The 434,658-nt window shown below is 47.8% G+C and overlaps 9 protein-coding genes, 3 long non-coding RNA genes, 3 other non-coding genes and 2 pseudogenes across 43 annotated transcripts; 10 read left to right on the top strand and 7 right to left on the bottom strand.

Moving 5' to 3' along the window:
* Nucleotides 1–24,182: 24,182 nt before the first annotated feature.
* On the bottom strand, nucleotides 24,183–96,342 carry RTN4RL1 (reticulon 4 receptor like 1). Its single transcript, XM_042967239.1, has 6 exons — nucleotides 96,330–96,342; nucleotides 95,286–95,412; nucleotides 93,464–93,612; nucleotides 93,263–93,366; nucleotides 87,486–87,570; nucleotides 24,183–27,243 (listed from the first exon to the last, which is right to left on the bottom strand). Exons 1-6 carry the CDS (start codon nucleotides 96,340–96,342, stop codon nucleotides 25,919–25,921), a joined length of 1,803 nt encoding a protein of 600 aa, XP_042823173.1. The 3' UTR covers nucleotides 24,183–25,918.
* On the top strand, nucleotides 55,758–57,937 carry LOC122233572. Its single transcript, XR_006211192.1, has 3 exons — nucleotides 55,758–55,907; nucleotides 57,303–57,470; nucleotides 57,583–57,937. It is a non-coding gene; the product is annotated as an uncharacterized LOC122233572 (long non-coding RNA).
* LOC122233573 lies at nucleotides 65,114–70,505 on the top strand. The gene is made up of 3 exons (XR_006211193.1): nucleotides 65,114–65,189; nucleotides 65,331–65,513; nucleotides 70,110–70,505. It is a non-coding gene; the product is annotated as an uncharacterized LOC122233573 (long non-coding RNA).
* DPH1 (diphthamide biosynthesis 1) lies at nucleotides 95,283–112,520 on the top strand. 2 transcript variants are annotated; one of them, XM_042966535.1, is made up of 16 exons: nucleotides 95,283–96,182; nucleotides 100,782–100,849; nucleotides 102,946–103,098; nucleotides 103,222–103,285; nucleotides 104,938–105,059; nucleotides 105,478–105,635; nucleotides 105,764–105,885; nucleotides 107,530–107,598; nucleotides 108,002–108,158; nucleotides 108,291–108,391; nucleotides 108,896–108,974; nucleotides 109,253–109,393; nucleotides 109,565–109,677; nucleotides 110,394–110,489; nucleotides 111,252–111,358; nucleotides 111,583–112,520. In XM_042966535.1, the coding sequence occupies exons 2-13, from the start codon at nucleotides 100,789–100,791 to the stop codon at nucleotides 109,658–109,660; spliced, it is 1,323 nt and encodes a 440-aa protein (XP_042822469.1). In that variant the 5' UTR covers nucleotides 95,283–96,182; nucleotides 100,782–100,788; the 3' UTR covers nucleotides 109,661–109,677; nucleotides 110,394–110,489; nucleotides 111,252–111,358; nucleotides 111,583–112,520. The 2 variants fall into 2 exon arrangements, with proteins under 2 accessions (XP_042822469.1, XP_042822468.1); XM_042966534.1 differs by having other exon boundaries at nucleotides 111,252–112,520.
* On the top strand, nucleotides 109,804–111,225 carry OVCA2 (OVCA2 serine hydrolase domain containing). Its single transcript, XM_042966536.1, has 2 exons — nucleotides 109,804–110,049; nucleotides 110,394–111,225. Exons 1-2 carry the CDS (start codon nucleotides 109,848–109,850, stop codon nucleotides 110,891–110,893), a joined length of 702 nt encoding a protein of 233 aa, XP_042822470.1. The 5' UTR covers nucleotides 109,804–109,847; the 3' UTR covers nucleotides 110,894–111,225.
* LOC122233563 lies at nucleotides 111,571–115,037 on the bottom strand. 2 transcript variants are annotated; one of them, XR_006211174.1, is made up of 3 exons: nucleotides 114,894–115,037; nucleotides 114,446–114,604; nucleotides 111,571–111,654 (listed from the first exon to the last, which is right to left on the bottom strand). It is a non-coding gene; the product is annotated as an uncharacterized LOC122233563 (long non-coding RNA). The 2 variants fall into 2 exon arrangements; XR_006211175.1 differs by having other exon boundaries at nucleotides 111,589–111,654; nucleotides 114,438–114,604.
* Nucleotides 115,038–119,768: 4,731 nt separating this feature from the next.
* HIC1 (HIC ZBTB transcriptional repressor 1) lies at nucleotides 119,769–124,528 on the top strand. 2 transcript variants are annotated; one of them, XM_042965436.1, is made up of 2 exons: nucleotides 119,769–119,890; nucleotides 121,374–124,528. In XM_042965436.1, the coding sequence occupies exon 2, from the start codon at nucleotides 121,394–121,396 to the stop codon at nucleotides 123,641–123,643; it is 2,250 nt and encodes a 749-aa protein (XP_042821370.1). In that variant the 5' UTR covers nucleotides 119,769–119,890; nucleotides 121,374–121,393; the 3' UTR covers nucleotides 123,644–124,528. The 2 variants fall into 2 exon arrangements, with proteins under 2 accessions (XP_042821370.1, XP_042821369.1); XM_042965435.1 differs by lacking the exon at nucleotides 119,769–119,890 and adding an exon at nucleotides 120,937–121,003.
* On the bottom strand, nucleotides 124,528–350,824 carry SMG6 (SMG6 nonsense mediated mRNA decay factor). Of its 10 annotated transcripts, none has more exons than XM_042965412.1 (19): nucleotides 350,644–350,824; nucleotides 346,771–348,511; nucleotides 346,072–346,264; nucleotides 345,413–345,523; nucleotides 342,386–342,492; nucleotides 342,053–342,131; nucleotides 334,513–334,623; nucleotides 333,929–334,141; nucleotides 301,922–301,983; nucleotides 295,114–295,259; nucleotides 249,050–249,166; nucleotides 247,282–247,450; nucleotides 235,484–235,685; nucleotides 147,002–147,178; nucleotides 143,070–143,216; nucleotides 133,126–133,279; nucleotides 129,965–130,176; nucleotides 129,574–129,655; nucleotides 124,528–126,366 (listed from the first exon to the last, which is right to left on the bottom strand). In XM_042965412.1, exons 1-19 carry the CDS (start codon nucleotides 350,729–350,731, stop codon nucleotides 126,236–126,238), a joined length of 4,242 nt encoding a protein of 1,413 aa, XP_042821346.1. In that variant the 5' UTR covers nucleotides 350,732–350,824; the 3' UTR covers nucleotides 124,528–126,235. The 10 variants fall into 10 exon arrangements, with proteins under 10 accessions (XP_042821346.1, XP_007076185.1, XP_007076186.1 ...); XM_007076123.3 differs by lacking the exon at nucleotides 350,644–350,824 and adding an exon at nucleotides 350,397–350,509; XM_007076124.3 differs by lacking the exon at nucleotides 350,644–350,824 and adding an exon at nucleotides 349,797–350,332.
* Nucleotides 210,112–210,263, top strand: LOC102951335 (annotated as a pseudogene).
* Nucleotides 220,571–220,676, top strand: LOC122233810. The gene has a single exon (XR_006211542.1). It is a non-coding gene; the product is annotated as a U6 spliceosomal RNA (small nuclear RNA).
* LOC122233412 lies at nucleotides 307,614–307,993 on the top strand (annotated as a pseudogene).
* SRR (serine racemase) lies at nucleotides 349,305–367,101 on the top strand. Of its 2 annotated transcripts, none has more exons than XM_042965438.1 (8): nucleotides 349,305–349,448; nucleotides 361,205–361,376; nucleotides 363,413–363,539; nucleotides 363,734–363,837; nucleotides 365,229–365,348; nucleotides 365,472–365,546; nucleotides 366,300–366,509; nucleotides 366,853–367,101. In XM_042965438.1, exons 1-8 carry the CDS (start codon nucleotides 349,438–349,440, stop codon nucleotides 367,066–367,068), a joined length of 1,035 nt encoding a protein of 344 aa, XP_042821372.1. In that variant the 5' UTR covers nucleotides 349,305–349,437; the 3' UTR covers nucleotides 367,069–367,101. The 2 variants fall into 2 exon arrangements, with proteins under 2 accessions (XP_042821372.1, XP_042821373.1); XM_042965439.1 differs by lacking the exon at nucleotides 349,305–349,448 and adding an exon at nucleotides 350,937–351,007.
* On the bottom strand, nucleotides 356,346–376,673 carry TSR1 (TSR1 ribosome maturation factor). Of its 4 annotated transcripts, none has more exons than XM_042965432.1 (16): nucleotides 376,550–376,672; nucleotides 376,274–376,377; nucleotides 375,731–375,950; nucleotides 375,480–375,614; nucleotides 374,652–375,073; nucleotides 373,439–373,598; nucleotides 372,605–372,759; nucleotides 372,150–372,346; nucleotides 371,200–371,362; nucleotides 370,747–370,857; nucleotides 369,903–370,035; nucleotides 368,453–368,569; nucleotides 367,895–368,035; nucleotides 367,716–367,790; nucleotides 367,423–367,586; nucleotides 356,346–356,398 (listed from the first exon to the last, which is right to left on the bottom strand). In XM_042965432.1, exons 1-16 carry the CDS (start codon nucleotides 376,644–376,646, stop codon nucleotides 356,372–356,374), a joined length of 2,421 nt encoding a protein of 806 aa, XP_042821366.1. In that variant the 5' UTR covers nucleotides 376,647–376,672; the 3' UTR covers nucleotides 356,346–356,371. The 4 variants fall into 4 exon arrangements, with proteins under 4 accessions (XP_042821366.1, XP_042821367.1, XP_007076191.1 ...); XM_042965433.1 differs by lacking the exon at nucleotides 356,346–356,398 and adding an exon at nucleotides 363,089–363,113; XM_007076129.3 differs by lacking the exon at nucleotides 356,346–356,398 and having other exon boundaries at nucleotides 365,839–367,586.
* Nucleotides 369,671–369,765, bottom strand: LOC122233869. The gene has a single exon (XR_006211594.1). It is a non-coding gene; the product is annotated as a small nucleolar RNA SNORD91 family (small nucleolar RNA).
* On the bottom strand, nucleotides 370,515–370,604 carry LOC122233870. The gene has a single exon (XR_006211595.1). It is a non-coding gene; the product is annotated as a small nucleolar RNA SNORD91 family (small nucleolar RNA).
* A 1,037-nt stretch (nucleotides 376,674–377,710) lies between the features above and the next one.
* SGSM2 (small G protein signaling modulator 2) lies at nucleotides 377,711–417,049 on the top strand. Of its 13 annotated transcripts, none has more exons than XM_042965422.1 (26): nucleotides 377,711–378,020; nucleotides 381,488–381,563; nucleotides 397,032–397,194; nucleotides 397,466–397,627; nucleotides 397,941–398,008; nucleotides 398,107–398,252; nucleotides 398,584–398,718; nucleotides 399,260–399,384; nucleotides 399,786–399,853; nucleotides 400,061–400,221; nucleotides 400,392–400,518; nucleotides 402,112–402,246; nucleotides 405,845–405,998; nucleotides 406,801–406,865; nucleotides 406,953–407,098; nucleotides 407,585–407,713; nucleotides 407,916–407,938; nucleotides 408,044–408,098; nucleotides 409,851–410,240; nucleotides 410,494–410,618; nucleotides 411,068–411,150; nucleotides 411,362–411,471; nucleotides 411,884–411,980; nucleotides 412,502–412,669; nucleotides 412,875–412,951; nucleotides 413,989–414,483. In XM_042965422.1, the coding sequence occupies exons 1-26, from the start codon at nucleotides 377,964–377,966 to the stop codon at nucleotides 414,298–414,300; spliced, it is 3,357 nt and encodes a 1,118-aa protein (XP_042821356.1). In that variant the 5' UTR covers nucleotides 377,711–377,963; the 3' UTR covers nucleotides 414,301–414,483. The 13 variants fall into 13 exon arrangements, with proteins under 13 accessions (XP_042821356.1, XP_042821362.1, XP_042821354.1 ...); XM_042965427.1 differs by lacking the exon at nucleotides 377,711–378,020 and adding exons at nucleotides 395,090–395,293; nucleotides 395,569–395,647 and having other exon boundaries at nucleotides 381,486–381,563; nucleotides 407,916–408,098; XM_042965428.1 differs by lacking the exons at nucleotides 412,875–412,951; nucleotides 413,989–414,483 and adding exons at nucleotides 415,850–415,948; nucleotides 416,449–416,531 and having other exon boundaries at nucleotides 377,712–378,020; nucleotides 407,916–408,098.
* MNT (MAX network transcriptional repressor) lies at nucleotides 417,046–433,496 on the bottom strand. Its single transcript, XM_042965437.1, has 6 exons — nucleotides 433,010–433,496; nucleotides 427,133–427,712; nucleotides 426,485–426,526; nucleotides 426,228–426,339; nucleotides 420,738–420,930; nucleotides 417,046–420,600 (listed from the first exon to the last, which is right to left on the bottom strand). The coding sequence occupies exons 1-6, from the start codon at nucleotides 433,080–433,082 to the stop codon at nucleotides 419,843–419,845; spliced, it is 1,758 nt and encodes a 585-aa protein (XP_042821371.1). The 5' UTR covers nucleotides 433,083–433,496; the 3' UTR covers nucleotides 417,046–419,842.
* Nucleotides 433,497–434,658: the final 1,162 nt, after the last annotated feature.

Genomic DNA, 434,658 nt, shown 5'->3' with positions numbered 1-434,658 from the left:
ATCTGTGTTTGTTAGAGAAAAATAACTTCTAGATAAGAAAAAACAAAATTACCCATAATCCCACAAATCAGCAGTAGCCACTTGTAGAACTGATTTTTCTATGCATATGTGCATAGAAATGTGGTTTTAATTGAAATAGGATTACACTATGCATACTATTCTGTAACGCTTTTCCCCTAGCATGATAGGATGGACATCTTTGCTATTTCAATAAAAATAAAAATAGATCTGCATAATTTTAACTGGTATTTGGCTATGTGGAAGTATAAATTTATTGAGCCAATTCACTTGCTGGATGCTTATACTTTCCAATTATTTTTAAACTTTATTTTTGTTAAGATATGATTGGCATAGGAACGCCTGGGTGGCTCAGTCGGTTAAGCAGCCAACTTCGGCTCAGATCATGATCTCGCAGTTTATGGATTTGAGCCCCGCATCCCCATGTCGGGCTCTGTGCTGACAGCCCGGAGCCTGGAGCCCGCTTTGGATTCTGCGTCTCCCTCTCTCTCTGCCCCTCCCCTGCGTGTGCTCTGTCTCTCTCTAAAATAAATAAATATTTAAAAAAAAAATTTTTTTTAAAGATACGATTGGCATATAACGTGTTCATCTTAGAGTTACATATACTTCCTAATTGCTATCATAAACTTAGCTTTTGATGGGCAGGAACATTTATCCTTTGTGGCACTATGAAAATGTATGCCTTCTTGTTGTGTTAGCTTTCCTGATGGCTTTCTCCGTGTCTTATTCCAATGATAACTCCTCTAACCCTGTGTACCATCAAAGACTGGCAGGTAATTTGAGCAAGCCCTAGAATCCTCTGGAGCAAAGGCAGGTAGATTAATGTAGGGACAGGAGGGGAAAGGAAGGCTCCGAAACCATAGGCGGCTCTACCCTCCCTCCACGGATGGCGGCTGTGAAGAGGCCCCAGATCCTCCAGTGTTCTGCCAGTGTGGCAGAAATGGCCGCTTGAGAACACATTTGACTTGCTTCGTAAATCAGTGTATATCAATGATTCTTCACCCACAGCTATTAGTTAATGATTTTTAAATCTTTTAATTATATTTGTGACGACGGCTTTGTTGTTAAGGAGAGTATGTGGCACTTGTCTTCATTGATTGCCTTATAAATGATTTGAAATCAAGACACCTTGTCCCCAGGAACCCTGGTCTGTCTGGAGCAAGGCTTGGGGCTAAGTAGTAATATCACAAGTCAAATTAAAATTCAGTAAGTGGAGGGGTGTCCGGCTGGCTCAGTCGGTAGAGCGTGTGACTCTTGATTTCCGGGCGGTGAGTTCAAGCCCCACATCGGGCATAGAGATTACTTAAGGGGATAAAAAATTTTTTTTCAGTAAATGGAGAGATCACTGGAGACTGGAGTCTTCAGGAAGGACTTCACAAAGAATTGGGTGATTTCAGACTCACAGATCGTAGCCTTCTTCTAGATCAGGGGCTGTCCAATCTACGTGGAGGAGCACGTGTCGCACCTGGCAGTGGTGGTTCTGTGTGACGGCAGATGAAGCACGTACATGCCACGAAAGGTAGCTGGCATCTGAGTTCCTTCTGTGAATAATGTTTGACCGTGGCGGTGGAAGGGACTAACGTTTTCTATTGCCGGCTCCCTAACTCTTGCATCTGACCTGTCAGAGTTTGTGATTTGCCAGTGAACTCGTGGGTGTACTTGAGACTTTGAACCAACCAACGGGCCATTTTCACAGCCTTTCAGCTTTGCGAGGCTCTTGATGACTATCCCCTTGCACCCCCCTGCTTCTTAGCTGTTGATAAACCTCAAAAGGTATAATCTTCAAGAAAACAGTTTTCTTTTTTTCCAGCCTTGACTGTAGACCGCATGAGAAACTTAATCCCACCTGCCTTGTGAGAAGTATTTATATCCTATTCAAAAGTTATCATGTAAACTTTTAATAATTGTGAGCCATTCTTATAAAACCATACCTGCTCCCTAGTGTATTACCCAGTTGGTAATTGGAAGTTTGTGCTGTCATTAAAAATGACAGCTTCCTCAGATAACATTCTTGGTGCTTGTAAAATGCAGATAACTCAGCCTATATTTATCTTGTGTGGGGGGCAGCTTCCTTTCCATGGTTAGGTAACCTGGGGCTGGTGCCTGGGAGAGCAGGGGAGCTCACCGCAGGGAGCGAGCTCGTGAATGCCCTGCCCCGAGACGAGTCAGAACAACCAGGACTTTTCAAAAATAAGCCCCAATTGGACTCTCCTCTTTCCTCTCACAGTTGACACTGCTGTTCATGTTGAAGTTTATTTATATCTTCAGTCAGCCATGGAGCAGAGGTCATCTCTATTGGCCTAAAATTTTAGAGGCTTATATGTTTGCCTGGGAAAGCTGATCTCCCCAGCACTTAGGCTTGAAATGCAAAGCCCGTCTTCTGCAGGAGGCTTGCCGTCTCCATAGCACCCCTTCTCCCACCACCACTATTTCCTTCTCCACTATTTATTTAAAATTTGAATAGCTTTAGAAGGTGCATCCCTGTAAATGAGCTCTCCTCCTGTAATGGGTCCTCTCCAGGCAGCAGACCTTCCGTAAAGGAGCCACTAATTAAGCAGAAAACGGTTTGTCTTGCTTAGCCACGTTCCATGAATCTAGCAGTCAGTTTAGAAGATGGCAACATCCTTCTTTATAGCTATGATTTTTAAGAATACTCTTCTGTCTCTCCGCCAGTGGTTAGGGTCTGTGTGTGCGTGTGTGTCCCTGTTCCTGTCTTGCTCTCCATTTTTGAGAGGAAGATCCGTTTCTGTGGACCCTCATTTTTATGAAAATCCTTATTAAAGTTACTCTTTCAGGATCAAACCCACGCCGAGCCTTCCTGGTTGGAGAGTGGTGCTGTGGGGATGTGCGTCGATTTGCAGTGGAGGCACGCGCAGGCTTTCAGGGAAGATGCCTGTCAGTCAGATGGGTCTCGGGTGGTGAGAGGCCTGCACGGCTCTCCCCTCGGTCCGAGGGGGAGTTGAAGGTGTTAGCAGGCTCACCCGGCCGCACCGCTCACGGCCTGGTGTGCATGCCGCACATGCCTCCTAATAGAACCTTCGGCTTCTGGAGCCAAGTCTCATTTTGTGTGTGTGATTAAATTGCGGGTGGCTAGGAAAAGCAGAGCCCTCTTAATTAGAGAGCGACATTCTCGCATAGTAGTTGTGCTCCGTTCGTGGCATAATTGTCACAGCAAATTACCAGTTAGGTTAAATATTGAGCTGGTAGTTCTCAGAGCTTCAATTATTTCCTCCACCCCGCCCTCCCCGCCCCCTCCTACCCTCACCATCACCTGCTATCCTGCACTTCTAACTTGATCTTCTGCCAAGTGGTAGCTTTTAAGTGAGGCTTAGAGAAGATACACTTTACAGCGGGAGCAATAAATCTGGCTTTGGGCAAGTTGTAGGATGCCGAGAACATCTGAATGAGGGGTGCAATTTTTGCTTGGTGTGCGGGGGGTATGCTGGGTCATCTTACAGGTCTTCTGACTCCAGCTATAAAACCACTAGGTGAGTCCGTATGTCTAGCATGGGTGTCTCTAATGTGAAAACCCTACATTTGAGATGCCACAAGAAATGCAAAGCAAATGGAAGAGCTGGTCCCTTCTCTCTAAATTTTAATCCATGATGGGAAACCCCACAAAATGGAAGCACGCTTTTTATAAACAAGCAAAATCACACAGAGCAGGCTGAGTACACGGTGTTGGAGAGGAGGAAACGGAATCTGGTAGAGGCAGTCACAAAACTTCTGAGTTGTCATTGCAAAGGTGCCAAGAATGGCCCGGCAGGGAGAAAGCAGAGGGACTCTTCAGGGTGGAGGAAGGGCACACGGCACAGGCACGGGAGTAGGAGAACGTGAACCTGGCGTGGGTGATCCCCAGGAAATTAGTTTGGTTCCAGTGGTAGACTTTGGTCGAGAAATAAAAAAGGAGATGGCCGGAACATCAGGAGCGCAGCCTGGACCTCGATTTTCTTGGAGCTTAATGCTTAAGCCCTTTGGAATGCAGGTCTCAGCGAGTGTCCTTTGTCTTTAATTGCCCTTTGAGTTGCTCCTAGAGCCCGTGTTCTGGCAAGCCAGGTACAAGGGAAGATTGCTCTGGTGCAGCCTGTCTGCTTAGCCAACTAAAGAGCTGAAGAAATCCTGCAGGGGCTGTTATTGGAGTGTTGTGCACTCCATTCCTCACAGGCTTCATGCTGGGCTGCTCATTTTCTCTGGACAAAGATAGACTGGCTCCCTCTCTTGTTGATGGAATGAAAATTCTCTCTTGCGTTATGGCTCATGTGATAACTTTGGTGGCGGTGCTGTGGGGATAATGAAGAGTCTCTTAATGGCTCTAGTTAAACCTGGTAATATCGCTCTATCAACCTTCAGCCGGCTGTGGGAATCTAACCCAGATTCGTATTCCTAAACGTCTAAAACCTGCCACTGGCATCTTCAGAGTGCTAATAAGGAGCTGGCCGGCTCTCGGCTGTTTCCTGGAGCATATGTGGAAGGCAGTGCTCATTTCCTGACTCTAGAATGGTGCGTCTTCCAGTTCCAGCTCCCCAGCCCAAGGTCAGTCTCCTCGGATAAACTTGGGAAGTCCAAGTCATTTCGGCTACAGGCTCCCCCTTGGCCGTCTCTTGCTGCTGGCATGCTGGTTTAACGCCCCCAGTGGAAGAGATACTCCTTTTATTCTGGAAAATGGGGAAATGAATTTGCTTCAGGACCTGCCTAGGTCTAACGAGTCCAGTCTGTAAGCAGGCCTTGCTCCGTGTCTGAGGCGTGTGTGCACATGTATGGTGTGCGTGTGCACGTGCGTGTGGCACGTGAGCGTGGGTGCCCTTGGCGACAAGAAGATGTGCGTAGCAATGGCTGCTGTTCCTTCACGCTGGCCCACTTCAGCCCTGCTCTCAAGAGAGCTGGTGGATGTGGCCCCCTTAAAACCCTTTTCCTAACTGAAAATGTCTCCTAGTCACCCCCAAATGGAGAAGTAGGCAGGTCACTGTCAAGGCAACTTTTTGGTGCACATTAGGCAAGTGGAAGCCACATGCTGAGGCAGAGGCAGGGGAAAAGGGGAGGGACTAGGAGAAAAAAGGCACAGGTGGGAAAGAGGTTATTGTTAACCCAAATTAAATAATGGGAATGAGAATTACGAACAGCAACGAGGGCAATGATTGGGCAGCCGGCACTACACAAGACCATGACTAATGGCTCTCCTGGGAAACGGGGCTCAACCTCCTCTCCTGGAAGTCCGGGAAGGGGTCTCTCCACCAACCAGGGGCGGAAGGCAGGGCCTGCCACTGCCTGATTTAGCCTGGAAGTTGAAATCGCTGGAGCGGTTTATAGAAACACCGGAGTGAGCTGTGGCGCACAATCAGGACGCAGGATCCAGAGATGATAGCATAAATGTTTCAAATGTGCTCAGGGTAATTAGTTTTGAATTACCATGTGCATATTTTAAACATTTAAATGATCATCCAGGTTTTCGAAAACAGTTTCACGCGAATTCGCGTCCCTCCCCCTCCCCCCACCCCGGGAAGGCAGCCGGGCGGCCGCGCTCGAGATGGAGCCTGGCGGAGCATAGCTCTGCGGCTTGGGCGCCCAGAGAGGGCGGCGGGGGCGCGCTAAAGCCTTGGATAAAGGGGGATTAGGCTGCAGCCCCGGGTCCTGGCTCAGCCAGCTTGCCCAGGACTTTCCTTCATCCGCGCCAATGTTGTCTGTGCCAGTTTTTCAAAAACGATTTGTTCAGCCTCTAAGTTTTCCATTGTGCATGAAAAGGCAATTCCATTTGGGGTGTGTGTGTGTGTGTGTGTGTGTTTCTTTGGTTTGGGTTTTTTTTTTTTTTCTTTCTTTCTTTTATGAAGCTGGACAGTGGGGAGACTTGAAAGATGACTAGCCAGGTAAGAACCACGTGTGGTATTTTAAACGGGTGAACGTGTTCCCCAGTCATTCAGGGCAAACTCCCTTCCCGCAACTTCAGTCTCCCTGATGTTTGGCCCGGAATGTAAACAGCAATTTCTAAAATCCCCAAGTCAGTAGAGGGTGGAAAAGGCAAAGGTTTTCATGCCACAGCCCTGGAGCCTCCCTCCTCCTACAAGTCATTGTTAAAGGGGGCGCCCTCCGGCATCTTACAGAGGCTCCTTCGAGGCTCTTCGGGCTCTGGGAGTTTAAAGCGAACTCTTTGTGAACTTTATGAACCTGAATGTAGAGTAATGGCTTGGAAAAGCTGCCCCGCATCCTTTCTTTCCTGTCAAATGTTGTTTCTCCAGCAGGGGGAGCTGGGAGAATAGAAACTCTGAGCCAGTGCCTAGGACCTTTGAGTGGGAGCTATCTCTGCTGAGATCCTGATTGAATGAAAATTGTTCATTATGCAAACTGTCTGGTTCAACACACAGAGGCAGCCCCCAGGCACAAACCCCAAGTAGTTGCTTTTTCTCTCCCCAGATTAAAACATATGAATTGCTTTGATGTAATCTTATAACAAAGCCTAATAGAAATTTTATTTCTTCTGAAGTTGCCTGTCATTTCTTATTGCCCCCCTTCTTCTGTCCTATTAATACCCTTACAGTCAGGAATCTGCAGCTGAGTTTAGATTGTGTTTGAGGATGAGAGCAGTGTGCTTTTCTCAGTATGGCCCAGGTTATTTAAATACAGTTACACCGCTTGCAATATGTTTAATCTCTTGGTCCCCCCACCCACCCCACACACTGCTATTTATCATTTTAATGGAACGCTACAGAATATCACATTATGCAATGTGCTTAAATTGATAAATTGTATTAGAAAAATATTGGATAGGATGTTTTAATGGTAAGTGGGTTTTTGTAGAAATATTTTCTCATTATTAGATCGGCTGCTTGCAGGGTAGAAATTGTAAAGATTTGGGAATAAGCTATATTTATGACCTATTCGGCTAATTAAAATTAAAGCATAATTTTAGCATGAAGTTCCTGCAAGACTTTGCAGAGAGGGTGGAGGAAGAAACTTGCCCAAATCCAGTTACTTTTAAATGTCAGTTGCCATAACAACTTCACATGAGCCATATTTTTACTTGAAAATTCCTTTTAGGATTCGGTTGCTATAATAATTTGCCTCAGCTCTTTTTAGGAGGCATATTTCCCTCTTTTCCTTTTGTGATCATTTCAAGGCTTTCATTACTATAACAAAAATGACCATGTAAACCTCAACTCTTCCTTTTTGCACGCACCAGGGCAGAGTGGCCCCCCCAAAATAGAAGTGTGGGCTATGGGGAATTCTTCTGCAGGGAAGGCTCTCTCGGGTCACCAGGGGAAGGGGCCGAGTTCTAGGGGTCCATTGCTGCGGGAGCCAATGCCCTTCTTGGTGGAAATTATTAAGCCAACAGAATTTTTTAAGTGTGGCTGTTCACCTTTTCTGTGTCTTTAGGTTTTGCATAAGGCAAAGACCAGTCTGACCCTCTCAAGGAAGGATGGTTCCTCTCACATATTCTGAAGGCCTATCGGCTGCCATCAACTTGTTCAGTGGAAATACTGGCATTTGATGACTAAGTGAGGCAATCCCTGAAGTATTTTCTTAGAAGCAAAGTGGTAGCAGAGTCAAGTTCAGTGCCCTTTCTTTCGCTGTTCGGCTGTTAACCTTAATTCATTAGTATGACCTCAGAGAAGCACCTGCATCTAAGATCTCTTCTGGCCACAGACACACCAGGGGGGACTAATTGCTGCCAGCCTTGGAGCTCTGTCTGGAGCCTTCCAGATACGTCTGGAGCAGGCGTTGTCATTGTTGAGGGCAAGCTCACGGTCCCTCGTGAGAAAAGTCCCTTATGAGAAAAGGTCTCATAAGTGGGCAGAACATTTAATTTCCAGAGACTCCTGGTTCCACCTCCTTGAAGGAGCACAGCCGTTGTGTTCACCTCCCTTGGCCCTGGCAGAAGCTGTAGTCAGGTCTCTGACCTGACCTGCCACAGCTTTAGCGGCCACGGCCCCTCTTCCTGGGTCTTGCCTCGGACCTTCTGTTTCCTCTCCCATCTCTTCACACCCACTCATTGGTGGGATCTCCACCTGTCACATCTTTCCTAGGACTCTGAAGCTTGCAAAGGGACGGTGGAATTCCTGCAAAGAGGGGCGCAGAGAAAGAGGCGCCTTGGTTACAAGCCTGCCTTGCCCCGAGATTCCCTGTTGGGCAGACTCCTGGTGTCCCTACCTTGGCAGTGAGGGCAACATCTGCCCCCGCTCCCGCCTCATAGGGCAGAAGTGATGATCAAATGCGATGGTTTGTGGGAAAGAGAAAGCATAAAACATTCCATAAAGGTACAACAATAATTGGTTAAGTGGCCGACTCTTGATTTCGGTTCAGGTCAGGTCTCTCTCTCTCTCTCTGTCTCAAAATAAACATTAAAGAATTTTTAAAAGGCACAACAATAGTTATTATTATATTTTCTCCTCTGGGTGATCCAGACTTTGGAGGTAGGGAGCGCCTACTCTAGAAAAATCCGCTGGGCTGGCAACATGACTGCTCTTTTCAAACCTCGGTGATGTGCCTCTGCAAGACAACTTTGGTGAAGGTTTGCACCTGTTTGGGGATGTTCAACATTTTGATTGTTCTGTACACGTCCGCTGAAATGTAATACTTGACATTTCTCCGGCACTGGTTGTGCCTTTTTTTTTTTTTTTTTAAACCAAGGGTAACTGAACTGTATGTTCAGGGAAATTGAAATAAAACATTATTGTTTGGTTTAGATGTGAAACTGAAGTCTCTGCTTCATTTTAACCCTCCTCTGAGGTCTTTAGTCCTTTTCCCACTCTCCAGCCCCCAGGCATAGGACTGTCCCTTCACGTGTGAGGACAGGTGACATGGCAGGTGCTGGGGACACAACATGTGGTCAGACAGACCTGGGTTCAAATCCCACATCTTCTACCTACCGGACCTCAGAATTCATTCCCTTGCCTGCAAAACAAGGTTGAGAACAATGCGTGCCTTTCAGGCCTGTTGTGACAAGTAGAAATAATATACATAAAGCCCCTAGCATATAGGGGGCTAAATTCAAAGACTGCAATGCTGGTTGCTCCCCAGGCTTGTGGAAGCACTGCAATTCCTCCGGTCGGTCTGGCCCCGCTGCCGGCGCCCTGTGACCTCTGGGGGGATATTTTCATCCCCTCAGCCGATGAGAATGAGGCAGCTTCTAAGAGCCCAGTGGTGACCTTCATGTCTAGAGTTCCTGAAGGCAAATCTGGGACCCTGGGTGTGGATGGCATCACAGGTAGGTCAGTCTTGACTCAACCGAAGGAAAGTGTTTTCTCGGGGCATCTGGGTGGCTCAGTCGGTTGAGCGTCCGACTTCGGCTCAGGTCATGATCTCACAGTCTGTGGGTTCGGGCCCCGCATCAGGCTCTGTGCTGACAGCTCAGAGCCTGGAGCCTGTTTCCAATCCTGTGTCTCCCTCTCTCTCTGTCCCTCCCCCAGTCTCACTTTGTCTCGCTCTGTCTCTCAAAAATAAATAAATATTAAAAAAAAATTAAAAAAAAAAGGAAGTGTTTTCTCATTATTAGAGCCGACCAATGACATAATAGGTCACTCTAGAATATAATGAACTTCCATTCCTTTTCCACTAAGAGACGGCTGTTAAACATTTGCAGAGCCCCTGTAGGAGAGGAGCCCAGTGCTTGGCCCTTGCAACTCAAGGCTTCGGGCCATGGACCGACAGCGAGCAGGGACACCCTGGCTACAGCGTTTGACCCAGCACTCCCCTTCTGGTCCCCTGGGATACCTTGTGGGCACAAAGCTCTGCCGTGGCCTGCCATCATAGAAACTGCCTCACAAGGTTTTCGGGGCCAAGTGGCACTCTGAGACAGGAAAATGGTTTTGAGAAGAGAGGCCTGGCTTTGAGGAGAGGCTCGGTATCCCTGTGGCTTTGTTACAGAGCCCAAATTGCAGGCATCTCAAGGGTAGGCAGAGGGTCCAGGGGGAGTTGGCCTAGTCCTCGAGAGATGGCTTTGTCCTGGGAGCAGTTCTCCAGGTGGCGTTGGCTGTCATGGTGGGTTGAATGACAGCTCCCCAAAAGATATGTCTAAAGGAAACTGCGAATGTGACCTCATTGGAAAAAGGGTCTTGGGGCACCTGGGTGGCTCAGTCGGTTAAACATCAGACTCTTGATTTTGGCTCACGTCATGATCTCGAAGTTTGTGAGTTCGAGCCCTGCATCGGGCTCTGCACTGACAGTGCGGAGCCTCCTTGGGATTCTGTCTCCCTCTCTCTCTCTCTGCTCCTCCCCTGCTTGGGCACACACTCTCTCAAAATAAAATAAAAAATAAAGAAAAAAAAGGTCTTTTCCGACGTAATGTGTTAGGGGTCTCTAGGTGACATCTTCCTGTGTATATGGGTGGACCTGAAATCTAATGACATTTGTCCTTAGAAGAGGAGAGAAGGCCGACAGAGAAGGGGATGTGAAGACAGAGCAGAGACTGTAGCTACAATCTGTATGTGTCTACAAGCCAAGGAGCACCGAGGACAGCTGGCCGCCACCAGAAACAGAGAGAGGCACGGAACAGATCTCCCTCAGAGCCTCAGGAAGGAAACAACCTTACTGACACCTGGATTTCAGACTTCTGGCCTCCAGACCGGACAGAATAAATTGCTGTTGTCTGTAGCCAGCCAGTTTGTGTCGTTTGCCCCACAGCCCTAGGAAAATAATACAGCTGTTGTTCTGCCATCTTGAATTCTCTCACACCCTTTCAGCTGGGTCAGTGAGTGGCTCAGTGGGGCCCCTCATTTCCATTGTATTCTGGGACCAACTGTGATCCCTCGTTCCTGGGGCTGTTCAGTTAGTCTCCTCAGCTCAGTGCTCCCTCTTCTCTGTCCCCAAATACTTCCTGGTATCCGCTTTCTTCCACACCAGGTACAATGCTGTTGTATTGTTAATGGCTGGGGTTTTATTGCTTAATGATGTCTGAGCCACAGCATGAGGGAACACGGGGCCATTAGCACAAGGCCTGTGCCCCATGCAAAAAAAGGCACATCCCCAACCAGAAGAACATTTTTGAAAATCACCTAAAAAAATAAAAAAGTGGCACCGAGCACGCAATAAACAGCTTTCAGCCACAGTCTGCCAGCCACAAATTTAATCTGTTTTGACCTGGACACAGCTGTTTCCCTCTCTTTTCTTCGGCGTCTTCTTGTGAACTGGCAGCGGCCAAGTGCCCATTGTCATTGGCAGTGAGTTTCCATGTGGAAAGACACTTTAATGAGAGAGTTGGCACCACGTCGTCCTATGCCTTGGTGGGCATTGTTCTCTCAGCAAAGTTTTTAGCTAACGAGTTTGGGGTTTTTGATCTCGAAAACGCTAGGGAGATAAGCTGGAAGGCCCGGCAGTGACATTCCTTTGGAGACTAACAGAGCCAACACTGTTTTCCCAGGAGCTGCAGATCCCGCCCGCCAGGGGTCTGGAGGCAGCCCCCGCAGCAGGGGTGGGGACGCTGGGCTCTCCCCTCCCACCCACCGCAGCCCCCACCCTCGCTCCTGCTTTCTCCTGGAGAGAGCACCAGAACCCCTGGGTGTGCTTCTCTGAGCTATGGTGGACCATCCTGCTTCGACAGAAGACGCGTTTCTTCTATGTGCAGCCCGGGATTAGCATGGAAATAGAGACATCATTCTTTAGGGGACCTCTGTTGACATCTCCTTCACACATCAGTATTGGGGAATCAGTCCCTGGGCTGTGCTCTGAGGAGAGAGGATACATTCATCCTGTCTCCTGGCAGGTGGTACCCAAGGAGCTCCTGCATTGGACCCTGTCGCTACAGAATGTCAAACATTCTGGTCGTTGCGGATTCTCCCAGCCAGGCTCCGATGTCTGAGGAGTAGCGGCCTTTCTCATTCTCGGGACTAATATGAACCTTTCAAACCTTTTGCTCTTTTTTTTTTTTTCTTCCCTTTTAATATTCTTTTCTGTCTGTGTGAAAGCACCAAGCACTGAATGCTGCTAAAAATGAAGGGAGCTGTCAAAAAGTCAGAAAGGAAGGGAAAAATCAAAGTCACCCCCAGCCGCAACGGCTGAAAGGTGCGTCGTGACCTGTCCCCACCGCTCTGCGAGACGGAGTGCCTGTGCCAGCCCAAATGCCACCGATCCACGGCCTTGTGTGGTGGTGAGGAGTGTGGGCACCAGGGTACTCCCCAAATAATGCAACGTTTAAACTGCTTCCATGTCCCTTTCACACACCTCTGCTTCACTTCTTAATTATTGGCAGCGTTTGACTTCCAAGGAGGCCTCTTTGGCCCATGGAACCCATTACCCCCACCCCCCCACCCCCGACCCCGTGCACGTGCTGTGGCCTCACACAGAGGGATGACACATTTTGTGGCAACAGATTGTGATTTGGGGGCGAGGGTTGTGATCCCCAGGGCGGGAGAGATGCTGGGAGAGAGGCAGTCTCCTGCCCTGGACAGCGGCATCTTTAATGGAGTCCTCAGCCGTGGCAGAGGGAGGGGCGCTGGAGGGAGAGGCAGGAAACTGCGCCACAAAGTGTAAATATGATGATTGTTGTCTCTTTCACGGGAAGTAAATAAATCAGCCCGATGTAGATTCGAGAGGTGGCTGGTGATGCTGTGTACTTACACAGCGTCTCGAGCCTGGCCTCTTCAGGGCCCTTCAGACGTTGATTCATTACGCCGTCCAGCGCCCATGGAGGGCGGAGGTGGGAGAGTTATTATCCTTTCTCTAAAGCGAGGGGCCGAGAGAGGCTAAGAGGCGGTGAGTGGGGAGTGGAAGACGGCAGTCCCAGCCGCACATCGCGTGTCTCCGCCACTAGATCATGCTCCACTTAGAAGCAAGTAATTGTCAGGTAACCTATTTTTCGGGGGCTAATTTCAGCATATGAGGACTTTGTCTCCTCCGTATATTTCTTTGCCTGAAAAATGTATGAGTTTATGGAGAGGGAAAGGACGATGCTAACCATGTGCCAAGCTTGTCTGGGAAAGGAGGGTTCAAGCGAGAGAGAGCAGGAGGATCTGACCCCCCACCCCCACCCCGCCAACCCTCAGCCCCCAGCCCCACGTGGATGAACACTTCAAAGGGGAAATGCATTGTATAGGCGGAATCCTGAGGCTTATGGCCTGGGGTTTCGTGAAAATACGAATTCGAAATTGTTTTCTCATTAGGAATATGTTGACCAAGTGTCTTGAGGAAGGGCTGAGCTGGGGAGAGGTAGCCAGATGCTTCGGCCTGGCCCGTGGGTTCTGCTCAGCAGCCCTGCTGAGGCAGTGGGACAGCAGCAGCTGGGGTTTGCAAATGGGTGGGAAGTGCCTGAGTCTTTGTCATCCCAGGCCTGGAGTTCAACCGACCGTAGCATGGGAGAGCCAGGAAGTGAGGAGAGGAGGAGATTCGGACACAGGAGGGGCGGCGCGTGGGAATAATTCTCTGCAGCTCTGTTGCCTGTACTGGACCGTCCAGGACTCTCGGCAGCCGCCTAGCTCTCCTGGGTGCCCGGGAACAGGAGGTGAGAGCAGACGGGTTGCGGGTGGGGCTCCGTCATGTGCGTTACCAAGGAGCAGTTGAACAGAGGAAACTGCCTGCCACGTCCCCGAAGGCCAATGTCCTCCAGCGCCAGCAAGTGTGCAGCCAGCACCAAGTGCCACGCGTCAGGGTGGCTGTGGCTCGGCGCCTCACCGATGGCATGGCAGATGGGTGCAAACCAGCACCCCCAGGCGCCCGAAGGAAGACACACCTGGGCACGCCCGCCGGGGCATCACTTCCACCCCTTGTGTGTCCATGAAGGGGAGAGGAAGCTGTTGCAAGCCTCGCCCCTGCTTACTTAGCCCAAAGCAGCGGGGCCCAGACTGATCCCGGCTATATCGGGCAGGCCCTGTGGGGACGTAATGGTACGCGTTTAGCGCCGTGGCGGGTACTCGCCACCATTATAGCTATCTGACGTGCACCGCTCCCGCTCCCCTCTTCCACTCCTTCCCATCTTCGCCCTCTTGTTTTTTCCTCGCTCGCCTCTCTGCTGAATTCTGCATTGACATCAGCACTTCCAAAAACAACAACAAAGGAAAGTAGGTCACTGGCAGTTCCAGGTCGGAGCTGCGCCCTGGTGTCAGCTGAGTCAGGGGTGTGCCCGTCTCATGGACCGAAGAGGGACGCCCCAAACTTTGTGCCGGCTGCCTTGCAGGTGGAGGTGGTCCCCACCCTGTGTTCTTAGGTGGAAGGGTAGGTATGTGCACGTGTAGCGTGTGTTTGCACACCTGCTCCACGAATGGAGCAAGGCTGGGGTTCCTGTACTCAGGGCAACACTCTGTCCTGGTCCCAGTGTTGGGATTTAAGGGACCCGGGGTACGCACACCTGGTCTTGTGAGCGGGAGGCCAGCCTGCAGATAGCCAGGTTTATTTCCATGCATGTATGTGCACAGGCCCGGCAGCTCTGCCTTCTCTGACCTGTTCCTCGGGGGCTTCACATGTAATATTTCCTCTGCTCTCTATGGTCACGGAGCTCCCAGTTCTACTTGAAAGATTACCCAACACGCTAATTGGGACCCCTGCTGTGATTAAAAGGAAATTTCAGATTAGAGCCACCATGCCATAGAGCTCAGGAAGAAAACAGCTCTTTATAAACCCAGCAGGAGCAGACTTTAAGGTTGTTTTTTTTTTCTGACTTGGAAGGAAACTGCATTTTGCTATTGTTTTGCCCTCAAGAATGAGTCAAGTACAAATAGCCACCAGGTATGGTCTGAACCATAAAGAAAGGGGCACTTGTGAGGAGACAAAATTGCAGCTCTCTCCCCTTTCTAATACAACAACCATAAAGGAGTTATCTCTGCAAGCCTAGATCCTGCCTCGGCCAGCACCTCTGGTCTCCTGACTCGGGAGACGCCTCCATTCATTCTGGGTCAGGCTTTGCCGGGGATAAAGCTTTTATGAGCAGCCGAGGCTGAGGAGCACATTTCAATCAAGCTCCCTGAAGCGATTAGCTCTGGAGGTCCCCAGAGGTGGCTGGGGGCTTGAGGGGGTTAAGCTGTGGTCAGTGAGAGGCAGGCACAGAAAGAGGATCGCACTTCTGAATGATTTCACTTGCGGGGCTGAGCTCTTCGCACGGATACTTTTAGATCTCGTTACCGTGGGCAGCAGCAGGAGCACGCTGTACTAGGCCCCCTGGGCGCCTTGCCTTTTAGAGCAGCACCTCTTGTTTCAAAAGGGAAAAAGTCCTCCCGACTCCATTTCTGACCATCAGCCTCAGCCCCCAGCCCCAGTCAAGATTTGTAAACTTTTGTTTTTAATGTTTATTTATTTTTGAGAGAGAGAGAGAGAGAGCACAAGCTGGGGAAGGGGAAGAGAGAGAGGGAGACACAGAATCCGAAGCAGGCTCCAGGCTCTGAGTTGTCGGCACAGAGTCGGATGTGGGGCTCGAACCCACGAACCGTGACATCACGACCTGAGCTGAAGCTGGACGCCTAACCGACTGAGCCACCCAGGCGCCCCAAGATTTGCCAGCTTTAATGTTGAACCCAAACCCTCCTCAAAGGGAACCATTTGGCTTTATGTAAATAAGCGTCTCCTCAATATTGCCTTCATCAAAAGACCCGAGAAAAGAACATCAGTGTTTGCTGATGGAAAAATAAAACTGTCTTTACGGGTAACTGGTTATTTTTGGCAGATAAGTGTCTGCAGATAATGGAGAGGCAGGTAAGAAAGAGGAAGGGGGCTATTCAAAGAGGCTCACACTGGTAAGCAGGCTCTATGCCCTGAGTGGGGCGAGGTTGGGGCGGAGAGTTTAAGGCTCCTGCAAAGCCACCATTCCCAGAGTTTCCCAAAGCAGTGAGCCTGCAGAAAGCATCTGGAGGGCCTACCTGGGGTGGACAACGTTTATTTGGCCAACTGGAGACACTGAGAAGCGGCAGACTGTTAGGCACCAAACATTAGTTTATGAAAGAAATCTCTTTTTAGGACACCCCCTCCCTCTCTCACCCAAAAACAGGGACACAGTTTCAGAATAAAGGATTATCTTTAGATTGAATAAATTTGGCTTAATGAAAAGCTCACTACATTAATATTTCATTGCAGATCGGTAGAATCGGGATCCCAGGCCCCTCTGGTCTTCCAACTGGCGTCTGGAAACCACCCGCTGCCGCTTCTGCCCTGTGGCCGCAGCTCTTCGGAATAAAGAGGAAGCAGAGGGCCTGGGTTTAAAATGCTGTTGCCGTCTTCTTCCAGGTTTCACCCCCTTTCCCTTGTGTATGTGAGAGAGAGTGGGGAAGTAGACAATTTGGTCAGAGCCAAATGGGTTGAAAGGACAAATTAGTCAAGAATGACTATTTCCAGGGCCCCTGGGTGGCTCAGTCTGTCAAGCGGCTGACTTCGGCTCAGGCCATGATCTCACCGCTCTTGAGTTCGAGCCCCGCACGGAGCTCTGTGCTGACAGCTCGGAGCCTGGAGCCTGCTTCGGATTCTAGGTCTCTCTCTCTCTCTCTCTCTCTCTCAAATAAGTAAACATTAAAAAAAGATGGGGCGCCTGGGTGGCTCAGTCGGTTAAGCATCTAACTTCAACTCAGGTCATGATCTCACGGTTCGTGAGTTCGAGCCCCGGGTCAGGCTCTGTGCTGACAGCTCAGAGCCTGGAGCCTGCTTCGGATTTTGTGTCTCCCTCTCTCTCTGCCTCTCCCCCGCTCATGCTGTCTCTCTCTCAAAAATAAATAAACATTAAAAAAAAAAGGAAAGTCCACCTAAATAGGTAAAGTAAATATCATTAGCTAAATAAATTTAGAATAGAAAAGACAAAATAACATGATGTTATACACGAAGTTACCATTGGGGAAAACAAGGTGAAGATATATGGAACTTCCCTGTATCTTTTTTTGGCGGGCGGACAACTTCCTATGCATCTAAAATTATTTCCAAATAAAAAATTTTTTTAAATGGAAAAGAGTTGGGACGCCTGGCTGGCCCAGTCTGTATAGCATGCGGCTCTTGATCTCAGGCTGGTGAGTTCAAGCCCCACACTGGGTGTGCAGCCTACTTAAAAAAAATAAACAAAAAAGGAAAAGAGTTTTCCTAAAATAAATTGTAAAAAGTTATAATATCACCTAGGATAAATTAATATATGAACCAGTGGTTGCCTGTTCATTTCTTCAGCCAATTTCCTATTAGTTTAGAATTGGATACAAAATTTTAAAATTCATGAAAATATTCCAAACAAGCAAAGCAGACATATTTGACGGAAAATTATTATGACGATTTTAAATTAATTTTCCAAATGAATGAGAACAATGGAAAGAAAACACGGATTCCCAGAACAGACTTAAGGCTCACGACAAACTATGAATCGAGGCTGGAAATCAATGATCAAAAATGCTTGAAGCGCAAAGAGTTGTAAAAAATGCAGCCACTTGGGGCGCCTGGGTGGCGCAGTCGGTTAAGCGTCCGACTTCAGCCAGGTCACGATCTCGCGGTCTGTGAGTTCGAGCCCCGCGTCAGGCTCTGGGCTGATGGCTCGGAGCCTGGAGCCTGTTTCCGATTCTGTGTCTCCCTCTCTCTCTGCCCCTCCCCTGTTCATGCTCTGTCTCTCTCTGTCCCAAAAATAAAATAAAAAACGTTGAAAAAAAAAATTAAAAAAAAAAAAATGCAGCCACTTGAGGGGGCCCACCAGGTAGCTACCTGCTTTCTGTTTATACACAGGAACCCCCAGGGGGAAGATTGTCAGCTTCCAGTATCCCTTTGCCCACTGTCTTCCTTTTGCCCCCCAGCATGGCGCCTGCAGGGGGAAGGACCATGGGGCCAGGTCTTCGGTCTCTGCTCTCACTATTGGAGTCCACTGCACTTTATGGGTCCTTTCAGAAACAGGGACCCAGCTACAGCTGTCAAGAAACTGTTGAGGGCGTCTGGCTGGCTCAGTTGGTGGGGAAAGCCACTCTTGATCTCAGGGCTGTGAGCTCAAGCCCCATATCGGACGTAGAGATTATTTAAAAATAAAATCTTTAGGGGCACCTGGGTGGCTCAGTCAGTTGAGGGTCCAACTCTTGATCTCGGCTCAGGTCATGATCTCGCGGTTCGTGGAATTGAGCCCCACATGGGGCTCAGCTCTGATAGCGCAGAACCTGCTTGGGATTGTCTGTCTCCCTTTCTCTCTGCCTCTCTCTCTCTCTCTCTCTCTCTCAAAAAAAAAAAAAAAATCATAAAGAAAGAGAGAAGGAAAGGAAGAAAGAAGGGAACGATTGAAACCACTCAGGCCATCGTGGGAGTTTCTGCCACTGCACCCCTGTTGTTGGTGGAAAGGAAGGCAGAGAGCACGGGTTCTGCCAGCTTCTTCAGTCACCAGGTTGGTGACCCCAGTGACCTAGTTTGGGAAAGTTTAAGGGCTCAGGAGAGCAGAGAACTGCTAAGAAGAACTTCTGACTTCTTCTCCAGGACTTTTGCAAATCAATTCTTCTGAGCTTGAAGTTCCTGGGGGTGGGAAGGACGTGATGCCCCCCCCAGAGTGATCCCACTCTTAGCCATGGGTCACATGGGATGGGATCTTCCACTGGTGGGAGAAGGCAGCACAGGACCGTGCTGGGGAAGAGCCCCTGCCTTGGACTTAGAAGCACAGGTTTGAATAACCAGGAGGGCCACTTCTCCATCTGGAAAATGGGGGTTCCAATCAAACCTCCTCAGAGGTGACACTTCCCAGTTAGTAATGAGGTTGTGTCTCCCAGGGGGCTTTAAAAAAATCAGAAATACTACCCAGTTCCTGAGGAGGAAAGATCTGCAGGAAGACAGGGCTGTGGCCTGGCGGGAGCCATGTCAGCAGCTGAAGTGGGTCAGAGACTGAGGGATGAAGCATCTGTGAGTGAGAAGGCCAGTGTGTGGGGGGGGGGGGGGGGGCGGAGCAGAGGAGGCAGCTCCTGACCGGGCCCTGGGGAGGCCGCTGCCAGTGCTGAGCCCAGCGTGAGGCTGGGATCCAGAGGAGCTGGATCCCAATGTCCCGCATGCACCGCCTGTGAGGCCAGGAGGGTCGTTCCGTGGGGCGGTGGAGCAGAGACCGAAGGACAGGGGGACAGATCTGGGATTGGGGGCAGCTCGGAGGCGTGGTGGTCACGGCAGCTGCACCTGTGGCAACTTCCGGCAGAAGCCAGTCCCCACCCGTCCCCCTTCTGTGGGCGTGGAGCTGGGAGCAAAGTGGGGCCCACCCAGGGTGGGTGTGAGCCTCTTTCCCGTGAACTCAGGTCACGGCTGGCAGGGACACAGGTGAGGAGGCGAGCCTGCGGGGGCTTCTGGAAAGGGGGCTGGTGTCGAAATTTAGAAAAGCCTGTGTCTTAGGCTTGCAAAGTGCCAGACGCTTGGTGGCACTTTAAATGCTACAGATAAAAAGTGCGAGACTCTCCGGGTGGCAGGCGAGACGAGGGGTCAGGGAACTGGGGCCTCTGAGGCTCAGACGCCAGGATGAAGAATAAAAACACCTTGGAGACCCCTGTGACCCGAGTGTGGGGGGAGAATGTCAATGCAGCCCAGCTGGCCGGGAGCTCAGAGCTCAGAGGCACGTGCTGGACAGGCACAGGGTCGGAGATTAAGGGCTCTCGGCCTCTCCAGAACCTCCGTGGTACTGGGAGCTGGACAAAACCCTTCAGGGTCAAGGCCCAGTGGGAAATGTGGAGGCCCCATGGCTCAGACCAGAATCTGCTCCCTCATCCCTGATGGATGGTCACCAGTGGGTGGGGAGAGGCGGCCCTCTGCCCCTCTCCTGATCATCCCCTGTGTAATCAAATAAAAGGGGCTATCAGCCAGAAGGCAAGCCCCTCGTGGATGGGCATTCTCGTTCCTGGCATTTCAGGGCCTGTCTGGGCCTTGCATGTGGTTGGAGATCAGACCCGTGGACGGGGTGAAGGTCCCACGCTCAGCTACACAAGGGACAGGGACAGGACGTGGTGGCCACGCGATGCGCGCGTGCCTGTGTGTGCAAAATGTCTCTGCACCGTCCTGTCTGCCTCTTTCTCTGCCTCTGACCCACTGGTGACATGACTGCCCCCTAGCGCTGTGCTTCTTCATGTCTCCTAGTGACACTATGTGTGCATCCTTTGGGGTCTCGCTCAGATTCCACCTTCCCTTGCCCACCCGGTCCACGCCCGACCCCTTCCCCTGTCCCCACGGGTCCCTCTCTGGACTTGTCCTGCTGGCCCCTCCTCAGCACGAAGGTCTTACTTGGTGACTAACCCTGTCCTCTCTCTCTGGCTGGAAGGTTAGTGGCCACTTGGGGGCTTCACATCTCAATGTCCAGTCAGCTGCCACTCAGAGGGCATCGCTGTCTTGCCGGTGACCGTGCCCGAACCTGGGTGGGGGAGGTCTCATGATGTGGAGCCGGGGGCCTCGGAGGCCTCCCACCTGTTTAGACCCGGGGCACCTGCGTGTCCTTCTTCCTTACAGCCCGCCTCCTGGGATATGGTACTTACAGAGCTTGAAGAGGTTCCTACATCTCTCGCTTCCTCTCTCTTTTCTGAGGCCCTGAGAGGAAGCAGCAGAAGCTGTGGCTGGCAGGGTCCCCCTGGGATGCCTGGGTGAAGGAGGAGGGGGTGGCGTGGAGTCTCAGCCAATTTGGAAAGCGCTGTGACCCAAGCACATTTTGCAGCACTAATGTCAAATTCTGCCATTCGGGCATGCCATTAGTGTGCACACTGCCACACAGTAATCCGCGACACAAAAGGCACAGCCTTCCCCACCCTGCCGGAGCTTAGAAACTAACAGCTCTAATGAGCAATGAGAGCTGAAATGAGAGAGATAGGGGGCAGGCCGCATCAGAGCAGGCTGCTGCCGGCTCTTGGAGGAGGCTGACCCACTTCTTTTGGAGGTAAGGGGCCTTGTGGACCAGCCCACCGAAATGCCACTTGAATTAGCCACTGCTGCCTGCACAGGGGTCTCTTTGTTCTCACCTCTCCCTCTCTGCTCTGGGAGGGAGCCCTGTCAACAGAGCACATGGCTACTGACTTCGCTTTCCCCTGGGGCATCCTCGGTCCCTTCGCCCAGGGAACGTTTTAGGGCCATAAGCCTCCCTGGGTCCAGCGGTCCCTTTGAATGAGACAGGTGAGGACAGTCTGAGGGAGAAGGTACAGGTGGCCGTGCCTTATGCTGAGCCTCCCTTTTGTTCCTGACTTTTTGATGGTGTGGGGAGTTCTTCAGCCAACAATAGATGTTTATGTATGTTTTCTTAGAGCCTATGTTTATTCACAGCCTGCAAAGGGGAGACCATGAGACTTATTCCAAAAGTGCAGTGAGTTAAAAGGGACAATTAGGGGAGCAGAAAGAGATATCGAGCATGGGGATGTAAAGGATATTTTAATGCACAATCAAAGAGTTCTTGAGATATTTTCCAAGTCAACAGAAGGTATAAGAAAATTGGCCGATTACAAGCTGATAGTGGGGGATTGGTGACATGGGGGTGGAGGAACGGGCTAAAGTCCTACGTAGAGGAAGGTGAGCCCAGAGAGCAGACTGGGAGGCCATGAGCCAGAATGTAGGTACAGCCAGGTCAAGAGGTTCAACAATAGATGTTGGCCTGGACGCCACCAAAATGGGCACTCACCTCAGTCAATCAAAGAATATGGACAGAGAAAGGCTGGCATCCCCTGGGTCAGTGTGGAGTAGGGCCCTGCGGAGCTGGGTCCCAGAAGGGACAAGTAGGGACAACCTTGGAGGGGGGGTGGTGAAAATATGACAAAAGATTTGCTGCTGCCTCCAGGGAGCCCTCCCAGCAAACGTGTCCTCTCCAACCCCCAGCCCTACATCTCATCCTCTGAGAAGCTTTCCTGGCCACCCCCGCCGGCCCTCTCGAACTCGCCCGCAGGCCTTCTGGAACTGCATTTGCCATGGTGGCAGAGTGCTGGCTGATTAGTTAGGTGACAAGTTAACATTTGCTTAATGGGATTCTTGGCTCCCTGGTAATGAACAGCACCTACCAGGAGAGAAAAGGGAAGATGCAGTCCAGGGGGAGGTTGGGGGGCTGGTTCTAGAGACTGCTGACGGTCAGCCAAAGCAGGCACAGGTAGACGTGGCCACGGGGGTGTTGGGTGGCCACGCCTGGAAGCAAGGGAGGGGCTGAGGGCTGAGCCCCTCACGGATGGGAAAGGGGGGGCACGGGAGATGAAGCGGCTGCGGGATACTTTCTGAGCTTGGAAGCAGCAGGTGTCTGGGAATGGGACTCCGGCCCAGGCAGATTTCCAGGGAGCACTCCAGCTTGCTGGCATGAGGGAAGGATCTGGCTGAGCAGAAGAGGCAAGTTGGGATGATGAAACCTACTGTTGAGGAACATTGGCAAGCATGCCACGAGTGGGGACCGCGTGCCTGGAGAAACGCTGGGGGGCAGGGCAGGTAGGGAAGAGGACTGCAGAGGGGGCCACACCTCCACTGCAGAGCAAATCCAAGTCCCTGAATAGGATTCCCCCCAGCCTTCCCATTGCCAGTCTTGCCTCCCATGCCCCCCCACCCAGGGTTTCCAGCCCTTGACTCACAGCTCTTTGCTGATACCCCAAACCAGCATGGGGCTGCTGTGGGCCTCCAGCCCTCTGCCTGAAATACTCCCCACACTCTTCTTTGGCCACCTCCTCATCCTCTGAGAGCCACGGGGTGTCACCTCCTCCTTGAAGTCCTCCTAGACTGTCCTCAGTTGACTTTCTCATGATTTGGGGCACTAACAGAGGCACCAGTCTCATGCCTGTTTCCACATCCAGACCCTGCGCTCCTAATAGGAGAGTCACATCTTCCCACTTTTATGTCCCCAGAGCCTAGGCCAATGGCTGGCACATGTAGGCCCTTGATCAGCACTTGTTGAATGAAAGGTAAGGAGCCAACTGAGCTCTGGGGTCAAGGGAAGAGCTTCTAAGCAGAGCCACTGAGACCACCAGTGGCCACCCAGCCCCTCTCCCAGGCCACCCCCTAAAGTGGAGGACTGTGTGGCAGGAGGGGAGAGAGGGAGGAGGGGAGATGGCTCTCTCCCAGGGCGCAGGGAATGTGCTGAGCGAAGATGGCGGAGGGGCTGGCCCCATGGGGAACGAAGGAGGGGTGGCCTCAGCCCCTCGGAGGAGGACAGGATTCCCAGGGGCAAGAACGCACGTCGCCCTTCCCTGAACCACCCAGGAGGGACGCTGCATCTAGCCCTTGGCTTGTCAACTTTCTCTGGCGCTCTGGGCAATGGTGTCATCGTAACTGCGTAACGTGTGAGCCTCTGAGTGACAAGTGATGTCATCCACGATAGAGCTGCTTTGATTCCCTCTACCTCTTAGAGGAGAAAGCTGCTAAAAATGTACCTGGCGTCCTGGGCCCCTCTGCCTTGCTTCTAACAACAGTCGGCAACCAGAGACCGTGCTGCACTTGACAGAAGTGGATCATTTAAAAAACATTAGCATTTCTCGTACTGACATTTCGCTTTCATATTACAGGACTAAGTCTTGAAAAAAAAAATTAATAAAGTGCTCGGACTCGATTTTCCCACTGAGGGCCTTGCTGTCTAAAGTTGGAAATGAAGTCAACGAAATAACAACATCCTCGGGTTCCAAGGGACAGCTGGGCCCTGACACCGGCCTGGGTAAGAGCAGGCAGGCCACCAGAGAGCGGACGATTTGTTCTGCCGTCACCGAACTCCCTTTAGTGCATGTTTCCAGCTTTGGACTGAGGAAGATTTGTTCAGCCAGGCCTGAAAACACAGCCCTCCCCTCTTTATCTGGAGAACTGCCTCCTTTCTCTGAAGCAAGAGAGGCAGGGACAGCCTCCAGACCCTGTCTGCTGCCGTCTGGGTTGGTCCCTAGCCTCCTGGAAACCCCAGTGGGCCCCGGGAACTGGCAGCTCCCTTCCAGGCACTCCTGAGCCCCCGAACAGTCAACAGCTCAGGTGCCGCAGGTGAGGCTCTTGGGCACAGGCCAGGAAGGATCCAGGACCTGCCTGCTCCAGGGAGAGCCACAGAGATTGGGCTGACCCAGCGCAGCCAGAGTGTAGGAAGTGAGTCATGTCTGTGAGGGCGAGGGAAGGACCATGGAACAGAGAACAAGCGTGTGTGTGTGTGTGTGTGTGTGTGTGCGCTCGCACGCGTGTGCACGTGTGCATCCCAGTGAGTCAGTGTGCCCCTGCCCCACACGGCTCCTCCCACCAACAAACGTGCTGTGCCCGGCCAGCCTCGCCCACCCCACCAAAATCTGGGATCTGCCACCATTTCAGGAATGCAGGGTTAGGAAATGAGAAACAGGGTTCTTGTCCAAGAGAAATTTTATTATTATTATTTTTCTCTCTTAATTGGATTCAGTGTTTCTTGTTCCTCACACACATCCTTTCTGGTGGGGAATTCAGGTTTGTGGAAAGCTCAAAGGAGATTGTGTCTCCAGGGGCCCTGGCCGGCAGCGTGGCCAGACTTGACCAGAGCCACTGTCCCCTATTTGGGCTTGCCTGCTCCACTCCCTGCACGTCCCCATTCCTGACCCCTGAGTCTGGCCCCCCCCCAACCTCTGCCCGTCTCTGGGCATCTTCAGAAGGGCCAGGAGGGATGGGGCCTCCGTTATGCAGAAGTGCCTGAGATGGTTCTTGAAATGCCCTCTTGTCCCCCTTCTGCTAAGGCCACCTGATGCTTTCCCTCCTGCCACCTATACAGGACCCTTGCTGGGATGGCCATCAAAGAGCCTCAAGGAAAAATTCAGCAGCTGAGCCATGTTGGAGGCCTGGGCTCATGCCCAGAGTATCCCTGGCCTGTCCAGACCGTTGCTGGCAAAACGCTAGGCTGACGACACTGTCCAGCCTGTTGGGCTAACACTGTGGATGCTTCCTGCCCGTCAGCAAAAGAGACCCAAAGTCCCTTCCTTCCCCTTCTCCGTCAAGCCCGGCCCCCGGGCCTGGCTCCCTGATGTCCAATGAGCTGCTTCTCACTTCTCGCCCTGACGACAACAGCTAGCTAGTACGGTGGGGGTTATGGGATGCTCTGGGGCGGCAGCCGGACTTGTGTTGCATATAAAAACAAGGTGATGCTCTGAACATCTAAGAAGATTGGTCCCCTGAAGTGATTCTTGCTGCCTCCCCTTCTCCCTGACCCCTCCCACTGACCCTTTGCCCTAGGCCCTGGCAAGCCCAGGTTACACGGTGACTGTTGTTGCCAGGTTGGGATTCTAGACAAAAAATCCTGTGACTCTTTTCTTGCTAGAAATCGCCAATACAATCCTTAGTTCAACAGATAATAGTTTTCCGTATAGTTTATAAACATGAGAAGACATACAGTCTGGTAGGGGAGTGGGGCGGGGGGCGGGGCTGTGCATTTGTGTGTATATATATGTAGAGAGTGTGTATATATAAGTGGACGTAGTTATAAAACTGCACCTCCTGTGAGAGCCTCACTGCACTTGACGCAGTTCTAAATTTCAGCCTCTGATGATCTTTCCTTTGGTAATTGGTTCTTGGAGCCCAGCAGCTAGGCCTGGGTCTGCCAGGGTAGCCTGAGACGTCAGGAATGAGGCCTTACCCCCGAGGGAGGGACTGAGGGTTGGATTTAGGGCAGGCTGACTACGCGGCCTCAGGCAAGAGCCAAAATGCCACCTGCTCCTGTGCTCCCAGGTGGCTGGTGGACCCAGCCTCTTGGGTGAGCCTCGTCTGTTCTCCTGAGTCCTGCTTCCTCCAGGAGTGGCGGGGGGCCCTTCAGACCTCTCCAATGACCGGGATTCCACAGAGCCCAGCTCCTGTGGGGCACCGTCCCATGGTTGCTAATGAAGGATTCGCTTTGCGTGCTTTAACCGCCTTGCTGGATGGGTGCTGTCCATGGGTGCTCGGCAGGGCCTGGCCGGGACAGCAGGGTGTGATGCGCCAATCCCTTCCCACTTGGGGCTGTACACTTTGGGTTTATAATCCACCGGGCAGGGCCCAGACAGCAGCCAAAGGCTTTACCAGCCTTTGCCTGAAACCCAGCAGATCCTCCACTTGTTAAAAAAAAGAAAAGAAATTCTGTTCCTTGGTGGACATTGGCAGTGCTGGGTGCTGGGGCCTCAGGTCCTCAGCGGAGAGTGACCACCAGCCCCAGTATCCAGGCCAGGAGCGAGGCTCCCAGGGCACGGCCCGAGGAGGCCTGCTGCACCCCGCTGGGGGCACGGATGGGGGTCCTGCGGGCACACTTGCCCTTCCGCTTGGGCCGCGCCGTGGGCATGATGTCAAAGCTGAACTTGTGCTGGTAGTCGGGGGCGTAGTCCTGCAGCTCGGGGGTCTGCTTCCCGGCGCCTGCCTTGGACACCTGGTTGCGATTCCTGTGGCTGGTGCAGTTCTTGCCGGGCTTCCTGTAGCCCGGCCGGGAGCCCGGCAGATGGCCGTGCGGGTGGCCCTTGTCCCTGGCGGGGCCGTGGGGCGGGTAGTGTTCCTTGCGGGCGGCCCTGTCGGTGGTGGTGAGCGTGTGTGACTTGATCTGGTGAGGGGACGCCGGCCCCGTGCAGTTCCGGAAGTCCTCGGCCCTCAGCAGCTTCAGGTCCTGGCCTTGCCGTGACTCGGGGGACACACAGGGGACAGCAGAGCTGGAGCCGCGGAACCTCCGCAGCCATTCCCACAGGGAGTGTGCCCGGCAGCCGCAGTCCCAAGCATTCCCGTTGAGGCGGAGGAACTCCAGGGCGGCCAGGGGCGCCAAGCAGTCGCCCTGCAGCTCGGAGAGACTGTTGTTGAAGAGAAAGAGGGTGGTCAGCCTGCGGAGGTCGTGGAAAGCCTTGTGGTGGACCCACCGCAGCTGGTTCTCGTGCAGCAGGAGCCGGTCCAGGTTCACCAGCCCCCGGAAGGTGTCCTGGCCCAGGCTCCACAGCTTGTTGCCGTGGAGAAACAGGTGGCTGAGGTTGACCAGGTCCACGAAGATGTCGTCCTGGAGGTACTCGATGTGATTGTCCTGCAGGTAGAGGTACTGCAGGCTGTGCAGGCCGCTGAATATGCCTGCCGGCAGGGCACTGAGCCCGCACTTATAGAGGTAGAGGGCGTGGAGCTTCACCAGGCCCTGGAAGGTCTCCGGGGCCAGCGTCCGCAGCTGCCGGTTGTCGCCAAGGTCCAGCTCCTCCAGGTGCACGAAGCCCTCGAAGGTGTTGGGGTCAATGTAGGTGATGTTGTTGGAGTAGATCCACAGGGTGACCATAGCGGGGCTGAAGTGGCCCTGCTGGAGGAGGGTGATGCGATTGTTCTGCAGGAAGATGCGTTCGCTATCCTCCGGGATGCCCTCGGGGATGGCGGCAAAGTTGTGCGCCTGGCAGCTGACCGTCATGGGTGCCGGGTAGCACACGCAGTCCCGCGGGCAGCCGCCGCCCAGGGGCAGCTCCCCGGCTAGCAGCAGCAGCAACAGTTCCACACAGCACCCTGGCGGGGAGACAGAGCACAGCCAGGTCAGGGTCGGCCGGGGGACGCGGGGGACAGACGGGGTGCGGGGCTGGTGGGTGTGCCACCCTCCCAGGCCAGGCTCTGGCCTGGCCTGCGCCGAACTCGGCAGTCTGGGACGGCAGTCCACTGGGGGAGGCTCCAGATGGGAGGAAGGCAGGGCTCAAGCCCAAGCCAGGCCCGCACCTGGCGTGAGATAACACTTGGGCCCTGCACCTGTACTGGGGGTTCTATTCCCCAGCCTGGGCTGCCCGCCATCCTTAGTCCTGCCCCCTCAGGCTCTGTCAGCCCTGCGGGGGGTGGGGGGCGGGGGTCACAACCCCAGGCCACAGAAGCCAGCCTCTGGTTCCTGTTCCAGCTCTGTCACTCACTCGCTGTTATCCACATGAACAGATAGTGGGGCAGACTCCGGGTCTAGCAAAGTGAACATACGGAGGCCTGAGGAGTCTCTGTATTTATTCTCAATAACAAGGCAAGCATGCATGCACGATACCAAAGTTCATCTCAAAAGAGGTCTCATTTACCATGCCTCCCGCATCCTCAAATATGTGACAAACTCTCTGGGCCTCAGTTTCTAAATAATACTAGTTGTCCCCTCCAGCGCCATGAGGATGTACTAAGAGGACCCATGTGTGTGGACTGGGGGAGGCATCATGGTGGCCAGGCTCTGCACCCCCCCCACCCCCCGCCAGGAGCTATCTGCTGCCCCCCATCAGGTCCACCTTCTGGCCTCTCCCCTCTCCCCACCTAAACTCCCAGGCTGTGGCTGCAAACCAGGCCTCGCCTCTCGACTGTCCCGAGCATTTCCTCTGTAGCTTCCCTCTAATTGGGCATTAATTAGGCATTCGTTAATGGATCCTTAAAATAATTTATTTTCGGATGTGTCCAGCCTGTGGTCGGATAATAGCCCCGTGCTCATTATCGGAGCAGCCTCATTATGGACGATCATCATTACCTGCCTTTTTCCAGGGTCGCAGCTGCCCCAGGCTGCCCGGCAGGCGCGCCGGCGTGGGAAAGACAGGCTCCAGGCTGGTAGAGCCCCACCCTGCAGGGCCCGGCAGCCACCTCATCCCCGCCTGGGTTGGCCTCTTGCCCGTCCCTTCCAGCTTGGCCAGCCGGGCCTCTGGGGAGAGGTCAGGGCTGCCGGCAGCTCAGCCGAGTCTCGCTGCCATCAGCGATGCCCAGAGCATGTAGAAAGAACCTGCCCTCCCAGCCGATCTCAGACCCGCCCCACTCCCAGCCTCACAGGGGCCACTGGGCCAGGCTCTGAGGCCCTGCTGCTGCCCTAGTCTGATGGTCAGGCTCAGGCAGGCCTAGCCACCACCCCCTCGTTCCTGGCAGAAATGGCATCGTAAATAAGTGACAGTTCCCAGCTGTTGGGAGTTATGGGCTCCCAGAGAGTGGCAGCTGCTTCCCGTCCCCCTGTAATCACCCGGCTTCCACCAAACGTTTCCAACATAAAAATCATCGCATATAATTTTGTTTTTGCATAATTGGGTTCGGTTGCGATTTCAGAGCAATTATGACCTCGGTGGCAGTGGTGGCGGTGGCAGTGCAGCTGTGAGGAACCTTCCTGGGCTGGGCTCCTGCGCTCCATGTGGCTCCTGCAGTGTCTTCAGTCACCACGACCATTGCACAGCCTGCAGGCTAAGCCTGAGGCTGGTGCCTCCGCAGCCTCAGTTTCCCTCTCTGTAACGTGGGTAGGAGATGATCGCTATGCTAGCCTGCCCCACGTGGAGGCTCGGGTCTGACCTCCAGGCCCCCCCACTCCCCACCTCGGTCTAACAGGGGGGGTCCCAGCCCCGCAGGGGGAAGCAAGAGTGTGAGGGGACAGGAGCCTGGACCCCAAGCTTCAGCTGACTCTCGGGGAGCCTGCCCGATGCCTCGAGCCACCGAAAGCCAGGGCTGGGATGAAGGCCCAACTCACACTGTCTGCACCTTCCACAGAGACTGACACTCCCTTTCCCTACTCTCAGCTCGCACTCCTTACCCCTGGCCAGGCTGCTGTCTCCCAGGGACCCTGCCCCAGGGAAGTGGCCCCTGCCTTGCCGCTCGGTGGGGCGATCACAGTGCTCACTGTGCTGAAAGGGACCAGGCCACGGCCATGCACCTGTGGTTGTGGGACACACACTGCCACACCAGACCCTGGGGGCGGGGGGTGGGACTGCAAAGAAAGAGGCTTTTCCTGAAGTCTGGCAGCAGAGGGACACTCACTGTGGGGGCAGGGATAAGCTGTGGCAGGCTCAGCACTAATACCACTCAACATTTGTGCAGCTTATGAAGTTTACAAAGTGCTTCTGCTCGCGATGCTCTGATCCTCAGAATTACTGTGTGGTCGTAGGGGGTTCTCCTGCCCCCTGACCTGATGGGGGCAGACGACCCTTCTCCCTGCTGTTGTGGCTATGTCTCTGTGAGGCCCTGGGCTGGGGTTCTCTCAAATGTCCCCAGAAAAGCTGGGGAACCCCATGTAGAGCCACACCCTTTCCTTAGACAGGTGCCCCAGGGAATGTTGGGGTACAGGGAAACCAGGCGGAGATCCCCATTTCGGGGAAAAGCCAAATGCCCAAAAATCCAGGCCGGGGCAGAACGGCCAGCTTGTGAACACACTTTGGTAGGTGTGTTGGGTAAATGCAGGACCCAGGGCAGGAGCCACCCATTCCCTTCCTCCCAGAGGGTCCCAGAAGGAGGCAGGGGCCCCGGCCAACGCTTGGAGCTGCTCTCCGTCCTTCAATACTGCCCAGATGCCAGGGACCCAGGCCAGGGAAGCTGCCCTTGCACTACCCCTGCCCCCTTCCACTGGGTGCTGGGGTGGGTCTCAGCTGAGTCTGCTTCTCCCCCGGAAGCTGGTCACATCTCCAAGGCCCCAGACTAGCCCTCCCAGACAAGCTCACCCACTTCTGGCACCCTTGCCTGAGGCGGCAGGTGCCCCGGGTCTGGATCATCACCCTGCTGGGTTTCTTTCCAGGCAGGAGCTACAGCTTCTCCTGTGCCCCCTCCATGTGCTGGTGGGAGCCCCAACCCACTGATTGCCTGATTAATGTACTAACACCGAGGCCGGTGCCTTTGCCGTGCATTTTAAGACTGCAAATTAGCAGCCATGTAAGTGTCTGAGGAGGAGCCTTGCGCCCCCTCCCATCTGCTTCCTCAGCCCCCTCCTGGGTGCGGCAGGGGTTGCTCTGCCTGAGGGGGCTGAAGAAAGCCAGGCTGGGCTCCCCCTTCCTCAGGCTCTCCTCCTTCAGCTCTCCTCCAGGGGCATGCACCCGGACTCCCAAAGCTCCTGCCCGCCCCCCCCTCCCCCCCCCCACATCTGAGCTCACCTGAGGCTCCTCTGCCTCATTCACTCCTTCCTCCATTCAATATTTGCCTCAAGTCCTGGAATGTCCAATGTGATAGGGCAAGGAGGAGCCCAGGGATGAGCCGGGGTGAGTCCTCCTGGGTTCATTAGCAGATAGGAGGTCTCACAATACCTGGCAGTCTGACCAGGTGCCGGGGCCCAGAGCAGGTGCTAACGGGTGTGTGTGTGTGTGTGTGTGTGTGTGTGTAAGAAGCTCAGGGAACGTCCCTGCCGCCCCTACACCACCTCCTCCACTAAGCCCTCTGCTCCCCTGCCAGTATAGAGGATACACAGTAGAGATTCTATTGTTTACAAGTTCTCCTTCCTGCAAACCCCAAAACCCTTCACCCGCTGGGCAGCGGGTGAGTGGCCTGAGCATGGTCAGCACCTCACCCAGTCTATTCGGCAGCCCCAGATGTGCTTATGCATGTCCCTGTGGGGCTGGACCTAGCGGGGTGGGTGGGAAGGGCATAACAGGAAGAAGGCACAGTGTGTACAAAGGCACTGAGGTATGGAAACAGGCAGTGTGCCCACATCTTACCCCAGTCACCCTCAATCAGCCCCCAAGTAGCCAGAGATCCCAAAGAAGCTGTAACACCAGCCTAGGCTGGGGAAACCCAGGCCTGGGGAGGCCAGAGAGGTCCCCACTGGAACCAGCACTGACAGGACCCCTGCTCCCGTCCCACGCCAGATGTCTAGAAATGTCTAGAATGGCAGGGGTCCTCAGCTTCCCCCCAGGAAGGGAGCTAACCAATGAGGACCCACTCCTAAACATGCACCAGGTTCTTTACATGGAAGCCCCATACTACCACACCACTGCAGAGGAAATGAGGCACCCGCAGAGAAGTGGCCCGCTGGCCAAGGCCACACAGCTGGCGAAGAGGTGGTAGAGCAGGACTCACGCCCCTGACCTCAAATCCAGGAGCTCCAAGTTGCATGGGGCAGGCAGGGCAGCCTCATCTGACTTGAGTCAGACCTCATCAGACCTCCCCCTGACCTGAGTCTGCAACCTGCTGGCACCAAAGCGGCCACCTCTGTCGACACCCCCGCAGGGACAGCCCCATGGACTGGAATCCCCCCAAGGCCCCCAGGCAGGTCCCTAGGGGCTCTCTGAGCCTCAGAGACTTGTCAGCCATGTGGCCCATCCTTCCGGCTCCGCAGCCCGCCCTCCCTCTGCACAGGGCCAGGCATCCCCTCCCTCCTGCCCGGGCCTTGCCAGCTGCTCCTCTCTAAGCCAATCGATGCTAACCAAATGGCTCTGCCGGTCAGATAACAGCCTAGGGCCAGGCTGGCTGTGCTCACAGAGCGACTGGCGCCCCAGGCCACTTGGCACTGTCCCTGCATGCCGCACCCAAGTGCAGGCCACTTCCTATAGCGCCCCCGCCCGGCCCGGCCCGGGAGACGAGGCAGCCAGCCTGGGCAGAGCAGGGCTTCCCTCCACGGCCCCTGCTGCAGATGCCTGTAATCCACCTGCCTCCCCATCTCTCCGTCCATCCCACGCAATCTGTCCGAAGGTGAGCCGCCGTTCCCCGGCCCCCCAGGCCTCCTCCACGCGCATCTTCTCCGTCTCAGGTGAAGGCGGCTCCTTCATTCTGGCAGCTCGGACGAGAACCTCAGAGTCACGCCGACTCCTCTCTCTCACCTCATACCCAGTCTGCCGGGAGCCCTGTGGGCTCAGCTTCAGGACATACCCAGAACCCACCCTCGTCTCCCGGCCACCACCCCAGCCTGGGCCGCCATCATCTCTTGCCTGGCCCATCGCCATAGTCTCCTGCGTGGTCCCCGGGCTCCCACCCCTGCCCCTACATCTCCACTGACACAGCAGCGGAAGTCTGAGTCAGAGCACGTGGCGCCTCTGATCAAACCCCCTTGGCCCCATCGTGCTCAGTAAGACCTTCTAGTCCTCACTGGGGCCCTGGCCGCCACCTCTCCTCCCTCCCCCAGCCTTTTCTTCTCCCTCTTTTCACGTGCTGGGCGCGTCCTGCCTCCAGCCTTTTGCTGCTCTCTCCTTCTGGAGCACTGCCCATGCTCCAGGATACCCGTGGGGCCCCTGCCCTCACCCCAACATTGGGGTCTCTCACAGAGTCACTTTCTCGGTCAGGCCTTCCTTAGCAGCCTGTCTTATTTATTTTTTACATTTTTTTAGAGAGAGACACCACAAGCTGGGGAGAGGGGGAGAAGGGTAGAGGGAGAGAGAGAGAGAGAGAGGAAGAGAGAGAATCCCAAGAAGGTTCCATGCTCAGCCTGGAGCCCAATACGGGGCTTGATCCCACGACCCTGGGATCACCACCCAAGGTGAAATCAAGTGGATTGCTCAACTGACTAAGCCACCCAGGCACATCCCCAGCAGCCTATTTTAAATGGTCTCCTTCAGTTTAATTTTCCTCCCTAACATTTATGCTCTTCTAATAAAGTACATCATTTATTTATTTCTCTTGTTCCTTTTCTGTCCCCTCCCACTGACAGTGATTTTGTCTGGTATGTTCCCTGCTGTGCCCTAGGGCCTAAAACGGTGCCTAGAACAGTCATGTTTTTCTTTCTTTCTTTCTTTCTTTCTTTCTTTCTTTCTTTCTTTCATGTATGTTTGTTTATTTATTAATTTACTTATTTATTTTTGAGAGAGACAGAGAGTGAGCAGGGGAGGGGCAGAGAGAGAGAGGGGGAGACATAGAATCTGAAACAGGCTCCAGGCTTTGAGCTGTCAGCACAGAGCCTGATACAGGGCTTGAACCCACAGACCTTGAGATCATGACCCGAGCCAAAGTCGGATGCTTAGCCAACTGAACCACCCAGGAGCCCTGCTATGTGTTTCTTTTAAGAAGAAAACCCTACGGGGCTCCTGGGTGGCTCAGTCAGTTGGGCGTCAGAGTTCGCTCAGGTCAGGATCTCACCATCTGTGAGTTCAAGCCCCATGTAGGACTCTGTGCTGACAGCTCAGAGCCTGGAGCCTCCTTTGGATTCTGTATCTCCCTCTCTCTCTGCCGTCCTTCTCTCTCTCTCAAAAATCAGTAAACATTAAAAAAAAGAAGAAGAAGAAAACCCTAGGCCAAGGGCCTGGCTCATAGTAGGTGCTCAATAAACATAGTGGTTCTCATTAGTACTGAGGTCTCTAATAAGAATAGGTTGGGTCTTGGCTTTCTCTGGAGGGCCCCTGGGCGATCACAAGGGGACAGATGGTGGGGAGCACTCTGCAGGGGCACATACACATCAGGCCTGTCCAACACGTGGGGCAGGTGATCAATGCGGCTTTGCCCAGGACTCCGGATTTTCAGTGCTAAAACCGTAAAGTCCCAAACAAACCAGCACAAGTCAGTCACCCTATCTAGGGCCAAATTGCACCACCCCCCCGCCCCCCCCACAAAAAAAAAATCTCTGGGCACAGGCAGGGGAGGGGACAAGCAGGCAGGCATGAAGCAGGAATGTTCTCCAGGCACCCACACCCACACCTCAGGTCTAGTGCCTGCAGCCCCGGAGGCAGTCCTGGGCCTAGACAGAGCATGCGTACATGTGTGCACGTGGGTCTGAGCACGCCTATGCACATGTGTGCTTCTGTGCGTTTACCAGTGTGTGTACACGGCCAGGTGTGCACGTGTTCACAGCATCTGCGTAGGCGCATGTGTGTATGCAAGCATATGTTTGTCTCTGGACGCCACCAACGGGCTGGCAGCCTGGGCCCTTTCATCCTGCGGCATCCCTGAGCTCCGGCCCAGAGAGAGGGCCCGGGTCTGTGATATCCCCGTCTTATCTCGGCACTCACTCTTGCTTTGCCTTTAGCTCCCGCTCTCCTCCTGACGTGCTGTATTACATCCTTACTCTGGGATCACTCCTGGCTGGGAAGCGGGAGGCCCCTTACTGGAACAGTACTTGGCTTCCATCTGCCGTGGCTAGCCCCCTGCACAGGTCTGGCTGGGATGCCACGCTAACTGGGCTGCCGCGCTCTCAGGAGGCCTCACTGGAGCAACCAGGCTCCCCATCTTTGCCTTGCTGTGTTTGCCACCTTCTCGATGTGGGGTGCTTCCCTGGGGGGGGGTACCCTGGTACTGCCTGGCCTTGGGAGCAGCCCCACCGAGAGACATTTCAGCTGGGCCACCTCGGACAGGTCACTAAGCTTCCAAAGCCTCAGTTTCTTAGTCCAGGAACTGGGAGGCAGAGCACCTGCTTTATTGGGTGTTGGAAACACTCGGGTAGGCTGTGCCCCTGAACTGTAGCCCAGGGCGAGCTGTAGAGGAGGCATTTGTGAGGGGGAGGACTGTGTGCTCTCCCCAACCCCCAGCGGACTCTGGCCTTCACCACACCCACCCTGGTGCTCTCGGGCCCCAGAAGCCTGGCAGAGGGACCTGCGAGATGGGACACCGGGTCGAGGCTCAGACCCAGGTTCAAGTTCCCTGCCAGGCCTTGGCTGTCCCCAGGACACAGCGGGTGGGGATGGGATCTTGACCCCTCTACTTTGGCCTTTCTCCCAGCCCATCCCTCCCCAGCTGGAGCTGCCAGCTCTGTGCAGAATGCCCAGGGTATGTGGGTTCTGCCTTTACCTCGGGAAGTCCCTCTGGGGCTCATAACATGTGTCCTCTGTTACTCAGATTTGCTCCTCAGTTTGGGAGCCCCAGAATCTGGGCAGTGGCAGCTCAAGGCAGAAGGCCAAGGGCCTCTGAGAGCCAGCTTTTCCCAGGAGGTTTTGAGAAGGGTCTGCGTCGTGCCTCCTCCCTCCAAACCCTGGAGGCTACCTTCCTTCCCTCCCAAACCACAGCAAACTGTGGACCCACCTGCACCAGACAGGCTCACCGAAACTGGAGTGGTATCTTAGGTGTATTTGGTGGGGCAGGTGAACTTCTGTGGGGATGGGACTGTCCCCAGGGGCAAGTGTCTATTGCCTGCCTGGGGGACACTGAAGGGAGGTGAGGGAGAGAGAGTAGGGGTGGGGATCTACCAAATCCTGAAGGCCCTGGCACTGGGTGACACAAAACAGGAGATGGGACCCAGCCTTTGCAAAGCAGGTGCAGAAGTCTCTTCCAGGAGCCCTCGTTCCTAGTTCCCAGAACAGCCACCCTTTCCTCGCTGGCAGTGAAAGAAAGGCATTCAGAACTCACATCCGGGCTGTGGATCACCCTGTTCTGGATCTGTCCCCTGACTCCTTCATTCATTTGACAACAGCTCTGTGCTTGGTGCTGCAATAGTAGGATCCAGCCCTTTCCCTCACGGAACATACACGGAACCTACACGTTCTAGCTGGGAGATGATTAAGCAAAAGGAAACAGACAAGCCCAAACGGACAAAGGGTAGTTGACACTGTGGACACAATGAGGGAGTTAAGACGGAGACAAATGGGAGGGGAGGAGGCTGACATTCGCTTGTGTGCTCATGAAGGGCCTCCCTGAGCAGGGACACCTGAGCTGAAACCTAAAGGAAACGAAGGAGCCAAAGAACAGAGGGAACAGCAGGTGCAAAGGCCCTGGGACAGGACCAAACTTGGTATAGATGAGAGAAGAAGGGAAGGGCAGGAGATGCCGTTAGAAAGGCAACAGGCAGGCTTTGGAGGGCCTTGAAAGCTTCAGTTGAAGAGTTTGGGTCTAATTCTGGGTGTGGCAAGCAGCCACCGAAGAGCCTGAAGTGGGAGCAATATGATAGAACTTGGGCGGGGTGGGGGGGGCTGCTGTTGGAGCATGGATTAGAGGGGAGCCAGAGGAGGGGCAGAGAAGCCTGCGGTTGTCATCCGTGAGAGATGTGGGGGGCCTGAAGGGGGCGAGGCCATGGAGTCAGAGAGCAGTGGACAGAAGGAGAAATGTCTAGGATGCAGAACTGGCCGGACACACAGGGGGACCAGTGTGAGGGACAGTAAGTGGTTCCAGAGGATGAGGGTACAGTGAGACTGGAGGAGCCTGGGAAAGCAGGGGTAGGGGCCAACAGGAGCTCCATTGAGGATACACAAAGTCTGAGGAGACTTCCAGAGACATTCAGCTGGTGGCAGCTGGATGTCCAACTGGAGCCCAGAGGCGAGAAGCACTCTTGGGACTCATGGGCCTAGACATTGTATTCAAATCTGTGGGAATGGATGAGGTCACCTGTGAGAGTCAAGAGAGGAGATACAGGATGGAGGCCTCCGGGAACACGGTTCTAGAATGTAAAGAAGGCATGGCCCGTGGCGTCAAAGGAAAGCCGGGGCATGCGGTGTGACCGAAGCCGAGAGTGTTTCAAGAAGAAAGGTGGCCTCTGCTGAGAGGAAGGCTGTGAGTGTTTACGTGAGGACAGAGAGGTGCGGTCCTCTGGCAACATGGGGGTGATTGGTAATGCCAGAAAGTTCCTTTCTGGGAGAAAGTTCGGGACAGAGTACATACTAGAGTGGGAGGAATCTGTGGGGAGACTGCACCGTGTCAGTCAGGACAAGTTAGGACACAAGAGGCCTTTGGGGGGAGGGTCTCAGTGGCTCACAACAGAGGCTGGTTTCTGGCTCAGGTGGGACAGCAGGGGTTCTGCTCAGGGATCTGGGCAGAGAACACATCCTCTGCCCAGAACCCTGCCTATCTCGTGGCAGAGGGGACAGAGGACATGGCCAACTACTGCGTTTGGTTTCAAGCAGGACATAGCACTCCTACTCACGTCAGTCACATGGCCCAGCCTGTCCTCAGATGGATAGGGAAGAATACTGGGGTGGGGTGGGGATGTCAGGGAGCACCCAGAGGCCACTCATTCAGAAACTTGGCTATGAAGGGGGCAGAGAAACAGGGCAGCACCTGGAGGGGCGTGGGGTCCTGGGAAGTTGTTGTTGTTTAAAGTTTATTGATTTGGCGGGGGAGGGGGGAGCATGAGTGGGGGAGGGGCGGGGGGGTTGCGGAGAGAGAATCAGAAGCAGGCTCTGTGCTGACAGCAGAGAACCCGACGTGGGGCTCAAACTCACAAATGGTGCGATCATGACCTGACCCAAAGTCTGACGCCCAGCTGACTGAACCACCCAGGTGCCCCTAAAACTTATTGTTTATTTTGAATGAGGGGGAGGGAGGGGCAGAGAGAGAGAGAGAGAGAGAGAGGGAGAGAGAATCCCAAGCAGACTCAGCAGAGCCTGACGCAGGGCTCGAACCGACAAACCATAAGATCATGACCTGAGCCAAAGTCGGATGCTCAACAGACTGAGCCACCCAGGTGCCCCAGGTGTTTGTTTTTTGAAGAGAGAAGAAACTAGAGCCTGTTTGCATGCTTGTAGGCATGATTCAGGAGGAGAGAGAGGAACAAAAACTGAGGCAATAGGAGTGAGGGGGCCAAAGCAACAGACCCAGAGCAGCGCTGAAGGACTACCTCTCAGGACGCAACAGGAGGGAATCCCATATGTTCAAATGACAAGATGATGGAGTTAGCCTCCCAGGTTTCTTTTCTCCCTGAAGTAAAAGGGAGTCATTAGCTGAGAGCGAAGGTAGGGAGGAGGGTGGGATTTTGAAGAGAAAGAAGTCAGAAGGAGGCAGGATTCCATTTGGTGGGAAATCAAGCTCCCCCAGTCACATGAGAGGTTCGTGGGGGACGAGGAGGTAGGTGTTTGCAAACACAGCTCTCCAGTGCCCGCTCCCCTGGCCTCAGCCCAAGTCCCCCTCACCTCCTGCTGGACTTGGGGGCGATTGGCTCCTCTGATGAAGTCTGCTCACGTCACTCCCTGGCTGACAGACCATGCATTAGTTCAGCAAACATTCACTCCACCCCTTCCTACGGGCCAGGCAGCATGCCAGGAGGGCACTGGGGACAAAAGACCCAGTTCCTGGTTCCCAGGAGCTGGCAGTCTTCCCCCAGGTGCCTTCAGGATAGTATGTTGTGGACATCTGTCACTCCTCTTGGCCACCCAACTGCTTAAGCCTCTTCCTGAATTTGGGAGATCTCCCAATTTATATAAATGAGTCCTTCCCTCCCTGTGGAAGCTGGAAAGGTCAAGTCCTCACTTTCCCATCCTTCCTGGAAGATTGGGCAAGGCCAGTAACCCAGACTTTGAAGTGGGAGTTAGCGATGCAAATAAGCATGGACCTACAAGGACAGAGGCAGTGGCAATGACAGAGCCAGTGGGGCAGCGGCTATGATAGGAATATTGGAAATACAAGCTGGAGGTGTCTGTCTTTGTTTGGGGCGTTGCTCCTGTCTGTGGAGTCCCCAACCCTCTGGGAGAGTCTGTGGGTTACTTTTAAATAGATGGGATTTTTATTTAAATTAGTCAAGGCTGGATGTCTGTTGCTTGCAAATAAGAATCCTCACTGATGTGAGGTCCCTCCAGCTGAGCATGGCTTACAAGTCCATCCATGGTCTGGCTCTGCTCCTCTCATTCCCGCTCTGCCCCCTCATCTCAGCTCAGGGGCTTTCTGCTCCCCTCTCCCTGCCTTCTTGGGGAAGCAGCTCCCCAAGTTCCCTTGGGGGACCATCCCTTCCCCACTGCAAGTGATTCAGGATTCAGTCAAGCGGCCAGGCTCAGACAAATTAGACTGTCTTCTAGGAATTTCAACCCGAACTTGAAGCCAAGTGACTCAGCTTGAGCTGTTTCACCCAGGTGGGTCCATCCGGAGGACACTGCCTAATAGTTTTTCCACCAAGACTTCCAGAGCCACCCTGGTTCTTGCCCTTCCCAGACCTGGGTTGTTCAGCTTCTTCTTTGGGTCCCATTTTCTTTCTGCAGTGGTCCACCTAACATCCCTCTTCTTGGCTATCGGGATCCAGATTTCATTCAGCTACCAGGTAGCCATATACTCTAGAGGAGCTGGGTATGGAGGGAGGGAGTCTACTTTATTAGGCTACTCCATTGTCAGTGATTGGTTGAGATAGGAGCATGTGACTCCATTCTGACCAATGAGACACAAAGAAAGTCAACTGAAGGATTTGGGGAGGAGGGGTGTGTGCGTGTCTTTTTCTTCTTGAGAAGGGACACGAGGAAGGGGCGTTCTCTTCCCTGCCTCTGAGTGTGAGTGGGTGAAATGCCTGGTGCTGACACGCTATCTCTCGGCCATGAGGGGACTACCTAAAGACCAAACCAGTTTACCAAAGACTACGGAGCAAAAAGGTGGAGAGAACCTGAATCGTAATGACTTTCTTAAGTCAATGAGTCAACCAATACTGGGATTTCCAACCATTTTCTTTAATTAAAAATTTTTTTGTTTAAGTCTATTTATTTATTTTGAGAGAGAGGAAGAGCATGAGCTGGGCGAGGGGCAGAGAGAGAGAAGAGAGAACATCCCAAGCTTAGGCTCCGCGTTGTCAGTGCATAGCTGGACAGCTGCGGTGCTCGATCTCATGAAGTGTGAGATCTGACCTGAGCAGAAACCAAGAGTCAGACGCTCAACCCAGGAGCCCCTCCAAACTTCTGATAGGACATAATAAATCTTGTTTTAGTCATTTTTTAAATTTTAATGTTTATTTTTTTTTAATTTTTTTTTTTAACGTTTATTTATTTTTGAGACAGAGAGAGACAGAGCATGAACGGGGGAGGAGCAGAGAGAGAGGGAGACACAGAATCGGAAGCAGGCTCCAGGCTCTGGGCCATCAGCCCAGAGCCCGACACGGGGCTCGAACTCACGGACCGTGAGATGGTGACCTGAGCTGAAGTCGGACGCTTAACCGACTGAGCCACCCAGGCGCCCCTGTTTATTTATTTTTGAGAGAGAGATAGAAAGGACAGAGAAAGAGGGAGACAGGGGATCCAAAGCAGGCTCTGCGCTGACAGCAGCAAGCCCGGTGTGGGGCTCTAACTCACGAACCATGAGCCGAAGTCAGAAGCTCAATGGACAGAGCCATCCAGGTGCCCCTTGTTTTAGCCGTTTTGAGGTGGGTTTTCAATTACAGCCCCAAAACACCTTCCAATGGGTTCCTCTTTTGCTTAATCAGTCAGACTAGATTTCTCTTGCTTGCAACCAAAGAAGTCTAACTTGTGTACCTGTCACACACATGACTTGGCTCACACGGGACCTCTTCCAGGAAGCCTCCTTAGACCCTCCACCCTCCTCAGTGCTGCCTCCTTTCAAGGCACTCACCAGTGTCTTAAAGTCACCTGCCTCCAGCACTGGAGGTGTGGCACTGCTGGGGTGCCCAACTGGTACATGGAACTCATCCATATGTGTCTGGAAAGTGAACGAATGCATGATTTAGCTGATGTAAATCTAGCCAAAAGCCAAAGAAACCAGGTGCTTTCGTTAGCTGAAGCAGCTTTATTTTGGGTAGATGTAGATATACAATAAGTTTTAGCAGCCATAGGCTCCCAGGCGCCTCATACCTAAGAGGATAAATGAGTTTATGGGGCATTTCAGGCCTTGCCTCACAGGCTTTTCCCTTTTGACCCCTCTGCAGAGTGCCTCCTGATCGGCCACTTAAGACACCCTGCAGGGAATGCTTCAAGTGTATTTGTGGTGTTCTGTGTCTTAATCTGAGCAGTAGACTCAGGGATGTTAGTTTTCTTATCCTCTATACCTTAAACATACTATATTTTGATGCATGCATTTAATATTTAATAAAAGAAATACATCATAGAGGAAAAAAAAAAGACACCTTGCAGAGTCTAGCTAAGAATCTCAGGTACCAGGCCTTGACTTGCCTCCTCCCTGCTGTCTTGAGTCCCGCACTTTCTCCAGGGGCCTACCTCCAGCTGGCCACTTACACATTTCAGCCTCTAACCCCAGGCCAGGGAGCTTTGACCCAGGTAGAAGCGGCACAGGCTTCCTGGTGTGGTCCCCAGGAACTATTTTTCCCCATAAATTGGTTGGTTTTTTTTTAACATTTATTCATTTTTGAGAGACAGAGCACAAGTGGGGGAGGGGCAGAGAGGGAGACATAGAATCGGAAGCAGGCTCCAGGCTCTGAGCTGTCAGCACAGAGCCCGATGCGGGGCTTGAACTCACAGACTGCGAGATCATGACCTGAGCCGAAGTTGGATGCTTAACCGACTGAGGCACCCAGGCGTCCTAAGTTTTTGGGTTTTCTTTTTTATGGTTTTTTTTTTTTTTTTTTTTTTTTGAGATGGACAGAATGTGAGTGGGGGAGGGACAGAGAGAAAGGGGGACAGAGGACCCGAAGCAGGCTCTGTGCTGACAGCCGCAAGCCCGATGTGGGGCTTGAACTCACGAACCCTGAGATCACAGCCTGAGCCAAAGTTGGGTGCTCAACCGACTGAGCCACCCAGGTGCCCCATAAGGTTCTTTTTTTTTTTTTTAAGCCACTCTTCGTCATTTATTTTAATTTAAAAATAATACTTGCCAACTGTGGAAAATGTGGAAAGTGGGGAAGTAAAAAAGGAAGAAAAATCATCACAACCCCATTAGCTTTGACAACCATCGAGAGTGCCTTGCTGTGCCTTCTTCCTGTACTTCCTTCATTTATGTAGGGATATATAAAATTTAAATAAAAATTTTATTTAAAGCAATAAAATTGGGATCATGCTATATAGGAGCTCTGTTCTCTGCGTTTTCTGCTTAACTTAGATCATTCATCCATTCAGCAGCTCGCCAGGTGCCTTCCTCTGTGAGGCTCTGCACTAAGGCAGCCACGGGGTGCTCAGCAGGCAGAGTGACCCCACCCTCCAGGAGAGTACAGTCTGAAACAGATACTCATCAAATGGCCACATCCACATATGATCACACTCCAAAAGGAGAAGTATAGAGAGAGAGGTCCGAGGAGCTATGAGGAATGTGGGGGCCCCCCTTGTCAGTGGGAGGGGGAAGGCTAGCAGACTCTCAAGATTGAGAAGGACTCCACTGGGGGGTGGGGAGCAGGATTCCAGGCAGAGGGAACAGCATGTGCTGAAGGCCCGAGGCCAGAGAAAACACACAGTTTAAGTAACAGAAGAACGGTGTGGTAACAGGCATGATTTGTAGGGGCTGCGGAGTATCCTTCTGTATGAACAGACCATAATTTATTTATCTGTGGAACATTTAGAGCGTTTCTCATTTTTCATGGTTATAAATTATCATGGCAAAATTGGTAACATTAGTTGCCTCCTGGGAGGACTACCAGAAGCTCGGGGACTAGGGGCACCTGCAGGGCTCAGTTGCTTAAGCAGCCAACTCTTGATTTTGGCTCAGGTTATGATCTCACAGTTCGTGGGTTCAAGTCCCACATTGGGCTCTGTGCTCACACACCCGAGCCTGCTTCGGATCCTCTGTCTCCCTCTCTCTGCCCCTCCCCAACTTGTGCGCATACACACGTGCTCTCTCTCTCTCTCAAAAAAAAAAAGTTAAAAAAAAAAAAAGAATAAGCTCAAGGACTAGGGAGAGGGGAACTTCACTGTATACCTGTCAGGAACGTTTGGTTTATTGCCATGTGAATGTATTTATTGATTCTTTTAAGAGTCAGTTAAAGTAAATAATGTTGGAGTGAACATCTTTGTGTATAAAGCTTTGTCTGAATTTCTCAGCCTTTCCTTAAATCATATTCATTGAGCCAAAGTCTCTTAAGTCACCTTCTGGACAGTTTTGCTCACAGAACCTTAAGTGCTATACCCAGAAGACCATCAGCCTTGGGGACTTTCAGGGACCCCACACTTCCCCATTTGCCTTCCCAACTAGACTGAGCTACTCAGAAGAGACAAGAGCTGTGTAGTTCATATGGAGAAGAGATCTCTGGGGTGGGGAAGCAAAGGACAGGAATGTGTGTTGAATCCCTCCTGTGTTGGTCAGACCCACCCATAACTGGGGGCACAACACACATTCATTGAATGTTCCCCCAAGAACTTATTACGAAAGTATTAGTATCTGGGGCACCTGGGTGGCTCAGTTGGTTAAGAATCTGACTCTTGGTTTTGGCTCAGGTCACGATCTCGTGGTCTGTGAGTTCGAGACCCGCTTCAGGCTCTGAGCTGACAGTGAGGAGCCTGCTTGGGATTCTCTGTACTCCTCTCTCTCTCTGCCTCCCCCTCTCAAAAATAAACAAACATTAAAAAAAAAAAGTATTAATATCCCCATTTTACAGTCAAGAAAAAGAAGGCTCAATAAAATGTGGGCATTCACCCAAGATGGTGGAGCCGGGATTCAAACCAAGATCTCTCTTTTGAGGCCACTGCTCTCTCCCAGGCTCTCCGCCAGCCTCTTTCCCTCCAGCACCCAACAGGCAGCCCCCCTACCTCCCGTGAACTGTGTGCTTGCTCCCTTGCCAATAACTTCATTCCTGCCCCCGTCTTCATTATTTATTTTCTCTCCTGGTGCTTCACACTCATGAGGCTGGGAAAATGGACGAGGCAGATGGGGAAGGAAGTGGAAATTCTGTGTAATACCATCATCTGTATCACAAAACTTGTCTTAAGTGCCAGCCCCAGGGATTTGCTGGAGTTGGTGCGACAGAGGTGGGGCTGAAGGTCAGATTAAATTGGACTAGTAACCCCAGGGGGATACTTGAAAGAGGTTGCTAAAGAAAGCGTTTCCAGCAGGAACGCTAGCGGCTGAGGCAGCAGCGGGCAGCATGCTGGCCGGCCGGCTGGGTCAAGCCTGCTTAACGGGGCTTGGTGGTGACAGGCTTGGGTTCACACGTCCTCCCCCGGAAACCTGGAATCTTGCCTTTTCCCCCCCAATAATGAGTTGGTATAAAAATGGATCTTGAATAAAATCGTCTGCAGTTTTCAAATTTCAAACTGCATTAGTCAAAATATATCAAATTTCCGTGTACTGACTTACCACCTGCTCAAAATCTGATCCTTTTTCAGCTGGAATATATTGAAATATGAATCACCTCTCCTGAGAGGAAAAAGGGAAAAGCAGCCGAGGGAAGGCCCTTTTAAAATGTGCTGGTGGGTGAACTGCACTTGTGTGCTGCTTTGGGCTCCCCCAGCCTCCCCCAGCCTCCCCCAGCCTCCCCTTGGCAATGGTTGCTGGCTGGTCCAAGCCCCTCGGTTACTTCCCCGTGACACCTGGTTTCTTGCTCAAACCCCTATGCTCTGGGCAGTCTATGCCGCATGCTACACAGCATGATCGCCTCAAGTCCTCAGCCTTTAACAAGTGTCAACCACGGGAGCATAGATGCACCACACAAGCCGATCAACAGTCATATTGCTGAATCCAATAGTGATCCTTTCGTCACTCCCTCATCCGCTCACACTCTTGAGAGCACTGGACACAGCTGGCCCTCCCTTTTGGAAGCACTGTCTTCTCTTTACGTCAGAGACAGGGCTCTGCCCTTTCTTCTCCTACCTGGCTGGCCGTTCTTCTCGGTCTGCTCTGCTGGCCGTCCCTCCCCTGCCTGGTCTCTGCATATCCCGATTCCCCAGCACTCAGCACTTGGACCTTCCAAGGGTCCACATCTATCCCTAGCATCTATCGGGGTGCTCACCCAGGCCCAGGTGTTAAGTACAATCTCCAGGGGGGACGAAGGCCGAGATACACGTCTCAGTCCGGAACCCCAGACCAGCCCAGGTGACATTACCACGTGCATATCTGACAGGCAGCTCCACCCGACGTGCCCTGAAGGTGTTTCCCACACAGGCTTCCCCATCCTAGTAACTGACAACCCCATCCTTCTGGTTGCTCAGGATGAACATCATTCCATGTTCCTCCCTTTCCTCTGTTCTCTTTTCCTTTAATCCATCAAGTCCCGTTTGTTCTAGTCTTGAAACGTCTCCCAAATCTGTCCACATCACTCGACCCCCACTGCCGGCGCCCCATCCCAAGCCGCCATCCTCTCTCCCCTGGACCGCTACAGTGGTCTTGCTAGCTGGTCTCCCTGCTTTTATCTCAGCTCCATCACCACCCACAGCCCACATCACAGCCACGAGGATCTTTGAAAACAGTAAGAGCTATCATGTTACTTTCCTGCCTGAAATCTCCCAGTGGCTTTCCACCGCACCAAACAAAATGCAAACTCCCTACCAACCCAGAGCATCCTCCTGACCGGCCCCCACCACCTCTCCAGCCCCACCCTGCACCATTCTCGCCTTCACTGGCTGCACCAGCCTTCCTGTTCCTAGACCACGGCAAGCTCATTCTTTTGCTTTATTTTATGGTAAAGTACACATAACATAAAATGTACTATTTTAACCGTCTTAAAGCGTATGATTCTGAGGCATTTAGTACATTCACAGTGTTGTGCAAACATCACCACTATGTAGTTCTAGAACATTTTCATCATCCCAAAGAGAAATCCCATACCCATTAGCAGTCACTCCCCATTCTTCCTCCCCCCGGCCCCTGGCAACCATTAATCTGCTTTCTGTCTCTGTGGATTTACCTCTTCTGGATACTTCATACAAATGGAGTGATACAATATGTTTGTCTGGGAGTGCGAGCACTGACTGTTCCTGACCAAACAAGGCCCCCAGGCCCTTGCAGGACCACCTCCTTCTTCTTCACATTCAGGCCTCAGCTCAAACATCACCTCCCGGTTTAATGCAGATGCCCCTATCAGCTCTGGTCCCCCCCTTTTTTTTTTCTCCTAGTCCCTCTTGATTACATAAGTACCCTGCTCTATTTCCCTCTTAGGGCATAACACTCACTGCGAGCGTCTTGTTTAATTATTTGTTTACATGTTTATCGTCTTCCCCCTTGCCTGCCTGTTCGCTGTGATGTCCCCAGCCGCCAGGACAGTGCCGGGCACCCAAGAGGCGCTTTCGGGGCAATTATCTGTGGATTGAATGAACCAGGGCACTACCGGTCCTGTGATGGAGTGTCTACAATGCTATGGAAACGTGGATGAGGAAGAAAGCAAGCAGTGCAGCCCTGAGTGGAGTCCCAGCGGGAAGGCAACCTCCAAGGGCATTGGGGGGGGTGGGGGGTGCCGGAAGGGGTAGGACATTCTGGTAGAAGGAACTGCACGGTCAAAGGCCTGGAGGCACGAGAGAACATGTCCAGTTTGGAGGCCTGTGCTGTCTTCTCTAGTTTGCAATTCGTCCCCTGATTGCTTCCCAGCCTCCCGCAGAGAAGACATCATATACGGCTGGGTGTTGGTTTTGATACAAGATGTGAGGTCCTGGCAGGGAAGAAAGGGTGGAGTCTGTTTCATTTGTTTCTCCCACCCTGGTTTCAGCATGTGCGGGACACCCTCACAGACACAAAAGAAGACAGACTGGTTCCAGGTTTTCTGATTTTGGAGTCACCCTGCAACCACCTTTAAGAGAGACGGAAAGGGGCGCCCAGCTGACTCAGTTGTGAGAGCATGCGCCTCTTAATCTCAGGTTGTGAGTTCGAGGCCCACACTAGGGGTAAGAGATTAGTTAAAAATAAAATCTTTAAGGGGCGTGCGGGTGGCTCAGTCGGCTAAGCGTCCAACTTCAGCTCAGGTCATGATCTCGAGGTTTGTGAGTTCAAGTCCCGTGTCGGGCTCTGTGTTGGTCGGCAGCCTGGAGCCTGCTTTGGATTCTGTGTCTCCCTCTCTCTCAGCTCCTCCACTGCTCACATTCTGTCTCTCTCTCTCAAAATTAATAAACATTAAAAGAAAATAAAAAGAAAGAAATCTTTGGGGCACCTGGGTGGCTCAGTCGGTTAAGCGTCTGACCTCGGCTCAGGTCATGATCTCGCAGTTTGTGAGTTCAAGCCCCGCATCGGGCTCTGTGCTGACCGCTCAGAGCCTGGAGCCTACTTCAGATTCTGTGTCTCCCTCTCTCTCTGCCCCTTCCCTGCTTGTGGTCTGTCTCTTTGAAAAAAAAAAAAAAAATATATATATATATATATATTTTAAATAGATAAATAAAATTTTTTTTTAATTTTTTTTTTTAACGTTTATTTACTTTTGAGACAGAGAGAGACAGAGCATGAACGGGGGAGGGTCAGAGAGAGGGAGACACAGAATCTGAAACAGGCTCCAGGCTCTGAGCTGTCAGCACAGAGCCCGACGCGGGGCTCGAACTCACGGACTGCGAGATCATGACCTGAGCTGAAGTCGGCCCGCTTAACCGACTGAGCCACCCAGGCGCCCCAAATAAAATATTTTTTAAAAAGAGAGAGATGGAAAGGTGGGAGAACTCGATGATGTATATTATACATTGTCAACTGTGTTTTGAGGATGGGGGGGCCTCTCAGGAGGGAGGCAGAGCTAGGATGGACCTGTAGCACCCCCATGGGTGCCCTCCTCACTGCCTTAATCTTTCTGGACTAGGCCACTGTCCCCTCTAGGTACTGGGTTGTCTGAGAGCCCTGTGTCTTTTATTTCTCCTGATCGAATCAGGCCCAGCTGACCCAGGCCCTGTGGCTCTGGGAGTCCAGCTGAGCTCCCAGGAGGAGAGGCCCTTCCCCAAAGCTAGTAGGCTCAGGAGGGCAAATTCAATTGTGTGCAAGGCAGGAGCCATTAACCTGTCTGTGGACTTTGGTGCTCCCACTCCCTCTCCCCTCTGTCAGCTGTCCAGCCTGTCCAGGCTGCCTCTGCCAGATTCCAGCCTCCCACCCTCCCAAGGGCCCCCTGCTGCCCCTGGTCTGTTCCCAGCCTCCTCTGTCCCTCAGTGCCCCATAGCTCCCATCACCCCTGCCTCTAGGGTCAGAGTGGATTTTGAGCTGAGGAGGAAAGCCAGACCATGAGGAATTCAGCCCCTCCTCAAAGACAAGCCAGACTCTTTGCCTTCCCACCCCTCAAACTTCTGAGTATAATCTGCCCCTAGAAGTCCTTATGGGGGCACCTGGGTGGCTCAGTCAGTTAAGCGTCCAACTTCGGCTCAGGTCATGATCTTCTGGTTCGTGGGTTCAAGCCCCACGTCAGGCTCTGTGCTGACGGCTCACAGCCTGGTGCCTGCTTCGGATTCTGTGTCTCCCTCTCTCTCTCTGCCCCTCTCCCACTCACGCTCTGCGTCTCGTTCTGTCTCTCAAAAGTAAAAATAAACGTTAAAAAATAAAAATAAAAATAAATAAATAAATAGAAGTCCTAATGGGGAAGAGGCCCTGGATGCAGGCTGGGGCCATCTCAGCAGAGAACTCTGAAGTCTCAAACACGTGGAGTGTGGTTTAGAGCCAGCTGTCCAGTGCACTGGCTGCTACCTACATGTGGCTTCTGAGCACTTGAAATGTGGCTATCTCACAGGCTTAGTTCAAAAAAGGCTTGCTATACTGATTACGTGTCGAAACGATACTACTTTAAATATATTGGGTTAAATAAAAATAAAAATATCTTAAAAGAAGTTCACTTGCTGCTTTTTCCTTTTTTCATGTAGCTGGTAGAAGATTTACAGTACCCGTGGCTTGCATTTCTGTCAGCACTGCTCTTGAGTGATGGGCACGGGCTCCAGGTGGGCACATCTCCACGGACTCCTTGCCCTTTGGGGAGGAGGACAACAGGAAGAGGGCCCGAGCAGGGCCATCCAAACCGTGGACCTGCTTGGAGGAAACCAGTCCTGACACCCACTGGAAGGGCTCCCCTAAAGGAGCACAGCTGGAGGACCGGTGAAGGACGGCCCCCAGGAAGGGGCGTGGCCTGGGGCGGGCAGCAGGGGGAAGGCCTTTGCTGTCCCTCACTGTTCCTCTAGCACAGCACCTACCTGGTGCCAGGTGCTGCCCGGGCACTGCAGATGCAGCTGTGGGCAGCACAGACCCTTGGGGTGGCTCACGCTGTCGTGGGGTGGCAGACCCACAGGTGGCTCCCTGTGGCCCCTGGGGGGAGGGGCAGCGGCAGGGGTGCAGCCAGGAATTGGAGAGCCCCAGGAGGTGGCTCTGAGCAGCAGAGAGAGCAAACAGAACTCTCTGGGAAAGTTGGCATGGCAGATCCCCAAGCTGGAATGCCACAGACCTGAGAAGGGAAAGAGGAGAGGGAGAAAGAGAGAAGAGGAAGGAGAAATAAAGATAGAAGAAGGAGAGGAGAGAGGGAGAGATGCCCATGAGGGGTGTGGCTCTGGTGCAGAGAACCGCTTTGGTTCCAAGGTCTGAGTGGTGGTGACAGGATGCCCAGAACGGGGCCGAAGAAGCTGACTGGAGGCTTGCTTTTGCATGGGAACAGCGAGGGCGGTGGGGTGGTAGGAGGCTGCCAGGGGTAACACATTCTCGATAAAACTGGGAGACGTGGGTGGCACCATGTGGGGATGAGTGGGGTGGGGTGGGGGTGCTTGATGAGAAGGAGGGGCTGTAATGGGACCCCTGGGGCAGGCCAGGCTGGGGAGGCTGGCCTCTTGGTTGCCTCCTTCTCCATGTGTCCCAGGAACCCTCATGGAGGAGGAAGGTGGGTTGGGAACACTTCAGAGTAGGTCTGGCTGACCCTTCCAGATGTTCAGGGCAGAGCTGGCCTGGGGCCTCTCCTGGTGAAGACCTCTGGACCTTCTGTGCCCTTGCCCCAGGCCTCATGGACACATGCCACCGTGGAGGACTGTGGCTTCTGTCTTCCCCCGACCCCAGAAAGGGACAACTTGCTCTCTTTCCTGCTTCAAAGCCCACAGCGCCCTGTTAGGCTCTCCACCAAAGCCCCCGCTTTCTGCTCCAGAACAGGGCCAGCTCAGTTCATGCAGTCAGGATGAGGAACAAATCAGGAGCACCTCCAGAGCTAATGAATGATCTGAGCCTTCGGCTCAGGTCAGCAGTCCCCCACCAGCCTCCCTGGTCCTCTTGTGATGGCTCATTATTCCAGTATTCCCAGGAGACAGATGGAATTTTCCCCAACACCGCCTAATTACATTCCAGCTCTACGTGATACAGTGACATGTGTCCAAGCCACACACACAATTCCCAATAAGACCGCGAGGAGAGTGTTCCTGCAGAGGTGCGAACAGCAATGTTTTAATCTTGAAGTGTGCGCTGAGAGCTGTTTCCTGGGAAGGCCCTGGGATGACACCCTCCTCTAGGTCAAGGGCAAGCCTCATTCCGGGGTGATGGCCAGAACTAGCCCTGAGGCCAGACAGGGACAGACAGGAGAGACTTCAAAGGGAGGGCAGCTGCGGGAGGGGTGTGTGTGTTTCCTGAGAGCCTGTAACAAGGAATGGGACAGGGTTCTGATCAGGAATCTCGAGAGTATTCCAACTTAATGCAGGGCTCCCTTGGATTGACTCCTTCCCCATGCCAAGTGCAGTCTCTCAGCGTGTTCCCAGCCTGGCAGAGTCCCTGGGATGGGAGAGGACAGGCTGTCTTCTGGAGCCCGGTGTGGCTCTGAGTCTCAGGGACTGCCCACCCCCACCAACAGAGCCACGGGACACTATGGAAGCTCCTGGAGGACGGGGCACGCTCCCCGGCCCCTCCTCTCCCTCCAGCCTTTGTTCCATCACCCACGATGTGAGTCGGAGCCTCTGCAGGGCCCAGGCTCACAATCTTAACCAGACTCAGCTAAGGGTCCAGCTGCATCGGCCTCGTTCTATGTGGTCTTCACAGCTTTCTGTCCTGCCCCTCTCTGTGGCCATTGCAAACCTTCCCTTCTCTCCTTGAATCCCTACCCTTGACCTCCCTGCCTGACCCCTCACCTTCACAGAACCCTCGGACATGCAGCCTCAGGCCTGAAGTCCTCAGGCCTCCTGCCTGAGGGTGGCTCTGGCCCCGCCCTCTTACCATCCCCATCCCAAGGTTTCAATTCAAATGCCTACAGGGGCCAAGCAGGAAACAGAAAAGGGTAGAGATAGAGGCTCAGGGGGCAATCTGGAAGCCAGGTTTATCTCGAGGGCCCCGGGCCCTGGCCAAGTGTTGCCCCGAAAGAAGGGAGGCCCTGGGTTATTAGCTCTTTTGATTTTGCCAGAGGCTGGAAATCAGGCTTTTTTTTTTTCCTTTTTTTTAAAAAAATACAATCGGTTGGCAGCAAATACAACAAAACAAAGAACAAAACAAACACAACTCCTACAGCCTGATTGCCCCTGAGCCAGGCTTTCTGATAGCTGCCTCCCAGTCTGGGGCCCCACTCCCTGACTCTTCGGTCCCCAGCCATGCTGCTCCCTCTCTGCCTACAGACTCGCTCAGGTCTCTCCTACTTCCAGCCTAACCAGAACCTTCCTGCAGCTACCCAGCTACCACTTCCCCCCATCCCAGGCAAACCGCAGTGCAGTGGGCCCCCCTCCTCTCCTGTCTCTCTCTTTCAAGCCCCTGCACCTGGCATTTCACCCCTTCTCGCACACAAACTCCCAGCTTGTGCCCCAATCCAAGTTTCCAGTCCCCTGCTTGCCTCAACTGCTCCTGGGGCCAAAGCGCCCCTTCAAATCTTCTCCCGCCCCGATTTCCTTGACACAGCTCTCTCCTGGGTGCACTCCAACGTGGGCCACTCTGGCCATTCTTTCTCAGCCCCTGTCCTGGGCACCCCTTCCCCTTCTCATTGTATCCACAGTCCCCGGGGGCCACCATGACCCAGGCAACTTCATCCGTGCTTGGCTCTCTCTGGGCTCCAAATCTCAGTCTCCAATGCCTCCCTGAACATGCTCCCTGGATCTCCCAGACTCTTGCTCCTAGGTATTCACAAAATAGACATGACTCTCCAAGCTTCCTCTCCCTTATCCTGGGTCGCCTTCTTGGGGGCCACTACCTCCTCAGTTTGCAAAACACCTGGATTCTGCATTCTCCTTCTCCCTTGGGTTCAGCTCGCCAGGTCTTACAGCTTCTGCCTTGGGAGCTCTCTCTGGATGGTGCAGCTACCTCTGGCTAATCTCCTGCCTTACCCTTGCCCTGTGCTGTCTTCCTCCGTCTGATGAGCTTTTCTTTTTTTTTTTTTTAATTTTTTTTTTTAACGTTTATTTATTTTTGAGACAGAGAGAGACAGAGCATGAATGGGGGAGGGTCAGAGAGAGAGAGGGAGACACAGAATCTGAAACAGGCTCCAGGCTCTGAGCTGTCAGTACAGAGCCCGACGCGGGGCTCGAACTCAGGAACCGCGAGATCATGACCTGAGCCGAAGTCGGATGCTTAACCGACTGAGCCACCCAGGCGCCCCTGATGAGCTTTTCTTAAACTTGGCTCTGACTGCATCACTCCAAATGTCTGTGACCCTTCTTTCAGGAAGGTGTCTAACTCTTTGTCTACTGTCCCAGGTCCTAAGCCCACATTCCCCTCTGGTCAGGAGCCCAGCCATGTTGACCCGCTGTAGTCTCTTGAATACACTGCATTCTCTTCCATTCATAGGCCTTGGGTCATGCTTGGGTCCCTCTGCCTGGGACGTCCCTCATTCCTTCACCTGCCTGCTAATTCTCACTCGGCCAGGGGGGTTCTCCCCACTTTGGGCTTACCTAGATCACTGTGTTCATTCAACAGGGCCTCAACATTGTCAGTTTTCATGTAGGTATCTCTTGTCGTGTAGAAGAGTGAATATACAAATGCCAGACCACATATATAAGCAGAACTCTGACTCCCAATCTACGATAACCAGCCCAAGACACCATCCCATAATCTGTAGTAACCAGCCCAGGAAGCCAGCCTGCTCCTTGTTGGAAATCAGATCCGTAGGACATTGGACCACATCTCTAATAGGACCACGGTCACTCCTGTGGCAATCAATCCAAAATGTCCAGGACTCGATAAGCTTCCCTAATTTTTGTCCCCACTTCCAACTCAGGACCAACCAAGCAGAGAAAGCCAAACACGGTCCCCTAACCAGTCAGTGAGAATACCTCACTCCCCCTTCTCCCGGGTCCAGTTTTCCCCATCACGACACCCGTCCAATCAGGACACACCCGGCGACTTTTCTCTTTCACACGAAAACTTTTCCACTCCTCTGCCTGACTTTGAGCCTCTGCCAGGATGTGAGTGACGGTGGCTGACTCCCTTGGAAGAATAGCATGCTCTGAATAAATAGCCCTTCCCTGTTCTCATTCGGTAGGTCTCCGTTTATTTCCATATGTGTAACAAACCATTCTAGATTTGACGGCTTAAAATAAAACCATTTTATGACCTCATGGCTCCGTGGGCCATGGGTTCCACAGGATGCTTCTTCTATTGTTCCCACTTGGGGTTTCTCACGTGGTTGCAGTCAGATGGTTGCAAGCACTGGGGTCACCTGAACTAAGATGCTGGGACACCTTAGCCTCTCCCCGGCTCCGTGTGATCCCGAGAGTTCGCTCAGTGTGGCTCCTGCATGTGACCTTTCTAGCAGAGCAGCCCTACTTCTTACGTGGTGGCTCGATCTCCCAAAACCACAAAAACGAGGCTGCTGGCTCGCTTCAGGCTGGGGCCTGCAAATGGCACAGCCTCAACTCTATTGCCTCCCACTGGCTACATCAAGACGCAGGCCAGCCCGATTCCTTGTGGGGAGGGACCCTCACAAGGACACAATAGCCCGGAGCTCGGGGACTGACACTGTTCTTGGTCTCTGGGCCCTCGGCATCGAGCGGGGGGCCAGACTGAGTCAGTGCTCAGCAAGGCTGAATGACCCAGTGAATGGATGGAAGGATGGTGGGCCCGGCAGATGGACAGAGAGGCCTCATACTGGCTTCCCTGCCCCCCGGCCCACACCGCCACATTTCCTTCACATAAACACTGCTCTCTGCTGCTTAATTCTCCTCTATTTTTAAACCTCTCAAGCAGTGAGTAGTGCTTAACATTTTTTGCATCAGGACCCCTTAGGGAATCTCATGAAAGCTGCGGGAGACCCTCTCCCTAGAGAAGAGCGCCTCCATCAAATCCCTTCTGCAGCACACTAATGACAGCTGCGCGTCACTGAGATCTTTACCGCGTGCTGCCAGCGACGATGTGCAGTGCGGCGTGACTGTTACCTGGGCTTATTGCCCCAAACGTGCTGCAAGGTGGATCCTACCATTTCGTTCCATTTTATAGATGAGAAAGACGAGGCTCAAAAAGGTTAAGGAATGGGGCGCCTGGGTGGCTCAGTGGGTTAAGTGCCTGACTTGGACTCAAGTCACGATCTCACGGTTTGTGAGTTAGAGCCCCACGTCGGGCTCTCTGCTGTCAGCACGAAGCCTGCTTGGGATCCTCTGTGCCTCCCCCACCCCCACCCCTCCCTACCCCTCCCCTGCTCATGCTCTCTCTCAAAAATAAATAAACATTAAAAAAAAAATTTCAAGGAATAAGTAGAAAGTGGCCCTGGGACTCAGAGCAGGCAGTTCTGACCACAAAGCCCCGACGCACCCCAGCAGTGCACCTTATAGTTTCGGGGGGTTCCAGGATGCTCTGAAGGCCAGCTGTGAACCTCGGATTAAGAACTCCTCTCTAAGAGTTCCTAGAGTCTTACTTCCTTTTTTTTTTTCTTTTTTTTTTTTTTTTAACGTTTATTTATTTTTGAGACAGAGAGAGAGCGAGCATGAACGGGGGAGGGTCAGAGAGAGAGGGAGACACAGAATCCAAAACAGGCTCCAGGCTCTGAGCTGTCAGCACAGAGCCCGACGTGGGGCTCGAACTCACGGACCGCGAGATCGTGACCTGAGCCGAAGTCGGCCGCTTAACCGACTGAGCCACCCAGGCGCCCCATTTTTTTCTTTTTTTTTTTTTTTTGAGAGAGAGAGAGATAAAGAGTGAGCAGGGGAGGGGCAGAGAGGGAGAAAGAATCCCAAGCAGGCTCCACACTGTCAGTGCAGAGCCTGATGCGGGGCTTGAACTCAGGAACCGTGAGAGCATGACCCGAACCAAAACCAAGAGTCGGACACTTAACCGACTGAGCCACCCAGGTGGCCCCAGAGTCTTACTTCCTGACTGAAGTATCCTACCTGGCCTCAAGACCCTAAATAAGCCAACCCCACCTTTTGCTTCCCACTGGCTGGCTGGCTACTCTGAGCATACCTAGTGCTGCCTTCAGCCCGGCCACCTGACCCTCCTCCCCTCCTGGCCCCTCCTCTGAAATGCTCTCTCTCCTCTTGGTCATCACCCAAAAGTTGAGGCTCTCTTCTTCTGGTGCTTTCCCTGATAGTCTGCCCCAGACTTATTCCCTCATCTGCTTGGGGGTTCTTATCATTTCCTGAGTAAGTGCTAACTTCCCAACTTAGTTGTGATCACCTTGAGATCAGAGACCCGCCCTCCTCCCATCTTTCTCGCCTTCCTAGACAGACACTCATGTAAACACTAACTGCTCACAGACTCCCACCAGGCCTATTTTCTCTGTTCTTTTTGGTTTCTGGATCCTCAAACCCCAGAGCTGAATGAGACCCCAGAGTGGACCAGGCCAGAGAAAGGATGTGTCTCCTTTCAGCAGAGAAGCAACAGCTGAAATGCAGTTTTGGAACCTAGCCAGGGCCCCATCCTTGCTTGGTCACTCCAGCAGGGATATCTCATGGCATCTGTTTCTTTCTTTTGCATTCTCAGGGGACAGCATGTTGCAGGAAATCCGTGCAACATGGATTTCCCGATAAGAATGAATACAGATTGAAAAGAATGTGCACATGTTGGTCAGACAGACAGCTTCTAGGACAGATCACAAGACAAAAGAAATACCAGCTTCCAGAATCCCATGAGATTCTGTTCTTATGGCACCCTCCACCCACAGTGGGTCAGCAGTGCTCAGCTGTGCCCAGTTCATGGACGGAAAGCAGAGAGCAGAGTGTAAGACTACCGGAGACCCAAGGACAGAGGTGACTGACACCCCCCCACACACAATTCCTACACCTCATATACACCATTTCTGTCCTTGTGGGCTGGCCCCTGCCCCTCATGATCAGCCTGGAGGTTAAGGTTACTATTTTCCAGGCCATGGGTCAATCACGCTGTACTCATTACGACAACACAAGCAAACAGTTTTAATAGTAAAATTCATTTTGTAAGTGAGGGCAACAAAGCTCTAAGTAAATGACTTGCCCAGGACTGCTGTTTTAGTCGAGTGTCATTAGGTACTCTGAGGACAGTTTAATAGAGATAATTGACAAAGGTGTAGGCAGGGCCTAGGGAATCCACGGGGATAACAGATAACAGGCAAGAAAGCACCGGTGAGTGTCACCACCCCTTAGCCTGGAGTGGGGAGGGAGGGGACTGGCAATCAGAACCCAGAACAGAGAAGCTGTGTGGAGAGCACCCGTTGACAAGAGCTGAGAGCAGCCTGTGGGGAGGGGGATAAATACCCAGCAATCACTCTCCTTCCTCCCTCTGATCACCTGCCAGTGCCTCCTGCATGGGAAGTCAGAGGGCAGGAGCCCACAGGTGTTGATATACAGGTCAGCCCCGGGGCGCTTGGATGGCTTAGTTGGTTGAGCATCCGACTTCGGCTCAGGTCACGATCTTGCGGATCATGACTTCAAGCCCCACATCGGGCTTGCTGACACTGTCAGCTCAGAGCCTGCTTCAGATCCTCTGTCCCCATCTCTCTGTGCCCCTCCCCAGCTTGTGCTGCCTCAAAAATAAATAAAACATCAAATATGTATGTACAGGTCAGCCCCTGGCCATAGGGAGGGGGCAAGTGGAATCCTGTAGCAAGCACCTGCACCAACTGGGAAGTGGCAGAGATGGCCACGCAGACTTGACTGCCTGCCAAGGCCAAATATTTAACCCTTCCACTGCCATATGTCCATGGGCTGGAAGCCAGAGAGGCCCAAAGGGGGTGCACACAAGTCTGAGGGCCCTCACTGCCCCAAAGCGGACTTTCTAGTTCTTCGAGAAGATGTGGTGTGGGAGGTTTGAGGAAGTCCCCAGCAGAGGGGAGCTGCGCTTCTACAATTAACCTAAAAGCCTTTTATTAGCATCTTGGCCTAAAAGGGCCCGGACACCCACACAGAACTGGGTCTCCCCCACCCTGAATGGCTTCCAGCTTGGGGTAGAGAAAGGGTTTCGGCACAGGTGTGGGCTGAGGCTCTGCAGTTCAGAGAACGAGCACATGGCACAACCCCTTCAGGGGCAGGGTTAGGCCGCACCCCTGTGACAGGAAGCTCGGGGTGACCTAACGCCACATCATCTCACCGCACCCCATTCCATTTGCAGATTTATTAAATCGAGAGCCAATTCTGACACGGTTTCTTTCAAGCACTTCTACCTTGCAGGTGTGCAAAATTTATTTGAGATAAAGAAAACCATTACAGAGAGAGCCCGCAACCTTCAAAGCCCACCTCTGAGACCAGAAAGAAATAAAAACAGTAGCCCGTACAAACGCGCAATTAAGTTTCCAAATACTTGGGAGCCAAGAGAAACACCATCCCTGCGGAGAGCAGGTCTTTAAGGCAATTTTCTTGAACTCTATTCAGCACTCACTCAAAATGCCTTTTAAAAATAACATATGATTTTCCTCCCTCTCCAAAGGCCCCCTTGTTCTTTCTCTTCCAGGTAAGAATGCGACAGCTCTGGAGTGAGAAATTTGCTCATTTTGATAGGGGATGATGGACTATGTTTCCAGGAAGGCAGATAAGAAAGCCAACCAAACATCCCTGCCCACTGGTGCAGGAGGCTTGCTGGGTGTGGGGAGGCCCAGGTACTGGGGGCTGCCCCCCCCCCCCCGGGACCTTCCCTGACCCACAGAAGGCCACAATGCCAGCCAGCAGACCTGGCTCTGAGGAGGTGTCTATCCACAGCCAAGGCTGAGTTCAACAAATGCCCACCTCTCCCAGGGGGATATCTGATCCCCCGTGAGGAGGAGGGGGAGGCTCGTTCGCTGTCAGGTTTGTTCAGAATAAAAGATTCCTTTTTCTTTTCTTTTTCTTTTTTATTATTTTTTTTTAAAGCTGCAGAGTTTCTTTAATTTTTTTTTTTAATGTTTATTTATCTTTGAGACAGAGAGAGACAGAGCATGAATGGGGGAGGGGCAGAGAGAGAGAGGGAGACACAGAATCAGAAGCAGGCTCCAGCCTCTGAGCCATCAGCCCAGAGCCCAACGCGGGGCTCGAACTCATGGACCGCGAGATCGTGACCTGAGTTGAAGTCGGACGCTTAACCGACTGAGCCACCCAGGCGCCCCTCTTCTTCTTTTTTAAAAAAATATTTATTTACTTTTGGAAGAGCGCAAGCAGGGGAGGGGCAGAGAGAGGGGGAAAGAGGATCTGAAGCAGGCTCTGTGCTGACAGGCTGACCGCAGCGAGCCTGATGTGGGGCTTGAACTCCCAAAACGTGAGATCATGACCCGAGCTGAAGTCGGAGGCTCAACAGACTGAGCCACCCAGGGGCCCCAAAAGATTCCTCTTTCTATACAAGGTTGAATGAGGTACAAAGAGGTGCAAAGCGCACTCCCTCTGAGTGCTGCAGAGGGAGACAGGACACACGTTCCAGACTTGCCACTCTGCAACAGTGTGACTTTGGGCAGGTGGCTTGGCCTCACTGAGCTTCAGGCCTCTAAGCCGTAGAATGAGACACTTGACAGGGCTTTTGGGAGAAAGTGTGGTTTATCTGCTAGAGCACCTAAAGGGTTATACTCCACGAGGACAGGCAAAAACCACTGCAGCTGGGACTCTCAAATCATCGCCCCACTCCTGGAAAGGACCACCACCCAATCACCAGGGCAGGGAGCCAGAGATGGCCACTATGCAGAAATAGCACAGGCCATGGCTGAAAGCCCAGGTTTTGGATGGGACTCCGCTTTGAACCTCAGCTCATCATTCAGTCTCTATACGCCCCATGACCCTTAGCTTCTGTGACCCTCAGTTTTCCCATCTGTGAAATGGGAATGTTAATATGTAGTACCAGATCAAATGAGCTAATTCGTGCAAAGTGCTTAGCTCCTGCCTGGCACAGCATAGATGCTTAAGAAGCAGTTCTTCTGTTATCATTATGGCCCTTCCAGATCAGACTTCATGCACTAAAATTTAATAACATTGTTTCCTTGTATTTATTTTTGTAGTTAGTTTCTATTTATGGCAAGTGATACTGGGTTTCCATTTATAGAAGTGTTATCCTTTCCTTTTTAAACACATTCATTTAAGCTAAAGTGGGTCAACATAGAGAAGGAAAAAGAGTGAAAAAGTAGTGCCCCGTGGTGCAAAGATGGGTGAGACGCTGGGAAGGTGTGCGGCAGAGGCTGAAGTTTGAGAAACCCCAAGAAAATAACCTGCGTGTAAAGCCAGAAGCGAGGCCCAAGCTGTACCCCACGTCTACCCCATGGCTATCCCGAGGTTGTTCAGAGGCGGGGGACCTTGGAGTCTCCCCTTCCTCCCCTTCTTTGGACAGACCATCTTGTCCAGGTGGAAGTCCCCAGCTTCCCTGAGGATGACTTTCTCAAAATGAGGGCATCAGTGAAGAGCCGCCAGGGGCCCCTTGCCTGACTGCCTCTTGGGGGGCCTGGGCCCCAGGAGTGAATCACGGATCTTGAGGCGAGTCTGGCCAGAGACCGCTGGTCTGGGGATTGAGGACCGGGGAGTGTGCGGGATGCGGTCCCTTTCAGGAGGGAAACCAAATGCCATCCTTCTACAACTTCTAAGGAGAGACTTGGAGCAGCTAGGAAATAAAACACCATCCTGGCTCTCGCCACCGAGGTGTTACAACTCAGTCTCGGTTGCCTGGCAACCGCGCAGGTGTGTGATAGGGCGAGCGGCGCTCCCGGGGAGCCAACCAGCGCCGGCCGGGCCTGCCCAGGTGGGGGCCGGTGGGGGGAGGGGCCCGCAGCCGCAGCCGCCCGCGGCACCCCGCCACCCTTCTGCTGCCCCTCCTCCTGCCCCCTCCGAGAGGGAGGCGCTGCCGTTGCCTCCGGCGGCCGAGGTTTGGGCGGCTGCCAGGCCCCGGCACCCGTGTTCCTGCCTCCACTGCCGCCTGTAGCCGGTGTTGGGTCACACCAGCTTCAGGATCAAAAGCCAGGAGCCCTGACCTGGTGCAAGGCGGCCTCCTGCCCGCCCCCTGCACACACACTTGAGCCCAAACCACGCATTTCAGAGAAACCCAAGAATGGGGACAGGCGACACCTCCCTCTCTCTCTGGGATCTGGACTCTCGTGTGGCACATAGATACACTTCCCTCCGTCCCCAGAGAAAGTGCTTATGGAGCAGAAGCCTTCGGAGGGGGGATCTGGTGGACTCCTGCAGAAGCATCCAGGTGGTTCTGCAGCTTGCCTCCCAGCACCAACAGCAAGAAATGGTGGCCAAGAGAGCTGGCTTGAAATTAGGCCTGCATTCGGATTCCAGCTAGGCACTGACGGGCTAAGTAACCTTAAGCAAGCCATGTAACCTCTCAGTTTGCTCACCGGTAAAACGGGGGGTGGCGGGGGGGGGGGGGGAACAGACCTTACAGGGTTGCTGTGCAGATTAAGTTATACATACAGAACATTAAGCGTGGCGCTTGGCAAATTCTTAGTCCTCATTTGCAGAAAAATGGTTCCATTAGGGCCTGGAAGCCATTGCCACCAGGAACAAGTCAGGGAGTTGCTGGGGAGACTCCCACCCCACCCCCTCTTCTAGTCACTTCTACAGGTGGCTTCTCAGTGGTGGGGCCCAGTGAAGGACAATGGGTCACTCTGCTCCCCATGTGGTGACCGAACCCAGGCAGCAGAAGTCAGGGCCCCTGCATTGGCTGCCTCCTATAGAAATGCTAAATGAGGGGGCAGTTGGTGTGGGCCCTCGAGATTTCTGCCTGACTCGCTCCACCCTCTCCTGGCCCTGCCTTTTCTCTCTCCAAGGTGGCAACCTCCACGGGGTCCTCATCAACCTGCACTAATAACGCTCCTTCCCTCTGCAGAGGCTGCTTACATGCAATTCAGCAGGACCGGCCACTTTCCCCCAACACATACACACACACACCCCTTCAGGAAAGAAAAGGGAACACAAGCCCACTCCCATCCTTTGCCAGGTGGGGCAGTTCTCTCTGGAGACTGCCTCCCCCATGCTCTTCCTTCCATCTTCTACCCTTTACTGCCTTCCACTTGCTGACAGGCAGGCAGGCAGGCAGGCCAAGTGTGAAAGCGCTCCTGCCGGGAAGTGCGTGGAGAAGGAAATCAGTGACTGAGGCCAACCTCATCCAACCTTCTGGGAGTCTCTGGGGAAGCTTTGCTGAACCCCAGGGGCTGAAGACCCAGACTTTGTCCCGCACTCCCCTGCCTAGGGGTGCCTCCAAATCCCTGCACTCCAAATCCACTTGGCTCAGATGTGTTTTCTTAAAAAGATTAATCCACGGAATCCCAGGCAGTCTTTGACATTGATGTTTACATGGGGTTTCTAAAAGCTTCTGCTTTTCAGTGGGAAGCCAACATATTAACATGTTAACAGTTGTGCTTGACTCTGCTTGGGTGTATGGGCTTTTCCTCCCTGCCTCTATCGTTTTCTGTACTTTTCAAATGTTCCACAGATGGCATGTTTTACTTTTGTAGTCAAAATAAACAAACAAAAACAAAAGATTAATTACTGGGCCCGCTCAGCAACCTGTTCAAATCCTTATTGGAAATGTAGCAGGGTTTCCCCAGGGGGTCAGAACCAGTCCCAGTTCCTGGCTCTGGGATGCTTCCTGGAGCCACACGGGGCAGGAAGGGCAGGGAGGCCCTGATGGGACAAAGTGCTCCCATGATGAGCCTTGATCTGACCCCAGGGGGAATGGCTGTGGTCACAGTGGGTGGCAAGAGGTCAGCAGTTTCCTGGGAGTCACCTGCCCAGGTCACCAGCCAGAAACTGCCCTCTGATGAGGCCTAGAAATGAAGCTGACTCCATCCTGCTATTTCCCTTTGCTCAGCCCTGTCTCTCCAGGGACGTTAGGGAAATGGGCCGCTGCTGGGGGTATCCCTCTCTCATCCCTGAAGCTGCCTCATCTGTCTGTCCTGAGCCACTCCACACAGGTCTCTGCTCCTTCCCAGCTCAGCCTGCCTCCAGCCTGATGCAACAAATGCTGCCTAAGACACTGCCCCAGGAAATACCAGCCTTGACCAGCCTTGACCAGCCTTGACCCAGGAAGCTCTGGGACCCTACAGAAAAGGAGACTTACCAGGATGCTAGAGAGGAAAGGGTGTAAACTTCTCGGCTCTTCCAAAATAACTGTAGGACAGGCACTGGGCTCAGCCCTATGTGTGTGAAATCCTTAACTTCCCAATACCCCAGCAAGGTGGGTGTTATTGTTTGTCTTCTAGATGACAAACTTGGAGCTCAAAGAGAATCAGAGGCTGCTGTAATACCCACAGGTAGAAAGTGGAAGCGCAAGAGCCAAAGCCAGATTCTCTGGGGTCACCCTCTTGCTCACGAACATGAGACCGAACAAGGCAGGGATGGAGGCAGCCCACGGCTTCTACGCCCCAACCTTCCACCTTCCAGTGGACCTGCCCAAAGCCTGGGCTTGGACAAACAGCCGTACTGTGCTCAATCCCAACAGAAATGAATGGAAGGGGGCTAAGCACAAACACGGAGACCCTTCCGTGGATGCCCGGCAGGAAGCCCTTGCCTCTTCTTGCTCAGAGGGAGGCTGCCAGGGCTCCCCCGTATCACCAGTCTGCTGAGAGTGGAGTGAGGGGGGCCAGCAACTTGCTGAGCTAGGGGAATGTGGAAGGGGAGGGTCAGGGGGCAGCAAAGTGAAAGCAGAGGAGGAGTAATGGCTGGTAAGTCATTGTTTACTGGTAAACTGAGTCTCTCTTTACTGGGAGCTTCTTGAAGGCAAGGCTGGTCTTTTCACAGTTCAATCTCAAGTACCCAGTGGGGCAGGGGGCGGGGGGGGGGGGGGGTTGGTGGTGGTGGTGGGGGCAGCAACCAGAAAACTGGGTAAATGCCTCTGGGGCCAACAGGGGGCCATCTGGTGGGTGAGCTATGCTGATATCCCACATTCTTCTGAGGACACATGTCCAGCTAATGGCACCAGTGAAGGCCAATGCTAACAGCAGCCACAGCCCCTCCCAAGGCCATGCAACCTAATTCTGCATCCATGACTTGTGCTTTTTCATAGAAGGGGCCCCCGAATTGCATAAGCTTCAGGCTTCATGAAATCTGGATCTGGCTCAGGATGCCTAAAGCTGGAAACTCCCTCTGCCTGTAACGAGGCCCACACCCTGCTCCGTGCTGGCACGGGTTCGCCAGCCTTCCCAGGGAAAGAAATTGAAAACCACGCCCTAATGACAAGGGTTGGTGGGGGCCCTGAAGCCCAGTGACAATCGGGTCTCGGTCATAATTGAGGCCATGTATCCACCAATACAGACCCTCATGTAGTCACATTATCACAGAGTCCAGTGGGTTCTTAATCGTCTCGAGTGGGGGACCTTCTTGAGAATGAAAGCCCTGATGCTCTAAGACGTACCCGCACATGAAACAGTACTTATCATTTTCAGGGGTTATGGATGCCTGAGGACCATCAATTGAGTCTGTAGGAATTGGAGAAGGCCGGGCCGGGCCCCTGCTATGGAGACAGCATGATATGACGATGGACAATGGGTGATGTGGGCTCCATCCCGGCTTCTAAGTCCCTTCACTTCCCCAAACCTCCACTGGGCTTTGCATTAAGTGTTCCCTAAATTCCTCCCAATTCTAGGATTCCGATTTCCATGATATACGCAACAAGCATTTTTCATACGCTGCTCATTTAATTCTCTCAATTACTCTGTGGAACAAATATCCTTTGCTCCAATTTGCAGATCAAGAGACCCCTCTGTCTGCATGTGAGGTAAAGGAACTCCCCCCAAGGTGTGTGGCGAGTGGTGGGGCTCGGATGTGAAACTGGGTCTCGGGGCTCCTGGGTGGCTTAGTTGGTTGAGCATCCAACTTTGTTCGGCGCAGGTCATGACCTTGCAGTTTGTGAGTTCAAGCTGTCAGCACAGAGCCTGCTTGGGATCCTCTATCCCCCTCTCTCTGTCCCTCCCCAGCTTGCGCTCTCTCAAAAATAAACATAAAAAACAAAAATGAAACTGGGTCTCTTGAACTGCACAAGCCTGTGCCTATACCAGTGGCCACAACCAACCCCCTTGGTCCCCTCCTTCTCACACCACTGTCAACTCTGCATTGAAATATGGGGCTTTCTGTCCACCTCTTGCACTTCTTGGCTTCAAGTCACCTGCCTCCCACTTTCTGTCCTCAGGGCCTGCTAGCTACCTGGAAGAAACGAGGACCCCATTCCCTCCCAGCTGGATCAAACCCTACTGAGCCTGACTCCTCCCAGGCCTTTGCTTCCTTGGGGGACAATTGACGGCTGGGGGTTGATTACTGGACACTTAGGCACAGAGTAGCATCAGCCTGGTTTGCATCCCCAGTTTAAAAGCCCAGATTAATCTCCCTGGGCTGGTTCTGTCACACACACGGATATATTTTCTTCTTGGAATTTACAAGTAGTTCCATCGGAGAAATAAACAACCAGAGATAAAAATTACACTGTCACAGCGCAGGTGTGATAGATGTAGGTAGCAAGCCGTCGTGGTCGCCGAGGAGGTGCTCTGCCGACACAATCTACCGAATGAGACCTGGAGGGGCCCCAAGGTAAGGGGAATGAGATGCTGATGGGATCTCAGCCCAACACACGGAAGCAAGAGAAGTGTGGAATCTGCAATTTACATTCATCGCTCTAAATCCTAGGGTTCCCAAGCTAGCCTGGCCAGGGTGAGAGGTTGATTGGCAGGAGGCCTCCTCAGGCTGCCCCGCCTCCCAGCCTCAAGCCTCGGAAAAACAGGGTCTGCTCAGACAACAGGCCTCACGGAGGAAGCAAGCCTGAGGACACCAGCTTAACCTTGACAGCTCTGTCTCCACCAAGATGTCAACTCCCTGTCTTGTCTCCACAACTACTAGCTGAGGGGAGGTAAGCCTACGTGTAAAAAAAGGCACCTCGGAGAAGGAAGAGCAGGCTGGACCTGGAGTCTGAAGACTATAACCACAGCTAACATTTACTGAGCACTTACTAAGTGCCCGGCCTTCGGTGAAGGACTCAACAAGGATGATCCCACACGATAACCTTATGAAGTAGGCACTGATATCATCCCCACATTACAGCTGACACACTGAGGTTTGAAGAGGTTAAGTGACTTCCCCAAGGTTCCTGGAATGTATTGGATGGTGGCCTCCAAAAAAGTATGTCCACTGGAACCTGCGAAATAAACTGTTAGCTTATTTGGGAAAAAGAGTCTTTGCAGATGCGGTTAAGGATCTTGAGATGAGATCATCCTTGATTACCTACACGGGGCCCAAATTTAATGACAAATGTCCTTATAGAGACAGAAAAGAAGACAGAGTGAAGCCTCGGGAAGACGGAGGCAGAGATTGGAGTGACGTGGCCACAGGAAGTGCCAACCACCACGGGAAGCTGGGAACAGCAAGGAGTGGAGCCTTTGAAGGGAACACGGACGGCCCTGCCAGCACCTAGATTTCGGATTTCTGGCCTCCAGAACTGTGAGGGTATAAATTTCTGCTGTTTTGGGGGGGCACCTGGGTGGCTCAGTCAGTTAAGCATCTGACTTCGGCTCAGGTCATGATCTCACGGTCGTGGAATTAATCCCCACATCAGGTCCTGCACTGATAGCCCAGAGCCTGCTTGGGCTTCTCTCTCTCATGCTTTTTCTCTCTCTCTCAAAATAAACTTTAAAATAAATAAATAAATAGGGGCGCCTGGGTGGCTCAGTTGGTTAAGCATCTGACTTCGGCTCAGGTCACGATCTCACGGTTCGTGAGTTCAAGCCCCGTGTCGGACTCTGTGCTGACAGCTGGGAGCCTGGAGCCTGCTTCCGATTCTGTGTCTCCCTCTCTCTCTGTTCCTCCCCTGCTCTCACTCTGTCTCTCTCTCACTTGCTCAAAAATAAATAAAGGTTTTTAAAAATTTTTATAAATAAATAAATAAATTTCTGCTCTTTTAAGCCCCTAAATTTGTGGCAATTTGTTACGGCAGCCCTAGGAAATGAATCCAGCCTCACAGACAACAAACAGCAATGCCAGAGGATTCAGATCTGGCAGGCTGACCCCAGACTCAGGTCTGTCCCGCCAGGCGATGCTGCCAGGCCCCAGGACCTGGGTGCCAGTCCTGTCTCCACCGCAATCGAGCTGTGGGGCCTTGAGAAAGTTGTTAAGCCTAGTCTGTTCATCTGCAAAATGAGGGGGTTCGACAGCAAAAGTGGGGTGCCTCAGGGGCTTCCAGAGCAACAGGACAAATGGAGTTCTGAGGAAGACGGGTACAAAGAAAGCACTTAGCAAACCACCTAAAGCCTACAATTTGTGTGGGTTTCTGGCCGCCCACGATATATTCCCCTCTTTCTGGATGCAGCACCCTGATTTTACCCTGGGAGAACTGGTTCTCCTCAACTTTCCACCCAGGAGCTGATCTCGGCACCCACCTTCTGGGCAGGCACCCAGTCAGCACAGGCTCCCAGGCCTCAGGACTGGTTTGTGGGCCAGTGACAACGGGCCCACAAATACGTTCAAAGTGTTGGGGGGGGGGGCGGGAAGAAGCTCTCTTTCTGAGGGGAGGGAAAATGTGAACACAGAGCTTCTGGAACCTTCTGAGTATGATGTCAAATCAGGGAAGTCAGGCCAAGAAGCTGAGAAGAAGGAACCAGGTCCTGGTGACACTGCACGATCAGGTTACACCTGAAGGTGAATCTTTTTAGTTTCAGGAGCTTGTAAGATCCCTTGTTTGTCCCAACAGTTCTGGGTTTCTGTCATTTGTAACCAGAGACTCCCAAACCTCAGGTTACCAGTCATGCCCATTTCCAAGCGTCTTTCTAGCTGTGAAGTGTGTGATTTCAGGGCCAGAAAATCTGCAGTGCCTGCAATCCATACCTGTGGATTGTGGGTTGTGTGTGAGCTCACAGGCATGCACGGACATGTGTCCTTTCCACACACGATTCCCCCCAGCATCTCTGACAAGAGATCGTGAAGCCTGCACTTCTTGACAGCCCTCTTAGGAGGCTCCTGGTCACCTGGGGTCCAGATCACGCCTGACCAAACTCTTCCTAGAGTCTTCAAGGTAATACCTGGGAGCCTCTGTGCCTAGCTCCTTTTTTTTTTTAAGTTTATGGAAGTTTTTTTTTAATGTTTATTTATTTTTGAGAGACAGAGACAGAGAGAGTGCACACGTGCATGCGCACGCACACACACACACACACACACACACACACACGAGTGAGTTGGGGAGGAGAAGAGAGAGAAGGAGACACAGATATGAAGTAGGCTCCAGGCTTTGAGTTGTCAGCACAGAGCCTGATGCGGGGCTCGAACTCCTAGACGGCAACATCAAGACTTGAGCCGAAAAAGGATGCATAACTGACTGAGCCACCCAGGTGCCCCCCCCCAACTTTTTTTTAAAGTAAGCTCTACACTCAACATGGGGCTTGAACCCACAACCCTGAAATCAAGAGTCACATGCTCTACCAACTGAGCCAGCCAGGTGCCCTTGAGTTTAGCTCCTTTATGCCTCTGAAGATGGTGGCCCCCACGTCTCTTCTTCAGGGCAAGCACTTACTCGGCTCCTTCGGGACTTCCTAACATAACCCAGGCCATTCAGCAGGTATTTACTGAGCACTTAATATATGCCAGGCCCAGGCGAGAGCTAGGGATACAAAATAGATTAGCGGATATAACCCCCGTCCACACACAGCTCACAGTCCAGAGGCGTGCATGACTAATCATAGCACTAAATAATTGGCACAGCCATTCAACCCTTAGATACCACCAAGTGGCTGCTGGTCCGAATGACCACTCTCCTCAGGGACACTGTAGTCCCTGTAGTCGCCTAACTTTTCTGTTCTCTTCCATTCTTCCTCCTCAGAGTCTCTTTCCTACTTGGCAGTCAGGGTGGTCTTCCAAAAATATGAAAATGTAAACCAGCCTTTTCTATGGCTCCCCATCATACTGACCATCAATCTGCAGGATCTGACCACACCGACCACACTGCCACCTTCCTTGCTCCCCTCCCACCCCTGGGGGCTGTCTTGCTGGGACGCACCAAGCACACACGCTCTCAGGGGCTTTGCACTAACCGGTTATCTCCTCAGCCCCGCTCCTCTCTTGGCCCGGCCTCCATAGGCTCCTTCCTTCATCTCACCAGGTCTCTGATCAATGTCATCTCCTCATGAGGCTTCCTTGAGCACACTGTCCCTAACTCTCTCCCTCACTGTCTGTGCCCCCACCTCCCTGGTCTTCATCAGCCCTATCTTTGCTTTCTCGTCCATGACTCGGCCCCCTCTCCACTACAGGGGTGTGAGCTCCAAGGAAACAAGTGGTGTGAGGTGATGTCAAAGGGCTAGCAGGGGCCCTGCAGACATGAGGCCTCGAAAACCCTGTTAAAAATCGGGTGTCTAGGGGCACCTGGCTGGCTCAGTCAGGGGCACCTGACTTTGGCTTGGGTCATGATCTCACGTTTCTTGAGTTTGAGCCCCACATCGGGCTCTCTGCTATCAGCACAGAGCCTGCTGGGGATCTTCTCTCCCCCTCTCTCTGCCCTTCCCCTGCCTGTGCACGCACGCACACGCACCCTGTCTCTCTCTCTCTCTCAAAAATAAACAAACATTAAAAAATAAGTAAAATAAAATATTAAAAAGAAAAAACTCAGGCCTTTACTGCCAAAGTTGTGAGAAGCCTGAAGGAGTTTAAGCAATCAGAGTGATATGATTAGATTATGTTCCCTAACATCACTTGTCTGCAGCATGGAGCCTGAAGGCAAGAAGCTAGAGCACCATCAGGAGGCTACTGCAACGGTCTAAGCAAGAGATGTGGGACCCGGGTTTGAGATGGTAGAGGCAGGGGAAATGGAGAGCAGGGGATGAATTTAAGCATCGTGGTGGTGACGGACTGGATTGGTAGAAGATGGCAAGAGAGGATGACTCAGTGGGTGCTCAGCAGAGAGGGACGCAAGTCCTTCACGTCCCGGATTTGAACGCTTCTATTAATGTGACCAAAGATTATAGATGATGTTTTGGTGGGGGGGGGGTTGTTTTTGGAAGGCACATCAAACTTTCTGACTCACTGTGCCTGCAGGCAAATGCTTTCTCATCATAATAACCCTTACGGGACAAGAAGTCTTTGCTGTGAGTGAGCTGGATGGGTCCCGGGGCCGTGGGGAGCTGCCGGATCACAGCCTGGAGAGAAAGGTGCCAGGACATCACACACTGGCTGAGGCCAGAGAACCACTGGGGGAATTTCATTTCAAGAATGAAAAATAGTCATGGGCAAGAGATATACACTCTCTCACGTCCTCCAGGCTAGTGAATATTTGACTTGAGAAAAAAGAAATAGTAGGAGAAATGTCACCATGCTATACTACCTAGATCTCTGCTTCTAGAGGTTTCCATGACCACTACCCATGTTCTACTGGACTGCCAATGCACTCCATGATTCCAGACGCCAGAGAAGGAATCCATTGAGGCGGAGGTTCCAAAAGCTGGCGTGTGGAAGATGTAAGTGGAACGCTGGCCAAGTCTGAGCAAGGATACCCTCCTCAGGCAGAAATCAAAGGCCACAGAGGTGTTTCTCAGGCTTTCCCTATTAACAACTTTGCTAGTGGCACCATTATAACTGATCATCACGGGTTGCACAACAATGTGACTGTACTTTATGCCAGAGAGCTGGACACTTAAAAATGGTTTAAATAGGGGGCACCTGGGTGGCTCAGTTGGTTGAGCGTCGACTCTTAAATTTCGGCTCAGGTCATGATCCCAGGGTCATGGGATCAAGCCCCATATCAGGCTCTGTGCTGGGCATGGAGCCTGCTTGGGATTCTCTCTTTCTCCCTCGAGTTGAAATGGTAAATTTGGTGTTACGTATAACAAAGTATATAATTAAAAAGAACCTTATAGTCCATTGAAATAATCAACTACCTCATGCTTTCATTTCGCCCACAAAATGCCTGTTAGCTGGCTGTCTTCCAGCCTATGGTTGAACAACCACCACAACAGACAATTCACTAACATGCTTAGTGGGTTCCATCTTTTGCATCTCTGTTAGAAAGTTCTTAGAATAAACTGGGTAATATCACACAGGCTAATTTTTTTTTTTTTCTTTAAGCCATCATGGAGCTTTTGGACCTCACCGCAGATGTTCTTCTGAGTCGAATCTTTCCAGAGCTGGGCCTTCCTGCCTATCACACCGTGTTCAGTACTGCCTCCTAAAGTCACTCTGAGTTGTGTCTCCAGGAAATGAGAGGGTGTCCCCACCTTGTCCCGCACTCACCCTCCATCCTTGCACGTGGGGGCACTCCTTCCCTCACGACAGTGCCCATGGGAGCAACCTAAGAAAGAGCCAACCTATATGGGATTTGGATGTCTGACCTTGGCCAATTAGTACCTTGCTCGGTGTAACCAACCGAGTCACAGATTCAATTCAATTCAGCAAACATTTATCAAGCCTCTCAGCGCCAACCGATTCCCGTCTGTTCTAGAAGTGCAACGAAGCTCAGCCTTGTCTCCATATTACAGTTATTTGTGTTTCAAGGTAAAGGGTAGGTTTTAAGTACTTGTAAGAGGCGGTAATGGATGCCTTGGGGAGTGGTGGCCATGGGCTGGGGCCGAGGGAAAGGAGCTGAGAAATGGCCCCTAAGTCAGGGCGGCAGGACCTGGCTGCAGACAGGGAAGGCATGCAGACTGAAAAGCCAGATAAAGCCTGGAGATTTCTTTTTTTCTAAACCTCCCCCCACCTCCTTTTTAATCGAAAAGATAATGTATGCACATAGTAAAAAAAAAAAATTTTTTTTTCAAAGAGCACAAAAGGGTATACAATGAAAAATAAGTCTCCTTTCCTCTCCCAGACCTCCAGTCCCTCGTATCTTTCTTCAGAGGCATCCTACTGTTAACAGTTTCTTTTGTGTCTTTCCAGAAAATTTCTATCACGTACAAGTATATCTTTCTTTTTAAAAGCAAACGGTAGTGCAGTATATTACCACTGCTTTTTCACTTAGCAATACATGTTGGCATCCGTCCCATATCAGTGCATACAAAGTCATCCATTCTTTGGAGCACGGAATCCCGTTGTGTGGGGGTATTGTAATCTACCCGATCGCTCCCCTACTGATGGACATTTAGGTTGTTTCCAGTTTCTGCTATTATAGTCAATGATAACATGCCTGCTCCTGTATATGTGTTTCTGCCCACAGGTGCAAGGGTATCCGTAAAATAAATGCCTGGATGTGGAATTGCTGTATTTAGACAGCTGTGTCTGGGATTGTGGTTGAGGAGTCCTGTTGGAGCTGTTGTCTCTCCAGGAGAGGAGAGGGTATGTACAGAGCCTCAAACCACCAGCCTTCTGGCACACACGAGCCTGTCACATGCAGCCACGGCATCCAGGGAAAGAGCCCTTCTCTGGATTCTGAGAGAACCAACCTGTGTGGCTGGGGACCCAGTGGGAACTAAGAGTATGCAGACCCCCTCCAGTCAGAGGCCAAGAGTGTGTAAAGGGATCAAAGCTTAATGGTAAGACATTTAACACAATGCTCCATCAGCGTGAGCTTCTACTGGTACCATTATCGTCATCATCATCATCCAGAAGGAGCCTTCTGGAGTCTTGTCAGTGGCCAGGTAAGCTCCCAGAGTTTGTCTGTTCAACAGTCCAGTTGATTCAAAGGCACCAAACCAGAACCTGCCCAGCATTTGGGGCTGGGTGAGAGCTGAGCCAGCCCGTTCCACTCATCACTGCTTGGCATCCAGAATTCCCAGGCCTTTGCCAGAGTACCTAATAAACACCATACTTCATTCCTTGCCATTGTCACCCACGCATCCCCCGACGCCTGCTGACGTCTGCCACGGCACACAGTCAGCATTTCGCCTTGGCACACGGCTCCTTTATGACCCGCTTTCTTTTTTAAAGGGTGAATACAGCCCGAATGATGCCGCCGTGACATAACAAAACTAAATGTGTGTGTTATCGAGGGCAAGGAGGAGTGTGGAAGGTATACCAGAACTCTATACACCCCAAAAAAAGAATTGGCCTTGAGTGTGGAGCCAATCAGACCTGGGTTCAAATCCCAGTTCTGCCACTTACAAGCCCTGTGGCCTTGGAAAGGTGTTTAACTTCTTTGAGCCTTCATTTCCTCACCTGTGAAATGGGCTCAGTGCTTGTTCTAATAGGATTGCTGTGAAGAGTAAGCAAGATAATGGATTATTTATGATTTTTTTTATAGACTGGCCTTATTCCAAAAATGATTTCAGGCAGTTGAGATAATGTATGTAAAGTGTCTGGCACATAGTAGCGGCTCAATAAGGCATCAGTTCCCTTCCCCTGAGCTTCTAGCAAAGTGGTCACTTTCGGATCCAAGCCCCCCGTTTCAGGGTGCTGCGATCGCTTGAAACACTTCTGGAACGTCCTTGTGAGAAAACTAGCTAAATACTTGAGTCCCATCTTGTTTTTAAACCTTAAAAAAAAAAAAAAAAATGAATCCCAACAACAAAACAAACCACACTCTGCAAATTGCTCATTCCTTTTATTCACAACACACAGCTTCAAATTACTTTTGGCCTTTTCCAAAAAATCAAACCGACCCTCAAAGGTCAAGGATTCGCCACCACCGAGGCTATTAAGAGGAAAATGTTGTGAGATCTGAAGCAATTTCCCAAGAAGGACTCGTCAACTGTTTTGAGCTGGCGCAGCAGAACTGGAGTAAGAAAGAGCGAAGCTCTCCACCCGCTCCGACTACTTTGAACCGGCCCCTTCCTTGGGACACTTACAGTCGGAAACCTCTTTGTAGGAAGAACCGGCTCCCTGCTCCCTGGCCCCCCTCTGTGGCTCACATTGCCCTGTCTCTGGGGTAAAAGCAGATGTTGCTGCCTCTGAAGTATGGGCTCGGGTGGCAGTCAGAGACACTGGGTGTGAGGAGAAGGCATTGAGAGGGAAGTGGCGGGCAAGAGTTTGAGGGGATGGAGTGGCCTCTCCTCCATCTTTAAGGGGATACCGACTAAGGAGCCAGGGATTCTGGGTTGGAGATGGGATGCTTCAGGGAGCGGAGAACGGCATCTCCCCTGTGCCCGCACCCACTTTGTTACAACAGCCCCACCAACTGTCGCAGCCAGAGACCCGCCTGGCCCCTCCTAGGGCAAAGGCAGGGCAAACATCTCCTGTGTTCTGCGTTTCCTCAGCTTCATCCCCAGATAGTCTCAGGCCAGAAAATGCCAAAGGACCCACTCACTGCATCCTCTCGTTGCCGGCTCACGGGCTCCAAACCCACAATGTGCAAACAGCCCCTGCCCTGGCTAACCTGTAGAAGGCCGCAGGCAGCACAGCCAAGTGAAAAGACACTGGACTCCGGAGCAGCCATGTCTGTCTATGTGCAGATCGCTCGGGCGGCACAAGTAGGGTCTGCGGCCTCCCACCTCCAGGCCTGTTTTCTCATCTGGGGAAGGGCATAATACTTACTCGGGTTGGGGGTGGCTGTCAGGAAGGGGCTTATAAAGATTAAATGAGATGATGCATGCCCTCCACCCATGGCAGCAAATACCCCCGAGGCCCTGGGGTGCAGGCCCGGTACCTGCAGTGTGTGGCTCCTCCCTCTCACAGGAAGCCTGGGACCATGCCCTGAGCTGACAGGGACGAAACGAGCCACCAAGTTCCCAGCAGCCCACTGGGCTCTGCGAAAGGAGGGCAGGGGAGGGGAGCCTCCACAAGGAGGGCACAGAACTGGCTCTGTGAACACAAGACCTCTGGCCTTCCCCAGCTCACCTCCCGGTAGGCTCATCCCAGACATGAGGGGGCTCGACTCTTGCTGTCGATGGGAAGTACATCTTCCAGAAAGCAGTAGGGCACAATGGTTATGCCCCGTACTCAGCCCTGAAAAAACACCTCTGTGTCTGTATCATCCCGCTTAGATGGTTTGCTGCAAGATCTACAGTCTATTAAAGATAAACAAGTCCTTATCCTCTTGCTAATTGGTTCAAATCGATTGACCTTATAAGTGGGTCTAATGTACAAGGGGGTGGCCTGTATGCCGAACAACCCGTGCACTTAACTAGCTGTCGCTCAAGCGACTGAACAAGGCACATTAACCCAAATTTCTCAAGACACCTTCCCTGATAGGCTGCTGAACCAGCGTTTCCCCCATTGGGCTAAAGCATTTGGTGGGTCAACAGGCCTGCTTGAAGGCATCGGATCCTATCAGGCGGGTGGTGATAAGCCCAGTGTAGATTCCTTGGGGAAGCAGAGGGAGCGCAGAGCCTGTGACCAGAGTCCCTAGGCCTTGCCCTGCCCTGGTTCAGGCCGCCTGGCAGGAGAAGGGACTGCGTCCCAAGTGCTGGCAGAAGACGTACAGGAAGGCACTCTTCCCGGCACTCTCATGATCTGGCTTACATTGCCTTTCGATCTGTTTCCTCACTCGGCCTTTCCCCAGGAAAGCTCGGCTCTATCTCACTGAACCCATCTCTGAGGCTGGGTGACCGCTGCTTTCCAGGTGGGAGCTGACGTTCAGCCTTTTGTTGTTGCCAGTGTCTGAAACGGTCTGGAGACTGGTAAAGACAACACATACCAGGAGATGGCCTAGAAGTCTTGGCCAGGGTGGGGGTGGAGAGCAGCCCTCCCAACCTGCCCTCACTCCCCAGTGCTACCCTGTGGAGGGCTAGCTGCTGGCCAGGAGTGCCTCTCACCCTCCAGAGCGGTGGCCAGCCACCCCGAACTTTCCTCTGCTCTATTAATAAACCTCAGCTGAGATCCTTCTGAGCCCCCTCTTTGGGGTTTGATCCTCACCGCTTTGCCTTATCAGCCTTGCTTTTCACAAGCACTTAAATTCATGAGAAAAGGGAAAAAGTGAAATCAGATAGAAATGCAGGTCTGTTTGCTGTTTTCTCCAATGAAATGGTTCTGGGTAAACAGCAGCCGCCTTTGATGAAATCCCAGCAGGCTTAAACAATAAAGCTGGTTACAAACTCAATCTGGCGGAGATATCAGATCTGAAATTGTTTCAAAAAACATGTCAACATTTTCTAATGCTCCTCAAAAAACTTCCTGGGCTGCCCACTGTGGAGTCTGGGTCTGGGAGATAGGATGGAGGTGACTCTGGTCTTGGCCTCTGCTCAGGCCCCATGGGACTTTCCAAGTCAGGAGCCCAGAGGCTCAGGAGCAAGCTGTTCCTGCTGTGGGGGGCCCTGTTATTTGTAGAAGCCTAAGTGGCCACTTAATAGGCACTGCCCAAGCCGGGCAGGGCCCACTCTCCCTCTCATACACCACTGCTGTTACACCTCCCCCCACCACACTTGGCCTCTCTGCCTCCACCCTTAACTCCCTACCTTCTATTCTCCATACTGCAGCCAGCGGAAGCTTTTAAAAATGTAAATCAGATCATGCCATTCCTTTGCTTAAAACCTCTAATGCCTTCGTACTGCACTTAGAATAAAATCTGAACTCCTCCCGTGGCCTACAAAACCCTCGGGGATAAGCCACTGCTTAGTTCTCCCCCACTCGCTACTGCCTCCCCGGCCTTCTACCCAGACCTAGGACACCCGTCTCTTTTCTGTCTCTGGGCCTTTGCACTCCCCGTAAACTGCCTGGGATGCTCTGGCCTCAACCCACTGTCATGGTTCAGCTCTCAGACCACACCAGTTAGTGTTGCTGTCCTCCCTAGCCAAACACACAATCATAATACAGTTCATTGTCTGCACGAAGTTCAGCCACTCTCTGAAATCACCTTATGTGCTCACTTATTAGCTGTTTGGAATGTAATCTCTCTGCAGACCCAGACTTGTGGGCCTCCTTGGGTACAGCCTATGACCAACACATAATAGGTGCTCAGTAATTAACCGCTGCATGAAAGAACAACAAGATGTCTGACCTCCCAGGGCAACGCCCAGGAGGCCTGGAGCACACCACGGCAGAAATACCTTGCCAGCCCCTCTATTTGGCCTCCCTGGCTACCCCGCTTCCACCTCACCAGAGGCCCCTTGCAGGCTTTGGGTTCTGGGCCTCGGGAGGTCAGGTCTGGCCTGGGAACTGGGATGTCCTTCCGCTTTCACGGCTCCCTTCCCGAGGGCTGCCTCTTCCTCTCCCCCTCCGCTCCCCCAACAAGCTCAAACAAGGACTCTAGAATGGGGGTGGGCAGAGGCGGCTGGTGGGGGGCTCTGGATCCTAAGCCCTCCTAAGGCCTTCCTGGAAAAGCATGGGCATTGGTCTGCTCGGGCCTCCCGGGTCCGGGGCCTGGGGTGGACAGCGATGCCACCCGAGGGCACAGGTCCCCCACCCTCAGCCCCACACGCCCGGGACGCGATCGATCCCTGCCACTCCGGCCTTATTACCGAAGAGAGCTGCCGGGGCTGGCAGAGGAGCCAGACGGCTGCGGAGGGGGTGGGGAGGCCTCCTTGGCTCCCTGGCCCGGATTAAATATTTACTATGTTTTGTTTGGCCTTTGGGGGAGGGGCGGGGAGGGCGGTCTCATCGATCCCGAGCTGCGGGCGAGGCCCGGCCGGGCTGGAGGCGAGGGCGAAGCCCAGGCCCCGAGCCCCCGGAGCCTCCCCGGGGCGGGCCGGGCAGAGAGCGCCCCCGGGCCCGACCCCTCCCGGGGCGAGGATCGCGCACTGCCGAGCCGCCGGGCCGCGCTGACAGATCTGGGTTACCGTGCGGGGAGCCGCCGCCCGCCCTGGAAACGATTCCCACCTCTCGGGCGCCAAGGCCGGGCGAGGGCCGCGAGCGACGCCCCGCGCTCTGCTAACCCCGCCGCCGCCCGCCCAAGTTCCCGGCGGACTTGGGAACCCGGCGGCCCCACACGACCCGCCCCGACCGGCCGCGGTCCCCAGAGCCCAAGCTATGCTAAACCGCACCACTAGTGCGATCTCTCCTAGCCCAACAGCAGCCCCCAGAGGGCTCCACTCTCCCATTCTACAGATGGGATAGAGGTAGAGAAGGGTCGATGCGGAGCCAGATTGGGCGCCCAGGTCCACCCCAAAGCCTGATGGTTTCCTCATCTGGCTCACCCCACGCTCTGCCCACCGTCCTGGCAGGCTTGGAAGCAGGGAGTGTGAAAGCAAGTGGTCTAGCCTGGCAGGGACCCAACGGGGAGCTGGGGGGGCTCTGGGAGTGCTCCGAAACTGCCTGCTGGGGGGCGGGTTTGACACCCTCCTTCGGCAGCCAGATAGGACCCTGGAGTCCCTTTACGTGGGCACACACACACCTGCTCATCACCCATTTACTATTCCACACATGGAATAGGCCCATGGGAGGTGGAGAACACAGCCGTGCCCTCCCCCAGCGCAGTGAGAATACACACAGTAAGAGCTGCCCTTCTGGTCCCTCCACTCCCACATACACTACCACACTAACTCACATGCACACACAAGGGCATGACCACCCTCCCACAATCCTATTACATGGATGTACACTACCGTAAAGAGCTGCTTACACCACATTCTACACATGGAGACACACACTTGTCCACACCACCCCTCTATACATATACGGGTACATATGCATACACACACGCACACATCAACTAAGGAGAGGCCGCCCGACTGTCTCGCGTGTGCCCACCTTATAAACACGCTCACGTGCATACATACTAAGAGCTGCCCCATCCCCTATACATGCACGTGTATATGCCAGCACACACACATTTACACCCAAAGAACACCCATCTGTACCTCTGTACATGCTGGCATAACATGCACACAGAGCGGACCATTCCCTCATCCCGGCACACACTCACACACGTGCACCAAAGTGTCCACCCCCACTCCATCCCTATACATGTGTGACACCCCTGTGCACGCACAGACGTGAGCACGCGTGCGCGCGCGTGCACACACACACACACACACACACACACACACAGCACGCATGCGCTCTGACTACAGGCGGCTGGGGAAGAGCTGCAGCCTTCAGCCCTGCTCCTATTTAAAGAGAAGCATTGCTGGAAAAGGAACAAAAGCAAAGCTGGCTATAAATAGCCACCTCCCTCCCAGCTTTTCCTGCCCTCCGGCCTCCCGGCCTTGCCTCTCCTCTCTCAGCTCAGGCCCACAGCAGCGAGGGCAGGGCTGTCCCCGGGGGCCGGCAGTGGGGCCCTAGAGGCCGTGTGGCCAAGCAAGCACTGACTACTGGAGCAGGCCAGGGGCTCTGGGCCTGGGTGGGTGCAGGGACACTGAGCCCCCCATCTGCAGCCAGCCCTGTGTGCATGTACCCAGCTTGGAGGGAGGAAGGCCCACTTGGGCCTGGGCTGCTGCCTCAGCAGAACTGGAAGGCTGGCAGCTGCAGGGAGAGGAAGGCGGGTCTGCCAAGCATCGGCCACGGCCACGCCTGCCCCAGTCTTGGTCTTCCCAGCCAGGCCAGACCTTCCCTGGATTGGTTCCTGGTTTCGTTCTTGGGCCCAGAGTGGGGGAAACTGGGTGGCAGGAAGCCTCACAGGGTGGAGGAAAGCATATCAGGACAGGAAGTGGAGGAGGGGATACAAGTCCCATTTTAAGTTCCAGTTCTGTCGCCTACCGGCCCCAACATCCTCGAACAGGGCTCCTAACCACACCACCCAGCCTTGGGTTCAACCCCCTCTGTACATGGTGTGGGCAATGCTGCGTGAACAATAGGTGTGCCTGCCAGGCCCTTGGGAACGGTGGAGCACCATGGGATGGGGGAGATTACTGACTGCTCTCTGTGTCTGAGAATTGGATCAAAATAACCATGATAATTTATTTCGTTTATTTGGTATTTACCATGTGCTAGGCACTGGGCTGGCTTATTTGATCCTCTGTTAGGTAGCTAGTTTATATTTCCATTTTACAGATTGAGCGACTGAGATTCAGTTGCTTGCCCCCAGATCACACAGGCCCCTAAAGCACAAAGCCAGGTTGCAGAGCCAAGCTGGGGCTGTCTGAGACTAAAACCCTCTTTCCTGAGTCCGATACTCTGGGGGCCTGGGGGACCCTGGTCCTCTGGGCAGAGGAGGGTGGGTGGGGCTGCTTCTCCCAGGCTAGCCAGAGACTGGAACTGGATGGCTGCAGGGAGGGAGGGTGGCATGGTCCCCAGTTCCAGAGGCCCCCACCGGCCCCCATCCCTCCTCCCCGCCCCACTTGCTGCATCCACCCACCGCCTCCTCCCTCCCCCCTCCCCCCCTGTCCCTAGTTCCCCAGAGGGGCCTTTCTCCACCAGCCCTGGGGAAGGGGAAGGGAGAGGATGGGGGAGAGCTCAGGCAGACCTACTTTCAAGGCTTTAATCCTTTTTGCTTAAAGGATTTTTTTTTTGCTTGGGGAAGACTTGGTCTGATCAGAGGAGAGACGCAGGGAGCTGACAAGCTGTGGAGGATGGAGGGGGGGTGGCGAGGAGAAAGAAATACATATTTATTACCCTCAATTATTAAAAAGTAGATAGTACCAGATCTTAGGTCCTGACAGACACTGCCGCAGTATTTGCACAAGGACTATTTTCTTTTCTTTCTCTTTTCTCTCTCCCTCTTTTTTTTTTTTTTTTTTTTTTGGTTAATTGTGTTGAGATTGTAATGTGGCTAGCCTGTTAGGAAAACCACCCTGGCCAGTTTCCAGTGGGTGGAAGAAGGCTGTGGTACTAGACAGGTGAGCAGAACCTCTACACCCCAGGTACAGGGAAGAGCCCACGCTTTATCGCAGTGGAGGGAGGGGGTGGAGCGGGAGGGGTCGGTGTGTCCCATTTTGGGCTGCATAGGCTGGACCCGTGGCAGGCAGGTGTCCTTAGCTCTTTCTCTCCCTCCACTGCTCTCAGTGTTCCCGTTCTTTTTAAGGAAGTAGCCAGAGAGAGAAATGCATTCTGGGCTCCTTCCTAGGGGAGGTGACAGAACTCGCCCTGGAGCTTCTGCGGGCTTCAAGCAGGGCCAGCTCCCCAGACACACCCTTCTCCTCCCATGATTGTATCAGCCTGTTGAAAAGGGGTCAGGTTGTCAGCCTAGTGCAAAGATACAGAGGCATCCGGCAGTACCAGGGCCCCCTAAGGCCTGATACCCAAGAGGTTAACACCCCCATCTTCCTAAGTGGGGCCTAGAAGCAAGCAGAGAGGGATCTACAATGAGGAAAAAGGCCATGAGAAGAGGACTATGGCATTCGTTTCGGTTCTCAGTGTCCCCACAGAGCCTGGCACACAGTAGGCCCTGGCATATGGCTATTGAATAAGAGGCATTGGATGATAAAGACAGAACAACAGCAGTGTCTCACTGAGGCCTTGCTACGTGCCTGGAAGGCACTTTACAACCATTTGTCAAGAATTCTCAGAACCCCAAGAGGCAGGTCGCATTAGCCCCATATTTCAGATGATGAAACTGAGGCCCGCAGAATTAAAAGCATTTGGTCAGGCAAGGTCAGGCAGCTGGTAAGTGGCAGAGCAGGGCCCTGGTTCCCACTTGTCCTACTCCACAGCTCTTGGTCTCATCTACTTGGCTCAAGATACAGAGACAGCAAGGAAGCCTGGGAAGACCAGAAATAAGTTCCAGAGGAACCAGGCAAAAAACAGTGACTATTTCACAGATCCAGAGATGAAGACCCTGGGCTGGGACTGGGTTTTCCTCTCTGACTGGGGAGACCTTGTTTGGAAGAGAAGGAAGAAGCCACTGAGTAGAGGTGAGGGCTTAGGCAGGTGGTTGCTGGGTGATGCTTTCCATTGCTCCCCCTGCATTGTCTCAGGGGCCTTCTCCTGACCCTGGGCAGAGGGGTCAGGGAGGTCAGGACAGAGTCAGTCCTCCCCCGACAGAGTAGCCCTCTCTGCCCAAGGTGAGCCATCCCCTCTGGTCCTGAGACTCTTGCTCCTGGCCACGGCTGGCCTGTGTCAGCCTGACCACTCAGACTCAGCTCTGGTCACAAAGAGGCAAAACTTCACAGGGTATTGAGATCTGGTCTGCAGGAAGGATGACACAGGATGACACAATGTTACTACTAACATTGAGGGCATTTGCTGAGCCCCTGTCCCAGTCAAGTGCCAAGAACTTTATCAGGATTAGCTTGTTTCATCTTTACCACCTTACAAGGCAGGTACTCTTTTTTTTTTTTTTTTTTTTTTTTTTATTCTTGACAGAGAGAGACAGAGCACAAGCAGGGGAGGGGCAGAGAGAGAGGGAGACACAGAATCCGAAGCAGGCTCCAGGCCTGACGCACAGAGGAGCACAGAGCCCGACTCGGGGCTTAAACTCAACAGACCACGAGATCATGACCTGAGCCGAAGTGGGACACTCAATCGACTGAGCCACCCAGGCGCCCCAACAAGGCAGGTATCTTATCAGTTGTCCCATTTTGGAAAAACTTAAGTTCAGAGAAATCAGGTCATTCCCAGGATTTGAACCTGGGTCTGGCCAGATCCTGTGTGCCTAGCCAACCCACTAGGAGGGGAAGGGCTTGTCCGCTGACCCCTGCAATGAGCCCTCCCTACTGGCCTCCACTAAGCAAGGAGAGCCACTAGCACTGTGTCCTCTGCTGGGTTACAGGAGCAGGAAGAGACTGGGGACAGGGTCCTGGATAGATATGGGGCACGTTACTAATGTTACCAGCCAGGAAGCAGCCTGCTTTGGACATTCTGGAGTACTCATCAGCCAACCACATCCTAATGGATGTTGGGCAAGCCACAGCCATTCTCTGGGCTTTGGTCTCCTCAGTTGAGCTATATAAGGTCCCTCCCAGCACCAAATATGAAAAGGCCTACAAAACTGTCAAAACCACACAAACCCCCTGGTCCAAATCAGGAGCAAGGAGAATGCTCTTCCTCAAAGTCCATCCTCAGGAGTTTTTGGTTCTACCCCAAACCCAAGGAAAACTAAAGCCTCTATACGTCTCCCCCTCTGGTTCACCCAAAGCCTGTTTCACTAGAGACCTAGGCCATGTTCACGGCCACAACACACGTGTACACACACACACATACACACACAGGGACCTTCCTCCTCTGCAAATAGCCAGAAGGCTTCAGGTCTAGCTGGCTGCTACTTGGGGTAGTATCAAGCCCGCCCACCTAACAGGTGTCACTGACACTGCACGATGGCCTCCATACACCTGGCTCTCTGTAAAGACCTTGGCCTCTCACCCTTCTTTCCTTCTCCTGCTCAGCAGTCCATACAGCACATGGACTAAGGCATGGGCACAGGTGTTGGCTGACACCTCTAACAGCAAAAAGCTGGAAACAGCCTCTGTGCACAACCTGAGGGGATGGGCAGTCATACAATGGAACATTGTGCAGCCATTAAAATAGGTTTAGAATTACCAACCTAGAGGGGCGCCTGGCTGGCTCAGTCGGAAGGGTGTGCGGCTCAATCTTGGGGTTGTAAGTTCGAGCCCCACGTTGGGTGTAGAGGTTACTTAAATAAATAAAACTTAAAAAAAAAAAAAAAAGAGCTGGGGCACCTGTGTGGCTCAGTTGGTTGAGCGACTGACTTCAGTTCAGGTCATGATCTCACAGTTTGTGAGTTCGAGCCCCGTGTCGGGCTCTGTGCTGACAGCTCAGAGCCTGGAGTCTGTTTCGGATTCTGTGTCTCCCTCTTTCTCTGCCCCTCCCCCACTCATGCTCTTTCTCTGTCTCAGAAATAAACATTAAAAAAAAAATTAAAATAAAAAAGAGAGAGAGAGAGAAGTACCAACCTGGAAATTACTCACCCTAATGTTTGAGATACACTGTAGATTCAACAAGACAGGGCCCATTTGCATGAATGTGGGGAAGCGGCACAGGATACCCCACACTTCATTCTCCGGGGTGTGGGATTACAGTGATTTTCTTCCTTTTGCCAATCCAATGTTTTCTGTCATGGGTATGCATTATTTGGGGAGTTCAAAAATTCTACGCAGTGGCTGATGAGTCAACCGACCCTCCTCCTCCCTGGTTCTTAGGTTTCTGCAACAATCGGGCTCCCCCCATTCTGTTCTACAACTGAGAGGCCACCGCCCCATGCCACGAACAGCCATCACGGTCTATGTACACTTGTCCCTCGCTCTCCAATCTTTCCAACCTGCCGGTTCCTTCCGGGCCCTCCTCTGCCCACAAAGCCTTTGAGCCACCTGCCTCACAGGCTTGAAAACACCTTCTCTGTCACCCTACCCTGGCCTTTCACTTCCGGTGTGTGGCTTCTCTCTCCCATCAGATGGTAGATTTCCTGAGTGCGGATGGGTCACTCTCTTCCCACAGTCCCTGGCCCAGAGTGAGAGTTTGGTTATTTAGGAAACAAATACAAGAGAGCACAGGGGCTCAGGCCTGGTCTGAGATGATGGTCTAATTGGGGAGAAAAGGCTGATGTATAAAATGAAAAAGACAAGACCATACACAGAATTAAGTTCTGTGTTTCATGCTTTGGTATAAAAGGGAAGAGCTTATGGGAACTGATCTGTGACCTTGTACTCAGGCTGCAGACTGGGCCACGTTAACGGCCGATAAGGAGAAGTGTCTGATCTCAGTGAGAAAGAGGGATGCCTTAGACAGATGCTCTGGTTTGTGCTTTGGCTCCTCCCCCTAGCCAAGTGGCTAATGGACTTGGGACTGACACCAAGCTCTAGTCCTCTCCAAAGGAACTTGAAACTACTCCCTGGGCTATACCCGAATGCCAGCCCTGCCTACAGCCCCAGCCCCAGCCCCAGCCCCAGCCCCAGCCCCAGCCCAAGGCAGCCAGGTATTGTATCAAGAACACTCCCACCTCAGGGCCTTGCACTTGCGGTTCCCTCTGCCTGGAGAGCTCTTCCCAAGCAGAAGCAGCTCAGATAGCTGCAGAGAGCCCTCCCTCACTTTACTTGGGCCTCTGTTCAAATGTCGCCTTTACCAGAAAAGCTTCCCAGTCATTCTAAAATACCTCTCTGGTCACGCTCTGTTCCTTAATTAACCCTCTAACAGGCTTTTCTTTTCTTTCTTTCTTTTTTTTTTAATGTTTGTTTACTTATTTTGAGAGAAAGAGATAGTGCGAGCAGGGTAGGAGCAGAGAGAGAGGGAGAGAGAGAGAGAATCCCAAGCAGGCTGCGGGGTTCAATCCCATGGTTCATGAGATCAGGACCTGAGCCCAAATCAAGAGTTGGACGCTTGATCGACTGAGCCACCTAGGCACCCCTAACAGGCTTTTCTCCTAAGCACCTATCCCTACTTGACAGAAAACAGCCACCAGGAGGCTCAATAAAAAGAGAAGACTTGGTTTTTATTCATCCTCCATCCTTTTTATTCATCGCTCCATCCTTAGCCCCACGCCAGCAGTAGGGAGGTACTCAATGGCTGTTAAATGTTTGTCAATGGAGAGACCCTCCCATACTCCTCTTGGCTGGCAGAATAAAAGACAGCCAGCACATCCATGGATCGACAATTCATAGGTGACTGGGATCTATAACATGGTAAACGTGGCTGGCTCAACTGGGGTCTTCCTTCTGGGATACAAAGAATGTGAGGCAATTAGCAGCGGGAGGAGGTAAAAGGCCATCTTAAAGAGCAAGCAGCCCTGGGAGACCATATTGGGCTTTGTCCAAGGTGACAAGTCATGGGTGCAGACAGTGGGGCAGAAGCCGGGGCAGCTGGGCTGGGGGGAAGGAGAGGCACCACAGAGAGGCTGCGGCCTCCTAGAGCTACTCCCTTTCCTGGAGGCTTCTGGAGTCCCACTCTCTCACTCATCTCCTTGCAATAACCTCCCATTTCCAGCCAGCTACCTTGAACCCCTGCAATCAGATCTGTCCACTGGAGGAAGCAGAAATAGCACCCCACCAGGGGCGGTGGGCCAATTACAGGAAGATGCGAACCCGCCGCTACCTCAAGGCAGCCCCAGGGCCCACGATTTGGTGGCACAATGTCCCCCTTGCCCGGTGCATTCTCCTAAGTGTGGCCCCGTGAACTGCCTTGGCCTCTCCCTCTGCTCAGAGGTTTTATTTAGATTGCAGGCCTGGGGCCTGGACAACAACCTGGGAGCCCTCCCTCCCTTCGAAGAGAAGAAGCAGTTCAAAGTAACAAGTCATTTTCACAGATGGGAGAGAAGACAAAAGAGGCCGGCTCCTCACCCCAGGCACCACCTGAGCTGGGCTTATCTCCTCGTGTTCGGGCCAGTCTCATTTAAACATTTCAGATCTCTGAAGCCCAGAGCGTCCACAAGAGGTTTTTATTTGCCACAGAATCAATAGTGCAAATTTTGTTCTATAAAAATCTGCCAAGTACAACCTTAAACTTTTCAGAGTGAGAGTGCTATTTCTTTTCCCAACACAGCTCCAGTCCTGTTAGATGTCCTCTGTGGTCCAGCTGGCCCATCTTTCTGTACCTCCTAGCTTCCTGGGGCCACAGAGGAACAGAGCTGGGCTGGGGTGAGGCAGCAGCAACCCTGGGCCCTGGACGAGCCATGTAGCCCCTCTGAGACTCAGTGTCCTCATCTGTAACCTGGGGCCAGTAGGACCTGCCCTGCCTTTTCTGCTTTTAACGAGGCACTGCAGGGGCACCTGGATGGCTCAGTCAGTTGAGCACTTTGGCTCATGTCGTGATCTCACGGCTCGTGGGTTCCATCCCCACGTTGGGCTCTGTGCTGATAGCTCGGAGCCTGGAGCCTGCTTTAGATTCTGTCTCCCTCTCTCTGCCCCTCCCCCCACCACCATTTTCTCTCTCTCTCTCTCTCTCTCTCTATTTCAAAATAAATAAATGTTAAAAAAAATTTTAATGAGTCACTGAACAGGGAAAGCTGTAAGATTTGGGGAGAAAAAAATGTGTGTCTTCTTGGTTGCTGGTACTAAAGCCGCAGCCCAGAAGCAGTCAGGTATTGTATCAAAAAATGCTCCTGCCTCAGGGCCTTTGCACTTGCTGTTCCCTCTGCCTGAGAGCTCTTCCCAAATAGAAGCAGCTTGGATAGCTGCAAAGAGCTCTCCCTCACCTTACTTAGTCTCTGTTCTTTTTTCTTTTTTTTTTCTTTCTTTTTAAATATTTATGTTTTTATTTTGAGAGAGAGAGACAGAGCATGAGCAGGGTAGGGGCAGAGAGAGAGAGAGAGAGAGAGAGAGAGAGAGAGAGAATATCCCAAACAGGCTCTGCACAGAGCCTGACACAGGGCTTTATCTCACAAACCATGAGATCATGACCTGAGCTAAAATCAAAAGTTGGATGCTTAACCAACTGAGCCATCCATGTGTCCCTCTTTTTCTATTTTTTAAGCTCCAGATTATCATGGTTTGATTTTTTTATGGTTACAGAACAATTTAAAAATTAGATTAAAAAAAATTTTTTTTGAGAGACAGACAGAGCACAAGTCAGGGAGGGGCAGAGAGAGAGAGGGAGACACAGAATCTGAAGCAGGCTCCAGGCTCTGAGCTGTCAGCACAGAGCCCGACGCGGGGCTCAAAACCACAAACTGAGATCATGACCTGAGCTGAATCAGACGCTTAGTCAACTGAGCCACCCAGGTGCCCCTAAAAATTAGGTTTTAAAACAACTTAAAAATTAGGTTTTAGTACTAAGTTTTTTGGGTTCCAACTTATGTGTACAATATTGAATCAACATTTCTTTCTTTCGTTCTTTCTTTCTTTCTTTCTTTCTTTCTTTCTTTTTTAATTTGAGAAAGAGAGAGTGTGTGTGTGATAGTGGGGGAGAGGGGGAGAGAGAGAGAGAGAGAGAGAGACTGTGAGTGGGGGAGAGGAGCAGAGGGAGAGAGAGAATCCTAAGCAGCAGAGGCTTGATCCCACAACCCCAGGATCATGACCTGAGCTGAAATCAAGAGTCAGACGCTCAGCTGACTGAGCCACCCAGGCTCCCCTGAATCAACATTTCCAAACAATTCATGAAGACATGACATTGGTTACTGATTCAACACTATTCACCCAGTGTCACTATGTGCTACATTTTATTTTGTGCCGGATGCTGTTTTAATCGGGTCCTGATAGGAACAGCAGAGCGCATGCTCAGATTAATTAGATGAGTGCATAGTAGTCAGAGAACCTGGGTAGGGAAACCCCAAGAGATAATGTCATTCGCCCCACCTCCACCCCACCCTGGGGCTGAGGGGAGGAGGCTCTCTTGGACCTGGAGCCTCCCTGGCAGGAGCTGTGTAGCAGATGCTGTGAAGGCCTGCCTATCCCTGGCTTTCAACATTTCAGCACACACCAGCCTGACTTCCAACTGGCAGAACCTGCATTTCTTTGCCGGAGGGCTTTTTCTAGCAGTGGGGCTGGCTGTGCTCACCCACAGAGCAGGCCAACAGTGAGGGGGGAATGAATCCCTACACCAGGAACAACACTCAGCCAATGATGGATAGGAGCCGCGTATAAATACCCCTACTCCCTCCCTCCCTTGTGTGGAGGGAACTTTGAGGTGCGTGTTCTAAGACTGTATCCCCAAATTCCCCGGTGGACTTGAGTTCTGGTTGCCCACAGTGTTAATTTGCTCAACCACAGGCCCATTATTGGCTTCTTCCCTTCTCTGTCACACTTCCGACTCGCCTACTGGCATTTTCTAGGATGCCTCCCAAATATACATCTTAAACTTGAATCCTCTTCTCAGGCTGCACTTCTGGGAAAATCTTTGGGGGATGATGGAGGGACATTAGAGCTCACAGTGACTCACCATGGGTTGAACCCAACTGGAAGCGAGAGGGTGGGAGCTCATTGCTGACGTTGGACAGGCCAACCTCCTGCGACAGAGAGCAGATCTGGAGGGGCAGGGGGTAAAGAGTAACCGGTCTCCTCACTGAACTTACCTTCCAATGAGGAGGGCAGATAATGTAAAAGCAATTGTAATCAGAAAATGATAGGACGCCCAACTGAAAAGTCTGGACCATCCCCCGAAGGAAAAGAAATCCCTGAAGGTGTTTAAGCATGGGAGGGGATGAGAGCAGGTGGCATTGTAGAATGTGGCCACAGCGTAAAACCTGGATTGGGTGAAGGCAAGAGAGGTGGCAGGGAGCTGCCCATAAGGTCAGGGAGAAGAAGGCAGTCCAGGCTAGGGTGGAGGCAGGGAGAGGGGCAGGTGTGAAGGCTGCTGAGGGGAGAAGGGTAGCACTTTGAAATGGACTGATGGGAAGGGGTGAGGTGAGAGGGGTCATCATCGAGGGCCCGGTTCTTGAGCTGAGGGTGCCTGGGAGGTTGATGGTGCCAGATGCCAAGATGGTGGGGGTATGTGGGGAAGGAGTGGGTTTGCTGCGAGCTCAGGTAGAAGTAGGAGGAGAGTTTCAGACACGTTGAGTAGGAGGGGTCTGTGCGGCTGCCAGTGGAAGCAGCGCTGGGCGCAGGGGGGTGGGCGCGGTGGAATGGATGGCCCCGGACAGCAGAAGCAACACCTCGGCTGAGATGGATGTGCGGGAGTTAGCAAGCAGAAGCTGCGGCCATGGGCGTGCAGAAGTCCCCCCAGAGGTGAGAGAGGGGGTGAGACAGCGCCCAGGGCGATGCTTGGGGAGGTGCCACGCTTGAGGATGGCAAGAAGTAGTGGGGTTGGCAAAGTAGGCTGAGAAGGAGCAGCCTGCTCTGTGGGCGAGCAAAGTAGGGAAAGACCAGGGGAGCTGCCATCAGGGAAGCCAAGGGGAAACTGTGGCCAACAGAGTCAAATGCCACCAGAAGGTCAGATGAGCCCAGGAAAATGTCTGGTAGGGTCAGCATCAAGCCACAGTCGAGTGACAGAGGACACAGCCGGAAGTCTGGGTGGAGGAGTAAGAGGGAGGTGAGGGCAAGGAGACGCCACGTGTAGACAGCGCCTCTCAGAGTCACAGCGGGTCCAAAAGGAGAGCGGGAAACAACCCCTCCCACGCAGGAGAGAGCTGGGCCTCCCGTTCTGCAGGCAGTGTTGGGTCCCTTTGTTAACACGCAACACACAGCACACCCAGTGGCCTTCCTGTGGGCGCTGCCTTGCCAAACAGGACCACAGGAGACTCCCTGATCTCCTGGAGGGGCTGTTGGGATGGCAGAGAGGCCAGAGCTGGAGGCCCCTGTCCCCAGCTCTGATCAGGGCCACATACGCTTATCTGTTTTATACTCTGGGCTCTGTCAGTGGCTATCATTCGAAGAAACTGCTCTACTTCCAAAAAACACTTGAAAAGTCATCAATCTAGTCAGGTTACAGATGGGGAAACCAAGGCCCAGAGAGGAAGAAACGTACCCAGGGTCCTAGTGAGTCAGCCACAGAGATGGAACCTAACCTAACACAGCCCTGGGACTCCAACTTTGGTATTCTTTCTACAACCCCACAGTCCCTAGGAAGAAAAGGGCCACGGCCAAGCCGAAGCCGGGGTCACACAGAGCTGCTGTTCGAGGCAGAGCCTGGGGGCCGGTGAAAATAGAGACAGACAGGAGAGGAAACACCAAATGACACACTGAGCACAGCACATACCAACGAGGTGGCCCTTGGCGCGGGAACAGAGCTGCTGGCCCCCAGCGTCAGGCCTGCCCAGCCTGCCCCACATCGGCCACAGCGTGACCTACCGGGCCCTGCCACCCCCTAGGCTGGCCAGCCTCAGCTGGGCAACCCACTGCCCTGCACGCTCCTTCCTTCTCCCAGACTGCTCAGACAAGCCCATGAATAGAACATTAAAGGCAAAACCTTCTAAAAGAAAAAGCAGCTCCCTGGTAGGAGTCGCCCCACTAAATGTCAAATACAGAGCAAGGCTTCCTGCCTTGTGTGCTTCTCACTAATGGAGGCACCTTAGCCTCCATATCCCCATCATCCAATCGCCCTATAAATAAATCATTGTGAGAAGAATGCCAATTTTCCCCCCAGGGCCTCATGAATCTCTCTATACAAGCATATGTAAAGGCCCCCTTCACTATGTGTTGGCACAAGAGCCCGGAGAGAGATGGCAGGCTCTGCGAGGGCAATTTTAGAGGCAGAAGCAAACTTTCATACCACCTCAGTGGGCTGAGAGCCGGGAGCCCAGCTTTTCTCTGATGTGAAAAAGGCTCTTCCTCCATTTCCCATGGACGCACCCTGACTATGCTGCCACGGCCCTCTGGGATCAGCCCAGGGAGCCGCCAAGAGGCCCAGGTCCAGGGCCTGCGGAGGTCTGTCTCCTAGAAGCCACTTGGCGCCCCCAGCCGTGCGGAGGAACCTGGTCACCGACGTGCAGTGCACGGAGCACTGGCCCACTCACCCCTGGAGTCCCCCACTGAGCAGCTCGCCAGCTCACCAACGGCACCAACGCGGCACCCAAGGTCAGGTGCCGACATAGGCTCCAGGGCCAGTAGGTCGGGCACATGCACTCAGCACACTGCCGGCTCGCACACCAGAGCTTGTTGCACGCTAGCCAGGTGTGTTTCTGTGCGCGCGCGCGCACACACACACACACACACACACACACACACACAGTATTGTGCCAACACGGAGGCCTCCAGGGCAACTCTTCTGAATCAGAGAGCAGAGCTGTTTGCTGTTTTGGATCCCAACTTCGCTGACTGATTAGACAATAATCACAGGCTCGGAAGAACCAGCCTATCTGTGAGATCAGACACCTTGCCTCACCATGGTGGATGAGAGCTCTCACTCAGAGGATTCAAACATGTTCTGAAGGGGGCAGGAGAAGTCCCTTCTAGAAGACCACTCTGAGCTCTGCATTACAGTCCAGCTAACAGACTAGGGCTGGGCCATGGGAGCGCCACCCCAGGAGGGAGGGAGAACCCCAGAGGTGGGGGGGCAGATACAGGTGGAGGGACCTGCCACTACCATCCACCTGAGCCACATCCTGGGGCCGTTGCTCTCCACACAAGCACCAGCCAGTCTGGAGGGTGGCTGTTCACAGGTCTACGAGGTTAGCCAGGAAGAGCAACATAGTGGCAAGATCCAGCCCCCAAATAAACCACGTCCCGGCCTTTCTCAAGGGCACGAAAGCAGGCAGGATGGTGCTGGCCCACTGTCCCATCTGTGTCATGAAGAAACCACAGCAGAAGGCAGTAGGTGAGGGCATATCTGCCCAAATACAAAGAGGGGCAGGGAAGAAGAGGATAGGTGGGACGATGACTCAGGGTCCTCGAGCCCCAGGCCCCAGCCGGAGATGCTCCTGGGGGTAGACCAGAAGGGGAGTGCCTGGGAACTACCAGGGAGCTCTGTAACAAGATACAAATGATTCATCAGTGTCCAGCATCCCGCAAAACAAATGTCACAGGAATTCAAGGCAGATGGGCACGTGAGACAGTGGAGTTTAGGGGTCAAGAGAACAAGTGAAAGAGTGTGGTGGCAGACAGATCTGGGATTGCATTCTGACTCAACAGTGTGTCAGCTGAGTGACCCAGGACAAGGGACTTCATTTGTCATGCCTCAGTTTCCATATCTGTATAGCAGGGGCAAGTACAGACTGACCTCAAAGGGTGATTATGGAGATCACATGACATAAGGTGTGGAGTCACTCAGCCAGGCCCATCAGTAATTACAAGCAGCTATTGCCACTGCATGGACACGGATGGGCACAAGTGGATCTTTGCTGCCCCTGTTTCCAGCCAGCATCCATACCTCCTCCCAGTGGGTTCAACCACGCATGCTCTAAGACCCAAGGTGGCTTTGCCTTGCCGTGGTGATGGACACCAACCAAGTCAGCGTGCCTCCTCTCCCCAATTCAAAGGCATCCAAGGAAGTCCCTGCTCTGGGCCCCTTAACCTTGGAGCTAATGTCTCCCTGGGTCTTCTCCCAGGCCTTGAGGAAACCCTCACCCTGAAGTCCCTGTCCCACTCTTCTCTCCGACTCGCTTCTACTCAGGGTGGCCTGGCCAGCGCACCCGAGAAAGGGCTGCTTCCGGCACTCTGCGCGGAGGTCCTGCCTTCTGCTGTCCCTGGAGGCTCTGTTCCCGTTTCACCAGCTATTTTGCTTCCTTGGCCATCTGTTCTCTCCCTGTCATCTCCTCTCTGTTTTAACCTTAACCACTACTTTGCTGCAGATGGTACCAAACAGATCCGTTCTTGACATCCTTCATGATGCCTGCCCCCTCCTTCTCATCTCCAGCAAGCGAACTTCTGCTGTGTCCTTTTTCAGGCTGTGACTCCAAAGCTCAGAGTTGAATTCACCCCACAAGCCTCCCTCCTCAGCCTCATCTGCTGTCAACTATGCCACAGGTCAGGGGACAGACACCTGCATTTTCCTCTTCCTAACAAGACTTCCCCTTTTCGAACCTGGCCAAGAACCTCTGCTGGTGTCAAGTCCACCGTCTGCTCCAGTTATCTACCTGGTGTCCATAAATAGTGCCCTTGAACCCTCTAGAGGGCTCAGGAGCAGCAGCCCGAGATGGAGACCACAAACTCCGGGATTCCTTCCTGCAGTGCAGGAGCCCGTGTGCCCATGCTCGGAGTTTGGGTCTGGAACAGCTTGTCTGTCAAAAATGGACCTGAGAGCTGCAATGAGGATTTGGCCACGTATTGGCATGACAGGAATCGAACCAAAACACATTTTCTGTGTGGTCTGAGCTCACAAGGGAAACAATACGCTGCTTTCCTTGCTTTTATTCTGGCTACTGATGAGAAAATGCATGCATGGGCTTTATTTAGCAACTCGCTCTGCCTCTCTTCTTCTGTTGGTTGTGTCCCGGTGCTCCCCTAAAATTCCTCCTCCTGGCTTCTCTTTTCCGGCACAAGGACGAGGAACTTTGAGGAAAGAAGCAGCCCAGAGTTTCCCAATGATAGAAGCTGTTTTGGTGACATTGGTTCCACCAGGCTGCATTCCCTGAGCGGGACAGAATTAGGCTGGGAAGACTGAAATTCCACTTCTGCACCGGGGTTTGGGATACAAAAGCCTCATATCTCAACCCTCTCAAGCAGGGCTCTTGTATTTCCGCTCTACACTTCCTCTGCAGCGGAAAGAGAAGTGTCTTGGCTGTTGGTGGAACACTCCTCCCTTCTCCTCTCCATCGGAGCTAAACAGGGCCATGTTATGGATAGCTCCAAGAGATGGAGCCTGCTTACCCCTGGCCACATGGAGACTCTCAGGTCACCTAGGGAACCTCAGGGATCAAATGGACGAAGCACTGACAATCCCATGGTCCCTTCCTCCCTCTGCCTCCCCTCCTTCTTCACACAAAGGAGACCCAATCCAGCCACCAGGCCAGCCCATCTGGCTATGGAAACCAAAAGAACAAAATGCATCTTACTGGATTGCAGACCTTAATCTAGCTCTTGCTGAATTATTCAAAGATGGCATTAACTTATAAATGAGTGTGTTTGACTGATTTTGTGGTTGATGTACAGATAAATTCTAATGAAAGACAGCTACAAGATTTTAAATTATTAATTAGACTGCCACTTAACAAAGCCTATTTGGCACTCTATTTCCTTGCTTAACAAGACAAAAACTTTAAGGACAGGTTCTTTATTAGCCCAGAGGCTGTTGATTTGCCTTCTGTTTTTATAGCTCTAAAAATGAAAACCATAGATCCTGACCTTAAGCAGGCCACTTCTGGCAAAGCAAAACCCCCAACAGGGCTGCTCTTTCTTCCTGGATGGTGCTGGGTGGCTCGGGGCCTGGCTTGCTCTGCCTGCCTCTCATCTCTGACCAGAGGCTTGCTTTTTATATCCCTGGTTCTGCCAGGGTAGGCCAGGAGATGGAAAAGAGGGCAGGCAGCAGCTGAAGCCTTCAGCTACTAGCGCTGTCAGCAGCAGGATCCACTGACGACTCAGGCTGTTCTGGTTCACAGAGGTGGGGCTGTGGCCAGTAGAGTCCTTTCCTGAAGGGATGCAAGGCAGCGCACGCAATTCCTAAAATGTCCTGCCAGAAGACAGGACCCAGCTTGCTGTAACAGGACAACCAGAAATCAGAGCAATGACCCTCATGACCGAATGCCTACGCTCACTGCCTTCCTCCTCTGGGCCTTCAGACACTGAGCCTCCTAAATCCACAAAGCACTCCATTGTCAAGCCCACGAGCCCAACCCTTTACAGAAAAGAGGGTTTTTCTCTTCCACTCTGCCCCCAGGATCTAGGAATGGCAGCTCTTTCTTTTTTCAAACCCTCTTCCAAAGCTGGACTATAAAACTCCCTCAGGTCTAGGACCCCATGAAGGGCCCTGCAGCTGATAGGCAGGGAAACTGCAACAATTGTCTGAACCCACCCTGTAACATTTTGCTTGGAGCTTTGGGGAACAATTCCAGAAGCAAACACTTCAATGGCCACCTCCCTTGGCATTGGCCTCAGGCATACCTTTGGCTTTCAGCACATACCTAGAATCCACACGGAGAATCCGAGTGTCTTGTACATGTGTGCAAAAGAAACAAGTCCTGGTGATCACAATCAGGGACAGAGAGAGAAGAATGTCCAGCAAAGGGCCAAAGTAAAAGTCCTTTGCCCACACAATGTCCCAGCAGAAGGCTGCAGGCCACTGGAGTCGAGCATAGCCCAGCAAAAGGTTTTTCTGCTCTGTTTTCCCCTGGTCAATCCAGGTGGAAACCTCTTTGCTGGAAGAAACTCTCTCATCAACCAAGCCATGAAGGAAGGGAAAAATAGCCCAAGTGGTGAACGCATATGACTGCCAAGCCTCCAGCAGCCACCTCTTGAGCAGGGTAAGTGAGCCTCCTCCAAGGGGAGCAGCCCCCAGGATGCACTGGGCTCATTCCAGGTTGGGTCTCTGGATGGGAAAGACAGGCTCCTGGAGGTTACTCAAGCCTCCCTGGGCACCTAAGCCATATAAATGAATTGCATGGGCTGCTTTGTGGCTCACTTTAAACTAGAAACTGCCGAAAGGCAACAGACCAAAAGGAAAATGAGATGTCAGTTTCCCTCTATTATCTCCCTCACAGAGGAGGCAACCCAGACATGGCGGCTTTTTAAAACTGCCTGGGAAGCCTTACGCACCAGGGCAAGTCTACACATTCCAGGCCGAAGCTTCTCAGACCTGGGCTTCTGCTCAGTTCTGTAAAAAGCCCCTTCTGTGTGCAGACACTCAGGCCAGCAACGCTAGCTGCTGAAAGGACTTTTAGTCTCTTTCTGCAGAGAAAGGGAACTGGGTGTATCCGTGAAGTGGTTTCTCCAAACAGCCGCAGGGACTTTTCCCACACCACAGTAAAAGGCAGCTAGCGTTTCCCCCGCACTGCCCAGGCCCACGTGGAAGACACAAGTCACACACAAGTTTGTGACTATTGACACGATGGGGCAACCAAGGCTTCCCGGTAGGCCTGAGCAAGCCTGGACCACCACAGAGCCTTTACTGCGTCCAGCGAAGGTGTGGTTTCTTCACCCACCTGTCCCACCTGCTAGTGGGGTCTCCTCCATGACCCCCACGCCTGCTCCTCTCCGCCCATCTTGAGGCTTCGCTTCCCATTCCTCCGCCACCTCCCCCTGCCCGTTTTCTCCTTCCCTATCCTACTGTGAGGTCAGAATCCTGTGCTTACGACACCTCGGTCTGTTGCCATGGAAACAGGGGCGGATTAAGGCAGGAGCGCTGAGCGCAGGGATCAGGCCCCTCAGCTACCTGAGCTCTCGCCTCAACCGGCTCCCGCAGGGCCCGGGTCGCCAGACACAGGCGCCGAGACTCGCCGGCCACCCGGCCGGGTCCAGGGACGAGAGGGTCCCGGCGGAGCGCCGCAGTTCGCCCGGACCTGGAAAGGGAGGGAGGCAGACGCAGAGGCCGGGGTAGCTGGAGACGGGGCTTGCGGGCTCACGGCGTGGTCACCTGCCCTCCCTGGGCCCTGGGGACAGCTCCCCGCGCGGCAGCCACGTGGGGGCGCGGCGGGACTTCCCCAGCACCCGCGCCAACTTTGCAACGCTCTGCACTGAGCCGGGCGGCGCAGGGAGAGGGAGGGTCGTGGTTAGGTGGTCGCGCGGGGCCAGCTCCCCTCAAGTTGAGCCTGGCACCTGCCGCGCACGCAACCCGCGCTGCCCCCCGCCTTCGCATTTTTCTGCTCCAGTCAGAGAGGAAACTTTGAAGAACCGGACATCAGGCGCTGGCCACCTTCCCTCGGCTGCTGGGTACCCAGAGCCCGTCCCTGAGGACCAAAGCAGACTGCAGGAAAGGTGCCCGTGTCCGGGCCCCGCCTGAGAAGCGAGGGCGCGCAGTGAGCGCCCGGGCCCGCGGTCACTGACCGCTGGCCGCACTGGAGCGCGGGCTACACCCGGCACGGTCAAAGCGGCAGAACTGGCAGCATGTGCCCGCGCAGGGGATGGAGCCTGCAACTGCAAAACTTTATAATGGCAAAGCAAAGGTCCCAGAAGGCCACCTCCCCTTCCGTCATGGGCAGCTCACTGTGGTCTCTAAATGACCTCGCCGAGCCAGATCCCTAGGCCTGGCCGCTAGATCCACGGAGCAAATCCCGTGTCTCGCAACTGGTCACCGACAGGGGCTTGAGCTCCAGCAGCAACCCCTCCGCAGGTGCGTCCCCGCAAAACCCGCCAGCCCGCCAGGGGCTGCTTCCCCGGCCAGGAGCCCCGGCGCCGGGCAGCTCTCAGGCGGCTCCCAGCCTCGCGGCTCTGTCCCGTGCACACTAAACTCCAACTTGCCCCTTCAGCTCCAACTCACCTTTGCGAAGCATGTTGGCCGTGGGGCCGCCACTCCGAGGTCGGCCTAGGCGCGCTCCCTCCCGGAGTCCGGATTCAAATCCTTGGGCGCCGGCTGCAGCTAATCCGAGCGCGTCGAGGCGGGGGCAAGCCGGGGATCCGCTTGTGCCCGGCAGCCAGGCCCCTCAGGGGCATGGTGAGCCCGAGCCCCGCGCCGAGGGCACCGGCGCCCACTAGCAACCGCGGCGCTGCCTGGCAGCCCGGCGCGCTCGTTCAGCCCCGGGACAAGCGGCTTGCTCCGCGGAGCCGGCGGCCTGCCTCTGCAGCCCCGAGCTCTTTGCAGGCGGTTTTGAGAGGGGACGCCGCCCCCCGGCCGCCCGGCCGCCGGGCTGCAGCCCCCTCCTTTCCGCCCCCTCGGGCCGCCGCCGCCGCGGCTGCTGCAAAAGGGCGCTCGCACGCACCGCCGAGCTCCGGGGAAAGCGCCCGGCGCGCGTTTGCAGGACCCGGTGATCGGCGGAGCGGGGCGCCTCCCTTCCTCCCCCCAACCCCCCGGCTTCCCCCACCTTTCCTCCTCCCTCCCTCCTTCCCTCGCTCGCTCGCTAGCTCCCTCCCTCTCGCTCCGCTCCCCGCCCCCGCTCACGGAGCGCCTCCCATACAAAATTTATGAAAGTGCTCTCAGCTCGCGGTGCCGAGCGCCGTCCTATTCCCAGGGCAGCGGCGCTCAGCCGCACGGCGCCGCCTCCCAAGGTGTTTTCGCTGCGCCCGCCCCCGGGGACGATCCTTGGCCCGCGTTGGTCCAAGTACCTGCCCCAGCCCCGGGCCGGCCGTCGGGTCACTCGAAAGCCCCTCCCGGGCCCCTCGGGCTTCCCGGAGCTCGCACCCGCAGCCCAACCCCCGCCCGCTCGCCCTTCCCGGCTGGAGGTCACCGAGACCGGCTGCTGGAAGCGTGCGCTCTGCCCACCAGCTGGGGCAGGAAGACAACCGCCATGAGACCCCAGTCACAAGTCAGCACCCCTGCCCATATCCTCTCTAGCCGGCTCCGCTTGCTTCTCGGAGGCTCGACGGCTCCTCCTCGCCCAGGACAGCTCCCGCGGACCCAGCCGCTTCACATCCACCGTCCCACGATACTATTCTTTTGTCGGGGGGAGGTGTGGCGAACGCCCAGACTGGTCTAGTCCATTCAGCAAGCATTCAGTGAGGCCCAGTTGTAAATCCTAGAGAAAGAGAAGAACCAAAGTGGGGCTCAAGTAGGCTATCCCCGCCTAGGGGGTTCCCTGGTCTCCTTCAGTCTACACAGACCCCGCCCGGGGCTTCCTGAAAGATGGTGGAGGCACCGCCTAGAAAGCTGGCCCCGCGGGGGGCCAGTTGAGTTGAGCTGAGAAGGTTCAGGCCTGGAGAGATCCTAGGTGGAGGCGGCACCCCCTACTGGCCTGGGATAAGAGGGGTCCTAGGAAAGGAAAAAGTGGGCTAAGTCACTCATTCAATACACATTTATTGAGGGTCTATCCTGTGGGACACTACTATTCCTAGGGATTCAGCCAATGGAAAAGACAAGGTCTCTGCCTTTGTGGAGTTTATAGTTAATAGGGAGCAAATGAAAAAAGTCGAGATCAGGCAGTGCTTGGAAGAAAAGCAGGATATAGTACAGAGTTGATATGAGGGGGTCAAGGAGTGCTGCTTTGAGCAGGTGATGTCTAAGAGAGCTAACTGAAGTGAGAATGAGTTGTGATTCCATGGAGAAAAACTTGGTATGATAGGAAGGTTCAAAAGAAGGCCAGTATCATTCATTCACACATGCATTCAATGGCACCCAGGCTCTGTATTTGAGCTAACTACATAGATATGGACTTCCAGAAGCTTATGGCATAGTTTAGGAAGAAAGACCCACAAGCCATCTTAGAATATGACGAGGAGACATCAAGTGTGGGAGGGGGCTCTGCTAGCTTTGTAAGGGGGTGAAGGACCATCAAGGAAATCTTCACTAAAGAGATGCCATTTAGGTTGGGTCTTGAGGGCGGAGAAGGAAAAAGGACATTCCAGGCAGAAGAGAATGTGCAAATGCTTGGTAGTGGAAAAAGTAACTTTGTTCTGAAGATTAAGAAGATTGGTCCATCATGGGGGTGCCTGGGTGGGTCAGTCGGTTAAGCATCTGACTCTTGGCTTCAGCTCAGGTCATGATCTCACAGTTCATGAGTTCGAGCCCCATGTTGGGCTCCACACTGACAGTGTGGAACCTGCTTGGGAGTCTCTCTCCCTCTCTTTTGGCCCCTCCTCTGCTCACATGTGCTCTCTCTCTCTCTCTCAAAATAAACTTAAAAAAAAAAAAAAGATTGGTCCATCTTGGGATGAACTGAAGGTGAGGCATTCTCTTAGCTTTGACCAGCTGCAGGGCTGGACTGACCTCACACCCTGCCTGAGCCCTGCCAGGCAGACATTAAAGCTGAACTTAAGGCACTGGGCACTGCAGAGGCTCTCCATGAGTTAACTGAGGCTCAGGGAGTCTGAACAACTTGCTCAATGTCACAGAGCAGATCAGTGCCAAAGTGTAGGCCTGAATCAGGGTATGCTAATCCTCCTTCCAACTCCATGAGCTGCCTCCCCATAACCCCCTTGCCCCACAAACTCTAGCATCTTAGGCAAAGTTGGCTGGGGCTGGGCGTGAGTGTGAGAAGCAGAGTTATTTCAGGCCTCAGGAGGGCTGGATGCTGCTTTGGAGTCCAGCCAGGGGGTGGGGGTGACTGTAGGCGGGTGTTGTGGTGTAACGTGGGGGTGCACTGTGCCTGCCTTCTTGTCAGGCAGTAATTACTCAGACTGCTGAGTAACTCAGGCAGGGAGACCCCCCACAAACAGATGGAGGTGTTCTCAGCCCAAGTTGAATGGCAGCCCTCAATGTCCTTCACTGCAGTATCTTGGGGGACATGTTAGTTCTTCTAGACATCACCTGGTTTCCTAAGGGGTACAAGAACAGCTCATTCAGCACAGAGGCTATAGGGCAATGTTATGAGGATGGGGGCCTTCCATCATCAACAGGCCCCACCTCTGCCTAGGGAAAGACCCTAAGGGGTGGTGTGCTTGCTAGGGAGAAGCCACTACTCTGCTAGAGTCAATCCCCACCCGCCCCCTTGCCAAACTCACAGCTGCAGCCAGAACTAAAGCTGCCCGTTGGCTGGGCCTTCGTGTCCTGAAGGGGCAAGGGCTGGACTCAGGGGATCCCTGGAATTGAGATCTTGCACCCTGGGGGTCCAAAGAACCAGGGACATTCCGGGCTGGACTCTTATCAAGGCAAGAGGGGTGTTCCTGAGACCGATGTTGGCCACAGTTCAGTCCAAAGTTATAACTGTCCTAAGAGCATCGGTCAGTGGCCTGAGGGGCAGAGCATTGACCCCTTTCTGGCCCTCCCCTTGGCTGCTCACTCTCAGCCAGCCCATATATCCCTCTTCTCTGGGCAGCCTCCCAGGCAGGGCCTGTCCCTGGCTGCTTGTTTTTCACTTCTCCATGCACTTTAATTAGGAGTTTCCAAGCAAGGAGGGCCTCCAGGGGAGCCCGAGGCCACAGAGCTACCTTAAAGGGCCAGCAGTGCTCACATCACCACCACCAAAAGAGGAAGATGGTGCCAGAGGGCTGGATGGGCAAACAGCCCTGGGGGACCTTTGCTCTCTAGGGCAGACCTTGTTGAGGGCCAGTCCTGCAGGTACTCTGCTCTTCCAAACGTCAAGGCTGCCTCACTGGCCACTCTGCCTTCTCTTTGGGATCACAGGAGCCCAGGCCCAAGCCAGAGAAAGACTATCTAGGCTTGTGGGGCAGCCTAGGCAGAGCAATGTTGGCCAGAATCCAAACGGTTTAGGCTGTTCAAATCCTTGGACCGTCTCCCTGCCCCAGGAAAGCACCCTCAGATTTGGGGTCTTCCCAAATTGGTAGTTTTTCATATGGGAACCTTCCACACTTGGTTCTAAAGGTAAGAGCCCTCTGGTGCTCCTGAAATCAGCACCAGGACTCAATTTGGAGCTGGGCTGAGTGGAGCTGAGTTCTGTCTTGTTTGGGCAGTGGGATCCTCTGAGTTAGAGAATGTGGCCTACCTACATGGCCTCCACTGCTTACCAGGAGGGGATACTGGGAGAGGAGCAGAAGGGAGACTTGGGGGGGGGGGGTGTCCCCATTCACAAGACAGACTGTAGAATTCGGGCAAGGAGTCGGCAAATAGAGGAGCACTGGCCTGGGAATGCCAGGTCGGGCGGGCCGGGAGCTGAGCGGAGATGCCTGGGCAGCCAGGAGAGCGCAACTGCTGTGTTCTGGGGGCTCGGGAGAGCCCCGTCCTTCCGGGCTAAGAGGGACTTGCGATAGTCCCGCCCCTATCATCTCCTTCCTGGTCCCCGCCCAGCAAATTCCCGCCCCTCGCTAGCGATCGGCGGTTGATCGCAATGTCTGAGCTCTCGGCGTTCTTCTCACGCTGCCTTTTTGATCTCCACGTGGGCAGGCTAGTGATGGCGGCGCTGGTGGAGTCGGTGGCTGCAGAGCCCGGCGGCGGAAGCGGCCCTGGCAGAGGTAAGTACTACCATTCTGCGGTCGCAGGACCTCACATCGCAGGTTAGGGCCCTCAAGTTAGGGACAGAACCAGCCCCCTCTAACAGCGGCGGCCTTTCTCCACCGGACCCCGAGGGCCCCGCGGTCACTGGGTACCGCGGCTTTCGCTGGAGCCCAGAGGGACCGGTCTTCCTTTTTGCAGTCTTCGGGCTCGATCGGGAGCAGCCCTTCCTAGGAGCCTGTAGTCCTCACGCCGGAAACGCTGCCCTCCTGCCTTGGCGGGCAGACAGGCTCAGGAGGACTCACGGATAAGGCGGACCCGACCGGGAGGAAAAGAACTGGAGCGTTGCAGTGGCCATTCTGCAAGTGGGCCCTCAGGCAGTGCTTTCAGGAAAGAAGCGGGTTTCACTCACCAGGCACTTACTGAGCGCCCACTGAATGCCAGGCCTCTACTGGATGGAGGGACTAGACGACAGTCCTGCCCTCCAGGACCTCTGTCTACCGGAGAATGCTGATGTAAACAGAAGATTACAGGCACGTGACAAAGGAGGAGGAGCCTACTGGTCCTGGGGACTAATTGAGCTACTAAGGCCAGCAGCTCCCACACCCCCAAGACCACAAGGGACTTGGCCCTGTCAGAGGAGCTTTTGTGAGGGACCCAGGGTTCTGAGCTGGTTGTTCGAAGGCCTTCGAACAAAACGATGGCAGGGGTGACATTCACCTCTGGTCTCAGGATCCCAGCCTGCCATGCTAATTCTCCACTGCACCATCATCACCACCACCGTCCATCCACAGGCAGAGGGTGAAGGGTCATGTCTAGGAGCAACCCTCCCATAGTAGTCAAGGGCCCTAGCAGAAGTTCTGGCACAAACTACAGGTTCAGTAAATATTCATTCAATACATTTCTTGCCTTCCTTGTCACATTCCCAAACTATCTGGTTCCTAAAGATATAGTAGGGGTTGAGCTAAACTGAACTGTGGAGAGTAGGATGCAAATTAAGAGCTGCAGTTTTGCTATGGGCTACACTGTTTTCTTTAATCAAAGGGTTGTAATTTGCATACCTGCATTTGCTCCCACTAGACTACCAGCCCCTAAAGAGCGAAATCACTTCTCTGTCTTTACCTGTTTGCCCCCAGTCCTAATTAGAGTGTGTTCTTTCCATCTTTCCTGGGGTGGAACTATGGGACTAGGGAACTTGTTAAGTCAGTTAAATGTTTGTTGTTTGTTTCCCTTTTTTAAAAAATTTAATCTAATTTAATTATTATTATTATTAACTTTATTTCATTTTTTTTAGAGAGTGCAAAGAGGGGCAGAGGGAGAGAGAGAATCCTAAAGCAGGCCCCATGCTCATCGCTGAGCCAGATGTGGGGCTCGATCCCACAATCCTGGGACTATGACCTAAACCAAAATCAAGAATCGGATACTCAACTGATTGAGCCCCCCAGGCGCCCCATTTATTTCTCTTTTAAATGAGGAGAGGGAAGAGTGTAGGAATTCATGAGTGTAGACCTAGTCAGTGGGACATGAGTAAAGAGAGCAGTCTTTTGGGGCGCCTTGGGATTCTGCTGGCTTGTGAGCTCTCTCTCAAAATAAATAAATAAACTTAAAAAAATAAAAGAGGGCAGTCTTTTAAAATAGTACTTGTAGTACTTGTAACAGTTGGCTTATACATCTCATATTTAGGACCTCAGAACTTCAAGGTGGTCTCAGGGACTGGGGGAAGAGAGACATTTTCCCAGGGTGCTAGGGTGGCTAGGCTTTCCCTCAGAGTTGTTCTTTGTCAAGGAGCAGTTGTGTGGGCTTTTTTCTGTTTGTCCTCAGTTCAGTCTCCTGGTATCATTTCTGTTCTCCAGAGGTAAGGTATGAACTATGCCCCGTTCATGGGCTTAAGTCTCTGATTTCCAGTAATCTCTCAACCTGGAAACTAATTATGCAGCTGTCTTCCTTGCTTAATGGATTCTCTTTCCAGCTTCAGAATGAATTCAGTGGGGAAGAAGGCTGGGCCAAGCCCCTTGGCATCTGGGATCTGGGCTTGAAACTTGGGTGGTGTTAACAGCTTAGCTGGGTCTGGCTCTGTTTTAGGCCAGGAGCCAACTCAGGCCTTGCGTTGTCCTAGGTCGAGCCCCTCGGGGACGCTTGGCCAATCAGATCCCCCCTGAGATCCTGAACAACCCCCACCTGCAGGCAGCCATTCAAGTCTTGCCTTCCAACTATAACTTTGAGATTCCCAAGACCATCTGGAGGATTCAACAGGCTCAGGCCAAGAAGGGTGAGCCCTCAAGCTTTGAGATGGGGTAGGGGTGGTGAGGTTGCCTGGCTCAGTCAGGGGTAGTAGCCCCATCCCAGCATTTTTCCAGCCCTCTGCTCTCATGTCTCTGCTCTTGTCTTTCAGTGGCCTTGCAAATGCCTGAAGGCCTTCTCCTTTTTGCCTGCACCATTGTGGATATCTTGGAAAGGTGAGGCCTGGGGCACTGGAGAAGAAGCTGAGCCAAGGTTTTCCCCATGCCTGTTACAGCTCTGCCTGTTGACATTTTTTTCCTTCTGGACCTTGACCTTACCCTATCCCCTCCCATAACCATACACACACAAAGGGGAAAAGCCAAAACTAAACTCCCAGCCTGCTGAGATCCCAGCCTGTCCTGCTTGGTTTTGTCCATATAACTCTCTTTCCCTAAAATATTTAGGGGGGAGGAATGAGTCAATTCCAGTATCTTCAAAGCTGAGTCCAGAGCAGGTGGTGGGGTCTGAAGAGGAACCTAAGAATCCTTAGTGCTGACCCGGAATGAGCTCAGTTGTCAGCATCAGGTCTAGCCAGGGTGAACTTTTTTCTCTGGCACACTTGGGGGAGTAGGGCAAAGAGGGGCTTGGTGCGGTAGAAATGTCTAGGAGATGGTATTCAGTTCCTCTTCCCTCTTAAGTGTCTTCATTACAATGAGACATCCTTGGGGGTCGGGGGTGGGGAGTGCTCAGCCATCTGGAACCAACACTGGAACAGGGAGGGGGAATGGAGAAAGGGGAGGTCATCTCGTGATGGGAACCTCCCACTTCCCTGCTGCTGCCCTCCCCCACCCTGCTTCTCATCCTGCTGCCACAGACTCACTTCCCAGCTCCCACCCTCTTGCCCCTTGGGGATGCTCTCTGGGGCTCAGGCCAATTTGCATACATTTTAATCTATAAAAAATTAAGTGCTCTGGCTGACTCAGATGCCTGGGCTGCATTTTAAGGAGTTGAATAATCTGCTTCTGTGCACAGACTGATTTGGGGAAGGGGGAGGAGGGGCGGATGCTGACTGACAGTAGCTCAGCTTTCCCCACCACACCCCCAGGAGAGGAATGGGGAGACTCTGGTCACCAAGCCAGGCCCCACGCCCCAGGGGTGGGTCTCTCAGGGAAGAACTGGTCCTCCAGTTGCATTACCATGGTGAATTTGGGGAGTGTGGGGTCTTCCCCACCCACCCCTGTCCCCTAGTGATTCAGGCCTGGCAGCAGATCTTATGGCAATGTGTTGGCCAGAGCCCACTCTTTCTGACGCACGAGGTATGTGGGTGGTGCCATGTGCTGTGGGGGAGCTGTTCATGGGTCCCCCCATCCTGGGCACAGAGGGCCCTAACTAAGGGTGGGGATCCCAGCCTGTAGCAGGGGGTCTGGGTGACAGGGAGGCCATGTGTACCCATACGTGCCTGCCCACACACACCACAGGGTCAAGGCCTGGGAGTGGGTGCCTTTGCATGTGTATACGCACTCGTTGCTCTGGGTGGGATGATCGGGGCATCAGAGGTCTGTATTTGACCCCGTGTATGCCCAGCTGAGGGGTAGGGGTCCTTCCTGCAATCTGAGCTTGGACACAGGAACTGGGTGCTACAGAGACCATCCTCATAGAGCTACAGTTCCAGGAGCTGCTGCCAGGACTGGGGGATGTGGCAGCTGGGCTCCTCCTACTCTTTGTTGGCAGAAGTGGCAGCTGCCAGCCCAAGTGATTGTGGGGGGTAGGGAGAGAGGAGCTGGGCCCTGAGATACCCCCACAGGGGTAGGTCTCTCTCCCACCTCACCCTTGTGTCACCATCTCATTGTTCCCCCTGGCTCCACTCCCCCCCCCCCCCCCCCCCCAGGTTCACGGAGGCCGAAGCGATGGTGATGGGTGATGTGACGTATGGGGCCTGCTGTGTGGATGACTTTACTGCAAGGGCCCTGGGAGCTGACTTCCTGGTGCACTATGGCCACAGCTGCCTGGGTACGGTGGGCCGGGATCTTGGCAGGGAGGCAGAGGGGCAGAACTGCATGCTAATCTCCCATCACAGTGCCTTCTTGTCTTGCTTGCAGGCAGGAGGTCCCTCCCAGTTTCTGGGATGGCCTTGGCCTTCCTGCTCTGCAGGTGGATCTTTCCTTTGGATTTGGTTGCCTTGGAAACAGTGTTGCTGTCCCAGATGTGGGTGTTTGAAAGGCTGTTGGTGGTAGAGCAGGCTGGGCCCCTGGCCGAGTGACAGAGAAGGAGCTTCTGAGGGACCTGTGACCACCACCCCCCTCACACCCCCTCCTTTTATCCCTAGGCTGAAGCCACTGGTCCTGGCTGCACAGAGGCTTTGGCCCTGGCAGGCCCTCTGCCCCTCTGGTTTTCCAAAATAGTCTCCTGATCTCTACCCTCCTCCCAGTTCCCATGGACACCTCGGTCCAAGACTTCCGGGTGCTGTACGTCTTTGTGGACATCCGGATAGATACTACCCACCTCCTGGATTCTATCCGCCTCACCTTCCCCCCAGCCAGTTCCCTTGCCTTGGTCAGCACCATTCAGTTTGTGTCAACCTTGCAGGTAAGTGGACAGATAGCACCATCCTCCAGACTATTCCTGGGGTCCCATGTGAGGTGCTCCAGGCTGGTCATCTGGCTCTGGCTCTCTCCCCTCACCCACTTGCTTCCCTTCTGTCATTATCCTTACAGGCAGCTGCCCAGGAGCTGAAAGCTGAGTATCGTGTGAGTGTCCCACAGTGCAAGCCCCTATCTCCTGGGGAGATTCTGGGCTGTACGTCCTCCCACCTGCCCAAAGAGGTGGAGGCTGTTGTGTAAGTGAAAAATGGGGGGCCAGTTATAGAGACATAAGAAGTGTACCCTAGAAGGGAGCCTGATGTTCATCATATAGGAAAGAAAACGGAGTCTAAAGCTCCTTAACTGTTTGCTCAAGGTCGCCATGTAAAATGGGGACCACATAGGGTTTCATGTTTCCTGTCTCCCTCTCAGGTGCTCTGTCCATCTAGGAGGCTAGGCCCAGAGTAGGCAGGAGTCAGGGGGCCTCACAGCAGGGGCTGAAGGTGGGCTAGAAATGGTGGGAATATAATTGGAGAAGATGGATGGGCACGCCCAGGCTGCAGCCCCATTAATTTAGCATCCGGACAGCTAACAAGCAGGAGCAGCATGTCTCCTGCCGCCTAATTATTTTAGGTAATGGAAATGCTTAATGTTGTGTGAATGCAGCCAGCCTCAGAGCCGACAGCTCCCCCGGCTGGGACTGGGGAGGGGAGCCCCATTCCTGGCTAATGGAATGAAACAGGGAGGGGCACTCCCCTGACTCAGCCCCACCACTGGGGCTGCAGATGCTGGCCCCACAGGCCTTGCTGCTCCCACACAGAACACCCCTGCCCCTAGACAGGCCCACATCAGGGCCTTCCCCAGCCCAGACCTTGCAGCTCTACTCCCCAGGGGCATTCCCCCTGTGCCTGTGCCCGCATAATTCTGAGCTCATAGACACCTACCCTTGGGGGCTTCAAGGTGTGTGTTGGAGGGAGGGACACTCTTGAGTGTTGGCCATTCATCACAATTCAGTGTGCTCTCCAAGAAAGAAGGAGCTGCCATGGCAGATTGTCCTTTGTCTCTGGCTTCTCCATGGCCCGGGAAGCTACTTTTCAGGACAGTATCTCCCAGGGCATGTTTGAATACATCCTGGTGGTTAAACCTAGAATCAAGTCCAAATAGACTGCTTAATAGCTGTGTGACTTTGGGCAAGTTTCTTAACATCCCTGAACATCCGTTGTATCTCTTGTAAAATGGAGAGAGACACTATAGGTAGCTTGGAGGATTATTTGATAAGACTGAGTGAAGTCCTACATGTCAAGTGCTTAGTCCAGGCCTGGTGCACAGAAGGCACAAATCCAATACGGTAGTTGTTACAACTCAGTAACAGGACCTGAGAGCCAGTTTGGGCGGAGAGACCCAATGTCTACCCTGAAACCATGTTTACAGCATCATTGATACCCTGAACACTACTTGCCAGGTTTGTGTTGAGCTAGGTGAGGGAGAACCTGTCCTACCACCTCCAAGTTAGGATCTCTGGACCCCTGACTGGCCTTCCGATGGTCCTGGCTGCCCCTCTACCCTTCCTCCAGAAGGTTGAGCAGTGGGGAGCAGTTCTTAGATTCTGCATGACATAACTAAAGGGGCCTTACACTCCTCTGATTCAAACTCCTTATTTTGCATGTGAGGAAACCAAGGCCTCACAGGAGGTGAAATAAATGCCAGTTCTCTCTCTCTCTCTCTCTCTCTCTCTCTCTCTCTCTCTCACACACACACACACACACACACACACACACACACACACACACACAGACCAGCATAGCTGGCCAAGAACCCAGTCTGGACCTCCAAGCCAATGCCTTCCTTTTCTGCTGCCCCGCCCCACTCCACGCTTACCATCCCCTTTCTACCCATTGCAGATATCTTGGAGATGGCCGCTTCCATCTGGAGTCTGTCATGATTGCTAACCCTAGTGTCCCCGCTTACCGGTATGGGCTGAGCTGGGATGACCCACTAGGGAGGGGGTGGGACTCCCTGCCACTGAGGTCCTCGATTGGCCAAAACTTTCTCATTCTCTGGCACTTCACAGCCAGCAGCCCTAAGGATCTAAGGTACTTGGGTTCTGAATCTGGGGGTCAGACCCGGGCTGCTGCTCCACAGTACCCACCCATCCCCTGGTATTTACAATGAGATCGTAAACCCCTCTCCCACCTTTGCCTGTTCCAGCTATGGGACTGATCTTTCCAATGACCGTCTCTGCTCTTGCCTCTGTTCCTAATTACCTGCATGGAGCCTGAAGGTTCAGCAGACCAAGGGGCTGGGTCGGGGAGCTATGTGTACAACATACACTGTGAATGGCTGTCACTGTGACCCTGATAACTTCTTTTCCAGATATGACCCATACAGCAAAGTCTTATCCAGAGAGCACTATGACCACCAGCGCATGCAGGCCAACCGCCAAGAAGCCATAACCACAGCCCGCTCAGCTAAATCCTGGGGCCTTATCCTGGGCACTTTGGGCCGCCAGGGCAGCCCTAAGATTCTGGAGGTCAGTGGGTTTGGGATGGCCTCTAGAGGAGGGGACTGACTAGAAACCCAGCTGGGAAAATCAGTAGGCTAACAAATTTAGACTTGGCTGCTTGATTATGGTGACCTGAGCTTGGCCTCCCTCTTCCAACAGCACCTGGAATCTCGGCTCCAAGCTTTGGGACTTCCGTTCATGAGGCTGCTGCTCTCTGAGATCTTCCCCAGCAAGCTTAGCCTGTTTCCTGAGGTGGATGTGTAAGTTTCTTCCCCTTACCTCCCTAGCTATGACTCTGGCTAAGAAAGCTTAGATCTGAGTCCTGCCCAGCACACATTGAAGGCTGGAGTGAATGGGAATTGCTTCCGTGAAATTTTAATGTTTACAGAGGACTCATTCAGCAGGGGCTACCCTTGGCTATGGGTCACCCCACTCTAGCGTGGGGGCTCACAGGTAGCTGCAATTATAACGTGCGAGATGAGTTTGAGGAGTGGTTGGCACCTGCAGAATTTGATTCTGGGGATATTATCACAGATGAGCTGCCCAGCCCCTGCCCTCAGAAAGTTCATAGTCACTGGAGGAAACAGGAGAAAACAAGCAATGCTGTAGTGTTTTTCTAAACAGCATTAGGTGACAATCTTTACTTTAGAATGAATAGTAAGCATTCATTGGGTGTGCTGGGGACACAGTCATGTTTTTCATCACGCTGCCCAGGAGAAGGGGAGCACCCCCCTCCTTGGGTTTGACCTGACTTCCCTTTCCAGGTGGGTGCAGGTGGCATGTCCACGCCTTTCCATTGACTGGGGCACAGCCTTCCCCAAGCCGCTGCTGACACCCTATGAGGTAACACCAAGTTGTGAAAATCCCTGAGGTGGAGTGGGCTTTGCACTGGTTCTGTCAAGGGAGGGATCTGGAGTGGGGTGGGTGAACAGCACTTAGTTACAGCTGAGTCCCTTCCTAGCTGTGTGGCTTTGGGCAAGTCCTTTAACCCCTCTGAGCCTCACATTTCCTTTCTGTGGCATGGGGATAATAGGACCTTCATAGGCCCTCGTGAAGACTGAATTAAGAAATCCTGCCCAGAAAAAGTCAGCAAATGTTATTGTCCTGTTGTCCCCCACTAGGCAGTGGTGGCCCTGAGGGACATTTCCTGGCAGCAACCCTACCCCATGGACTTCTACGCCGGCAGTTCTTTGGGGCCGTGGACAGTGAACCACGGACGGAACCGCCCCCCCCAGGCCCTGGGCCGGCCATCGCTGGCGAAGGTAGGCAGGGACTGCAAGCAGGGAGGAGAGACCAAAGGCGCGGCCTCGCACTGGCCGCCTCCCTAGCGACGCGAGCCGAGGCCGCCGCCGTGCGGCCGCTGCGGAGAATGCACGGGAGCAGGGTGGAGGACGTCGCAGAATTGAGACCCTGACCAAAGTCTGGGACCTCAGATGCAAATGCAGGAGGAGCCCACGCGCCCTACTCCAGCAGCGGCCTGCGACGATTGCAGCTGCAGAGAAGAAAAGGGAGCGCCGCTCATTCCGTAGACCCTCCTTGGTCTCAGGTATCCACCCCTCCTCCGGCCACACCTTTCCCCTCCGGGTTGTTCTGGGAACGCCCGCTCGCTCTATGGCCCGCCTTCGGGGTGGTGCCAGCATTTGGTCCCGCCCCTTGCATATTCAACTTCCGCTCGGGGAAAGTCTGCTTCCGGCCCCTGGCGCGTTGCCAGGAAAGATGGCGGCGCGGCGGCCGCTGCGGGTGTTGGGGCTGGCGGGCTTCCGACAGAGCGAGCGGGCCTTCCGCGAGAAGACGGGAGCCCTGAGGAAGGCGCTGCGGGGCCGCGCCGAGCTCGTGTGCCTCAGCGGCCCGCACCTGGTCGCGAATGCCGCGGGCCCCGAGAGCGTCGGGCCAGCCTCCGGCGAGACGGCCCTGCCCGGTGAGACGGCCTTGCCCAGGAAAAGCACTGAGTCTTTTATCTGGCGTCGTCTCCACGACACCCTTTGGCATACCCCCACGCTGTATCCTCGCCTCATTCCTTCCCTCTGCCCGTACCCTTCATTTCTTCCTTCCCAGCCTCACAGGCTTCCGCCTTGATGTGTCATCCCCCTTTCTCCGTGCCACCCTGTTCTCCACCTCATTTCCCCCAGACTTTCTCCCTTCCCCTCAGCCGCCTCTCTTTCCTTACTGTCACTCCCAAATCCTCCGTGCCTCTCTTTTTCATTTCTTCTCCCCTAGATACCCGCTTGCTCTAACCCCATCCTTTCCCCTATATCACTTTAGAGCCCTGCCTTCCGGAGGAGCAGCCTCGAGGCTGGTGGTTTTCAGAACAGGAAGCAGACGTTTTCAACGCCCTGAGCCATCCCACAGTGTGCAGAGGTCTGGAGGAAGCCTTGGGAACCGTGGCACAGGCACTGAAGAAACTGGGGCCTTTTGATGGGCTCCTTGGTTTCAGCCAGGGGGCCGCGCTAGCAGCCCTTGTGTGCGCCCTTGGCCAAGCGGGAGATCCTCGCTTTCCCTTGCCAAGGTTTATCATCCTGGTGTCTGGTTTCTGTCCCCGGGGCCTTGGACTCAAAGAACCCATCCTGCAGGGCCCCTTGTCGCTGCCTTCCCTCCATGTTTTCGGGGACACTGACTGTGTCATCCCCCCTCAGGAAAGTATGCAACTGGCTAGCCGATTCACTGGAGCCATCAACCTCACCCACTCTGGTGGCCATTTCATTCCAGCAGCTGCAGCCCAGCGCCAGGTCTACCTCAAGTTCTTGGACCAGTTTGCAGAGTGAAAGATGAACAGGGGCTCTGCCCCTACATCCCCTACCCCCACATGACCTTGGGGCAGCCTCTGGACTCCAGCCTCCCCGTCTTTCCCCTGCTCTGGGAGCTCAAGTGCTGTAGTGTTCCTCACTATCACCAATTAAGAGACATATCAGTTCTTTAGACTCAAATTATTATAAGCCCAGCTCTACACTCAAGAAAAAAGGGAGCAGGATATTCAAACATGACGTCTGATACTCAAACATGAGAAAGGCCAGTGGACCCCTGGATGAGTGGAGGGTGGCATGGGAAGAGCAGGGGCTGGCACTGTGACTGCGACATAATAAAGTGGTGATTTGGATTTTGAGCATCTTTTTCCTTATACAGAAAAACCCATTTTGAAACCGAAGTCTGGATTTCTGGCCTTCCATACAACCTCCAGGGAAGCACCAAACAGGGAAGTGTTTGCAGTTGTGAGTCTCCAGGACAAGCTTGTGAGTGCACACGTTTGGTAGAAGTCTTAAGTCCCAAGCTGAAGGGAAGGAGGCCTTGGTGGCTGAGTTGGAAGAGTTTACATCTGAGAAGTTTTGGGAAGAGGTCCCCTGGCATGGTTCTGCCTGGGCTACAGAGTTAGGGTTCCTCCGTCCTGATCCCTGAGGGTAGTGTGCTAGTCTCCTGTCAGACTCTGGCATCTTGGGTTCTCTGCTTCCTCCTCCAGAACTGCTGTAGACCCTCTGAACGACCAGCTTGAAGGGTGGGATGATGCTCAACCTCGGGTAGAAGCCCAAGCCTGCACAGAAGAAACCCTATTACAGACCTGACCTCATCTACAGAGTTTCTGGGGTTGATGCTACTCCACAAGGATCCAGCCAAAGCCTAAGGAGCCCCTCCAGTTCTTGAGTACAGTTAGTTGTTCCTAAGCTGTCACTAGGTCCACTTTTGCTATTTGCCCTACTTCTAGTGCCTCCACCTGTGGCCCACCCTGCACTGATTTCAGCGCTGCCTCTGCAGGTTCACCAGCCTGTTCCTTTTCTGAAAGATTACAGGAGGCCCTGGTCTAACCCTCATGCACGGTTGCCCCCAGGGAGGTTAGTAATTGAGTAGGAATTAGGATTAGGGGATACAGCACAAATACTCCAGCCTGCCCTGAGCCAATCAGACTAGCATCCCTTAAATTGCCCCTGATCCTGAGTTCTTCACTACACATAGCACTTGTCTAAGATGAAAAAGCTGGAGTTACCAACCCCCCTTCCCCCCAATCACCACCAGACACCCAGCTTACTGGATTTAGGACCTTTACAGCAGAAACTGAGGATGGGAGGATAGTTCTCCCTTGCTACAGTCTGCCTCTGCCTTGCTCTTGGTGTTTAAAAGGATCCCTTTTTTGGCAAAAAGGAGACTCAGAAATGAACTGAATTGCTCCTACAGACCTGTTGGATTTGGCCCATTGGATTTTTAAAAACACTCAATTTTTGATACTTAAGGTTTTCAGAATTTCACCCACACAAATCAGATTCCTGGCTTCTCTGGAAATAAGCAGTTCAGAATGGAATACAATGGATCTGCAGTTCAGAGCTCACATGCCCCCATGGCAGTCGTGGGCTGCCCCCTTTAGCAACGTCCCGAGGTATGAACATGATGACAATTGCTACCACAGCAGTTGCTACTTTGAATTATTTTGAGGACTAAAGGAGAGAGGGCAAGGTAATAGTGGGGAATGAATTTTTAGTCAGGGCTTAAAATTAGAAGGATGACGGTAGAGAACAGTATTAGGTGGGGTGAAAGTCTTCATGTTCGGTGTGAGGAGAATTCTCCTTCCCTCACCTCCTGCTTCAAGAACAGAAAATGTCCCCTGGTCCGAAACAAATGAGATACATCCTGTCCTGTCATGTCCTCCAGGAACAACGGAGTCTGTTAGGGGTTATTGCCGCCCACCACACACACATTCTGTGGACCACTTGTGTCAGAATCATGTCAAAACTTAGATTCCTGGGGCCAGCTCCTGACCTACTGAGTCAATCACTGGGACCCAGGAATCTGCATTTTGGCAAACTCTGGACATTACCATGCAACACAACTTTTGAAAACCACTGCCTTAGAGTAAAAGCCTGCTAAATATGTGCTATTGGTGGTGGTGGTGGGGGGGGAACCCACATGATTGTCACGCACTCTACTAGGGAGGGAGAGAAAGCTCTCCAGGTAAGAATTATTCTAATAGTTTCAATTTATAACTAAGGGAAATGTCCAGAGGACAGAAAAAGGAATACCATTTATTGAGTGCTAACTGGCCAGATACTGTGATAAGCACAATCTTCTGAGTTGCCCAATTTAATCTGACAACTTCCTGAGGTGGATACTGTTATTAATTTTACAACTGAGTAAACAGGCACAGAAGCTAAGTAACTTAGCCAATCTTGGATTCAGATCCAGAACTCACATTCCTGACCTTTACTAGTCATTGTTTTCTCTCCTGCACCATAGAAGATGAGCAGAGGGCACCCACCACTCACTACTGTTGGGCTATATGTGGTCTGGGTCTCACCTTCCTACCATAAAATAGGTTGGGGGTGGGGTGCACTCAATGAGTTCTAAGATACTAAAAAACTGTACTATCAGTCCTCTGGTTTCTCCTCCCCTGACCATCTTCTCCAGATAGGTTAGAATTGCAATCAACTTGGTATTTTCAGAATATCCCTACCATTTCTCTTTTCTACCTCTCACTCCATCTTAGATACCTAAAGCTCTTGAGAGAGTCCCCGAGCAAAGAACCCCTCAACAGCCCCAGTCCCAGATCTGCTCAGAAAGGTGTGCTCCCCTCCCGTTATTCTGCCTAAGTGCCCAGTGTTGGGGTCTTGCCAGTGCCACCACACCCTCACAAAGACATAGCAGCCTAGCAGAATACTTTAGGCTGAAATTGCATTCTGCGGTTTCCAAAGGCTTTTACTCACGTGATCCTATTTGATCCTCACAAGTCTGCCAAGAAGGAAGGATCATTATCGCATTTTGCACAAGGCTCAGAAACAACACGGCCCCTTAAATAATAACCAGTTGGTGATGAAGCCAGGTTGGACCTCCTATTTCCCAGTGCACTACTCATATCTGCATACACTACAGTCTGCCCACAGATGTCCACTGGATTCCAGAATCAAGTACATTTAAGACCAGGGTCCTCGAGTGGGAGGAAGGAAGCATGTGGGCATTGACTAGCTATGAGACCAGCACCAATTGTCTTAAAAGTAGTTTAGCAAAGGAGGGGGTATGGAGAAGTAACAAAAAATTGATCAATGAGCGGCAGGACTAGGTTGCACTAACCACTCCCCAGCACTGTCCCTCGGGAGGTCCAGCACCCAATACCCATCAGTCAACCCCTGCAGTGGGTGGTGATGGTGGTGGCAGATGACATAAGCATGGTTTTGAAGAAGTCGTTCCTCACACTTCCCCAGACCAATAGGACTTCAGCCCTTCTCACATTCGCTCCCCCACTTTAGGGCTAATTTGAGTCACTATCTCAAATTGGAATCCAGCACAGATTGAGGTGAGGCTGCTGATACATTCAGACAATGCTTTACTGACCGGGTTACCTTTAGAAGCACACTGGCTTCCTGAGGCTTGGGAATCCTTATCATCCTACACGGAATAGAGGAAGAACGAGTGGGGAGAAGAGTGAGGGAAGGCTGTGACTCCATCAGGAAATGAGTTCAAGGATTAGTCTTGCTTTCTGCCTACCCAGCGAGGGGGTCCTGGAAGAATGAAGTTGTGGCATATTTAGAAAAACTTTCCTCCGTCTATTCCATTCAGTCCCCAGGCCTTCAGGTCCCAGTAGTCTCCCTCCCACCGAGGAGATAAAAAGAACACAAATCTCAGAGCTACCCCTTCTCTCGCCATCCCTTGGCTGCAACCCTCTTGGCTAAGAAAACAGGATGGTCACTGAGGCGGACGGTCAGACATACGCCCCAGACCGTGCCTTCTCTGCCTTGGTAGATGCGTAAGCAGTCAGACCCTATGGTAGCCCGCCCCGCAGAACCGCACCTCCCTCCGCCCCGGCAGATACATCCGATCTTGACTTGCCGCCCCCGCTTCCTCCTGCTCCTCCTGGTCTCCCCCCTCCGGGGCTGGCAGATCCCAGCGCGGTGCGGCGCGTGGGCGTGCTGCGGGGCGACCATGGCTGTAGACTGTTACCTCCGGTTCCCACAGTAACAATCGAAAGCCACGGTTGCCCTGGAGACGCGGGGGCGGGGCGCGCGCTGCTGACGGCACCGCGGCAGCTCCCGTTAGGCAGTCGTCAGGGCAGAGAATTTTGGGGAAGGGGGGAGCGGGGGTAGCGCGCGCGACGGGGACCTGGCTCGGGGGCTGTGCGATGTGTGTGTAAGCCGGCCGGCCCTCGCAGCCTCTGGTGACCAGGGACCTGACGGCCGGATCGTAGCGCCTGCGCTGGATCAGCACCGCGGACAGCGGCGGCGCGGGCAGCGCGCGCAGAGCTGAGGGGCCCTGGGGGACAGAGGGGCCGGGGGCGCGGCAGGTGGCCGGGTCCGCGGTCCTGGGGCGGGGCCAGGCGTCGGTGGCCGTGACTGGAGACTGTTACTGAGGGCGGCCCGGGCAGTAAGCAGTCTAGAGCCAAGGTGCCGGCGCGCTGCCCGGGCGGGGGTGCCTCCGTCGCCCGCAGCTGGGGGCGCTGCTGCTCTTCCTCCCCCGCGTCTCCCGCCTTTCTCGGCCCAGCGCTTGCAGACAGGCACGCGGCCCTTGACGTCAAAGCCCTGTGACGTCAAATATGTCCCTGCGGAGAGGCACTTCCGGCGGCGGGGGAGGGGTCAGTGGGGGTGGGGCGGGGCAGTACGTCTGAGGCCCCGCCCCCGCCTGGTCCTGAGAGGACAGCTCCTCGCGCAGAGGCGGGAATTCGGGGGCGCTAAGGGACTAGCCCGACGGGATGGGACGGGGAGGGGGTGCCTGGCTGGATGCGGGGCAGGGGTCCCGAGAGAGCCGTGGCTGGGTCGGCGGGAAGGTGGGCGTCTGTCTTTTGCCGGCGGCCCGGCTCAGCCGGCCGGGGGCAGCGAGGCTGAGTCACCGCGCTGCGGGGAGGGGGAGGAGGGGGCGCCTCGCCTGGGGCGTCAGCACCTTCGCCCCACTTTCTTGGGAGGATGGCGCAGGAGCCCCAGGAAATGTCGCGGGGACTCTGGGGTCCGTCCTCTCTTCGATGCTCCTCCGAAGTGGCTGCGTCTTCATCCGGGCGCGGGCAGGTTGCTGCACGGGGTTCTGGGTACGCCTCCGGCCGGCTCCACCAGCTGCGTGGGGATCCTCGTCCCCCACCCTGCTCCCAACCCCACCCCGTAGGGGGCCTCCAACCTGCCGCCTGCCGGTCTCCTCATTGCCCTCCCGTCCGTGTCCGTACATCGGTCCATCGGTAGCCCGCCGGCCGGTCAGTCCCACTTACCTGTCGGGCCGCGTCGCGCCCGCTCCCGCTCGCCTCCTGCAGCCGGGCTGGCGCCGCCGCTTTTATAGGCGCGCGTAGTACTCGTGCGGCGGCTCATTCATGCGGCCGCGGCTCCTACACACTGACGCGCTGCAGACGTCAGCAGGGAATTTAGGAAACGGGAAGAGGGGCTATTTATAGTGGCAAGGCGGGGGGTTAGGGGGGGACCAAGGCGACGGGGAGCTGGGAGGGGGAGGAAGGCGCACGGAAGCAGGAACAGGGAGGGGGCGCCCGGGCCCCTGTGCCAGCCTACAAAGGGTTAACTTTCCGGAACTGCGGGCTGGGGGCCGGCTGGAGGATGGTGCAGGGAGGGCGCACGGTCCGTTACTCCTTTATTCACTCAGGGACACCTGGAGGTGCAATCCCACCTCGCGCCCTGCCTTCCGGGCAGCCCCCATTCCCACTCCTCAGTTCCTGAACCCGACGGCTCTGTGGCGTCGCAAGATGACCCTCGGCGGCGTTATACCCCGCATGGCCACTGCAGTGCCGTCACCTTGGGGCAGGAGGTACAGGAGAGGAAGCTACACCCGAGGAGGGGCTAAGGCAGCATGTAGAACTGTGGCGTCCGGGAGATGAGGGAAGAAGAGTGGAGGAGCCCAGGGCTTTCAGAAGCTTTTAGAAGGAGTCTGGGCCTAGAAAGGAAGGCCTATTGGGGAGGCGGGGGAGGGGGGTTGTCCAGGTACCAGTCAGGAGCTGGAGATCCCACAAAAGTTGAGGAAAGTGGCTTGGACCCCCCAGAAATTGAGCAAGGGGTTCCTCCATAGGGATCTGTGGGAAAGGTGGCAGGAGAAGGGGGTGAGTGGAAGAGGAAGCCTCAGCAAATGGAGGGGAGGAGGGCAGGTCGGAGGTGTCAGTTTCAGAGCCTGGCCCCGAGCAGACCCCATTTAGGACCCATTTGTGGGCACTGGCAGAGCTCATATGAGGGTTATAATGAGTGAAGGAGACCAAGGGCTCAGCAGCTTGGAGGGCAGAGAGAGGTCTCCAGAGGGTGGAGGGGCAAGACCACTTCCCGGAGGAGTTAGAGTTTCTGGAGGTATGAGTTGACAGGAAGGGCCTATGCCATGTGGGGTAGAATTCCCCTGAACAAGAACAGGGAAATGTATGATCCTGGCTCCATCAGTTGAGGGAAGTTCTAAATGTTGGAGGGTGAATGTGTTCAGAGGGAGGAGATGGATTGGGGGCCGGGGGAGCAGTGCCAGGCTAGTAGGGTAGGTAAAAACTAGGGAGGGAGGGAAAGGTCAAAGACTGAAGAAGAGTGAAGGCCACAGGAAGACAGCAAAGCTAGTGGCAGGGCTGTAAGATCCTCCCATACAGATGTAAGGACAGCTTGAGGGTAGGGATGGAGCCAATGAGTTGACTTAGGGAGTGGGGATCCCTGGAGAGTGTTGAAGAAAATCAAAGTGGGCACAATGGACACTGCACAAAAGAGACACTGGGCTGAGGGGCTCCTTTTGGGGCTAGGATCTGGTCCCCTCAAGATTACAGGAGAGGTCCTGCACAACCTTTGGAATCTAGCCTCCTGGAATCCCCGCCCACCCCGCCCCCTGCTTTTTTTTTTTTTGCCTCCAACCTTTGTCCCTGTGGTTCTCTTCTCCAGGACTGCCTTTCTACCTGGGGGGAGAACTCCTATTCATCCATCAAAGCCCATCTTTAAAGAGTGGTTTTCTGAGGAGCCTTTCTGTCTTTCTCCAGCACTCCATACACCTTTTTATTATTCCCCCCACCTCAGTGCAGAACACATCCATCCCTCGGCCAACATGTCGGGGGCCATCTCCCCTAGAGGCGGCAGCTCCGGAACCTACCGTTTTCATTCTTGGGAGCTCACTGCAACCCCAGCGAGGGGACCGTGGGGAGATGGAGGAGAGGACTGGAATAAAATGGATCCAGAACACGGAGTAGAAACAGAGTGAGGGCAGAGTCAGAACGCAGTGGGAGTCTTTAGGACCGGCGGGGACCATGGCCCCGAGGCCGTGAAGATGTCAGCGAAGGAAAGAGAGCCTCTGGGGGGCGCCCGAGACCTTAGTGTCTGTCAGGGACCGCGAGTGGCCGCGCCAGCGGCCCCTCAGTGAGTGACTCAGCTACTACCTCTGGCGGGGGCGTGGGGGTGGAGGACTGCGCGAGGGGCGGCAAGCGCGGCACCCACCCGCCCAGCGGCCCTAGGCGGTTGCTAAGCTCTCCAAGGCCTTAGAGAGACGCGATCTGGGCGAACCTCATCGGTTACTATGGTAACTCTGCGTCCCAGCCTCTCGCTCGCGACAGCTGAGAGAGGCGCAGCCAATCAGAAGCTGCAGGCGTTCTCCCGGACCCACTACCCACCCCCCCCCCACCCCCCACGTGTGGGCAGGGGTCAGAAGGTGCAGGGAGGAGGCGTAGCAGGGGCGGTGGAGACCCGGCACTCACTACAGGCCCGGTGCGGCGGCGGGGCCACGCGGGGCCACTTCCGGAGTAGCCGTGCGAGTGCCCACGCGCCAGTGCAGGATCTCCTCCCTCCCAGAAAGGGCATCACCTCAAGAACCGGGCCTTCTCGGTGGGGTGCAGAACTTTGCCCGGGGATCCCCGGTTGCCGGCCCTGCTGTCACTTTTGGGGTTAGTGTGTTGGAGACAAGTGCAAGCAGGTCCCTCAAAATGGCTCACACGGGGAATCTAGGGGCTGGGGTCGATTCTGCGGGACCACCAAGAGGCGCTGTCCAGCTATTCCCAGTCGGATATCCTGGGGTCTCTCCAGAAACCTACAAGTTCAGGGGGGGCTGATTAGCTCTGCCCAGGCTCGTGGAGGGCCCTATGTGACGGCCTCCTGAGTATCCCAGAGAGCCAGGACTTGAACTTAAGAAGGGGGCAGGTGTGTGTTTGTGCCAACATGCGTGCCTGCAGGTGTCCGTGCCTGGAGAGGGTCTGGGTGCAAATAGGTTTATGCTGTCTGTGTGTACCTAACTCATGTGGCTGAGTGAAGGTGGGTGTGTTGGGGGGTGGGGTGGGTATAAATGGACAGTCCCATCCAGGAATGTGTCAGGAGAACCTCCAAAGATCTTGTCTACCTTCTTTTGTCTTAGGACTTCTATAACCGCCCCCCCCCCCCCATCTACTGTCACCAGTGTCCCCTCCATGTGGGCAGGACTTCTCCAAGCCGAGGCAATGTGAGAATCTAGAAATATGTACATGGGAGCGTTTAGCTCAAAACCCCAGAGTTTGTGGGGGCTCTAAGTTCTGAAGCCTGGGTTCTCACGTGGGCACATCTGGGGGGTGAACCTGCGAGTAGACCTCATTCCCCGGTACAGCTTCGCAACCCAGGTGCACGGGAGGGAGGTGGCGGCTGTGTCGCGCAGAGCCTCGCACGGCCGCGAGGTGGCGCCATAGCTGCAGCAGCGTGAGCTGGCCCGGGCCGCTCCAGATAAGAGTGTGCGGAAAGCGCGGCGGGGCTGAGACGCGACCAGGACGCGGGGAGGACGGACCATCAGGACAGACCGACCGGGGGCCCGGCGGGCGGAGGGCAGCGCAGCGCAGCCACGTCCCCCCTGGATCCGCCGGCAGCCGGGCCCGGGGCTTCCGACATGCCCCCCAGGTGGGTCCTCAGACTCGGGACCGGGAGGGACAGGGGACCCGGACAGCCCGGTCCTCACGCGCTGGCCGCCTCGGGCGCATCCTCCGGCGCGGGCGCCCCAACGCGGCTGGCGTTCAGGACTCCGGGTGTCGCCCCTAGAGGACTCAGGACCGCGGGGCTGCTGCTCTGCGCCGGGTTCACGGCGGGGTCAGCGGCCCGGGGCCGACTCTGCCCGCACATGGGCTGGAGAGGCGAAGGGAAGGGGAGCTGGCGGGCGGGGCTGGCAGGGGCGCTGCCCTGGCACAGCTCGGCGCCTGGCAGCGGGGCGGGTGGGGCGCCGGCTAGGAGCTGCCACCGCCACGGGGAGGGAAGCCGGGTCGGGCAGCGGCCGCAGGTAACGGGCCGCGAGGCCCTGCGGGCCAGGCGGGGAACAGGGTGGGCAGACGAACGAGCGGGCAGGGGAGTTCAGGGCTCGGCCCAGGCCCCAGGGCCGCCTGGCTGCCGAAATTGGGGGCCGAGAGGAAAAGCTGAGAGTCGAGGGACTGGGGCTGGCGCGCTTCTCCCGGCCTGTCTGAAGTTAGGAAACTTTTCCCCAAGTTTGGGGCGGCGGAGTTCCCGCGGAGAAGGGGCCGAAGGGAGCTGGGGAGGGAGGCGCGGGCCCGCGAATGCAGAGCTGAGGCCGAGGCCGGGGCCGGGACGCGGGTGGGGCGCAGGCCGGGGTCAGGGCCGCAGCCGGCTGTGCGCCGTGCCCGCCCGGGGCGCTGCCCCCTCCCTCCCCTGGGAGCTGCGTGGCTCCCCCCTCCCCCCCACCTGCTTCCTGCCTCAGCCTCCTGCCCCGATATAACGCCCTCCCTGCGCCGGGGCCGGCCTTCGTGCTCTGCCCGCCACGGCAGCCTCTGCCTCCGCTCCCCGCGCCGCGGCCGCGCCCCGGCCCCAACTGAGGGCCTGACAGCCCCCAGGCAAGGCGGCGCCACGGCGGGCACCGCGCTCCCACTCCACTGGATCACTTCCCCCAGCTGGGGCAACTTCTCCCGAGGCGGGAGGCGCTTTTTACTCGGCTCCCTAATATCCCAGTTGGGCAAACTTCTCGGCCCTGAATGACTTTTCCTGAAGCGGACATTTTCCTCAAATCGGGTAACTGTCTCCGAAGGGGTCACTTCCCCCAAACAGTTTTCTCCTCGGAAGTCCCCAGGACCCAGCCCCTGGGCCCGGTGGCCTCCGGGCCTGGGTGTGCAGGCCAGTCTGGCCCCCTCTCCACCAGCCACTCTCCTACGCCTTCTTCTGGTCCAGGCCACCGGCCCAGGCTTCCACACTAGGAGGCCGCCGATCCTCTGCTAGTGCCCAGGCCGCGGTGCTCGATGCCCCTGCCTAGCTGAGGGGAAGGGGAAGGGGAAGTTGGTGGGGGGTGGGGGGTGGGGGGTGGGGGGTGGGGGAGAAGTGCCCAGCTGGATACAGGCAGCGGGGGCTCCTGAGGCTCTGACCCGGCTGCTGTGTGTCCCTGCAGGAGAGTGTGCTGGGCAGACGATGCTGGACACGATGGAGGCGCCGGGCCACTCGAGGCAGCTGCTGCTGCAGCTCAACAACCAGCGCACCAAGGGCTTCTTGTGCGACGTGATCATCGTGGTGCAGAACGCCCTCTTCCGCGCGCACAAGAACGTGCTGGCGGCCAGCAGCGCCTACCTCAAGTCCCTGGTGGTGCATGACAACCTGCTCAACCTGGACCATGACATGGTGAGCCCGGCGGTGTTCCGCCTGGTGCTGGACTTCATCTACACCGGCCGCCTGGCTGATGGCGCAGAGGCGGCGGCGGCAGCGGCCGTGGCCCCGGGGGCTGAGCCGAGCCTGGGCGCCGTGCTGGCCGCCGCCAGCTACCTGCAGATCCCCGACCTCGTGGCGTTGTGCAAAAAGCGCCTCAAGCGCCACGGCAAGTACTGCCACCTGCGGGGCGGCGGGGGCGGCGGCGGCGGTTATGCACCCTACGGGAGGCCGGGCCGTGGCCTTCGGGCAGCCACGCCCGTCATCCAGGCCTGCTACTCGTCCCCAGCCGGGCCTCCGCCGCCGCCCGCCGCCGAGCCGTCTTCGGGCCCCGAGGCCGCAGTGAACACGCACTGCGCGGAGCTGTACGCCTCGGGCCCCGGCCCGGCCTCGGCGCTCTGCGCCCCGGAGCGCCGCTGCTCCCCGCTCTGCGGCCTGGACCTGTCCAAGAAAAGCCCGCCGGGCTCCGCGCCTCCAGAGCGGCCGCCGGGCGAGCGCGAACTGCCCCCGCGCCCAGACAGTCCTCCCAGCGCCGGCCCCGCAGCCTACAAAGAGCCACCGCTCGCCCTGCCACCGCTGCCGCCGCTGCCCTTCCAGAAGCTGGAGGAGGCTGTACCGCCTCCGGACCCGTTCCGTGGCGGCGGCGGCAGCCCGGGACCCGAGCCCCCGGGCCGCCCCGACGGACCCAGCCTTCTCTATCGCTGGATGAAGCACGAGCCAGGCCTGGGCAGCTACGGCGACGAGCTGGGCCGGGAGCGCGGCTCCCCCAGCGAGCGCTGCGAGGAGCGCGGCGGGGACCCGGCCGCTTCGCCCGGGGTACCCCCACTGGGCCTGGCGCCGCCGCGCTACCAGGGCAGCTTGGACGGGCCAGGCGCGGGCGGCGACGGCGACGACTACAAGAGCAGCAGCGAGGAGACGGGCAGCAGCGAGGACCCCAGCCCGCCCGGCGGCCACCTCGAGGGCTACCCATGCCCGCACCTGGCCTATGGCGAGCCTGAGAGCTTCGGTGACAACCTGTACGTGTGCATTCCGTGCGGCAAGGGCTTCCCCAGCTCGGAGCAGCTGAATGCGCACGTGGAAGCTCACGTGGAGGAGGAGGAAGCGCTGTACGGCAGGGCCGAGGCGGCTGAGGTAGCGGCGGGGGCCGCCGGCTTGGGGCCCCCTTTTGGAGGCAGTGGGGACAAGGTCGCTGGGGCTCCGGGCGGCCTGGGCGAGCTGCTGCGGCCTTACCGCTGCGCGTCGTGCGACAAGAGCTACAAGGACCCGGCCACGCTGCGGCAGCACGAGAAGACGCACTGGCTGACCCGGCCCTATCCGTGCACCATCTGCGGGAAGAAGTTCACGCAGCGCGGGACCATGACGCGCCACATGCGCAGCCACCTGGGCCTCAAACCCTTCGCGTGCGACGCGTGCGGCATGCGCTTCACGCGCCAGTACCGCCTGACAGAGCACATGCGCATCCACTCGGGCGAGAAGCCCTACGAGTGCCAGGTGTGCGGCGGCAAGTTCGCACAGCAACGCAACCTCATCAGCCACATGAAAATGCACGCCGTGGGTGGCGCGGCAGGCGCAGCCGGGGCGCTGGCGGGTCTGGGGGGGCTACCCGGCGTCCCCGGCCCCGACGGCAAGGGCAAGCTCGACTTTCCCGAGGGCGTCTTTGCTGTGGCCCGCCTCACGGCCGAACAGCTGAGCCTGAAGCAGCAGGACAAGGCAGCCGCGGCCGAGCTGCTGGCGCAGACCACGCACTTCCTGCACGACCCCAAGGTGGCGCTGGAGAGCCTCTACCCGCTGGCTAAGTTCACCGCGGAGCTGGGCCTCAGCCCCGACAAGGCGGCCGAGGTGCTGAGCCAGGGAGCGCACCTGGCCGCCGGACCCGACGGCCGGACCATCGACCGTTTTTTCCCCGACCTAGAGCGCCTCATGCCGGCCCGACTTGCCGCCGCCGCGTGGCCCCGGCCCGTGGCCCCAGGGAGCGGCGGCGGCAGCCGCGAGCAGGCACACCGCGCCGGACAAGTGTAGTAGCAGCGGCAGCGTCGCCGCGGTGGCGGCGGCCCCACCTGGCCTCACTGCTTTGTGCCTTAGCCCGGGGGTTGGGGTGGGGGGTGAAACCCCGGGACGGGGGTGGGATGGGGGAAGGGAGATTTATATTTTTGATATCAGCTTTGACCAAAGGAGACCCCCGGCCCTTCTCCGCCTCTTCCTGTGGTTCGTTGGCCCCCTCCCCTGGCTCCGCGCTGCTCTTGGAGGGAGGGGTGTCACTGATGGGGCGCTCCCAGCCCTACCTCCGGCCCTTGCGACCACACCCATTCTCACTGTGAATCTCCCTGCTGGGGTCGGAGCGTCGGGCAGAGTTGGGGAGTGGGGAGGGGACTGAGCCGGCCGGAGGGCCCCCCCTCCGCCCCCCCGCTCCCGCCCGCCCCGGGACTGATAATGTGAAGTTCCTCATTTTGCACAAGTGGCACTAGCCCCAGGGCCAACCCTTCCCTCCCTCTGGAGTCCGAGGGCTGAGACAGCCCTGGCCTACCGGTCTCCCACTCCCGCGGTGTCCTCCCCCCTCCCCTGGGGCCCCGGACCATATTTATTGCATGCGCCCCGGGCGGCCCCCCACCTCGAGCCCAGGCTGGGCTGGGCTGGAACGTGGTCTCTTTAGCTCCCTCCTCCCCAGTTTGTATATTTCCTACCTTGTACACAGGCTCTTCCAGAGCCGCTTCCATTTTCTATACTCGAACCAAACAGCAATAAAGCAGTAACCAAGGACCCTGGACCCTGCTCCTCTCTTCTGCCCTGCACAAGGACCTGGGTGGGTGGAGGGGCCAGACACACCCCCTCATACAGGTGCAGAGAGAAACCTGCGCCTTCTTCCCTCCCCGATCCCAGAGACAGATGGGCAAGAGTTAGGCATGTTCATAACTAAAAATTTATTAAGGGAAACAAAACCAGTGCTGCAAATGGGGCAGAAAGGAGAGACAGGTCTCCCACCCACCCAGTCATTGGCCTTCATCCAGGGGAGAGGATATCAAAGGAGAGGCCGGGACCCTGTACCCCAAAGAGTCCGTCTTCTGAGGCTCTGGGGCACTCATCCCCCTGAACCACTGGTGGCTCTCCTGCACAGTACCCCCTTATTCAGGTATAATCTTGGGGCCTCAGGGAGGGTGCAGCTTCATTCCCATCCTCTGGCCAGGCTGTACAGTCCAGACAGGGAGCTTTGGGGGATTCCCCCTCTGGTCCCATCAAAATTTACTCCTGGCTCCTCCTCAAGGCCCTGTCTTCCTCCAAGTTCCTCTCATCCCTGTCCCTGGCTTGGGAGAACCCATTCCCAGTAGGAAGCCTCTCGAGTGAGGCTTTGGACACAGGTGCCAGCTTAAGAGGCAACAAAAACCTCAAAGGCCAAAAGGCCCCTGTGTCAAGTTCTTCTAGGGCAAAGCTAGAAAGGGTGAAAACTCCAGGCTTGGCAATGCCCCTCTCAGGCACTGGCCCATCCTACCCTCAGGCGGTGCTGTAGGAGCCTGGAAGTTTCTCAGAGCGCAGGGGCCTGAGAAAGGTTTGGGCAGGAACACTTTATTAGGGTCCTGCCACAGAGAAGGAAGAGGTATCAGAGGAGGTACCAGAGGAGGAAGATTCAGAGTGGGAACCCCCATGGCAAGGACCTGAGGTGAAGAAGTTGAGGGGATCAGGGAGGTGAGAGGCATCACCAGAAAGGGAAGGGGGGCAAGGGGAGGATTCAGGAGAGAGAGAGAGAGAGAGAGAGAGAGAGAGAGAGAGAGAGGGAGGGAGGGAGAAGGGGGGGTAGGAACTGAGAAAAGTCTGAAGAAACTTCATGAAATGGGACCTAGAACAAAAGGAAGGCCAATGAGGGAGAGGAGCAGGCAAAGGCCACCCAGGAAGCATGAGCCTGAGACCATATGTCCCCTCCCTCTAGACCCATGACCATCCAAGGGGAAATGAGTGGCAAAGTGTAACGGACTCAGATGGATAAGGACAGGAAGAGCAGCAGGATGGATGTGTGTTTGGGGGTAGGGGTAGGAAAGGTGGGGCCTAGGGCTGCTGTTGGGGATCTAGTGTCCAGAACCCAACCTGGGTCCCTAGGGGAATCCAGGCCTCCGAGAGAGACACACACCCTGGGCACTCTCTTCATGGCATGACCAAAGCCTCTTGGGACACATTCAGGACAGGGGTTCTGAAGATTGAAGGGACCCGTCATTTCGCCTGCACCTGATGGAAATGCAACCCCTACCCTATCTCCAGCTGAGAAAGTGTCTGAGTCCCTGTGCTGAGAAGGCCTTCCCCCAGCCCTTGAACTAGACAGGGGGAGGGAGAAAGGCTGAGACCATGGGTGGCCTATCTGGCTCACCCACCTGCTGTCACTGCAGCCAGCCACCTCCCTGCTAAATCTTGGCAGCCCAGGAGGGTCCCAGCAGCTTCCGCCCGACCCTCAGGAGGGGCTCTGTGAGGAGCAGCTCCCCCACAGCACGGCCACGGCGTGGGTTGGAAGAGGATGGTTTATTGTCTGGGTGGATTGGTGGCTCAGGCACGTGGGCATCTTCGTTGCTACACTGGGCGCCTGGTGGCCTCTCAGGAATGGTTCCGGGGGGAGACCCCGATGCGGCCCTCTCAGCCCACCTGGGCCCACGTGAGGAAGGCTGGGATGTCCCGCACAGGCACATTCCTCGTCAGTGCCTTCACACGCAGGTTGCGGTCATCCGTCAACAGCACCACCTCCCGCAGTAGCCGGATTGGCTCCTCTGTAGGCAGGAGAGAGCAGAAGGACTTCAATGAGGGCAGGAGGCAGAGGCACAGGCTGCCTCTCCTCTCTCTGGAGGTTGGGGTGGGGGGGGGGGAATGTGGTCCCGTAGGGGTCAGGGCCGGTCATTTCCTGGCCCTTCTGTAAGTCTTTCCCTCACGCAATCGGCTGAGGGTACCCCTCCCCTATCGGCTTAGAGAGGACCATGCTGGGCCAGCGCTGGCCTTGTGCTTCAGACCCCCGCCTCCAGCACAGGGCTGTGTTGCCTCCTGCCTAGAGATCTGCCTGAGCCACTGGCCTCCACAGACCCTTCTCCCAGGATGCTGAACTGAAGGGGTAGAAGGAGCCCCTTTCCTTCTACTCCTTCTGACTGTATGGCTGGTCCTGGACTCACAATTACTACTCTCTTTTTTGCACATCCTCTCCCTCCAAGGCTAGCGGGCCAATGCTTTAAGTATTAAGAGGTAGAAAGCTCAAGATGGAATCCACAGTGTATCCAGGCTCCCAGATGTGAGAAGAGGGGTTAGTTTAGGGGAGCTCTAAGGAAAGGAGGGCCAGGGTCCCTGGCAGAGCCGCGGCCAAGGTGGCCCTGAGCTAGAGTCCAATGATTTCCTCCATTACATGAAAGTAATCCACGTAAATGGTGAGAACCTTGAACAGTAGAGAAGAGGACAAAGGAAAGGAAAAGTCACAGTCATCCATCCAGCTGTCTCCCTTCATGTGTCTCTGTCTTGCTCCCGAGGGCTCGATCTGTGCGTGCTTTCGGATTTCTTTATGCACGTGTGAGTACGTATACTTGTTACATAAGCTTTTTTCCTACATTATAATCATACTAGCCATATTTACTTTATTCAAATTTTACATATTTTAAAGCTCTTTCTATATCAGCACAGGCAGCCTTTGTTCTTTTTAGATGACCTCTTAGCAAGATGTCTTCCACTACCTCTCTTCCCCTAATTTCCTAACCTCTTAATGTACTGGGGAGATTCAACCAGGGCCAAGTACCCACACAAGTGACATCCCCACCCCTGGGCAGGCCGCTTGGTGGCAGGCCCACCCCTCAGTCCCAGGCTGGGTATTTCCTGACGGAGGTCCGGCAGACAGTGAGGCACAGGAAGTGTCCTGCGGGGCTTGCTGACTGCGGGGGGCTGGCGGGGCTGGGCAATCGCAAATGTCCAGGTCAGACCTGAACGGTTTCAGGCTTGCCAGCTCCAGGCAGGGAGGCTGAGAACTGGCCGTCAGCCTGGGAGGAGTTTGGGGGAAGAGGGAGGGAGAGGCTGAGGACGCTGGTGAGCAGAGGGGAGAGGTGGAAGGAGGAGGGGTGGGGAGCAGAGGGGAGAGGTGGAAGGAGGAGGGGTGGGAGGTGAGGGGCTGCGGTGGGCAGATGGGGAGAGGATGGCCGCCTGAGCAGAGAGGAGGCCTGGAGCTGGAGCTCAACTGCCTGGGCCTGGGCCCTCTGGCATGGTGGTGCTGGCCTGTGCTAATGTGGGGTTCCCAGCTGGCTGCTCAAGGCAGCCCCACCGCTCCTGCCCTGGGGCTCGGACCAAGAGAGTCCCAGACCTTAGGTCAGTTGACTAAGGCCCTGCGTTGCTGGCAGGGGTCTGCAGGGGTTTCTGTGGATACTTTCAGACATTTTTAACAATAAACATCCTCTGTTTTGACACTGGTAACTTCACTTTGTTAGAAACCAGAGACTGTCATCTTGTCAGGCCCCATCCGCCATAATCCACATGATTTTAAAATTCAACATCGTTTACACATAAACATTTAGTGACGGTTTCTCTGTGAATCTGACAAGTTAATCTGCTAAGAATTCACACTGACAAATGGGGTTTGATTACACTAGCCGTTGCTGATGTAATTCTGATAGGGGCGGTCCCCAGGATGGCAATGGGTTCCTGTAGGCTGTTTAGGGTGAAGTGTGTGTGGGGGGTGGAGAGACTAGTAGGGTGAAAGCCAAAATTTGTCTCTGCTGAGAAAGAAACAGCTCTGAGGCTGGGTGGGGCCGCAGCAGTATCTGAACTACACTTCCCAACAAGGCCTGCAGTCCTGCCTTCCTCTCTCTCAGAAGGTGCCCCTCTAGGAAGCTGCCTGGGAGCAGAACACAAGCTCCCCTGTTTGGTTCAGCCAGGACTCCTTTTGATCACTTCACTGCTCCAGGTCTGGCTCTGAGGGCCAGAATGTACAAGCCACATGGCAGGACCCCTCTGAACAGCACCTGTGGGTTCATTACCAGCCCCTGGTGCAGAGACTCGGGTAGGAGCAGCAGGGGAGAAGACAGTGCCCCGACTAGTCTGGAAGCCAGGGTAGGAAACTGAACAGGGAAGGGAGATGAGCAACAACGGCTAAAGGAAAAGGATAGGATGTAGTTACCTATACATAGACAGAGACCAAGTGGTAAGAATGACCAAGTCTGTAGACACGGAGCTAGGACATCCTAGGAGGAAACATCAGACTCCTGGAAGCCAGGAGCAGAAAACACCTGAGCCTTGCTGACTCCGAGGGGCCATGCAGGAAAGCATTCTGGGTTGAGAATGAGGTGCTCAAGCCCCTGGAAAAGCATCCCAAGGTGGGTCTTTGGGCCAAAGACAGGACTCCAGTCACCAAAGAGGTCTTGAAAATTGGGCTGAGGGCTCAGTCCTCAAGCTGTCACCTGCCCCCAAAGTGTGATGGCATATGACACCGAGACAGGAAGAGAAGGCCCACTACTCACTAGGAAAGTACCTCCGTCACCGGCCTGACAGAGGGCAAACATTCAGGGATGAACTGAGAGTGTGAACACGGCCAAGAAAAGGGAGGTGGGCCCCAGGGACCACTGGGGACTGTCCTCTCAGAGCTGCAGAGGGCTGGGCTCAGGAGACCATGGCCAGAATAAGCTACACTGAATCATAAAGACATTCTTGCTGTCAGAGAACTCACTGAGGACCCAAGAAAGGAAATGGATCCATGCCGAGTGGGAAAGCTCCCTGCCTAGAGCCTTGCTTCCTGGGCTAGGTCCACCCCTAGTTGGCCCAGGGTCCACCGGGGAGTGGGGGAAGCTGTGACAGGGAAGTTGGATTTCCAGAGTCTGGCCTCAGGCTTGCATCAAATCTGACCTCTGATTTATCAAACTTCCCAGGCCAGAGTTGGTGGTGGAGGAACCCTTTCCTAGGGCTGAGGATGGTAGGGCATGGGGGTGGATGATCCTGAGGCAGAGGCAAAGCTGTACCTTTGTTGGTGGGCATGAAGTCCTTAGCCTTGTCTTTGCAGTAGTGGAGGCAGCAGGAGAGGATCAGGTCATCGTTGTTACCCTGGAGGAAGAAAGTGTGAGAAGGGCCATTGGGCAGGAGGGGGCGCCATTCGGAGGTGGCACAGGTATACTTTTTGCCTCTGGGGTTCCTGGGGAGGATCACATCCCGGAGTCCCTCCCATACACGTCAAGGCCCTGCTTGGTTGGGTCCAACTGTGCCAAGAGTGATCTAGGGGACACAGAACTGCCCCTCCTGGGCCTCAATGGTGGCTGTCCCCCTCAGCTGCCTAGGCTGCCTGAGCTGCCTGACTTCCCGGAGACCCTGTTCTGAGGTAGACTGTGGGCTCTCCCTTTCTGCCACAGGTCTTACCAGTTGGCCAGTAATGTCCTCGCTGCGGAAGGCGATGGATTCCAGTTCATTGCCACGGCTGGTCAGGGCCCGCAGACAAGAGTCCCGACTCTCAAATCGCCGCTCGAGGAACTCGATGGACTTCCGGGCCTTTTCCTGCACCACACGGGCATAGCCCCCAGCCCGGTGGTCTGTCTCCTGCCCCTTGGCCAGGCCGTCCAGCTCATTGATCACTGATGAGACATAGTTCCACAAGTTTATCAGCTCCCTAGGCTCACTCCCAGCCAGCCCCTTCCCAGACCACAGAATCCATCTTGCCCAAAGGAGTCTTCCAATGATGCTTAGGAGAACTTGGGAGGCAAGAAGTGTCCCAGACTTTACACAGAGTTCTATCTTTCTGCGCCTTCCCCCGGGCCCCGCCCTCCTCCAAGAAGGAACTTATACGGATTTTCTGGAGCTGCTGTATTCAGAAGAAGAAACCTGGCCCCTCCATCACATTCCTTAGTTATAGGATCAAATTGAAAGAGTTTCTCAAGAGAGGCAAGGGTAGCTGCTACAGGGCAAGAGGCAGCCCCCTCATCAACCTGGACCCCCAACCACAGAAGTTCACAAGGGGCAGAGTTCTACACACTATCCCCTGGCACAGTGTAGGCAGGTCACCAAGTGGGAAGCAACAGTCACGGCCTTACTTGCAGGGGCCGTGGTATTCCCTCAAACCATGCCCTTGGCACAGACACTCCGCTGATACTGCACGTGTTTGTGTGTATGTGTGTGTGTGTATGTGTCTGCCTGCCTATGTGTCTGGGACACGGCTTCATTTTCTGGTGAAGATTCTTTCCAAAATTCCAGCCAAAAGCCTGAGGTCAAGTGGGAAATATGCACTCCTTGGGGGCTCCGGGAGAGTTTGGGGTCTGAGGCCTCTCCTCAGTGCAATGATTCATGGCTCGGGGAGTCGGCATGAGCATGCTGTTCCATGGTGAGCCTGGCACTCACTGTCTGGGTATTCAGAGACACTTTCTGGAAAGGGCCCATGTGGGAATGCACACACACACACACACACACACACACACACACACACACACACAATGCCCACGCTTTCAGCAACTTGAGGCTGCTACATGTTCACACAATGTATGGTTGAGGCTGGGAAGTGGTGGTGGACGGGTGTATGGTACGGCAAACAGAACATCAAACACGAAAAACTGGTATTCCATCCCAAAATCTCCTTTCCTGCTTCCAAACTAAACAGGCTTCAAAGGGGAAGCTTGTTTGTGCTTCTGCACCAGGCGGGGCTTCTCGATGCTAGGGTCAGGCCTAAGGAGCAGGAGCAGGTTAAAGAGCACAAGAAACAAGCAGGGAAAGCTGTCTGCTTAACCCTTTGTGCTCTGGACACAGGGCGGGAATCCACTGAGGGAGCCTCACTGAACAGGAGTGCTCTTTACAGCTCCTGAGATTCCAGGGCCCTGCCCAGCTGAAGAAGGTTCAAAGAGGCTGGCCCTCACTGCCGTAGTGGCGCTGTCATTTCCCAGCAACTACGGGGGCCATCAATTTATTCTACATGTGTCCCTCTCCTATGGGTTTTCTCATATATTTGCTCCCTCCCTACCATATCTGGCTTTCCCTACTGAACCACAAGCTCCTCAAGGCCAAGGTCTTGAAGCTCTGCCTTCCGTGAGATCCCTCAGGGACAAGGAGCCTGAGCACACCGTAGGGGCACAGACGGTACTGGTGACCAAAACCCCTGCTAGCCTCGGATGGTGTCTGAGGCTCCTTCCAAGTCTTAGGGGGCTCCTGAGATGTCAGCAACCTCTGTCAGTTTATACCATTTCCTGACCATTAGCAAAACAAGTGACCACTTACTCACTTTCTTCCCCCTAAAACTCTCCTGGATAGGAAAGCACGAAGACATGTTATCCTGATAGCCGCCCCACCCCAGGACGCTGTGAGGGAAGAGGGAAAGCTGGAAAAACTTGATGGTCTTGCTGCTCTACTTTTGAAGAACAGAAAGCCTTCCCTTAGGTCTAAAGGCCTGGGTTTTAGAGGTTCTGGCCAGGCCACATGGGGAGGGGGAAGGAAGACAGGGAGGGTGGAGGCGGGACGAGGGCTGCTTCAGTGCCAACATTCTCAGGTGGTGCTAACGTGTTTCCCACAACCCCCCAGGGTTCTATAGCCTCTGCAGGGGCGGATGTTTCCTGCCCTTTGTTTCCACCCTCATCTGGCACTAAGACACTTGGGACTAGGAGGGGAGGCCCAATGGAACATCTTGGCATGGATGTCAGAGGTGGCTTGGCAGGCAGACTGCCAGTCTGGCAGCTTTTCCAGAGGACAAGGATCCCGAACTGGCTCCCAGCAGCTGCTGAGAAGGGGACACTGAAAAGCCAGTCACCTTCCAGGCCCTCTCCCTCCACAGGATGGCCATCAGCTATATGAGCTCTATCAGGGATACCAGGCACCCAGAGCCCACAGCCCATCCTCAGGCTGACCCACCATAGAGCTCCAAGAACTAAGACAGTGCCTAGACAGTCCCTTGGAGACAGCCCAGCTGGGCTCTTCTGGCCTGAGGGTGGAAGCAAGCTAGCTGGGTCCTGAGATGCTGACCCTGCACCAGCACCAGTGACCAGACAGCGGTAAGGGCCCAAGTGGCAGGAATCCACAGGCATGAGCCAAGGGCTTGCTCTGGAGGGTTTCCATCAGCCTGGCCTTAGGGTGACACCGGCCAGAAGAATGCTACCTCGAACCAACAGAATGATCATGAAAAGCTACAAGACAATCAGACCAAAGGCATCTAACCACTTCAAAATCCTCCCAGCCTCCCTGCCAGACCACCCAGCAGCACTGCCGTTATCTGCCAGGGCTGAGTGTTTACCAATAACGGGAACCAGCTTTGCTGTTTTACTGCAAGCTTTATAAGGATAAAAACAAGGGCTGGGCTCATGCAGCCTCTGGTTGCTGGGACACAGGAGTCCATTTGCTCAAGCAGTTTAAGCCATGGATCAGCCATAATAATTTGAGCTGCTCTGATTATTAAACAATTTTCCTTGCCCCACGCACACCCTACTTCCCTGCAAATCCTGTCATACGCACGCCGCGGGGCTCCCTTGCCTGTGTAGCCCCGCGGGCCGTGGGACATGTGTGTAGAGGGGGCTGCTGCGCACGTGCAGGGTTGCTCAGGCCTGACTCACCGATGAGGGGCACCACCAGGATGTACTTCCTGCTCTCCAGCAGCCGTGCCAGACTGGCCAGGTGGTCAATGAAGCCGTTGGTGTCTGGTACAAGGAACAAGGGTCTGATCTCGAGCTCCATCTGCCTCATCTGACTCTGGTCCTCCAGGACAGCCTACAGGGACACAGAACGGTGAGTGAGCCAGAGTGAGTAGGCAAGTGGGTGGACGAGCCAGGGCCCTGACTACACAGTGTGTCAGCATCCTGCCTCCTGAAACTCTCCCCGCTCCAGAGGGACAGCCAGTCCCTGTCAGGCCTGAGGGACGGGCCCAAGGACTGGGCAAAATACTGCAATAACAATCAACACAGACTAGATGGCCTGAGGAACAGCGTGTGACTAAAACCCTGCCTCGGCCAGAGAAAGCCCCGATGGTATTAAAAGTTACAGGTTTCTGAAAGACAGACCCTGGGCTAAAAATCACCAAGGGGGAGTCAGCTTCCCTGGATAGGAAAGTGGTTTCACACACATTACCTAGGCAGCATATAGAGGGGTACTGCTCGGCGCGAACACTTTATATAGAGTGCATTTGTTATTTCAGTTTATTTCACTGGATGGCCAGAAAACAAAGGTTAAACTCAAAGGCTATACAAAAACAGTGATGCTGACAAGAAATTATTAATGCCCACAGCAGCAGGAGTCCATACGGTGTGATGGATTTGGACCCAACTCACATGCTCACAGAGAGCAACACCCAGGCTGATGAGATCAGCCGCCCCCCGCCCAGCAGCAGTGTTTCCTCAACATCAGTCCTGTGTTCTACCTGTGCTCCTTTGCCGCTGCTCTGCACAACCTGTATGATTATTTACTTGGTGTTTTTTCATGAAACTGACTTTAAGGCAACTATTTTTGGCTTAGCCTCTTCTTAAGCAATGATAACCACGGTTATCAAGTTTACTAGTGCAAGCTATACTTGCACAATAAAAAGCCAAAGCATCTCCTGTGCGCCGCTAAAAAACCAACTCACTCAGCACCAGTGGTCTGGACACCACCCCTCGAAGACCACATGGCCTGGAGGCTTGTCTGTCTGATGGACGTTCACATCTTTCAGGGACGCTCCACGCACATCTGTGAAAGCCCGACTTTCTCAAGTCTGACACAGCCCCGAGTGGCAGCGGCCCTCTGAGATAGGCCCTGGGTCTGTCACTACAGAACATGGTCACTATTGTGCTGCTTCCTCTTGTGGGGACCATGGCCAAGAAGCAAAATGATTTGCTGGCATCTGCCCAGACGGTGTGCTCCCTGGGTGCACAGCAGGAGGGCACCGACACAAATCTGGCAGGGACCAGGCCAGCAGGTCCCAGCCCTGTCCCGCCCTCTCCTGATCTTCTGCCACACACCAACCAGCAAGGACACAGACACAGGCTCAGAGCAGGGGGACTGGTGTGCGTGCCAACCGAGCCGGGTCCCACAGTGCTGGCCCCGGCCGCTAACAGTCAGGGAGGAAGGTGCTTGGGTTTCACTGGCAACGACAGTAAAACTGAAAGGGCATGCCTCTGAATGCTGGGGGTGGCTTCTCTGTGACCTACTGGGGACCTCTTCCTATGAGTAAGTCGTTGCTGCCACTGCCACCACAGCTGGTGGAAGGCACAGGCCACAGGCCACAGGCAGGCATGAGAAACGCAGCTGAGAGGCCCAGTCTGACGAAGTCATCCTGCTGCTGTCGCCTCAGCAGGGGAAAGCACCCCTGCTGCCGGCCATCTTCTCGGGGGATTCGGGTGGCAGTCCCTCCCTGTGGGGTGACCAATTGCACGATGATACCCAGTCCACTAAACTCCCCTTGTGGCATTTTTTAAAAAATTTATTTTTTCTTCATATCGAATTAACATAGGCCACTATTTAGCGGCTCGGGTGTTCTGTAAGAACAGGCACTCTAATGGGGGCACCTGGGTGGTTCAGTTGGTTGGGTATTCTACTTCGGCTCAGGTCATGATCTCGCAGGTTGTGAGTTTGAGGCCCACATCGGGCTCTGTGCTGACAGCTCAGACCCTGGGGCCTGCTTCAGATTCTGTGTCTCCCTCTCTGCCCCTTCCCCGCTTGTGCTCTCTCAAAACTGAATAAATGTTTAAAAAAAAAAAAAAATTAAAAAAGAAGAAGAACAGGGGCTCTACTCTTCCTCCTCATGGGGAGCGGCGGCATTCCAGCTGTTCATTTCCCCAGATCTTGCTGTTCTCTATCCAGCTTTTCCACTCCAGGTACATTCTTCCTGGTATCACAAGCCCCCAAATCTCTGTGTTTCTGGAGGAGAAGGAACAGAACAGAGACCTGGCTGGGAAGAGGACAGGGGCTCAGGGACCTGAGCACTAGTTCTCTGCCACCGCCCCACCGAGACTCTTCACATCTTAGTTTTCCTGCCTGCAGAAATGATAGGCCAGCTCTGCTCTGACTCTAAAGAAGAGGACCTGGCTGCCATTCCTCACCCTGCGTGAACAATAATGAGCTCCTGAGACCCTGAACCATCCCACCTTTAGAAAGCTGGCCTTTTTAAGCCAGGTGACCAAGGGAGGCCAAGGGCTAAGAGCCTGCTTGTGTGTTCTGATGACAGGACGGAAGAAACACCTAGGAGCAGGGTACAGGGAAGCTCTAACTGTCTGAGTTCTCAGACCTCTGGCTCAGGGCCAGAAAGGTGAACAAAGGCCGTGCGGGCTCTCAGGGAGGTGGCAACCTCGTTGGTTCCCCAGGGGTGGGGTGGGGTCAAGCTGTATGAGGGTGGTTGGAGCTGTGCTGCCATCATCCGGTCCCAGGGACGCCCGCAGACAACTTCCCTTAACCTGGCTCTGCCTAGTGAGTCACCACACAACTGCTTCCTGTTCCCCACATGCCCTCACAGAGTCTCAGGAGGTTAAATGAAGCTGCTCCCCCTTCTCCTGGGGTACCTGTGGGTCTCTGGGGGGTGTCATACCTGGGTCATGAGACTGGCCCAGTACCTTTCAAAAGAATGGCAGACGGAAGAGGGACCGGGAGTCTGCAGGCCCTCTTCTGCGGGTGTCTGTGTTTCCGGCCCTCTGAGTGGTGCTGTGTGTGTGTGTGTGTGTGTGTGTGTGTGTGTGTGTGTGTGTTTAGCATTTGCCCTCCTAACTTTTCCAGATTTTACCCGTCAGATTCCTGGCAGCTGTGCACGGCGCCTGTGCCGGCCGTCACGTCCCATTCCGATCTCTGGGTCGCACGGTGAGAGAAGGACACAGGATGCGCAGGGAGTGAAAAAGTGATGTCGGTGGGGAGAGTGCCAAGTCCCCACTCACAGCCATGGGACGCTTGGGGAGACGGGGGAAGCAAGCTGCTGTGGAGTTCAGAGGCCGGTAGTGAGATTTATTTTTGTTTGTATGAGTAAAAAGCTGCAGAAGCCTCTGGTGGGGGTGAGGGGGGCTCAACTGGAATGCTGTGATTCAGACAGACTGGCCCTGGCCTGGAGTCAAGTGTGCTGACCCGGAAGGAGAGGTCCACTGGAACCCTTCTCGTTGCAGCTAAGGTTGGGCCACGATGGTCCTTGGATAATGAACTGGGAACCCAAGGAAAGCACGGACACTTTGAATCACACCAGTGGTAGTAGGAACCGAGTTGTCATCAAGTGTGGAAGGAAAAAAAGAACTCAATTCTGTTTCTGGAAGGTGCTAAGTAGCCAACTTTCTCTGAGGTATGAGAGCATCCTTGAGCAAGGCAGTGGGGAACTGGGAAAGAGATAATCCACAGTAACATCTAATGAGGAAGCTAACAGGCTTGGGAGAAGGGCTCTTTATAGGTTAAGTTCCTTCTAGACTGTGGGGATGTTTTGGGGATGCTGACCCACTGAAAATTGGGACACTGAGAATTACAAATAAAAGGTATTGCAATTAGCTCACACAGGAGCTGTGGCTTGAAGAACCCAAGTCACGAAGCAGAGCCACATTGAGAGAAGGCCCTCTTAAGTCTTCCTTCCGCTTAGGACTCCACAGGGAGTGTGGCTGCTCCCGTCCCTCTACTGGGTGATGGAATCATTTATCCCTGGGCCTCTCTGGCCAGAGCAATGTCTTCACCAGAAACAAGAAGTTCTGTGCCACAGCAAATTTCTGTGCTCATTTTGTATGTGAAAGTATCTAGGAAAATGCCTGATACATGAATAAATAACCTCACAAGTGTCAGTTTCCCTTCCTCCTGACCAGCTCCATTTTTCACCTCTTAGATTATCCAGGAGGGTAACTATCTGGGGAAACCACTCGGGAGTAGAGCTGGAGATGGGGAGGGGAGAGAGACAGGGTTGTTAACTTCTGTGATAAGATGATAAGACTCATGGTACTCTTATTGTCTTTTTTTCTTTAATGACATAGAAAGCTTTTTTAAAAATGAAAAATGGAAAAATGGAAATGAAATAAAAAATAGGAATAGTTGGTGAGATAACCACTGACAGTGCAGGCAGGCAGTTCCTTCTCGAGCCACAGAAACCAAAGGGAACAGATATTGCATTTGCTATCAAAAGAGAGCAGGCAGCACCAGGGGCTGGTAAACCCCTGGCATGATAAACATCGTCATGTAGGGTGGGTGCTCATGGGGAAGTCTCCGTTTAGGATCCCTTCTCTGGATGTTCAGTCAGTGCCACAGAACTTAACGTGTGCCTGCTTTCTTTTCAAAAGTTACAATCAGAAAAAACAAAAACCAAACAAAAACCAAACAAGAAAACCAAAACAAAAACCAAAAACCAAAAACCACCCAAAAAAGTTATGATCAGGATGAGTTGCTTGCTGCTTCTTATAGTTTTATGAGGACTGATTTTATTTTCAAACTAGACTGTAAAGAGCTCAAAGAGAATGGTCTTCTTTTCCTAGAGTTTCTTCAACAATACCTCGCTCGATGAGCTCAATCACAGAATCTCAGAGCTGGAGGGCATCTTATGGCTAATCCGACTTGGATTTTATCCGGTAACTCTCGTTCTGAGAATGCCCAGGAGGTGTGCCTTTTCCTGACGGAGAGGGAGTGGCGGGGTGAGCATGACACCTCTGGGTTTGCTCCAAGCAGTACTAGCCTAAGGGTGCTGCTCCAGCCAACAGCCCATGGGTTCATTCTGTAGGAGGTTGGGACCTTGTGGACGCTGCAGGAGCCAGGGAGGCGAGAGTGGCTGCAGCAAACTGGAGACCCAGCGCCACAGCTTGTGGAGAAGCTGGAGCGGGCTCTGGAATGGCTCGAGTAGGGCGGGCGGCTGCCTGGCTCTGCAGGCTGATGTGCTTTCCTGCCTTGGCGTGAACGTGCCCCTGGCCTGGTAGTGCAGTGGCTCCCACCCTGCCTCCGACAGCTAGGAGCCAGGGCTGAGTGTCTGCCTTCCGCTAGCTTCCATACAGGTGTGGGGGGCTCTGTGTGTGCCCCATTGTTCCACAGCACCACCCTCCCCCAGCTGGGTGGCAGTGTGAATGGGCCGCAGCTATATTTAGAGTGAAACTCCTGGGGCCACCACAAAGGAGTGACTGCATCTTCAGGAGGGTGGGTGGGCGGGAAGGGGACAGGGGAGCCAAGCTATTTTCAGAACACATGTCATTGCTGGCTACAGAGCAAGACTGTGGCCATAATGCCGAGGGAAACAATAGCTGTGGCCAGAGGAAGAGCCTGTTATGTTTCAGGTGGGATGTTTGCAACTGCTCAGGAAACCCGACCCCGCCCGACAGCAGCACAAATCACAGCAAAGCCTCGTGGAAGCAGGGGGGGGGGGGGGGGAGGATTCACAGGGCCAGGATGAGGTGCCAAGAGGCCACGCCTCATGCCTAGAGGCGGATTTTCAGTGACTGCTTAGCCCTAGGGGCCTGATTAGGACTGAAACACCTCAGACCAACTGCCCAGACAAACCTTGTACCTGGCACTCTGGTCTCCAGACACCTCCCAAGAATGGCAATGGGAATGAAAAGGACTCGGTCAGAAAGCATCCAGGTGGGCAGAACCGACCTAATGTGAAGAGGTGTCTCAGGCAACAGGCAAAGCCTGGGGTGAGCCAGAGAGCGTGGCCTCAAGGTCCCAGGTGGGCGGTCTTGGCCCCTCAGTATTCAGGGACTTGCCTGGGTGCCGTGGCTCCAGCTGCACAGGCCCGGAGAGCTGCCCACACCCCTTTTCTGACCTCCAGTCGGCCCCACTCACCAGCCTCTGTGCAAGGCCGGAAGCGGGGAGGGACAGGCTGCGGAGGGAGGCTAGGCCTCACCTCCCCCATCCCACAGATGAGCTTGGGCCCAGGGGTCTAGGTGGGAGAAGGGAAGTGGGGGTGTGGCTACAGCCCCAGATCTCAGTTGGACTTTATAGCCATCATGGGGGCCAGGAGGATTTTTTTCAACTCCATCTTCATATCCCCTTCCCCAAACATGTGTGGTTCCTGTTTTGCTGCATCTGTAAAAGGCGCCGGGAGCTGGGGACTTGCCTTACACCTCTCGGTTAACACCCCTGGAGACTGATGGAGTTCAGAGCAGTGTAATTTACAGCCCATCTCTCCAATCTTAATTCACCCGATGCTCCTCTCTTCCTTATTGTATTAGTGTGACCCAGGTACCTGCCAACAATAATGGCCTCTCCAGCTAGGAGCCTCTCCCCCACTCCCAGGACAATTTATACCTTTTCCTTGGGATTTTCCCCCCTTAAATTAAACAAAAAGAGGAAAAATAAGAAAAGGTTAACATGGGTTTGGAGTGCTGCAGCCCCGTGGTTCTGGGCTGGGAGCCAATGGCCCGAGGGCACACACATGTGTGTGCTCTCCCAGAAGGGCCTTCACCGGCCCTGTTTTACAGCCACCTCGGCACAGACTCCAGGGTTCACGCATATGGCCAGACAGATGTGTCTGGCTTACGTTCAAGGCTGGAAAATGAAGAATTATGGAAGTGAAGGGCCCCGGGCATTAAAGGGGGGGGGAAGGAAGGGGGGAATTTTTCCTCTGCTGAGAAATCCTCCTGTGGCTGTGAGGCTGGAGGAAGAAGGCTGACAGGAGGCAGGGCCGCCAGCAGTGGTGCATGTGGGGCCTGTTCTTAAAGGGGCCACAGCAACCCAAACCCCAGCTGGCCCATAGCAGGCCTGTGGTGCCCAGGCCCGAGCAGCCTGCTCTGAAGGAGGTGACGGGGGAACAAAGTTCCCGAGCAGGGGCAGCCCCAGGCACCAGACGTCAAGCAAGATTCATACAAGACCTCCGGTTTGCAATGCACTGCCTGTTGCTGGAGAGGCCAAGCTGAGCAAGGCGCTCTTGACGAGGCCATGTCCCCATGGCATGTGCTCCCACAGCATCCTGTACTTCCCTTTGGCCACAGTGCACGCTGACGCCTCAAATCACTGGCTCCTCCATTCACTGTACACCCTGCACCTTCTGGGGCGGGACTTCTTTGGTTCGGTCCTGTGTCCCCCGACCCCTAGCCTAGCAGATGCTCCACTACCACTTATTACACACTGAGATGGAGACATGGTACTTGCTTCTAAGGAGTTCACAGTACAACAGTGGGGGTGGGGTGGGTGGGGAACACGTCCAGAAATAACTGTAATACGAGACATGATACAAGTTTCAGAAATGAAGCATAAATCAGTGCCACAGGAACACTGAGCAGAGAGGGATGAATTCCTCCTGAGGGGTATCAGGGAAGGCTTCACTGGGGAGATGAAGTTTCATCTGAGGACTGAAGGAAGACTAGAGTTTCAACAGGTAATAGGAAATGTGGAGCAGGAAAAGGGTATTCTGGTCTGAGGGAACAGCATGGACTGAGACCCGAGAGTGGGACAGGGTAGAGCACGTCAGGGGACAGTGAGAGGAGAGGACGGTTAGTGTTGTGGCCCGGGCAGAAGGGCACTAGTGTCTGGACAGGCACTTTACACGCACTGTCATTCTGAGGTAGGTGCTGTTACCACTTTCGTTTCATAGATGAGGAAACAGTTTTAGAGAAGTTAAATAATTTGCCCAATGCCACACAGCTCGTAAGGCTCACGGGCGAGAGGAGAAGAGGCTGAGAAAACATTGGGAACAGACAAGAAAACCTTAAATGCCATAGTAAGGAATTAGATTTTACTAGTGAAGCAGAGGCACAGATGATTTCTGAGCAGGGGAGCAGTTCTTTTGGGAAGAGAAGGATGACCACACGTGAGGTGCCCTGGAGGCAGCGAGGATCCTGGTGTGCGGACGGCACGTTCGCAGACTACCGAGTAAACAGCACCCCCTGGAGTTGTGCAATGCGTGGGCTCTGACTGCTCTAATCCAAGTCAGTACATGGCCTAGAGCAGCAGCTGTGGCAATGGGAACAGACAGGAGAGAAGGGAATAAATGAGCAGAAGGGGTTAAAAGCCAGTGAGGAATTTAAGAGGATTGTCTAGTTGCTACTGTCTATTAAGTCACCGAACAAATATCTGCTGAGTGCCAACTCTGCACACTGAGACTAAGAAGTGACAGGAAGGAGGAGGCCAAGAAGAGAATGGTGGTGAGGAAGCCTAGGAGGGAGGTGTGGCCAACAGAGGGCTTGCTTGTGCTTGACTGGCGGCTGCAGGAAGGGGGCTTCAGGGCCTAAAGCTACAGGGACGTCAAGTATGACGGGGATCGAGACTCGATGAAGACAGGTACTTGGTGACTTCTGACACCACAGTTTCCATAACTGCTGGGTTGAGGGTCAGGACATGGAGGCGGCAAGTATAGACAGAACCTTTGGAAAGACTGATGGTGAGGAAGAAAATAACCACAGGACAGGAAGAAAGACAGCCTGAGGATGAAGCTGCCTTGCAGGCCACAACAGAGGGTTACACACAGACCCTAGAAGGGCTGAGGAGGCAGCCACACCATGACAGTGACCTGGTAGGAGGTACCACACACTTGATTCCAACCAGCCAAGGGACATGAATACCTCAAGAGCAACAGATCCCAAATGGTATTCATTCCCCTTCCCGGGGCAGAGTTCTGCTCGGTGTTTAGACAAGTATCAGGCCACAGTGACCACTTACGGAGCACACACCGTGTGCCATTCATTGTGTTACGTGCTTTACACACACTGGTTCCTGTAGGCCTCACGGCAATTCTAGGAGGCAGGCGCTACTACCACTTCCATCTTACAGATGGGGAAACGGGCTCTGAGAAGTTAATGTCCCCGAAGTCACAAAACCAGTAAGTGGTGGAGCCCAAGAATGTGATCAGGTCTGCCTGACCACAGAACATTAAGCCCTGTGGCAAAGGCAAGGGGCGGCTGAAGCGAGGACTGGAAACAAGACATTCCTAAAGAGGCCCGATGCTTCCCCATGCTTACGGTCTTTAAAGTCTTTAAAGGGAGGAACATGACTGGCTCTTCGCTGTCTGCCCTGAGCCCCAGATAAGAGGAAGTGAGCTTATACAGTGTAAAAGGACAGACTTGGGAGAGCCATAGAGAAAAACTTGCCGCAAGTGCAGGTACGGGTCCACAGCTGAGCTGGTGGTGGAGGAACTGCGTGTGGAGATGAAGTAGTTTCTCTCCGGGAGGGTTTAGTGTGTCCTGTCCAGAGGGGCTCAGTCATTACACTCGGAATCCAGATAAGCAGACTGTGGCTATGACATTCTCTTCCCTGAGAAGTGGTGTTCTCAACAGAGCACCTATGACCTCTCCAGGAGTGCCTGGATAAGGTTTAAGGGGACTCTGAAACCCTGAAATTGTGTGGAAGATTGTATATGTGTAGGTGTGTATTCACAGATCATCACTGGAGAAGAAGCTTTCAGCAGATTCTCTGAGAAGAACCTGCTTCTGCCTTGGAGTCCACGAGAAGGGAGACTCCAGGCACCAAAAATGCTACCAGAATTTGGTGATGGAGAAAGAAAATGGGTGGGACCAGTAAGGACACTGCAAGACCGTCTCTTCCTGAGAGGGTCCTTCTTATCCCTACTTGTGACTCACACTCCCCCCCCCCCCCCCCCCCCACCCCATGCCCTACACAGCCACCACCCTGATGGGAACCACCCTCCCCAGGCAGGCCCCACCTGGATCTTTTCTTGGCGACGCTGCTGCTCAGCTATCTTCCTGGCCAAAGCCAGCTTCTTGGCCCGAAGTTCCCTGATGTCATCCTCACCCCCGCTGCCTTCGGCCTCTGAATCTTCCTCAAAGTCTTCAATCACCACGTCCTCCTCCTTTGGGTGGTGGAGCAGACCAGGGGAGAGAGGAGACTGTGAGCCCATGGCCCTTCCCAGCCCCACCCTTCTGTCCTCCTAGCACTCCCAACTCCATGGAAAGAATGGCCTTTCCTTACAAAGGACCCCAAGGTGTGTGCTTCCTTCAACTCAGGCAGAGAGGGAGTCGACAGAAGCTGCCACCTTGCCCTACAGCAACTGCTCCCTTTTGCACTCCAGGCTCTTTCCTCTTGGAGAGTCATATGTCCACAGGAGAAGTGACTCACACACACATATACTTCCATGCTTATACACACAGCTCTCCATTCTCCTTTGCACACACTCACCAAGTCTTGCTTAGAACATATTTTCCTTTTGAAATCACCAAAGGGGAAAACAACAGAGAAAGCTGAACCACTCAATTTAGACCTAATTCCTGCTAATGATCTGATAGGAATCAATTCTGGCCAAGAGCTGTGAGTTAGGCGTGGAAGCTCCCCTGCCCCCGAGATAGCTTCAGGGAGCAGATGCTGTAGCTCAGCAGACCTTGCCCTGGTTTCTTTTTAAGACCACAGCCTGGCGGTGTGGGGGCTGCTGAGCCCCATTACAGGAATTCACATGACATGACCTTGCTCGGCTGCCCCCTCGGGTCTGGGCAGGCTAGGAGATGGCTGGCTAGCTTCAGGAGCCTCCTGCCAGGCTGGTGGAGCCTTCCCCAGGGATGGCTCCTCCCCGCCTGCAGCCTCAGCTCTCAGAAGCCCCCACTCCCCGGGTGGTCCCAGGCTCCATTCCTCACTCTCTCACTTCTGACCTTGGTCAGCAGAGAACATGCAGCTGCCCAAGACAGTGTCCTCTGAGGGACAGCATTAGCATGGGTAACACGGAGTGATTTAGTAGGAGAAGATTCCTGTGTTTCTAACTAGATGATGATAATAATGACAATGATTATGACAATAACAGCTACCATTTACTGAATGCTTATTGTTGGTCAGATAACTAGGCTAAGTGTTTTTCATGTATCAACTCATTTAATACTCACGATGGTCTGTGAAATAGGTGTCACTATCATCCCTACTTTATAAATGAGTACACTGAGGTTTAGAGAGTTAAACAGTTTGCTCAAGGTCAAAGGTAATAAGTGGTAGATCAGAGATTCAAATTCCAGTGGGACTGACTCCAAAGTATGTGCTCTTACCAACAAGGCTGGGGTCTTGAATCTAGACAGTAAGGCCAGACCAGCCCTGAATGGCTCAGGCTTCCACTAAGCCCACCCGGGACCTGTTCACTAGAGTCTTGCTCTCTCCTCTAACTGTCCATCTCAAGATGATATTCTGAAGGATTCTTTGGGCTGAAAGTGGTTGGTATAGTGTGTGGGTGATAGGTGATGCTTTTGTCTTGGGAGCAAAATCTAGGGGTAGGAAGACAGTTTTGGTAGCATCTCTAAGGAATGGGACTCTCTTCTGCTCATGAAGAATGATGCCTGAGGAAACAAAGAATCACCGTCTCCTTCTTCCTCCCCCAACCAGCTTCAGTGATCCAATCTTTCAGTTTAGGGAGAGACGGGGGTCTCAGGATGGGGTTAGAACTGTCACTATCCAAGAAGTCTCAGGGGTCTGGGACGCTGTCCACAGTCACCATGCATCTGACGACCCACAGACTATTCATTTCCGGGAGGCCCAGGCCATGAGGAGGAAGACTCGGTCTACACATTTGCTTCCTTGTTCGTGAGGTTAACCTGGACCAGAGTCAGTGGGACAGGATGGCTAACTAACCTGTTGGGGGAACACTGCCTCTGCCTGCTCTGATCAGAGATCCACAGGGTTATCACGGGGCTTGGAGTAAGCTTGACTGAGGTCAAAAGGGGGTCAGTGAGGCTTGTCTGAGGTTCACTCAGCTCTCACAGCAAACGAGGAAGTGTGGGGTTATGAAATTACAAAGACCAGGGTAAGCAGGGTTTCCCAGGGGCCACTAACATAAAGGAACCCAGGAGGCTCGTGGGAAAAGGAAGAAGTGGGCAGCATGGTGTGGGTCATAACCTTTGTTTGGTCAATAAGCCTCAGAAGGAGAGAGAGAGTGGCACAGCCAAACTCTGGGCCTGGAGAGCTGGTCTGATCCTCCTAAGAGTGGAGGAGGCCCCCCCTTGGCATTTACATTGTGCCCTTCTCTCCGGGCCTCACTTGAGGTGAGATTTGGTACCGGATTTGGTACTGTGGGCTCCACCAGCCAGAGGACATCTCTCACAGCAGTCCTGGATGCTGGCCTTGCTTACTTTCCACTGTCTGCCTCAGCCTTGAAGTGTGGGTGAGACAGCTGGCTGAGGCGCTGCCCCACCCATGCTTCCCTGCACAGCACCCAGGGCTTGGGTGGCATGCTCCGTCCCACCTCAAGCCTGGACACCCCGATGGCTTTAGCAACCCACCGCCTCCTCCCATACTGACAGCTCATTCTTTCCCGTTATTCCCTGCCCAGGTTTCATCTGGAGTCTGGAATCATGGGCTCAGCTTTATCCCTGGAACCACCTCTGTCCTGGAAGCTGAGCCCTGTGTCATCAGGGGTGGGGTGGGGTTCTCCAGCTATTCTAATGAAGCCAGTCCAAGACTCTGCTGCTCTGAAGACTCTGAACCAAAGGTGGCCACTCTATCACTGCTTCAGATCACAAACGACAGCTTCCAGCTGACATCTGGCTTCCCTGGCCTGTTGCTGATTTCATCCCTGCACCCCACCCTGCTCCACCAGGCGCTTGAGACTGCTGTGGGCCAAATGACTGTGTTGGCCTACGGGTGACCTGGCCTCTGGCTACAATCACTTCCGTCCCTTCTTGAAGTCCCACGTTCCTTCCCACCTAAGTCTCCTCTGTCTTTAACGCTGCAGAGGAAAAAAGGAGAGTCAATCTTCAGGCATAAGTGAGCTGTGTGTGTGTATACACCCAGACAGAGCTACCCACACCCAGACAGACAGCAGGGCAGCTGGCAGCGATAGGAAACGCATGCATGTGCCGGCATCACCACACACTCACATTTACTCAGAACCCACAGCCAGCAGGGCAGCCGGCGGCAGAGTTCTGTTTCAACTAACACACAAACCCAGCACACACAGACCTGTGACAACAATCCCCCTCAAGAAGACACATACGTGGACAGGAGGGCAACCGGTGGTGGGGCTTAGCAGGGGTGTGTACACGGTCTCGTGCGCACGCGCATACACACACACATATACACATGGTCTGGAGTGAAGCAAGGGCTACAGGAACAACCAAGGGCAAACAAACAAGAGGAGAATTCCTTAATCACATCAGGATGTGCAGGAGGGAGGGAGGGAGGGAGTGAGCGAGGGAGGGAGAGTAGGCCGGGGGAGGGGGTGATTTTCCACACGGGGCCAGCAATGTCAGCTCTTCCTGTACGTGTGCTGGAGGCTGGAGTTCAGGCCTGTGCTGCGCTGAGCTCCACACATCTATAAACTTGATCCTCAGCCTGAACCCTAACACCCCCCACCCCCAACTCCCTTTCCTAAGCCTCCCGAGCTGCACATTATTAAACTCTTTCTTTCCCTCCCTTCTCCTCCAATGCAACATTAAAAAGAAGCATCTGGAACTCGTAGCAGAGTGAGATGGAGACACTGGGGTGGGACTGGCAGGAAGGGGCACCAGCAGAGTGCACTCTTGAGAAGTTGGCTGGTCACGTCCACATCCATACTGCTGTGAGCGGTTATAAATAACCAGGGTAAGAGCAGCAGCCATGGGCAGAGCAGGGTTGGGGGCGGGGAGGGGAGCCTTCCCTCTGCCACAGCGGGCTCTCCCCGCATAGTACCTCATCTTCCAGTTGTTTTCCCTCTTGGCTTCCCATTTCCTTTCCCATGGTGTCTGGGACGGGTGCCACTGACACATATTTTCCACCCTTGAATGCCAGCAGAGGCTCTTCTTGTCCACAAAGGGCTTCCAGAAAATACTTCAGCACTGTGACCCTTTTGCAGTCGGCTGCAATAACCTACAGGGCGAGAGGGAGAGAAGCAAAACAGCATTTTCTGAAAGGGAAGATGAAGATGACAGGCACTGTTTGCTGGCAGAGGGGCACGTGACAAGTGTGTCAAAGTTACCCGACAAGGCTGTGGGGTGAACGAGCGGGAGTTTGAGCGTGTGTGAGACTGTGAAGGAGGGCCAGGGCAAGGGGGTTGAGGTCAAGGTCCTCTGGAGGAAGAGAGCACCACTACCTCTCCTAGGTCATCTCTGGGGGAGCAGACAACCCCACGATCAAGGCCCTCTGGGCTTTGCCTTTCTTCTACTGAGGTCCTGATATAAAAAAAGAATACACTAGATTCTTCTAAGTTTAGCATTTAATTGATAGAAGGAAGGAGGGAGCACAGAACACTGGCTTTCACAGAATACAGCTTCCTGGTACCCTCACGGCCACTCCATTCTCCTCCCGGCTCCCCTCTCTCTCGGTTCCCAAGAGGAGCCCTTCTAGCCTGAGTGCAAAATGAATGATGAGGGCTTTCTTGGCTGTTTCATTTCAGCTAGATCACTTCAGGCTTCCCCTGACAGGTTCCTGCTCCACCTAAGAGCTTCTCGTGCTCAAGAGACTGGGGCCAGGCAGGAAATTGTTGTCAGGAGAAGGGAGACAGGCAAAGCAGGTAGGGGGTGTTTCACCAAAGCTCTGCTCCTCCAGGGGTCCACGCCATCCTGCTCCCATGTGGCCACATCAGCACATAAGCCAGTGCTGTCAGAGAAACTGGGGCTGATTTAGCTGAAATGAAATTCAATATCTTGAGCAATCGTCAAATTTGTAAGTGTCTCAGAGGAAGTTTCCGTAGTCACTCTGTCTGGGGTCCTTCTCCTGTGAGACCACACAGGTGTGTCCTCACCTGTAAACCCGTCTGCATTGCTGGCACCCTCGCATGCCCTGCTCTTCATCTCTGGCCTCTGGGGTCCTTTCCTCCTTACTGGCAGGGCACGTACCAAGGAAGAGGAGGAGCCCTGCTTGATCTGGAGCTTGGAAACTGGTGAAGGCCATCACTGCCTCATCAGCACTAACCTTAGCCCCTGGAGAGTGCCCTCCACCATGCTTTCCCATTCCAGACCACGAAAGGGACCTCTACGTCTGTATCCCATAGTAAAGTACAAACTTGGAGACTGGCTTTGGTTGTTTGCTCCTTGTTTTACAGGTGCATATGCCCCTCACCTGGACAATAACCCCACTGGTAGCAAAGGGATACATCTTGCACTTTTTGTGCTTCTCTACCAGGGGGTGCTAAGGGCAAGTGGGGCGCACAGGAGGCTCGCAGTAAGGACCGACGGGCGCAGGGGAACATGAGGCAGGTGTGATCCAAGTCTTCCAGGACACTGTGGAGCTGAGCGCTACTGTGCCAGCTGGCTGGCCAGGGCAAGTGCAGCACGCACCAGTCAGCTGTGACTCCAACTCTGTGACTCTATCCTTTGCTGCCTCTCCCAGCCAAACCTGCTATTCTCCCTATGAGTGCCCCCTGCTCACCCTCACCAATGGCCCTGGTAGCTTTATAGGCCTGAATCTCAGGCTAAGTCTCGACCACCTCCACCTGAGAAGCTGACTTAACAGGTGCTCAGCTACCCAGCGAAAGCTTAGGAAAGGACAGCCATCTTGAACTTGGGGTGCCAGGTCCTGGACTTGGGCCAGGGCAGGTAGCCACAGGTTCCACTGCGTGTGTTTGTTCAAACATGTCATGAGAGAGGCTAGGGAATACAGAAGCAGGGGCTAAAAAGCATTAAAGAACAGAGCTGCAGTGAGTAATGGCCTGGCAGGCAGCACGCACAGTGGCCTCCCTGCATCCCCAGCCTCTCACTTGCAGAGGAAACTTCTGCATTTCCACAAGACTGCCAGTTTCCTCTCTGTGGTCTAATTTTAACCACCTTGTCGTTACAGTGTGTGTCAGCCACCTGACCCCACTATGACCTCTGACCTTATGCCCCAGCTACTGCTTGCACTATGGAGAATTATGTAATGGGTCCAGGACTTTCCTTTTCAGTGTGAGGCTGCTACCAGTGAATGGAGAGGAGGGGGGGGTTAAGGGGTGAGAGGAAGACAGAGGAAAAGCTTGCCATGGTCCTTGGCATCACCTGGATGGTAAGACGTATGCCAGGACTCTTGCTGAATATGCAGCAGAAATGTGCCCATTAGAGCAGAGCATGTCCATGGCTGTGTGTGCCCGCTGATAGGCAGTGAGAAGAGTTCCTGCTGTTTACAGCATGGGCTTGGTGGCATGCTCAAAGGCTCAGGAAGAAAGTGTGATTAGTGGCCAAGAGGGAGAAAGGGCACATTATGGACGTGGGACTCCTGAGATGGGGATTTCCAGGGCACAGCAGGGGGGCCCCAAGGATGCAGACATCCTGAGTCTGCCTGCAGCACATCCTTAGGGGATCAGTGGAGATTGTCATTCACATGGACACAAAAGCAAAAAGGCATGTTGTGTCCGCCCCCCCCCGCCCCCCCTTTTTGATTGTCCCTCTAATGTTTACAAGGAACAAGGTTTCTTTGGGGATTTTGTCTGCTATGGCCAGTTAGTTCCTTCCCTAGGGCGAGGGCACTCCTGGCTGATTCTCAAAAGGGTTTCGATCCACTGGGATCTCTGAGATGCCACTAAAAGATCTAAAGAGAATTCTAGGTGTCTGCAGAGAGACAAGCTACCCAGCCTTTTGGAATTGCAAACTCCCTCCTTTGCAATCCAACTAGCAGGGAGGACAGCCAAGGTTGTGCTGTCTCCTTAGGTTTCCAAAGTGAGTGAGAAATGGGCTTCTAGCTATTTAGTAGATGGGGGAACTGATAGAGAAAGTCTAGGGCTTGCCCAGGGGCATAGAGAAACTTCTGTCTCCAGCCTTCTGGCCTATCTGGTAAATCATTCCACTTTAAGGCCAGAGGAATGAGCCCAGCAGAATGAGGACCACAGTTCTCTTGGTCCTGTAGTTTACAAGAGGCTTATGGGAATATTCTCCCAGACAAAGACTCCAGCACTTGAGTTGGGGAAAAAGTTTAAATGTGGTTAATAAGGGACACCGTGATGGAAGAAGCCCTTCGAACCACCCATAAAGAGCCAATTCCAAGATGCTCTTTGGCTGGCCAAGAAGGACTTCCTGGTAGGACAGGGGTTAAAGCTGGGCTCCCTGCTTGGAGAGGAAGGAGTCCAGCTGAAGTCTATGACATAATCCTCACAACAGCTCTGTTCATGAGTACATTTTTCCGTTCTATATCAATGAAAAACACAGAATGTAAGCGGCCTGTACATTGCAGCTCTGGGCAAACTCTAGATTCTCTAGAGGAGACAGAGCTGGGCAGGGGAGGCCTCCGTCATGGGTTGTTAACAGGCTAGAGGTAAGTAAAAGGGCTGCTGGCCAGGGACTACCCCAGGGAACCTGGGACCCAGCACCTTCTCAGTAGCAGTTCTGGCCCTTCTGGAGGGAGACTCACTGTGTGGGAGATTACCAGGAACTCCAACACTGATGGACAAAGTGTCTCACACAAATCACTCTAGTCAGCTTTGAAAAGAAAACTGGGGTTTTAGGTCAGGGAAGAGCTAAAAGAAAGGCGCCCAGAGAAAGCCCCTTTCCGTTCCCCTGAAAACCATCTGAGGCAGCGTGCCCCACCAGTGGGAACTGAAACCTCTAGCTTCAGGGCTCCGGTTATCACTGGATCAGGTCCACACGCAAAGAGTCAAGCAGAAAGGAGGACTGAAAGCAAGATGTGGCAAGGCCACACAGGAGTCTGTCCTGTCACAGGCTCAGTTCCTTAGAGGTATAATGAGAGCATGCATGGGGTAAATGGAGCTTGGAGCTATGTGGAAAGTTAGGTCTTGTGGAAAGCAGGAAGAAACCTCTAGGTCAAGAGAGAAGAGGGAAGGCAGACCGAGCTACTGGTCTGGGGTACCTTAGGTGGGGTTGATAAGCAAGGAGTGGAGTGTTCTACAGCCACTTGGCAGGAGACAAGCCCGGCCTGGGCAGAGATGCCCTGGAAGGAACAGAAAAAGAGATCTGTCTTATGGACTGTGGGGGAGGGTGACAGACAGAGAAAAGGAACTGAGCACCAGGTACCACAGACTGACTGATGTCCTCTGAGTTACAAGACTCAACACCTCAGAGCTGCCACAGAGAAGGGAGAACACTCCTCCCTTCCCTGCGCCCGTGTAGCCAAGAGAGCTCTGAGAACCAGGCCTCTGGATGCAAGTTCTAGGGAATGAGGCACTCACTCCATCTTTATTGGGGTCCCTGTTATCTCCAAACGGGCCTCTTGGAAGGCACAAGCACAACAGGGGCTGGTTTGATTTTGTAGTTTCTTTTTTCTGAACTCTTGGTTTGGGGGAACCAGAATTTAAACCTGTACTATCGGCCAGTTCTCTATTTTTTTCTGGTCTTAAAAAGTCCTGCTTGCTACTGCTCCTCTGGTTAAAGAGAAAAAATCACATGGGTTTTCCTCTACAAACTGAAGTTTACAGGTTGTTTTTCTTGTTTCTCTAAATGGAGCCAATTATTCTCACATTTGTTGAAACCTTCAATCAAATTTTATAGCTTGTTAATTTTACAGAATGTCCTTAGAGCAAATAAGATGCAGACAGAAAGTGAAGTCTTGCGGAGATTATTAAGAAAGCTTAAAATAGCCTGCAAATCCACCACCAAGGCTGGTGAATATAGGCTGTTTGGCTGGCTTCTGAGGTCAATTAGCAATGGGTTAATTATCATCTTTAATAAGCCAAGCCTACAGATTGGCTACAAGAAGCTAAAGTCAGACTGAAGTGTTTTCACAAACTGGGAACCTCTGGTTATTCACGACTCACCCTCACAGGAGACTACAGGGTGGGAAGGACAATTCTGTAGTGGCCAAGGGTGGGTCAGCCTACAAAGAGGCCTGCCAATGAAAGTTCAGACACAGGGAATCCTCTGGAGCTGGGAGGACAGAGGAAGTGGTTCATTCACATTCCTAGAGGGAGGGGTTTCCAGGCAGGGAGCGGACTCCAGAGGCAGGAGGGAGCTGGCCATAAGGACGCACATTCACTCTGAAGACACAGGGAGTAGCTTATGATGGGGAGACAGACATTCGCAGCCTACCTGAAATCCGAGTGAATTGGTACTGGACTATGAGAGATGGTGGCGGGTCAGAGGGGAAAGAAAGGAAGAACCTGTGCAGGTGCTGAATGACAAAGGGGACAGAGGGAGAAGAGGCACAGGTCCCTGTGCTAGACACATAACCTGAAAACCCCTGGGCACACTGTCAAGGGAAACACTCAGCACTTCACCATTTCCCTATCCCTGCTGCAACGGGGCCCCATTTCTACGCAACGCAGCTAAATGCAGGCCTCTCCTGCAGTCACTTTCGATCCCAATGTCCAGACCCAGCACTCCTTAGTCCTATATGGTTAGTCTGTGTTAGTTGAGAGGTCAATGAATCACAAAATGAGATGTTAACATCGTCGACCAGCCCACAGCAGTCACCCCATTCCACATGTCTGGTCCCAACAGCTGTGTTTTTTTCACAGTGGAGGCAATGGGGGGCGCTACCCATCAGCTGACAACACGCAGATGCCTGTTCAGAGTGGTATGGCAGCCGCTCGCCACACCCACCTCTACTGTGTGTGTGTGTGTGTGTGTGCGCGCGCGCGCGCGTGCGTGTACTTGCACCCCTGCACTGCCCTGAAGTCTCCTAGAGAGGGATGGGTGGGAACTGGAAAATGGTTAGGTAGAAGACTTCAGGGACAGGGAAGAGGCTACCCTAATAGTCTTACTGTATATTCCAAAAGGTGCAGGTACCTGGCTACTGGGAGGGAGATTATGTTCACCCTGGAGGGAGAGTCGAGGGAACAGAATTGTGGAGCATACCCTGGCACTGAGAAGGTAAGTACAGTAGAAACAATGGGTCCATTCTGGAAAGAGGCAAGTTGAGGCAATAAATGGGGTTGATCGAGAGCCTGGGCTTCACAGTCAGAGAGACCTGAGAGACTGGTCTTAACTACGACTTCCTAGCTGTGTGTCTACAGACAAGTTACTTAGCCTCTCTGAGCCTCTGTTTGCTCAAGTTGTTCTGAGGTTTAAAAGAGATAATGCATTATCAAACATTCAGCAAGATGCCCGGGCCAAGTGCTCAATTAATGAATGGCTGTTCTTTTTTCTTCTTCCTTGCTGCCTCACTCTGCTCAGACATGCGTGGAAGCCAGACTCAGAGGTAATGAAGAAGGAAACATGGGGCTGGCACTCCTCTGGAATGTTCACCTGGCTGTTGAGGCTGCTGGAATATCTTACTCAGAACTAAGGTGCTGGATCCAGGCTGCTGGGTAGGCCACTTGGTGGAAGCAAGGCCTGGCCTCTCTCTAGCTGTCCCTCCTCCTAATCTCCACAGAGATTCTTAGGCCTAACCATAGACACGCATTCTGTGGGACTCTAGAGAGGCCTCAAGGACCTGGGCTTTAGGATAAACACACAAAACAGAACTAAAATCCTGTACTGAATATCAAGATTGCCTTGTCCATCTAGCTACTTCATACTGGGGTTGTGTGGTGGCTTTGTCTTTTTAGCACTATCCTCCTTAAATGAGACCCAGCTGGATCCTTGCTCCAGGTTCCTCAATACAAAAGAAATGATGAGAAAATCCCCAATGTGGCATTTTCTACCCACCTGAATTTCCTGAGCTTGGAATTCTGAGCAAAGCCAGAGAGAGGAGTCTGGATTTTCCTGTGTAAAGTACAGCTTGCTCTTCTCCAACGGTTCCCTCGTGGAAAGAAACTATTCTTTTCTAGAGCTCTGAGCTCCGGCTGTACGAGCAAGGTGCATTCTCAACATGAGCCCGTTGCAGAGAGCAAACTATAGGCAGCAGTAGCTTGGGCTGCAGTCCAATCCGCTTCCCCTGCAGAGTGCTCTGAGAGCAGCCACCCACATCGGCAGGAGTCAGGGGCGGATACTGGCACTGCCAACACAAGCCTTTCAGGTCTGGCTGGCTTCAGCTGGTCTGAAACCTGGAACACAGGCGCTGGGGCCCTCACTTACTGAACCAGCAGGGGAGGCTACAAGCTCAGCCCCTGGGGATGAAAGTCCTCATGTCTGTCTCAGTCTGCAAATACCCGCATGCAGTCTGTTTCTACACTGCCAGTTAGTTCTGGGCTAGGAGCACTTATCTTGGGCTCCAGTTACGCTGAGCTACATTCTTATTTGCTTCCAGATGGCCAGGATCAGGAGACCACCCTTTAGGTTTGTGTTCAGGTTCCTTCACCAAATTTGTTCTTAGTTTTATTTTACGTGTGTGGGGGAGAATACCCTCTCTGAGATATCTGCAGCACTCGACACACTTAGTCAACAGTCAATTCAACAAATATTTTCTAAATGCCTACTGTGTGCATTAGGCACTGTTCCAGGCCCTGAGGATTCAGTAGAAAACAAAGTCCCCGGTGGCTCCAGTGGGTGGCGGGTCACATTCAGATCAGGTATATGGAAGACTCTCTGCCTCTGTCCTAAGAGAGAAATCCGTCACCCTGGCCTTATGACCTGCAGCACGCAGGGTGGCAGAATCCTCATTCCTCTTCCCTCAAGGAGGAGGAAGAAACAGCCCCAGGAGACCTGGCACAGCGTTCCTTTATCCCTTTTAGGTGACGGGTCCTCAGGAAGTCAGGATGGAGAATTAATTCCCTCGGGCTCAGCCTCACTACTAGATGAAATCCCGATCTCTCTTAACGCTTTCCCTGACTTGTCTGAGCCCTCTGCCACCCACCGTCCCCTCCCCATTGTGTATCACCACTCTCCCTTCTTGCTATTATTCCCTAATCCTCAATTCAAGGCCCCAGGCCACCCTGTTTGATATCCCCCCACATGCTGTTGGCTCCCTTTTGCACCTCTGAGGCTTTGCTGTTATTCAATCAGTTCATTCCCTCGTCTTCCTTTATGTTTGATACAAAGTCTTTCTTAAGAAGTCTTACTCAATGTGCCAGCCCACTGCCCACAAATTTTTCCTAAGGCTCTACTATGTGTTAGACATTTTGGGCACATAAGGGAGAACAAGGCAGATGCCATCCTTGACCTCACAGAACTTTCAACTAGAGAGGGATTCCACAGCAACCTATGCTAACTCTCCCAAGTCCACAGGTGGTCCCTTCAGCACCTGTAGCCTAGGCCAATGCTTCATTCACCTTCTCTGACCTCACTAGCAGCCCTCAGCATGTGTACTGCTTCCACGAAGAGTCGCCTTTCAGAGCCACGCTGCCACAACCAGAACCTCCTCCATATCATCTCCCAGTGATCCAACCCTTTCCTGAATATTTCAAGTGGGGAGGATTCAAGACTGTGGATTTAAAACCATCAAACGCTTAAGAAATGTGGGAGTAATTTTTATTGTTACCTACTTAATGGATTTCTTTGTTTTTCCTGTTATCTTCCAGTATTGACCACACTGTATGAGAGGTCTGTTACTATTCTGACTCTACAAGGGGGTTCATTTTCTACCAGGGAGCCCATTCCATTTTTGGACTTTTCTAATTGGTAGAAACGTCTATCTCTTTTAAGCCCAAATTTGCCTCCTGGTGCTTCTAATTCTGTTCCCGGGGGCCACATAAAAACCCCCAAGTTCTGCTTCTACCTGACTGGCCTCGGATGGTTTGAAGTCGATTGTATTATACCTTCCCTAGGCTGAACAGCCCCACTTCCTTCAACTGCTCCTCACTTCAACTGTCTCAACATCCTGCTTATTCTTTCACCAAGACTTTCACTGAGACTAATGTGTCTCTGAGAGCGAGTGCCCACGTGTGAGCCGGCAACTGAGAACAGACGGAACATCTCCTCCTTGTTCCATTCTGGATACCTCCGTCCTATGAATTGAGGCCAAAACTGTACTGGTTTTCTTGTTCACCACCTTGTACTAAGGACACATTGTGAGCTTTTTAATCAACAAATCCCCAAAGTGTTTCCACATAAATGGCTAAATAATCTCTCCCCCCACTAAGTGCAAGCCCTCCACTGTTCCCTTTTAAACATTCCTTCACTGAGGCCTCCCCATGCTATAAAAAAAACCCCGTTTACTTACGATTGTGCTGCGTGCTACTTGCTATGTGCAGCTGACTTTTTGGATAAGGTAGGATTCTACCTTTATTCCTAGTTGATTTCATCTTGTTATTTACTTCTTTCATTGTAACCTATCAAGTTTTATTTGGATCCTACATTTGTCACCTGAGAATGTGTTCCCTCTCAAATTCATGACATCTACAAATCTGATCTGTTGATTTGTTAATGCTTCTCAGTATCTTTCTCCCATCAGTCTGTCCTGTTTTCTCCCCTAAGTAAGATTCTTGAAGGTAGGCACCATAATTTGTACACACACACACACACACACACACACACACACACACACACGTGTATTTAAAGAAAAATCTATCTGTAGCATCTAACACACACTGAGTACGTGGATAGTGTGGATGACATGATCACAGAGGGGAGACAGCCACACTGTACAGTATGTGAATCATACTCTGTGTTGTGCAACACAGACACCCTGGATAAACTCAGAGATGCTACTCTCTGCTTTGGACAGTGCTCCCCGTGGAGGTTTGGGCTCAATAAAACACAGGTACTCTCTTTTGACAGGTTGCCTACTGAGTTTTGGGTTTGAAATAAGATACCACAACAAGCCAAGCTCTGGGCACGTTTTGCCTTGTCTTAACTAGAACTGTTGCCCCTGGACAGGGTATAACACACCTCAGCAAGGGGTAAGACCTAAGTTCTTCAAAGCACCAATGTGGTGCTCTGAGAAAAAAAACTGCAGCCATATCTCAAGAATCCTCATGGCATATTAAAAATATGGCACACAGAAATTCTGAGATTAGGGCTGAGGTAGAAGGCTGCTTTAAGTTGTATTTTCAGATTCTACACCCAGAGTCCTGAATCTTACACGTGGCCCATGCCTCAAGCTTGGCTAACTAAAGCTAACTAACTAAAGTCCATCCATAGTTTGAGATAAGGTGTAAGTAAGGTAAATGTCTGGGATGCAAAAGAAATGCAATAAATATCAGTTTCCTTTTCTATACCTCTAAACACTAAAAAGCATTTTTTTTGAGAGACAGAGAGAGCGCAAGTGAGTGAGGGTCAGAGAGAGAGAGGGAAAGTGAGAGAAAGAGGGAGAAGTGGGGCTCACCCGAAGCAGGGCTAGAGCTCACTTGATGTGAGACTCGAACTCATGAACTGTGAGATCATGACCTGAGGTGGTCAGACCCTTAACCAACTGAGCCACCCAGGCACCCAACACTAAAAGCATTTTTATTTTTATTTTTATTTATTTATTTATTTATTTATTTATTTATTTATTTATTTATTTAATGTTTATTTATTTTTGAGACAGAGAGAGACAGAGCATGAACGGGGGAGGGTCAGAGAGAGAGGGAGACACAGAATCCGAAGCAGGCTCCAGGCGCTGAGCTGTCAGCACAGAGCCTGATGCGGGGCTCGAACCCACGAACCGTGAGATCGTGACCTGAGCCGAAGTCGGAAGCCCAACCGACTGAGCCACCCAGGCGCCCCTAAAAGCATTTTTAAAAACCACCTACATCTTGGGCGCCTGGGTGGCTCAGTCGGTTAAGGGTCTGACTAGCTCAGGTCATGATCCTGCAGTTTGTGGGTTCGAGCCCTGTGTTGGGCTCTGTGCTGATAGCCCAGAGCCTGGAACGTGCTTCGGATCCTATGTCTCCCTCTCTCTGCCCCTCCCCAGCTCTTGCTCTCTCTCTCAAAAATAAACATTAAAAAAAAAAAAAAAAAACAAACCCAAAAACAAAACAACCACCTGCATCAAAATCACATAGTGAGTCTGTTAAAAATGCATATTCCTGGATTCCACTTTGCACTAAATTAGTGTTTCTAGGGATAGGGGCTTGGAACGTGTACTCTAAATAAGCGAACACTGAAGTTTGAGAGTCAGTGCTTTAAAGGGTGGAAGACTACAGGAAGTCCCCATGGACCGTGAGATCATGACCTGAGCCAGAGTCGAGTTGGATGCTTAACTGACCGAGCCTCCAGGTGTCCTGGAAGCAGTTGTTGTTGTTGTTATTGTTATTATTTAAAGGTTCTACTTTCAAGTAATCTCTACACTCACAATCCCAGGATCAAGAGCTGCATGCTCCTCCGACTGAGCCAGCCAGGTGACTCTGAAGCAGCTACTATTACATTCAGGTACTGATTATAGAGAAGAAGAAACTGAAACTTGAGTAAATTAAATGAGATGTGAAGCCAGATGAAAGGAGTTCCTAGCCTTGTGTTCATGCCACCTCACCAGAGCCACTTCCTGGGACAGCTTTATGCCGCAGGGCTTTAGCCATAACGACAAAATCCGCTGCGTGCTTCCTTCACCCTGACAGCTACAGCTAACGCTTAGTGAACGGCTGCTACATGCCAGGCACCGTGCCAGATACGGTCCATACACAACTCCTCTAATCCCCACGGCCCCATGAAGCAGGTGCTGTCATCATCTCAATTTTACAGACGAGGAAACCAAGGCACAGAGAAGTAACTTGCTCAAGGCTATACAACTAGTAAATGGAGGAGCTAAAATGTGCCTCTGCTCTTTTTTTGTAATCAAGGTTTTAATTTTAATTACCCTATAGTTAACACACAGTGTTACATTAGTTTAGGTGTATAGTACAGTAATTCAACAACACCGTGTATGTTATTCAGGGCTCCTCATGGTAAGTGTACTCTTTAATCCCCATCCCCTATTTGCTCCGCACCCACCCGTGTGCCTCTGCTCGTAACCAGTGTTCCAACTGCCCGCAGCTCTCCATGAACCCAGAAGGTTTACCTGTGCTTCAGGCAGAGATTCTCACAATCCCCGCAAGGGGAAAAGTCTGATTTCGTACAGAAACTCAAAGCGGGCAGTCTCTTGACGCTCACTGCTTGAAGACTGACCTCCTTTGGGCGAGGCACTCTTCCCACAGGCGGCTGACATGGCATGAGTCTGGGGAGAGCAGGGTCTAGAGGAAAGTTCACTTCATGCTTTCCTAACTCATGTGATCTTGGCTAACTTACTGAACCTTGTTTGCAAAATGCAGATGATTCTGAAGGTCTCTTTCCATTCTTAAACGTTTCTATGATTCTGGGCAGTCATCTTGGAAAGGAGGAGAGGAAAGACAGTTCTGCCACTGACCTTGATGCTGGAGTTCAGCTCTGTCACAGGGGTCAGTGCCAAGAGTTGGGCTTGGCCTTCTCAGAAGGGCTGAAGCTTCAGAATCTAAACTAACAGTGAGAGGCTAGAGACAACTCATGATGGAAAAAGGTGGTATCGGCTCTTCTCATATGATAAGCCACTCAGGAAGACTTGGAGGGTTTTATGGAATCATTAGCACAGAGCTCCCCCCTGGCCACAGAGCAGAGGAAGAAACAGCAGACCAGTTTATAAAGCTCCAGAGCGGAAAATTTCTGTTGGTGTCCAAACTAAGTTTTTGGCTTTCTGTGAAGTTTGGAAAGACTCATACTGATGTTTTAATCACCTGTTTAGTGTTCTGAAGACTCTTGTCGGCGGCCTCACTGAGCTTTTGCTCCAGCAGGCAGTGGGGAGCTGCTGGCTCACACACCGTCATCTTTTTGTGAGCCATTTCTTTCCCATGGCTATCTCCGACACCCTGTAGCTCTCTCCAGGCCACTTGGAGGGTATGAGCCAAAACTACGAGCCTCCCCACGGGAGGCGGAGGGCAAGCTTTCTGGCTAACTTCTCGCCAGATCCAAAGCCAAGAAGGGCCCTTTAAGAAAAGTCAAGGGGCAAAGAGGTAAGAAGTGGTCTCTGGAGATCAGAATACAAACTCGGGGTAGGGCACATTCTAGAAGCAAAAAACTCATGAGCATGCAAGAAACCAATCAGGGAGGTTCAGGGTAGCAACATGTAGAACAAGTCAGCATTTTACTTCCTCTGCAATTTTCACTGCCCACAGCTTCCCAGTGGCTGAAATATCCCATTGTACTGGGAAAGCTGCGGTGGAGATGAACTGGTAACTGCTGGTTGCCAGGCATTATGTTATTTCATTTGACTATCACAGTAATCCTTTGAGACAGAAAGAGGAAGAGGAAACTGAAGCTCAGAGGAAACGAACATCTAGTAAGTGGTGAAGCTGGGATTTGAACCCAGATTCGTGTTATTCCAAAGTCTGTGTTCATTATACTTTGTAGCCTCTTAGAAGGAAATGGTACTTTTGGGGAAGAGGACTTAAGTTCAAGCCCTTTTCACTAAGGGATGCCTCCCACCCCCAGCCCCGCTCAGCAGCAACCCAAAGGCCCAACCCCAGGACAAAATAAACAGTTCTGATGAGGCTGCATTCAGATGAACACAAACCAAACAGATGCTTGGCTAAGCCACAGGCAAGAACAAAGGTAATGAAATTTAACATTTCTCAGCATACCCGTCTTAAAAGGAGTTATATCCTTCAGATTAATTTCATTTCTCTGGACACAGTAGGGGCAAGACCTTAGCCGATCAGTTGATGAAATGAATGGATATGGGAAACTAGTCACTGCTGGGTGCCAACTTAAGACCTACATATGAGTGTCCCCAAGTTCTCTGCAGTACACAGTCTTGAACTCTGGATGTACCGTAAAGAGGCAAGTCCACCAGGGAGCATGGGGACAAGAAAAAGGAAATCAAAGTCGTCTCCTTCCACCTGGCATCCCAAGGCTCCACAAATCCATTAGCCTGAGACACTTTTACTGTGCAAGCAACAGGGTGTGTTGTTCATCTGGCAGCTCTTGGTCTTGGAGCAAGACGTGAAGGCAGAGAAGAGAAAGAACAATAATTTGGTTCTCAGTAGAAAGATCAGGCTTAGGGAGGAGATGCTGATTTCTGCCTGAGTTCTCAGGGAGTAGCTCCCTGCCACAGAATTTTGTCTTTCCTTGCCTTCTCTCTTCTTTTCGGGGGAAGCTTCCTCAACTGTCTGCTCTCTCTGGCTAAGAGTTAACTTCCCTTTGTCTAGCCAGGACGCTGCACACATGCCATTGTTCCCTGCCCCATTATGCCTGAGTTCAGGCAGAGAAGCCGCCAACATGGCTTTCAGCAGAGGAAGGGAAGGGGTCTCTCAAGGGAACTCTGCTTACCGAGGAAAGAGAGACTCCTATAGTGGCAAATGGCACAGACTGCCCTTCCTCAGTGACCTCAGAGGAACTGACTTACAAAGGGTACAGTTAGAGGGGGACAGAGAAGGAAGGGAAAAGAGAGGGAGACCATGATCAGAGAGGTTTTACGTCCCACAGGAATAACTGTGAGGATGAGGAAAAGGCTGTCTTGTCATGAGGGCAAAATTAACCAGACCCATCTGATTAGGACAGAGGGAAGGAGGGTGCTGGGATAATGAATGGGGGCAGAAGCTTACAGACCATTGCATGCATGAAGGGATGTAGGAGAAAAGTGTTCCAAAGCTGATGACAAGGCAGACAGGAAACTTACATGTCCTTGCTGACAGGAAAGAAATAGTGAAATTCTGGGTCTCCTCTCATCTGCAGGATTTCTACTAGGCGTCTGAAGTTCACCCTCTTCCCAAGGATGTGCTGACAGCTGGGAATACTGCCCTTCAGGTCAGGCAGGGCAGGGGTCTAGACCTCTCCAGGAGTTCACAAAGAGGTTCAGTAAGGACTCAAACCACGATCCAAAACACAAATGGGACTGCCATTTCCTGTTGGGTTTCCATGCTGTAAAAAAGTGGGGGAGAAATGCCAACTACAAAGTGCTCTGTCTTCTGTGGAAAATGGAGTATGCAATGTATCCGGCTCCAGGTTCTGACTTGTAAATCTAAGTGAGAACTAGTTGCTAGCTGCTAGAGGATTATATTGTTAAAGAGATATTCCACCACCCAACCTGCCAGCCTCTCTGCTCACTGTCCATGGACTTCTAAAGAGCTGATGACAAAGTTGTCTTGGACCTCTGTAGGAAGGGCAGCCTTGGGCTTTGGCAGCTCCTTCTGGACCCCAGTTCACTGTCCTGTGTTCTTAAACAGCTCTGATGGAACAAGCCATCTGTGAGGGTTATTTAGCTTGGAACTGGAAGAGGGTGAGGATGTGGAAAAAATAAACTGAGCAGCCAAAGGATGGGGCCAGAGAGAGAGAGAGAAAGGCAGGTGGCATGTTCGTGAGACTATGTGCCAGGGCTGACAGTGGGGTGGGATTGCAGAAAGGAATGGTGCCGGAAGGGGGCCAGTATGGGAAGCTCTGGAACACCCAGGACAGCATGATTTTCTTTTCAGAGTGTTTTGTTGTTCTCTGAAGGGCTCACATACCCTCACTTGAGGGTTACCATTATAGGAGGGTCCTGGGATAACACAAGTGTAAGCACACCTGCCTTGCCTTCTGAATCCTGCCTAATTTTGGACTGGGCCTGAATCCTAGCTTCAAAGGTAAATCCAACAGGTTTTCTACATCCAAAGCCACAAGATAATGGCAACGGCTGAAAGGGTAGAAAACGGAGACGGTGGAAGGTCTGAGGAAATCTTTATGAATTACAGAAAACAGCAACAGAGACTGCAGGATGATCTGGAAGAGATATGGGAATCTGGTGTGGGACTAAACTGTAACTGGTTATTCGTTTAGAGTCTTCTTAACTGCCTCTCCACTCACTATGAAGAACATATAAATCGAGAGACTTTTATTTTCAAAATCTAGACATTTTCACTTATAATATCTCATTTAATTCTTAATGAGCTATCATGATGGGACAGACTACTTTCACCCCCTATTTTATAGAGAGTAAACTTAAGCCCAGACAAAATAAATAACTTACATGGAGTTTTCTTATGACCAAAACAGAACAGAATGAAGACTGTGACTTCCATCTAATTCAGGGAGACTTATTTTTCTGCAGGTCGTTCTGGCAAAACAACACTGGACTTGATGGTATCTCACCTGACCCATTTCTGATCACCAAGCCTATGTAGTATATCCTCATAGGATTTGCAAAAGAGTCCAAAAAGCTGCTGTCAGAATATATTTCCGGTTCTTTACTAAATAACTCCAAGTCATTGGACTAAGAACAGGCTTGGAGGTAGCAAGCCAGTAACTATGAATGCTGCGTATCCTACTTCTAAAGCACATACACAGAAAGACATGCAAACAATCACAGACTGCAGCTGACCCTTGAATGACACAGGTTTGAATTGCGTGGGGTCCACTTATATGCAGGTTTTTCTGATAAATACAGTATAATACTGTATTTTCTCTTCCTTATTTTTTTTTCCCTTATTTCAAGTTTTTATTTAAATTCTAGTTAGTTACCATATATGGTATATATGGTTCCTTATGATTTTCTTAACATTTTCTTCTCTAGCTTACTTTATTGTCAGAATACAATATAGAATACACATAACATACAAAATACGTGTTAATCGACTGTTTATATTACTGGTAAGGCTTCTGATCAACAGTGGGCTATTAGTAAAGTTTGGGGGGGAACCAAGATTTTTTCTTTTTTAATGTTTGTTTATTTTTGAGAAAGAGAGCATAAGCAGGGAGGGGCAGAGAGAGAGGAGACACAGAATCTGAAGCAGGCTCCAGGCTCTGAGCTGTCAGCACAGAGCCTGACGCAGGGCTCGAGCCCACAAACCGTGAGATCATGACCTGAGCCAAAGTCAGACGCTTAGCCAACTGAGCCAACCAGGCGCCCCTGGGGAGCCAAGTTTTATGCATATTTTCAACTGTGCAGGGGGTCGGCAGCCCTAAGGCCTGTGTTGTTCAATGGTCAACTGAACTTTGTGGTACAGTTTCACTGCTTCACACTGGTAAGACAGACAAAATTTCTGTACCAGCGTGTAGTAGGGAAGCCCCACACAGCCTCAACTTTTTTAAAACTGACAACACAGAATTAAAAGCTATCAATGAATTCTGCTATTTAGACTAAAGCCACTCTTGCTGCTGACAAAGCAGAAGAGAAGCTCAATGAGAGCATCTTCTAGGAGGCACTGAAGATATGGTGGCATCTCGGCTTCCAAAGTGGCTTCTTCCACTGAAGATACGGTGGCACCTACAGGCCAAACTGAAGCTGCTTAGTGATGTGTAAACACATGGCACATGGTAAAAACAAACAAATAGTACAAAAGGCTGAATTTTAAAAACAAAATCTTCTCATTCTGATTTCTAGACCCTCTGTTCCCCAGCCCTGTGCCAGCTTCTGTCGTGTCCCTCAGAGATATATGCATACACTGCCATACATGATGAACTGTGGGCTCTCCCTATACTTCTTATAAATGTATTTATATAAATGGTTATGTACTTTGCCATTTTTAAAAACTTAACAGCATATCTTAGAGATCATCAACATCATTTGTGAAACACATTTCATACCAAATGCTAAAGATCATCAACAATAAAGTTCTGGAACACATCCAGAAAACTTAACGTGTTTATTGCAACAGAGTTTCTCTGTGTTGGGAGGACTAAAAAACCTAGAAAAGGAAGCAAAACAAAGCAGACTGGAGAAAATAGCTGTTTGTTAGTCAAGTCCATCAGGTCTGGGAGTGGTCAGTAACAAGAGACCCCACAACCCGGCATGGTCTCAAATGACAAAGAGGTTGGGCAAAAGAAGCTGCATTTACATATCACAAAAGATTATGAAGTGTATATATGTGCTCTAGTCTGCATGCTGCCCAGAAACAGTGCTATTTCTGAAGCACACACATAGACATGCAAACAATCATAAACTATAATCCTTGAAAAATACAGGTTTGAGCAACATAGGTCCACTTATATGCAGATTTTTTCTAATAAATACAGTATACAGTACTGTAAGTGTACTTTCTCTTCCCTTATGATTTTTTTTTTTTAAGTTCATTTATTTTGAGAGAGAGAGCGAGCAAGTGAGCATGCAAGTAGGGGAGGGGCAGAGAGAGGATTTCAAATAGGCTCCATGGTCAGGGCAGAGCCCAACACAGAGCTCGAACTCACAAACCGCCAAATCATGAGCTAAGCTGAAACCGAGTCGGACATTTAAACGAAGAGTCGGACGTTTAAACATTTAAATGACCGAGCCACCCAGGCGCCCCTGATTTTCTCTAGCTTACTTTACCAGAGTAAATCAACATCAGGAGGGTCTTCATCAAATGTGAAGGCCAGAAACAAACACTGTAACATTTTTTACTGAAACAGTAAATTGTGTTAATTTCATCTCTAAGTGTAACCCAGATGTTATGGCAAGAAGGCACTTGTACATCTGAAGGCTCAGGCATCGCCTGCAAGTGCTACTCTCAGGGACAATATGCAGCTACTTCTGAACAGAAAGTAAGATATTTGAGGTGTTTCAGGATGGTCTCACAGTCTGAGGTTCTACTGTGTAACAGTACCCTCTACTAGGGCAGGGTGTAACTTTTTGCTACATTTTAAGATATTCCACTGAATTCATTCAATAAATATTAATTAAGTACCTGCTATGTGTGCCAGCCTTATTCAAGACATAAGGAATAGAGCAACGAATAAAACAATATTCCTGCTGTCCGTAAAGCTTACCGTTCTTGCGAGACCAAGAAACAAATAAGCAAATAAACACAGGACAAGTGGGAAGTCCTATGGAAAAAATTAAGTAGGGGAAGAGGGCCAGAGAGTAACAGGGTGGGGAGAGGACTGCTATTTTATAGAAGATGAACAGGGAAAGGCTTCCGGAAAAAGTGCCATTAGAGCAGACGTGAAGGGGTGAGCCACTAGGCAGAGACAGCCTTAGAAGGGCTTGCCAGCCACACAGGGTAAAGAGAGAACAGGCTCTTCTAGCCCAGCTGCGTGAGAGAGGAGAGGCCTTTGTGAGTTTATGCAACTTGCACGCCCTCCATGCAGTTTCTGGACAGTTTCCATCACAGATGAGAGTTTTATGTTGAATTTTAAGTTGACCACAAATATTTAACTTCCCTGGACCACAAATGCAGTATCTTCTCTGCGGTTTAGCTGGCACCAAGCACATATTTATGAATCTCTATATGTCTGCCTGTTATTTAAATTTCTTATAGAAGTGCCAAGGTTTTTAGTTGTGATTTACCCCCTCTCACTCTGTATTACTGAATGTGAGCCCTAATCAGGCCTAATTCTTGGAGAAAGAAGATATCTTTACAATTGAAGTATAGGGTCTTCCTAGTTAAATATCCTATTACTGCTTTCCTCGTCAAAAAACATCACTGGAGGGTCAGTTCTGAGTTCTTGTATTTGAATTACAATGTAAAAATTAAAAAACTTCTGTGTTTTCCCCCACTAGAGGATAAAAAACAAAACTTAGTAACTATCTACATACTCTTCCTACATTAAAAAGCAACATGAATAAACAAAAGAAGCCAGGTGTAATGAGCTCCAAGCTTCTAGATGTACGTCCTTACTTACATACCAATTCCTAAGAATTATAACCAGTTCAAGAGTTACAGAGTGACTTTTCTCCCCAGCTGCATCTCCACTAGCTGGCTTGGGCAAGGGCTCTGGCTTCGAAAGAACGCAGAATTCTGGGTTATCCCTCATCCCAGGGCCAGTGTCTTTTACCCAGCTGGCAAGAGATCCATGCAGGATCAAATAAAGGCACAAAGGCAGATCATCTGAAACTCTTGAGTTTCAAAACAACCATTCCTACCCCATTCTGGATACCTGACATTGCCTTCGTCTTTTTCAGTGCAGCTTACTGAATCTTTGGGCTACTCACATGCAGGCCAAGAGACTTGGGCCCCAACACAGAAAGATTTAAGAGACATCTTCATGAACCACTGGATTGTTTCTTCCTGCATTTTACAGGAGAGTAGTACAGCTACTTGCTATGAAGTATTAGGTCACACACACACATAAATACATGCAAGTACGTTTTAAGAACAATGCTCACCTTAATAAAATGAACATGACTTTCAAAGTCTTCAGCTTGGAAGGCCAAAAACTTATTAAAAAACAAAACAAAACTAGCACTGGCTTGTAATTAGAATGGCTTTAAGCACATGCTTCTAAATATTTTGTCCATCCTTCCAGTTTTCCACTGACATGCATATATCAGACCTAGGCAATCACATACCAGAAAGTATAAGGAATTTTCTGCAAGACAAAATGCAGATGGGACTGGAATGTAGAAAAGCATAACTGATGTTCAGTCCTCTGCCTGTTTGATAAGTACGGAGATGAGACCTTGGCAGCAGTGCCCCATTAAATGCCCTCATCTTGGAGCAACTAGGACAAGAGCCAAGATGGGTCATGGTACACTTAGAAGGGCACAACTGGATCCTACCAGGGTATCAGAAGAACTTAGCAGTTGCTGGCTTATAACTGGGTGTGGGTGCCCACGTGAGGCAGAAGAAAGACAAAGCTGAGGTTGGCTTCTTTCTAAAAGAGGCCAACAAACCAAAACAAGAACGCTAAGAGACCTTGTCTACAGAAAACAAGGGTTTTTTGCTCTCAGCTATAACTATCTCTGCCTCTAGTTTCCCTTCTCTACTTCACCAGAAAATGTTTTTCTTCATCTGTACCTGAAAATCTTGGAGAGACCTGTCAAAATTCCCAAGGCACTGCTCCAATAAGGATGAAACAAACAAACAAACAAACAAAAAAAAACATTAAAAAAAACCCCAACCAACTAACATATGAAAAGGTGTTACAGTTGGGGGCGCCTGGCTGGCTTAGTCGGTACAGCATGTGACTCTTGATCTCAGGGTTGTGAGTTTGAGCCCCACACTGGGTGTAGAGATTACTTAAAGAAAAGAAAAAAAGAAAGAAAGAAAAGGTATTACAATTGAACAGAAGGATACAAAAATAAGAAGTAAATATCTCTCTAGCAGAGTCACTGTGAAAATTTTGCAGACTTTTAAATTAATACTAATTAAGAGTTAACAGTAATTGCACAAAGACAGATAAACAGACCATTGGAGCAGAACAGAAAGTTAGAAAAAGACCCAAACATATACAATCACCCAACTTATGACAAAACACTACTGCAGTTTGGTGGAGAAAATGGAACTTTCAATAAATGGTGCTGGATCAACCAGGCATCTGGGAAAAAGTAACCTTCCTTCTACCTCATGCCTTAAACAAAAATTTGAGATAGACTACAGACCTAAATGTTAAAGATAAAATAGCTTATAGAAGAAAATACAGAATATCTTCATGATCTTGGAGTAGGCAAACATTTCTTAAATAGGACATAAAAAAAGGAGCACCTGGGTGGCTCAGTGGGTTAAGCGTCTGACTCTTGGTTTCAGCTCAGGTCATGATCTCATGGTTTTGTGAGTTCAAGCCCCATATTAGGTTCTGTGTTGGCAGCATGGAGCCTGCTTGGGATTCTCTCTGCCCCTTCCTCACTCATGCTGTCTCTGTCTCTCTCAAATAAATAAACTTAAAAAAAAAAAAAAGGACATAAAAAGCACAACCACAAAAGAAAAAAATTTGACTACATTTAAATTAAGAACTTGTGTTCATCAAAAGACACCACTGAGAGTAAAAATATGAGCCACAGACTGAGAGAAGATATTTTTTTAAGTTTGTTTATTTTATTGAGAGAGAGAGACAGAGAGACAGAAAAAGACAGAGAGAGTGAATCTCAAGAAGGCAATATGCTGTCAGTGCAGAGCCTGAGGTGGGGCTCAATTTCACTAACCATGAGATCACGACCTGAGCCTAAATCAAGAGTTGGACGCTTAACCAACTGAGCCACCCGGGTGCTCCATGAGATATTTTCAATATATACAACCAACATAGGACTTAATATTCAGAATATTAAAAAAATAATCCTACAAATCAATAAAAAGACCAACCACCCACAGAAAAAAATGGGTACAAGGCAAGAACAGGTACTCCATAGAAGAGGATATCCAAATGGCCTACAGCAGAAGAAAAGGTACTCAGCATCATTATTCACCAGCGAAATGCAAATTAAAATTACAAGGAGAAAAAAAAAATTACAATGAGATATTTCTACATATCCACCAGAATGGCTAAAATAACCAAAACCAAACAAGCGTTGCCAAAGATGCAGAATAACTGAAACTCTCATACACTGTTGATGGTCCTGTGTATTGCTACAACCACACTGGAAATCTGTTAGGCGGTATCTCCTAAAGTAACATACACCTACCTTATGCCCGAACAATCCCATTGCTAGGTATGTATCAAAGAGAAATAAATAAAGAGTGTGAGTCCACCAAAAGACACATAAAAATGTTCATGGTAGCTTTAGTCATAATAGCCAAGACTGGTAAAAGAAACGCATTTTCATCAATAGTAGAATAAACAGGGATGCCTAGGTGGCTTAGTTGGTTAAGTGTCCAACTTAGGCTCAGGTCATGATCTCACGATTTGTCAGTTCGAGCCCCACGTTGGGCTCTGAGCTGTCAGAGCCCATCTGCAGTCCCATCTGCAGCTGTGCTGACAGCTCAGCGCCTGGAGCCTGCTTCCGATCTGCGTCTCCCTTTCTCTCTGCTCCTCCCCCACTCATGCTCTGTCTCTCTCTCTCAAAATAAATAAACATTTAAAAAAATAGTAGAATACTATAAAGCTGTAATCATCAAGACAGTATGGTATTGACACAAAAACAGACACACAGACCAATGGAATAGAATAGAGAACCCAGAACTGGACCCACAAATGTATGGCCAACTAACCTTTGACAAAGCCGGAAAGAGTATCCAATGGAAGAAAGACAGTCTCTTTACCAAATGGTGGTGGGAGAAGTGGATAGCAACATGCAGAAGAATGAAACTGGACCACTCTCTTACACATACACAAAAATGAATTCAAAATAGATGAAAGACCTAAATGTGAGACAGGAAACCATCAAAATCCTAGAAGAGAAAACAGGCAACAACCTCTTTGACCTTGGCCACAGCAACTTCTTATTTGACACGTCTCCGAAGGCAAGGGAAATAAAAGCAAAAATGAACTACTGGGACCTCATCAAGATAAAAAGCTTCTGCACAGCAAAGGAAACAATCAACAAAACTAAAAGGCAACCGACAGAATGGGAGAAGATATTTGCAAATGACATATTGGATAAAGGGTTAGTATCCAAAATCTATAAAGAACTTAACAAACTCAACACCAGAAAAAGAAGCCAGTGAAGAAATGCGCAGAAGACATGAATAGACATTTTTCCAAAGAAGACATCCAAATGGCTAACAGACATATGAAAAGACACTCAACATCACTCATCATCAGGGAGATACAAATCAAATTACAAATCAAATTACATTGAGATACTACCTCACACTGGTCAGAGTGGCTAAAATTAAGAGCTCAGGAAACAACAGATGTTGGTGAGGATGTGGAGAAAGGGAACTCTTGCATTGTTGGTGGGCATGCAAACTGGTGCAGACACTCTGAAAAACAGTGTGGAAGTTCCTCAAAAAATTAAAGATAGAATTACCCTACGACCCAGCAATAACACTACTAGGAATTTATGTAAAGGATATAGGAGTGCTGATTCATAGGAGCACATATACCCCAATGTTTACAGTAGCACTATCAATAATAGCCAAATTATGAAAAGAGCCCAAATGTCCATCAACTGATGAATGGATAAAGAAGATGTATGTATGTATATACAATGGAATACTACTTGGCAATGAAAAAGAATGAAATCTGGCCATTTGCAACAACGTGGATGGAACTGGAGGGTATTATGCTAAGTGAAATAAGTCAGTCAGAGAAAGACAGGTATCATATGTTTTCACTCATATGTGGAAGTTGAGAAAATTAACAGAAGGCCATGGGGGGAAGGGAAAGAAAAAAAAATTAGTTACAGAAAGGGAGGTAAACCATAAGAGACTTTTAAATACAGAGAACAAACTGAGGTTGGAAGGGGGGTGGGCAGGGAAAACATGTGATGGGCACTGAGGAGGGCACTTGTTGGGATGCACACTGGTTGTTGCATGTAAGTGATGAATCATAGGAATCTACTCCCGAAGCCAAGAGCATACTATACACATTGTATATTAGCTAACTTGACAATAGATTATATAAAAAAATAGAATAAACAAATTGTGGTATATTCATACAAAAAATATACTACACAGCAATCATGAAGAATGAACTACTTATAGGCAGCAATATGAATGAATCTTTCACAGGGGCTGTGTTGAACAAAAGAAGCTGGACACAAATGCTATGTACTATATGATTCCATTTATATACAGTTCAAAACAGGCAAAACAAACTGCTCAGAATGATGGTTACCCGTATGAAGGAGAGTATTAATAAGAGGTGGCATAAAGGAACCTACTAGGATGCCAGAAATATTCTAAATCTTGATCTAGGTGGCAGTTAGCATGATATAAGCACATATAAAAATGTACTGAACTTAAGAATAGTGTGGGGCATCTAGGTGGCTTAGTCGGTTAAGCATCCGACTTCAGCTCAGGTTGTGATCTCAGGGTTTGGGAGTTCAAGTCTGCATTTGGCTCTGTGCTGACAGTGCAGAGCCTGCTTGGGATTTTCTCTCTCTATCCCTCTCTCTCTGCCCCTCCCCACTTTTGCTCTCTCTCTCAAAATAACTTAAAAAAAAAAAAACCCTTAAGAGTAGTGTACATCACTTTATGAAGGTTAAATCTCAATTAAAAAAGTCAAAAAAACCACACATACTAAATTGCATTAGTCATGTGAAAATGATCAGGAAAAACTACAGGTAAGGCAGTAAGTAGCAGTTAAATATAACAGAAAACCAAAAACGACAAAACAGAACACTTGCTTGAGCCTCTCCTACAACACAGAATTAGAGATGAAAGTCAAGTAATGTGGAGACAGATCCCTAATCTCATTCATTCATTCATTCATTTATTTATAAAAAGAAATTTTAATATTTATTTTTGGTAAAGAGAGACAGAGTGTGAGCAGGGGAGGGGCAGAGAGAGAGGGAGACACAGAATCTGAAGCAGGCTCCAGGCTCTGAGCTGTCAGCACAGAGCCTGACACGGGGCTCGGACCCACGAACCGTGAGATCACGACCTGAGCCGAAATCAGACACTTAACAGGCTAAGCTACCCAAGTGTTCCATATTTTTTTACGTTTTAAGTAGGCTTCATGCCCAGCATGGAGCCCAACACAGGGCTTGAACTCATGACCCTGAGATCAAGGACTGAGCTGAGATCGAGTTGACACTTACTTGACTGAGTCACCTAGGTGCCCCAGATCCCTTATCTTTAAAAGACAATCCAGAGAGGGGCGGCTGGTGGTTAAGTCGGTTAAGCGTCTCTTAATTTCAGCTCAGGTCATGATCTTGCAGTTCATGAGATGGAGCCCATGTCGGCTCTGCTCTGGGCTGGGAGCCTGTTTAGATTCTCTCTCTCCCTCTTCCTCTGCCCCTCCCCTGCACTCTCTCTCCAAAAAAAAAAAAAAAAAAAAAGCTACTCCAGAGAGATCAAGACAGGAAAAGAGCATAATCTCAAAAGAGAAAGAAGGGGCACCTGAGTGGCTCAGTTGGTTAAGCATCTGACTTCGGCTCAGGTCATGATCTCACGGTTCATGAGTTCGAGCCCTGCATAGGGCTTTCTGCTGTCAGCATGGAGCGCTCTTCGAATCCTCTGTACCCTCCCTCTCTCTGCCCCTCGCCTGCTTGTGTGCGCTCTCTCAAAAACAAACATTAAAAAAAAATGATGTGAAAAATGAGAAAGGGTTAAAAGAGAGAGAGAGAGAAGAAACTTCTGAGTGAAAGATTTAGAGCCTGAACATCCTAAGGGCATGTTAAGAAACTTAATAAGAGACCAACACCTTCATAAAGGGTGGCAAATCTGCAGCTTCCGTTTGTGTTCAGCTGGGAAAGAGTGCTGGGATCAATTTGTAATGCCTGTATCATTGGCATGGAATGAAAGGACACCTATTAGACATCTGCCAGACATATCTTGGTTCAGTCTTTAATTTCCAAGGATAATGAGAAAAAGATAATCCTATAAGTATTTAAAAAAAAAAAAGAGCACACACACAAACCTGATTGGCCCCAGACTTTTCTGCCCAAATGCTAGTTAGCCATGCATGTAGAGGGCAAAAGAAAAAGCATTCTCAGATAAACTAAGATTTAGAGAGATAATAAACATTTTTCTTTGAGAAAAAAATCTTACTTAAATAATGTATACCACTAAAACAAGATATCAATAAAAATCCAAGAACATTGTTGAAAAAGAAATCAAGAATATCTTCAACAAATAGTAAAATGGCATTTTAAAAAGGAAGGTGGGGAAACTGTTACACATTAAAAGGGCCTTGATATCCTATCACCCAAATACAAAGGTATGGAGCTTGCCTATCAGATCTTAATTCTGATGAAGCTACTGTGAAATGGCATTAAAAAAAATTTAATTCCAGTATAGTTAATATTCAGTGTTATATTAATTCAGGTGTACAATATAGTGACTCAACAGTTCTATTTCTCATTGCTCAATGTGACAGGTGCACTCTTAATCCCCTTCCCCTATTTCACCCATCCCTGTTTCCACCTCCCCTCTGGTAATCATCCGTTTGTTCTCTCCAGTTAAGAGGTTTTTTTTTGGTTTGTCTCTTGTTTTCTTTGTTTTGTTTTTTAAATTCCACATACAAGTAAATAAAATCTTTTAGCATTTGTCTTTCTTTGACTTATTTCACTCATTCTATATATCCACCCACGTTGTTTCAAATGGCAAGGTTTCATTTTTTATGGCTGAGAAATATTCCATTGTGTGTGTGTACACACACACACACACACACACACACACACACACATAACCTCTTCTTTATCTAGCCTTCATCTATCAATGGACACCTGAGTTGCTTCCATAATCTAGCTACTGTAAATAATGCTGCTACAAACATAGGGGTGGATGTATCTTTTCTAATTAGTGTTTTCATATTCTTTGGGTAAATAACCAGGAGTGAAATTACTGGATCATATGGTAGTTTTATTTTTAATTTTTTGAGGAACCTCCATACTGTTTTCCAGAGTAGCTTCTCCAGTTTGCATTTTCACCAACGGTGCACAAGCGTTCCGGTTTCTCCACATCCTCACCAACATGTGTTTCTTGTCTTTTTTATTTTAGCCAGTGAAATGGCATTTTTGAGATAATCTGGAGAATCTGAAAATGGACTTAAAAATTAATTTTGACATGTATAACCATATTATAGAAGTTAATGTTAGGAAAAAAAGCCTTATAAGATATCTACTCAAGTATTTTAAATGAATGGGGTTTGATTTAAAACTTCCAAGAATAACGGGCGCGCGCCTGGGTGGCTCAGGCATCCGACTGGTTGAGCGTACAACTTCGGCCAGGTCATGATCTTGCAGTCTGTGGGTTCGAGCCTTGCATCGGGCTCTATGCTGACAGCTCAAAGCCTGGAGCCTGCTTCAGATTCTGTGTCTCCCTCTCTCTCTGCCCCTCTGCCACTCATGCTCTGTCTCTCTCCATCTCTCAAAAGTGAATAAATGGTTAAAAAAAAAATTCCAAGAATAAAAATTTGGCAGGGGGACAAGGAGAACGATTGAAAAAAATACTGGCAAAATGCTGACACCTGCTCAAGCTACATGATGATTCATTATATTATTCTCTCTACTTTTCTTGTATGTTTGAAAATTTCAACAACAAAACCCAACAAAAAACAAAACCCAAAAAAAGTAAAAAATATTTCATTCTATATTAGCGATATTAACAGGATTCTAAAAATAGTACAAGTGTTAAAGAGCACAAACTTTAAAGGGATGATACACAATGTACACACAGTATAAAAACATTTAAGGACAATAGGGTTGAGTGTGTAAGATGGGTAATCTGAACACTACAGCATGGGTTTGAATTACTAGATGTATGCCCTTAGGTAAAGTGCTTAATCTGAGTCTTAGCTTCTTTAACTGTAAAATGGGAGATATAACAGTACTTACCACTGTTGTGAAGATTAAATACTGACACAATGCAAGCCTAAATAAATAGCTACTATTATGTAAAATCTCACTGACATCTATAAAAACTAGGAAGTGGAGGAGTGGTGAGAGAAGGAGGATATTTATTTTATTTTATTTTATTTTATTTTATTTTATTTTATTTTATTTTATTTATTTTAAAATATTTTATTTATTGAGAGAGAGAGAGAGAGCAGGGGAGGGACAGAGAGCATCCTAGGCAGGCTCCATGCCCAGCACCATACGCAACCCAATGCGGCTCCATCTCACAACTTCAAGATCATGACCTGAGCTGAAATTGAGAGTAGGTCCTTTAACCGACTAAGCCACTCAGGTGCCCCGAGGAAGTCCTACACTTATGCAAGGGAGGTGTGACAGAAACAGCAAGTTGTTTCCCATGATTTTTTCTGCTACTCTTTCTCTGTAATTGGACTCTTGATTTTTCAGTTATGCATACAGTTGCCTAGAATAAAACTATTTCCCAGTCAACACTGCAACTCGGTTTGGCCATGTGACTCAGTTCTGGCCAACAGAATTAGGCAGAAGTGAATATGCTCTCAGTATAGGTACTTAAAAGGAGAGGCATCTTAAAAAAATTTTTTTTTTTTTTTTTTTTTTTTTTTTTTTTTTTTTTTTACAATTACATTCCTCCTTTTAACTGTTTCTACTTCCCACAGGATTGTATGCAGATGAAATGGCTGGTATTCCAATAGCCATCTTAGACTTCAGGGGCCCTTGGAAATGAAAGCCATATATACAGCAGAGGAACAAAATAGAAAGAGCCTTGGTCCATGACACCAGGAAGTGCCAAGCCAGAAAACCTCTGGGCTTCTTTCACTTGAGGGGAAAATCTACTATCTTATTTAAGTTACTATTACTGTATTTTGGAATTTTCTGTTTCTTGCAGCTGAACATAATCCTCACTAAAATGAGAGACTGTTATATCCTGCTTAATTCTTCTACTTAGTAAGTAGGAAAAAATTATTTAAAGCACTGTATTTTAAAAATTAAAGATAAATGAAGGGAATTAAAATGCAATGACTATAGAGATAGTGGTTGCACAAAACCATAAATGTTCTAAATGTCAGTGAATTATTCATTTAAGTGGCTAGTTTTATGTTATATGAATATATGAAGTTCATCTTAATAATTTTTTTAATGCAATGTTGTAAATACAGTTTAGAAGAGACACACCTAAACAATGAAATTTAGAGGGGCGCCTCAGTGGCTCAGTTGGTTAAGCATCTGACTCCTGATTTCGGCTCAGGTCTTAGTCTCATGGTTCATGAGATCAAGCCCTACATTGAGCTCTGCACTGGCAGTGCAGAGCCTGCTTGTGATTCTCTCTCCCTCCCTCCCTCCCTCCCTCCCTCCCTCCCTCTCTTCTCTCTCTCCCCTCCACCCCGCTCACTCTCTCTCTCTCAAAACAAATAAACTTAAAAAAGAATAATGAGATTTAGACAAAAGGTGGTGAAGGGGAAGATAGGACAAAATCTATCAGGCAAAGACAAATACCAAAACAAAACAAAACACCAAAGTAGGATTCAAGGTTAGAATGAACTGAAATGAAAACAAAAATACCTTTGAAATACAAGAAGAAACTGACAAAAACACAATTGTAGTGGTAGACTAATTATTTTCATTCTTTAACATATCAAGCAGGTAAAAATAATACAGACAATTAGAATAGTGTAATTAATGATAATTCAATACCTATATACTGAATTTTGTATGTTACAAAAATATATTCTTCTCAAAATACATAAAACTTCAAAGAAAAAAAAGTATTACCTACTGTGTCACAGAAATTAAAAAAAATTTTTAAAAATGTTTATTTATTTTTGAGAGAGACAGACAGAGAATGAGCAGGGGAGGGGCAGAGAGAGAGAGAGGGAGATACAGAATCTGAAGCAGGCTCCAGGCTCTGAGTTGTCAGTACAGGGCCTGATGCGGGGCTCGAACCCACAAATGAGTCACAGAAATTTTTAATTTTTTTAATGTTTATTTTTGAGAGAGACAGAGAGAGAGCAAGAGAGAGAGAGAGAGAGAGAGAGAGAGAGAGAGAGCAAGCACGGGAGAGGGGGAGGAAGAGAGGGAGACACAGAATCCGGAGCAGGCATCAGGCTCTAAGATGTCAGCACAGAGCCCGATGCGGGGCTTGAACCCACAAACCGCGAGATCATGACCTGAGCTGAAGTCAGACGCTTAACTGACTGAGCCACCCAGATGCCCCCACAGAAATTTTTAAAAACATCCCCAAGTAGAAATTAATAAAAAAAGTTTAAGAAATCTAACTCAAAAAAACCCATAAAATTTTCCCAAATAACTTTAGAATCAAAGAGACAAAAATCAAAATGATAAAGCCTATTTAGAAAACAATCATTAGAATACTACACATCTAAATGGATTAGAATGTGGCCAAAGTATTAGTAATGGTATATTCAAAGCCATAAAAGTTTTTAAGTAAACTAATAAAAAACAAAAAGATTCAACAAAACAGAACCATGTCTAAGACAAATAAAAGAAAATAAAAATTACAGAATAATAAATATAAGAGCTAGTTTTTGAAAACTAAGAAATGCATACTGCTAACGAATTTAAGAAAAAAACCAAAGAACATAAATTAGCAATGGAACATGGATATATCACAATGTAGCCTTAATTTTATTTTTTTGTTAGTAAGGACATTAAAAAAATGTGAAGATCTTAGACAAATGGATGATTTTCTGAATAAAGTAGGTTAACAAAATGATACAAGAAGTGATGACAATGTTCCATATCACGATTGTGGTGGCATTTACACTAATGTATATTTTTGCCAGACTCATCCAATTGAACATTTTATTTACTTATTTATTTTTGTACTGTTTTATTTTATTTTATTTTAATTTTTTAAATTTACATCCAAATTAGTTAGCATATAGTGCAACAATGATTTCAGGAGTAGATTCCTTAATGCCCCTTACCCATTTAGCCCATCCCCCCTCCCACACCCCCTCCAGTAACCCTCTGTTTATTCTCCATAGAGGGTTTGTTTTGTCCCTCTCACTGTTTTTATATTATTTTTGCTTCCCTTCCCTTATGTTCATCTCTTCTGTGTCTTAAAGTCCTCATATGAGTGAAGTCATATGATATTTATCTTTCTCTAATTACACTTAGCATAATACCCTCTAGTTCCATCCACACAGTTGCAAATGGATCCAATTGAATATTTTAAAGCTAGTGAATTACTGGGGCGTCTGGGTGGCTCAGTACATTAAGCCTCTGACTTCGGCTCAGGTCATGATCTCACAGTTTGTGAGTCTGAGCCCCACATCAGGTTGTCTGCTGTCAGCACAGAGACCCCTTTGGACCCTCTGTCCCCTTCTCTCTCTCTCGCAAAGTAAATAAACATTTTTAAAAAGCTAGTGAGTTACTTATTCTATGTGTTTGTTATATCTCAATAATTCTGCCTAAACATTTGACACAAGAACTAAAAAAACCTTTTGAAAGAATAAGGGAAAAAACAGAAAAAGGAGGAAGGTGTCAAAGTTTTTCTTTCCAAAACTACTATAGGCTGAGTTCCTTCAATTCATTCATGTGTTCAGTCAATAAATATTTATTAGTGGTATAGGAAGGGGTCTAGTCTCCAGGAACTATTTTAAGCACGGGAGGTGAATACAGTAAATAAAAATAAAGTTTTTACATCCTACTGGGGGACAAAAGGTAAGCAAAGCAAAAGCAAAAACAAAGCCTGCTGTCAGGTGATGTTAAGTGCTAAGAAATAAAATAAAGTAGGGGACAGAGAGTGCCTGGGGTAGAGTGTTCATTTCTATAGATCACGGGTAAAGAACTTTTTGATAAGGCTGACTCCTGAACAGAGACCTGAAGGGCACAGAAAGTAAACTACGCAGTGGGATAGCAGTGAATTCAGCAGAAGTGCAAAGGCCCGGAGCGTGACTTGTTTGGCATGACTGAAGAATGAGTAGGCGGGTTTGGCCAGAGAGGAGTCCGCGAAAGAGTGGTAGGAGGTGAGGTCAGAAAGGAAGTAGGCCCCAGTCAGTACTTGATATTTCTCTTTGAGTGAGAGGAACCCTCTGGAGGGGCTTGGAACAGTGGTGTTAAATAATCCAACTTACATCTTAAAAGATCACTGTGGCTGCTGTGTTGTGACTCAATGGAAGGGGGCAAAGATCAGAACAAGCTTATTGTAATAAGAGAAAGGAACATTTTAGACCAGGGTAGTGCTGGTGGAAATGGATTCTGCATGTATTTTAAAGGTGGAATGATACCTGTTAAGGTAGAATGATAGGTAGAATGTTACCTGCTAAAAGCCTGAGGCAGAATCTGAGAGAAAGAGTCAAGAATTACTCTCAAAGTAATGTGCACCTTCCAGGTCACAGAAAAAGCAAAGCTGCTTCCCATTCTTTTTATAAAGTCAGCACAACCTAATACTCAAATAACAGCAAACATAGAAAGAAGAGACCAGGCCCACTATGGAAATGGATGTAAATAACCTGAATAAAATAACAGCAAATCAAATTTAGCAGACCATTAAAATACAACTACAACGACACCCAAAAAACAAACAATCCAGTAAGAAATGGGCAGAAGACACAAATAGACACTTTTCCAAAGACGACATCCAAATGGCTAACAGACACATGAAAAGATGCTCAACGTCACTTATCATCAGGGAAATACAGTGCAAAACCATAATGAGATACCACCTCACACCTGTCAGAATGGTTAAAATTAACTCAAGAAACAACAGACGTTGGTGAGGATGTGGAGAAAGAAAAACACTTTTGCACTGCTGGTGGGAATGCAAACTGGTGCAGCCACTCTGGAAAACAGTATGGAGGTTCCTCAAAAAATTATAAATAGAGCTAACCCTATGACCCAGCAATTGCATTACTAGGTATTTATCCAAAGGATACAAAAATGCTGATTCGAAGGGGCACATATATTCCAATATTTATAGCAGTGCTATCAACAATAGCCAAATTATGGAAAGAGCCCAAATGGTCTATTGACTGATGAATGGATAAAGATGTGGTATGTGTGTGTGTGTGTGTGTGTGTGTGTGTGTGTATTTTTTTAATGTTTTTTTAAATTTATTTTTGAGACAGAGAGAGACAGAGCATGAGCAGGGGAGGGGCAGAGAGAATAGGAGACACAGAATCTGAAGCAGGCTCCAGGCTCTGAGCTATTAGCACAGAGCCTGATGCGGGGCTTGAACTCACGGACTGTGAGATCATGACCTGAGCTGAAGTTGGATGCTCAACCGACTGAGCCACTCAGGCACCCCTACATATATATTTTTTTGATCACCGAGCAATATTCCATTACACACATACACACACGTCATAAGACAATGGACAGACATGTGTAAAGTATTGAAAAATTTCTATATCGAGCGAAGACACCTTTTAAGAAGTGAAATAAAGACGTTTTCTGATAAAAGTGCACTAAGAGAATTTGTTGCCAGCAGATGTGCCCCATATGAAAAGTTAAAAGCTTTTCAAACCAGAGGAAAGTGATATCACTTGGATACTTGGCTCTTCACAAAGACAACAATTTTTCCATTCTCTTAAATTAAAAGAGATATATAGGTATGTTTATTATTTTTTTAAAAGTTTATTTGTTGATTTTGAGAGAGAGAGAGAGAGAGAGAGAGAGAGAGAGAGAGAGAGAGACAGCATGAGTGGGGGGAGGGGCAGAGAGAGTGAGAGAGAATCCCAAGCAGGCTCCGTGCTGTTAGCACAGAGCCCAGTGTGGGGCTCGAAACCGGGAACTGTGAGATCATGACCCGAGCCGAAATCAAGAGTCAGATGCTCAACCAACTGAGCCATCTGGCGCCCCTACAAAAGATATATAGATATGTTTAAAACAAAATTATAACATGTCACAAATGGTGCTGAGGAAACTGGATATGCACATGCTAAAGAACTCAGTTGGATCCCTACATAACACCAAATACAAATGTGAACTCAAAATGGATCAAAGATCTAAAAAAAAAAAAAAAAAAAAAAATGGATCAAAGATCTAAACTTATGAACCAAAACTACAAAACTCCTAAAACATAGGGGAAAATCTTCATGACACCGGATTTGGCAATGATTTATTACGTATGACACCAAAAGCACACACAACAAAGGAAAAAACATAAAATGGTAAACTTTATGTTATGTATATTTTACCACAAACAACCTTATCAGCATGGGCTTTAGTGTTATTTAACACATTTTCTAATTTTAAATTAGTGGGAATAAAGTTTGCATGTCTTTGAAACAAAAACAACAAAACAACTTCCTGACACTGTCATGTGGGGTTTATAATGTATATGTTGTATACATATGTATGTTGTATGTTCTGGTATATACTATATAGCAACCATAATAATAAAATACAGAGCAGCTGCTAACTGGAACTGTATGGTTACAAGGTTTTTACGTGTTATGTGCAGTGGTACAACAGTATCTCTAAGTAGACTGAAAAGTTAAGGATGTCTGCTATGATCTATAGACCCACAACTAAAAAAATTGCAAAGAGATATAGCTAAAAGCCAGTGAGTAAGTTAAAGTGGAATCCTAAAAAACAATTCAGATAATCTAAAAGAAGTTAGGAAAGGAGGTACAAATGGTACAAAACGGAGGAACAATGGGGCGCCTGGGTGGCTTAGTTGGTTAAGTGTCTGACTTCTGCTCAGGTCATGATCTCACGGTTTGTGAGTTTGAGCCCTGTGTAGGGTTCCAAGCTGTCAGTGCAGAGCCTGCTTCGGATTCTCTGTATCCCTCTCTCTCTGCCCCTCCCCTGATAGTGCACTCTCTCAAAAATAAATAAACATTAAAAAAAAAGAGAGAGAACAAAAATCAGAAGGGACAAACAAAACAGATAACAAAACTGTAAGTCTAAATTCAATCACAAGGATAATTGTATCAAATGTTAAAAACCAAATACCCCAATTAAAAAGAAGAGATTGTCAGGATGGATTAAAAAGTAAGACCCAACCATATGTTGTCAATAAGAGACATATTTTATTTATTTAATTTTTAATTTTTATTTATTTTAATGTTTATTCATTTTTGGGAGAGAGAGAGATACACAGTGTCAGTGGGGGAGAGGCAGAGAGAGAGAGGGAGACACAGAATCCAAAGCAGGCTCCAGGCTCTGAGCTGTCAGCACAGACCCCGACGCGGGGCTTGAACTCCTAGACTGCGAGATCATGCCCTAAGCTGAAGTTGGACGCTTTACTGGAACACTTTTTACAGGAACCCCAATAAGAGACGTATTTTATAGGGGCACCTGGGTGGCTCAGTCGATTGAGCATCCAACTTCGGCTCAGGTCATGATCTTGCTGTTCACGGGTTCAAGCCTCGCGTCTGGTTCTGTGCTGACAGCTCAAAGCATGGAGCCGGCTTTGAATTCTGTGTCTCCCTCTCTCTCCATCTCCCACTCTGTCTCTTTCTCTCAAAGATAAATAAACATTAAAAAAATTAAAAAAAAAAGAGACACATTTTATATATAAAGACACAGACTGGTTAAAAGCACATGGATGGGAAAAGATACACCATGCAAATAATAAACTTAAGAAGGCTAGAGTGGCTATGTTAATACCCAAAAAGAAAGAAAAAAAAAAAAGATTTCAAGGCAAAGTATTACCAGAGAAAAAAGAAAGATATTTCACAATTATAAAACAATTTATCAGGAAGCTAAAACTATCATAATTGTGTATGTGCCTAGTAACAGAGCACCAAAATATAGGAAGCAAAAATTGACAGAACTAAAAAAAGAAAAATATCTACAATCATATTTGGAGATGTTGACACTCCTCTCTCAGAAATTAATAGAGCACCTAGATAAAATATTAGTAAAGACATAGAGGATCTGAACACTATCAACTACCTTGTTCTAATTGGTATTTCTAAATCACTACACCCAGTAATTATGGAATACATTCTTTTCATGTACATATGCTATGTTCTTCAAGACAGAAATGTACTGTCCCATAAAACAAGTCTCAATAGATTTAAGAGAACTGAATAATGAAGAGTATGTTCTCTGATCACAGTGGAATTAAATCAGGAATCAGTAACACCAAGATACCCAGGAAACCCCCAAATATCTAGAAATGAAGTAACACACTTCTAAAAATGAACATGTCACTATAGATCCTACAGACATCAAAATGACAGCAAGGAATTATTACGAATCATTTATACCAACAATTTGACAACTTAGATGAAATGGACAAATTCCTTGAAACCTTCAACTTATCTAAGGTTTTTATACAAGATAAAACAGAAAATATGAATATTTACATAAATAAATGGATGGAATTCATTATCAAAAAGCTTCCTACAGGAACTCTAGATCAAGGAGGTTTTAGCAGTAAATTCTATCAAATATTTAAGGAAGAATTAACACCAATATTACATAAACTCAGAAAATGGAGAAGCTGGAAGTTATACCTCCAAGTCATTTAATGAGGTCAGCATAACTCTAATGCCAAAACCTGACAAGGTTTAACAACAACAAAATTATAAAAATCTCTCATGAACACAGAGATCCTTACCAAAAATGCTGGCAAATCCAATGTAGCAAATAGGGTTTATTCAAGTAAGCCAAGGTTGTTTAAACATTTAAAAACCCAGGGGCACCTGGGTGGCTCAGTTGAACATCCAACTTCAGCTCAGGTCATGATCTCACGGTTTGTGAGTCTGAGCCCCGCGTTGGGCTCTGCGCTGCCAGCACAGAGCCTGGAGCCTGCTTTGGATTCTGTGTCTCCCTCTCTCTCTGCCTCTCCCGCACTCACACTGTGTATCTCTCTCTCTCCCAAAAATGATTAAACGTTAAAATAAATAAAAATTAAAAATTAAATAAATAAAATACGTCTCTTATTGACAACATATGGTTGGGTCTCTGCCCCTCCCCTGCTTGTGTTCTGTCTCTCTCTCAAAAATAAACAAACATTAAAAAAAATTTAAAAAAATCCATCACTGACTCCTAAAACTTACTTTTGGGAAAACAATCAACACAATTAAATGGGCAAAAGGCCTGAACAGACACCTCACTGAACTAGATACACAGATGACAAATAAGCATATGAAAAGATGCTCAATATCATAAGCCATTAAGGAACTGCAACTTAAAACAAACACAAGATACCACTGTACAGCTATCTAAACAGCTAAAATCCAAAACACAGACAACACCAAATGCTAGTTAAGGATGTGGAGGAATAGGAACTTTCATTCATTACTGGTAGGATGCAAAATGGTACAGCTACTTTAAAGGCAGTTTGGCAGTTTCTTATGAAGCTAAACATATTTTTACTATATGATCTAGCAATTGGTAGATTTGGGTAAAATTAGGTATTTACCCAAATGAGTTGAAAACATATTCACACAAAATTCTGCACATAAAAAGAGCAGCTTGATTCATAATTTACAGCAGCTTGATTCATAACTGCCAAAATTTGGGAGCAATCAAGACTTCTTTCAATAGGTGAATGAATAAAAAACTGGTTCATCCATACAGTGGAATATTATTCAGAAATAAAAAGAAATGAGCTAACCTTAAAAGCATATTACTCAGTGAAAGAAGTCAATCTGAAAAGACTACATACTCTAGGATTCTAATTATATGGCATTCTTGAAAAGGCAAAACTACAGAGACAGTAGTTAAGATGAGTGGCTACTAGGGGCTGGAGATGATGGAGGGAAGGAATGGATGGGGAGAGCACAGGGTATTTAGGGCAGTGAAACTATTCTGTATTGATACTGTAATGGTGGATACATGTCATTATACATTTATCAAAACCCACAGAACTCACAAAACACAAAGAATGAACCCTGATGTAAACTATGAACTTCAGTTAATAATAATGTATCAATATCCACTCACCAGTTGTAACAGATGCACCACACTAATGCAAGATGCTATTAATAGTAGAAACTGTTGGGGAGGGGGAGGGGGGTGTGGCAGGGGAGAGAGTGTCTATGATTTGAGTCTTTTAGCTCTCACAAAGTAATAGCCATAAAAGAAAAACAGGATAAACTAGATTTCATCAAGGGGAGCCTGGATGGCTTGGTTGGTTAGTGCCCAACTTCGACTTCAGCTCAGATCGTGATCTCATGGCTCGTGAGTTTGAGCCCCGCGTCAGTCTCTCTGTTGTCAGTGCAGAGCTTACTTCAGATCCTCTGTACTCTCCCACCCTCTGTACTTTCCCCACTTGCGTTCTCTAAAAAATAAATAAACATTAAAAAAAAACCTCCTCGATTTCATCAAAATGAACAATTTCTGTTCACCAAGGCAATGTTTTAAGAAAATAAACGGGGTAGCTCAGTCAAGCATCCAGACTCTTGATCTCGGCTCAGGTCATGATCCTGCAGTTGGTGGGATTCAGTCCCGCTCTGTGCTGACAGCATGGAGCCTGCTTGAGATTCTCTCTCTCCCTCTCACTCTGCTTCTCCCTCTCTCAAAAAAATTAAACATTAAAAAAAAAATAAAAAAGAAGTGGCACTTGGGTGGTTCATTTGGTTAAGGGTCCAACTTCAGCTCAGGTCATGATCTTGCAGTTCATGGGTTCAAGCCCTGTGTCAGGCTCTGTGCTGACAGCTCAGAGCCTGGAGCCTGCTTTGGATTCTGTGTCTCCTTCTTTCTCTCTGTCTCTCCTCTGCTTGTGCTGTCTCTCTCTCTGTCTCTCAAAAATAAATAAACATTAAAAAAAAAAAAAAAAACAACTGCCTACTCTGGATTAAAAAAAAAAAAAAAGAAAGAAACAGATAAGCCATGGACTGAGTGAAAATATTCACAAAAGATATATCTGACAAAATACTTGTTTCCAGAATATATAAAGGTATCTTATAACTTAGTAACAACGAAACGACTCAATTAAAGAAAATGGGCAAAAGATATGAACAGACCCTACACAAAGATACACAAATGGCCAATAGGTGATGAAAAAATATGCAGCTTCCATATTAGTCACCAGGGAAATGTAAATTAAAGCTGAAATGATATTATCAACTCCCCCGGCCCCAGCAACTACCACGGGGATATAGAGCAACAGGAACTCTTACACACTGCTGGTGTGTAATATGGTGCAATCACCTTTGGAAAAAGGGCTAGCAATCTCCAATAAAAAACCCCAAAAAACCCAAACAAACAAACAAACAACCCCCCCCCAAAAAACCATACATCTATCCTATGACTCAGCAATTCTAATCCTAGGCATATACCCAAGAGAAAACACATAAACACATGTCCACAAAAAGATTTGTGTCTAACTATTCATAGCAACTTTATTCCTAATAGTCCTCAAATGGAAATAGGCTAGATGTCCATCAAGCAATCCATCAGTTAGAGAATGGATAAACTGTGACATATTCATAAAATGGAACACCACTCAGCAATAGAAACAAATAAACTACCAATAAATGTAAAAACACGGAAGAATCTCAAAAACTGTACAATAAACAAAAGAAGCCCTTCTAAATAGAGTATATGCCGTATGATTCCATTTATATGAAATTCTAAAAAAAGCAAATCTAAGCTATGGTGGAAAACATTAGAGTAGAGCCTGCCTCTGGGGATTTAGGCAGACACAAGGGATCATGATAGGAAGATTCTATATTTTGATAGGTTTTGGATTACATGCATTTGTCAGAACTTAGCAATGGTACACTTGATATTTGTGCATTTCATGTAAATTGTACCTCAAAAGAAAAAGCCATAAGCAAATACTGAACTCTAGTTAATGATACATATGCATGCTGAAGGATTTAGAGAAAATGTACTGATGACATAAATAAAACGGTAATTGACGAAAGGGGCGCATGGCTGGCTTAGTTGGTAGAGCATATTACTCTTAATCTTGGGCTGTGAGTTTGAGCCCACGTTGAGTGTAGAGATTACTTAACGAAAAAAAGGCACTGATGGTGGATGGAGAGGGAGATGTATAGATATATGACAAAGCAAGTATAGTAAAATAATGAGAATGACAGAATCTAGACGCTAAGAGTAAGTGAGTTCACTGTAAAATTCTTTCAACTTTGTAGTATAATAAAATGTTAGAAATCAGTTATATCACTAAAAAATAAAAAGACAACATACATTTGGATGCAGAGGACATGGCTGTTTGGATTAAAGAAAATCTCTTTATCCCTGTCGCCTTTCCCAAACATTGGCCCTCACTAGCTATTAAAGAAAACATAAGTGTCAGAATGCTGGTTTTGCCACCTAAAAGAAGTCTTCAGCTGTTTGTGTCATAACATTGGCTCTTACATAAATCTCCAAATTCTAAAGGCCACAAATGTTGAAAATGAAGAGGCAGTTATAATATCCTGAGGCAGGACTGGGAATTGAGAGATATAAATTTGGCTCTAGCCTTGGGTAGGGAGGAGGCAACGGCTAAGCTAGGCTAGAAGTGGCTGGTCACTTCTCCAGCAGTTCTGTGTCTGGATGTCAGCCCCACATACTGGCTTAAAAACCTCCAGAAACTCGAAGATCTCACCAGTGGGATCAGCCAGAGCAGCTGAAACACGTCCCTGTAAACAATAAATGTTTATCTGGGCAGATAACCTGGCAGATAGCCGTGTCCTGATCTTAGGCAACTTGAAACCCCACAACGGGAGGCTGAACACAGAGAGGCCCTTTGCCATTGCCACACGGGTAGGGAGGCAGCGATGGAAGGTGGTCCTGGCTCCTACTACAAGAGAGCTAGCAGGAAGCCACTCTGCTAATGCCAGCTTCTTCTCTACTGAGCCATGGCCAGATTCCCTTAAACAGAGGGTGGGGACAGAGAAGTCAAGTCAACCAACACTAAACAATGCCACCGCATAAAGCTGGCTGTTACACCACAGCCTGAAGGTATGAAGAGCTCTGGCGTATTTGGCTGCTCCCACAGGAACCACACTGGCTGAGGGTTTCCCCAGGCCTGGGTGGGAGTCTCATCACTGACTCTGGCCACACACACAGGCTCAGTCGCCACCTTGGTCAGTGGCAAACAGCTGCTGAGAGGGGAGAGGCAGACCCAGGGGTACTGTGCTCTGCGTAGCACCATCTGCCACTTTCAGACACTCCAGACAAGATTCATTAAGAGCCATATGGCTAAAACCCGACGAAGGTACCAGGTGAAAGGGAAAGAAGCAGCTGGAAGGAAGGAATGAAGTATGTTGATGGGACAGAGATTCCTTTCATTGACAACCGTCTCTGCAGACGATTTTACTACCAGTTCTGAAAACCCCACTCCCTAACAGAGAGATTAAATCTTGGCTTTGGCTATTCCTCCCATCTATATGCTTCTGCCCTATGCTTCTGCCCTCTGCTTCTGCTTCACTCCTCTTGGAAAGGAAGAAGACAGGGAAGTGGAACCCCCAGTTTGCCTAAAGGGAAGTTCAGCCCTCATTCAGCAGACTATGGCTAAGTTCTCTTCCAGGGAAGAGAATGGAGATAGTTTAACAAAGGTTCTTTGCTCTGAAATAGCAGCAAAGTTAAGTCCAGCGGAACAATAAGGGTGTGGACCTGGGATGGAACTTAAAGGAGTGTAGGAGTGTGTGTGTGTGTGTGTGTGTGTGTGTGTGTGTGTGTGTGTGTTCATTTGTCTTTTTATTGTATATTTTTTTGGCATGGGGTGTGTTGTGTGTGTGTGTGTGTGTGTTTGTGTGTGTGTGCGTGCCCGCGCGCACACGTGCACCAATCCATTTTTTTTATTTCATTTGCACTTATAGCTGCTTTATAATCATTTCCTGAAGACACAGTAGGAAGACAGTGGTATTTGCTCACCCCGCCCTCCATCTAACACTGGCCCAGTAATCCAACTATGTGCTTTAAACTGAGGCGAGGCCAGCTTTTTGCCTTTGGCAGCGCTGAAGGCCAGACATTACCAGCACTCCTGTGAACAGCTCAAGGCTCCACCCAAGTAAGACTGCACATACTGAAATCCAAGAGGAATATCATTCCAGCAGAACAACCCAGGAGAGAGAAGAGAGCTGAGGAGGCTGGGTGGGACACTTGGGACACTTCTACGTTCTGATACCAGAACACCCAAGTGGTTAGCATAGGCATTTTGGTAGAGTGGTGATAGATTAATTCCAGTGTGGGAAAACCCAAACGCTGTAATAAAGAGCTTTATCTCTGTACAAGGAGAGGGGTGAGAATGAGGGTGGGGTGTAGACTATAGGACAATAAGGTGGAGAAATCATTTTTAGAGAACTGGGTGCTTGCTGAGCTAGTCTAATTCTGCATACACAGGGATGTTCCAGCCTCTTTGCAGGAGAAGCTGATGCAGAGTGGTTATGGGCAGGCCAGGACATGTAAGTTCCATTTTTGGTCTAAGAACTGATTGCAGGACTCCTCTGCAACAGTCATGACAGAATGTTTATACAAAACACCACAAACCTACTGTTCCTGACTGTCCAAGGCCAAAGGCATCTTCTTCCTAGAGAGCTGTGTCTGACAGCCTTTAGGTTTTAAGACTCCCGATTTTATTTATTGAGTTTTCCTGTTTACTTCAAGAAGGTCTACAGATCTCCCTAGGGAGTCTTTAGAGCGACGCTACAGAGGGGGCGGCAGGGAGACTGCTGTGAAGAATACTAAGGACCTAGCTGTTCTGTATCTTCACATTACTTCTTACCTGGCAGGAAAAAGAAACAGACAGGGCAAGGAGGTTTCTCAGTTTAACAAAGGTACGAACTAAAGTGTCTATCTTCTGAAAATGGAATTGGATGCACAATGCCTAAAGGCATTCTTTTGTTGTTGTTCCCATAAGAACAGCAGCAGAGTGATGAACAAAGTATACGTGCTTTAATATAATCATCATCCTCATTTAGAGCAGGAATTTCTTTTAAAATACCCCATTTAGGGTACATGGTCTCTGCTTATACAGAAGTAGGAAAAGGCACAAGAAATTCCATTTCTGCCACAGGTAGAGTTTGTCTTTCTGCTAATTTCTTTTTGAAAGCAATAGGTTCTCTGCTTCTGGAGGAAGGCAGATTTTTCAAAAGGAAAACAGAGGAAGAGACAGAGTCTGGTGCAGTGTGACTTGTGGCCATCTCAGATCTCCAGGTCTCTCTAACCATGCTTTCCGTATGGTGCAGTTATCCTGAGACCAGTGATGATTCATGTACTACAAAGTCTCTGCAGATGTTACTGTAGTTCAATGTTTTAGAAAGAAAAGTAAATCTGAAGATGAGTCTCTAGAGCCATGCTATCCAATATGGTAGCCATTAGCCACATGGGGCTTTTTATAAACTTAAATTTAAATTACCTAAAATTAAATGTAACTAAAAATTCTGTTTCAATAAACAAAGATATCCCATGTTCATGGATTGAAAGACTCAATGTTGTTATGATAACAATACTACCCAAAGTGATCTACAGATTTAATGCAATCCCCATCAAAATCCCAATGGCATTATTTGCAGAAACAGAAAAAGCAGACACTAAAATTCATACGGAATTTCAAGGGACCCCCAAATAACCAAAACAATTTTGGAAAAGAAGAATAAAAATTAGAGAACTCACATTTCTCGATTTCAAAACCTACTACAAAGCTACAGCAATCCAAACAGTGTGGTACTGTCATAAGGACATACAGACTAAACAGAATAGAGAACCCAGAAATAAACTTTCACTTATACGGTCAATAGATTTTTGACAAAGGTGCCAAAGCCATTCAATGGGGAAAGGACAGCTGTCAACAAATACTGTTGGTAAAGCTGGATATTCCTATGCAAAAGAATGAAGTTGGACCCTTTCCTTACACCATATTAAAAATTAATTCGAAATGGATCAAAGACCTAAATGTAACAGCTAAAACCAGGATATTTAAAAAAAATTTTTTTTTTAATGTTTATTTATTTTTGAGACAGAGAGAGACAGAGCATGAACAGGGGAGGGTCAGAGAGAGAGGGAGACACAGAATCTGAAATGGGCACCAGGCTTTGAGCTGTCAGCACAGAGCCCGACGTGGGGCTCGAACTCACAGATCGCGAGATCATGACCTGGGCTGAAGTCGGACGCTCAACCGACTGAGCCACCCAGGCGCCCCAACCAGGATATTTTTTTAAAGTGTATTTATTTATTTTGAGAGACAGCATGAGTAGGGGAGGGACAGAGAGAGAGGGAAAGAGAGAGAATCCCAAGCAGGCTCCACACTGACAGCGCAGAGCATGATGTGGGGCTCAAATCCACAAACTGTGAGATCATGATCTGAGCTGAACCAAGAGCTGGATGCTTAACCGACTGAGCCACCCAGATGCCCTAAAACCAGAATATTATTAAAAGAATACACAGGGGAAATCTTCATTACATTGGATTTGGCAATGTCTTGGATCTAACACTAAAAGCATAGGCAACAAAATAAAAAATAAATAAAACAGATTCATCCTCCTGAGGCAAGGAAAGCAATAGCAAAAAACAAACAAACAAACAAACAAACAAACAAAAAAAAAAAACAACCAACTATTGGGACTACACAAAAAAACAAAAAAACAAAAAAACAAAAAAAAGCTTTTGGATAGTGAAGAAAACCATCAGCAAAATGAAAAGGCAGCCTACTGAATGGCAGAAGATATTTGAAAATTATGTATCCAATAAGGGGTTAATGTCCAAAACGTATAAAGAATGTACACAACTCAACACCAAAAATATAATCTGATTAAAAAATGAACAGAGGACCTGAACAGACATTTTCCAAAGAAGACATACAGGTGGCAAACAGATATATGAAAAGATGCTTAACATGACTAATCAGGGAAATACAGATCAAAAATACAATGAAATATTGCCTTACACCTCTCAGAATGGCAAGTATCAAAAAGATAAGGAATTACAAGTGTTGGTGAGGATGTAGAAAAAAAGGAACTCTCATACACTGCTGGTGGGAATGTAAATTGGTGCAGCCATTGTGGAAAACAGTACAGAGGTTCTTCAAAACATTCAAAATAGAAATACCATATGATCCAGTAATTCCACTATGGGGCATTTACCCAAAGAAAACAAAAACACCAATTTGAAAAGATATATGCTCTCCTATGTTTATTTCAGCATTATTTACAACAGCCAAGATATGGAAGCAGCCCAAGTGTCCATCGATAGATGAATGGATAAAGAAGATATGGCATACATATTCAATGGAACATGACTCAGCCATAAAAAAGAATGAGATCTTGCCATATGAGACAACATGGATGGATCTAGAGGGTATTACACTAAGTGAAATAAGTCAAACAGAGAAAGACAAATACCATATGATTTCACTTATATGTGGAATCTAAAAAATAAATTTAAAAAGTAGACTCACAAATACAGGTGGTTGCCAGAGGGAAGGGGCTAGGAAGATAGGCTAAAAGGGGTGAAAGGGAGGGGAAGGTATAGGTTTCCTTCCAGTTATGGAATAAATAAGTCATGGGGATGAAAGGTACAACATGGGGAGTATAGTTAGTGGTGTTGTAATAGTATTGTAGTGACTGATGAAAGCTACACTTGTGATGAGCACAGCATACTGCATAGAGCTGCTGAATCACTATGTTGTACACCCAAAATTAATGTAACATTGTATATCAACTATACTTCAATAAAATTTTTTTCTTAATTTTTAGGAGATAACAAATTAAAAAAGACTTACCAAAATTAAAAACATTTGTATATCAAAGCACACTAACAACAGAGTGAAAAGACAACCCACTGAATGGGAGAAAATATTTGCAAACCAAGTAGCTGCTAAGGGACTGATGTCCAAAATATATAAAGAACTCCTACAACTAAACAACAACCACCACAACAACAACAAAAACAATCTGATTCAAAAATAGGCAAAGGACTAGAAAAGACTTTTTTCCAAATAAAACAGGCAAATGGCATAAGCATGTAAAAAGATGTTCAACATCATTAGTCATTAGGAAAATGCAAACTCAAAACACAATGAGATATCACTTCACAGCCATTAGGATGTCTATTATGAAGAAAACCAAAAAATACTGAGTTTTGGAGAGAACACAGAGAAACTGGAAGCCTTGTACGTTGCTGGTGGAAATGTAAACTGATGCAGCTGCTGTGGAAAATAGTTTGGTGGTTTCTCAAAAATTTAAACATAGAAGGTGCTGGTGGCTCAGTCAGTTGAACATCTGACTCTTGATTTTGGCTCACAATTTGTGGGATTGAGCGCCGTGTCGGGTTCTGTGCTTGGGATTCTTGATCTCCCTCTCCTCTGCTTGTGTGCACACTCTCTCTCAATAAATAAGTAAATAAACTTAAAAAACAATTTAAACATAGAATTACCATATGATTCAGCGATTCCACTTTTAGGCATATACCCCCCAAAATACTGGACATCACTAAGAGCACCATTCATAGGAGCACCATTCACAATAGCCAACAGAAAGGCAACCCAAGTGTCCATCAACATATAAATGAGGAAACAAAATGTGGTATATACATACATTTGATTATTCCTCAATCATAAGAAGGAGCTAAGTTCAGGGTGCCTGGGTGGCTCAGTTGGTTAAGCACTGGACTCTTGGTTTCAGCTGAGGTCATGATCTTGGCAGTTCGGGGGACAGAATCCCGCATTGGGCTCTGCACTGGCAGCTTGGAGCCGGCAGGGGATTCTCTCTCTTCCTCTCTCTCTGCTTCTACCTCACGCACGCACACACTCTCATTCTCTCAAAATAAATAAACGTAAAAAAAAAAAAGAAAGGAGCTGAATTCTGACATATGGATGAGCTTTGAAAACATTATGGTCGCTTGACATATGCACAGCAAAGGGTGCCTGGGTGGCTCAGTCGGTTAAGTGTCTGACTTCAACTCCAGTCATGATCTCAGAGTTCGTAATTTCGAGCCCCGCATCGGGCTCTGTGCTGACAGCTCAGAGCCTGTAGCCTGCTTTGGATTCTGTGTCTCCCTCTCTCTGCCCCTCCTCTGCTCGCTTGCTCTCTCTTTCTCTCTCACAAATAAATAAACATGAAAAAAAAAAAAAGAAGAAATATGAACAACACAAAAGGATATTATATGATTCCACTTTTTTTTTAAATTTTTTAATGTTTATTTATTTTTGAGAGAGAGACAGACAGAGTGTGAGGCGGGAGGGGTACAGAGAGAGGGAGACACAGAATCCGAAGCAGGCTCCAGACTCTGAGCTGTCAGCACAGAGCCTGACATGGAGCTCGAACCCACAGAACGGCGAGATCATGACCTGAGCTAAAGTCAGAAGCCTAACGACTGAGCCACCCAGGCGCCCCTATATGATTCCACTTGTATAAGGTACTTTCAACAGGCAAATTCATAAAGACAGAAAGTAGACTAGATGCTACCAGAGGCTCGGGAGAGGGGAGAATGAGGTTCTTGTTTAATGGATACAGAGTTTTGTTCGAATGATGAAAAGGTTCTGGAAATGGACAGCGGTGAGCACTGTGCAACACTTAATGTCACATATTGTACATTTAAAGATGGTTAAAACGGTCAATTTTATGTTATGTATATTTCACCACAATTAAAACAAAATTTTAAACCATTTCCTCAGGTGGCGCCAGCTACATTTCGAGTGCTCAACAGCTACATGTAGCTAGTAGCTACCGTATTGGACAATACGGAGTAACTTATTCCTATCACTGCAGAAAGTCCTATTGGAAGGTGCTGCTCAAGAACTATCTTAAAGACCATCTGATCCTGTTTTCAGGAGCACCACCCTACATACTACCTCTAGCTGCCTTGTCCCTCGTTCCAGCACACCACTATCCTGCCTACCCGTCTAGCAGCCTCTTTAACCACTGTAAACTCCCTTAATATTGTAAATTTGAAAGTTTACAATATTATTTCCCAAATGCCATTTCACTTAATATTCAAAACAACTGACTGGTGGTGGTGGTGGTGGTACTACTTTTTCTTAGATATAAAAACTAAGGTCCATAGTTTTGTAAGTGTGGTTGGGATTCAAACTCTTGATTTCGAATTTTGTGTTCTTTCTATCTCCACATCGCACTGCCTCTCAGAGGGATTTGTTGTTTTCATCACGCTGACATCACCAAAAAGGATTCACTGAGCTGCTATGAGAATATCCTGGAGGCTGTACAGAGGTGATCATCATCAACTTAGGAGTATCCAACCTCAAACATGTATCCCCAAAGGCTTCCTTTTCCAACTTCCCCATTTTAATCAACAACAGTGGCTCAAATTTTCTAGCTATTTAGCCTCAAAATTTTGTGAAAATATTCTATACTCTCCTCTCTTATCCTATTTATATTTAAACAAATACCAAGTTATACTGTAATGCAGCCCTCACATCCATCCCCTCCCTTTTGTTACTATGGATGCTAGTCTGAGCTAGATTGTTGTGACCTTACACTGCTAACTGGCCTCTTGCTTGTACTGTTCCTCCCCTTCTAAATATTGCCACCAGATTAGTCCTCTGTATCTCCAATTCTGTCATGCTATTCCCCAACATTTGTTTTTATATACAAATATTTTTTAAGGATAAACTTGTTGTTCTTAAGTAGGCTCTGTGCCCAAGGTAGGGCTTGAGCTCATGACTCTCAGGTCAAGACTCACATGCTCTACCGAATGAGCCAGCCAGGCACCCCTAAAGTATTTTTTAACACTTTTTAAAAAGTATTTATTTTGAGAGAGAGAGAGAGAGAGTGTGAGCACACGCGTGTGCATGAGAGTGGGGGAGGGCAGAGAGAGAATTGCAAGCAGGCTCTGTGCTGTCAGTGCAGAGCCCAACGCGGGGGCTCAATCTCACAAACTGTGAGATCATGACCTGAGCCAAAATCAAGAGTCAGATGCTCAACTGACTGAACCACCCAGGTGCCCCTCTTTTTTTATACCTTTAAAATTGATTTCCCAGGGCGCCTGGGTGGCTCAGTCGGTTGAGCGTCCAGCTTCGGCTCAGGTCATGATCTCACAGTTCGTGAGTTCGAGCCCCGCGTCGGGCTCTGTGCTGACAGCTCAGAGCCTGGAGCCTGCTTCGGATTCTGTGTCTCCCTCTCTCTCTGACCCTCCCCTGTTCATGCTCTGTCTGTCTCTGTCTCAAAAATAAACATTAAAAACAATTAAAAAAAAAAATAAAATAAAATTGATTTCCCACAAATCCTCACTAAGCTAAGGTTGTCCTTTAACTGTAGCATACTCCTATTTGATTCAGGTTTCTTCTCTTCTATTTCCTTAGCACAATGAATGGTATAAACATATAGTTGTCGCTCAAATAATATGGACAGAAAGAATAAATGGCAGGCAGGCAGAATAAAACACCTAAGAAAATAAATGAAAAGATTTATCACCTATGAAAAAAGTATGGTCAAAAATATGTTCTTTTTTTTTTTAATTTTTTTTAACCTTTATTTATTTTTGAGACAGAGAGAGACAGAGCATGAACGGGGGAGGGTCAGAGAGAGAGGGAGACACAGAATCCGAAGCAGGCTCCAGGCTCTGAGCTGTCAGCACAGAGCCCGACGCGGGGCTTGAACTCACGGACCGCGAGATCACGACCTGAGCTGAAGTCAGACGCTTAACCGACTGAGCCACCCAGGCGCCCCGAAGAGAATATCCTTAAGCTGATAAAAGATATTTATCAGAAACCCATGGCAAAAGCAGATTTAATGACACAACTTTAGAAGCATTGCTATTATGGTCAGAAACAAAGTAAAAAATTTCTCTAATGGCAACTATTATTAGAACAAATTATAGTAGAGTTGGTGGACAGAAGATCAACAGAAAAAATAGCACTCACATTTATACCATTAATAGTCAACTGGAAAATATAATATTCAAATTAGTAACAAAAGCTGTGCAGGGTTTTTATGGAAAAGATCACAAAACATCCTCAAAGATCTGAATTAAATTGATAGCATATCATGTTCATGGATGGAAAGACTCAATACTATAAATATGGCAAGTCTCCCCAAATTAATTTTTTAATGCAGTGCAATTACAAACAAAATCCCTACAGAGTTTTTGGAGGAATCTGAAAAGTTGATCTCATCTGGAAGAAGAACTAGGAAGTCCAGACATTTCTGTAAAACAAGAAAAAAGTGGGAAGACTTGTCCTTGTAGTTTTAAAGACTTATAAACCAGAATGGTGGTATTGACTGGCCCACTGGATCAATGAATCAGAACAGAGACAGGGTGCCTGGGTAGCCCAGTTGGTTAAGCATCCGACTCTTGATTTTAGCTCAGGTCATGGTCTCGTGGTTTATGGGTTTGAGTCCCACATTGGGCTCTGCGCTGACAGTGTAGAGACTGCTTGGGATTTTTTCTCTCCCTTTCTCTCTGCCCCTCCCCTGCATATGTGCACTCTCTCTCTCTCTCTCAAAATAAATAAATAAACATTAAAAAAAAAAAAAAAAGGAACAGAGAACCATTAAAGTGACCCACATATAGAGAAACCTGATTTACAAATATAAATTCCAGACAGATCAAAGATGTAAATGTATAAAGTAAAATAAAACTTAAAGAAGAAAAAAATGTACATATATGTTTCTTGTGACCGCAGGGTGGATAAGGCTTTCTTTCTTTCTTTTTACTTTTTTTTCAGGTAGAATTGCAATTCTTCTTGTCGACAATTTAACCTAACAACAAAGTGATTTTTCAAAAAAAAGATCAAGTGACAAATTTTATACAGAGATCAAAGTAACCCTTTTACCTCACCAAATTACAAAATTTGGCTTATTAGTACTAGGGCAACTGATTTTTCTATACGATAAAACTTAAAGCACATTTGCTACTAAATGCATTCCGGTGTACTTATTCTAAATTTTTTAATTTTGGAGTATTTCAAACATATACAAAAGTGGGAACTATTATAATAAGTAAATCTGACGACCACTACCCAGCCTCAATTAGCAACACATGGACAATACTGTATGTATATCTGGGAAGAATTTTTTAAATAAGACATAAAGCATAAAGGAACTAATCGACAAATTTGTCAGAAAAGGAATTTCCATACAAATGAAAATAGGTGAATTTAAAAGATAAACTATAGATTGGAAGATTTGCAATGCACTTAGCTGACAGAGGATTCATATCCATACCTGCAAATCAGTAAGAACCAATCAGAAAATGTAAGTAGAGAAAAATGGGCAGAAAATATAAACATGGAATTTTTTTTTTAAGTTTGTTTATTTATTTTGAGAGAGACAGAGACAGTGTGTGCGGGGGAAGAGGCCAGAAGGAGAGGAGAGAGAATCCCAAGCAGACTCCGCAGGGCCAGTGCACAGAGCCTGACGCAGGGCTTTAACTCAGGAAACCGTGACATCATGACCTGAGCTGAAATCGAAAGAAGGATGCTTAGCTGACTGAGCCACCCAGGCACCCTGTGAAAATGGAATTTAACAAGGGAATTCAAATCGCTAATTAATAAATGAAGAAATGTTTAACCCCTCTAGTAATAAGGAAAACAAAAAATAAAACATGACAGGTTTTAAAACCATCAAGGTGGCAAAAATTAAGTTTGGAAAATGCCTAGTTTTGGTGAGAATGTAGAAGAGTTGGAACTCATCTGCTTTTCTAGGTAGTGTGAAGTGGTATGATCACCTTGAAAAACAATCTGGCAACAGCTAGCAAAGCTGATGGTGAGCATGCCTTACAACGCGGCAGCTCTGCTTCTAGATACATTTTTTAGAGAATCTCCTATGTTATACCAAGAGACTGCAGTATTGTTGGCAGTTCTAAAAAATTGTGCATCTGTAATACAGTTCAATAAGTTGTGGTATATTCATACAATGGATTAGTATACATCAGTTAAAATGAAAGAAACAGAACGACGCACATCAACATAAATCTAGAAGCTGTAATGCTGAGTAAGAAAAGCAAAGTAGATGATAATCACAGTAGGTCATGTGTATAAAGTCTAAACATGCAAAAATCATACTATATTGTTTATGTATATGTGTGTGTATATATATATATATATATATATATATATATATATATATATATAAAAGATATACAGATACAATGAATTCAGGATGGTGGCTACCTTTAGGGAAGGAGAAAGAGAAATGGGATCCTAGAGGGATAAAGAAGGAGTTTTAACTGTATCTATAATGTATTATTTCTTTTAAAAATGAGTGGAATGTACCCAGGTGTTTGTTAACTATTCTGTTTTTCTTTACGTAAGAATTGCTAAAAAAACCAAAAAACCAAAAAACCAAAACCAAAACAAAACAAAACAAAAAAATCCCAAACAACTGAGTAGAGATCACGACTGTTACCAAGATAGTTCTAAGTTGCACCAAGGTGGATGGAGGTCAGCCTCTGCTTGTGATCACCATTCACCATCAGCTCTTCTACTCTAAGGGTGGTAAAATAGTAGCTCAAAGTAGTACGTTATGTGGAACAGGTTATGTGACAGATTCAATCCACTCCCCCAGTCAGTCTTTCATCAAATTTCCCCATTTTATTTCCTCCATGGTATTTAACATAAGCTGAATTTATTTGGCTTATTTCTTTACTAGATTTTTGCCTGTCTCCCTTTAACTAGGACATAAGATCCATGAGGTAAGAGACAGTATCTGTCTCATTCACTACAGAATTCCTAGTACTATGAATAGTGCCTGGAAAACAGTAAGTGCTCAATAAATATCTTATGTTCAATTAATGTCAGGAGTCAAGACTACCAGAGTATGTTAAGGGGAGATGTCCAACCCTGGCACAGAAGCCCAGGTTAAATATGGACTGTAAGTTCAAGCACCAATCTCTCTGGGGGGTCCACGGGGAAGAGTCCAGCCACAGTCACAACTAGAACACTGAAACAGGGGGCTTGAGAGTGAAGAGAAAATACAAATTTAAATTTGGAAACAAAATTTCTATTAACAAGATATAGAAACTTCAAGCCTCTGGATTCTCTACAGACACCTAATTAATTTCCCAGCACAATCTTCTCATGCAAGTTCCAACATGAGTTCAGGGATATGAACTTTCTAAAAACCTAAATAAAGCATGCCACTTAATCTCTTTTTCCAGGCTCCAGTTTTGGAGAAGAACAGGAGGAAAGGGAACAGGGAATGAAAAAACAAGAAGACACATCAAATGTATTGCTTTTATTAGCACAGCTTCCGAATAATCCCAAGGAGGAGAATGGCATGCCTGTAGGATGTGTCTGGAAAAGCTCTTCCCCTGGGCTGTGATGGGGGCCACCATCCACCTTTAGGCAATTACGGCACCTCCTCAAGAGGCTCTGTACAGTAGCAGTGGTTCAAATGGGCTCTGGGGTTAGAGTTCTTGGGCTTGAATTCTGACTCTGCCATTTTCTACCTGTGCAACCTTGGGCAAGCCAATTAATGGTTCTATACTTCAGTCTCCTTAAGTAAAATGGTGGCTAGTAAAGGTACCTACTGCATAGGGTTGTGAGGATGAAATGTTTTCATGCATGTAAAGCTCTCAGTATAGCAAACCCTCAATAAATGGTAGCTTTTATTGTAATTGTTCATCTGGAAGAGAGGGGCCTTATGTTTAATTCTTTGGAAAAACTGTTTGCCCTGGAGACTTGGATGACTAAATCATTAGCTAATGAAACAGAGGCAACAGGAAACAGTGCAAAAGCACTAGACCAAAATTCAAAATGCCTGTTAGTGCAGAGATTGCCAGTTAACTCCCAATACCCGGTCTCCTCCTCTTTAGTAAAAGAACTTGTCCTCTTCCTCCATTGTGCTGCCCACTGATGCCCTAGCGGCCATCCTGGGATGAGGCCACATCCTAGGATATTGGCGTAGTGAGCTGCAATAGGCCTCAGCATCTCCCAACTTGGTGGAGCCTTCACATTAGCCTTGGACTGCCTAGTTCTGGACTCTGATGTGAGAGAATAAAATTTTATGTGTGTAGGACTTTGGAGTCCTACACACATTCAAACTTAATGATATATCTCGGTTCTGACCTATTACTATAATACACTTGTAGATAAACTGGTCTTAGTTTTCTCTCCTATAAAATGTGGATGATACTTTATAGAGTAGTGGAAATCAAGCGAAACAACACATCATAATAGCACTATGTAAAAGGATAATGTAATTGTTATCAATGGAAACGAGAGAGACACTCAGAAAGGAAACACAGGTATGATAATGATAGATGGGAAACACAAAGATACAGACTTAGAAAAGGATTAGAAAAAGTCCAGGAATAGACATTGTGCTTATTTGACTATGAAAAGTTCTTACAGAAGATCATGAAAGCTGATCACTCAGGAGAAATAACCTGTATCCTGCATCCTATAAAATACATTGTTAAATTATCTCAATAGGAATCTCGTTATCTACCATTCTTTGCAGTCCACTATCTCTGATCCTGAATCATTCCTAATTAGATGAGTTTTGCCCTTCAAATCCCAGTGTCTCCCTTTCTATATTCTTCCTGTCATTACCTCCAATCTTATAACAATCAAGTCATACTTCTTTTTTTTTTTTAATTTTTTTTAACTTTTTTTATTTATTTTTGAAACAGAGAGAGACAGAGCATGAACGGGGGAGGGGCAGAGAGAGAGGGAGACACAGAACTGGAAGCAGGCTCCAGGCTCCGAGCCATCAGCCCAGAGCCCGACGCGGGGCTCGAACTCACGGACCGTGAGATCGTGACCTGAGCTGAAGTCGGACGCTTAACTGACTGAGCCACCCAGGCTCCCCCAAGTCATACTTCTTGACTTTATCACAAAGCAGAGCTGTCTAACAAAACTTTCTACCAATGATAAAAATTTTCTATACCTGCTCTCAACAATATGGTAGCCATTAGTCACATGTTGCTATCAACCACTTGAAATGTGGCTAGTGTGACTGAAGAACTAAATTTTGAATTTTATTTAATTTTAAGTAATTTAAATTTAAATAGACTCACATGGCTAAGTGGCTACTGTTTCTGGAGAGTGCAGTCTGCAGAGAAAGCTCTAGGAAAGAAGGAAATTGTGTCATTTCCTCATTCCTATTTGATCTCATTTCTTCACAATACCTATGCTAAAAAGCTTTTTCTTAGCCTATTCCTGATGGCCCTAAATCCTTGGAGAGTCCCAATTTCCCTATTTGGGATTTGGGTAATTATTACCTTCTTTTCAGAGGGATAAGCACATTTGTTCAATACACACACACACACACACACACACACACACACACACACACACACACACAAAGTCCTGAGTGAGACAAACGTCCTTCCGGAAAGCTTTATCGAACATGCCAGAATGACTGGTTTCAGTGAATCCACCAAAAAATGTACAAAAGAGGATTACTTCCCCGAAAAGGATAGACTCTTTTTAGGCTCTGTGGTCTATTTATTATTTAATTTATTTAAGAGAGAGAGAATGCACAAGTTGGGGAGTGGGGAGGAGAGGAGTGGAAGTGGGGGGAGAGAGGGAAGGGGAGAGAGAGAGAGAGAGAGAGAGAGAGAGAGAGAGAGAAGCTCAGTGCAGAGCCTGACATGGGGCTCAATCCCACGACCTTGGGATCATGACCTGAGCTGAAAAAAATCAAGAGTCAGATGCTCAACCAACTGAGCCACCCAGGCACCCCTGGCTCTGTGGTCTAAAGACATCAGAAGTTCAATTACCCTTCTTGATAAGTCCTTATATATCCAATATACGTCTAGTATGTTTTTTAATTAAAACAGGTGGAGAAACAGGCAAGTTCTGCTCCTCAGAGAAGATCAAACTAAAAGAAATGGCCTGAAGCAATGTTACTGACCATGGAAGGCTTGGTATAGTAAATAAAGCTGTCAAAATCAGCCATCTGTCAAGTTGAGGAATTAGTATCTTTGTGATGGGGGATGGGAGGTTGGCTAAAATAATAGTGCAGGTAATTTAAGTTCTTATGAAGGACTGGTACCCTCTCAACAATGCAAACTCAGTCTCATGAAGTAAAACTCAACAATTTACTGGCTTGTTCTGTCTGCCTGGACAACTCCAGGCATTTCTAAGTAAGATCGTTATGTTTCATTTTAGGACTAGGAAAATTCTCTTAAGTATCTACTATTAATCTGATGGGCAAGACAGAGAAGAAGCTCCAGAGGAAGAGGGTCCCAGAGGTGGTGATAATACAGACAAATGTCTTTCTAGTTTCAAAAACACACACTAGAACAAATACCCTGACCCTGATGACCCCTCCAGGCTGCTACTCAGGTGCTCATGTTTTAGATGTGAGCAAAAGTGTAACTCCTTCAAAAACTCCTTGATGTGAATCCAAGAAATGATGTGACAGTACTTGCTGCAGATTTCCCTTGGAGGCATACCAGTATGACCTTTTTCAAATGCAAATTAGCTGTCAGGTTTCTTGGGGAGGAGTTTAAAGAAAAGACATCACTATGCTCTGATCTGAAGAGTATGGTGAACCTGGACTAAGTGAGAAGGAGGGACAAAGGACACCCGGAGAATGACCCCTGTGAGAAAAGTCCATGGGACTGGTTGGGACAGAACTTGATAAGAAATGGAAATCTGTGGCTTTGCAGAGTCTTGCTTGAGTTGGACCAACTTGATTTTGGCAACCCCTCCCCCTCCTAAGTTAGCTCAGGTATTCGTTGATCTTAGTACAGAATCCAGAAGTCCCCTAGACCTCTAAGCGAGCTCTCCCTGGTATTTAGGGCAGGAGTGCCTGTAAACCATGTCATCCAGTTATGCCACACTGGCTCTTACTCACATAGAAAATATTTATCAAGCCCTCATGAGATCTGTAGCACCACACTAGACACTCAGGGATGTCTATGAGAGAGCAGCTTCAAGGAACACGCAATTTAATGTTCTGTTTGTAGTCTTAAAGGCAGATGCAGGCAGAAAGGGGTGAGAGGGGACCCAGAAGAACTGTGTCCACACTCAGAAAATACCGCTGATCTTTCTAGGAGTTGTTGTCCCACAACACGGAAATAGTTATTTAGTAGGAGGTGGTGGGAAACCCTGGAATTTGAGAAATGAGAGAAAAAAAATGTGGAGTAAAGGCAGGTAGTAGTTGGGATTAATGAAAATGACAGAGTGGAAGTTTTAGACTCTCAAATATAAAGGCCAGTGAAAGGAGGAGGCCTGGAAATTGAAACATGCCTAGATTAAGGAGCCCGTCCCATCTACAGGAAGTTTATCCCTAACATCTAAATAGTCATGTTTTAAAATCAACAAGTTTGCTGGTTTTCAGCTGCCACTGACCGGAACCCCCAGTGGCTCTGGCCCACAGTGTAGACAGACTGTGCCCAGCCGGACTAGATGAAGACATGTAGCCGGAAGTCAGCCAGCCAGCCCAACCCCTCCCAGCCTTGGGAGGAGTTTGAGCAAAATGCTACCCGGCTATGAGTAGTAGGCAAGATGGTTTAACCCTAGCGGCACGGAGCTATACCTAGGCCCCCGCATCTCAATCAGTAGATTCAGAGAGTGGACTGAGACCCAAGGGGACTCCAAGAATGAGAACAGAACCCCACCAGCAAAGTGAACCAGGACCTGTGGTCCTCCAATGCTTTCCCTCCTTGTCCGCTGCAGTTGCATATTCACGTTCACAGTCACGTATTTTTAAAAATTGATATAATTATCTCCTAGAAATTACTGTATGTAGCCTCTTGGGATCTAAAGCAATTAAGTGAAGATAAATTTCTTTCATGGAGCAAGCTGTCAAAGGATGAAGCAATTTCATTCCCCATTTGAAGTGGAAGCTTTGGGTCATGCATGGTTTATTTGAAACAATGCCATCACCTAAAGCTGCTGATCTTATCTCTAACTCCGTTCTCCATTTCAAACTGCTGGAGATATGCAGCGTGGCACTGCCTGAAGTTATGACATCTGGCTCAAGGCCAGCAACAGAACAAGCCAGCTCCTCTTCTAGGGTTTAAGTATAAGAGGACAGAAACCATATTAAAAGAAGATAACTATATAGGTGAAGTCTGTTAAACCCTGAAGAGGGGAGAAGTTCCCCAGGCATCAGTTGTGACTACAGAGGCACCCTAACAAAAGGGAAGTGGTACAAGAAGCAGGCAGGAACGCCCCCCAAAGGGGGTAGGGTGAAATACATGCTGAGGAACGAGCTTTTTCTCTTCTGGGAGACACCAAACCCAACCAACAGTGGGGCCTATTTCATGAACCCCGGCCTGATAGGTGGAAAGCATACCAGGCTGAGAATCAGAAGCTCCGGGTTCTAATTCCAGCACTATATAAGACTGTGTGTGAGATTTATAGGAAAGTTCTCATTAACTGTTCTTCTTTTTAATCGCAGCTGGTACTTTATTTAAAAAAAAAAAATTCTGCATAACCATGTTTTATTTATTTTACAACATACCAGTCAATGTGCTATCTAGGTAATAGTATTCAAAGTATTTTTTAAGCCACTGAAACATTCTTCAGGTGAAATCCACGCACGTCAGACCATGTCTGAGTGTTGCTTTCAAAAGGAACTTTGAAGAACTAGAATTGGCTTTCAAGTGTCGTTGCACTGGAATCACCAGAAGAAACTTGTTGAAAGTGATTGCTGGGTTCCCCTCTCAGAGTTTCTGATTCACGGCTCTAAAACATTACACACTTAACATGTTCTCAGGGGGATCTCATGCTGCTGGTCCTAGTACTACAATTTGAGAACCAGTGGTATAGAGGAATGTGGCCAAGAGAATTTCAATCTAGAATTGAAATGTCCAATACACTAGCCACTAGCCACATGTGGATATTTCAGTTTAATTAAAATCTCTGTTTCTCAGCTGCACTAGTCACATTTCAAGTACTCAAGAGTCACAAGTGTCTAGTGGTTACCATATAGGATAGGATACTGTGGAAACAGATCAGTTCTATTATCACAGATAGTTCTATGGGATAGTGTTGGTCAAGAATCTATTTGATTTTGGGGCACCTGGCTCAGTCGGAAGAGTGTACAACTCTTGATCTCAGGGTCATGAGTTTGAGCCCCATACTGGGTATAGAGATTACTTAAATAAATATTAAAAAAAAAAAAGGATCTATTTGATTTCTCTGGTGAATGTTTAGCCCAAAGAAGATAAAACTTAAGGGGAATTTCACATTTGCTAAGATGTGTCAGTATTAAAGCCTGGGTGGCTCAGTCGGTTGAACACCTGACTCTTGATTTCAGCTCAGGTCATGCCCCATGTTAGACTCTGTGCTGATAGCACAGAGCCTTGCTTGTGATTCTCTCTCCCTCGCTCTCTGCCCCACCCCTACCTGCACATGCATGTGCACTCTCTCTCTCTCTCTCTCTCAAAAATAAACATTAAACAAAAAGTCTTTGTAACACCAAAGTGCAACATAAGAAAAACTAAATAAAATAGATCTCATCAAAATTTAAAAATTTTCAATAAAGTGAAAAGACAATCAGCCCATAGAAAGGGAAAAAATATTTGCAAATCATATGTCTGATAATGGACTTTATCCAGAATATAAAAAGAACTCCTACAACTCAACAATAAAAGACAATCCAATTTTTAAAATGGGCAAACTATCTGAATACACATTTCCCCACTTTTATAAAATCTTTACAAAATACTTTCACAGACCTGATCATCCCTTTTTATCCTCTTTGAGATCGATAAGGTAGTTAAAGGTTTCCTAGTTTTATTCAAAAAGACAAAAGCCCAGAGAGGTTATATGAATTGTCCAAGACCACACAACCAGCCTATAGCAGAGTCAGGATCAGAGCTCACATTTGACACTTTCTTTTATTCTACTTTGCCCTCCTTTGGCTCAGAGGGAAAAAACTAATGCTCAGGTATCCCACAGGCAATCAAGTGAGAAGGTAGAAACTGTATTTTTTAAATGTACACAATTAAGTAAGCACATAATAAAGACATTCAACATTATTAGTCATTAAGGAAACGCACATCAAAGCCACACAGGGATATCACTTCACACCCATTAGGATGGCTATTATCAAAAAACCAGAAAATAAAGTGTTGGTGAAGATGTGGAAAAACTGGAATCCTTGTGTACTGCTGGTAGGAATTTAAACGGTGCAGACCCGTGGAAAGCAGTTATGGCAAGTCCTCCAACTCAACACAGAAGCACCATACGATCCGGCTATTCCACTTCTGTGTACACATCCGCAAGATGTGAAAGCAAGGGCTGGAACAGGTTATTTGTATGCTGGCCGTGTTCACAGCAACATTATTCACAATTGCCAAAAGGTAGAAGCAACCCAAACGTCCATCCCATGGAACAGATACAAAATATAGTGTATATACACAAGGGAATATTACTCAGCCTTAAAAAAGGTAGAAATTTTGACATGTACCACAACAGGATGAACCTTAAAGATGTTATGCTAAGTAAAATAAGCCAGTCACAAAAAGACAAATATTGAATGATTTCACTTATATGAGGTTTGTAGTCAAATTCAGAGCAGAAATAAAATGATGGTTGCCAGAGGCTGGGAGAGGGAGGAAATGGGGAGTTGGTGTTTAATGGGTATAGTTTCAGCTGGGGAAAATGAAAAAATCCTGGAGATGGATGGTGGTGATGGTTGCAAAACAACATGAATATATTTAATGCCACAGAACTGTACACTTAAAAATGGTAAATTTTGCATTATGTATATTTTAACAATTATAATTTTAAAAATGGAATAACTTTCTTTTTTTTGAGAGAGAGAGAGCACGTTTATATGAGCAGGGGAGAGGGAGAGAGAGAGACGAGCAGGGGAGAGAGGGAGAGGGAGAGAGAGAGAAACAGAGCATGAGCAGGGGAGGGGATGGGAGAGAGGGAGACATAGAAATCTGAAGCAGGCTTCAGGCTCCGAGATGTCAGCACAGAGCCCGACACCAGGCTCAAACTCACAAACTGCGAGATCATGACCTGAGGCCAAAGTCGGATGCTTAAGCCATCGAGCCACCCAGGTACAGAGAGAGAGAGAGAGAGAGAGAGAGAGAGAGAGAGAGAGAGAGAATTTTTTTTTTAACGTTTATTTATTATTGAGAGACAGAGAGACACAGAGGAGGGGCAGAGAGAGGGGGAGACACAGAATCTGAAGTAGGCTCCAGGCTCTGAGCTATCAGCACAGAGCCCGACGCGGGGCTTGAACTCACAAACTGTGAGATCAAGACCTGAGCCAAAGTCGGCCGCTTAACCAACTGAGCCACCCAGGCGCCCCGAGAGAGAGAGAATCTTAAGCAGGCTCTACGCTGAGCCCCGACATGAGGCTTGATCCCGTGACCCTGGGATCGTGACCTGAGCCGAAATCAAGAGTTGAACATTCAATGAACTGAACCATCCAGGTGCCCCAAAATGAGCCCGTTTTAAATAAAACTTTGATTAAAGGAAAACCTTCCTTCCTAGTTCCTCACCCTCTTGAAATGTCTGGTATAGCCATTTTCCAGCTCCTGGCATTGACAACGTAAGGAAGAACAGATTAAAGCTATCAGTGAACCAACAACTGCCCTATGACCCTGGCATATTTGGAGCAAAAAAGCAACCTATGCAGGCTTGTAGTTACTCTTTGATTTCATGGTCTGATTCTCAAGGCCAAAAACGATCTTCGACTCTTGTCTGTGTGAAATTCCGAGTTAAAGGAAGGAACAACAAAGCCTCTCTTCAGTCATCTGCTTATGAGTTGGGCCCTCCAGGAAACAGAGCTGACTCTTAGTTCTCAAAGGCTAAAACTTACCTTATATCAAAATGTAAGCCAGTGGCAAAACACTGATTCCAATATTTAAGTTCCATGTCCACAGGGCTTTAACATTCTCACAGGGTGGGTCCTGCTCATGTTGGTAATTCTGAAAGGCAGAAATGCCTGTTCTTTTATGTTAAGTTTAACCCAAGGGCTAGAAAGGACATAGACTGCATTCTGAGATGAGTTCTTGGGGGGTGGGGGACAACCCTTCCATACTCTTGAGCATCGAGGGCCTAGTATCAATGCATCAGACAGATGATGTTAGTACTTTCTATTGTGTTCATCAAGATCCCCCAAAAGAACACAGCTGTGTCCCCGCCTAGTCAGGAGTAGCTAGTGGTTCAGAAGGTTTTGTTCTCTTGACTCCCAGATGCTATGGAAGTGATCAAACCCAACTCTGATGGCCATCTCGAGATATTCTTTATACGCTGTTCCTAGAGTGAGAAGGCAAATCACTACAGATCTCTGCCTATACGAAATTTAACTCTAAGGTAGTAAGACATGTTTTTAAAAAATCAAAAATGAGTATCAGCGTAATCAGGCTATACTTGGTAGTTACACCTCATACTGAGGTGGTGAAATACTCTTTCCCCTAACTTGCAAGCCCAGATCTCACTGGAGTGTGGAGGAGGATTTTTTTTTTTTTTTTAATATCCATAACCCAGCTGTGACACTTCCTTCCATCTCTACCTGTACATCTGTTTCCTACAGAGTGCTGCTGCCTCAAGTGAGATGCGTGAGGCTTCTGTAGATGCTGGGGAACAAGATGGAACAAAAATGCTTCACACCTGGCTCCCAAATTACAGGAACGCTGGACTGGGGCCAACATAAGCTGGCACAGCACCAGCTGAAATGGACATCAATTAAGAAGCCTGTCATCTTTCAAGACTGCAGGGTCTTTTTTCACTCTGCGATCCGCACTGCTCCACAAACCAGCCGCGGCACCACTGGTAGAGTTTTCCAGATGGGATCATTTCCCTTAGATTCCACACTTGCAGATTTATTGCAGAACTTGTTTTTAACCCCTCCCTTTGTTTTTAAAGCCTGAACTATTATTCTACAGTACAACTTTATCTTTAATTGAATTTATTTGTCCTTAGTAAAGTGAGAAATTTGTACCTACATGAGCAGAAACAGTTGTAAGCCTGACTAAAAGATGTTTTGTTTACAAAAAGACATTTGAATAAACGTATTTGAATAAATAACTGAGATTAGTGACGGGTCAGAAATTCTTCTCTCTCTATACATCTCTCCTATTGGGGTCAAAAGCCACAAAGCCTTGACCAGACTACATTATCCTGGAGAACTGGACAGACCTAGAGAGCTAAAGCAGCCTTTCTCTGACCATCACATGCAGTGTGACCCATGTCATGTGCAGAAAGGAAAGAAACTCTGCTAGCGTCTAGTCAGTGGCAAATGCTCTTTAAGAAAAATAAAGACTTTAAGAGTGTCAGCAATTAGGGGCCACCTGACTGGCTCAGTCAGTGGAACAGGCGACTCTTGATCTCGGGGTTGTGGGTTCGAGCCCCACGGTGGGTGTAGAGATTACTTAAAAATAAAATCTTAAAAAAAAAAAAAAAGTGTCGGCAATTAAAAAGTGGCAAGAGTCCGGGAGCAAGCCCAGCCCATCAGGATGATCACAGAAGTGCAGCTCGCCTTCTTCGCCAACGTGCTGGGTGTGTTGCTCATCCTGCTGGCTGTTCTCTTATCACTACGTGGCTGTCAACAATCCCAAGAAATAGGAATGAAAGTGGCTTCTCTGCCCTGGGGCTCCAGGACGTAGTCTGAGGCAAGATGGAGGGTGGGAGGGGCCTTCACACTTCACTTCATCCCTCCACCCATCACAATATACAAAGCAGCTATAACTGGATCTTTCCAAACAACCTGCATTTCCTCAGTCTTCCTGAACCCTACAGAACAAGAAGCTGCCGCCAAGTAAGGTCCCGTATAGAGGCTTTCTTTTCTACTCCCTCTCTGCAGTATAAAAATATAGATATACTTTTTCCAAAAGGGACGAGATTACAAATACTACCTTTTCTTGTCTTTTGTCCAATGGGGCATGACATATTTCCTCCCCTGTACCTAAGTGGGCTGCCTTGTGGAAAAGAATTCCATGCAACATGAAAGAGTCCCATGATAAATAAATATCTCGTCCACATTTAATGCATGTTCTAAGAACTGAATTCCACTGCCTCAGGGGGCTGCCTGTTGCTGCCAATTTGCTTCTCATGGCAGAACCCTGTGTGGCAGAGCCCTGACTAGGCTCTGCCGATGCTTGTTTGGAAAAGAGTCCAGCTGGAGATGAAAGAAGCTCTTCAAAGTGGGTGACTCCTCGGAGGCTATCACTTTAGGGCTTGGGAATGATTACTTATCAAAACCGCCTTCAGTCTGGAATACATTCTGGGCAAGCAGCTGGTCTGCCCTCTTGGGCGTTCCACTGGAGTGTGCAGAGCTGGATTTGGAGTGATGGCAGAAACTGAAGAACCCAGTTGAAGGCAAGAGCCCCAAATCCACATCGTAGGTAGGGACAGGAGAGAGAGAAGGGATTTTAAAAAGCTTCAGACATCTGTCTGCACAATTCCATCTTGGCCCACCCGTCTCCCCCTTCTTTTATTTTAAATAAACAGCTTCAAAAGGGGTGGTCCTCACATCTTTCTGCTGACTAAGGTCTCGATTTCCTTACTTTCCTCTACCAAGAGAGCCTGAAACCTCTAGCTCTCAGCATTTAATCAGTCAAAACCTAGTCTCTAAGTGAAAAGACAAGCTAGACCAAGAGAATATTTATGACACATATATAGCAGATGAAGGACTTGCATCCAGATTATATAAAGACCTCTCAAAACTCAGTCAGAAAACAAACAATACAATTTAAAAATAGGCAAAAGATCTGAAGATACTTTACCAAAGATATACAGAGGGCAAATAAACACACGAAGAGATGCTCAACATCATTAGCCATCAGAGAGATGCAAATTAAAACCACAATGAGATATCTAGTAGAATGACTTAAACACATACACACACACATAAAATGTGGAATCAAATGCTGGCAGGGCTGTGGACGAACTGGAATTCTCATACACGCCTGCTGGGAATGTGAAATGGTACAGCCACCTTGGAAAAGTTTGGCAGTTTGTAACAAAATTAAACACACACTTACCAACTGACGCACACATTCATTCCTAGCTATTTACCCAAGTGCAATGAAAACTTAAGTTCCCATAAAAACCTATACATGAATGTTTGTGGTAGTTCATTCATAATCGCCTAAACTGCAAACAACCCAAATGTTCATCAACTGGTGAATGGATAAGCAAATTGTGGTCTATTCATATAATGGAATACTACTCTGAAACAAAAAAGAACGGATTACTGATCTAGGCAACAGCATGGATGAATCTCATATGCATTATGCTGAGTGAATGAAGCCTCGAAAGCTAACTACTATCTGGTTTAATGTATATGACATTCTGGAAAAGGCAAAGTCGTCCCTATGACAGAAAAAAAGATCAGAGGTGACTAGGGGTGAAGGAGTTCGTTGCATGAGGGGGTTTTTGTGGATGACAGAAATGCTCTGTATCTTAATTGTGGTGACAGTTACATGACTGTATGTCAGAAACTGTGTAACAAAGAATCGATTTAAAAAAAATTTTTTTTAATGTTTATTTGTTTTTGAAGGGGGGGAGGGTTGGGGCAGAAAGAGAGGGAGACACAGAATCCAAAACAAGCTCCAGGCTCTGAGCTGTCAGCACAGAGCCCGACGCGGGGCTTGAGCTCACGAACTGTGAGATCATGACCTGACCCGAGCCGAAGTCAGATTCTTAACTAACCGAGCCACCCAGGCGCCCCACAAAGAGTGGATTTTAACGTGTGTAAACAAACATATTTGGGTCTCTGGGGACGGGAATGAACTAGGGACACATCGCCGCACTCTGTGATCGGGGACAACTGGGAACGTATGCAGTTAAACTGTGACAGGGCTGGACACAGAGCCCATTTTCACCCTGAAATTAGAGGCGACATTAAAACAGACCCAGATTTCTGTTGGCATAAAAAGAACTTTATATACTCTTTGTCCCCAACACTTTTCATTGTTGCTGGGACAATGCAATCTTCTTTAACGCAGATAAAAAGATACCAAGTCCCGGCCTGGTTTTCCTCCTCCCCTTTCATTTCCTGTTTCATTTGGGCAGAGATCTCTGTTTCTACAAAGGGCAAAGTAGATTCAAGTTTAAAGGTTGTGGGAGAAAGCAGAGATTTAGGCTAACTGGAGGCCTCTTGGTCTGAACAGGTTAAGGTGCGCAGAACCTAACAAAAAACTAAATCCTGAAACATTTTTTAAAAATAATAAACACCTGTCAAGCTCTAATTAAAAGTATTCTCCACGAAATCTCTGTTGTGTTGTCATTGAGTGAGGTCAAAATACAAAGTATACCTGTAATAATAAAGTTTCCTTTCATATCATTATCTAATAGTGAAATGATGGGGATGGGCACCTCCAAAGGGGCAATATTTTCAAAGGAAAATTATACCTCTTATAATGTGGTCACAGGTCCACAGGGAGCGAGAAGGCTGAGTGGCTAAAGATGTGTGTTCCATCAGTACCTGGAGAGCTGTGAAAGCAGTCAGCTTGGAAAAGAGAGCACATTCCTGCTCTTGTCTTAGTAGCTTATCTTCACACCTCTGCTTCACAGCTTAATCCTTAGTACTACTTCTTGGGTGCTTCAAGTGAGAGGAAGGAAAGGGTACTTGGAAACTATAACTGAACTAGAAACTCTTAGCTCCCGCCTCCGAAGAGCCCAAGCATGTAAGGATAGGCACACATACAAATGCAGAGAAGGAGCTTTTTCATTTAAATGGAGGAAGCTGCCATGTCCACCTCTATAAGCAAAAATATTAATCATCCACCGTCTGGTTTTAATCCACACGCTCCTGATCCTGCATCTGAATGTATTGTTATCAGGGGAAGAAGCATTTCTGCTCAATCTTATTCACCAGCCAAAAACCTGAAAATGTGAAAACCACATTGGTAAAGTGCCTTCTTGGGGACCCAGAAAACTCTGAGCTGCTGCTTTTTTTATTGTTTTCTTTCTTTTTTTCTTTCTTTTAAAATGATGAACAAATGTGAATTTCAGAGGGTCTGGAGGGGGAAAAAAGAAACAGCTCAAGTTACAGGGCCCTCGTATCTTGGAGTGACACTATCCTCAGGGAAATTAGTACTTTCTCTTCTCTATTTCCCAAAGGGGATCCAGCCACACAACGTGATTGATATCAGCCCTTCAGAGACAAGCTTGGGCATCCAGGTGCATCCCTTACGGAGCATTTACAAATGAAATGGCAAGCCCAAACGTAAGCCTTTGCCTCTGGTCTCCGTTCTTCTGGTTTGTGCTTTGCTAGAACTAAAATCAGGGACTAAAAACGCCATCTGAATGAGTCCAAGCACATTTGTCCCACCATCTGTGCTGGAGACCCTTCCCTCTCCTGAGGGTCACCCTAGAAAGGGTCTCCAAGCCAGTATGTGGGCTTGAGTGTCTTCAAAGCCATTAGTCACCACCCTTGCAGCCTTGCTCCAAACTGCGAAAGGGGCCACCCGTGACACAAAAACTCTGGCAAGATTAGAGGATAGCAAGAGCAGAAGAAACCACAATACGCCTGAGACTCCCAGGAGAACAATGACTAGTGCTGGTGGGGAACAGACTGACAGACAGAGCAGACAGACTCTAACCAGGCCTCGCTCTGTTTTCGATGCAACACAAATGTTTTCCATTAGAAGTTCCCTGCCCCACAAACACTCATACATGCGGCTATGAAATCCACATACTTAACTTCTGCTTTTCTGGCACTCAGACCCAACTACCTCTCCTGTTCCCCTGGAACAGAGCAAAATTGAGAGAAAAGAGTAGTACCCCCAGCACAAAGGTAAGGGGAACAGAATCAGAATCAGAAGCATGCTTACTAAGTAAGTACTATCTAACACGAGTATGATTGAGCAAGCTAGAGGGAAGAAGGGAGAAAACAAGGACGTTTCTTTGGCCAAGAGAGAAATAAGTACTGTAAGGCTCCAGCTCTTACTGGTTGGCTCCTATGCTTTCAGCTTAAAGTTTGGCTTTACTTTCTAGTAAGTCTGCAGCTGAGCTCCATCAGGAGGTGTCGGTCGCCATTAAAGCAAAACAGGCAAAAACCTCAGAAAACTCATTACAAAATGTGCAAAATTCCAGTACTGAAAAACGAATGCTGGCTGATCAGGAACCCATATTTCAAACACTCAGAACCAGCTGAGTATTGCAACTGTGAGAAGAAGCTGAACCAGAAATCTTTAAACCATCAGCAACCGTCTGTAGAACCTGGCCCAGGTTCATTTCTAATCAGTCACAGAGGTAGGGACATGTGGATGTATGGCTAATTCATCTCTTCCTTAGAAAAAAGAAGAAAACTACAAATAAGAATTCAAAGGAACAATTAAAGAAAAAAAGAATGAACACTGAAAAGAAGGGAAAAAGTGAATTTTTAAAATGGCATGTAAGAAACAAAAGGAAATCCCCTATTCAGGCAGCTCTGGAGTTCCCTAATTGCACAAGAGCAAAGGACACCCCCCCAATGTGGACGCCTTATTAAGCAATTGCTCAGCCTTCACTCATTGTGCAATTCCAACCCTCCAAAGCTTTTTGCTGCACATATGCAAACCACGTTTTCCACTGCATTCTAGAATTAAGAACAGTTTCTCATTTTTCTCTTCTTCACTTTAGGGGGTCTATGTGCGCAAGGAAAAAAAAAATATCTATTGCTAGATAAGCATTCACTACAAATGAGGTTTTACATTATTTCATCTGGTTGTTTCTGAGCTTACTGGGAGTCAGGAAACATTTGGATTTACTCTTGGACAGCTAAAGATTCATTTTTTCCTGTCACTGACAATAATGATATCACAAAAAATTGTCCATGAAAACATTAGACCTTCAAAATCCTTTGTTCCAAATGGTTGCCATTCTGGAATATTTGGAGTACTTAAAAGTAGCAGTCCCTACTTTACAGCCAAAATTCCAACAGCAGCCTGGGTATATCAAAGTGTATTTTATTAACTACAAACCTTTCTTTTGAGAGAAATCTTGTTAAGCGATCAGCAAGAACAATAACAGGTGTATACAAAGATGAGGAAAGCATGACAAGAAAACCCAGAGGTCATGCAGGAAAAGACAGATTTGACTTCATAAAAATTTTAAGCTGTACACTGTAAAAAATATAAAGAAGATTATAAAACAAGCTACAGACCGGGAGATAATATTTGCAATATATAAAATAAAATATATCTACAGTGTATAAGAATTCTGCATATCAATCACAAATAACAATATAAAAACGAGCAGGGTCATAAATACGCAAGTCAGAATGGAAAAATATAAACAGACAGTAAATATACAGAAAGATCCTTATTCCACTAGTAAACAAATGCAAGCTAAAGTGAGATGCACTTTTTAACCCAGAAAATCAGCAGAAATTAAAAATATTGCTGTAATATTTTACAAATACACATAAAAGCATGAAAAAACAGACACTTGTATACTGCTAATGGGAGTGTAAATTGGTATGATCATTTTGGGGGCACTTTGGCAGTATTTGTAAAAACAGTAAAATTTATATATCTTTTGACAAAGCAATTTCACTTGTAGGAATCTATTCTAAAAGAACAGTCTTATAAACATACAAGGATTTAAGTATGAAGAAGTTCATTTTAGCACTGTATGTGATGACAAAAAAGGGACATAACTCAGTTATCACCTAAAAGACAGATGGTGGGAATGTATACTGGTGCAGCCAATATGGAAACCACTATGGAAGTTCCTCAAACAATTAAAAATAGAACTACCCTACGATCCAGCAATTTCACTTCTGGGTGTTTATCTGAAGAAAATGAAAACACCAATCTGAAGAAATATAAGCACTCCTATGTGCACTGCAGCATTATTTCCAACAGCTAAGATATGGAAACAACCTAAGTGTCCATCGATACGGAAATGGATAAAGAAGATGTGATGTATGTATACAATGGATTACCATCCAGCCATACGTAATGAAATCCTGCTATAGTGAAATGAGTCAGAGAAAGACAAATACTGGATGATTTCACTTATATGGGTAATCTAAAAAACAAAACAAATGAACAATCAAAACAGAAACCAACTCAAAGATACAGGAAACAAACTGCTGGTTACCAGAGAGGTGAGGGGTTGAGGAGGGAGGCGGACGAAACAGGTAAATGGGATTAAGAGGTACAAACTTCCAGTTATAAAATAAGTAAGTCACAGGGATGAAAAGTACAGCGTAGGGCATATAGTCAATAATATTGTAATAACTGTGTGGTGACAAATGAACTAGACTTATCATGGGATTTCACAATATATAAAAATATCAAATCACTTTGATGTACACCTGAAACTAACAGAACACTGTATGTCAATTATACTTCAATAAAATAAGATGTATAAATTGTATCTACACAATGGAACATGATGCAACTTGAAAAAGAATGTAGATTTATACACAGTGATTCAGAAGCAGTTACAAGGTATGAATATTAAGCAAAAAAAGAGTAATGTATCACAACATGCATTTGTATGAGAAAAATTAATATTCTGTGTATGTATGTTTGCAAGAATGGTTACCACACCGTTATTAGCAATCATTTCTGGAAGGGAAAGAGGGGCTGGTATTCTTATTTTCTACAGTTCTATATGATTTTAATATTATTTCAGAGAGCATGGATTACTTCTGTAATTAACAAGTAAGGACAGTCTGCCTTCTGTTTCTCAGCATGAGATGAAGTAGGCGGTACTGGACTAGTCCTCCCACCATAAACAACTATAAAATATCTGAGGCAGCTGTTTGTAGGCAGTGAACAACAGGCAGTGCAAAACTGTGATCCCTAAAACACCAAACCCATGGAGAAAGAGTTCAGATCTGTGGTTATCAGAGGTAGGGGTAGGGAGAGGGTGACTAGAGGGAGGTGGCCAAAAGGTACCAACTTCCAGTTATAAGACAAGTACTAGGGATATAATGTACAGCACAATGACTACAGCTAACACTGCCGTATGATACATCACAAGGAGAAATTTTTCTTCTTTGCTTTTCATTGTGTCTGCAGGAGAGCATGGATATTAACTAAACTCACTGTGGTAATCATTTTAAAATATACGCAAATCAAACCATCGTACTGCATACCTTAAACATGTACAATGATGTACGTCAATTAGTTCTCAATAAACTGGGAGAAAAAACACTAGAAATATTTTTTTATGATTAAAGTCTGTTCCCCTTTCATGAGGGGGAAAAAAAAGGCTGTGACCTCTGAGAGAAGAAAAACTCACAAAATGAACTCTTGATCACTTAGTCCTCTGCTTGGGAATAATTTTCCAACCATGATACAGAAAGCTGAATCCCAAGGAAATTATGGGATTCCTGTTGAGAATCTGGGATTCCTGTATGGGATTCCTGTTGAAATTATGGGAATCCTGTTGAGTTGAGGAGGCAGAGGCAGAATTTGAGGTAGCTGAAGGGGCCGGAATCAGCAAGTAGGGAAATGGACAGGAAGAAGTTATACAAAGAAAGAGCATGAAACACATGTGAGAATCTTCAGTGAATAATGGGGTGAAGGCTGGACTGTACCTATGCAGCCAAGACCACCAGGGGCTGACCAGAAGGCAGCTGCTACAGGGTTGAGAGTGGAACAGAAAGATGTTAGAGATCCAACAGTGTAGAAATAGCACTGCCTTAGGACGGAGGAGTTGGGAGTTCCAAAACTGCCAGAGTAGACAGGTTTTAACACCTTGTTAACATGCCCTGGCAACCAGCTGAATCTCCAGAGAAGCCACACCCTAGAGTGGGAGCTAATCTAAATTTGCATTAATTAGATCCTAAAACCCAGACTTAAACAAAATCTGCAGGGAAGACAGGGCTTGGAGGTTGACTATCACCACATTGCTGGGGCTTGGGGACATCCTAGGTTCCTAAGTAGCTGCCCTAATAATATGTAAAAAACCAAGCATACAGAAGTTCAAGACGATCAAGCAGTGATGTAATTGCCTTTTTAAGGAAAAACAAACAAACAAACAAAACCCTCCCACCCAAAAAACCAATACTTTCCAGGAGAAGGTAACAAGATCCAGAATCTAACAAATTAGCCAGTGCCAATGACTATAAACAAAACCCACTAGACACAAAGAAACAGGTAAATGCAATCTACATTCAACAGAAATTGAATGTGAGATGGCCTACATGTTGGAATTGATAGGCAAAGACTAAAACAGCTATTATAAACAAGTCCAAAGTATTAATAAGATGTTCAAAGAATTAAAGGGAAATATGGCCTTAATGAGTAAACCAATAGAAAATGTCAGCCAAGAAAAGTAATTATCAAAAAGAACCAAGTAGAAATTCTTAAACTGAAAAGTAGTGAAATAAAGAGTTCACTCGATAAGTTTTACATTATATTGAAAATGGAAAAGAAACAGTCCATGAACTTAAAAAGACAGATCAATAGAAACTAAGTAATTGGAAGACTAGAGAGAAAAAACACTAAAGATAAATAGAGCCTCCAGGTCATGATCTCCCGGTTCATGGGTTTCAGCGCCACAGAGGGCTCTGTGCTGACAACTCAGAGCCTGGAGCCTGCTTCGGATTCTGCGTCTCCCTCTCTCTCTGCCCCTCCGTCTCTCACGCTCTGTCTCTCTCTCTCTCTCAAAAATAAACATTAAAAATTTAAGGGGCCCCTGGGTGGCTCAGTCGGTTAAGTGTCCAACGTCAGCTCAGGTCATGATCTCGTGGTCCATGGGTTCAAGTCCCGCGTTGGTCTCTGTGCTGACAGCTCAGAGCCTGGAGCCCACTTTGGATTCTGTCTCCCTCTCTCTCTGCCCTCTCCCACTAGCGCACTCTCTCTCTCAAAAATAAACATTTTTTGAAATTAAAAAAAAAGATAAATAGAGCCTCACAAACGTGTGCGACTATCTAAAAATTTCTAACATATACATAATAGGAATTCCAGAAAGAGAAGACAGGGTAAGTAGGGCAGAAAAAAGAATAATGACTGGAAGATACCCTGAATTTGATGAAAAACACCAACTTACAGATCCAAAAAGGTCACTGAACATTAAGCAGGATTCATGTAAAAAGAACTACACCTGTGCACATCTCAACCGAACTTCTGAAAACCAAAGATAAAAAGAAAATATTCAAAGCAGCCTCCCCCCACAAGATACATTATACAAAGAGGCATATGAATGCTGATTTCTCACGAGAAAACAGTGGGTGCCAGGTAATAAGAGAACCACATTTCAAAGATGCTGAAAGAAAAAAACTTCAATCCAGAATTCTATATCCAGTTTTTTAAAAAATCCTTCAGAACCAAAGATAAAAAAGAGAGAGAGAGAGAGAGAGAGAGGCATTTTTAGCTAAACAAAAGCTACAGGAATTTGTCACCAGCCACCTGCTTGTGTCCTATAGGCTCAAGAGAAATAATTATCAGCTGGAAACTTGGATCTACTGAAAAGAATGAAGAGCACCAGTAAATAAGTAGATAAATAGAAAAGTCTGTATTTTCTTTTTGTTTGTAATTTACTTAAAAGAAAACTATTTAAGTAAAAATAATAATAGGGTATGGTAGGATTCATACCATATGAAAAGTCAAACAGAAGACAATCACACTAACCAAGAGGGAATGGGTAAATGGAATTATACTGTTTAAAGATTGCTACATTTGTTTTTGTTTTTTAATTTTTTAATGTTTATTTATTTTAGAGAGAGAGAGAGTGCACAAGCAGGGAGGGACAGAGAGAGAAGGAGACACAGAATCCAAAGCAGGCTCCAGGTTCTGAGCTGTAAGCACAGAGCCCAATGCAGGGTGCGAACCCACGAACTGTGAGATCGTGACCTGGGCTGAAGTCAGACGCTCAACCAACTGAGCCACCCAGGCGCCCCAAGATTGTTACATTTGTAAAGTGCAAAGCAGGAAACAAGAAGAACAGGTGTGTAGGTGTGAAGTAGAAAAAGGTACAATACTGTGCTTGTTTCCACAGCACATGTACTAATACTGGAACGAAACAGAGAAGATCGGCATGGCCCCTGCGCAAGGATTACACACAATTCGTGAAGCGTTCCATATTTTTATATTTCCATACCCACTTCTCCCCATGTGTCTCCTCCCCAAACATCTCCATGAATCTCCCCTGCACCCCCTGCCTTATTGCTACCCATGATGCAACCTTACAGTTGCCATTTTACTGCCTTTTAAAAAATATTCAACAGAAACCAGGTGCCTTCAGAGGCTCTCTGATAAAGCAGAGCCTGAAGCCTGCTTCAGATTCTGTGTCTCCCTCTCTCTCTGCCCTTCCCCCCGCTCGTGCACTGTCTCTCTCGCCTTCTCTCTTTCAAAAATAAATAAACATTAAAATTAAAACAAAAACAAAACAAAAAACAGAAAAGGTGATAATCCTTAAAGGAAAATCTTAAAAAACTGAATTTTATCAAAATTAAAAACATTTGCTTTCCAAGATTCTGTCTTAAAAAAAAAAAAAAAAGCTAGCCATACACAGTGGAAAAAAATATTCACAGGACACCTATCTGACAAGGACTTGTGCACAGAATACACAAGGAACTTTTACCACTCTCTCAGAAAACATCAATATCCCAAATTTTAAAAATGGGCTATAGATTTGGCCATTTCTCAAATGAGGATGAAGTACTAACAAACCACATGAAAAGATGCTCATCATTAATTACACAAATGCCAACAAAACTACCATAAGACCCTGTCACACTTTACTAGAATGGCTAAAACTCTAAAGACCAGAAATACCAAATGTTGGCGAGGATCTGAAACAACTGGAATTCTCAGGCATGGCTAGTGAGAGTATAACGTGGTACAATCACTTTGGAAAACAGTTTGGTAGTTTCCTTGAAGTTTACAATATACTTAATCATTTGACTGAGCAATTCTACTTCTAGCTATTTGCCCCCAGAGAAATGAAAACATTATGTCCACAAAAAGACTTGTACATTTGTTCACAGCATCTTTATTCATAACAGCCAAAAAATAAAAACCCAAATGTGTCTGAGCCCAAAGTGAATGAATAAACAGAATGTGATATATCCATATAATGGAATACTACTCCTCAATAAAGGGAATGAATTGCTACAAGAACACAACATGGATGAATCTCATAGATATGCTGAGTGAAAGAACAAAGACATAAAAGCATATACTTTATGATTCCACTTATACAAAATTCTAAAATAGGCAAAACTAATCTTTAATAAGAATTAGATCAGTGGTTGCCTAGGATGGGGAATTGGACTGAGGAGATTAACTGTAAAGGGGCACTTAGGAACATTTTGGGGGATGGAGACATTCTGTATTTTGACTGGGGTGGTCATTACACAGGGATATATATACTATCAATACATTCGAATGTATGATTTTATTGTATGTAAATTATACATAAACAAGTTGACTAATAAAAGTAAAAGTATTACCAATAAAGATTACTTTTTTCAGATATCTAAAATTATGAAGTAAAAACAATATTCTTTTACATATATGAGAAGTACATTAAAGAAAATAAAGGGTGGGGCAGGAAGTATAGAGGCAGAAGTTTATGTCAATACCAAAGTCCTCTCTCTAGGTATCATACTTTTTCTTCTTACCTGTTTCAAATTTATTTTTTATTATGGCCCATATTCATTAAGTCTTGAGCCAAAGATGGTTTATATGTATGCATATAGATAGGTAGGCAAACTTCCATTGCTGACCTTCAGGTTTTTATGCATCAGCCAAATCCATGAATCCCTGTTCATCTACAAACAATCCTGGCGGCAAAGTTTGTAGCCCAGGACGTTGTCCCAATTTTTTGGTCCTTACAAGTTGCACTATCACTACTCTTAGATTTTTTTTTTGTCCTCGGACACCCTTCCAAAATGATGGAGATCACCCTTTGCATATATTCAGTCCCTCTTAGAGAACACTCAAGGGTTTGCCAAAAATAAATCAAGTTCTCTCTCCAAAGACTCATATTCTAGACACTCAGGTACTTTTGGACTCCAGGGCATTCCAAGATTTGAAGAACATCCAACACAGAGAGAAAGAAGTAGGTAAATTCATTCTGAACATCCATTCTCCTCATGTGAACTTTTCCTTCTTTGTTCATTTTCAAGAACTATTATGGGAGATCAGGTAATATCCCTAAACCAGGTCAAAAATTCCCAAGCTCCTGGTGAGGAGTCAAGCTCCAAGTGAAAATAAAAGAACTGTCAAAGTTATGAAGAGAACTGAAGGTACTAACAATTGTTTGTTCAACCACTGTATTACTGCATTTTTATTCAATTAAGAGTGCGTGCGACTTGCTTGGATTTGATTCCTTCATTCTTACCTGTGTCATCCCGGGCAAGTTCTTTCATAAAGTTCAAATTCCCATGGGGCTTTTGTGACATTTAAATGAGATAATGTAAAGCATTAAAACAGTATCTAGCACATGAGAGACACTCCTTAAAAGTCAGATGGTTCCCTCAGGGTCCTCTTGGGAAAAGAAATCCAGACATGTGACTCTTCATATATACTCAGGAAAAACATATTTATAGCATTCTGAATATAACTTCTTTCTGAAGAGCTCAGAAAGCTGTCTGGCAACATGGAGGCAAAGTATATGCACTCTCAGGTAATATGCCCTACATTCCAAAGTTAAAGATAGAATGAGGAAGACTATTTTTTTTTAATTTTTTTTAATGTTTATTTATTCTTGAGACAGAGACAGAGCGTGAACAGGGGAGGGGCAGAGAGAGTGGGAGACACAGAATCTGAAACAGGCTCCAGGCTCTGAGCTGTCAGCACAGAGCCCGACGCGGGGCTCGAACCCACCAACTGTGAGATCATGACCTGAACGAAGCCAGACGCTCAACCGACTGAGCCACCCAGGTGCCCCGAGGAAGACTATTTATAACAGAAATCTTTATTATTTTTACCTGGGCCCAAATCTTTGCCTGATAACTACAACCTTGGAAGCTACCAAGTTCCTAAAAACCAGTGGTTCTCAAAGTGTGGAACCCAAACCATCGGCATCACCTGGGAACTTGTTAGAAATGCAATTTTTCCACCTTTTTTCCTCTCAAACAATCAAAAAAACACTGGGGATTGGGTCCAGCAACTGCGCATTTTAACAAGCCCTTCAGGTGATTGTGATGAATGCTAAAGTTTAAGAATTACAGAAAAGAACACCTACTCATGACCTATCCACAGCATGAACGTAAGGTAGCTGAGTTCAACAGAGCCCGTTTGGGGAATGAGATTTGTAATTTGTAAATTAGGGAGTAACTAATAAATCTGAAAGTACTGGAGTAAATGGAAGTAGTAATCAGTACTTCTATAAATTTAAAAGCAATTAGTAAAGAGGTGACAGAGAGCACAAAAAAGGTGAGGGAGGGCAAAAATGAGGTAGGCAGAGATATACACGATACAAATGGTTAGTGCCAAGGGGCCACTGGTGGAATGAATCATCAAATAAAGCAAGCCATCGAGGTATTTACTGCACTTACAGTGAGAAGGGGAAAAAGTTTTACAACATTTGCTAGATAGAAACCAGAGGACTTCTCAAAACACCATACAATTTTACCTAGTTTATACCCATCTCAAGGGCTCCTTCAATTAAATAGGCAAAACAGAAAAGGAAGTAGATACAGTTCACAGTTTATTCTAAATATCTGGCTGGACATGATTTTTCTTTAGATGTCTATGGACTGATAGGGAAGTATGAGGAGAAACTGACTCAAAGGGTGAAAACAAACAAAAGATCTAATCTAGCATGGTGTGACAAAGGGACATCCATGTTCTTATTACCTAAAAAATAGAATGCTGTGCCTCTCCAAGTATCCAAAAGTTCTCATCTCATTCAATATACAGAGAAAACACCTCCTGTACAAGGGTAACCAAAGAAAAGTTCAAAAGTTATTCATACACAGCTACTGCAAAACATTAAGAAAAAAAATGGGTGATGGGGTGCCTGGGTGGCTCAGTCGGTTGAGCGTCTGACTTCGGCTCAGGTCATGATCTCGTGGTTTGTGGGTTTGAGCCCCACTGTGCTGACAGCTCAGAGCCTAGAGCCTGGAGCCTGATTCAGATTCTGTGTCTTCTCCTTTCTCTGCCCCTCCCATGCTCATGCTCTCTCTCTCTCTCTCTCTCTAATAAATAAACATTAAAAAAAAAAAAGAAAAAAGAAAAAATGGGTGAATATTCTAATAGTAAAATGGGCAAAGAACATAGGGAAGTTTATAAGAAATATAATACCAATCATATAACCAGTAAGCATAATACTTTTAGAACCAACCCTATTGGTAATCAAAGAAGGAAAATCAAAACAATGAAATATCGTTTTTTGCCCATCTCTGGCAAAGTCGGGAAAAATTAAACCATTCAACCTTGATGAGGAAGCTAGAAAATAAATACTCTTATATTCTGCAGTTTACATGGCATACAACCTTTTTTTGGAGGGCAATGTAGCATTATCTACCAAAAGTCTTAAAAATCTGCATACCCTCCTTGACCTAGTAATTGTACTTCAAAAATGAACAAAAGGTGTATATAAAGACTTCTGCCTGAGAAGGCATCATTTATAAAACTGAAAAGTCAGTAACTTCCCAAAATGTCTAATGGTTGAGGACTCAGCAAATATTATGGTATGTCCACGCCAGTTAATATAACACAGCCATTAAAATTCATGTTATAGGTGAACATGGAAACATATGCAGAACATATTTATTGCTAAGTGAACAAAGTGGATTACAAAACAGTATATATATGGTTTGATCCTATTTCTGCTAAAAAGCAAAAAGAGTTCACATATGGTGTCTGTCCATCTATCCAACCAGAAGGATCACAGAGTCTTTTCTTTCCCTTATTGATAATCTTGATTTTTCTAGTATTTCTAAGATGAATACCTATTTTATAATACAAAGAGAGGTTATTTTTGTAAAAAAAAAAAACAAAACACTTAAAAACTATAGACCTCAGAGTTAAATAATTCTACTTCCAATATCTCAACTGAAGTGCCCAAACTGAATACACAGAATAGCTCCTCCATATGCCTTGTGATCCCTCCTTTGTCTACTGTGTTTGCTGCTATGGTTGGTTGTGGTATCCAGAATGGTGCCTGATGCATGGCAGACAGTCAATAGCTCTTAAATGAGAAAATGCCATCCATCTCCCATAAATCATAAAGAATTACTGCCAGATGGATAGAAGACAATCGGAAGCAGGTCATTAAGAGCCAACTGACAGCCTGCATTCCTAACAAATCCACTTTTATTTTCTATTTTGTAAGAAATCAACTTAAAAAAAATTCATTTGATGTCAGTATGTAGATATGGAATTGATATCTACAATTTGATTTGTATACTGACTTTATGATCAATCAACTTTGCTAAATTCACTTAATTCTATTAATTTATCCTTATTTTCTTTCAGATTTTCTAAGTATTCATCACATTATTTGCAAATAAAGACAACTTTTTTTTCCCTTTCCAATCACCTTTTTAATACTTTCCTTCTCCTGCCTTCCTGTACTGGCTAGGACCTCCAACATAAACTGAATGTAACTGATAATTACTACCCTTGTGTTGTTCTATTTCTAGACCGGCTTGGTGGTTATATAGTTCCTTACTTCGGATTCTTTTTGCTTAATGTATTTCCACATGTATATTTCATAATTAAAAAAGTTCAAAAAGAAAAAGAAAGTAGCGGGAGAAGTAAACAATGAAGAGACTGGCAAAATTCTCCAGTATGGAAGGGTATGTTAGTTTCCTATTGCTGCAATACAATGTATTACCTTACAGTTCTAAAGGTCAGAGATCCTAACATCGAGGTGTTCACAGGGTGTTGTCAGTTTTGTCAGTTGACGTGTTGACAGTGCTCTTTCTGGAGGCTCTGCAGGAGAATATGCTTCCCTGCCTTTTCTAGCATCTAGAGGCCACCTGCATTCCTTGGCTCACGGTCCCTTCCCCCATGTTCAAGGCCAGCAGTATACTGTCTCCAAATCCCTCTCTCTAGACCACTAGTTCCATCATCACATCTCCTTTTTCTGACTCTTGACACCCCTGCCTCCTTATAAGGACCCTTATGATTACACTAATCAACCTCGGAAACCTAGCACCATCTTCCCACCTCAAGACCCTTAATCACACCTGCAAAGGCATTTTTGCCTTGTAAGGTAACACTGAACAGGTTTCAGGAATTAAGACGTGGACCATCTTTAAGGGGCCATTATTCTGTCTACCACAAAGTGTGAGGACATGGGGGCAGAGGCAGAATGCCACTTGGCAGCTTTTTCACCACTATAAATCAGGACCACTCACAATCAGCAGTTCAGACAGGCTCAAGGGAAACTACCATACTAAACGGGAAGTGACCAGAGAGTAGAATTTCTTCCTGACATGGTAGGCTACAGCTCCAAGGAGGAGGTCAGAAACTGCCATATCATTTATGTGAAACAGAAATCAGACACAGGAAACAGCTCTGGTATAGTAGCTCCACTATATACAGAATAGAAAATGTAGAAAATAAATTCATTTGTTAAGATTGCATACCACCTGACTTCCTCCCCACTCTCTTCAGGGTGGTGACTTGGTAATACGAACTTCTATCAACCAGTTGTAGACTTGAGAAGGAGATTCTAAAGAGTATTTGTAGACAAAGAAGGAATCACATAAGAATCAACATAACCTATTTTGGAGCAAATATGAGATCTGAAGAAACCTTTCTTTGTTCAAAAAAAATATAAATGGCCAGAATCAGACTGCAGAAATCCAAGTTGGGGTCTATGACAGGAATGTACCACAGTTTGTGGGAGGAAATGTAAAATGAAGAAAAAGATATTCTTATATCTGATGTTTAAAATCATAGACATTGTGAAGTATGATAAAAGAAAAATGACAAACAAAGGCAGATTAAAGGGACCTGGAGAAAAGGCAGGCAAAAATATAAAGGTTATAGGATAAGACGGGGAAATAATGTAAAAGAACATATAATGCAATAGCAGTCTTAAAAACCAAATTAGAAGCAGTGAAAAGTAGAATCAGCATTATAAAAATCCGAATCAATTACAGAAAGGATAAACTTGAGAAGCTCTTTGGGGATGCAGCAGCAAAGCAAAATGAGATTAAAATGATGACAGAAAAAGAGATGTAGAAGACAATGAAGAAAATAATAAACATAATATTAGCAAATAAGGACACAAGAAATGAAAACTTTTCTAGTCCAAAGACAGAACTGTATCTGCTTATTAAAAAGCTCGTTTTGGGGCACCTGGGTGGCTCAGTCAGTTAAGCTTCTGACTTTGGCTCAGGTCACGATCTCATGGTTCGTGAGTTCGAGCCCCACGTGGGGCTCTGTGCTGACAGCTCAGACCCTGGAGCCTGCTTCAGATTCGGTGTCTCCCTTTCTCTCTGCCATCCCTCCCCTGCTCATGCTTTTGCTTTCTCTCTCTCTCAAAAATAAACATTAAAACATTAAAAAAAAAAAAAGCTTGTTTTGGGGGTGTCTGGGTGGCTAGGTTGGTTAAATGTCCGACTCTTGATATCAGCTCAGGTCATGATCTCATGGTTGTAAGATCGAACCCCACCTCAGGCTCCCAGGCTGAGCATGAAGCCTGCTTGGGATTCTCCCTCTCCCTCTCTCTCTGCCCCTCCCCTGCTTGCACATGCTCTCTCTCTCCCCCTCAAAATAAAACAATTAACTTAAAAAAATAAATAAAAAGGTAAATACCAAATTGTTAACAGCAGTTATCCCTGGAGTGTAGTCTTTGACTTTAAATATTTTTGTGAATCATCTGATTCCTTTGCATAAGTATGTGTATTACTACTACATTTTATAAAAGTCACCTTAATGTTTAAAAAGCATCCATGTCATCTTTGATGAAAACATTCCTCAATTGAAACATTTGAATAACAGGTGAATCAGGACACCTGGGTGGCTCAGTCGGTTAGGCATCTGATTTTTGGCTTAGGTCATGATCTCACAGTTTGTGAGTTCGACCCCCACGTCGGGCTCTGTGCTGACAGCTCAGAGCCTGGAGCCTGCTTCCAAATCTGTGTTTCCCTCTCTCTCTGCCCCTCACCTGCTCGCACGCTGTCTCTCTCTCAAAAATAAATAAACATTAAAAAAAATAATAACAGATGAATCAAAGAACATAGTAAGAATGGAAAGGCCATAGAGTAAAAGGACTGATGGTGAGCACTGAAAACACTTAATATAAAATTAATTCTCAATAATTATTGTAAATTTAGAAATAAAATACAATTGCGTGAAAAAGAAAATACATATTGGTAAGCAGTCCTAATTTCTACGTCTTAAGTATAGGTCAATAGTTTTGGCTTTTCAAAAATTCCTCATGTTGATACTTTGAAAATAGAAGATCAAGTATGCTTTTCAATAAATTAGTGACTGGTAGCCTTGAAAATAAATATTTTCCAGACAACCAAGCAACAAAGGCAGTATTTCCCCCAAAACTATGTAGATGTGTGTGCATGTACGTGGGTATACATGTACACACACACACACACACACACACACACACACACAGACAGACACACACAAAGAGTATATAAAAAACATTAAAAAAGAACAAAGCATATACCGTACAGTCCCAATTTTATGAAAAGAAAAGAGTAAGTACAGATATATAAGCACAAGGGGGAAAAAGATTGGAAGGATATAAACTAAACTATTAACACTATTTAATTTTAGGTGGTAGTTTGCAGGTGATTTTTACTCTCTTGTGCTTTTCTATATTTTCCATTTAAAACATTCTGGGGTAATTATGTATACAATAAACATCACTCCAAAAATGTCATTGAACAAATAAACAAGGAGACAAAAGCCAGCAGTTCCAAAAGCTGGACAATTTAAGCCCCATCTTTAATCTCAACAACCTATTTTATGAATGATGAAGTTTCCTAGGATCCTACATCCAGAAAGAAAGTAAAGATGCCTGGAAGGATGAATGGGATGTGACGTGAGACTTGAAACACTGACTTTATAATGTGACTTACAATAATTCATTCCCCAGTCAAGCCAGAGTGGCTCCAGCGGTAGCCTGTTGAAAAGTTCTTCACTTAGTTCTTGGTCAGACAACATGGGGAGGAAGACAAAGAAGATCACAAAGCTTAATCTACCTGGGGATGCCAGAATAAGCACTGCTTACATCTATTTATGACATAAATGCTTGGTACCATTAACTAATTAGAGCTTTAGGAAAGTTCTTTAGAGTCTAAGGAAAGAGAGGACCTGTTGCTAAACAGATCCTTGGTTAGTATTACCTAGAGCTATACAGTCACACACATGTATTTTGAAGATGATAATTAAGCTTTTTTTTACACTAAGCCATAACATGAACTCAACATCTTTCCTTTTCATCATTTCCCCAATCTGCATATAGGGTTATTGGGGTTTCAATGAGAAAATGCAAGTAAAGAGCTCAGCACAGTGCCTGGAAAATGGTTAGTGCCTACAAGAGCTTAACTTCATAAATACTATAGTTCAGTTACTTTTCCAATCATTTAGGCACTATAATGCAGCAGAAAGGACACAGAATTTTGTTTTGCTTCCTTTCAGGATGACTATTTATTACTCCTTTAACCACAACTTACTATAGAAAATTTCACGCATATACAAAAGTAGAATACTATAATGAATTCAATGAATCCATTACTCAGATTTAATAATCAGTATTTGGCCTCTTTTTTTTCATTTATACTTCTATCCACAAATGTTATCTTTTTATTTTATTTTATTTTATTTTATTTTATTTTATTTTATTTTATTTTATTTATCTTATTTTATTTTATTTTATTTTATTTTATTTTATTTTATTTTATTTTATTTTATTTGAGACAGAGAGAGAACACGAGCAGGGGAGAGGGGCAGAGAGAGAGACAGAGAGAGACAGAGAGACAGAAAATCTTAAGCAGGCTCTTCGATCAGCAAGGAGCCTGACATAAGGCTCGGTCCCACGACCCTAGGATAATGACCTGAGCCTAAATCAAGAGTCGGACACTTAACTGAGCCACCCAGGTGCCCCTATCCACAAATTATTTTGAAGCAAATCCTAGACATCAAACCGTTCATTAGAACATGAGGGTTTTTTTTTTTTTAATTTGTTTTAATTCCTTTTTTTTTTTTTAAGTTTATTTACTTATTTTGAGAGGGAGGGCGGTCAGTGTCAGTCAGAAGACACTGTCAGTGCAGAGCCCAAACTCACGAACCATGAGATCATGACCTGAGCTGAGATCAAGAGTTGGATGCTTAACTTACTGAGCTACCCAGGCACCTCTTTAAATTTATTTTTCTTAAGTAAACACTATGCCCAGCATGGGATTCGAACCCACGACCCTGAGATCAAGAGTTGCATACTCCACCGACTGAGCCAGCCAGGCACCCCAGAACATGAAGTTTTAAAGTCCAACAGAAAAGGAAGGGCTCTAATCTTCCACTACTTTACTAGCTCCACGACCTTGGGTAAATAAATTACTTAACCTTCTGAATTTAGGCACCTAGCAGCCACACAAGTGATCTAAGATCACTTTCTTTGCCCCGGTTGGCTCTAGTTGGTTTCAACATCTATGATGTTTCTCTCAAAATGTAACCAGCTCTACTCTACTGCTTTTACCCTCATCTGTACTCTTTTCTTTTTTTTTTAATTTTTTTTTTAATGTTTATTTATTTTTGAGACAGAGAGAGACAGATCATGAACAGGGGAGGGGCAGAGAGAGAGGGAGACACAGAATCTGAAACGGGCTCCAGGCTCTGAGCTGTCAGCACAGAGCCTGACGCGGGGCTCAAACTCGCGGACCGTGAGATCATGACCTGAGCTGAAGTCGGACGCTCAACCGACTGAGCCACCCAGGCGCCCCTCATCTGTACTCTTTATTTTACTTCTGGATAATCCCAATAGCAACTGTCTTCTAACCTCTTGCTCATCCCACACCCAGGTTTTTTACCTTTTTTTTTTTTTTAATGGCTGAATACTGAATATATCCTGCAAGATATTCAATAAATCAAAAAAGATTGAGGGTGAAGAAAGTTTGGGAAAGACTGTGAAGGCTATTCTCACAGTGTACACTATAGTAAAAGCTTCAATAAGTCTTGCAGTATTGGATTCTAACATTGCTTTACCATAACTTAAATGATTATGAAACTCTTTTTCTTTTACATAACAACTAAGAACCTACAAAACTAGAGTTCCATACAACATGCTTAGGAAATATAATATGTTAATGCTAAGTCAGCGCTCCTGAAGCACTGCCTTCACTGGAATGCTACCAGCTCAACAAAATTTCAAGAGTTCCTCCTTAATTACAAGGTTCAAATTAACTTATGTTGCTTCTCACGTCTTCGTACACGCCACAAACTGCCTCCCAAACTAGGATGTTTGCCTTACAAGTCTGGATCTTTCTTGTTGTGTGTGCAAGACAGTATAATACAGACATGTTCAGTAAGTATCTGGTGAATGGGCATCAAGGAGGGGCCGGACACGTGACCAATCTGGACCAGCAATGAAACTGCACATGTTGCTGCTACTGACAAGTCCTTGAGATGTTTTATGTTTCTTAGTATTGACCACTAGAAGCTGGAGAAAATCTCTATCTTTTAGGGTTTCTAAATGGTCAAAGTTCCTCCAGATTCTCTCTGATGACACATCCATATACTAATATTCTAGGTCAGCCATGGAGATGCCTCGTATGAGTTTATCATCAGTTTTCAATCTTCTCTTGAGCCTCAGTCACTCTTTTAAAAAAATCAAAGGGGGTAATACCTACTTGGCAGGCTTATTGTGAGAACTTCATGAAATACTATATACAAGTACCTACTCCAGGGACCAATACATGCTAGATATCCAAGAGTTGTTATTTTTCCCTGCAATGGAGAATAAGGCGGAGTGAAAAGTAAACAAAGGAAGGGAACATCTTACACAAAGTAGCTAGGGAAGACCCTCTAACAAGGTGACATTTAGAAGGGAGTGTCACCCTTACAGCCACACAGCTCTCTGCAGACACAGTGCTACACGTTAAGAGGAAAGCAAGCGCAAAGACCCTTAGACATGAGTGCTTGGCTTGTGTGAGGAACAGCAAGGATACCAATGTGACTAGAGTGTATCAGGTAGGAGGAGAGCAGTAGGAGCTGCAGTCAGAGTTAAGGGGGATGGAGTTGGTCTCAGATCATTCAGAGCGTTGCAGGATGTTGTTAAAGCTTTGGCTTTTACTCTCAGTGAGAGCAGCAGCCATCAGAAGGTTTTAAACAAAGAAGTGACATGATCTTACTGATGTTTTAAAAAGATCATTCCAATTGTGGTGCTGAAAACAGACTGGGGAGCAGGAGGAAGGAGGAACTCGAGAAATTAGTCAGAAGGCATTGTAACGAGTTAACCTAGAGTGTGGTGGTAAGAAAGAGTTGTATCTGCATTTATTTTGAAGGTAAAGAAGACATGAACTGCTGATGAACTAGGTATGGAGGTGTGAGAAAAAGGAGTCAAGAATAACCCCAAGAATTTTGACACAAGCTACCCAAAAGTCAAAGCTGCCATTTACCAAGATGAGAAGAATAAAGAAAGACCAGATTGAGGGGAGAGTATGGATTTAGAGATGTTATGTCCGACATACCTATTTCACAGTCCTTGGGGTGGAGACTATCTTAGTCTCGAGCTGCCATGAGCTGCAACTGCCCTGGGGTAGCCTGTAAATCACCACTATAGGCTGAGAGCACGGACTGCTAGTTCTGTAGTCTTCTCTGGCCAGATCATATACTTATCATATGTTGCAATGTATCATATGCTGTATCATATACTGACATTACCACTGGGAGAGTTGATGAGAAGATAAGGGTCAGTACGGCTGCAGCTGGTTAGGACTCCTTCCTTGATCTGCACCAAAAACAGCTAACCCAACAGCTGACTCCCAAAAGTACCCTCCAGAGTCCAGCTCATCTTGTGATCATAGAACAATAATACTAGGATCCCACTGCCCAAGCCATGCTTACCCAGTTTCTCTTCTAACTTATCATCTTCCACAAAGTGTAAACATTGTGTTAGCTGTCCTCAGCCTCACATACTACAACTCCCCATCATCACCCCCTTCTGAAACCGGAAGAGCAGGATTTCACTCCAACTTTTCATTGGAAAAGCATAAAATGAGTATTCTTCTTGAGAAAGAGAGGCTCCTACATTCCCAAGATCCCAATCAGTCACCCAACACACCCAAAGTATGGGTTTTTGATTAGTCAATATATTCAACCAAAGGCAATCTACGCAACAATTCTGCTGTAAGGAACCACGTCACTGTTTGCAGTAAGGCAGAAATTGAGAATAGTCCCTTGGTTCAATAAAGCAAAGACTGGCTAAAGAAATCTTGGCATATAAAGGAATACTAAGTGATCATCAAAAATGATTCCATGTAAGAATACATTAAAAAATATTGAGTGAAAAAAACCAGATTACAGGGGCGCCTGGGTGGCTCAGTAGGTTAAGCGTGTGACTTCGGCTCAGGTCATGATCTCCCAGCTTGTGATTTCGAGCCCTGCATCGGGCTCTGTGCTGACAGCTCCGGGCCTGGAGTCTGCTTCCGATTCTGTGTCTCCCCCTCTCACTGTCCCTCTCCCACTCGCACTCTGTCTCCCTCTCTCTCAAAAATAAATAAACATTAGAAAAAATTTTTTAAAAAAGGGAAAAAATCAGATTACAAACAGTATGTATAATGACCCCTAGCTTTGTACAAAAAAAGTGTGTGTATGTGTGTACACTAGAAGTTAAATATGAAAATGATTAGCAAAAATTAACAGTGATGTTAGCACTGGGTAAAAGGACTGCAGATAAATTTTCCTTTTTCCCTTTTTATTTGTTTTTTTTTTTTTACTTGTTTACAATGAACATATACTCTTTTCTACTAAGCACATGTTTAAACATTTAAAATATTCAATATAGCAATATTTTATATTCAATACAATATCTCTCATATTCGCAGTTTATGGCTGGGATTTAGTTTTTACTGTCTGACGTTTTCTGAGAAAACGCTTACCTATGTCTCTAAACTTCATCTAGGTCAGAAGGCTTCCACCTAAAAAGCCGTTTGAGGACTCTTCCCCAAGGGCCTCTCCCCCAGGGGATGTGACGAGGTCAGACACAGGGTTCCCCGGCTCAGCACAGGAGACTCTGCTCCCAGGGTGTGCGGGTGCTACTCCCCCAGCCTGGCAACTGCTACGTGGGAATGCGAAGCAGAGCAGACTGCCCTACTCTCCACACCTGGCCAAAGACCCAACTGTTAAGCAGAGACTAAGAGTTCCACAGTCCCCACCAGGGCAACAGGCAACGAGCTTTGTTTTCTATAAACAGACCAGAAAAAAGTTCAGGTTAAAACACAGTCTTTAGAGGAAGAAAAATAGAAACCAGGCAGCGGGGAATGCTTCATATTCCTAAAAGCTTTTTTTGTAAGTTAACACATGGTGTCTGCTTCTCTCTAGTCACCTATTTATCACTCTCCTCCTTAGAGAAGGGAAAAAGCCCTGGCTGTTTTCCTAGTGCAGAGTTTTGTGGCTGGGGGGAAGGAGGAGAGGGGGGAGGAAGGAGGGTGCTTTAAGCATGATGCAAACCATTTGGAGCCGAGTGAGAGCACTGCCAACACAAGCTGCACTATTTAAACAAGTGAGGAAATGATCGTATATACAACATGCCAGCGAGCACACACACACACCAAAGGAAGTCGAGAGGGCTTTTTTTTTCAGGACACAGAGCTGGATGTCAGCGGCTAAAAGGTCGATATTTTCCCTTAACACCCTTCTCAATGACTTAATCATGTTCCGTTTGCACAGAAAACTTCCCAAGAATAAAAAAGTCTGGAGAATTAAGAGGAGGGGTGAATGGGGAGGGATGTTTGGCCTGGGGCTGACCTTATCCGAGGTTTTCTCCACGTAGCAGGGGTCCTGAGGGGCAGCGAGCAAGGGGACAAAGCCCGAGAGAAGCCGATCCTCTTCCAGGATAAGAAGGGTGAGGTCATCGTCCGGGTCCTTGTACAGTGGCACCTCAGACTGATTCACCGCAGTCAATATGTTACAGAAATCAGCCAGCATCGACCACACATCCATAGCAACCCTGTGAGAAATAAGGTAAGAAAAGAAGAACAGCTCTAAAGAGGGACCAGTTAAAGTATTTTAAGCACTGCTGAGAACAGAGGTACTGGTAGCAAATGCTGTCTATGGCTGGCATCTGCCAGGAAATCTTACCCAAAAAGCTAGGGCACAAAATTGCATCCATGGCAGCAATCTGGTGGGCAAGTGTCCATCTATGCAAAGTTAAAATTGATTAGGGGGAGTTTTTAAATCCTAACCAGAGAGGAAAAAGAATTGAGGGAATCAGTTGCCTAATGCAGGTCCTGTCACCTTTCCAGACAGTGTGCCTGAGACACTTACTCAAACACTCTAGACACCCAGGGCCTGAGGCAGCTCCCAGAATTCCCCCCACTTCTGTCCAGCCAAGTATATGCCACAAGACAGTAACAGAGCGCCAATCTCCCCTCCTCCCATACAGCCAGAGGGGCCAGTCACGCCATGGGAAGAGTCACGTGAGTTCCGCCCCCCCCCCCCCACCATAATGCTTTAGAAATCTCTTCCTATATATAAGCAGGAAAACAAACAAACAAACAAACACACAAACACAAATAGGTGAAGGGGATTAAGAGTACACTTATCTTGATGAGAGCTGAGTAATGTATATAATTGTTGAATCACTGTATTGTATACCTGAAACTAATCTAACACTGTACATTAATTACATTGGAATTAAACACATACATACACACACACACACACACACACACACACACACACACCCCAACAAAAACCTCATTCCTGGCCTGCCAAGAGCATCCCAGGACAGTAAAGCTTCCCATGCATCCCAGCAGACGAACCAGTATCAGTGCTGTCTTGGCCATCCCACAACCCCCCACCCCCTTCTCTCATTTGTGGAAGGTTAGACACAGGATGACCAACCATTCTGGTTTGCCTGGGACTGTCCCAATTTTCACACCCTGTGGATGCTAAGTTGTACTTCAAAAGGAGTGAGTTGCATAGGAGAATTATAATGAAAGGCTTTACAATTAGGGTCAAGAGGTGGGGTGGCAAGAGGCGACAAGCAAAGAGAACTACGAATGAGCTACATCCTGGAATCTTCCCAGAGGAGTTACTGCGCATGAGCCAAATCTGCTAGGGAGGGGCCTCAGCCTTAAGCAATTTGTTTCTCCTGGAGACTAGGAGCCTTTGGGAGATGGCAGAAAAGAGGGCATGCAAGGGACATGCCACTGAAGGTGATGCTGGGGGAGAAAGTGGAGTAGGGTGTGGGGACTCCCTGACTGGCTCCAGGTGGAAGGAGCCTGCACTGGTTTATTTACTGTAATCACTGCACTAGGAAAAGGCAATGAAATGAAACATCTTGTTTTCAAGAGTGTCCTGGGAACCAGGCGGAACACAGCCCCATTAATCACACAACGGCACATAATCAACACACGTGTACTGCAGAAGGAACTTGCTTCACAGGCTTTGCCCAGGAAAAAGAACATGTTTGGGAAGAATCACCGGAGGGACGAGAGTTTTCTAAAGCCTTCTCTCTGCACAGACACCGACAACCAGACTCATTCACAAAGCTCCATCTTTTGGCTCAGCTGAGTTTGGCTGTCAGAAATGTTTAAATATGGAAAAAAATAAACAGTTGCAACACGTTTCTGTGCAGAGATCTGCCTGAGCCCCTTTGTGATGTAATGGGAAACGCGGCATTGAGGCTACCAGCTGTAGAATAAACAGAACTTGGAGGGTTAAAAGGAACTGAACTCTCCACGACCCCATCTGCAGAGAAGAAAATAATAAGAGGAATGATGCACTGCCCCACAGCTCTGATAGTTTATCCTCCGGTCCCGGCTGCAGAGACAAGCACCGGATGTGATAGGGCTGCTCAGGGCCGCCTCCGAGGTTAGCGCTGCCCATGGGAGACGCACAGGGAGGCTCTTCCAGCTCCCCACTTCCTCCCCCAGTGCCCTGCTGGCCACTTGAGCCCACTGCCTGAGTCCAATCCCACAGCGCTCGTGAGCTCTGGCCAACAGGCACTGCTCGGCTGCAGAGCAGCAATTTGGAAAATAAACAGGAAAGACGACAGTGAGAAGGAAGAAGGTGAAAAGTCTCCCAGCTGAATTCTTGGCTTGGGGGCCTTGGTTGGTGCTGTGCAGGTCAAGGACCCGACTGCTTCAGGACATAGGTGGGGGGTAGGGAGGTGTGGGCAGCAGCATCCCCAGTCAGGGAGAGGCAGAAGAAAATTACCCACGGCTGCCACAGTGGGAGGCCCCACATCCCTCTCTCATCCTCCCACCCCTACCATCTTGGATCCAAGACGAAGAAATATGTGGTACCATGTGGTTCTCATTACCATGCTCCCCTGTCCCCTAAGGCTCAGATAAACCAAAACTGACTCCTCCCAGAGACTGCTGGCCACCACAAGGGACCCCTGCCCACAGCTGCCTTTTGCCCATTACCACCCACCTTGTGCCAAGACCTTAAGGCTCACTGCAAAAATGAAGTGGAGGAGAGTTCCTACCCCAGTGCTGGTTTGTAAGATAGCAGCTCGTGCCAAAAGACATAGGAAGTGTCCTGAGTTCCCAACTCAGAACGAAAAAGGGGCCCAAGGGCCACGCTAGACTAAGCAGAACCAAGGGAATACACAAAATGCTTCAATGAAAGGTCATTTCTGTCCCGATCCATTCAGACTGGTCTTGTGTTTGGACTCTGATTCTCAGTAGCTGCTTTCTACTGGTATCTCAGTGGGATTGCCCGAGATCACATTTCATCACTGGTTATCTCCTCTCTCAAACTGAGCACCATGGACATGAACACACTGACTAGGCACCCATGTACCATCCGGTGACTCTCCACAGAGGGAGGCGAAGGGGAGTGGCAGGAAAACTAGTTCTAAAAGGGAGAGGTACTTAGAAAAACTAGGTGAGATGCCTGAGCTCAAAAGCTAAGACACTTGCGAAAGGAGGAGGTAATTCCTGGAACCTGGGCATCATCACCTCAGCTTACCCTCAACCAGGCCTCTAGGCTGAGAGGTCAGTTCTGTGGGTGAACATAGGGTTTCCTGTATGAATAGAAGGGGAAAAGCTTGGCTTTTTCCTGCTCTAGCTCGTTATCCCCAGTTAGGAGTGCCTCACGACCTTCACGCCTTGGGTTCTAAGGGTTCAACGTTAGCCTGGGCCGAGGAGCCCAAAGTTAAACTCTGGTGGCTACGAGAAGCTTTTTCCCAATCTTCTAGAAACACTGGGGAAATGACTCTCCGAAAGGTTTTTCAGACAATCTCAAATAACCTTTGGTTCTGAACAGACCCTCTAGAATGCTATGAGCCTGGGCAAGTGCCTCTGGCTTGTTCTGGTCCCAGCTCATATTTTGGGGACGCTCCAAGAGCCCACAAAATCCTACGAAAGTTAGGATGCATTCTTTACCAAGCAGACACAAAGCAGCCAGAGAATATGAAACTGTGTCCAACAAGTCTGTTTATGGCTCTCAGAATGGTGGCAAGGGAACCTCTCAAGCAGCTGTAATGTGATTAGTGAGCAAGGATCAGCAGTTGCTGGGTGACCCACTGGCCCAACCCCACAGAAACACCACACACCAGGAAAGCAGACCCCTGGCTGGAGTCTGAACACCAGATCCTAGCTCGGGACAGACCAGCAGTGGCTAGTTAGAGGTATGTACTCAGGACCAAGGCTCACTCACTTCCCTACAGACATGCATTCACTTACTCCACCAGGAAAGGAAAAAAATAAGAGTTAATTTACTTTTTATTGCCTCAGAATTCCAAGGTTTAATGTAGCTGTCAGTTTGAGTGCAGTGCAGCTGCTGGCCGATACAATGCAGCCCAGGCCAGCCCAGGTGACTGGGGAAACACATTTCACAGAAATGAACCAACACACACTCTTGGCTGGTTGTTTGGGGGATATTGACTTGGGGAATCAGATTAACCCTTCAGGCTGAAGTTGTTTTCTGCATACAGCCCTAGAAAAGCAGCTTCAGTCCAAGGAACTGAGAAGCCCTGGTGTCAGACAGACGAATAGGTTTCTGTGTTCTTGAGCTTTTGGAGTTTTCGCACACAAGGTGTCATTCAACACCTGAAAGGTTAAGGTGTGAGATAGGTGAGCAAGTTATACCACAATATATCTCCTTCCTAGAACTCAGAAAGCAAGGAAGATCTGCCAGCTTTATAGGGAAGAGGTCAGGTGAGAACTTTTTTGCAAGTTCCATCCAGGGCGGGGCCAAGGGAAGGAGAGTTTGGAGAGTGGAGTGCTAAGGTCCAACCAGGGCTCAGGCCATCCTTCTGGCAAGTCTAAGGAGGACGGAGCCCTCACACACCCCTTCATATTTTTACTGGGGGAACAGGCTGACTGGTGATTAATATCAAGTACAATGACCCCATGTTACAAGCCTGCAGGGGCCTGTGGAGGTGGCCATTTCCTGTGTAATACCAGCTTGTTTAAACACTAACATTCAAACTCCACAGCTGCAGAACAAACCCGGAAAGAGTTGAGTGAGAAGAAGCCCTGCATTGTGTTTCAGAGCTATGGAAGATCAGAGTTGTGGTACAGATGGGAAACAAGTTGGGTCTTTTGGTTCCTGGGATGAGGAGCTCTGGAGATGTAGCCAAGGTGGCACAGAAACTAGACACAAGGAAGCTGAAAAAGACAAAGCCTGTGGACTACAGAGACAAAGGGGAAAGACAAAAGGCCACAACAGGAGACATGCTCATAAGATATGCAATATGCACCTTTAAAAACCTGTTTGCCTATGGACCATTATGTTCCAGCCCACAACTCTCCACAGGGGGTTCAATGGCCAACATGAGACCATTGTAGCCCCAAGGACTTCCCACCCAACCGGAGAAAACTGCAGGTGGTGACCAGCTAATAGCAGAAATGGACCTGAAGGAATCCAACAGGGCTGGCAGAGTCAAAAGGATAGTACCTGGGCTTAAATAGCATAGGAAGCCCTTAAAAGCTGAGATGTCAGGCCAACTCTGTTTTCAGTGGGCTGAGGATCTTGTCTGGTATCAATGCTAAAGTAGCTCAACAGGTTCAGGGATGAGGTGGAGGTGAGGGTGGTGGGAACCTATGCAGCTCTCTGAGATTAGGAACTAGAGTGTATTTTCGATGCCACCACAGTATGAAGAGGAGAAAAGGCTGTCAGAGATCACTGTTTTAGCAGTTAAGACATGGGCAGAAAGATATCATCCTCCGAGAATAACAGCTGTATATTAGGTGACCACTAAAGAATAGAAGACTCAGTAAAAGATAATCCCTTCTGCCTTTCTACTTTATACAAACAAGTCAACTTGGGCCCCTGGGAGACTGTCCAACTTAAATGAAGTCTGCCCAATAGGGCAAATTGAATCCTGAAGCGCAGTCACCCTGCACTACTCCAAGAATACAAACTTCTTCATGTTCTAAGCAGTGCAGCTGGAGCCCTATGGCCAACGACAGGTCACAGTAACCTCATTCCAGGATTTCTCAAGTACCTCTACTGTGCCTCCCTCAGCTTCTATCTAGGTCAGTGCCTTGTTTGATTGCACTTTTCCCAAGCTACGTTCAACACGTATAGCCTCTGTTGCATCACTATGGTGTGTTAAACCCATCAGCACTGTGTGTTTGGGAAAGAGCAGCCCCCGGGGGACCTCAGCATCTCCACGGCATGAGTGGAGCCCTCGGTGGCCTCCCTGGTGCGGATTCTCACGGTTCCTGCCTCTCTTAAATTTTTAGCTGTAACCACTCCAACACGTCTTCTTAGTTTAGCACACACTGGACCCAAATAACCTCAGCCCAGAGCTGGAAAGTGCTCTCCCTGGGGTCAGCTGCTGTACCCTGTTGGGGTCAGACTGGAGCCTTAGGCCAACACCCCTTCCTCTCACAAGTCCTGTGAGAGGAGTTGGGAGGGGACAGAGACTCCTGTCGTGGGAGAGATCACGTGTGTCTCACACTCAGCACTTGGAGGAAGAGGAACCCCCTGGTGCCAGGCTGTAGTGCTGACGCCCCAACCCGGAGCCAGGGAGACTGGGTGGGGAGCCAGGGTAGCAAAGGGGCTTCCCACAGTCACCACCACTTCCTTCAGGGAAGTGCTGATGGACCGTTACTTAGTGACCTCCTAAAATGCCCTTTTGGGAAGACGTATTAAGCGTCCTTGAAGGGGTGCCGATTAGACTTGGGATTAGTTCTTATTCCAGACCTGCCCTGTGAGGGTGAGTGAACTAGCTGTTTTTCAACTCAAGAATGTCTATCTCATCTACAGGGTCAACACATGTAGGCTCCCTGAGGAAATCAGCTTACTGCATACTCCCTACACATCCCCACGTCTCCCTATGTGACAGCACTCACAGGGCTCCCTACAAGCCTTTTCCAGCATGCTCTGTAGACTATACAAGACAAGGCATGGAAAGTAGCAAGTCCAGGAATTTCTGGAGGTTTTTTTTTTTTTTTTTTTTTTTTTAACAGTACTCCAATCCAACAGTGTGATAAATGCATCGGAGCTACAATTAGGAAGATATATAGCATCAGAATGCGAAGGTCTGGGCAGCCTGGTGAAACGCGGGCTCTCCAGAGCCCCAGCTATGTTTCCCATTATGTAACCCTGGTCATGGGCAGACAGCCAGACTCCAAATGAAAAAGAGACTCTGGCTTGGCACTGGTTCTATTTTCCTATCCTCATTCGGGGTCAGCGCAGTGTCATACAGCTGCAGAGAAAGCTCTGGGGATTAAACCTGGGAAAGCCTCCAAGACCAGGACCTGGGTTCAAGTACCAGCTGAAAGCAATAAACCAACTGCCACAGCTGGGCTAGGTTTGGATGTTCTCAAAGTCCCCTGACTCTTTCACTTACTGAGAACTAGAGATCAAGATGAGGGAAGATTTGGCTTCGGCAGAGACTATGAAATGAGGTAGGCTGTCCCGCTGCCCTAGCTTGCCAAAGGTCTTGGGATGTGAGGGGTCACTATGCTTAGGCTCGTGAAAGCCTGCTGCTCTGCTCCTCTCCATCACCTGACAGTCATGGCTTACTTCACGCTCACTTGGTAAAGTGGGGAGCAGCTACCTCTCCCTGCTAACGAGAGGCCTAGTGCAGAAACCACGTTCCCCACTCCTCCCCCACACCCCACAAGTAGATGGTCCCTCCAAACACTGTGGTCTGTTCTAAACAGACCAAAGCACCCTACACTGTCTTTTACAGCAACCCAAGGCAACTTTCCACACTCTGCTACAATCCTCTGCACCAAAATCTCTTGGGATGTAAAGCCATCCTATCACAGCTCCTAACAGGTACAAATGGGAAGTCAACCTACTTACATGCTGACTCCAACACACATACCTACTAATGCCACTGTGTGGGAAGGCACGAGTGGCCCTGAGATCCTGCCCTTATCACTCTGCAGTGTCATCACCAGCCGAGGTGTTCCATATGTGTTAGGTGGCTACTGCCTAGGGAAAGCAGATGTGACTGGAAAGAAGAGGAATATGGGCAAAAAAGGAGAGAACCAAGGAGACTTATGATGAGCCTTGGAATTCCCCGAAGAAAGCTTTGGAATGATTCTCTAACTGTACAAGGAAGAAAGGCAACAAAAAGAAAGGGAGGGAACAAAGGGAGCTACATTAATTAAAGGTTCAAGTGGGTCAGGGAGATAATTTGGGAGTGAGGGTTTCTGGAGGAGAGGCAAATTGAAATGTAGGCTATCTGATCACCTTATGTTAGGATCAAGGATGGATCTGTCTTTGTGGAGAACAAATACAGGCAAAAACCAAGGAAAACATGCAAAGGAGAGATGTCAGGTAGAACCCATTTCCTTCCTAGTCTCTTGAGTGCATTTCTAAAACCTCCAAAATGAAGATCAGCACCTGGACCTTAAGAGTGCCACAGGGATTACTGTTCTGACATCTGCAGAACTATCTGGAGTGTGTTATTCCCTAGGGCCTTAAAAGAAAAGGCTCCAGAGTATGAAAGATCAGTGAGCATAAGAGAACCACCATACCTTGCCAATCTCTCCACCATGGTATTTACTCAGTGAGTGTTAGCCAGCTATAGGAGAAACTGGACAGGAGGGAAGTAAATTCTCATTCCACTTTTCCAGCACCTGACAGCTATGAGGTGGGGCTACCCTCAGTGGTGGGCAGGCCAGGTTTGTGCTGTCCAACAGAGGCCCCAGCCCTCAAACCACCATGCCTTGTGGCCAGGCCCCAGGACAGCAAGAGCTCCTCCTTTATGCTTAAACTTGCATTCGAGACAACCAGCTGCTAATCCTGGTTGCAGAGACAGTGCAGAAGGGGACTCCATTCTCTACCACACTGGCTGCTCCAGCCTAGACTGGATTCATCAGTGGTGCCCACTGCTCCAGGAACTTGTTTACTAGGCAATCAGATTCAATATTTATTATTTGGTCAAATCTGCTCTCCCTGTGAAGAACGGTCTGAAAAGAAAAAGCAAATTTGTTCAAGTGTCCCAACCCCCTCTGCCTCTCCGTGGCCTTAGAGGTGAGGCCTAGCTGGGGACGGCTGTAGCTTGGACCACGTGCCCAGCTGCAGATTGAGCCCTTGCCCAAAGATGGGCAGCAGCTTGCATATGCCGGCAACGGGCCATTTGCTACAGCATCCAAAGAGAAAACAGACTCGGCACCTCAAGCAAATGAGGCCCAGCACTTCCTGCGTGAGCTTTCTATTTCCTCAGCCAAACAAAAGCCAAAGGGAGTGACAGAGGGAGGAGGGATAAAGGGAGACAGGTCACAGAAGAGCGTTAACAGGACTGATGGCTGGGATATGGATAAACAGGGGCTGGGTGGACCATATCTAAGGGACCTGTGGTTGTGAGGTGAGGTGACCCAGAGAAGGCCCAAGCTCCAGGGACAGATGGTCTGCCTCCCCACCCCCCCGAGAGGAAGGGAGGAGCACTCTGTGACCCCTGTGCATGCTCAGAAGCAGTGGCTTCAGATACTTGGAGAGCTGAGCCCTTCCTTGTCAGTTTCTTTCCAAAACTGCAAATTGCCTAGTCGGCATTATAGATTAACAGCCTGAAAAGTCTGAGGCTGTACATGTTAACTCTTTAGGGAACACTGCTGGGAAACAGCTACCCCTGGTCAGCAGATCAGTCCATTCCTTTGCGTGGCCCCAGCTGCCCCATTCAGGTCTCAACCCTGGTTCAGAAGGCCTCAGCCTGGGATACATGTTGGGAATCTAGGAAGGTTCACAGGAGAATGCAGAGAACTGTCTGATGTTGTGAGCATCACTCACACAGTTACAGAGCTAGAGCTGGAAGGGAACTGGGGAGAGAGGGCCTGACAGTCCAGGGGTGCTTCCTGATGTGAGGAACAGGGAAGAAATTTGAGGAAGAAAAGGGGGGAAAGAGGCAGACAGTCCACACAGAAAGGTCAATAACTACTGGCCAGAAACCTCTGCTGCAGCCTTCCCTCTGTGGATCACCCATGAGTCTAGAGGGACTCATGTGGGCAGCACCCAGCCCAGAGAAGCGCCCCTCTCCATTCCCAGAAGTGCCATCGGCAGCAGCCTAGGTCTCCATACTCTACCCTCCAGTGTGTGCCCCTCCCAGAGAAGAGCAGTGGAGAAGAATGGTGGTGTGTTGGCTAAGGACGCTCGCTCCCAAACACACACCCTCCCCCAGCGCAGCGCCCAGAGCTCTGAGTATGCCGCACCTGCCAGAGACCACAAGACAGCACGGGGTAGGGGGGCGAGAGAGAGAGAGGAAAAGAGAAACAGAGAGGCAGAGGCAGAGGCAGAGACAGGAAGAGAGAGAGAGAGAGAAAGGTGGAGAGAGAGAGAGATGGACAATCAACAGAGCTGACCAGAAACGGGCATCAATATGCACACGCGTTAAGAAACTACTGTGCAAACGTGAGCACACGCAGTGACGCTAACACAAGAAAAGAACGGGACGCATGGGAACATAGATATACACCAAGAGCCGGCAAACTTTCTGTAAACAGCTAGAGTAAACATTTTAGGCTTTGCAGACTATAACGCCTCTGCTGTGACTCCTCAGCTCAACTGCTGCAGTGTGAAAGCACCCATAGACAAAGTGTAAACAAACAAGCATGGCTGTGTTCCAGTACAACTTCATGGACACGGAGATTTGACTTTTCTAACAATTTTCACAAGTCATGAAATAGTAGTCTTTTGATTTTTTTTCAGCCATTTAAAAATGTAAACCGTTCTTAGCTCATGGGCCATAGTTTGCTGACCCCTGATACAGACACACACAAACCCCAGAGGCAGATAAACAGAGGCAAGCAGGCAGGAACAAGCCAAGACAAGCAGAGACGGGCAGGCAATAGGTGAAGCAGGTAGGGAGACACAGGCGAGGCAGGCAGAGGCAGGTAGATACAGGCAGACCCTCATACACAGAGATTTGCTTTCTGACAGACAGATGCAGACCTACGCGCAGAGACACAGTCACGGACAAGCAGAGACGCAGACACACGCAGTCCTGAACACAGATATTCAGGAACACATGCAGACACTCCCACAGGACACAGTCACACACACAGACACATGGACAGGACTACAGCACACATGCACGGACACGGACCTACAATCAGAGAGAGACACAGAGAGAACATGGAGATGGACAGAGACACACACTGAAAGAGCCCCTTCGTGGAGACGCACGAGCCCTGCAAAGAGACCACCCCCCCACCCCCAAGAACAGAGAGACACAGACACAGATACGGACACAACGCAGAGAAACATATGGACACGTATACATGGACAGACATGGACGGGTACACCAAAGACCCTTAGACAGACCCCTAGACAGACAAAGGCCCTCACACTCAGACACAGACAGACAACCAGAGCCAAAGAGGCACATACAGAGATAGAACCCACACACAGATATGGACGTAAGAAACAGCCATGCATGGCTACATAACTATGTAAATATAATATACCACTGAATTGTATACTTAAAAATGGTTAAGATGAAAAATTTTGTTACAGATGTTTTACCACAGCTTTTAAAAAGAAGGAAAAAAGTCACACAGACACATCCAGGTGGACACACACACTCCCCAGACCGACACACCTCACAGCGACAAATGCTCTGACAGACAGCACACTGACACCCAGAAACAAGGAGATGGGAAGTGACGTGAACAAAAGAGAGAGGTGTGTGCAGTCACCCTCCTCATACATCACAACGTGTGAGAGGAAGGCCCGAGCAGCAGCATGCGTAGGACAGCACAAGCAGCAGCAGGACGAGAGCACAACGGATGTGTGGAGACAAACTAGAAGAGAGAGGAAGAGATAAGGCCTCTCCTCACGCCACCGACACACGGCCAGACTCGAGAGGCCGCTACAGAGACGGTGGGCACGAACAACATGAAGTGAGAGCGAGAGAGCAAGGGCAAAGACAGAACAAAACAGCAACTTCGGAGTGAGAGAGGAGGGCAGACTGAGGAGGAGGAACGGGCCGGAGAACAAGGGAAAACAGCCTAAAACATCAGGGGACAAGGAAGGTGTTCAAGGAAGGGGAAAAGTAAAGTTCAAATGAGGAGGGACGAGACGAACAAGCAGGTGGCGGGTGGGAGGACACACGGAGGACCAGGAAGGGAGCCGTGGGAGCACAGGCGGGCCGAGGTCAGCAGTGCCGAAAAACGAGCGGGCCGACTCACTGTGAGGGCAGGTCCAGGGACGTGGGCGGAGGGTTCCAGGTGTCTGGGTAGCCGAGCATCCAGTCTGACCAGACTTTCACACTGGGGAGCAGTTCCTTCAGGTCCGGGACGAAGGAAGACACCTTGATGTCATCTTGGTCATCCTCGTCCTCAGGAGAGGACAGCTGAGCTGCAGAGGCAAAGGGTGAGAACTGGGCCTAGGTCTGCTGTGGCCCACGAGTGAGGCCTGGGGCGCTGGGACGGCAGCAAGCTCTTAGGGAAGGGAGACCAAGTCCACAGGAAAGCTGGGCCCAGAAGCGGAGGACAAGTGCCAGCACCTAAGAGGATTCTGAAAAGCAGGACAAAGAGAGAACCAGTGCACTGGGTCTGCCCCTGCAGACAGCTGTTTCTGCTCCACCTGTGGCCTGGCTGAAGTCGCCACTCTGGCCTCTAGCCCCCCCCTTTTAGCTTTCCTTCAGCACAGCTCTGACATGGCACCAGGGATCCTGCCAAAACGGCATAACCTGAACTTGACCATGAGGAAATATCAGACAAACCCGAACTGTGGGACATTCGACAAAGTGGCCTGCACACTTCAAAAATGTCAAGGTCATGAAAAACAAAGGAAGACTGAGAAAGCATTAAAGAAACCATTTAATTCCAGATTGAAGGAAACTAAAACGGACACGACATCTAAATTGCAATGTGTGATCCTGGAGTGGGTCCTATACCAGAAAATGACCTTTTTTTTTTTTTTTTTTAGGACACTGATACAAACTCAATATGGTCTGTAGATTCAACAACAGTACTACATCATTGTTGGCTTCCTGATTTTGATAACTGCACTGTCATGTAAGGGACTGTCCTTGTTATTTGGAAATATTTAGTCAAGTATTTGGGGGTAAAGGGCTAACATGTCTACAACTTACAATCAAATGGTTCAGGACAAAAATAATAATAAGCATAAATATTTGCATGTGTACAGAAAGAGAGAGAACTTAAAAGGCAACTATGGTAAAATGTAAACAAATGGGGAATCTGTGTGAAGCGTATGTAAGAATTCTTTGTATTATCCTTGCAACTTTTCTATATATTTGAGATTGTTTCAAAATAAAAAGATACCCCAACCCTCCCTCCAAAAAAAAAGCAGCTCCAGGGTCTGGAGGCACCCACAAAGTCGAAGTGGCAGAGGGACAACAGCATGGCCTCAATACACACCAATACTGATCCAGGAGCTGAGAGAAAGGGGCAACCTTCAGCCCTACCTTATACGGCTCAGCAATCAGGCTTAGATTTCTAAGGGCAGCCTTAATGGATATGGGGACACTGCTCAATGCAAGGGCTAAAAATAGCCCCTGCTCTGGTTCAGTGAGTCTCACAAGGTGGCTGGTCCACAGTGGTTACAGCAATCACCAGTACCAGACAAAGAGGGACATAGAGATAGAGGGGGGAAACGAAAACATCAATTATGAACAAAAAAGGAAACGCTCTTTGCTGGTTTTCTAAAGCTGCAGGAACCCGCAGCAGCTTTTAGGTACAGTGAAAATCTTAACTACTAGAGAAAGGGGGGAGGGGATAGTTCCCCCAAGGATAGAGGGCCACAGAGGTACACAGAATGCAAAAGGAGGCAGGACTAGTTAGGTGAGCAGAAGGAAGGGGGGTACTGGGAGGAGGAAGAATGTCAAGTAGAGGGAGGAGACGCTGGAAGGCAGCGTAGCATCCTGAACTTGTCTGGACAGGGCCCAGGCAGGGGAAAGGCCATCAGTCAGGGGGCCCGTCATCTCCTTACCTTTGGCAGACTCCTTAAGTAAGCAGGTGCAGCGCCGCACCAGGAGAGAAAACATGGCCAGGCCCAGCGCTGCCGCTTGCTCCTGGATCACAGAGCGACACTCCTCCGAGAAGCAGTCTGAGGAGAGGCAAATGACACTCCATCAGTGCCCTGGGGGCCAAGGGCTACTCTTCCCTACCTCACTAGGTGCACATACTCGGTCAGGTCACTCGGCTCCCTTTCCTCATCTGAGACTGCGGCCAGCAATATTTCCTCCCTCAAAGGATAGCTATAAGGCTAAATAAAATCATGAAGCACTTACCGCGATGGCTGGTGTATGGGTAAGCGCTTGATAACCTTATTATAGGGACCCCCTGTGCAAATTCTGCATCACTTCCCCAAGACCAGGGGCCCCAGGGTGGACAGTCCGAGCCAGAGCTGCAGGTCACTGTACTTAGTAGCCTACTAATAATGTGAAGCTATAGTAACAAGAAGTCATATTTAATTAACTCAGTCTCTCTAATGTATAGATAGCAGGAGTACAAACATCAATTAAGAGAAGAAAAATACGAATTTAAATTATCTTCTTGAATCGCCAACTTTGGTTCCATCCTTACCTCCTGTTAATCCTCCACTTACAAATAACCTATTTTCACTGAATGAGCTCATTTTACATAGGAAAATGGGCATATAATAAGCACTCAGCCAGAAGTACTTTCTTTTTTCTTTCACAAATTCTTTCCCCTAGGGCTAAAAAATAAATCTGGCTCCCAATACCAGCACCTTCTGCCCCTCACTTTCTCAGCCTGGTTAACTTCCTTCTAGCTGCAGGTCTCAGTGAAAGGAGCCACCTTCATGGTGGCTAGAGCCATTCTTTGGCAGAGGCGACAGACACACTCTCAAACCGTTGTCTGTACCTCCTGCTTGTCAGTGGACTGCCCTGATAGCCACTTCACCCAGACCTGAAAGGAATCGGAGACAAACAGAAGGCAAAAGTCCAACCTGCAGCCTCAGAGGAAGAGACACCGAATACACGCACGAGATGAAATCGGGCGCCCGGTCACTTGCTCTGGCAGCAACTAATCTGTTAATTCCCTCTGTAATACATGAGAACTCTCTGAATCTCCAAGTGTTAAAAGGATAATTAGCCACATGTTTGATCTCTGTGCCTGCCTGCATTTTAACCTCAGTAGCCAGAGGAAAGCCCTCTTGACTTTCTCCTCATTGACACTAGTCTTGTCAATGGGGCCTAATTGAAGTCTTTACTCCAGGAGATGCTACACAACCACAGTTATTCCAAAACCGCCCTAGCCACAGGAGCAAACATGATTGGAGTATACAAAGCCAGCCCCAAACCACTTTAGAGAACCCTGGGAGTGAGAAGGAACAGGCTGCTGCTCAGAAGATCCCAACATATGAATAGCATCAGTGTAGCAAAGTATTCATCTATTGTGGCTTTCCTGCCATCCCTCCAGATGCCCACTGGTCCCAAATGTCACCCTCTAACTTTCCAACCCAACTGCGGCAGGCAGTAAGGAAGTGGTAAGAGTCCACGCGATTAGAATAGGTCACCACTCTGATTCTTCTTCTGGTAAGACCCCAAACCTCTGCTAGAGAGACCAAGATGCAAGCATCCAACAACCAAGGGGAGAGAGTGTAGAAATCAGGGAAGGGGAAGATGTGCAAGCCATCCTAAAAAAACCTTGCCAACTTCTCCCCTCCACCCCTAACCAGGGGCAGCAGCACTGTCTGTACGGCCCCAGCTGAGCCTAAGCGCTTGCCAGGCACTGCCAGCAGCCTGCCTCTAATTAGCAATGAGGCCGGCCCAGACTGGGGCAGTAAGTACAGAACAGAGGAAGCTAGAACAGGAGAAGGGGAGGCCACATCTTGGTAGCTGACATTAGTGTCCCCTTATCAACTGGGCATCTTAGGCAGAAGTTACCTGCACACAGAAGGTCCTTAAAAGGCATGAAAGGGGGTGTCTTAGCTCAAAGAGACTGGCATTTTGAGAAGCCCAAGACTACAATAAGATACTCTCATTAGCCCGGATAAGGTTAAGATGGGCAAAGGGAGATTACTTTCACCAAGCCCATTCCTATTTTTATGACAAATGGCAATCTCAGGCTAGGCTATTTCTCGAGCGAAAGTTTGGACTAGGGCTCAAAGGGGGAGAACAAACTGCTTAAAAACAATGACATTTGTGGCCTCTGGGGAGTCCAGGTTGGCTCCCTTTTTAAGCCTCCTGCAATAAGGTCTGGGGACCATGCAGGGTAGCAACAACGGGAGCGTCTTTGCTGTGAGTGCAGAAGGGCTCAACTACCTCTCAGAGCAGCAGCTGAAAAGGCAGCTCCATGAATGCTCTGTTCTTAACCATGGTTATGGCACCTTAAGCCTTTACCTCTTCCCGCCTCTCCATAAAGGGCCTGTCAGTACTTCCTGCAGTGGTCTGGGAGTTACAAACCAGGAAGCTGTTCTGCTCTGATCAGGCAGGTGGTGATATCACAGCTCTATGGGGGTCAGAATGCCTAGGTCTCAGTCAGTCTTCTGGCCACGTCACAGAGAGCACTTTTTGGAAGGCCTGTCCTCCTCCACGGCTCCATGGTACCACAAGCACACACTGAGCATCTATGGTGAGCTTTACCCTGTGCTGTGTATTGTGGAGAACACAGCCACAAATAAAACACAGTCCCTGCAACCTTAGGATCTTTCAGTTGGGTGGGGAAAAAAATTGCTATTTACCTAAGTAACCATGGCAATGCAGACCCAGTGCCTCCAGTGAGAAATACATTGAGTGTTATAGCATCTTCGGAGATACTCTTTGCTTTACTTAGGCTTTTGCAGGCTAGAAGCCCTAAGATGCCACTCCTTGAGAAGTACTGATTCTCATACAACTGAGTAGGGAAAACAGCAGCCAGATTCCCAGAACCCACCAATCTGGGGCTAGAGCTAGGGAACTGGCCCGAGGCTTGACAGATACCCACACATATCCCCAGAGTTGGGCTGGGCCAGACCGACAAATGATGTGGGGTGGGGAAGGAAAGAGCATTGTTTGCCTTGGTATTTGCCTGGGTTCCTCTGGCTCGGTGTCAGTAGCAGGAGGCTGACATGAGCTGAGGAACTCATTAACACTGTGAAACAGCCTTTCCCCTTCTTTCCAAAAGCAGGCTTGCTCAAGGGTTTAGGGGGATGGTTTTGGCTACGCGCAAGTCAGACAGAAATGTTTCTTACCAAGAAAGTCACCTGAGGTCTGAACTTGATTCTGCCCCTTCTTCCCACATGCTCTTGGACGGGCAGGTGACCACAGCTCCCACTATTCCTGTGCCCAAATACCTGCTCAGGCAGAAACAGTCTTCTCACTCCTGTGTAACAGGGAGACTTTCTCATTTTTCTCAGAACATATTCATGGAAAACATAAACCAACTGTCGTCAAAGTTGTATGAAATCAGGAAATGGAGCGGCCGGGAGAAGGCTGCCATGTGGCCGGATGTTATGTATTTCTAATTAGTGCTATACATCTTTCAACAGCAAGTGTCCTTCTGCTGGGAAACACAACACACTGCCCTTGTTATTGTAACTGTCAGAGAAGTGCTTAAACAGATAATCTCCAGGAAAAGTGATAAACACGTCCCCTCTCCCACCAGTGTGTGCGCGACGGTGCTGCCAAAGCAAAGCTGTGCTTGACGGCTCCAGGATGGCAAAGCATCCTCCTGCAGGAAATGGGAATGAGGCAGGAGGAGGGGGAGAGGGGAGGGGAGTGGGGGAGAGGCAGGCCCACCTGCCGGGACCCTCTACGCCCAGCCAAGGGACAGTGGTTCAGAACCATCACTTCTGATCAACTCCTAGGTCAGGGAGAGATCTGGAGGAAACTAGTACCGGGAGGGATGAGGTTTGGCTGGTCACAGAAAAATCCGGCAGCACTGAGACAAGCAGAGTTTCCCTGATGCGCACAGCCAGCTTCCTGGCAAGACGATGAGAAGAGCGCTGACGGGGAGGCACAGGACGGATGACACAGAGCTCTGGTACCCTGAGAGCAACGGACGGATTCAGCAGGCACTGGGGTCCACTAGCCGTTTCGGGAGGGAGAACCAACTATTTGCTCGGCTGCTTCACTAATAGCTGGAGAAAAATGCAGGCAAGACCACTTATTCACGGACTCCCTCCCCACCGGCTCCTCCCAAAGACAGGAAATGAATGGTCAGTCACCTCCAAACTAACACCACCTGGAGGCGATTTGCTGGCTCTTATCTTTCAGACATAAGGCTGCTTTTCTCATGAGTCAGTCACCAGTCAGACACAGGGCTGGCACAGTTCCTGAGCAGCCCACCAAAACCTCCTAGTGTACAGGAAGTGGGCAGTGAGAGCATCTTGCGACTGCTGCTGTTTGGGCTACAGAGTTCCCTGTGGCAGTTGCTGACTGGGGGGGGGGGGGGGGTTGGAGGGGTGTGTGTGGAAGAGGCAGCCATTGTAGAGAAACCAGATAAAATCTCAGAGCAAAAGCAGAGACGTCCATGCCATCAGGGCATCACTTCATTCCCTGAGAAATAAAATGAATGAATCAGAAAAGTCAGGCACTAATACACCCAAGCAAATTATTCAAGCATAATGGCAGAACAGTTAGGCTGACTGAAGGCCGGTCATGAATGACATATCCCCAAACAGGGTAGAGCTGCGAAAAGACAGAGGAACGTGGAAGCCAGTGTTTCCTCCCCAAGAGCCCCTCCTGTCATGCCTGCTACTCTTTTTGGATTTTCTAGGATTGTAAAACTCTGTAAAACTTCTTTTAGTGGGTACTTATGAGGGCAAAGGAAATCCAAACCTCTTAACAAAGTGACCTCTCCCACTGGTTCCAAAGTTATTTATTCATCCCAGCGGTGGAAGATACAAAGGAAAATAGGATCCATCCGTAAGAAGATGATAATCTAACGAGGAAGACAGGAAGAATACACAGACCCAAATAACTATAATTCAAGGAAGATGGAAGTAAGATGCTTTCTTTGACCAGAGGGAGAGAAAATCACTTCCAGCTAGAATATATCAGAAAAGGTTTCATGGAAGAGAGCACTTCTGAGCAAGGCTGCAAAAAATGAACAAAGATGGAATTGGGGGATGAAGGAGAGATGGGAGTGTTGCGAAGGAGGCGTGCAGATAGGGGCACATCAGGCAGACTCCCACAAGGCAAGCAAAGCAATGCACTAGGGGGCCACACTTTGTGACAGGGACCACAAAGCAGAGGGTCTGAGATGCCACAGCAAGGAACACAGACCTGATTTGGCAGGCAGTGAGAAGAGCACTCACTCAAGGTTTCTTTCATTCTTTTTAATTTTTTTAACGTTTATTTATTATTAAGGGACAGAGAGACAGAGTGTGAGCATGGGAGGGGCAGAGAGAGAGAGACAAACAGAATCTGAAGCAGGCTCCAGGCTCTGAGCTGTCAGCACAGAGCCCGACGCAGGACTCGAACTCACAAACTGAGAGATCATGACCTGAGCCGAAGTCGGTCGCTTAACCAACTGAGCCACCCAGGCACCCCTAGCACTCGCTCATGGTTTCTGAATGAAGCACGGGTGAGTGTTTCATGAAGGATAATCTAGTTAAAACATTTAGGACAGATTCGGGTAGCTGGAAAAATAGAACAGGAAGGGAGACTGGCTGGGAAGTCAACAGAGCATGAACTTGTTTGAACTGAGAGAAATTCTATGTAGTGCACTACGTAAACTTTTTAATGCCAAGTAAACGTAACATCTTTCTTATAGGAGCTAGAAGAGGGAATGGACAGGAGTGCACGGATATGAGAAATGCTGCAGAAAGAAAATCAAAAGAAGGTGGAGATGATGTGTGGGAGGGAAGGGATTCACTGAACAGGCCAAGGACTCTCTCTCACTAATAATCTCGGCAGATTCCAGAGGATCCTGGGGCCTCAAAAAGAGTAACACCTACCAAAGGAGACCCAGGAAAGGGGCAGCAGTTCGGGACTGCAGAACACCTGGAGGGACTGAGGTCTGCATCAAGGAGTCCCCAAGCTCCTGCCCACTTGGCTCTCAGCCAGTTCTGTCTTTCCAGAACAAAGACACTTCAGGGGGTCAGAAATACTTGAGGAAGACCTTGCAAAAGGAGGCCTGGGAAGTCTGAACTGGCTCTCCCTGTGGAAGCCATTAGATATTCAGCACTTCATTTGTTTCCAATTCTTGTATGAGTGCAGCTCCAGGCTGTGGGGTGAGAGGCTCCTCTCTGACGTAATCAGGAAGCAGCTGCAAAATTAAGGAATCCCTCATGACATCATAAAAAGGGTCGATGGTTTACTGGGGAAAGTATAAAAATTAATTACGTATTCCCACATGAATCCCTTCCCCTAAATCTGTACACACCCCCTCCCACCCCCACACTCTCTCATCAACAACATCCCAAAGCTACCTCACTGAACAGGGTACAAAAGAGCAAACAAAACCCAGGAAGACAAAGTTTTCTGATGCACCCACTGTCTGCCCCATACATTTTGAACTCACAAGTGATACCCTGTCCTGGAATTTTTATACACACAGCATGCTTCCTCAACAAAATTATAAGCCCCTTGAGGACAAGAGCTATGTCAAGACTTCACATCCTTGAAAATTAGCACCATGAAGGGTTTAAGACTGTTCACAACAGTAGGTACACTTTGCCTCTCATTTGTGAATCCTAACCATAAACTACGTGATTCCACTGTAGCCTGAACAAAGTTACATTGAGACTGGTGCGCGCGCACGCACGCACACACACACACACACACACACACACACACAATCTCAAAGCTTTACAAAAGATTTGCACAGGAGGTATTATTTTCCCTCTGACAATTGAAGAAACAGAGTCAGAGAAGTTAAATGACTTGCCCAAAGTCACAAAAAGCCAGTAGTGTCAGAAGTGGGACTTAAATTGGAGTCTGTCTGCTTTTGTACTCACACTGTTTCCATACCTGGTTTTCACAATGCCTGTGATTCAAGCTACGAGTTTCAACTCTTCCTCTCCCCTTTCTATGAATGTGAAAACCTCAGAGTACTCTGTAAGTTCTGCACAAAAAGCTCTGAGATAACAACTATGTGGAATAAAATAAAATACACTATCCCACTTATAATAACACCAAAGGACACAAAATACTTAAATATAAAATATTAGATATTTTAAATATTAAATTTAACAAAATATATACAGGATCTCTTTTGCTGAAAATTACAAAAAAAAATGAAAGAATCACAGAAGATCTAAATAACTGGAGAGATTTACCACGTTCATAAATTGGAAGACTCAACATTGCAGAGATGTCAAATCTCCCCACACAGATCTACAGATTTAATGCAACTACAATCAAAATCTCAGCAAAGTTTTGGGGCGCCTGGGTGGCTCAGTCAGTTAAGCGTCCGACTTCAGCTCAGGTCACAATCTCGTGGTCCGTGAGTTTGAGCCCCGCGTCGGGCTCTGGGCTGATGGCTCAGAGCCTGGAGCCTGCTTCCGATTCTGTGTCTCCCTCTCTCTCTGCCCCTCCTCCACTCATGCTCTGTCTCTCTATGTCTCAAAAATTAATAAAAACGTTAAAAAAAAATTAAAAAAAAAATCTCAGCAAAGTTTCTTATAGACAAAGACAACCTTATTCTAAAATTTATATGGAAAAGCAAAGGACTTAGGATAGCTAAAGAACAAAATGGGAGGAATCATCTTGCCAATGTAAAGTCAAAGAAGGTTAGCCTTTGCAACAAATGGCGCTAGACCAATTAGACATCCACAGGCCCAAAACTGAACCCTGACCTAAGTCCCACACCTAATACAAAAAAATAACTGAAAATGGATCAAAGACTTAGACTTAAACATAAGACCATAAAACTTGTAGAAAAAATTGAAGAAAATCTTCAGGACCTAGGACTAAGTGAAGAATTCTTGGACCTAATGCCAAAAGCACAATCTATAAAAAGAAAATTGATATACTGAACCTCATAAAAATTAAACACTTTTGTTCTGCAAAAAAACTGTAAGAGGATGAAAAGGCTGGTTACAGACTGAGAAAATATATTTGCAAACTATGTATCATACAAAGGGCTGGTATCTAGATTATATAAAGAACTCTCAAAACTCAACAGTAAGAAAACAAACAATCTAATTAGAAAATGGACAAAACACATGAGCAGACATTTCACCAAAAAAGGGGATACAGATGAAATATAAGCACATGAAAAGATATTCAATATCATTAGCCATTAGGAAAATGAAACATAAAACTACAATGAGACATCACTAAACATCGATCAGAATGGCTAAAATAAAAAAATAGTAACAACACCAAAAAGCTGGTGAGGATGTGGAGGAATTGGGATCACACATTCCTAGCTGACTGGAATGTAAAAATGGTACAGCCATTCTGGAAAATAGTTTGGCAGTTTCTTCTGAAACTAAAAATGTACTTATGATATGATCCAGCAATTATCTTGGGCATTTATCACAGAGAAATGAAAACTTATGTTTGCACAAAAATCTGTACACAAATGTCCAGAGCAGCTTTATTCATAACAGCCTAAATCTGGAAACAGCCCAAATGTCCTTCAATGGATGAACAGTTAAACAGGCTGTGGAACATCCATAGCACAGAATACTACTCAGCCATAAAAAGAAAAGTGATGCACACAATAACTTAGATAGACCATCAGGGAATTATGTGGAGTGAAAAAAGCCAATTTCAAAAGGTTACATACGGCATGATCCTATTTATAGAGTATTCTTGGAATAATGTAATTATAGAGATGGGAAAACAGGGGTTAAAATCTGGGGATGGAAGGGGACAGAAGTGTTTCTAAAGAAGTAGCCTGAGGGAGCTGTGCAGTGATGGAACAGTTCTGCGCCTTGATTGTATAGCAGGTACATGAAGCTACTTGTGTGATAAAATTGCACAGAACTATACATACACACAATCACAAATGTATAGCTGGTGAATGTGTAATTGTATAAATGTAGAACTGGTGAAATCTGAGTCTGTGGATTGTACCAATGTCAATTTCATGGCATTAACATTGCACTACAGTTCTACAAGATGCTAACATTAGGGAAGGAGGGATGAAGGGTGCACAGGACCTCTCTGCACATTTTTTTTTTTTTTACAATTTCCTGTAAGTCTATACTTATTTCAAACTATGCACTGTAAAACAAGTAAACAAAACCCCAAGATCTAACCTAGGATTCCAGAAACATTTCTCTTTTACAGAGAACATGGCTGCTTAGCCATTTTGGGGACATTTTCCCAAATAGCTGATTACTCTGTGCAGATGCTGCAGTCCCTCGTTCTCATCTTGTGCTGCCTGGCCTGAGCTACTGGAGGCTACTGTGGCTTCTTATCTGGACGGAGCAAGAAATTGCCAGGGGCAACCAAAAAGAAAATAAGAAAAAAGAAGGGAAAGTTCACTGAAGACAGAACTTCTGTCTAAGGAATAAGGAGTAAAGCAAGAGAACTTCATTTTCAAGGCTATGACTCATCGGATCAGTAAAATCCATGTCAAGCAGCACAAAGTGAAGGTGATGAGAAAGCGAAGAAAGATGACAAGAAGAACAAATTGCAGAAGCTAAATGAGCTGTTTAAACATGTTCTTGCTGCTCAAAAAATAAGGAAAGGTATAAATCTCAATCAGTGGTATGTGCAATCTTCAAAGAAGGACAGTAGGAGGGAAAAGTTACTTAAAACGTGTTGCTTGGCACTGTTTTCTTCATAAATGAAGCTGCTTGTGCATTTTCAGTGTGCAATGCTCTGGACCATCAAACAGATGGAAGTTTACTTTTAATTGGCAGTTATCAGCTTCAATACCATGATAAACTGTCTTTGTGAATCAATCTGTAGACCAAACCTTAAAAAAAAACTTCATCAAAACACACACACACTTGTCTTCAAAAGACAAAAATGAAGACAGAAGCCACAGAGAGAATTTTCTCACTGGGAGAAAATATTTGCAAAACACATACCTGACAAAAGGACTCATATCTAGAAAATATAAAGGACTCTTTCAACTTAATAGTAAACAAAAAAAAAAAGAACAAAGATCTATGGATGGCAAATAAGTGCATGCTCAACATCTTCTTATGATAAAATGCTCAAAGTTATTATCTTTATGGAAATCAAAACCACAAATACTCTATACCCACCAGGATGCTGCAACAAAAAGAAAATAAACAAGTGTTGGTGAGGCCATGGAGAAACTGGAACTCTCATGCACTGCTTTGGGAATATAAAATGATTATAACCGCTTTGGCAAACAGCTGGGGAGTTTCTTAAGAAGTTAAAACAGGGGCATCTGGGGCACCCTGGCTCAGTTGGTTAAATCTCTGACTTCAGCTCAGGTCATGATCTCACAGTCTGTGGGTTAGAGCCCCGCGTTGGGCTCTGTGCTGACAGCTCATAGCCTGGAGCCTGCTTTGGAATCTGTCTTCCTCTCTCACTGCCCACCCCACCCCTTGCACTCTGTCTCTCAAAAATAAATGAACATTAAAAAAAAAATTTTTTTTAGGGCCGCCTGGGTGGCTCAGTTGGTTAGGTGACCGACTTCGGCTCAGGTCATGATCTCACAGTTCGTGAGTTCGAGTCCCACGTGGGGCTCTGTGCTGACGGCCCAGAGCCTGGAGCCTACTTCAGATTCTGTGTCTCCCCTCTCTCTATCCCTCCCCTGCTCATGCTCTGTGTCTCTCTGTCTCTCAATAATAAATAAATGTTAAAAAAAAATTAAAAAAATTTTTTTTAAACAGGGGCGCCTGGATGGCTCAGTTGGTTAAGCGTCCAACTCTTGATTTTCGCTCAGGTTATGATCTCGTAGTCCACAGTGGAGCCTGCTTGGGATTCTCTCTCTCAACTTCTCTCTTTCTTTCACTCTCAAAAAAAAAAAAGCATTTTTAAAGGTTTCGTACTCATGTACAAAATGACCTAGCTATACCACTCCTAGGAATTTATTTAAGGTAATGAAAGCATATGTCCATACAAAGATTTACACTTGAATGTCCACAGCAGTTTTATTCACAACAGCTAAAAACTGGAAAAAACAAACTGTGGTATATCCATACAATGGGAGACTACTAGCAACAAAAAGGAACAAACTACTGAATCGTTCAGCAACATGGATAAATGTCAAAATGATCAATGTGGAGTAAAAAAAGACCAGCCAAACGACAGAGAGACAGAGAAAGAGAAAATACTGTCAAATTCTAGAAAATGCAAACTAATCTACAGTGACAGAAAGCAGATCAGTGGTTGCCTGGGGACTGGGAGGAAAGGTTAGAGAAGAATGGATTAGAAAAGGGGCACAAGGAAACTTCTGTGAGTGAAGGATATGTTCCCCATCTTGATTATGGTGATGGTTTCACAAATGCATACATATGTCAAAATCCATCAAATTGTACACTCTACTATATGTATAGTCTAAAATACATCAATTGGGTCTCAATAAAACTGTTAAAAAGACTTTTTTTTAAAAAACAGGGGAATCACATTAAAAGGCCATTAGTCTGACTCATCATTTTAAGACTAGGAATTCATAACTTAGAGGCTGATTTGATAAAGCTGGACATCTACTGAGTGCCTAATACATAATTTGACGCTCAGAAAAACCTTGCAAACTAGCACCAATATTCACAGATTACAGACAAGGAAACTAAGCCTCAGAGAGGATAAGTTAATTTTCTTCATCAAGGTCAAACAGCTGGTAAATGGCTGAGAAGCGAGTTCAGATCTTTGATCTGGATGATTCCAAAGCTCTTTATGCCATTACAATACAACTGCTACCTTCTGAAGGTGAGAAAATGATCTCCAGAAGTGCTGGGCCTTCTCCAGAAGACAGCTTGGCTTATCCTCCTCCTTTATATGGAGCTCTAGGGCCAGGAAATGTCCTGGGGGCTCTATCAAAACATCTTGGCAAGACAGACAGCAAACCATTTCTACTCTCTACAAGGAAAAATGAAAACAACTCCTAAATGAGTGCTTAGCTTTTTCCAGATTATACCCATGGATGGATGGATGGAAGGATGGGAAGGAAGGGCAGGGAAGGAGGGAGGGGGGAGAGGGAGGGAGAGAGAGAGAGAGAAGAAGGGAGGGTGAATGGGCAACCAGTGAAAACACACTCTGGCCATTTCCAATTTAGCTATGTCTCTGGATTGATATTTTTGTCACTCAGAATTTCCTGCCTGATTCCAGGGTTATTCAAATACATGTTCCCTCCTGGGCAAGAAGACTGCTGCAAACAGAATGGCATGCTGGCACCAGCCAAGTCCCTCAGGGATGGGGCCCAGCATAAGTGGGCCTGCCATTCCAACATCTCATCTGGAAGAATTACAAGTAAATCTTGAGGGGCAGAGTTTCTGTTTCTACACTGCTTACTAGAGGTTTTGCAAGCCTTGCTTCTCTCACAACATTTGGGGAGAGCAAAGGAGGAGTAAAAAAAAAAAAAAAAAGAGTAGCAGCTTCTTAATTACATCAGCCAGGTAAGTGTCCCTATGGAATCTTACCAGGAGAACTAGGGTGACTTGTGTCGGAAATTATTTAGGGTTGTGGAGGAGAAGAGAAGTGAAGGAGGCTTGCTCAAAGTCATACCCATTAGCCAACCTAGAAGGAAACTTTTGCTGCAACAGTGAGAAGGCATTAACACAGCTACATCCCTTCTGACAGAGTATGCAGGTCTGGCAGCTGATTTAGACAAACAGCTTGAACCCTGTCTCTGTTGGTATGAAGCTTCAGGAGCACTGTGAGACTAAAGTTAATGAGAGATAATGTCTGCAGACAACCTGATCCAGAGAAAGCTCCTCTGATATGGCAGGCAGAGGGCAGAGAGAAGTGCTCAGCTTCTCTTTTAACAGATTAACTCAATTTCTTTTCATTTTATGCCTTCCTAAAGCGTTTTTTTAAAGGACACTCTGCTTTTTTTTTTTTTTAAGTTTATTTATTTACCTTGAGAGAGAGAGAGCATTCACATGCAAGCAGGGGAAGGGCAGAGAAAGAGGGGGACAGAGGATATGAAGCGAGCTCTGTGCTGACCAGCAGAGAGCCTGACTTGGGGCTCGAACTCGTGAACCGTGAGATCATGACCTGAGCCGAAGTCAGATGCTTAACCGACTGAGCCACCCTGGCAACCCCCTGAAGCATTTTTAAAATAGTATGACAGTTTGCAAACAATGCTAAAATAAGAAAATTCTGAGATAGGGAGGGCACAGAGGTACCCAGGACAGGAAGGATCTCTTGGACTCCTGAGAAGCTTCCAGAATGCAAAGATTAGAGCCATCAAACAAATCTTGAAGAGTCAGTACTAAAAAAGAGGCCAGTGATAAGACATAATTCTTGTGTGGATTCCTTGTGAATATCCAAATCAGCACATTCACATCCTGCTCTGCTCCAGCAACTCACTCTTTTAAAAAAGTTCCTCAAAGCTTTATAATCCAAGATCAATGCCCAAACTAGATCGAGTAAGCAATGACTTCATCCAGTCCCATCCACTGTGGATCATGTAGTTTTAAAGTAGAAAGGAGAGGGGCGCCTGGGTGGCTCAGTCGGTTAAGTGGCCGACTTCAGCTCAGGTCACGATCTCGCGGTCCGTGAGTTCGAGCCCCGCGTCGGGCTCTGGGCTGATGGCTCAGAGCCTGGAGCCTGCTTCTGATTCTGTGTCTCCCTCTCTCTCTGCCCCTCCCCCGTTCATGCTCTGTCTCTCTCTGTCTCAAAAACAAATAAAACGTTAAAAAAAAAATTTTTTTTTTAAATAAAAATAAAAAAATAAAATAAAGTAGAAAGGAGATCAGCAGAATAACAGCTAAATAAAACAATTATGCCAAGGAAAGGTAGGACTCAATGAAGGTGACTGGAAATCCAACGAGGCATCAGCTAGACATCTGACGTAGAGGCTCTACAAAGGACATCTCCTTTAGTAACAGCCCTTCCAGATTTGTAATCAGTTGGCTGACTGGCTAATTTGCCAACAATACAAACTAAAACCTATAAACATTATTTTAAACTAAATTTAAATTGTTTTGTTTATAATTATTGTTTTATACCTCATTCCACAAAAGACTTGTGACAGCTTAGGGCAAAATCACCTACAATTAAATAACATTAAAGTAGATGTAGAAAATTAGGACCTAGAAAAATAAAAATACTAACATGTCAATCATGTGCCACGAATGAACTTTAAATTTGCCTCTGATTTTTCTGGCAGCCAAAGCAAAAAGGGAAACACCAACAATTATACAGCTGTCATTATTGGAAAGGAATATATGTATCAGTTCCTTGGGAAAAACAAATCTTTTCTCAGCACTGAGTCCTAAAATCATTTTTTTAACTGGACTCTCTGCAAGGGATACTGTGTGAAAAAAATGAAGAGTAATCTTAAAAGGTCTTTACAGCCTATGGCCTTATACTGCATACTGTTAAAAGATACCCAAGAAAAATTATCATGAAGTTATCTGTATGGGGAGACAAGATATGTAAGTATAACAATCTAAGAATGTTTTTCCAAAAACATAGATATAGGAATATTTTACATACTGATAGGTATATAGTGCTTTAAGAAAATCTTTAAAACTAAGTTGAAATAACAATTCAATTATGAGATGATGATTCTTATTTCAAAAGAATCTGTGTAGAATTTCTTGAAGCACAGAGACCCAGGATGCCCAATGCATTTGTTTGCCCAACATTAAGTCTGTGACAATCAGAGAAACCCAAGTGCATATGCTATATGATGACTAAAGACTGAAGTATTCTAAAATCTTAAAAGAAAATCCCTACGAATGAGAAAGTGACATATGCTATAAAAGATTCTTGTTTTAAAGGACCAAGTGACATATTAAAATATATGTGCTATTAAAAATAAATGTACATATAATAAAAATAGTAATATAAACAATTTAATTTATAATATAAATATATATAATTATATATATATACAAACAGATATAAAAGGGAAATTGTCAAATCTGTAAAATTAGATTCATGTACATTTTGGGGATATTTTCAAAACAGAAAGTTCAACAGCATGCTCTGAAGCAAAGAGATTTAAAAGCTAAACTTAATATTTGAACATTGGTACAGAGAACAAAGCTATACAATTTTGGGATTAGCACTCCCTACCAAATAGACAAGTTTTTAAACACCAATTCATTCATTTTCTTGGTGAGATTTCCCACACTTGGAGGACAGAATTGACCTGCTTCTGCCTAGTTCAAAAGACCTAACATGTATTACACGGCATTGTCTTATTTCTTAAGAAGGACTTACTAAAAGGCTGTTTCGAAGGGACACATGCATCCCAATGTTTACAGCAGCACTCTCAACAATAGCCAAAGTATGGATAGAGTCCAAATGTCCCTCAATGGATGAATGGATAAAGAAGATGTGGTACATATATACATTGGAGTATTACTCGGCAATTAAAAAGAATGAAATCTTGTCATTTGCAACTATGTGGATGGAACTAGAGGGTATTATGCTAAGCGAAATTAGTCAGAGAAAGACAAATATCATATGACTTCACTCATGAGGACTTTAAGACACAGGGCAGATGAACATAAGGGAAGGGAAGCAAAAATAATATAAAAACAGGGAGGGGGACAAAACAGAAGAGACTCTTAAATATGGAGAACAAACAGAGGGTTACTGGAGGGGTTGTGGGAGGGGGAATGGGCTAAATGGGGAAGGGGCACTATAGAGTTGTCTCTTTGAAAAGATAAAACTGGCACACTCTTCTTAGCTAAACTAATCAAAGAAAAAAGAGAAAGGATCTAAATCAATAAAATTATAAATGAAAAAGAGACATTACAATGATAACACAGAAATTCAAAGGATTGTGAGAGGCTATCCACCAACAAATTGGACAACTTAGAAGAAATGGAAAAATTCTTAGAAACCTACAACTTACCAAGACTGAATCAGGAAGAAACAGAAAAGCTGACTAGACCAATTACTAGCAAGGAGACTGAATCAGTAATCAAAAATCTCCCAGCAAAGAAAAGCCCAGGACTACATCACTTCACTTGTGAATTTTACCAAACAGTTGAAGGAGAATTAACACCAATCCTTCTTCAAGCTGTTCCAAAAAACCAAAGAGGAGGGAATACTTCCAAACTCATTTTATGAGGCCAGTATCATCCTGATAGCAAAACCAGAAAAGAAGACTACTGAAAATAAAACTATAGGCCAATATCCCTAATGAATATAGATGCAAAAACTCTCAATAAAATACTAGCAAACCGAATTCGGCAGCACATTAAACGGATCATTCACCATGATCAAGTGGGATTTATCCTCAGGATGCAAGGATGGTTCAACATATGCAAATCAAGCAATGCCATACATCACATTAATAAAATGAAAGAATCATATGATTATTTCAACAGATGTAGAAAAAGCATTCAACAAAATTCAATATCCAGTCATGATAAAAATTCTTAATAATTAGGCACAGAAGGACATATCTCAACATAGTAAAAGGCCATATATGACAAGTCCACAGCGAACATCATACTCAGTGCTAATAAAAGGATGAAAGCTCTTCCTCTAAGATCAAGAACAAGATGCGGGTGCCCACTCTCATCACTCCTATTTCATATAGTGCTGGATATCCTAGCTAGAGCAATTAGGTAAGAAAAAGAAATAAAAGGTATCAAAATTGGAAAGAAGAAGTAAAAGTGTCTCTATTTGTAGACAACGTGATTTTATATAGAGAAAATCCTAGTGACTCAATAAAAAACTGTTAGATAAAATTAATAAATTCAGTAAAGTTAACATACAAAACCCAATAGCATTCTATATACAAACAACAAAATTTCTGAAAAATAAAGAAACTGATCCCATTTATAATAGCATGAAAAACAATAAAATACTTAGGAATAAATTTAACTAAAGAGGTGAAAGATCTCTACACTGGAAACTTAAGAAAATGATAAAAAAATAAAAGAAGACACAAAAAATGGAAAAGGTATCCTGTGTTCATGTATTGGAAGAATTAATATTGTTAAAAAGTCACTACTACCAAAAGCCATCTATAGATTCAATGCAATCCTTATGGCATTTTTTACAGTAGGAAAAAAAAAATTTATATGGAACCACAAAAGACCCCAAATTGCCAAAGAAATCCAGAGAGGAAAAAGAACAAAGTAGGATTATCACACTTCCTGATTTTAAGTGTATTATAAAATTAGAGTCATCAAAACAGTGTGGTATTGGCATAAAAACAGATAAATAGGCCAAGGGAACAGAATCAAGAGCCCAGAAATATACCCAAGCATATATAGTCAACTAACATTTGACAAAGCCAAAAATACCCAATGGAAAAAAGTCTCCTCAATAATGGTGCTGAAATAACTGAATATTCACCTGTAAAGGAAAGAAACTGGACCCATATCTTACACCACTCACAAAAATTACCTCAGATGGATTAAAGCCAGAAAGAAAGAAAGAAAGAAAGAAAGAAAGAAAGAAAGAAAGAAAGAAAGAAAGAAAGAAAGAAAGAAAGAAGAAATAAAACGAAACAAGAAAAGAAAAGAAAATGGGTCAAAGACTTAAATGTAAGACCTGAAACTATGAAACTCCTGGAAGAAAACACAGGTACAAAGCTCCTTGACATGGAGTTTGGTAATTTTTTGGATATGACACCTCAAGTACAAGCAACAGAAGCAAAAACAAACAAGAAGGATTACATCAAATTTTAAAGCTTCTGCACAGGGGCAACTGGGTGGCTCAGTCAATTAAGTTTCCAACTTAGGCTCAGGTCATGATCTCGCAATTTGTGAGTTCAAGCCCTGCATCGGGTCTGTGCTGACAGCTCGGAGCCTGGAGCCTGCTTCAGATTCTGTGCCTCCCTCTCTCTCTACCCCTCCACCACTCATGCTGTCTCTCTGTGTCTCTCAAAAATGAATAAACGTTAAAGTTTTTTAAAAAAATTTTTAAATAAAAAATAAAAAACTGCTGCACAGCAAAAGAAATCATCCACAAAGTGAAAAGACAACTTAAGGAATGAAAAATAAACCATATATCTCATAATGGGTTAATATCTAAAACATATAAAAAACCCATACAAAAATAAATAAAATAAAAATTAAAAACTCATATCACCCAACAGCAAAAAATCAAATAAAACAATTAAAAAATAGGTATAGTGGGTAGGGCTTGGGCTAAATGGGTAAAGAAAATTAAGGAAGACACTTGTTGGGATGAGCACTGGATGTTATACATATGGGATGAATCACTGGAATCTAGTCCTGAAATAATTATTCTACTCTATGCTAACTAACTCGGATGTAAATTTAATATAAATTTAAAAACTAATTCATTAAATTAAAAATCTTTATGGCATCAGAATAAAAATAAATAAATAATTAAAAAATGGGCAAATGACCTAAATAGACATTTCGCTGAAGAAGATATAAGAAAGGCCAATAGGTCCATGGAAATTGCTCTACATCACTAGTCATTACGGAAATACAAATAAAACCACAATGAGATATCACCTCACAACCTGTTAGAATGGCCAATATCCAAAAGACCAGATATAACAAATGCTGATGTGGATGTGGAAGAAAGGGAACCCTTGGTGCACTGTGGAAACCAGTATGGAGGATCCTCAAAAAATTAAAAATAAACTACCATATGACCCAGCAATTCCATTTCTGGAAATATCGTATATCCAAAGGTAATGAAAACACTAACTCAAAAAGATACCTGCATCCCCATGTTCATAACAACATTATTTACAACAGTCAAGACATACAAACAACCTAAGTGTTCATCGATAGATGAATGAATAAAGTAGTACACACACACACACACACACACACACACACACACAGGAATAATATTCAGCATAAGAAAATGGAAATAGGGAATCCTACCACTTGCAACATGGATGGACCTAGAAAGGAATTATGCTAAGTGAAATAAATCAGAGAAAGACAAATACTGTACGATTTCACTTATATGTAGAATCTAAAGCAAAAACAACAACAACAAAAGAAACAACAACAAAAATGCCACAACAAGCTCATAGAAAAAAAGATCAAACTTGTGGTTACTCCACGTGAGGGTTTGGTGGGTGGGGAGATTGGAGAAGGTGGTGAAAAGGTACAAACTTCCTATGGTAAGATAAATAAGTACTAGGAAGCTATGTACAACCTGATGACAATAACTAACACTGCTGTATGACTTACAGGAAAGTTGTTAAGAGCATAAATCCTAAGAGTTCTCATCACAAGAATACATTTTATTTTTCCTTAATTCTTTTCTTATTGTATGTTTATGTTAGCTGAACCTACTGTGGTAATCATTTTGCAATATATGTAAATCAGACCATCACGTTGTACACTTTAAACTTATACAGTAACGTATGTCAATTATTCCTCAATAAAACCGGGAAAAAAATTAGAAAGGGGAGGCACACCAAAAGATAGGGAATGACAAGAGCCAAGAAATAAAACGGCAAACCTGCCTCTGTGGCCCCAAATGGCATTCTCCCACCCTTATTCTCCAAACCCCGCCTGTTTCCTCCTCATTATCTAAGTCCTTTCTTCAAGTTCTTTCTCCCTCTCAGCCTTCTCCATCTTCTCTCCAGACATTTTGTGTTAACCACTCCTCCTCCCTCTCCCTGCAACTCAGCCTTGCTGTGCTCACAGCCCTGTGCTGCCTGGGGACAAGGTGAGAGACACAATCCCTCACTGGTTCTGTCCCAAATATCATTCTGCCTTCTCAGTCCCCCAGGTCCTAAAGATCAGGAACTAAAAGGGAGATTTCATGAAAAGGGAAATTCTGGAGCTAAGAACCAAACTATCCAAACAAGAGAGTCTCCTTCAGAGCCCAGCTGAGCTTCTGAAGACTGTCAGCCAGCAGAAGGAGGGAATGGAGTTCATCTTCAACCAGGTGACACTTGGTGTGTTTTGAAGAAGGCCAGGGCTAATGTGGAGGTATGGAAACCACTGCATCAGTCAGAGCCATGGAGCCCATCCCCAAACTATTTCCATCTGTCTTCAGAGTGTGCAGGTGATCCCTGACCTGCCCTGACCTTCCACGAGAAGCTTTCCAGTCCACCTTTAGGACACAGGTCCTCCATAAGCATCTTTTTAGCCTTTCCCTGCCATCCATGCCACCATTAGCCCCTCCCCTGCCATCTCTGTTCCCTCTCACATTGTCACCATCTTCTCTCTTCACTCCACTTATCCCTCCTTTGGGCCAAGTCAGGAGTCTAGAGAAATGCAATTCAGTTGGTTCTCAGAGTCAGAGGACATCCGGAGTCTACCTTTGAATTAGCTTCCAGTAAAGGGGTCCTGGAGCCAGTTATATGTTCTGGTGCTCCTTATACGGCTTTCTGAAAAAATAAACACAAAATTCCCCCCCTCGACCCCTAAAAAGAAACCTGTACTGTGCCACCTGGTAGGGCTCCTAGTCTCTCTACAACACACAGTGGGCACATGGCTCAAAGCTGTCCTAGAACAGGATTCACAATCCATCAAGCCTCCCTCACTAGGCTCAACAACCCACTGAGGCAGGATACAGACTCCAGGAACTCCCAAACACTTACTTGCCACAGGGCCTAGTCATTGAGATGATCTGTTCTGGGTGGTACTTCACTAAGTACTGGATCGGTTCAATTCCTTATTCACACAGTCAGCCTTTACTAAGTGGCTACTATATGCAAGGCCCTGTGTTAGGCATTTTGCTTTCAAAGATGAATCAGATATGAACTGGACCCCCAAGGAGTTGAAGTCTAACAGGATTCACACAAGTAGCTAACCATAAATCAAAAAAGAAAGTGAAAAATATCTTAAGGTGTAAAGATAATGCATGAAATGATATGAATGAGGAAATTCACTACTACAGTTTGGACAAGAAAAGCCTGCAAACAACTTGGATGTCCATGAATAGAGGATTTCTTAAATAAATACAGGACAGGGGCACCTGGGTGACTCAGTCAGTTAAGTGTCCGACTCTTGATTTTGGCTCAGGTCATGATCTCACAGTTCATGGGATCGAGCCCCGTGTTGGGCTCTGCATTGACAATGCAGAGCCTGCTTGGGATTCTCTCTCCCCCTTCTCTCTCTGCCCCTACCCTGCTCATGTGCGTGCTGTTTCTCTCTCAAAATAAATGAATAAACATTTTAAAAATTAATTAATTATAGGACATACATACAATGGAAGAGAGAACCATTGGAAAGGGTGAAATAACTTTATTTGTAAAAATGCATTACACAAAAATGATGCCAGGAAGGGGAAGAAGTACAACAGCAAGAAATACGCAGAAGGAAGCAGAGGAGAAGAAAAAGGCTTTCCTGGTTCCAAACCCTTCGACAGGCCTAGCTATATCCTTGTCCTCAAGTTCTTCACTTGAATGTATTCTTCACAATACATTTCCTTTCTTGTTTAAGCTATTTCAAGATGGTTCTTGTTATTTTCAAACACTCCTAACATACAGGGTAAAGGAGAAAAAGAATAAAAAGTGGGGTTGGCATTTGTAAAAACCCATCAAACTGAACACTTAAAATCTGTGCATTATTGTTCTGCGTGAATTACACCTCAACGTAGTAGAAACAGTGAGGCCGAGACAGCCTGAGAATATGGAGGACATGGGGAGGAAGAACAGAAGGATCGTGCATGGGAGAACGGTTCTGGTGGGGCAGGAGATGGTTTGGTGCACTGCCCAGGACTAAAGCACTCATTCTCCCACTACCAAGAGTGCTGGCAGCAGATCTCAGATGATCCTTCTCCCCGGCTCACTCTCAGCTAAAGAAATGTGAATCGCCCCCCCTTCCCAGGGGTAACTCTTATCCACTCGCTGGTTGATGGAGGGGGTATAAAAGGGCATAAAGGTCTAGCCCCTTTGGTCCAATTGGGACTATTCTGAAGAGATCCCTATAGGAACGCCTTTGTAACAGCTGCAGTGCAGTTCGACTTCTCCCTGTGCCTCATTCTGCTTTTTCCATGTCCTTGCAGGTACTGACCCTGAGAGCATTCCCCAATCAGCTTCCGGGGGATGCAAATCTATACCTCAAGAGTTTGCTTCCTGGGAAGCCTGACTTGCAACACATGAAAAACAGGATGCATAATTTTTGTTTATTTTTTTTGAGAGAGAGAGAGAGAGAGAGACAGAGACAGAGCATGAACGGGGGAGGGGCAGAGAGAGAGGGAGTCACAGAATCCGAAGCAGGCTCCAGGCTCTGAGCTGTCAGCACAGAGCCCAACGCGGGGCTTGAACTCGTGAACTGTGAGATCATGACCTGAGCCGAAGTCGGAGGCTTAATCGACTGAGCCACCCAAGCGCCCCAGAGGATGCATAATTTTTTAATAAGCTTGAGATTCCTGGTGATAATGTCCCAGAGGGTAGAAATGTGGGCTAAAGCTCAGGAAAAAGATCTGGCAGAAAAGAGATTCGGGAGCAATCCACCGAGAGGTGACAGTTACAACCATGAGATTTTACAATACACCAAATAGGGAAAAGACTACAGAGAGGAGAGCCAAGGGGATATCTTTAGTCAGTGCTGACATTTAGGATGCTGGATGAGAAAGGGAAGACCCAAGAAACAGGTGAAGAGGAATAGGAGAACACAGAGAATATAGTTATGATCACTGAAAGCCTTTCTGGAAAGTCTGCAGTCAACAAAGGCAAATGCCACCAAAAAAGCTAAGAAGAATGAGACACAGAATGGATGCTTAACAAACCCTTGTTAACTGAACTGAGTGGGACATGCAGCCTGAAGGATGCTCAGCTTTTTGTCGGGTTGTCTTTGGCAGCCTCTGTCCTATGGCGGCAGGCACAGAATCTACCTGAACACCCTGCAGCAGGCCCACTGTTAGGCTGACAAGCAAAGGAAAGTTGAAACAGCATAGTGCATAAATCTAAGTGAGCCAATACAAAGTTGAGATGCTTGAGCAATTTGGAAGAAACCCCTATCTGAAAGGCTTCTTTGAATAGCATTCCCAGCGATCTTCTGAACAAACAGCCAGGATCCTTGAGAAGGGCCACTGTCCTTATGGACCAAATTCAAACCTCAGTCAAACCCACAGATGTTTAAATACAGAGGAGTGATTCTAACTTTTTTTTTTGGCACTGGCCTAAAGGTATAAAAAGGGAGGAGTGACATAATCACTCATAGACATTAGAAATATCATCACTGCTTTGAATACAAAGCATTCTAAAGTAAATAACATACCACACAAACAGGTGTTATTTGACCTCCAGTCCGTGGCTGGAGTAATAAAAAGAAAAAGACTTACCTTCTATGAATAGAAGGAATTTACCTTCTGCTTCTGTGCACAACAACGCTATGCAATATTCATCAGTGACTCACTGACTTTCTCTGTTTTTCTCTGGGTGTGGCTGGGGGGAACCCCACATCTACATCTCTTGCCCCAGCTCCTCCTGCCCAACCTGCAATCAAAGGCCATGGCACAATGCATCATGGACTCCCCAGGAGCCAGTGTAGCTATATATCCTGCAGAGATCTATAAACCTGTTAGCGTCCCAAAAGTCAGTACCAATTTCAAATCTGATCAGCATCTCTAAAAGTCACAGTTACCATACAGCTGAATAAAATATTTTTTCATAAATTTAACGCCAGCATGTCTGTGTTTGGAAACTCTGAAAATACATGTTGTATGGTTTACTGCACTGGAAAAGGTGCCAACAGACTTTCAAAGGAAGGGAAGTGTATAACTGTTTCCTTTCAAATGCATTTTCCAATGGGATCCATTCAGGGAAAAGGCTGGAACTAACTAAAACATTATTAAAAACTGTTATGGAAAGAGACAGGGAGATGGAAAAAGATAGACTCAAAAAAGTGAACTACATAACCAAGAGTGAGACAGACATACAAGGAAAAAGAAAGGGGATCTGGGCAGAGACACAGGTTGGACAGGGAAATGGGGTGAAATGGAGTTTTGTCTGGCAGTTGCTGTTCGTGGTCTCATACTGTTGCAGATCAATCGATCAGGGCTGCAGTGCTGCTGGCCCAGTGGCACAAGACAAACCACAGAGTTGGCTTTCAGTTCGGCACTTGCGAACTGCTGACCTTCAGTTTTCAAACCAAAAATATTCTTTGGGAAACGGTAATACCAGGTTCAGCCCAACCAGCCAAGCAAAAACAAGGACTACTAACCTGAAGTAACACCCTATTTAGTTACATCAGGCACCAACCCTTCACAGGCATCAACCAGGAAGTCTGCAAACCTGAAACCACACCCCACGAAAAAACGAACTCCAGGTTCTGACTCAACCAACTAGGCAATGATAACCAGAACTGCTAAAACAAGTGACATGGTGTTTCAAAGTTGGCTTTACCAGGACCTACTCAAGCAGAAGGAAGGCCAGTCCTCACTCACAGAGCCAGAGATATAGCAATTCTTTCTGAGGTCACATGTGCATGACTCCAGTGGAATCTGCATGCAATGCTTAGGGCAGGGTTTGGCACTGACTTACAATCCATTACATTTCTAGACAAAGTCTTAACAGTTTGTAGCAAGTGACTTATTTTGTTTGTTTGTTTTTTGCTAAATTCATCTAAGCTAGGGTGATGCTAAAATTTATCTCCTAAACTGGGATATTTGTGAGATCTAAATGGTGTGCTGCTAAATAATTCCTAAACAGGGTCTATGTCTGGGCAAACCAGGGCTTACCGTCACCCTAGCCCAAACCATAGGAGCTTTTTTTCTCCCCGGGTCAGTGTTGTAAGATTTTAGCTCACAAGAATCTTTTTAAAAAGCCAGGACTGCTCCTGATTAGTGCCAAAGCACTTTCTTTCGGAGCTCCTCCAATGGAGAGGTAAACAAATCAATTAAGTTAACTGCAAAAACTAACAAGAAAGATCGAGCTGACAATCAGGATTCTGGAGAAGCTAAAAATTCCAGGCAGCAGCTTCAGGGGAAAAGGGAAATGTGCCACAGATGGAGCTGTTGAGGCTGATCCACCAGACCGCTCAGTGCCGGGTCCTGGTGCCTCAGCCAGCTTCAAACAGCCGAATGGAGGGCGGGCAGACCCTGGTGCAAGTTTGCTGAGTTCCAGGCCATCATTCTTGAGGGTGTAATAACCATGGGCTGTAGCACACATGTTGAGGGATGAGGGAAAAAAATAAACAGAGAGACAAAAGAATGAGGATGCACTGCCAATTTCAATTGTGCAGCTTTTATTTTTAAATGCTTATCAAGCTGAGAGAGAGCAGAGTTCTTGGAAAACAAGGTTTCCTTTTTTCCAATGCCAGCGTAAAACACCCTCAAGGACGGGCACTGCACAGACTGTAACAACAAGGAACGTGGCTCTGCATCTCTCAGCAGCCAGTCTGCCATGGGTCCCACGCCGCTCTGATTTCGGCTCAGCTGAGGACTCGAAATAACAGGCCCGCTGCCTCTGGTAAAAACTGCTCTTTTTAAATTTTTTATTAATCTCCAAACTGGCTGTGTTAGAGTTACAGCCCATTACCTACCAACTCTCTTCACTAATAAAATAAATTTGTAAAAGGCCTAATTACTACTTTTACTGAACTACACTGCCTGGGGATCAAGTACAGGAAGCCAAGGGCTCAACTAGTTGTCAGCTAGGGGATGATAGGGAGGGGATCAGGAGAGGACCTGGAGTCACCAGCAGGAGAGAACATGAGGTCCACAGACGAGCCTCCGAACCCATGCCCAAAAAGAAACAAAAGGGCACTAACCCTGTTTTTGTTCTGAACAGCATCGTGAGGATCCATGCCATCATGGGATTTGGGAAGGCCTGTCACGAGGTACACAGGCCTATGCTGCCCACGCCCCAGCTCAGTTCAAAAAGAGAACTGCAATCCAACACAGATGGACCGTGGCCGGGCTCTCAGCAGAGAGTCTGGGGAGTCTGACCGTAAGGAAACAAACAACCGTCCTTCCCACCTATCCATCACTCTACCCTTCCACCCCAACCCAGGCCCCCAAAGAGGAAAAACAAACAAAACAACAACAACAAATGCAGGCAATTGCACAAGAGCTGTATCACGAAACGAGGCGGACTGCAGCAACTTCTGGGCTGTGCCCTGCACCTCATCCCAGAACACTGATTACAAAGCTGGAGACGTTACTCACACGCTGAGCCAGGAAGCCCCTCATCCAGGCTGGTGCTGAGAAGTCTTACTAGAAGCCAGCAGTCAACTCTGACACACTCATTTATAATAAGAGGTGTGCATTAAACAGACCAGTCCAACTTCAGACAAAAAGTAAGGACAAAACGTGACCTTCATTCTTAATTGTCCACAAAGAACCCTCCTAGGCAAATCCCATGCATCTCCTGGACTTTAATAAACGGTATTTCTCCTCCAGAGAACACTAAAAGAATCAGCCACTGCCAAAGAATCTCTTTTTAACAAAATCCTGATAAGAAAAGCTGCTATGGCAGGTGAGTTAAACCTGTGGCAGACAACGCCGTGGGGGATGACCAGAATGGAACATGGTATTTCACTGAGGAAGAGGGGTCTGCAGTTACTCTCTGCATGCCACGTGTCCAACCCTAAAGAACTGAGGAATGCTTGCTCTCAACAGGAAAAACACAGCAGCAAATGCTGTGATACCATAGCCACAACTCCACGGGCCCCTGGAGCCTCTCAAAAACTAAGCTGCCAGCTAAGGAGCTAACACTAGCTTTGGATAAAATGCAGCTCTGGTAGAGTAATTAATTTTTTTCTTAACTGGGATTACATTAATTTTCAAGGACTAATGGAGTCCAGCTGTAATGGGGAGAGCGGCTGCCGATGCACAAAGGCACTTGTGCGTACAACATTATAAACACACACATACACACACACACAGACCTATAAAAAGGATCCACTATAACAGGATATTTTTAGTTTCTACAATGCTGCACTAAAAATATAGCCCCGGCTGATACATCATGGCAGAACTATTCTCTCTCTGTCCCTTCAGGAACAGTTTAAAACATTTATTTTTGTTTCCTTTTGTGATGGTCAGAGTAGAGAGAAAATAGCAACTCATTGATAAGAGGAAACGAGAGAGACATGAAAAATTGAAAACTACCTAAAAACTCATGGAGAGGTTTATTTTATTAGTTCTTAATAAATATCTTGCAGATTTCCTCAGGAAATACACCAGATCACATGTAAAATAGTTTGATACTGATGTCAACTGCATCAACATATGAAGTCTATTAGGGTGAAGCCGCAGCAGGGTGATCAGCGTGCTGAAAAACTCCACAGTACTTGAGGGGGGGGGGGGATCTCACGGCCTTCCAAATTCTTCGAGAGGTAAAAAAGTCAGCCAAGACGCAGAGAGAGAGAAAGAGAGAAAAAAAAAAAAAAGATCCCACATCCTGCTTTCAGCTGCCAGCAATGTGAAGTGCCCAGAGATTAATTCTACGTCTGGCCTGGAAATGTGACTTTAAAGCATGAGGGAGGGGAGTTGGGGGGGCGGGGGTTGGTGGTGAGGAGGAAAGAGGAAAGAGAAGGGCAGGCTAACTGAGGCTGGCAGCAGGCCACCAACCCCCTCCCAAGCCATGTTTCAATGTAGACAGAAGTAAACCCCAATAGACAGCAGTGCCTCAGCCTGCCAGGGCCTTACACCAGCTGCAGCGCATCTCGCTCTCTCCACTCAGCCCCAAGTGCAGATGTTCCCTACAGCATCACTTCCGTTAGACTTTCTTTTAAAGAAATAGCACACATATGTGGAGGCACTTCCACCACTTCCTAAGAGGACTCTCTTTGCCTTTAAGGGCCTCAAAGTAAGGGTGAAACTCGGAAGGCAGGTACCAGGCAGCTGAATGAACTGCTTCAGTATCCTTTGCAAAGGAGCATCAGTGAGTGGCTAAAGAGCATTAGTTAATTAATATGAATTTCTTTATCAATTTGGCTTCCTAATGTCTTCAGAGGGAGAGATTCCCATAGTCTGGAGCTAGAAAAAAGGGGGAAAAGTATATCACAGATTCTAATCTTGGTTTCTCAAGGCAGTCTCCTGGAGCATTACCATCTCAAAGAGAGTTCTCTGATGGCTTTATCAGCATGGAGCTTTGCATAAGGCAGTTTAAAAGAATGTAAATATAATTTTAATATGCCTAAACTCGTTATATATAAACTCAGATATACACGTATAACTTAAATATAATTTCTTATATGCTGAAACTCATTTTACACAACTCCAGACCCTGATAATCAATCAACCAACCATTATTGATTAAGTGCCTAATTTTGAAATCTGCCTTGAACACTGTTAGGGATTTGATAAAATACCTTATAGTCTTTTGCCCTCATGGAGTATATACTCTAGTTGAGTGATCTATGCACTTTATGAAGCCAAAATAATTGCACTTTCTAGAATTAGGTGAATATTCTCTAGTTCACCTATCAGGATGTTGGTTCCTCTGGAATGAACGAAGAGAGTTTGAAGAATCAGCAATGTCAAAGGAAACAATACAGTTGGTAAACCCTCAAAACCAAAGTTGCTTTGTTTGAAATTCAAAGTTCAAAAGAGAAAATAATCTCCCCTTAAGGGAAGGCGACAAATAATGGCAAATCAGTGGCAAACATACTATATACAGCAAGGAGGTTTAATTCGTTTAATACTTCTTAAACGTCTTCTATGCACAAGATACTAGGTGTAGAAACAGATAGAGAAGTGGTTAAGTAATTTGGACGATATAGCAAATGACACAGTCAGAATTAGAACCTAGTTTTATTTAACTTCAAATATTTTTGTCATTACAATTTCTAAGAACACACTTCTATGACAAAAATGTGATCGTGATAAAAAACTAAAACAAACAAAAAAACAGAGAAAGCAAAAGAAAATTTAAAACACTCATTAATTCCACCATCCTAGAGAATTATGATTAAGTTCTGAGGTACATCCATCAGTCTTTTTAAGTAAACGTATGTATAATATGTATAATTTTACAAAATGTGATTAATTGCAAAGTTCATAACCATGAGATCACATGACTTTCAGAGAAAAGAGAGATCACATTTTTGGCAGATGACCCCACACCCAAGATCTATCACCCAGAAAATACAAATGTCATGACCTGACTCTCCATACTGGGCAGCATACATCTGCTCCACCCCTATACCTCTCTCTGAATTCCTTAAGCCAAAGAAATTTCAGAAATATCTCATTACTACTACTCTCCGCCTGCACATCCCTGGGCCCAGGACAGTCAGGGGCACTGACTTGCTCAGCAGAAATGCTGCCCTAAATACACCTTTCATAATGCTTCCAAAGCCAAGACTAACCAATGAAAAGGGCCACCAGAGATTATGGGAAACATCTGTATGCAAATGTCTCTGGCTGAGTATGGTCCCATGAGCCAGTGTTGAGAGCCCCAACTGGCACAGCCTTACTCCCTTAGTACTCAACTCAAAACATGGTTTATTTCAAGAGTTTTTACTCCAAAAGAAAGATGTACTTCCTCAGTAGAAATAGTCTATTAATGCACAGATGAATTATTAGTTAGTGAAAAGTGGGAGAGTCACAAAAGGCAACCAAATTCTTTCCTCCCTGAAATGGCAAGACAAGACTACTCACTGACATACCCATGCTAACTTTCCAAGCTTAAACTATTCCCAGCTGACAAGTTTTCACCTGGTGAGGTGAGGTGCAGTAAAAGGTCTGACCCTGGCAGTGCAGTTCATGATGACTCCAACCTTACCTCAGTCAAAGTAATATATACACCAGGCTGATCTGCTGGTTAGGAACTTTGTATGATGCAAAAGATCTAGTTTGACAATTCTGCTATCACATTAGTAAGGATGTAGGGTTCCTTACATCTCTTACCAACTGAATGAAATTACCTGACAAATAGTGCTAGAATTCCCTCCAGCTGATAGAAATGAAAATATATTTGCAGATCTAGTAAAAAAAACTTCTCCAGTAGAAAGCCCTAACAAAGCTTAAGAGCAATGGAATAAATTACAAAGGAAAAAGAATGACATTTTTAACTAAATAAAAATTTAAAACTTTTGTACATTTAAAAAACCATAAACATACTTAAAAAATCACACACAAATAAGAAAATTACCAGTGAACACAGAAAGGACTCATTATATTTACCATCTCCAAAGCTCCAATAGGGGTACCTGGGTGGCTCAGCTGGTTAAGCGGCCGACACTTGATCTCGGCTCAGGTCATGATCTCACGGTTATGAGACTGAGCCCTGCGTCAAGCTCCACCTCGTGAACGTGGAGCCTGCTTGGGATATTCTTTCTCTCTCTCTCTCCCTCTGCCCCCTCCTCCACTCATGCTCTCTCTGTGTCTCCTTCTAACATACAAATTAAATAAATAAATGTAAAAATAAAGCTCAAATAAATTGACATGAAAGATACTAGGTTGGAATGGAAAAATGAGCAGAGACTACAAACAGAACTATAAACAACAAAACAGAAAAAAATGCCCATTCTCATCAGTAATCAAAGAAATGCAATTTCAAACAAGATAAGTTGGAAAACAGTTTAGCAGTTTCTTACAAAACTAAACACAGTCTTACCATATGATCTAGTAATCTCATTGCTTGGTATTTACCCAAATGAGCTGAAAACTATGTCCCCCCAAAAACCTGCACAGATGTTTATAGTAGCTTTATTCATAACTGCCAAAACTTAGAGCAACCAAGATGTCCTTCAGTAGGCTAACTGGCAAATAAACTGTGGTATATTCAGACAATGGAGATCATTCAATACTCAAAAGGAATGAGCTATCAAGCCCTGAAAAGATGTGGAGGAACCTTAAATGTATATTAGTAAATGAAAGAAGTCAATCTGAAAAGGCTACCCACTACATGATTCCAACTATATGACAGTCTGGAAAAGGCAAAACTATGGAGACAGTAAAAAGATCAGTGGTTACCAGAAGTTAGGGAGAGGAAGAGATGAATAGGCAGAGCACAGAGGAGTTTTAGGGCAATGAACTTACTCTGTATGATACTATAATGCTGGATACATGTCAGTACACATTTCTCAAAACCCACAGAATGTACAAGATCAAAAGTAAACCCTTAATGTAAACTATGGGCTAAAGCTGATAATGATGTATCAATATAGGTTCATCAATCGTAACCAACGTACCACTCTGGTTCCCAGTGTTGATAGTGGAGGAGATGGTGCATGTTTTGGGGGCAGGAGATATATGGGAACTCTCTGGTCTTCCCGATCAATTTTGCTATGAACCTAAAACTTCTCTAAAAATCAAAGTCTATTAAAAAAAAAAAAAAAAGATGGGTTTTCGTCTATCATTTACTCAACAAATATATGAATGTTTACATTATGCCAAGAACTGTAAAACATTAAAAATACTTTAATGCCAGTAAGAGGTGGTAGCTGGGCATTCTCAAACACTCCTGTTAAAGAGTGTAAGCTGGCACAACTTCTTAATAAGTAATCCAGCATCATGTATCAAAAGCATTAAAAGACTTCAAACTCTTTAACTCAAAATCTGAGCTTCTAAAAATATGTTCTAACAAAACAATATGAAATACAGACAACGGTTTTATGTACAAAGATGTTAATTATAGCATTATTCACAATACTAGAAAAGTGGGGGAAAATGTCCAAAACCAGGATACGGATTAAGTGAATTTTAACATATTCGTATGAGAATGATATTCAGCCATTAAACATGATTATAAAGGATTTTATAACTTTGAATACCTCTAAGTGAAAACAGTAGAATCAAACGTCTTTATATTCAGTATTTTTTCAACTGTGTTATGAAAAGCTTGAATATTCATATATACATGTAGGAATGAATGTCATTGCTGGGAAGTTTACAGGTGGCTTCCAGCTTTTTTCCTATTTTTTTAGTACTCTCAACAAAAACAAAAATGTTAAATCTTTTTAAAAAAATATGTAGGGGTGCCTGGGTGTCTCAGTTGGTTAAGCATACAACTCCTGGTTTCAGCTCAGGCCATGATCTCATGGTTTGTGAGTTCGAGCCCCGCATTGGCCTCTGTGCTGACAGTGCAGACCCTGCTTGGGATTCTCTCTCTCTCCCTCTCTGTCCCTCCCGACCTCTCTCTCTCTCTCTCTCTCTCTCTCTCTCTCTCTCTCTCTTTCTCTCTCAAAATTAATTAAGTTAAAAAACTAGTTTACATAAAGAGGACAAATTGCTCTAGTTAAATGAGAATGAAAATACAGTAAAGGAGAACTAAAAGAACATTATGTGCAGGAAGAAAGGACAGAGAATAAATGATGGGAGATTTAGGAGATGAGAAAGGACAGAACTTATGCTGTTCTCCAAGAAATTTTGCTCTCCAGAGCCCCAAAGACATAGATTCCAGGATTAACAGTAAATACCAAAACACATTTAATGTATTTTAATTTAACGCCAGGATACAAAATATGTATTTGGAAATTACATTTTCTGAGGTGTCAGAAAAAACAAGGAAAAAAGAAAAAACACGGAAGACAGTAAGATTATCAACAATGACCCCAGATAACAGATACCCAGGCCTTGCCTTTCAATCTGCATTGCCCAGACTGACTTGTTGAACACGTTTATTGACAACTTATAGCACACCAGGCACTGTTCTAGAGGTTCATAATGCATCAGTGAATAAAACAGGGTAAGGATCCCTAACTGCAGGCAGTTTATGTTCTTGAAGAGGAGCAGTAGGAGAAAATGAGTAATAAACATATGCCCCCAAAATGAGTTTCCTAGTATGGAGAATGTAAGCTGTGAAAAAAGAAAATCAAGCAGGATACAGAGGTAATCAAGGGGCACAGGCTGGGAGTACAGCACTGTTGATAAGATGATTGGGGCAGGCCTCACGGTGATATCATTTCAGCAGACCTGCAGGAGGTGAGGGATCTGCCATGCAGACAGCTGGCAGCAGAGCATTCCAAGTAGAGAAAACTGCTAATGCAAAAGTTCAAAGGTGGAAGAATCCCTGGCTTATCAGAGGACCCGCAAGAAGGCCAGTGTGGCTGAAACAGAGTAAGCAAGCCAGGGGGAGAACAGTAGCGGCAAATGAGGTCAGAGAGAGGCGATGTGGGAGGGTGGGGAGGAGGGGGAGTTTTCTTGTAGAGACTATGGCTTTGCTCTGACTGAAATGGGAAGCCAGTGGAGGATTCCGAACACAGTGACATGATCTGATGTTTTTGAAAGAATCACTGCCGTATAGAGAGCAGTGTGTGTGTGTGTGTGTGTGTCTAAGTGTGTCTGAGTGTGTGTGTGTGTGTGTGTGTGTGTGTGTGTGTGTGTGTGTGTGTGTTTAGAGGGGGATCAAGAGAGACCACTTAGGAGTTTCAAGTCTTTCTGGATTGTCTTTTCCTTCATGTTTAAAAAGAAGTTTATGAGGTATGCAGGCCATGTTTACAAACAGGATTTTCTCTTCCAATGTGGAATCTTGAATGTGTCAATGGCCTGCAATTGTGTCCTTAGCAGGCATCTCAAAATAATGATTACCAAACATTTCTCTCTACTCACTGCCCTGACACGAGTTCTGGGCATCACCCTTTCTCAAGGGAGAGGTGAAAAGAGGTTATGCAGAACAAGCAGTGATAACAGGATGACGTCACAGGTGTGCCTCAAAGAAGCCCCCAGTGAGTTCGGCTCATAACCACTCTACAGTGATTTACTCTACCCTGCCAACGCCAGCTGGAGAAGGGATGAAGAAAGCTGACACAGCCATAAGCCTTGGGCAGGCACTGTAAGATATTTCTCCCTCCAGTCCCCTGCCAGCCCCTCCCCTCTTCAACCACTGATCCCTGCCTCAGAAGCCAAAGTGTGAACAGCACGTGTCTGGATTTCAGAAACCTGCCCAGCAGTTGGAAATTCCCTTCCGCGTGTCAACTGTTGCATCTGCTGTTGGCACTTGGGGCAAGGGATCACAGGGGCATTTTCTGAAATAAGCTTCAAGATGGGAGTCCTGTATCTGAAAAGGGCCTAAAGAAGCCAGAAAACTGCAATTACAGTAAATAAAATTCTAAATATGTGACAATCTGACTTCTAAACTGAGACATACAAGCCAACTAAACAGCTCTAAGAACAGCAGAAGTCAAGAACAAAAGCACAGAGCACCCTGACTAATGGAAAAGATTTTATGGGCCAACAAGGGTTCACCAGATATGTAATGTAATGTGGCTGAAACTAGAGAGCACTCTTTTCCAGATCTCTAGCTCAGACCCTTTTGGTAATAAATGGTTTCTATCATTTCAGCTGCAAGCCTCTCTTTACCTTCCTTCCCCACCCAAGTAGTCTTCCCAGTAGTCTACACCTTGAACACCTCTTGGAAAAATTTTAAAATGTGAACCCAGTAACACCATCTGCCATAAAATTAGACTGTAGGAGCTGGAAAAAGACCTACTCTTTGGAAAGCAGCCCACATGCCCTTGCCACCCTGAATACGGGTGCCCCCGTCACACTGCTCCAGGCAGAGCTAAACAAATGCTCAAGTCTGATGGTAAAAAGAAAAAAGGTGTCACAGCATTTTCTCTAGTAACATGCCTGGCAGATTAGGTACCTTGATCTACTCTCCCAAGGAAACAACTAATTATCCTGGAAAAGGTATTTTAAAAATCTTTTTAGAAAGCATACACGAGTTAGGAAATTAAAACGGAATCTTCTGGTCAGAGATTGTGTAAAGATGGGAAACTAGGGATAAAAGTGTGCATGCATTACAGGCAGACTTTACCCTAAGACCATTTGCCACCTGATGAACTTGAGCTTTGGTTTCCAAAGCTTCATGGGTACAGCTAGCCTAAGAGGGTGCCCAAAATCTCTGCCATTAAGCTGGGATCCTAAAGCACTACATCCAAGGTGTGAGAGTGAATCAGAAATAACCCTCGGCCCCATGGGGCACCCGGGTGGCTCAGTCAGCTGGTCGTCCGACTTCAGCTCAAGTCATATGTGATCTCGCAGTTCGTGAGCTCCAGCCCCGCGTCAGGCTCTGTGCCGACAGCTCAGAGCCTGGAGCCTGCTTCAGATTCTGTGTCTCCCTCTCTCTCTGCGCCTCCCCTGCTTGCACTCTCTGTGTGCCTCTCTCTCAAAAATAAATAAACATTAAAAAAAAAAAAAAAAAAAGAACTAACCCATGGCCCCTTGATAAGACAGTTGGAAAAGTATGTTAAATCGTAGGGCTGAACAGAAGAGGAAAAATATTACACTGAAAATATGGACCATGCCCTAGCCCTCACAGGAGTATGCAGCCTGGATTCACATAACCTGAGTGGTCTGTAAACCCTCAAGCAGGTATTTTAATTTAGAATGATTATTTTAGATTGCCCACAATAGGCTGTGGACAAAAGCAAACTCAAGTCTTTTTCCCAATTTTCATCCCAGGTTTCCAAGCACTCCCAATAATGAATTCCAAAGAAAATAAGAAAAAAATTTTAATTGCACAGGAAACAAGGCACAGGAATGACAACCAGCAAAAATAAGAGCTTAGCAGAAAGTTATCTAAAAGGACCCCTTATTCATAGAGTTTTAAATAACCATGTTTAGTATATTTTAAAGAAATAAAAGACAAGCTCACAAATACGTCCAGGGAACAAGAAACTACAAAAAAAAAAAAAAAAAAAAGGTAGATTTGAACAAAATATATCTGGAAATAAAAGCATATAACTGAAGTAAAAAAAAACCTCAGTGGGGCATATTTAGCAGATTAGATATAGCTAAGGAAAGATTCGTGAAATGAAAGACAGAGTTAAAGAAATGATCTGGAATGCAGAGCACAACACAAAAAGTCAAAAAACTGAAAGAGGTTTAAGAGACACTAAAGACATAGAGTAAGGTCTAACCTCTGACTAACTAGAGTCACAGAAGGGGAAGAGAAAGCATGGGCTGATGTAATATTTTTAAAAAGCAGCTAAAAGGGGCGCCTGGGTGGCTCAGTCAGTTAAGCATCCGACTTCAGCTCAGGTCATGATCTCGCAGTTTGTGAGTTCGAGCCCCGCGTCGGGCTCTGTGCGGACAGCTCGGAGCCTGAAGCCTGCTTCGGATTCTGCATTTCCTCCTGTCTCTGCCCCTCCCATGTTCATGTTCTGTCTCTCTCTCTCTCTGTCTCTCAATAATAAATAAACATTTAAATAAAAAAAGCAGCTAAGAATTTTCCAAAACTGCTGAAATCAACTCACAGATATGTGAAGCCCAACAAATCTCTAGCAGGAAGAATAAAAAATAAATCCAAGCTTAGACAAATCATTAGAACTGCAAAACATCAAATAATTTAAAAAAAAATTTTTTTTAATTTTTAAAAGACCTGGAAAGCAACCAGAAAGAACAGATTATTTTTAAAAGAGAAACAATTTGACTGATGGTTGGCTTTCAATCAGCAACGGTGAAAGCCCAGAGACAATAAATTATCTTAAATGGGGACTGAAGAACAATAGCTATTAACCTAGAACCCTATTACCAGTGAATATAGATCCTTCAGGAATAAGGAAAATAGGGGTGCCTGGGTGGCTCAGTCAGTTAAGCACCCAACCCTTGATTTCGGCTCAGATCACAGTCTCACCGTTCCTGAGTTCCAACCCCACGCTGGGCTCCACACTGTGTCAGCATGGAGTCAGCTTAGAATTCTTTTTCCTGCTCTCTCTGCCCCTACCCCACCCATGCTCTCCATCTCTCTCAAAATAAATAAATAAACAAAAAAATTAAGTTAATAATTTATTTATTAAGAAAGGAATAAGGAAAATAAAGCCTTGTAGACAAATAAAAACCGAAAAAATCTGTCATCAAAAGAACTTCACTAAATAAATTCTAAAGAATATACTTGAGGCAGAAAGAAAATGATCCCAGGTGGAGGTTATGAAATGCAAAAAAGAATGAAAAGAAAAATTTACTCATAGTAAATATGAGTGGATCTAAACAAGCATTTACCAACAACATAATAACAACAACAACAACAAACAGCAACAATTTGTCTTGTAGGGTTTGAAAGGAAAAAGACAATTCAAATACATGACAAAGCAGCTTATAAACTGGAGAGATACAGTATAGAATTTAAGTATTCCATGGCCCTTGTATTATTTCAGAAGAGAATGAAAATACTGAATAACCTGACTTTTGGCAAGGTAAGTGTATATGCTCTCATTCCTAGGGTTAATCACTAATAAAATAAAAAGAAACTAGTAGGGAAAGGAGAAGAAAAGAGTGGGGAAAAAAATCCAAAAGAAAGTAAGAAAGAAGAAAAAAGGGAACAAAATGGGTATAAGAATGGGAAAGCATTAGGGGAAAATATCTGCAAAATATATATCTGATAAGGGGCTTATATTCAGATCACAGAGAGAAATGTTGAAACTTAATAATAAAGGCAAACAACTTGATTTTTCAATGGGCAAACGATTTAAGTAGATACTTACCAAAGAAGATATACAAATAGTAAATAAGTACATGAAAACTCACTCATCATCCTCAGTCATCAGGGAAACACAAAACGAAATTAAAACCAAAATGAAATGGCACCACATACCCACCAGAACCACTAAGTAAAGAAGACTGACAATACCCAATATTGGCAAGGATGCAAAGAAATTGGAGCTCCTACACCTTGCTGCAAGGAATGTAAAATGGCTCAACTACTTTGGAAAACAATTTAGCAGTTTCTTATGAAGTTAAACATATACTTTACTGTATGACCCAGAACATCTACTCCAGGGTATTTACCCAAATGATTAAAATATACGTTTACAAAAAGGCTTTCATACCAACATTCGCGGCAGTTTTGTTCATAATAGCCCAACAGTAGAAACAACCCAAACATTTATCAACAGGTAACTAGATAAACAAAATGGTATTATACCCTCACAGTAGAATACTATTCAGTAATATAAGGGAATGCAGTACTGATACACAGAAACAACATGAATAAATCTCAGACACGTGAAGCTGAGCAAAACACGAAAGAGTACACACTGATTCCATTTATATGAAACTCTAGAAAAGGCACATCCAGTGTATGGTGACAGAAAGCGGGTCGGTAGTCAGCCTGGGGCCAGGGGTAGGAACAGAGGTCAACTGGCATGAGCACAAAGAAAACTTTTCAGGATGATGGAATGTTCTGTGTTTTGATTGTGAACATTAGTTACCTAGGTATATAAATGGGTCAAACTCATTTAAATACATTCTTAACATGGGTTCATTTTATTGTGTACATACTTTACCTCAGTAAAAGCTTATTTTTAAAAAATAAGACCGTATAGGGGCGCCTGAGTGGCTCACTCAGTTGGGCGTCTGACTCTTGGTTTCAGCTCAGGTCATGATCTCACGGTTTGTGAGTTCAAGCCCCGTGTCCAGCTCTGCACTGACAGTGTGGAGCCTGCTTGGAATTCTCTCTCTCCCCTCACACTGTGCCCCTACCCGAGTCCCTCTCTCTCTTTCTCTCTCTCAAAATAAATAAACTTAAAAAAAGAAATAGACAGTATATATAAATCCAAATGCTCTAATAATTACAATAACTGTCAACGGATTCAGTGTTCATAACAACCCCAAAGAGAAAACAACTCAAATGCCCTTAAACATAAGAATGGGTAAACTGTAATAAATGAATAAAATGTAGTATTGTAGCAATGAAAATGGATAAACTACAACCACACACATCAACATGGACAGAATTCACAAACATTACATGTAACAAAATAAGCCAGAGAAAAAAAGAATGTAAATAACATGATTAAGCATGATTCCATTTATATGCAAGCAAAACCAAACTATGTTTTGTTTAAGAGGACGTACTTATAACAACACTATAAAGAAAAGTAAGAGGATGAACTCCACAGGTCAGGTTGACGATTACCTGGAAGGGTGAGGGACAATTACCTGGAAGGGTGCACACAAAACACAACAGGGAGTTTCTGAGGTGCTAACAAGATTTTATTTCTTAATCTAGGTAGGGGTTCCATGTGTATTCACTTTATCATCCTTTCAAATGCTTTAGCCTCTCATCCTCTTTTCTGCATGAACAATATATCCATTTTTCCCTAGGCCAAAAATAAGAATCACAGTCTCTTCTAAGAATGGCATGTGAGGGGCTCCTCAGTCGGTTAAGTGTCTGACTTCTGCTCAGGTCATGATCTCAGGGTTACATGAGTTCGAGCCCCACATAGGGGCTCTGTGCTGACAGCTCGGAGCCTGGAGCCTGGAGCCTGCCTCAGATTCTGTGTCTCCCTCTTTTTCTCTGCCCCTCCTCCGCTCGTACTCTGTCTCTCTCTAAAATAAATAAACATTAAAAAACTTAAAAAAAAAAAAAGAGAGAATGGCATGTTGAAAAGCCTCTTTTGAATTTATTTTAATTTTTTAAGTTTTATTTATTTATTTTGAGAGAGAGAGTGCAGGAGAGGCAGAGAGAAAGGGTGAGAGAGAGAATCTCAAGCAGGCTCCGCTTGTCAGTGTAGAGCCTGACATGGGGCTCAAAATCACAAACCGTGAGATCATGACCTGAGCTGAAACCAAGAGTTGGCCACTTAACCGAGTGAGCCACCCAGGCGCCCTGAAAAGCCTCTATTTTAAAAGCAAGAGGGATATTAGAAAAGATTGTGACAGTAAGAAACAATGCTCCTAAAAAGTCCTTTAAAAGAGAGACATAGAAACACAGACACTACATTTCCCAAAACAAGAGAAAGACAGAAAATTACTTTTACCAATCGGTCATTAACAATGCTTTCCAGGGGCGTCTAGTGGCTCAGTGGGTTGAGTGTGTGACTTCGGCTCAGGTCATGATCTTGTGGTTTGTGAGTTCGAGTCCCACATCGGGCTCTGTGCTGACAGCTCAGAGCCTGGAGCCTGCTTCAGACTCTGTGTCTCCCTCTCTCTCTGCCCCTCCCCTGCTCTCACTCTGTCTCTCTCTCAAAAAGAAATAAACGTTAAAGAAAATTTTTTTAATGCTTTCCATTGTGAGAGGGAGATTCCCTCTTATCCATGAGAATAGTAAATATGGAACCTCAACAACAATCTTGATATCCCTAAACCATATCCTTCTGCCAGCTTATTATCCGTGGTCCCACTAGAGGCTCAAGTAGCCTAGGAGAATTCTGACCCCCCAACTCCTTCATCTCTACTTGCTCCTCTTCAGTCTCAAATCAGAGTCCAGGATCACTTTTTGCATCAAAGAACAGCAGCTGCTCAGATTTTGGCGGGGTATCAGGGGATGCTTTCATTGTTTAACTGTCTCAATTAAGTCCAGGGAAGTTTTTCTGTCTTCTGATAGGGAAGGCTGGACACTTAAGACCTGGGTTAATTTATGTAATTTACTAGCCATGCAACCTTGATTAAGTTACTAAAACTTTCTGTTCCCTTTCAGGTCATCTATAAAGTAAGATACAAAATATCTGTCCCACCTGTCTCAGACAGCTGATAGGAGAAATCAAATGAAAATACATACACAGTAACTATAAAATGTCATCAAGTATTAACGCGGTGTCGTTTTGTTGTTGCCGTTATTGGTCACTACCTCTGAAAGCCACAATTCTTCCTCAGACCATCATCTAGTTGATTAGGATACAAAGTACAACTTACTCCCTCTAACCCCATCCCCAGAACACACCTACTTTCCCTTTGTCTTCAACACATAGTACCTATCTGGCCCGAGTCCCCTGTAACCTACCCATTTAGAATTTTTCTCCCCAGGAAAAACTTAAAGAGAACTCAGGAAAGGCAGCTGGGAGTCCTGCTGCCAACATTCCTGTCAGTAATGTCTTCCTTTCAGAACAAGTTCTTCATGGAGCAAAAGAAAATCAAATTGGGAAGCTGTAAAACGGCAGGAGAGATGAGCTATCTGGCCCATTTCAGCTCCCGGGTTATGATGGGATGTTACACGTCAGCACTCCAAACCAAAGAACCAAGGACACCAACCCACAGTGTCACACTGGGGCAAACACAGAAATCATTTCTTCAACTGACACATAAGAGGCTTACTTTTGTTGATATGACTGAATTTTCTCATTTCTTTAGCTTTTCATAACTGTTTCTCTTTCCCAGCCTAAAGTAACAGTCGTTCTAAAAACAAGGACCATGGAAATCAGAGTCAAGAAAGATAGGGAGGTTCCCTTGACATACTCACTCCTTTAACTTTTCCTCTTTTCCAGGGAATTCTAAGGGAAGAAGGCTGTGCTAAGCAACCTGTTGATAGTTATATCTCCCCCAGAGGGATAGAGGGCATAGCTGAAGGACGTGTCCTCCTCTGGCCTGCCTTCTAAAGCCTAGCCTCTTCTGACCTTCAAATCTATTTCTCACAAAAATTTGTTGGCTAAGCTGGCTCTCTGTTAATTTACTCTAAACTGAGCAGTTCGGAAAGTGAAGGTCAGGCAGTGCTGATTACCTGGAGAAATCTACCCATAGATCCTTTAGGAGAAAAAGCCCAAGGGCTTCTAGCACTAGAGATATAGAAGGAGGAATGAGAGGGACAGTTTGTACAGCTAAACTCAAGCCTAACCCCTTATGAAAGGTGGATTTCCTGTACAACTGTTCTGACAAGCAGAGGATTAGGCACTTCATACATTTTGCTTTGGTAAGAGACTCAGACAGAAGTGAACCGCCACAGAGGAGCAGACTGCTGTACTCAAGGGCTGTAAGGTGGATGTAGCTGGAAATCAAAGGAACTTTGGTTGTGAAGCAAACTTCTCAACTAGACTCAATCTGCATACACAACAGCAGCCTGAAGGGGTGGGTCTCCACCTCAAGCATCCCAACATCTAGGTTGGCCACTATCCGTCCCAGCTGTGACTCTCCATCCCTTTGGAGACACACATGTGGCACTCCCCCTACCGCCTCCAATTTAGGATTCCTAACAAACCATAAGAGCAAGCATAAATGATAATGCCAGTCCAGCCCTACCTCAATCCCAGCCCCTGCATGTTCCCTAAAAGCAGGGAGCACCGACGGCACACACAAGAAGTGTCTCTTGGGTGCCCTCTTGCTGCCACCAGAGCACCATTTCTGCAGGGCTGAAATGGAGGCCTAGTCTACGAACTGGCAGAGGAGGAAAAGGAGGAGGAAAAAGAGGGGGCCAGGGCACAGAAAAGGGAAGTTATTCCAGTGGTGGCCAATGAATAACATCCAATGATTTATAGGAAGTATAATCCAATAATACAGTAAAATAAAACAGTGTGTGCCTGAGATGGTTTTGATTCCAGGAATTATAAAACATATTTTTTTTTTAAAAAGAGAGAGACCAAGAGGGGGTGAAAAAAAAAAAAAAAAAAAAGGAAGGGGGGGGGAAGGCCAGATTGGACCAAATTGGGCACAGATGGGGGATGCAATGGGTTTCAGTGATGCCCTACCACAAACGTTGCTTCAATTATTCCTCTTCAAGAAACTCCAGTTTATTTCCTTAAATTACAAAATTTTTAAAAAATTAAAATTCTTGGAGTGTTTGTGGTTTAGATCAACAGTTCACCCTCCAGCATCACGTCAGTCAGTCAGATGGCCACTGAAGTGTTAAATGCTGAGGCACGTGGAGAAGCCCCATTTCTCCCTTCAGGCTCAAGAATGCTGTAGAGACATTACCAATTGTGACATCACTCTGGGAACCACCTATCTCACCACCACCCATCACTCACCAAAGGACAATTTTGGACATGGGCCAAGTAAGGAACACACTGTTCAATGAGAGCTGGCTTGCCCAGAACTATGGCCGCCTTCATCCATGCATTCAACAAAGGCTTAGTGCCTAATAAATAGCAGGCACTTTGCTAAGAGCCCCCAAACATCCTTCAAATTCATCTGTCCCCAATCACTTCTGTGCAGGATTCTAGAGTCTATAGTTCCACTCAGGCAGAATTTTTGCAAAGGGTCCATATGAGAGGAGGAGATAAAGGTCTCCCCCCCCACCAATGGCCCTCAACCCATGCATTTTTTTTTTTTAAGATCTTATTTTTAAGTTATCTCTATACTCAACATGGGACTCGAACTCACAGCCCTGAGATCAAGAGCTGCGTGCTCCACCTACTGAGCCAGCCAGGCATCCCTCAACCCGTGAATTTGAAGATCAGTGCTGAGATCGGAAAGTTTAGATGGATTTTAAATGATGTGGCAAAACTCAATTTATTATCCCCTGTGCAAAGAGGGCAAATCTGACCTTCATCCTCCACCTTCCTGAGCGCCAGGGTAAACTATAACCTAGGAAAAGGGGAAAGATGCCTTTAACTCACCACTTGCTAAGTTTTTCTCCTCCATTTTAACTTGGGAGGCATCCAAAGCTTTTAAACAGTTTTGTGTCTCTCTTGACCACAAGGAAAGCACATTTTAAAAAGTAATCACACTACAGAGTTAGTATCATTTCTATCCCTCAACTATTGGTATTTTGAAAAGAGGAGAGCAATACAAGGGTGGCACTGAACACACATACACAGACACACAAAATGAATTAGAGGCATTAACAAAGAACATACTTTTTAGTAAGGACGTCCCTGTTGCTCTTCAAATCACACTCCTAAGGTACCACATCTACAAGGAAGGCCCAGGCACAGACTGAAAGGATCGCGACTGCCTTGGGGGCCACAGATCACCTCTGCTTCAGGCTGGAATGTTCCTTCTCCACAGAGTCCAGGAACTGACATACACAAACACCCACCCAGAAGGACATGTCCAAGAAGGAATGGAAAGAAAAATGATGGCCCAGATGTTCTGTAACTTGCAGTGACTGCCAAATCACCAAGACCCCAAGCACCTGGGAGGGCCAGGCAGCATCAGGCCCTTGCTTCCCGGTCTCAGACAGTCAGGGTTCCGTGTCTGGGTGGCGACTCTGACAGCAAGCAGACTGGCCTGGAGAGAAGCCTTTAGAAGGGCACCAGCTGACAGGACTTGCGGGCTGAACACTCAGGGCTGATTTATCACTTCCTTACTCATAAAAATGTGATTCAAACTGCTGCTGATTAGTGAAGGATTTAAATCTTTACCCTGTCCCCAACCCCCTTCCCTCTCCACCCCCGGCACAGATGCTGCTACTCAGCCACAACACCCCCTTCTTGCCACTGTCCGTGCAAGCACAGCACAGGGGCCCAGAGAAGATGACTCATGTGCTGGGAAATGGAAAAGTGCATCTTCCCACCAACCAGCCCCGCTGAGTGCTCTGCTCACCCCTCTCCCAATGGCAGCCCACACAGTGGGGTCTGGACGGCCGCCTCAACTGCACACCGGGTACTTGGCAGCACGTCCGCAGAGCTCTCTGTCCCAGCTGAGTGTTATATCCTGTGGCCCGGGCTGTTTTTCCCTGAAACGCTCTTGGAGCTTCTGACCACCTCAGCTCCTACTCCCCTTGGCCCCAGCTGCCTCATGGAGGTAAGCGTCAGGACCAGGCCAGAAACGAGAAGGGTCTCAAGTCAAGCACAGGCTTTGACATGTCCTTCTTGGCTAGCGGGTCCTCATTATGACTGACCACGGATGGAAGAGTCCTAAAAAAAAGAACCTTGGCCTCAAATGGGAGAACCACCTATTTTCTTCTTTCTCCGTTCTCACCATCTCACCTTCCTTTCACCCATATTTTCTTAACCTTTACGTAATAGCAGCTACAAGAAAAGGACTCACTCGTGGCCTATGAAAAGGCCAAGGCATTCCTTTTCATGGAGCAGAAGCTGCTGACAACAGATGCTTCACAGGCAAGAGTTGCAGGTCCTTTACATTCACACCTCCTGAGACCACAGGTCACCTGAGGCCGGAACCACACCTTGGCAGAGGCTGCGGTTCTGTGACAGGCAACTCCCTGAACTCCGTGTTGCTGCCGGAGGGAAGCAGGAAAATAAACAGGAGGGCATCTCCCGAGTCTGGTGAGCCTCCCACTCGACAGAACCAGCAGAGCAACGGTGAAGGAATCAATCCCCCTCCCCTTTGGACTTCAAGCCTCACGATGACAGCACTTCACAAACTTTATTTCCTCCTTCCTGGAAACTCCCGCTGCTGCCTCAGGAGTGCGTGCTTCCTCAGAGGTGTTCTCAGGAATAACGAGCCAGCCTCAAAAAAGGCACCCAAGCCTCTGCATCTCGACTTCTGCTGGGAATTCTAAATGCTGTAGCAGGCAGCACGAGATGAGAAAATCCTCTAAGATTCAGATATGACTGAAAACGCAGGCGGAGCAGCAGAGGACCTTGCAGAGTGTCCCAGGAGGAGCCAAGTGTCGAGGGCAAGTGTGGCATACACTCTCATCTGGGGAGAAATCCACCACCCCCCCCCAACACCAGCGAGCTGAAGCATAACCCCCAAACACAAATGGGAAGGGAAGTAAATCCACCTCAGAGGGAGAAAGCACTAAGAAGAGATATAACAAGAGAACTGGCAACACTCTGTCCGGAAAGGCCAGGTCTGTTTTACAACAGAGTCTGCACGGGACAAATCCCACTTCTTGGCATTTCCGATAACAAGCGCTGAGACCAAACAGTCTCTGTCAATGCTCCGAAACGGTTCTTTGGCAGCATGGACCAAATAAACACACAAAACAATGTCACCCTCGCGCTGCATAGCTCCGTCAAGTCAAACCACATCATCCTTACCTAAGTGGGGTGGAGGGGAGGGATCCTGGTAACATCCTTCAACAGTGACCTGGTCCTCAGAACATTTAAAACTCCTGCCAATCAGCCCCTCCCTCCCCAGTGTTAAAAACCCCAGTGTTCAGAAAAGCATTTCAGAATGCACACCAGTATGATAGCCAAATTCTGGGCCTGGTGATTTTTGTGCTTCCAGCTTGAGTCACCAAAGCTCATCAATTCACTGTTCGTACTCCCTGGCAGGCTCCCACAAGGGATAGCCCATAGGGAACTAGACTTTTCCATATCGAACAAACAGGGTACATGAGTCCAGAAACAGCTATTCCCAATCCCTGCCAAGCGTATGGTCTCTGCAATGAAACATTTCAGCAATGCCTCTCCCCTGGGAGAGGCTCTGGGTCTGCAGCCTCCAAGAGGCCTTGCTGCTGCCTTCAGCATGGCCAGATGTGCAACAGCATCTCTGGGTTTGCAAATTAAGCTCCATACCCATGATTCCCTCCTTTCATCCCACCCAAGCACTAGAGAGTCATACAGATTTCAGAGAGTAGATTGAAAATTGGAGAGACACTGATAAGAGAAGTGTGTGTGTGTGTGTGTGTGTGCACGCGCGCGTGTGTATCAGGTGAATGGAGTGATATGGTACCATAGGAAAGAAGCTAGATTAATCTTTACCTGTGTAGATAAAGAAACGAGACATTCCTTACCTTTCAACTGAGAGTTGTGCACAGCGAACATGTTGATGGTCATAAGCTGCAGCATGCGGGTACTTCCAATAGGAGAGGGGCTATGCTGCAGCAACACCTGGAACTCCTTGAGGACCTTCTCAGCCACCGCAGGGAATGTCTCCATCCTACAAACACAGCCAGCTCATTCAGGGAGGTATGTGCCCAACAGCAGTTGGCGTGTACGCGCACACACAAAATCGCCCCCCCCCGTCCCATCCCACGGTGTCTCTCTGAAAGCAGACAACTAATGCCTAGGACGTTTTCTTTCACAAACCTTCCTGGTATCCTAAGGTGGCGACCACATTTAAGAGAAAGAATTGATCAGGGATGGAAACAACTCAACCTCTGGATAAGTTGCTCTGAGTTATTATGCTCTGGTATGCTATTTCCTAACCCCTGGCAGTAAGTGGATTCAAGCTGAAGTCAAAGTTTCTCTGTGAAACAATCGGTTTTTGTGAACAGTGAACGAATTTTCTTTAAGCTCTAAAACCTACATATTCCCCAAACTCTCTGGTATGAAAACTATTCTATAAAAAGAGGTTCATGAATCTAGAGAGCCCTCACTCGAGGCTTCGCTTCAGGAAACCAGACCGAGCTCTGCTGCTGTGTTTCAGGTGCTATCGCACTAACTGCTCCACCTAAGGATCCCAAACTTCCCCTTGAAGAATCCCTAGCCCAAGGGCCCTAATGATGTGTTTCAGTCTTTCCTGTGTTGCTGTCCTCCTCCCTCTCACAAGCCTCTGCTCATCAGGGTCTGTATGTTTTCAGGCCAGTGGAAATATAATGCCCTGGCCAACTGCCACTCCCAATACAGGAAGAGCCTGTAATGTAGGGAGGTAGAAATCCAGCCAGTGACCTAGGGCTCCTAAAGAGAGGTCATTCAAACCACTGCTTGCCAAATGTGGCCACTGGATCCCAAACAGTGGTGCATGCCTGGAGCTCCTTTGGCAACACGAACAAACCACAGCCCAAGTCCTCAGAAAATAAAAAGCAAATTCAGACTTGGTGCTAGAGAGAGAAACCAGGCACATGGGCCTTAGAGCCATGCCGAACAATTCGTGGTCAGCAAAGTATCTTTTATCCATCCTCAACCCCCACCCCCCCCAAACAAACAAACTCCTTGTGGTACACTGGGGGTAGGGGGGGTGGGGGTGAGGAATAGCTCCAGGCGGGATTAATAAATAGCTTCTGGAAAGCCACAGGGAAGGGAATCCTTCTCAAAAGATGCAACAGTTTCAGGTCCTAGAGAAAGGTGCTCCTGGTTTCACCTGAACCTTGGCCCTTTCCCCACTGAATAGTAGCCTCCAGGGGTTAGGAAAGAAGCTCCAGAGCTTTCTGGCATTTTAGCAATCTTCATTCCTTGCCCTTGGATGGCAACTCCTATTACTGACCTCCTGGTACCCAGGAGTCATGCCACAGCTATGGGTCAATTACAGTTTATACTTCAGTTCCCTTCTCTGCTGAGCTGTCCTCATTTTCATTGGCACAAAACATGCCATGTATTTGCTTTTTTCCCCAACGTGCCATTTCAGTGCCCCTCCTCCCCAAAAAACAAGAGGGGAAAAAAAAGAACCTTGTTTTTCCTTCCAGAAGTTTCAGAACCATTAAAACTCTTGGTAGGTTTGGAATGGCAGAGAGTGATATGTTTGGGGCTGGAATGGATCCATTTTTCCCCATGGGCTATAACAAAGGTTTCATTTTAAATCTTGACACTGTGCAGCACTCTTTCTGGTTGGAGGTGGGGAGGGGGCTAGCACTTCTCATTACGAGAATAGCAGTGTTCACTCTGCTTGAAAAGCAGCCACAATGGGCAAGTTTCAGAGCCATGTGTCTCCGTGTTGAAAAGCAGTAGAGAGCCAGCACGGAATGACATGACAGAAGTGTCACGTGGGACAGTCCTGCTTCGAAGCTGTGTCTGAGGAAGCCTCTTCCCTGGGGTGGAAATTGAAACAGATCCATTAACTCCCTAGGTCAGACTGGAATCTCAAACGAGCACCAGGTCAAATGTCCACATCTTTTTTTTTTTTTTTTAATTACAATAAAATCCTCCCTTTGCCTTTCAACTAGTTCAACATGATGAAAACAAAAGTAAACATCAAATACATAAGGATATAAACTAGAATACTTCAATTCTGAGCTACGAGAAGGAAGATGAATCCACTCAGACTACATCAGCTCAGTTAGTAACTGAGGGACGCACAGATAAAAGATCTTTCCTCTGGACTCAATCACAGGGTTTCTAGTTCCCAATTTTGTCACTAAATTGCTGATTTTGGCCTCAGACTACCTGTGAGCAGTTTTATGTTTCTCTTTGCTCCACCCATATCACAGAACAAAAATTATATTAAAGTGGAGATAAATACAACATACAATTTATGTTTAAAGTTTTATAAAATTATAAAAGCAGCAGCAACAGTAGCAGCAGAGGAGGAAGACAGAAAGCATAAGATGGTAATTTATAACAGCAAAAAATTGGAAACAGCCTAAAATGCCCAACAATAGCCGATTATTAAGATGGCACATCCATATAACTGAATTCTGTTTTTTAAAAGTTGTATTACATTTTTAATCATGTGGGGGTAAGTTCAATATATATTAAATGAAAACAGTTTTAAAGTAGTTTAATATCCCTTGTTAAGCATATTTGTAAAAAACAAAAATAAATGTGGGGGGGATATGTATAGAAAAAAAGATAAAAATATATGCCAAATGTTAAGGATGGAAAGTTATCTCTGGATAGTGAGAATATGGGCAATTTTTTATTTCTTCTCTTGTTGGGCTTTCTTAGTATTTTACACTGAGCACTATAGGCAGTAAATAGATTTTCCCTACAATGAATACGTCTGGACTTTGTATATAAAACATTTATAATTTTAAAAATAAATCAAGACATAAACATTGCATTTTTCACAATTCAAAGACCAAAATAAATATATCAGGCTTTGAATTCCAAGAGACCTTGAAGTTGTGCAAACAGCGTGACTAGGCAAGTAAGTAAAAGTTAAAGTGGTAACTTTAACCAAGGCAATAATGGGAGGCAAAATCATTCTATTTGTCACAAATCAAAAGTCCACAGGCTGCCGGCTTCCCAGCCTCTCTCAGGGGAGTCAAGGCGCAGGTCTGATCAGCCTCTCACCAGGAAAGCAAGTGTCTGTGAGGAACCATATGGGATCCCTGACTCAGCCCCTCTCCTGCGCCTGAGAGGATTCGGTCCCTATCCTTAAAAACTGCAGAAGATACAATAAATTTCAGGATGAGTGTTTACAGACTGCTTTCTGAAATGATCTCTAGAGACACCTTGTCTCATTTGAATGGCCGTTTCAAGAAAGTTGTCTTTCAGACAACACTGGGACCTAAATCGGGAGTGACTAACTGGGCAGGACCCAACCTCTCCAATGCTGAGGAACACAGAGGGGCTAGATGACACTCTCTGCAGAAAAGAATCAAGCTCCTTAACTTTTCTCAACTTCTTAATTTTTAAAAACTAAACAAGATAAGGAGCAATCCAGTAGCAAAACAAAAACAAACAAAACTAAGCCATGTGACAGGGTAAAAACGAGAGGAAAAAAAATTTCATAGTGCTGTAGAACATAAGGACTGGAGTGGACCCTGGACATCATCTATTTAAACTACTGATAAGGAAACTGAAGTCCAAGGAGGCTTTGACTTGTTCCCTCTCGAGGTCTTGTAATTAGTCAGTGGTAAAAAAAAAACAAACAAACTCTTGTTGGCACCTGAGGCCATCTAATGCTCTTTTCCCCTGGACACTGAGGAAGGAGGGCCATGATGCACACAGTAGGCACTCAAGCAGATACGGATGCCATTTGGGACACCTGGCACAGAGAAGACACAGGCCCGGAGAGCAACGTAACCCGGGGCTTTTCTCAAAAGGCAGGCGAGACAGTGGATGTGTCTTCAGCTGCTCCCCATTACAATCTCCTCACTCTTAATTCATTTTCAACGCCTCCCACATTTCACATCTTCTTGGTAATTAGGCACCAGTCCATGTTGTTGTGTGTGGTTTGGGCTCCCTGCTTTTCTAGTCTTACAGACTACTATACTTCTTTTTTCCCCCAATAGAAGTTACTTCTGTCTCTGCCTTCCAGAATAAATATGGGGCTCAATTCTTTTACCTCTAGGTCTGCACAAGAAGAATACTCATCAAGGGGGCTGGACTGCCTATAATTTACATATATTTTCCTTATGCGAACACGACTGTAACTCATTTTTTATGAAGGTGAAACTAGACTGGACTTATCTTTTTGCCAACAGAATGTGTTACATGCAAAAATGGAAGAGGTCCTGAAAAATAATCTGGACCACAACAAACCACCTCTGACAAATGAGATAATCTATTCTTTTTCAAAGGCTTCCCGAGAAGAAAATTCCCAAACATCTTCTCTCTGTGAAATTGTCTTACACCTAAACCAAGTCTCTTCAGCTGTAACATAAGCCTATTTTCTCTTACTGTCATCCCACAGGAATCAAAACTATCTGGTTATGACTCTTTTATATTTAAATACAGTTAGGGTACCCCACAGCTGTCTCTAGACCTTTTTTTTTACCTTAATTTTTTTAAGATTTTATTTTTAAGCAATCTCTCCTCCTACTATGGGGCTCGAACCCACAACCCTGAGATCAAGAGTCACATGCTCCACTGACTGAGCCAGCCAGGCACCCCTTACCTTAATTTTCTTAAGATTAATTTCTCCTCTCAGAAATTATTTTCTAGCTTTTAAATCATTATTGTGGTTCTTTCCCTGACATCTTCCAAAATATCTATGAGAATTTTTAAAGACAACAAAAGTAAAGTTCTACCTAATACTTAAACCTGACAAAAATATATCCTAAGTATTTCTACGTTCTGGACCAAGATTTATAACTTCTTTAGCCAAAATCTCTAACAGAACAGTGGTTCCCAACCAGGAGCAATTTTTTCCCCCGGAGGGAACATGTGGCATTGTCTGGCGACATTTATAAGTATCATGACTGGTGAGAAGAGGAAGGGACACTATTGGCATGGAGTGGGTAGAAGTCTGGGATGCTGTTAAACCATCATAAGATGTGCATCGTAACGATGCACAGGACAGCCTCCAACAACAGAGAATTCTAAGGCTCAAAATATCAACGGTATGAAGGTTGAAAAATACTGACTTGGAACAACACAGTACATGAACATTTAAAGAAAAAACACAGGAAAATGAGAGAAGGAGAGAAATATGGAGTGGAAAGGTAGTAAGGGAAAGAAAGATTTTTAAAATGATAACTAAAAAAGATAACAAAGAGATAAGGAACCATAGTTCCTATTTTAGGTGCAGCATAACAGTATTTCCTGCTATGATGGGTTAATTTTATGAAATGATATTGGTATCATCTTGCCTACCTTGTAACTGTAGCTTTACATGACTCACTGGTGATTGGACTGGGTCTACTATTACCTCCTAGAACACTAGGAACCTTCTCTCTAGTCTTTCACAACCTATCATTTCTTGTAAAGATTTACTCATTCATTCAGTAAATATGTGCTGTAGGTACCGTATGCCAGGCACTAGGGATACAACAGTGTTGAGTAAAAACTGCCAGAGTAGAGCTTACAAGGTGGGGGGGGGGGGGGGGGGGGGAGGGAGGAGCTACTGACACACCTGATTTCCTTTTCACGAGTGAATTACTTCACACTTAGTTCTCCTACTAGAGATGCATCTATTGGCACTGCTCTAGGTTTCCCAAGTGATTTCAAAATCAAGAGTACCCCCTGTGCTGGCCATCACTGTCACTCTTGCCCAGGTTGATGACAAATGAGTATGTAATAAGCACACTTTCTAGTTCACCATCCATGGAATAGTGTTTCTTAAAACGGGACAAAGCCTTTCAGCTTCTCCCACTAGGAAAACGTTCTAGAGCATCATAGATAAACTTAGAAGGTTATGGCAGAAAGCGAGAGGGAAATACTAACAACAACCTGGGGGATCCATAATCCAAAAGATACCACCTCAAAGGGTAGCTCCTAATAAAACCTCCAATTCAGAAAATACTAAAACGCAGTAGAAGACTGGTCAGAGAGCACTGCCACTTATTCCTCTCCTTGACTACAAGGGCCCTCAGCACACCTCAATTCTGGTATGCAGGCATACATCAGACTTTAGGATCTCTAGTTTTATACAGCAAGGAAAAACTCTGATCCACCAAAGGAATACTCAAAACCTAATCTCTTTCCAGGGACTTAATGCGTGAAGTAACAGGGGTTTTGCACACACCACTTTCCCTGAGATTTATATGTAAAACCATGGCGGATGGGGAAACCATAGAAAAATCTCGGCATTTACAGGGATCAGCAATATGGGGCAGGAGCCTGAGCAGATAAGAAAGGGGTATGGTTCAGAAGGAAGAGAAAATGTTAGAGGAAAGCAAATGTTACCCTCCTCTTTAAGGGAAAATTAATGGATGCTAGTCTCCTTAAGGAGGACCCCTGGGATTGAGTATGACTTCCTTAAGGAGATCACTAGGGGCTGGGCTGAAAGGCAAAGGAAAGAGAAACCAGAGGGACTAGCAGTGGGGGATGGGTGTTTAAAGGGGGCTTTAGTAAAGGTAGAGAAAGAAGAGACAGACGGATGCAGAATAATATTTCCCAAACTTCATGAGCAGAGTGAGTGAAGGGAAGAGAAGGTGGAGCCCTCTAAGAATTCACACCCTGTGCCCTCAGTTACAAACACAGTCTAGTTGCTAACAATATTAAATTCCAAAATGACTTGTAATGTAGGAAAATAAAATAAACATCCTGCACACTTACCCAATCCGGGTAAACAGCTTCCCATGGGCATGGAGAAAACTGAGGATGAACCTTTTGTTCAGCTGCATGGGAAAAAGAGAGAGGAGAAAACAATTAAACTTTCCCCAGTTTCCTGTTACTGAACAGAGTCCCTAGTGACACAATAACCTGGCCAGGGTCTAAGGGGTGGGCACTAGGGATGGGAACCAAATGAACATGCCCAATGTCTCAAACAGACCCAGGGCACATGCCCAACAGCTGCTGATCAGCTGAGCCAACATGACAGCAGGCTCGGTGAGCCGACAGCACCCTCTGCTGGCAGTGGTGCCTCTGTGCAGGGAATGAAGTGATGACTGCCGCTCTCCGAGATCTAGGAGCCAATCTGGCCCCACAATGATGGAAATGAAACAGTGAAAAGGCAGGGGAAATACTCTGATTTTGGTAAGGCCCCAATCTTATTTATAAGCTATTTTTCTACCTACCCAAGAAAGCAGGATTCTTTCGTAACCAAGGATAAGGTAACTAACTAACTCATTTAAAAACCCAGCTTTTAAAACAAAAATTCAAGTTCTAGGTCTGGAACTGAAAATTCAAGTGTCTACAGGGGCCAGGTACAAAACAGGCTGGTGGGGACAGTAGTGCTCTATGGCCGTTCCAGTCCAGGTCTGCTCTTTGTAGGCCCGGTTTTACAATTTCTTCCCCCCTCCCCACCTGCCCCCTTTTAAGGAAAAGTTAAAAGCTAGGTTTTTATATGAAACCTTCTGGCTTTTAAATGTTGGCTACTAATGAAAAAAATTTACACATTAGGCAAGTCAAAACATACATTTGCCGGTCCCATCTGGCCCAGGAGCTACCAAATTTATAGTCTTCAGTTCAAGGTTCCAGAAAATCTACTTCTATCAAAACTGAGGAGAAAGATTCCTCTGATCAAACGAAGGAGGTGAGGGAGAGGAACTCAAAGAAAGTGGAGATAATCTGAAAACCAAACCTTGTTGTCACTTTTCCTGGTCTTACAGAACCAAAATGCTCAGGGCCCTGTAGCCAGACAGAAAGAAGGGTCAAGAATCTGATGTCAAGGGGGTGCTCAGGACAAGGAATAGTCCAGCACCCCTGGATACTTCGCCTAACAGGAAAAACTCTTCTGCTTTATCCTCAAATCATGGCAGTTCCATCTACCTCATATGGAAGCTAGCTGTAGGAAAAGGAGGATACTCATACCTCACCAATGACTTCAACACCAAACTCTGCATACAAGGTTTTGTCTTTACAAATATCATATTTCACTCATATGTGAAATTTAAGAAACAAAATCGATGAACACAGGGGAAGGGAAGCAAAAATAAGATGAAAACCAAGAGGGAGGCAAACCATAAGAGACTCTTTTTACGCTTATTCGTTATTGAGAGAGAGAGAGAGCATGAGCAGGGGAGGGGCAGAGAGAGGGGGAGACACAGAATCTGAAGCAGGCTCCAGGCTCCTAGCTGTCAGCACAGAGCCCGACGTGGGGCTAGAACCCACGAACCATGAGATCATGACCTCAGCCGAAGTTGGACGCCCAACCGACTGAGCCACCCAGGCACCCCCGTAAGAGACTCCTAAATACAGAGAACTAACTGAGGGTTGCTGGAAGGGAGATAAGTGGGGGGATGGGCTGAATGGGTAATGGGCACTAAGAGGGGCACTTGTTGGGATGAGCACTGGATGTTATATGTAAGTGATGAATCACTAAATTCTATTCCTGAAAATAAAATAAAATAAAATAAAATAAAATAAAATAAAATAAAATATAAAATATAAAATAATAAAACAAAACAAAATACTGTTAAAAAAACAAGGCCTTGTCTTTATTTTTGCTTAAACAAAGTATATTTAATCAGCAATACTAGAGCAAACACTGATTAATATAGCTAAAAAGCTCAAGATACTTCATAAATAGTAACCTATCTCTATAGTGAGGTGAGTCAGGGCCAGGGACACTGGGTACCATGAAATGAAGGGAAACTGCTAGAAAACAAAGGAAGTGCTATAAAATAAACTGCCAGTGGTTATACCACTGCTAGTGGCAAAACCTGGGCTAGAATGCAAATCTCTAGATCTACAACAAACCTCTGCCATTTACCTGCTGTGGAATCCCAGGCAACTGATCTAACCTCTCTGAGTTTTTCTTTCTACACAATGTAGGTAACAGTACCCATATGTTAACAGAATGGCACATGAGATAAGGCAAGTAAAAGCATGCTCGACATGTTGTAAACTCAGCTTTTAGCTGAACATTCTCTCCCAATGAATGATAAAGCAAGTGGTAAAATGTGAACAACTGAAGAATCTGGGTGATGGATATACAGAGTTCTTTGGATTATGCTTACAACTTTTCTACAGATATAAAATTATTTCAAAATAAAAAGGCAAAATATGTAAATTCTCTCTATATATTCCAGTTTTAACTCAATTATCCCTTTTCCCACAGCTATCAATCATAATCTAGTTAACTCACTCATAACCAGGAAGAATCCTTTATAACTGGTTATATTTATACATACAGCATACTTTGGTAGGCACAGAATGAGGTTAATTCCTCTCATTCAAGCCAATTACCATCCCCAAAGCCCCAAGGCAGCTCAGAAATTTAACCAACTTAAGCCAGCAAATGGCAGAATTAGAACTTGAACTCAGGTCTTCTGATTCCAAAAAAAAGAGCGGGGGGGGGGGGGGTGGAGGGTGCCTGGGTGGCTCAGTCGGTTAAGCGGCCGACTTCAGCTCAGGTCATGATCTCGCAGTCTGTGAGTTCGAGCCCCACATCAGGCTCTGTGCTGACAGCTCGGAGCCTGGCGCCTGCTTCGGATTCTGTGTCTCCCTCTCTCTCTAGCCCTTCCCCATTTGTACTCTGTCTTTCTCGGTCTTTCAAAAATGAATAAATGTAAAAAAAAAAAAAAAAATTTTTTTTTTAAAGTTCTCCTTCCCTTATAATGCAAGTAGCTCAGGAAAAGAATGGATGAGCTTATTCATAAAGGAAGGGATGATGAGGGAGTAAGAGTAACTAAAAGCACTTCAGTTTTACTTTTAAGGTTTCCGATTAGGTAGAAAACTCATACTGTATGACCCATAATACCTCCTAGATTAAAATGAGAGCACCAAGAGGCTTTGTTAATATTGTGGTTCTATGTATACTTCCCAAAGACCCTTCACTTAGGATAGTAGATGAAGCCCACTTAAGACCACAATTCATGCTTGCCATTATCATATTTCAACTGTATCTAGTAAAAAGTAGATCTCAACGCATTGTGCTTCAAGTGAGAGTGAAGCGAATCTTAGGGAACTTTTTCAAACTGCACACACATTCTCCCTGAGCTTGGTTAATGAGAACTACTGCTTTATTTTTAGTCTAGAAGTATCTGTCACCCTAAACACAGTTTCTCTCTATAGTCACCAACAATACTTCAAGTCATAAAAAAGCTAAAAAAGCAGATGTGTTCTAGAGAGAGGTAAGGCATGTTATATTGAGGAAATAGATTTGTTACATGTTGATCAACTGTTACTGCATGTAACAATATGAAATCAGCTAGTACTCCTGCAAAATTTTTGGGAAACTTAACTGGTAAGTCCATAGTAGGTAGGAAAGTCTTAGTCTGAACTTCCTCCTTCTCCAACACAGTACCCTGTACTGGTTTCCATTTTGGCAACTTTCTGATTCTGAATACACTCAGGTGTCACTCAGGTACAGAAAGAAGTGTTACTCTTTCAACAGTGAGCGTATCTGCTTCCAGGTCTTCCTCACATATTTACATACTGTTCATCAAAAACTAAAAATGCTTCTTGGGTATAGCCCTAAGAGGACGTTAGAATTATTAAGGGGCTCTTTGCTCTTCAGTTCAAGTTCAAAACCAACTCACTATGGACTCCTGAGCCTCTTATAAACCATCGAAAAGCAATGACCAAAGAGGCATTAATGGCGGCAGCCATTAATGGGCAGGTTCCTGGACCCTCACAATGAAGTCTGTCCTGCCATTAACTATGGAATTGTGAGTAAAATAGTTTGGGTTGTTCCTCAACTATAAAATGGAATTTCCACCACTGACACCACCTAACTCAGAGCTGAAAGGATAAGATGAAATAATACAAATTAAAGCATTCTGAGGTGTAAATGTTTTATACAAGCCCTGGCAATTGTCACTCAGAACTGCCTAAGTGCTCTGTGAACTATGGAGCAAGGAAGGAGAAAGGTGCTCAGAAGCAGCAATACAACACATGAGGAGAGAAGTCTGAAATCTGCCCAATTTCAATTCCTAAATAGTTGCTCCTTCTTCTGAACAGCTGTGTGGAAAACTGAATTTCTGAAAAGTGAATTATTTTAAGAACACTAAGAGTACTCAGTATTAAAAGAAATTCCAATGTGCATTTTTACAGGGTTGTGGGGAGCATAAATTATCATTCTCTTAAACATCTGGAGCACCTCTATAGATATGCCAAGTATTAACAACAACTTTATTAGGTTTTAAAAAGCGGGGGGGCTCTGTCCTCTTAAATAGGAGCCAACATGGGTGGAAACCCAAATTTCAATATTACCTGTCAGTAAATGTCCAGGACTTTCAGAGCATGCAACCAAAGCCCATTTACCACCTCCCTAAAGCACCGAGATCACAGGGTGCTGGAACATGTGAGTGCCGAAGTGATGCTGTCCACTTTCATCCCTGTGCTCCTCCTATGCCAGGCACAATCAGGCAGAGACCAACAAGACAGGGTCCCCACTGCCAAGGAACTTGCAGTCCAAGAGCAAAAGATAAACAAATAGCATACCAACTTGCCAATTCCCCATTTACGCTCCAAATTCTAAGACAAGGCCTACCGGCTATGAAGGTGTCTGGAAGCACTCTATTTCCCTCCTTGTTACTATACCTCAGCCAGGAAAGTCTTTGGAGGAAGTGAGATCTAGGGAGATGATAAAGAAAGTGAGGAAGGGGGGCCTGGAACACAAGTGTGGAAACCTATCAGTAAGTCAGTGATGCAGTAATCATTTAATGAAGGTAAAAATTATTCATTTAGGACTTTCAGTATTTCTCCTTCCAGGATACATATAAAGAAAGAAGTACAGATAAGCCAAGTAACGTGACTCAAATGCCTCATAGGAAGACAGAGCAAATCAAAATCATGCTCCCATTTCTTACTTGGACCAAAGAGCCACACCAGGGCTGAGGCACAGCAGGGACAGTGATTACTCCTCACCTTTAGTTTCTCCACTCCTGCACCGTTCTGGGCAAAATGACAGCTCAATTAGCTCTAATTAAGCACAAGTTCCATGTAGAGATGTCCTACTTAGACAGCTGGATCTGAGCCATGTGAATTCAAGTGTGAAACGTGCCTCTTAAAACCACCTCTTCCAAGAAATGCACCCCTTGAAACAACGGCTCTCGTCCTCACACTGCAGCTTAGTGCCGCCTCAACACGGTCTTACATTAAAGCAATTTACTTGCTATTACTTCATTATCTCTCCTGAAAGCCAGCAGACCGGAGGGAAATTAGGCTAAATGTCAAATCAGGAGTCAGCTCCAGAAAACCCAGCCAACAAACAGAGGGACAGCAGAACTTAGAGTCCCCGCTCGGCTCTCAGGAGGGAGAGTGGCACTAGGCATAAGAAGAAGGAACCCCGCTCTTCCTCGTCGACGAGATGGCGGAGCGGTTTGGTGGCAGCGGCCTCGTGGCAGACGCAGACGCAGACATGCAGCCCTTTGTGAAGACCCTGACGGGCAAGACCACCACCCGTGAGGTCGAGCCCAGTGACACCACTGAGAATGTCAGAGCCAAAATCCAAAACAAAAGAGGGCATCTCGCGTGACCAACAGCATCTGACTTTTGTGGGCAAACAGCAGGATGATGGCTGCACTCTCTCAGGCTACGATATCCAGAAAGAGTCGAGCCTGCACTTGGTGCTTTGTCTGCGAGGTGGCATCTCCGAGCCTTCCCTCGCCAGCTGGCCCAGAAACACAACTGCAACAAGACAATCTGCCGTGAGAGTTAGGCTCACCTGCACCCCTGCGCTGTCACTGCTGCAAGATGTGCGGCCACACCAACAACCTGAGCTCCAAGAAGGTCAAGTGAAGCCCCTCCACTGGCTCTTCCTTTGTCCCCAGGGAGGCCTCCTGCCTGAGCCCCAAAGCCCTGGGACTGTAATAAAGTTTCCCTTTCATGGAAAAAAAGGGGGGGGGGGAGAAGGAACCCTGAGTTTGTGACTATTCTACATTTACCGCTCATTTGTTTATTGGGGAAAGGGATGAGTACAGAATGATATGAACAGAGACCACTAATCTTAGAATTAAAGACCTGGGTTCAAACTCTGGTTGTGCCATTTATTTGCTATATAACTGCTGAGTAGTCAGATCAACTTTCTAAGGCTGTTTCTTCAACTATAAAATGAGAAGGCTGAGTGAGATCAGTGATGGTAATTCTACAACCCTGAGTGTGTGTGCATCACAAGAAAAGCTTTTGTTAAAAAACAGATTCCCCAGTCCTATAGAATCAGAATCCTCGGGGAGGGGAGAAGGTCACTGCGAATCAGCATTTTTAAAAGGTCTCCACGTAATTCTGAAAGGCAGCCAGACTTACGAACCACTGGGCTAGATCAGGGGTCAGCAAACTACAGCCCGAAGGTCAACAGATAGAATGCCACCTGTTTCTATATGGACCATGAGCTAAGAATGTTTTTTATACTGTTTTCATGGTTGAAAAAAATTCAAAAGAATATTTCATGACACACGAAAATTATATGAAATTTAAATTTCAGCATCCACAAATAAAGTTCTATTGAAATACAGCCACACTCATTTGTTTATATCTTGTCTGTGGTAACCCCCCTACAAAGGACAAGGTGAATAGCTTCGGCAGAGAGTGTATGGCCCCAAGACCTATAGTATTTATCATCTGGCCCTTTACAGAAAAAAAGTTTGCTGATCCCTGGGCTAGATCTAGAACACTGCGGTCTCAAAAGTTTTTCTACCTGCAGAACACTTGAGAGCTACCACACACATCTACTGGAAACAGTAATGTTTCTCATGGGCTGAGAGGTGAAGAAGGGTAGTGAGGAGGAGTGTGGTTTAAGAGAATCTCCACCTCCCAGGGTACTCTGATACCTACTTACCTCCTACCACCTCAGGGGAACCACCAACCTATAGTGTTCCGGCCAATTCTAAAAGCCCACAAATGTATGATTCTAACTAAATCTAACCTTTCTTAATTTTGAGTAAGCACCATCCTATTTGATGATAGGACCCCCCCCCCCAAAACAGACAAATAAACAAACAAACAAACCACCAAATGACCAAAGACTTCTGTTCTCAAAACTTTTGAACTCAAATGCCCCAAAGGCTTCAAAGAAATATAAATGGGGCCCTCCACGTTTTCACCTTCAATGCCACTATGGGGCTAAGTGACCAAGTGGAAACAGTACACCCCCAAAGCCAATCAAGTTTTTCTTAGGCCAGAGGGCCCTTGGACACTTCCCAAAACATCCGTAATCGAGGGAAAGTGCCAGATTAAGGTTTATGAATCCATGTGCTGTGGTCTGACGATCTGTAACAACCAGCTCAAAAGTGCCACCAGCTTGACATCCCAAGGTATACAGAGAGAGAAAGTTCAGCCAAAGGGCAGCACTGTTGCTCTGACTGGACTACTTTCTGAATGACTCTTCTTTCTGACTCATCTCTCTCAGCGCCTGGGAACTCTCATGCCCATCCACCCGAAAAGTAGGTGAGCTGGGACACCTTGTGTCTGCACTGTGTAAAGTAAGAGAGAAGAAGAAACGGCTGAATCTCCCACTCAGTGATCAGGTGGGCAACGAGAAAAACAGTTCTCTAAAGGCACATACGCAAGCTCAAACCCATCTTAGAAACTAATTGGCCAACAGAGTGTGAGAGTGGAAAGGTCATCTATTCATTCAACAAAAACTTACTTGCCACCTTCTGTGAACATGACACTGCCCAAACTATGAACAAAGGCAGACATGATCCCTGCTCTGCCCAAACTATGAACAAAGGCAGGGATGATCCCTGCTCTGTGGGTGACACAATTATAAAGTACCATGATTAGGGATGTACAGGATGCTCTGTACCTCCACAGCAGGAGCATTAGAGACCTCAGAGGAAGAGATCCTTGAGTTGAAACCTGATGGCTGAGTAAACAGTTTTGGAGCAGGTAGGGTTATCTTGTCTATGTGACATAAGCAAATGGAACAGCATGTGTGCTGGTCCCAAGAGTGGTATGTGGTAGAGTGGCATGGCCAGGTGGGTGATTTTCCAAGAATGAGGCTGGAGATACAGGCTGAGCCAAACTGTACAAGTTGTACTCCTTATTAAACAGTCTGATCTTAATTAAGCTACTGAAAAGTGTTGAGCAGGGAAGCGACATGAACAAACCTCCATTTTTGAAAAGACACTCTGGCTACTGTTTAGAAATTTTAGTTTTCTAAGGGGTAACTGGCCAGGGTCAAATGTGCGGAGGCCAGGAGACCCCTTAAGAAGCTGCTGCAATCACTCCTCAATGGTAAGGGAGATGGAAAAGAAAGGGAAGGTAAAGGAAGTAGTCATTCCACACTCATCGACAATCATGATGCCATCCCTAAGTCCCAGGGGTTCTAGTTCTAAAGAACTCAATCTATAGAGACCAGCAGTGGCCCAGAACCAAGTATGAGTCTTTAGAAAAAGTCCCAAACTAAATGAAACACTGATTTCACTTTTAGAGATAATTTGGATATTTTATTTCCTTTCAATATTTTTAAATGGCCTAGCATGGTATTTGGTACCTTATTACATATTCAGTAAGTGGTTGCTGAATGAAGAACATATAAAACACAGAGATTTAATAGTGATTAAATAGGCTATCCAGGTACTACATATAAAAAACTCCCAAGAAAAACAGTGCAGTACTAATATTAATGCTGTAGGGAAATAACACGTTCATCACTATTTATGAGAATTTAAATCTATTTCTTTTTGGAGGGTAATATGACAAAACCCAAACAAAAGTAGTCAAAGAAAATCAGAGTTCTATCAGGAATTAAGGAATATGATCCTGAGTAACGGCAGCTCCATCTGCTACATTCCAGCCCAAGAGACGGGACAAAAAGAGACCACAGTTAACATCAGAATAAAAGTCAAAGTTCAGGGCACCCAGCTGGCTCAGTTGGTGGAGCACATGACTCTTGATTTCAGGGTTGTAAGTTCAAGTCCCACATTTGGTGAGTGTAGAGATTACTTAAAAATAAAATCCTGGGGCGCTTGGGTGGCTCAGTCAGTTAAGCACCCAACTCTTGGTTTCGACTCATGATCTCATGGTTCGTGAGTTCGAGCCCTGCATCGGGCTCTGTGCTGACCTGTGTGCAGCACAGAGTGCAGTGCAGAGCCTGCTTGGGATTCTCTCTCTCTCCCCCTCTCTCTGCCCCTCCCCTGCTTGCTCCCCCCCTCAAAATAAATAAACTTAAAAAAATTTTAATAAAAATAAAAAAATAAAATCTGAACACACAAAAAAAGCCATAGTCCTTACAGTCTCCTATAAAAGGCCTATGTAATACTCACTCTCCACTCCTGTTGCCTCCTATCCCTTGAATGTGCCAAGCATGCTTCCAGTTGTGTCCCTAGTCCAAGGGTTCCTAAACTTTATAGCATAATGGAATGGCGTGCAAATCTTTTAAAAATACAGATGCCTGGCCTCCATCCCCAGACACTGATTTAATTCCCACAGTGACACCTTGGGGTGTGACCTGAGCATTGGGATTTTTAAAAACTCCCCAGGCGATTATACTGTGCAGTAAAGTTTGAGCAGCACTGCTCAAGCTTATCCTGTTTTTATAGCACTTATCACCGATTTACACACACACACACACCATGACAGTGAGGATTCTGTGTACTTGGTTCACAACAGTGGGCTTAAAAAAGGTAATCAATAAATATACTTGGTGAATAAATAGCCTTTCTAGTCTGGCCTTTGGCTGTTTCTCCCGCCTCTACCCTTGCTGATACGGCCTACCTTTCAGCAACAAAGAATTATTCGTGGTGCCCAAAACTCATCATGTTCCTTCTGTCTACCCCAATCTCTATCTAAACCCTTCTCATGTACTCCTTTCTATATCTAGTACAGTCCTACTTTTCCTTGCTCTGCCTGTCCTCTACCTCCAGGCTGAACCTTACACCTTATCCTGCAGCCTCAGAGAGTATTTCATTCGCCACAGTACATCTTACATACATCCGTGTCTGTCTTTAGACCAGCTCTGTCCATAGAACTTCCTGTCCAGGACGACAGATATGTTCCTTATCTTCACAGACCAATACAGCGGCCACTAGCCACATATGGGTAATAAGTATCTGAAAGGTGGCTAGTGTGACTAAGAAACTAAAATTTTAACTGTGTTTCACTTTAATTAATCTAAATAGCCAGTATGGCTACTACCGTACTGGTCGGCACAGCTCTAGACCATGACATCCTTTAGTTCATGATTCACTTCTATAACCCAGGACACAGAAATTATCAATAGTGATGGAGAGGTAAATAGAGAGATGGATGGACGTGAGAGAGTCGGTTCTAAAGATCATAACACTCATACTTTTACAATTTCTGGCTTGTCATGTAATAGGAGGAAAAGACATACTTTGAAGCATAAATAAGGCTCAGCCAATGAGAACAAAGAATTGAAAGAACCTATCCAGTATTCTACCCAGCTTATAACCCACACGATGGGGGGCAAGGGTGGGGTGGGGGGAGTGTGGCCTAACACCTAATTGGACTGTACCTTTCAGAAGCTCAGGGACAGTCCCCAACTGAGGACAGGTTGAATTTACACTCTGTGCTTTAGGAGTTAAAAGTATCCCAAGCTACTCAAACACAATTTAGACAGTAAGAACTCAAGTTTTGTAACTGAACAAAACAAGTGTGACACACCCAAGCACCTTAACAATAATAATCCAAACTTCTCCAACACCTTCTATACGTATGGCACTATTCTAAGCACCTTGTCTATTAATGTATTTAACCTTACAACAATGCTGTGAGTTTAGTAATACTATAAATTCTATATTACGGATGAGAAAATAGAGCACAGAGAGGTTACGTGACTTGCCCAAAGTTAACCCAGGCAGTCTGACTCCAGACTCTGAGCTCTTCCATCTTTCACCTTTAAAACAGGCAACCTTTTTTCTGTCTTTTTTTTAAGTTTATTTATTTTCAGGGAGAGCATGAGTGGGGAAGGGGCAGAGAGAGAGAGAGGGAGACAGAGAGAATCGCAAGCAGGCTCCACACTGTCCACATGGAGCCTGATGCAGGGCTCAAACCCACGAACAGTGAGATCATGACCAGAGCCGAAGTCGGACGCCTGACCATCTGAGCCACCCAGGCGCCTCAAAGAAAGCAACCTTTTGGGCAGAAACAAGACAGACACCAAGGATGTTTACAAAGGCCAAAAGCTAAAGCAACCCCAAGCAAAAACCCACCAATGGTTCCAGCTATCACTCACTGAGACCACTAGTTCAAAGTCTTACAGATTAAGGGAAATAGATACTTCCAGTCCAGATCCTATCCTGCAAGTCAGTGGAAGCCCTTAACAAACGCACCCCAGGATAACGCCGGCCAGAAGAGAGAAAAGAGAAAAGTAGGTAAGAGCTTGCTTTCCATAACAGTAAAACAGCAATAATAAAACTAGTAAAACAAAAACCCTAACATTTTCTCTAGACAGATCCACAATCTGCCTGGTTAGTAGAGAAATAGTTCTTCAAGAGTCAGAGAACGTATGTACATTCACACACCATCATCAAGGGACGGTGCATAATCCAGAAAAAATATCTGAAAACATACTCTCCTGCCCACCCACCTACCACAATACAGGAAAACCCCCGAATCTCTCAGGAAAGGGAGGAGCACGAACTAATCTAAGAACCCAAAGGAGAACAAAGCTTCAGTTTAAGAAAGATGTGGTCACAAAGAAGGTTTCGCAAACCACTCTGCTGTGGGTACCAAAAAGCAAATAATCAGCACACAGGGAGCTCTGGCAACCTCATGCAAGCTTCAGATTTAAGCAGGGCACCAAATAAGGGAAGGATTCTGGTGCGTCAACTCGTAGGAAAAGTGTTTCAAGTTAAAAATGGTTATTCAGGTTTGGATGCAAACTTCTGTATCTGTTCTTTATCAACAGAGGCACCTCTACCTCACTGTCAGCTAGCAGCAAAAAGAGAAGAAAACTGGGTTTGTCTAGCTAGCAAAAAGAGAATAAAAATGGGTTACACTCAGACAACGTGACCTGGTACAGCCTGGCACTTACCTGGACGCCAAAGACAAGGCTATAAACATGGCAGCACGGGACTTCTGGGACGCCACATCCCAGCTGGATCCAAGCGTCTCCAGAAGCAGGCAGGCCATGATGTCACTCCCCCCCCCCACCCCCCCAACAGCCAGATAGTTCGACATTAAGGCCAAACCACAGCACTTTTGGTGAGAGACTCAGTTTCACTGTGACTGGAGGCAAGGCCTGCTTCCATCTGGTTTTTTGTCAGTCATGTCTCTTTTGGACTTGTTCCCAAGACCCAAAATATCTAGTTCAAAACGATAGGGCAAACACCTTCAAAATCTCTGATCTTTACTCCAGTTCTCCTTTCCTCTCAAAAAAAACAAAACAAACAAAAAAAACAAACAAACAAAAAAAATTCTTATGCATACCAGAAAGCATTAGCAAGGGAAAACATAAGCATTAACTTCTTCCTCACTTATTTACAATGCTCTATCCCTGTCACTATTCCTGCTAAATGTATGGGGAAAATCTGAGTTTAGAGTTAAAAAGGAAGAAAAGAACAAAAGTGACATGAGTCAAAAAGCAATTACTCTGCTGGTTACAAAAGTATATGCTTAGTTTGTGACAATTTATCAAACTGTATGGCTTCTTTTTTTTTAATGTTTATTTATTTTTGAGGGAGAGAGAGCACAAGTGGGAGAGGGGCAGAGAAAGGAGACACAGAATCTGAAGCAGGCTCCAGCACCAAGCCCGATGTGGGGTTCAAACTCACAAACTGTGAGATCGTGACCTGAGCTGAAGTTGACACTTGACCGACTAAACCACCCAGGTGCCCCAAATGTATGGCTTTGATATGTACACTTTTCTGTATGTATATTATAATGAGATTTTTTTAAAATTACCGCAACTTTTTCTGCTGTTCCACAAAAAGCCTTTATTCCATAGCCAATACCCTTTGCCCCAAAAGTCCTAACCCCCACACCAAGATTCTAACTCTGAGGTGGCAGAAATGAAGGTGACTGTGCTAAAAGTTTGGGGCTCCATCTAAGTGCAGAAAGCTACACTGGTGTTAAAGACCAGATCAGCTGATGGCGTAGATATATTTGTTTTACAGATGTAGAAACAAAGAAAGAGATTAAAAAATGTGTTCTCAGAAATAAAAAAACAATTTAGGAATGTATCCAGAAGATGTAACTCCTAGTCTCCATTAGCCACAAGGGACAGCTTACTGGGGATGCCAAGGGCATGCATCTATTAGTACCTTAATCAACCAAAGTGACCAATATGTCACTTTGAAGTATTTTAAAAGCCATACTGTTTTACAGATCTGTCCAGAACTCTAAAGGAAAATCTGCCAAAAAAAAAATTCCTCAGAGAGAATGTCAACCGACTTACACATAGTTTGCTTTACAAATTAGGACCTAGTATCTCAGACATTTGTGGCACAATTCAGCTCAAAATCTCATTAGACAGAGTAAAGTTGCAGCATCCTTACCAAGAAACACCCCAGAAAAATGCAAATCCATAGACGGTATCATCCCAACTCCTCATTCCCACATGTTCAGCAGTTGCAGTCCTACTGTGCGTGTGCAGGGCAAGAACAGAACTTTTATTGCCAATGGTTACCACATAAAGCATAACTTATTCCTAAGCCAAACCGACGCTGGCTCAGAAAGCTTCCCAGAATGATGGAAGGCATGACTTTAGGATGACTCAACTTTTGCTAATGCATAAAATAAAGCAGAGAAGAACTATCTGAAGGATCCACTTCTAAGCTTCAGCCAAATCAAAAGCCCAACATATCTCCTTTGTGATGAATCTTCAGCTCCAGCTGACTGATTAAACAACATCAATGTGGACGTCTGTACTGTGGCCTAAGATATTCTAATTACAGACTCTTGGCTAGGAATCCCAGAAGCAACCACTTAGTTTCCAACCATACCACATTTTTATCTATGTTGTTGCTTCTGCCAGAAAAGTTGGCTACTCACATCTACCTAAAGAACTTCTTTTATCCTTCAAAATTAAGGACAGATCACCCTTCTAGGTAGCTTTCCTTGTTCATCATCAGTTAATGTTTTTCCCCTCGGTGTTACCCCTGTACAATGTACACGTTTCTATTTTGTAACACTTTATTACAAGTATTTATTTACATATCCATTTTTCCCACTAGACTGTATCTTTGAAGGAAAGATCAATATCATTTACCTTTCTGTGTGCAGTGCCTAGAATAATAACTAACATACAGAGGTACTCACTAAATATTTATGGAAAGGACTTGAATGGGGATAGTGAAAACCTTGATCCCCTCAGAAATGACTAGCTGACCTGAGAAAGGTTTTACAACTGAATAATCAAGAGAAAAAGAAAAAAATGTGCATATAAAACTGTAAAGCCCGTTATTTAAGGCAACATACAAACGCATATACTGAACTGCAGCATAAAATAAATTGAAAACAAGAAAGAGAAATGAAAGAGAAAAAGATCAGAGGTCACTAGTAGTAAGGACATGACACAAGTCGCATGCCAGAAAGTCCTTCACATTTACTAAAGGAAGTTACAAGTTCAGTGCTAACCTCTGAAACAATTAAGACAGAATCATTCTTAAAAACAAATTCATAAATGTGCATGAATTTAAATTAAAAAAAAAAAGCCCACACAGCACAACTATCTCTGACACTAAAAGCAGAAATTTCTCCCATGGGTTTCCAGAAAGAAGATACCACGTGATGCAAATGGCAATGATTCCCTAGACCTCCTTATTATTATTTGTCTTAATATAGGCTGCTGACCTTACACCAATTACAATTCAGTCAAAGCAATGCTACTTGAGGCCAGTACGTCACCTAGGTACACACTTCTCAGATGGTTCTAGGCATGAATGACATGGCAAGAACAAAAGGAGGAGATGCCTGGTGATTTCCATCAGAGATAATAAAGTTTTGGATCAGTGGACAGAGGGAAGACAACCAGAAATATCACTGAAGCCCTCAAAAATAAAAATGTGTGGCAGATACATTTTATAGAGACCGAAGCATTAGAAAGAGTCTCCATGGTATCTTAAGTTCCTTCTGGTCTAATGTCTATATAGTAATACTTGGAAAAATAAAACTGAGCAGTAACTTCAATATTAAATATTTATGAGTAATGTGAACGGCTTCCAAGAGGGGGAAAAACCTGGAGTTTCCCCCTGAAGCCCAACAAATAGTCTGCCGACTGGGAGAAGATCGCCAGCCAAGAAAACAACTTTTTCATATTCTCTATCTCAGCCCAAACATCACATCCAAGACAGTGAAAGCAGAGTAGACAGATGAATCTCTGGAACCTTTAAGAGTAGAGAGGGATTACAGAATGATAGAACTGCAGATACATCTCCCCAAGAGTATGGTCAGAAATAAAAAACAGTACAGGAAATTGGTGAGAAAGGCAACAGGGGGAAAACAAAAAGGTCACTGCAATCTCTTACCCCAACCAACAGGCAGTATGTTACTATATAAAGTGAGCTGCTCCCACAGTAACATCAAATCACTACTCTATTCCTTCCTCAAGCAGCTGCAGAGTGACAAGGATCCTGTGTAAGGGTCTCATTCTTATTTGGAAGGCTCTTCACAGACTAGGAGCTGGATCCTAAGGGACGATTTATAGTACACCCTCACATACATTCCAGTTGGCTAGAACTCAGCAGCTGATTGCTCCCTTGTCTAACTTGGTAAAGAGCCAAAGGAGGACTTTTCTCAGTCAACTCTCCCAGGCTGGAAAATTCTCCAACCCCAGAGTTCTGGCTTAAGTCTGCATATCAGGTTATTCACAAGATGCCAAAACTACGTCCTTACATTGGCTCTGAACAAGTCTCTCAAGTACACCATACAGATTCCCACAGATCTCATGGCGATCTGGACATTAAGGCCAAAGATGGCTACTCTTCCTCTCACCCAGAGAGCAACATGCTTCTGAAAGCACGGGCGACATCAAAACAAAGCTTTCGCAAACTATATATGAATCTCAACAATCCTTTTAAGGGTCAACATGCAACATACTCATCAAATGGCCTCCTTAAAACCTCTTTATTATACCCTACTGAGAACTCTCCCCATTCCACCAGTTACTCACATTCTCTCTCACACTATGGTTGGTCCTTATGCCATGAACAGCCAAATCCCAAATCTGTTTCTCTGACTGAGAGGAAATGAAAGAGGAGGAAACCTTAACAAGGTGTTTTTGGTGTCACCAAGCTCCTGTATTGGTGATTCCCAACCAAAACGGTACCACTCCTTCCAGGGAGTGCTTGGAAATGTGTGGGGGCCACCACTGGCACCTGGTGGGCAGGTCCAGGAATGCTAAACATCCTGCAGTGACAGTCCCACAAAACGAAGAACTGTCCCCCAAAAAGGCAGTAACACCCTTATTAACAATCAGTGTCCTAAATGAAGGGCCGCCCCTGTATTAACTGCCTTCGCCCTTCCCAGCTTCTAGAGCAGTGGTGGGCAAATATTTTCTGTAAAGGGCCAGACAGTAAATAGTTTAGGCCTTGTGGGCCACATACATCTCTGTCATATGCTGTCTCCTTTTTAAACAAGTCCTTACATAAGAATGCTATAAACCACTCTTGGCGTGCAGGCCACTGGCAGTCTTTTATCTACCCCTGTTCCAGTGTGTTACCTGACTCATCACAGTCTGTTCACACTGAGACATGCTGATTAAAATAAAATGCAATGAAGTGTGTTGTAAACAACTTTAATAACGTGTACTACAGTTTTAACGAATGTAAAGAGAGCTTCAGAATTGAGCCTTAAAACCTAAAAATAGGACCATTATTCACTTCTAATTAATCAAACCGTTCCCCCCGTCCTCTCCTCCTCTGCTGTGCAAGTCTTGTCCTGAATGTTTATTTTCAAACACGTTTCTCAAAGAGCCCCGGTCCTGCCTTTCCCCCTCTCCTCAGGATGCGTTACTTCCTATTCAGTATGCGTGCCACTCAGTAAGTCTCTTTAAAATTACTACTATTAACATTTTCTGAAATGTCTAAACCAAACCAAAGCCTGGAAATTCTGACTGGTATCTGGGTCCTGACTTTCCGGATGGTAGCTAAAGGTCACGTGGGGTGGAAAGTGGCCTGTGGGTAACACAGAATACACACATGCACGCGAACAGGATATGTTGGTAATCCGGTTTCCTGAGACCTGGTGAGTTGTGAGAGTTCTCATCAACACTGGTGGGGAAGATGAAAAGCCCTAAGCTCGGAAATACTGGATTGCAACAAAATGTCCATTCTTAGAATTAGATTTCTGGCTAAAGCAGAATGGGCAGGTAACACCTCTTTTCCCCCACCTTCTACTTCTCTAAAAATACAAACAAAACAAACACAAAAAAGAAATGAAGTCAGTATCTGACCAGGTTTCTTCAGTGTGGAAGCTGGTGTTTGCAGCATGGCTTATGTCACGTCTCAAGCCCAGAAAGATGAAGAGTGTGGTTTTGGTGTTTAACCAGCCTCAACTGCACCCTGGCACTCTGTTTCTTCCCCCAGAGAACTTTGCTCTGTTAGAGGAAAGAAACCAACCTCACATCTTGAAACGAAACGGCTAGGATAAAAATAAAGCCCTGAAGTGGTTTGGTGACCGAGGTCATACAGGGCGTTAAGGGTTTGTAGGTAGGGCCAATGTACTTTGAGAAACTTCCACTCACTGCCAACCACAAAGAGACAAAGAAAGACAGCAGCCCGAGAGTCCAGCAGTGGTCCAGGCTCCAGTCCCCGCCTGCTGGGGGCTGCATCTCAAAGAACACTTCACATTATCAGTATCTGAAAAACCCAGTCCTGGTTCCACCTCTGAAGTACCGTCACCAAGTTCTGTTCCTCATGGCCTAAGAAAAAGAGAGCCAACCTGTAGCCCCTTCCTAAAAGAAAAAGGCCTCAGGAACACCTGTCATCCTACGTGGCCAAACAGCTTCCAGGGTGGAGGAATACACTGCACACTACTTTACAAAAGTAAAGGGCTACCTGAATGACGTGACGTTAATGGAACCCCCAAAGCAACCCTGCGTAACTGTATACTACCCCCCCCTACTGATAGGACATCTTTGTATTTATAAGGCCAAAAAGCTAAGCAAACTGATAAATACGGGGTAATGAAATAACTGAGTTACCAGACAGAAAACATTTGCCTATTAGCACAGAGCCTCAATGCTTCTCTCACTGTAGATTAAATCGGTGCTTATGCCATCCAGGGAAAATCAGGGCAAAAGCTTTTTCGTGGCACTAGTTCTGGAAGTGCCAACCTAAAGGCTCACAGTACTACTCTAAGAATTAAAACACTCCAATACGAGACCAGACATCTTGCCTAAGAAAGCAGGCCTTCTAACACCGAGCTCTGAACTACAGCCATGTTCAGGGGCAGCGGGGGTGAGGGGAAGGTGGAGCTATTAGATGTGTGCCACCCACACACCACAGCTTTCTTTTCGCCACAGCAGTGGCAGCGGTGGTGGCAGCAGCAGCAGCTCAGGTGCACAAACTATGCAAAGGGGCACTGAGAAGCAAGACAAATGGTCTGAAGAAAATGCCACCTGCAAAACATGGTTAAAAAAAAAAAATTAAGAAAGCCTTCAAACAACTGTAACAAGTTGAGCATGTGAAAGCTCGCGCTCTGGACCACCTGACCCGGGTTTCTCACAGTGAAGCTGTGCTCCTTTGCGGGCCAGTGTTTACTTTGCTGGACACTTGATTCAATGCAGGAAAAAAAATATACACGTGTACTACCCAGCCTCGCAGAGCCATGCATTCAGACGAAAGAAAATCATCATTCTCAACTTATGAAAGCACCTCTAAGGAAAAAAAAAAAAAAAAACTAAACTAAAAATGTGGAAACATGGACACATGAGATTCGGGCAGGGGCAGCAGGCAAAGTGTCAGGCCAAAACTATGATTTCCAAGCCTAGAGAAACGAGGTTCTCACTCTGCCAGAGATCTCAGATCAATGAAAAAGCCTGGGGTTAGGGAAAATTACATGAGACAAGAAAAGTTTATTTATTTATTTTTTTTTTAATGTTTATTTATTTTCGAGACAGCATGAACGGGGGAGGGGCAGAGAGAGAGGGAGACACAGAATTGGAAGCAGGCTCCAGGCTCTGAGCCATCAGCCCAGAGCCCGACGCGGGGCTCCAACTCGCGGGCGGCGAGATCGTGACCTGAGCTGAAGTCAGAAGCTTAACCGACTGAGCCACCCAGGCGCCCCAAGAAAAGTTTATTCTTAATCAACCAGTTTGATGGGCGGCATTCAGACTCTACTAGAACACAGCCTGAAGCTTGTCAGTTCACACACTGAGGAAGAATAACTTCTTGCTTTTCACCAAGTTTGGCTGCAACAGGATGTTGAGGAAAGAACTGTCCCAGAGCTCTGTACGTAGGCCTCCATTCCCAGAGGTACGAATTTCATTAGGAAACAGAAGTGATACCTCCAGGCTCCTTAGGCTCACTAGTACTAGACTATACACAAAGAGTAGGGCGCCTGGGTGGCTTGGTCGGTTAAGCGTCTGACTTCGGCTCAGGTCATGATCTCACGGTCCGTGGGTTCGAGCCCCGCGTCAGGCTCTGTGCTGACAGCTCAGAGCCTGGAGCCTGTTTCAGATTCTGTGTCTCCCTCTCACTGTGACCCTCCCCCGTTCATGCTCTATCTCTCTCTGTCTCAAAAATAAATAAACGTTAAAAAAAATTAAAAAAAAAAAAAAAAAAAAGAGTAAACCAGCCTGGTAGCAGGGCACATAGCTAACTAGTTTCTGGGTCAACACCAATGACAATATCATGTGAACACAAGCAAAACACTTACGCTCCTCCCTAAAAAAAGAGAAAACAAAACAACCCTTACGGTCCAATGATTAAGACATTTCCAAACCGTAATCAAAATCAGGCCTGTCTGGGGGGACTTGCCCATCCTAAACAGAATCTCTGAGAAACAACTTAAAAACCTAGAATGCAATAACCCACGTTGGTGGCACTCTTAAAGCACTAATCACAAAATCAAATGCCTACAGAGGCAAGGCAGGTGACAAAAGTGGCTGTGTGTAAGTCCAGGAGAGTTGGGGGGTTGGTGGCAAATTGGAGAACACAAGCCCCATTAAAAGAGGGTAGCTGCTACTTGGCTCTGGCAAACTGTTGCCAGATCTTGATTTTTTTTGTAAATTAGCCGGCAACTGATTGAAATGTTAAAACAAAACAAACAAAACCCTGCCATTTGTCCCACCTGAACCATCTGATCAGCCTTAGCATCACTGAAAGTGAGATAAACAGACACTTCCTAATGCAGTGCACAATGAGGCACACAGCTCACCTGTGAACCTGAATCTAACCAAGTTTCTAGAGCTAATTCTCATTTATAGGAATAGGGGGGACAGAGGGAAAGGCTGAATGATACAAGGAGACAAATTGAGAGTGTGGGAATTCTATAGCACAACTAACCTGCTTCTTTAACAAGCTTATAACATGAAGAACATCTTTCAAAGGGAAGGCAGAATTGTTCTTGATTAAAAGAAACTTAGAAGACGAGACAATCAAACATAACATGTAGGTCTTGATTTCAACAAACCAAATCTAAGAAGCCATTTGATAGATAATGTGGGAAATAAAGTTATGGATCAGATACAGAATGCCACAGACAGACATGGCAATGGCACCGTTGTATATTAAAAAAGTCCTTTAAAAACCTTTTTTTCTTTTCTTTATTTTAGAAAGAGAGAGAGAGAGGAGAGGGGCAGGAGAAGGAGAGAGAGCAAGTTCCACACTCAACGCAGAGCCTGACGCTGGGCTCGATCCCACGACCCTGGGATCATGACCTGAGCCAAAATCAAGAGCCAGATGCTCAATCAACTGAACCACCCAGGTGCCCCCAAAAAAGTATTTTTTATAAGGTGTGTACATAAGTGACATGTGTAGGGATGCAGTGACGTGACATCTAGGGTTTGTTTTAAAATACTTCAACCGAGGCAGGGGGAGCGGAACACGCAGGAGGGAAAGCTAAAACAAATGTGGGAAAGTCTTGATAATTGTTGAATACCAGTGACAATATGGGGATTCATTTTATTATTTTGTCTTGTGTGTATTTGAAATTTGTCATCATTAAATAAAACTCTTCACATCAAACAAAACAGGTCTGCATTTAGACAGCCAGTTTGTGAATTATTAAGCTTCACTGTTCACTTTAATTAGAAACAATAAAAAAGGCAAAAATAAACCCAACAGCTTAAAAGATCATAACAAAAATGTAAGTATGTAAATAAGAACTACCACCAACAATACATGAGAAGTTACCATATGCTACTCATTGTGCTTCACATGCATTATCTCATTTAGTCTATCAGTATCACCGTCTTACAGATGAAGAAACTGCAGCTCATGCCCGAAGCCTCACTGCTGATAACTGATAAAACTAGGACTTGAACTTAGGACTTCCCAAAGCCCAAGCTGTTAACCTCTGCACTATGCTGCCTCTGACATATCAGATGCTGGACAAAATTAATGAAATCTATCACGCTGCCAGCCTCTAAGAGAGATACAAGGACTTGTAGGCAAGCACTCATGGAAGGATTTCCCAAGTCCAACAGTAATATGAAGGGGGAAAAAACAACCAAAGGTGAATAACAGTATGTACGACATGCCACTAATAATGTAAGAAAAGGGAGAGAACCATGTTTATGTGTACGTACACACACACACACACACACACACACACACACACACACACACACGTTTTACCTATTTAAAAATATTTCTTTAGAATATTTGAAAAGGCAATCATTCCTCTGCTAGACCTTTTTATCTCTATTCCCACTGACCTAGAAGCCACCCCCAACACCACCACCTAGAAACTTTTCCAACTAGAACCCAGCTTTTCAAACAAAGTCACAAAGGTTCTATGCCCACAGGGCCTCAAATTAGCCCTCATGCCCCAATTTATTACCAGTTCAAGATGCTTCCTCATGAAACGGACCCTTTTATACTCAATCTTTCAAAACTAGAATGAGTCCTATTAGATGTCTAATCTTTCTTGAACTTGTTCTTCTTTATTGATGTAGCTTGAGAAGTTCCTCTTTACACAGGAAAGGGAGAACATTATGGTGTCACTCACTGTGCTACTTGGATAAATAGCAAGATACAGGTATCTGTGTTTGACTTCTGAAATTAGAATACCACTTTTCCAACCCAGTTCTGAGTTGATAATCAGGCATGGATTTTTCTCTTTTGACTCCCCAGGTTAATGGGTGTTAGCCATTTCCAATCTATGTGCTATGCCCTATATAAACATGCAGGAGGGGCGCCTGGGTGGCTCAGTCGGTTGAGCGTCTGACTTCTGCTCAGGTCATGCTCTCACAGTTCGTGGGTTTGAGCTCTGTGTCAGGCTCTATGCTGACAGCTCAGAGCCTGGAGCCTGCATCGGATTCTGTGCCTCCCTCTCTCTCTGCACCCCCACCCTCTGCTCACGCTCCGTCTCTCTCCCTCTCTCAAAAATAAATAAGCATTAAACATGCAGGAAAAGCAAACCCTAAGATGTTAGTAGTGGTCAACACTAGATGGTACAAACACATTGTTTGTCTGCACTTTCAAATTTTTTACAGTAAGGATGTGTTGGCTTTGTAACTTTTTAAAGGCAATAAAAATACCAAAATGAAGAGAAAAAGAGGTTTGCCCTACTTAAAGCCATTGGCAATTTCCTCCAACAACCAAGACGCAAAGAAACATCACTAGTATCTTCTGCATGTTTGAGTTCACAATGCCTAAAGAACTGTCTAAAAGAGCAGCCCTCAAATTTTAATCAACAAACTGCAGGACAAAAAATTCAGTCAATTTCCATCCTACCTAATTGAGTGAATGAAACAGTACTGCTTTTGTTGAATTAACAACGCAGACATGACAAGCAAACAATGAGAAATTCCAGAAACAAATTATTTCCAGCATCCAGAAGTACATTATTTGGGCCCAGCCCACTGACCACTACCCATACACACCACAGCACCAAACAAGAAAGTGTTCCTGAAGGCTCAGTCTCTCTCCTACTCCACCTTCCTCACATGATCCTCCAAATTACCGTATGTTTAGATACCTGCAAACCCTCTGCTGTGCCACACCTCCTCTGCCTTTGCCCATGCTGTCTCTTCTACTTGGAACACTCTCTTCTCACCTGGCCTAGTTAACTTTTCCAAGAAGTCTTCCAAAGTGACTCCCCTTTTCCTCACTACAACCCATGCTTCCACCTGGACTGAACCAAGTAGCCCTTCCCCATGCTTCCACGGTACCCAACGCACACCTCCCTCATGACGCTTACCACAATATACTTGGTCATCATTATTTGTAGACTTCATATTTGTGAATTCAGCTACTTGCTAAAACTTATTAGTAACACCAAAATCAATCCCCATGGGGTTTCCACAGACACTCGTGGACACACACAGAGTGGCAAAAAATTCAAGTTCCCTGATACACCTGTTCCCAGCTGAGGTCCAACAAGGTGACTCTCTGCCTTTTTGTTCAAGTTCTCATACTTTAAACAAGGGCCCTTTTCACAATCTATCAGTGCCATGCCTTTCACATTTGTGTGCTTTTTGTTGGTGATTTCACTTTAAAATGGCCTCCAAGCATAGTGCTTGAAATGCTATCTAGTGTTCCTAAGTGCAAGAAGGCTGGGATGTGCCTTACAGAGAAAATGTGTGTATTTGTTCAGGCACAAGTTATAGTGCTGCTGGCCAGGAGTCACCAATATATATTAAATAAAGTGACTTTAAACAGAAACCTACATAAAACAAGATTATGTATTAATCACCTGATGAAATTCTTATAACCAGAGGCTCACAGAAACCTAATCCTGTTTTTCCTTTAGAAGCAATGGTTCAGTATTCACTAATTCAGTGTCTGTGGTGACTTTATAGCACATAACTACCGCAAATGACAATAACCAACTGTATGCTGAAACATTCTGTTTACATAGCCATGACTTCCAGCAGATCAGAAGCTGGCAAACGAGGCCCACAGGCCAAAGGCAGGCTGCCACCAGTCTTTGTAAATAAAGTTTTACTGGAACACAGCCATGCTCATTCAGTTAGGTACCGTCTATGGCTATTTTAGCACTACAACTGCAGAGGTGAGTAGCTGTAAAAGAGACCATAGGACCTGTAAAGCCTCAAATATTGACTATATGGTCTTTTACAGAAAAGGCTTGCTGACCCACGCACTAGACTGTAAACTCTTTGAGGTAGTAACAATGTTGTATTCATGTTTACAACCCTAGAACAGAGGCACAGGACAGGTAAACTAACCTTCAGTCTGGTTAAACACTGGACCCAGAAGGCAGCCGTCTACTCCAAAAACTCAAGAATAACTGCAGTAAATTCTGGACTGGACATGAACAAGTCCTGGGGAGGTGGGGGGGAACTATGCAAAGAAATAAAATAAATATTGGAATGTGACAGAAGGAACAGGAACAAAAAGAAAAAAAACAAGGCAAACAATATCATTTGGTGGATGAAATAGGATATGAGATTCAAATAAGGAAAGGCCAAATGATTGCTATTAGGAGCTACTGAAGTACAGTCCAGACTGAACCCCAAAACCATTCTGAAGGGCCAAAAGGAAGGAAGGCTTGTCAAGAGTTTGGCCAAATACACAATGACATTTCATTACCTAAAGCCATTTTCCACACATGGCACCAAACACGTTATACAGTAACCACAGTCAGCTGGGAAAAGGAAATCAAATCATGCCAAAACATGAGAACTCAATGAAGTTGGAGAGACAAACATCTGTTAACGACTCCCATTCTCACTTGCTCATTCTTCCCCAGTCAACAGACACAAGTTACATTGGATTCAAGATACAAACAGAGCAGTTCCCTGGCCTTTCAGTGTGAAAACGGGTCTCTGATGCTATAATCTCCTTAATTAACTCACTGTCTGCAACAACTTGTTTGCTAAGCAGTACCTTTTTCTGATTTCCAAAGGGACCTGAGGCATAGCAGAAGGCACACCTGCTAAATAAAGAATGCTTGGGACCCTTGTGACACTGAATTTGAGTAGCCTAGCTGTCAGGGGTAGAGTTTAAATAGAAGTCTCAATTAGTTTAAAAGGATGCCATTTACAGTTGAGGTTGGCAGTCCCTCCCCAGGTAGCATGTTCAACCCAAACCACATCTCAAGGCTAAAAACCAACAACCCACAAGCTAACCTCCTGCAGCCACTCAGAGAGAGATCCAAAACCTGTGCTTGGCAGAGAGAGAACAAACTAGTGGGGACTCTACTATCATTACTAACAACTACTTGAAACTACAAATTTTCTGTTTCTTATTCATGGATGTAAATTTTAGTAGTTTGTGCTAGAAATGGGAATTGTCAAAGGAGTAGTTCTTAGTAAGGCTAATCATCCAAAGAAGACAACTAAAATGAACAAGCAATGTTCAGCAAATATTTAAATTACACAGATTAAGTTAAGCAAATGACACATACCTTCATAATGAAATATTCAGCCACACTAAGAACATACTAAGAAAAGATACTCTTGGACAAGTAGAAATAGAGTCTGTTTTGCTATAATCCTTGTTTTGAAAATATATGTTTGTTCCATTGTGATAAATGTGTTAGGGAACATTTTGAGTAGAACACAAATTTTGCATCTCCTTATGCATGATTCTGTTCATGAGAAACACCGAGTGAATATAGGAAACTGCACTCAACTGAACCCAGCTACACAGGAATATAAAACACACACACACACGCTCACACGCTCACTCCCTCTCTCTCCCCAAATATCTCCCAGCTACTACAGTTCACCATGTGAACTCATAGAAGCTAAACCTACCCACATGTGATGTTATACCTACTCGTACAATTCCAAATAACCTTCCCTCCATCACTTCACAAGAATCCACAAGCTATCATCCTTCTCTCTAAAAAAGAGTGTAACGGGGGGCACCCAGGTGGCTCAGTTGGTTAAGCATGCGTCTTCAGCTTAGGTCTCACGGTTTGTGAGTTCGAGCCCCGTATCGGGTGAGCTTGAGCCCCACTTCAGGATTCCCTCTCTGCCCCTCACTCACTCGCGCACTCTCTCTCTCACTCTCTCTCACCAAAAAAAAAAAAAAAAAGTGGAACGGGAAGCTTTAGTCCTTCTGAAGCCCATTTCTGTAGGCAAAGTTCATTTCTTTTTCAAAATAGTATTTTTGTACTTCTAAATTTTTTCTAATGTTTATTTATTGAGACAGACACAGAGCATGAGTGGGGGAGGGGCAGAGAGAGAAGGAGACACAGAATCCGAAGCAGGGTCCAAGGCTCCAACCCGTCAGCACAGAGCCTGACACAGGGCTCGAACCCACGGACTGTGGACCACGAGATCATGACCTGAGCCGAAGTCTGATGCTCAACTGACTGAGCCACGCAGGCACCCTAGTATCTTTTTATTTCTTAATCAATGGATAATGTATAAAATTGCACAACTGCCTTATCAGGTTCATATCTTTTTTTTAATACATCACTGAGGAAGTTTTTGAGTATTGTGCCCCTATCCCCATCTTCCCCATAAGCTCTGTGGTTTTTACTGTGTGATTTTACATAGTACAGGGAATTTTAGGAAGTATGTTACATTATAACATTATAACAGAACCAATTGTATGTCCAGCTGATAATTTAAAAAAGCAAATTATAGATTAGTATATACAGATATCCCTTGCTTTTCAAAAGTTCATGCTGTATCACTTTATTTTTACGAAAGACCTACAATAGTACCACTTTTGCTAACTGAAAGAAATCCAAAGGGGATTTTGGCTTTTATAAAAAAGCTGAAAAGCGAAGCTAGCATTCAGCATTTGTCTTCAGAGGCAGCGCGTACCTCGAGTGGCACCACCAAGCTCCTTCTCTGGGAACTACACTCGTCACCTCAGCATCAGGCCACCAGAGCTCTGAACTGTGTCTGCCAGCATCTGTGCTTTGTCTGATCTATTCTGTGCATCCACTAGCAAGATGTGTCTTATGGTATCAGAACAGCCTAAAAGAGGGTATTTTGGAGGTCTGGGAACGTCGAAAAAATTTTCCATACAAATTAATGGCAACAGTTTCTCTGCTTTATGCCATTTTGGCTTATGAAACATTTCATAGCAATGCTCTATTTTCAGATAGCAGGGGACATGTGCAAAGAATAATCCCATTTTTGTTAAAAATATATTCTATGTGTCTACAGGTATGTGTGTACGTGTACACACTTATAAATGCTTGGAAAAAAGGTCTGGAAGGGCCTCCATCAAATAGTTAATAGTGGTGTCTCTGAAGGCAAGAATACAAGGGACTCTCATTTTAAACTTCATGGACACTGATGTAGATACAGTGGTATCCGTATTGGTATTACTTTTGCAATTAAAAAAAAAATCCCCTTTAAAAAAAATAAAAGAAATCTGTTCTAAGAGAAGTACTGAAAAGAGGATCATCACACAATCTGATTATGTCCCAGCTTAAAATCCTACTGCTTAAAATCCTTAATACCTGATATCCAAATTCCTCAGTATTTATGAAGGATCTGCTCCCCTCCACCGTCTCCAGCCTCATTCCTCAGTTTCTTCCATCATTTATATATTCAACTAAGATTTATTTAAACTCCTGTAAATGTGGGCACTGGGGATAAAGTAAGTGAACAAATAGATATGGACCTCTCACAGAGCCATGAATCCAGCAAGGGAAAGATTTTAACCAACAACAACAAAACTGTACCCAAAAGTACTTAATTAAAAATGTGGTTACAAAGGGGTAACATCCAGGCTCAGGGATCAGAAAAAGCTTCCCTGGAAAAGGGAAATGATATTTAGACTGAGAATTTAAGGATAAGAATGGGACTGATAGAGAAGAGCACTGCAGAAAGAGAGAATGTGTGATAGCCAAGGGTCAGAAAAGAACTTGGGCCCTTCACGAAGAAACCAGTACAACAGGGCTGGGGGTGGGGGGGTGGAAGAGAAGTATGGTGAGAAGGTATGGTCAGAAGTTGCAGGGGCCAAATCATGTGGGGCCCAGTATACTACAGTACAGATTTTGGACATGACTCCGAGAGCAAACAGAAACAACTGAAGACTTTCAATCAAAAATGTGTATCTGGAAGCTCACTTAGGTTACTATCTAAAAAAAGGCCTGGGGTGCCTGGTGGCTCATTCAGTTAAGCGTCCAACTCTTGATTTTGGCTCAGGTCATGATCTCATGGTCCATGGGATCAAGCCTCGCACTCACAGCACAGAGCCTGCTTGGAATTCTCTCTCTCTCTCTCTCTCTCTCTCTCTCTCTCTCTCTCTCCTATCTCTCTGCCCCTGACTCTTGCTTGCGCACACACATATGCACTCACTCAAAATAAATAAATAAATAAACATTAAAAAATAGTAAAATAAGGGGTACCTGGGTGGCTCAGTAGGTTAAGTGTCCAACTGTTGGTTTCAGCTCAGGTCATAATCTAATAGTTCATGGGTTTGAGCCCTACACTGGGCTCTCCTCTGACAGCGCAGAGCCTGCTTGGGATTCTCTCTCTCCTCTCTCTCTCTCTCTCTCCCTGCCTCTCCCTTGCTCGCTCTCAAAAAAAAAAAAAAAAATTCTAAAAAAAATTTTTTTAATTAAAAAATAATAATAAAAGAAAAAAAGAAAAATAAATGTCAAAGGAGGACCAAGAATAAATGTGAAAAGACCATTAGGAACTTTTTCAAAAGTCTGTGGATTACCGATGAGAGCTTGGACTAGGATGGTGGTAGTGGAAATCGAGAAAAGTATATATATAGTATAGCCTTCGGCCATACTGCAGTTCCCAAGCCTCAGGTCTCAGAGAGGAAATGCCCTTACATCATCCTTCAGCTGCAAAATGCCTAACCCTTCCGAAACCCTGCCCAAATTAGGTGCCCTGACCCTGTTCTTCTGTAGCCTCTCATGCTCCCCTTTATCATAGCACTTGGCACACTGCACTATAATCACATATGCATGTTTTTGTCTTCCCCACATGACTGAGTGCTCCCTGAGGTCAAAGATCATTTTTGGTTGTTTTTGGTTGTTTTAATCTCTATCTGTATCCCCAATGCCTAATCACTCAAATGTCTGTGACTAAATCCCCACTTCTTGTCAACTATAGGTTCCAAGGAATAGAGAGAACAAGCCAAGTTCTTGGGGCCTTCTCTAAAAAAGAAAATATGGGAAGCAGACTTAGGGTCTGAGAAAGCAGGTGAAAAAGGAAGGGAGGTTTCCTGGCTGGATAAACGAAGAGCTATGAAACTGCAGACTTCTTCCCCTGGTGCTGGCAGTCTCAAACTAAAAGCCCAACCTCACAGATGTAAATTTAAGAGAAATTAAGGAAAGTAATTACCCAAGAATAAGTAAGGTGAAAATACATAAACAACATGAATAGTTACGAAAGAAATGACCACTTCACTCCGCTAATATCTTTAATCATTTGAAATTTCTACTAAACTTACATTCATATATTATTAGTAAAATTAAAAATAAAATAATTAATAAAACTTAATACACCTAATGACAGCCCATAAACTGAAAATGCCTTCTCTGAGATGCAAACAAGAATGAAAACATAAATGGGGCGCCTGGGTAGCTGAGTCGGTTGAGCGTCTGACTTCGGCTCAGGGCATGATCTCCGGGTTCATGAGTTCAAGCCCCACGTCGGGCTCTGTGCTGACAGCTCAGAGCCTGGAGCCTGCTTCAGATTCTGTGTCCCCCTCTCTCTCCGCCCCACCCCTGCTTGTGCTCTGTCTCTGTCTTTCAAAACTGAATAAACATTAAAAAAAAAAAAGAATAAAAACATAAACTTATAGACACAGTACTTAAAAATCAATGAAGCACAATGGGAGAGTGAGATCTATAGAGTATTAGTTACAACCTTAACCTTTACAAAGGATACTCCCCAACCTTGAGGCCAAGGTCAAAGAAAGCCATAAAATGCTTTCTCAAATTGCTGTTGCTGCTTTCATTTTATTTATTTATTTATTTATTTAAACATTTATTTATTTAAACATTTATTTATTTATTTAAACATTTATTTATTTTTTTAGAGAGAGATACAGCACAAGCAGGGGAGGGGCAGAGAGAGAGGGAGACACAGAATCCAAAGCAGGCTCCAGGTTCCAGACTCTGAGCTGTCAGCACAGAGCCCGACAAAGGGCTCGAACCCACAAACTGTGAGATCGTGACCTGAGCCAAAGTGGGATGCTTAACCGACAGCCACCCAGGCACCCCGCTGCTTTCATTTTAAAGACAGACAGTGGAGCTAACCCAATAGAATGACTCCTCTCTTATTCATATAGGCTTCCAATTTGGGGCTGCAATATCCAAACTAGAAAAGGGCAACAGTGAGACAGTCTACCTTCAGTCTCCCCTGAAGCACCCCATGCAAATCATGGCACATAGCAAACTGGAAGTTTCATTCATAAGCAATGTCTACTTTCCAAGTCATGCAGAAAAGAGCTAAAGAAGGACATAAAAAGAGAAAATGGCAATTTTAAATGAAACCACAAAGAAGTCTTCCTATTCTACTACTTTTGATTCATTCTTAGCAGACAACAATGTCTCCAACTTTAAAGAGAAAAAAGTAAACATCTTTCTCCTCTAATACCCACAAACTTACCTGATCCCCAATTACCTGCCCCCTTCTCCCTCAAGCATAAGAAAGAAGGATCTCTCACCTTCAGTCAGGCTAATCTCTGCACTTGCGCTCCAGATTCTACTCCCTTCCAGTTCTCTGCAAGGACGTCTCCCTGCCATCTATCTCCTTACTCTCTTAGACCTTCAGCCTATTTATCACTGTTTTCTCCTCAAGTGACTAAATCTACTCTCATGACTTCAATTCCATCTATAAGGGGATGCCTTCAAATATCTTCATCTCTAACTTAGAACACTCTCCCCACTTTTGATATGTTAGCCTTTAAATCTCTTTTCATCAGTGTCCTACAGAAATTCCAGCATGTCCAAAACTAAACTCATTGTTTTTCTCCTAAAACCAATTCTACCTCTATTCTCTATCTCAAGGAATAGACCAGTACTCACCTGGTTTCCAAGCCAGCAACACCTAAATAGGTATTACTTTTGACTTCCTCTTGTCCTTCAGCTCCCCATGTCCAATCAGGTCCTTTGGATTCTACCTCATTAATATATATCATATATCTGTTCACTTCTCCCCATCTCCAGAGCTATTTCCTGGTTCAGATCTTTTTCACATCTTACTTGGATTATTGTAGCAAACTCTCATTCTTATTTCTAAGAAGTAACTTGTCAGATACACATTTTAGAGATATAACTCTGGCTGCTTTGTGAAAAGTTTGGAGAAGGGTAAGATTAGAAGGGTAGATAGGAGAAGGGTAAGATCACACCATCATTCACTCCACTATGAATTTTACTCTCAAGGCACAATGAACCAGCCATTTGCAGTTTTCCAACTATGCTCTCTCTCTAGCTTCACAAAATCACAACAGAATTCGGAAGCATCATATTGGTGACTCCAAAGCCAAAGCAGCAAAAAATTCTCATCCTATGCTAAGTAAATCTTCCTCTAGAAAAACTAGTTTTACTAAATTCTACAGTGCCACATAGTGGTGAGAGAGGGAAGCATATAATAAAGTGAAAGAAGTGTAGCTGGAAGTGAGAGATGACATCAGAGAGCCTGAAGTGATTTACCTTCCCTGTGATTAATGGTAAATGTCTGTGCACTGATTCCCAGTTGCATGTACTGGGGCACCCATGTTTACTTAGTTAGTCTTGCTCATTAGATCACCCTCAGCAACTTACATCACTTGGGCTCAGGCTGCCCAGCCCATTCTCCTGCTCAGAATCCTTCCCAGATTCAGTGCCCTGGGAGGACCGAGGATGTGATGGGTGGATCCAGATCTCTAAGCGAGTGGTGTCATCTCCAACATGCCGGAAAGTAGACTTCTTTCCTTTCCGCCATTGGTCAGGGCTCAGTTCCAACTCCTCATGTTGCTTTTTTTCCATCTGTTCTGCCTGTACAATATACAAACACATAAGCTCAGACTCTCCTGGAATTCAGCTAATAAAAAGAGGCGCTCACCTCACCTGAGTTTGTTGCCCAAGGGCTATAAAAAGTAAAGACTTTGCTATAGTCCCAAAGTAGCAAAGTATCATCTGCTTTGTCTCATAGGCGTTATTAACTCCATAAACAAGATGCACACCCAAGGGCCCTGGAGAACTTTCCTAAACATGAGTTTGGTTCTGCATAGAGGCTGACTGACTCCATCAGCACAGCCCAACGGGACCCCTTGAGGCCATCATAAGTCATTCCCCTGAGGACACAGAGGCACTAAGAGAAACACATTCTGTTAGGAAGGAATGAGTCTGCCTGCATCCCCACTCACCTTTCGTTTGGTCTCTTCAAACAAGCTCATGAGACTCTCCTTGGCAGTCAGGATAGGGTTGCTGGCAGCTAAACTGCGCATATAGTAATAGACAGCATCAAGCTTCCTCCTCTGCAGAAAGAGGCCAAAGACATCGAGTCAACCAATTCTTTTTCTGACTCCAGCCTGAGTCAGCTGACCTAGAAAATTACTATCTCTCCCAGGCTGTGAGGAATTCCAATAAGAAAATCAGAATGCTATCCACGGAAGAAGCCATGGCAACTACATCAGAGAGCTCTTCTTGCACAGTACTGTATCTTATGAGCCAAGTGCTCACAAGGAGGAGAAAAAGAATGAAGAGCCTCATGAAATATAAAATCCAGTTACCTTTTGGTTTTAGAAAAAGACAAGGTTCAGCTCACTAATTAGTGTTTTAAAAATTATAAACAATGGCAACATCACTGATTAAATATAGTGAGACAAGTGACCATCACTTTATAGATTTTACCTCTAAGCCTAAGGACACTGCCCCACAGGCATGATTATTCCCATTTTAGAAATGAGGAAACGGAAGCTCAAGGAGATTGCTGTCCAACAACCTAAGTTGTCCAACAAGGTCTCCAAGCCAAATCCCGGGTAAGCCAATATATGAACCTTGGTCTGTCTGGTTCACGTTTTCACTATACCACACTGACTCTACTGAGGAAGGGAAATACAAACTACTATCCAATGAATTCAGCAAATAAATACTTCAAGTCAGTTTTACAACCAGTTAATAAGGAAAAGAAGTAAAACAGAGAGGCCAGAAAGGAGAAAAAAAAAGAAAACACTGAAATAAAGGGAGAAGGAATGTCAAAAACCCTTTCTCTCTTCAAGTTCATATACACTTTTCCCCTTTTTTCTGTCTCAAAATGCATCTAGAATACTAACTTCTCTCTCTCCCCAGTAACTCATTCCTTAAAACTTGCATTTTAAACAAACAAACAAACAAACAACAATAACAAAAAACCTTACATCTTGTATTCTGCTAGCATGGTTAAAGACACACATTCTAAGGTCAACTGCCTGAGTTTGAACTGGTCCTGCCATTTATTAGCTATAACTCAAAAGAAATCAACCTAGAGGTTTCCTTATCTGTAAAATGGAGATGTTTACACACATATGGCTCCCAAAAAGATTAAAATTCATATAATGCATACACTTTAACAGAATATCTGACATACTATTATAGTCAGTTCAATGGGGACTATTTGTTTTTTAAGATTTTATGTTTAAGTAATCTCTAGTATACCCAATGTGGGGCTCAAACTCACAACCCCTAGGTCAAGAGTTGCATGCTCTACTGACTGAGCCAGCCAGGTGTCTCCAATGGGGGCTATTTTTAATATTATTCTATTCCATACTAATCTCAGTCAATACTACTCACTTGATTTTAGGCTGTTTTGTCAATTCTACAATGATTTTTTCATATTTTAACATCTCTGAAATTGATTTACAATCAATATCTACCATTATATCTCATTTATAATAACTCACATATTCTTTCTTAGTGGTCCAGAAAATAACAGTGCATTTAACAATCAACACATCACATTTCATGAAGTCTAATTTGTATCACTGTCTACACACCTCACTTGTCTTTTCAATACTTTTTTTCAGATCATATCACATATGCATCATTCAGAGTACCTAGCAAAGCACTGTGCACAAGCATGTTCTCATTGAATTCTTGAGATTCACTGAAATACTGATAGAAGACACAGAAAACTGAGAAAGTGACACTAAAAGACAAGTAGGATAAAAGACAGACAGAAAAAGAGGGACAGAGGAAAAGAACTTGAAAGGACTACTAATTTAGGTCAGAGATTTATGAAAGAAAAATATACCAATTTAATCAGAATGGGGAAAAGCCATTGAGGGAATTCAGTAAAGCTGTAAGGCTAAGATCAATGCTCAAAAATCAATTATATTTCTATACATTAGTAATAAACAACCTTTAAGAGAAATTAAGAAAATAATTCCATTTACAATAGCATCAAAAAGAGTAACATACTTAGGAATGAATTTAATAACCAAGTGTAAACGTGTAAAACTTACATACTGAAGATTATAAAACGTGTCTGAAAGAAATTAAAGAAGACCTAAATAAATCAAAAACATCTGTGTAAATACTCCCCAAAGCAACTACACGGTCAACCTAATTCTTATGAAAATCCCAATGACTCTTTTTGCAGAAATGAAAAAACTGATCCTAAAATCCATATGGAATTACAAGAAACCCCAAATAGCAAAAATAATATTGAAAAAGAAGAATAAAGGTGGAAAACTCATATATCCTGATTTCAAAACTGACCACAAAGCTACAGTAATTAAAAGAATGCTGGCGTTGCTGGCATAAGGGGGGACATATGGGTCCATGGAAGAGAACTAAGAGTCCAGAAATAAACCATGCACCAAATGATTTTGAACAAGAATTCCAAGACTAGGCAATAGGGAAAGAACATTCAACAAATGGTACTGGAACAATTGATATCTATATGCAAAAGACTGAAGTTGGACTCTATTTCACACCAACTACAAAAATTAATGAAAAACGGATCAAAGATCTAAATACAGAAGCCATAACTATAAAAACTCCTAGAAGAAAACATAGCTTAACTCTGAATTTGATAATAGTTTCAAAGCTATGACACAAAAGCACAAGCAACAAAAGAAAAGATAAATAAATTGGACTTCATCAAAATTTAAAACTTTTGGGCATCAGAAGACATTATCAAGAAAGTGAAAAGACAAGGGCACCAGGGTGGTTCAGTTGGTTAAGCATCTGACTCTTGACTCCAGCTCAGGTCATGATCTCACAGTTTGTGAGTTTGAGCCCCGCAATGGGCTCTGCACTGTCAGTGCAGAGCTTGCTTGTGATTCTTTCTCTCCCTCTCTTTCTGCCCCTCCCTTGCTCCTCTCTAAGTTTATAAACTTAAAAAAAAATTTTTTTTAAGAAAAAAATGGGCAAAGGATTTGAACAGACATTTCTCCAAATGGCCAGTAAGTACAGCTCAATAGCGTTAGTCATTAGGGAAATACAAATCAAAACCACAATGAGATACTACTTCAAAATCAATAGATTTGTAGGTTAGCAACAAACTGATTCTAAAGCTAATACAGAAAAGCAGATCCAGAATAGCCTACACAATACTGACAAAGAAGAACATGGTCAGAAGACCAAACTCCCTCACTTCAAGACTTAGTATAAAGCTACAGTAATCAAGACAATGGTACTGCCCAAGAACAGCCAAATAGATCAATGGAATGTAATAGAAAACCCAGAAAGAGACCCACACAGTTATGGTCAGCTGATCTTTGACAGAGGAGGAAAGGCAATTCAATGGAGAAGGGATCACCTTTTCAACAAATGGAGTTGAAACAACTGGACATCCACATGCAAAACAATGGATCTTGCACAGACCTTAAAACTTTCATAACAATTAACTCAAAATGGATCACAGAACCTAGATGTAAAATGCAAAACTACACAAATCCTAGAAGATAACACAGGAGAAAATCTAAGTAACCTTGGGTTTGGTGAAGAGTTCTTAGATATTAAACCATAAGCACAATCCACAAAAGAAAAAGTTGATAAGATGGATTTCATTAAAATTTAAAACCTTATTCTGTGCTGAGAAAATGAAAAGATATGGGGCACCTGGGTGGCTCAGTCAGTTAAGCGTCCAGCTCTTGGTTTCAGGTCAAGTCATGATCTCATGGTTTGTGAGTTCAAGCCCCACGTCAGGCTCCATGCTGACAGTGCAGAGCCTGCTTGGGATTCTTTCTCTCTCTCTCTCTCTCCCTCTCTCTCTCTCTCTCTCTCTCTCTCTCTTTCTCTCTCTCTCTCTCTCTCTGTCCCTCCCCCGCTCACTCTCCCCGTCTCTCTCTCAAAAATAAACTTAAAAAAATTTTTTTAATTAAAAAATAAAAAGAAAGAAAATGAAAAGATAAACCACACACAGAGAAAACATTCGCAAAACACGTACCTGATAAGAGTGGTATTCAAAATATACTCTTGGGGGCACCTGGGTGGCTCAGTTGGTTAAGCATCTGACTTGGGCTCAGGTCATGATCTTTTGGTTCATGAGTTCGAGCCCGGCATCAGGCTCTGTGCTGACAGCTCAGAGCCTGGAGCCTGCTTTGGATTCTGTGTCTCCCTCTCTCTCTGCCCCTCCCCAACTCACACTCTGCCTCTCTTTCTCAAGAATAAATAAACATTAAAAAATTTTCAAAATAGGGGTGCCTGTGTGTCTCAGTCGGTTGAGCGTCCGACTTTGGCTCAGGTCATGACCTCACAGTTTGTGGGTTCGAGCCCTGCATCAGGCTCTGTGCTGACCAGTTGCTCAGAGCCTGGAGCCTGCATCAGATTCTGTGTCTCCTTCTCTCTCTGCCCCTCCCCTGCTCACGCTTTGTCTCACTCTGTTTCTCAAAAATAAATAAATGTAAAAAAAAAAAAAAAGAAGAAGAAAAATTAAAAAAAATTCAAAATATACTCTTTAAATAATTTTTTTGATATTTATTTATTTTTGGGAGATAGACAGAGTGGGGGAGGGGGAGAGAGAGAGGGAGACACAGAATCCAAAGCAGGCTCCAGGCTCTGAGCCTGTCAGCACAGAGCCCAACGTGGGGCTTGAACCCACAAAGCACGGGATCATGACCTGGGCTGAAGTCAGACGCTCAACCGACTGAGCCACCCAGTCACTCCGAAAATATACTTTTAAAACTTAACAGTAAGAAAAAAAAAACCCAATTTAAAAATGGGCAAAAGATCAACACACCTCACAAAAAGATGCACACAGATGGCAAATAAGCATACGAAAAGATGCTCCACATCATGTATCATTAGGGAATTGCAAAGTAAAACAAGATGATAACACTACACACCCATCAGAATGACCAAAATCCAAAACACTGATAACACTAAATGCTTATGAGGATGCAGAGCAATGGGAACTCTCACCCACGGCCAGCGGGAATGCAAAATGGCACAGCCACTTCAGAAGACAATTTGGCAGTTTCTTCCAAAACTACATCCGCTCTTACCATACAATCCAGCAATCACACCCTTTGGTATTTACTCAAATGAAATGAAAACTTATGTCCACACAAAGCCCTGCACACAAACATTTATAGCATTTTTATTCATAATTACCAAAACTCGTAAGCAACCAAGATGTCTTTCCATAGGGGAATGGATAAACCAACTGCGGTACATCCATACAATGGAGTACTATTACTCAACAATAAAAAGAAAAGAGCTATCAAGCCACAAAAATAAACCTAAATGCATATTACCAAGTGAAAGAGGCAAAGCTGAAAAGGCTACATACTGTATGGTTCCAATTATATGACATTCAAGAAAAAGCAAAACTACAGAGACAGTAAAAATTAAGATTGCTAGAGGTTCAGGGAGTGAGGGGGGATGAACAGGTGGAAGGTGGAACACAGGGTATTTTTAGGACAGTGAACTTACTCTGTATGACACTACAATGATGGATACATGTCATTACAGATTTGTTCAAATCCACAAAATGTACACAAAATATAAAAGTGAACCCTAATGTACACTATGGACTTTAGTTAGTGATAACGTATCAATGCTGTCTCATCAATTATAAACAAATGTATTACACTAATGCAAGATGTTAATGACTGGGAAAATGGAGGAGAGGAGAGTTGAGGGAATATATAGGAACTCTGTACTTTCTGCTTACTTCTCTGCAAACCTAAAACTGACCAAAAAATTTAAAAAATAAGAAACAAATATTAAAGAGATATCCCTTCACACTCACTAGGCTGGTCATAATCAAAAAAATGAAAAATAACAAATGTTGGTGAGAACATGGAGGAACTGGAACCCTTGTACATTGCTGGTAGGAATGTAAAATGGTGCAGCCTCTATGAAGAAGTTTGGTGGTCCCTTAAAAAGTTAAACACAGAATTACCATACAACCCAGCAATTCCACTCCTAGCTTGTTTCTTTGTTTTTTTGTTTTGTTTTGTTTTTTTGTTTTTTTAGAGAGTGGGAAAGAGAGAGAGAAAGCACATGGGCAGGGGAAGAGCAGAAGGAAAGGAAAAAAGAGAGAATCCCAAGCAGGCTCTGCACTGTCAGCTCAACATGGGGCTCGAACCCATGAACCATGAGATCATGACCTGAGCCGAAACCAACAGTCACACGCTTAACTGACTGAGGCACCCAGGTGCTCCTCCACTCCTAGGTATAGACCCAAAAGAACTGAAAACAGATATTCAAACAAATACCTGTACTTGACAAAGCACTATTCACAATAGGTGAAAGTTGAAAACAACCAAAACGTCCATCAACTAATGAATAAGTATGGTATATTGATGCAAAGAGAGTATTACTTGGTCATACAAATGAAGTGCTGAGACATCCTACAACATAAATGAACCTCAAAAACTTTATGGTAAATGAAAGAAGCCAGATATAAAAGGTCACATACTATGATTCCATTTACATGAAACATTCAATAGATAGATCCTGAGACAGAAATAAACTAATGATTGCCAGAGGCTGAGAGGTGGAAGGAATGGAGAGTAATGGGTATGGGGTTTCCTTTTGGGGTGAAGAAAATGTCTTGGAACTAGACAGAGTTGATGGTTGCACAATACTGTTAATGTACTAAAGACAATAAAAAGTGAGTGAAGATACTCAATAGATTTTGAAGGAAGTGTATCTGTAAACCACGTTATTTAATCAATAATTTCAATCCATAATTAAGCAGTAGGAATTTTTTGGAATCTTTTGTAGAGTAAAGGGGAATAAAAATTTTTAATTCAAAAAAATTTTTTTAATTCAAACATTGTTTATTTGGGCAATGAATTTTACAGAATTATGAAAACGCTACCTGCTAAATGACATGTTAGCTACTTTACACTTAAATCTTTGATACCTACCATTGAACTTCCCCCCCTTCAATTCAGCTTCCTTACTAGGGGCCATTATCAGCTCCCAAGACTCTCTGTTAGAGGTACATTTAGAGAAGTCTGGTAAGATCTAGGAAGATACGATTTGGAACTAAGTGCTTCTGCTAAAGGGGCTCCTTAGGGTGGAAAGCTAAGAGGAATATCCGGGGAAAAGAAGGATCTGACTACTTAAGGATAGGAGAGGACTTTAAGGAAAAGTGAAAAGGATTCTTATTTTCCTTCTGGAAATGAGTAACCTTATTCAACAGGACAGCGAAGGGAAGCAACAAGATTAAGATTCAGAGCAGAAGCCTTGGTCAAAAACAGAGAGTGGTGTTTGGCTGGGACATGAGCACTCCCTTAGGAACTGAAGGGCGATGAAAGCAGATCAAGCACAGATTCAACCGAAGTAAGGATCACTGACAACTTACCTCTGAAAGGAACAAAAGGAAGGTGAGGATGGGAGGCAGCAAAGGATATTCTTTGGGTTTAGTGTTCAGGTGAATTCCAGCTCCAGGAGCTGATACTATCAAAATCCATTCTTTCTAAGATACTGCCTGGAAACACTTCCCTTGTCCATAAGATTGCTTACCGTGTACACTGCCAGCAGAGCCAACTGGTTATAGGGGCGCCCATTCTTGGGAGCAATATGCTGGGCCTTTAGGTACCAACTGGAATAGAAAAACAGTAAAAAATGCTAGCTCCACATCAACTCTTTCCATTTCATCACTTGACAGCCCTTACTGCTTAAGACATAGCTGGAGTGTTAGATGTAACGCTGGAGTGGTAAAGCCTGGTAACAGAGACCAATAGGGACAACTGTAGGACTTCCATATGGGAGGCAGCTCAGGTGGCCCATTGCTCTTAATAGGGCTTAGCCTAACGCCACAAGGAAAGAGAAGCAATGAACAAGAGGCAAAAGTACCTGCGTGCTTTCCCGTAGTTTGCTGTGTCATTGGCTTGTTCCCGATACCTAGCGATATCTCCTTGGCAAATCATACACCGCTGGGCACTGATCAAAGCATATTTTACCTTCAGAAAAAATGATCAGTTAGTAGTGTACCCAAGAAACTGTAACTTCAACCCCAAAGGACAGGGATGGGATCAAAGTGACAAGAGCAGCATTAATAAGGCACTAGTAGTCCTGAACAAAGTAAAAATTTTCAGTCGAAACTTGGCTACTAAAAAACAGCCAACAACATGATGCAAAATTTAATGAGAAAGAATGGCAGAAACAAGAGGGTGTCATTCTTATTTCAAGTCCCAAGTAAATGGAAGAAAACATTTTGAAACTAGGAGTCAGGAAACCTATGTCAGAGTTGTGTGATTTTACATAGGTCTTTGGGACTGTTTGGAGGACTCAAGTTTCTTCATCTGAATGTAGAAATACATATTCCACAAGGTAAGTGGAGAGAATAAGTGTTAAATACTCCATAAATTATAAAGTGATGTACAAATAGTAAGATAACTATTTATTCTTTTATTTTCCTGTCCTCTCTCTCCTCAAACTATTATTATCACTGTACTGTGTTACTGCCTTACACTCACTTTGCAAAAAACAGTAATATCCCCTAGAACTAATAATATAGCTACCCTTTACCAAACACCTACAACATAGTTGTAGTTCTCTCTCCCTCTCCGTGTATGTTTTCTCACTAATGGGCTTGGAATCTGTCACTCAGAAAACAAGAGTTTTCTCAATCCCAAGACATATGTCCAACCAAAAAACCTAAGGAGCATCACTTTGTAACATACAATTCCACTCCACTTCACCACACACAAGAAATTAACACATCACGAGTAAAGAACAAAGCTTCAAGAAGAGGTAGATTCTGATGCCTTAGCAAGGCTCATCCACGAGCTCAATAACTAGCTGCAGCACATCAGCCTCCTAATACATAACAAATGCGTGCCTCAGCAAAGTTACATACCACTACATGTCACATACCTTCAGAGTCCTCACTATTCGGCACATTCTATGAATGAACACCAAGAACCCTCGGTAGTTAACTAATAAAACACCAAAAAAACCAATTCTGTTTCCATACTGTAGCACTCTGCCATCTCAACGGGGGGGGGGGGGGACCAAATTCCAGCAAAGGCTCTCCTTAGGATGAAGTCCCAGACGATCGAGCTTCTGTTCATCTCTTCAACACCACTTCCCGCCTCTCTCTGGGCCTCAGTCAGATTAGACTTCTCTCAGTTTTCCTAACACACCATGCTCTTTCCCACTTCAGGACCTGCATATATACTACTTCCTCTCCAGAGAATGTTCTAGCATCTTCACATACACCTTCATCTGGCTAACAACCCAGGTCTTCAGCCCCAGCTTAAGCGCAACTTCCTCAGTCTTCTAGGATCCTCTAAAGCCCTTTACATTAGACCCGCACCATACATCCTCTGCCGAAGTCACTGCATCTGTAATTACTAATCCAACATCCGTACTCACCCCTAATCAAACTCTAAACTCCAGGAGCTGGGATCATGGCTTTCTTGTTCCACAATGAATCATGTGTGCCTAGAAAGGCACATGGCATGTAGGAAGATCTCAACAAATACTTGTTGATTAATGACAGAGTTTGTACACAGCAATCATCAGAAGAAATAGAAAAGCAAGAGGAAGTCTCTGCTCCATAATTCATATGCCTTTCTCTAATGAGTCTTTAACCTCTTCCTTTCTTTTGGCTCTTTCCTCCCAATATACAAATACGCTTAAGCCTCTTCCAGGTTAAAGACAAACTTCTCTTGACACTGTGTTCTCCTTTAACTACTATCTTCCCTCCTTGCCTCTGCAGCCAAGATTCTTAAAAGAATGGTCTATATTCCTCCCTTTGTTGTTATCTACTGTCCCACCTCTTATTCACTATACTCTGGCTTCCATCCTCTCCAACGAAAATAAATTGTAATAAAGTCATCCAATGGACACTTTTAGTAATCTTAACATTCAATGACTCTACAGCACTTTACCAATTTTATCTACTACCACCTAGAAATTTGATCCGCCCCTATTCTCTGGCTGACTGGCCAATATATCCCAGCATCCCAACTTCTCCTTCAACTATCACTTATACATTGATGACTTCTGAATCTATATCACATGCTTAGCTCTTTCTCCTGAGCTTCAAACAGACCAGAATACTTCTTTGTGCATTTTTAAGTTCTCCCACTTAAACACAGCCAAAACTGAACTATTAACCTCTTCCTTCCCAGCCACTCTCCTAGGCACAAACTGGAAAATGATCTACACTCTTTATGCCTCCTGTCTCATCACTCACATCAAATTGCCAGCGAGTTAATTATATTTCCCTTAGATCTTTCCAATTTGTTTCCTCTTTTCCACCTCCATTACTTCTACCTTAGTTCAGGCCCACAACCTGACTCTCCTACCTCCATTCTTGCCCAAACTCATCCATTTGCCAGAGTGACTGGTTCTAAGAAGAAATCCATTTACTGAAGTTCAATCAATGGTTCCTCACTGCTTTCCAAAATGAAGTCCAAACTCTTCACTATGGCATACAAAAGTCTTTGATCTATCCCTTTCTACTTCATTTGCTTTACCTCCTACAACAGCCTGACTCCACATTACAAAAACCAGCATACTGAACTTCTTGCACTTTCTAACAAGGCCTAATTCTCTCTTGCTGTACCTTGTACTGCCCCTTCCACTCCCGGTCATGTTTCAAGACTTGAGAGTCTCTCAGAAGTTTTCCTTGACCCCACGAGTCTGAATTAGAGCCACTCCACTCTGTGCCCCTTCAACACTGTATATATAACATTACATTAGTACGTACTTATTACATTATAATTGTTGGTTTAATCAGTCTGTTCCCCCGTTGGACTGTATCTTTCATTCTGTATCCTCAACACCCAGCACAGTGCTTAGCACATAACTAACACTGGATAAATGCTTACTAAATGGATGAATACATTTAAGATATAGAAGCTGGCTTACTGTCTTGCGTAATGGCTTGCTGCGAATGGCAAGACCATCCATGTAGTCCTCCAGTTTGAACTTGTAAGTAACCTGCAGCTTCTGAAGCAAACTATCAAAGAAGTCACTACCCTATAAAGACAAAAAATAAGAAACAGCTGAATCAGGCTGTTCTGATCCAATCTACCCACCAGGAACTGGGTTAGGTAACCTGTCCACAGTTCTGCTAATGTTTAATCATCCCATGTAAATAGAGGCACACACAGTATTTACTGGTCACCAACTAAACACAAGACAAATCCATAGCATAAGCCCCTCCATGGTTTTAAAAATATGAAAGAACACACACACACACACACACACACACACACACAGACACACACACACACAGACACACACATACACACACACACACACACACACACACATGCTTTCTCTCCCAACAGCCACCCGCCCTCCAAACAAGACATTCAGAAAATTTCCAAGCTCAGAACTAACTCCAACTGCCAGTTAGTTATGATCCCAAGGAAGCAACAGGGTAGGGTAGGCCTAAACCCATGAAAAGAGCATAAAGTATTTCGTCAATGTTCCGCCATAAATCATATTTCCGGTGATAAAAACCCATCACAACTACAGAATGCTGAAGCCTTTATCCTGAGGGCAAAAAGATGATGGTTTACCTCATCCAAGAGCTCCAAAAGTCTGTTCCGAATCTGCTCTGGGTTCTCAACATTCGGATCCTTGAGAAGCTGCCTGAACTTCTCAATCACCTGATAGAAAGCATTCTTCCACAGGATCTGATCCACATTCTGATTATCAGAGAACTCAATATCTAATAGGATACAGCGCTCATATAGCTGCAGCAGTTCAGCTCTGGAATAAAATACATGCAACTTCTAGCTCCAAATACACCACAGGAAAGGCTAGACCCAAGATTTGAGCTTCTTGCAAATTAAACACCTTCCTTGGCAGGAAATCCAAAATGCCACCAGGTACAGTACTCATTTGACTTTCCACTCTGCAGCAGAATGTCATTCTAAAGACAGTTATGTCTAGGAAAGTAGTTTTTCCCCATATGCCTCTACCTAAATTTAACAGCTGAAATAAGATCTCCACCACAAGTTATATGCTGTTCACTTCTTGGCATTCTGGAAAGTCTTTCCTTTTCCATTTCCAGATTCCATGTTCTCTTAAAGATTTTTTTTTTTTCTTAAAGAAAAAGTGGGAAGCATAATCATCTCTAAGACTAGAAACTGCCCCTTCCATATACAACTCACCCAGTGACCTGCCTAAAAAGTTTCTACCTTCCTCAGCCACAGGAGCCCATATGCCTCCAGCTTATCTCCATTCCCCTCTAGCCGGGATGGAACACACCATACCTGAGCTGAGCCATCTTCTCCAGGCCCTCCGGACTGATGCGGTCCCTGGAGAGCAGGTTGCTGAGCTGCAGTTCCTGGTTGTCAGCCACCCGGAGAAGCCTATGCAGCTCCTGCTGCTGCATGTTCCTCATGTGCTGTTCCATCTCCTCAGGACTCATGGTGCTGGCAGGAAGAGGGCCACAAACATACTGTCCTGCTGGAGTCGGGTAGCCCGGGTAGTAAGGCCCAGGGTACACACCATTCGTAGGGCCCACTGGGTACTGCAGAGGGCTATAGCCTGTATAAGGATACTGGGAGGCAGGACCTGGTGTCCGGGGGTAATAATAGGGGTTGTCAGAGTTTTGAAACTTATAGTAAGATGCTTGGGCCTGGCGGGAGTCACCCCAAGAAGTAGGGCTGACTTCATCATCAGTGTCCAAGAAATGTAGTTGGGGCGTCTGGCTCTTTAGAGCAGGTTTCTGATCAGGATTGTTTGGGTCCCATAATCGTCGAGTGGTGCCTCCTCGGCCCCAACTCCGAGATCCCTTACTACCAGATCCAAATAAAAGCCGAGGTCCCAAAGGTGCAGATTCTGGAGAACCGGCTGAATTGACAGATAGGGTGGTATGGGCAGGCAGAATCAGAATGCCTCGTCCCCGACCCCGAAGTTCTTGCTTCAGGTTTTTGGACTCTTGCTTCTCAGAGCCTTTGCCCCCACTGCTCAAGCCTTTGTCAGGCTTTATCCTATCCACATCCTCCCTGGATGATCTCACCATGGGGGAATCTTTGTTCATGGTTTCTGCATCAAAAGTGACATGAAGTGTGCCTCGGTTTTCTTTCCCGTTGCTTTTCTGCTCTCCCTCCCCCCGGCCAGACCAGCTTCTTTCTAAATGTTTCTTCCTTTCCGAGCTCCTCCTGGGTCCATCAGACTCATCAATTCTGTCCTCGTCTAAAGAATCAGTGGAGGACATAGATACTTGCTTCTTCAGTCGTGGTCTCTCCTTGGTCCGATCCTGTCGGCGGCGACGACATCCGTTATCAGTCAGGCCAGCCCCCTCAGCACTGTTGTTGCTGCCAGCTGAGCTGGTACTGCAAGTGCGGTATCGGTTCCTCCGTTTGTCTGAGCGGGAGTAGCGCTTTGCAGAACCTGGCTTCCCCTGTGCCGGGTCATCATTCACTTTCTTTATCCCCTCCCCCTTTTCAATCCTCCTTCCTTTTTCTCCCTTTGCAACCCTTACTCTGTCACCATTGAGGCTCTTTTCTGCCTCATCTTTATCTGGTTTATTCACAACCTCCTCTTTCACATTTCCCCTATATTCATCTTCTTCTACTCTCAGTTGTTCTACCTGGTTGAGGATTTCTTCCTCACCCACCCTGCTAGTTGATTCTTTGGTAACAGTCTGCAAACGCCTTCCAGGCTGGTAGATCTGCATGTCAGGTTTCTTTGTTCTCTTGATAATTCTTAGACTTCGATCCTCTTGTCCAGAAGTCCTAGGAAAGGACTCCTGTGCCCGAGTATTTTCTGGATCTACAGGACCATTTTGGTGTTGATTATCCAGTTCCTTGCAGACATCTTTAATGAGCTGTGTACCATTTCCAACAGCAGAACAATCTCTGTCATTAACAATTTCATCCTTAAATTCATCACCCCCAGAAGGTTCCTTGATTTTAGGTTTGTTCCTTAGCCGGGAAAGACCAGGCTTATAGATTTCCAGATCTGGGCGCCTGTTATCTTTGCGCTGCCTGGGCTCCTTCATGTTTTCTGCAATGTTGGAGAGAGTGTTGGGGAGGAACAGGTAGAAGAAAAGAATAAAAGGGGAGGGAAGGGAAAAAAAAAAAACCACTGTCATTCCGGTCAAGTAACAGAAAAGCCTAGCAAGAATTACACATGAAAATGTTAATATTGGTGGACATGAAAGGAAATTTCTAAAGAAGCAGAAATTCTACTAGATGTACAATATTTACTCAGCAACTGGCAAGGCTAAGAACTTCATTATGTTGGAGCTACCTACACTTGGGTTAGGGAAACAGGAAAAAAAAAAATCATACTCTTTTGTGTTACCCAAGTCATATCCAGATCCCCAAGACCCCAAACTACCTCACTGCCAGAATAAAAGATCTCTGATCATTTAAGCATCAGACTGTTCTCTGCTATGGAGCCCTTGGATCCATCTGAATCTTTTCTTCTAGTGCCTCCAACATTTTTCCAGAGTGGCTAAGTCCTTTTTAACACAGGAGTAGCTTATGGGAAAGGAGAAAAAGAGGGGTATGCATAACAATCCACAGTTCTGGACATCTCTGAAGAAAAAATTTGCAACTCCAGTCTCTGAACTTGGCCAGGACAATCCTCTTCTTTTAGGATACCAATTGCCCAAACATGTACCTCCTGTTGAAGCAAACAGGAAGCAGTTCCTTTCACATTCTTCAACTGCACTCATGCTTACCAACTCTCTAACAGCAGCTAGCAGTCATTCTAAGGAAATACTGCTTAGACTATCATCATTAGAATACTGGGACTAACTGCTACTATGATGTGGAATATGAGAAGGAAAAAGTTCCATAAAGGAGCTTTCTCTGGAGGATAACAGAAGTATTGTCACATGCTCGCAAAATACCCAGGTCTGCAGCACTCAAGAATAACAGTACAGGACTTTAGAAACTACTCTCCAGGCTCCAAAAACTTAATGAATGACAGATAGGCAAGTATCTATTTTTTGTATCTGTCACTTTATCTATTAAGGGGAGAGATTACTACAAATAGACACTAAACTTTTCAATGGGAAACTGACAGGAATTAGTGAGATTACAGAGGACTCAAAACAGAATGCTATATAAAATCCCCATATTGTTCTATAAACATCAATGCAAACAAGCCCATAACAGGGATAGGGAACATCCTCCAGCATTTAATCTCATGGGTATAACAAAGCAGAAAGAAACAAAAACCCCTGAAGTGTAAGATATTGCTACAGTATTTTCAAAAGTTTAAAACACTACTTCATCAAGTACAGATAAAGGTAAAGCGGTTTACCTCCAGAATAACTCACCCTCAGCAGCCTTTGTAACTTAGGTGAGAGGTGGGGAAGAGGAATGAGAAGAGCTACTACTACTTTTCAGAGCAGAGGGAGAAAACGACCTGAATAATCCCATTCAGGTGACCAACGAAAACCAATTTCACGGACTCTGGCCACAAGCATGAGAAGCACAACTCTAACACAACTCCACTGCCTAACAAACAAGAGATGAGATACTAGAATCTTCCTTGGAGCTTTCCTGTTATGGATGGAGACTTTAATTTGCAAGATGGGCATTCTCTCTGATAAAAACTGCTCCTACACATGCCAAGGGCAAACCAGAGTAGAGTCAGCTCTCTACTGGAGGTCCTGGATCCCTCCAGCGGCGCAGCCTTCCTTGGGGGAAAAAGTTCAACAAGGAAGTCCCAAGCTGTCCCATCTTTCTCCTCGATTTCCCCAGTTCCTTCTCTCCAACTCTAAAGAGATGACAGGGCAGGCATGCAGATGATTTCCTCTAGGAACGATACACCCTGGGGCCTCCACCAGACCCTGGCGCCCACTCCTCTCCGCATCTCCTGACGGCTGGGAAATCCAGGCTGGTCTGAGAAGGCTGGGGCATTGGGGAACAGTCACCTTCGCGGTGAGAAAGGGGGCGGAGGCAGGAACTCAGGTCGAGCTCTCCCGAAAGGGGCCGGAGCTGGCGGAGCCGGACTCCACACCGGCCTCCGGGATGGTGGGGCGGCCAGGGGACCGCCCTCGGCCCCCGCCCCCACTGCCGGGGGAAGGGGCGGGGGCTCCGGAGCGCCGCGGACAGAGCAGGGAGGAGGAGAGGGAGGCGGGGCGGGCAGGCCCAGCCCAGGAGCTGGGCGGCGCGACTCACCTCTGCTCCCGGCCTGCGGAGCCAGAGCGGCCAGGATCCCTCGCAGCTCCGACGCCGAGATCCGGACACGCTCCAACCCCTCCGCCATCTTCGCGGCTGCTGCTACAGCTGCAGCCACTCCGCCACCGCCGCGCGCAGCCAGGAAACCACGACGGACGGGCGGTGCGCGCGCTTACCCACCTCCCACCCGTGTCCCCGCCCCCTCCCGCCCTTCTCCCCTAACGACGGTGGCCGCACAGGGAGGAAAAGCTCTGAACGCCAGTTCAGCCACTCCAGAGGGCTGGGGAGGCGGGCGCTGCGCGTGCGCAGAGGTGTGGTCGGGAAGGTGAGCTGAGGCTGGAATTGGCAGCGCGGCGCCTGTGAGGTGAGGAGAGGCCAGACCGGGCCAAACCAGGCCAGGCCAGGCGGGCGTTCGTGGCAGTGGCTGCTGTTGCAGCTGTGGTGGCCATCGAGGACACTGGGACTTTGGGCTGACGGAGACACCCACAATCCGGCCTCCAGTCATCCTAGGCCAGGGTCTCCCTCCACAGGCCTGGACTAGCACCCCAGTCTTTTACTTGGGGACCTTAAGCTCTTGTAAGAGCAGTTATTATCTGCACCCCGCCCTCCTTTTTTGTAGATGAGAAAACTGAATCCTAGAGAACCGTAGCAAATTGCCCAGGGTGACACAATGGTTAGCTACCAGAGTATCAGTCTTTTCATTTATGTCTTTTCCTTTATGGCAGACTACCTCCCCGAGACCCCTGACTTTTTTTCCTCCTGACTTTTTAAAAATACAGTATAGTTGGCTTCTGCTAAGGGAAGGGATTGTGTGGAAGTAAATCGAGGTATTGTAAGTTGATTTGGGAAGTTCTGTATCATTGTGGATTTTTGGGAAAATTAGCTGACTTCCCTGGTTCTGTGGTTGTGGTGGTTGTTTTGCTTTGTTTTTGTTTTTTGGGGTTTTTGTTTTGTTTTGTTTTTTTCATCTTTAAAATGTAACTGGATCAGAAGACTGGTACATTAACTTCTTGTTCCTGAGCCCCTATTCAGAACTGTGGTGAAGCTCCCTCCACCTGTCGCTCTTTACCAGTCCCACACAGTCTATTGGACCTCTACACCATCAAAGAATAGTTACAAATTCTTATTCCTTAGACTGGGCCTAAAAGATTTGAACAATCTCTGATAGAACTAATTCAGTCCCTATTATGTGACACAGATTTAGCCATCAGAAGGTTAAGCAGGTGGAGAAAGGTAAAAGATATGTGAAGAGATTCAATGATTCAAAAGAAGGAAATTGATTTGAGTGGTCAGAGCAAATGGCAATCTTTAAAACAGGAACAAAATAAGAAAAAAATATTAAAACCTAGCCATTTTAACATTGGAGTTAGGACATTGCATCAATTTTTTTCAAAAAATGGAAAACCAATCTGAACAATACTTTCTTAGGAAAAACATGATTGCCAAAATAATGCAACAGTGTACCGCAGACGAGATATGCCAAAAGTTTAAACAACTCAAGAGAATTTACCAGAACTCAGAAGGGAAGTATAACATAAAACCATGAGAAACAAGAATAGAAGACATGGAGAATGGATCCAGAAAACTAATAATAAATACAAGTTCCGGAAGGTCATAGCGGAACTGACTGAGAAGGATCAGTTATCAAAGAAATAATAGAAGAAAATTTGCTAAGTTGATGAAAAAAATTGAATTTAAGACTTAAATTTAGCCCTCAGATTTAAAGCATTCATGAAATACCAAGGTAAAAATAAATGAACAATCATAGTTAGACCTGTATTACAATGAAAGCTTCTGAGTTTAAAAAATTCAAATGTGTTTGACATGTAACAGTCAAGATGTATAATTTTAAAAAAATTTTAAGCTAGTTGCAGAACAATATATAGAGTATGGTTTTATCGGGTTGCAGCAAAAAAATTTTTTTCATATGTATATTTCTCTATAAATACATCCAAAAAAGGTATGGAACTATGTACATAACAAAACTTTTTAATTATAGTGGTTGTCTTTGTAGAAGAGAGTAGATTTAATGGGAGAGATTGAAACATCTTTATAGTTCTATAATGTTTTTAATTCTTATAGTAGGAATTTGGTCACATATGGGTAATCCAAAAAACAAAACACATTTGGATAATGGGAAAGGGAGGAATTCAATTTCTAAAACCAAAAATTTTACAGGTCACGTTTGCTGAGCACAAAGTAGTAAAACTAGAAGTAAATAACCACAAATTAAGCAAAATTCTAGCTACTTAGAATTTTCTTAAAACATAAATTTTAAATAATTTCTAGGTCAAAAAAATAAAGCTAAGAGTGTGGATTCTTTAAAAATTAAAATTAATGAAAACATTGCATAGCAAAATATATCATTAAAGCAGTACTCAGAGGAAAATTTATAGCCTGAGTGCTTTTATTACTAATTAAAATTGTTTTTTAATGTTTATTTATTTTTGAGAGAGACAGAATGCGAGCAGGGGAGGGGCAGAGAGAAAGAGAGAGAGGGAAACAGAATATGAATTAGGCTCCAGGCTCTGAGCTGTCAGCACAGAGCCCTACGAGGAGGGGCTGGAACTCCTGAGCTGCGAGATCACAACCTGTGCTGAAGTTGGACGTTTAACTGAGCTACCCAGGCGCCCCTTACTAATTTTAAAAGAATGCAATCCAGTAAATGCCCTACTGGGTATTTACCCAAAAAATACAAAAAGACTAATTCAAAAGGGATACATGCACCCCCCTGTGTTTATTGCAGCATTATTTACAATCACCAAACTATGGAAGCAGCCCAAGTGTCCATCGACAGATGGAGAAGAAAGATGTGATATTGTGTGTGTGCGTGTGTGTGTGTGTGTATACACACACATATATATGTGTATGTATATGTGTGTAAATACATAATAGAATATTATTCAGCCATAAAGAATGAAATCTTGCCATTTGCAACAACATAGTTGGAGCTAGAGAGTATAAGGCTAAATGAAATAAGTCAGTCAGAGAAAGACAAATAACATGATTTCATTTATATGTGGAATTCAAGAAACTAATGAGCAAATGGAAGAAAAAAAGAGGCCAAGCAGACTCATAACTGTAGAGAACATACTGATGGTTACTAGAGGGGAGGTGAGTGGGAGAATGGGTGAAATAGGTGATGAAGATTAAGGAGTATACTTATACTGATGAGCACTGAGTAATGTATAGAATTGTTGAATCGCTATATTGTACACCTGAAACTAATATAATGCTATGTTAATTATACTGAAATTAAAATTAAAAACTTCATTTAAATAAAAACTTTTAAGAACTTAAAAAGATTTTTAAAGAACAATAATATGCTAAGCATAAACAAGACTAGAAAATGGAAGAAATAAAGATGAAATCAGAGATTAAAAGAAAAAGAATAGCACTTGATAAATAAATGGAAGAGCTCATTCTTCAGAAATAAAACAGACATTAAAAATAGACACATTTCCAGGTGCCTGTGTGGCTCAGTCGTTTAAGTGTCCTACTCTTGATTTTGGCTCAGGTCATGATCTCACAGTTCGTGAGTTCAAGTCCTGCATCGGGCTCCTCGCTCACAGTGCAAAGCCTGCTTGAGATTCTCTCTCTCTCCCTCTCTCTGTTCCCTCTCTGCTCCTTGTTCTCTCTCTCTCTCTCTCAAAATAAATAAATAAACTTAAAAAAAAATAGACACACTTCAGGAGCATCTGGCTGACTCAGTCGGTAGAACATGCAACTCTTGATCTCGGGATTGTTTCTTCACCAGTCTTGTATCAGTAAATTATGCCATCATCTAAGTCAAAACCCAGGAGTTACCCTTAATACCTACCCCTCCCCCACTCCCCACATTTAATCCAATATCAGGACATGTCTCTTTTATCTCTGCAGTGGACAGCTATGGAATTAATTACCCCAACATTCTCACCTTTTCTCTTGAAAAGTGCTCCCCCCCCTCCCATTCTCACTTGGAAGTACCTTTTCTTTTTCTTTCCTTTTTTTCTTATTTCATTTGCTATTTTTCCCTCAGGTGCAGAGATTTGAGGCAATCATGCTATTCGCCCACCTTGTCATCAACAAGTCCTTTCTCATTTTATCTTTTTTCCCTTCAAACCAGTTACTTATGTTCCTTCCCTCCCTTCTTAGGTAGCCAGTCTAATGTGTTTGATACATGTCTTTGGATATACATGTATCTTTGAATAGTATAGTTTCATGTGCGTGTCTTAAATGTGCATAATTGATACTGTGTCATAGAAATCATTGTTTCTTCTTCATGTTTCTGTAAACACTTCTGACTGTTGCATAGTATTATCTTAAATGACTTCACATCCTTGACTGCTGGTCCTGGGCCAAGATGTGGCAATCAGAATCCTTACCCAGAATTTTTGAACTGAAACTAAGGAAAAAATCCCTTTCCAGTGTGGAAACCATAAAATGTAAAACACAGGAGCTGTCAGCAGCCAAATGTCCTGCCATGTGGAACCAGCTGGTCTGCAATGAAAAAGAATGAAGCCAACATGCAGAAAACAGCAGACGTGAGAAACAATCAGAAAGTCCTGGAAAAATCTCAAGTCCCTGGTTCCAGTTGTTCCTGAAGCTCCATATTCCTGCCCTTCCCATGTTTCAACTCTTCTTGGATTCCGTGAGCCAGTAAATGCTGTCACCTCCACCTTGTGCCTAAGCCAATTCATATTGGGATTCTGTGACTTGCAACCAAGAGTCCTAATTATAATCTCCAAAATGTATCTCTTTTGTGTGTGTGTGTGTGGTTTTTTTTTAATTGTGGTAAAGTACACATTACATGAAATACACCATCGTAACCATTTCTAAGTGTACAGTTCAGTAGTGTTAAGTGCATTGACATTGTTGTGCAACCAATCTCCAGAACTCTTTTTATCTTGCAAAACTGAAACTATATCCATTTAACGACAACTTCCAATTCCCCCAGCCTCTGGCGACCACCATTTTAGTTTCTGTGCATCTGACTACTCTAGGTACCTCATATAAATGTAATCATATATTTGTTTGTGACTGGCTTATTTCACTTAGCATAATATCCCAAAATTCATCCATGTAACATGTCAGAATTTCCTTCCTTTTTAAGGCTGAATGATATTCCATTGTATGTATATGCCACATGTTGTTTACTCATTCATCTGTTGATAGATACTTAGGTTGCTCCCACCTTTTGACTATTATGAATCCTACTGCTCCTAACATAGGTATACAAATACGTCTTTGAAACACTCTTTGAATTCTTTGGGGTATATACCCAGAAGAGGAATTGCTGCATCATATGATAATTCTGTTTAACTTTTTGAGTAACTACCATACTGTTTTTCATAGCAGCTGCACCATTTTATATTTCCACCAACAGCAACAGTACACTAAAGCTCCAGTGTCTCCATATCCTGCCCAATGCTTGTTAGTTTGTATTTTAATAGTAATCATCCTAATAGGTGTAAAGTGGTATCTCATTGTGATTTTCATCTGAATTTCCCTAGTGATTAGTGATGTTGAGCAACTTTTCATGTGCTTGTGGCCATTTCTATATCTTCTTTGGAGAAATGTCCATTCAAGTCCTTTTCCCATTTTAAAATCAGATTTGTCTTTCCAAAATACATCTTGAATGATTATTTTTTCTACCCTCACTTTCACCATCCAAGCACCTGTGGATTTTCATGTAGACAACAGTACTTCCTAAATGGACTGATTCCAATCTTCTTTCTTTCCTTTTCATTCACCACAATGGAGCCAGAGTGAATTTCTGAAAATACAAATTCTGACATGTCACTTACCTGCTCAGAATTATCCAAAGGCATTCTGTTGCTCTTCAGAAAAAAATCCACGAGCCATGGTCACTTATGATGTAGACCTTGCCACCTTCACTCTTTCTTTCTTATCACACTCCCCTTTGATCACTATTTTCAGATACATTGGCCTTCTTTTAGTTTCTGGAATATGCCAAGTTATTTTCCTCCTTGAAGCCTTCACACATATTCCCTCCACCTGAGACAATTTTCCCTCTACTCTGCCCATTCACTTTATGGGTCATAACTTAAATTTCACTTCCCCATACAGGACCTTCCTTAATCTCCTTCATCCTTGATCTACATAACTTCCCATTATAGTAGTATCCTATCATAACACACTTCCCTAATACCACCTATCAATATTTATAAATATCTCTCCACTAGATTATAAGTTTTAAGAGCAATGACAAGTCTATTTTTCTAACACTGTATCCCCAGATCAAATATCTGACACAGAGAGGTGCTCAATATTTGATTGGATGAATAAATGAATACCAGATAGGAAAAATGCTTAGAAATATTAGTATGTTCAACGTTATACTAACCCATTTGAAATTTTAAATTAGATGATTTCCCCCCAAAAAATATAAATTACTGAAATTCAGGAGAAAGCAGCAAATCCAGATAAACCAATTAGCTGTGAAGTTACTGAAAAAGTTACCAGAGGTATGCTTACAAGGTAAAGACAAATCATCTTTATTTACAGATAGCATGGTCGTTTGGAGAATAAATTATAAAACTATTATATCTAACAAGGTAATCGAAGTATCCTATTACATGATAAATATACAGAAATTATTACCTTTCATATATATCATCAGTAAGCAATCAAAAAAATATTTAAAAATACCTTATTTCAAAAGCAACAAAAATATTTTGTACTTAAGCATAAATTTAATCAGATCTACACAGGACATAAATAATGAAAATCTTACTTAGAAACCTAAAACAAAGGCTTTACTAAATTGAAGGACACCCATGCTCATGGATAGGAAGACTCAGTATTTTTATTTAAAAAAAAATTTTTTTTAATATTTATTTATTTTTGAAAGAGACAGAGCATGAGTGAGGGAGGGGCAGAAAGAGAGAGAGAGACATAGAATCTGAAGCACGCTCCAGGCTCCAAGCCAACAGCACTGAGCCTGACACAGGGCTAGAACCCACGAACCGTGAGATCATGACCTGAGCCAAAGTCAGACACTTAACCCACTGAGCCACCCAGGCACCCCAAGACTCAGTATTTTTAAATGCCAATTATGCCCCCACTTCATTTGCATATTCTTAAAAAATGTTTATTTTTGAGACAGTATGTGCGAGTGAGGGAGGGGCAGAGAGCGAGGGAGACAGAATCCCAAGCAGGCTCTACCCTGTCAGTGCAGAGCCTAACGCAGGGCTCCAACTCAAACTGTGAGATCATTACCCAAGCCCAAATCAAGAGTTGGTCGCTTAAGCGACTGAGCCATTCAGATACCCTTCATTTGTATACCTTAAACTGGATTTTCTGGCAACCTTGATAAAGGATTTTGAAAGTTTATGGAAGAGGGGCGCCTGGGTGGCTCAGTCGGTTAAGCATCCGACTTCGGCTCAGGTCATGATCTCGTGGTCCGTGAGTTCGAGCCCCGCGTCGGGCTCTGTGCTGACAGCTCAGAGCCTGGAGCCTGTTTCAGATTCTGTGTCTCCCTCTCTCTGACCCTCCCCCGTTCATGCTCTGTCTCTCTCTGTCTCAAAAATAAAAAAAGAAAGTTTATGGAAGAAATGTGTGAGAAAAGCCATTTTTTTTTCTTTGAGAGGGAGAGAGCCCACATGTGCACAAGCAGGGGAGGGGCAGAGAGAGAGCACAAGCAAGCTTTGTGCTGTCTACTTAGAGCCCCCAACTGGGGGCTCTATCTCCATGACCTGAGCTGAAATCAAGAGTCAGGTTTGGGGTGCCTGGGTGGCTCAGTCAGTTAAGCATCTGACTTTGGCTCAGATCATGATCTCACAGTTCATGGGTTCAAGCCCCGCATTGGACTCCCTGCTGTCAACGCAGAGCCTGCTTCAGATCTTCTGTTCTCTTCTCCCTCTGCCCCTCCCCGTCACATGCTGTCTCCCCAAAATAAATAAATATTAAAAAAAAAAAAGGTCAGAGGTTTAACCAGAAAAGCCAATACATTTTGGCATAATCATGGAAGAACGTATTAATACAGTGAACTGGAGAAAGAATTGGCAGTCTGATTAGTGGAACAAAATACAAAGTCCAGGAAAGCTCCCAAGTGTTAATAGAAATTTAATCTTTGATAAACATGGCATTTCAGAGGAAATTGGGTAAGTGGTGTGTTAGGGTCACAGGAGAATGTAGCCAATAAATATATACAGAAAAAGTGTTCAATCACTAACAAATATAAATTCAAACTACTAGACATATTTCATTAAATTGACAGACTAAGGGGCACCTTGGTGGCTCAGTCGATTAAGTGTCCAGCTCTTGATTTCAGCTGTCACGGTTTGTGGGTTTGAGCCATGTGCAGGGCTCTGTGCTGACAGCATGGTGCCTGCTTAGGATTCTCTCTCTGCCCCTTTCTCTCTGCCCCTCCCCTGCTTTCTCTCTCCCCCAAAAATAAATTTTAAAAATTGACAGATTAAAAATGACACAACTGGGTGAAGAAGGGCATTCCTTAGAAACTGCTGTTGGGAATGTAAACTGATACAATCTACAACTCCTCTGGAAGTCAGTTTGGCAATGGGTATCAAATGTCTTATAAGTGTGCATGCCTTCTGATGCAAAATACATTTGGCACACTCTACCCAAAACACAAATACAGACAAAAAGATCTTGCAACAGGTCTCTTTGTTACATTAATATAGATCCCCCCCCCTCAAAAAAACTTAACTATGGTATTTATGTGAAAAGAAGTAGCCATCTAAAATGTTGTGTATCTATTGATAAGCAAAGATTCACATATTATCTCAGAAAAAGCAAGCTAGGGGCATCTGGCTGGCTCAGAGTATAGGACTTTTGATTTCAAGATCATGAATTCAAGCCCCACGCTGGGTATAGAGGTTAAAAATAAAATCTTAAAAAAAAAAAAAAAGAATAGAAAAAAGAGGGGCACCTGGGTGGCCCAGTTGGTTAAATATCTATCTGGACTCTTGGTTTCAGCTCAGGTCATCATCTTACGGTTCGTGCCTGCATCAGGCTCTGCACTGACATCATGGAGCCTGCTTTGGATTCTCTCTCCCCCTCTCTCTGCCCCTCCCCACTCACTCTCTCAAATAAATGAACATTAAAAAAAAAAAAAAAGTGAAAAAGAAAAGGCAAGTTATCAAATCTGTCAAAAAAGTTTTGTTTGTATAGGTGTGTGGGCCTGGAAAGATAAATCCCAGAAGTTAGATAGCAATTGTCTTTGAGGAGGAAACAGATCGAATTCTGTTTTTTACACTGAACATGCATTGCTTTTGTTAATAAGGAAAAATAAAAAGAAACTACATGTTTAAATGCTACAATAAAAATAGTGAAAAATGGAAGCATAAGTTATTGAAAACAGTAACTAAAGAAACTTTAAAGAAACTGAGCCAACTGGAATAGGGGTAAACAAAATGTTATCTATGATTTTAGCTGTCATATAATGTATGTATATTGAAAAAACAGGAGTTGGAAAATGAACATAATTTATCAAAATGGTAAGATTGCAAGCAACTTTTATCCTTCTTAAATATTTTTTAAATAAAAATTTATAGCATTTTGAACACAGTTCATTCAAACTTCACAATTATGAAAATGTAGAGACCAAGGACAGTGCCAAGAAACGGATGGTGTGTATGAGGGGTGAGCTTTAAGCCTTCAAAAATCACCACCAATTATTTCCTATAAAGCTTCACCAGAAAACAACAGAACAAAAATAAATAAATAAAACCTTAACACATTTACTAAGAAAGTCGGCTTCAATGCCATTTGCAACTACGTGGCTGGAACTAGAAGGTATTATGCTAAGTGAAATTAGAGAAAGAGAAATATCGTATCACTTCACTCATATGAGGAACTTAAAATACAAAACCAGTGAACACAAAAATAATATAAAAACAGGGAGGGGGACAAAACATAAGACACTCTTAAATATAGAGAACAAACTGAGGGCTATGGGTGGAGGGAAGGGCTAAGTGGGTAAGAGGTATTAAGGAAGACACTTGTTGGGATGAGCACTGGGTATTATACATAGGGGATGAATCACTGGAATCTACTCCTGAAATCATTATCGCACTAACTTGGATGTAAATTAAAAAATAAACTAAAAATAATTAAAAATAAATAAAGTCAGATAATGTAGAAAAATATTTTTAAAAAATAAAAGAAAGTAAGTCAGCTTCAAGACAAGTTTTCTATAGAGATTCTGGAGCCCCAGTACTGGAAACAGTTCCAGTAACATCACAGGCCCCAGGTATATTTTCCTGTGTTGTACATTTTCTTTTTTCCTCCCTCTTTTTGAGATTTTTTTAAGAGTAACTTAAGGCTCACAGCAAGACTGATGGGAAATTAGAGACTTCCTATATATCCCATGTCCCCCACAAAAGCAGAGCCCCTCCCCCCCATTACCAACATCCCCCACCAGAGTGGTGGTGTTACAATTGAACCTGTATTACCCATCATTACCACCCAAAGTCCATGGTTTACACTATGGTTCACTCTTGCTGTTACACATTCTATGGGTCTGTAAGCCATTTTCAAAATCTTCTCATTAAACACAGTCTCAGGCTTTAACTTCTTTTTGATTCCTGGATTTCAGAACCATGTGTGCTCAGTACTGCATCTCCTTTGCTGATGTTGAGAAAGCTCGTGTCAACATTCAAGATTTTATCCACCTCACACCAGTGCTAACAAGCTTCATTTTGAATCAAGTAACAGGGCGCAATCTTTTCTTCAAATGTGAACTCTTCCAGAAAACTGGATCTTTTAAGGTAACAATCCCTTTTGCTAGTGTATCATTATCTTCTCAAACCCCTTTCGCATATACATTTATTTGATCCTCCTGACCACCCAGTAAAACAGGTAGAACTATTTTTATAGCTGAAGAAAAAGGGTTGTAAAAATTTTCCTTTGATCAAGTCCTGGTTACTTAGCATCAGTGTTGACAAGCCACTTGAACATTTACTTAATCTCAAATTTTCTTTATTTTTTTTAATGTTTATTTTTGAGAGAGAAGGAAGAGCATGACCAGGGGAGGGGCAGAAAGAGAGGGAGACACAGAATCCGAAGCAGGCTCCAGGCTCTAAACTGTCAGCACCAAGTCCCATGTGGGGCTTGAACCCACATATCTGGAGATCATGACCTGAGCCAAAGTCAGATGCTTACCGACTGAGCCACCCAGGCTCCCCAATCTCAAATTTTCTTATAATTGGGGTAATCATATATTTTACTGTCCAAACTAGAGCATATTTGAGAAGGGGTAACTCGGGATTAAACCCAGACAACAGACATTAACCTGGATTATTGCAAGGCAAAATGGGCAAGTGTGATCACTGTGTATATAACCTAGTTTAGGCATTCGCTATATGTCAGCTTGTTATTCCTTGATACCTTATTGTGAATATAAAAGATCTAAACCCGGCTAAACCTTCACACAATAAGATCTTTTTCTATAAAATATGTCAGAGCCTTCCCTTTGCATAAAAGATAGACTTTTGGGGGCATCTGGCTGGCTCAGTCAGAAGAGCATGCAACTAACTCGACTTGGGGGTTGTGAGATTGAGCCCCATGGGTGTAGAGATTAAATTTTTAAAAACTTAAAAAATTTTTTTTAAAAAGTTAAACTTCTGTGTTGATTCGCTACTATAATTTCTGACAGTTGAGCTTCTTGAAGATCCTTTCAGGTAAAAATCTGAAAGCTGCATTTAGCCCTATGCCTGACAGGTATTAGTACCCATTAAGTGGTAGCTTTAGGACCTTTTTCCCCACCCATCAATGAGCACTTTTATGTTAAACAAAACACTATTCTCTTTTGCCCTTTGCTTCTGCTATGGTTTTATTTTTTATTTATTACACATCAAACACTTATTTTCACTTACTAGGAACACATATATACACATACACACATATATACAGTAGGTCTTGTGCTATTATCCACACTTACAAGGGAAGACAAGCTAGTCAACAAACAGGTTAATGACAAGTAATGTAAGACAGATACAAATAAAATGCCATGGATTGAAATGCCTAATTCTGCCTGGGAGATCAAGGAAGTTGAACCAAATGCTGTTTGATCCAAGTCTTACAGGTGAGCACTTTTAGCCAGATCAAGGAATGAAGGAAAAGAACTAGACTTAGGGGTACCAGCATGCTGAGAGGCACGGGGGTATGAGCTAACCTGGTAGGAGGGAAACTGGAAGCAATTTAAGATGGCTAGAACAGTGACAAAAGCAGGAAATATGTTTTAGAAAGACCACAACTTCCAAGGAATCTGTACTTCTTACAAAATAGCCAGTCAATGAAAAAAGGTAACATTTGTTTTTAAAAGGTCACTTTCAGGGGCACCTGGGTGGCTCAATCAGTTGCTCAACGACTCCTGATCTCAGCTCATGTCATGATTCCAGGGTCGTGGGATCGAGACGCTCATCCGGCTCAGTGCTAGGTGTGGAGCCTGCCTGGAATTCTCTCTCCGCCCCCTCTCCCTTGCCCCTCTCACCTGTTCAAGCTCTCTGAAAATTAAAAACAAAAAAACAAAAAACTAATTTTAAAAAGGTCAATTTCATAATCTAGTGGAAATATTAGAGAATGAGCCTTGGAGGATCAGTTGAGGTTTGATACAATGCAAGTTGAGAAATGAAGCTTCACCAAGGTAGTGGCAAAGACACATGAGATATTTCTGAGGTAGAATCAGTGAGATTTCGTGATGGAATGGATGTGTGGTGTTAGGAAGAGAAAACTCATGAAAGCTCTTTGGTGTTTTGAAAAGAAACTTTTCCATCAAATCCATGGATTCACCATCCTTTTCCAGATTCGTGGTGCCCTTAATGCAATCAAAGGCTTGATTCCTGCCACCTCAGAAGAGAAGCCCAAAGCTGTGGTTACTCACAGCAGTGGAAACCATGGCCAGGCTCTTGCTTATGCTGCCAAATTGGAAGGTACTTGATTAACTTCTCAGGGTACTGGGTAGGATCATCAGATAAGAGTGGAAAAGTATTCTTACTCCCAGTGAGATTGGTGATAATTGTGGGAAGGATATTTCCAAGTTCCTATCTGATTATATAAGCAAACTGACAGAAGTTTCTATTCTAAATTCTGATTTGTACTAACTAAACATGGTTCTCTCTCCCAGGGATTCCTGCTTATATTGTGGTGCCCCAAACAGCTCCCAACTGTAAAAAATTGGCAATACAAGCCTATGGAGCCTCCATAGTATACAGTGAACACAGTGATGAGGTAAAGAAGAGGGCAGTGCTCAGTGTCACCTTGACTGTCAAATGAAACTTCTCATCCTAGCTTACTGGCTATTCTGTCTCCTAGGTTTCCTCTTCATCTCTCAATGTTAACATGCCCAACTTTTTCTCTACACTCACTCAGGTGACATCATTAATCTCCCGAGTTTAAAATATCACTTTTACTCTTAACTCCAGTCCTGATCTTTGCCCTTAACCCAGACTTGTATATCCAACAATTACCTGATATTCCCACTTGGAATGTCTTAATAGGCATCTCAAATGTACTCTAAAACCAAACTCCTGGGGAAGCTGGGTGGCTCGGTCAGTTAAGTGTCTGACTCTTGATTTCGGCTCAAGTGATCTTGCGGTTCATGAGTTTGACCCCTGCTCTGTGCTGACAGCGAGGAGCCTGCTTGGGATTCCTTGTCTCCCGTCTCCCTCTCTTTGTCCCTCCCGTTCACTCTCTCTCTCTCAAAAATAAACATTAAAAAAAAAAAAAATTCCTGAACTTCCTCCCCAAAACTGCTCCTCTTCCAGTCTTCTCTATCTCAATAAATGATAACTTGTATCCTTCTAGGTGTTCAAAGTAAATGAAGTCATCTTTGAGAACTCTCCCACACCCTACATCCAAATCTTAGTCCTACTTTCAAATCATTTCCATTATCCAACTACTTCTAACAGCCTCTACCATCAACACCCTGATTCAAACCAACATCAGTTCTCAACTAGATACAGTATCCTAACTGGTTTCTCTACTTCTTCCACCCTTGCCCCACTAGTCTGTTTTCTAGAGACCAAGCAGAACTATCCATTTAATAAGTTAGAACTTGTCTCTTGTCAGCTGAAAATCCTCCAGTGGTTTCTCTCACACACAGTAGTAACCAAAATTCACACAATTATCTAACACCTGGATGAAATGGCCCATTCCAATCATATCTGACATCATCTCCCACTATTACTGTCCCCCAAACACTCCACACCAACCAAACTAACTTATTAGCCTTTTCTCAGAAAGGCCAAGTACTTCTGCTTTGTAGTCTTTGCATTTACTATTACTCTCTTCCTGGAATATTCTGGAGATTCACAAGACTTGTTCAAACCTATTAAAATGTCACATGACCAGAGGCCCTTCCTGAGCACCCTATCGAAAACAAACTTACTTTTCTCCATAGCATTTAGACATACCATATATTTACTTATATGCACCCCTTCCCACCATATTGGAACATAAATCCACTGAGCACAATGATCATTTTGTTCACGGTTATATCCCCAGTGCCCAAAAATAGTCTGAAATAAGGATGGCCAATAAAATGTTAAATGACTGAATCTAACTTGTTGGGAACTCTATTCAGTATAAATGGAGTGAGCTACATTAATGTACTCTTTCAGTCCAGAGAAAATGTTACAAGAAGAATTTTGGAAGAAACAGAAGGCATCATGGTACATCCCAACCAGGAGCCTGCAGTGATAGCTGGGCAAGGGACGATTGCCATGGAAGTGCTAAACCAGGTGAGAGCTGTTAATTCTTGTTTAACCACTGGTAAAGCTGATATCTGGCTGTAGTCTATTTTACGTATATATAAAACTGGTTATTGATAGACCTATTTATACTTTACGTTCTTTTCACTAAAGATACCCTTGATAGATGCACTGGTGGTTCCTGTAGGAGGAGGAGGAATGGTTGCTGGAATAGCAATTACAGTTAAGGTAAGAAAACAGCTTCTGGGGGTGGCTCGGTGCTCAGTTGGTTCAACATCCAACTTCCGCTCAGGTCATGATCTCACAGTTCATGAGTTTGAACCCCACACTGGGCTCTATGCTGACAGTTTAGAGCCTGGAGTCTGCTTCAGATTCTGTGTCTCCCTCTCCCACTGCCCTCCCTGCTCACGCTCTGTCTCTGTCTCTCAAAAATAAATAAACCTTAAAAAAAAAAAAAAAAAAAGAAAAATAGCTTCAAAAAAAAAGAAAGAAAGAAAATAGCTTCTGGAGGACTCCCCACTTCAGGCATAGCAAATTTTATTTTACATCATACTACACTATGGATACTTGGTTCAACATTCCTCCCAATTGCTATTCCTTCCCATCATCCCTTGGCACTTGAAATGGAAGGCTCTTCTCTGCCTCACTACCTTGTTCTTAATCCATAACAACTGGACAGCACAAAAGCAGTTACAATGAGTGACACCCTCACAGTCCTTTCCCTGAATTCCACCTCAACAACCCACTATCCAGGGGCTACTCTTTCCCCAAGTTATCAATGGAACCAGATATGATCTAAGCAACTTAAGGCCAGTATTGGGGATACAATTTAAAATGCTTAAAGGTCTATTTTCATTACATCAATCAAAGGAAAGGCTCTTACTTAACAGAAATGTGTTACCTATGTTGCCTATTTTACTGCACGCATGCAAAGCAAAATGCTGTGGCTAGTTGTAAAATATCTAATATTCCTCTTCCCAGGCTCTGAGACCTAGCGTGAAGGTATATGCTGCTGAACCCTTGAATGCAGATGACTGCTACCAGTCCAAGCTGAAAGGGGAACTGACCCCCAATCCCTATCCTCCAGAAACCATAGCAGATGGTGTCAAATCCAGCATTGGCTTAAACACCTGGCCTATTATAAGAGACCTCGTGGATGATGTCTTCACGGTCACAGAGGATGAAATTAAGGTGAGGCTCCAATAGAAAAGGAAAATACAAAACAATGGATCAATTTCTTAGGCAAAAGAATCTTCTCCTGTTTTAAGCAGAAACTGACTCCCTGGGGACTTGACTAGATGACTTCATGACATGTGGGAGGGTGCCCCAGATGTATTAGACAATCCTCTCAACAGAAGCAGAGTAAGGATGGGAAAAAAGCCCTGCCCCTCCCTGGCAAGCATATACATATGGCCAAGAAGAAAATTCAGACTGGGCATATAACCCCATCTGGCCTTTAACTGTAAAGGCCAACCAACGAGGCTCTTTCTCCTTCTCCCATTTCACTAATTCTTACTCCTTTTCATACCAACAGTATGCAACCCAGCTGGTGTGGGAGAGGATGAAACTGCTTATTGAACCTACAGCTGGTGTTGGAGTGGCCGCTGTGCTGTCTCAGCATTTTCAAACAGTTTCCCCAGAAGTGAAGAACATTTGTATTGTACTCAGTGGCGGAAATGTAGACTTAACCTCCCTAACTTGGGTGAAGCAGGCTGAAAGGCCAGCTCCTTATCAATCTGTTTCTGTTTAGTTTATGCAAAAGAGATGGGATTCAGTGTCTTGAGATACTTGGAAATTTTGTTTCCTGGTTACTTTCACTTCCTATCTTCCCCTCTTAAACAGCTTTCAAAATCCTACTGGAAAGTGGATGTTTCAGTAATAGTTTTGTTTTGTTTACTAAGTAAGTAGCAAGAGAAAAACATCCATAGTTTACTGAGACACCTTACCAGGGCCAAGAAAAGCCTTTTGCAAAAACTGGCAGCAGACCTCTAGGCTAAAGTAGAAAACAAACTTTGTCCAATTACAACCTGTAGGATCCCATCCCTAGAGTGCTAACTAGCAGCAATGAGACAGAATCCCAGTGAATCCATTACTCCATATCCACCTCAGGCACTGTTGAAGAGATCTCACTTTTCATCCACGGTACTGGTTCTGGTACATATGGATCATAAGTCCATTTGGGGAAAACTCGTTTATAGAGGTTCATCAGTACTGTGTCCTGAGATTTTAGCTTCCCATCAAAACTGCACTTCATGTGGCCATGAGTACCTAGAAAGAAAACAGAGCAAGTTGGTCAAATTAAAATAGAAAATGTTAAAGCAGTAGTCTTCTAACCCAACAGTCATTTAGTAGCACTGGAGAAACCTAGACAAGGTACCAAATCCCACATTCTCTTACCTAAAGGCTCCTTGATGTGTCCCCTGCGGCCCCACTTTGTTCTCAGTTCCACTGGTTTAAACCACAACACATCCTCTTAGAAAGAAACAAAGAGAAGACCAAGATGAAACATGTACCCACAAAGGGTAAACTCAACCCTCACCCCACAAAGGCAATCTGATCCCATCCTTCACACCCACCTCTGTTGAAGAACATGTAGCGCACTACTGCCATCTTAGTAAAAATTTTGAAAGGATGACCACTCAAAACAACTCTCTTGATGACCATTCTGTCTGGATCCACTGACAACAGATGGCCTGTGGCAATGAGGCTGTGCATTCCTAAGGAGCAAAAGCAGAGCAACAGGAGTCTACAAGCCAAAGCCTTCACTGATTGCCCCCGTCCACTTAAAGACCCAAACAAGATCTTTTCAGAGAAACCTTAAAGTAAGGATATATTATGCTGCCCTCCTGGGTCCATGCAAAGATCATTAAATGATATTCCCTCTACGCCTGTTGTGAGAACCTATCCTAAATACAGCAGTCTGAGCAGCACCTATCAATTGGCTACGGTTTATAAGCAAGATAAAGTTCCGTTTGTCATCCTTGTCTCAGACCCAGTCTGAGGCTGAGATTGGGGTATTTTGAAAACTATTATTATGTTCTTCATACCATATGACTCTCAAATCTAAATACAGGAAATAGTTTTAAACCTATTAAGGACCTACAGGTCTGTTCACCTCTGTGAACTTAACTTACCATTGCTATTCTGTTTAAAAAGCAGTACAGATGCAGGAGGAAACGTGATTGGGCCATATACTGTCGCTACCAAGGCCACATCAGCAGTCAGGAATCTCTGAAATTTATGTTTATCCGCTGCCATAATAAGGGTTAAAAAATAAAAAGTAAAAACATTTTGAGAAGCCATAGGTAATCCAGAAGCCTGTGAAAAGCTGTATCATTGCAACTCAAATCTAAGGCAACTTATGTTTCTTTGCCCCACTAGTTCTCAAAATATTTTCCTACCTCAATACAACTGTAAGATACAACTCAGTCCTTCACAGTAATTTTTCAACAGGGAGGCAGAATCTTGGAGCTTGGACTATATTTGGGGTTTGAAAAAGTTCTCCAGGTGATTCTGACACTCATTATCCCTACCTTGTTTGGGAAGCAATGCTTTACAGAAAATACCTCCACTAAATCAAAAGCCTGTAGTCATGGGCAAGAATTGGCAAATATTTTCTATAAAGGGCAACACAGTATTTTAGGCCTATGGCCATACAGTCTTTCTGTTCCAACTACTACTCAGCTATGCCACTATAGCAAAAAAACAGCCACAGACAACACATGAGAAAAAAAGGGGAAAAAAGAAGGAAAAAAACCCCCAACAACCCACAATTGTGTTCCAACAAAATTTTATTTAACAAAAACAAGCAGTGGGGCAGATCTGGCCTAAGGGCCATACTTAGCTGATCTCTGATCTTGAGGACTACCTGAGCTTCTGCTTTTATCTTCAATGAAACTCTCCCTCCTGCTTAATACTGAATTTACAGAGAAATAAAATATTTTAAGGGAAAGAGAAGATAATTCCTCATTTAGATAGCATAGCTAATTAACATATGGCTAGTAAGAACAGAAATTATCCAGAGTACCCATTAATACTGCCTTCATCATCTTCCTCCAGCCACTGCTGAAAGCTGAGTGTGTGTGGTAATGTTCAGAAGCCTCCAAATATCTTCCCACTCCTAATGTATAGGAGTCCAATCATTTTTGCCATAAAAGTGTCCCTGGTCACCACTCTTCAACATCTTATCCCAACATCTCAGAAGCCACATACTTGTTTTACCCAACTGTGGACCACCCCTATCCTCCACCCACACTGCCACCGGCCATCAGATGCCAAGGGTTCTACACTTTGTGACACCATTTTATAGAGCCACCAACTCCCATTCAAAACCACTTTGGAACAAATACTCATGGCAGAGAAGCCTCAGCACCACACAGAGGTTGCATCACTGGGATGCTTCAGACAGGTTCAGACATTGTGAATAAAAACATCATTGGCTCCTAGACCAGAGTAGTGAAAATACCCTTAACCCAGAAACCCAGAGTTTGAAATTGTGTATTCTACACACCCGCACTAAAAATCAATAGTCCCCCAAAAGACATTAAGATGGACAAGAACCCAGAAGCTTCCCCACTGCTTTACCTGCAGTGTGCTGAGAGAACAAAGGTGAGGCTCGGAAGCGCCTGAACCCACAGTGGAAGATCAGCTCCTCCTTAGCTTTCACAGGCTCAGTGTTGCCAGGGTGCCGGCTCACCACCATATTCAGTACTGACATCTGGGAACCACATAAGAAAAACAGACCTTCCTATCTAGAATAGAGCAGCCTAAACTGAAAGAAGACAAACTAAACTAGCAGATCCAAATTCGCTCTAATACTCATTTACAGTAAGTAAGATTTACCTTTTACCTTTACCAACAACTGGCATTCAAGTTACATATAGGCTGGTTTTGGGGGCTTTCACGTAGCCTTCTGTGTTACCTAACCTTCCCGTGTCTAACAATGCAGAAGCTCAACATCTGCCACAAACGCAGTGCCTTCAAGTCACTCAACTCACCACACACCTCAAAACTACTCATTCAAGACGGTTACCTCCCAAACTCTTCCACTGACCAAAGGCCAGAGCTCTCGCATACACGCAATACACACGAGTACTGGCCATCAAGAAAGAGACCTACGCGTGGCCCAACCACTCCTTCCCGCACCCCCCCCCCGCCCCCCACTTAAGGCTGCCAACCCTTGGTTAAAATCTAATCTGACAGAGAAGTCTCAGAACACAGAGTGCATCACTGAGATGCTTCAGACAGGTTCAGACATGTTGTGTAACACCATCATTGACTTCACCATCATATTCTCTGATTCTTCATCCTAAGGCAGATTGTTTACATCCCAATGAGTAAAATGTCGGTCACATAAAATTTCAGACTATCATACAAAACTGGTTGGAAAGTTTCTTAAGTCCCCATTTCCCACAAAATACTAACTCACCTTCTGTTCATGAGGTAGTAAAGAAAATACAATCAAGGGTGCCCCTCGCTTAAAGTATTCAACCACTGAGACAGGGACTTCAGAGACATGAAGTGTGACATACCAGCCAACCTGCCAACAAGAAAGTAGAAAATAATTATTTACCCTTAAGGTCTCGACAATGATGAAGCATTTCTCCAAATATGTTAGAAGTCTCTTAAACTACCCTAAAGCCCACCCTCACCCTTTAAAACTGCCTTTCACAGATGCCTCAACTACCCAGATTAAACTTTTCAGTTAACATCTGATACTTCTTTGTTCTCAATATCACTCTCACCAGTGACTCAGTGGCTCCTCTAATTCAGCTACGGGCAGCACAAAACTAAATAAGGTACTCATGCCAAGAGAAGGAATAAAGGAGAGGGCACCTTGGCAAACGGCAAATTACAGGGATGGACAAAGTAAGGCAGATACCTCAGCTCCTTCGACCTCTTTTTCTTCAATTTCTTTAAAAATGCGTTTCCTAGTATTAGTAAAATTCTGAAACTGAAAGATCCGAGCATAATCTTGAGGAAGGTTTTCCTTAGGATCCCATGGAGATGTCCGGAAGCTCTTGAGGCCTCTGTATTTCTGAAATCTAGATAAAGAAGATTTTAAAAAATAGTCAAATTTATATGGTGCTACTTTTTCACTCAAGTCACTTCTAAAATGGCTAAGACTCTAACTTAAAAAAATTCTCCCACTATCTCTCAAAATAATCTAACAGCCTAAAACCACACTCCAAAACAACTCATAACAAGTATTTCAGAACCAAACCCCAGCCCCTCACTGACAAAGGACAAAGTACTTAGAGTGGCTCCTTCAGGGAGTGGCTCTTTAACCTGGCAAACAAGGTCCCTGACAAAAATATTACATCCCTAATATCCAATGTAAACCCTCTGGCTTTAATCAGACTCATCTCCAGGGAAGACATCATCTACGTCTTCACGCTTTTATTCTTGCCCAAACTCCCTCAAATCTCCAAAATGTTTTATACTTTCAGTATTAGCTCCTATAGGAAGCACTTGCCGATTAACCTTAGTATTTCCCCTTCGTTAAAGTACTGTGACATTGTTAGTCTGCACCACACAGTCTGGAACTTGATTACATATTATTGTTTCTGTATGTATGTCTTACCTTCCCATATAGAATGTTAGCCCTTCAGAAACGGGGACAATGTGTTGTGTTTTTTTTTTTTTTATCACACTGACACACTTCTGAGCCACATGCATTTTAAATTTTTTTTTTTTTTTTAAACGTTTTTTATTTATTTTTGGGACAGAGAGAGACAGAGCATGAACGGGGGAGGGGCAGAGAGAGAGGGAGACACAGATGAGCCACATGCATTTTAAATAAAAACACTGATTTTAGACTTGTTGACTAACCGAATTCTTGCAGCCACGTCACGGGGGGTATCTACTTCATCTGGAAACATCTCTTGCAGTCTTTCTTGTTTATATTTCTCCAACATTTTTTCTTCAGCCTCTTCATCCACATTCTCATCATACAGATCATCATGCACAGACTCTCCTATAGTCATAGTTTCACATTCTTCCTCCTCTTCCTTTTCACTGCTCTCATTCTATAGAATAAAGATTACAGTTTCACACCCGTCTGTACCCTAAAGACCATTAAACTATAAGTAAATTAGTTTTACTAGACACCTAGTCAAAATCAGTATCAATTCTAATAGAGATTAAGTTATAAAAGAAAGTCTCACTTCTGGCAGCTCTAAGTCATTCCTAGGAAACTGATCACACACAACCCTCAAGGTCAGGATTGCACTTTGCCTTGCATTTGGGGCTGTACGCAGAAGTGGCCTAAGGATTCATATCTTTACCTGAGATTCCTCTTCAATAAAATCCTCATGTTCTGTATCATCATATTCATCTTCCCCACCACTTTCACCATCCTCATCCAAAATCCATTCAGCTTGGTAACTGGATGTCCCTTTGGGAACCTTCTTTACCACCTTGGAACTTTCCTTCAAGCAGTCTGTAGAAGCCCAAATGAGTTAAGTTAAATTATATACCTCTGGGAACCTGGGTGGCTCAGTCAGGTGAGCATCTGACTCTTGATTTTGGCTCAGGTCATGATCCCACGGTTGTGAGATTGAGCCCTGCGTCGGGTTCAGCACTGAACACAGAGACTGCCTAAGTTTCTCTCTCTTGCCCTTTTCCCCTCCACCCCTCTTGCGCACTCTCTTAAAAAAGTATACACATACATATGCTTATTTATACACACACACACGTGTATATACATACGTACACATACACACCTTTCCCCTATTACTCCCGTATTCTCACCTAGGCAAGATGATACCAGACATTGCTACCAACACCAGAAACTCTAGCAGACGCTATGAGTAGAACAGACTACTTCCAAATTTAATTCAGCTGCCTCAGAACTAGCAACACTTACACAGCCCAATAAGCTTTGCAACAAATCAAAGTTGTTTATCTGTTTATGAGAAAACAACAACAACAACACAAATAATTTTGAAAAATGGAGCAAAGCTATGTCCAATGTTTGCTTGGTGCAAACATACAGCCTTTAGAGATAGAGGGGAAAACTAACCTCCAAATACATCTCATCGCACCCTACCCTGTGAGCAGCTAGAGAAAATGCACGATTCTAGGCCATATGAAATACAAACAAGTTTGCCAATACCAACCATTTGCCTCATTCAGTTCCTCCTCTGTGGGCCAGGTTTGCTCCCCCTCCATTGGATCTGGGATAACCTCTGTTTGCAAAGATTCTTGTCTTTCAGGATCTGCCTTCATTAGGACCTTAAGGTCTTCCTCCATATCAACCACAGTATCCACAGCACAAATCTGAAAACCAGAATAGTTGACACCAAACGTTACCCAAAATCTACTAAATCTAACATGGTAACCAGAAAGATTCAGAAATAACACAGTCCTCAAAATAAATAAATAAAATAAAATAAAAACAGAATGAAACAGTGAGCCCAACTGGTCAAATCTTTCAACCATTTCAATTTCCTAGCATTTTAAGTCCATACCTCTACTTGCTTTTGAGGCCTTTCATAATCTGCTCTCACTCCTACGCATTTATTACCTTACTCCCATCAAGCTCATTTCTTCAAAGAAACCATCTGATCTATCCCTGGGACTAAATTCATGTTGTCTCTATCTTCTTCAACAGTTTCATCTCTCTTCATCCCATAAGTCATATTCATCCATCTCAACACCTGGCTCAAGTCTGAGCTCTTCTGTGAAGCCTGCTAGTCTACTTTCTCAACTTACACAGCAGGTCTCTATCCCTCAACCACACTTTTTCAATCTTTGATGTTTGCCATTTTTTTTGACGTAATTAGGCTGTCCAAGGAAAGAGACTGCATCTTGTGTCTTTTATACACTCAAAGACAATTGCTATGTGAGGTACCTATAAAGTGCTGAATACAGGATATCAACATATTCAGTTGACTACTGTCTTACTTCAAACTAGCAGTCACCTCCAGAGGCTAGTATAGTTGTCTAAGAGTGCAGACTACCTCCTCTGATGTTATTCACATCCTACACCAGTTTACACATAAATCTACAAGTCGTAAAAAAAAGAAAAAAAAAAATCTACAAGTCGTTTAAAAAACACTTAATGTTTACTTATTTTGAGAGAGAGAGAAGGAGAAGGAGAGAGAGAGAGAGAGAGAGAGGGAGAGAGAGAATGAGTGGGGAAGGGGCAAAGATAGAGGGAGAGAGAGAAAATCCCAAGCTAGCTCTGTGCCATCAGCGTTGAGCCTGACACAGGGCTCAAGCTCACAAATCGTGAGATCGTGAGCTGAGCCGAAATCAAGAGTCAGATGCTTAAGTGACTGAGCCACCCACGCACCCCTATAATACAGTTTTTAAGAACATCACTCTTACCTCCATTGCAGCTCCAGAGTCCTGTGATTTGACCACTCTAGGATTTAAAAGGAAAGGGTCTATAGGAGCATCTATCTGTTTCATCTGGAAATCACCCTGTCCAATGATATGCAGCAAGCTATTTACATTCAGAGTCTGTCCACGAATATAGCCTGAGATTTTCAAGGTGCCCACCAAGTTATTTTCTTCACTAGGCACAAAGTCAGCAGCATGAGCAAACATGTAGGCCCGTCGATCTCGAAAGGCAAGATGTCGTTGCTTTTGGTTAGCCAACTGCCTGAGCAGCATCTGTGCCTCCTGTTGTGTGTCTAACAGGAGAAGTTTGTCATCAGGAAAGCGCTTCTCCACTGCTTTATTTAGCTTCTTTCTGGCATCTATTTGTTTCCTTGGTGGGAGGCCAGAAATCCCCTGGACAGCTAGTGCTGTGAGCAAGAGAGAAAGGGCTTTGTTACTTACTTTACCACGTGTAAATCCCCACCGTAGTTCACAAACAAGCTAACAGTTCAGTTGTGAGACCAGAGATCACTGAGAAACTGAACACTCAACTACCCTAAAAAATTTTCATAGTGAAACCAAAGTTCATACTCTTCTTCCTCTGGGCAAAGAGTAGTCCAGAAATAAAAAGCAGCTTGATAGATAATTTCTAAATGAAAGTTAGATAATTTCTAACTTAAGCCATAGATGTATAACTCGCCACCAGCCAAATACAACCCACCAGTTGTATTCCTGTATCAAGTGTCAGACAGAGTGCCTGAAAAATTATAGATGCGTAATAAATGCTAATTCACTTCCCCCCCCCCTTACCTCTAATACTCCTAACTCACTTACTATAGGTAGGAAGGCCCTGGGCAAAAAGGCAGGAAAGGCAGTAATCCCCAGTGCTGTCCCAGCCTTCTAGTGGATCAAGGAGAAAAAGGATGGTATCTGCCACTTTAGCCATGTCTAACACAGCGTGCAGATCCCCTGGAGATAGAAGACAAAGTTAGTGGGAAGAGGTGTTTGGCACCAGCACATCATACTAAAAGAATATTACTACTACTCAAAATACAACAATAGAAAACACTGTTGTATGCTCCAACCTGGCCTTGCAGATGTGAAATACCACCGATGTTTCAAGCGGGGGCATAACAGCACAAAGCTATGGGTGCTTCCCCACTCATTCAAGTGTACTGTTCCAGTGTCCTTATCCTGAAGCAGCCTAAAGGCCTCTGGCAAGGAAATCCTGTCATGCAGAGGCACTACCAGCACCTGATGAGGAGGACCATCCTTGCTGCCCAGCTGTCTTTTCTCTGCCAGAACCTGAGAATGGAAAGATCAATGTTTCAGTACTTCATTTCAGTATTGCATTTCCCACAGTATGGACGCCCCTTCCTCACCCCCACTCCCCACTCTCAGTCCACCGCATCTTTCTTGTAAAAGGCACGTAGGCCGGGAGAGTGGGCAGAAGCTTGCACCAAAACAAAGAATGTCCTAGCATGAATCTAGATCTGCATGCCTGACATGTGCTCGAGAATTATTTTTCCATCCCCGGCCCCTTCCTAGGGTCACATTTTTCAGTTCGAGGCATTACCGCCTAGAACAGCTGTGAAACCACACCACTCCCCAATCCCTGCTCCTCTCACCGCCTCCTTCTTCTGCTTTCGGAGCTGGCTGGCGCGATGCCTCTGGTCTACTCTGCTGAGCTCTTTTCTCACTTTCCTGCTTAGGACCTTCAGTGCTAGACGGCCTAGAAGATTAAAAAGGGCTCTTATGCAAGGTACCAGAGAGTCCAGAAAGGGGACCCTCTCCGCCCATCTTAGAGCCTTTGCGCGCGGTCCAGGCCGGAGGTAGGAACTGCACACAAAGAAAAGCAGCTAACATCTAAAGTAACCCTCCTTCCTCCAACCCTATCTTCTCACCCTTGCCGTCCCGCTGCGCGGATCCCCGACCCCGATGCCGCCCGCCTTTATGAGCTTTATTCTGTTGCTTAAGAGGGCCAGAACGGTGGGCCGCCATGCCGCCGCTCACGTGTACCTAGTCAGCACTACTTCCGGGCCGGACGGAGCGCTTCCGGCCCCCTCCTTGCCCCTCCCTTCCCGTGGCGGGGCGGGGCTCACCGCGTCCTCTCGCGAGAGTCCTTCCAACCAGGCTCAGAAATGACTCCGGCGTCTCAGCAAAACCGCGGAGTAAACTTTTCTCACGCGGCGGTCTACGGCTGGGGGGTTTAAAAAGCTGGATGTAGACTCGAGGTTTAGCCTCTCAGTCCCAGAGGGCTTTTTTTGCTACCTGTATTTTCATTTTTTGCGCTATCTAGTTGCATCACCTTAGGCAGCTGTTGAAGTTTTTCCATTCGTGTGGAAGAGGGCTAAGCCCTTCCTGTCACCTAGATTTGTGCACATCGCTCCTCAGTTTGCAGCAGCAGGTGTTACCACTTTGAGCAATCCTTTCTTCCTCTTATGGGCTGCTGAGGTCTAGAAGGAAAATCGCGTGGAAGGCTCCGTACAAGTTCCCGCTGATCACCGTTATCCCAACCCGCGCCCCCCGCTCCAACAGAGCTGAAGGCAGGACGGTACCAGACAGGGAGAACTGGCCTTGACAGACGAGCCCTCACAGGCAACTCAGCCTCTTCAATCTCGGGGTGACTGTGCTCCAGCTCCTCTTCCCACAAGTCTTGCAACTGAGGGCCACCGGCTGGCAGGGGGATTTAGAGGAATGATGGAGCTCTGGCCTTTGAGCCAGGAGACTAACGCTAGTTTCCTAGAGAGCCAGACTCGAGGAGCGAATGGCCCGGCCCTTCCCGTCGGGAAAACGAGTGGGTAGAAATCAGGGAGCGTCTAGCTGGGTTGAGGCCAGCTCCGATGCGAGTGACTTTCCCTCAGCCACGGGGTCCAGAGCGCGCCAGCTACCGCGCGCAGTGCGGCGCGGAACTGGCTGCGGGAGCTCACAATGAGGGTTCGCGCCCTCGGGGCGGGAGCGGGCGCGTTGCCATGACAGCGGCCAGCTAGGCGCGCGCCCGGGGGCCCACCGCCCCCGGGCGCGCGCAGCCTCACCCCCGCCCCGACCCCCCCGTCGCTGAGCGCAACCCCCCCCCCCCGCCCCCGACAGTGGGAAGGGGCCGGGCCAGCCTCCTGACGTCTGTGCGGGGCTCGGAAGATGGCTGCGGAGCCCAGCACGGGGCAGTGGCTGCGGCGGTGGTGGCGGCGGGCGGGGAGCGCGGCGGACGGGGACTCCGCCTTGCGCGTGGGGCGCTGAGCGGAGAGGCGCGGAGGAGGCGAGGGCGCACGGGGGGCTTGGGGGACAGCTCGGCGTTGCCTCTCTGCCACCCGCCACACCATGGGCAGCGCGGAGGACGCAGTCAAAGAGAAACTGCTGTGGAACGTAAAGAAGGAGGTAAAGTAGGAGCAAAGACCCCCGGAGACTCACGTCCCTGCCCGCGCTGCCCGGCGAGGGGGACGCGGAAAGGTCCGTACCCCCCCCCCTCCGGCACCAGCGCCCGCGGGCCTGGGCCGGGCGGGGGCGGGGTCCTGGACTGGCTGCGGCTACCGGCTCTCTCCCGGATCTGGGGCAGCACCCCTCCGTCCGAGGAGGCAGGCCGGCGCTCCGGCGCTTGTTTGCTCCGCGATCCCGCAGTTCCCCGCCCTGTGACGGCAACAGCGCTGGGAGACCAAGGTCGGGGGAGGGGTGGTGGCGATTTCTGGAGAAGTGGTGCTGCCCTTTCATTGCCCAAGCCGAATGGGCAGGGGCGGGGCCCCGCGAGGGCCTCAGCGCTAAACGCGTGGTTTGGGGGCTTAGCTCTGGTTTGCCCTACACCCAAGATTCAGGGATCCCTCTGGGAACTGAATCGCGGCTGCAGGAGGTTCGTCGCACACCTCGCTGCTTCTCCACGCCCACCTCCCTACCCAGAGACCATCGTGGGGGGGGGGGGGGGGAGGTTGAGAATGCTTTTTTTAAGACTCAAGATTTTTTTCCCCGTTTAAGGATTCCCGCCCCACCCCAAACGTCAGAAAGAGAAAAAAGCTCTCCCCTCTACTAACGTCCTTTACCTTGACCCTGCCCTAAAGCCCATTTCAGTTTCATCATCGTGTTGGTTGGGGGGGGGGGGGGGGGCGGGTACCCATATGAATGACTCACCGCACATGAGAGCTGGAGAGCTCAAACCTGCAGTATCGATTAGAATGGATTAGGCCTCGGGAACCATGAACTCCTTGCAACTACCTTTGTGGCTGTCTTCTACCAGATGTGCAAACTCCATGAGGGCAGGAAACCAGTGTTTTGTCCACTATTCTGTATCCAGGACCTGGCACACAGTAGACATTCAATGAGTATTTGGTAAATAAATCTACTGATTTTAGAGACTGCAAGATCTGTAGGGATGTGTAACCTTGGAATACTCTGGACCTAACTCTGTGTGACTTGAAGAAGTTACTTAACCTGAGTCTTATTTTATTCATCTCTGAAAGAAGGATGATGATATGTATCTCATATATTAAAGTTTGTCGTAATGGTTCCTTTACCTCTTCCTAGAATTTCAGGATTGGAGAAGACTATGTGTTCTCATAAACTCCTGGAAGGCCCTAGATGGTTCTCCTGCATTAACTGTGGCCTGGCTACTGTGCCCTACCTAACATTTATTTGTGCCTTTCCCTCTTGTTGGCAAAGTAGTCAAAGTCCTCACCTTTCCAGCTGTGTGTGAGAAGCTGCCTCACCACTTTTGTGTGAAGTGGCCAAGAAAGCATTTTAGGTCAGGAGTACATCAAATCAGCATTTCAACTAAACCCTGGTCTCCCCAAGCAAAAGGGCAATCCCACGTCATAGTGATTATCCTCGGGAAACAAGCAGTCTAGTGACAGAGGCTCGTATGAACAGTATAAACAAGAAGAAAAAAGTAGCCATACCTAAACCATGGATGGATGTGCTAGGATTGTTGCTGTGCTCCAAATTTAGAGTTGGTCAGGGACGTAGGAAAGATTTCTGATACCATGATTCTTTTTTTCAATACTTAGAAGGCTTTTTATACTGCTCTAAGAATGATTCCTAAACAAATATGAGAAATGCCCAGAATATGCCACAGCTATGTATATTACCTGACAAAGTTTAACCTGCTCTGAATTCTTAGTTCCCTTCTCCCTTTAGCACTTGATTTAGAGAGAAATATATCCTTCCTCTTCCGCAAGTAGAGGAAGTGGGGATAATTGTAGGCAAGGCTGGACTTTCAATACAGAATTTCTGATATAATTCTAGAGTCATCTGTATGTCCTTCTAACCCCCAAATCTGCCCCACCGGCCTGTTTCAAATGCCCGCAGGTCTTTAAACTGTGACTTTATGCTCTGTTTAATACAAACACCGCTTGGCAAGTAACCTAGGAAGCTTTTAACAATTTAGAGTGCAGGATCAGTCTGATTCCCCTCTACCTAACTGCTAACTGTGAGCAGTTTCAATAGGGAGAAGCCTCCAGGTCCTCCCTACCTCCTCTGCAGGCTTTAGAAGCTTTACCACTCTCCAAACTGTACAGTCCTCAGCGAGGGTCTTGGGAGCAAGGGCAGCATCGGAACACTGTATCCCTTGTCCAAAGAATGACAAAGACACACTCTGCCCGGAGCTTCATATAAGATTTTACAGTGGGGTTGAGGTAATCCATCTCTCTAATCTCCAGTATTAGTATCTGTTTCTTGGCAAATTCCGCCAGGACATCAAAAGTGCTTGACTTCGATGTTGGGAGCAACTAAAACCTCATACATTGCTGATGGGAGTGTAAATTGGTACAACCACTTTGGAGAGCTATTTGGCAAAATCTAGTGAAGTGGAATATACATATCAGAAATTCCTTGTCTGGAAATATAAATGCAAAAAATGAGCACCTATGTTTACTAAACATATTTTTAATGTTCATAGTAGCGCTATTCATGACAGACCCAAATTGGAAACTACCTACGTACAGTTCATTGTGTGTTAACATAATGGAGAATGAACAATCCACAAGTACATACAATGTGAACACATAACCTATAAAGAAATCCAGTCACAAAACACTACACACAGTGATTTCATCTATCAACAGTATGAAAACCCATAAAGAGACTCTATGCTGTTAGAAGTCAGGATAGCACATGTCCCTGAGGAGAGTAGTGAGTGGAAGGAAACATGACAGTGGGAGGTGTTCAGGGGTGCTGGTCACATGTTCTGTCTCTTCATCTGGATACTGGTTTCACAGGTGGATTCAGCTTGTGAAAATCCATCAGGCTGTGTAATTATGACATATACCCTTTTCTGTAGTTTTATGTACATCAATAAAAAGTTGTGTGTATGTGCTTTTTAAAAAGGGCTTTCTTAAAGACAGATGTAACTGCTCATCTTACAAGGTATTTGGAAACTTTTATATCCATGTAGGAACCCAAAACATCAGGGTTCTATCTAGACAGAAAGAAGGCTGGGCTTGCAAGCATGTGGAGAGTGTCTCTGAGGCCTGGGTGAACGTTGAAGAAGATGGAGTAAATGAGGGGCAGGTTGTTTATCTACAGCCTATAATGAGCTAGTTTGTTCCTAACAGACAGCGTGTCTGTCCAAAAGCTCTTCTCCAGCTAAGTACACATGAGCAAATGGCATCCTGTCCGTCTTCTCCACAGTAAGGCACTTCCTCCTGGACTGGAACATCTGCACTGATTGCTTGGTGGATGACATCTCTCTTCCTGGTTGCCTTTCCAAGAAGACACTTGGCTTCCCCACCTCTCCCATCCCTATTTACTATCTAATCTGCAAGTAGAGTAGGAGATAGACCAAGAGAGCGGAGCCAAGCTATTTACTTGCCCACAACCCTTTGATCAGAAAAATCAGTAAGATGCTGCCCGTTTGTCCACAGGTGAAGCAAATCATGGAGGAAGCTGTCACCAGGAAGTTTGTGCATGAAGATAGCAGCCACATCATTGCTCTGTGTGGTGAGTGACTGGGGGCAGTGGGAAGAGGGTTTAGAACTGAGGACACTGTCCTGGGGCCAGGGAAAGAGGAGTGCTCAGGTTTAGTAGTTTTCAAATGTGGCTACAAATTAGAATCAGCTGTGAAGTACTTGTGCTGTCCCTGGGCCCTGTCCCCAACCTACTGAATTAGGATCTCCAGGGCCAAAGGATTTGTATATGTATTTAGTTCCTTTGGTCTTTAGTATGCATGTGAGTCACCCAAAGAACTTGTTAAAACACAGATTCCTGGGTCCCAACCCTGGAATTTCTGATTCTGATAGGTCTGGGGTGGGCCTGAGAATTGGCATTTCTGACAAGTTCACACATGGTTCTGAGCTGCTGGTCCAGGGACCACGCCTTGAGAACCACTGACCTAGGTGATTCTGGTCTGGGAACTGCTGCTCTGGTTTATGTTTAACTTTGGGGAAGGGTTTGTGTTTCGGAATGCTTTCTGTGCCACATCTACTTTCTTTTTTATTTAAAAAAAAGTTTTTTAACCTTTGTTTATTTTTGAGAGAAAGAGACAGAACGTGAGGGGGAGAGGGACAGAGAGAGAGGGAGACACAGAACCCGAAGCAGGCTCCAGGCTCTGAGCTGTCAGCACAGAGCCCAATGCGGGCTCCAACTCACAAACTGCGAGATCATGACCTGAGATGAAGTCGGACGCTCAACCAACTGAGCCACCCAGGCGCCCCTCAACTTTCTAACTAATCCCACTTGTGTTGCTCTGGCATTCTCAGTTCTCCAGACCCTGGATTGGGGGCAAAACAGCATGAGCTACAACAGGAGGGAAACCCAAAGCTTTCCCACCTTAAAAGGGAGAACGTTGGTAATAAACCATCACTTCCTCCTCTCCTGAAGACTTCTGCCTTTACAGAGGCAAGCTAGTCTCTATACACAATAGAGTTTTCTTGGATTTCCAGGACTTTTATCTTCCTTTCAACTCCCTTTCTTTTTTTTTTTTTTTTTTTAATTTTTTTTTAACGTTTATTTTTGAGACAGAGAGAGACAGAGCATGAACGGGGGAGGGTCAGAGAGAGGGAGACGCAGAATCTGAAACAGGCTCCAGGCTCTGAGCTGTCAGCACAGTGCCTGACGCGGGGCTTGAACTCACGGACCACGAGATCATGACCCGAGCTGAAGTCGGCCGCTTAACCGACTGAGCCACCCAGGCGCCCCTCAACTCTCTTTCTAAAGAACAGTTTGCCATCTCTGTGTTGTTTTCCTTGGCTTCTGAGATTGGTGTTGGGAATTTGTGAAGAGAGGCTGTGTGTTTCGGAGTGAAAGGAGCAGACAGTAGCATGGTGAGGCATATAAAGCTGCCTACCATCAGTCCAGCAACAAATGCTGTGGGTCCACCATGTGCTAGATCCTGTTTCCGCATAGGGAAACAGCAGTCACAAGATGGACAGAGTCTCTGCCCCAAGGGCTTACATTCTTTGGGGACAGAAGACACGTGCACACATAAATATATCCTGTATGATAAAGGTGTGGAGAAAATAAAAGCCGAGAGATAAGGGAGAGCTATCGGGAAGAGATGGCCTGTGGACCCAGCCTGAGTGACACACTGATGCAAGTGAATCTTGGTGCTCTGCTAAGTTATCTTGGACAAGTTTCTTAACTTCCGTCACCCTTAGTTTGCTCTCCTAAAAAAGGGTGGTGATTCCTACCTCAAGGAATTTTTGGAGGGATTGAGATGATGCATGAGAACATTTCTAGCATTGGAAGAGCTCAGGAAATGTCTGTCTTTCCTTCTCCTTTGGATGTTGAGGATGAAACTAGGTTTGCAGGATTTCAGTTCCCAACACCTCCCTTTGGGTGTTTCCTGGTTCTTTGAGATATGTTATGATTCTCAGGGTTACAAGGAACAATCTAATCTCACCTTTCTCAGGCAGAACCTATGTTAGGGGAGAAGCATGGTAGTCTTTCAGTAAGTGGCTTTGAAGAATATTAGACCCCTACTCCTTTCCACCTGTGTTGTGTGCTCCTAACATTAGCCACTATTTGTTGTTGTCACCAGAAGGGCTTTGCTGGTGGCCCAATTATGCATGGCTTAATTCCTTATCCAGAGCACATTCAACAAACACAGAAAACAGAACAAAATAGCGCAAACAGCTTGTGCATGGGCGCCACACGTGGGTGGCCAAGGGGGAATAGGGGAAAGAGAGGCAGAGAGAAAAGTTGTGGGTATCTCACATTCAGGCCAATTGGGATGAGAAGAAACTGTCAGCTCTCCTGTGATCATTGCAGAGGCCCCCAGGAAGCAATGGAGCTTTCGCTTTGCTTTTGTCTCTTGCCTAGAAGCCTCCCCACCCCCCCACCTCACCCCCCTCCCCGGGCTCTTCCCAGCAGGCAGGGATATTACCCTCAAAAGGAATGCTGCTTCTCCTTTCAGCCAGTTTTGGTTACTGAAACAGCAAGGGTCTATGAAATAAACCCAAGTCTCCAGGATTGTAAAGTCAGCCCAGGAGCAAGAGGAGCCCCGTTCTGCTGGATCTCAGGAGGTGCTTTAGGTCTGCTAGCGCAAACTTAAATAATGTCTACAGTCAGATGGAAAAGGTCCACACAAGAAGCTGTCTGGGTGTGACGCTGCAGGCAGTAGTGGTGGGGACTGGGGTGGACTGAATATTGCTTGCCACTATTCAGCTCCTGCAGGAATGCCAGCCCAGGCTTGCCATGGCCTTTGTTTTTTTCTTAAGAGAAGACAGAAGTCTGGGTTTTTATATGAAATTTCCCAATTTTTATTTTTTTAATGTTTATTTATTTATCTTTGAGAGAAAGAGAAACACAAGTGGGGGTGGTGCAGTGAGAGAGGGAGACACAGGATCCAAAGCAGGCTCCAGACTCTGAGCTGTTACTGCAGAGCCCAATGTGGGGCTTGAATTCATGAAACATGAGATCATGACCTGAGCCAAAGTTGGTTGCCTAACCAACTGAGCTACCCAGGCACCCCTGAAATTCCCCAATTTTTAAAGGCTAATAACTAATTCCCATTAAAAAAATTTTTTTAATGTTTATTTCTTTTTGAGAGACAGAGCGTGAGTGGGAGAAGGGCAGAGAGAGACACACACACACACACACACACACACACACACAGAATCCCAAGCAGGCTCCAGACTCTGAGCTGTCAGCACAGAGCCCGACGCAGGGTTCGAAGCCACGAACTGTGAGATCATGACCTGAGCCGAAGTCAGACATTTAACCGACTGAGCCACCCAGGTGCCCCAACTATTTCCCATTTTTATATACTTTATGTTTATTTATTTATTTTGAGAGAGAGAAAAAGCACGTGTGAGGGAGGGACAGAAAGAGAGGGACACAGAGAGAGTCCCAAGCAGGCTCCACACTGCCAGCATGGAGCCCGATGTGGGCCTTGAACCCACAAACCTTGAGATCATGACCCGAACTGAAGCCAGACGCTTAACCAACTGAGCCACCCAGGTGCCCCAACTAATTCCCATTTTTAAAAAATCTGTGGGCCAAACAAAAGGCATCTCTGAGCCTCTGCCAGTCGGCTGCCCCTGCCTTGGGCTCGGTGCATACACTGAGGAGAATGCTAGCAGTAGGGGCTGTCAAACTAAGTATAAAGCTGTATAAAGCTAAGTCAAGCCCACAGGGAAAAGGAATCCTTAGGCTTCGTCAAAATTGGTATTCGGTGGTGAGGTAAATCCCAGTTTGGGTTCAAAATAAGATACGTTTAAAGCAGTGATTATCAAACTTTTTTCCTGTCTGCAAGCCGTTTACATGCATCACACAGTAGGATCGTAATCAGGGATTCTTGGGAAGAGGCAGGGAAGAATAGGTAAGTATTGATGGAAAACTCCACCCCTCTGGCATTTTGGAGATTCTAATATGTCGGTCTCCTTCACCCCTGGGCAAATGCTCTGAAATGAATTTCTGGTCTAAAGTAGATCCAGTCTTATACTGACTGGGTTGTGCTATTGTCCTGGCCTTGTCCAGAATCCAGCTTTGTTCTGGAAGGAATTGGAGTGCAGGGAAGATGAGGAGAGAGGTGAGCAGAGCAGAGGCTGTGGAGGCTGGATCAACCACAGAATGGCCACATTTCCTGGAGTTTGGACAGTACTGGGGCCCTGGGCCCCTCTACTCTGCCCTGGCCCCTCTGTTCTCGGCAGAGGAGGGCAAGGCCTCGGCAAGATGAGCTCCTCTGAGCTTCCTTAGAATAGAGACATTTGAACTGGAAACAGAATCTTCCTGGAGAGCCTTAGAAAGGGAATTGAATAATCCCTGAGTTGAGTCCTGACCCTGGGCAAACCCAGGAAAGTTGCACCAGACCCCTGTTCCTATTATCCACAGGAGGAGGGAGACTCCCAGGACTGGTAAGAAATGTGTCTTGCGTGTGCGCGTGTGTGTATTGTGGTTGTTCCTAAACCTGTTTGTCCAGAAGCTGGTCAGGCTCCTATAGGTAGAAACCTTGTGAGGAAATCTTGTGTGGAAGCTTTGCTGGCAACCCCTGGTTGGCAGGGAGTGGTTCTCTGTGTGCTGTTCTCCAACCACAGAGTACGGCTGTCAGAGGATCAGGCCTATGTGACTGCCCACTCCCACAGGCAGAGGCTGAGGCTTGGAGAGTAAGCCCAAACCCACCACTGGTACCACCTTTTTGTCTTTAAAAAGTCTTGTCAAGTTTGCATTTTGTTCCATGATAGGGTCTTTGAAACTTTTATTATTATTATTTTTAAGTTTATTTATTTTGAGAAAGAGAGAGAGCATGCATTGCGAGGGAGTGGACAGAGAGAGAGAATCCCAAGCAGGCTTCGTGTCCATCAGTGAGGAGCCTGACATGGGGCTCGATCCCATGAACCACAAGATCATGATCTGAGCCAAAATCAAGAGTTAGATGCTTGGGGCGCCTGGGTGGCGCAGTCGGTTAAGCGTCCGACTTCAGCCAGGTCACGATCTCGCGGTCCGTGAGTTCGAGCCCCGCGTCAGGCTCTGGGCTGATGGCTCGGAGCCTGGAGCCTGTTTCCGATTCTGTGTCTCCCTCTCTCTCTGCCCCTCCCCCGTTCATACTCTGTCTCTCTCTGTCCCAAAAATAAATAAAAAACGTTGAAAAAAAAATTAAAAAAAAAAAAAAAAAAGAGTTAGATGCTTAATCGACTGAGCCACCTAGGCGCCCCTGAAATTTTTATTTAAATGTAAAGACTTTTGAATCAAATTAATTCTCCTTGTTTTCCCTGTGGCTTCTTAAACCTCCAGGTATAGTCTGATATCTCCTGCCACCCCCTCTCCCCAAGGGCAAGGTGCTTTTAACTTTTGTTTGTGGGAAACTCAAGGTTAAAGTAAACAAACTGTCCCAGCTTTAGCCTTTCAACTTTGCATTCAAAATAATAATACACATGCTTTAAGAGAACTCATTCGCTCTCTTCCTGAAGTAATTCAGGCATCAACCCTGGACCACCAGAGAAGCCACCATTTCTCTGGACCTGCCCTTCCTTCATGTCTGGGTGTGGCTGCCTCCACAGTATTTCTGTGTGCCCTATTCTGATTGGGTGCTGAGTTTGGATTTTAAAGTTTGGTGGGTAGAGCAGGTTTACAGAGAGGTTCCTGGCACAGCAGGTTCTCAGACTCTCAATGTCTCCTCTCCCCAGAAGGCATTGGGATCAGAGCCCAGGGGGAAGTCAGCCCTGCCCCTCAGTCTCCCGGTTCCTGGCTCTCCCCACACCGGTCTTTAGATCCTCAACCTGAGGGTTGTTGCTTCAGGCTAAAGATGAGCTGTAAATGGGAGACAGGGGTGGGGCCTATGGAGCTGGGAACGGCATCAGGGCTTTATTAACCACCCGCTCCCTGTTGCTAAGCAGCTTTCGTTAGCCTGGAAGGTCGGCTGTGGCTGCGGTGAGCTCCTCTGGGGAATGGCAAGGAGATGCTAATGAGCTGGGTGAGAAACAGGTGCTGTGGAAAGATTGCGTTTCACCTGAGATGTTGCAGCCCGAGATACTTTCAGCACATTCTGAGATTCAGGCTCCAGGCAGTTTTTAGTCTGTCTCTTTTCAGTGAAAGGGATTCCTTTTCTCTTCTTCCCACCCATACTGAATCAACAGCTCACTCTCAGGATATCTGCCTTCTGCCTTCCACCTGGAAACAATCCAGTAGGAAGGAAGGCCCTCTGGGGAAGTGGCTCCTCTCACCCTGTCTTGGAGCAAAGCTGAGGGCATATGGTGGTGATCAGTAGCTGAGACACTAAGTGTGTGACCATGGCCACAGCAGCCCCAAAGAACTCTGAACCTACCCTGGAAGATTGGTGTAAGGACTAAAGGAGTGACACAGGTAAAGCACACAGCATGGAGCCAGTAGGTGCTCAATAAATGTTGCCATCACCACCACAATGACCCGCAGCAACTTTCTTCTTTGTACTTGAAAGTGATCCTACAGGGAGCAGGGATGGGTAAAATTGGTGAAGGGGATTAAGAGTATGCTTACCATCCTGAGCACTGAGTAATGTTGAATCATTGTGTTGCACACCTGAAACTAAAATACATTACACTTGAATTAAAAAAAAAAAAAAAAGTGATGCCTGGGTGGCTCAGTCGGTTAAGCATCCAACTCTTGATCTTTGCTCTGGTTATGATCTCATAGTTTGTGGGTTCGAGTCTCAAGTCTGGCTGTGTCCTGGCAGTGCAGAGCATGCTTGGGATTCTCTCTCTGCTCCTCTCCCATTTGTTCTCTCTGTCTCTTTTTCTCTCTCAAAATAAATAAACTTAAAAAAAATTGACCCTAAAACCTTCCCCATCAAGTCTCCTAGAACCTTCTCCAGGATTCCATCTGAGAATCCATGATTCTGTGAGGAATATCTAGATAATTAGAGAAATTTGAACTCTAGGAACTCAATCAGGGAACCTTTATAATATTAGGAAATTTTTATTAATCTTGTAGGTACAATCAAGGTATTATATACATCTTTTTCAAAGAGTCATCTTTTACAGATACCTACTGAAATATTTATAGATAAAAATATATAATATTTAAAATTCACTTCAAAATAATCTGGGGATAAGTGAAAAAGTGGTTGGAGGTGATACAGCTGAAACAAGATGGGTCATGACTTGACCATTGTTTGGGTTAGGTGATGGGTACATGGGGTTAATTCTTTCGTCCTCTTTACTTTTGTATATGTTTGGAATTTTCCATAATGATTATTTTTTAATGTTTATTTATTTTTGAGAGAGAGAGAGAGCACATGAGCAGGACAGATAGAGGGGGCAGAGCATCCTAAGTGGCTCTGTGCTCACAGCAGAGAGCCTGATGCAGGGCTCGAACTCATGAACCATGAAATCATGACCTGAGCTGTAGTCAGATGCTTAACCCACTAAGCTACCCAGGTGCCCCATAATGATTTTTTTAAAGGAGGAGGGGTGCCTCGGTGGCTCAGTCAGTTGGTTGAGCGTCTGACTCTTGATATCAGCTCAGGTTTTGATCTCAGGGTCGTGAGTTTAAGCCTTGTGTTGGGCTCCATGCTGGGCGTGAAGGGCATGAAGCCTACTTAAAAAAAAAGAAAAGAAAAGAAAAGAAAGTTGAAAAACCAGGGGGAGCGGATGGGAAGAGGAAGAGATAAAGTGAGTATAGACAACTGTCCTGAGAAATTTTACATAAAGGGGACTAGCTAAATGGTTCCATACCTGAATGGGGATATAGGACCAAGGGAGGTGGTATTGGTTGTAGGTGGTTTTTTTTTTTTATGTTTATGTACAAATGGGTAGTATCTAATAGGGAAATATTAAAGATACAGGGAAGAGAAGTGATGTTTGTTTGAATGATGTCCTTGAGAGGTAAAAGGGGCTGGAACCCAGTGTGTAGGTGGACAACCCAGTGTGTAGGTGGCCTTAGGAACATAGCCAGACCATCTGGAGGGACAGAAGAGAAGGCAGGGGATGGGCATGAGGTGCAGGGAAGAAAGCACCAATGTTCATGATCACCTTCAGTGTACTCGAGAAGAAAGCAAGGAGCCTTTTGCACCTCTGCATAGCCTGTGGCTTGTAGTCACTCAAAACCTACTGAGATGGGACCTGTTCTTTTCCCTAATTGCTGCTGAAGCCCAGAGAGATTTAGTGGTTTGGACCAAGTCAAATAGATAGGGAAAGGAGCCAGAGTTTGAACCCACATGTGTCTTGCTCCAAAGCCTGTGCTGCCCAGGAATGGGTGTATCTGTGTAGCCTACCTAGGAGAGGAGCCTTGTGGTGTGAGGTATTGAGGAACAGTTGGCCCTTATGGAGATGTAGCTCACGGCACCAAACAGTGGACTCATGGTGGCCAGAGATACTCCGGGAGACAGTGAACCCCTTGCTGAACTGAGTGAGGCCAACGCTGGCCTGGTCCGTGGGAAGCCATTGTGAGCACTGTACACTCAGATTCTGCCCTGCATCTCCATCAGGGCAAAGAAGAAAGGTGTATGTGTTAGGAATTTCATTTCCCTCACCTGCTGCTTTCTAGAATATCAGAGCAGTGCCTTCTCCTCCTAATGAAAGTCTGGAGGGGAGAGTTGCTTTCTTGTTTCAGGGCGTTGAACGAGGCTGACTGCCCTCAAAAGCTAAGCAAACAGTCAGCGTCACTAATGCAGGCTGAGAGAAAATGTACTCTAGTTACCATAGAAATGCTCATTCCAGGTAGAAGCAACTGTTACAAATCCCTGGGTGAAATAGCCAGCCAGGGAAGTGGGAAGGAGAGCGGTGGATGATGCCTTGCCTCTCCTTTTTCCTCTTCCCACTTCATCTGCTACATACAATACACTGACTTCTCCCATTAGCAGTTGGAAGAAGTTCCTACTTAAATTTTTTTTTTAATGTTTATGTATTTTTGAGAAAGAGTGAGTGTGAGTGGGGGAGGGGGAGGGACAGAGAGAGAGGGAGACACAGAATCCGAAGCAGGCTCCAGGCTCTGAGCTGTCAGCACAGTGCCCGATGCAGGGCTCGAACTCACCAGCTATGAGATCATGACCTTAACCAAAGTCAGACGCTCAACCGACTGAGTCACCCAGGCACCCCTAATGTTTATTTATTTCCGAGAGAGAGAGAGAGAGAGACAGAGAGACAGAGAGAGAGAGAGAGAGAGAGAGAATGCGAGAGTGCATGCGTGCAAGCAGGGAAGAGGCAGAGAGGGGGAGAGGGGGAGAGAGGATCTGAAGCTGACTTTGCACTGACAACAGTAAGCCCGATGTGAGGCTTGAACTCACAAACTACGAGATCATGACCTGAGCTGAAGTTTGGATGCTCAACTGACTGAGCCACCCAGGTGCCCCAGAAGTTCCTATTTTAAAAAAGGCTGCCCATCCCTTCCATTCCTTTATCTGCAGGGAGGCTGCTCCTCTCCTGGCCGTCTTGATTCCACCATCCAAGGCATTCATCTTTTAAAATTTCTACTCTTGGGGAAAAAATTGAAAAATAAATTAAAATTATAAATAAACAAACAAATAAGTACATAAAAATTCTGCTCTTGAAGCGCCTGTCTGGCTCAGTCGGTGGAGCATTAAACTCTTGAGTTCAGTTGTGAGTGTGAGCCCCACGTTGGGCATAGATTACTGTTATTTATTTTTATTTTTTATTAAAAAAATGTTTTTAATGTTTATTTTTGAGAGAGAGAGTGGGGGAGGGGCAGAGAGAGAGGGAGATGGTGCAAAGCCCAACGTGAGGCTCGAGCCCACAAACCGTGAGGTCATGACCTGAGCCAAAGTCAGACACTCAACCGACTGAGCCACCCAGGTGCCCCTAGAGATTACTTTTATTTTTTTTTTAATTATTATTTTTTTTAACGTTTATTTATTTCTGAGACAGAGAGAGACAGAGCATGAACGGGGGAGGGTCAAAGAGAGGAAGACACAGAATCCGAAACAGGCTCCAGGCTCCGAGCTGTCAGCACAGAGCCCGACGCGGGGCTCGAACCCACGGACCGCGAGATCATGACCTGAGCCGAAGTCGGCGGCCCAACCGACTGAGCCACCCAGGCGCCCCTAGAGATTACTTTTAAAAAGTTGTTTTAAATAAAAATAATAATAAAAAAATAAAAATAAAAATTCTGCTCTAAGTAGTATCCTCAAAACTCCAGGACCCAAAGCAGCCACCTGTCTAGCTGCTCCACCCTGCACTTTCCTCGCTTAGGTTCTCTATGGCAACTACGACCGAACTCCCCCGTTGCACAGATGGCAGACGGCAGAGGTGGGGGAGCAGGAGTTACTTTCCACACCTGCTCCTCCCATTACCATCCCTTCTTGGCTCGGTGCCTTGGGCTTAGCCTTCCTGTTAGGCTGTGCTAACTCTGGATATAGTGTCCCTGTATCTCAGCCAACTGGCCTAGTTCTCTGAAGGCCATTCAGTGGCTCCCCCTATTACCAGGCCTCTGGGCTGCTGAGCACAACTTTCAACATAGGTATGTATGTGATAGCCAGGGTTGCTGCTGAGGCTCCCTAGGCTGGCTGAGGACCCTTCAACAATCACTGCTGTGTGTGCTGCACAGTCATAGTTTTAGTCCATTTAAAAAAATTTTTTTAATGTTTTATTTATTTTCAGTGGGAGGTGGAGAGAGAATCTCAAGCAGGCTCTGTGCTGTTAGCACAAAGCCTGATGATGCGGGCTTGAACTCACAAACCATGAGATCGCAACCCGAGCCAAAATCAAGAGTCGGACGCTCAACCAACTGAGCCACCTAAGCACCCCAGTTTTAGTCCATTCTTGTGACATCTCAGCTTGTGCTAGCCCACTGAATTGTTTCTCTGGTCCTTGCCCAGCTCAGATCACTTGTGGCTTCCCTAAGCAGAGCCCAGGTATTCCTGTGGGGGTGGGGAACCAAGCCAATTGGGAGGAATGCTGCGGGAACTGGTGAAGGACTGGGTGCCCATGGACAGACCCAGCCTTTCTGAGTTTTGTGAGTTTTGATTCGCATCCAGGCTAGAAAAAGTCTCTAACATCGTCTCATGATAGAATCGTGGTATCTGGGTTGGATGGTCACCTGTTTAATCGTTATTATTCTGAATTGGTAACGTGTTACCTGGTTCAAAAATCAAAACTGTACAGGTGTGCCTGGGTGGCTCAGTCAGTTGGGTGTCTGACTTTGGCTTAGGTCATGATCTCATGGTTTGTGAGTTCAAGCCCCACGTCAGGCTCTGTGCTGACAGCTCGGAGCCTGGAGGATGCTTTGGAGTCTGTGTCTCCTTCTCTCTCTGCCCCTCCCCAATTTGTGCTCTGTGTCTCTATGTCTCTCAAAAAATAAATAAATGTAAAAAAAATTTTTTTTTTATCAAAACTGTACCGAAGAGATACAGTGAAAAGTTTACTCCTTTTCCTGCCGCCATTTACCCACTTTCCCTCCACTTACCTGTTCCCACACAGGTAACCACTACCACTTTTGTTTCTTATATATCCTTCCAGAGTTTTTTATCCTAATAAAAGAAATTATATTCTTTGTTTACTGCCCACATACCCTTTTTGTAATGAAAAGGTATCCAGTCATAGTGTTCTGCATCTTGCTTTAGGAGACTTCATTGTTAGCTCCTAGAAAACATCCTCATTCTTTTGCAAAGTTGTTTAATAATCTGTTGTATGAATGCCCCATGTATACTTAACCTGTCCACATTGATGGACATGAGGATAGTTTCCAGTCTTTTGCTGTTGTAACTTAAGTACTCTTGCAGTTATATCTGTAAGCTAGATTCTCAGAAGAAGGTCAGAGGTTATTTGCAATGGTGATAGACAGTGCCACCCTACCTCCACCGGAGTGGTGCCAGTCAGCTCTCCTCCCAGTAAGGTCTGAGAAGATTTAGTAACTTCCTGGGTCCCTGCCATCTCTATCTACCCATGTCTTCTCTGTTCTAAATTGGACTCCTGGGAATGGTTAAATTGGTATGTAAGGAGTTGTGGGAGGGGCCCTTTAGGATTCTGTTAGCACTTGGGCTCTCCAGCCCATTTAGCCTTTGTTAAGCCCCATAACTTAATAGACTCTATTGGCACATCAGAGGCTGGTGAGGGAAAGTTCCAGGGCTAGCCTGGGCTTGTAATTCCCAGCTTTTCCCTTGGTAGATGGTACCAGACCTTTTGGGAGAGGAAATGTCCACAGCAAAGTTCTTGCAGTTCCCTGGGCCTTCTTGTCAGTCGTATGGGATGACAGAGTAGAGAGGGCACCATGACTCCAAAGTTCCAAGAGCAAGGTGAGGGGTGAGAGGGTTATGCTTGTTGAATCATGTCTGTTTCTCTGTTTCAATTCATTTACCCAAACCTTTCCACCCCAACCAATGACCAAAACCAGTGTTGATTTTTATTAATTAGTACACTGAGCTGGATATTGTCAGGGATATCTCACCCCTCTTCTGGCGGATCCAGAGTGGCTGTGGGTGGTATCAGGACCCAGTGGGACAGGGGCTCCTGAGCCTTCACTTAGGAGGAGGAGAGGTTCAGCTGACTTGGTGCTTGAGCCATGATTGGCATCTCCTGCCACAGGCCTCCACCCTAGGGAATGGTCATGGTGGCAGTCTGGGACAGAAAGCTGAATAAGGAGCTGGAGTTCTGCTTGGTGCTCTGGGCTTTGAGTCAGGAGAGGAGAGACATGGGCCTCTGGCTGGTTTCTGCTGGGAAAGGGTGCTTGACAGTCTGTGAGAGGCCCTCTCTGGAGACTGAGGGCAGCAGGAGAATTGGGCCTTGTGGCTGATGGCTCTGCAACCGAGTTCTGAGTGGTGTTGCACTGTACATTGTGGGGCAGGGAGAGTATTCTTGCATCTCTGAGTTTCGGCCAGTGGAACCATCTGTGGTTCAGCGCAACCCAAGTCTTAGAGCAGGGATTCTAGAACTTTTGGGGGTCATGTATTCCTTTTAGAAGCTAAAAATCTTGGATCCTTTATCCAGACAAAGAGCACTCACCTAGTCATACTGGAGCACACCAACAATTTTGTATGCAATATTTGGGGGTCTTTGGAAGGCCCAGAAGCCCACCCACAAACCCTCAATTCTCGATCATTGTTAGTGTTACTATCATCATATTACTATCTTGCCTATATGCTGCACACAGTATTTTTCATTGCGCGTGCTGACTTTCTGCGGTGGACAGCCCTGTGGGAATGGGAAAGAACAAGTGTAGTTTGAACAGCCACTGGCCAAGGAGCCCATGGAACTGGATTAGGATATACCTGGCATAGAGGATCATTTACTTTGCTTGGAAAGTAGAGAGTTGAGAGGGATTTCTCCTTCCCCAGACATTGCCTGGCATCTTGCCTGCGTTTCACAGAAGGAACGTATGGGCTGTGGGGTGAGCAGGAGGGTACTAGGCGTGATGTTTGGGCTTCTCTACCTGCAGTAATTGCTGAGGAATGCCTCCGCTCACCCCAGAGAGCCCTAATGCCTGTGTTCAGAGGCTGCCTGAGAGGGTGGGTGAGGCCAGGCGGGATGGGAGTGCTGCTCCCCGCCATTCCCAGGCTCCCCAGCCTGGCTGCATTTGCAGTCTCCTGGGGAAGGTGGGAAGGCTAATGTCTCATTATGCCAGCAATTAGTCACATCACTGAGGCACATGATTCCTTGCAGGACTGGTGCCACCAGCTGCCACTCTGGCCGTGTTCAGTGCCGCTTCTCTCCAGAGCACTCTGAATGGGGCATACAATCCCGGGAACGGTCACCACTTTCCTACAGGCGCTGCAGCCCCAGGACCAAGAGACTGGGACTCACTCACCTGTATACCACAGGGCCACACAGGACCTCCAGAGACCAAGGGGACAGCCATGGAGTAGAGTATGTGGACACTTAAGCAGAGATTCCCTCACATGCCCCATACAAGTAAATATGTAGATACGTCTGCATACACATGTGCACATACATGTATGAACGTGCTGTGAAGGAAAGGCTGTGCCTTGTAAAATAAAGTCCTCTGAGGCCCAACCAGGGAAGAGCCCAGAAGGGAACAAGTAGGAGGAGGGTCCTGCTTTGTTTCCACTCCCTTGGGGTGTTCTCACTGGGTCTGGCCTGCAGGTTGGTCCCAGGGACTCTCTCCAACTTCTTGACTTCAGTACAGGAGCAGGCCAGACAAAGCCCTTATGGCACAGCAGTGACTGCCTTCCAGTTACTAAAAATGAAGACGAAAACCAGGTGAGAGCCCAGGGTCACTGGTCGTTTCCTAAGCTCAGGCTTCATATTCTAACAGCACTAGTCACAGTCGACTTGAGGGGCTTCAGTTCCCCTGTTCCTGAGAGAATAGCATCTCTACCCACCTCTGGACAGCCTGCGGCCCTCTCTCTAATGTGCCCTCTCCCCTTCCTGCCAGGGAGAGGTCTTGTAAAAACCCAGCCCTTGCAGCTTAACTGTGGAATAGGATCTTGCCAAAAGGGGCTGAGGGCTCAGGCACCGACAAGGATCGAGTGCCTCCCGTGTGCCAGACTCGTGCAAGGGCTTTATGCCCTTCATCTCATGTAATGTTTCACGCCAATCCTAAGTAGCCCCATTTCACAGATGACAGTGGGCTCAGAGCATTATCACCCACATTTCCCAGGGGTAGCGAGTGGCCATGCTAAGCTCCAGACCCTGTTCTGACTCCCCCCTCCAGCACAGCACTTGTCAATCCATGCAGAAAGAGCACCTGTGACATGAGGGGAGCCCTCCTCACACCTGTGGCACCCCCAACATACCTGGAGAAGGTGAAGGGGGCTGGGCTAGGATTTGGGGTCCTGGGTCATGGTCCTGGCTCTGCCACTGTGTGACTACAGTCAAATCCCTTCCCCTTTCTAGGGCTTTCCCTCCTTGATAATGGCCAAGCACCACCCCCTCACATACTAATATTTGTAGGCTCTACATATACCAGGGCAACTCCCCGCCCTTTCCCACCAAGCCCTTCCTACAGGATACAGATGGAGAGAATAAAACTAGCCCCTAAAAACATGAATGAGTGAAGGGAAATCCTCCCAGCATGGGAGATAGAAACCTCTCACTCTTGGCTGCAGGGCTCATCAATAATTCAGGGGCTGATGTTGGGTCTGATCTCTGCAGTGGCCTCATCAATATTTCAGCTCCTTCCCAGAGCTCTGTTCCTTAGCAACCACATCATCCATGCTTTCCAGGAGGGCTGCTGGGCTTTGTGCTCCCCGCAGTCCCTGTTGTATAGGTGCAGTCCGTGCTTGCCCTCATGGGCAGGGGAGGAGCCACTGGGACTGGCAGCTTTGGGCCTCACAGTCCCAGGGGCGATGCTGCATATAGGAGGCATGTACACACCAGGCGAGGGACAGGGAGAGGGACGGTATGGCATGTCAGCCCCTGCAGGTCCACCCTGGCCAGGGGCAGAGAGACTGGGAGGGGAATTTTGGAAGGCGGTCAGGGTATGTCTCCATGGCTTGCCTTAGACTGAAACCCCTCCCCCTCATCCCTGCATGGGTCAGAGCCCGCCCTTGCCCCTCTGCTCTCCATAGGTATGAGGAAGAGGAGTGTTTCTCCCTTTCCCCCTCTCACCTGGGCTCAGGTGCTCGTTCCCTTTGTGGCTCAGGTGCAGTGGAGGCTTGCCTGCTACATCAGCTGAGACGACGTGCTGCCGGCTTCCTGCGCAGTGACAAGATGGCAGCCCTGTTCACCAAGGTGGGGAAGACATGCCCAGTGGCTGGGGAGATTTGCCACAAGGTACAGGAGCTACAGCAACAAGTAGAGGGCAGGTGAGCCCCAGGCCAGCTCCTCCCATCCCTCCCTTCTGCTTTTTGCACTTGGCATTTGCTACTTCCCAGGTTGGCTTCCTGGGCTCATCTCTTGCCGGGCCCCTTGGGTGAAAGACCAGACTAAGGGTGGGTGTTGGCTCCTTTTAGACACAATGCCCTGTCCCCCACTTCAACCCCTCATTTTAGTCCTCTGGGTTCTTGTGGCACCAAACTCTGCTCCCAGTGCCACCAGTCCAGGGCCTACCCCCAAGCCCTCACACTTTCTTTGCAGGAAACCCTCAGCGGGCAACCAGGATGCCCTGCGGAGACAGGGCTCTGCCAGCGGGAAGGCCCCGGCTCTCAGCCTACAGGCCTTAAAACACATATGGGTACGCACAGCGCTCATCGAGAAAGTGTTGGACAGGGTCATGCAGTACCTCGTGGAAAACTGCAGGTGACTGCCCCATCCCCCAGGCAGCCCGTCCTTGGGGCCCACCTCCTGAGCAGCCCTGCACCCCTACGCCTCAGCAGGCTTGATTGTTCACAATAGTCTATAGGCTTGCCCCGTCTTCCCCTCTACCACCCCAAAGGGTGCTACACCAGGCACCCCACCTGGGTAGACCACACCAGGCACCCCACAAAGAGCTCAGTCCTTATGTACTCACTTCTTAGTGATTCACATGAATGTGGTCTTTGTGGAGATGTCCCTGCTTGGTAAGCATGACTGCCCTGGAATGAGTCCTGCTGTCTGTCTCTCCCCCTGGCAGCAAGTACTACGAGAAGGAAGCGTTACTGGCAGATCCTGTATTTGGCCCCATCTTGGCCTCTCTTCTAGGTGAGCCTAAGAGCAGAGAGGCTGGTGCTGGGCTAGTGGGGGCTGAGGGACAGGTGCTGAAGGGGCACCGTGTGAGCTGACTGTCCCTGTCTTCACAGTGGGACCTTGTGCCTTGGAGTACACCAAGCTCAAGACTGCTGATCACTACTGGACTGACCCCTCTGCTGATGAGCTAGTCCAGAGGCACCGTATCCGGGGTCCCCCTAATCGCCAGGACTCCCCTGCAAAGCGCCCAGCCCTAGGAGTAGGTATCCCTCTCCCCACCCCTCATACTTATCCAGGCTATGCCCATGAGCCTGTATGGAAGGGCAGTTTGGCCTCCATATTCTTTGCAGACGCAATCTGGCCCTTGGAGATGCACCAAGGTGTGTTACCTCAGGAGAGCCTTTTATCCACACTGGCACATATAAATGCCAGGAGCACACCAATGGTCCATGGCTGGAGAGAAGAGGGTGGCCAAGAGCAGACCCAGGACAGAGTGGACCCCTGGGTCAGCTAGAGGGTCTGTGTGGAATCTTAACATTCCCTGAGGCTGATTCCCAGGGCTGGGGGCTGAGCCGTGCCTTTCTGCACAGATTCGGAAGCGGCACTCAAGTGGCAATGCATCAGAGGACAGGCTAGCTGCCTGTGCCCGCGAGTATGTGGAGTCCCTGCACCAGAATTCAAGAACACGGTTGCTCTACGGCAAGAACAACGTACTAGTGCAGCCAGTAAGAAAACTTTAATGCCCACCCCTCCTCTCCCTCTCCTGAAGGCCCCAGGATTGGAACCTTCCAGTCACGTTTGTCCTGTTCTTCAGGGGTTTGACTAGCAAGAAGGGGGAGAAAGGGCCCTGCCCCCCACTTCAGTTTCACAAGCCTTGTGCCCAGCCGTGAGTTGGCAGGAGGCAGGAATGTCATCTGCCCTGGCTAACTGAGAACCAGGCTATCCAAAAGTGGGAATGGCAGCCAGAAGACAGGACGAACAGGATGGCTGGCCCAGGATGTACCTGGCATCCAGGAGACTAACAAGACAGAACCAGTAGCAGCACCAGGCCAGCCAGGGAGAGGAGGTGCCCACATCTACATGTCACTTGTGTTCTTCCCTACTTCCTCCTGGCCTCCATTCCAGGATCCTGTGACTATGCTAGATCAGCCTCCCCAGCTCCCCAGCTCCCTCCAGCTCCCTGCCTGGAGCTTATTTCCCATAGGCCTCCCCTGGGAGCCTCGACCCCTTATCACCTCTCCCTTCTGCTGTGTCTCCTCCCCCTAGAAGGAGGACATGGAGGCTGTCCCTGGCTACCTCTCCCTGCACCAGTCCGCAGAGAGCCTAACTCTGAAATGGACCCCCAACCAACTCATGAACGGGACTCTGGGGGACTCCGAGCTGGAGAAAAGGTGGGGGCTCTGGGACTCCCTCCCAGAAGCCAGGGAAGGGTTGGGGGGGGGCCTGCCTGGGGGGAAAGGTGGGTGGACATACTCAGCTTACTCTGGGAGGCAGGTCTCTCTCCTTATCCTGATGCCAAGAACTGCAGGAATAGGTTGCCTGGAGAGAGCTCTCTAAGATCAAGCCAGGCCTGGCATGAAGAGGTTTGCCTGAGCCAAGCTCTAGGCAGCTGAGACTGCCGGGCTCTGTGCCATGACAGCACGGGGCCCAGAGGGACATGGCTGGCTGAGGTCACTTCTCGGCTATGGTCCTCCTGTCTTCAGGGTAGTTTCACAGGTATTGGTGGTGGGAGATGAAAAAAGCGGGATGACAGGTCTTGGGACACAGTGACACCAATCTGGTTCATTTCCAGCGTTTACTGGGACTATGCCCTGGTTGTGCCCTTCAGTCAGATTGTCTGCATCCACTGCCACCAGCAAAGTGAGCCTCCCTTGTCCTGGGTACAGGGTTGAGGGGAAAGAGACTGCCTTCTCCCAGCCACATGCTGTGCATGGCCCATTGGATATCCTGTCCTCCTCCTGTCATCCCCGTGCTTCACCTAACCGGGAGGCCTGGCTGACTGGGCTGTGGTGATGGCCAAGAGGTCTCAGGGAGGCCCAGGCTCACTCGCCCACGTACACCCCACAGAGAGCGGCGGCACACTCGTGCTGGTGAGCCAGGATGGCATCCAGAGGCCGCCACTGCACTTCCCACAGGGAGGACACCTGCTGTCCTTTCTGTCCTGCCTGGAGAATGGACTTCTGCCCCGAGGACAGCTGGAGCCCCCGCTCTGGACCCAGCAGGGGAAGGTACCTCAGGGCTTGGAACACTCTGGAGTAAAGGGATGTGTGAGGGGGGTTCTCTGCTCACCTTCCTTCCTTTCTCCAGGAAAGCCTCTCCAATTTAGAGGCTGCCTCGGGTGGGACCTTGGATCAGACTCTGCTCTGCACAGGCTGACCACCCACCCTTCCCTCCGCAGGGGAAAGTGTTCCCCAAGCTACGGAAACGCAGCAGCGTGCGGACTGTGGATGTGGAGGAGATGGGCACCGGGAGGGCCACAGACTACGTGTTCCGGATCATTTACCCCGGCCACAGGCACGAGCACAGTGAGTATCCCAGGCCTCATCCGTGGAGGAAGGGAGAAAGATGCTCAGGGAGGTAGGGGAGTACAGTGAGACCCAGGAGGGGCTACAGGCAGGGTCCACTCACTGACCAGGCCAGGTTGAGAGGAGGGGTTCATTACTCAGCCTCTCCCCAGACCATCCCCTGCACATCATCCCTCTGAGAAGCTACCTGTCTCTTCCCCTAGCTGTCTTCCTCCGCCTCGTTACCCCAAGATTCTTGGCTCAGCCGATATTGTGCAGTATCCTCTTAGCCTTTCCTTCCCTGCCCCAAGGAAAAAAAAATGTGGTGAGACCAGAAATAGAAGATGGAGAACTCCACATTCCTCCTTGGCCCACAACCTGACCTCCACAAGGCAGCCTGGGTGCAGAATCAGTGCTTCTTTATGGACGGTGCAAATTGTTCACTGACTCCTCCAGAGCCAGAGCCCTTCTCAAACTAGCTACTGATGAGAGGAGCTTTAACTGGAGTAGGGATGCGCATCTGAAGAAGGTGAAACTTGGAGCTGCCTGGGGGACCTTGGGGACTTGGGGGCTGAAAAGGTAGCTTGGCGCTCATGGGTCCTGCCCTGCCTGCGCACCTTTGGGCCCATGGGGCCTATGCATAGGTATCTGGTGACACCAGAGTTTCTTTTCTGGTCTGAGTGCTGGTACGCCCTATAGGCCAGACTCGCCAATCTTGGGGATAAGGTCAGAGAATTTACCAGTGTGGAGCATTTACTGCCAGCTGGACCACCTGCTCCCTAAATTTCCCAACTTGTGCCAATGAGTTGTGAGCGAGTTGTTTCTGTATTAGTGGACAGATTACTCAGACTGCTAACACACAGCCATGGCACAACCAGCCCCAACAGGCTTGAAGGGTACAAGACAGGGGGATTCCCCTTCCAGAGGTACCTAACTAGGAGTCATGTCTTGTGTCAGAATGTGTTTGCAAACCTGGCATTTAATCTTGGGCTGTTGCTCGGCTTAGATTACTTAGTCTCCGCTTCCCCTCTTTAAGCCTTGGCATTTCCCAATTCTGGTCACTTTGCTTCAAGGACTGCTTCCCCAAAGGGCAAGCCAGGGCCCCAGGAGCTGAAACCCAGCCGAGTGACTCAGGCTCCTCAAGAGCAGCTCAGGGCAAACCTTGGAGAAGTTTGGATTTACAGTCTGAAGAGGGGGTTTGGGTAATCTTCAAATTTGGTCTAGCCTGACCGTGATGCGAGCTAAAGAATGATCAGGATCCATCTGCCGACAGTCATACCCAGCCTTGGCCAGGGCTGGGGAGCTCCTGAGCCGCCTGCCTGTCCCAACTGGTCCCTGTCTTTCACTACCCTTGCTCCCCCATCAGTTCTGTCTTCTGTTCTTCCTAGAGAGGGTCTCCAGTGGAGCTCTGGAGCTGCCGCTTTCCCTCACTTTCTTCCATACTCTCCCCAATAAATGGTCCAGAGAGCTTTCCATCCCACATCCCCTTCTCCGTGCCAGGCAGGTTCCAGGTGACCCAGACTCTGCTCCCTCCCCCTAAGGAGGGAGTCTGGTCCCTCCTGCCTGGACCAGGGTCCTCACGCCTCTGCCTCTCTCGCTGTTCTCTTTGAGCAGTCACTATTAACTACCACCACCTAGCGGCCAGCCGCGCGGCCTCGGTGGACGATGATGAGGAAGAGGAGGATAAACTGCACGCGATGCTCTCAATGATCTGCTCGCGGAACCTCACAGCTCCCAATCCGATGAAAGGTTTTTATCCCTGCCCCTCTCCTGCCCTGCCCCGCCCCACCCCCTGGCCCACCTGCCACCCACCGCAGGGGCTCGGACGGCAGTGTTGGCATTATGGGACTGGTACCCAGGGCGGTCCCCCATCAGGAGGCAGGTCAGGGAGGGTGGAAAGAGGTGCCGTTAAAAAGAGGGGATGGTACAAAGAGCAGGTGGCTCTGGGCTCCCCACTTGGTGTAGTGTAAGGAGAGGGCTTCATGCCTGAGAGGGAGGATCGTCTGCTAGGAAGGTCTTGACTATTGGGAGCCCTGAATGGCTCTCCGAGCACTGTTCCCACTCCTGGGGGTCATGCTGGCAAACCTGAGGCAGTGTCTCTTTGTGCCCTGCTGGCAGGGAAGGCTGGACCCTCGGCCCTGGACCTCTGGTCCCTGACTTGACAAAACAGGATAGGGGCACCAGGCCCCTTCTTGGGGGAGGAGGGGGGGTGGAGGCTGGATAGCTCACATGAATGAGTCCTGTGGCTCAGGTTGAGGTGGCTGGAGCCACCACGGGAAGGGACCTAGGGGTGGGTTTACCCAGCAGGGCTGAGGGCTCCGGCAGGTACTTCCTGGTGCTTCAGCATGAAATCTGGAAATAAATGTGCCAGGGATATAAGATAGGTGTTTCCTGCCTTCACAGAGCCCGGAATCCACAGGTACAGAGGTCCCTTCGTTGTAAATGACACAGCACAGTGCCCATGGCCCCTCAGCATTTGTTCCTCTGTGTACCACCCATCTTTCTTAGCACAGAGCTAGGCTGGTAGGGAGGGAATCCTGCTCTTTTTTTAGAAAGTGACTGGCCAGGGGATCTGAGAAGGCTAGGCCGGGATGCTCAAGGGAAAATTGGTTACGAAGGGCCAGCTCTCTCGGAGTTTAGGGGAACTTCCCCGTCCCCACCCATTCCCATGCCACAGAATTCATTTCTTCTCCCCTTCCCCTTCCCTACAGATTGTATCTAAGAATATGTGACACCCCAGCCATGGGTCTCCCCCCTTCCTGGGAAACCAAGTCCATGGCCTAGCACACATTTAGCACACCCTTAGCACAGCCCTACCAGCTGCCCCTACCCACCACATGCCTGCCCTTGCGCCTCCCTCCCAGCCCTCCTGGTAGGACCCACAGACCAGCCCGGGCAGGAGTGCAGGGGAGCCAGACAGACTGCCGTCTGGCCCCTTGCAAACCTGGGCTTGGGGCTGATGCTTATTTGTGGGATAATGGACTTTGAGCAGTTTGGGAAGGCTGAGTCAAGAAGGACAGGGACCCCCAGGAACTGATATCAGGCTTAGGCTGGGGGTCCCAGCAGAGGCCCTGTCCTGGCAGACTTGGCACCAGGAAGCCTGTCCCCGACTAGTCTTAGGGCCTCCAGGGTCAGAGAAGCCTCCATGTACATGGGGACCCGAGGCCTCAGGGCTTGTCGGGGCTTCCTCTTGGGGAACTCAGGAGCCAGACCAACCCAGTAGGCAGCCCCTGGGCCCCCAGTACTTGGGAAAGGGGAGGAGGCATGAGAGGAGAACTGGCAGGTGGTTGGGGATTTGACGTGGGAGCCCCCACCTCCACCCCAGTCCATAATGACAACACTGTTGAGTCCGTTCTACTAGCCGTTGCTTCTCAGGCCTGCGACATGCTTGACTTGTGCATGTGATTCAAGTGGCGGGTGTCCAGACTCTCCTCCCTCTCCCCCACGTCTCCTCCTTTTCCTGCTGCCTCCCCACAGAGCAGAGATGCTGTTCACTCTAATTCTGCTCCAGGCCAGGCACCTTTCACTCGGAGTCTTAGGGGCTGTGGGGTTCAACCACCCTGATTGTTTTTGCTTCAAACTTTCCTCATGCTCAGAGGAGAGAGTCAGAGTCAAAGCTGGCCCAGCAGACCCCTCCCCCCACCCAATGTCCAGCCTGCTGCCCCTCACCCAGTCACTCCAGAGCTCCAGCTGTCTGCACTGGGTTAATTCAGAGATGTGGTGTTCAATGCTGGCTGGTTCAGCTCCTTCCTGGAGAATTAAGGTGAAGAGCATTGACCCAGGAGTCTTGCCTTGGTTGGGCCCTACTTTCTGGGCATGAGCTTGTTTCCCTGTGTGCCCCCCCCTTCATCCTCTGCACCTGTGGCGCCCCCACCTTCCCGCCTGTTGCCTGCTGCCTGCCTGGCTGGGCCCGCTCCTGCCCCCCTCCCACGACCGGCCTCTCTCCTGCCTGCTGCAGGGGCATGAGCTGGGTTCCTGCCCCACCCCACCTGCATTTATCCCCTCCCTCTTCCCACTTTTGGGCATGGCTTGCAACTCCTCACTCCCAGAGCCGCAGCCCCTCTACACCAAATATGTTCCCTTAATTTGCCTCCTGGTGGAGCTGAAGGGCCAAATATCTACAAAAATCCCAGCTGTGGGTCTGGGAAGAGAGCCTCAGGCCAAGACAGGGCATCCTTTGAGGGGAGCGGAGAGGGCTCAGCTCAGCCCTCCCCACCAAAGCACACCCAGAGCTGGAGTCTGGCTCCTGCAAAAACCAGTCCTAGGTCTGCTCCAGACTCCTGGCAGGGCCAGGGCCCAGGCTGTGATTCGTAGGAAAAAAAGCTACTTGAAAAGTCTCTTCACATGTCTCTCTTTCCTCCTCTTCCCCCTTCTGTGCTCTCCCCCTCCCTCCTGGCGTCATCTCCTGGTCCTTACACTTTCTGCCCTCACTTTGCTTCATCTTTGTGACTCACTGGACCTGCCAGAGACCCCCTATGAGCGGTATTCTGCCCCACTCAGGCCCTGGGAGCTCTGAAGGGTCTTGAGTTCTGATTCAGACCAGCTGAGCTGGCCCAATCTGCTGGCTGTGTAGATGCGTCCAAGGAACCATCTTCTGAGGCTGCACCTGGCACATTCTTCTGGACAGTGGAACTGTGTGCCCAGCCACCACCTCCTCAGTGGCCTGGCAGCCCCGGGAATTTTGCTCTTCCTGCCGGCTTACCTGTGTATTTGGAGGAGGCCACCATGCTAAATTCAGGCAAGGCGAGGATGGAGAACTCAGGAAGAACCCATGTGAGCTGGCAGCGGGGCACCTGGCCTGGAGGGGAGCACTGCTCCTCCTTAACCACAAGATCTAGAACCCTCGGAGGGGTGAGGTCTGGGGACCAGGACAAGTGGCTCCGGGATCCTTAGGAGCTTTGATCAGGGTAGACTCCAGGTGTGGAGAGGTTCAAAGTATGCAGGATTGCAGGCACCTTCCTGCACATCTCAGAGTTTGTCCAAGAGAACCAGGCTGAATCCTCAAAAGCCAAGCCAGCTAGCAGCGTTTTAGAGAGCTTAGGCTTTCGTTCCTTCTCTTTTTTCTTCTCCCTCTAGAAAAGCAAGCGTTCATTCCATTGCTGCTAGCAAGTTGGAGAGAACAGACACACTTACCCACATGCAGAAAGACTAGGTGGAGGGCGGGAAATGTCAGGCACTCTCCACCATTTCCATCTCTGGGCTCCGTACCAGGCAGGCACCACCCTATGGATTTGCTACCAACGGGTGACTCCGTGCTGCAGCTCTGGGCACAGAGGTGGGCGTGCTTCAGGGTGCTTGGGGGACGAGGCCTGCCAGGCCCTGACCAGGGCCCCCTTCCTGTCCTCAGATGCTGGTGACATGATTGAAATGCAGGGCTTTGGGCCCGGCCTGCCAACCTGGCACCTGGAGGCCCTGTGCCGCCAGGGCCCCTCCTGCCTCTCCTGCTCCACCAGCAGCTCCCCATATGCAGCCCCCAGCCATTGCAGCCGTGTCCCCGACCGGTGAGTGGGCAGGGCCCAGAACACCAGCTCCCTGTGGGTGTGTCTGTGTGTGGGCATTCTGCCCTTCAGGGCTATGTCACTTGTCTGACAGGGTGGCCTCAAGTTGGACAGACCTGGGTTCGAATTTCACTTCTGCTACCTATGTGACTTTGGCAAGTTATTGAGTCTCTGTGGGCCTCTACGTTTCTGAGCCTCTGTTTCCTCATCTGTAAAATGGGAATAATACCACCTGCTTCGTAAGGTACCTGTAAGGATTAAATGAGGGGTATGACTCATACGAGTGCCCAGAGCTGTGCCTGGCACCATGGTAGGTACGCGGTACTTGCGAGCTCCCCTTCCTAATGTGGATGCAGATTCTGCCACCAGGCTGTACATCTGAGGACACACCAGATATCTGAGCATCTGCCAGGTGCCAGGAATGGTGCGTGAATGGCATTTGTGTGCGGGTCACATTGCCAGCACTTGATGCTTTTGCAAGGTGCTCTCTTTTACCTGTTACTCCTAATGACCTGAGGTGGTTCTCTCCATTTTCACATGAGGAAACCCAGATTCACTAACATGAAGTGAAGTTATTTGCTCAAGGTCCCTTGGGTGGTTGGGGGCCAGTCTGGGTCCCCAGCAGCACTACCTAGGGTGGCTGCCAGACACAGGGAACCCACAGACATGTCGCTGGGCTGTGGATCCTGCTCCTCGTACCGCCCGAGCACCTTACCTGTCCCCCACACAGGATGTCCTTCTCTCTCAACCTCCCCCAACCAGAGGGGCCGTAGCCCCTCTTCTCTGAACCAGGTTATTTCCACAGGTTGCCCCTCAGGCTGCTGTGTGAGAGCATGAAGAGGCAGATCGTGTCCCGGGCCTTCTACGGCTGTGAGTGCAGGGTGAGGCGGGGTCGTGAGGGGTGGGGGCTGTGGGAGGCACCACTTGACGGTGTTCTGGCTCCCCTGCCCCCCACAGGGCTGGCTTACTGCCGCCACCTGTCCACGGTGAGGACCCATCTGTCAGCGCTCGTGCGTCACAGCATCATCCCGCCTGCCCGGCCCCCAGGAGCCTCCGGGGGCCTCACCAAGGACGTGTGGAGCAAGTATCAGAAGGATGAAAAGGTGCACACTCTGGGATGCCAGGGCTAGGGGCCGGGGCGGGGTGGGGAGCAACAGTGAGTGCAGAGCAGCCTCCTCTGGGAGCAGCTTTCATAGACCAGATGGGCATTCAGGTAAAATGTGGTAGGGCCAGGACCAATGGCCTTGGAGTGGCCCAGGTCAGACAGCTGGGTCTGTGGGTCTCCATAGGAAGGGGACTGGACTGGTTCTTGTCTGCTTCCACATTATTCTGAAATCTTGGGCAAATCTCTGCCTCTCTGCTCTGTTGCCTATCCTGGAAGGAAGAGAGGTTGAACTGGATCTCATCCAGCTGTAGTCTGGGGCAGGGAGGATGTGACCCTCCCAAAGCAGAGTCTGTCTGGGCTTCAGCAGAGTGACTGAATCACTGTCCCGGCCCTAGCTCTCCATGGGATGGATGGAGATAGGGCCACCCAGCCAGGCCGCAGTTACCATGGGGGCTATATGACCTTTACTTCCTGGGTCCCACAGAACTACAAGGAGTTGGAGCTGCTACGGCAAGTTTACTATGGAGGTGTGCAGCACGAGATCCGTAAGGATGTCTGGCCTTTTCTGCTTGGCCACTACAAGTTTGGCATGAGCAAGAAGGAGATGGAGCAGGTAAGGGGGCCCCCCCCTCCCGTGGGATAGGGAGATGAGCTGAGCCAGGGGACCCCAGGGAGGGACCCCTGAAGCCTTGGCGCCTTCCCAGACAGAAAGGAACGTGGCACAGGAAGATGTTAGCAGAGAGCAGCCCCGCAGTCTTCACCCCTGCTGTCCCAGGACACCCCCCCCTCCATGGTCATGGTATGCTCTGAGACAGGTGGACTCAGCAGTGGCAGCAAGGTACAAGCGGGTGCTGGCAGAGTGGAAGGCCTGCGAGGTGGCAGTGAGGCAGCGGGAGAGGGACGCGCAGCCAGCCACACTCACCAAGTTCTCCTCGGGCAGCAGCATCGACAGCCATGTGCAGCGCCTCATCCACCGAGATTCCACCATCAGCAATGACGTGAGCCTGACGGGACCCGGGGCAGCCAGGGGCAGGGGCCACCGGCGTTTTATAGGAGTAAGATGGAGTCCTGAGCACCAGCCCGACCTCTAGTAGTCACTGGCACCGGTGCCCTGGGAGAATGGCTTAATGTGTCTGTGTCTCATTTTCTTCTACTGAAAAACCGGATGACTGTCCCCCTGCTGCCCATTTCTCTGAGTGTTGCAGGAATAAAATGAGATAGTGCACTATGTTCTGTTTTAATGGACAAGAAGGGAAAGAGGGATATATCAGGATTTAGGGAAGCCCTCCATCCTTGTAGAGACATCTCAAGGCTAGGGACAGGCAGCCCGGGTTCGAGTCCCAGGTCTGCTGCCAACAAGCTGAGTAACTTCTTTTCTTTGGGCTTTGGTGTCCCCTGTCACCTCTGACTGTGGAGGTTTCACCAAGAGCTACCGGTCAGAGACCAGAACAGCTCTCAGGTCCCATTGGTGTCTGGAGATCTCCCTCCCTCTGTGGTGTTTTCCATCCCCTAGTGGAATTAACCAGGCAAAGCTAGTTCAGAGCCTATGTAGTTCTTCTGGCATCACCCCTGCCTTTAGATGAAGAGCAGGTGCCAAACCGTGGCTTGCTGGGCTGAAACAGAAATGATAATTTTCTGTTTTAGGGATATCCTTTTATTAACTTACATGTTTGTTTGTTTTTTTTCTCTCAAATTGTCTCTCTTGATAACATACATTCTTGTCACTTTACTAAATCCTTAGTAGCGTTAACAGAAAACTGAAGCTGGAGAAATATAACTTTGTGCTCCTTTCCATGTGCTTTGTTCTTACTCCCCTATTTGTGAGCATATTCTCTTTCTCTCTGGCTTTGGGTTTTGTACAGTCCTGAGTCTGAACCAGTGCCCCAGATGCTTAGCACATGAACAGCAGTAGCTTTCCTTTGCTGGCACTAATCTGAGGCTCTGTGTCGCCTTAGAATCATGGCCTTGCCTGATTCTAACCCAACATTTCATGCTTCTTGCCAAAGTGAAAACTCCTTTTAGTATCCCTTTCCCTACATAGCCCAAATAGAAAAAGAAAATCTGTATATGTCTCTTTGATTCTCTCTGGGACTTGTCCACAGAGGTGGACTGTTTCTAATCAGTAGAACAGGTTACCTTGCCATTTGTCCCCTCCTGAGCGTGTGTGTGAAACTAGTATAACTGATTAGGCACTTGCTAGAGAAGTTTCCTGTCTTGTTCTGCCAAAGAGTCAGTGGAAAATAAGGAAGAACTTGTTTTCCTAACACCTCCAGCCTGCTGCCCACCAGGCTGCCCTAGCAGCCCCACCAAGTCTAGTGCCAGCCTTCATTAGTACCAAGCTCTCTTAACTGGAGGCAGCCTCACGTCTTCAGGCGTTAGTAGAGTTACATGTAACTCACATCCGCCATCAGGTGTCTAAGCTTCTAGTTCCCCTTCCCTGCAGCAGCCACAGGCAGTCCTGCAGTGCTTCACACTTTTTCTCAGGCCCCAGAGAGAGGCCTGAGGAGGGGGACTGGATGGGGCTAAAAGATGGTGTGTCCGTGTTTGCCCGGAGCCTGATTGCTCTCCCCCTGGTTGTGTGGGTCAGAGGGGAGGCTTGGCAACCTGGGGGTGGTGCGTGAGGCAGTGTGGAGGCCATGGAGTTGTAGAGTTCTCCATCCCTCTTGTTCGGACCCCAGGAAGGAAACAGTGCGCTGAGGGAAGGTGCTGGAGTATAGGTGTGAGCCCCACCATCTCTTCACCCCTACCAGGTATTTCTCTCGGTGGATGACCTGGAGCCCCCAAAGCCCCCAGGCACTGAAGATCCCAGACCCGAGCCTGAGCAGGAGCCGGGAGCAGGGCCCCCCGGCACCACCATGGTGGAACAGCAGCAGTCAGTGGAGTTTGACTCTCCAGACTCGGGACTGCCATCCTCTCGCAATTACTCCGTGGCCTCGGGCATCCAGTCGAGCATAGACGAGGGGCAGAGCATGGGCTTCGAGGAGGAGGACGATGGCGGTGGGGAGGAAGGCTCCGACGGGCCGGTCCTGGCAGCCCGTGTTTTCTCCGAGCCCCAAGATCCCAGCCAGGAGAAGGCCTCGCGGGCTCGCGAGCTGGAGGCAGGGGAGGAGCTTGCGGCCGTGTGCGCTGCTGCCTACACTGTATGTGGACATTCCCCAGGGAGTGTTCTCAGTCAGCCCCAGAGGCTCTCCTGACATCCCTGAGGCGCGGGGACGGGCTGGTGGGCGGAAGGTGGGGCTACCCTCACTGTCCTGCAGGGGGCGCTGAGCGCATCTCTCAGCATCCCTGGGGGCTCTGTTTTCAGAGTCTCTTGGTTCCTGCGTTGCTGCATCCCTTTATGTAGGCACCACTTCTGGCCCCCAACTCATTCCTGAGGGCCCCCCACTCTTTCAGATAGAATTACTGGATACTATGGCCTTAAATCTGCACCGCATAGACAAGGATGTGCAGCGATGTGACCGCAATTACTGGTACTTCACGCCCCCCAACCTGGAGAGGCTCAGAGACGTCATGTGCAGGTGCCACTGTGGGGCAGGGTTCAGGGAGGGAGGCAGGGACCCTCCTCTGTGAAAGGCTAGGTCTGGCAGGTGCCCTGCTCCTCTGCCCTGCACTGAAGCACACTCAGCTCTCTCCGTCTGGAACACTTCCCCGCTGTGCCCCCCACCCCACCCCTCTTCTTTCTTAGAGGTCTTTCACATCTCAGCCTCGGCCATACTTCTCCAGGAAGCCTAGCTGATTGCCCTCACCTGAGCAAACCGAGCGGTGAAAGCCGTTTATTGTCTTTCCCTGAGCCCCTGGGTTCCTTGAGGACAGAGACTGTGGGTTACCACTATACTCCCTGAACTTTAGGGTCATGGAAAGGCTGACTTCTGGGTAGCAGGCCACTCTAGGGACCATCTCCCTAGGGGTCCCTGCGGGGAGCAGAGGATGGCACACAACCACAGTGGCTCTCTCCCCGTCATTTCAGCTACGTGTGGGAGCACCTGGACGTGGGCTATGTGCAGGGCATGTGCGACCTGCTGGCACCTCTCCTGGTCGTCCTCGATGATGGTGAGGGACTGGGCCAGGGGTGGGGGTTGAGAGTATTCCCAGAATGGTATTGGGATTGGGCTGACATCAGCTGGAGAAAGGAAAAGAAGACCACTAGTTCTGGAAGGGTGGGAATGTAGGCCAACCCTGTCGTCCGGACCACAGGACACCTCGTGTGAGATGAGGCATTGGGGTCTGCTGCCTTGCCGGCCTCACTCCCATCTCCCCTCAGATCAGCTGGCCTACAGCTGTTTCAGCCACCTCATGAAGAGGATGAGCCAGAACTTCCCCAACGGGGGCGCCATGGACACCCACTTTGCCAACATGCGCTCCCTCATCCAGGTGAGGTGTGCAGCTGCCTGTGGGCTCGTGACCAGGCACCTCCAGGCTCGTCCATAATCCACAGGGAGGCCAGGGAGCATTCCAGAAATGTCCTTTATGTATAAGCTTAATTTCTATCACTTGAAAAATCATTGTTTTCAGTGCTGCAAATTGAGGGGGATATCAGTATGGGAATTCTGTGCCCGTGAAAGTGTTGGTGAGTAGTACAGGTGACAGTGAATCAAACACCCAGAAAATGGTATAATTGCAAAGAGAGCAACTCCCAGAGAGATGGATGGGGCAGCAGAGGGCAGCCTCCACCCAAGGAGACCGGAGGGTCTCGGGAGCGATGCCAGCAGCCCGCACAGTGGGCAGGGGAGGCTGGGAGAGGCAGCGTCAGCTCAGTTGGCCTCCTTTTCTCTACTTCTGCAAGATCCTGGACTCAGAGCTGTTTGAGCTGATGCATCAGAATGGAGACTACACCCACTTTTACTTCTGTTACCGCTGGTTCCTCCTGGATTTTAAGAGAGGTAAGAGATGGGTTGATGGTGGGACTAGGGTCAAGGCAGTGGGAGATCCTTCTCCCCCAAAGTCAGTGGTTCCTAACCCTAATTGCACTTTGGAACCACCTGGGGAGCCTTTTAGACATGCCAGCGTCACGCGCTCACCCAGCCTCAGACTTAATGAAGCGTGGCTGCCTGGGCATCCACAATTTTAGAAGCTCCTTACGTGATTCCAAAGTGCCGCCAGCAGTCACCCTAAGCCAGTGGTTTTGGGGACTGTTTTCAAACCAAATCTTCTCAAGCAGCAAGGCTTATAAAGAGCAGCTGACAAGAGCACAGGTGTGAAGGCTGCCCAAGGCCAGTGTGCGGGAATCACCAAGGAGAAGGGCAGGGTCTCGACCTGGGGCTTGGAACCCTCTGCTTGGACAGGGCTCTGTGGAACGGGGAGAACCCCAGGACCTAGGCCCCTGGAGCTCTGTCTCTGCATTTGGCTCTACCTAGAGGCCCATGGGGAGCCAGGCTCAGCCTTAGCCCCTATCTATCCCCAGAGCTGCTGTACGAGGACGTGTTTGCCGTGTGGGAGGTGATCTGGGCGGCCCGGCACATCTCATCAGAGCACTTTGTCCTGTTCATCGCCCTGGCCCTGGTAGAGGCCTACCGTGAGATTATCCGGGACAACAACATGGACTTCACCGACATCATCAAGTTCTTCAATGGTAGGAGCCGCTCCAGCCATCCCGGCTGCCCCCTGCAGGGGTTTGGGGGGCTCCACTTCTGGCCCAGGAAGGGTTGGAGGGGCTCTCAGAAATCTCCAGTCCCTTCCCCGTAGGCAAATGTCCCGAGTCCAGCAGGTGGAAACAGCAGGGTGGGCCACCACAGGGCTCCTCGCAGACTACTGCCCCTGCCCCAGCATCCCCACAGTTCTGTCTCCCCCAGAACGGGCTGAGCATCACGATGCCCAGGAGATCCTGCAGATTGCCCGGGACCTCGTCCACAAGGTGCAGATGCTCATAGAGAACAAGTGAGGGCTGTGGCCAGGAAGCGGCAGCTGACTGGAGCCTGGGCTCCGGGCCCCCGGCCTCCGCGGGCAGAGGCGCAGGGCAGTGCAGCTGAGACTGCCCGAGCCCCGGCCAACCCTGCCTGCCCACCCGTGTTCCTAACAAAGCGTTTGTGAGCCTGGGATCGGACTCTGGGCAGTGCTGGCCCTGCAGGGCAAGTCAGGGGCCTGGATGCCCTCAGGCCAGGGATGGGATGGGAGAGGTTGGCCTCAGGGAGTGGCTCCCCTGGGGGACACCTACTCTGCTCCCCTCTCAAACACCTGGGAATAGCCCCACTGTCACCTGCAGCCTCAGCCCGGACTGCTCCTCCTGGCCTCTCCTAGGTCAGCCTGGGGCCGTATAGATATAACGGGCCGGGCCGTAGTTGCCTGGCCCCACCTGGCATGGGTCATGTGGGCAAAGGGACTCTGTGCTGTATCTCTTCTTCGAGTCCTCTTGCAGGCATAGTGCATATGCCCACCGCAGCCCCAGTGGGGGCAGCCGGAACAGCTGCCGGTTCGGGCATGTGTTCTGGGTGTAGGAGACCTTGAGGCAGTCAGAAGATGCGGGCCCAGTGGGAGAAGCCCACCTCAGCAGCACTGCCACTGCCTTTGGCCACCTGGGGTGACCCCGTGCGCTCCCCAGCCCATACAGGGCACCTGCGTGTACCTGTACAGTTTCACTCTCACCACCTAGTTCTTGCTTTATGCATTAGATGCCCCCCTGAAAAATGACACTTTTGCCCACTGGATGACCTGGAAATGCAGTGGGATCATTGCCCTTGAGAGGAATCCCAGGGTGATTCTTTAGGGAGGAAATCCTGTGATAGCCTCCTCTCAGGGACAGGCCCCAGAGCTTTGGGACAGCCCATCGCCTGTCTCAGGCACCCACTGGGTCCCTCAGTCTGGTGGGGGGGTGGGGAGGGGAGGATGCCTGGGTCATCCCTGTTTGTCCCTGGTGAGGAGCAAGGCCAGCCCTGCCTGCCCCATGCTCCTCAGGATGCCAAGAAGCCTGGAGACCCGAAGCCCCCTGGAGGAGCCTCACTCATAGAGATGTCGGGAAGGGCCCAGCTCCTGATCCCAGGCCTAAGCACACTGCTTGCTCTGTCATCCCTACTTGCCCCCCCCCTCCCCAAACACATAAGGCTAAGGCTCTGCCCTGGGGCCATTCTGCCACAGGGGCCTGTCCAGCAGTCACTTAGGTCTGGAGACTCCCTGCCTTTGAGAAACATGAAAAGGGCCCAGCGGCCCTTGGGCATCCTGCAGTCTCCTCAACCCACCCCTGTCCTGGGCACTGCATGGCCTGTCTGAGGGCCAGCTGCCCCATTGCCTACCCTTGTCTGTGAATCCTCAGCCTCCACCAAGCATGGTGGCCATTGTGTGCCTGCCTTAGTGACTCTGGTTTTGTGAGAAGCAGAGTGTATATGTTTTTTGGTTCAGAAACTATACTCTTCAATGTTGTTAACAGACCAATAAACACAGCATTTGGCAATCCTTGTGGCTCTGGGGGCTGCTGAGTGGGCAGTGGACACTCACTGGACAGTAAGTGACTTTGTGTACTGGCAAATTCTGGAAGCTCCACAACTGAACTGTACAGAGGGCCAGCCCCACAAGGCAAGGACGGTGAAAAAAAGAGAACCAAAGTTTCCAGGAGAGAGGGACCTCAGCTGTGGGCTGGTCAGGAGCAGGGGATAGCTAGACCCCGAATACTCAGTGGGGCGACTTCACCCCAGAGCCAGTGTTCCTATCTCAGACCAACCAATGACTTGACCAGCCTCTGGATGAGTATAGGTCCCTGTCCCACCCCTTCCCCAGCCTTCCTGCCCTCTTGACCAGCTATAATGATGAGTTGGAGCTTGAATTGGAGTCTGCAGGAGCTTCCCGGCCCCTCCAGCTGGTGGGGAAGGACCCAGCCCCTCTGGCCCTGGCTCCTGGCCACGGAGCACTCTGCGATGCCTGCTCCAGGATGGAGCATGAGGAAAGTGTCAGGAGGGATCAAACCTGCTGAGGGCCCCACTGGAATAGTAGGTTCCCACCTGTCTTCCCCCACCCTAGATGACCACTGCCCCCATCATCAACGGCTCCTGGGAGAGGGCTCCGGCCATCAGCATGTGCTCTGGTCTAGAGGACACAGACTTTCTGGCATCAGGGCCTGTTATCAACTCAGAGCTGCCAAGGCAAGGAAACTAGTTGGCACAGGGAAATCTGGGTCCAGGGAACCTTATAAACCCCTCAAGGCAACACTTCCCCCACTGTTGCCTGGAGCAGTCTGAATTCCCGGTGCTGTGACTTCACCAAGACTCCATATAAACTAGCCTGGGAGTGGTCTGGTTCCTTTACATACTCCCACCTTCCTCTCCACCCAGAAGTGTGGGCACTCCCCATCCTCCTGGCTCGGCTTCTAGGACCAGAGGCCAGCAGCCAAAGTGATGGGTCCACGGAGGGCAATGCCACGTGCAGAGTAAGAGCAAGAAGCGCGAGTAGGAACCCCACCTCAGGGAACCCTCCAACCCCTGAAGTCTTCCTCTCACACAGAGCTGCTGAATGGAAGCACCTGGATTCCTAAATCGGGATTTTTGTTTTCTGTTACTCTGATCACAGGCCCCCTCTTGCAGGCTCCAGCTGAGCTGGGGGAATTTCTGCCTACCCTTAATATACAGTGCTAGCCCGGGGCGCTCAAGTCGGTTAAGCATCCTACTTTAGCTCAGGTCATGATCTCGAGGCTCGTGAGTTTGAGCCCCACATCGGGCTCTATGCTGACAGTTCAGAGCCTGGAGCCTGCTTCAGATTCTGTGTCCCTCTCTCCCCACCCCTCCCCTCCTCACACCCTCTCTCTTTCATTAATACTTTTTTTTTTAAGATATTGATATCCCTGAGATGATACTGGGTCATCACTACCAGGGGCAGAGTCTGCATCTTTGTCCCCAGTGTTTGACAGTGTCTGACACTGAATAGGCAGGTAGGAAATAGTCCTAACCCTAAGCCTTCCCTAAGGTCAGGGGACTCAGCTCTTCCTGGAGCTACCAGCAGGGGGAGCCAGCATCTCGCAAGTGAAAGGGCTGGCAGGATTGTAGGACAGAGGGACACTGGGCCTGGCTTTTATTGAGGCTGGTGCTTCTTCAAGAGAATGGGACCCAAGACATTGGTGACCACTTCCTTCCCTAAGGATAGCCCACCCCAGGAAGAGAAGTGGAGTCCATTCCTCTGGCTGGGGCTGGGAGTGGGGAACGTGTCACCGGGGCATTCGACAAGGCAGCCTGCCTGGTCTATAGTTAGGCCTCTTCCTTACCTCCCCACTTCCTCCTGAGACAGCCTGCCAAAGGGCTGGTTTCCCCTAAACTGGGACAGATGTCGTTATAGGGACAAGGGTCTTCCGGGCCCATCTTAGAACATGGTTCTTTGAGTCCTGACCTTCAAACTTCTTCCTCTTTTTGTTCCTTTCCCTTATGGATTCCCCAGATGACCCGTCCTAACTACAACTTCAGAAGTGCATTGCCCTCTAAGGAAGCCTCTCACCCTTCTGCGCACAGGTCTCGAGGCGGTTCTCCTCCACCTCTCCTACTGGAACTTTATCAAGTTCAGGATTCACAACTCTACAGCAGGCCCAGGGCAGGGTGGCACATGTTGGGGAATTCTGCATGGAGTTGACAGATTGGACTGCAGGCTAGCTGTGTGGCCATACCAAGCCACCTCGAACCTGTTTCCTTATCTGCCAGAACAGGGCTAGTTCTTGGCTCGTTTACTCCGCCATACTGTTAAGAGATGAAACAAGATAGTGTTTGTAAAAATGGTTTTGAGGAAGTATGAAGTATTGCAAAAGTATAAGGAAGACCAGAATTGCAGTCCTCAGAGCCTGTTTAGGATCGAACACTGGCATCAGAACTGGAAGGTCTCAAATCTTCTAAAACTGACCAGCACCGAAGCTGCTCGAGGACCCGTGCCCCTCAAATGTCCACAGGGTTAAGAACCCCGATGCTTGCAAGAGGACTTTCCCTAAAAGGCTCTGCCTCCTGTTGCAACAAAGTGACCCAGATGCTGCAGCCTGACAGCCCCATCTCTGGTTTCAGTGCAGGTTTATTTCAGTTTTATATTTTATTCCAGGCAAGTGCTTATTACATGGATAGTATTCATGTCTCAATACCTAAAGTCTTGGAGCATGAACAGCCACTAGAATACAGTTCAATAGTAAAAATACAATATGTACAAAATTAGGGTTTTTGTAGGGTTTTTGTTTTTGTTTTTTTTTTTTTTTCCCACACAGCAGATGTATCCAAACACATAAAAATCTCTACAGTCTGGGGTCGCTACGGTTTATATTTCAGGAAACGGAGACACAGTGACCGAGTCCTCACTGTAAACAAGGGCCACCTCTTTAGGGGATGGGGATGGAACCCTGGGATGGGGGAGAAGCTGTTCCTGGAGAGCAGGGGTATGGTGACCCCTAATTCCCCTCCAGGCACTCCCTGCCCTTCTTTGGCCCCCCAAGGAACCAACCTCCCCCTCTCCCCGAGGTAAAGGCTCCCAGCCAGTGAACCACTCTTAACATCAAAAAGTAAAACACGCATGAGAGGTAAGGTGTGTGTGTGTGTATGTGTGTGTGTATGTGTGCGCACACGCACGCGTCCCCCAGGCTGGAAGGGCTAGGGAGGGGCAGGCGGTCCCACAGGGTGAGGACAGATATGGTCCTGACAGCTCTCAGAGGGGAGATGCCCAAGGAAGGGCTGGGCGGCGGCTGCCCTCTCGGGCACACGGCATCACAGCGTTCACAAACAACAAAAACAACAGCAACAACACCCATCGTCACCAATCTGGACATAGTCATTCGGCACTAGATTCGAAGGCCCCCACTGCTAGGGGTGGGGAGGGGCAGGGGCGGTGAACAGGCGGATGAGGTATCTGTGCAGGCCCGAGAGGCCACTGGTTGACACACTTTCTGGAATGGCCTCAGGATGCAGGGAGGTGAACAGAGCTTGAGAGGGAGGGCAGGTTCCCCAACGTTTCTCTGTTCCCTGGGCGCCAGGCTGATCGGGCTCCCTCTGCTCTTTCGGTTGTAATCACTCAAGGAAGAGTGGAAACTGGTTTCCCCAAGAACCAGGGTGGCAGGTGGTGGCTGCAGGGGCAGGAAGGCGAGCTTGTGAGGTGGGAGTGCTGTGCTGGGGTGGGTGTGGGGCTCCCTCTTAGAGGCCTCTAGGGTGTCCACAGGCCTCCCTTTCCCCACCCCAGGAGAGACAAAGGAGAGCAGTCCCCTGGGAAGTCTCCAGGACCAGGAAGGAACTGAAAGGGGGTTCTTAGGTGTCCAAACCTGTTCAAGACCTTTGCCAGCCTCCTCAGAATATTGCAGGCCACTCCTCCTGCCCCCAGCCTGTCAAAGCAAACTTCACACCTAGGGACACTGGCTTCCTCTCCCCACACTGAAAGGCCATCGTGTGTCCAGGTGGGGAGCCGAGTGCACAACTGAGTGTGTCTGACACAAGGCCACTTGTAATAAATACCCACATAAAAAGAGAAGCCAAAGCGGTCTGCCGAGGCAGAGGCAGGGAAAGAAGCATGCCCCCCCCTCACACACACACACACAGGCCCCCTGACTCCCCACCCCAAGCTCAGCCCTGCCCTAGGACCAACCAAGGACCTTCCTCAGAGGAAAGTTGTGGCACGCAGCAGCCTCCACCGAGTATACACTCAGAACAGCCCACTGGGAAAAAGTGGATGTTCAGGGGGAAAGAGAGAGATGATGGCAGAGACACAGGAGTTGGGGCAGGAGTAGCAGCCCTCCTCCCTTCTCTACAGGTCCCCAGAGCAGCAGGGAAGGAGCTTGGTTGGGCCCAGGCCCTAGATTTTTAACTTCCTCAGCAGTGTGGCTTCAGGCACCTGGAACCCAGACCAGATAGCTACAATCCACTTTTCTGAGGCTGCAGGAGGCACTCAGGCACACCCATCCCTCGGGAGTGCACAGCACTGAGCAGAGGCCAGGGAACCAGGGATGGGGACTGACGGGTCCAGAGAAGCTCTCTCCCCAGCTACACCCAGGCCGGCAGGAGGCGGGGAGGGGCAGGACCGCTAAGCCCTTCCTTCCCAGTCCCCACCCACCTTCAGCCTACCCTCCTGAGGTCAGGAGCCCAGTGGCAAGGATTGGGGCGCTCAGGGAGCTTAGCAACAGCACGGGTTCAGTTGTTGATAGAGACTCCTCTTAACTAGCTTCTGCTGTGACGAGCCAGTGACCGCAGCTGGGTTGGAGAACCATAGGCTGGTGCCCACCTGTGTGGGTGGGACTGCAGAGCAGCCACTTCTTAGGATCTGTCGCGTGTACTCAGAGCAGAGCGCCCCCCCCGCCACGGTACCCAGCTTTCTGGGCCAAGTTGCTTCAGTTCTGCTCCCTCTCCCCATCCCCTCCAAAGGCCTGGGGAGAGAAGGCCGAGGCTCAGGACAGAGGACCCGGCACTCAGCCACCTCATCAGACAGCAATAGCAGCAGCAGCACAGGAAGGCAGGCAGGGTCGGGGAAGCCGGAGAACACAACACCCACTTCGCACTGGTTGCAGGGGACAAGGTGGGGAGGCGGGAACGGCACTGGAGCTGGCACCAGGCCGGACGAGTGGCACATTCACCAGAGTGTCTCATCACTTTATCAAGTCCTAGTGCAGTGGGGTAACCCCCTGCCCTGTGCCCAGCTCCCTGGGGGGGGCCCTCCCTCCCCTGGCTCAGAGTCTCTGCACCCCCTTCCCCTAGGAGGCCTGGGGGTGGGTGTGGGTGGGGCGGGCCTTGGCCTGGCTGGAATGTGTGGAGCTGGTGGGTGGGAGAGTGGGGGACAGGTCCCCCTCCCTGCCCCCACTGGGGGCCTCTGAGTGGCCTCATCCTCAAGCCAGCTTGAGTGTGCTGACCGGGAAGGAGGGCATGGTGACCATGGTCACGGGGTTGAGCACTGTCTGGCCCACCAGCTGGGGGTGGTGCACCACCTGAGCCCCCACAGCTGGCTTTGCCATGACAGTGGCTGGGGGTCCCAGCCCCGCTGTGCCATTCACTTGCTGGTGTGAGAGGGTGTGGGCAATGTGGCTCACCGCCACGGGCTGGCTCACTGCCACGGGCTGTGGATACAGGGGCAGCTGGGAGCCGAGGTGGGCCACATGGTTGAGGGTGGCAGGGTGCACTGTGATGTGGCCAATGGGGGGTGTGGCAGGTGCCAGCTGCACAGCAGGGCTGGGGGCCGAGGGGGCAATGTGGGCGATGTGCTTGCCGCCCGGCCCCTGTAGAACGTGGTTCACAGTCTGGATGACTGAGGCGTGGGTGGTGGCCGTGTGGGCGATGACCGTGGAACCTCCACCAGCTGCAGCCACCAGATGGGCTGGAGCGGGCACCAGCGTCTGGGCAGGGGCAGCCGGTGGGGGAGGAGGGGCTGGCAGAGGTGTCTTCTGCTGTGGTGGCGGCTGCTGCCCAGGCAGGTGGACAGGAGACAGGGCCACAGGCTGGGAGTGGGGGTGTGGATGGGGAGGCAGAGGTGCGGGGGCGGTGCTGGGCGGTGGCTTCGGCAGCTCCGGGTGGGGGCGATGGCTCAGTTTAGGTGGGCCCAGGCCGGCCTGATCCTCCTCCATATCCTCGTCTATGTTGTCCTCACCCTCTGTGGGGGGACACGGGGACAGGGACAGGTCAGAAAGGCTCGCGAAACAAGAGGCTGGAGTAGTAGATGCCCCTGGGGTCTGGGGGCATGGAGCTGGGGGGCAAGGGCCTGACCAGGGAGGGGCAGGTGGGGCTCACCAGAGGCTGTAGAGGTGGAAGCCTGGTCGTCCTCCGGCTGGCCAGTCTGCCGGAGCACACGGTCGATCTCCAGCACGTCCATCCACTGGCTCAGCTCATGCTTGAGCTCCGCCAGCCGCTGCTGTGTGGCGATCTTCTCCCGCGCCAGCCGCTCCATCTCATGCTCGTATTCCTTCTCCTTCCTCTTCAGAGACTGGACAACAGCCAAGAGACCGAAGGATACCCTGAGCAGAGGCCACAGGGTCCCCAGTACCGCAATCCCTTCCCACTGCCACCCTGGCCTCCAGGTCACTTAGCACCCAGGGGCAGTCTGCAGTGATGGGGCCGCGGGGGACCACACCCACTGCTGGTCCATGGCTTTGTCCTGTGAGGCCCTGCATCCTGGGGACTGTGGGCTCTCCAGCAGGCACCATTGAAAAAAAGCACAGATCCAGGCCAGCCCCACTCTAGGATGAAGGCCTTCCCCCACCCCCACATCAACTGTGTCCTGAGGGGCTTCATGGCCCCTGGCCCTATCCACCCTCCTGGCAGCCACTTGCCTCCATTCTGCAGAGGACAGAAGGGGTAACAGACTTCTCCATGACGCTCAAGGCCCCGCCACCACTCATACCATGCTGTCAGTCACCATGCCACAGGCTACCCTCCTTGGAACTCATTCCCCAAAGAACCCCAAACAATCCTGCCCTTTGCTCCACAGCATCATTCACTAGTCTTAACTTCAATGTCCCTGAGGATGCCTCTCAGACTTTGTGGCATGGCCTCCAACCCCCTGAATTTCTTCTTGACCTGCCTCCATCTCATCCCCGGCAGCTGTTGGCTCTGCCCTCTGCTCTCACCTGGGCTACTCTCCGTGGCACCTACCTGTGCTGCCTCTCAACCACACTCTCCATTTTCACCCTGCCCACAGCCCTCCAGATTCCCCAGGCTGCTGAATGATCGATCCCTAAGCCCTGGAACGTGCCCCTCCTTCCACACCTGTAGCTGAGCTGCACTGACCAAGGAGAAATGGCTCAATGGCACCTCTGACATGGAGCACCACTGGAGACACTTCTGTCCTTCACCACAGGTTCCACATTGCTCCTGCCCCCATGGCGCCGATGCCACCCACCTCACTAAGAACACCAACAGGGAGTTCCCTTGTCCACAGAGCCATCCCTGCCTCAACTCCTCCAGGCCCACAGCCTCTTAGGTTCACCCCTCATGTTGGTGCTGGATGCCATGCCTCCCAGACTGTGGCACTGCTCCCCTATCAGAAGTGTCTCGAGGGGCATGTGGGTGGCTCAGTCGGTTGAGCGTCCAACTCTTAATGTCAGCTCAGGTCAGGATCCAGGGTCGTGGGATCGACCGCTCAGCACAGAGCTGGCTCAACATCCTCTCTCCCTCCGCCTCTCTCCCCCACTTGGCATATGTACTTTCTCTCTCATAAAAAAAAAAAAAAAAAGTGTTTTATATCCCCAAAAGGCCAGCTTGTGTCCTATGCCTCAGCTCCTATCCTCCATGACCTCCTGAAGCTGACACTTTATTAAAACTGACTCCTCTAAGTCTTGGAGACCTCCCTGTTGCCAGTTTCTCTTTGGCCCAGACATGTCATGAGTGCTGGGTCCACCAAACATGGACACTTATGCCCTGTTGCATCCTGAGTCTCTTAACCTGACCTATTCCTGAGCTCCTGGCTTCTAAGGCTGGCCGGTTACGGCCAGGTACAGAACCCACCGACTCTTCCTACACCAAACTATCCAGCTTGTCTTAGTTTTCCTCTCTGAACCCGGTCTCACACACAGATGGTCCCTTCTCATCCCTCTACATCATATGTGCTTGTGCTCCAAGACCACATCTGACTCCCACCACCCATCCCATCTCATGCCCTGACCAGTGCATCTTCTTGCCCTTGAGCCCTTCTTGGCACCGCACAACACTCTTGAGCATTTAATAAGACTGTCAGGTAGTACTTAATCAGACACTAGCTCATATTATCCCTAAAAGCTTCGTATTTTGTCCTTCCACCTCCATACACACTGTTCCTTGTCCAACGCTGTGAGTAAAGGCAAGAACTGTTTTATCATCAGCTTTATCCCCTGACCCGACCAGTGTCCAGGACAGAATTATGCACATCTTAGCTCCAGGGGAAGGATCTGTGAGGATGTGAGCATGTTGGTTCCCACCTCTATCCTGTCTCTCTGCTTTATCACAGAATCACAGTCACATTAGACATAAGTTTCCCCTGACTCTATTTCTACAAGCAGTTTTATAGCAGCCTTCCTGACTGTTCACTTGTCCCTCTTGGGCATGGCAATGTCTTCAAGTTTGCCCACGAAACTAGGCCCAATTTCCCTACGCTTCCTCGTGCAGCCCCAAACTCCTGTGTTTCTGACCTCACCAGTAAGAAATGCCTCAAACCATTAGTACCTGCCAACACATAACCCAGACACAACCATGCAATGTTCTGGCCTGAAACCTGGTAGTTTTACAATTCTGCTAGCAGTCCCAGGCCACACACAACCTTCTCTATCCTGGTTTTGAGATTTAACCTGTTTCCCTCTATATTTCTCCCAGAAAGATCCCTCCCTTACATACACACACACACACACACACACACACACACACACACACACACACCTGGCTTCTCACCTGGCTCTACCCTGAGAGGCCAGTGCTGGACATGACATCAGATGAGGCCATATCAATGATGGGGCCTGTGGTGAGTCAGCTCTCACTTGAACCTGGCTGCTGGGGGCTGGAAGTGGTGTCCTGAACTCTACCTACCAGCAGGAAGAGTAGATTTCTGACTTAGGGAGAAACTCAGAGGCCAAAACCTCTTTTTCTTACCCAGCTCAGTTATCCACAGGCCTAGAGGCCCCCGGAAAGTTTCTCCAGGGTCCAGCTTTTGTCCACATTGCTTCATTTTAAACACATTTCCTAAAACTGCTTGGATGCATAGTTTGGTACCTGCCTATTCCTCTTCCTGTTTTTGTCCACCTCACTGTGGCTTTCTTAAAATCTTCCACGCCACTCTGAGTCTGGCTGGGAGCTACAGCCTTCCCACCTCCGCAAACAACCAATGCTTTCAGTCTACACACCTTATTGGTCTCTCTACTATTCCATTTTGACTCCTATCTAGTGCCCTGCTGCCCCCCCCCACCCCCACCCCAGCCCCTGGCCCATCTCTACTCTCCACGTGGTAACCCCCACGGCCACCTTTAAGTTCCAAAACTGAATCCTGCTCCCTCTTGCTGGAGACATTTCAGCCTGAGCTGGGCTTTCTGCCCTCTGCTTTGCCCAGGTCACCCTGGAACCTTCAGGTCTCAGTTCAGATGCCCCTTCCTCAGCAACAACCTCCGGCACACCTCAAAACAGATCCTCTGATCCCTGTCCCTATTACATTCTCATGGCACAGTATTTATAATCTACCACCAAGACCAAACCTATGAAGACAGACCCACGCTTATTTCTTTGCTCCCTGCTTCATCCTCAGAATCAGACACAGAGCTGTCCAAAGTACCTGAGTGAATAAACAAATGAATGAGATTGAGGATTGAGATAGCCTTGTAACTTTTGTTTCTGCTTCCATTACCAGCCCCAGGACAAATTTCTCTTATGAACAGCCTGGGTACACCTCACACCTCGCTGCCTCCTCAGCCCAGGCTCATGTCTGCTGGTTCTACCAAGTCTCTATTTCTGATTTATTTTCAAATCCAGATATCATTGCAAGCAAGGCTTTCCTAAGTATGCGTCTATAAAGTGGAATGTGCCATCCTATTCTTTCTACTTCTCAAGAATTATTAAGTTGGTGTTTATAGAGGACCAATCTGAACATTCCTATGATGAAGATGCTACTATTTCTTCCCATTTAGCAAAATGGCAGTACAAAAGAAACTGAGAGTCATAGAAAACGTCACAGCATGTGGACAAGGATTTGCTTCCAGGACACATAATTGCCTATGACTGAAGGACCGGGAACATTCTCAAGCCCAAGTTCTGCAAAAATATGTCAGAAGTAGGCCTCCTGGAGACCCTCCGAAGCCCACCCCCTTGGGCCTCTCCTCTTTCTAAGCCAGTCAGGCCAACAGCGAGGCCCCGCCCCTCCCAGAGCACGCGCGCACCCACGCGGACCTGGCCTTGCAGCGTCACTCCCTGCCGGCTGCACCCTCCCCTCGGAGCACGGAAGCCCCGCCCCCACCCCGTTTCCACCAATCTTCGAGCCCGACCCCTCCCCTCCAGGGTGCCGGGAAGCGGCCTGGAGGCGCGCCAGCCCCTCCCCCTCACCCGCAGGGCGGGCGGAAGGGCGCGCGTTCGCGGGAGCTTGGGAGGGAGCAGCGCCTCCGCCCCCTGAACAAGTCAGGCTCCGGTTACCTCAGGGCTGTGACCCCGCAGTACTGGCCGGGGGAGGGGTGGCGCCCGGCCCCGGCTCAAAGCTCGGTCAGATCCTCTTTGCTACCCTTCCCACAGGAACCTTAATGCTGCCCGACCCCCCAGCTGTCGAAGCGCGCCGATAGGGGGACCGCAAGCTGCCCCCGCCCCCGCCAGGCAGGGAGCCCTAAGTCCCTCCCACTCCCCAACGGCTCCATTCGGACTCCGTCTCCGCGGCAGCCGAGCGTGGCCGCGCGCCCCACCCCCACAGCCTCCTTTCCGGCACGCGGAACCCTCGGCCGGTTTCCAAGGAAACCGAAACACGGGGCCGTCATGGCAACTGTCTTATCTGGCGGGCGCCCCCCACCCCGTACTGCAGAGGGAAGCCAATGTCCAAAGAGGGGAGGTCCACACAGACAGGAGGGCCCCTTGAAAAGGGGTTTTTAAAATCCCAGGCATGAGGAGAGCCTAATTTTTGAAGGTTCGGCGACCCGAGGACTGGTTACTTAGACATTTCCACAGCCTCCAGGACTAACCCCCAAAATTGAGTCGTGGCACCTCAATGCGCTCACTAGAAGGCTCTTAACCCTTTGGGGGTAAAACGGGGTGGGGCCTCACCGGCGCGCCGCCGCGTGCAAGGAGCCACGCCCAGGGGACTCCCCACCCCATCACGAGCGACAGATTCTCGGGCCAAATCCGGGTTCCCGCCCAGGCACTGCGGGCGGGCTGGAGGCGCCGGGGCGGCTCCACGCCCTTCTCACCCGCGGGGGCACTAAGAGCGCCAGGCTGTAACGCGGGCCCGGGCACCGGGTCCGAAAACCGAGCTGCGGAGGCGGCGCAGATGGCGGGGCTCCGCGGGGCGGCCGAACGGGAAAAGGGGGGGGGGGCGGAGAAGGGAACGCCGCGGCCGCCCTCCCCCGCGCACGCGCGCCCGTCCTCCCGCCCCCTCGCGGGCGGGGAGCCCCGCTGACGTCAGCCGGGCCATGTGCTCAGCGCCCGCGTGGAGGCGGGCGGGGGAGCGGGAGAGGGAGCGAGGGCGGGGCGGGGCCGCGGCGAGGGGAAGAGGGCGGGAGGGAATGAGGAGGAAGCTGGCGCAGAGGCCGCCGCCCGCCGTCCTCTCCGCCGCGCTTCCCTCCCCCGTACCTGGATGTACCGCAGCGCCGTCCGCAGCACACTCAGATTCGACGTCTTCTTGTCGTCCACGTTGGGGATGTTGCGCTTCAGGGTCTCAAAGCATTCTTTCAGATGGGCCCTCCTGGGGAGAGGGAGAGGCGCCAGTTAGCCAGCGCCTGGGGGGCCGGGGGCCAGGGCGGGGAGGGAAGGCCCCAGGAGAACAAGGGTGGGACCTGTCCCCGGAGCGGGCAGGTCGAGCCCAGAGACACACACGCACGCACACACACCTGTTCTTCTCCAATTTGTTGTGGACTTCTCTGGTTCCGATCCTGAAACCCAGACAGACAGGAGGCTTAGGGAGGAGGGCCCAATTAGGTGGCCTTCCCGCCCCCTGCCCCCACTCCCCAAATGTCACAGGCGTCTTGCCCCCCATATTCTCTGTACAAAAAGCAGCAATGGGAGATGTTCACCCTGTTCAGATGTGCTTATACTCCCTGGAGGGCACACGTATGCTCGTAATTCACAACCCATTAACCCTCCATCCTGCCCCTTCCACCTAAGAGGAGATATAAGGTCTCCTGGGGCTCAGAGAAATAGCCAGTTGACCCCAGCCCTCACCCAAGAGTTCCCCAATCCAATACTCTGTCCAAAGGCCTGGAAATGCCATCGGCCCATCCTTGAGGGGGTCAGAGGACACAGAAGCCTGAGAAAACAGAGGGCAATGGCCATTCCCCACTCCCAGGGTGGGGATAGGCACAGGCACAGTGCAAACTGTCCAAATAAAATACCGTGCTTCTCAGATAGGGAGGTAGGACATGGCTTTGAAGGACTGGCTCAGGAGTGGGGGGGGGGGGGGTACTTTCTCTTCCACACACAGCCCAGGATTCGGGCAGTTCTCCACCCCACCAGCCCAGACTCTGCCACACCTCACTCACCCCCCAGGCCTCTTCTTCTGTTCGCTGGATTTGACTTCTTCCGCTGGTGCCAACTTCAGGGTCCCAAGAGTGGGTGGGGGTGGCTGCTGGGGGGCCAGCTGGGGCTGGACTCCAGGGTGTGGTGCTATGGTCAGGATAGGGGTGGGGAGGGGCTGCAGAGGCTTAGGGCTGCCAGTGGGCGGAAGGGTGGTCTTGGAGTCCGGCAGCAGGGGAGCAGGGGTGGGCACCTGTGGCCTGGTGGGCAGGGGGGCAGCCTCCTTAATGCTGAGTCCAGGGGTGCTAACCAGGGCTGGCTGGCGGGGCGCCAGGGGCAGAGGCTGGGCTGCAGGAGGCAGTGGTGGGGGTGGGGGCAGAGGTTGAGGAGAGTTGGTCACTACTGGAATAGGAATGACAGTCAGTGGGGTGGGGGTGGCAAGTGGGGGTGGGGGTGCTGGCGGGGGTGCCGGAGGGGACAGAGGTAGGGGTGGTGCTTCAATGCGGGGCTCCTCCACGGGCAGGGCATGGGCCAGCCTGGCCAGGCTGCTGGCCTTCTTCTGCTCCTGCTCCCTCTCCCGCTCCAAGCGAAGCCGCTCCTGCTCCTCTATGCAGAGAGAACACAAGGGGTTTTCTCAGTGGGCCAGCAGTCCTGGGTCCCAGCTTCTGAAGTCTTCCAACCATAACACATCCTCTGACCCTGTCCCAGTTAGTGCTCAGTGACACCCCCGCTCAGCCTGAGACACCACAAATCCCCATCCACACCCAGACAGGCACTGGGGTTAAGTGCTGGGGACACAGCGGCGAACAATTAAAACAGACCTAGTCTCTGCGTTGGGGAGCTCAAGGCCTAGAGGCACTGAGGGCAAGGACAAGTTACAGAGGATAACAACCCAGGCTGAGAGAGGAGAGGGGCTGTGGAAAGACAGAGCAGGGGCTGTCAGAGAGGATGCTGGAGGCCTGGCAACCTGAAAGTTCAGAGGTTAGGCTGGTGATGAGCAGGAAGGTTCAGGAACAAGGCTGAGGGGAATGGGGTGATAGATAAGGTGGGCAGAGGCCAGTCAGCAAAGACCTCACAGGCTACCAGACAAGAATGGGGGGGCGGGAGGTAGGCGGATCATAGCTTCTGGGGAAGGCCTTCGAAAGTATTTACCAAGTACTTTCCAGAGGGCAGGCGGCACCTCCACTTCACAGATGAAATAAATTAGCTCAGAGAGGCAAAGTGATTTGTTGAGGACCACACAGCAAGTCACAGGTATTACTGAAACTACACCCAGCCAGGAATCCAGACACCCGGCGTATACCTATACTTGCTGTGTCAGCATCTGCTCACTAGGTGTCTGTACACACACACACACCTGTGGATCCTCACAAGAGTCCACACCACAGGCAGGGCAGGGACATCACCTTCAGTTCACACATGAGGAAATCAGGCCCAGGACTCCCAGGCCAGGTCCCAGTGTCTGATTTCCTCAGAGACCACACAAAACAAATTCGGTCCTTCTCTGCCCTTTGTGGTGCTAGAACTCATCGTTCCCACATCCCTCTTGTCCCCACCACCAGCGGGACAACCAGGAACCAAAGAGGCAGGCGGGAAAGAAGGGCAGCCTCGCACCGGTCAGTTCAGCATCTTTGCTGAAAGACCTGCTGCCAGGTGAGGCCTGCTCAGGAGCTGGCTGAGAACACCTTTCCTGATCCAGAAGCACCTCTCCATCTCCACCCAGCCCCATGCTCTCTGGGCCCCACCATTCAGGTTCCCTGGCTACAGGGCTGGGCAGGATCTCCGGGGGGCAGCTGTAGCCCCCAGGCCAGGGAGCAGGCTGGTCCACCAGCCCTCCTGCCCATCCCGGATTGGTCACACTGCTGACTGACTGAGCTGACAGCAGTAGCGGGCAGACACGCCCCAAACACACCACCCCACGGTGGGTGGGGTTGGGGGAGGGGAGGACAAGGTTGGCTAAGAGCCCCTTGTGGAGGAGGGCATCAACCCCACACTGGCCTTTGGGGCTCAGGGCCCCAGAAAACCCGAGGCCTCAGGGCCCTTTGGCCAACCAACAATTTGAGTGTGAGCCAGGCCTGCTCCAGGCCCCTCCCTCCCGCAGGGGAGAAGAGGCGAAGGAGGAAGTAGAGAGTGTTGTGAGAGGGGAAGCACTCGGCGGTTTCCCAGCAGCACGGGGCCTCTTCCGTATCTCCCCTGCCCTTCTGGAAGGGGAGCTGCCAGGCCGGTGTGGGCCTGCTCCAATGAGGGGAGGCATTGGTCTCCCAGGCCTTTCCAAAGGCCCTGGCTTATATTACAGCTCTGGGGAAAGCCAGCTCTCTGCTCTCCAGCTTCCCAGAGACTACACTGGCAAAGAGTTCCACCTACCACCTACCCAGTCCAGCCCCCACCCATCCCCAAGGCAAGGCCCTGGAGGTCAGGGCCCAACACAGCCCACCTTCATTCCTTTGAGCCAGGACCCAAACTTTCACAGGTGTGGGGGTCGATGTTCCATTCTCCCATTAGCAGTGGGACAGAGGGGACCCCAAGCCCCAAGGACAGGTGTCCTAGGAACCCAGCCTGAAAGTAAACCTCATTCCCATATTTTAAAGTAACTCCACACAGCTGATCCAGGAGATGGCAACCTCCTTCTCACCTACTCTCTCTTCCAGAGCGAGGCAGGTACCAGGAAGGACCCAGGTAAATGGCCAAGCTCTATCACACCTGGATTGGCATGAGAAATCTTGACTGGTGGCAAAGAAGAGGGGGTGTCCCAAGCCAGATCCAGCCCACCAAAGCTTCCTGCCTCCTCCCCACCAGCAGCAACCCTCCTCCTATGCCCTGGGGAGGGGGAAACCCAGTGGGGACAGCAAAGTGGTAGTCACTCAAGGGCCTCCCTCAAGAACAACACAGGTTTAGACTCTTTAAAATAATGCACCTATGCAGCACTCCCAAACACGCACGCACTCTGACACCCTCCCTGGGCTCTGCCCAGAGGCTGGCCCCAGGGAAGTTAGCCTGACCGTTCTGGGGTGATTCAGGGGCCACAGCAGGCTCAGCGCTGGGGCCTGAGGAATCTACACTAGGTAGCCCCCATTGTTCAGGAGAAGTCCTCCCCTTCTTCATGCTAATAGGGAGCTAAATACATAAGGCAGCGCCCCCCCCCCTCCCAGGGTGTAAGTAGGTCAGGTAGAAGAGGCTCCCATTTGAGCCACCTCCATGAATGCTGTAAATGACCAGATGCCCCCCCCCACCTGACCACCAGGATGGCCTCTCTTTCCTCTCACACACATGCGCACACACATCCTCACGTGAGCAATCTGGCTGGTCTAGGTCAGGAAACCCACCCTTGAGATTGAACCAGGGCATGGACAATAGGATCCCTGTTCAGAGCTGCTCATCAGGTACATACCCAGGAAAGCAGGTCCACACACCACCCCTTTTCTCCCATTTTTCCCACCCCAAGTCAGAGGACAGAACCTCAAGGAGGAGGAAAAAAATATGAATTTGAGATTAACCGCTGCGGCCAGGTCTAGCCATCGGTATGTGAGCTTTTGGAGTAGATCTGGCTTTGCACCATCCATCCCCTAAGACCTCCTGCCACGCCAAGAAGGACCTGTGACTGGTCAGTTAAACTAGGCCTCTACTCAGCTCCCTGCCCTCAGGTCTCACCACGTGGGGGAGGGGCGCTCTCTCGCGTGCGCGCGCGCCCCCGCGCTGTCTCTCTCTCTCTCATCACTGTCCTTCTTACAGCCAGCTCTGGCCTTATTATTTGGGAAAGGGTGGAAGAGAAGAGGGCACAGGGTCTTCTCCCCTTCCCCAGAAGGCCAATCAGCCTGAAGGTAAAACGAAGGTGATGTGAGTGTTCCTTTGGGGCAACAGCAGGGTCAACCCTGTTCACCTCCAGCACAGTGCCTGATGCGCGGCAAGGACACAATAGGCACTCCTGAATTGCACTGTGTTGATGGTGGCAGCAGGTGACTCAAGTCTCTCCAATTCTTGTGCACGCTGCCCTCCCCTCCACGCCCCGTCGCTGGGCCCGAAAGCAGGACATTCTCAACCACCACCAGTACTGTCAGGGCCTGGCCCTGCTCAGGACCCCGAAAACAAGGGGGAGGGGCACGTGGGCTGATGTCCTGGCCCATCAATTCCGCAAAATCCAAGCATGTCAGTCTCACATATCTCGAGTGGCTCCTGACCTTGAGAGGCCTGTCGGCCGGGTTGGGCGGGCGGACCCGCTGCTCCCCCGCCCCTGGCCCGCTGCTGCTCCCCCCACCCCACCCCCTCCGCCGCTGCCGCGGCACAAGCTAGCTGCAGGGCGCGCGCGCACACAACACACACTACTACCTCCTGCATGACTCATCATTGAAGCAACAATAGGCAGAGAGAAAGGAAAGGAGGGCGAAGCACTCTCTCTACCACAACCAACTCGGCAGAAGGGTTGGGGAGGGGAGGTGGAGGGGACAGGAGTCTCCGGATACTGCACACACACCGATCCGGGTCCGAGGCCCTCGCAATGGTCCGGAAAACGGAGGTGTTTTACCTCCAACCCCTATTCCTGACCCTGAAGCCTGGGACCACCGACAGGGCGGGTGGGACGGAAAGCATCTGAAATCTTCCTCTCCTGTCGAGGGAACGTCAAAGTTTGCCCCTTCTCAAGCCTGGTTCACTCCACAATGTGGCCAGGGGTATTGTCAGGAGGTCCTGGTAAGAACGTTCCCCCAAACGTCAGTGGGAATATGTGAGCTCTAAATGTCCTGTCGCCTCGCAAGTCTGAGGGTTTCCCTTGCCCCAGGATCAAAAACAGGAGGTTAGGGCGAGAATGGACAGGTGAGCTCGGCGGCTCCTCCTTCCAGCGCACAGGCTCTCCCGGGGAGGTGCCCGGCGGCCGGAGCCAGGGCCCAACCCGGCGCAAGGCCACTCGCCAGCCCCGCCCAGGCCCCGCCCCCGGCCCAGCGCGAGGCAGCCGGGAGGGGCCGGGCCGCTCCGTCCCCAGCGGGAGTGTCCCCCGTGCACGTGGTCGGAGGCGGGGCCTGTCCACGTCACCACCCGGTGTAACCAACGGGCTTGGAACGCAGGCACACGCAACATTCCAGCCGAGAGCGGGTTTGGAACGCGCAGACACGCCACATTCCACACCGGCTAAAGTGGGGCGCAGCAAGGGGGGCCCGGGGACTGCCCCCAGCGACCTGCAGGCCTTTTCGCAGACACCCAATCAGCCCGGCTCTCACCCAAATCCCTGAAGCGCGACCCAGCCCAGCTCTGGGAGGCGGGGTCAGGCGGGGCTGGCCAGGATCATAAGACACGCGATGTCATTTCATTCTGCAAAGGCCGCCTCCGCCCCAAGCGGCGCGTAGATCGTCCGGGAGCGCCCCCCGCACCCTTCCCACAGGGCCAGGGAAGCCGGGGAGCCGCTCGGCGTAGAGTAATTCCCACCCCCCACTCCGTTACACACACGCCCACTCGTGTGCACTATACACTCGCCCGTGTACACGTCCGTTCATCCGCTCTCCTCGAGGCTCACATCACAATCCCCTCTGCACACACGCACGCACACGCGGGTCTGCCACCCCCACGCAACACCATTCTGCACCCCACCCCCCATCGGCTCACACATCCTCAGCTCTACCGAGGGCGCCCCTGGCCCACGCGAAAGAAGCCCCCACGAAAGGTGCACACCGGGTGGCAGGCAGCTGAGGTGGCGCCCACAGGAGCCGGGTCCCTCACTGAATGTTAATGTATTCATTAATTAATTTTACTGCCCCCAACACTCCTCTCCAGGCGGCGGCTCTTGTGCGAACCTTGCGCTGCCCGGCTTCGCGGGCCGCTCGGGAGGGGGTCGTGTCCGCGGTTTCGCGTGGGCTCGGAGACCAGGGTCGCTCGTCTCCCCTTCCCCGGTGCCCCAGGGGCCCAACCCGGCCGCTCACCACGTGCTCTCTGTTGTTGCTGCGCTTGCCATTCCAGGAAGCGGGCCGCCTCCAGTAGCGTCTCTATGCTCATCGCGCCGAGAGCTGCCGGGGGCGCGCCGGGGCCGAGACTGCGGCCCGCGAGCCGGGCACAGGTCAGGCTGGCGGGCAGGCAGGTGGGAGGGATCACCTCCGGGGGGCGACAGGGCTGGGCGGCGCAGCGCACTCCGCAGGGAAGAACGGGAGAGCACGGAGACAAAAATTAATGTTTCCCAAAATATTTGCAAAATATAATTTGCAAATTTTAAAAATTTTGATGCAAAAAAACAAAAGGCAGCACTGCCTCCCTCCTTCCCCTCCCTCTCTTCTTCCCTTCAGATGCCTCCCGCCCCGCGGCCCCCGGGAGTCCCGCCGACAAGAAAAGGCTTTGCAACAAGATGGCGAGGAGGCACCGACACACACAACAAGGGAAGGAGCCGCGCTGCCCCCGGCCGCCGCCCCCGCTACTACACCGGGGCCGCAGCCAAAGCCCGGACCGGAGCCCCCGCCCGCAGGGCCGCGGCGTCTCAGGAAGGGAGGGGCGGGGTCCCGAGCGAGCTGGCCCCGCCCACTACAGACGGCGCGCGCACACGTGGCCGGGGTGGGGGTGGGAGAATCTCCAGCCTCGTTCGCGCCCTGCATTTCCGCTTTCTCGCCTCGCCCCGCCCCGATGGCAAGCCACAAGTTGAGCAAGGGCTGCGTGTTGCGGTCTTTCACAACGAAATTTGTCCTGCTGGAGGAAAGGAAGGGTGGAGAATTTAAGACATAAGTTAGCTCAAATAAGGATATTCCAGGTCAGGGAAACCTTAGGATGGTACAGACTGGCCTGACCCCAGGGTCTCCGCTCCCTACCCACACGTGACCTAATTCCTGCAACCACCCGGCTGTCGCAATTCCCCCGGGATCCGCCCGTGGGCGGAGCTGACGGCGGGACTCTGCCAGAGAACAGCCGGAGGGAGCGGAGTGGCGATCCGGTTCCGCGTTTTGTCTCCGTTCCTCCCCCCGCAGTGCGTTCGCATCCTATTAGGCGACGTCACCGGGCCGCGGGCCAATGGGCGGGCAGGACAACACGGCATGGAGCAGCTCCACATGGACACCCCGCGCCGCCAGCCTTCCGTTTAAAGGGCCAGTGTCTATCACGGTCACATTCGTGGGTGCGGATGGGTCCACTGTAAGAACGGAGGGTGGGACGCCGAGAGGGAAATTCCGCAGTTGTGCCCTGGCCGACCCTTTACTTTTCACCACCTTCCCTTTAAAACCAAGTCTCTCTCTTTTCTTCCCCTAAATTCTTGTCTTTGTCCACGCGTGTCGAACTGTGCCACCCACAGGCCACCCTTTGAACCGGGGCCGGGGCGGGGGCAGTTAAGGCAAGGCGTCCACAGCCTAGACTAAGGGGGCGTGGCCCAAATCGGGAACAACAACGTGGAGGGCGGAAGCCTGGCCCTGCCAGCCGCTGGGCTACTGAGACCGCTGGCGGGGCTCGGGGTCCGGACGCAACGCCCGGCCTCGACCGAGCTCACCCAGAGGGCGGGACCCCCGGCTGGCGCTTGCTGCCGCCTCTTCTAACGCTCCGGTTTGGAGGAGCCTTCGGGTACAATCAGAAAGTTAGACCTTTGTCAATTTACCCCAAA

This window comes from Panthera tigris, chromosome E1, assembly GCF_018350195.1.
Source record: "Panthera tigris isolate Pti1 chromosome E1, P.tigris_Pti1_mat1.1, whole genome shotgun sequence".
Lineage (NCBI taxonomy): Eukaryota > Metazoa > Chordata > Mammalia > Carnivora > Felidae > Panthera > Panthera tigris.
Note: the sequence above shows the minus strand (reverse complement) of the source record. Positions and strands in the feature narration are given on the sequence as shown.

What these genes read in the sequence shown, in the direction of transcription:
- SMG6 (XM_042965412.1), bottom strand. Translation starts at nt 350,731, where the DNA reads ATGGCGGAGGGGTTGGAGCGTGTCCGGATCTCGGCGTCGGAGCTGCGA. An exon ending in CTCTGCTGGCAGTGTACACG is followed by an intron (nt 334,624 to 342,052) that starts GTAAGCAATCTT and finishes CTCTTTCTGCAG; the next exon opens with AGGAGGAAGCTTGATGCTGT. An exon ending in AGGACATTACTGGCCAACTG is followed by an intron (nt 129,656 to 129,964) that starts GTAAGACCTGTG and finishes TTCTTCCTCCAG; the next exon opens with GGTAACAACGATGACCTGAT.
- HIC1 (XM_042965435.1), top strand. Translation starts at nt 120,967, where the DNA reads ATGACTTTTCCTGAAGCGGACATTTTCCTCAAATCGG. An exon ending in GGACATTTTCCTCAAATCGG is followed by an intron (nt 121,004 to 121,373) that starts GTAACTGTCTCC and finishes GTGTCCCTGCAG; the next exon opens with GAGAGTGTGCTGGGCAGACG.
- SRR (XM_042965438.1), top strand. An exon ending in TTATGCTGCCAAATTGGAAG is followed by an intron (nt 363,540 to 363,733) that starts GTACTTGATTAA and finishes TCTCTCTCCCAG; the next exon opens with GGATTCCTGCTTATATTGTG. An exon ending in TCACAGAGGATGAAATTAAG is followed by an intron (nt 366,510 to 366,852) that starts GTGAGGCTCCAA and finishes TCATACCAACAG; the next exon opens with TATGCAACCCAGCTGGTGTG.
- RTN4RL1 (XM_042967239.1), bottom strand. An exon ending in CCAGAAGTGGCCTGCTTAAG is followed by an intron (nt 87,571 to 93,262) that starts GTCAGGATCTAT and finishes CTGCCCCTCCAG; the next exon opens with ATCTGCTCTCTGTCGCAGGA. An exon ending in CCAGTTGGGTTCAACCCATG is followed by an intron (nt 27,244 to 87,485) that starts GTGAGTCACTGT and finishes TCTCCCCGCCAG; the next exon opens with GGTGCTGTGTGGAACTGTTG.
- DPH1 (XM_042966535.1), top strand. Translation starts at nt 100,789, where the DNA reads ATGGCGGCGCTGGTGGAGTCGGTGGCTGCAGAGCCCGGCGGCGGAAGC. An exon ending in AGTTTGTGTCAACCTTGCAG is followed by an intron (nt 105,636 to 105,763) that starts GTAAGTGGACAG and finishes TTATCCTTACAG; the next exon opens with GCAGCTGCCCAGGAGCTGAA. An exon ending in CCTAGTGTCCCCGCTTACCG is followed by an intron (nt 107,599 to 108,001) that starts GTATGGGCTGAG and finishes CTTCTTTTCCAG; the next exon opens with ATATGACCCATACAGCAAAG.
- SGSM2 (XM_042965419.1), top strand. Translation starts at nt 377,964, where the DNA reads ATGGGCAGCGCGGAGGACGCAGTCAAAGAGAAACTGCTGTGGAACGTA. An exon ending in GACTCCGAGCTGGAGAAAAG is followed by an intron (nt 399,385 to 399,785) that starts GTGGGGGCTCTG and finishes GTTCATTTCCAG; the next exon opens with CGTTTACTGGGACTATGCCC. An exon ending in CCTGGTCGTCCTCGATGATG is followed by an intron (nt 411,151 to 411,361) that starts GTGAGGGACTGG and finishes ATCTCCCCTCAG; the next exon opens with ATCAGCTGGCCTACAGCTGT.
- OVCA2 (XM_042966536.1), top strand. Translation starts at nt 109,848, where the DNA reads ATGGCGGCGCGGCGGCCGCTGCGGGTGTTGGGGCTGGCGGGCTTCCGA. An exon ending in CGGCGAGACGGCCCTGCCCG is followed by an intron (nt 110,050 to 110,393) that starts GTGAGACGGCCT and finishes ATATCACTTTAG; the next exon opens with AGCCCTGCCTTCCGGAGGAG.
- MNT (XM_042965437.1), bottom strand. Translation starts at nt 433,082, where the DNA reads ATGAGCATAGAGACGCTACTGGAGGCGGCCCGCTTCCTGGAATGGCAA. An exon ending in GCAACAACAGAGAGCACGTG is followed by an intron (nt 427,713 to 433,009) that starts GTGAGCGGCCGG and finishes CTCTCTGCATAG; the next exon opens with AGGAGCAGGAGCGGCTTCGC. An exon ending in CAGAAGAAGAGGCCTGGGGG is followed by an intron (nt 426,527 to 427,132) that starts GTGAGTGAGGTG and finishes TCTGGGTTTCAG; the next exon opens with GATCGGAACCAGAGAAGTCC.
- TSR1 (XM_042965432.1), bottom strand. Translation starts at nt 376,646, where the DNA reads ATGGCGGCCCACCGTTCTGGCCCTCTTAAGCAACAGAATAAAGCTCAT. An exon ending in CCAGGGCCTTCCTACCTATA is followed by an intron (nt 375,074 to 375,479) that starts GTAAGTGAGTTA and finishes TCTTGCTCACAG; the next exon opens with CACTAGCTGTCCAGGGGATT. An exon ending in TACTACCTCATGAACAGAAG is followed by an intron (nt 370,036 to 370,746) that starts GTGAGTTAGTAT and finishes TGTGGTTCCCAG; the next exon opens with ATGTCAGTACTGAATATGGT.